General features: G+C 55.4%; 14 protein-coding genes across 49 annotated transcripts; 6 read left to right on the top strand and 8 right to left on the bottom strand.

Moving 5' to 3' along the window:
- Nucleotides 1–17,835: 17,835 nt before the first annotated feature.
- HCAR2 (hydroxycarboxylic acid receptor 2) lies at nucleotides 17,836–19,890 on the bottom strand. The gene has a single exon (XM_037161161.2). The coding sequence runs from the start codon at nucleotides 19,829–19,831 to the stop codon at nucleotides 18,737–18,739; it is 1,095 nt and encodes a 364-aa protein (XP_037017056.2). The 5' UTR covers nucleotides 19,832–19,890; the 3' UTR covers nucleotides 17,836–18,736.
- Nucleotides 19,891–29,876: 9,986 nt separating this feature from the next.
- Nucleotides 29,877–34,073, bottom strand: HCAR1 (hydroxycarboxylic acid receptor 1). 2 transcript variants are annotated; one of them, XM_037146375.2, is made up of 2 exons: nucleotides 33,408–34,073; nucleotides 29,877–33,244 (listed from the first exon to the last, which is right to left on the bottom strand). In XM_037146375.2, the coding sequence occupies exons 1-2, from the start codon at nucleotides 33,469–33,471 to the stop codon at nucleotides 32,301–32,303; spliced, it is 1,008 nt and encodes a 335-aa protein (XP_037002270.2). In that variant the 5' UTR covers nucleotides 33,472–34,073; the 3' UTR covers nucleotides 29,877–32,300. The 2 variants fall into 2 exon arrangements, with proteins under 2 accessions (XP_037002270.2, XP_037002269.2); XM_037146374.2 differs by having other exon boundaries at nucleotides 29,877–34,073.
- A 12,065-nt stretch (nucleotides 34,074–46,138) lies between these two features.
- On the top strand, nucleotides 46,139–57,461 carry DENR (density regulated re-initiation and release factor). Of its 6 annotated transcripts, none has more exons than XM_053669896.1 (8): nucleotides 46,139–46,219; nucleotides 46,970–47,084; nucleotides 50,469–50,488; nucleotides 51,547–51,631; nucleotides 53,319–53,402; nucleotides 55,970–56,086; nucleotides 56,923–57,062; nucleotides 57,168–57,461. In XM_053669896.1, the coding sequence occupies exons 2-8, from the start codon at nucleotides 46,979–46,981 to the stop codon at nucleotides 57,210–57,212; spliced, it is 597 nt and encodes a 198-aa protein (XP_053525871.1). In that variant the 5' UTR covers nucleotides 46,139–46,219; nucleotides 46,970–46,978; the 3' UTR covers nucleotides 57,213–57,461. The 6 variants fall into 6 exon arrangements, with proteins under 6 accessions (XP_053525871.1, XP_037016943.1, XP_037016946.1 ...); XM_037161048.2 differs by having other exon boundaries at nucleotides 46,140–46,253; XM_037161051.2 differs by having other exon boundaries at nucleotides 46,141–46,239.
- Nucleotides 57,462–60,757: 3,296 nt separating this feature from the next.
- On the top strand, nucleotides 60,758–85,912 carry CCDC62 (coiled-coil domain containing 62). Of its 5 annotated transcripts, none has more exons than XM_053669920.1 (13): nucleotides 60,758–60,776; nucleotides 60,886–60,989; nucleotides 62,999–63,191; nucleotides 65,073–65,239; nucleotides 66,719–66,820; nucleotides 68,107–68,278; nucleotides 70,043–70,144; nucleotides 71,962–72,050; nucleotides 72,401–72,516; nucleotides 74,692–75,420; nucleotides 76,368–76,515; nucleotides 78,810–78,935; nucleotides 79,080–80,549. In XM_053669920.1, exons 2-13 carry the CDS (start codon nucleotides 60,954–60,956, stop codon nucleotides 79,143–79,145), a joined length of 2,046 nt encoding a protein of 681 aa, XP_053525895.1. In that variant the 5' UTR covers nucleotides 60,758–60,776; nucleotides 60,886–60,953; the 3' UTR covers nucleotides 79,146–80,549. The 5 variants fall into 5 exon arrangements, 4 of the variants coding, with proteins under 4 accessions (XP_053525895.1, XP_053525896.1, XP_053525894.1 ...); XM_053669921.1 differs by lacking the exons at nucleotides 60,758–60,776; nucleotides 79,080–80,549 and adding exons at nucleotides 84,439–84,528; nucleotides 85,190–85,912 and having other exon boundaries at nucleotides 60,786–60,989; XR_008392428.1 differs by lacking the exons at nucleotides 60,758–60,776; nucleotides 79,080–80,549 and adding an exon at nucleotides 76,842–77,757 and having other exon boundaries at nucleotides 60,786–60,989; nucleotides 78,810–78,846.
- Nucleotides 85,913–92,600: 6,688 nt separating this feature from the next.
- Nucleotides 92,601–119,257, top strand: HIP1R (huntingtin interacting protein 1 related). Of its 2 annotated transcripts, XM_037160968.2 has the most exons (32): nucleotides 92,604–92,758; nucleotides 106,070–106,133; nucleotides 106,500–106,642; nucleotides 106,921–106,977; nucleotides 108,076–108,156; nucleotides 109,028–109,104; nucleotides 109,390–109,451; nucleotides 110,983–111,123; nucleotides 111,677–111,734; nucleotides 111,825–111,900; nucleotides 112,002–112,142; nucleotides 112,245–112,306; nucleotides 112,520–112,592; nucleotides 112,705–112,888; nucleotides 112,974–113,062; nucleotides 113,145–113,261; nucleotides 113,342–113,443; nucleotides 113,700–113,894; nucleotides 114,861–115,008; nucleotides 115,123–115,209; nucleotides 115,378–115,485; nucleotides 115,607–115,743; nucleotides 115,944–116,054; nucleotides 116,168–116,226; nucleotides 116,556–116,586; nucleotides 116,670–116,732; nucleotides 117,042–117,142; nucleotides 117,264–117,369; nucleotides 117,479–117,602; nucleotides 117,681–117,742; nucleotides 117,855–118,061; nucleotides 118,335–119,257. In XM_037160968.2, the coding sequence occupies exons 1-32, from the start codon at nucleotides 92,666–92,668 to the stop codon at nucleotides 118,380–118,382; spliced, it is 3,207 nt and encodes a 1,068-aa protein (XP_037016863.2). In that variant the 5' UTR covers nucleotides 92,604–92,665; the 3' UTR covers nucleotides 118,383–119,257. The 2 variants fall into 2 exon arrangements, with proteins under 2 accessions (XP_037016865.2, XP_037016863.2); XM_037160970.2 differs by lacking the exons at nucleotides 117,681–117,742; nucleotides 117,855–118,061; nucleotides 118,335–119,257 and having other exon boundaries at nucleotides 92,601–92,758; nucleotides 117,042–117,156; nucleotides 117,479–117,564.
- Nucleotides 119,258–125,472: 6,215 nt separating this feature from the next.
- On the bottom strand, nucleotides 125,473–146,246 carry VPS37B (VPS37B subunit of ESCRT-I). 2 transcript variants are annotated; one of them, XM_037161072.2, is made up of 4 exons: nucleotides 146,058–146,246; nucleotides 131,154–131,325; nucleotides 129,776–129,854; nucleotides 125,473–126,768 (listed from the first exon to the last, which is right to left on the bottom strand). In XM_037161072.2, exons 1-4 carry the CDS (start codon nucleotides 146,166–146,168, stop codon nucleotides 126,450–126,452), a joined length of 681 nt encoding a protein of 226 aa, XP_037016967.2. In that variant the 5' UTR covers nucleotides 146,169–146,246; the 3' UTR covers nucleotides 125,473–126,449. The 2 variants fall into 2 exon arrangements, with proteins under 2 accessions (XP_037016967.2, XP_037016966.2); XM_037161071.2 differs by lacking the exon at nucleotides 125,473–126,768 and adding an exon at nucleotides 127,368–129,237 and having other exon boundaries at nucleotides 129,776–129,858.
- Nucleotides 146,247–167,821: 21,575 nt separating this feature from the next.
- Nucleotides 167,822–196,914, bottom strand: ABCB9 (ATP binding cassette subfamily B member 9). Of its 3 annotated transcripts, XM_037161126.2 has the most exons (13): nucleotides 196,829–196,914; nucleotides 196,503–196,729; nucleotides 185,840–186,600; nucleotides 182,119–182,233; nucleotides 181,484–181,614; nucleotides 180,362–180,567; nucleotides 178,110–178,307; nucleotides 176,787–176,915; nucleotides 175,551–175,739; nucleotides 174,891–175,064; nucleotides 172,493–172,652; nucleotides 170,599–170,735; nucleotides 167,822–168,854 (listed from the first exon to the last, which is right to left on the bottom strand). In XM_037161126.2, the coding sequence occupies exons 3-13, from the start codon at nucleotides 186,438–186,440 to the stop codon at nucleotides 168,594–168,596; spliced, it is 2,301 nt and encodes a 766-aa protein (XP_037017021.2). In that variant the 5' UTR covers nucleotides 186,441–186,600; nucleotides 196,503–196,729; nucleotides 196,829–196,914; the 3' UTR covers nucleotides 167,822–168,593. The 3 variants fall into 3 exon arrangements, with proteins under 3 accessions (XP_037017021.2, XP_037017022.2, XP_037017023.2); XM_037161127.2 differs by lacking the exons at nucleotides 196,503–196,729; nucleotides 196,829–196,914 and adding an exon at nucleotides 191,112–191,191; XM_037161128.2 differs by lacking the exons at nucleotides 196,503–196,729; nucleotides 196,829–196,914 and adding an exon at nucleotides 191,100–191,185.
- Nucleotides 196,915–197,086: 172 nt separating this feature from the next.
- OGFOD2 (2-oxoglutarate and iron dependent oxygenase domain containing 2) lies at nucleotides 197,087–201,505 on the top strand. The gene is made up of 7 exons (XM_037161129.2): nucleotides 197,087–197,218; nucleotides 197,628–197,684; nucleotides 198,430–198,543; nucleotides 198,637–198,736; nucleotides 199,749–199,876; nucleotides 200,099–200,356; nucleotides 200,430–201,505. Exons 1-7 carry the CDS (start codon nucleotides 197,087–197,089, stop codon nucleotides 200,691–200,693), a joined length of 1,053 nt encoding a protein of 350 aa, XP_037017024.2. The 3' UTR covers nucleotides 200,694–201,505.
- A 663-nt stretch (nucleotides 201,506–202,168) lies between these two features.
- ARL6IP4 (ADP ribosylation factor like GTPase 6 interacting protein 4) lies at nucleotides 202,169–204,557 on the top strand. The gene is made up of 6 exons (XM_037161131.2): nucleotides 202,169–202,323; nucleotides 202,737–202,910; nucleotides 203,321–203,599; nucleotides 203,703–203,820; nucleotides 204,150–204,219; nucleotides 204,295–204,557. Exons 2-6 carry the CDS (start codon nucleotides 202,748–202,750, stop codon nucleotides 204,349–204,351), a joined length of 687 nt encoding a protein of 228 aa, XP_037017026.2. The 5' UTR covers nucleotides 202,169–202,323; nucleotides 202,737–202,747; the 3' UTR covers nucleotides 204,352–204,557.
- A 719-nt stretch (nucleotides 204,558–205,276) lies between these two features.
- Nucleotides 205,277–311,557, bottom strand: PITPNM2 (phosphatidylinositol transfer protein membrane associated 2). Of its 11 annotated transcripts, none has more exons than XM_053669803.1 (27): nucleotides 311,536–311,557; nucleotides 283,646–283,750; nucleotides 234,293–234,464; nucleotides 229,477–229,691; nucleotides 228,066–228,187; nucleotides 226,356–226,583; nucleotides 224,492–224,797; nucleotides 223,090–223,185; nucleotides 221,097–221,201; nucleotides 220,869–220,939; nucleotides 218,227–218,474; nucleotides 217,682–217,871; nucleotides 217,432–217,551; nucleotides 217,032–217,276; nucleotides 216,380–216,558; nucleotides 213,798–213,968; nucleotides 213,291–213,440; nucleotides 212,102–212,266; nucleotides 211,234–211,377; nucleotides 210,271–210,419; nucleotides 209,864–209,980; nucleotides 209,401–209,517; nucleotides 209,159–209,307; nucleotides 208,928–209,077; nucleotides 208,190–208,373; nucleotides 207,981–208,109; nucleotides 205,277–207,889 (listed from the first exon to the last, which is right to left on the bottom strand). In XM_053669803.1, exons 3-27 carry the CDS (start codon nucleotides 234,368–234,370, stop codon nucleotides 207,566–207,568), a joined length of 4,152 nt encoding a protein of 1,383 aa, XP_053525778.1. In that variant the 5' UTR covers nucleotides 234,371–234,464; nucleotides 283,646–283,750; nucleotides 311,536–311,557; the 3' UTR covers nucleotides 205,277–207,565. The 11 variants fall into 11 exon arrangements, with proteins under 11 accessions (XP_053525778.1, XP_053525777.1, XP_053525785.1 ...); XM_053669802.1 differs by lacking the exon at nucleotides 311,536–311,557 and adding an exon at nucleotides 310,996–311,170; XM_053669810.1 differs by lacking the exons at nucleotides 213,291–213,440; nucleotides 311,536–311,557 and adding an exon at nucleotides 310,996–311,170.
- A 3,080-nt stretch (nucleotides 311,558–314,637) lies between these two features.
- On the bottom strand, nucleotides 314,638–356,158 carry MPHOSPH9 (M-phase phosphoprotein 9). 5 transcript variants are annotated; one of them, XM_053669813.1, is made up of 24 exons: nucleotides 356,028–356,158; nucleotides 353,500–353,762; nucleotides 350,954–351,107; nucleotides 346,206–346,295; nucleotides 345,473–345,996; nucleotides 344,391–344,517; nucleotides 341,164–341,254; nucleotides 339,588–339,691; nucleotides 337,554–337,679; nucleotides 336,961–337,418; nucleotides 336,471–336,626; nucleotides 333,419–333,506; nucleotides 332,537–332,752; nucleotides 328,443–328,490; nucleotides 327,560–327,624; nucleotides 325,910–326,008; nucleotides 324,231–324,365; nucleotides 323,342–323,517; nucleotides 322,325–322,471; nucleotides 321,393–321,513; nucleotides 320,020–320,123; nucleotides 319,178–319,401; nucleotides 318,814–318,882; nucleotides 314,638–315,781 (listed from the first exon to the last, which is right to left on the bottom strand). In XM_053669813.1, the coding sequence occupies exons 2-24, from the start codon at nucleotides 353,604–353,606 to the stop codon at nucleotides 315,680–315,682; spliced, it is 3,531 nt and encodes a 1,176-aa protein (XP_053525788.1). In that variant the 5' UTR covers nucleotides 353,607–353,762; nucleotides 356,028–356,158; the 3' UTR covers nucleotides 314,638–315,679. The 5 variants fall into 5 exon arrangements, with proteins under 5 accessions (XP_053525788.1, XP_053525789.1, XP_053525791.1 ...); XM_053669814.1 differs by having other exon boundaries at nucleotides 344,391–344,514; XM_053669815.1 differs by lacking the exon at nucleotides 314,638–315,781 and adding an exon at nucleotides 315,788–318,076.
- Nucleotides 356,159–356,343: 185 nt separating this feature from the next.
- Nucleotides 356,344–366,818, top strand: MTRFR (mitochondrial translation release factor in rescue). Of its 2 annotated transcripts, none has more exons than XM_037161083.2 (3): nucleotides 356,344–356,458; nucleotides 364,464–364,764; nucleotides 366,023–366,817. In XM_037161083.2, the coding sequence occupies exons 2-3, from the start codon at nucleotides 364,492–364,494 to the stop codon at nucleotides 366,263–366,265; spliced, it is 516 nt and encodes a 171-aa protein (XP_037016978.2). In that variant the 5' UTR covers nucleotides 356,344–356,458; nucleotides 364,464–364,491; the 3' UTR covers nucleotides 366,266–366,817. The 2 variants fall into 2 exon arrangements, with proteins under 2 accessions (XP_037016978.2, XP_053525802.1); XM_053669827.1 differs by lacking the exon at nucleotides 356,344–356,458 and adding an exon at nucleotides 356,472–362,945 and having other exon boundaries at nucleotides 366,023–366,818.
- A 1,312-nt stretch (nucleotides 366,819–368,130) lies between these two features.
- On the bottom strand, nucleotides 368,131–376,892 carry CDK2AP1 (cyclin dependent kinase 2 associated protein 1). 3 transcript variants are annotated; one of them, XM_053669825.1, is made up of 4 exons: nucleotides 376,552–376,892; nucleotides 372,170–372,267; nucleotides 370,522–370,648; nucleotides 368,131–368,922 (listed from the first exon to the last, which is right to left on the bottom strand). In XM_053669825.1, the coding sequence occupies exons 1-4, from the start codon at nucleotides 376,817–376,819 to the stop codon at nucleotides 368,855–368,857; spliced, it is 561 nt and encodes a 186-aa protein (XP_053525800.1). In that variant the 5' UTR covers nucleotides 376,820–376,892; the 3' UTR covers nucleotides 368,131–368,854. The 3 variants fall into 3 exon arrangements, with proteins under 3 accessions (XP_053525800.1, XP_037016969.1, XP_053525801.1); XM_037161074.2 differs by having other exon boundaries at nucleotides 376,792–376,885; XM_053669826.1 differs by lacking the exon at nucleotides 376,552–376,892 and adding an exon at nucleotides 374,089–374,242.
- Nucleotides 376,893–390,783: 13,891 nt separating this feature from the next.
- On the bottom strand, nucleotides 390,784–441,569 carry SBNO1 (strawberry notch homolog 1). Of its 5 annotated transcripts, none has more exons than XM_053669758.1 (32): nucleotides 441,402–441,569; nucleotides 432,677–432,808; nucleotides 431,609–431,713; nucleotides 429,955–430,270; nucleotides 424,939–425,039; nucleotides 421,429–421,522; nucleotides 419,908–420,068; nucleotides 418,984–419,117; nucleotides 418,761–418,851; nucleotides 417,427–417,588; nucleotides 416,442–416,577; nucleotides 416,257–416,362; nucleotides 415,979–416,132; nucleotides 415,362–415,544; nucleotides 414,270–414,367; nucleotides 412,266–412,417; nucleotides 409,560–409,757; nucleotides 409,037–409,204; nucleotides 408,759–408,934; nucleotides 408,220–408,351; nucleotides 406,435–406,570; nucleotides 405,728–405,840; nucleotides 405,567–405,638; nucleotides 405,053–405,152; nucleotides 401,521–401,595; nucleotides 400,343–400,489; nucleotides 400,162–400,256; nucleotides 399,977–400,069; nucleotides 395,675–395,812; nucleotides 394,996–395,072; nucleotides 393,603–393,796; nucleotides 390,784–392,271 (listed from the first exon to the last, which is right to left on the bottom strand). In XM_053669758.1, the coding sequence occupies exons 2-32, from the start codon at nucleotides 432,806–432,808 to the stop codon at nucleotides 392,129–392,131; spliced, it is 4,182 nt and encodes a 1,393-aa protein (XP_053525733.1). In that variant the 5' UTR covers nucleotides 441,402–441,569; the 3' UTR covers nucleotides 390,784–392,128. The 5 variants fall into 5 exon arrangements, with proteins under 5 accessions (XP_053525733.1, XP_037016772.2, XP_053525732.1 ...); XM_037160877.2 differs by having other exon boundaries at nucleotides 421,429–421,525; nucleotides 441,402–441,568; XM_053669757.1 differs by having other exon boundaries at nucleotides 421,429–421,525; nucleotides 429,955–430,267; nucleotides 441,402–441,568.
- Between the last annotated feature and the right edge of the window lie 200 nt (nucleotides 441,570–441,769).

Raw genomic sequence — 441,769 nt, 5'->3', positions numbered from 1 at the left:
GTCTTTGGTTTTCATGACTTGGAATACCTCTTTCCAGCCCCTTCTTGCCTGTAAGGTCTCTTGAGAAATCTGCTGACAGTCTGATGGGAACTCCTTGGTAGGTGACTGTCCCCTTATCTCTTGCTGCTTCTAGGATTCTCTCCTTCATTTTAATCTTGGCTAATGTAATGATGATGTGCCTTGGTGTGTTTCTTCTTGGGTCCAACTTCTTTGGGACTGAGCTTCCTGGATTTCCTGGAAGTCTATTTCCTTTGCCAGAATGGGGAAGTTCTCTTTCATTATTTGTTCAAATAAGGTTTCCACTTATGGCTGTTCCTCTTCCCCTTCTGGTATCCCTATAAATCAGATGTTGCAGCGTTTAAAGATGTCCTGGAGGTTCCTAAGCCTCTCCTCATTTTTTTTTTTTTTGAATTCTTGTTTCTTCATCCTTTTCTGTTTGGTCGTTTTTTTTTCTTCCTTCTGGTCTACTCCTTTGATTTGAGTCCGAGTTTCCTTTCCATTACAATTGGTTTCCTGTGCATTTCCCTTCATTTCAGTTAGTTTAGCCTTCATATGTTCCTCTAATTTGTGACTAAAATCAACCAGTTCTGTGAGAATCCTGATCACCAGTGTTTTGAACTGTGCACCTGAAAGTTTGGCTATTTCTTCATCACTTAGATTTATTGGCTCTGGGGCTCTGAGTTGTTCTTGAGCCATGTTTTGATCTGTTCGTGCCTGTTACGTATGAGGGGCGGAGCCTTAGTTGTTCACCGGGGTGGGGCCACCCAGGTCGCTGTTTTGTGACACTGTATGCAGGGGTGGGGTCAGAGAGGGAGCAATGGCGGTCCTCTCTGCTTGCCCAAACCCCCTCATCGCTTGCCCGCACCTGTTCATCTGAGTGCAAATGTGTGAGCCTGCCGCCCTGCACCGGGGCCTGCGTGGTCTGTCTCAATGCACGTCTCTGCACTGGTTATCTGTGTGCAACTGCACAACCTCAGACAGCCAGCCGCACCGCACCTTCCGTAGCTACCCCGCACCTGGGATCCCCACCCTCAGCTGCTTGCGCACCTCCTGCCCGAGTCAGGGGATCGTTTTTGCCCCACCTGCTCCGCTGCTGGTTTCGCCCCTCTCACCGGTTTAGCTGAGCGGTTATTGTTTTCGGACTCTGTATTTTTTGATTTTCTGTGGTTTAGTTGCATTTATTGTTGTTAAAACTTTGTTGTTTTCAGATTTGGTTGTGTGAGGATGAAAAGTGTTCCCACCTACGCCTCCATCTTGGTGGAAGTCCTTGAAAAGTAAATATAATTGAATTTATTTTAAGGTTTACATTCACATATACCACTAGCCAGGTTTCTTGTTACATTTGTTACCTTTTTTATTAGCCTTACATCATTTTTTAAAATTACTCTCCACTCTTGTCTCCATACTGTTGCCTAAATAGATTCTTAAAACATAAGCCAAATATCTTCAACACCAGGCCTCACGCTTTTCACTGGCTCCCCCTCTCGCCTGCTGTGAAACCCGACTGGCCAAGTGAGACTCATCCGCCCCTTTGTTCAAACCAGACCCAGGGACACACTCTAGGAAGAGGAGTTATAAAAAGGCTCTCGGTGGACCTACAAAAAGGCTCGCCCTGTGGGTGGTCTCATCTTTAAAACGCACTGTGTTTGGAAGCTGGTCCCGCCACAACTCCATGCCACCTGCCCATTCAGAATGTCCTGCATGATGCGGCCCCACCTCTGCCTCCCACTGCCCCTTCCCCTGACCAGCCTGCCCCGCCCCATCCCTCCACAGGTGCTTGGTTGCCACCCACAGGGACTTGCTGTGACATTGACATTGACTTTGTTCTCAGTGCAACCCAGAGTTACCTTTGCAGACTTGTGTGTGTCAACTGTCTCACTCTACATCATTTTGCTGTCAGTTCCCAGGCCACCGGCCTCACCTAGCAGACTCTTAACAAGTAACCATGAGACGTGAATTTTGACTACCTGTGATCAGGGTGGAATTTTCTCCTTGAATGTTTCATGACCACATGAGCACATGACAGCACCTCCTTACACAGAGAAAAACGGGGAAGTCAGCAGCAGCTCGGTGAGAAAGGCCCTGTGTTTCATTTTCATGACTCACACGCATTCTTGCACCATCTCCCGTTTAGAATGATGCGGCTGGATTTCTAGTTGACAATTGGAGGAGAGAATTTTATTAGTAGGATGAGGTCCTTCCGCATCCTACAGATGGAAAAGCTGACGAGACCGGGGATATCCGGTTCTCCCGGGCCCAGGGATTCTCCGGGGCCCAGAGATTTGGAAACCATATTTATTGTAAACACCACATTGGCTCCCTCCCTTGGGTAGTTTTTGACACTGGTGTTTTGGGTTTTTTGTTTTTGTTTTTGTATTTTTTTTAAAGATTTTATTTATTAAGCCCTGGCTGATGTAGCTCAGTGGATTGAGTGTGGGACTGCGAACCAGACAATCACAGTTCAATTCCCAGTCAGGGCACATGCCTGGGTTGCAGGCTGGTTCCCTGCAGGTCAGTTCCCAGCAGGGAACACACGAAAGGCAACCATACATTGATTTAAAAAAAAAAAAAAAGATTTTATTTCTAGAGAGAGGGGAAGGGAGAGAGAAAGAACAGAGAAAGATCCATACATGGTTGCCTCTCACGCGCCCCCTACTGGGGACCTGGCCCACAACCCAGGCCTGTGCCCTGACTAGGAATCAAACCAGCGACCCTTTGGTTCGCAGCCCACACTCAAGCCACTGAGCTACACCAGCCAGGGCTTCATCAACTTTTTGTCAATGTGTATACACAGACTTAGTCTAAAGGCATCGGGATTCTACAGTCAAATATTTTTCTACTCCCTGCCTTGTCTCCCTGGGAGCAATTCTCTGCACGGACTGTGCCATGTCGAGTCCTTGTCCTCCCCCTTTGCCTAGTTAACCCCGAACTCATTCTCTATAACATCTGCTCAGTACCCACCTTCCTCGGATTCCTCAGTACAAACACACACATGCACACGAAGCATTAGGACAGTCGCTGCGTTCACAGGGATAAGGTGATGTGCCAGGAGGGACTGCATTGATCTCGACACCAACGTTGTCAACTCATTCTCTCCCAGTGTTCTAAAGGACAGAACTGGCGCCACTGGCCAAGTAGACCTGAGACCTTGTTAAACAAGACTTCACTTTCACTCCTCTGAGCTTATGCCCCGAGGGCTCAAAAAGTGAGAAGAGTACGTGACAAACTGCAGATACGCAAAACCACCCACAACCTCCTGTCCAGCAATGCTCCCAACAGCCCGGCAGCCGCACGGCAGCGCCCTCCCCCCGCCCCTTCGGAACCCAGTAAGAATTCAAAACCCCCGCATCTTGCTGCCGGAGTCTCTCTCTCCACACGGAAGCCCCTTTCCTCCCTGGGAAAGTGAATAAAACTCCATTCTCTGCATTTTCTTCTCCTTGTGAATTCTTTCACAGCCCAGGTCACCAGCCGACATTCTTTATATAGACTTGATTCTTTTTTTAAGTCTTAAGGGGATATATTACTCATAGCCCTTGCTATATATTTTAAGCCTCAAAAGGAGAAGTGGTCATTCACAACATTTCTTGCCCTCCCCTCACCGCGTGATGTCACGTGCCCTGTCGTTGTCAATGTTTTGGGTCACGTGGAGCCAGAATATCCAGGAAAACTTTGCCTCCTCAAATAGTTCAAAAGCATTTGCTGGTGCTTCTCTCTCTCTAAATGACACCTAGCCAGGACTTCCACCAAGATGGAGGCGTAGGTGGAAGCACTGTACCTTCTTGCACAACCAAGTTTAAAAACAACAAAGTTTTAGCAACAAAAACTCAGCCAAACCACAGAAAATTGAACTATATGGAAGTCTGACAACAACGAACCCTTCAGACAAACCAGTAAGAGGTGCAGAGCCAGCAGTAGAGCGGGGTCAAGCAGCACAGATCCACCGGCCCTACCTGAGTGCGCGACCCAGGTGCACCAGCAGCCATGGGTGGATCCCAGGTGTGGAGTAGCAGGCGGACCCACTGAGAGCACAAGGCGGTGGTCTCATTGAGGGCTGACCATGGTCACACATTCTCGCGCAGATAAACTGGTGAAGGAGCGAGCAGTGAGATGGTCCGTGCAGGCCCCAGCAGTGGGAAGCAGCAGAGGGGACCACCATTGTCCCTCTCTGACCTGCCTCCACATACAGCGTCACAAAACAGCAACATGGGTGCCCCACCCTGGTGAACAACTAAGGCTCCGCCCCTCATACGTAACAGGCACGAACAGATCAAAACATGGCTCAAGAACAACTCAGAGCCCCAGAGCCAATAAATCTAAGCGATGAAGAAATAGCCAAACTTTCAGATGCACAGTTCAAAACACTGGTGATCAGGATTCTCACAGAACTGGTTGATTTTAGTCACAAATTAGAGGAACATATGAAAGCTAAACTAACTGAAATGAAGGGAAATGCACAGGAAACCAATTGTAATGGAAAGGAAACTGGGACTCAAATCAAAGGAGTGGACCAGAAGGAGGAAAAAAAAAACGACCAAACAGAAAAGGATGAAGAAACAAGAATTCAAAAAAAATGAGGAGAGGCTTAGGAACCTTCCGGACATCTTTAAACGCTCCAACATCCAAATTATAAGGGTACCAGAAGGGGGAAAGGAACAGCCACCAGTGGAAAACTTATTTGAACAAATAATAAAGGAGAATTTCCCCATTCTGGCAAAGGAAATAGACTTCCAGGAAATCCAGGAAGCTCAGAGAGTCCCAAAGAACTTGGACCCAAGAAGAAACACACCAAGGCACATCATCATTACATTAGCCAAGATTAAAATGAAGGAGAGAATCCTAGAAGCAGCAAGAGATAAGGGGACAGTCACCTACAAAGGAGTTCCCATCAGACTGTCAGCAGATTTCTCAAAAGAGACCTTACAGGCAAGAAGGGGCTGGAAAGAGGTATTCCAAGTCATGAAATCCAAAGACCTATAACCAAGATTACTCTATCCAGCAAAGCTTTCATTTAAAATGGAAGGGCAGATAAAGTGCTTCTCAGATAAGACCAAATTCAAGGAGTTCATCCTCACCAAGCCCTTATTATATGAAATGTTTAAGGGACTTACCTAAGAAAAACATAAAAAAGATGAACAGTGAAAGGACAACAAACTCACAGTTATTAAGAACCACACCTAAAACAAAAGCAAACTAAGAGGACAGCTAGATCAGGAGTGAACCATAGAAATGAAGATCACATGGAGGTTTAGCAACAGGGGAGTGGGAGAAGGAGAAGGGGGGAGAAGGTACAGAAAATAAGTAGCATAGACGGTAGGTAGAAAATAGGGGGAGGGCAAGAATAGTAGGGGAAATATAGAATCTAAAGAACTTGAGACACGTGGTCATAAACTAAAGGGGGGCAATGGTGGGGGAGGGTGTTTACAGGGTGGAGGGGAACTAGGAGGGAAATAGAACAACTGTAATGGCATAATCAACAAAATAAATTTTAAAAAATAAAAATATAAATAAATAAATAAATAAATAAATAAATAAATAAATAAACAAATGACAGCCAACCACAGCACGCAACATCCTGAGTAATAGTTCTACTATTCCTACGTTTGCCATGGAAAAATAGGAATTCACCATACTAATGTATTAGCAGGTGGCCTTTTCTCAGGAAGTTACCTGCTTTTGGTTCAATCTACATTACTGGTGGATTTTTCTGTATTTTCATTTTTCCTTTTGGGCTTGGAAGGGAAAAGAGAGAGACACCGTCAGCAAGAGTGGAAAGGAAATGTGAGTGGCGAGTGTGGTGGGAGGAGTGAAGGCAGAGACTGACTCACGAGGGGCAGAAAGAACCAGGTGACAGCCAGTGGCCTCCTCAGGCCGTCACACCATTTTCTGTCACCTCCTTTGTTAGATTTCTGGAAAGGCTCTGGGAGGAAAATTCAGTGTCTCTCCCGTTTGCCCAGATATCTCTGCGTTCATTTTTAAGGGCTGCCAAAACATATGACCCCCGAGGGCCTTAACACACCAGAAATTTATTCTGTCATGGGTCTGGAGGCCGGAAGTTCGAAATCAAGGTGTTGGGACAAGGCAGGGCCAAGTCCCTCTGAAGGCTCCAGGGCAAAGGTCTCACTTGCTTTGTCCAGCCTCTGGCGGCTCCTTGGCTGTGGCAACACACAGCCCTCTTTCCGCGTGTCTCTGCGTGTCCTTCCCGGTCTCAGAGAGACACTTGTGACTGGATTCGGGGCCCACCCTGATCCTGTGCTACATCCGCAAAGACACTGTTTCTTTTCTTTCTTTTTCTTTAATATTTTATTTATTTATCTTTAGAGGGGAAGGGAAGGAGAGAGGGAGAGAAACATCAATGCATGGTTGCCTCTTGTGCATCCCCCGCAGGAAACTGGCCTGCAAGCCAGGCATGTGCCCTGACTGGGAATCAAACTGCGATCCTCTGGTTCTCAGGCCCACGCTCAATCCACTGAGCTACACCAGCCAGGGCACTGTTTCTGAATAAGGTTGCATTCTGAGGTTCCAGGTAGATGCAAATTTGGGGTGGGGGTTGGGTAACAACACTAGTCAACCCATTTCAAGCTGCTTGCTGAAATTCTTCTGCTTCTGCCTTTGAGAAAGTATACAGCTATTAAAAAAATTTTTTAAGTATATTTATTGATTTTGGAGAGAGACATCAACGTGAGAGAGAAACATGGACTGGTTGCCTCTCATATGCCCTGACCAGGAACCAAAACCCCAGCTTTTGTTCTAGGGGATGAATGGTGCTCCGACCAACCGAGCCACACTGGCCAGGGCTCCACTGAGCTACTGCTTAGAAACATTCAGCTCCTCAATTTTACTGAAGTAAACTAAGTACAGAAGAGTACGGAAATCAGTAGCTTTTCACAAAGTGAGCATGTCCACGGAACAAGCAACCAGGTCAAGAAGCAGAGCGTTCCCAGTATGGAGAGGAACGGTATGCTCTGTTTTTCCATGAAATACGAAAAAATAATTTACATTCTGGTAAAATACACCTAAAATGTACTGTTTTAACCATTGTTAAGTGTACGGTTTAGTGGCAGCGAGGACACTCACACCGCGGGGCAGACATCACCTCCACCAGTGTCCGGGACTCTCTCTTCTTGCAAATCTGAGACTCTGGCCCCACTGAACAGGAGCTCCCCGCCCCCATCCGCCGGCCCTTGGGAGCCGCCCTTCAGCTTTTCTGTCTCTGCGGACTGGACTGCTCTGGGTCCCTCACATAAATGGAATCAGGCAGTGTCTGTCCTTTTGCGACTGGCTGATTCCACTCCGCACAATGTCCTCAGGGCTCATCCCTGCTCCAGACTCTCTCCTTCCTCCTTCAGGCTGGAACAGTGGTTACACCCTTCTTTGGATTTTTTATGGCTGAGCCTTTTCTTATTTTCAACCCTGACTCTAAGTAATAAAAAAATAAAATAAAGCCCTGGCTGGTGTAGCTCAGTGGATTGAACACAGGCCTATGAAGCAAGGCGTTGCCGGTTTGATTCCTGGTCAGGACACGTGCCTGGGTTGCGGGCCAGTTCCCAGTAGGGGACACATGAGAGGCAACCACACATTGATGTTTCTCTCCCTCTCTCCTTCCCTTCCTCTCTCTCTAAAAATAAATAAATAAAAATATTTAAAATAAAATAAAATGTATGCTTCGTTAGTGTTTTCCTCCTTGATACTTGGAGAGTTCCGTTTTTCAGGTGTTTTAACCAGAATCTAGCCCTCCTGCTAGTTCCTGTGGTTTGGGCTTGTTAACCAATCTCCTGCGTATTTTAATTATCCCCTCAAGTCTACAGAAAAGCTAAGAAAGTAACAAGTGTCACGGTAAATAAGATGAACTGGAGGGACAATTCTTAAAGGAGAATTTTTATTCCTCGTTCTCTTTTCGCCCTGGGCCCACAGGCAGAGCCTCGGACACCAGCCATCGTTCGGACTGACCCCGTGTCCGTGCTCCCGGTGACCCCCTGGGAGTCAGCAGGCTCTGGTGTCCCCTTGCTCTGTGTTTTGGAAATACCTTGCATTCCAGGTGATTCGAGACTTCCGGAATAAACAACTCACCACTTTCTAGACGAGACCAGTGGAATACGCGAGTTCTCAGCTGAGTGGGGGAGGGAAGTAACTTCAGAGCTCTGTTAGACATTGTCAGAGGAATAAACCTTCATTCATTTTCATCACGGACAGTTTCCTGCAACCTTTCTGTCCAAACTTGCACCTTAATTAGCATAGAGAAAGGATCATCCGCTGGGAAACAGGTTTTGACTGCAGGCGCCTCAGTCTCTGATTTTCATAGTTTACACATGATACAACAACTTGGCCCAACTGCCAAGAAATACAGTGAGATCAAGATCAAGTCCAACAACACTTCAAGTATTAATCCCTAATATTAACCTTTAAATGTCCCCATAACACCCAGCCCGCTGCATGATCCTTCTCTGAAGCCTTCCTAGGTATGGAGGAGAGCAGGGACCTTCTCCGGCAGCCCCGGCAGGGCTTTCCAGAACCCCGGAGGAGGGAGGGTCAGGACGGGCGGTGCAGAGAGAGCCAGCCGGAGCTCTGCCTTCTCCCAGTCACAGCCCAGGGCTGCAGGTACACCGATGCGGCTCTGAAAAGGAACGTGCTCACCCGCACGGCCGAGAACCGACGGCTCAGGTGGAGAAAGCCCGGTTCTGCGGTTCTGCAGCATCTGGTTATAGCTCAGCACTCACCCTAAACTCTCAGACCCCAAGAGCAGCCACGCAGAACTCAGCGGTGTGGCCAGTGAGCCCATCTCGCCTGGGTTCTCAGAGGCGACAAGCCTGTAATTTCAGTGTTGGACCTAGAGGGAGTCCATCTTGGTTTTCTCAGTACTAAGGCTGGCTGGAGACTAGAGGGCGTGTGAGACCAGGGCTTGTCTTGGGGATCACACACACACACACACACACACACACACACCCACCATCCGTGCCAGCCCTGAGAAGGAACATCGTTAGCTGTGTTCCTACAAACCGAGGTGCCCTCGCCTCGCTTTTTCAGAGCCTCGAAGTCCGTACCAGTTAGGCTACTCCTGGCTGCAAGTAATAGAAAGCCCACCCAGAAACGGCTTAATGCAAAGCAGGCATTAACTATGTGGCTGGATCAGAAGGAGGGGGATCGGGTTCCCGGAGCTGGTCCCTCCCCGTCTCCTCCTGCCGCCCTGCCACCTGCCGTCTCCCCGCACTGCAGAAGGACGCGGCTGCTCCGCGTGTTACACATCCTGAGGCCAAGCCTTCCAAAGGTCCTTTATTTTCAAATTGAGGTGCAACTGACATGACATCAAACAAATGGTTTGTAAAGTGAACGGTTCAGTGGCATTTGATCCATTCACAACGTTGGCAACCATCCCTTCCGTCCAGTTACAAACATTTTTTATCACCTTTTGAGAGAGAGGGGGAAAGGGAGGGAGAAAGAGAAGGAGAGAAGCATTGACGTGAGAAATATCGATCAGTTGCCTCTCGCGTGCACCCCAGCTGGGGACTCATCCCACAACCTAGGCATGGGCCCTGACGAGGAATCGGGGCGACCTTTCATTTTTCGGGACGCCGCCCAGCCACACCCGTCAGGGCAGGAGGCTGACGGGGGATGGGCAGGGGGCGGGGAGAGGACACAGACCTCAATGCCAGTGTGTCGAACGGTGACCGTAGGAGTCGGGTGCTGGACAGGAAGACATGCGATTACTGATTCCAGGTACGTTTTCCTTTTCATAGATGCACGAGAACGTTATAGAGAATAAAACCCCGACCCTGAGACCACAAATATCAAACGGGGTTTTTCAGTGATAAGACAGAAGTTTGCCGTTGTTCCACTGTGGGTATTGTTTTCCTGTCTTCATGGCCCGTGAAATAATGACACACCTTCTAACACGTGACATTTTGCAGTTGACTTGAGGGAGCGTGTTCCAGAGGCTTGAGGGTTTCCAGATCTTTCTCACTTCTCTGGGGTTGTTTCTAGAACTTTCAATACCTCGGGTACTCCGAGCATCCACTTGCTTTTTAAAAAAGATTTATTATTATTATTTATTTATTTTCAAAGAGAGGGGAAGAGAAGGAGAAAAAGAGGGAGAGAAATATCAATGTGGGGTTGCCTCTCACATGGCCCCCACTGGGGACCCAGCCTGCAACCCAGGCAAGTGCCCTGACTGGGAATCAAACTGGCGACCCTTTGGTTCTCAAGCCAGCACTCAACCCACTGAGCCGCACCAGCCAGGGCTCACTTGCTTTTTTACAGCCCAAGTAACGCAGAGGCAGACGAAAGTGGAGGAGAACCTGACAAAGCTCAAAGCATGTGGGCCCTGAAAGAACACACACCCCGAATTCTGGATTCGAATGAGGCAAGGCTTCCCTCACCGGCCAACCAGATCCCTCCCTGGTCCGTTTTTAAAGGGGAATTATTTAGGTATTTACTACGAGGGTGACTGCCCCGAATGAGGTGAGCCACAGACCAGGCTTTCTCAGCCTCACCCAGCTCCTCTCTGCATTCCGGCACCTCTCCAGATGTGTTATTCCCCACTGTCCCCTCCGTGAGTTTTTTCTTGCTGTGATAAAATACACACAGTACAGAGGCCGTGGTTTGCCCCACTTCTGTCTGGACTGGTTTGCCTGGTCTGGGCATTTCCTGTAAATGGAACCCTACGGCAAACGGCCTTGGTGTCCAGCTCCGTCACTCAGCACCGTGGTTGGGCGGTTTATCCGTGCCGTCGCAGGAGTCTCGTGCTGCGGTCCTGTTTTGGCTAAACTCCACCCCGCTGTATGGACGGGCCACACTATCTGTTTGCCGGGTCATCTGCTGCTGGCCAGGAGGGCGGCCTTCGCCGCGAGGCCGTTGTGAGCAGTGCCATGGCAACACGTCTGCGCTCAGACTCTTGTCTGAACACCTGCTTCCATCCTTTCGGGTAGATTCACGAGCGTCATTGCTGCGTCCCATGGTAACTCAATGTTTCACTTCGGGACGAACCACCAACCTGCTTTTCATGGGCAGCTGCATTTTACCCTCCCACGGGCCGCCAGGGAGGGTTGCAGTGTCTCTGCATCCTCACCGACGCCCCCTTGAAAGGTCAACACGGTGCACGTGCCACGCATGTGTGCGCGTGCTGTGGGCGGTCCACGCGCAGCCCGTGTGCCTAAAGGAGACGCTGGCAGGGGCCTGCGCCTCGGGCCTGCAGGGCCTGTGGGAATTTATACACACATACACACACACACACACACACACACACACACTCACTCCAATAAACATCCTTGTCCTGAACGACTGTTCTCTTTATTTCTTTGGGACAGATTCCCAGCAGTGGGACGGACGGGTCAAAGGGTGTGTTTAGTTTGAATTTTAGCAGATGTGGCCAGATTGCTCTGTGACATGGCTGCAAACCGTCACACACATGAGCGCGCCCTTTCCTCCATATTCCTGCCGGCGGTCGCTGTGGCCGCTGGTGTTTGTTTGCGTCAGTCTCACGAACATAAAGTGAGGCCTCCTTGCTTTTTTTTTTAAAGATTTTATTTATTTACATTTAGAGAGAAGGGAAAGGAAGGGAAAAGATAGGGACAAAGATATCAGTGCAGGAGAGATATCGATCGATCGATCAGTTGCCTCTCGTGGGCCCACACCTGGGGACCCAGCCCGCAACCCGGGCACGTGCCCTAATCAGGAATCGAACCAGCGACCCCTAGGTTCACAGGCCGGTGCTCAATCCACTGAGCCACACCAGCCAGGGCTCATAGCTCCTTTCATCGGCATTTTTCTGACCATGTTGAATCCGAGGGTCCTTTCGTACATTTGCTGGCCATTGGGCTTCGCCTCCCTGCACACGGTCCATTTCTATCCAAGCCCATTTCTGCTCCGTGTGTTTATCTCGTTCCCGTCAGTCGGTGCAAGCTCTTTATATGGCGTCCCCTGGCCTTTGGCTTCATGCTCAGAAGCGACTAAGAGCATGGGCTGTGGGGCCAGAGGCCAAAGGTCGTGTCAGAACTCGCCCCCGCCTGGCGGTGTGACCTCCGCCAGTCAGTTCGACCTGGTTTTGTCTCCAGTTACTCATCTGCGAAGTGGCCGTCATCGTCACCCCCCCCCCCCCCCGCTGCCTTGCTTCGCTGCGTGGTTCCTGACTCGAACGCCTTCACACCTGTCCAATACCTGCAGCAGGACCTGGCTCACGGCGAGCGCACCGACAGCCGGCGGTGATTTTTATTTGTATTACAAATATTTTCCCAGCTCCCCCATCTGAGCTGGCTTTATTTATGGTATCCTTTGTTTCACACGAAACGTCTTAGTGTTTACCCAGTCTAATATATCCACATTTTGTTTCCTCGCTCCTGAGTTCCCAGGCTGGGTCACTCGGCCTCTCCCGATTTCCTTTGTCATGAATGACCTTCCCTGGGTCATTCATTCCGGCCCCGGAGGGCGCTGTCTTACAAACTCCGAGATCCGTTTCCTGGTCTCCTCCCTCACTCCAGTGAGATGGGCGCTTTTGGGACGCCTTCATCCCCTCTATTCTTCCCTCCTGTTCCCGGGTGAGATTCCTGAACCACTCGGACTCCACACCCCCCTCCAATCACTGAGGTTTGGCTGAGACAGTTCGGTACTTGCCGCCATCCCCGTAGAGGGTGACCGCTGGGTTTCAAGGGTCCTTTCCTTTCGCCGGTGTCCTCCTCCGGTGCACAGCCCCGACTCTCCCGATCCGCTAAGATGTAAAACATCGCAGGCCTGCGTCCTTAACTCTGTTTTCTCTTCTCTCTTCCCCCTTCTTGAGGATTTTTTTTTCAGGTTTACTTGTGGTTTGGTGAGTCTTTTCTCAAGTGGTTTCCTCATTTATCTCTTCATAGTTTTAGTCTTGGTTTTGAGCCATTTCTCGCACTTGATCTAATTTGGATCTCAGCTGAGACCCCTATTCTCCTTTAACTCATAAGCCAAGTTTCTTACATTCACAAAAATCACATGTTTTAGCTCTAAAAAGTCCTTTGCACACCTCTTTTGGATCTCATTCTATGCTCTTGTTTGTGGCGGTTGTAATTCCAGGGCACCTCTGTGTGCCCAAGCGACAAGTCAGAGAGAAATTCTCCTCAACATGAAACATCCAGCACAAGGTAGCTGATAAAAATAACTGGCCTAAAAAAAAACAGTGAGGCCTTGGCTGATGTGGCTCAGTGGATCGAGCACCAGCCTGCGAACCAGAGGGTCACTAGTTCAATTCCCAGTCAGGGCACATGCCTGGGTTGCAGGCCAGGTCCCCAGTGAGGGGGGCACGTGAGAGGCAACCACACATTGATGTTTCTCTCCCTTTCTTTCTCCCTCCCTTCCTCTCTCTGTAATAATAAAGAAATAAAAATCTTTAAAAATAATCTTCAAAAAAGTGAATTTTATAGCATGTAAATGATATCTCAAGAAAAGAATATGTCAGGAACTCCCACACGGGGAGGGTCCCAGGCCTCTTTCATTCTCTCTGTTCACTGGCACCTCTCCAGTGAGTGGCCAAGTGGGAATTTCGTCTCGGGAACATACGATTCCAAAGTCCCTTCTCTCTTGCCTCTGCCACACCCTGTTGGTACCATGTAGCCCGGTGCCAAAAAGCCATACTGAGTTTGAACTTGATCCCGTTGATAATTAAAGGTATTCGAGGTAGGAAAAGGGGCATAATTCAATTTTTGTTTTAGAAAGATAATTCCTAGGAGATTTATGTGACAATTCTCTGTTCGAACTAATCACGGTAGATAAAAATATCAAGGGAGGGTTTTTTCTGGGTTGACTGTAATAATTTGATTAGTTTTGTTTTTAATCTTGGCTGAACTATCAGCCTCTATAGGAACCCTAGAGAGCAGTGTAATTTTTTTCTCTCAATTTTTGAACAAAACCAAGCAAACAAAAAAGCCAGGCAGGCTAGTGCATTTGGAGACTGATTTCCATCGCCGAACAAAAGGCAGGTGGGGGCAGAGAAGAAGCAGGTGGGCGATGTTTGCCTATGGAAAGTCAGCCCGCCCTCAGTGAGACACTGAAGTCGCGTTTCTCTGCTGCACAGCACAGCCGGCCACGTGCCAAACTCTACTCTGGCCCATCCGTGCCGAGCGGTGCTGAGCAAACACTCCCGCATTCCGGCCAAGCTATGAAACCTCGGGGTGGGGGGGGTGGGGGGACAGAGACCTATGGGGGGGGAGGTTTGCCATTGTGAGAGCCTGGAACACAGAGTTTATCCTTGGATTGTTGTTTATGAATTACTGCATTATTTTCCACACAGACACCAAAAATCTACAGTTGCCCCCCGCAACCCCCTCTATGTACAAGGAACATGATCAGACACTGGGCTTGTCTTCTAGGGCCACCGTCATTCAGGGCCGCAGACCGGGGGGCTCTGACAACGAGCATCTGTTCTGGCCAAAGTCCAAGAGAAGGTTCCAAAGGGCGGACGCACACCACACTTTGTGCCCCCGTCACCCACTGACGGGCCTTTGCAGATCTTTCCCACCAGAGGCAAAGCATCGCGGATGGGGCTGCAGCCCTGTTCCCACCCCTTTCCCTCCTCCCTCCCCCAGAAGTGACCCTGCAGTGACTGGGTCCCCTTCCTGGCCATGGTTTTTGTTTTGTTACATACTGACGTTCCCCCAAACCACGATGTAAACATGTTGGGGTCCTTTACATAAATGATAGCACGTTGCACGTGTCTTTTGGCACCTTGCTTTTTGCTCCAGATGTTGTGCTCAGCCTTCAGTCCTGTTGCTACACATTCATTTGTCTTCGTGGCTACAGTATCCTGTCGGGTGCCTGCATCGGCATCGCTTACAGGTTGGATGACATTGGGAACGTCATGCAAACTCGCCGGGCCTCGGAGTTCCTTATCTGGGAAATGGGAACAGCACCCTTCACATCCCGTGAAGGTCCCGGAAGGACGATGTGAGGTCGGCTCTGGGGGACATCGATCACAGGGACAGCACCGGGCAAACCCTAGCTACAGTGACGGGTGGTGATCAAACGCTGGTGACGAATGTGGCGTCTTTTAACTGTGAGCCAGTCTTTGCATCGTGCTGCTTCACCGAAACAGATCATCCACACCGTTGTCCTCCTAAAGCATCGTATTTCAAAGGGGGGATGTGTTGTCTCCACGCTGTGAAGAAACCCATTATTTTCCCACCTGACTGCATCACAGGTCAGTTCGATTTCTCATCTTGTTTAGGTTGCTTTGGGGACGTCACCCTCTGCTCTTGACACTTATTTTTTTAATTTTTAAAGCATTTTATTTATTTTATTTTTAGAGAGGGGAAGGGAGAAAGAAAGAGTGTGAGAGAAACATCAGTGCGTGGTTGCCTCTCGTGCGCCCCCTACTGGGGACCTGGCCTGCAACCCAAGCATGTGCCCTAGACTGGGAATCAAACCAGAGGCTTTGGTTCACAGGCTGGCACTCAGTCCACTGAGCCACACCAGCCAGGACATCCTAACACCTATTGGTGGCTGTACATCCTCTCTGGGTGTAGCCAGAGTGCTGGGTAAGTCAGCATTTGTTAAGGGCCCAGGAGCACCAGCCACTTACCTGCAGGGTGGACTCTGGGCCAGGCCTAATGTTTGTAAGGCCACCTGCCCAGGCCCCCTGCCCGGGGAGAGGAAGGGTGGCCCGCTGTTCGCTTTGAGCCCGAAGAGAACCCGGCACTGGTCACAACCCAGTCATGTTTCCTTTGTCATTAAAGACAAGAAGTTTAGTGAGCAGAACGTCATGGGCAGGTGCTCCCTGCAACCGGGCCTGCCCAAAGACTATTTCTTTGCCCCAAATCGATGACGCGACATAAACAACCACAGGACTTTCATTCCCCAGAAAGCCCTTCGAAAGGACTCCAGAGCTCAAAAATGGAGGTCCTCGCCTGAATGGGTTCGGGACGATGTCAACGGCATGGCTTCCCAAAGGTCAGCTACCTCTCTGTTCTCTGGGGACGATAGTGTTGTCACGTGGTGGGAATTGGGGAGCAAGAGCCTTGAGATGGACTTTGCTGAGCGCCCAAGCAGGCAGTTCAACTCGCCGAGGCAAAAGGTGACCTGAACCGGTATCAGAGGAAAACGGGGCAGAGATCAGCTTCTTATACAAACAGTGGTCAGAAATCCCCTTCGCCCTGCTGCGGCGGGACTGCTCCTTGACCCTTTCGGAAAGTGGGGTCGATCACATTCTCTCCTGTGAGAATCCGACCTGAGAGACACAGGTATTGAGCACTGAGCCACAGTCACGGTTCAGCGCAGGCCTGCAGGCCGTGAACTTGTCCTCTGCGGCTGCTGCCCATGCCTGGCTTCACGTCCCCCTAGGAGGTACACCACCATCTCTTCAGGATTTTCCTCTCTTTTATTTTAATTTAAATTTTGGGGGGGGGGGGGGCTGAAGCTAATTTGAACTCAGTGTCAGTTATTTGCATCCAGGAGGACCTTGAATGAAACAACGATAAGAAGGCATCTTCTGCCCTGGCTGGTGTGGCTCAGTGGATTGAGCACCAGCCTGAAAACCAAAGGGTCGCTGGTTTGATTCCCAGTCAGGGCACATGCCTGGGTTGCAGGCCAGGTCCCCAGTAGGGGACTCACAAGAGGCAACCACACACTGATGTTTCTCTCCCTGTCTTACTTCCCCTCTGCCTAAAAATAGATAAATAAAATATTTTTTTTTAAAAGAAAGAAACAAACAAATATGCTCACACATACCAAACTCATTCTCACCCCAGGGCCTTTGTACCTACCACCCCCTCTGCCTAGCATGCCTGTCCCCTGGATTTTTGCACTGTTTGCTCTGTCTGCTCATCCCCGGTCACTTTCCAACAGAGATCATCCCAGTCACCCCGGCCCCAGCTCCTCATTAGCCTGTCCCCTGTCCCACTTTTGCTGTCTTCCTGATGCTCAAAGCTGGGCTTCCTTCCTATTCACTGCAGACCTCTTTTCTGTCTGCCCCCTTGCCTTGAATGTCAGTTCTTTGAGAAGAGGGTCTTAGGCACCTTGTTTCTTGCTTTATTTGTACCAACCACCCAAAGCAGGTGCTGCTTCATTTGCAAATCTAATGAAAGGAAGGAACAAGACGGGCGAGCGTGGGCTCCAAGTTCCCAACGCGTCAGACTGGAGCCAGCTCCCTGCCGAACACAGACGCACACTCCGAGGCCAGGGAATCCCCGCCTTGCTCTGCCCACCTCTGCCCGCTTCCGCTTCAGGTGATCTCCGCTTTTACTGACTTTCTCCCTCTAGGAGTTGGTTGGAGAACCAGATAGGCAAAGTGCTCCGAAGACATTCACGGAGGGCTAGCTCCTTTCACTGACTGAGGCGCAACTGCTGCTGGGGGCCTGCGCATCTGCATTTCTTATCTGCATCTAACTCGGAACTCCAGAGCAAGCCTGGTCTTGCTAAAGAATCCAGCAGGGACAGAAGCTGGAAATGAAAGCGCAACAGAAACTGGGACAGGTCGAAGACTCACGCCAGGACGTCTCCTTTCCACCCCAGAACTGCGAACTGAAACTCTTCCACAGGAAGTTCTGCCTTCCCCTCCTGTGCAGAAACCCCAGTCTGGCCTGATTCCTTTTTATGTATGCAAACAATGATAGCCATAGTCACCAAAACTTTAATAGAACGTAAAATGTTTTTTTCCACCCTGACCATAACTCCCCCTTTGAGTGGAATGGTTTTTGTGTTTATGCCCTCCCTGCCCTATCCTGGTCCCAACTGGCCTGCAGAATTTTTCCTTTACAGTCCATGGTGTTTCTTGTGTTACAGGGAACAGTATTTTTCTACCAGGACACAGGTCCCAACCCATAAAGCTTTCCGCTTAAGTGAGAAGTCCCACTTCTGTGAACTCTCACTCACGCACATGCAGCACCAGACTGTGAGTCTCACATCGAAGTTTATTGAGGTGGCAGATTCTTGTAAGTACAGAAACACAAGCAAAGGAACCAGGAGGCACCTTCCCCTCCAGGCAGCAGGCTGCCTTTCCCTCTTAATAACAAAAGCAAACAGAGGTGGGAAGCAGCTCTTTGCCCTGAAGCCTTTTTAACTGCTCAAGCTTCAAATGAGTATAAACAGGAGGGGGTGGGTTAATGGCAGGCTGTGACACAAAAGCCATTTTCTTTCTCTTAGTAACTTGGGAAAGTTACTCTCAGGGCCAATCTTCCTCTTACCAGTATTGGAGACTCAGACGCAACCCAGAGTCCGTGAGTCCATTAGTCTAATCCAGTTCGGCGAAGGCTCAGGCCCAAGATGAATTGATCCCGCTGACTGCAGGGGATCTGCTGGCTTACAGGACGGTGCCTTGGTTCCCTCGGGAAGCCGACACTCCTTTCCAGTCCCTCAGCTCTTCTGTTTCTCAGCTGGAGCCAGGACCAGGCTGGGTAGGGCCCCAGGAGGTGAGACCCATCCAAGTGTCAGGCAACTGAAGGGAAGGTGCCGGTGAACCACAGGTGCCCACAGGCATCTCTGCGGCTCCAACTTCTCTTGGCAGAAGTGCGGCTGGGGTTGCCATCCTCAATTCTGCAAGTGTCCGAGAGGGAGCAGGGGGTGCCAATGTCTGGGCACCTGATTCCTGGCTCCTCCGAGATTCCAGGGCTGGCTCTCTGCAACCAAGTGGCCCACCCTGCACCCCACTTCTCTAAATCAGCTTCTCCGAGTCTGGAAGCTCCAGGAAACTCCGGGCCAAGTCTAATGATCTTACTCTGTGCACCAGCCCAGCTGCTTCCCCAGCCAGCTCGGTTCTTGGCGGAAATCTCCCTTCTTGGGTGGATGATTTCATTTAAGTAGAGCCTGGAGTCGGATCAGGCGGGCTCCACGACTCATTGCTGTCGCTCATCAGCGTGCTGGGGATGGTCCTGGCCACGCTCACATCCCCCGTGAGCTCCACGCTGGTGCTGCGGTTGTTCTCAGGCTCCTCGGGCATCTTCTTCCGGAGGTAGCGGTTGATCAGGGTGGAGAAGAAGTTGGGAAAAGACGGGCTGGAGAAGTAGTACACCAAAGGGTCCAGCATGCTGTTCATGTAGGTGAAGCTGAGCGTGATGAAAAAGGCCAGGTCCACCGAGCGGTAGATGTTGCAGTTCTGCGTCCCGCGCGTGCGCAGCAGCCAGAAGATGCGCATGCGCACGGCCACGCTGGGCAGGAAGCAGATGACGAAGACCACGGCCACCACCAGGACGAAGGTGATGGCCCTCTTGATCTTGGCGTGCCGGTCCATCTGTCGCTGCCGCAGGCTCCAGATGATGCGGACCGAGCAGAACACGATGATGCCCAGGGGCAGGAAGAACTCCAGCAGGAACATGGCGTCGTGCCACCGGAAGGTGTAGCAGATGCTGAAGCTGCTGCACAGGTAGGCGTCGCGGTTCTTGATCAGCATCTTCTTGTACAGCAGGTGGACCGTCAGGCCGATGGTCAGGGCCCACAGGAAGCAGGAGATGACGGCCGCCGTCCGGTTGGACATCTTGTTCACAGCGTGGTGGGGATGGACCACCCGGAAGTACCTGTCCACGGCCACCACCGTGAGGAAGATGATGCTGCCCTGGCGGTTCATGGCCAGCATGAAGAGCATCAGCCGGCAAGGGATGTCCCCAAACTTCCAGTCCCACTTCCTCACGTAGTTGTCCAGCAGGAACGGCAGACAGATGATCAGGAGAAAGTCCGCCACGGCCAAGTTGAACAGGAAAATCCGGCTGGATTTCCAGGACTTGAGGTGGAAGCAGAAGATCCATAGGGCGAGGCCATTGCCCAGGAGCCCGAACACGAACTCCAGCCCCAGCACGGTGGGCAGGACGTGGGCAATGAAGTCATCCCGGAACACGCAGCAGCTCTTGTTCCGGATTTGCAGAAAGTGATCATCCTGCTGCTGGTGCAGCCGCATGGGTGGACCGGGGCAGGCGCTCGGAGGGCCTCGCCTCGCCGTGCTCAAGGAAAGAGGTGTGAGTCTGTGTGGCGGGTGTGTGGCCGAGCGCCTGCCTTTATGGCACGTCAGGGTGTTGTAATAGATGACTGAATGGTTACCAGGAAACTACGAAATCGCTTCAAAAAAAAAAAAAAAAAAAAAAAAGGCCAGCAAGGCTCTTATGCAATGTGCTGTTTGCATAAATAAGTAATAAAAATCCCCAGGGCAGATGGGAACCCGCAGAATTTTCTAAATGGAAAGGATAGGTTCGGGCAGGCTGTCATTTGTGAACCGTGGAAATGCGGAGGGCGTCCCTTCCGAAGCCTGTCTCCCGGGCGCTTCATGTCCGAGTGTGCATTCGCTGTCGTGTGGCTGGTTCACAATGTTACCACCAACGGCAATAATAACGCCCTGTGCTGAGCAGTCTGGGTTTCCAGAAACATTCAGAATGAGCACAAATCTTCGTATGCAAATGATTAAGGGAACAGCAGCCATATGATTTCTTTCGAAAAGGCCCAGAAGGCAGAAATTGTCTATTTTACTAAAAGAGATGTATGGGGTGTTATGTTCCCGTGCCATCTTCTCTGTCCCAACGTGGACTGGCTGCTTTTCCCTGCCAGAACTCTTCAATTAATTCCTACTTAGCAGAAGGGAAGAAAAGAAAAGCTACTTGAGAGTGGCATAAAATTTCCGAAGATGCTGGAAAATATGCCAGGGGTGCGTTGCAATAAGTCGAGGTTTTTGCTTGTGTTAGATTGTGATATGCTTTCCTGCTCAAGTGATTTAAGTTCAAGTACAGGATGTTTGAAAAAGCAATCTGCTTTCTTTTTCAGAGCAATTTGAGGTTCTCAGCCCAATTGAGCAGAAAGTGCAGAGGGTTCCTGGGCAACGCCTGCCCCCCATGCAGGCACCACCGCCCCCACTAAGCGTGTGATAGTTTAAAAGCCCCTGTTTTTTTGGATGATTAAACTTAGAGTGACAGGACTGAAGAGAACTTTTAACTCTGCTGCATCCAGGTCACCAGTTCACACATCATTTCTTTGCTTTTCAGTTGTAATTGAGTGCAACCCAACAGAACAAGTCTACCCTGTGACATTTTGGTCTGTTGACTTCTTGCTCTGCTAGAAGTCTCTAAATTGCTTCTATTTTGAGTTAGAAATTAAAAAAATGTTTTCTTTTTTTCTTTATCTTTCTTCTCTCTCTCTCTCTTTTTTAGAGAGAGAAGAAAGGAGAGAGAGAAGCATCAATGGGAGAGAGAAGCATTGATTGATTGCCTCCCATACACAGCTGGACTGGGGATTGAACCTGCTACCCAGGTACGCGCCCCAACCGAGAATCAAACCCACAACCTTTTGGTTACGGACGGCACTCTAACCAAACCCCATCAGCCAGGGCAGCAACTCTGTTTCTTGAGTCCCACACCCAGGTTCGACAGCAGAGGCCTGAACACCCTGGACCGCACGTTAGTCAGGGTGATCTAACGTTAGACTCTCCCAGGAGCCAGACGTCCTTGATGACAGAGGTGATGATAAAGGTGAAGCCGGTGCCACGTTGCAGGGAGCTTCCGATGTGTCAGACCTGCATGCTCAGGGCTTTAGATCCGTGCCCTTGTCCTGCCCTGGCTGCAGCCCATCAGGCAGGGAGCGTGACTGATTCAGATTCCGGAATGAGGAAAGCGAAGCTCAGAGAGGTTAGCACACATGTGCGAGGCTGCCCAGCTGACAGAGCGGGGCCTGGATGTGGATCCCGACCCCCCCCACCACCACCCCTCCCCCCACCAGGCTCCGAGCCTGTGTCCCTGACCACAGCACGCACAGCCTCTTCCGAGGCCGTCTTGCCGGTCAGGCTGCTTGGCATTGAGGTCACACTCCGTGGGTGTCCTCAGGCTCCAGTGAAATGCCTGGTATTTGTTTCACATCCTTGCTGCCTGTGATTGTCACGCTGCCTTCTGGGGACACGTGTGGACTTGTCCATGACATCCACGGACTAACCCTAAGGGTCTCCCTTAACTAAGAGTCGGACAAGCTGACCAGTTATTTCTGGGAACCCACACTGGCGAGGGACCCTCCCTTTCTAAATTTTACAGTTTTATAGTGTTTGCTTTTTTTTTTTTAACAAAAAGGATGATCATGGACAAAATTAGAAAAGAGCAACAGATATTGTTAAGTTTGAAAAAAGAGAAAAACTGGAGCTCTGGCGGTGCATTCTGGCTTCATCAGTGACGGGCGGTAAACCCCCTTAAACCCTCTTAAACCCTCACCTTCCTCATGTGCAAGTTCAGGGGCTGGGCTGTCTTCAAGCTTCCTTCCAGTACTCACATCTTGTGATCCTAAACCAGCAATTTTCCACCAGCAGGCCACAGGAACGTTTAAAACACACACTACCTGGCTCTTTAGTCAGGCGCACTGACCTCTTTTCCCTTAACTTGTAAAACAAAAAAAATGACATCGGCCAACACAACTATGCCATCCGGTGTGAATGAATCAAAATTATACCTATTTTTTTGGTAAGGTCGGCCAAAAAATTTTTTTTTGGCATGCCACAGAATTTTAGTAATTAGTCAACATGTGCCGTGAGATGAAAAGCATCGAAAATCACTGTTCTAAAGCCAAAATTTGGCATCACCCGGGCAGAATGTAAATTCCGGCCTCCCCAGGGTTCTGGCGCCCGCTATGGAATTTCCGGTCTTCCCACTCCGCCATGGGCATGTTTTGTCTTGCGTACGTCCTTTGTTTATGTATTTTTTTCTCTACTAGTGCATGAGTTGGACAGAAACTTGTTAGAATGAATCATGTCAACGTCTATCAGTGATTCCACCAGGTTTTGGGCCAGGTCCACTTACAGTCTATGACTCGTACATTAACTTGAACCTCCGAACCTCCTTATTTACCCCAGCCTCAGGGTGCACCACGGAACTGGATGGAGCTAGGTTTTAAAATGAAAGATAGTAATAGCGACCGTTGATCAACAGTTTGCTCTGTGGTAGGCCCTGTGGATGTGAGATCTTTTTTTTTAAATTTTTTTAATTGATTATGCTGTTACACTTGTTCTATTCCCCCTTTCATTCCCCTCCACCCTACCCCCGCATCCCCACCATTACCCCCCCTTTAGTTTATGACCATGTGTCTCAAGTCCTTTAGATTCTATATTTCCCATGCTATTCTTGCCCCCCCATCTATTTTCTATCTACTGTCTATGCTACTTATTTGCTGTACCTTCTCCCCCCTTCTCCTCCTCCCACTCCCCTGTTGCTAACCCTCCACGAGATCTTCATTTCTATGTTTCCACTCCTGATCTAGCTGTCCTTTTAGTTTGCTTTTGTTTTAGGTGTGGTTGTTAATAACTGTGAGTTTATTGTCCTTTCACTGTTCATGTTTCTTTAACTTCTTTTTCTTAGATAAGTCCCTTTAACATTTCATATAATAATGGCTTGGTGAGGATGAACTCCTTGAATTTGATCTTATCTGAGAAGCACTTTATCTGTCCTTCCATTCTAAATGAAAGTTTTGCTGGATAGAGCAATCTTGGTTGTTAGGTCTTTGGATTTCATGACTTGGAATACCTCTTTCCAGCCCCTTCTTGCCTGTAAGGTGTCTTTTGAGAAATCCGCTGACAGTCTGATGGGGACTCCTTTGTAGGTGACTGTCCCCTTAGCTCTTGCTGCTTCTAGGATTCTCTCCTTCATTTTAATCTTGGCTAATGTAATGATGATGTGCCTTGGTGTGCTTCTTCTTGGGTCCAACTTCTTTGGGACTCTCTGAGCTTCCTGGATTTCCTGGAAGTCTATTTCCTTTGCCAGATTGGGGAAATTCTCCTTTATTATTTGTTCAAATAAGTTTTCCACTGGTGGCTGTTCCTTTCCCCCTTCTGGTACCCCTATAATTCGGATGTTGGAGCGTTTAAAGATGTCCTGGAGGATCCTAAGACTCTCCTCATTTTTTTGAATTCTTGCTTCTTGACTCTTTTCTGTTTGGCCATTACTTGCTATCTTCTGGTCCACTCCATTGATTTGAGTCCCTGTTTCCTTTTTCATCGCTATTGGTTTCCTGTGCAATTCCATTCATTTCAATTAGTTTCGCCTTCATATGTTTGTCTAATTTGTGGCTATAATCAACCAGTTCTGTGAGGATCCTGATCACCAGTGTTTTAAACTGTGCGTCTGAGAGTTTTGCTATTTCTTCATTGCTTAGATTTATAGGCTCTGGGGCTTTGAGATCTTCTTGAGCCATTTTTGGTCTGTTCGCGCCCTGTAAGTGTGAGAACCGGCGCCTTGGACTCCCAGGTGGCTGGGTTGTAACGCTGTGTGTGTGGGCGTGGTCAGAGCGGGGGAAATGGCGGCGCTCTCCCTGCTGCTTGCTGCGGGGACCCGCTGGGTCCCAGTCCAATCGCCCACTCCCTCGCCTGTCCACCCATGCACAAATGCACGACCACAGTCAACACTGCTCCCCCGCTGCTGCCCCGCTCCCCCGCTGTCTCCTCCGCGGTCGCTCGCCTGGTCGCTCGCTCGGTTGCTCACTAGGTCCAACCCTGCACCTGGGATCCACGCGCCTGAGTGCGTCTGACCGAGTTTTCCTGTGCAACCCCGCTTCACCAGCCGCTGGTTTCGCCCCTTACCGGTCAGGCTGAAGAATTTGTTGTTAACGGACTTCCGAAAAGTTCAATTTTCCGTGTTCTGGCTGTGTTTTCTGTTGCTAATACTTAGTTGTCTCTAAATTTGGTTGTGTGAGAAGGCACGGCACATCCACCTATGCCTCCATCTTGGCGGAAGTCTCGTGAGATCATTTTTTAAAGAGATTTGATTTCTCTTTAGAGAGAGAGGAGAGAAGAGAAAAAGAGAGGGGGAGGGAAACATCAATGTGTGGTCGCCTCTCCTGAAGCCCCACTGGGGACCTGGCCCACAACCCAGGCATGGGCCCTGACTGGGAATCAAACCAGTAACGCTTTGGTTCACAGGCCAGCACTCAATCCACTGAACCACACCAGCCTGGGATCTAATCCTCACAAAAACCCTACAAGTGTCGTGCTGATCTTATCCTCATCCCCATTTCACAGATCAGAAAACCGAGGCTTAGAGCTGGAAGTCCCTCACTGCCTGTCTTTGAACCCTTGTCTTTGGTCTCGTGAGTCTAAGGGTTGGCTGGGCCCAGCCGGGCAGCCCTCCATTGGGGTCCCTCAGGGGGCGCCTAGATCCAGGCAGGACACCAGAGCATGTCTTCCTCTTCAGGTGGTCTCGCGTCTCTGGGTGGCATCTCTGGGTGGCATGTCCACCCAGCCCCTTCCCATGTTCTTTCCACACGGCAGGTGAGACAGACGCCTTACAGGCTGCTCCGGGCTTCAAAGCCTCACAAGCTGACCTTCTTCAGGCCTGTGGCTCAGAAATCCCAGCGTATCGCCTTCACTGCATTCCGTGGATTAAAGCGAGTCACCGAGCCCTTTTTCATTCTACCGGGAGGGGCCCTGGAGCAGGAGAGTGTGGGACGCAGGCGACATTGTGGTAGAGGTGCCCCGCAGATGGGACACTTGCCTGGTGGGAAATAAGAGGCCTCTGGACCGTTGGGGAGGCCGAGGAGGAAGGGGAACCGGGGTGAGAGGAGGCAGAGAGGAAGCTGTGTTGCTGACGGGCAGGCGGATATACGAAGAAAAAGAGGGTCAGAGACCTCCCTTCCTGGCCAGGTTGTCGGCGTATTTCCCACAGAACCTTATAAAAATTCAAAAATAGTAAAAAGACAGAAGGAGGGCATGTCAGGGTTTTGAAACACAGTGTCGAATTTAATGTTAAACACCTAAGGTCATGTGCGCTTGAAACCTATGCAATTTTATTAACCAATGTCACCCCCAATGAATTCAATTAAAAAAAAACCCCAAGGGCAAAGCAGAATAACCAAATGATCTTGGAAAAGAAGAACAGAGTTAAATAACACTTCCCAATTTTGACCCGATTTTGAACCTTGCTGCGAGGCTTCAGTAATGTAGGCAGGGTGGGCCCGACCTGAGGACCAACGTCGGAACAGGACCGAGGACTCAAGAAAAACCCCCGTGGGCACTTGCGGTCCGCTGACCTTTAAAAGCATGATCAGACAAATCAATGGGGGACAGACCAATTGTGCTTTAAGGATTTTATTTATTTTATTTCTCCACAGAGGGGAAGGGAGGGAGAAAGAGAGGGAAAGAACCATTAATATGTGGTTGCCTCTCTCACGCCCCCTGCTGGGGACCTGGCCCGAAACCCAGGCATGTGCCCTGACTGGGAATCAAACCAGCAACCCTTTGGTGTGCAGGCCGGTGCTCAATCCACTGAGCCACACCAGCCAGGGCCAGACCAGTCTTTTTAATAAGCGGTGCTGAGACGATCGGATAGCCACACGCAGAAGAATGAGGGCCCCTTCCTCAAACTGCACATGAAAACAAATGCAGAATTCATCACAGATCTAATGTAAGACATGAAATTCTTAGAAGAAAATGGAGATTCGGGGCTTCGTGACCTCAGCGTAGGCAAAGCCTTCTTCAGCGTAACACCAAACACACCGACAATGGAACTGAGCAATTGCACTTCATCACTTTAAAGGAGTTTTTTGTTTGTTTGTTTTTCTTTTTAAAAAGTAAGAAAAAATGCTTGTTAAACAAAATGAGTAAGAGCCCGTTGGCAAGTGTCAAGGCTCTGAATCCAGTGCTGGTGGGAAGTATAAGTCGGGTGAGCCTTTTTTGGGGACAGCGTGTTGGAACCTGTGAAGGTGGTCACAAAAGCTGATATAATAAGAGCTAGTCCTGGAGAAGGAGCACAGCTGATAGAAGCAGCACTTACTCTGTGTGGGGCGCTATTCTCGGTGCTGCGGGTGCATGTAAACTCACTCAGCGCTCACAACACGCCTCGGGGGGCAGGTGCTGTTCTTGTCCCCATTTTGTGGACAAGGAGAGTAAAGCCTTGGCAGGCTGAGTTACTGGCCCGAGGTCACACAGCCGGGAAGTGAAGGAGACAGGATCTGAGTCCAGGCAGACTGGCTCTGGGGCTGGGCTGTCAGCCACCGTGCCTGCCCTCTGGCCCAGCACTTCTGTGTCTAAGGATGTAGCTTCCAGCCCTGGCTGGTGTGGCTCAGGTGGTTGAACACTGGCCTGCGAACCAAAGGGTCCATGGTTCGATTCCTAGTCAGGGCACATGCCTGGGTTGTAGGCCAGGTCCCCCCAACCCAGTGGGGAACACACCAGAGGCAACCACACGTGGATGTTTCTCTCCTCTCCCTCCCTTTCTCTAAAAATAAATAAAATCTTTAAAAAATTACAAATTATTGCACTCATATCACCCTACCAACCACACTCAGGCAGACGTTACTTCTGCCAGACCCTGTAGACTTATGTGTTCTTTGCATTTCAAACAAAAACATATATGTGCCTTCTGTACTCAGAGAAATGTAATTCTTCCTTAAAGATAATAATGGCTCCTGGAAGGCTGTTCATGAACCCCCTGTCCGGTCGGGCTGCGAAGAGAGCCTTCCGCCCCGGTGGACACCTCGCAGCCCAGCCTGGGCTCCCTTCCCCGGTCTGAGGTGGACCCCTGCCGTCCTCGCTCCACCCCCCCACCCCCCCCACCGTAGCTGGACGGCCTTTGCCCCCAGGGCTGCCTGCTTGCTTCCTCTCTGTCCCCAAGACTGAAGTTCATGAGTCACTTCCTCTGAGAAGCCTTCCCTCACCTAAGCCAGAATCCGGGCGGGGGGGTGGGGGGGTGGGGGGGTGGAGTTCTCCTGTAGAACCCCGTTAACCACGTTCACCGCAGTTCCCCCTACTGGAAATTCTATTTTTTCCTTGGTTTCTACCATGGAACCCACGGGCTCAGGAGCCGTGTTCTCCGAGGTGTTTTTGCTGTTCCTGGTCTGGAGCTGGTGCCTGATCAGCCCCCTGGAAAAGGGGCTGCGCAAACCGTGTGTGTCCCCAGGGCATGAAATACCGACCCCTTCCCACTCCCACCGGCTCACTACGGAGGCGGAATTCCTCTGAGGCCCCTCTGTGAGTCCATCTGTTTACTTCATCTCAACATCTGTCTGTCCGTCTGTCTGAAATGTAGGGCCTCAGCTTCATGGATGTGCTTCAAAGGGTCCTGGGTTTAGTTCCATGCTCTGCTGCCACCACCGTGAAATTCTTCATACCCTTTTAAAAAAAGATTTTATTTATTTATTTTTAGAGAGAGAAGAAGGGAGGGAGAGAGGGAAACATCACTGTGTGGTTGCCTCTCCCACGCGCCCTACAGGGGACCTGGCCTGCAACCCAGGCACGTGCTCCGACTGGGAATAGAACCAGCAACCCTTTGGTTCACAGGCCAGCACTGAATCCACTGCGCCACACCAGCCAGGGCGTCTCCATACTTTTTCCAACAAGGAGCCCGGCCAGTTACGGAGCTGGTCCCAAAGCTGGGGATGCACTGGCAGTGACAATGATGGTGTCTCAGCTTCTGCTGGCAACCTGTGGGTTAGAAGCCCCAGACGGCCCGTGGGTGAGACCGCCGTCACAACGCACCCGCCTTGTTGTGGAGCCTGCAGTGCCTGGCCGAACCCCACTGCCCGGCGTGCTCCCCCTTCTAAACAGCCCCTGCATCTGGTAACTTCAGACCTCATCTTAACCCTCTCACTTTTAAGAAAAATATATTTTTTAATTTTCAGTTATGGTTGATGGATAATACTGTGCTAGGTGCAGGTGCACAGCATAGCGGTTAGACATTTACATAACCTTCGACGTGATCACGCCCGGGGCCCCAGCACCCGCTGGGGCCACACTGGGTCGTGACACCATAAGCAGTTTCCGCTGGACGTCACGTCCCCACGACCGCCCTGGGGCTGCCAGCTTGTGCTCCTCATCCCTCCACCTCCTCGCCCACCCCCCCGCCCCCTCCCACCTGGCAAGTGTCAGTGCTTCTGGGGCTGTTTCTGTTCAGCCTGTTCCTTTGCTTTCTAGATGCTGTCTCACTTCTTTCATTCAGCAAAGTACCCTCTCGGCCACCGTGTTTTGTTTTGTTTTTAACAACTTCAGGCTTCACCTTTTTTTAAAAAAGATTTTATTTATTTATCTTTTGAGGGGAAGGGAAGGAGAGAGGGAGAGAAACATCAATGTATGGTTGCCTCTCATGTGTCCCCTCCTGGGAACTGGCCTGCAACCCAGGCATGTGCCGTGACTGGGAATCAAACCACGACCCTTTGGTCCACAGGCCTGTGCTCAATCCGCTGAGCTACACCAGGCACACCTTAGTCACTGTGTTTTTCCAGAAGCAAGATTTCATTCTTGTCTGTGGCCGAGTCGTGTTCCACTGCATCTGTGTACTGCTGCTTCTTATCCACTCATCGACTGATGGACACTCAGGTGGCTTCCACAGCTTGGCCATTTCAAATAACGCTGCAGCCAACCTATGGATGTGTATGTCTTTGCAATGTCGAGTTTTGGGTTTCTTTGGATAAATACCCAGAAGTGGAATTCCTGGGGCCACCTTTGTCTGTCACAGCCTGTGTTAAAGTCTATTTTTTTAAATCCCTTCACTTGTAATAAACAGTAAGGAAGCCCATTCTGAGAAAAGATAAGAACTGGACCTTTTACAGTCTCAGCACCAGTAAAGGTACCTCTTTCTTTTGGTACAGTTTCTATAGAATATGTGGTCTAACATTCATTCTAGCTTTTATGTGACTTTTTCTGAAAGACCCTGAAAAAGAGGAACAGACCTTTTCTTCCAAATCGATTACGTTTTCCTATTCCAGGCAGTTCAAACAGTCTTTGTCAACAAGCCACCCTCCCCCTCCTGACAGTTTCTGAGAACACTTCTGGCCGGGAGCTGGTTTCCATCAGATTCTGTGAACCCAGGAAGGGAAGCAAAATTGGAATCATGTCTGCGTTGGGGTTTTCAACTTTTTTTAATTTGCTCTTGCTGAGTCTCAGTGCGAACCTCTCTACCCACCACCAGCCTGCAAAGTTTTTAGATTTTTTTTTTCCACGGAGGGTAAATCCTTATGAGTCATTTAACGTGCATAGGGCTACACACACAGGCACGGACTCACTTGGGGAACCATTTTTATTACAATGAAGCAACAAAGGAGCAGCCCAGGAAAGAATTAGAACTAAGAATAGAAGCGAAAGCAGAAGTGTGGTTTTCACAGATTGCTAGGAGGAAGATACACGTTTCTTTGATGCGGATAAGGATTCTACCCTGGCCCGGAAGCTCAGGTGCCTTGGGCGTTGTTCTAACTCGCCAAGGTTGCAGGTTCGATCCGTGGTCAAGGCACGTACGAGAACCAACCAATGAATGCATCGATATGCGGAACAAGGAATCTCTCTCTCCCCCTCCTTGCTCTTTCTCTTTCTCTCTCTTAACCAAAAAAAAATAAAATAAAATCCTGGCCTTTCCTCCTCCCCAGGCACCTGGGGAGCAGAAGAATTTGGGGAGCAACAGTGCAGCAGCCACCGAGGGGCCCTGAACCCCAAAGGAAATCACTTCCGTGCCTCAGTTTCTTTATGTGAAAAGTAGGCTCACATAAAAAGTCACAAAATGGAATACTGACCGCCGCTCCCTAGGCTTACCGCTTCCTGTGCACTTAGTCGTGCATTCAAATATTTCTTGAGCACCTACTATGTGCAGGCACTCTTCTAGCCACCGGGGATCTAACAGTGACCCAAGTTCCCGTGCTTCAGGATCTGATATTTGTTGAATCTGCCCAACGACCTTTTGAACTCAGCCTTCTTGTTACGCCCACTTGACCGATGTGGAAATTACAGCTCAAAGTGGTTATGTCGAGTCTGCCCCCAGACCACGCACCTAGTGGGCGGCTGGGGTGGGATTCACTCTTTGATTTGTCTGACTTTGCATGGCCCATGCTTTTACTAAGCTCTGCGGCGCTTCTGAAAAAAGAAGCAATAAGGGCAGCCTAGAGGGGGCTTTGGAGGCCAAAGGACTAAAAGCTGGTACAGTCCTGCCCTGACCAGTGTGGCTCAGTTGGTTGGACGTCGTCCCACAAACTTAAAGGTCATGGGTTCGATTCCTGGCCAGGGCACATGCCTGGGTTGCAGGTTCGGTCCCCAGTCAGGATACGTATAAAAGGCAAATGATCAATGTTTCTCCTTCTCTCTTTCTTCCTCCCTTCCCCTCTCTCTCCCTGTGTCTCTCTGGAAAAGCAATGAAAAAAAATGTCCTCAGGTGAGGATCAAACAAAAACCAAACAAACAGAAAGCTTCTCGGGTCCTCACGGGAACAGAATACCCTGGGAGTTTGAGAGAGTGGAAATGAAGACCCGAGAACCACCTCCATCCGGAACCGCTCTGGGGCTTGAGAATGGAGCTGAGGCTGGCCCGGCATCTTCCCCCGAATCCAGGGCAGAGCAGCCCGTGTGGCCTCGCAGAATCATCAGCTTCAAGGGTTCCCTGCGGGACCCCCACAGGCAGCCGGGAGCCCACCCTGCCCCCCCTCCGTGTGTGGGCAGAATCCCACACTGATTTTACAGACCCTGTTCTCCAAACTGCTCTACGGGCTGCACTGAAAGGGTGAAGGTCATTGACCTCTCAGCCCCTCCCCCCAAATACCTTTGCTATCACCTAAGCGTTGACTGACAAACGGCCTTCCAGGTAAAGGGACAGAGCACAGTGCCCGGCACGGCACAGGAGCTCAGTAAACACTGAAGCACAAAGGAAGGGATCATGTCAACTCACGGCTACAGAGCAAGCGGGCAAAAGCCGTTCTGCTGGTCCTGGCTCTTCCCAAAAGCCAGTGGGGCTTTTTTTCCAGCTCCCACTGGAAAAATCAGGGCAGGTAAACATACCCCTTAGCGAGTTGTTTCAAATGCAAAGGCTTGCGGAAAATTGTGGAGTCCGGAGAAGGTCAGAGCAGATTGTTTTTCCTGTCACTCTTCCTGGGCCCCTGAGCAGCCAAGAAACGAGCAGAGTCCCCCCCCAACCCCGCAACCCCCCCCAGGAAGATGAAAACCATCAGACTAAGGCCTTCCAGCCCGCAGAGCCTCCGTGAGCCCCGCACAGAGGTGTCGACTTAGTCCAGTTTCTGTTTTCCGAGACAAGGAATGATTTCCGGTCAGAGGAGAAGAAATACTGGTAAGTCATCAAGTTCATTAACTCCCCGTGAGAGAGAGGACAGGACAGCTGTAGTACCTACTTCCTCAGCCGTTTCAAATGCCACAGGAGCCCAGCTCAGCCGGACACCCACCTCCCCGCCCCCCACCCCCACCCCCACCCAGCACACACATACCCGCTACGAGCACACGGCATGTCATCTGCTGTGGTTTGTAATCAGATCCCATAAATTTGACCGACTCACTTCTCAACTGGGACTTTCCATGAAAAGGCGCAGCAGCCTGAGGCTTGTTTCCACCAGAGGAGGAGGTTACAGCCCAGCCCCTGGCCCCTTTCTTTGTGTGAGCTATTTCCAAGTCACCCATCTGTCCTCCTTGATTCTGTCTGTTTTAAAGCCGGCCGCTCACATCCGTCGATCCCACCGCAGCTCCGATTGGCTCTGCAAGCTGTTGGCCACACTGGTGCAGCTCCGGCGACACAGGTCTGAGATGGGCATCTCCTCCGGCCGCCGAGTCTTGGGGTGCCCCGGACGCTTGGGTCTCAGACTGCAGATTTTGAGGTTGGTGTAGAATTTGGGGAATGAGGGACTGGAAAAATAATACACCAGGGGGTCCAGCATGCTGTTCATGTAGGTGAAGCTGAGGGTCACGTGGAGGGCCGTGTGGACGGAGGGGTCGCAGACGCTGGAGGGCACCGTGCAGAGGAAGTACAGTCGGGCCGACACGCTGGGCAGGTAGCAGGTGATGAACACGGCCGCCACCACCATGATGAAGCGGGTGGCCTTCCTCATGCGAGCCTGCCGGGCCAGCTGCTGCCTCTGCTGCAGGCTCCAGACAACCCTGCAGGAGCAGAACAGGATGATGCCGAGCGGCAGGAAGAACTCCAGCTGGAACATGATGTCATGCCAGCCGTTGGCCGACTCCATGATGAAGCTCTCACAGGACACGGTCGTCTCGAGCATGCACAGGTGGCTCTCCGTCAAAAGATGCAGCGTCCCCAGGATGACCGTGGCCCAGAGGGCGCAGACGAGGCCGGCGGCGGTCCGGTTGGAGATGGCGTTCACCGCGTGGTGGGGGTGGACCACCTTGAAGTACCTGTCCACGGCCACCACCGTCAGGAAGACGATGCTCCCGGCCCGGTTCATGGCCAGCATGAACAGCGCCACCCGGCAGGGGATGTCATCGAAGGCCCACTGTCGGTCCCGGAGGTAGTAGTCCGTCCGCAGCGGCAGGCAGATCATGAGGAGGAAGTCGGCCACGGCCAAGTTGAAAAGGTAGATCGTGCTGGGCTTCCAGGTCTTCATGTGGAAGCAGAAGCTGCACAGGGCGATGCCGTTGCCCAGGGCGCCTAGCACGAAGAACAGAATCAGCAGCGGGGGCATCACCTGAGTGATGGGGTCCCCCTGGATGAGGCAGCACGACCCGTTGTCCATGGCGGACGGAGGGCGAGCGCTCCCGGCCCCAGCAGTCCCCACAGAGACACAGGCGCGAATCTGACGGCTGCCACTCACCCTGCGGCTGCTTTTCTGAGTTCTCCCTGGGATGCAGGTACAGACGATGACACAGACCGCACATGGGGGTGGATGCAGCCCCAGGCAAACAGAAACTGCGGCCAGGAAATCACAGCCCCCGGGTGTCCTTTCTCTGGAGCCCTGGTCACCAGCTGCCTGTCCCCCAGGCAGGTGGTCCCTCCAGGCATTGATAAGCAGGGAGTCTCCCACAAGTGGTCATTCTGGGAAGCAGCTGGCCAGTCCAGCGAGGTCCATGCCGGAGAAGAGTGGAGAGGTCTGGTCCCGGGACCGCTTTTTCTCCCTCCAGCCTCACGCTTGCTCCACTGACTCTGCTCTGCAGAGCGCGGAGCTGCCCAGAAGGCACGAAAAGAGCTTGTTTGTCCTTCCTCCCTCCGGGAGGAGAAACACAAACATTTCCCGGGAGGGAGGGGAGCCGTCCTGGACTGGCCTTCGCTTCCCTCCCTAACCTTTGCCTGACTGGCCGTGGGCTCCTCGTTCTCATCCCCTGGGGCCCTCCCAGGCGCTGCCAGAGAGGCGAGAGCCACTTCCTGCACCCACACCCAGAGACGCAGCCCTCAAAAATCTGAAGGGTCTGGAGAGGAAAGAAGTTCAAACACCGCACTTGTGGGTGTTAGAAACCATTTTCTGAAGTCGGTTGGCCTTTGCTCCCCTCCTCACCCTTTGCCTCCTTCCCTGGACCCAACTGGCCCGTTGCACAACCCGCAAGACCGTGGCCTTGTCCTGAGGCCGCCGCCCAGAGGTCTGTCTCCACCGAGCAGCCTCTCGGCAAGCCCGTTCCTCCCTCTGCAGTTGGCAACAGAGGGTTTGGCTCGGAGCTTCCCACTGGCTGCGCAAACGAGCCAGACGCCGGGATCTGCGTGCTGTTTTTAATTTGTTGTCGTTAGGTGCTGAGCTCACTGGTGCAGGCGAGCAAGGGTTGGGCCAGTCGGTCATGGACTTTAACTCTAAAATTGTCACGGGTCTCCCTGGTCAGTGGGGCTCAGTTGGTTGGCATGTCGTCTCATAACCGAAAGGTTTCGGGTATGATTCCTGGTCAGGGTACATAATTGGGTTGCAGATTTGATCCCCAGTTGGAGCGCAAATGATCCCTAGTCCCGGCATTGTTGCGGTTCTCTCTCTCTTCCTCTGTCTGTAAAAGCAATAATATATATATATATATATATATATATCCTCAGGCTCTGGCTGGTGTCACTCAGTGGATTGAGTGCCAGCCTGTGAACTGAAGGGTTGCTAGTTCGATTACCGCTCAGGGCACATGCCTGGGTTGCAGGCCAGATCCCCAGTAGGGGGCGCACAAGAGGCAACCACACACTGACGTTTCTCTCCCTTTCTTTTTCCCTCCCTTCCCCTCTGTCTAAAAATAAATAAATAAAATCTTTAAAAAATGTTCTTGGGTAAGGATTTTTTTTAAAAAGTAATGAATCGTAGGTTAAAACTAGACTGCACTGAAGTTGGAGTCTTTGCTAAATTTTCTGGTCCGTGGGTTTTAGCTACAAGCTGTTGCCCAGTGCCTTTCAGCTCCCAGCTTGGGAGACGGGTGAGGAGTGGGAGCCAGAGGCTGCCTGCTTCCTTCCAGATGCAGATTAGATTCTCTCCACGGCATCCTGGGCTGGGGCAGACTCCATTCTCCACTGTCCCGCCCCAGCAGGAACCTCTGTCACCTGCCAGCTGTCGAAGCTGTTTGCCTTTCCTAAAGGTCATATCCTTTTAGGTCGTATCCTTTTAAAATGTTTTTCCTTTTACTTAAAAGCCAACATTAGCTCCCTTTGAACTGCCGAGGTGATCTCCATATGGCTTGTGAGGCATATCTGGTTCAAAAACCAGTTTGATTTGGCCCACATGGTTTAAAAACCTTGGACGGTCTTATTAAAACCTGTATTTCCAGCTCTCTTGGGAAACGGTGAGCTCTGGCTATGCTGGGCCAACCACCCCACATAGTAATAACCAGCTGCGTCAGAGAGCAGCTGCCCCCTCAAGGAGGCCAAGATACTGCACTTTGCCGCAGTCCCCACCACTCCCTCGTGCTGCTCAGCTTCCCTCATGTGCATGCCTGGTCTCTGTGCGATTTTGAGTTTGTCACCTCTGCCCTAAGTGAAAGGTCACATTCCTTGGATTAAGTGCACAAGGTCCTTCCCAAACTGCCTTTCCAATATAAATGTCCTGGTAGTCTCATCACTTCTCATTTTTAAAAAAGTGTGTCCATCAAACATCTCTACGTAGCTCTGCCACTTGTCCGTGAGGTCCTTGGAGACTGTGATCTTGGCAGAAAGGGTGGAGACTCGGGGTCGCTCGTCATGAGAGCCCACGGCAGCCACATTCCCTCGGCAGCCTGGGTGATTCTGGGAGAAGGCGTGTTAACTTATGGGGTGATGAGAACAGGCTGTAACACCCCAAGATGAGGCTGGCTGATAACTCCGAATGACTTGGTAGGGCAGGCTGGATTTTTTGGCAAATGGAAACTGTTCTTCATTCTGCATTAGCAGACGCTGCTGAAATTCTAGTAAAAATAAGAGCTTCCCTTTTCCCGTGTGGCCAACACCTTCCTTTCTTTCTTTCTTTCTTCCTTTCTTTCTTTCTTTCTTTCTTTCTTTCTTTCTTCCTTCCTTCCTTCCTTCCTTCCTTCCTTCCTTCCTTCCTTCCTTCCTTCCTTTCTTTCTTTCTTTCTTTCTTTCTTTCTTTCTCCTATATTTTTTTTATTGTTTATTCTCTTACGGTTGTCCCAATTTTTTCCCATTTTGCCCCTCCTCCGACCAACCGACCCTACATCCAACTTTCTTCTCCTCATTCTTTCTGGCTGGTCGAACTGCCTTCCCTTTTCTCTCTCTCTCTGTAGAATTAGCTGGAAGGCAGAGGATTAAGGAAGAGAGTGAGGTTTCTCGTTCTCTGAAAGTCCGTCATCGGCCACAGGTGGGAAGGGAGGATGTGGGAAATCTGTTTGGCTGGGAACCTAAGACTGTTCTAAAGAGACAGTCTTTAAAAATTTACACCGGGTTTTACTACCGATCTTATTTCTAACTCCTAGCTATTAATCACAGTGCCTGATGCCAAATATAGGCTTGGTTGATTTATTGACCCTAATATAATATTCTATGCCAACTACATTTAAATGTTAGACATTAAGTTAAAATTTGAAAAGTGAAAGTAAACAAAAAAAGTTTATTTAGTGGACCTCCGAGGTGTTTTTGCTAGATGCTTCTGTATCCCCCAAATGAGGAAGATTTATGTGCTGTCTGGAGTGAAGTATTTACTAGGGGAAGTGAAATAAATACAGACTCCGGCAGAAGGAAGACGAGCTTAACTGTGGTCAGTAGGGTAGTAGTATGGGTGTAATAATTTATAGCTCTAACTTGAATATTTCACCTAAAATGTCGTATGGTGTGCTTGAATGTGATGTTGTTATGTTACAAAATTACATGCTTATGATTTTGTAATAAAAGCTTTCGTGATAAAAAAGGAACATTATTTGTGCCAGATCCTGAACATAAATAACAAAGAAAAAGAAACAGAATGAGTGATTTAGGCAGTATTTCTTCAAACTGTGGTAGATAGACAACAGATAGGGAGTGAGTTTATTTTAGGTGATACAGAGTAATAGACACATGTCTTTTGACTTTATTGCTATGACTTTATTTGAATGTGTGTTTCAAAACCACAAATGGTCCAGTGGAGGTTTGGGAATGAGAGGGTTAAAATTTCTAGGGGCGGAAATGGAAGGAACCGACATCGACATCAAGTACGATGAGGAGCCTGGAGGAAGGAAGGCTGGAGGGGCATCTGGGGAACACTCGAGGGGTCTTATTAATTTGGAGAGTCGGTCTCCGAACTGTGAGGAATAGGAGAGGCCATGACGGAGGGGACAGTTCTGCAGGGGACCTGGGATTCGGGGGCGGTGGGGAGCCATCTGAGAGGGGATGGCTTTGGTGAGGTTGGAGGAATAGTTGAAAAGGAGGGAAGGGAAGCAGCCGCCTTTCATTCCCCCTCCCCCCTCCGTCCTCCTGGGAGCCCTGGGGCCACCAGTCCTGCCCTGGCTGTCACCTGGGAGTGCTTCGGGCTCAGAGCCCACGCCCTCCCTTTCTAGTGCTTTCCCTGACGAGCTGTACTGGGAAGAGCACGGGATAGCTGAAGGCCACTCCCTTAAGTACCAACGCTTACAGCCAAGTTTCTCACCCTCTCCCTCAGATTCCACATCAGACGGAGGGGACTTCGCACTACCCACCAAACAGCTCTCACTGCAGGCTTGGTTCCCTCTTCTGACTCACTCACTGCACCCCCCAGTCTGCTGGCCACACACACGCCCGACTTCTCTCCACCCACATTACTACCCCTTTGGCTGGTCCAAGCCTGTGAAGGGATGCAGCCACCTCCTGATTGGTCGTCTTGCTCCTCCTTCAATCCATTCTCCCAAACTCACCTCTGTTGCTAGTCACCTGGTTGATGCTCACCTGGCCGATGCTCACCTGGGCACGACGCCCTGTTGTCCTTAGCAAGGAGCTCAAGATAAGATAGCTGGTGACGCACTGCGGGAACTGGCCACCGACCTCTCACATGAGCCACGATTCCTTTAGGATCGGAAAGCTGCCTTACAGGGACCTTGGGGACATACGCTCCTCTCCCTGGGCCTGGACGACTCCTCTTCAGTCAGCCTGAGCCTGACCGGCATCTTCCAATAGAACCTTTCACAGTGATGGAAATGTTGGGGAGCATTCACGAAGCTCTTCAGCCCTTGATACAGAGCTTGTGGAAACTGAGTTTTCCCCCTGGCTGGTGTAGCTCAGTGGATTGAGCCGGGCCTTCGAACCAAGGGATTGCGGTTTGATTCCCAGTCAGGGCACATGCCTGGCTTGCAGGCCCCCGCCCCCCCGCCCCGCCCAGCAGGGGACCCATGAGAGGCAACCATACATTGACATTTCTCTCCGTCTCTCCTTCCCTTCCCCTCTAAAGATAAATAAAATCTAAGAAAAAGAAACTGAGTTTTCCATTTATTCCATTCTAATTAATTTAAAGTTGAGAAGCCACACGTGGTTTGTGGCCAACATCTAGGAAGCCTCACACACCACTTCCTCTCTTTCCCCCGAGCCTTCTGGAATCTCCCTCTCGGTCTGGGTCAGACCCTCCTCCCTGGGCATTTCTGCCACCCACACGGGCCTCCTTGGTCCTCCCCCTGCCCCCGCGCTCCCCCGTCCCCGCGAAGACTGGCGCTGGGTGTGATCTAGCTTCGCGTGTGCAGGCGGAGCCCAGTGCCCGGCACTGAGGGGACACTTGGGAAGCATGTGCCGGTTTGAGGGACAGACTCAGCACAGATGACCCCGGATGTGAGGAGACACCGCTGAACGGGAAGGCCGGGTTGGCAGAACCTGAGGACACACCTTCCAGGCTGGTCTGGGGGGGGCCACCTCCCCGATGTCTTGTAAGAGAACATGTCACTTTGTATGTGACAGGGACAGGGAGTGGACGTCCCAGCAGGGGCCACCTAGCAGGTGCAGACGGAGGAGCGTGTGCGGCGGTGCGCTGGGAGCCGCGCGCCCTGAGTGCTTCTCCTCGGCTCCCACGCTGCCGCCACCTCCTGCACGGCCCAGCCCGGGTGTGCGGGGTGGGTTCCCCACTCGGGCGATGACGTGTGACACCATGTGGGTGTCCTGCAACCAACTCCATCCTGGCACTGACCAGAGTCAGAGCAGACCCCATAGCCTAAGGGGTCGGGCCCAGGAGACTGACCCCCATTTCAGATGCCAGTCACAAGTCGTGAGACCCCAGTCACCCCCAACTTCTGTGCAATTTGGCTGCCGTCCAAGGTCCCTATGACCTCCCTCCTTGGATGTGCCCTCAGTCAGGGCACACACCTGGGTCGAAGGTTCAATGCCCAGCACATACGAGGGGCTCTGACAATGTGTCTTCCTCTCTCCCTCTCTCTCTCCTTCCTACCCTTCCCCTCTCTCAAATTAATAAGCATGTCCTCGGGTGAGGATTTAAAAAAAGAAAAAAGAGCATGACATTTGGGGAAATCTGAACGCTGATTGGCTAAGTAAAGGTTTTAAGGAATTATTGCTAATTATAGTAGGTGTGATAATGACATATTGGCTCTGTTTAAAGAAAGAGCTTTCTCTTTTAGAAATAAATAGTGAGCCCTGGATGGTGTTACTCAGTGGACTGAGTGCCAGATTGTGAACCAAAAGGTCACCAGTTCGATTCCCAGTCAGGGCACATGCCTGGGTTGCAGGCCAGGTCCCCAGTAGGGGGCGCACGAGAGACAACTGCACATTGATGTTTCTCTCCCCCTTTTTCTCTCCCTGCTTTTCCTCTCTAAAAATAAAATAAAATCTTAAAGAAATACTGAAATGTTGTACATGTAATTATATGATATATGGTATGTGATTCAAAGGTCAACAGGGGAAGGGCATAGAAATACAAAAAGAGGTTATGAGTTTTCCATTGTGTGGCTGCATCAGGGGAACATGGAGTTCATTGTTCTACCTTCCCTCCTTGCATATATTTTTCATAAGAAAAAGTTAATTAAAATTGAAAGTCAGTGGAATCTTCACACTGAGCAGTGAGGGAAATAACTCATGGTGGCGCTATTCAATAAAATTGTAGGCATATCTTACAAAGAATAATAGTGTCCACTGCGAAACCCCACCGTGGGCCGGGCCCTGTGCCAAGCGAGCAGCTTTGCAGACGGTGTAAGATGAGACTGAGCCCCACGTGCCTACCCAGGGAGATGTCTAAGATACTGCGTTACATGAAAACTCTCTCTCTCTCTCTCTCTCTCTCTCACACACACACACACACACACACATGCTGGAGTTTGCAGAGCACACTCCCAGTTTTAGAAGTTAGAAAGTAACATATACGCCCTCCTTGCCGGTGGGCATGTAAGAAGGCTCAGCTGCTACAAAAAACTCTTCGGCAGTTCTTCAAAAAGTTCAACGTAGAATTGCCATACGAACCCCCCCCCCCACCAGTTCCACACCTAGGTGTCCACCTTGAAGAACTGAAAACAGGACTCAAAACAGCACCCTTCGCCATTGCCAGAAGGTAGGTGGTGTGATGGTTTATGTTTTGTGTCCACTTGGCGGGGCCACTGAGCCCAGATAGTTGGCTGAACATTGTTAATTCTGGGTGTTTCTGGGAGCGAGTCTTCTGGATGGGATCAATATTCAAATTGGTGGGCTTTGCAGAAAACAGATCGCACCCTCCGCATTGGTGAGCCTCACCCTCCAATCAGCTTAAGGCCTCCCTGGAATGAAGACCGACTCCCCCGCTCCTCCCCGGCCAGGAGCCAGGAGGAATCCTGCCAGCAGCCGGTCTCAGGCTGGTCTGCGAACTTGGCCTTCCCCGGGTCTCCAGCAGATTTTGGACTTTCCAGTATTTATATTCACATAATACAAATCCTTAACATCTCTTTTGTCTCGGTTTCTCCAAAGAACCCTGAGTAATACAAGTGGAAACAACTCAAGTGTTTAACCCGCAGACGATTAGGTAAACAAGTGTATACAGACAGTGAAATTTTATTCCGCCGTAGAAAGGGGTGAAGTACTGATTCATGCTATGAAATGGATGAATCTTGAAAGCTTCTAAGTGAAAGAAGCCAGACACAAAAGGGTACCTGTTGTGTGAGTTCATTCATGTACATGAAGCATCCAGAATAAAAATCACAGAGACAGAAAGTAGGTGTGCAATGGCCAAGGCCTGGAGAAGGGGCATTTTGGGGAGTCTGATTAAGCACAGGTGGATTTCACTGCAAAATTAACAAAGCACCTGTCCCATCAGGATAAAACTGTGTCATCTTTGTGCATTAATCCCCCCTTTATACTGAATATTTATGGGCCTCAAGCTGCAGAACAGGTTGTGTCCTTGTTGGTCCTGTGTTGCCAGAAGATCAACCAACCTTATTAAACATCTGCTTTCTGGAGAAGCAGAACAGGTTGATTTTCACGAACTGGTCACACCTGCTTCTTCTCCATCATTTTTGTCCTTCCATCTCCCTTTGGGCAGGGCTTCTGGGATGAAGAACTCAGATGATGGGGTAGTTTTGTGCTGTTTTTGTCTTTCCAGCACCCACATGCCCTCCTCTGGGCATCAGCCAACCCCCTGATTTCCTGCGGTGACTCATAGATCCCTAAGGTTTGACCAACTCTGAGGTTTGAGAGACTTCAGCTTCATCCCGCCTCTAGGAACAGGCACGTGACCTGGCCTGGCAAATCAGAGCAGCCCAGCCCTGCAGCTGGGGTGACCGGCCCAGGGAAGGGCACGGGACACAAAAGGAAATTTTTTTCTCACGGCTCCGGAGCCTGGGAGTCCAGGATCAAGGTGCCGACAGATTCACTTTCTGGTGAGACCCCTCTGCCTGCTAGCTGTCTGGTCACTGTGTCCTCACATGGCAGAAGGGGCAGGGGGCTCCTGGGCGCATGTTTAACAAGGGTGCTAATCCCACTAATCACCTTCCATGGTCCCCACCTCCTAAAACCATCACATTGGGGGTTCGGATTTCACACTATGAAGTCTGGGGCAACGGTCCGTGGCAGATACTGATCTGAGACATATGGGGACTATTGGAGAACATCATGTCCCTTCTGTCACTGCTCCACTAGTCGGTAATAACCTGCGTCTTGGGGGAACTACAGTGAAAGCACAGGGAAGAAGCCAAGAGATGAATAAGATAGTTTCCTTTCGAAGAGATTTTAAATTTGAAATAATTTCAAGCATGCAGAAAAGCTGAAAAAAAAAAAAAAGTACATTGACCCAGAACTGCCAAGCATAAGGACCTTTCACATGTGCTGGATTGTAAAATTTTCATTAATTTAATAGATTTCATTAAAAAAATGAATAAAACAGTTTGACCATCCAAGATCCCAGAGTAAGCTGTCGTCTTACTCTCCGGAGAGTAATTCTTGAAGGACAGCCATCGTTTCAAGAGAGAAAAGCGACAAACGCTCTTCTCAGAAAAAGAATGAACGTTTTTCGTTCAGACCAGAGCTGACAGATGAACGTGTCGGTGTTGAAGGCCGCTCGTACAGCTTGGGGTAAACTGAGTCCCATTCACTCAGCCGTCCTCATCCGTGGCTGTCTCCGTCCCCTGGCTGGTCGATTTCAGCCTTGTGAGTGGCATATGTTCAGTAATTTATTGCTAATGTGGAAGTTATTAGAGTTTGAAATGTCAGTTATGTACACAGCTGAGGCTGATGGTTAGTTAGCACTACAACGTTTCTCTTTGGGCCAGGCCTTATTCTAAGAACTTTAAAATGCCTTCTTGAGTTGGAGAGAAAAGAAAGAAGTGATAGCCTATTTATTTATTTATATTTAAATATTTTATTTCTTTTTTAAAAGATTTTATTTTTTTGGAGAGGGAACGGAGGGAGAAAGAGGGGGAGAGAAACAGCAATGTGTGGTTGCCTCTTGTGCGCCTCCTACTGGGCAACTGGCCCATATACCAGACATGTGCTGTGACTCGGAATCGAACCAGTGATCCTTTGCTTTGCAGGCCGGAGCTCAACCCACTGAGCCACCCCAGCCAGGACATGGTTTTCATCCTTGCAGTCATTTGGGGGTATCACTAAGCTGTAGATTTGTTTAGCAAGACCATGCTATGCTTTGCGTGTGTTGTCACAGGGAAATGTGTTGGGAAACTCTGGGCTTGCACAGGGCTTCCTAACTCTCTGTAAGGGCTGCCAGACCCCTGACCCCTGTACCCACTCATCAGGACTCATCAGAAAGTGACCCTCCAATCAAAACTGGCTTAAACGACAATGGGAAGTTGTCAACTTTAATAACTGAAAGGCCAGGGGTTCGAGCTGACCTCAAATGTGCTGAGATCGGGGGTCCAAGACCCCGCCTCCCAGCTCTGCTCTCCCTGCTATTGACGTTCTTCTCAGGCCGCATGGTGGCAGGGTGGCTGCCAGCATCCTCTGAGGCTCAAGTCCAACAGCAAAGAGCCTCTTTTCTAGAAGCTCCCTCAAAGTGTGCTGGGATTCAGGCTCATTTATCTGTACTTGAATCAACAGATCGCTGCGACCAGCAGGACACCACGTGCTGATTGTGCTAGGCCTGAGTCACGACGTCCTGCTCTGTTCTGTGGGTTGGGAAGGCCCAGTGCGAACACATGGGTAATGGACGGGGGAGAGAAGAACCCTTCCAACACAAGCGGACCTATTACAGAGACATGATGCTAGAAAGGCAGTCCACAGGTGTCTATTCTGCCCCAAGTGACCACCTCGAAGATGCCCAGAAAGAACCAGGTGAAGGGGAATGCGTGAATAAGAGCCAATCTATCCCCGAGAGTGGGAAAAAAACAACCCCACAATTCTCAAGAAAACAGATGATGTTATGACATGTCACGGGTGGTGAGGAGCCAGGGAAGCTGATTTTTCTTCGCCGGAAGACTTCTCAGAAAGCAAGTGACAGCGCGTGGCTTCCTCTGGGTGACACGGCAGGTTTTGCCACACTGCTTCCCCGTTGTCCTTCGGTCCCGTTTCACTTTCGACCCCTTCCTTCAGGCCTGCTTTGTTGGACCACGGGTTTGTGCTGGTCTTAAAGGAAATACCTGATTTTCTCGTAGCATCATCTAGAATGCATCCTGTAGTCTGTCAGAAAACGCTACTGCAGTTAATGAAGCCAGATGGTGGGGCGGAGGGCCGGGAGCGGGTGTGTGTAGGGTGTTTGATTTTTCACAATAGGAGGCCCAGAAGCGTGACAGGCGGGAGCTGATATGGTGACTCAACTATGCTGTCAGGGACACAGGCTATTTATACCTTCCAGTCCCTAACCCTTAGCTATGTACCTTTGTTCTCCAGCTAGGCCACTCCTGCCACAAGATGGCTGTGGTGTTACTACCTTACTACCTGGCTGTATTCATGTCCAGTCAGGAGACGGGAGACAGGTCAAGCCTCTTTTTTTTTTTTTTTTTTAAATGTGAGGCCTTGCGCCCTGGCTGGTGTGGCTCAGTGGATTGAGCACAGGCCTCTGAACCAAATATCCACGGTTCTATTCCCAGTCAGGGTACATGCCTGGGTTGCAGGCCAGGTCCCAGCAGGGGACACACGAGAGGCAACAACACATTGATGTTTCTCTCCCTCTCTCCTTCCCTTCCCCTCTAAAGATAAATAAATAAAATCTAATAAATAAATAAATAAATAAATAAATAAATAAATAAATGTGAGGCCTTGCTTTGTATGTGAAAAGTATTACATTTTATATATATATAAAATTTCTGCACATGGTAACTTCCATGATCCTTATAACCTCCTCCACCCAGCAACGGGCTTTGATTTTACCATCTGGGAAGTAAACACATCAATACCTAGCTTATATCAGCTCCAGGTGGCAGGCTGTTTAGTGACAGTAGTGACTTTGTCTCTTGTTCACTGGGTTCCCGGGAAGGTGCCTAGCACAGTGCCGGAGCACAATGGGAACCAAGAAAGTTTTGTGGAATGAGTTCCCCTGGACTCTTGTACTCCCAAAGAGCAGGTTCTTGGCAAACAGGGGGAGGTGGTTGCCAGTAAATGGAAGCTGGGCCCTGGCTGGTGTGGCTCAGTGGGCTGAGCACAGGCCTGTGAACCAGAAGGTCGCCCTTGAATTCCCAGTCACTGCACACGCTTGGGTTGCCGCCCAGGTCCCCTGTTGCGGATGTGCGATCGATATTTCTCTCCCTTTCCTTCTCCCTCCCTTCCCCTCTCTCTAAAAATAAATAAATAAAAACATTAAAAAATAAATGGAAGCTAGTATTATTGGAATCAAACGTGGTTAGGAACAAGATCTTTCACTGATGTCATCTACTAGGGACGCTTTGGTGAGGAGGGAGAAGGCTCTTTTACTGAAGAAAGATGTCCGAGTGGAGGCCACTCTGGAGGAAGAGATTACGCCAGGCGGAGTCTTGGGTGGACAAAGTAAGTTCTGAGCAGAAAATTTAACGATGGTGTCGGCGGCGGCGAATGAAGTTGGCAGGGAAGGAGGGGCATGGGGTGGAGGATAACGCGAAACAAAAAAAAGAACGCTCCCCCAACGCATTTTCGTCTTAATCTTTCCCTAATCGCCACAGCCCTGCAAGTGTTGTAGTGCTGCTCCCATATTGCGAATGGGACCCAGAAGCAAAACACACGCACCCAAGCGTGGGCACGGCTCCCAGGCTTCAGCTTCCTGCGGGGAAGCCCCGGGATGAGATCAAGGCGGACGTACCACACCTGCAAGGACAGGTAAACACGGAGAAGGCGATGAAAATGTCGTGAGGGTGGTGAGATTGTGGGCTACCAGAAACACCTAAACAGCGCTGACATTATCTTTTAAAGAATAATTCTGCCAACCTAGGAACAGGGTTGAACGAAACCAAACGTTTTTTCCAGCCGCGACCTCCCCGCGGAGGACTGCCTTATCCACCGGGCTCGAGATCAGTCAAGACTCCAGGATGCACCTCAGACTCCGGGGCAAAGTTCCTGAGTCCTTAACCGGGGTCCCAACGGATTCCACCGCAGGTTTCCAGGGTTCCAACCAGCAACACCCCACCCCTCCGCCCCGCCCTCGCCGCAGGCAGATCGCCTACCACTGGGCCTCTCCCGCGGTTAAAGAGCACCGCCTACTGGCGCTCAAACTCTCCACCGCTTGGCCCCGCCCCCGAACGAAACGCGCATGCTCCCCAATTCCACTCCGCCTTCCCCGCTTCTCGCGACAGCCACCCAGAGGTGGCCTGAGTCTCGCGATAAAGGCTCATTGTCTCGCGGGACCGCGCCGGCAGACGGGCTCTCGGGTGGCCCTTGCCGGAGAAGAGGAGTTGCATGTGTCGCTTCAGCTGGCGGTAGTGGCGGGTGCGGAGGCGTCGGCGGCTGTAAGACCGCCTGGGTAACGACCCCTCGGGCTTTTCCCACTTCGGAGAAATTCGTGTAGAGAATGTGGGGAAAGCCGAGGTGTAGCTCGGCGGAAGGGGGCCGGGCGTCTCCACATCCCCGCCCACATGGGCCCCCGCAGGTGCCCCCGGGGTTGCCCCTTCGCTTCAGATCTCCGCTCTCACACCGGGGCCGCCCTTGCCACACCAGTGCCGCGACTTTCTGCCCCTTCCCGACTCTCCTGCCCCAGTTTCCCTCTGGAGTCTCTGGACTCCCCACCCCCTCCCGCTCCCATCCCCTTTCCTGGACCCTGCCCTCCGGGCATCTCCGGCGGCCCACCCCTTCTTCATAGGTTCTTTTCTTCCACCTGCGGTGTGGCTTGTCTCTCTTGCTGCCCTGTGCACCCCTTCCACACCACCCCAGACCTCTTGCCCTGTCTCCGCCGAAGTTGTCCTCGCATCCTTTCCCCCCCATTATAGTTCCTCTTTTACTAACGCCCCCTCCCCGGCCCCATTCACTTGCTTCCCTGTAGACCTGATACAGCAGGGCGTGGCCGGAATTGCTCCTGTTTGGCGAATTCTCCTGGCGGCTGGTATTCCTCACTAGGCCACAGAGATGAAGCAGATTTGGGGTGGGGGCCCTTGGTGGGAGGAGGGGAGAGCAGCCCCGAACACTGCTTCTCTGGCGTCTTGGTCCGGAACTGTGAAGGGGTGTTCTTTTCCCTGCCCACAGGTGCGTGAGATGGCTGCTGACATTTCTGAGGCCGGCGGGCAGGACTGCAGAGGCGACCCCAGGGGCAATCCCAAATCCGACGCAGATTACCCCCTGCGAGTCCTTTACTGCGGAGGCAAGTGCTGCAGGCCGGAGAGTGGCCCTTTTCCTGACTGTGTCCCTTTGCCTTGTGATGATAGAGCCGCACTCGGTCCTCCTGAGCCTTTTCCAGCTGCCTCTGCCATTGGGTGGGTCCTTAACTGGGGAGGGGGCTGTGGGCGAAGAGAAGGCGCGGGGATTAACCCATTTCCTGACCTGTGTGACTAGTTGTTGCTACTTGTCCTGGGGAAGCTCGTGGTCCCCTCAGAGAAGAGACAGGGAAAGAGTTATTTCATCCTGGCGCCCCTGGCCAGTCCGGCTGCTGAAGGAGGGCTTCTCCCAACACAGATGCTGGGTCTTACCGCGTGGCAAGGAGGCGGGGAAGAAAAAAGTATGTGGGGGGTCGGGAGAGGCGATGCCACAGAGTTCAGGAATTGTCCCCACACGTCCTTCCTCCAGTATCTTTGATGGTGAAATAAAGTTAGTATCAAATGCCTCAGTAAGAGAGTAGGGGAGCCTTTCGTAGGGTTGGTTGAGTCTTGCTACAGTATGGATTTTATTTGGTTATATCGTTTGCCTTTGGGGTCACACGACGTTGTACGAGTCACCTGGTTTCCCTGAGGGCTAGAGGTGTGTTTCTCGGGGTCTGTGAAATGAAGATGGTGGCCTCTCGAGTCAGATGGTTTGTACAATATAAAGCTTCTGGTACAGCGTCCAACGCAAGAACACAGCGCAGTGAGCACTGTCGCTGTTACTATTATTATTACCATCAGAGAAGTGTACCAGTGTAGTCAGGAGCTGTCCTTGTGTCCTGTTTGGTCAAATTGGAGACTTCATATTTTGTAAGATGTGCTATTATTTTAGGTTCCACTAAGGAAGAAAAAATGGTCAGATTGACACAGCATATTCTAAGATTATCCTTGGAAAAATGAAAAAAAGAACCTCAGAATTGGCGAAATGCAGTGCCTTGTCTCTCCTGAGGTGGCTTTTGAATAACTGTGGCAAAGATGCCACTGCCCTCCCCCTCCCCGCCCCCCGTGGTGCTTTCTGTTGGCCAGAGGTTTCTGGGCATTTTGAGAAAAGTTTGTTTTCACTTCACTCCCCAGTTTGTTTTGATCGTCCAGACACTGGGATGGAGACTGAGTTAATTTTTCCTCCAGGGCTTGGAGGTCCAGTTCTGGCAAAGCATTTAGGGAATGTTAAATGTTTGAGTAATTGGTGAACTGACTGTGACTATGAATTAGGAGTTCGGGAAAGGGAAGGATCTTTGTTCAGAGGGAAGTAGGGAATTTCCAAGGACGTGGGAAACCGTGGGCAGTAGGTAGACTTTGGGGAAAGGTGAAGGAGCTCACGAGAACAGTGTGGCGGCAGGTGTGGCACGGGGTCCTGGGGAAGAGGGGAGCGCAAGGACTGGTGGGAGCAGAGTGCTGGTTGGGGTGTGGTGAGAAACGAGGGTAGCAGGGCCGGGTGGGGTCATTTCTGGGAAGACAGTCGACTTTGGTTTTGAGACTTCCGACTGAAGTCAGTCTGAGTTGGATTCCTGGCTTGGCCATTAGCTCCTTGTGTGACCTTGGCCCATTCCCACATTTATAAAATGGGTAACAATGGAGACTACTGCAGAGCGCTGTTGCAAAGAATAAATGAAGCGTAATACTCCCAAAGGCTCCACCTGCTGATACCATGGCGTTGGCTAAAGGATCTCAAGGGACACGAGAACTCTTGCGGGACACGAGTGTTCAGACTAGAGCAGGAAGTTTCGTGGGTGGCGGTGCCTTGTCCTCCGTGCATCAGGAGGGACGCAAGGTCAGGTGCTCTGCTGAGTGATGTGAGGTCGGCGGGGGGCTGCGCAAGCTTTGTCTTGAAAATCGGGTTTATAAGTAGCGAGCGATCTGTGGAGGGAAGCTAATTTTAAACACAGAACTTAGAAGGATTGTCCAGATTTTTTCATTGTGTTAGAGTTTCCTGAACTGAGTGTTATTTGAAATGGTGTATCAAGTTTTATAGCTTTAGTATTTGTTGTAATGATATTTAACCTATAATTTATACTGCAAATATGGCCAAATACCTGCACCTACTAGTACTTGACCTTGAACCATGTGGGTTATAGAGCTCTGCTTAACTGGGGAGAGTTCTAGTAAACTTGAGGTAGAGACGCTAGAGTCCAGTTTCCTCCTGCCACATACCTGTGATCCTGCAGGTGGTGACCTGTGTCATCGGATGAGCTGCTCAGCCTTTTTTATGGGGCTTCATCTACAACGTGCGAAGCAGGTCACTGTCGTCTGACTGGCACGTGGCTGCTGCCCGTGGGTGTTGTGTGACCTTCAGTGGGGAAGGGCGTGAGCTTCAGAAACAGACCACGGTTCGCGTCTTGCTCCACTAACTCTGGGCCCATGGCTTGTTTACTCTAAGTCTCGTTTTTGCACCTGTATCTGACAGATAAAATCATTCTTAGTTTGTAGGATTGTGACAGTTAAACATGGATAAAAGGCACAGCAAAGTGCCCAATGCAACAGGTGCCCAGCATGTGGGCACTGCCACTCTTAGTGACAATGTGCCGCTCCTCGCCCTCCCGCATCTCCTTGCCCTCCCGCATCTCCTCGCCCTCCCGCATCTCCTCGCCCTCCCGCATCTCCTCGCCCTCCCGCATCTCCTCGCCCTCCCGCATCTCCTCGCCCTCCCGCATCTCCTCGCCCTCCCGCATCTCCTCGCCCTCCCGCATCTCAGGATACTGGGCGCACTCGCCTGCTCCATTCGTCACCGTAACAGGAACGGCAGACTGAGCAGTCGACCTTGGAACAGGATTATAGTTAACACTGGGAAACCACGGCAGTCCTTGGTCCTTTGGCCCATGTAAGCTGTGCAGTGACAGGATTGAACTGGTGTTCCTTCTAGCTTCCCAGTTGCTTGCTCTCACGTAGCTAAAATGAAAGAGGAAAGGAAAGGTGTACTGCAAAGAAGTGGTAGAGTGCCGTGGAAGCTTGTGAGTGTGGTCGTGTGAGGACAAGGCAGTGGCCGTTCCGACAGAGTTGCTTCCGTACCCCGCCCCCGCAAGTGCTGTCTTAAGGGGAAGTGGTTCCGTCTTAGCTGGTTTCAGACCCACTGAAGGGGCGGCGCAGAAACCTGAAGGTGTGCGAGACAGTGTAGTGGGTGTTTCACACCCACTACACTGAGTTTCACAACTCAGGGAGTCGGTCCGTAGATCAAAAAGATCTGGGTAGTATTTCCATTAGCCATGTGACTTGTCTTAAAAAAGGTAGGACGTGGTGAGGAGCATTTGAAAAGTAGTACAGAAAAAATACAGGGAAAAGTAGAAATGAGGCATTTTATCAAGTTTAAAATAAGTTATGATGAGTGCTGTGTGTGTATATGTGCATATATACATGTATTTAAACTTAAATCTTTTTTTTCTCCATTTCCACAGTGTGTTCATTACCAACAGAGGTAAGTTCTTCTAAAATTCTTAAACCTCTGCATTTGAAGTCTTTGATTTTGTAGCTAGCTTGAGAACTTATTTTTCATTTTCTTTTCCTTTTTTAAAAGAAGATTTTATTTATTTTTAGAGAGTGGGGAGGGAGGGAGGAAGAGGAGAGAAAAACATCATGTGAGAGACATTGATCAAACAGTTGCGTCTCGTGTGACCCCCAACTAGGGACCTGGCCTCACAACCCAGGCACGTGCCCTGACCAGGAATCAAACTAGCAACTTTTTTGGTTCGCAGGCTGGCGCTCGATCCATTGAGCTATACCAGCCAGGGCTTATTTTTTATTCTATCATTTGCTAGTAGATATTCAATCTTTTTTTTTGGGGGGGGGGTCCTTTTCGGTCCCGGTGCTGGGCTGGTGGCAACCAAGGTGTGTTCGGGGAGCCAGGGGTGTTTGGTTTTCCCGGGCCCGCCTCCTCCACGAGCTCGGCCTCTTTTTATACAGAAATTCGGTTTAGAATACTTTTATGGTCTTACAAATTGTTTTCTTTAGATTTTGAGTCATGTGTACACCTTTTGGGCTCGGCTATCCAGTTTAGATTTCTACATGGAACTCATGAGAAGTCAATAAAAACAGTAGCCAATAAAACAAGAGTAATCTTAATGCCAAAATTGGAGGTACAGACAGAGGAAAGCGTGAATTACGAGTAAGACTTCCATTAACAAGCTTCTCAGTCAGGCTTTCTGGGCGAGTCATGAAAATGATGAGACACCTGTGCTCCCAGAGCAAGAAGTAGACGCTTGTTTTTATCTAGTTGCCTTTTTCTTATGAGCCTTCTGTTCGACGGAGAGAAATCAGTCACTACAGTGAGGCAGGGCCTCGTTCCTTCTCAGTTCTCATTTCTTAAAACTCAGCCAGGGTGTTTCCTGGTTGAATGTGGATTTCTGTGGATGAGACGGCAGGTAGGAGTAGTTAGTTTTGTTCTTTACGTAGCAAGTTACAAGGAGTGGTTGTAAATGAAAATGTATTGGGTGATTGAAAATATTTTGTGGTAACAGTCTGTTCTTTTCCCCCCAGTACTGTGAATATATGCCCGATGTTGCTAAGTGTAGACAGTGGTTAGAGAAGAATTTTCCGAATGAGTTTGCAAAACTTACTGTAGGTATGAACTTTTCTTCCTTTCGTTAAAGCTTACGTGCCTGAAACAAATGCACATACGACATTATTTTAAAGATATGAAAGTCTTCCTTTAGTAGGGTAATTACAGAATTATAATCTTTCTGTGAACTTTAAAACTATTGTACGATGTTCTTAGGTTAAAATTCGTTATCGAAAATCACACAGTGCTTCATGTGTCTTCTGTCTGAGACAGGGTGTGTCCAAATGTCACCTTTTTTATGTAAAGGATTAAATCATCTAGAGGCAAATATATTTTCACTCATTCATTTAACAAATCATTTTTTGTGAGCGTATCACATGCCATACACTGTTCGGGAAGCCGAGGATAAAGCAGTATGCAAAAGGAGTGTTTGAAAGTTATGTCCTAGAAGGGGAGATGAAATGGAACAGATTACCTGATTATGTTAAGTAGTGATAAGCAGGGAACGAGGAGATAATTACTGGAGAGGGGATTTGACATACTAGGGAGTGGCCAGGAAAGACTTTGCTGCAAAGACGGCATTGGAAGGGAGTGCGGGAGCGAGGTTCAGAGCCCGGTGGAGACCACCCCAGGCAGGGGCACTGCTGGGCACAGGCCCCGGGACCAGTGCGCTCAGCAGCAGGGCGGCCTTCCTGTGCAGAGCTTACTGAAGGAGGGAAGAAGGGTCCGAGAGGAAGTCAGTGAAGTAATGGCGGACCACCTCCCAGCGGCTGAGCGTTTTACTTGGAGTGAGGCGAGGTGCTGTCGGAGGGGTTCCAGTGAAGGAGGGGGAAGCTCTGACTTAGGTTCAGCAGCACCCCTGTGGCTTCCGTCTGAATAGGCAGAAGGGGCACAGGCAGCAAAGCAGGGACACCAGCTGGGGGGGCCTGCGGGAGCCGTTCAGGACTGGGTGGCAGCCAGAGCAGAGTGGCAGTGGTGGAGGGTGGGGAGTGGTCCGGCTCTGCATACATTTTGAAGGTAGAGCTGACAAGGTTTTCTGATGCCTTGCCCGTGGGGAGTGAGTAAAGGGGCAATCTGGGGTTCGGGCCAAAGCAGCGAGACTGGAGTTGCTGTTGGCGGAGGTAGGGAAGCGCGTGGAGGAGCAAACTCGCTCCATGGAGACTGACTGGCGGAAATGAAGGCGGGCGCGGGGCGGAGGGAGAGCCGGGGCTGGGCAAGGCCGGTCGGGCACCTGTGTTACTCCACCGGTTGCTGCTTTGGTTTCCGCATTGTGCCCGGGTGGCAGGCCCTTGTGGAGGTGAGCTGCATAGCCACCACCACCAGCGGCTGGGTGACAGCCCGCAGGCCTGGTGCTTCGGTCAGTCTGCTCTGGTGGCCTGGGGCACGATGTGACCTGAGGAGCAGGGGTCAGGGGTCTCTTCTTATTGGAGACCAGGCTCCTGTTAAGAAGATCAGCGTGTTCAGGTGCCTTCCACTCCTGCACAGTCTTGAGTGTGTTACACTCCTTTCACGTGGCTGAAACAAATTGTCATCACATAGCAAAGACCGTGTTTTGTCTTCTGTCACCAGACACAAGGATTTCAGAATTCCACTGGAAGGACTCGAGCAGTATAGTCCTTTGCTTTATAAATGTCACACTCCATTGTTGATGAAATTACTTGTTTGTGTATGGGGTTGCTCAAAGGTGTTTTTTTTTTTTAAATTAGGAGGAAGTGGTGTTAATGCTTTTGGGCTTTGTTTTTACATGTAGAAAACTCACCCAAACAAGAAGCTGGAATTACTGAAGGTCAAGGGACGGTGGGGGAAGAGGAAGAGAAGAAGAAACAAAAGAGAGGTGAGACCTAAACCCACGATTTCGATTTCGTGTGCATGAACCCGCCCCCCGCACCAGGAGGAGTAGGTCCCGGAGGCATTTCCAGAGTGAGCGGCCGCTGCCTGTTCCCGCAGGTCCCCCGTGGGTTGCCCGGGGGTGCGGTGGGGAGTGCAGATCTCACTGTCGGGGGCTAGCACGAGGCAGAGTTTCACCAGTAAATTAGATCTAAGAAAACAGACAACAGACTTTATTTGCCATGTACACATAAAAAGCAAGCAGCCAACTCGCTGATGAATTTAAAACTTTATACAAAGTTTTTCTCATTACTTCTGATAGCTGGGTGGAATTTCTCTCCCTTACTGATGGGTCCCGTGCCTGTCTGTCCTGGGACTAAGTCCTTCCTTTCTGGGTCCGGTCCCTGCCTCTTCTTCCTTCTCTGCTCTGACTGAAACTGGCTTATTGAGTATTTTCGGGACTTTGCATCTTGTAAGAAAGTGTCCCAGGAGCCCGCGTCTTCCTTTGCCTTCTCCCTCTGCCCCCCTTCCTAGCCGGGCTCTTCAACAAGGGGAGGCCGCTGTTCTGTCACCACTGCTCGCTGCCCACTGCGCTGACCTGACTTGCACGCCGGTGCAGCCCCTCTGGTGAGGGTCACCAAGGGTGCAGCAACTGCTGAATAATAAGGGCGTGTGCGCACTCCCCTCGTGGAGCGTTGTGCTTGCTCGGTTTCTCGTCCTGTAGCGAAGACTTCTCTCGTCTTCCCCGCAGACTTCTCATCTCCCTCCCGTCTCTCAGAAGTTGGTGTCTCCCAGGACTCTGCCCTCTGACCTTTTCGTTCTGCATGTTCTCCTTGGGTGAATCTTCCACGCCCATAACGTCTGCCCCCACTCGACACTCACAGTCCCCAGTCTGTATCTCTGGTCCTGGCGTGCGCCTCTAGACCGGAAGTGTGCGTGGTCCTGCCAGCACCTGAAGCGCAGCCCTTCCAAAATACACCCAGCCCCGAGGCTGCGCCTCGTTTCCCCTCGTCGGGTGGTGGCAGCACAGTGTGTCCAGTCATCTGAGCCAGGATCCGAGACCCGTCCGAGGTTCTCTCTTGTGCCTCTTAGCTCCAAATTCTCTTACTTTTCTTTCTTACTTATACTCTGTTCTGAACCAGTAGTTGCCTTTGCTTTGGTTTCGATTTTGATTCATTTGCCTGAATTAACACAGGCGCCTCCTCAGTGGCCTGTAAGCCTTACTCTTCACAGACCCACCCTCCACACGAGCGTGGTCTTGATAAAACACCAGTCTGGTTATTTCATTCCTGCGTAGCCATTCAGTGGCCTGTCTTCTTCCTCAGTGTAAAATCAAGTAGCGAAGCTTGATGCATCATCCCTTCTACGACTGGTGTGTGATCTTCTGCTTCTCTGGCCTCGTCTGCTGCAGGTCCACGCGGGCCCTTCGCCAGGACAGGCGCAGCTCTCAGACACGGTGTCCGTTCAGGTCGCCAAGTTTGCTCCGTTTCCCTGGAACGTCCCTTTTTAAACTTCTCCAGCGGGGACAATTCCTTATTCTGCAAGAGCCTAGGTGCCACTTCCACTAGGAAAGTGTCTGTCCCTCATAGCAGCGTCAGCCACTCCTCTTCCACAGGCTGTATTCACAGATCCTGCTGCTGTAGACAGTGGTCGCCATGCTCACTGAACTTCTTGTTTCACTTCACTGAACAGAAGCCTCGGAGGGGCAGGGACTGTGTTCTGTTCGTTCTGTCAGTGTTCGGCATGTGTTACTTACATATTTACTTGTTTATTTTAATATTCTTTTTTTTTAAGGTTTTATTTATTTTTAGAGAGGGGAAGGGAAGGAGAAAGAGGGAGAGAAACATCAATGTGTGGTCGCCTCTCACGGTCCCCCTACTGGGGACCTGGCCCACAACCCAGAAATGTGCCCTGACGGGGATTGAACCGGTGACCCTTTGGTTCACAGGCCGGCTCTTAGTCCACTGAGCCACACCACTCAGGGCTGACTTAAATATTTATTGAAAGAATACTCATGCATGGGTTTGCTAATTTTGTATTAGAAAGAGACACTTCAAAAATTAACTGGTACCTTTTCTTTTTTTTAACTTTATTTATTTATTTTTAGAGAGAGGGGAAGGGAAGGAGAAAGAGAGGGAGAGAAACATCTGTGTGGTTGACTTTCATGCGCCCCCTACTGGGGACCGGGCCTGCAACCCAGGCATTTGCCCTGACTGGGAATTGAACTCGAGACCCTTCGTAATTGGTATCTTTTCAAAATAACAAATTTAAAGATGGTATTCTCTAATTATGTTAAAAGTGAAACAGTAGCCCTGGTTGGCGTAGCTCAGTGGATTGAGCGTGGGCCTGGGAACCAAGTAACCACAGTTTGATTCCCAGTCAGGGCACTTGCCTGGGCTGCAGGCCAGTTCCCAGCAGGGGACACAGGAGAGGCAACCACACATTGATATTTCTCTCCCTCTCTCCTTCCCTTCCCCTCTAAAGATAAATAAAGTATTTTTTAAAATTCTAGTAGATGCTAGTTTTAAAAAAAAGTGAAACAATTAATGCTCAGCTCTTTCTTAATATATCAAGGTGGAAGGGGTCAAATAAAACAAAAAAAGAAGACCGTGCCACAGAAGGTCACGATAGCCAAAATTCCCAGAGCGAAGAAGAAATACGTGACGAGGGTGTGTGGCCTTGCAACTTTTGGTGAGTTTACTCTCAATCGTGTTTAAAACGTGAAATATATGTGTGTGTTTTTCTCTCTTTTAAAGGTCTGGTATCATGAAAATTTCACAGGTCTTTTTTTAGCTTCAAAATCAAAGTTTGAGGAAATGTTACTGTCTTTTACAGAGGGAACTGGTTTACTTTTTCCTTTCCAGAATTTCTGCTTGGACACATTTTATGTAGAACGAGGAGGGCGAGGTAGGGCTCCCTCTGAAGCCAACCAACGCCGCCTCCCTGGCCCTGCAGGCTTGGTGGTGGCGGAGGGTCAGGTCCCGCTCCACCCCCAGGAATGTCCGTTGAGGGGAGGGAAGGCGGTGGGTGCGGAGGGACAAGCTCCAGAGCCCCGGCCGCTCCCGGAGGCCCTGACTGCACAGGGGGCCTGGGGGACAGCGTGAACCATGGGCCCCCCATGTGTCAGCACAGCGAGCAGAGTGCTCGCCGGGCCACACTGTGAGCACGAGAGTGTTTCTCTGCTGTGAGCTGTTTTTTTTCTAAGAGGGATAAACAGAAGAACTTCATTGTGTCCAGAAGCGCATAGGTAATGGAATTGTGTTACCGGGTTTATTTTGGCCTTACTGTGTGTGAGTAGTGAATGCTATGGGCGATGCTGTTTTTATAGATTGAGGTTTTATTTGATCTTGAATCTTTGAATTTTTTAAGACCACCGAGTGTGATAGTAACTGTTGCTCTGAAAGGAATCTGAAACCCATTAACGTCATCTGTTTTATGAGTTTACCTTGCAGATCAAATTTCAAAATGGAAAACTCTCTTTGACATACAGTTCTCATTATAATCTTGCTCTTTTCTTAAAATAACAGAAATTGATCTTAAAGAAGCACAAAGATTTTTTGCTCAGAAATTCTCCTGTGGTGCCTCAGTGACAGGGGAGGACGAGATCATCATTCAGGGAGATTTTACGGACGACATCATCGATGTCATTCAGGAGAAGTGGCCAGAGGTGCGTATGTGGCCCACGTCCACCTACAGAGAAGTTCTGAAAGCAGGTTGCTCCCGTGTTATTTGATACCGCAACTCACGACCCCTGATTATCCGTGTTTTGCAGGTGGATGACGATAGCATCGAAGATCTGGGAGAAGTGAAGAAGTGATTTCGAAACTTTGTCTGTATTTAATGGTCTGAACTGAGAGTCAATATAGCCAAAGGGGGAGAGGCCTTTTGAAAAAAATATATATTTATCCTACAGTCAAACTGTAGACTCCTCTCGCCCTTGGCATTTTCACTGTTCTGTACAAGGCTGCTTGTTTTTTTTATTGCCAAAGTCTAATAAACAGGGGAGACTGTCATGCTGATGCATGAAATAGAATTTAGTCAAATAAAAACTTTTGGTCACTTGGTACTGACGTTTCTCTTTCTCTCTTTTAAACTTTTTATTTTTGCAAAAACACTGTAGACTTTTTGTGGGAAGTTTATGTGTATTTTTTTAAATGGTCATGATTTACTCAAATCAAGATTTAAAGCTGAATAATGTTTTACAGAATTTTAATTTGGCTTCATCGCCAGGAATAACTGTCTCCTTGCTTCTTTGGCGTGCTAGTCTCTAGATGCTTGAACCTCTCAGATCTGTGCGGGAGTCGGCCTCGTCACCAGGCCTACTGCGCGGGCGCGTCTGCATCCTGTTGGTGGGAGCTGTTCAAGCTGTCCTGGACGTTACTTGGTGAAGTACATTCAAAGCCTTAACGCCATCTGCACTGTTGGACCCAGTAAGCCACTCCTGTGACATTATCCTACAGGTGTAAGTCTTGTGTTCACCATGACATTACTCATAATATCAAAGAGATCACAGATGGTACAAATGAACAACTGGGAGGCGGTTAACGATGGCGCATCATGTGGTAGGGTATCACGCGTTGTCCAGAGTGGGAGGCTGAGAGTCCCCGTTCCGCCTACACGTGATGGTGTGATGTTCTGCTGACCCTTGCAGATCCTGTAAACCCACGTTCAGTGTATTGTCTGGGAAATAGCGGTTGAAACGTGTTTTTCTCACAAGAGAAACTGACAATTTTCATGAATGCACTAAATGAATTTAAACTTTGTTTTTATAAAGGTCTTAAGTCAGGTGCTACAAATTGAAAAGAAGACTTGTGGTATTTTAATTGCTCTAGACACCTTTAAGAAATTTCGAACCTACTGTTGAATGCCATGCAAATTTACAATCTCAAATGAATGTTTTTTTTAATAATTAAAATCTTAGAATGTGTAGTCAAGATGTAAATTTAAAAAAATTTCTGCATTAACTGAATTTTACTAAATATGATTATTGTATGATGAAGCAAATTTAGCCATGGAGACCATGTGATGTGTGTTATATGTGTATCCTGTTGGTGCCGGAAGATGTCTGTGGGCCTGTACAACACATGTGACTTCATGTAAAGATCCTTAATGTTCACAGTTCTTGTCAAACGCAGTTGCAGTCTGTGTAGAGGCAGCAGTGGGCGTCACTGCGGGGAAATGCAGGATTAAAACCGTCCTTGTGTATAGCACGTGTCAATCTCTTTCTTCAACCTGCGTTTAAAATGCAGCCTCATTTAATCTCTGACTAAGATAGAACAGGGATTGTTCTACCCGTAGAACAGGGAGTGACTTTAATTCATTCTCCTTATGTGTGTTTCATGGAATGTTTTCACAGTCTAGTATTTTTAGCAAAAGTAATACTACTTCTTGACTAGCCTTATCTCAGTATGTGTAAGAGATGTGCCGTGATTAAGTTGGCAACTTCAAATGCCAATACAGTTTTGATACGTAATTTTTATTTATTAAAGAAATAGATGCTGGTAGTAACTTTTAATTTCTTTTTAGTTATTACACAGAAACTTCAGTAAATCGGCTGTTACTTAAGATGTAATCCGTGGTGGCCTTGTCACTCTTAATTAAAAATGACTATTTTAAAGACAGTTCTACCTTTTAGATCTATTTTTGTTATTTGCTAGATTACTTATGAAATAGGGAGACTAGAAAAAGTCCATTAGATTGAGTATAAAATCAGATGCAGTATAATTCTTAAAGCTATCAGAAAACATTTTATATCATTTAAAAGTTCTCTTCCCCGGCTGGTGTAGCTCAGTGGATTGAGTCTGGGCCTGCAAACCAAAGGATCGCTGTTCGATTCCCAGTCAGGGCACATGCCTGGGTCGCAGGCCAGTTCCCAGTGGGGGATGCACAAGAGGCAACCATACATTGATATTTCTCTCCCTCTCTCCTTCCCTTCCCCTCTAAAGATAAGTAAATACAAAATTTTTTTAAAATAAAATAATAAAAGTTATATCTTCTCTAAAGATTTTCTTTTAAAAGAAAACTTAAGGAATGAACTTAAAATATTGAGGTTTTTGGTTAGCAATGTCGTAATACTCTTGCTTCATTCAATGAACATTTATCGGCCATAATGGTGTAAGTTGAACCACATTTTTTATCACCTGTACTCATACTTCTACAGTGAGTATTGGCGCGTGGTCAGCTGGTGAACAATGGCATTTTGGGGCTTCCTAAAAACAAACAAATAATGAATCTTATGATGGTGAAATTGGAAAAGCATTTGGATTAAAATGCTCCCCAAGGGGAGAACTGACATTCAACCACGTTCTGTTTGGCATCTCATCCCACCATGAAGCTGTATGTACCACATTGTAACCTACTGATAGGCTGCTTTTAACAACTAGTCAGAATTTTCTTTCTTGATTTTAAATTCGAAGACATGGACTTTGTTCTCTTAAACAAGAGCTTATTCTAAGGAGGCAAGTGTCACCCAAATCGGTAAAACTTGAGAGCAAGAAATTGTAATTTCGGTTTTCCATTTTCAGATTTTATAAACACAAGTGCGTGTTCTCCTAATTGCACAGTCGATCAAAAAGTAAAACTGAAATACTGTGAGACTATTTGCTAACCTGTCTTGCTGGTAATGCCATCCTAACCATTAAGGAGTAGGGGGTGGGTGACCAGGGTTTAAATGGGATAAGTAGTATTTTTTCACAGTTCAGTTCCTAGATGATGTGAAGAACAGAAGTGGGGAGAAAGAGGGACTATGAAACATCTGAAAAAGCTTAGGTTCAGCGCAGAATGTCATAAATTTTGTCAGGGTGAAGTTGCAAAATTCTCGTTGCTATTCAAGAGCTACATCAAGAGCCTAATCCCCCCCCCCCCCCGCCAAAAAAAAAAACAAACCAAAAAAACAAAACTTTTCTTTTTATGTGCGTTGCTTCGGTTTAGAGCTGTCTGCTAGGCTGCCCAGCAACTCTAACTAGAGCAGGGCTGGTCTGCCTCCATCCGTTCATTCCTATGAATGGCAGGCACTTTCTCAGCTCCAGGAACGCGCAGCAGCTGAGCGGACCCAGCGCACCGTTCAGCAGGGCAAACAGGTGAGCAACCCCGCGGGCATAACCCAGGGTGATGGGGACAGGAACAGCCTTTACTTGCTCCACCATTTACTGGGATATTGTAAAGAGCTGGTTTTTGCGGAAGGGCGGTGAATAATGGATTGATTGCACATCCCCACATGAACCAATGCTGACCCCTGGGCCCAAAGCTGGAAGCACCAAACATCGGGAGAGCTGTGTCCGCCAAGCTGCACGTGGTCCGCAGGAAGCCAGCTTCCCGCAAGGGGTCGCGCGCGGCCACCGTGGTCTCGCGAGAGTGGGGTCGGCTCAGCCTGGACTACACGGTAGGCTGGGGCCTCGCGCTCGGCTGGGCGGGCGGTTTGGGTGGGCTCGCTCGGGCCAGCCGAAAACGCGGGGCTCGGGGCCTCGGGGCTCCCCTGCCGCTCCCGGCAGGCGCGCCTATGGCGTTTCTAAGGTGACGCTGCGCTCAGCGCCTTTCTCCGGGCGCGGAGGAAAGACCTATGAACCCCTCGGCGACCTTCTTCGTCGGGCGCCAGGTGAGCGGCCGCCGGTCCCTCCAGGGTGCCACCTCCGGGCGCTGCGTGCTCGTTTGGCGACCTTGGGTGGTTTTTAAGGCAGGGTTCCTTCAAATTTAAAACAGTACCTGAGTCGTTGAGGAAAAACGGAGCGTCACGTCCGTTTTCTTGTCCTAAAAGAAACTCGTTACCCGTCTAGACGCTGAGACCAGTGGCGGGACCAGGTGATGGGGTCTTAACGACACACAGCGGGCATTGGTAGAGCTGCTGTTCTCCGCGCCGCCGGGCTTCTGGCCCTTATTTTAATCCACAGGAGCCCCATTTCACCAAAAAAAGCCCTGGAAGGGTGCTTGTCCCAGGTTTGCATTAGTCAGTATACGATGAGATGAACTTTTCTGTATACTTGGGCTATTGCCTCTTCTCCAATCCTAGAGTATATTGAATACATACTCCTTGCAGCGCGCTCCTTGCTCTATCCCCAGTAAATACTTGTTGAATGAATGAGTGAATGAACGAATGAATGAATGGCCCACCAAAGACTGGAATTCAAGTCTGATTGGAATCCCCTGATCAAGTGATTTGGAATCCCCTGACTTTTAATAACTGATTCATTCGTTGTTGTTATTTACACATCGTATTTTTCAGAAAGCCGAGTAATGTGATACACTGGGGCTTCTGGTAAACTTTTTGCTCTCGTCTGTAAGATAGAATTCTTAAAGTAACACGTTTAGTTCTTTATTTCATCCAGGGGGACAGCACCATCTTTCTAAATGTAACTTAACAATCTTAATAAGAGCCAGTGTTTGTGGAGTGCCTGTGATTTGGCAAGTTGTGTGAAGTGCTTCACAGAGCTTGTCTGGCGTAGTCCACACGACTCTTAAGAAGTCACAGCGCTGCTGTTAACCATTTTACAGGTGTGGAAACTAAGGCTTATTTACAGGGAAGTAACTTGCCCAAGGTTGTGTAGAGCCCCCTAGTGGCTGCTTCTGGACTCTCCCTGTGGTCAGATCAACGTCCCTGCACTAGACTTTTAAAGTGACCTGCGCTTAAAAGGGGATGTACTATAGATAACTTTGGTAGATGTGAAAATGGCATCATGGTTCTATGAAAATGTTCGTTTTTAGAAATGCATACTGAAGTATGTATGAGTGAAATGGTTTTTTTTTTTTAATTTAAAAGATTTGATTTTTTTATTTTAGAGAGATGGGAGGGGAGAGAGAAAGAGAGGGAGCGAAACACCAGTGTGTGGTTGCCTCTTGCGCATCCCCCGCCAGGGACCTGGCCTGAGACCCGGGCATGTGCCCTGCCTGGGAATCGAACTGGTGATTCTCAGGCCAGCTGGCGCTCAGTTCACTGAGCTACACCAGCCAGAGCAAATTTTTTTTCTTTATCAACAATAAGAAAATATTGAAACAGGTGGCAAAATCTTAATGGCAGCACATGGGTTCTGAGCATATGCAAGTGTATTGTGCTGTCCTCTGTCTTCTGTGTATGTTTCACAATTTTATTTTATTTATTTTTTTTTACAGAATTTGGGTTTTTAGTAGGTATGTTGAGTTTGCACCAATTCCAATAGTAAATTGCTCTTGGTAGACAGAGTACATGTGGATGTGTAAGAGGTAATGAGAATTATTTAACCAGTAATTATTGCATGTTTCCCTGGTGGTTCCAGAACTGCTGGGGCCAGGGCAGGGGTTCCATTGCTGACGGATACAAGGGGGAGAGCTGACTGCAGGGAAGCCAAATGCAGGGATGGGTCCACCTGTGATGAGCCAGTGGCGGTCGTACAAACGGTCCCACTCTTCCAGTGGCTTGCGTGGTATGACCAAGAGGTAGAAGCTGTGAGCAGCAGGTGTGAAGCTCGTTGTGTGTATTATTAAATACATGCAATTCTGGTGCCGTGTTATCACCAGTGAAGAAAACTTAGCCAATTTGAACTACTTTGAATTGGCAGCAAAAGAAGATCTAAGTAGGCTGATTAATGCTGTTGATTGGCTTTATTCTGATGCGAAACCACTTTCTGTGACTAGAACATCGGGTCAGAAGTTGAGATTTCCACCATCGAGAAGCAGCGGAAGGAGCTGCAGCTGCTCGTGGGAGAACTGAAAGACCGCGATCGAGAGCTCAATGACATGGTCGCGGTCCACCAGAGGCAGCTGCTGTCCTGGGAGGAGGACCGGCAGAAAGTGCTGACTTTGGAGGAGCGCTGCAGTAAATTGGAAGGTCAGACACGCACGCCGCAGCCGCAGCCCTGCTGCTGACACTTACCGGGAGGGCTCGTGGGGATGATGGGGGGGCATGTGCTGGCCCAGCGCCTGCCGTGCTGGAGTCTGGTCCCACTGACGGCAGGGGGACTCCTTGGTAATCACCAGCAGTGGAACAGGCAGACGCAGTGTGACCCACAGGGGGAGGGACAGAGTAGAGCTCCGGTTCCCTGGGAGTGTGGAGTGAACCTGGAGGAACTCAGCTCTGAGCTGGAACATGAGTATAGATGCTACAGGAACAGCCATTCTTCTTGAACTGACTCACATATTTTAAACTTTTGGTGCTGAATTTGATCCCAAGTGCCTAAAGCGGTCCTCTTTCCAGACGGTAGCAGTCGCAAAAATGGCTTGCATACACTTTTGTGTGCTCCATATCCTAACTGTTGCCCCTTTAGTGATACACTCGGTATTCTGAATATTCTGAGTATTCTGTTGGCGCTAGAGGAATACTGGGATGTCTGAGGGGAGAACCCCAGGTCTGGTCAGGAGAGAGAGAACTTACAGCTCCTTCTTTTTTCACTCATGTCTCACAAAGCGTCCTGCAAACATGACAGTGCACGTATGCATGACGTGCCCCCATCTTCAGGGGCTGCCCGGGCTTCCTCTGACTGCCCCACGCACGCACATGCGCACACACTGTTCACTGCGGCCCATGTGAGATGTGATATAATATTAAATCTTGTATGTGAGCATATTCAAGAACAGAGATTGCAGATTACATGTTGGCATCAGTTTCTGATTTCTAAAATGAGAAACTTCAGTAGGTATTTCATGGAAAACTGAATGGCCAATAAATACGTAAAAAGGCTCTCATTCTCATTAGTAATTAGGGAAATAAAAATTAAACCCCTAATGAGATACCATTTTACACCCACCAGACAGCCAACAGTTACCAGTTGCTGGTAGACATGTGCTGGTGGGCGTGTTGGTCGGTGCCCCTGCTTCGGCAGATCGCCCCACGGTCTCCGGTAAAGGCACGCACGGCACCAGCCCAGCGCCCCTGCGTTGGTGTGCCCACGGGCCACTGAAGGACCTTGTCCTGCGGAGATTCTGCCTCGGTGGGATGGGGCCCGGGAGTCTGCATTTCTAACAAGTTGCCGCGTGGTGTCCATGCTGCCGGCCCAAGGACCACACCTGAGTGACAAGGCCCCGGAGAAACGCGTGCAAAAGTGCACGGAGATGCACGCACACGGCCATTCGGAGCTGGGTTGCTCAGGGTGGCTGCCAAGCGGGAACACCCAAGTGGCCACCAGTAGCAGAGCAGATAGATGAAGTCCGGTATAATCTGCCAATGGGATATTATGTAGCAATGACAGGGGACAAACAGAGGTTACAGACAACATGGGTAAGTCCCAGGGGCACGGTCTTAAGTGAGACAGGCAAACAGAAGAATCCGTAGAGTTTTATTTGTTTGTGGTTCACAGTAAACCATGCAGGTTTGGGCAAAATGGGTTTACAGTGTGCCCACTCCCCAGTGCGGTAGTGAACAGTGATGCCACAAGAAGTTCAGTTTCCGGGAGGTGGTTATCGGAGGTAAAACAGTAATAAGAAGCACAGAAATGATGAAGATCAGGATGGTGGTTGGGAGAGAAACGTTCTTGGGTACCAGATCACACATCCATAATAAAAACTTTTTTTTTTTTTTTTAGATTTTATTTATTTATCTTTAGAGGGGAAGAGACAGAGAGAAGGAGAGATTGTTGTCCAGGGCGCCAGGCTTAAAAGAAGTATCCTGTAAAGAATTCTCTAGCACACTTACGGTTTAACCGTGCGTTGTAAGAGAGCGTCTTCCGAGTGTCGGCTCTGACTGCGGCCGAGTTACCGATGCACTTCCCCCCAGGTGAACTGCACAAAAGAACGGAAATAATCAGGTCGCTCACCAAGAAGGTCAAGACCCTTGAAGCGAGCCAGGTGGAATGCCAGACGGCCCTTCAGAAGACCCAGCTGCAGCTGCAGGAGATGGCCCAGAAGGCCACCCACTCATCTCTCCTCTCTGAGGACCTCGAGGTCGGTTTCGTTTTGTGCCAGGCGTCACTGGCCCAAATTCTGTTGTGTTTCAGTGGCTGAAAGTTCACTTTTAAATGTGTGCATTAAAAATGCATGCATGTGTGTAAGAAGGACATCCACCCAGCCCTGACGGTGTGGCGCGGTTGGTTGGAGTTTCATCCTATAAATGGCAAGGTCACAGGTTCAGTCCCCGGTCAGGGCGCATGCCTGGGCTGCAGGTGTGGTCCCTGGTTGGGGCATGTTCGAGAGGCAACCCAGACTGATGTTTCTCTCTCACTTCAATGTTTCTCTCCCCCTCTCTTTCTCCCTCCCTTCCCCTCTCTCTAAAATTACCTGAAGAAAGAAAGAAAATATATCCGTCTGTCCTCACAGTCTCGTGCTCGTTGTCTGTCGTGGAGATGAGGCTCCATCACCGCCCTTTTCTAACCGTTAGGCCGTCCGGTTCAGCAGCGTCTATCCTGGACCGACACTGCGTTGTTCTAGAAGGCCTGTCTCGAAGTCTGAGCTCGTACCATTGAGTTCTGGTCGCTTCCAGTTATGCTTTCGAAAGAACTGGGTCTTATTTGATAGGATGAACAGGCGTCTCCCACATGTTAGTGGCGTATTGGGAATAAAACCTGTAAGACTGGTTTCTCAGTGTTCAGTTGTAACTGGTCAGTCGTCGGAGATGGGAGACACGGCAAGAAAACCATTTTTCGTTCTAGCCTCTTCTGTCCTGTTTCACTGATGTTCGGGATAGATCTTAGTAAGGTAGTGAGTCTTCATAATTCATAATAATAGTACAGCTTTTATTTTATGCCTTTTTTCTTTTATTATTCTTTTTAGATTACTAGAGAGTTTCTAGCTATAAACGAAGCAAAAGCTATTCTAGAATCTATAGATCTGTTCAATTGAAAAATGGGAGTACTTCAGTCAGCTCAGGCTGCCGTCACAAAAATCATGGACTGGGGGGCTCAAAGACTAGAAATTTCTTTTCTCACAGTTCTGGGGGTGGGGGCCCGAGTCAGGGTCCCAGCGAGGTCGGTGTCTGGTGGTGGACAGTGCCTTCTTGTTGTGTTTGGGACGGAGGGAGTACGAAAGCGCTCTGCTGTTTTTTTTTAATTGTCTTTGTCTTTATTGAGTTTTATTTTAGAGAGAGGGAGTGGGAGGGGAGGGAGAGCAACACCGAGGTGGGAGAGGAGCATCAGCTGGCCGCCTTCCTCACGTGCCCCAGCGGGGCCAAGTCCACATCCCAGGCACGTGCCTTGACCGGGCATCAAACCAGTGAGTGACCTTTCGAGTCGGCAGGACGCTGCCCAGCCCACTCAGCCACAGCGCCTGGCACTTAGGATTCCTTTTCATGACTGCTTACTTGGCCCACTTTGTTACTAAAAGAAGTGAAAAAACGAAACAGAAGACCGAGCCCGGAGCGAGGCTACAGACAGGACGGAGAGCGTCCGTGTGGCTCACACCTGCGACTCACGCGCCGTTTCCCCGCAGGCTCGAAACGAGAACCTCAGCAACACGCTGGTGGAGCTGTCGGCTCAGGTGGGGCAGCTGCAGGCTCGAGAACAGGCTCTCACCACGACGATAAAGCTGAAGGTGATCTGGGGGGCTGCCCCCATTCGCTGGGTGCTCCGCCGGCCCCGGGGTCTAGTCACGTGCATGGGCTCCCTTAAATTCCGTGGCTGTGTGGCTGGAGGGGCGCTGCCAGTGTGGCTCTTTTTAAATTCTCCTTTTAGAAACGAAGGAGACAAGGTGGCGCCCCCGGAGCTGGGAGAGGAGGCAGGAGTCCACCTTCCGGCCCTGTGTCCAGCTCTCACGCTGCCCGTGGTCTGGCGCGCTCTCCCGAGTGACCCCTTGTCAGGCCCTGGCCGTCAGAACGCTGGTTAATGTTTTGTTTCTTTTATCGGAGGGAAAACCCGTTGCCAATCAGGCAGATGTGTGTGTAAAACATTACTGTTTTGAAGTGATCAGGGGCAAGCTTTCTTAAAGAGAAGGCACCCAATGCCTCAGAGTTGTCTCCAGTGAAGCAGTGACCGGCTGAGTGGCTCCGATGGCCGCTGTGGCTGCCATCACAGGGAACAACTCCCTGGCCAGGCTGTGGTCCCGATGACGGTGCTGACAAGGGTTGATGGCATCTGTGTCCGTGGACTTGGTAGGACTGCCGGGGGTTTTGCTGCTGGTCTGATCGCACAGTTCCCTCCGCTTCCGAATGGGCCACTCAGCTCTGTTCTTCTCTATCGCTGCTCCCAGTGGAGATGCGCAGACCGGGGGGCGTCTCCCGAGCGTGCCTCTGTGCGGGGCAGAAAGCCTGTCCTCGGCAGGAGGAAAGCCTGCTGACCGTGGTTACTGCATAGTCCACGTGGGAGAGGGAAAGTGAGAACGGGCACCTGCCGTTGGTATTATATCCTTTTAGAAACCCACCTCAACAGAAAGAGGCTCTGATCGGGGTAGGTCTGGCATCCGGCCTGGGGTCTCTTGTTTTGCTGAAAAGAAGGGAAGGGAGAGCAGGCCGAGCCTGGGGTTTCTCTGTAACCAGAGCCCAGGCCCCTCACGGGCCACGTGGCCTCCTGTTCCGGCACTTTCCCTGGGCGTCTGGTCCGAAGCTTTCTCAGGCCGTAGGCTACAGCGGGCTGTGCCTGGGGCCGGGCTAGCGGGCAGGGTTCCCTCACTGACCAGTCGAGTCATTCACTGTCGGCCGGGCTGTGGCTGGGGTAACGGCGGTGCCCGCCTCAGGGAGTGACTGTGCAGGCTGAGTGCGTCGCCCATGGACGTGCTTAGGACCGAGCCCAGCACCCGGGGACATGGCAGCGAACCCGACCCTCTGGTGTCGGGTCCTCGGGACTTGAGCGTCTCACGTGACAGCTTTCAAATTTGGCGTTTAGGACAAAGACATCATTGAGGCCGTCAACCACATCGCGGACTGCTCCGGTAAGTTCAAGCTGCTAGAGCACGCTTTACGCGACGCCAAGATGGTGGAGACCTGCATCGTGAAAGAAAAGCAAGACTACAAGCAGAAACTGAAGACCCTTAAGGGTGAAATCAATAAACTGAAAGGTAAGGAAGAGACAAAATTTAAGCATTGATCGTGGGAAGAATCTATTCCTTCATTCGGGTCCACTTAGTCTCGTGGTGGAGAGTGGGCCCCGGCCGGCGTCAGGGCCTGCTGCGAAGCGTTCATTGCACACGCGTGGAATCTCGCTGCCGTCTTCGTCTCCAAGGTAAGTTGCAGAGTTGGGGGAGCCGCACGACGCGCTGCCTTTGTTGAATAACCCTGCCGCTCCGCACCTGTTACCCACTGCCGGCTCACGCTCCGTGACAAGTGGAGGATTGGACTCCCAGTCAGGGCACATGTCTGGGTCACAGGCCAGGTCCCCAGCTGGGGGCGTGCGAGAGGCAACTGACGGATGTTTCTCTTGCACATTTCCTGCCTGGGTGAGGAGGAAGAATGTGGGAGCAAGAAGGAATGGCCACCAAGGATGCAATCTGCCCCTTGCTTTTGGTGCATGTTTTATTCTTTAAAATTCCTTTGCACTCTCCTTTTAAAAAGTATATATTTTTGATTATGCTATTACAGTTGTCCCATTTTTTTCTCCCCTTTAGCCCACTCTGCCCTGCACCATCTCTCCCTCCAGCATCCCTCCCCCTCAGCTCATGTCCGTGAGTTGTCCACATAAGTCCTTTTGCCTTCTCCTTCCCTATTTCCACTCTCCCAGTGGCTCCATGAACAGTTCTTTCTGAGTAGTGGTACTTGAAGTCTCCTATGAAGCGAAGGGGAGGTGCACGAAGAAAGTTAGTGCTCCGTGCCTGGGCGTGGGTACAGGTGATAGGGTCGAAACCTGAGTCTGCCCTCGGAGGCTGTGGAGGCGGGGCTGGTTTCCTCTGGCCTCTCCCCGCTGTGGGACCAGCCCCTCCGAGCGGCAGAGCAGTGGTGAGGTGAGAGTGCCCCCACCTCGGGCCCAGGGAGAGCCTCAGAAGCGCTGGCAGGATCCTGTGGGTGCATTGTGGTTGCTTTGACCTGAGATCCCCAGTCTGGCTCGCTGATGCTCTGACTGGTGGCCAGTCCTGGGTCGGCCTCCACCGTGGCTTCAGCTGTAACCCGAACCACGTGGTGAGCCCCTGGCAGCCGGGGTCTGCAGCGAACTACATAGCCCCCAGGGGACAGTGTGGGCATTTGATTAATAATTAATTGAATGCTCTAGATAAGATTAATTGAATATTTATTAAAAACTTTTTTTAAAGAAAAATTGGGGCAATGGATCATGGACTAGAGAATGAGGGAAATAGACTCACTTGCCTTGGGTGGCCCGGGAAGGCATCTTTGAAGAGAACATTTAAGCAAATATTTGGGTAATGGGAAGGGCTACCCACATGAAGGCTGGGGCCAGGAGCCTTCCAGGCGGAAGGGACAGCAGAGGCAGAAGCCCAGGTGGGTTAGGACAGAACAAAAGAGGAGGGGGATGACAGGCAGAGCCAGGCCAGCAGGGCTCGGGGTCACAAGCTGGGGTTTCGTGCAGAGTGTGGCAGGACGGCTTCTAGCTGGCAGGAAGGTTTTTATTTTGGAAAGAGGGCCTGCTTGCCCGTGGACAGCAGGCATGGGTCCAGCGGGGACCAGACAGAGGAGAGAGGGCGCAGCCTCGACCTGGGTCATGGCCGGGTGCAGTGAGCTGCCGGACGGGGCTGCGCTCTGGCTGCAGATCCCACAGGACTTCCCGTTAAGTGGGAGGCGGGTGCTGAGGGCGTGAGAGGTAGTCACACTGTGTGTATCCTTCTCTGAACTAGTGCTTATTTGAGACCTTTCTTTTCCTTCTATTTGTGAAGAGGATCTAAATGAAAAGACAACAGAAAATAATGAACAACGAGAAGAAATCATTCGCCTCAAGCAAGAGAATAGTTGCCTGCATGATGAATTGTTTTTTACTGGTAAAAATAAATAATTAGTTTAAGGGACTGAGTACACATATATGTGTATCCTGAAATTCCTACAATACTACTATGGCAGGCTAAAGGAATTATCTTTCTCTCAAAATAGTTTTTTCTTTTTTTTAAAGATACTATTTATTTATTTTTAGATAGAGGGGAGGGAGAAAGAGAGGGAGAGAAACATCAGTGTGTGGTTGCCTCTCACACGCCCCGCACTAGGGGCCCAGCCTGCAACCCAGGCATATGCCCTGCCTGGGAATCAAACTGGTAATCCCTCAGTTTGCAGGCCAGCACTCAATCCACTAAAACCACACCAGCTAGAGCTTTTTTTTTAAGGCTTTTGAGGGGTTGGGGAGGACCAGGCAGGGACGTCTGAAGTCGTTATCATGTCTCCTGTTTAATTGCTTCCTCCTCTGTAAAAGAAGGTTTCCACCCTCCTGGCTCGAGCCTGTGGCTACACTTCTCACTGAATGTGCATTAAGAAAGGACCTTATGGCTCGGGCTGGTGAGGCTCATTGGGTTGAGTGCCAGCTGGGGGACCAAAGGGTCACTGGTTGGATTCCCAGTCAGGGCACGTGCCTGGGTCACAGGCCAGGTCCCCACGTGGGGACACTGAGAGACAACCACACACCAATGTTTCTCTCTCTTTCTCCCTCCCTTGCCTTCTTTCTAAAAAATAAATTTCAAAAAAAGAAAGAAAGAACCTTATAAATTAAAGAAAGAAGATCATTTATACTTTGGCAAATGCTATATAAAAATGAGCAGTTCAACTTTTTCCAGTTTTGCAAATAGATTACCTATAATTACTGTGGTTGCAGAAATAGTCACATGTTTTGTTACATTACTGAGACCCCAAAGTAAGAATGTTGGGGATGAAGTTTGCATGATTTAAAAGCAAGCGTCCCAGTAAGGGTTGGCTTTGGTCTCTTCTGCGAGGCAAAGCTGCACTCTCTCCCCCAGCCTCCCCCCGACACTGGTCCCCTCCCTGCCCGGCCCAGCCTCTCAGCCCCCCTAGTGAGAGCCCCTCTGGTCCCTGCTCCCTCCTGAGAATCTCGGGTCTGCAGGTCTTGTTTCTGTCCCTGCCAGGGGGCCTCTGATAGGCTTTCATTTCAGTGCATTGTATTAGGAAAATACAGGTTTGGAGGTAAAATTCCAGTAGAAATTCAGTAAACATACCTTTGGTGTACTTACACCTATATGCCCTGCCCTAGGAAGAGAATACATCTCTATCGTTAAAAGGGCAAATGCAGCATTTTATTTTTTTAAATTTCAAACAATTTGAATGTCATGTGGAAACGTGGCTTCTCACCACTAGAGGTCACTATATCCATTAGGATAGCTGCGGCTGCAAAGTACTGTCACACTGCTAAGGACATAAGTAAAAGCAGTGTATATCTTACTGTATACCGATTAGCCATACACATCTATCTCTATATCTGTGTATCTATGTCCAACAATCTCTGGATCAGCATTCGAGTGCCGGGCACACTCTGCAGTCTGCCAAGAAGCTCACAGGCCCGGAGAACGCGGTGCACGCATGAGAGGAGCCGTGGGCGGGCTGTTCCCGCAGCCTCTCTTCTTTTTGACTCTCCGAGTTCTCTTCCAGCCTATTATTATTTACTAAGTAAAATATTTGGAATTTGTTAGTGCCGTGATAAACCCAGTTTGTGAAACAGGTTTTTTAATTATTTGCCAAGTGGATTTCTCAAACGTGTTTTCTACTCCTACTACTGTCTCAGTATAGTTTTTGGAAATGGAGGGGCGTGTAGTGATAGGGCCGATGAGAGCGACTCTGATGGCGCTCCTGTCCCCCACAGCGGAGAGGGAGAAGAGGAAAGACGAGCTGCTGGACATCGCGAAGTCGAAGCAAGACCGCGCCAACGCGGAGCTGCACAACCTGCGGCAGGTGCGTCCCGGGACGCGCCCCGAGCGGCCGGGAGGGGGCGTGCGTGCCGCGTCAGGTTAGGGAAAACCTGTCTGCAGCTTCTGTTCACGGGCCCTTGGGAATCCCGACGGCGCTACCTGTCATTCATACTTGGTGCGGCAGGTGGGGCCTGTTCAAGACAACGAAAGATGAGGAGACCGGTGGCGCTAAACTAGTCTCAGTGCTCACGCAGGGGAGAGAGAAGAGCAAAAATGTGTACCCTGTTTCTCTGGTCGCTGTCAGATCCGTTTTAGTGTTTGGAAGTACCAAATTGTTGACTCGGTTTAGTTTTATTGTCACACTTTACGTTGACTTATCAATGTCTACGGCAGATTTACGTGAAACAACAGAGTGACCTGCAGTTTCTTAACTTCAATGTGGAAAATTCTCAGGAACTAATCCAGATCTATAACTCGAAGATGGAGGAATCCAAGGCCCTGGAGTCCAGGTAACTTGGGACGATGCTGTCACTCGGGTCCCGTATTTTATTTTGTCGTTCAGTCAGCACTTGTTAAGCCCTTGCCGTGGCCAGCACAACACCTACTGCCATCCCCTAGGCAGTAGGCGGTAAATGTACGGGAGCTAACAATGATCATTTTAATCCCATTTGTACTGAGGCCTGGGCTTAGAATTCTAGACATGATCCTAATCCAGCCACTTGATGAAAGAAATTCATTTGTTGTTATTTGTCTGCTTCGTAGAAGGCTTTGCGGTAAGGTAGACAGGACAGGGATCGACAGTGTGTGTGTTCGTCGGTGCTCACGGTGCTGTAGGCACTGGACCGGAGGGGCCGGTAGAGGTGCCCAGGCCCCATGTGCGCCCAGGAGAGGGGACGCGCAGCTGCAGGAGGGGCCGGCTGGCTGGGGGGCGGCTCTGTGCCCCCTCGATTTCCCTTGTCAGTGCAGACCTTGTCTTTCCCCTGCAGTGAGCAGCGTGTGAATTCACTGGGTCTCCGCAGAGTTAAAGTGGAAATGTGTGAGCTGTGGTCTGATCGGACGGGCCACTAACTGTCCCACAGTTCACTCGAGTCTGCTTTTCGAAGGGGTCACGGAAAGGAGTGGGGTTCAGGGATGTTCCCCTCTGCTGCCCGGGACCCCCAAGGCTGCCCTGGGTTGACGGAGCTCCTTGCCCCCTGGGTGGCAGTTGCAGGACGGCTGCAAGGGCTTGGCGTGGACAGTGCGACTGAGGAGCCTGCACTTCCCTCCCAGGGCCTCTGCTGGGCGTCCTCACGGGTTGTGTCCCAGCCGCACCGCTGCTGCTGAACGCCCAGCCAAGCCAGCACCCCCACGTCGGCAGAGGCCCTAACACGCTGGCTCTTTTTCCTTTGTTGATGGAGGAAACTTCCAGACTGTAGAGAGTTATTATGAGTTTATTTGAGCCAAACCGATGACATATGCCAGGCAGCAAGGTCGCAAATGCACCAAACGACGGCAGTTTTGCAGCTTATTTGAGACGTAAGGCAGTTGCACGAAAGCCACCGGTGGTCAGTTACGGGGGCGGGAGGAGGCAGAGCAGGGCACTCGCTGGGGCTGGGTAGGAGGGAGAGCCAAGAGGTCCTTCTTGCACGCTGGCGGGTCCAGGCTGGTTCATACGGTCACGGCACAGAGCAGGTCCGCAGACACCAGGGTAACAGTGAGGGCCCTGCGGCCCGGGGCTCTGGGCCCGGGGCTCTGGGGCCGGGGCTGCCTTGGCCGGGGGGGGGGGGGAGAACAGGCCCACTCAGTCAGACGTCGTCCCCTGCTGAGGGCGCTGTGGGCTGGGACATGGCCACCCGCCTCAACCTGCCCAGTAAGGAATTTGCAGTCAGACTGTCCTCTGCGGTTACTTCTGGTCTCGGAGCTTGTGAGGCGGATGATGTGGCCCTTCCCACTCACACCGTTTTGTTCGTCATTGCCACTGGGAGGCACCGGGCTTGCTGGCGAGGTGGCTCTTTGGGAGCATCAAGTGGCCGATGCCATCCTAGAAGGAGGGGGTGGGTTTTCCGAGGGGTCAGACCCAGACAGATCAGAATCCCTGGATCCGTGTGACATAAAAAACGTTAAAGGACGTTTAAAAGGTTTGTCACGCGTATGCTGTACTCTTCATTTTTATTGTACCCACACGTGTCACCGGTGCCCGAAGGCCAGCTTTCAGTACACAGCTGCGCACGTCTCCAGCAGGTCAGCGGTGTGGCCGTGAGCGCGGTATGGCAGGCACACTCGGCACCGCCCACTCGGTCTCTGTAGCCCCTCAGTGCTGGCTCTGCCTGTGTTTGCTGTGACGCTGACGGAGGGAGGGACAGATCAGAGCAGTCAAGGAGGTGTGCAGAGCACTTAGAATGTGTCCGAGTCTGTCGCAGGGCCCGGGAAGATTAAAGGGGCCTCTCCACGTAAACGTGGGGAAGACAGAACACGTGGGACTCCGTGCGCTGGGAGCGAGGGTGTGGGCGTGGGGGTCGGAGAGACTTCTGGGGGCGCAGGCTGCACCTGGGCTCCGGAGAAAGGACGCGTATTCTTCCTTATATTTACTTTCCAACACATGGGTCTTATTAGGGTGCAGGTCGACTAATGAGGTTTGGGGGAAGTATTTGGAATGCTAGTGTCAAGTGTACCTGATAACTTCTGTTTTTGTAACACCACTGCAGCAGAGACCTGCGTCTGTCCGACCTCGAAAGCATCCACCCAAACGTCGATGTTAAGAGGGAGAAAAATCAGAAGTCACTGGTTAAGGACCAAAAATTTGAGAGCACGTTGATTCAGCAAATCAGGACAGACGAGAGCTCCTGCCAGGGGTGCGGAGAGAAACGGCTGCAGGTCGGCACTGCGTTTGGGGAGAGGAGCGTCGTTGCCGTCTCGTCTCTGTTCACAAAAGGCCTGGCGGGGAGACAGAAGTCTTGGTCTCTGGGAGGAAAACTCCCGACGGAACCGGAGAACAAAGACACGTCGTGCAGGATCCACGGAAAACCCTCCAAAGGTAGCGGAGTCGGGGTCCCGCCGGAAGAGAAGCAGGTCTCAGCAGCCCCGGCGCCACGGGCCGACGAGAAGCCGCTGCACGAGGTCAGCGTCTTCCTGGGCCTGGCCGACTGCCCCGGAGCAAAGCGGCCTGAACGGCTGGATGCCGAATGCCAGGGCCACATGGAGGGACCGGGAGCCCTGTGCTGCTGCAGAAGTGAAGGCTGCCTGGGCGACAGTGATGTGTGCAGGTTCAGGTGCTGCCACCCCAGTAACTTCATCATCGAGGCCCCGGGCCAGATGTCTGACACGGAGTGGATGAGCATCTTCAAGCCCGCCAAGCTGCAGCGGGTCGTTCGCCACAAGTCGGTGTGCACGTGCGCAGAGGGCGCCGGTGTGCCGAAGTGCCACCACTCCGCCAGGTCAGTGCGCCGCTGGATCCTGAACACCCCGGGGGGGGGGGCCCCGCGGCCGCAGCTGCGCAGTCTGCCTGCAGAGATGGGCAGGGTCCGAGGCGGTCTGTCTCCTGGGAGGCCGCCAGGTTCCTGACTCCGCAGACTGAACTGGATTCCAGCGGAAAGTCTGTACCCGGGATGGCCTCTGGGGCAAAGGAGTTGCTTAAAAACAAAGGCAGATGTCGTGAGAGTTGGGCAAATATGTTTTATTTAAAAACAAACAGGTGGGTCACTTGCTGCCGGTCTGGGGCTCCCGGCGTCCTGATGGTTGGGATTGATAAGCCGTGTCTGCAGGCCCAGACTGAATGCCTCTCGGGAACCCAGATGGGAGTTTCTCTCACCTCACCCACGGTCACCCGCCCTCTTAGAGACCCAAGTGCCCTGCCTTTGTGTTCCCTGTCCATTCCCCAAACTTGCTTAAAACCAGGTGGGCCGGCCTGAGAACAGATCCAGGGGCCTGGCTCTCTGCTGGGGAGAGACTTCAGAACTGACAAGCCACGGCCGCACCGCACTCACCAGGGGACTTCAGACACCATGGGCAAAAACAGTCCCACAGACCAGAAAACTCGAGTTTTTACAGATCGTACTGTGTTAGTTTTTCCCCTCCCTTTTGGTCGATTCTGGCTCCCAGTCTTTTTTATTTTGGGGGACAGGGGAGGAGGGAAATTTCTCTATTCTATCGTTACCCTTTAAGAATTTTGTTTTAGTTATTGCAAAGGGGATGCATTAATTTATATTTCACTCAAATGTTTATTCACATCTATAATGTGCTACTCAAACTTGAGCTTCTTCATTAAAAAAAGAGAAATCACTTTTTTTGGTGCTGTTGACACATTCTAAGTGTAAGAGTGTTGGTGCCGTGTGCTTGGTGCCGATTTAAGGTGTCTGTCTCTGTTTGGTCTCATCACTCGCAGCGAGCTCGTGGCCGTCCCGCATTCCCACCGTTTGGGCTCCACCCTACAAGAGGACGAGAAGGTGGCGGAGACAGAGTCCTCTGCTGACAGGAAGAGCTCACCGAAGATTCTGTCAGTGAGCAGAGAGGCAGCGTCGCCCAGTGAAAAGGTTTGTGTTTCCCTGGGAAGCACCCAGCGCGGTCCCGCGGGACGTCTCCCCACGCACGTTCAGTCCTCCTCCAGCGCAGCAGTTAACCTGCCGCGGTTCGGCCGGGCCTCGCTTTGCTGTGAGTCACCGGACTGCGGGTCACAAACGCCCTACGGACGGGCTTTGGGCGGGATGTCCCTCAGGCTCTGCATGGGATCCACGTGTCGGTTGCTAGTTAATAAACATCTTAAACATACAAAAAAATGTAGATTATAACACGCAGTTGTGTAACATTCAGGTTGAACATGTTTCATTTTGCCAAAGTTGCTTTGTGTTTCTTGTTAAAGTGTGACAGGTGCAGCCTGACCCCCCCCCCACGCCCCTCACCGGCCGACCACTCTCTGAAGCTGCTGCCGTGCCGCCTGCCCTCGCACTTCGGTGACACGGGAGTCCATTCTTAAACGCCACCTTCTGTCGTCTTGTGTGTGTTTAAAATGTGCGCACATGGGAAAATACTGTGTGTGCTGCAATGTGGCTTTCCGACTTTGTCACTGTTCCGCGGCGTCTGTCCGCTCCGACACGCGTGGGCCTCGTCCCTACGTGTGGGTTGTTGCGTGGGGTGTGGTCTGTTGATCGAATGAACCACGGCTTGCTGGCCTGCACCCTGAAGGGCGCGAGGTTGTTCTCACACTGTCACTGTTGTGACCGAGCCCGTGTCGTCCTCATACGCAAGGTCTTCTTTGAAGCTCTTCCACCAAAGAGAACAAGTTCAAGTCAACTTCGTTACTTTTGGCGTTACGATGGAAGACTGTCTGGCTTGGAGACCAGACCGATCTGGGTTCAAATCTCCCCTTTCGCTCTCTCTCAGCCCAGTGCCCCTGGGAAAGGTACTTGGTTTCTCGGAGCCTCAGTTTCTTCCACTGCAGATACACACCCAGAAATAACATCCCACAGCTTGGTCTCCCTGAGCGGGCGTCCGGCCTGGCTCCGGGCGGGAGTCTGCCGAGCATCAGTTCTCTGTCGGAGCGCGACCGTGGCAACTGCGCCCAGGCCCTGGTGCGGCTGCGACTTCCACTCACTGAGCGTGGGGATGTGAGCGGCGCCCCCGCTTTGGAAAACACTTCGGTCGTTTCTTCAGAAGCTCAGGAGGCGCCTACACGTGACCCACAGGCGTGGAAACAGGTCCACACAGAGACCTGCACGCGAGCGCTCCAGCCGTATGTGTACCCGCTCGAACACCAGGAGCACCCCACACACGCACTGGTAGATGAGTAAACGGTGGCAGGAGTAGAGCGCGCCTCAGCAATGGGAGGAAGTGGCTGCGCGCACACACGCCGCCTGGCGAGTTGCAGAGTGACTGTGCTGAGTGACAGGCAGGCAGGCGAGGAATGGGTTCACACGAAAGTGCAGAGCAGGCAAACTGGTCTCTGGGACAGAAAGCAGATGGTGGTCAGCTGCGAAGGGGGCGGGACTCCAGGGACAGGCTTCCCAGAGGGCGCGGGCGCCACCCGATCCGTACAGTCCCTGCCCACGCAGGGTGACTGCGCAGCGGACGCGATCGGGACTCCTCGGGCTGCGCACCGCGGCTGCACAGTCAGCGCAGGTCAGTTCTTCCTGCGAGCGGTTAGTTTCTTAAGGCTGTACGTGCGGCGGGAAGTGCTGCCTGTCACCTGCGTGAGCTCCTGAGAGACACTGTTTTCAGTGTTCGCGCCTGTTCTGCCGAGGCGGTGTGTGACGCTGCGTGCCCACATTGTCCGAGCATGTCTCTGCATGTGTGTGTGTGTGTGTGCGCGCACATTTGGGGTGTACTCACTAGCAGATGCTTTGCTACACATCTTTCAGGTCCAGGTCAGCAGTAATCACTGTTTATGGAAAATTGGAAATGAGCCTTTCTCAATGAAAAAAATTAGTATTGGTGCTTTTGAGAGCAGTCGGCATGCTAAAAGTTCAGATCCCAAGGTGGAACACAAAACAAGAGCCAACTAAGGCGCATTTCTACATATTTTTAAAAGCTTATATGCCTTCAGTGTTTTGTATTTTGCAAGTATTCTGACATTGTAATTACGGCTTTGCCTGGAGTTCTTTATCATGTGGATGTTGCTTACTTGTAGTGAAGTCTGTTTAAATCGTTATTTAGTCACGTGGCTTCTGAGAAATAAATGGAATTGGTTATTCTAGTAGTTGTTAACCCACAGTCAAAGAAGGATCGTATGTTATTGTAGGTTAACGTCTGTGTCTGTGACATCGCATCCGTGTGCATAAACATTTAAAGACGCCTCTGGAGCTCACGGTGCTTCCGCTGTCTTCTCTTCCAGGAGGACTTTTCTCCCACGAGTAAGCTTCAGCGCTTGCTGGCGGAGTCCCGGCAGATGGTCACAGACCTGGAGCTGAGCACTCTGCTCCCCATCAGCTCCGAGGGCCTCGGTGGCGGCGCCAGAAAGGTGCGTGCTGGCTCTCCTTTGCCCCCGAGCGTGGCGTCTGCCTGCTCCCGTGCAGGTGTCTGTCGCTGGTCAGGCTGCGAGGGGAAGTTTCTTTACGTCTCTGGGGGACTCAGGTAGCACACTGGTTTTTGTTTTTGCTCTTAGCGCACTGGTTTTGAGGAAGAAAAAGTCATCCGCAAACGTCGCTGCACCCACGCTCCCTCTTTCTAATTACCTGGGCACGGGAGTGTAAATTCTTGGGGGTCGAAAAACCAGTTTGGTTACAGAAAATTTCGGATACACACAGAAGCACAGTGAACACGGCCGCCGCAGCCCTTTGGCTTTCTGCCGCATCTGTTCCCTCTCCCCGTCCGCACGGGGCTGCCTCTGAAGCCTCGGAGGCCAGTCCTGACCAGCACTCATTTCGCCCACTGTCCCCAGCAGATGAGGACGCCCAGCCAAACCGAAGATTGTTCTTCGATGTCCTCCGGTGACTAGTTCACGTCACGGTTTCCTCACGTCTCCCGAACGTGTCCTTTTACTCCTTGTTCCGCTCGCTGTCCACGCAGGGTTTCTGCTTTGCGTTCGGATCTGCCCCTTAAGGTCTCTCTCAACCACGAGCCCTTTCTTCTCCCTCCCTTTTCCCTCTTCTTCCTACTCCTTCTCCTTCTGCCTTCTTGTCCTGCTCCGTTTTCCCCCCAGTGCCATTGATCTGTGGAAGACACACTGGGTTGTTTGTCCTGTAGGGTCTCCCACTTTTGGGGTCTTGCCGACTCTATCCTCACTGAACCGCCGCCCCTGCCCAGACCAGTAATTCCTGTAAACTGGTATTTAGATTGAGCTGCTGATTAGACTCGGGATCGGTTTGGGATTTTGTTTGTCTGGGCCGTTCACTCCCTGACCCGCTGGCCGGCCCACCTGCTGTAGGTGCCCGGCTCCATCGGGAGTTCAGAAGGTGGTCAGCTTGACCTTTTATGCCGTCCGGCTCCCCGGAAGGCCGCTCACTGGCGTAGCGTCCCTCCGTTGGTCGTATTCCGACCTGCTCGGTCGTCAGGAATCGCGGCGTGGCGGTTTTCCAGGCCTGTCGTTCCCCAGGGCGTGTTTCGCGGGCCGGTTGTGACGGCCTTGTCTGCAGCTGCAGTGTGGCAGCAGTGCTGAGGGCTGTGTCGGGTCTGTAGCCTACACGTGAACCCCGAGGCGAACGTCGGGCTCAAGGTCATGATAGTTGAGGTCCCAGTTTTCCAATCTGCAAGATGAGGGTTTGGAACAGATGCTGTAAATTGAAGCTTCCAGGTACATTACTTAAGTGTGCTATGTGCCTCATTAAAGAGAAGAGTGTCGTAAACCCCTTGAATTAATCCTGGCTGGTGTGGCTCAGTGGATCCAGTACTAGCCTGCGAACCAAAGGGTCCCCGGTTCGATTCCCAGTCAGGGCACATGCCTGGGTTGTGAGCTGAGTCCCCAGTAGGGGGCGTGTGAGAGGCAACCACACATTGATGTTTCTTTCCCTCTTTTTCTCTCTCCCTTCCCCTCTCTAAACAGTGTGTAAGTAAACTCCTAAAAAGAAAAAAAGCCCTTAATTAAACTTTTTTGCCATCCCTGGCCAAAAACTACAATAAAAAAGGTCTGCAGGAACACTGAAATACTTTTCAAGAGTCAACTCGATGGAGGTATAATTTACCTTTCTGGACTCTGATCAGTTCCAGTGACCTGGCTGTCCTACACCAGTGCCGCACTGTGTGGGATACGAAACTCAGGGCCCTCTTGGCGGCGCGTGGTGCCCGTCCTGTTGGAGGAAAGCCCCGGATGTCTGCATCCAGGACCGGTTCCGAAGAGCAGACGCTGTCTTACCCAAGTTCACAGAGGCTTTCGTTGGAGGAAGTTACCCACGTGGGCAGAGCCGCTGCTCCCAGGCCTGGCCGCTGGAAGCACCCACCCCTCCCGAGACAGGATCTCTTTTATAGGGGGTTGAACCACTTGCTGGGTGGCACACAGACCCCCAGGAAGAACAGTGCAGTCCTGTGTCAGCAGAGGACATCAGGCAGTCATCACGCGCCACACATTCCGTGACCGCCCTCCTGGGGCTTCCTGGGCGGTGTTCTGGGCGGCCAGGCCTGGGCTACCAAGGGGCCCGCGTTTCCCAGACGCCTCTGCTGCTGGAGCCTCGCTGGGCTACGCGGGCTCCCCGCACGTCCTCTGCTCTTCATCCGCCACATTGTCTTGCCTCTTCCGGGTCGTTTGCAGAGCCACAGCAGTTGTAGAATCAACTGGGTGGTTTTTTAAAAAATCACTCTGACGTGGCGATTCTGTCGAACCCCCCTCTCAGGAGGACTCGACACCCGTGAACAGAGCGGACACGCCCCCGCATCCTCAGGTCTCCCCTCCTGCCTCTCACCGTGTCGTGTGGTTTCCATTGCAGGCGTCTGGCCCGTCTTTGTTAACTTGTTCCTGTCGCTTCCTCCGTTGACGCCCCTGTGCGGGGCGTTTTTCTGTAAGATTTTATTTATTATAGAGAAGGGGGGAAGGGAGGGGGACAGAAAGAGGAAGAAACATCGTGTGCAAGAGAAGAAACATGGACAGGTTGCCTCTCGCGTGTGCCCCGCCTGGGGACCAAACCGCAACCCAGGCTCGTGTCCTGACCGGCAGGCAGACCTTGCGGGTCGACACCCAGCCACTGAGCCGCAGCAGTGCGGGCACACGTGTACTTTAAGTCTTAGTCTCAGATTGTTAGTTGATGATCTAAAGAACCACAATTGCCTTCCGTAGTTTGCATCTTTTCTATATTCACCTGTTGCAGTAGTTGTAGATTCTGAGGATTTTGTACACAGACGGTGATGGAATTTGTGAGGAAGAATTGCTTCTTCAAATCTCTGTGTCCCGTGCCCTCTCCTGACCCCGCCGCTCTGGCGCAGGCCTCCCGGGCACTGGGGCGTCAGCAGGTGGCTGCGTGCCTGTTCCATTAAACCACGCCTCGTGTGTTCACGTTAGTGTCACAGAAACACAAGTCGCACGCGCTCGTGGTGGGTGAGCGGAGTCGTGTCCTGTGCATACACCGCCAGTGCCGTTGGAGCTTTCAAAGTGCAGACAAGAGGGGCTTGGTGGTGGTTTCCGGAAGGTTCTTTTCTTGACAAAATCTCTTGGAACCATTCGTGAAGCAGTTTATTGACGTTGGGGCAGAAGTAGCAAGGTTTTTTCCAAACAGCTTTCTTGAGCCTAATGTCCGAAGCATGACGTTACCCCTGTCACGTGTGCAGCTGGGCGGTTCTGGTGTGGTCACGTGGCCGTTGGATCCGCAGTAGGGTCAGAACAACTTCATCGTCCCAAAGAAACCTTGTCCTGCCCCCACCCTACCCCCCACATCCCCCGGCCACCGCTAGTCTGCTTTCTGTCTGTGGGTATGCTGGGCAGGCACTTTTTATAAACATTTTATTTATTTATTTTTAGAGAGAGGTGAGGGAGGGAGAAAGAGGGAGTGAAACATCAGTGTGTGGTTGTGGTTGCCTCTCCTGCGCCCCCTACTGGGACCCGGCCCAAAACCCAGGCACGTGCCCTGACTGGGAACTGAGCCAGCAACCCTTTGGTTCTCAGGCTGACACTCAATCCACTGAGCCACACCAGCAAGGGCACATTTTTTAAAATTTGTTATTGATTTCAGAGAGAGGAAGGGAGAGAGGGAGGGTAAGGGAGGGAAGGGGAGAGAGAGGAACATCGACTTGTTGTCCCACTTATGGATGCGTTCACCGGTTGGTATTTGTATGCGCCCTGACCGGGGATGAAGCTGCGAGCTGGGGTGTGGGGATGGTGCTCTAACCCACGGACACGTTGGGAGAACGAGGAGCACAGGTCCACTGGGCAGTGGACTCTACAAGCCCCTCCCCTTTGCTCAGTTTTGCGACAGGGATGCAGGGGGAGCTCCGAGCAGCCCGTCTGCCTCCCCTGGGCTTTGCCGGCTGTTGCCACAGACGAAAGTCTTACTTCAAGCCTTTCTCTGAAATACTCTCGACCTTTGTTGGTGGGGCGGGGGCGGGGCAGGAGGTGGTCAAACTCTCCTGGCAGGGACGGTGGCACTGTGGCCAGGGGACACGTCGCAGAACCGGCCCTTGGACGCAGCAGCGTCACTTGGGGAACCTCTCCGCAGACACACCTGCGTGCAGGCCCGTCACTGCAGCATTGCTTTCTAACGGCCGTGTCAGGGGACAGCCCCTGCCGGCCGTGGTCCACCCGCCGCAGGAATGTCACCTCGCCGCGACAGACCGAGGAAGGCCTGGGGTGTGGAGTGTTTCCATGTCGCTGAGTGGGATGCGAGGCAGTCTCCGTGTGTGCAGAGGGCGTGGGAGTCCGATCGTGTACGAGTATATGGTCCTTATTTTCAAATGATGTCAGTGTGTTAACTATTTAAAAAATATATCAATAGTTCAAAAACAGAGGAGGAAAGAGAGAGTAGACCGCAGCGTAGCCGGCCCCACCTCCTTCCCCCACAGCAGCTTCTGGCTGGGGGTGGGGGCGGGGAGGGGCGCAGCCTGAAACCGGCTGGGGTTCAGGCGGCTCGCTGGCCTGGACGCCCTGTCCCCGGTCTGGGGCTGCTGCGGTGGGTCTGTGGCAGCCGGCAAAGCCTGTGGATCCCTTTTAGAATCGTGTTTCTCAGTGAATAAGATAAAATCCACGGGACCACGAGATGCGTGGGAAGGCTGCTTGAGTAGAGAGGGGGCAGCGTGTGGAAAGCCCGGGGGCTGGAGCCCCCCCCCCCCCCCGGGGACCCCGGCAGGGCCCGGGTGAGGGGGCGCTGGGCCCGAGGAGGAAGCGGCTCGGCAGGGGGCTCGGCCCGCCAGCCGAAGTTCAGCGCCTGCGTCTGCCTGCGTCTTTCGGGCGGGCAGCCTCCTCTCCTTTCCTTCTTTTTTTTGTCTTTTAAACAAAGCTCCTCCCCAAACACCCAGCGGTGCCCACAAGCCCTCAGGGGCGTTTCGGGGCCTTTGGGGTTGTCATTGTACCGGTGAGTGGTGTCTGCGCTGAGGGCTCACCCCCGAGCCGGGGTCCAGGCTGACATGGACTCAGGCATGTTCAGGGTTTTCCAGAGCAGCCACGACACACATGGTGAAGCCAGCAGCGTCCCCGCCCCCCCGGCGACAGGCTGAGGGCCCCACTCGCAAGGAGGGGGCAACGTGGTGTGGGTGGGTGGGTGGCGGCTGTATGAGATTCCTTCCTTGTGTTTCATCAACTCCCCAATTAAAGATTTATTTATTTATTTATCTTTAGAGGGGAAGGGAAGGAGAGAAGGAGAGAAATATCAGTGTATGGTTGCCTCTCATGAGTCCCCTGCTGGGGACTGGCCTGCAACCCAGGCATGTGCCCTGACTGGGAATCGAACTATGATTGTGTGGTTCGCCGGCCCCTGCTCAATCCACTGAGCTACACCAGCCAGGGCCACGAGGTCTCTTAAAGGCACTTCTGCCGTATTTACATATAGGCTTCTTAAGTATTTTCTGCTTTTTCTATCCTGGTTACTAATTCGGGATTTGTTCTGTAGAACTTCGAAGTCTCAGAAGAGTCAGCTCCAAAAAACGCCTCTCAGTAACTGGAAAAAACAAAAGTCAGCTTCAGTGTTCTGTGTTCGTGGGTAAGTCACCTTTGCTTATCTCGCCTCCCGTCTCAATGGGCATTTAATGAGTAACTGGGGACACTGATTAGGCCGGGGACAGGCCGCACATGTGTGGGACCTGCAGTCCTTTCGCTTTTGTGTGACCTGTTTATGCGTGCCTTCTTGGTGTGCTCCGGGTAAAATGTCACTCACTTGTAAGACAAATGGAGATCAAAAAGTCCTTGTTCTAACTCCTAGCCTTTTCGACCTAAGGAAGCGACTGCACACAGCTTTCCAAATCGGGATCTGCAAGCCCGTGTCATCTGAGAGGCTGGAAGAGTCCTTGCATGGGGCTTCCAGTTACAGCACAAGGTGTATTGACCCAGGAAGCACTTTCTTGATCTGTGTTTCCTGCTATCAAACCTTCTTTCACACGCATTTTCTTTGGAGTCCAGTTTAAGTGAAAAGGTATCCGTCGTTTTAGTTGGTTTCCAGGAAACACGGTAAAAGCAGAAAGCTGAAGTCCGCCGCCCTTCCTCCCTCTCCCTGCTCCTTCTCTCTCTTTGCTGAGCAGTCCCCGCATTTACAGAACTTCGCATGGCCTTGTGTTGATGAACGTCAGATGTAGTTAGTGTTCCGGAGCCCGGAGCCCGCAGTCCGGCCGCACGGTGTGTGTTAACTTTGCGTTTCCTTCCCGCAGGTCTCCCCTCCCTGTGGAAGCAGGAAGCAGCCGCCCACACCTCATCCTTGACCTTGAAAGCAAAACGAGGCTTGTCCCCCTTCCTGGGCGCCCTTTCCTACCCAAGGGGAGCAGAGGCGGAAAGTTAATGTAAACACCTGTATTTTGTCTGTTTTCAAGTGAACCGTTAGCATACGTCAGAAACACTTTTCCCGTGTGAGGAAGGAGGCCTCACTCTCCGCTGTGCGGGTACCAGCTGGACACCAGCGGGCGAGAGGCCGACTTCCCTGCCCAGCTGCCGGCCACGACCGGACGCTAGAGCAGCTCTTTTCGGGGCGAACCAGAGAACCCCTATGTGTCGAAAATGCTGTTTTCACCCCCTGATTTTTTTAAACCTGTGCGTACGTTTAAATTAGAACCAGGAGCTGATCAGAATCAGCTCCAAATGTATGACGAGTGTCCTCTCTTGTGGTTTTGGCCCTGGACTTGGCCGTGTAAACAGACGTGAGCGACGTGATGCTTTGCACTGGAGTGGCCTCCTCTGTCACTGACCGAGCTCCTGCTGCCCCGCCGCCCAGCAGGGCCCGGCTCGTCTGGGTCTGTATCCGTCCATCGCTGTGCCCATGGCAGCTTGTGAAAGATCACGTTTTCTGTACATTTTTAAAAATTATTAAAATCTAAAACACTTCCGTTTTAACTTGTAATTTAATTTTTTAAAGAATATAATATGTGTCTCTCTGTCCTTCTCAGAGAATTGATCATCTTCAGTTAATAAAAAACTATTTTTAGTAATAAACCTGTTTGGTTTCTTTTTATTGCACAGGAGTAAAAGCAAGAGGTTGGTCACTTGAAACCGAACCCAGCAGCTTGTTTCCTCGGGGACGGGAGTGGGTTCTTGTGAGCATTTCAGGTATCAAGGCTCTGCTGTACCGCGTAAATGCCCCTTTGTTAGAAGGTTTCAGTGCTGCTTCAGAGACGATTTTCAGGAGCGTGGGGGAGCCACCCCACTTAGCCTTTGTAATTAGGGTGCTGAAAGGGACTGGCTGAGGCTCGGCCAGTTCTTTATAAAGGCTTGCTTCTTCCCTCTGGCCAGGCTGCTGGGCCCTGAGCAAGCCTGGGAAAGGAATCGCGCCTTTGATTCTGAACTATTGCCTGCAAGTCAGAACCCTAAAATGCCCCTGCAGAGACCGACGCCCCTCTGAGAATCAAAATACTGGAATTTCTCCTCTTTGCGGTGATGCCAGAACAGCTTTCCCTTCACGCCTCTTCCCAACATGCCCTGTGAACAGAGATCACCGGTTAGTTGGTAAGGAGCAGAATTTCAGGAAGTGAAGGGCTTGAAAAGTCAGAAATTATTTTGTGGCTATGAAGTCATTATTGTCATTTTTTGCCTTGCGTGTACATTTATTGAAGCCGGGGACAAGGAAACCGAGGAGGGACTTAAGAGAGAAGAGGCGAGATCACAGCGACAGGAGTGAGCCTTGGCCCTTTGGAAGGGTGGTCGCAGAGGCAGAAAGTGCGAGCCAGCTGGGCCACCCCCACTCAGGGAAACAGGTTACAGAGGCGGAGGGAGGGCCTTGGAGACGGGTCGGGGTGAGCCAGGGCGAACTGCCCCTGCCCTCCACCCCCCTGGTGGCAAGTCGGGGAACCTTTAGGGCCTAGGAGAAAGAGAGCAAAGACACACTCTATTTTTCCTTTTCTCTGCAGCTGAAGTTATTTAAATACATGAGCAAATTTGGTTAAAGAGAAGCAGCCTCAGTATGTTTGAAATCGTTGCAATATAAAGCTGGATTTTAGCATTTATGTTTTGTATAATTTATATTCTTTACCTTAAGAGGAAACAGCTAAATTGTGCTATGATTTACTTGCCAGAAATTACCTCAGCTGTCAGAAGAGACTGATGAAAAGGTATTTTTAGAATTTGTGTGAGCAAATATTTCCAACAAATAGAAATACCCTAAAAGAAAGGAATTCTGAATCAAAATAATACATAGCCCTGGCTGGTGTGGCTCAGTGGGTCAAGTACCAGCCTGTGAACCAAATGGTCGCCGTTCAATTACTGGTCAGGGCACAGGCCTGGGTTGCGGGCCAGGTGGGGGTGTGCGAGAGGCAACCACACATTGATGTTTCTGCCCCTCTCTTTCCCCCTCCCTCCCTCTCTCTCTAAAGATAAATGAATAACATCTTTTTAAAAATTGAAAAAATAATACGTAAACACTAAAAATGGTTTTAACTGAAATGTGCTAACAGGGTGCATGGAATTGAGAGGCTTGGTGGGAAAGGCGGGTTCGTTTCAGGAACGTGGCTGGGGTTTGGGACCTTATACACACTGTGGCCACTTGTTCCTGGGGTACTCAGTGGCCTTGGCCTGAGGTTGTCCCCTCTGTTGAGTTACCTGTATCTAAGTGGCTGTTTTGAAGTAGTGCACTGTAGTTATTCCTGAGTCATTTGTGAATGATTTTGTTAGCATTCACTTCAGAAAAGGTTCGCCCTAGGCCTTAAACAGAATGATCTTAGCCCTGGCTGGTGTGATTCGATGGACTGAGCACCACACCAGCCTGCAAAGGCCGCTGGTTCAGTTCCAGGTTAGGGCACATGCCTGGGTTGCGGGCCAGGTCCCTCGTTGGGCCACCTGAGAGGCACAACTGATCGATGTTTCTCTGCCTCTCTTTCTCCCTCTATTCCCCTTTCTCTAAGAATAAATAAATAAATAAAATATTTAAGAAAAGGAGAATAATCTAGCAACAACTTCATAAGAGATGGAGAACAGAACAACAGACAATGTAGAGGCTAAAAACCAGATGAGCTTCGGGGGGAGTGTATCACGGGCAGAGGGCACATTCGTCCGTGGTGGGAGGATTTCCGGGTTCTCCACCAAGTGCACGCGTAGGAAATCCCACACAAAAAGGAAATCATTTGCCTACACGCAGTAAGCACACTGCTGTGCCAGCCGCTGGAGGAGACACACAACAGTGAGCAAAGCAGGCTCAGCGCCTGTTAACCGTCTAGTGCAGGAGACAGACCTTACTCGAATAATCACAACTGTGCCCGTGAAAAACGAGTACATGCTATGAAATACAGCTTTGAGCACTGAGAGGGCAAGTCACCAGGAGAAGTCTTCCCTGAAAACGTGCTGTCTGACGCAGGAGATGAAAGATGAGTAGGCCGGCGGAGGAGGAAGAACAAACATTCCAGACCGCATGCTCAAGGGCCCTGGGGTGGAGGAGCTGGACGTGTTTTCAACCTGATGGACCAGGATGGCGCAAGACGAAGCTGGATGAGGAGGCGGGGCCTCGCCTGTCAAGTGAGGCCATGTGGGGGTTGCAGCACCGTCCTTTTAATCAGCAGTGTCAACTCTACTCTTCATCTTTTTTGGACTTTCCTGGAGACGGGGTCTAATTCATATCCCAGGTGCTTTGCTTTTGTAATGCTCTGGGGGGAGCATGAAACAGCCCTGGAGGTACACCAAAGTGGCACCGTGGACGCGGGGAGGCTGGGCCCTGCGGTCACAGAGCCTGCACTCGCTGCAGGAGATTCCGCGAGATGAACCCTGAGCAGCCTAGAGTGAGGAAGCTGCGTCCCTGTGTTCACGGGAACGCTCTGCCGTAACACCAAGCCAAAAGTTGAAGTGTGGCAAGCTATGGGGTTTATTTACTCACTTTCAACCCTTCATCTCACAGGCATTTTTATGATAATTTTTTAAATATATTTTACACAGAGGGGAAAGGAGGGAGAAAGTGAGGGAGAGAAACATTGATATGAGAGAGAAACACTGATCAGCCATCTCTCAGACATGACCCAAGTGGGGACCTGGCCTGCAACCCAGGCATGTGTCCGGACAGGGAATTGAACCAGTGACCTTTCACTTTGTGGGATGATACCTAACACACTGAGCCACACAGGTCAGGGCTCACCCACATTTTTTTTAACCATTTATTTTTATTTATTTATTTTTTTAATTTTTTTTTTATTGATTATGCCATTACAGTTGTTCTATTCCCCCCTTCATTCCCCTCCACCCTACCCCCCGTCCCCACCATTACCCCCCCTTTAGTTTATGACCAGGTGTCTCAAGTCCTTTAGATTCTATATTTCCCATACTATTCTTACCCTCCCCTCATCTATTTTCTATCTGCTGTCTATGCTACTTATTTTCTGTACCTTCTCTCCCCTTCTCCTCCTCCCACTCCCCTATTGCTAACCCTCCTTGAGATCTTCATTTCTATGTTTCCACTCCTGATCTAGCTGTCCTTTTAGTTTGCTTTCATTTTAGGTGTGGTTGTTAATAACTGTGAGCTTGTTGTCCTTTCACTGTTCATGTTTTTTTAACTTCTTTTTCTTAGATAAGTCCCTTTAGCATTTCATACAATAAGGGCTTGGTGATGATGAACTCCTTGAATTTGATCTTATCTGAGAAGCACTTTACCTGCCCTTCCATTCTAAATGAAAGCTTTGCTGGATAGAGCAATCTTGGTTGTAGGTCTTTGGATTTCATGATTTGGAATACCTCTTTCCAGCCCCTTCTTGCCTGTAAGGTCTCTTTTGAGAAATCTGCTGACAGTCTGATGGGGACTCCTTTGTAGGTGACTGTCCCCTTAGCTCTTGCTGCTTCTAGGATTCTCTCCTTCATTTTAATCTTGGCTAATATAATTATGATGTGCCTTGGTGTGTTCCTTCTTGGGTCCAACTTCTTTGGGACTCTCTGAGCTTCCTGGATTTCCTGGAAGTCTATGTCCTTTGCCAGATTGGGGAAATTCTCCTTTATTATTTGTTCAAATAAGTTTTCCACTGGTGGCTGTTCCTTTCCCCCTTCTGGTACCCCTATAATTCGGATGTTGGAGCGTTTAAAGATGTCCTGGAGGATCCTAAGACTCTCCTCATTTTTTTGAATTCTTGCTTCTTGACTCTTTTCTGTTTGGCCATTATTTGCTTTCTTCTGGTCCACTCCATTGATTTGAGTCCCAGTTTCCTTTTCATCGCTATTGGTGTCCTGTGCAATTCCATTCATTTCAATTAGTTTCGCCTTCATATGTTTGTCTAATTTGTGGGTATAATCAACCAGTTCTGTGAGGATCCTGATCACCAGTGTTTTAAACTGTGCGTCTGAGAGTTTTGCTATTTTTTCATCGCTTAGATCTATAGGCTCTGGTGCTTTGAGATCTTCTTGAGCCATTTTTGGTCTGTTCTCACCTATTAAGTATGAGGAGTGGAGCCTTGGACTCTCAGGTCGCTGGGTTGTGACGTTGTATGTGGGGGCGTGGTCAGAGCGGGGAAATGGCGGCCCCCTCTGCTGTTTCTCGGGGCTGGGTGAGGAGCAGAGCCTTAGGTGGTTCACCAGGGCGGGGCCACTCAGGTCGCTGGGTTATGACGCTGTATGTGGAGGTGGGGTCAGAGCGGGGAAATGGCGGGCGTCCTCTGCTGCCGCTCGCCGCTGGGCCTGCTCAGTCCTGTAGTCTCACCGCCCGCTCCCTCGCTTGTCTATCTGCGCACAAATGCGCGACCACAGTCAACCCGCAGCCCTGCTCCCTCGCTGTTTCTCCGCGGTCGCTCGCTGGGTCGCTCACTGGGTCGCTCACTAGGTCCAACCCTGCGCCTGGATTCCGTGCGCCTGAGTCCATCTGACTGAGTTTTCCTGTGCAACCCCGCTCCTCCAGCTGCTGGTTTCGCCCCTTACAGGTCAGGCTGCAGAATTTGTTGTTATCAGACTTCCGAAAAGTTCAATTTTCTGTGTTCTGGTTGTGTTTTCTGTTGCTAATATTTAGTTGTCTCTAAACTTGGTTGTGAGAGAAAGCTCGGCTTCTCCACCTATGCCTCCATCTTGGCGGAAGTCCCCTCATGCACATTTTTGAACTTTGCTATGCACCAGGCACCCTGCTAGGCACTGAGGATATAAAACTGAGTAAGACAGTGGTCCTTGCCCTGTGGTAGTTCAAAGACTTAACCTATACATGCAGATAAATTAGGATTCATTAGAAATGCTGTAGCCCAGCGCTGGGATCCCAACAACATTCAGCACAGTGCCTAGCACGGCAATAAACTCTTCATTATTAAAAAGAGTAGCAGTTGGTTGTTAATGTCAAGTCACTATGGCAGATGGTCTCAACCCAGAGGGGTTGTTGCCTGGTGTGAAGGAAGATGCTTTGCGCAGTGTGAAGTTCACTGGAGAACAGGAGTCTGAGAAACAGTGGGTGTGAACCCAGAGGCCCCTGGTCCTGGTCTTTATTTTACCGCAGCTATTGACAGTTGTGCGGAGAGTCAAAAACGAGATAACACACGCAGAGGGCATAGCCCGGTGCCTTAGCAAATGATAAACATTAGGTAACTCCTAGCTACGGTCGTCATTTGTGGTTGCTCTGGTAAAGAAGCCTTCGGGTGGTTGGAATGAGACACAGCACGGTTAGTTTCTTGCCTGTGGAATGAGAGGAGAGCCTGTGAAATACTCTCTTCACGTCCTGGGTGTCTGCTCTAAGGTTGGGCAGCGGGGCTCAGCCGGCTTCCAGAGGGGTGGGGAGACCACGGTCAAGGTTATGAAGGCGTCACTCGTCCTCTTCCCGGAAGTCCTTAGTAGCTGTATTGGGTGATTTCACATCTATGCTTGGGAGAACTGTGCTTTATTAAAAAAAAAACACAAAAAACACAACTTCAGTCTCGTGACCAAGAATTTAAAAAGCAAAACCAAAAAAACACAATGTTTTCTAAAGTCCCACGCCACCTCCTGTGGCATCTCTTCGGTGCGCTTCCACAGCCCAGCACTGTCGTCGACTGACCCAGCCCTGCCTTCTTCGGTCTGCTTGCTCACTGTTCCTCGGCCTAGCAAGGTGCCCTCATGCGGAGCTTGCAGTCTCTAAACATACACCCCACAGCCCCGCGTGCGGAACAGCTGCCGTTAAGTTAGAGATGCACAAACAGGGGGACGCTTAACTGAGTGCATTTAGACACAAGTTATTACGACACTGAAATGGAAAAAAGTGTCATTGGTCAGATTCATTGAGGCCAAGTTTTCTCCAATGAACCAGACCCAGGGCTGGTATAGACAGGACTTAGTGAGATCAGGATGGTGGAGGGGATGTGGGAAGGAAATCGTCCTGAGCCCCCATAGGGAGGAAGGAGGAGAGACAGCCGACGGAGGGAGAGAGTAGAGTGAGCGTGGAGCAGCCTGGGGCCTCAACCCAGGCCACTGAGTTAGGGGGCGGGGCAGGGCGGGGCGGAGGCGGGGCCAGCGCCGGCCAGGAGTCGCGGCAGTTGGCGGGCGGGGCGGAGCGAGCGCGGGGGCGGGGCCAGGAGCCGGGGCTGCGGACGGGCGGGCGAGCTGGGCGGGAGAAGCCGGACTAGTGCGGGGGCGGGGCCAGGGTCGGAGCCAGAGCCTAGGCCGGGGGCGGGAGGGTAGACTGGGCGGGGCGGGGCGGAGCACGGCGGCCTCGCGGTGCCTAGGCTCGGGCGCCCGCGGAGGCGCGCTCATTCGCGCGGAGCCGGCCGGGGAACGCGGGCGGCGGCAGGATGAACAGTATCAAGAACGTGCCGGCGCGGGTGCTGAGCCGCAGGCCGGGCCACAGCCTGGAGGCCGAGCGCGAGCAGTTCGACAAGACCCAGGCGAGCAGGGGGGTCGCGGCGGGCGGATGGGTGGGAGCCACACTCTCCTTTGTCCCCCCACTCCTGTCCCTTAAGGCCTAGCCTGCGACCGCATCCGGAGCGCCGGGGCCGCTCCCCGGCCTCGGCTGCCAGAGCCGCTTCGCGAGCAGGTGAACCGGAAGCGCGCGCCGGCGCCGGCGTCGGGGCCGAGGTGCGGCTGGGGACGGAGGTGGCCCGGAGCCAAGGTGGCCGGAAGCCGAGATGCGGTGGTGGGCCAGAGGGGGTCAAGGTGAGCGCGGGGCCCAGGTGAGCGCTGGCGCGGCTCGACTTGATTCCTCTGCCCCGGCCGTGCCTCCTCCCCAGCTCCTGCGGACCGGCTCCTGTCCCCTTCTTCCAAGCCTTATAAAAAATGACCCCCACCTCAGGGAAGCAATGCATTTCCTTGAAGGAAACTCCCTGTTTCCTTTTCTCCTGAGCTGTTTTCCAGGGCCGCGCAATATCTTATTACCTGCTGGGCGAAAAGTTTCATGTATGCAGCCAGACTTGTTTGCCCGAGCGCTGGCTCACACAGGAATAGGTTCACACCCCCTTATTAAATACCGGCGCCTGACAGACGGAAACTTCCTCGGCCCCCTTCCTGCACTTCCCACGCGCCCGCATCTCCATCCTGGGAAGGTTATTTTAATCATGAAACAATGGCGCGGGTGTATATTTGGACATGTGTTCCTGCGGGAGCACACGACGCTGTACTTCTGGTTTTTCTGTTCTTTTTCACTTTGCAAACACTTGGTGTTCTTAGTCCTCGGGGATGGTAGAACATACTTGGTTATTTCCCAAAAAAGTCACCCAAAGCCCTGGCCAGGTAGGTAGCTTGGTTAGAGAATCATCCCCCACGGGCCAGGCTTGCGGGTTCCATCCCAGGTCAGGGCACATAGAAGAATCAGTGGATGCGAAAGTAAGAGGAACAACAAATCAATTGTCTCTCTCTCTTTTTCTCTCTGAAATCAATAAATAAAATTTAAAAAGTCAACCAAGGCTAAAATAGCCATAAAAAGCCTTACTTTTGAGGTTTTAAGAAAGATTTTATTTATTTATTTTTAGACAGGGGCAAGGGAGGGAGAGAAACATCAATGTGTGGTTGCTTCTTGTGTGTCCCCTTCCAGGGACCTGGCCCACAACCTAGGCATGTGCCTTAGACTGGGAATCGAACCAGCGACACTTTGATTCGCAGGCTGGCATTCAATCCACTGAACTACACCAGCCAAAGCAAAAAAACCTTACTTTTGAAATAAAGGAAGCCAAAAGGACCCCTCCCACCCTGTCAGAAGCTGGATGGTGACATCTGTGGCCGCCATGAGCAGGCTCCTTTCCACCTGTCTTTGCACAGAGCAGTAACTTCTGTGGTTGCTTTCAAAACAAGGCAGCTCTTCGAGCTGTCGTTTCGCAATAAGAAAAACTTGGGGATCTACAGCATTAGTGCTCATGATTAACCGCCAAAAGGGTGATAAGGCCCCTTGGGGCACTCAGGCCTTGTGGAAAGTCTAGGGCTAGAGTTCACCTAGCCACAGATTAAAACCCTTGTGATCATCGTCCTCTGGCCGACGGTGTTTTTTTTAACCCAGAGAGTCCATTATAAAAACAAATGTGGCATTTAAAGTCATGAATACATCATCGATTGTGCCAGGAGCGTGCGGAAGGATGGGGACAAATTTAATTGGCAGAGAGAATCAGGATGTTGTCAGAAGCTTTATTCATTCCCTGTTTTCTTTTTTCTTGCTCTTGAGGAGGTGTAAAGCAGTCTGATCGCTGCATAGAGAAGGTGGGATTGAAAAGGCCAAGTTCATTGATCTAACTTGTGAGTTATTATAAATCAAGGGCAACCTTTACCATTGAAGAGAAGGAATCTCTGATATAGGTCCAGACATGTTCCGGTGGTTGGTTCTATAAACAAGGTGTTTTGTTTGTTTTTGCTTATTGGTTTTTTCCTCAGGGGCAGAGAGCGTTACTTATAAGAAGTAACTTTCTAATGGGTGAAAATAGCATTTACCCATTTGCTAATTCCAGGGCTCTTTTTTTTTTCTTCTTCTGGAAAGACAGTTTGAGTTCAGTGTCTGGCTCTGCTTGTCTTCAGAGTGACTTCCTGAGGGCTGTAGGAATAAGGTTTTGTGCATGGTTAATATTTAATCAGATCTTTCCCAGAAATACCCAGCGCGCCACCAGCCAGGCCCCAGAAGCGGAAAGGACCCGGAGAGCTGAGGCTGCTACTTACGTTTCTCCTGTGGACACAAAATAGCACATCCCATTCACAGATGCTCCTTCCCTGTGGAACACGCTGCCCATGTCTTCGTGGTGACCACATCACCCTGTGCCACCAAGGACCACTTTGGCCTCCTTGGAATTTACACCCTTGCACTCCGCCAGCCCCGCCTCCGCTTGTGGGCTAAGGGGTCAGGAAGAGGAGAAGTGCTTACATGTTAGCTGTCCTGACAGGCCAGCATCCTGTGGAACATCCCGTGTCCAGGGAAGGCACCAGGTGCTGGTGTTGGTCGTGTGGTGTGAGTGTGCGTGATCCTAGGGGGAAATGTGTGGAAAGCTGGTCCGTTCTTCCCTCGACTTTAGCCCCTCTGGCGATAAAACCCTTTTCAAAGTGGATATGAGCAAACAGCGTCGGCTTTTTGTCATTGCTGTAGCGCGCTGAAGCTCGAGTGTCGCAGAATGTAGCACGCCCGCCCTGGGGACCGGCAGGCTGCCTGTACCATCGAGAAGATGGCATGGCTGCATGGAAGGCTCCGTCGGCAGGTGGACCTGGGGGCTAGTCCGTGGCCAGGGGCCAGGAGCTTAACTCCTGATTCTGTGTCCTCTGTCAAAGTGGAGATAATTCCATCCACTTCCTAGGGCTGTTCTAAGATACCAGGAGATACGGCCGTTCAGCTGACTGTCAGCCCCTCAAGGATGTGCGTGCCCTGATTGCTGTGAAGGTGTCACAGTCCTTGCTAAGAAAATGCTCATCAGCTGACCTCGAGATGGAGCTCAGAGCCTGGGGTAGCCAGGTGGGCCCAGGGCGGTCCTGGGACCTTGAAATGTGGCAGAGGGAGGCAGGACGGGCCGGCAGAGAGATTGAGCGCCGGGCTGGGAAGGTGGAGGGAGGACGGGGCCCCCACAGAGGAACGTGGCGTCTAGAGCTGAAAAAGGCAGGGAATGGGTTCTCCTGCAGAAGCTCTAGAAAGAAAGGCAGCCCAGCCATCACCTTGACATTCACTTCGTGAGACCCGCCTTGGACTTCCGACCCCCAGAGCTGTGAGACGGCGTGCCTTGTTTCAAGGCCCTGAGTTTGTGGTGACTCGTTGTAGCGGTGATAGGTTATTAACAGACATGCACAGAGTGCAAAACTCTGCACTCTGCACAGGGTAGTGCTGTGCAGATGGCCAGCTAGCCGACTTTCCCCCTTCCTTCCCCGTCCCCCAAAAAGCACTGAGTTTCAGAATGATTTCAGGCCTTCCACCAGCAAGGAGACTCCTTCGAGGCCTGTCATGGGTGGGGACTCAGCAGATAGGAGTCTTGCAGACGCCAGGTTCTGGTCTTGCTTTTTCCTTAGCGCTGGGGCCCTTTGCTTCTCTGAGCCTCAGTTTCCCCTGCAGCACATGGAAATCGAGCCGCAAAGCTCCCGCCCAGGTCAGTTCAAGAGAGGGGCCACACCTGAGTGTGCCAGGCCCGGTTCGGAGAGGTGAGCGGCCCCGGGGGTTGGGGTGGGGAAGGAGGGGGAAAGAGGGGAGCTTATGAAAGCCAGGGCATCAGCCCCACGCCCCCAGCCAGTGACACGTCCCCGCAGCAGTTACCGAGGAACTGTAATCTCATGAAGACGAACACTTAGTGACTCTGAGGACTCCCCAGCTGCTGCTCTTGCTAGAGCAGCGCTGTCCATTAGAAGCAGGGTACACGCCACTGTCCGCCCACCCACATTCGGTGGCCACAGTAAGAAGTAAACAGCAACACATTCCTTGTAACCGTGTCTTTCCCTTAGCCTGGTGATTCCAGATGTAGCCATTTCTACCTGCAATCACCATAAAAATGATGAGTGGGATAGCGTACCTTCTTTCCCCTCCTAGGTCCAGGGTCTGGGTGTGTCTGGCACTCAGGGCGCTGGGCTCACTCTCCCGTGCTCAGCAGCTGCAGGGGCTGGTGCAGATGGCACAGTGCGGTGTGAGGGCCACAGGGGTGGAGGGGGCTTTGAAGACTGCCAGGGCCTGTGCGCCTGCGAGTTGGAGCGATTCAATCTGGCTGGAGCCTCTTGAGTGGTTTGGTTTGGTTTGGTTTGGTTTGGTTTGGTTTTTACGGTTTCCTGCCAGGAATTCTGTAGAATCCCATACTGAAGGCAGACCACGGGATGCGACAAGGCTTTGGTCCCTCACCTCGGGCTTCTGGTTTGCAAGCTGTCCCCAGATGCATAGCGCCCTCTCCTGACGCCGCGCCCTCCACCCTGACCTCTCCCTGCAGGGGTCTCCTCGAGTGGATGGGAGCTGGACGCGTGCCCGCCTCTGTCTCCACTGGCCTTTACCAACACCGCGGGGCCGCAACGCTCTAACTCGCTGACCCTTTCCAGGCCTCCTTTACCTGTTTACCAGAAAAGTCCCCGAGTGCGAGAAGAAATCTAAGCCATGTGGTGGACAGCCAGCCACCCCACCACTGTCACGGGGGAGGGGCAGGCCTGTCTGCCCTCTGCCAAGTCCCCATGCTCAGGTGTGGCACCTGCCACCTGCCACAGACTGGCTGAGCAGAGGCAAGCCAAGACCCCTTTCCACAAGGGAGGGAGCGAACCCAGCCCACAGCCACCCTGGGGCGGTGCCCTCAAAGCCGGATATGAGCCGCTCCCACAGCACTGACCCCCCCACCCCGGGGTCCTCCAGCTGGGGTGGGTCATGGGCAGTGAGCTGTGCCCTGCCATCTGGTTCTGCCCCCTCGGTGATGCTCAGGCAGGCAGCTGACTTCCTGATGCTGGGGCTGCCAGAAACCCCTCTCAGCCCCTGGTGGTCAGGTGACCTCCTGGTGCAGATGGGGGTGGGGGTGGGGCTGCCAGACCTTCCCCTCCCACCTTCCATCTCTGATGCTCCTTTGTCTGGTGACAGGTTCATGACGGCTGTTTACTGTGTGTCTGTTGCTTGTTCTGTGGGAAGAGGAAGATCACTGTTGCTGCCCTAAGAGTCTGTGTTTTGGTGAAGGAGGCAGCAGATGGGCGGCCTGCCGTGGCAGAGCAGTTAAGAGCCCATTTCTGTCTCAGCCCCTGCTCTGCAGAGTGGGCACGGTCCTGGGCTCCCACGTCCGGCTGAGAGCACTGGCAGGACTTCTGCCGCCCGAGCTGTTCCGTAGTGTCCTGAAGGGCAGGTTGGACCAAAAGAAGTAGAAATGATGTCCCTCTGGGGTCCTGTCCCTGAGTGTTGGTTTGGCAGGGCCCAAGTGGGAGTCAGTCCGCAGCCTGGCCAGGTGGACCCCAGCCAGTGCTCAGGGTCCCCTTCCCCAGGACAGTGCACCTGCTTCTGGGAACGTGTCCTTCTGGAAGATGCTCCAGGGGAGGCCCAGGGGATTGGAGCAGCCGGCTTGTGACTCCCTTGGCAGAAACGCCACCCTCCTGACCTTGCCCCAGGCCGGCACCCCTCCTGGGCAGACAGGACCGATCGTTTGTGAATGAAACCCGCTGGGCACCCGGTGCAGCAGCTCTGAGTGGAAACTCAGGAGCCGCATCCAGGGCTGCTTGGCTGGGCGACAGGGAAACCCGGCCTGAGACGCCTGCTAACCTGAGATGCCTGCAAGCCAGGCCCTCCCCTCGTGCTCTTGATCTCAGGCAGAACTCAGATATCACCTTGTCCGTGAGACCGCTGGGTGAGGGGCCTGCTGGGCTCCCTGGTCTCACGACACTGCTCGAACGTCTGTCTGTCTGCAACGCTGCAGCCAGACTGTGGAAGTGGGCACGGGGGAGGTTGGGCAAGGTTGCACCGCTTCCCTTCTGGGCTTCCTCAGTCCCGCCCCCTGAACCCCGAGATCCTCAGGCAGGGGGCGTGGCCTCCTCTTGTGTCTCAGCACTCAGGAGCACATGGCCCAGGGACACACTCGGTAGGCCTGGATTCGGGGCTCCCTTCTTCAGGCCGCCTCTCGGTGTGGCCTGAAAGGCCGCGGTTCCCCCTGCGGGGAAGGGCTGAGTCTGCGGAGAACCGTGTAGGTACGGCAGGACGGTCTCTTCTCCTGCTGAACCCAACACAGTCCTCAAACTGCAGAAGCTCCACCTGCCAGGGAGTGACTCAGGCCCCTGGCTCGTGGGACAGACGGGTCTGTGGAGTGATGTCACCAAGGCCCAGGGAGCAGAACTGCCCAGGCAGGCTCCCTGTCCATTCCAGAGGTGGGACTCAGGGCGCTCTCCTCCTCCTCTGTCACCTGTAGAGCTGGGGGCAGGGAGAGGAGGCAGTGGGCGGGGCCCTCCCAGGAGTGGGCGGATCCTCCCTTCCTGGCTCATGCCCCTCCTCCGGGAGGGCAGGTGACCCGGGCTTGGCCTTCAGTTTCGCAAGGAGAGGCTGGGGCTGATTGTAGGCTGGGGCGTGACCAGAGAGAAAGGGCGATTCACGCCTTGGGACCCGTGTCGCGCCACTGCCTCCCGGCTGCAGAGATCCCCGAGCTGCCGACCTCAGGCCCGGCGCGCCCAGCTGCTTTGTATGTGACCACTTCCGAGCCGCCTCCTCAGCTACAGAAATCCTGTGTTTGCTTTCATCAATGGCCTTTGAGGTGGCAAAGGCGTCTGAATGAGACCTCTCTGTCCTTCACACGGCCCTGGAAGGGCTGAGGCAGAGTAACTCACGTCTCTGCCAGTGCCCGGCCCCGGCTCTTTGAAGGACGGTTTTGTCCCCTCTGAGTGCGTCATGATAAACAGCACAAGGGGGCTTAAGTCTGGTTCGTCTCAGGGCTCACTTTTTTTTTTTCTTTTCCTTTTTTAAAATTTTTTATTTATTTTTATTGATTATGCCAGTACAGTTGTTCTATTCCCCCCTTCATTCCCCTCCACCCTACCCCCCATCCCCACCATTACCCCCCCTTTAGTTTATGACCACGTGTCTCAAGTTCTTTAGATTTTATATTTCCCATACTGTTCTTGCCCCCCATCTATTTTCTACCTACGGTCTATGCTACTTATTCTCTGTACCTTCTCCCCCCCTTCTCCTCCTCCCACTCCCCTGTTGCTAACCCTCCATGTGATCTTCATTTCTATAGTTCCGCTCCTGATCTAGCTGTCCTCTTAGCTTGCTTTTATTTTAGGTGTGGTTGTTAATAACTGTGAGTTTGCTGTCCTTTCACTGTTCATGTTTTTTTAACTTCTTTTTCTTAGATAAGTCCCTTTAGCATTTCATATAATAAGGGCTTGGTGATGATGAACTCCTTGAATTTGATCTTATCTGAGAAGCACTTTATCCTTGGACTCCCAGGTTGCTGGGTTGTGATGCTGTATTTGGGGGCGTGGTCAGAGCGGGGAAATGGCGGCCCCCTCTGCTGTTTCTTGCCACGGGGTGAGGAGCAGAGCCTTAGGTGGTTCACCAGGGTGGGGCCACTTAGGTCGCTGGGTTATGACGCTGTACGTGGAGGCGGGGTCAGAGCGGGGAAATGGCGGGCGTCCTCTGCTGCCGCTGCCGCTGCCGCTCGCTGCTGGCCTGCTGGGTCCTGTCCAATTGCCCACTCCCTCGCTCGTCTATCCACGCATGGATGCGAGACCACAGTCAACCCGCAGCCCTGCTCCCTCGCTGTTTTCCCGCGGTCGCTTGCTGAGTTGCCCACCAGGTCCAACCCTGCTCCTGGATTCCGCGCGCCTGAGTCCGTCTGACCGAGTTTTCCTGTGCAACCCCGCTCCACCAGCTGCTGGTTTCGTCCCTCTTACAGGTCAGGCTGAAGAATTTGTTGTTATCAGACTTCCGAAAAGTTCAATTTTCTGTGTTCTCTGTTTTCTGTTGCTAATATTTAGTTGTCTCTAAACTTGGTTGTGTGAGGAAGCACGGCTTCTCCACCTATGCCTCCATCTTGGCGGAAGTCCTCAGGGCTCACTTTTAAAGTAGAAGTCATTTTACGGTTGCCTTCACGTTGAACTCTCCTGGTCAGTCACTAGCTGAAGGGAGACTCTCACTGCCTTGAACTTCACCAGCAGTTGTATTTGAAAGAGCTTTGTTCATTTATGTGTCCCCTTTCTCTTGTCCAGTAAAGGTTTTTCAGCAGCCGGGGGCAGGGCCTGGGGACCGGAGGTGCAGTGGGGTGCAGAGCGAGGGCTCCCGGGCCATGTGTGTCCGCTCAGGGCCCAGGCAGACAGAGTGTGCATGGTGAGCAGGGCGGTCTCAGAGAATAAATGTCCTGAGTGAAGGCCAGCAGGAGGGTCCTCTGCGTGTGGGGGTGGGCGGAACAAGCCCTCCCTGAGGGGGGTGACGGAGCAGCACAGCCCGGTCTGTGGGGACACCTGCCAGCCTCGCCGGAGTGGCAGAAGGAAGGCAGGGGTCCCGGGGACCCCGTGGGTGTTCTAGCCAGGATGGCTGTGTGCTTGCACCCTGGGAAACGGGGTGTTTCTGTCCCACTCCCAGACGGGGCAGTCGTCTGGGAAGGGGGATTTCTAAAGTGAGGGCTCCCTACGGATCTGGTGGGTGGGACGGGCCTGAGGGCTGGGGAGCTGCGGCGGCAGTGGTGGAGCTGGGTGCGGAGCCCCGAATTTGTCCCCAGGCACGTGGGCGCTGGGGCCAGGGTCTCCCTGAGCCCGGGTTCCCGGCTGTGAACAGCGCCCCGCAGCTAGAGGATGCCAGGTTTCCCCAAGAACAGCCAGGGCTGCAGCCCCTGTCACACGACTCGGCCACCCTGCCCAGGACTGTGGGTTCCCAGGGCAGTGCTCCTGCGCCGTGCGCAGGGGACCGTGAGGTGTTTGAGCTCCTTGATTAGGACCGTCCCCTCCCCACTGGCCCCCTGACTCTGTGGCTGTTCCTTAAGGTCCTGGGCCCCCATGTCCGGCGTGAAGCCTCACAGCTGGTGGGGATCAGGCTGCTATGAGCCGCCCTGGGCCGGAGCTTCTTGTATGGTCTGCACCTGGAGTCTGCCCGGCCTGGTCCTGGATTCTCTCCTCGGGATCAGCTCCTGGGGCCTCCGCCGGCACCAGGTTGGGTTTTTATTAACAAACAAGGGCGAGATTGTTCCTGGAAGCAGGGGCAGGTGTGGCTCAATGGGGGCCTTGTAAGAGGCCTTGTGGGGTGTCCCTGCCCAGGCCTCAGGGCAGCGGCCACCCGGGAGGGAGGTGGCGGGAGCTGAGGTGAAGCCCAGGGCTCAGGGTCCAACGCCCTGGCCGCAGGAACGGGGGGCCTCCGGGCACCACCCTGGTTTGAACAAATCCCCACCCAGGCTCTGCGTCCACCGGAGCCAGGCCAGGTCCTCAGGGAGCCTGCCTCCTGCCATGGGTGGGGAGGTGGGGGGGGAGACAAAGAGGGATGCCTGCCCCTCCCCTGCCCCCCAGAGAGGCAGCGGGGGATGGGGTGGGGGCTGAGAGGACAGTGGCCAGAGGCAGGTGGCCTGGGCTGCCGTTCCCTGGTCAGACCTGACAGGGGAGGCTTGCGTGAGGGCCAGTCAGTGTGTGTGAGGTGCTGAGAAGAGCCCCCGGCCGGGCATAAGCACCTGGTCAGCAGTTGGTTATCATGACCTTGGGCAAGCGAATGACTTCCTTTAGCCTCGGTCTCCTCATCTGTCCTCACCCAGTGGGGCGCCCGGCACGTGGCTGAGGGCCATCGAAGTCACTTTGTTGCTAGGATTTCAAGGCCGAGGCTGGAGCTCGCCTTTGCAGGCTGCGAGGGCCGGCCTCTCCGGCGGCCGGTGCAGGGCGTGCCCCAGCCGATTTTCCCAGCACGGGAGCCGCGGGGTCTGCATGCCCAGGAAACTGTGACAGAAGCCACCCTCGCTGTCTTTGCGGACGCTCCGACTCCCTCCCGGAAGCCCCCTGACCTCCTGCCTGTGTTTGGGGTGAGGGGTTGGGGCGTGGGCTGGTCCCTGCCCCCTTTCCCCACCACTCAGCGGTGGAGTAGAAGCTGCTGTCTTCCCCCCTGGGATGCAGAGAGGCTGGCAGATCCCCAGGGTGGTGGCCGCCTGCCCTCCCCCCACACCCGGGACCCCTCCCTCCAGCGCTGGGGTTCCCTCCTGACATGGTCCCTAGTCAGTCTGTGTCCCCCCGGAAGACAGCTCTGCCCATGGCAGTTGGTTGGCATCAGCTGGGAAGGATTAAACTGGCCATTGTTGGAGCAGCTGGGGTGGCACTGGCCGGTGGCTGCCCCTGGGCGCCTCAGGAAGGCAGTGCTTTTCATGCAGAGCTCTAGAGCTCCACAGGGGGGTCCCGGGTTCCCCCTTATCCTTCTGTGCCCTGGAAGCTGGCGTGAGGCTGCCCTGCTGTGTAGACACATCCGAGCGGTGGAGCTGCTTGGACGAGGCTGTGGGCCCAGGGGCTGAGCTGGGTGGGACCAGCGGAAGGACAGCCCAAGTGAGGCCCACCCCTGCAGCCCTGCAGAGGGACGTCCAGCAGGACTAGTGTCCTGGGGCTTCAGGTCCCTCCTGGGACGGGGCTTGGCTCCTGCTTCCGCAGGAAAATCCAGGCACTGTGAGGGGCCACAGACTCCCTCTGTGTCTTCTCTGAGCCGCCTTGTGAGCCTCCCCAGTGCGCATCTGCCCTGCACAACGGGGCCGTGTTCCCGCTGGGCGGGGCCCTGTGCCTGTGGCCAGCACCGGGCAGGCAGGCCTGGAGGGCGGGGGAGGCGTGAGGGCGGCGCCGTGCCTTTGAAAACCTTCTGTGTGCCAGGCACCATGAGGGGCTGGGGGGCGGCAGTGACCCGCCAGGCGGAACCCCCCCCCAGTGGTGCCGACATCAGGGTGGAGCCTGGATGAAGGAACCGTTGTAGTCCAGGGGTGGGAGCACGTGGAGCAGCGTCAGGAGATCAGGCAGGGTGGCGTCAGGAGGGTGGCAAGGTGAGCAGAGGCCCCTGGGGAAGGGTCCAGCAATGAGAGGTGGCGTGTTGAGTCTTCCTCGGGGAAGACTGGGAGGTGGGGGTGCCTCCCCTTAATCTGGGGCCCAGCACTGTTGACGCCTTTGGTCCTCGGCACCCCCCTCACCTCCCGGCCCCGGGCGGCCTGCCCCGCCCCGCTCTGCTCTGCAGGCTTGGCTTTCGGCTGCACTTGCCTGGAATCTCTGGACCAGGTGGCAGTTGTCAGAAGAGCCAGCTCAGGTGTCAGGGCAGCTGGAGGATGGGGTTACACACTCCCAGAGACCAGACACTCCTGGCCTCTGAGCTGGCGGCGGCTTGCTGCCCGGGAGGCACAGCCCACCCCCGCCTGGGCACTGCTCCAGGCCCCCCCAACTCTGCCCGCCCGCACAGGCAGGAGGTGCCTAGGGGCAGCCCCACTGAGGACACAGGCTGTGGAGTCGGCCAGACCTGCGCCTGCCCTCACTGGTTGTACGGACACGAAACCTAACCTAACCTCCGTGCCTCGGTTTCCCCATCAGGGAAGTGGGCTCATGACCACTTCCAGGGGTTGTTGCTGGGAGGCATGTTGCCCGTGCCTGGCACAGGGTAAGGCGGGTGCCTGGCACATCACTGCCCCTGTTGGGGGCACAGTCCTGCCTGGGCGGGGTGTCCTTTCTGCTAGGGCTGCAGCGTCTCTCTCAGCAGCTGCTCAGTGGGGCTTGCTGCCCAAAGGTGGGCGCCACGGGACAGGGTAGCCTCCCCCATGAGGCTGCTGAGGCTTTGACAGCCAGAGAAGTCAGAGCGTGCCGCGCTCCTGCCAGGACCTGGCTCCGCCAGGCAGGAGCTGCGGCCCTGACCCGCCCTCAATGCTGCGGAGTGGCCCCGAAGGGCCTGCTGTGAGGGGCGGCAGGCCCATAAGCAGAGCCACAGTGGGCACTGTGTGTGAAAGGTCAGCCTGCTTCGCCACCGAGGTGGGTCCAGAAGCCGCCCCTGCCCAGCCCCCAGCAACATCAGCTCCTAGGTCCCTGCGTCTGATCCGAAGGCCCCTTCGCCCCCACGGGCTGCTTTTCTTGCTGAGGAGACCTCCGCGCAGGGCAGGCTCCCAGTCTGTTCACAGTGTGCCCAAGCTGCGCCAGGCGCCTCCACGCCAGGCAGGGGCAGTTCCTATTGTTCAGATGCCAGCGGTGGGAGGGCAGGGGCTGCTGCCGTGAACAGAAAGTGCCGGCACTGTCCCTTGCGCTCTCTCTGCCCTCTCCTCTCGCTCCTGCCCAAGGTCCTGGGCTTCCTGTTGACAAGGCGGTGACCCAGGGCTTGGGGCCGGCTCAGGCTGCAGGGCGAGCATGCAGCGGCCCTGGCTGAGGCGTTGCGGAAACCTGGGCGGACCGGCTGCCCAGAGGGGTGTCTGCATCGCTCAGGGCCCCTCCCCACCACTCTCAGGCAGTTCTTCTCAGTCCACAAACCAGGTGGAGTGGGCAGAGGCGGGTAAGACCTGCCGCCAGGTGGAGAAATGAAGCATCCACAGGTCGCCCAGGGCCCATGGTGGTTCCTGTGTGAAGTGGGCAGGGGGTGACTGACAGGTGCCCTGAGCCACTGGTGAGGGAGCAGCCGGTCCAGGAATCCTTCTCGGAAGAGGAGGCATTGAGCTAAGGCGGGTGACACCAGAGGACGAGGCCAGAGGAACAATGAGACTGCTGCTTGGTCAGTCTCTTGCTCAGTCAAGTGGCAGCAGCAGGCGTGGTGAGCATGGTCCCCTTCCTGCCGCCCCCACTGGGGCCACGGTCACCGTCTGCCTTGGCGGGGTGGGAGCTGAGTCAGAGGGGCCGCCTGCATGGGAGGGAGCAGGAGCTGGGCGCACCCCGGTGTTCCGTGTCGTGGCTGTGTGGGCCTCGTCGGCTTGTGTCATTTCTCTGGATCCTGCCCCGGTAAGGTCGGGATGACGTGTGTCTGTTCACAGGGTGTTGTGAGGGCTCAGCTTCTCCCAGTGGCCCAACAGGACTGGTGTGGGGCCCTGGCTGTGCCCACTGCCCTGCAGCCCGACGGCCTTGCTTCCTGGGTGGGCGGAACGCACGCAGGTCTCTGAGGAGGGGTGGGCTCCTGTGGCCACAGCCAGCATGCGTCCTTACCGCCCAGACCCCTGAAAGCTCTGGTGGCTTCGGGCGTCAGGGGTCTGTCGGCTATTGTCTGAGCTGTGCATAGTCAGGCCTTCAGAGGTTCGGTTTGCCTGAGTTGAGAAAGCGTCCGATTGTCCGTCTCCGTGCTCAGCTGTCACTGGCAGTCATCCCCTGTTCCCCGCCCGGGTGGTTTCTGAGCTCTGCCCCTCGGTTCCCTACAGGCCATCAGTATCAGCAAAGCCATCAACACCCAGGAGGCCCCCGTGAAGGAGAAGCACGCCCGGCGTATCCTTCCCTGCCCCCGGGTCCCTGCCCCGCCTGGTCTCTGCCCCGCCTGGTCTCTGACCGGGATTGGATGGGGGTGGTTTAGGGGAGCAGGGTGGCCACTGGGGCTTTCTGAAGTCCGTCCTCGCCCAGACGGGAGGCCCCGTAAGGAACACCACCTGCCGTCTTAGACCGTGGGCTCCAGTTAAATTTGAAGGGCACGACCTGGCCCTTTTTCTTGCCCTTGGCTGAGAACCGCAGCTCTTGGTGACCTGGGGCAGGTGTGGAGGGGGTGGGCTGTGGGGAGGAGGGCCTCAGGGCTGTAGGGTGAGGGGCCGGCTTTCCACGTGGGTCTCTGGTACCTGCACTTGGCCTTGACGCTGGGAGGCATCATTCTGGGCACTCACCACGAAAAGGGGGCCTTCACCTTCTGGTCCTACGCCATTGGCCTGCCACTTCCCAGCAGCTCCATCCTCAGCTGGAAGTTCTGCCATGTCCTCCACAAGGTCCTTCGGGACGGGCACCCCAACGTGAGTAGCCGCTGTCCACAGGTCCCCAGAGGCTCTCCTGTTCATGCCACTTGGGGTCAGGGCGGTGGGAGGCTGGCGGGCCAGGGCCCTCTGTCTGCTGCCACCTGAGTGGGTCCCTGTGAAATGGAGACTCGTCCCACCCAGCCCACCCCCCACCCCACCTGCCCTCCTGCCCTCGGTCCCCGAGTGCCATCCAGTGTGGGGGTCAGTGTGTCAGGGCCCCGCCTGCCAGTTCAGGGCTCTTCACCCCCTCCCTTGCCCCCCTGTGTGTGCTGCAGGTCCTCCACGACTGCCAGCGGTACCGGAGCAACATCCGGGAGATCGGAGAGCTGTGGGTAGGTGAGGGGCGAGCTCGGTGGCCTTGGGGTCTCGCAGACAGCACCTTCCACACAGTCCTGCTGCGGCCCTGCCTGGGGTCCGAGCCCCCAGCACCGGGGCCGAGCGACCACACCTCCTGTGATGGGTGTCTTTCCCCTTCCTGCTCTCGCAGCGGAAGTGGGAGCAATGCTTTTGGGGGCAGCAGTGGGTCAGTGAGCCCCCCACACAGAGCTGCGGCCTTGCTTTAGACCACCTGGGACAGGAGGTTCCAAGCACAGGGCCGGGGGCCCAGCTCCAGGAGCTGACGTCAGCCCTTTGGTCCTGTGAGCCAGGAGACACAGCCGCCAGTGTCTGGGTGTGTCGCAGTGGTGATGAGAGCCATGTGAGAGGCGCAGCTTCCCGGGCCCCCGAGACTGCTGCTTTAGAATCTGGGGATCGGAAGTCTGTGTTTTCCGGAAGCTCCCCAGAAGATGCCCATCCATGGTCAAGGCTGAGAGCCCGGGAACATGCAGTCTAGGTCCTTGCCAGCCTGTTGGGGACTGGGGCGGCCCATGCGGAGGGATGGCCTCGGCCGTGTTTCTCCTCTGGGAGCCAGGCTGGGGCCCCACCAGGCCAGTGTGAGCCCCGGGCTGCTGTGATTTACCTATGCCCCCGAGGTAGGGAGAATGGCAGCCGGGCGCCATTTGCAGACACAGGCCCAGCTGGTGTGGCCCCCGGGGACAGGGAGATGGGAGGTGACAGAGGAGGCAGCTGGGAGGAGGGGACACATGCTTGCTGGAACGTGCCCCCCAGCTGCCACCAGCATTTCAGTGAAGCACCCAGCTCAGAACTGGCCGCTGCCCCGGACAGGGAGCTCCCTTGTCCCGAGAGTTTGTCTGGCAAGACTGACTCGGAGTGCGAGGGCAACAAAAGGTGAGGGAGGGAGCTGAGGCCCAGGGGCCCAGCGGAAGCGGAAGCGCTCCTCCTGTGGAGGAGTCACGCCTCTGGCGGGTCAGCCACAGTGGGTGGGTGAAGGGACAACTCTCAGCTTGTCACCTCAGTCTCCTGGCCTGCCCCTGGGATTCCCGGGCACGTCCCCAGGCCAGCAGGCCCTGACCCCATTGCTTTCCCCGCAGGGGCATTTGCACGATCGCTACGGACAGCTGGTGAACGTGTACACCAAACTCTTGCTGACCAAGATCTCCTTCCACCTCAAGGTAGCCTCCTCAGCAGGGCGTGGGGCTGGAGGGACCCTGGGCCGCAGACTAGGAGTTCACGCATTAGGAACTAGCACACGGTCGTGCCCTGCGGCTCGCATCCCCGCCGGAGCCCTGCCTCCGGTGAGCCCGGCCGGGACACTGGGTTCTCAGAGGAGCGTGAACCCCGCTGTGCTGGGGAGCGGCTGCAGGCTCAGACCATCGGGAGCAGGGAGGTCGGGCTGCGCAGAGGCCACAGTAAATCAGTTCTTGCCGATTCCTATCAAATCCGTGTGGCAAGTGACAGTTCTGCCGCATTTGGTGGCAGGCCGTCAGTCGGAACCTGACGCGTGCTTCAGCCCGTGCCCTGCCCACCCGCGTTCTCTTTGCCGCTCCGTCACTCGTCTCCGTCACAGTTCCGGGAGGCCCGCGTGCCGGCCCTGGCACGTGGTGGGTCGTGTGCTTACCCCGTTTTATGTTTCAGTGTAATAATAGAAATAAAGTGCACAGTAAATGTAATGCACTCGAATCACCCCGAAACCATCCCCCTGCCCCCAGTCCAAGGAAGACTTGTCTTCCACGAAACTGGTGCCAGAAGGGTCTGGGACCACTGTCCCAGGGGAAATGAGGGTCCCAGCACTTGATGAAGGTCAGCGCACCTTGAGGCACGTCCCAGGGACACTGGAGGTGGACCTGGCCTTGCCCTCGGCTCCAGGCAGCTGCTCCGCCCTGGCTGGACTTCCTGTCCTCCATCCTCGGGTCTGGTCACGCCTCGGGCAGCGCCCAGGGCGGGTGGGGACTTCCCCAGCCTCTTGCCCTCCCTTCAAAGTTAGAGGCGGCTCAGGCCCGAGCCCCCACGGGCTGCTGTTGAATGGGGGTGTCCTCTGCACAGCACCCCCAGTTTCCTGCGGGCCTTGAGGTGACGGACGAGGTGCTGGAGAAGGCAGCTGGGACCGACATCAACGACATGTGAGTCCCACAGGCAGGTGGGCTGGCCTGGCCCCGCCCCCTTCTTCTCCCTCAGGGTCCCTGTGCATTCAACCCAGGGTCTTCCATACCCATACCCAGCCTCTCATGTGTCTGTCAGTGGCTCTCGGGGGCTGAAGGTCTTGTCCCCAGGGGTGGGGTTTGAGTGGAATCAGGTATTTTGGGCTGAAGGGCTGCTGTCCTGTGCAGAGGCGTGTTGGCGAATGGGGGTCCGCACAGGGGCAGGACCCCCACCCCCACTCAGCCCTCTCTCCCCGACCCCCGCAGCTTCCAGCTCACCGTGGAGATGTTCGATTACATGGACTGCGAGCTGAAGCTCTCCGAGTCGGGTGAGCCTACGCCTCTGGGAGCCAGACTCGCTGGCCATTCCCTGCCCTGCACAGTGGGGGGCAGCGCAGGTGCCCCAGCATGGGGGGGGTCCGGCCCCTGGTGGGCAAGGTGTTTGCCTTCCCCTCCACCAAGTGAACCCCCACTTCTGTCCCAGTGTAGGAAGAGCAAGGGACAGGGGCCACCAGGAGCTGCGTCTTCGGGTCCTGACCCAGTCCCCTCCTGGGAGAGCTCTTTTGGGCTGCCCTGCCTGTTTTTAGCTGTAACAGGCTCTGAGTCATGGCGGGCGTCCCGGCCCAGGGACCTGGCAGCCGCTGACAGGAAGTCTCAGGGCTCCCCCTCCCGGGGCCGCAGAGGTGGTGGTTTTGGGTGACAGCTTCAGAATAACGTGTGGGTGACTGACTCAGTTTTCCGGGGAGGACGGGAAACAGATGCCTGTTTAAGGGAAAATCAGGAGTCAGGAAGAGGTGGGTCAGGACTCTGAGGCCAGGCAGTCCTGTGGGCAGTTTGGAGCTGAGCTTCCATGCCCGGGAGGGGGGCCCCGCCCGGGACGCAGCCAGGCAGCAGCGGGCAGGTGTCCAGGGCCGTGGCTGCCAGCCTGAGCCCTGGCAGAGAAGTGCGGGGGGGGGGGGGCTGAGTCCTGTGGCTCCCACCCCTGTGCTGCTTTGCCTTGGGTCGTGGTGGAATGCGGGCGGGGCAGGGTCCCCAGGAGGGAAGGTGCAGAAAGCCCACAGGTGGGCCCCTCTCGCCAAGGCCAGCGAGGTCTCACTGAAGCACTGAGGGACACCTCCTGAGTGCTGCCGCTGCCAGCGTCTCCCTGGAGAAAGGTGCAGGGTGTGTCCCCTGCTGGGAGCTGCTCACTTTGTACTTTTGTACAATAACAGCCGGGATCGGAACACCCTGGGCACCTCAGTGGAGAGAGGGCCACAGCTCAAAAAAATCTCCAAAATAGACCATCACATGTGTTTCCATTTTTTCCAAGGAAGGTGTACTTGACATGTAATTAACAATTAGGGTTTTTAAAAAGATTTTATTTATTTTTAGAGAAAGAGAAAGAAAGGGAGAGAAATATTAATGTGTCGTTGCCTCTCACATGGCCCCTACTGGGGACCTGGCCTGCAACCCAGGCATGTGCTCTGACTAGGAATCAAACCGGCCACCCTTTGGTTCACAGCCTGCACTTAATCCCCTGAGCCACACCAGCCAGGCAATAGTTAGGTTTAAGTGGGTAAAGGACAGCACTTAGCTCCTCCCCTCTCGTCCGGTCCCTCCCGGGCTTTCTTGTGTCCCTGTGGCCTTGGCATGGGGCAGTCGTAGCTTGTGGGCACCTCGCCTGGGAGTGAGGAGCCACTGGTGTCCAGGACCCCAGGCTGTTGCCTCCCAGGGCTCCCGTGACAAGGTCACGAGACCTCAGCTGGGGCCGGGGCCCGGGCCCGGCACTGTCCGCAGCACGGCCCTCGCCTGCCAGCCCCTGCCTGCGACTCCCAGCCCTGTGCTCACGCTCCTCCTCCTCCCGCCGCCCCTGTCACGCAGTTTTCCGGCAGCTCAACACCGCCATCGCCGTGTCCCAGATGTCCTCGGGCCAGTGCCGCCTGGCCCCCCTCATCCAGGTCATCCAGGATTGCAGCCACCTCTACCACTACACGGTCAAGCTCATGTTCAAGCTGCATTCCTGTGAGTCCCCGGGGTGGGCCCTGGGGTCCCGCCCAAGCCCCCAAGGGGCTTCCTGTGTCCAAAGCAGGAAGTGGAGAGGTCAACCGAAAGTAGCGGTGATGAACTCGTTACCATTGACATGAATTGCATACTCGTTACGAAAGATCCCCGTTTCCAGAACAAACACTTAGTGAAAACAGAGGCGCAGCTCTGCCGTCCTCTCGCACACACGGCCTCGGCAAGGGGCTCTGCAGCCCTGCGTCCCCCTGGCGCGTCACGTCTCCACCGTGGGGGCTTGTCCCCAGGAGTCACTCTGAATACCACTGGCCAAGGGCACCTGAGCCTTTCAGATATTAGCCCAGGACGCACTGGAGTTGAAAGTGAGGTCACAGCGCCCCCCAGAGCCAGGCCCCAGCGGGCTTGCCCTGGTCTCGGACTGCCCTTCCCACTCTCTGTCTCTTCCCTCCATAGAGGGACCGGCCGGGCAGCAGCAATCTCCCTAATCAGTGATGGTTTCTAGAATGTGGAGGAAGGGGAGCAGTGGGCACAAAGTTCATTGAGCCTGTGCCCCCAGGTCTCCCGGCGGACACCCTGCAAGGCCACAGGGACCGGTTCCACGAGCAGTTTCACAGGTGCCGGTGGGACGGGGCGTCCGGCACGGACGTGTGGGCTGGGCCGCCTGCATGGCCGGCTCCTCCCTGACCTCCCGCACGCTCCCGCAGCCTCAGGAACTTCTTCCGCCGAGCGGCTGACATGCTGTACTTCAAGCGCCTTATCCAGATCCCCCGGCTGCCCGAGGTACCGCCCTGAGCTGCTGCCCGGGGGTCCTAGGGATGGTGAGGGAAGGCTCCCAGGTTGGAGGGGGGATGCTGAGCTGCTCTTACCTGTGGCCCTGGCAGGGCCCCCCCAACTTCCTCCGGGCCTCGGCGCTGGCGGAGCACATCAAGCCAGTGGTGGTGATCCCGGAGGAGGCCCCCGAGGACGAGGAGCCGGAGACCCTCATTGAGATCAGCACGGGCCCCTCCGCTGGGGAGCCGGCAGTGAGTGGCCCCCTCCTCCTGCATGGGTTTTGGGGGTGACTGTGCCCCTTCTGCTCCCCCCCTGGCCTGGAGGCTGGGAGTCACTGTGCTCTGCTGTGGCAGGTGGTGGCTGACCTCTTCGATCAGACGTTCGGACCCCCCAACGGCACTGTGAGGGATGACCGGTAAGGGCAGGCAGGGCTGGGGGGGCCCGTAGGGGGCTGCAGGCAGGAGGGGCCACGTGCAGGGGGACCGGAGCTCTCACACCCAGATCCCAGGTCTGCAGGTGAGACTGCCAGCTCCTGTGCAGGGTCTTTTGATTTTCCTGGTTGACCGAACTTGAATTCCAGGCCTGTGAGGGCCTCCAACAACCCTGCCTGCCTGATCCCTGTCCCCAGGGACCTCCAGATCGAGACCTTGAAGAGGGAGGTGGAGACCCTCCGTGCGGAGCTGGAGAAGATGAGGCTGGAGGTGAGGGGACGCGGGTGGAGGTGGGGCCTGGGGCTGCGCCGCGGCACCCACCACCTGCATGCAGGCCAGGCCTGGCCCAGCACCTACATCCACATCCTTCCCACCACCACAGGCCCAACGGTACATCGCCCAGCTGAAGGGCCAGGTGAACACGCTAGAGACCGAGCTGGAGGAGCAGCGGAAGCAGAAGCAGAAGGCGCTGGTGGACAACGAGCAGCTCCGCCACGAGCTGGCCCAGCTGCGGGCCGCCCAGCAGGCGGGCGAGCGGAACCTGAGCCTGCGGGAGGAGGCCGAGAGTGCGTGGGCGGGAGGCGGAGCCTGCAGGGGCCCCAGTGGGGGCTGCTGCTGAGCCGGGGTCACTAATGCACCTCTCCCCCGCAGAGAAGGCCAGCGCCACGGAGGCGCGCTATGCCAAGCTGAAGGAGCAGCACAGCAAGCTAGTCACCACGCATGCAGAGCTGCTTAGGAAGGTGGGGCCCAGCCCTGGGGGCAGCGGGCGGGACGGGGGAGCCCCCAGTGGAGGCAGAGTGTGAGCCGGCACTGCCCGTGCAGAACGCAGACACCGCCAGGCAGCTGACTGAGAAGCAGCAGAGCCAGGAGGAGGTGGCGCGGGTGAAGGAGCAGCTGGCGTTCCAGATGGAGCAGGCGAAGCGGGAGTCTGAGATGAAGGTGCGTCCCTGAGAGCACACGCCGGCTCAGGCGTCCCCCGGCACCACTGTCCCCCTGACACGCTGTTCTTACTGTCCCAGCTGGAGGAGCAGAATGACCAGGTGGAGCAGCTCAGGAGGGAGCTAGAGGCCAAGGCCGGGGAGCTGGCTCGCACGCAGGAGTCCCTGAGCCGCACGGAGCAGGTGCGGCACTGGCGGCGCCGGGAGAGGACGGGACGGAGGTTCAGGCGCTCTGTCCCCAGAACTGCGTTGCATGTGCCTCGGTGCCACGGGGTTGGGTCAGAACCCCCTCGGGGATCCTGGTGCCGGGCTCCGACCCAGCACCCGGAACACATGCAGGAAACGGGCCCTGGCCTTCAGGGAGCTTGCAGTCTCGTGGGGGGCGGGGTAATGGAGATGGGGGCCCCGGAACCCCTGCTCACTCGCCCAGTGTCCACAGAGCGGGTCGGAGCTGAGCTCGAGGCTGGACGTGCTAAGTGTGGAGAAGGAGACGCTAAGCAGTGCCATGCGGCAGCGGGAGGCCGACCTGCAGGCGGCACAGGACCTGGTGCGGGAGAAGGAGGCGGCGCTGAGCCAGGAGCAGCAGCGTCACTCCCAGGAGAGGGACGAGCTGCAGGCGCGGCTGGCGGACAAGGTAGAGGAGCCCCTCACCCTAGGTGACAGCTGGCTCGAGAGAGTCCCAGCCCACCCGGTGTGCGTGGACCAGTCCAGGGGTTCTGGGTTCATCTCGCACTTCTGGGATGTTTTCACCACTCCAGAGAGACCCCCCTCCTCAATGAGCCGTTCATCCGCACGCCCGCCCGCCGCCGCCCTCTGATCTGCTTCCCGTGGCTGACTTGCTCGTCGTGGGCATTTCGCAGACCGGGTCGTTCTGCCAGACCAGGCAGACCAGGGCGACCAGGGCTGGCTTCTTTCACACATGTGCGGGTTCACCTGCTCTTCAGAACTTGCTGCCTTTTCAGGGCGCAATAATGCTCCGCCCTGTGGGTGGACCACACGGTGTTTATCCATCCTGAGTTGATGGACACTCAGTGCTTTTCCACTTTCTGGTTACCGTGAATGATGCCGCTGTGAGCATCAGTGTATAAGGTTTTGTGTGGGCGTGGTCCTGTTTGTCTTGGATGCATGACACGGGGGTCGGCTGGGTCTCGTGGTAGCTCTGTGTTGAGCTGTTGAGGCACCGCCGGTGTCTGCTGGACCGGCTGCCTCACGTTCCAGTCCTGTCGGGAGTGTGTGTGGGTTCCGGTGTCCCTGCACCCTCGCCGGCACTTGTTCCTGTCTGTCTGGCCCTGCCGGTGGTGCCTCTCTGTGCGTGGTTCGACGTGGGTTTCCTGATGGCTGATGATGTTGTGTCCCGTGTGTGTTCACTGCCATTTGTGTGTCTTGGGAGAAATGTCTGTCCAGATGCTTTGCCTACTTTTTTTAACTGGCTTGTTCCTCTTTCCACTGCTGAGCTGTCTGCCCTGCTCTCGGGGGACCCCAGCCCCTGGGGGTGGAAAGTCCCGGGGGTGGCCTGCCCTCCGACCAACCGCCCCTCCAGCGAGGGCCTCAGCCGGTGCCCCTGGGGCCGGGTCTCTGAGCTGCCGCTCCCGTCCCACAGGAGTCACAGGAGCAGGGGCTGCAGCAGAGACTCCTGGACGAGCAGTTTGCGGTGCTGCGGCGCACCGCCGCCGAGGCCCAGCGCATCCTGCAGGACGCTGTGGGCAAGCTGGACGACCCCCTGCACCTGCGCTGCACCTGTTCCCCCGGTAGGGCCGCCAGCCTGGCACTCTGCCGCCTGCTTTCCAGACTGGCTGGCGGGGCGGTGTGCTGCCCCCCCACCCACCAGAGGCTCTGCCCCTCACCCCTTCTCTCTGTTGCAGACTACCTGGTGAGCAGGGCCCAGGCGGCCCTGGATGCCGTGAGCCCCTTGGAGATGGGCCACACCCAGTACCTGACCCACAGGTCGGGTGAGTGCAGGGGACGGACGGGCAGGCAGTTGGGTGCTGGTCCCATGGGCCCTGGCTGCCCCCTGCCCTCGGCAAGGTTTCCCACAACGGGGAACGCTGAGCTGGGCCGGGGGCCGGGGTGACGCAAGGCTCCGGTGGCGTCAGGTCTCACTCTTCTCTTCGCCCCAGATGCCTCTGCCCTGGTGGCCGCCCTGACCCAGTTCTCTCACCTGGCTGCGGACACTATTGTCAATGGCAGCGCCACCTCCCACCTGGCGCCCACCGACCCTGCCGACCGTGAGTGGGCCTGGGCTTGCGACACACAGGTCCTCATGGTGGCCCAGGGGAGGGACAGGTCCTGGCGTCAGACCCGGGGCTGAGGCCCGTGCAGGAGCTTCTCACAGTCCTCTCCCCGCAGGCCTGGTGGACGCCTGCAGGGAGTGCGGGGCCCGGGCACTGAAGCTCATGGGGCAGCTGCAGGACCCGCAAGCTGTGCAGCAGGCCCAGCCCGGCCTGGTGCGGACACCCCTGCAGGGCATCCTTCAGCTGGGCCAGGTGAGTGCACAGCTGAGGCTCCAAGTGTGGGCTGGGGTCCCTGACTTGTCTGCACCTTCCTCCAGGGCCTCTACGGTGCCCGGGGCTAGACAGAGCACCCACCCCCAGAGTCCTGCCGCCCCAGCCTCTCCCAGGCTCCCCATGGGACGGCTGGGGATCAAAGACACCCCATCTGACCCCCGGTTGCCCTCCTCCCCTAGGAGCTGAAGCCCAAGAGCTTGGACGTGCGTCAGGAGGAGCTTGGGGCCGTGGTGGACAAGGAGATGGCCGCCACGTCCGCGGCCATCGAGGAGGCGGTGCGGAGGATCGAGGTGAGGAGCGGGCGCAGTTCCTGTGGGGCCCTGGGGGCTGGTGTAGCACCGGAGGCCCCCTGTGCCCACCCCGCCCCCCACCCAGCCCCCTCATGGCTCTGTTCCTGGTGCAGGACATGATGAACCAGGCCCGCCACGCCAGCTCCGGGGTGAAGCTGGAGGTGAACGAGAGGTGAGCCCCTACTGGTCCCAGGCCCTGGACAGGGCAGGTTCCCAGAGCCCCCCAGAGCCAGAGTGGGGTGTGGGGCACGATGGGGGAGGTCCGCCCTCCTGACAGCTCAGCTCTCCAGAAGCACAGGCAGGGGGCAGGGCGGCCCCACCCTCCGGGCCTCTGCTGCCCAGCCCTGGTGTCCGGCTCAGGCCCCAGCTTGTCCCACAGAAGAGGCCTGAGGCCTGGCCAGCTCCCTGTCCTCCTCCCTGAGCCGCGCACTCCCTAGGGGTCCTGGGGCCACACTGCAGATCAGTCTGTCTGTCTCTCTCCCTGCCTCCTCCCTCCCACAGGATCCTCAACTCCTGCACAGACCTCATGAAGGTGAGTGGCCAGCTGGGACCCCAGGGTGGGCGGCCTCTGTCATGGGGGGGGGGCAAGAGTGACATATGCCTTTGTCTTGGCAGGCCATCCGGCTGCTGGTGATGACATCCACCAGCCTGCAGAAGGAGATTGTGGAGAGTGGCCGGGTGAGCTGGCCCTCTGGGCGGGTGGGCCCCACGGCTGGGCTGGTGAGGCACAGGCTTCCTAAGGGGCCATGATGCTGATGCCCTCTTCACCCCACACCACTCCAGCCTGGGCCTGAGCCCACCGCAGGCCTCCTTTGGGCATGAAGCCCCCTGCCCCAGGGTACACGTGTATGTGTCTGGAAACCACAGCTGCACACCCCCAGCCCCAGGGGCTGCCCTTGAGTCCCATGGAAGGGCTTCGGGAGCTTCCAGTGCGACCTGTGATGCCTTTGACTGGCTCACCCTGCCCTTCCCTCCTGTTGCCGCTAGGGGGCAGCCACGCAGCAGGAATTTTATGCCAAGAACTCGAGATGGACTGAAGGTCTCATCTCCGCCTCCAAGGCCGTGGGCTGGGGAGCCACGCAGCTGGTGTATGTCGCCCCAGGTGGGGGGCAGCAGGGGGTGTGGGGCCCAGGATCTGGAGAGGGAGTGTGGGGTGGCTGGGCTCTCCATGGAGTTGGAGACCCAGGCCCTGCCCGGCTCTGCCCCCAGGGAGTCGGCCGACAAGGTGGTGCTTCACACGGGCAAGTATGAGGAGCTCATCGTCTGCTCCCACGAGATCGCGGGCAGCACGGCCCAGCTGGTGGCCGCCTCCAAGGTGAGGCGCTGTGCCCGGCCCGGCCTCTTTGCTCGGGGCCCTCGGCTCTTGGCCCTGGGGGACGGACGCCCCACACGTGGCCTGTGCCTGACCCGCGCCCCCCCCCCAGGTGAAGGCCGACAAGCACAGCCCCCACCTGAGCCGCCTGCAGGAGTGCTCCCGCGCGGTCAATGCGATGGCCGCTAACGTGGTGGCCTCCACCAAGTCAGGCCAAGAGCAGATTGAAGACAGAGGTGAGTGCTGGGGGCCCGGGAACAGCTGGGCAGGGTGTGGGGGGCGGGCAGACACTCAGCTCCCGTCTCTGGCCACAGACACCATGGACTTCTCCGGCCTGTCCCTCATCAAGCTGAAGAAGCAGGAGATGGAGACCCAGGTAGGTGCCCGCACATGCCCCACAGCCCCACGGGTTCGCGGCTGAGCCCCACGAGGGCGGCGGGCTCCCTGGGAGAGGCCGAGGGGTCCGCTGAATGGCACTTGGCCCGCAGGTCCGCGTCCTGGAGCTGGAGAAGACGCTGGAGGCCGAGCGCCTGCGGCTGGGGGAGCTTCGGAGGCAGCACTACGTGCTTGCGGGGGGCGTGGCGGCGCCCGGAGAGGAGGAGCCCAGCCCGCCCAGCGCCGCCCCTCACAGCGGGACCTCCAAGAAGCCGCCCCTGGCCCAGAAGCCCAGTGTGGTCCCCAGGCAGGACCACCAGGTAGGACCACCAGGTGCCAGGCATCTGTGCTAGGGTGGGCAGGGGCCCTGCAGCTGCTGCCGGCCTCTGCTCCCAAGAATGTGGGGCACAGGGCCTTGGGCAGGTCAGAAAACACGGACCAGTCGGAGCAGAAACGCTGTCCCAGCAATGCCCGGGGCTCCGTGTGACCGAGGGGAGGATGCAGGGGGCTGAGGAGACCGGTGGTGCGGGGCCTGGGCTGGGTCACGAGCCCTTGGCCATGCCCAGTGAGCCCCTCACTTTTGACTCCTGCAGCTGAACAAAAAGGATGGCGTCAGCTCGGCTCAGCTCGTGAACTCCTAGGCCCCTGAGAGGTCCGGCGGGACCGGAGGGTGGGCCTGGTCCCCACGTGGTTGCCCTGACTTTGCTAAGAGCCTTTGAGGGGAGCGCTTCATGTACCAGGTGTCCTGGCCTGCCCCTCAACCTGCATCCTTGTCCCCGAGGTCCCCAGCCCTTACCGAGCTGGTGGGACCTGGGCCCAGCGGGACTGACGGGCAGCTCTCGGGTGTGAGTATTTATTTACCTGCCACAGGACCGACTGAGAGCAGCTGGGACCCGCAGGCCTGAGCCACACGCAGGGAGCTCGTGGCACTTGCTTTCTCCCCAGTTGGAGCTCTGCTTCGTGGGCTTGGAAAAGCAGGGCTGTGGGGGTGGGGGGTCGGGCCACCCTGCTTTTGGACTCAGGGTCTGAGGTGAGAGGTGAGCGGAAAGAACACAGGCCCTAGGACACGGATCCACGGAGACAGGGCCTCGGGCAGAGCAGGGTGCCTGGGACGGCCTGGGGGCCCCCTTCATCCTCAGGCCTCACTCCAGGGCACCTGCAGTGGGGTGCTCAGAAGGGTGGCCTGTGTCTGGGGGAGAGGTGGGCTGGGTGCCGCTGCCAGCCACAGGTGCTGCCCTCACGCCCGGAGTCTGCTCCTGCGGAAACCTGGCGACCGCCCGCTTCCTGTTTTTTCATTCCGACTGGCCGCCCTTGCCCTGGAGGCCCAGTGCTGGCCAGCTCCCTGTCACCCACGTCCACCGCTACACTCTGCCCTCCGCCCTCCGGATCAAAGGAGCCTTGTGCTGCTGCACAGGAAGAGGGCTGCCTCGCCCAGTCAGAGGAGCTGTGAATGAACTTGTGTTCCTTGAGCGTCCCCTTGGGGAGTGGCAGGGTGGGGTGGGGTGGGGGCCGGGCTGGGAGGACCAGCTGCTGGGCCACGAGGGTCCAGCCCTTCGGAGTTCCGAGTTTCCTTGTATTGGCGTCGGGTTGGCAATAAAATGCACTTCGACTGTTGTCGCTGTGCCCCAGTTAGGGGCTGTGCCGGGGCTGTTCATTTCTCTGGGGCTGGGACGAGGCTTGGGGACCCACTTAGTCTCTGCAGGTGACGACACAGCGCTTGGAGCCACAGCGACCCTGGCCAGTGCTGCTGTGGTTCTGCCAGGAGTGGGCCGGGCAGTTTCTGCGGGAGGTTTGCAGCTGGAGGTCCCGGACACTCAGGACCTTTCTCTGCTGCCCCCGGCGACCCCCCAGCCTCGGTTCCCAGCCGCTCTGGTTGCCGATCCTGCCCACCCCCAGCTCTGTGGCAAACCAGGCCTCGTGGGAAAGGAAGGGGTGACTGGCTCCTGGCCAGTCTCAACCGAGTTGTCCACCCCCACAGCCTGTCCACCTGAGAGACCTTCACAGGAGCACGGCTGGCTGCCCGGCACCCGTCCCCAGTAGTGTCCCCCTGGGGAGGGGACACTCCTGCCCTTGCCCACCACCCTCAGACACCCCTCCCCAGGCCAAGCATTTGGAATAGAAGGACTATGAGGGTGTGTGTGGGTGGTCAACTTGGCTGGCTCCCGCCCAGCTGCCAGGACTGCCGCCGTGTGGCCCCACACAAGGGGACTGAGGCACAGGTGGGTCAGGCGTGAAAGCGCCTTGGAAACTAATCTCTGTACGTGGGGAAGGTGCCCTGTATTTTTGTTATTTTTTAGCAAAAATTTACTGAGTACCTTTCCTATGCCAAATATCATACTAGGCACTGGGGGTACAGCAGCAAATGAAACAAGGTCATCAATGTCACAGGGCTTCTCTTACAAGGAGGAAAGAGACAATATACTGGTGAATAAACAATTCTTTTTTTTAAAAAAGGTTTTATGGGCCCTGGCTGGTGTAGCTCAGTGGATTGAGCACGGGCCTGCGAACCAGATAACCGCGGTTCGATTCCCAGTCAGGGCACATGCCTGGGTTGCAGGCTGGTTCCCTGCAGGCCAGTTCCCAGCAAAGGCAACCATACATTGATGTTTCTCTTCCTCTCTCCTTCCCTTGCCCTCTAAAGATAAACAAATAAAATCTTAAAAAATAATAATAAAAAAATAAAAATTAAAAAAGGTTTTATGGCCCTGGCTGGCGTAGCTCAGTGGATTGAGCGCGGGCCTGGGAACCAGAGAATTGCGGTTCGATTCCCAGTCAGGGCACATGCCTGGGTTGCAGGCCAGTTCCCAGCAGGGGATGCATGAGAGGCAACCACACATTGATGTTTCTCTCCCACTCTTTCTCCTTCCCTTCCCCTCACTCGAAAAATAAATAAAGAAAATATTTTTTTAAAAAAAGGTTTTATGTATTGCTCTGGCTGGTGTGGCTCAGTGGATTGAGTGCCAGCCTGTGAATCAAAGGGTCTCTGGTTCTCTCTATAAATAAATAGAGTCTTTAAATAAAAAATAATAATAAAATAAATTTAAAAAGGCCAGCCCTGACTGGTGTAGCTCAATGAATTGAGTGAGGGCTGCGAACCAAAGGGCCATGGGTTCGATTCTTAGGGCACATGCCTGGGCTGGGGGACAGGTCCCCAGTAGGGGGTGCACGAGAGGCAACCACACATTGATGTTTCCCTCCTCCCCCACTTCCCCTCTCTCTAAAAATAAATACAGTCTGCCTTGGCTTGTGTAGCTCAGTGGATTGAGCACAGGCTGCTAACCAAAGGGTCACAGGTTTGATACCCAGTCGGGGCACTCGCCTGGGTTGCAGGTCAGGTCCCCAGTGGGGGCCATGTGAGGTGCAACCATACATCAATGTTTCTTTCTCCCTGCCTTCCCCTCTCTAAAAATAAAACCTAATAAATGAATGAATGAATAAAAATAAATAGCATCTTAAAAAAGGCCAGGGAGTGGACGCTTGTCTGAGGCCACACAGTGGCCAGGAGCCAACCAAGCTGACCACTGCCCCCCCCCCCCCCCACACACACCTGCACTCTAAAAAAAAAAAAGATTTTGCCCTGGCTGGTGTGGCTCAGTGGATTGCATCCGGGCATGCGACCCAAAGGGTCCAACGTGCCTGTGTTGTGGGCCAGTCCCCAGTAGGGGGCGAGCGAGAGGCAACCACACAGGGATGTTTCTCTCTCACCCTGTCTAAAAATCTTTAAAGAATTTTTTGACTTCCACCAAGATGGAGGCATAGGTGGAGACGTTGTGCTTCCTCACACAACCAAGTTAAGAGATAACTAAATATTAGCAACAGAAAACACAGCCAGAACACAGAAAATTGAACTTTTCGGAAGTCTTATAACAACAAATTCTTCAGCCTGACCGGTAAGAGGGGCGAAACCAGCAGCTGGAGGAGCGGGGTAGCAAAGGAAAACTCGGTCGGACGGACTAGGGCGCCCAGAACCCAGGCGCAGGGTTGGACCTGGTGGGCAACTCAGCGAGCGACCGCGGGGAAACAGCGAGGGAGCAGGGCTGCGGGTTGACTGTGGTCGCGCATTCATGTGTGGATAGACGAGCGAGGGAGTGGGCGACTGGACGAGAGCCAGCAGCCCCAGCAGCAAGCAGCGGTGGATGGCACCGCCATTTCCCCGCTCTAACCCCACCTCCACATACAGCATCATAAACCAGCGACCTAAGTGGCCCTGCCCCAGCGAACAACCTAAGGCTCTGCTCTTCACCCACCTGCGAGAAACAGCAGAGGGGGCCGCCATTTCCCTGCTCTGACCCCACCTCCACATAGGGCGTCATAACCCAGCGACTCTGAGTGGCCCGGCCCAGGTGAACCACCTAAGGCGCTAATCCTCACCCAGCTGTGAGAAACAGCAGAGGGGGCCCCCATTTCCCCGCTCTGACCACGCCCCCACGTACAACGTCACAACCCAGTGACCTGGGAGTCCAAGGCTCTGCTCCTCATACTTAACGGGCAGGAACAGACCAAAAATGGCTCAAGAAGATCTCAAAGCCCCAGAGCCTATAAATCTAAGCGATGAAGAAATAGCATAACTCTCAGACGCACAGTTTAGAACACTGGTGATCAGGATCCTCACAGAACTGGTTGATTATAGCCACAAATTAGACAAACATATGAAGGCAAACATATGAAGGCAAATTTCAAAAAATTGAAATGAATGGAATTGCACAGGAAACCAATAGCGATGAAAAGGAAACTGGGACTCAAATCAATGGAGTGGACCAGAAGAAAGCAAATAATGGCCAAACAGAAAAGAGTCAAGAAGCAAGAATTCAACCCTGGCTGGCATAGCTCAGTGGATTGAGCGCGGGCCTGGGAACCAGAGTATTGCGGTTCAATTCCCAGTCAGGGCACATGCCTGGGTTGCAGGCCAGTTCCCAGCAGGGGACGCATGAGAGGCAACCATACATTGATGTTTCTCTCCCACTCTTTCTCCTTCCCTTCCCCTCTCTCGAAAAATAAATAAATAAAATATTAAAAAAAAAAAGAATTCAAAAAAATGAGGAGAGTCTTAGGAACCTCCAGGACATCTTTAAACGCTCCAACATCTGAATTATAGGGGTACCAGAAGGGGGAAAGGCACAGCCACCAGTGGAAAACTTATTTGAACAAATAATAAAGGAGAATTTCTCCATTCTGGCAAAGGAAATAGACTTCCAGGAAATCCAGGAAGCTCAGAGAGTCCCAAAGAACTTGGACCCAAGAAGAAACACACCAAGGCACATCATTACATTAGCCAAGATTAAAATGAAGGAGAGAATCCTAGAAGCAGCAAGAGCTAAGAGGACAGTCACCTACAAAGGAGTCCCCATCAGACTGTCAGCTGATTTCTCAAAAGAGACCTTACAGGCAAGAAGGGGCTGGAAAGAGGTATTCCAAGTTATGAAATCCAAAGACCTACAACCAAGATTGCTCTATCCAGCAAAACTTTCATTTAGAATGGAAGACAGATAAAGTGCTTCTCAGATAAGATCAAATTCAAGGAGTTCATCGTCACCAAGCCCTTATTATATGAAATGTTAAAGGGACTTATCTAAGAAAAAGAAGTTAAAAAAACATGAACAAAGCCCTGGCTGATGTAGCTCAGTGGATTGAGCACGGGCCTGCTAAAAAGACAATCGCAGTTCGATTCCCAGTCAGGGCACATGCCTGGGTTGCAGACCAGTTCCCTGCAGACCAATTCCCAGCAAGGGACACATGAAAGGCAACCATATATTGATGTTTCTCTCCCTCTCTCCTTCCCTTCCCGTATAAAGATAAATAAAATCTTAAAAAAAAAAAAAAACCATGAACAGTGAAAGGACAACAAACTCACAGTTATTAACAACCACACCTAAAACGAAAGCAAACTAAAAGGACAGCTAGATCAGGAGTGGAAACATAGAAATGAAGATCACCTGGAGGGTTAGCAACAGGGGAGTGGGAGGAGGGGAAGGGGGGAGAAGGTACAGAAAATAAGTAGCATAGACAGTAGATAGAAAATAGATGGGGGTGGCAAGAATAGTATGGGAAATATAGAATCTAAAGAACTTGAGACACATGGTCATAAACTAAAGGGGGGGTAATAGTGGGGACGGGGGGGGGTAGGGTGGAGGGGAATGAAGGGAGGGAAATAGAACAACTGTAACAGCATAATAAAAAAATAAATAAAAAAAGAAAAAAATTTTGTTTAATCTATTTAAAAAAATATTTTATTTACTTTTTAGAGAGAGGGAAAGGGAAGGAGAAAGAGTGGGAGAGAAACATCAATGTGTGGTGTTTCCCCCGCATCCCCTGCCAGGAAGCGGTCCCGCAACCCAGCCATGTGCCCAGACTGGGAATTGAACCCTGACCCTTTGTTTCACAGGCCCGCACTCAGTCCCCTGAGCCACACCAGCCAGGGCTTGTTTAATCTATTTTTAGAGAGAGGGAAAGATACTCCAGTGTGAGAGGGAGACACCCATCAGTCGCACGTCACACATGTCCTGAGGACTGAGCCGACAACACAGGTGCCCTGATCTCAGATTCCAACCAGCGACCTTTCCTTTTGCCAAGACGCCCAACCCACTGAACCTCACCGCCCCGCTGAGCCACACGGTCGGGACTAAACACCGCTGAGCGGGAAAAGCCCTCTACAGAAATCGGGCTCCCCCACGGGCAGGCACAGGCCTGGAGTCACGCTGCCCCCACTTACAATCGTGCTGTGCCGGAGGAAGAGGATGAATCGTCCACGCCCAGGCAGCCTCGCGTGGAAAGGGCAGGCACCCAGGGCGCCGTGGGGCAAGGCGGAGGGTTGCGTGCGATGACGTGTGCGGGGCGCGGCCGAGCGCGGTCACGGCCGCGGTGCGACGTACGTTCCCTCGCGATACTGCAGCTACTGTGACCTGCAATCCTCGGTCCTCCTGGCGCTTCCCACGTGGAGCAGTTCCGTGCTCAGCGAGGCTATTCCCGGGAAAAATGATTCAGTTGTGGAACAGAGCTTGGGTTCTCCACTCGACGGTCCTTTCACAACGACGCTTTTTTTTTTTAAAAGATTTGTATTAATTTGTTTTTAGAAGGGAAGCGGGGAAGAGAGGGAAACATGGGTGTGAGGTAGCTGCTCCTCGCGTGCCCTGCAACCCTTTGGTTGCAGCTGCGGCTCAATCCACTTAGTCAACCAATTAAGCGCAGGTGTGGGGGCAGGGGCAGTGGTCAGCTTGGATGGCTCCTGGTTGCTGTGTGGCCTCAGACAAGTGTCCATTCCCTGGCCTCTTTTTAAAAAATTTTTATTTACAGAGAGAGGTGTGGGGGGGGGGACATTAATGTGTAGTTGCCTCTTGTACGCCCCCTACTGGGGAATCTGGCCCGAAACCCAAACATGCTCCCTGAACTGGGAATTGAACCAGCGACCCTTTGGTTCACAGGCGGGCACTCAGTCCACTGAGCCACACCTGCCAGGCCTGATACTGTGTTTCTAATGGGAAAAACGTGATTCCGTTTTTGAACAAATCACCTCTCCCGCAGCCTTCTGAAACTAATTAAGTTTGAGAACTGAGGATCTTGTTGTCATAACCTGTGTCTTTCCATGCAAACCTGCTTTTGCCCATCCCCGTACAACTGCTTAGCAGACTGCCTACCACAAATCACACTCAATAAATGTTAGCAAGACAGTGATGTTTTCAAATGAAATGTTATTAGTTTTTAAAGAAGATTTTATTTATTCATTTTTAGAGAGAAGGGAAGGTCAGGAGAAAGGGAAGTATCAATGAGTGATTGCCTCTCACAGGCCCCCACTGGGAACCTGGCCGGCAACCCAGGCCTGTGCCTTGACTGGGAATCAAAACGGTGACCTTTTGGTTCTCAGGCTGGCTCTCAATCCACTGAGCCACACCAGCCAGGGCTACTTTATTATTTAAAAAATATTTTATTTATTTTTAGAGAGAGAGGAAGGGAGGGAGAAAGAGAAATATCAGTTGGTTGCCTCACGCCCCCAACGGGGCTCCGGGACTGAAACCCAGGTGTGTGCTCTGATCAGCAATCAAGCAGTGTCAGTTCACGGGCGGGCTCTCAACACAGCCACGCCAGCCAGGGCGTGTCAAACTTTACTTTCCTCGTGGCACGGCGTGAGCACTCTCTAGAAAGCAGATTATCGATTAGTTCGTTGACTCGTGTTTATCTGTTTACCCAGTAAGAACAAGAAGCCCGTGCAGGTGGCGTGTTATGTTTAATGTGCCCAGTATCTTGACAAACACCTAGCATTTGATGAGTATTTGTACTGGTTTTATTGGGGTGACATTGGTTAATAAAATTATATAGGCTTCAGGTATACAATTCTAGAATGCATAACCTGTATGTTGTATTGTATGTTCGGCGCCCCAAGTCCGCTCCCATCACCATTTCTTGCCCCCTTTACCCTTTTCTCCCTGGCCCACCCCCTTCCCTCCGGTGATCACCATACTGTTCTGTCTGAGGGTTGGATTTTTTGTTTTTTTGTTTCCTAATCCCTTCACTTTTTTTCACCCAATCCCCCCAAACCCCCCTCTGACAGCTGTCAGTCTCTTCTCTGCATGTGAGTCTGTATTTTGCCTGTTCATTTATTTTGTTCGTCAGATGCCACATGACTGAAATCTGTCCCTCCGCATCCTGTTCTCCGGGGCCGTCCACGCTGCCACAAAGGGGAAGATTTCCTTCTTTTCTAGGGCAGATGCCTGTTCTCACTCGCAGGGGAAAACAGCTTCAGAAGGGAGTTTGAAGTGGATGAGTCTCTCCACCCAACACAAGCCGGTGAACCTCAACTCGAACTGGCTCCAACTGAACTCACATTCAGTCCTCAGTGAGCAAACCTTTAACTGGAGACCCCAAAGGAGCAGCCTCAGGTCAGGTACTGTCCCTCCCTGGGCTTCCTCCTGAGCAAAGGACCAGGAGGGCAGGAGCAGGTCAGACAAGAATGAATGACTCACCGAACCCTCATCCAGGACACTGCCCGCAGTGGGGGCGGGACTGTGAATCTGGCTGTGAGCTTCCGGGCAGCCACTGGGAAAAGATAAACCATCAGCTACAAATTCTCTTAAATAACAAAGCCAGTCGCTTTCTCAGGAAACGCTTCCCTCGTTCTCACAGGCCACCCACAGCAGTGTCTCCCACGTGTCCCGCCAGCGCAGTGGCAGGAAGGGAGTGGTGGCAGGGACCTCGCTCTGAGTCCCCCTTGTGTTCCCACCAAGAAAAGTGCCTCCCACGGCAGCGCCCGAACAGCCGGCAGTGAGGGTCCCTGGGCCTCCTCCAGAAGGACACACCTCACCCGGGGGCGAGTCCCCAGAGCAAAGTGGCAGCCACTGAATTCTATCATTTAAAACAAGAACATCTTAATTCTCGTGAGCTGTGTAGCACGTGGGGACAGCCCTGGGGACAGAAAGGGCAGCCTCGGCCCCAAAGCCACATGAAGAACAAGCTTCCCTCCGCCCCTGACTTAGAACAGGCCCGAGGCTCCACTGTTGAGGCCGCGCCCCGGGACCAGCAGGCAGTGCACCCAGCGCGGTGGCCTCTATTTTCATCTTCGGCTGGCACACCAGTCCGCTTCACTGCCACTCGAGAATCAAGCTCATCACAAAGAGGTAGCTAAATGACAGGTCTCATTCATAATTCTCTATTTATTAAAAAGGGTCCTACATGTTACAGCCTCGGCCCTGCAGAGACGGTGAGGCCGGCAGGACCGGGCAGCCCCTCCCCCACGTCTGCACGGAGTGGCGCGGCGGGCTGCGCCCTGCGACGAACAGCGGGAGGTATCGGGGCGAGCGGCGCTGCCCCGAGACCCGCGACATGTGGCAGGCCGGATTGGCGTGCTAGTACGTTGTCCTTTCCAGCTTTGTTTTCTTTCAAAACCGTCACAACACAGTAGAGTTCAAGTCCAGGAGCAGAACTGGGTGGAAATGGGGTACAGAGGCTGGCGGCCCCACCAGGACAGGCTATTAGTAAGAGCTCTGCTTTTACTGTGGCCTCACAGGGGGCCGGGGTGTGGCCACAGCTGAGCACCAGCCTGTCAACAGCAGGTGGTAACTCGCTTGCACCAGGCTGAATTCAGCACGCGTGGCACCCCTAGACGGGCTCCCAGAGAGGCAGGGGGAGCGGCCTAGTTTGTTGGCACCCTCTTCTGTGGGGCGACCTCCCTCCTGCCGGGTCCCTGCCCCCACTGTGACTGCAGGGGAGAGTGGCTGAGGGGTTCCCGGTCCAGGGGGTGGGCTGCTCCTCCGCCTGCACCAAGCCCTCCCTGAACGCAGAGCCGGAGGCGCTGGGGCGGGGCGGGCGGGGCCTGCGGGGCGCGGGGGCAGCCCCTCCCCGGCACCAGGCGAAGCTAAGGCACACACCATGGGCCCGCGGGTCGCCGGTGGAACCACGCACTGCTTCTGAGACAAGAAATTGCATTCACGCCATCTGCGTTTAGAGCTGCTCAAAACAATGTTTTTATAAAGTTTCCCTGAATGGTCTTGTGTCAAAAAAGTTTTCTTTCCCAATATAAAACAGGAAAATCACCCACATGTAAAAATATTGGAGCACTACTTCGTAGAAACCCTGGGGCTGGCGGAGGCGGGCGAGACCGGAGGGGCCGGGCCGCAGCTGCTGTGCAAAGTCCGGCCCCCCGCCCGCGGGCTGGCCCTGGACATGGCAGTGGGCCAAGCACAAACCCTGTCTGTGGCTTTGAGGAGGTCCCGGTCTGGGGGAGGGGCGGCCCCACAGACTCCACGAGCACCTTCCCGGCTGTGACAGGCTGGGGCAGCAACCGTCTTAAAAACAAAGCAGAAACGGGGAGCCGTGCAATGGGAGGCCACGACTCTGGGGGGGTGCGGCTCCCGGGTTCACGAGTTCACCAACACAAGACTCAGAAACCACATGGAGATTGCAAACTGGCTCAAGGTCGGGGCCAGGCGGAGGCTGGGGCACGAACCAGGGCCCCGAGGCCCTCACCACCGCCGCCCAGCCGTTCTGGCCTCCTGAGTGCGGCGTCTCCCGGCCGGACTCAGCCCCTCACTGCAGGATGAAGCCTGGCTGGTGAGGCAGCCGAGGAGGGGGTCTCTGGGGGAGTGGTGGTGGGAACGGCGACACGAACTGCGCAGAGAATCCTTGCTGGAGGGGCAGGCCCACACGGGGGGGCAGGGGAGGGCACAGCGGTCCTGGGTACGCGGAGGCCTGTGCCGATCCCATGGCAGCGGTGAAGGGTGTGGCTAAGCGTCCTGCAGGCACTGGGGGCGGGATGCGCCGTGGCATCACGGAGGGGGCCCCGCTGGCCTCCGGGGCGGGGCAGGGCAGCGGGGAGGCGGGCGCAGGCTCAGCCGCCCTGGGCAGCAGCAGCGGGGCTGGGGCCGGCGGCAGCCTCGGCCTCCTCAGCACCATCTCCTGGAGCTTCTCGATCTTGACTCTCCGCACGTGGGCCAGTTTCCGCTGGCTCTGGTAGACGTCAATGAAGGCGTCCAGAGGAAGCTCCCCATCGAGAAACTTCTCCGCCATGTTCTGAAGCCGCAGGAAACGCCAGGTTACAGAGCGGCCTAGCCCTTGGGGAGGAAAGCCCCCCGTGCAGGGGGAGGCGGCACAGCCTCCTCCGGACTCCGGCCGGCCTCTCCTCCTCAGGCCCCCACCGCGCCTACTTCCTGCCCTCTCTCCTGATGTGGGCTGCAGCCCGTCCCCCCCCATCCGTCCCCCTCCTCGGGCTGCACCTGGCCACATACGGGGTCCGCAGGACAGAAACTGGCTCCTGCCCGCCAGGCCGATCTTCACACTGCGCCACCCACGTGGCCGCAGCTACGCCTGCCCCGCCCCCCACCCGGACTCAGCTCACTGGTGCTCAGCCTGCCACGGCCGAGTACTGCCCGCTCACCACTCAGAGCAGACAGCGCCTCAGCCACCGGCGCCCCTGGGACCCTCGCCCAGTCAGGGCAGCACTCCCCCCACGTGACAACCAGGAGCTCTGCAGCCCTTCCTCGGCCCACAGGCCAAGCTGCCCGGCTCACCGCCTGGGAGGGACAGGGCCAGGGACACTGACTGGCTTTACCTCCGTGTCCTCCTCAATCTTGGCTCCTTCCGCCTGAAGGAGTGCGAGCAGGGTCTCCAGGGAAGCGCTGCTGGGCTGGCTGTCTGGAAAAAAAACGGGCAGTGTGAGGGGGACACCGCTTGGCCCCCAAATAGCAGAGCCCACCCTCCTCCTGCCACCCTTCCACAAAGAGCCCTGGGGCCACAGGGCAACAGCCCCCCCCACTGGCAGCGAGTCCCCAGAGCGGTACATCCCGAACCAGAGCGCCCACCCAGTGTCAGAGGGCAGTCACTGAGCGTGTGACGCTGACCCCGTGCCCAGGGCCCTGGAGCCCCAGGACTAACTCCCACACGGCACACACATCCGAACTGCGGGGCCTGACCTGACACACACATGACCCCGCCCCCAACAGGGTCTCTGGGTGCATCCCCACCCCCACCCCGGGCAGCCCTGCTCACTGACACCTCGTCTCTCAGGTGGCCGTGGGCTGCAGGAGCCGTACCCCCCGTCTGTCACCTCGGTGGAGCCCACGTTCCACGGAGGCCACCCAGGCAGCCCCCAAGTCCAGCCGCTCTCCCAGACAACCCAGCTGGCACTGCGGTGCCATTTTTCGAAGGGACACCAACACCCGAGTCCGTGGGGGCCGTGCGGGGGGCAGAGTCAGAGTGTGCGTCCCCTGTGCTGGGGCTGTTGCCACGGGCTGTTCCAAGGCGGTCTCACCAGGTCGCATTTCTGCTGCCGGGCCCAGAGGCAGCGCAGGGGCGCCACTGCAACCCGCACTAAGCAGACGGCGTTGAGCCGGGCACCCCACGGTCTCCCTGCAACCTGCCCACGCACCCCCAGGGGCTGTGCACTGAGGTGCAAGAGCAAAATAGGCCAGCCCGAGGGGCTGGCTTCCTCCACCGCCTCCCAGCGCCTGCCTGCACAGGCGGAACCCTCGGATGACGGCCTTTCTCGGCCGTGAGCGGGAGACACCGGTCACGGCCCCACACGCAAACTGTTTCTTTGAGCCCTGGCTGGTGTAGCTCAGTGGATTGAGCGCGGGCCTGCGAACCAGAGTATCGTAGTTCGATTCCCAGTCAGGGCACTTGCCTGGGTTGCAGGCCAGTTCCCAGCAGGGGATGCATAAGAGGCAACCATACACTGATATTTCTTTCCCACTCTTTCTCCTTCCCTTCCCCTCTCTCGAAAAATAAATAAATAAAATTTTAAAAAATAAAATAAAATAAAAAGTAGCACTTAGTCAGTATTTGGAAAAAAAAAACAAAAAACTGTTTCTTCGAGCCCAGGGCGATCACGGCCCAACTGCTATTTTCCCCGTATGAACACTGCTTTCCCGGCCGGCAAAAGCGTGAGCCTCCCCCAGCTCCGCTCTCAAAAGGCCGCCCCAAAGGGTTACCTAATTTGGTCTTCTTCAGCTGGTAGGCCTCGAAGAGCACCCGCAGCTCCTGGTACTTCTGGGTCAGCCCGGCCTTCAGCGCGTCCAGCCGGGGCTGGAACAGGAGGTTCCCCTCCGCCAGGCTCCGGTTGCTGGCCAGTGTCATCTCTTTGCTCAGCTGAATGTTCTGGGTCTGCGAGGAACACAAGGACAATGAGACCCCCGTGTGCTAGGTCCCGGGCAGGTCCCTGGAGGTCCCCACCCCCCCTGATTTCTAGCCTGGACACTGCTTCCAGTTCTTTACGTTTTTAAAACATTTTATTTATTTATTTTCAGAGAGGGAAGGGAGGGAGAAAGTGGAGAGAAACATCAATATGTGATTGCCTCTCACGTGCCCCCTACTGAGGACCCAGCTGGCAACCCAGGCATGTGCCCCGACTGGGAATCAAGCAAGAGACCCTTTGGCTCTCAGGCCGGTGCTCCATCCACTGAGCCACACCAGCCAGGGCTGCTTCCGGATCTTGAAGTGCAAAGCCACTTCCTTTCCAGTGAGTTTGTCTCGTGACAAGTTCACTTTAGGGGCTACTCTGGGGCCAGAATTCCCTAACACACGTGAGCAGACAGCTGCCCGGATTCCACGCTAGGTTTTTTCACAGCTGGTTTCTGCTGTCCCAGGGGATGTCGGAGTCACCGGTCCCTGAGGAGGATCAGGTGGCACGACGTCCGTTCAGGCTTAACAGTCCTCAGGCTTAGAGACAAGCAAGCAGCCTGGGACCAGGGGAGGCGATCAGGGCACAGTGAGCCTGCTCCGCCCTCTCCTGTGGCCCCGTCCACCCAGGGCCTGACTCTAAGCTGGGGGAGGGGGCTTATCTGCCCCACAGGGGTTTCACTCTGCCCTCCCGGCAGTGAGGGTCACCTGAGAGCCAGAGGGGCCCACCTGCCTGGCCCTCCGGTGGGGGGTGGGCGGCGGTCACACTGGACCGGAAGGACACTGGAACGCGAAAGCAGCCACACAAGCCAGTGGTCCCTGCTGCTCACACCCTCTCCACTCGAGGCCCACCGCCCTTCCCCGAGAGCACGCCCACCGCAACCTCGCTCACTGGGCCGGGAGTCCAGCAGCTCACATGCCCCCTCTTGCCCAGGTTTCCCCTCAGGTCCCCTCTTCCACCCTGTGCCAGTCATCATGGGCCCCCCGCCCACTTCCCGGCCCCTTCCTTCCTCCCTGCAGCTGGGGGGAGCCCTGGCGGCATTCCCTCCGCCTCCGCCTCGAGCCCCACCCACGAGAGAATCCTGCCTGGCTCCCAGCACCCTCACCAGCACGCACACACGCACACACACGTGCACAACTTAGTGGTGTAGGAGAACAAGGACGAGGCCCATGGACTCGGGCACACAAGCACACACAGGCACCCACACAGATGAACGGGCCCTGGGCCCTGAACAGCGGGCGCAGCCTGAAACGGAGTTCAGGTCACGAGGAGGGAAGGGGCCTCCAGCTCCACACTCGGGAATCGGTGCCGTGGGGGCGCTCTCGTCCCTGCTGTGTTGCAAGGAGAGCTGGGGGCCGGGAAGGCCTGTGCGGGGGGGGGGGTCTCAGCAGGGCCCCGGCAGGCCCCTCTGCCCCAACCCTGAAGCCCTGGTCCACTGTGCGCTGTCCAGGGTCTTCCCGTCCACCGCTGGGCACTTTGAAGACCAAACAAGCAAAAATGAGCAGCGCACTCTCCAGCTGCTCAGGAGAACCGCTCAGCGCTTTCTTCAGCTCAAACACACAACTGCCACCGACCCCGAAACCGCATCTGGGGCTTCTGTCCTGGGAACACAAAACGGCGTTCCCCCGGCCTCACTCGCCATCGCCAAGGCTTGGGGCAGAGATGGGACGTGTCCTCAGCAGGCGAACGTGGGGCTGCAACGAGGACACACGGCACGGGCAGCACCGGGAAGGCAGCGGAGCGCGGACGGGGCTCCGAGAGGGAGACCTGAAGGATGCTCACAGTGACAGGACACCCTGCTGTCCCCCATGCTGAGCGTCCGAGGGTCTGTCTTCTGGCCGTGAGCGTGGTCACCTTTCGGGGAACTGGGGGAGGGCACACAGAGGCTCCCTCGGCGACTTCTCACGGACCTACCGCTGCCCCAGCGTCTCTGCTCTGAGCAAGCGCTCCGCCCACAAGCCTATCAGTCTTGTCTGAGGGACAGGCAGGGGCAGGTGGCCATGGCCACCGCCAGGACGCGGGCTCCGGCTCCCGGACCCCTGCTCTGACCCCACCGAGCCTGGTCCAGTGAGCACGTGCCAACGGCCACCACCTGCTGGGTGGTGGTGGAGACTCGGGTCTCAGCGCCCCACCGGGTCGTATCACTGCTGCACCCAGAAGCCGGTCCCACGAGGAAGCACAACAGAGGGCAGTGCCGGCCAGCAAGAGGCCAAGTGCAACTCAACTGATGACCCCTGAGCTACTAGCTACAGCTCTTTATGTCCTTTGTCTGCACGTGTTTTCACACTGACGCAGCCGCCCCCACCCCGCACCCACAGGCTCTTCCAGGGGACACTAGTGCTGAGGGGCAGGGGCTTCTTTTTTAGCCTCTGACACCTGCAGAGCTGGCAGGACAGGCCCAGGACCTCCGGGGGGCAGCACACATGGCGCTTGGCGAGGCCCGAGTGGCAGCTGCTCTGGGGGCTGCTGCAGAGCCAACCCCCACCACTCTCGGACCCGCCGCTCCAGCCACCACGTCTGTGACAGATCGGCTTGGAGGGACTGAGACGGCGTGACGCGGCTGCCGGGTCTCGGGAGCCACGGCGGAGCCAGCAGACGCGTCTGAAACTGCGAAGGGCATCACCAGCCCGGGGTGCTTCTCACGATCCTTCCTAGCAGAGAGGATCTTTTCAGGAAATAACCTCTCTGTGGTGAGGACACATTTTTATCAATGTGCTCAGTTTCACTTCAGTTCTCCTTTCTGCTCACAATCGAAGAAAAACAAGATGCAGGGAAGCAGCGCTCGCAGTGGGCTGGGCGGAGGGCCGCTTCTGCCGGGCAGGCGGCCGAGGGCCCCCACAGGCGGCCGCGGGGCCTCGGACCTCGGGGCCTTCCCGCTTCCCTCTCCCCGCTCGTGCAGAGAGGTGCCTGACTCATCACAACGAGCCGGCACAAACTCACAATGAAGTCTTCTCCGTAATTAAAACCACCTGTCGGGTATCAGCAGCGTCCAGGGCAGAGGCTGCAGGGAAATACGCTGCCTTTGTTCCAGAAAAGGGAACAGGCCTTTACACAGACGGGCCCAGGCAGGCGAGTCGGGAGCCCCCTGTCTCGCTCGGGGTGCTCACTGACGCTGCACAGAATGCGCTCCCCACCGCAACGCACAAGGCAGGTCTTCCTCACTTACCTAGGTTGGGGGCGTGAGGCAGACAGTAAAGGGCTCAGACGGAAAACAGACATAATCCCCCGAGTGGCACACGCAGTGGTTACGGATGGGACACCTCGGACGGGACAGCAACGCCTGCAGGGGGCTTTCCTGTCCAGACACCGCGTGAGGCTCTCGTTGGGGCGCTGCCTCCCCCGATGCTCCGGCGAGCCGACCGGCCGCACGTCCAGGCTGAACTCTTTTTATGAAAGAAGTGCCCAGAGCGGTGCCTCTACTCCTCCCCAACACTGTCCTGTCCTTGTCACTGTAAATGACGCTACTGAGTTGCTAGTGAATTTCAATAAATAAACAGAAACTCTCGATGGTGTGGTAAACACTTTAACACTCAGCACCCAGTGCATCCTGGGAACCTGAGCCGAGAGCACCGGGAGGCAGCCCCCCCCCCCCCCACGGAGCTGGACCTCGCCCTGTGACGAGGGGCTGGGCGTCCCCGAAGGCACAGCTTCACTGAGGTGGAACACCCCAGCTTGGTGTATGGTGGACACCCCGGACTGACGGCCCCCAACCAGGCCCCTCTCAAGAAACGCTGGTCCCGTCTGCTGTCGCTGCTTTCCTCTAGACGAGACTGAAGGGAAGTCATCTGTAACACGAGGACGAAGAACGAAACAAACTGTGGCTTCTGCACTTCCCTACCGGGAGACGGGGTGACTCGGCCTCATCAGGACGGTGAAGGCAGCAGTCGCACAGATCAGGTGACAAGGAGCCTGGCAGGGCACCCTCGTCCCCTTTCACAGTCCCATGCTCACTCCAGCTTGCCCACGACTGCAGGGTCGAGCTCTCCAAGGTCACGTGCAACGAGACTTTGGCCTTGAACGTTCATCTTCTGCTCGGGGAACAGACCCCTCTGGGGGTCACACCGTCCGCTGTGGTCTCCAAGGGGGGCCGGGGCCAGACGGGCCGGGGCCCTGGCAGCTGCAAGCTGAGCCCATGTTCACACTTCCCTCTGTGTGTTCCTGAGTTTCAGCGAGAAAAACCTTCCTGGCCACAGCGCTGGGCTGTTCAACAGGTTAACAGAACTAAAGATCTGGAAACAGTCCAGCGAAGGCACAGCACGAGGAAACTGCCCTTCAGCGGCGCCTCCTGGTGGGCTGTGCGAGCCCAACCGACCGACCGGCCAGCACCACCCCCAGAACAGCCCATGCCACCCCGAGTCCCCCCCGCTGCGGGTGGGACGGGACCACCGTCTCGGGAGCACCGCTCCTCCTCCTCCGCACAACTCACAAGTCTGTGTTTCAGATGCATTTTTACCTTTCTTGAAATAATAAAACACAACATGCTGGAAATGCTGTGCACCTTGTCCCATCTTTAATGTTAAAAGGCTGCACAAAAATTCACCAATTTGGTAAGTTTTTTAAAAAATGCATGCTGATATGACAGCTGTCACAGTAGGGTCTAACAAAATTGTTTTGAACAAAGTTAAAGACAACTAAGCACTACTACAGCCATTGTATGGAGAAAACCAAAGGAACGTTTTGGCCAGCCCAGTGTGTAGCGAGAGATGTCAGCAATAAGGAAACACGACGGGTGTGTGGGCCCTGATCATCACGCGCTATAAACGCTACGAGGAAAGAGACCTCGTTGTGAGGTCTGGGGGCTGCGTTCTGAGACCTGGGGGCTCTGGGTGGAGGACCAGCAGATGTCGGGTTGGGACGGCCAAGCTGGTGGCAGTGGGAACCGCCTCCGTCCCTGACCTCCTAAAAGTGAGGGGCTCCCGATTCCACGGCACAGTCTTGGTCCTACAGAATCCCTGTCTCAGCAGGTGAACCGGGGGAGCCCCTGAGCACCCCCACTCCGTTATCAGAACCAGTTAGCTGCGGGTTAGCAGGGTAGTTTGCTCAAAGCAGTAAATCTGCCTGCTCTTTTATTTGAGGCGAAGGTCTTCCCTTAGAGAAAGCGCCCCACTAGCTTGAGTCCCAGACCCCACAATTTCACGTGGAGAACTGAGAGACGCTGGACAAGCAAGGGGAGCAGAGTCCCCCTGGGACTCGCCAGCGCCCCCCGCCCCGCCCAGCGAATCTCCCCTAACACACTAGCGAGTCTTCTGGCGAATCACCGTCAAGTAACTCGTTCCACAGCCCCGGGCTCACGCTCTCCACTCCCCACTCAGGGTTCGGCGGTTGCCACACACGGTATTTAATCAAATCATCTCATTACTGTTGCAATAAAACCAGACCAACCAGGTCTGGGAGCAAACACATCTGCCTCTGGGCAGCGGAGCAGCTGTCTCGTGGGGACAGAAATGCCCGGCACCCGGTCACGGTCACGGTCACGGTCAGTCTGTGTGTTCCATGATAGGCACAGGCAGGGCTGATGCCCGGCCCCCACAGGCCAGTGCAGGGAGCCCAGGGCACAGCAGCTGCTGCAGTTTAAAGACCCGACCCCCCTCCCCTCCCCAGTAGGGCTGCCTCGAGGAAGACAGCCTTTTGAAACTGCTTTTCTTAGTAGCAGCTCCTGGCCGGGACAGCACCCAAAGTGTTCGTTTGTTGGCAACAGCTTAGGGTTCCTTCCTCTCCTCCAACGCCTCTTAACTGCAGTTTACAGGGAACGCTCCGGAACGTTCTGGGATAGCCCCTACACAGGTGCAAATAGAAGACGCCTACCCGGATGGACGGACAGATGGATGGACAGACGGACGGACGGAGCCTGGGTTTGTCTTGAAGGCTGCGTCTCCCGACAATTTTGCTTTTTCATCTCAAATGCACCATGACGTGAAGTTTCCAACACCTGACTCGAGAATTCATTTTACAGATAAAACTCTCTCTCACAGACTAAAATGATTCATCTCCTCTTCCGTATGAGAAAATGCTATTTCGATCATGGAATTTTTTTGTCTGCGGCTGAAGAAAGGGACTAATCAACACAGAACTAGCCATTCTGCTGAAACGTTCTAACCCCAAGTCCCACCTAATTAACATCTGACGCAGGGAGTTAGCTGCTCAAACCAAAAGCAGCGGCTGGACACTTGGGACTTAGCCATTTTCAGAAAAATGGAATGTCCATATTTTAATAGATTTACGTTCAACAAATGTTAATTGCAATACAATTTATAAAAGCAAAAAAAAGCAGCTAAATACCCAACAAGAAGGGAACGACAGTCACACGAATCACACGCCACCTGGTGAGGGGCCACGTGAGCGTGAGAAGTACCGTGACAGAGCACCCCGAGGACCCAACGCCGAGTGTGATGAAACACACGGGAAGGGCACGCACGCACAGGGTGACCCTGGGGGACACACGGAACGAGACGTGTGAAGTGTCTGTCCCTAGTCTGCCTCTGGGAGGTGGCCCGGCACGCAATCTTTTTTTTAAAAAATATTTTATTTATTTATTTTCAGAGAGAGGGGAAGGGAAGGAGAAAGAGAGGGAGAGAAACATCAGTGTGTGGTTGCCTCTCATGTGTCCCCCACTGGGAACTGGCCTGCAACCCAAGCATGTGCCCTGACTGGGAATTGAACCTTGATCCTTGATCTCATGGTTCACAGGCCCGCGCTCAATTAACTGAGCTACACCAGCCAAGGGCTGCACACAATCTTATTATCTTCTTCCTCTCCAGTTTTCTACAGTGAAAGGTTTTTCTATAATAAACACGTAAAAGACAGTTATTTTTCAAGGTCTGACTAGCTGGGCGAGGACGGCCGTGGGTGAGGCAGACCCTCATCATGAAGACCCAGGAGCTGCTGCGGCTGAGCCCAGCACCTGCGGGCGGCGGAGGCAGGGGGCCTGTGTATCCCCCAAAGAGGCGCTGCCGAACGGAGCGTGCCCCGCCAGACCTGGTCCCAGGGGCTCTGGGGCGACCCGGTCCCCCTGGGGAGCTTCCCCACGCGGCACAGGCCACAGCACACACGACAAAATGAAAGGCTCTCACTTCACCGGTGGTTCCCAACTCACCTCGCACGGACCTGTCAACCGGACCACCACTCACGCCCACGGAGTCAGGGAAACCACTCAACACGGCCACGCACCGCGCCAAACCACGCCAACCGCTCAGAAACATTCTTACTTCCTCTGCGTAGCAACTCAAAGCAAGGATGGTTTCATATTACTCCCATTTTATTCTTTTTCATCTTTATTGATTAACTTTAGAGATGTGGGGGAAGGGGGGAGAGAGAGAAACATGGATCTATTGACCCTCTTATCTACGTGTTCACTGTTGAGTCTTGTATGTGCCCGGACTGAGGATCGAACCTGCAGCCCTGGTGCGTCAGGAGGACGCTCTAACCCACTGAGCTGCTCGGCCAGGGCCTGCAACGCTCCCATTTTAAAGAGGAAGACACTGGCATTTCAGAAGGTTCAGCTGTGTCTGTTTCCCAGCAACCCTGTCCCACCCTGACCACCAGGCTCACTAGGTGGCCTTTCCTCAAGGATTTTATTTACTTTCAGGGAGAGGGTAACGAGGGAGAAAGAAAGGAGAGGAACGTCCATGTGTGGTTGCCTCTCATGCGTCCCCCACTGGGAACCTGGCCTGCAACCCAGGCACGTGCCCCGAGTGGGAATCAAACCTGAGACCTTTTGGTTCCTAGGCCTATGCTCAATCCACTGAGCCACACCAGCCCGGGCTGTTTTCCTCCCCTTTTCCTGGCATTTATCTCTTGGTGGTGTCATGGGCCCTACAGCACAGGTGGCAAACTAGGGCCCGAGGGCGGAGTCCTGTCCTCCGTCTGGTTTGATCCGGCCGGGGCAGCGCCGAGCTCTTGCTTGACTGTTCAGGAGTAGCTACGTTTACACAGCCCTAGCCTGTGTTCGGCCCTTTGAAGGCGACCTCGAGGCTGATGTGGCCCCGGTGAAGATGAGTGTGACACCCCTGCCCTGCTTGTCCCTCCCCACACCTTCAGAACCCTGCAGGGACAGATTAGCCGTGCGCCCGGGGGGTTATCTGCGTGGCCGGCAAAGCCAGACCGGCTGCGCGCCGAGCCCAGCTCCGAGGCGGGTCTTCTTATCAATCGTTTCGGCCTGGCAACCGACGCACCAGCCTTCCGGTCTCATCCCCCTCTGCTCGTCCTCCTGCTGGCTGCCCGAGCCACTGACATAAACCGCATCCCCCACTCGGGATCCTCCAGGGACCCCCTGACCAGCCCCCTAAACCCAGGCTGCTGCTGGAGGCACCAGGCCACCTACCCAGTTCCTGCTTGTCTCTCTGGCCTGTCCCCCCGCCCCCACCCTGCCCTGCCCTGCCCAGGCCCCTGAGGCCAGGCCTGGAACAGGCCCAAGTGCACACTCCCCTGGCCGCCCACCCTGCCAGGAAGCCCTCCCCTCCTCACCTGCCTGCCCGCCCTCCTGCTCCTGAGTCATCTCCTCCGGGAAACATGCCCAGCTGTCTCCCCACCCACCAGGGCACGTCCGCCTCACTGTGTCACACAGACACCGTCCTGGGTCACACAGGGTGTCACACAGACACCGCCCTGCACCGTCCCAAGGAATGGGAACCTCGTGGCTTAGCGGTTTCAGACCCCACATTCCCCAGGTGGGGCCTGTGGGCCGCGGGAGTGAAGGGGTGCCCCCGGCCTCCAGCAGACGCGTTCCGGGAAGTGCTTCCTGGTGGCTCTGTCCCTCCGCCACCCAGCGCGGGCGGTGGACACCAATACAACCTCTGGGTGCCCTTCGCCAACCCGGGCGACAACAGGAGATCTGACCCAAAAGGAACATCAGCCACAGGCCACTGCGTGTCCTCACACAGACTGTGCAAGCATCTGCTTTCCACATCAACCCACGGGCATGGGCACGGGCGCTCCCCACAGTTCCGTGAGAAACGCTTTCCAGAGCTGCCCCTGCCGGATGGACACGGCCAAGCTGCCCCAGCCCACCCCTCCACTGTCGCTCTGGCCAGTGAAGACACTCCAGAGACCTTCCTGTCTCCGTACCGTCTGGGGGGACGGTTCTCCAGAACGATGACGGGATCCGAAACACCCGCAGAGCCGAGGAAGGGAAGGGACCGCCATGTCACACGTGGGGACAGCATCTGACACACGGCCCTTACAAACAGCCCCACGCACCTGCCATCACCCCCTAGCAACCTTCTGCTCCCAACACGGCCGGGAACGGCGCGTCGGCAGCCGCGCTCTCAGCCCGGGCGCCCCGTGGGTCCGCACGGACGGCCGAGGGGCTCGGGCTGCCCCGGTGCCCGCTCCGCAGTCGCGTCCAGCTCGGGCGCTGACGCACGATGCCCGCTTGTCTGTGCCAGGTCAGCGCACTCATTTCTCTGCCTCTGAGGCCCCCCTTTCTGCCCCGCACCCATCGTTATACTCAGTGACCTTTCCCCCTGACTGCACCGACCACTTGCAGGAAGCCGGCCCCCAAAGTCGGCGCCCGAGCCCCGAACCGCACTCCCGACTGCCTGCCGGCCGGTGCTGTGTAACTGCCCTGTCCGCCCCTCTGGCCCCTCTCGCCCGCTTCCGCTTGAAGCCGGGCTATCTGCGTGCACTTGGCGGCACTCACGGGGCACATCCTGTGGGCCTGGCCGCGTGCTGGGTGCGGGGACAGAGATAAGCGAGTCCCGGGCTCAGCGGGGCTCCGGGAAGTGGAGGACTCCCACGGTGTGTGCCAAGTGCCATGGAAGAGTCGGGCAAAGAGGCTCAGGGATCGTGTGTCGGTGACAGAGGAGGTGTGTCGGGCAGGGAGGGGCCCGCTCCACAAGGACACGGAGATGGGAGCGCACAGCTGGCCTGGATCTCCTCTCCAGACCCGAGTTCGAGTCCTCCGTCCTTCTCACCCGCACGTCCGTCCCGCCTTCAGCCCGGCCTGCCCGACCCTCCCGGTGCCCGTCCAGCCCATGCTGCTGCCCAGCCCGTCCCCCTAGAGTGCACCACAGCGACGGAAGCTCACCGCCTCCAAATTCACCGCCACGAGCCCGCAGCCTGGCACCCTGCCCCTGCCCACCTCACTTCCCGTCACACCCCCCACGCACAAGCACGTCTGATCTGGCGAAAGGGGACAGTGCCCACGAGTCATAAAACCTGTCCCGTGCTCTCCTGCTCTGTGCCTGCACCTACACTGTCCCCTCCTCCGGACCCTCCACGCTTGTCGGTCACCATGGTAACAAGGGAAAGAAACACCCAGTCCTGGCGGCAGGGAGAGCATTCTCCCGGCTGGGCCACCGGCACCAGGACCCAGCCCAGACCTCTCTGCACCTTCCCGACCAGCCCCGGCCCTCCGCTCACTCTCCCATAGCAGCCATCCGTCTGCGTGGCGGCTCCTCCCCAACCGCAGCTCGGGCTGCACCCTGTCCCCTTTCTGTCTCTTCTGACGCCTGGCAGAGCCAGTGCCCCAGAGCCGGGGACTGGACACGGAACCGTCCTGAAAGGGCCGCAGAGACACCGTCCGTGCCTTTCCGTTCCAGCAATGCCAGCTGACGGCAGAGACCTGCCAAGGGCCCGCCTGGGGCCGGGGGACCATGCGAAGCATCTCGTGGCCCTGGTCTCACTGAATCCACGCACGACCCTCTGATGCAGGTCACTGCCCACTATCCCCTTCATTTTCAACGAGGAAGCTGCCCCTGGAGAGTCTGACCGGCCACACCGCTGCTGCCAGAAGTCAGTTCTGTCCTCCGCCACCCACACGGCACTTGCGATCAACGCAAAGGAAGGAGAGAGCAATGATGTAAATGATCAAACTTCTACAGTTTCTACTACGCCAGTCTAACAGTCCTGAAAACTCTTGCTGAAGAAGGGGCACCAGCCTCTCCCGAGGGCTTCCTCCACACCAGGGCCGGTCTTCTCCTGAGACCCCGCGTGGCCCGGCGAGAACCCAGGAGGCCAGCGGGGCGGCTACCCCCCTTCACGGTGCAGGAACCGAAGCACTGAGTTTAAAGAACTGAAATGAGATTACACAACACCCGTGATGCCTCCTTTAAAAAGAGAAAATCAGCCTGTCTGGGCAGTTCAGTTGGTTGAAGCATCATGGCCGTGTGCGCCAAAGGCTGCGGGTTCTATTCTGGGTCAGCGCGCACCCCCGGGTTGTGGGTTCGATCCCCGGTCGGGGCGGTTGTGGGAAGCAACCCATCTGTGTTTCTCTCTCATGCTGACGTCTCTCCCCCACCCCCTTCTCTCTCTCTCTCTCTAAAAAGCAATCAACAAGTCCTCGGGTGAGGGTTAAAAGTTAAAAAAAAATAGAATTAGATATAACTCAAATTCCAGAAAACATCCGGGGCACAGTAATTTTGCACTCCAGCTACAGTCACAGGTCCGCACAGGAGGCTGACACGCAAGGGCGGGGCCTCACCACGCGAGCAGGAACGAACACGGGCCACACACGCGGGCAGAGTGGGGCTCTCAGCTCCTGCACCCCGGCCGCCCAGTGCTCCCCGAGTGCAGCAAGGCCCGTCCCTCCCCCCGCCCATGAGCCTGGCCACCGAGTCAGTCCCAGGGCAGCCCGGCAGCCGCCCCGCCCCCCAGCTCCCCGGAACACACCCCAGCGAGGGGTCAGCTCCTCCCGGACCAGACTCTTTATTTCCCACAACCCAGTCTGTGTTTCGGGCCCTCGGTGTCCTGGCACCGAGGGGGCATTCTCACTGGCCATGGGAACAGAGGTCCTGAATTTGAATCCTTAGCACCAACCAATCAGCATCTCCCCCAAAAGCGCAGAGGGAGAAGTGACCCGACCTGCAGCTGCCCAAGCCCCTGAGCGACAGTTCCTTTTAAGGGAGCGCCCTGCAAGTTCACGGGGGTTCATGTGGACTGAGAGAGACCGGCGCATTCCACCACTGTGTAAAAATAACTTTAAATAAAAATAAAAACGTGTGCCTGTGAACCACCAACCCACGGCACCAGGAAAAACCGCCACGAGACCACGGAGACAGGGTGCAGAACGAACAGAAGGACCAGAGAGGGCGAAGATGCCGGCCGGGCCCAGAGGCGAGGTGGCCCCGGCCCCGCCGAGACCTCGATGCCCAGGCATCTTCCTAGCGCGCACACCGCAACTGACACAGCACGACACCTGCTGCATTTAAACCCAACGGCGAATGACTTCGAAACCCAGCCACACTTCCCAGTCACCACAAAACAGCCCCCTCGGGCCGGGAGGAGCCCTACTCTGCAATTTGAAACACAGCCTTCTGCCAATTAAAAAGAAAAGCCTTTGATTCAGGTTAAGAGACTGCTATGAAAGGCCTGTTCCATGCACCGTCTCGTCCGACCCCAACTGGGACAACTGGAGCATTCTGACCACAGAAAGGGAAAGTGTTTCTTAGGCCGGTGGCAAGTAAAAATGTACTTAGACTTCTGGACATGAGACCTTGTCGGCTTGTCAGGATGCGCTGCTGTGAGCGACTGCCAGCGCGCTTTCTAAAAAGACAGGACAGCGCTGCCCAGCACGCCCTCTGCTGCCACCCACACCTCAGTCCGGGAAACAAAACCAATCCCATTATCCTTCAACCGCCACCGGAGAGGCCAAGTGCCTCCCCGCAATCACAGTGTTGGGACTCGGCCAAGGCCAGCAGGAGGGGCGGCGTGATTCCACAGCCTGTTCTTTCCCAGCACAGTGTAAAGGCTCCATGCGGTGGAGAGTGTCCGGTTCACAAAGTATTGTCTTGTCTCGCAACCTCCCCCAAATAAACCAGCGCGGTAACGTCAGCCGCTGAGCAGAACGCCGGTGGCCAGCAACGCCGGTTATTCGTGGTACACCCGTTCGCTGCACAGGACAAGGGTGACAGGATCTGCCGAGTGTCACCGTGGCTGGGTGAGCTATCTGGCTAAGGTGTTCTGGTCTTTGCGTTGTTTCCTGGTTTCACTTAAAAGCACTGCGCCCTGGAGAACAAACCGCTGCTGAATTATGGCCATGAACTATGTGGTCTAGTAAAGTGGAGTTCAGCCAGTCCCCAGTATTTGTACAGGATCCTCTGGTATGAAGGTCACCTTTGCTCAAAAAAAAAAAAAAACCCAAACCACAATAAACAGAAACCCTGCTAGATTAATTTGCCTTTCCCTTTAAATAGGGATCTCCAGTTTCGTAGGCAGACGGGACAAGGGAGGCCCCTCACAGCCTGTCAGCAGAGCTGCTCGGCTCCACGGTCTTCCTGCCACTCAAGGGCACTTTATTTCTATTAATGTCCCATCAACAGAAGCTCAGTGCTTGTGTCCCACAGCAGAAAACACACCTAGTGTTTCGCTCTGACACCGGCAACATGCCTGCCGGCAATCAACAAAAGGTCTCCTGGCAACTGCCAGGCAGAGAAACTGGGCAAAGATTTTCTTTCTGTGGAGACATGAAACTCTCATTCAGTTGGGAAAGATGGATTTTGTCACTTATTATTCTCCGAAATGGAAGTGCCACATGGAGACCATAATGGGGTAAACTGCACCTCGGAGCCACGTTCTATGTATGCGCCAAGTTACAAGCCAGAGAATACAAGGGGTTTATTAACGGAAAGACTGATACCATCTTACTACAGTGGCCTCTCTGTAGCCCCGGACAATGATCTGTTGAGGGTTTTCCAGGGATTTTGAATGTGCAACCTCCAGACAAGCCCCTCTGAAGGGGCCTGGCTCGGGGCTGAACAATCCCTCTTCGGAAAGAAAGCCAAAAGGGCCCCCCTTCCCCGACCCCCACCCCCCTGCCACGGGCTTCTGGGTGAGAGGCTGGCTCAGCCCCGCAGGCGTGGGAAGTCTCAGACTTCAGAGACAAAGGAGGAGGAATGGTGGATGGGCCGGAGAGCGGGGGATCAGCCTGGGTCCACCTGCTCGGCCAAGTCCCAGACCCACGGGATCGGTGGTTCAGAGAAAGAGTTCAAAAGGCTGGGAGGCGGGGAGGCGGAAGCACAGGGTCAAGTCAGTTGCCCCGTGGGAAGGGAGGGAGCCCTGTGCCATCAAAGAGGTGGGGGTGGGCTGTCAGCTCCACGAAATCTCCTGGGTGGGGGGTGGCGTAAGACAGTTAAGGCAAAGTCACCCTCGGCCAGCACTGCCTGGCATTCCCTTCTTTCGCGGAGCGGAAGGCAGCTCTTACTGAGAAAGGGGTCCTACCACCCCCCTTAAGCCCACCCACACCCCTGGGATAACTCTGTTAGGGCCATTTCCAAATTCAGTCGACCCCAGGGGGTACCTCTGATCCCCGGGATCGCTCAGCTACGCAGACCCCTCCCGTGTTGCACTGGCTGAGTCTGAACCAGGCCTCCCCACCCCCGACACCCGCGCCCAACCCCAAAGCTCATCTCACGACCGCACGCCGGGCCCAGCTAGGGGCACTCGGCCCCCCCCCCAGCCACCCCGGCACCCCCCACAAATGCTCTCCTGAAGTTCATGCCCAGCTAGTTCACTCAGCCCTTCAAATCCCGGTCTAAGACCCCAATAACCGCCCCAGTCTCCATGTATCCCTCCACCTTCCCCTGAAGCTCCCCCCAAATCTCTGCCCAGACCCAGCCCTCGGCGCCCGCAGTCCGGTCTGCCGTCCCCAATCCTCGACCACAGTCCCCCTCGGCCCCCCAGCCCCGTCTGCGGGCGCTCTTCCCCGCTCGGCCCGCGCCCGGCTCCCTCACCCCCGACGCCCTCGCGGCCCCCCAACACCCGGCGCCGCCCGCCGGCTCACCTCCTCCATCTTCTGCACCATCTCCGCCAGCTGCCCCTCGTCCTCCAGCAGGTCGTTAAGCTGCACCAGCGACAGCCCCGCGAACCGGGCTTCGCCCCCGGCGCCCGCCATCCCCGCGTCTCGGGCGCCACCACCGCCGCCGCCGCTCCAGCCGCCAGGCTCCGCCGACCGGAAGGGCCGCCCTCAAAGCCCGCCCCCGAAGGGGGGGACACGTGACGCCAGCCCTGTGGCGTGACGTCATCGCCGGGCGGGCGGGGGCGGAACCGGCCCTCCACGTGGAGGGACGCGGGAGTCGGTGGGGTGTCTCTGCGAAGGTGGGAGTTCCTAAGGGAAGGGAAAGGGGCCGTGGGGCCAGCTTGTGACATAGAAAGTGGCAGCGATGATGTCACTGTCCCCAGGGCACGCACCATGACGTCATAATAGCCTTTTCCTCGAGGAAAAGATATTCAAAGACCCGGAGAAAGGGGCGGAAAGAAGGAAGTTACCGCTGCAGCCTGTCCAAGCCCAGCAGGGCCCACGGGAGCCCACAGAGGGGACCTCATGGCTTCTCCAGATCCGGGGGCCGCCAAGGCTTTCGCTCAACCAATGTTTATGGAGGCCCATGTGTGGACTAGGCTTGGGTTCCAGGGGTGTCTCTGGGCCACACAGTAAACACACTGCCACGCGTAATCACAAAAAGAAACTCATAATGTTTTAAGTAAGGTTCCGATTTTGTGTTGGGCCGCGTTCATGGCCATCCTGAGCCGCATGCCGCCTGTGGACCGCGGGTTGGAGGCCCCTGGGTTACACCGCCGGGCGTCAGAGAGAAAGGATGCCTTCCGTGGGGAGCTAACGGTCCAGCTGGGAAGCAAACAAATCACATGGCTACAAGCTGGGAGAGGCTAAAGAAGGAACTGAATGTTGAAATAAGAGGACAAGAGGGAAGCCCTGACCTGACTCAGTGGGTTGAGTGTCATCCCTCAAAGCCAAAGGCCGTAAGGTCCCAGGTTCGATTCTTGGGCAAGGCACATGCCTGGGTTGCAGCCAGTCCCCGTTGGAGATACGTGAGAGACAACCTATCCACATTTCTCTCTGACCTCGAAGTTTCTCTCCCTCCTGTCCCTGATCTCTGAAAATAAATAAATAAAATATTTTTCTTTTTTAAAAGAGGCTAAGGGGGAACTTTCAGAGAATGAAACATGGCCCCTCAGAGAAGGTGGCCTCTAAGCAGAGCTAACGAACCAGCCCGGGGGCAGGCAGAGCAGCCCGTGCAAAGGGTGAGCTTGGTCCGTCCAAAGACGGGGCAGGGGGCCAGACGGCTGGGTCGCCACCAGCAGGGACCCATGCTCGTGGTCCCTTTGCACCCACTCAGAGGAAGGCGCCTGGACATCCAGGTGCCCAGCCTGTGCCCTTTTTTACCGTGTGGGGTGTGATTGCTCAGTCTCCCCCGCTATCTGGAAGTCGCCCGAGATCCAGCAGCCCGGGGACTCATCCTGCTTTGGAACCTGCCACAGTTGTTGAAAGGGTCCTAAGTCTGAGATCCACTGCTGCAGCCCCCTAATTTTTAAAAAATATTTTATTTATTTACTTTTAGAGAGAGGGAGAGAAACATCAGTGTGTGGTTGCCTCTCATGTGTCCCCTACTGGGAACCTGGCCTGCAAACCAGGCATGTGCCCTGACTGGGAATCGAACCGGAGACCCTTTGCCTCACAGGCCCGTGCTCAATCCACTGAGCCACACCAGCCAGGGCAGCCCCCTAATTTTACACGGAAAGAAACTGAGGCCCCAGGACAGGAAGTTCGTTTTTGTTTCTTTGTTTCCAAAATCAAACAAACAAACCAGCAGGTCCAGCACCCAGGCTGGCGTCCACCATGCCGGCACCGTGCCCCACCGGGCTGGTCCTGTAACTTGGCCCTGAACACAGTGCAGGCATTCAGGGGCCGCTCCTCGGCCGCCTGGGGCGCTCTGTGCATGAGGACGATGCTTCTGCGTCACCGTCTGGGGGACACAAGGTCTGAGTTGTCCGTCCACACGTGGGGCTGCGCCCACCGTCCTCTCTCCTCCCAGCCTCTCGTGACTAAGGGCACGCATTTGTCGAAAAATGAGGAGACTTAGACAAAGCTTGTTGTGTTATCTGCAGGTAAAAGTTTTCATGGTGTTCACTAGTTTTCTTCCTTTAAACTTGTTATAGTCGATCGGAAAAAGTGGCTTTGAGGCCTGGCCAGGTAGCTCTGTTGGTTAGAGTGTTAGCTCAAGACACCAAGGTTGTGGGTTTGATCCCCAGTCAGGTCACCTACAAAAACCAATCTGGTGAATGCATAACTAAGTGGAACAACAAATTGATGTTTCTCTCTCTGTCTCTCTAAAAATCAATTTTTAAAAAAAAGGTGGCTTTAAGAGAAAAGGCAACAAAAAAGAGGAAGAGGGAGTAGAAAGTCAAATTTATGGTCAACATACTAGCTCAGTTCCTTTTTTTTTTTTTTTCTTTTCTCTCCAGGAAAAAGATGCACCTGCCAATTTGGAAATAGTAGCTGTGTTTCCAGAAAATTGTCACCTGTGAGGCTGAGGATGTCCAGAAATTCCTCACAATCCCTACGGAAAGTGAGCATGAGGTCAGGGGCCGGAGCGCTCCAGGACGGAGAGGGGACGGGTGACTTGGCTGAGAACTCGCACCGAGAACAAGCCGGCTTCTCGGCCGCACACCTGCGTACGGACGCCCGGTTCCAACGCGGCCCTTCACGGCTCAGCCTGCCTCGTTCTTTCGTGCCTCTTCTGAAACCTGCCTTTTGCCACCGACCTATTCAAGTCGCTCACCACTTCCTTAGTCAAGCAGGGCAAACCGCAGCAAAAAAATCCTGCTTCCTGCTGCCCCAATACTTCTTGTTGCTCTCACAAGTGGTTGAAAATAGAAAAGAAACAGAAAAGTCCTTGAATTACTGTTAGGCCTATCCGTTTAATGCATAGGTGGACGTGTACATTCCCCCCCTTTTTTCTGGCCGACCCGTACGGTATCTGAGTTTCTCTGCACACCTCCCGCTGCCTGGAACACTTGTGGGCCAACTCAGGTTCTGCCCTGGCTGATCGAGGGCCCCATATGTAGGTGCCAGCGCCTGTCTCTCAATGGAGGCATTGTTACCCCAGTAACGAGCCTTGTGTTACACAACCCCGGGAACTATTTGGAAAGCACCCTTCAAAAATTAAAAAAAAGAGAGGACATAACCTTCACAGAGCCGAGTCCTCAAATCCACAGCCTTGAGATTGGCATTCTTTCTTTCTGATGCAAGGTAGTAGGATTATTCATGAATGTTTTCCAGTCTGAGGAGCTGGGAGGCACCGCGGTGACCCGGTGACGAGGTGTCTGTGACACAGGCCGCACCACTGTGGGCGAGCAGGGGAGGGGCAGCTCCCCAGGGCGGCAGGTGGGACAGTCCTACCCCTCGCCGGACACGCAGCCTGAGGTCAGCAGCCTGGTCACTGTCATCTGCTGGTGTCTAAATGCCCCACGTGACCTAAGCACCAGTCATCAAGAAGGAAAAAAAAAATTTTACATGCAGTCACTGCTTTGGAGGGGGAGAGAAGGTGTAAAAATAGAGAGTAATGTTTTTAAAATGATATTTAAGGTTGGTGGGGTGTGGGTGCGTTCATTACAAAGGTGGAAAGTTTGGGAAGCTTGGTTATTTTGATGGGAGGTCTGGCTGTTTTAGATTTGGGGATTTTTGTAAATTTTTTATTCCTGTGCGGGGTTTATTAAACTATTTCAGTCATAGAGAGAGAGAGAGAGAGAGAGAGAGAATATAACAAGGACTCTACTGGGTTAGGGGTAAACATCACAGCGTGGTCCAAGCCCCCAGGTCCAGAAACTTAATAAATCCATAGACTTCATAAAAATGATACATGCGGACATCTTCCTGCTCTTTGCTTTTTTGGACCAACATTAAGCTCCTGAAACGTGTCCTGGCTGGTTTGTGTAGCTGGAAATGGTCTTTTCCCATAACCCTTCCCTCGGTGGCTGGTGGACAAGGTGTTCACGTCTTCAGCCAGACAGGACATCCCCAAATCCGTGTCCAAAGTGATACCCACCGTCGTTGCTTGTGTGGCAGTGTTATTGTCATGAAATACACACAGTGTCACACTTACCGTTGAAGCCGCCATGAGTGCCTGGCTCAGTGGCATCAAGTGTGAGCCTGCGTTGCACAACCGTCGCCACCGTCTGCCTCCAGAACTGAAACTCCGCGCTGATTGAGCAATAGCCTCCACGTCCCCTGCCCCAGGCCTGGTGACCCCCTTTCTGCTTTCGGGCTCTATGAACTTGACCGCCCTGGGGACCTTGCCCGAGGGGGACCCTCTGTCACTTGTCCCTTTGTGACTGGCTCACTCCACCTCACTGTCTTCGAGGTTCATCCACGCTGTAGCCTGGGTCAGGATGTCCTCCCGCTCAAGGCCAAGTGCCAGTCCCTTGCAGGCCCCGCATGCCATTCATCTCTTCACCTGCCGACGGACATCTGGGCTCCTCTTTCCTTTGTCCACGGTGAGCAAAGCTGCTATGAACACGGGTCTGCAGACACCTGTTTGCAAAGTCCCTGCTTTCCATTCCTTTGCGGATAGGTCCACAGAGGGAATTGCTGGATCATGTGATATCTTTAACTCATTTCTTTAATCCTCACTTGGGGATATGTTTATTGACTTGAGAGAGAAATATGGATGTGAGAGAGAAACATCAATCAGTCGCCTCTTGTAAGCACCCAGACCGGGGATTGAACCTGCAGCCCAGGTGTGTACCCCGAAATCTTTCAGCGCACCGGACGACACCCAACCACCCGGCTACCCGGCCGGGGCTGATATCAACTGTTCAAGGAGCCGCCAGACTGGTCCACACAGCAGTCGCTCCCTTTCACCTTCCCACCGGCCGAGCGCAAGCCTTTTCACTTCTCCGGGTCTGTGCCAACGTCTTGCTTTCTGTTCTATTTTTTTTTTTTAAACAGTAGCCATCCTGGTTCTCTCTTTTTTTAAAAATCAGTGTTCCTTGTGCCAAAAAAAGTCAGCTTTGAAGGATGTGCATTGCGTTTGCCACTCAGTACGGGTCGCGGCCGGATGTCTGTAAAGTTCCAGAAACCAATTACTACCTATCAAGGTGACCTTTCTTCATCCCTACAACCCGGGAAGGAATATGCAAAGAGAGTTGTGGATGAGTAGAGTTTGAATGTCTCCATCTGTAAAGGCTGTGGCCAATTTTTCCTGCCACAAAAAAGCTCTTTGTGCAATAGATCAAAGACCGCGGATTTGAGAACGATGGAGAAAGGCCTGGGGTGCAGAAAGGCCCGAGGGGGCCCGCCCCGGGCAGTCACGCCCTGGAGTGGCCCTGCCTCCTGTTGTCCCAGGTGAAAGAGATGGCACCCCACCCGTACCCTGAAATAGGCTTGGTTGTGCACACCCCCTCCCTCGCAGGACCCGCTGTGGGGGGACCCAGCTGCCTTCCCGTGCAAAAGGCCAAGCAGCCTGGGAAGCAGTGTGCAAGGTAAGGAGCAGAGCCCCCCAGGCAGCGGTCCCCAGTCGGCCTCAGAGGAGACCCTGGGCCGGAACCACCCGGCTCACCGGCTCCTGGCACTGACTCAGAAACCACGCGAGATCCTGAGTATTTGTTGCTAAGCGGCTAGGCTATGCCTGGGAGCGTTTGGGTCCACAGCAACATCACTGAGGCGGCACCTGCAGCGAGCTCTTTAGCATTTAAATAAATGGCCGAGGTTAGGGGAATGGTTAAGTACACTGTGGCAAATCTGATCCCCAGCATGTTTTCCAACCAGTTAAAATGAGAAACAAAGACTACGGAAGCAGAATGCAAACACCAGTAGGAGTTCACATTCAGGTACAAGGGCAAAATACAAATGCCCGGCTGGGTCGTGATGGTCACCACGGATGAGTCGGGGCTGTGCATCGACAAAAAGCAGGGACACGAAATCTTCATGTGTTGGTGGACACAATCGTAGATACAATGTTTTTCTGCGATGTCAGTTACAACAGTGATTGTGGATCACGATTTTTTGTTTTTGTTTTTGCTTGAACGAAAATAAAAGAAAGAGCCCTGGCTGGTGTAGCTCAGGGGATTGAGCGCGGGCCTGCGAACCACACAATCGTGGTTCGATTCCCAGTTGGGGCACATGCCTGGGTTGCAGGCCAGTTCCCAGCAGGGGACGCAGGAGAGACAACCATACATTGATATTTCTCTCCCTCTCTCCTTCCCTTCTAAAGACAAATAAATAAAATCTTTAAAAAAAAAAGAGAAGGGAGTTCCAGCCCTGGTTGGTGGTTGGTGTGGCTCAGTGGATGAGCACCAACCTGAGAAACAAAGGGTCGCGGGTTTGATTCCCAGTCAGGGCACATGCCTAGGTTGCTGGTCAGGTCCCCATTAGGGGCTGCGTGAGAGGCAACCACACACTGATGTTTCTCTCCCTCTCTTTCTATCTCCCTTCCCCTCTGCTAAAAAATAAATAAAATCTTTGTTTTTTAATTTCTTAAATGTTTGCTTCATTCTTAGCATCTCTCACCCAAACCAGTTCTGTTTTGCACCAAACTGGCCAATAAAAACAAGCAGTAAGGAAGCTACTTTTGTCTCCCTTTGGTCGGGGACAAGCATCTGTAACATCGCTTAACGCTGGTGTCCCTGAAGGGGACTCTCACCGGCGGGCCCTCGAGAGGTCCCCAAATGCGTGCGAACCCCAGAACTTGGTTTTCTTCACCGGAAGGGGCTGATGGAAGTGACCCTTCGATAGGTCGGCCTGTTGTGCCCTGACTCTGCAGCAGGAACAGTCTGGTCTGTGCTTCAGTGCATTTGCAGTGAAGCCTGACGACTTCAAGGATGTCAAGTTCATGCAGCTCTAAACTTCACCTCCAGCCCCGACGCTGTTTGAAAAACCTGGCATCTGAGCAGTGGCGGTGATGTCCGAGTTGACTTCCTCTCAGGTAAAACCAGAGACGTGAGTTCCAGGCACCGCGCCGACAGGCTCTGGAGGGAGAAACTGAAAGTTTCTCAAAGTGGTAACTTTAAAAAGAAACTTACAGGGTTTTGGTTTTTCTTTCTTTTTAGTTCTAGGAGTAATTTGCATCTCTCATTTCTTTTTTAAAAATCATATTTATTTATTTTTAGAGAGAAGGGAAGGGGGAGAGAAACATCAATGTGCGGTTGCCTCTCTTGCGCCCCCAACTGGGGACCTGGCCTGCAACCCAGGCATGTGCCCTGGCTGGGAATTGAACCAGTGACCCTTTGATTGTCAGGCCTGTGATCAATCCACTGAGCTACACCAGCCAGGGCGCATCTCTCATTTCTTAATTGGGTGATACGATTTTCTACCCCTTTTGAAAAATCTGACCTCTTTTATGACACAATACACAAATAAACATTCAAACACTTAAAAATATGTGTTTGCTGTAAAAAACTGTCCCAGTGGTAAAGACATAAACTGAAATGTTACAGACGAATCCAGTTGGTCTCATATTCCAGAAGCAACCACAATGGACAGTTTTCTTTCTGTCTAGAATTTTTCGAAGTCTCTATAAACAGCGCGTGTGTAGGTGACTTTCCACTTAGCAGAAGTAGGGGCTTACTATCCTGCCCCTGGCTGTTCTGGGGCAACATTCTTTTTCACGGCTGTGTAGTATTCCAGGGGGGGTCTGTCCCAGAAGTTTAGGTCTCCGGCTCTCCAGGACGAACTCAGCAATGAACCCTTGGTGTACACTCTGAGTACCTTTGTGGGCGTATGCGTAGGCTAATTTTCTCTAAATCCAATTGAGCCACTTTTTAATTTTTAACCAATTTCATGGTGTAGACCTGTTTTAGATTTACAGAAAAATCAACAGGATGGCTCAGGAAGTTCCTGCTTGCCCCCCATCCAGTGTACCCTGTTATGAACACCCTATGATAGGCACATTTGCCACAATTAAGGAGCCCACATTATACTTCCTTATTACTTTATTTAGATTTCCTTCGTTTTCCCTTCTTGTCCTTCCTCTGTCCCAGGATCCTGTCCAGGACACCACGTCCCCTTTGGTTGTCACGTCTCCCTCAGCTCCTCCCGGCCGTGGCCATGTCCCAGGCTTCCCTGGTTCCCACCGAGTTGAGGAGGGCTGCTCATGGACGTCACAGGTGGTCCTCCGTTGGGATTTGTCTGGCATTGCTCCCAGGACCAGACGGGCTGTGGGTTTGGGGCGGCTGGGGGAGGGGCGGGGAGGCCACCGAGGCCAAGGGCCATTCTCCTCCCCCCGTGTCAGAGGTGCGTACTGTCATTGTGATTTGTCACCGTTGACGGGCGCGACCCCTCCTGGGGGAGGCGGGGGGGGGGCCAGACTCCCCTTGCTTTTTAGTTTTCAGGAAGTTCCTAAGAGGGACCTGACGTGGGCCGGTGAACACACAGTACAACCCACAGACGCCGTGTTACAGAATCCCACCCCTGAACCCTACATAATTCACTGACCGAAGTCACCCCCAATGACTTCAATTTAAAAAGGCCTAAAATGGTATAAATCCAAGTGAGAACAGCAAAGAAAGAGGAAAAGAAGTCGTCCTTGGCGGCCTCTCGAGTTCCCTTCCCCGGGACCCTTTTCAAAGCGCAGTCAGGCGACTGTGTTCGCGGCCACCCCCTCCCCGCCTCCCGCCACCCCGCACCCGTTCACAAGAGGAGATCGTGTTCAACTCGCCCAGAATCTGTCGCTTTGAAATCATGTCCCTGAAGAAGAGTCAACTGTTTATTAATGTGGCTCTTGCCAGGGGTTAGTCCGGGCTAATGTCCCCTGATCCCCGCACACTTCCAGAGGCACGTGGCTGACACTGGCCGAGGGGACTTCTCCTCTCTTAGCCCCAGACATAGGTTGAGTGGTATGTGGTTTTTTTCGATTTCATGCAGTTATTTTTTTTTTAAATAAAGCTTCTTCTCGGCAGAAGGTGTTGATCGGGCACTAAATCTGGAACGCTGTCATCGTTGTGAAGGTCTGCATTGTCACTTTGACAGGAAATGTGCGAAGATGGGAATTCGTGTTGCTCACACCTCCTGGTGCCGCGGGGTGGGCGGGGGCTCTGCACGCGCTGACAGCCTTGTATCATCTTGCACTTTGGTCGCCTCCCGCCGCCCTCCCCGCGGGCTCCCAGCTCCCCCGTTTGGGGACGCCCACGGGTCAACTCTCTTTTTTCCAGAGGGCCTGCCCCACCCCAGCGCTGCTCCCTGCCCCCCGGCCCTCATCTTGCAGCTTTATAATCTCTCTAAGGTCGAACCCGTCTGCTTGCACGAACCACACCAACTTAAACAAAGTTATTCTCTTGTTCTGGATGCCAAGGACCAAGGAGCCCTCCAGCGAGGGCGTTGGCTGAACCTGTTCCTTCCGAAGGCTGCGTGCGAGGGGGGACATCTGCTTCTTCACCTTTCCAGAAGCTTCTAGAAGCCTAGACACTCCTTAGCTGGTGGCCGCTTTCCATGTTCAAAGCACATCACTCGCGGCTCTGCGTCCATGGCCAGGTTGCCTCTGACGCGCCCCTCCTGCCTCCCTCTTTCAAGGGCACTTGTGAATTCTTCGGGCCACCTGGCTGCCCCAGGGGACCCTGCCATCATCTCAGGACCCCTGACCAAAGGGCACCTGGCAGGCCCCTTCTGCCACAGGCGGCCACGGAGACAGCAGCTGAGGATGAGGGCGTGGCCTTTCTCGGGGGGCTACTATTCAGCCCACCGGCCCACCTGCCTGTAAAAAACGAATAGATCCCAACCTACTGTCTCCTCCGACCACTGAACTTGGTTCTCCGTTCGTCCCCTGGGGCCACTTGGCCTCCGCCTGGGGTGCGTGGTACCAGAGCTTTGAATTCTCTCACGTAGGAACACACAGCATGTTTAGTACTGTGTTGGCTGGAGTCTTTCTTTCTTTTTTTTTAAAGATTTTATTTATTTATAGAAAGGGGAAAGGAGGGAGGAAAGAGGCAGAGAAACATCAACGTGCGGTTGCCTCTCACACGCTCCCAACTGGGGACCTGGCCTGTGACCCAGGCATGTGCCCAGACTGGGAATCGAATCAGCGACCCTTTGGTTTGTAGGCTGGTGCTCAATCCACTGAGCCACACCAGCCCTGGCTGGATTCTTCTTTTTTTTTTTTAAATAAAAACCCAAATGGCAACATAGTATGCAATGTCCTTCTGTCTCTGCTTTGAGATCCACCTCTACTAATCCCTAAAGAGCTACTTCAGCTACTTACCACTTTTAAAAATGTTGTCGTATCTTCGTAAAAGAGACAGGACTTCAAACGGACCCCCGTGACCGTTTCAAATCCTCAGTCAGCAGCAGTGAGTTCATTTGCATGGTCGTGCTGCCACAGCCCTCTGTCTCCGGGACGTGTTTGCGCCCCCAGACCAAAACTGGGGTGTCGCAGACCTCGGACCGGGTCCCGCACACGCTGCAAAGCCAGTGGTCACCCTTCGTGGGGGGAGAGTCTTGCCTCCCGTTGCTAAAAACTGCAACGTCTGTGAAGCGCAGCAGAGCAAATGGCAGCAAAGCGGGTCCCGGCTTCGCTGCAACAACCACAGCTCCCCTCTGCGCCCTGCCGACCTGCGAGTCGGCAATGCCCACCCGTGAATCCGCATTCTCTCTTGTGAGCTGCCTGAAACCTTTCCACCTGGGTCTGACCTGTCTGTGCCAAGTGCCTGCGAACTCCTGGGATCAGGAGAACCAGACCACCGTCCCCCACAGCGTCTGCCGGCACACGCCCTGCACAGTGGGCTCTAGATTCTCAGTGGCAGGCACGGCGACAGCTCGGGCCGGGTGCCCGGAGAACCTGGGGGCTGCCCACGGGCAGCAGGAGCAGGTCACTCTGTTCTTGGAGCTCCGTGCTCCCGTCTGGGAAATGGGGCTCATTGCTGTCCCGGCTCCTCCTCAGCAGACACAAGGCTGGGGATCTCTAGGAAAGCACCCCTCGGGGTGGTGGGCCCTGTGGCCTTGGGTGCGCGGCTGCTGACGCACAGCACAGAGAATGGCAGCAGTGACGTTGCGAACCCTTCCGGACCCTCTTCCCTCCTTCCCTCTTGGCTGCAAAGGTGCTTGGGAGGCTTTTTTCTAGGTTTGAAACACTTCCCTTCGTTCCAGGAAAGGAAGATTGCTAAGCAGGTTTAGCTCTTCCTGCTCCCCCAGGGGCAAGTTCAGGGTTGCAGGCTGGGCTCGTCACAGCTCAGTAGCAGTGGGGCTGCATTCCTGTCTATTTTAAAACTCGACAGGGCTGGGGAGGCGAGGCAAGGCGGCCGAGGCCGGCGGCTGAGGCCAGCAGCGGGCGAAGGACATCTGGTGCAAGACGGCGCAGCGCCGGCGGGCTCTCGGTTCCACAGATCGGCTCCCACTCACGCAAAGCCGGGGACAGAGCGCAGGGGGGCTTCCCACTCACTGCGGCCCACGTTGAGGGCGAGGGAGGGCGGATCTCTCAGTCACTTACTCAGCAAATATGCGGCCTCTTCGGATCCGCGGGCCGACGTCCCACGTCAGTTCTGGGTGAAGCCCGGCCAGCTGTCTCTTCCCAGGCTGCCTCCGCCCCGTTCCCCCAGCCCCTCTGTCTGAAACTCCAAACACATGTACAGCAAACGCCTCGTGGAGTCTTCTCGTTCTCGTTTTCTCTCCTTGCTATTTTTATCTTGTTCGCCTCTCTGTGTTGCGTTCTGCATAATTTCTTCTGATTCTAACTCTTTGGAAGTTCTGTTTCATTCTTTGTCATATCTGTTGTGTTGCTTTTCCTTTAAAGTATTTTTTATTGATTGATTTTGGAGAAAGAGAGGGAGACAGAGAGAGAAAGATTGATTTGTTGTTCCACTTATCTATGCATTCATTGGTTGGTTCTTGTATGTGGCCTGACCGGGGATCAAACCCACAACCTAGGTGTAGGGGGACGACGCTCTAACCAACAGAGCTACCTGGCCCCTGGGCCTGTGTGGCGTGCCATAGCCCTGTACTCCTTGTAAGCACTCTTAAGCTTGATGGCAAGTTTGTTCAAATGAGATAAGCGTGACCGAGTTGGAATCAGAGCTGGGTCATGCTGGCATCTGAGGTCAGGGTGGGTCTGTTCCTGCCGGTTCTTGCTCACTGTCACCTGTTTCCTTGTGGGCTGGGCTTTCTCAATGGCATGCTGGTCATCGCCCTGGGACAATTACTCAGGAGGACTCTCCGAGGCCTGGAACGAGTGACCGGCCGTCTGAAGAAGAGCCTGTTTGCTTCCACCAGGCTCTCCGGGCCCCAGCCGCCGGGCCTCCAGGACACCAGCTGATGGGAATCTGTGGGTGGGGGGACCTGGGACGACAGCTTCTCAGGAATGTCCTCCCTCTGTTCCATTCCCTTCCCAGCCTATTGAGCATCCACAGAGATTCTCTACTGTCCCCTGAGGTTGGGCTCAGTGAGGTCCCTCACTGGCGTCCGTGGAAGTTTTAGCGATCAGCTGCCGGAGAGATGAAGGCCCTGGCGCCTGCCGCTTCCTGTGGTGTAAATGCTCCCAACACAACTGAGGTCGTGCGGCCGCTGTGAGGTCACGATGTGCACTTCAGAAGACATGGTGGCCCCACTGACCCCGTGCGGACTCTGGGGCGCTGCCCGTCTTGTCTTGGCGTGTCTTGGCCACTCTCTGCCTGGCCGCTACCCCGCGGCCTGAGAGTGTGGGGTGGCGTTTGTCCCGGATCCCCAGGGGAAGTGACTTGTGAGCTAAGAGAGACCTGAATGAGAAGGAGCAGTGAGCAGAGGACTGAGCTGGTCTGTGTGAGGAGATGGCGTCACGGGCTTGGCCACAGGAACCAGAGGAGCCGAGTCCCAGTTCTGATGTCCTGGACCTCTCTCTCCCCTTCCCCAGGAGCAGGCTGTGCGGAGGCTTCCTCCCAGACAGGCCGGTGTGAAAGTGGGTGACTTCACAGCAGAGACCCCTATCCTGACACACATGCCTCAGCAGGGACCAAGGTCAACATCGGGGGTGACAATCCCGATGACGGTGTGAACCTCCGACACGAGGTGACCAAGTGGCACTGTGCCTCGGTGGCCTTCCTTCCCCAAACCAGTCTGGTCCTGAGAAACATCAGCTTCCAGCAGGGCACAACCAACCACGCTCCCGACCAGTGTCCCCAGCTCTGTCCACGTCACCACACCCAAGGGAAGTCAAGGACTGTCACAGCCAAGAGGAGACGGGACAGCTGAAGGAAATGTGGATGGGGTCCTGGGCAGAACCGAGACATCGGGGGAACACGAAGAAAACCTGGATAGACTGCAGACTTTCCTGAGTGACAACGCGCGGGTGTCCGGGCCACGGGACCACACCAACGGGAAAGTGAGTGAGTCACGGGGCGGGGGAGGGCGCGCGGGCACTCCCTGCAGCGACTCTGCAGTTTTCCTCGCCTCTGACACTGTTCTCCAGGAGAAAAGCTAGTTAGAAAGGAAAGCCCTCGCAGGCGGCCGTGTGGGGGGTGGGCCCTGAGGGGGCGGCTGGGGGGCCCTGGGAGATGCTGATGCAGCCTGCCAGGGAGACGCCGGCCTCCTGGGGCCACGGAGACGGAGGAAGGGGGTCGACTCTTCCACTCTGCAGGTCGGGCTGACGGCCCTGCAGGTCTCACTGAGCGACAGGTGGCAGGGGAACGAGGAAGGGGACGAGTCCGGCAGGAGCTCAGCAATGGGGGCCTGAGCCACCTGCCGGGCTGTCGCTGACGAAGACGAACTTGGCCGTCAGAAAAACAGGTTTGGGAGGAAAATCTTCTGAGGCTGCATTTCTGCCCCGATGAGTCTGAGGTGACTTGGGGACATCAGAAGGGAGATATGGGGTAGGCGGGGAGATGGAGGGCTTGGTCTGGTGGTTAGGGTACCTAGTATGTGGGGGCCTGGGTGTGAAAAGGCAGGGGCCGTGCCTTTCAGAAGCTTCCAGTATGTTCAAAGAGCAAGCCACGCGCCAGAGAAATAGTGTCAGGTCAAATAAATGAGGGTGGAGGAAGCCAACTGGCAATCAGGGGAGACTACTTGGAGGCAGTGAGGCACAAAGGATGTCCCCAAATCAGCCACCTTCCTGTTGCGGAGAAGCCCATCCCTGAACAGAGCCACCGCACATCAGTCCAACTTCCAGCCAAACTCCCATTTGGAAAAAGCCTTCCCTTTCTCTAGGCCAATATCCAGAAAAGCTAGATTACTCAGGGTCAGAGGTCAGGAGACTCCTATCTGGCAGCTGATCAGGCCTTAGTTATGTAAGTGCCATGAGTCAGCCCTTTCCGGTCCTACAGTCTGGAACTGCCCCAGGCATGCGCCTGGACTCGGGGCCAGGGGAGGTGAAGAGCGCTACTGCCTGTCCATCTGGGGCTCCTACTGCTGTCCCAAGGCCCTGCTGACCGGCCAGCCACCGGCCGCCTCTGGCTGCACACAGAGCACAAAATTCCTGTCAGTGTTTCTCAAAGCCGGCGCAACCCGAGAGCCCCTTGTTATAAATAACAGCAGGACATCCTGAGTAAGGGCTGCGGAAGGCCCGGGAATGAAACAATCACTACTCTGCTCTCCAAGCCCAGGCTGCTGCTCCTCATTCGGAGTGGGGTGCGGGGTGTGGGGAGTGAGGAGCCTGCTGCCCCTCTAGCCGGCCGGCCGGCTGGTGCTGCCTTCTCCAAACACCACCAGGGGAGGGGCCGGGTCCCAACCTGCCAAAACCCTCAGTGCTCTCCAGTCTTAGAGGAAGAAGTCAAAAGCCCGCCTAGAAGCCACAGACACACGGGTCCCTACCCACGCTTCTGCCCCAGCCAGCCTGGTCTTTGTACCTGCCACTGTTGCTGGGACCCATTTCCCTGCCTCTTGTTTAAAAGAATGAGGTGAAACTCACATGCAGTTATGCATGCGGAGTGTACACACGTGTTAGTATCAGCGCATTCACGATGCTTTGCAAGGCCGGGTCTCTCGACTTTCAAAGCTTTCTCGTCACCCCCTAAAAACACTGTTCGCCTTTTACAGCAGCCCCTCCGCCTCCCCATGCCTTCCGCGACTTGAACTTGCTTTCTGTCTACATATCACAGGAAAGGAACCCCACAGAAACGCAGCCTTCCGTGTCCGGCATCTCGCACATCTCTCAGTGTTTCTGAGCTCCATCCACGGCGTGGCGTAGGCCAGGACACTTCCTTTCCCTGGTGGAAGGACAGCCCTCCGGGCCCGGACCCCGTTGGTTTATCCATCAGGGACGTTCGGGCGGTTCCCACCTCCAGGCCGTGGTGGACAGAGCTGGAATGAACAGTCAGGGACAAGTTTCCGTGCGGACATGTTTTGCTTTTTCGGGGTCTATACCTGGCAGTGAGATTGCTGGGTCCTATGAGAATGCCAAGTTCAACCTTGGGAGGAACCGCCGCACTGGCCTGGCTTGCCCTTTCTCCCCTGCCCACTGGGCCCTTGGCTCATATGCCACCGCTCCGGTCGCCAGGGCTGAGACGCTGTCTCATCTTTTCACCATTCGGGGCTCCCGATCCATGAGAACTCAGGGACCCGCGCCTCTTATTTTCCAAGGCAACCCGCAGCCTGGTGCAGGCCAGGATGCTCAGTAAATGGTAATCGTTGCTGAGTCACTGACCTCAGGTGAGCCGCTGTGACAGTGTGACAGCTGGGGCCACCCCGGGGTGACTCAGGTCTGAGCAAAGAACAGAAAAACAGGGAGGGAAGTCTCTCTCTCTCTCTTTTTAAAAAATTTTATTTATCTTTAGAAGGGAAGGAGAGAGGGAGAGAAATATCAATGTACAGTTGCCTCTCGTGTGTCCCCTGCTGGGAACTGGCCTGCATCCCAGGCATGTGCCCTGACTGGGAATCGAACCGTGATCCTTTGGTTCTCAGGCCCCTGCTCAATCCACTGAGCTACACCTGCCAGGGCAGAAGTCTCTTTCTTGATCCTTCCCAGAGTGACTTAGCAATCCCTTTGGGCTGGAACATGTCACCCTTTCTGACCTACTGCAAGGGAAAGGGAGAAAAAAGGAGGAAGAGGGAGAGGAATGTGCCTGTCTGTGGTCGGCGAGCGCACTAAGGGCCGTGGTATGGCGGGTCAGATGTCCAGGCTGCCAGGGTTCGAGTCCCAGCTTCCTCACTGAGCAGAAGGACTTTGTCCAGGTCACTCGAACCTGCTTTTCTTTTTCAGAAAATCAGGGTTAACGGGAACAGCTGCCTCCTGTGCTTGATGTGAGGACTGAAAGTCCATATATAAAGTGCTCAGCCCCATGCCTGGGCACTAAAAAGGTTTCCCCCAACAACTGTCGCCGCCGTCCATCCAGCTCCGTGCTCATCTCTGCCGGCTGGTCCTTCCCACGAAAGGAGCCGGTACCTGTGCTTTCAAACGGTTACAGGGAAGCAGCGAGTATTCGTAGCGCTTGGCTGATGCAATTCAAAGTGATGAAATGGCTGACTTTACGTCGTGTGTGTTTCACCACAATAAAAAAAAAGGAAACACTAAACGTTTTGACAACCTCTTTCTGAGGCTCCTGGAGGGAAAAAAAAGCTAAAGCCTGTTCTGCTCCGTGAGTTGACGTTATGCTATCTCTCCTACCCGGGGGCCAGAAATGACTTCCCTGGGCTGTAACGCCTCTCTGGGGCTGGCTTCCAGAGCCTCTGCTGTGTGGAATTTTCTAGAATTTCAGCCCAAGAGGAGGGCAGGTTCTCAGGGAGGGCGGAGCATGCAGGTGCCCACAAGGCCCTCAGGCAGAAGCTCCTGCCTGGCGGCCACCTTCTGTTTTCAGCAGCGGCGGTCAGAACGTGCTCACTGTCCTCCCCCGGACACCTCCCCGGGACCGCGGGTTCCATCCCCACCGCCGGGGACAACCCTAATGTTCAGACATGCACAGAAAGTCTGTAGCAGACCGGCCTGGCCGGTTAGCGCAGGTGGCTAGAGCATCATCTCCGTACACCAAGGTCGTGGGTTCATTCCCACAATCCATGATCATTCTTGGGTCAAGGCACACCCAAGAATCAATTGGTATGTTTCTCTCTCTAAAATGGATACAATTTAATAATAATAATAGTAATAGGTTGCAGGCCGGTTCCCTGCAGGCCACTTCCCAGCAGGGGACGCACAAAAAGGCAACCACACATTGACATTTCTCTCCCTCTCTCCTTCCCTTCCCCTCTAAAGATAAATAAATAAAATCTTTTAAAAAATAATAATAGAACAAGCCCGCATGTGCCCACTACTCAGAACCCACCATCGTCTCGTTTCTTCTCTTTGCTCTGCACCTACTTTTGCTCCTAAGGGACGACAGACAGCTTTGTGTGGGGGAGCCCCCCCCACGGCCTCCCATCGCCCACTGTGGGTTGAGCGTGTAGCCTCCACGTCTGGATTCCAATTTGACAAATCTCTATATCCATGGAGTAGACTGGGTATTGTTTTCTGCGTATTAACAAACCAACTATATATCATTATACGCGATCCTTCTGCAGCCTGCTTTTCTCCTGGCTCATTTTTAGGTTTCTGAGCTGTGTCCCCGGTGACCCCTACGGACCCGAGTTCTGTCCCTCTGTCCCTTCTCCCCACACACCCTTCCGCCGCAGGTCCTGTCCACCCTGTGAAACCACAGCAGCAGCAGCAGGTCTGCAGTGGTGCCTGGCGTTGGCAGAGCCCCCCGGGGTGGGTGGACCCCACACGGATGTTTTCAACCGGCCTTGGGCATTCGCAGGTCATGAAATCAATTTTTTTTTCTTAAAAAACGCAGGACAGAATAATTCATAATACATAATATTCTTTGTGGGGCTTCTGGGGTGTGTCCGCGTGGAGCGCTTGCTAGGGAAGTACCGTGTTTTTCTCACCAAGGACTGCGGAGAAAACAAGGTTTACACAGGCCCCTCCCGCACAAGGCCGCCCGAGACAAGTGGGAATGGAAGCCACACACGCACCAGGGAGTGTCACTGCGCCAAAACCAAGTCCCCACACAGGCTCCGACCCCAGGGCCTTGAACACGTGACGGGGGAAGGAGCCAGACCCAAAGGGACGCGGCGGAGGGTTCTGTTCCCGTGCACCGTCCAGAAGGTGCAGAGCCGACCCCACGGGCGCAGAAAGCAGACTGGCAGGGGGTTGGGGAGTGACTGTGCGGGGGGCGGGTTTCCTCCTGGGGCGATGAGGATGTTCTGGAGCCAGATACGAGGGCAGAGTCACAGCACTGTGAATGTGCTAAAAGCCAGGGCATTCTAGGCCCGAGAGCACTTCAACAGAAGTTTATGTGAATTTGCTCTCGGGGCTGGTAAGAGCTAAGAGCAGAATTCCAGTGGGGGGTGGGGAGGTCAAGTTTGCTCATCTCGACTTGTTGACTAAACGAAGCGAACTGCTGTCCAAAGTGGGTGTCCGGCCCACACGCTTGCAGAGACAGAGAAGAGGGCCTCTGAGCCCCCAAGCCCACGCCAAGCACTTTGTACCCACGAAACAACAGAGGGCATAATCAGAGCGAGGTGTTGGGTATAAACCAGAGGTCACCAACCAGAAACCCAAGGACCCGTTCTGTTTGGTCTGTTTGTATTTTTCAAAGTTTGAATGAGATGAGATGCCTCCAGTTAAAACCGGGAGATTACAAAACGTGGTTGACCAACTTCCTGTGAAAAACTGGGGAACCAGGCCCCACTTAGCACACATTTCCTCATGGTGGACGTTGGCAGGGCTGAGCAGCAGGGCCCTTTTAAGGGGGAATGAAGTCTGTTTCACCACAGTCCCCACCGCTCCCTAACGTCTCGCAGCTGATCCCATTTACTCATGTACGCCCCCCTCTGGCCTGTGTTCTGCTCTGAGGGCACCGGACTTGGTGTACAGGGCTGTGATGGGGGCTGGCCTCAGAGCAAAACATCCCTGTGCAGGCCACCTCCTGCTTGCTGACACTAGGCTGCCCCGGCAAAGAGGAGGGGACAGATGGATTTCTAGGTCCATTAGCTATGGATTCTGCTCCCTGAAGTAGGGAGGGTCTCAGACAGACTTGGGGGGAAAAAGCAGATTCAAGGGCTTGAGGGGAAGGTGAGGTCAGAGCCCTGGCACAGCCACGTGCCATGGGTACAGGGACCCGCCACGGAGGGACTGTCCTTCCTGCCACCCAGGTGTGGATGCTCGGCCCCAAAGAGCCCACCTTCAGTGTCCTCCCCGCCTCCGCAGCTGGGGAGCAGCACCCCGGGGTCCTGGGTCTCTGTCCCTGGAGCTGTCGGCTCTGACTGTGCCCCCAAATCGGATTAGCAGTCTCCTCCCAGCACGCACTCTGGGTCAGCGACCAGCCGCCTGAAAAGACCCATCTGCCGCCTAACACTTAACAGCCCGTCAGCCCCAGGGACCAGCTGGGAAGAGGGCGGGACTGGGGGAGGGGAGAGGTGGACGTGACAGACGCCGGGTAAGGACCTGGGGGCGCGGTGGGGGTGGGACAGAGAGCTGGTTCCAGAATTCTGCGAGCCCCCTTACCCCAGATGCCAATGACGCAGCTGTGGTGGGGACAGGCGTTCCTGGCCCCTTGCCTCCAGCTGGGACCACCGCCCAGGAGACGCTGCCTAATTTGCAGGCAAGGCCTGGTGCAAATGAAAATGCTGGGCCCCTTGTTCAAACATGATTAAGAATTTCAAGGCAGCAGCTGCAGGGCGTGAAGCAAAGCGAGGGGCCCTTCTGAGCGCAGGACCCTGTGCACCTGTGTGGGTTGCCCCCCCCCCCCCCCCCAGTGCTGGCTCTGCCCTCTCCCTGCCCCTGGGTCCTCACGCCAGGGTTCAGGCTGCTCTGGGTCCCCACAGCCCCCGAGCTCCGACTGCAATGATAGCCTAGAGTGGGGGCCAGGCCCAAGGAAGGCAGCCGTGTCTGCTAGATTAATCGTAACAGAAAAAGTCAACTCTGAAAATGCCCTTCCTGCCCACTAGCTTGGCTATAATTTAAAAAAAAAATAGGCCGTGGCTGGAGTGGTTTGGTGGACCGAGTGCCAGCCTGTGAACCAAAGGGTCACTGGTTGGATTCCCAGTCAGGGCACGTGCCTGGGTTGCAGGCCAGGTCCCCAGTAGGGGCACTTGAGAGACAACCACACATGGATGTTTCTCTCCCTCTCTTTTTTCCTCCCTTACCCTCTCTGTAAATAAAAAAAAAATAAATCAATGAAACCAGAAAATACGTGTTGGTGAATATAAGTGTTGGTGAGGATGTGGAGAAGAAACTGAGACCCTAAAACTGCGCTGGTGGGAATGCAGACGGGGCGGTCACTGCGGCAAACAGTCTGGCAGGTCCTCAAAATGCTCACAGAGCGACCACGTGACCCAGCAGCTTGTCTCCCAGGCCTGCACCCCAAAGAACTGAAAACACGCACCCACACAGGAGGGCGCACCTTCACAGCAGCACTGTGTGTGATCCCCGAGGCTGGAGACAAACGGCCATGGTCCAGCCATCCAGTGGACTGTGACTCAGCCATGAAAAGGGACAGAGCCCCCACTCATGCTGCTGACACAGGGTGGGCCCCGAGAACGTGACACTGTGAGAGATGCCAGACACAGAGGCCACGTGCTGTGTGCTTCTGTTACAAGGAAACGTCCAGAGCAGGCACATGCACAGAGATGGACAGCAGACGGGCAGCTGCCAGGGGCGGGGGGAGCAGGGGCGGGAAGGGGCTGCTCACAGGTTCGGGGTTTTTCAGGGGATGATGAACATGTGCTGGAACGAGACGGGGTGATGACTGTACCGTCCCACAAGTGAACAGAATGTCCCTAGTGGGAAATTTTCTGTTATGTCTATTTTACCACAAAAGAAAAGATGTTGTTGTTTAAATGTTATTGAATTTATTGTGAAAACAACTTTTAGAGCCTATCGTCGGACGCGGCGTGGCGCCCTGGGCTGCATCCTGGCCAGAGGCTGGGAAAAGGGACACAGCTGGCGTGTCGTGGCTGGTGAGGGTGGGTGTTGGTGCCCAGGCTGCTACAAACGCCCCTGGGTCTCGTGAGAAGCTGCTATGAGGGGGGTGGGGGCTCGGGGCGGGGTGTGTCCGGACTGGCAAGGCTGTAAATCTGCAATCACTCCCAGGTAACAAACGTGGGGGCTGGGTGAGAGCGGGTTTACAGTTGTCTGGGCGGGAAAAGATACACAGGTTTTCATTAAGCTTTTTTTTAGTCAATAGCCTTATTGACTCTGAAGCATGTCACTCAGGACTGGAAGCCTATCTTTGCCCACCGGTTTTAAAAAGCTCTATCTACCTTCTAGAGAGGGGCCCACTGCGTCTTGGGAACCACGGGGGCTCGAGCGTGCCAGCTGGGGGTCTGGCGCTGACTCTGCAGCCTGGGGCGGCGGGGGGAGGAGTCTGGAACCCCCCCCCCCCCCGCCAGGGTGGAGGGGCAGGTTGGTCACCGGTTACTGACACCGAGCCTTGGTGGCATTTATCCTCAGGCTTGCAGCAGGCTGGGTTTTTGAGAAAACAGAAAGGCCTCTGTGCCCGGCAAAAACGGGAAAGCAAAAGGGAAGGCAGAGCGCGGTCTGAGGTCCCCAGGGCTGCACCCGACGCCTGCCTGGGCCTGGAAGCTCTTAGGATTGAGCATCGAGGCTGATGTTGCACCTGCAGCCTTTGCTGTGATGTCCACGTGCCCCCGCCCACCCCCCACGCCGCCTGTCACAGGAGCTGGGTCTGATGGAAAACCCTAACCAGGAAGGGGTCAGAAGTCAGAGGTCAGAGGTAGTACACTTTATTGACCAGGTTCTCTCCACGTCTTACAGCCTCCCCGCAAAGCTGGACCCTGGACTCTGCGGCCATCCCATCCACTGACCAGGGGAAGGAGTGTGGCTCTCAAACATCCAAGGGCCTCAGAACAGCAGAGGGGGTGGGGGTGGGGGTGGGGGGTTCTGCCAGCCAGTAGGGGACGGGGGAGGGAGCTAAAGCTGGGTGTGGGGCCAGGCACCCCGAGGCTCTCCCAGGCCTGACCAGCCCCTTACTCCCCCAGTTGAGGTTCACAGTGGTTCACAGTGAGACTGGCTTAGATTCAGCAGGGCGGTGGGGGGCGTCGAACAGACGGGTGCCCTCCACGCTCCCCGCTCCCCCCCAACCCCGGGCCTGACTCACACAGCTGGGAAGAGGGAGAAAGAGAAAGTCCCCTCCCTGCGTCGTTCCTCATTCCTCGTTCCTCGGGGCAGGGAAGCCCCTTCTCTCCAGGGCCAAAGGGTAGAAGCCTAGTTCCCCCTGACCTCTCCCAGGCTATTAGGAAGGGTCATTTACTCCTGGCTCAGAAGTTTCTAGAACATCTCAGTGACCTTGCCCACTGTTACCCCCAATTAGAAAAAAGTGTTTGAAACCTGGGAGTTCACTGGGGCCCGTCAAACCAACTGGTAAAAAAACCTGGTAAGATCTTAGTTTAAAAATGTGGTGCTACCTCCGCTTGGGGGCCTCGGGAGACCAGAGGGAGAGGCCCAAGGCGTGCCCCCCGCCCAGGCTGGAGGGGGCGGCAGTGGGGGCAGCACGGGGACCAGGGCAAGATGCAGGAAGCAGAGATGCGTGGGGCGTGGCAGGTTGTCTGCCCGTGCCGTGGGCCCAGGCTGCCCTCTGTGGGCACATCTGCCAGGCGGGTGTGGGGCCTTGGCCCCGCTGGAGAGCCCGGGACCGGCTGTTAGGCCTTGTGGCCGATGTCGCCCGGTGGCTCATTGTGGCCGACGGCACAGCCCAGGGCGGGCTCGAGCGCCAGCATCTGCCGCTGCACCAGCCTGGCGTAGAGGCCGCCCTGGGCCAGCAGCTGCTGGTGGGTGCCCTGCTGCACCACGCGGCCCTTGTCCAGCACGACAATGAGGTGCGCCCGCTCCACCGTGCTCAGCCGGTGCGCAATGATGAGCACTGTGCGCTTCTGCATGTGGCCGTGGATGGCCTGCTGGATCTGGGGGGACAGGAGGGGCCGGCTCGTGGGATGCCACCTCGGCCCCCCACCACCCACTCTGCCGGCCTGAACCCAGCTCTGCCACCTTCTTGTGATGCTTCACCTCTCTGAGCTTGGCTGCTCATTTGTGAAGCCGGGGCCTGCCCCCAGCCTGCTGCCTGGGCTTCTGTCCACAGGGCCAGAGCTCGGTGCCCAGCAACAGGGGTGGTGCCCAGTGAACGGCAGCTGAACCCCAGCCTGGTCCTCTCCTGGTCTTCCTGCTGCCCCAACTTCTAACCCTGGCATTGGGCAAAGGTCACTGCCAGCCCTGAAGCTCATACGCAGAAAACCAGCACCCCCTGTTCCTCAATGTCCCTCGTGGCCCAAATCCAACTCTTAGAGAATCCTGTAGCCCCCGCCCCCCCCAGTTACCTCCCTCCGTCCCATCTCCCCACCTCTGCCGCGTTCCTGCCCAGCTCCCCGTTCCACTGCCCATGTGAGTTTTGAAATGTTTCATCAGTTCTGCTCCATGGCCCCCAGTGGCTTCTTGTTCCACTTAGGATAGAGCCCAAACTCCACGGGGAGGCCTAGGCTGGTGGCAGACGCATGACACTGCCTTTGTCAAACCCCCCAAAAGGCCCCGCACAGCAGCGACGTCTAACATGGACCCAGGGCTGCAGTCAGTGACAATGCAGTGACATCGGTCCATCAGTTGTAACAAAGGTGCCATGATCTTGTGAAATGCTGACAATAAGGAAGACAGTTTGGGGGGAGGTAGGGAGGAGTGGGAATTCTCTGTACTCCCTGTTCAATTTTCTTTAAGCCTAAAGCTGCCTTAAAAAATAAAACCCATTCATTTTCTTCAAAGTCCAAACTCTTGATGAGGGCCCGAGGCACTGTGTCTCCCTCTGGCTCTGTCCTTGCCTCACCCCATGGACCTGACTGTGAACCTGCCCCGGGCCCCTTGGCACTTGCTGCCCTTACCCTGGAACCTGGAACCCCCGCCCCTGTGTCCGCCTTTCCTTCCGGTCTCCGTTCACGTGGTAGCTGCCGGCCCTGGGCGCCCATGACTCCAACCCCAGCCAACACTGAGAGGTGGCCTTGCTCCAGATGGGCCTCCCCAGCACACTGCCCCGTCTCCAGGGTGACCCAGCTGCCCGAGTGCTCGGCGCAGCCAGGAGAGCCGACTGTGTGTTCCAGCCAACCCCGACCTCCCTCTCTGAGAACGCTTACGAAGAAGGGCTTAGCCTCGAAACCCTTCCTCTGCCCCACATGCGCCCGGAAACAGCAGGGCCCACCCCCAGCACCCGGAAGCCCTCCCTCTGCCGCCTTCCGCGGACCAGCCTGTTGCGGGTTTTCCCTACCGACAGCAGCTGCTGAATAAACTCTGCTCCTGCAGCTTTCACTAGCGTCCAGCTGTTTCTCCGAGGCCACAGTGACTTCTCGAAATGTCTCTGTCACGTCACTGTTGCACTTTGCACAGAGTCCAGGACCCAGGTTGGACTCCCGCTCTTCACCCCATTTAGCTACCCTCTGCCCCGGAAGTGGAAACAGGGTGGGGGGCAGGACCTTCGTCTGGCTGCTCCGCCCACCGCTGCAGCCCCAGGGCCTGGGTCGTGCCTGGCGCCCACGAGGAGCACGTTGACCACAGAGATGAGGGGCAATACAAAACCCTCAAACCGAAACGCCCCCGTCGTCGAGGAAGTTGATGGTCTGGGAGAGCCCCTGGGCCTTTCCAAGCGTCAGCCCGCCGCCCGCCACTCACCAGGTACTCGCTCTCTGCGTCCAGGGCACTGGTGGCTTCGTCCAGGATGAGGACCGGTGGGTTTCGCACCAGAGCCCGGGCCATGGCCACCCGCTGCTTCTGGCCGCCGGACAGCTGGGCGCCCTTCTCCCCCGTCTCTGCGTGGCACAGACACAGGGTCCGGTGAGGGGGGCGCGTGGTGAGGCCTGGCCCAGCTGGGGACAGCGAGAAGCCCTGCCCTCCAGGAAAAGTATGGTTCAAAGCGTCAGGGGCTGGGACTACCAACAGTTCCAAAACTCTCCAAAGGCTGCTCTGCCTCCGGGCTCGTGAGAGGCGTGTAGGTTACCGCTCCACGCAGGGGTACTAAGGTAACCATTTTTACCCAGTAATTTGATAAAACCCAAAATGTCTGGTAACACACCGAGCTGGGGAGTTATCGGGCTCTCCCCCATCTTCCAGGGGCCCTTTGGTGCGACCCCCCCTGTGCTCTCAGGGATAGGCCGCAGGGCAGGGTGTCTCTCAGTCCGTGCTGTGCGCAGGTCCCAATGGCAAACACACACCCCGGAGACAGCAAACCCAGCCCCGCAAATTCTCCTTACACATCAGCTTTCCCACGCACAGCGCTGTAGGCTCAGGCTGTGCTTGATGCACAGAACTCGTTGCCAAAATAATAATAATAATAATAATACATGAACAACAAAAACCGAATACCTACTCAGATGTCCATCAATAGGACACTGAGTGAATTATTTAGTGAGTAAATTATTACAGAATTTGTGACCTGGAATACCATGTAGCTGTTAAAAAAAAGCCCACAAAATCCAAAGCAAGTAGAAGGAAGGAAATAATAAGGATCAGAGTGGAAGGAAACAAAACAGACTAAAAAAATAAAACAGAAAAGATCAATGAAACTAAAAGCAAGTTCCTTAAAAAGATAAACAACACTGATAAACTTTTAGCCAGAACTCTAAAGAAAAAAGAGAGCCGGCCCAAATATAAAATCAGAAACGAAAGAGAAGTTACAGCTGATGGAGAAATATAAGGATCGTTAAAGAATGCCACAAACAACCCAGCACCAATGCACAGTACACTTTAAGAAGAGAACACTACAAACAATATGACAACAAATTAAACAACCAGAAGAAATGGATACGTTTCTAGAAACATACAACCTTCTGAGACTGAACCTGGAAGAAACGGAAAGTCTGAACAGATTCCTAATAATGAACCTGGAGCAATAATCAAAAAACTCCCGACTACCGGGAGGCCGGCCCGGTGAATGCCACCGGGCGTTTGAAGAACTGACTTGCAGCCCCTGAACAACTCCAAGACAGAAGAGGCGGCTGCACTTCCAACCTCATTGTGCAACACCAGCCAAAACCAAAGATGTGAAAAAAGAAAACCACAGGCCCTAATAAACATAGATGCAAAAATTCTCAACAGAATATGAACGAACCAAGTTCAAAAGCGTTATGCACCACAGTGAAGTGGGGTTTAGTCCCAGGTTGGGGGGGTAGTTCAATACCCGCAAGTGAACCAAAGTGACCCCAAACAGAACCAGGGACACCAGCCTATGACCACGTCAGATGCGGGAGAGGCATCCACCGCGCACACACACACACACACACACACACACACACACAGAGGGATGAGGCAGCTCTCCAGGCACCCATGACAAGGCCATAAGACACTGTTAAGTTTAACAAGCCAGGTGCAGAGCATAAAGTTTGGGAACTAGAAAGAGGAAGGTGAGTAGTGTCATGACGTCCTAAATGCCACTGACTGGTTCACTTGAAAATGTTCGGCACCTGAACGCAGTCCCTGCACTGTGAGGCCTTCACCATCCCGCAGAGGGCAGAGTGGGGTGGGGACCTGGAGGCCAACCCAGGGGGCGCTGTAGGTGTGGGGCAGGTACCTGTGTTGTAGCCGTCCTGCAGCTCCATGATGAAGTCGTGGGCGTTGGCCTTCTGCGCAGCCTCCACCACCACCTCGAAGGGCACAGCGGGCAGGCCGTAGGAGATGTTGTCGGTGATGGAGCGGGCGAACAGCACCGGCTCCTGGCTCACCAGGGAGACCTGCGGAGGGGGGGAGGGGCGTGAGGGGCCGGGAGCAAGTCCAGCGGGCTGTCCCCAGGAACCTAAGCAGCCAGGGGTCTCAGGTCTGAAAATCTGTTCAGGGCCTGCACCGGCTGCTGCATTCAGCGGCCTCGCTTCTTTCCCTGCTGTGGAGGAGACCGCGTTCCACACCAGCCCTCAGCCTCAGGGACGCACAGGCCCGGCCGCTACACTCCCTGCACGGGGCCTCTGAGAGAGCCCGCTGTCTGCCCGGGAAAGAGGGGGAAAGGACAGGGGGAGTGTCTCTCTGTGAGTGAGTCCAGTTCACGCCAGGAGGCAGGAGGGGACCACACAGCCGGCCGCCAGGGCCTGCCTCCCTTCTATGACAACACTTTAAAGGAGCCGTCCAACAGCGTCCCAGTTACAGGAATTTGGCCAACAAAACCGACAGCATGGAGCCAGCATCCTAACATGGCAAAGAGCACAATCGCCACCATCATCGTCACTGATGACACCGTTATCTAGTTGTCCATTAATTGGTTAAATAATTAAAGTGCACCCACAAAATCGAATTGCCACACGCACACACAGAGCATGATTCTATTTTTCTTACACTGTCTACGTGTTTTTATATAGTGATGTGTGCACATGAAGATAGAAAAGGGGCTGGAAGAGAGATTTACTAATCTGCTAACACCCGTGACTTCCACGGGGTGGAGTTTGAAAGGGGAGGTGGAAGGGAACATCTACGACTTTATTACAAGATACAAGATTCTCTAAATAATTGGGAGTACGGTTAGACTGGTGCACCTGATTGCTTTGGGTTTATGAAAATTAAAATTTTAAATTTAGCCTTGGCTGATGTGGGTCAGTGGCTTGACCACAGCCTGCAAACCGAGGGGTTGCTAATTTGACTCCCAACCAGGGCACACACCTGGGTTGCAGGCCAGGCCCCCAGTAGGGGGTGGTGCACAAGAGGCAACCACACATTAATGTTTCTCTCCATCTCTTCCTCCCAACTCCTCTCTAAAAAAGTACATAAAATAAAATCTTTAACAAAAAAAATAAAGAAAAAGTATTAAAGGAGGAAATCCAAGTGGCGAACACTCTTATGAAAAGGTACTTAGTACCTTTAGTCACCAGGAAAATGCAAAAACCACAGGAGCTCCCTCTGCACACTCAAGAGGCAAAAACTGAGGACCGACCTCATTCCCCGTCTGATTATATCGAGTGTCTTAGTGCGTTAACCGTTGCGAAGTCTGAACAGCGCCGCACAGGGGCACGTACACAGCACAGGCCACCAACACAAGACCACGTCTCGGCCATCTCCCCCAGGTCACATGCACCTGGGTGCAATGATTTTGCAAACCGTGGCCTCTGCCACCACGTAGAACTCCCCAGGCATCCTTGGTGGGCCGACCCTCGGGCTCCCACTGATTTCCTGAGTGTGGGTGATGCCAACAGCGCCCCCTTCACTGCGGGCGGTTTTGGCGCAGTGTGCAACCTGCACGCCAGTCCTGGCGTCACCGTGCTTACGTCAGCGCTGCGGCATGGGAGGAGGCCCCTTTTCTGAAAGGGTCACCAAAAATCATGTTGTCATAACAGCCTCCTTTACGCACCGGAGATGACGTCATCGTGGAGTCCCAGGAAAACACACCCGTGGTGGGTGGGCTCGGCAGTGGCACCACCAGCCTGGTGGCCAAAACTACTGACGCTGAGGACGTGCCCGTGCGCCCCAGGGAACAGGGAGGAACTGGCGTCCTAAGAATCGTTGGTATCAGCGCACACCAGGAAGCAGCCCAGATATCCGTGAAGAGCAGAAGGCAGAAATGGGGCGTGACGTGTTTACACGGTGAGTTACCAACCAGGCACGACAACAAACGAACTACAACCACAGCCTCCGACTGATGACTCACAAATCACGTCCAGGGAAGAAGCAAGACACAGACGAACACGCCCGGCCCCTGGTGGTTCCAGCCTGACGTTCAAACCTCTGCAGGAGGCAGTTGCGCGGGCGGGGAGGCCCTCGGGGTTGGTAAAGCGGATGGTAAAGCGAAAAGCAAGAGAATGATGATGATTGTAAAAGCAGGCAAGGCGCGTTGCTCCTGGCGGCCCCACCCCACCCCAGCGCCAGCACTATTTCCTGCCCTGGGGGGGTGCTCCGTTGGTGATTATCCCCTGGGCCACACTTGTGCTGGAGACGAGAGAGAAGCTGGGACAGAGAAAGGGCGGAGGGGTCAGCGAAGGACCGCCACCTACCACGCGGTGCAGGAACTTGTGGTCATAGGCGCTGACCGGCTTCCCGTCCAGCAGCACGCGGCCGCCCTCCAGGGGGTAGAAGTTCTCCAGGATGTTGACGCAGGAACTCTTCCCGCTGCCCGAGGGCCCAATGAGCGCCGTCACCTTGCCTGGGGACAGGCTGAAGGAGACATTCTGCAAGGAACATGCAGGCACAGTGTGGGGCCACTGGCTCTGGTGCTCTGGCCCCAGACCCAGGCTGGCGGCCTTTCCAGCCTGTCGGTGACCCTTTGGCACGGCTGGGCACTGCTAGGTCCGGGAAGGCTGTCCTTCCCAGCGTCCAGCAGCACTTTTATACTTGTGTCCTCTGCCAGGAATAGTCCTGCAGAGAGCCACCTGACTGGCTCCTGCTCCTGGTTCAGGTGTTAGCTCAAATGTCGCCTCCTCCAAGAAGCCCCCCTTGACTGTTAGATCACCCCTGCAGGTGACTCCCATCACAGCTCCCTCATGTTAACAATCCCAACTACACCTTCCCCAGCTACAGCCCAGACCACACGCTCGCAGGGACTCTGCCTTGCCCATTCCTGGCTGCACTGCCGTGGCCTGGCGTGTGGGAGGCGTGTGGGAGGCATGGGGGGGCGGGAGAGGCAGATTTGGACAGGCCTCGGGCACCCCTCTCACCTGTAGGACCTTGGTGTGGGGCCGAGTGCGATAGGTGAAGGTCACGTTCTCAAAGTCCACGCGGCCCTCCACGTGCTCAGGGGCCAGGTCCCCATCGTGCACCATGGTTGGCTGCCGGTCAATGAACTCGAACACCTTCTCGGCCGCCCCGACTCCCTGCATCAGGCCGCTGTAGACGGAGCCCACGGACTGCGAGGTGGGGGGAGACATGTACCTGTTTCACCGACACCCCACTCCTGGGACGCCCCTGCCTGGGGTGCCAGGAGACGAAGCGGGGGCGGAGACAGCAAGGACGCGGCCTCGGTTCTGGGGGGCTGTAGGAGGCCACTGGGGCCCCATCTCCCCGTTAGTGATGAGGAGGAAAAACAAGGACGAAGTAATACTGATACAGAAGGAGCCAGGGGCTGGCGGCCGAGGGAATTAAACCTCGGCGCCGCCCAGGGAGGAAGCACGGGAGGTTACTGGGGAGGAAGAGGACGGCAGCCTTTCTCCATCAGCTGCCAGTATTGGAGCATTTCAATTAGAAAAAATGGGTCTTAATTTATACATCTCCTTGGGCAAAAAATATATATATACATACAGATATAGTGCGTATACACATGCACAATATAAATGGGAATAATGATGATGCGTTTTGCGCAGCACTTTGGGTGTGCTTCCCTCTTTTTTATGAGGGGGTTTGGTTTGTCTGTGAGGGATCAGAGTTCTTTTTTTTCTTTTCTAGATTTTTTTTTGAAAGGGCGAGGGAGAAACATCAATGTGTGGTTGTCTATTGGGACCTGGCCCGCAACCCAGACATGTGCCCTGACTGGGAATTGAACCAGGGACCCTTTGGTTTGAAGGCCAGCGCTCAATCCACTGAGCCACACCAGCCGGGGCTCTCTTGGCATTTTTAGTTGAAATTATACAGGTTTCAGGTGTATACTTCTATAATACATCATCTGTATATGTATGGTGTGTTGTGATACATCATCTGTCTATGTATTGTGTGTTAATTCTGTAATATGTCACCTGTATGTTGTATCGTGTTCACCATCCCGTGAGCGTTTTCTGAAATAATCTTTGTTGCTGTCACTTGTTAGTTTTATTATCATTACGCGTATCATGGTGTTCTCCGCCCCACCTACTTGAAAAGAAAGCCCACCCCCTCGGACCCCGGAGCACCCCCTCTAGATCCCTCCTCCCCACTCACCCTTCTCTCCCCCCGGACCCCTGCCCCCCAAGCCAGCCCCTCACCTCCATACAGTCTCCCAGGACAAACTCGTAGATGATGAAGGAGATGAGGTTGCCGCTGGTCATCTGCCCGGAGATGACGAGGTGGCCCCCGTAGTAGAGGATGCTGACCTGGACCACCAGCAGCGTGAGCTGGGGGCAGAGGGAGGTGGGTGTTGGTGGTGGGAGGCTTGGCTCACACGTTCCCGGCCCCCGGGCTGCGGGGCGGTGAGGGCAGCTGTGGGCACTCAGCTCCCAGCCGTAACCCGAAACTGTGGTGCAGAGGGCCTCCCTCCCACAGGCTGGCACCTGTCTGTCACTCACACGTCCCCCCCTGTGGAGTTTTCTCTGCAAAGGTCGTCGGCAAGATCGGGCCAGGGCCTGCCTGGGGAAAAGGCTTTCTCTGTGCGGCCCTGACACACGCAGCACACCCCACACCCTCCACGGGGCCAAGTGGGAGCTGTAAGTCCTTGGGAAGAGCATGGATCAGAGAGGCTGAGTTCACTGGCTGAGGTCACACAGCAAGCCAGGCAGAGCAGGGCGGTGAGGCCTGTGTTTCCTCACCCCGCCAGGTTCCATAAAGAAGGGGTGTCCGGGCACCCTCTCTCCCTCCCCCTCCAGCGCCTGGGGGAGTTCCTGGGGGGAGTGGGAACAGCACGCATGACAACTCATTCAGGGTTCTCCCAGTCCAAAAGGCACCCCTGGCTGTGGATGGACTGCCGAGTGGCCAGCTGAGCCGGATTTCAGGCCCCTTCTCCATCCTGGCTGGGCACTTTCCAGGGGCAGCCTGCCCTTGGGGGCACCAGACAGTCCCTGTCTCCCGGTTCCCCTGTGGACCACCAGCTCCTCCTTCCCCCAAACTCCAAACCCCCCTTTCCTAGCCGGGCTGCTTTCCCTGGAGCTGCCCTCCCGGATGTGGCCCGCAGACACGAAAGGGTCCACGTGCGCCCCCTCCAGGGAGAGGCTGTACTCACCATCCCCTGGAACTGAGTCAGACACCCTAACTGGGCATGTGTGGTGGTGACATCGGACCCACCAGCACGTGGCTGTGGGGTGACTCCCACCCTGGCAGGGTGTTTCCCTGGCTGAGAAGAGGGCTCCTGCCGGACCCCATGGGCGGGGATAGCAGAGACCCCGCAGGGACATTCACAGGAGCCCGCGTTCTCTCCCAGAAAGCTTCTCCGGGGACAAGCAGAGAGCTGGGACAGAGTAAGGTCAAGTGCAACCAGCCTGACACCCACATGCACGGCCCCGGGCTGATGTCCTGGAGCGAGGGACCCCTATCTGCGTGCCCCATCCCCTGCCCGCCCCCTGTGGCGGATCCTGCCCGGGGCCAGGGGCACGTACCCCGTTGCCCCAGACGTAGTACATGTAGGCGGCCGCCTCCTTCCTGTTCAGCTTGTACACCTGCTGCAGCTTCCGCGAGTACACCTCCGCCTCCTCCTCCTCGTTGGCGAAGCTCCGCACGGTCTTCATGGCGCTGATGGTCTCCTCCGCCGTGTTGCTGGCCCTGGCCAGGGCGTTCTGGACCTCCTTGGAGAGCCTCTAGGGCAGGAACGGCGGCAAGAAGGAGGAGGCCCCACGCTGACAGCCTCACATTCTACCTGAGCCCGCAGGCCCCTCTACGCTGTTCTGCCCTTAGCCGGTGCCCTCTGTGCGGGGAGTTCCAGCGACAGAAGGATGAGACGCAGGTCCCCTTCTCCCCGCTCCCCTTCCAGCTCGACTGCACGGGCTTAGCCCGGTGCTGGGGGTCAGCGGCCCAGGACCCCGCTCCGGAGACATGGGGCGCTGACCGTGAACTCATCCCCAGTGTTCGTTCAGAAGAGGCTCTTCCTGACCACACGGGTTTCGGTGACCCTTTCAACAAAAGGGCCCCCACACCCGCTGCAATGACGTAAGCGCAGTGATGTAAGCGCAGTGACGCCAGGACAGGCACGCACATTGCGCGCTGCGCCAGAACCACGCGCCGTGAAGGGGGCGCCGTTTCCATCACCCACACTCCACACTCAGGAAGTCACTGGGAGCCTGAGGGTCAGCGCCGAGCCTCCAGAACTCGCAGCCGAGCTCTAGGAGGTGGCGGAGGGCCCGGGCCGTAAAATCTGCCCGGATCGTGTGGGTGGGGCGGCTGACACTTGGTTCGGTGGATCTGACCCCCAGGCTGCTGCCCACCGAGCTCTGGAGGCGCAGCCTGGGCGGCGCGGCTCAGGCTTTGCCGAAGTCACCGCGCCGAGGTCGGCCAACCAGCCAGAGAGGCTCCCCAGAGGCCGGGCAGGGACCAGGCTGGCCGGTCCCCTGACCTTTGAGCCCCGCACAGCTGTGGGAGGGATGCAGTGCGCTCCACACCTGGAGGCCCGGCCCTGCCTTGAGTCACTGCTGGCTGTGACAGCCGTGGGCGGTGTGTGGCTTGCCCATGGCTGGGCGGTGACAACATTCAGCACTTCCAGGTATGGGAAGAAGGCCCTGCCAGACTGGACTTGCTGCTGCCCTGGAGGCGGGGCCTGAGGTGTGCACACAGGCCTGCCCGAGGGGCCGCGGGGTTTCCTGCCCTGTCCCAGGGGCTGGTCTGGCAGGAAGGCAGGAAGGGCGGGGCGGGGAGCGCAGGAAGGGAGCGGGCTGCGGCTCCAGTGGGCATATTTACTGTTTCTACTCTGGATGAAAACAGGGAGGCCGGTGACCCAGGAGGGCTGGCCGGTGAGAGGGCCCCCCTGCGGGGCAGGGGGGGTCCGCCGGAAAGTGACACGGGGCTTGTGGGGAATGGAGGCCTTTTAGGAGGTGGCCTCATGTCCCAGACTTCAAGGGCTCCTGCGAGCCGGTCACCGCCACAGCCCTCTGCCCGGGAGGAGCCCTCCCCACCCCAGTCTGGCGAAGGGCCCTACAGCCGTCCCCACCAGCCTAGGTCCTTGAGCTCAGGGGCGGGCACGGGCCTGGCTCACCCATGCCCCTACCTGGCAGAGACCCTGCCGTAGGCTGTCTGGAGGGTTAGCAGCCGGCCAGAACCTGCACGATGGGCGGGGCCTCGCCCCAGGACCCACACCACCCCGCCCCATGCCATGCATGCACGCTCTACAGAAAGAGCACGCTTCGGGCAGAGCGAAAACCCAAGTTCTGTCGGGGGCCTGTGCCGTCCGGCCCCCACCACCTCCCTGCCTGCACTTCCTTCCCTTCCCGGGATCCCGGCACCAGCCTTGTGGAGGCTCCTCCAGCGCAGGTCCCCACCCCAGGGCCTTTGCACTGGCTGTGTCCCAACTAGCAGGTGCTTCCTGGAGGCGCTGTGGATGCTGGAGTCTCCACTCAGAGGTCACCTTCTCAGAAGGATCTACTTAAAGCCACAACTGCCCCCAATCCGTCTCCCCGTCACTTCACTCTCTGCCTCAGTGCTTGCCTCTTTCACTGCCTGATGTGTTGCTATTACTGCCATTGCTATAAACCGTCCTCTGCCTCGCCCGCTGGAACATGAGTTCCTTGAGGGTTGGAGCCTCAGCTGTGCCATCCATGGGTCTGGGCGCTCAGTGAACGTTTACTGCCTGACAGTGCCTTTGCCGGACCCCGGCCGGAGTCCCTTTCAGGGTCACAGGGCCTGCAGGGACAGGCGAGCCTACCTTGTAGTACTTGCCGTAGATGTCGGACACCATCATGATGATGGGGAAGCCCATGAAGGTGACCAGGGAGAGCTGCCACGAGAGGCTGAACATGAAGACCACCACGCCCGTGACCTTGACCATGTTCCGCAGGAAGATGTTGATGTTCTGGGAGACCAGGTCGCTGACCATGGTAGTGTCCGAGGTGAGGCGGGAGATGAGGTCCCCTGGAACACAGGCGGCTCAGCTCCCGCTGCAGCAGTGCGGCCACTGCGGGAGGGGTGGGGGACACTGGGAGGCACCTGAGAGCTCAGGCCCCCCCCACCTTCTGGGGGGTGGGGAGGGGAAAAGAGTCAATGCCCCCTTGAGGCTTCTCTGAGCTCGGCCCTTGTCACCAGCCCTTGTGACATTAGATCCCACCACATGGAGATGGGGGCTGAGACTCAGGGCCACACAAGTTGTCGGGGACCGAGCTGGGGCCAGAGCTGTGACTTGTTACTGTCACCGGCAGGGGGTGACGCCTCTCTTCCCTCACAGAAGTAACAGTCGGGGCTGTAGGAGGAGGCAGGCACTGAAGCCCTTTTACCAGCTGCTGGGCACTGGGCCACGAGCTTCCCAAGCCCATGGGGTGGCTGCTGCTATTGTTCCCATTTCAGGGAGGAGAAGACAGAGCCCGGAGTTAGTGAGCAGTGGGACCAGGGCCTGGACCCAGGCTGGTCTGTCTCAGAGCCTGGGATCTTGGCTGGACCCTACACTGTTCTGCCCTGCACCCCCGCCCCACTCACCCCATGGCATCTGGGCCCTTGAGGCCACAGGCGTGGGCAGTCCTGGCCCTTGTGGTTCCCAGAACACAGTGGGAAGCAAGGCCTTGGCCGCTGCAGGGACCTCGGGTGGCCTGGCCAGGGTCCTACAGTGGCCACAACTCACACCAAAACCTTGGCCAGCAGGCCGGCTCCCCAGGGCTCAGGCCGTCCACAGGCCCAAGCCCGCCTCCTGAAACGAGTCCATCCTGAACTGGGCAGCGAGAAAAGCCAGCAGGGAGGAGACCACCAACCTGCCTGCCTATTTCCCCAGTGTGAGGGGAGCCCACCCTGGCGGAGCCCGGCCCCAGGTCACCGGAGGCCCCGGGCGGGGGGCACCAACCTGTGCGATTCTCGTCAAAGAAGCTTGTCTCCTGAGCAACCAGCGAGCGGAAGAGACAGTTTCGGAGGCGAATGTTCAGTCTGGCAAATATGAGGGTAAAAATGCCGCCCCGAATACCTGCGGCAAATGAGCTAATTGCAGATAAGAGACATTATACATAGCACGACGTTGACAACCGGCGACCAGCCCGCCGCCCCTCCCGCTGCAGGCAGGCCCGAGCCCCTCTGGGGGTGGAGGTGGGCAGGACCCGACCCGCTCCCAGGGCTAGTCCCCACCTGGAGCCCCTACGGGGGAGGGCCGAGACAGGGCTGTGCTTACTGGGGGCAACAACCCCAACTGTGTCAGCCAGGCGCCGTTCCTTGCGGGAAAGCAGACAAGGCTAGCCCTTGTTCCCACTTGGAAAACAGCCAGGGCGGCGCGGGGGAGGGGCACCCTGGAGGAGGGTGTGGATCCGCCAAATGCACCTCTGTGCTGAGCCAGTGTGGTGGTGGGTTACTATGGTGACGGGCTGAGGGGCAGGCCCACCAGGGGCGTTCCTGGGGCCTCCCTGGCTCATTTTCCCCTTGGAGCTGCCCCTGACCTCAGCCCTCCCACTGTCGGCCTGGGGGGTGGGCGTGGGGTGGCGAGCCGGCTACCTGCCAAGGGCCAGCAGACACATGACGACGACGGCCGTGCTGAACTGCTCCATGCTCTTCTGGATGACGATGCCGTCGATGGCCCGGCCGGTGTAGTAGGGGAGAAAAGTCTCTCCTGCCGGGAGATGGGGCGCTCAGGGGGCGTCTGCAGCCCGGGGTCTCCTGGGCTTCCCCTGGAATCCCACACCCCACCAGCAAAACTGCTCTTCCCACCCTGGTGGGGTCGGGGTGGGGGCCCCTGTGTGGCTACACGCCCCCCCCTTTCCACGAGGGACACAGGAAGCATGGGCTCTTCGGTCTGTCCCGACTGCATCCGTACTAACGATCACCACCAGGCCCGGAACCGCGGAGCCGGGGCCGCATTTCATGCGCTCAGCGTGGATGCAGACTCGCAAGTGGGTGGTTGTCACCTGTCTGACAGCTGAGGTGAGGGAAGAGGAAAGGCTGCAATGACAGGGACCTTCGGCCAGGCTGACCGCCGCTGCAGTCCACTTCCTTCTAGTTCCAAGCATGCTGGGGACGGCCACCTGTGCCTCTCAGGGGACACCTCACAGTTGACTGGATTATTTCCCACCCATCTTTACTGTATCATCTCAGCAGCCCAGGGTGGGGGTGTGGGTGGGGACAGCGTGTTCAGGGGGGTATCACCCCCATTTCATACAGGTGCGTTGAGTGGCTGGGGTGGCTGAGCAATTTGCCAGAGGCCACATAACAAGCAAGAGGAAGTTCCAGGGCTCAAGGCCAAACCAGTTCCGGTGTGGGGGGGATTTTCTTCCCCTCTCCCTCCCCAAAGTCTGGCATGCCCACTCTCACCCTGTGAAAATGATGGAGCCGGGATGGAGTGTGATCAGGCCAGGCTGGCCCCCCGTTTTCACCGGAGCTCCTGCCACAGGCAACCACCTGGCTCGAGCCGGGCACAGGCGCTCAAGGCCAGTGAATGAATGAATCGTGGGCGGCTCTAAGTGACCTGCTCCGGAGGCCAGTGAAGCCTTCTATGGGGTTCTGGTGCCCTCTGCTGGTGCCGGCCCAGGGTCCGCAAGGTGGCAGCCTAGAGGGCCTTGTACCCGCGGTCCTTGGTCGTGCGCCGGGGAGGAAAGGTCAGGGAGCTCTGGCCGAGTTTTGACCCTAGCAAGCACATTCACGGAGCCCCAACGGGGCGCGGGCGCCGTGCTAAGCCGACCTCGTCTGTCTGCACAAAAACCACAGGAAACTGTCTAGTCCATCAGTAAATCCTTCCAGCTCCTCCTTCAACATACTTCCAGAATCCCGCCATTTTAACCGCCTCTACCGCCCCACCCGGTCCTGGTGGCCGACCAGGCCTGGGCTGCCTCCGAGGCAGCTCCGTGTCTCCCTGCTCCCGCCCTCCCTCCGGCTGGCCTCGCCCAGTGGACAGCGGAGCCTGTGAAACGAAAGTCGGGTCTCAGGTCAAAACAGTCCCACTGCTGCCGTCTCCTCCAGGGCAACAGTCCAGTCCTCCCAGCGGCTAATGGCGCTCTGCCCGATCAGGCCCCTCACTCGCTGCTCCAGCCACCTGGCCTCCTGGCAAGTCCTTCGAGAGCCGGGCACCTTCCTGCCTCAGGACCTCTGTCTGGGGCAGTGTCACCACAGACATGGGCTCCTTCATCTCTTTCCAACCTCCAACGCCTCCCAGTAACCCGACAGCCATAGGATTGTTATGCTCCCCATTTTACAGATGAGGAGACTGAGGCTAAGAAAGAGTAAGTCACTCGTCCAAGTGTATGTAGTTGGGTTGCCATGAAATTTCAATTAATAGGAGATACTCAACACTAACTAACCTTTTTCCCCAGTGGGCAGTTTTCCTTTTAGATTATCAGGAAAATCAACAAAATGCTTGTTGATTGACAATTAAGTAATAACCACCCCAGTGCCTAACTTTCGGGAAGGGCTCACTTTTGCCAGGCACCGCACTTCCTCTCACCGGGTTCTCCCGGCGAGCCCATTTCAGGACGAGACTGAAGCTTGGCTCGGTTACATAAATTTGCCTGAAGGGATCAGGGAAGCTGGGGGTCTGACCTCGAATTAGACCCCTTAACCTCCACCCAGTCCTTGGGTGCCCGCACCTGCTCAGCCCCATTGCCAGGACACCCGTATTCCCCCGAGTGCACACCAGCTGACGGCAAGGCCCTGGCAGGGGCGGAAACGAGGCCCCGGGGTGACGGGCTGGTCACGCGCTCGCTCATTCAGAGAACTCGCCTCTGCATCAGGTACTGTGGGATCTGGGGTGAGGCAGACCCAGCTCCTGCCCTGGAGGGGCTCGGGGCCTGGGAGGGGAGGCAGGAGAGCAGGCTCATGGTTTTCACATCACCAATACTATTACAGTCGGGAAAATCTGAGAAGGCTTCTCGGAGGAGGGGGCGTTTGGGCCTGAGGCATGGGCAGGGGAAACGCCGGGTAGATGGAAAGGGCCGTGCCAGTCTTCACGGGTGCAGGTGTGTCCTGGGAACTCTCTGTGTGCCTGGAATGTCCGAGGTGCTGCTCTACTAGCTCGCTGACCCCAATGTCCCCCAGTGTGAGGGTGCTCTCGCCCTGTTCTACAGATGCCGTGACCCAGACAGAGAGGTGCAGTGACCGCCTGAAATCACACGGCGGTTAAGGGGCTGGGCCGAGAGGGTGCGGGGAGGGCGGTGTGAGGGGCAGGGCTGCAGGACCGGGCAGGGCTGGGGTCCGCCTGGCCTTTTCCAGAACGCTCTGGGCTGTGCCCCTCCCAGACTCTGTCCCTACAAGTTGAGTATGTAACAGCTCCTCACAGCCAACGTTCCCGAGCACGTGCCACGCAGTGCCCCGCCCTGAATGTGTCCTTTTCCTGTTTTTATTCCGGCTTTTCAACCCCTTCAGGGGAGACGTGAGATCACTTGCCCACGGTCTCGCAGCCAGAGAAGGGGCAGGGCTGGGCTTGAACCAAGTCCCAGAACCCGTGGCTTCCACCTGCAAAGTCACCTGCCACGTCACCTGCCCACCCACGTGACTAAGCAGTGTGGACCCCCAGGGACAAATCCACAGGACATCACACAGGCACATGTGACCGAAACTGAAGCGTGCGAAGCCACACTTAATCTTAGCAGAGACCGCACACTCAGGTGGGCTCCGGTCCCTTCTGCCTCGCGGCCGGAGACCACCTGGACCCAGAGGTGCGGCGTCCGGGGATCCGTCCCACAGGTGCACCCGCGCTGATGGGAAATGCGATGGGCGAGGTGACCTGCTGTGAGGGAGGAGGACTCACAAGTCCGACCACCGGGGACTCACGAAATACGCGGCGGTGTGACCACAGCGCAGCATCACGCCGCCGAGTGAAAGAATGAGGCACCGCCTGGGAAAATTCCAGAACACGCTGGTAAGTGAAGAAAGCAAGACACAAACCGGAGTCTAAGGGAGGGGGCGAGTCACGGCTTCTTCTGTGTTTGGGGTCACATAAGGATACAGTGAAAAAAAATAAAAAGGAGTGAGAAAAAGAAAAACAAAGGATGCAGTGGAAACATACACAAGATGAATCGAAGTGGCCTCCTGCCAGCTCGGAAGTTCCCGGAACCTTTCCCTACAGTTAGCGCTGGAGGATCAGGGCAGATCGGGGAGTGAAACTCTCCGTGTTTACCTTTTGAATGGATTTGATGTTTGCGCCGTGTAAGTAAGAGGGAGGAGGCGGTTACGGCCCTAAAAACTGGACTTCCTGCGTGCCCGCCAGGCCCCGCCGGTGCCCACTTACCCAGAGCCGCGATGATGAGGAAGAAGGAGGCCGCCACGAGGAAGGCCATGTCCGGCTTGGTGTAGGACAGCAGCTTCCGGAGCGTCGCCCCGGACGCCTGCTCGGGTGCGGGCTGGTCCTCTCCGGAGAAGCCCTCGGCCTCGGCGCCAGCCCCCGGCTCCAGGGCCTTGCCGCCCGGCTGCACGGTGGACAGCAGCCACCAAAGCAGGAAGGAGGCGGTGAGCGCGATGTAAGTCCACACGAAGAGGGCCCAGAACCACGGGTCCCGGACCGGCTTGCGGACCTCAGAGAAGAGCAGCAGCTTCGCCATGGTGTAGATGCCCGCGAGGAGGCACACGAGGGCTATGACCGGCCAGGAGGCCCGCAGCCGCCGTGGCCCCAGGGCGCTGTTCTTGGCCACGCCGATGGTGGCCCCCAGCAGCAGGCAGCTGCGGTACAGGCAGGCGGCCCAGAGGTCCAGCACCGAGTCGAAGATGTTGAAGTGGCGGAGGTCCTCCAGCAGGCTGCGGTCCAGGTGGCTGAAGGTGTAGATGGCTGTGGTCACGCCGATGTCTACGCTCATGAAGGCCAGGGTCGCCGCCGCCGCCTTCCACAGCTGCATCCTGCTGGCTGGTGCTGCGCAGGCCCAGCGGCAGGGGGTGCAGGCGCCAGCTCACGGGGGCAAAGCCATCGTCTGCGGGGCGAGGGGTTCCGGTTTGCTACTGGCTGGCTGTGTGACCTTAAGCAAGTCACCTGGCACCTCCGAGCCTCAGTTTCCTTATCTGTAAAATGGCAATGACAAGAGAACCGATGTCACAGCGGTGTTGGGAAGATTTCCATTCATTCCAGGACTGTTTATGGAGGGCCCTCTGGGGGCCGGACTCTGTCCTTTGAGCTGGGGATTTAACACAGAACACAGATTAACAGTTGACACAGTGATGCTAAAAACAGATCGTACACAGAATAAGCAAATGATATAGTGTGTCAGAGATGAGGGCTGGGGGAAAAAGGGTGGGGTACGGATGGAGGGCCCTGGCCGGGTGAGGGTGATTTTAAATAGAGGATGCAGGCCAGGGAGGACGGGACTGTGAAGGTAGCACCTGAGCAAAATTGGAGACGGCGAGGGCATCCGCCGTGCGGCTGTGTTGGGGAGACACTGCAGGTGGGTGGAACAGACGGTGCCAGAGCCCGGAGGCAGGACTGTGCCCATGGGCTTGAGGGGGCGAGGAGGACCCCTGAGGTAGGAGAGTGCTGGGGCGGGGACCCAGGGGACCTCGTGGAGAGAAGCCACGCATGGGATAAATAGTTGCTGTTTTCACTACAACGGTTGTTACTGTTTATCTCTCCGAACCTGTCTCGTCACTTGCAAAACATCAGCGTGAACATCAGTTCTGGGCACAGTGCCTGGCATGAGACCGTTGCTGCTTGTTGTTACTGCCACATGCAATGGGTGCTTAATAAGTGCTTGCTCGCTTCTCTTCTCCCCAAATAAGCCTTTACCTTCTTAGACCAGGAGGGGGTGGCTGCAGGCTCTAGAAGGGCCCAGGGGCTTTCACACCTGCCCAGAGGTTTCCAGAATCTTTTCTTCCAGCCCAGGTTGGCCCTCACCCTCAGCCCTAGGCCCTTTTGGTTTTCTGGTGTCTGAAGCTTGATGTCTGCTTTGTCTGAAGCACCCCCCCAAATCGAGCCCTTAGGGACTCAGCTGGGTCCTGGGGGCCCCCAGGAGCTGCAGGGACTCTGTGGGACGTGGGCCTGGGCTGGGCTGCGCCTCTGAATGCTGCCTCTTGGCTGGGCTCCATCCTTTTCTCTTGGGGTCTTTATCTTCCCATTTGCAAAACGGGCAAAGCTCTGCGGTCCCCAAGCAGAGGGGTGAGGTTCAGGGCAAGGGGAGGGGCCCCTGAGTAGGGCCTGGGGAGGGGGGCCAGCCCGTGAGATCGTCCCCCACAGCTCTGGTGCCCAAACTGGTAACAGAAACCCCATAAAGTGCCATGGGGCTGAGGTTCCCACGTCCCTACTTACAGTGGGGGAACTGAGACACAGAAAGGCAAAAGCAGATGCCCCATTATCCCTCTGCCAGCAACCACCCAGGCCAGGACCCGAGCCTGCCCGTGAAGGACCCCAGCACCTGACTCCCCAGCCTGGCCCACGGCCAGTACCCTGGGGCTCCCTGCAGAGCAGGGATGCAGCCCTGCCCCCGGGCCCTGCCCTTCGGATCTCCGTGTGCTCCAAGAGCATTCACTCATGTAACCCTCCCCCTCCCCCAGCAGCTCCTGTCGCCATCTCCGTTTAGCAGGGGGAGAAACTGAGGCTCAGAGCAGTCCCTGACTTGCCCGACGCCACGGAGCCGGTGAGGAGTGGAGCTGGGATGTGAACCCAGAACCACCTAGCTCCAGAACCTGGGCTCCCCACCATGAAGCTAAACGCTTGTCCACAGAACAAGTGCTCACAGGGAGGGTTCGTTGAAGGACAGCAAAGTCTGTCCCTGAGCGGGGCGGCCAGCAGTGACAGCAGTGACGAAGGCCACAAGGGCAGTGACGATGGCTGACGCTCATGGGACAAAGGTGACCTGACCTAAAGGACACATTCGGGTCGCCGAGCACGAGAATCCTGTGAGGCAGATTCTGTTGTTATCCACATTTTACAGCTGAGAATGTGGAGACACAGAGAGGTTAAGTGACCTGCCTGAGGTTGCACAGCTAGCTCAGAAGTGGCCGAGCTGGACGTGAACCCAGGCTCGCAGAATCCCAAAGTCTGTGCTCTCAACTCCAAAGTCCTAATCCTTCCAACAGCCTCTCCTAACGACGCTGAGTGCAGCTCGGGGAGCAGAGAGGACCCCGGGGTGCGATGGTCCCCAAGCCCAGCCCCTCCTGTACCCCAGCACTCCAGGCAGGCTTGAATCGCCCCAAGGAAGGCGGTTGCCTTGCGGGCAGCTGCCCCTCCAAGGGGAGCCAGGGCTGAGTGGGACCAAAGACAGGGGAGGGAGCAGAAGTGGGGACAGGGGGCAGACCCCCTGCCAGCCCTTGCTCCACCCCACCCCTAGCTGAGCAGCCACTTCAGCTCCTGCCTGCTGCAATGCAGAGGCCAGGGAGCCGGTGAGTGGGTGAGCGTGAGTCGGAGCCCAGGGAGGGCTGCTGCTGGCCTGCTGCCGCACCCGGCCTCCTGGCCAAGCGGAGGCCGGACGGCTGCTCAGCTCCCCTCTTGGTGGGCATGGGGAATCCCTCAGCCCCCCAGAAAGGAGCAGGGGTTCAGAACTGGGACGGGAGGCAGATCTGTCAGACCAGCGCAGGGGCTTGGCCAGTCACTGGGGGACTTCCTTCTGACACCCCTCTGCTGTCGACCCCACTGGACAGCCACCCACCGGGAGTCCCAGTTGTTTCTCTGACTGAAGTCAACAACATTTTGCACTCCAACCTCACAGACTACCTGAACCACGTTTCACAGATGGGGAGGCAGAGGTTCAGGTGGCGAGGCTTGTCCGGAGTCACCCAACAAGCCCAAGACAGAGCAGCAACAGCAGCCGGGGCCCCAGTGCCCAAGTGCTGAGTCCTGCTCCAGGCTCCGATGGAGCAGGATCCAGCTCGGGTCGGGTTACAGCCCTTGCTGGAGACAGGCTGCTCTGTGACTTTTCAAGTTACTGAGCGGCAGGGTGAAGGGGACAGGATGAGGACCAGAGGACTGCTGGGGGCATGTCCCTTCTCCTTCCGCCTCACCTGGAGGACTCAGCCAGGTGCAGCCAGAGGGCAAATCGTGGGCACATGGGCGAGGTGTGACCCAAGGGACAAGGACAAGGTGGTGGCCAGAGGTCAGAACAGACACTACCTAGGGCCTGACATGGCCCAGGAAACCAGGGCCACTCGCCTTGACCCCAAATACAAGATTAGCCAAGGACCCCATCCCCACGGGGGTCCTATCAAAACAGAGGCTTTTCTTCCTGGTAGAAGAAGTAGCGGTTGGGGCACCTCCAGCCCTCAGCGCACACGAGGAAAATCTGGAACAGCCAGGAGATAATAAATAACAACTGTGATGACACCCACAGCAGCTACTGTTTCGGGAGTGTTACTAAATTCAAGCCAATGTGCTCAGATACTCCTCTCCCAGCCCAGGGCTGGCCCGGGCGGCCCTCACAGTTGCTACCCCCATTGCATGGATGGGGGTCGGGGGCTGGGAGACGCTGACAACGCAGAGATTAGGCAAAGGCAGGACCGAACCCCAGCACTTCACTCTCTGGGTGGGCCCTGGCCCCGGACTGAAAGGACAGGGTCCTGACAGACATGGGTGGCCCAACCGGTCAGGTTCATCTGAAACCTGGTGAACTTTTCACCCCACTCGGTGAGTTTCAGCCCAGTGGTGGAAAGGCCCATCTGGGGCTCTGGGAACACTGGCTGACAGAGGCTAGGTGTGTGGGACAGTGTCACCATGCAGTCTCCGGACACGTGGCCAGGATGGGGCCGGTCCTCAGCTTTCCATCCTGGCTCTCCCCATTGTGGAGCCCGCCCCATCCCTGCTGGGACTCGGAGGTTGTTCCAGGTGACTCGTGGCCCCAAGGGAGGCAAATTGTGGAGTTACCATGGCCTTCCTACCAGCCTCCTGTCACCTGGCCTCTGTCCCAGCTAAAGAAGGAAACAGAGGCCAACCTATCTCGGGGGGGGGGGGGGGGGGAGACAACGGGGCAGAGGGCAGGTCTGGGGAGAGGGCACCCTAACAGAGGCACAGAAATCAGAGAGGGCCCCAGAACACACAGGCCTCGCTAACAGGGTGGATGCATGAGGGGCTCGGCAGCTGCAGCCCATCCACCAGCTGAGCAGATGGAGGGTAGGTGTTCGCCAAGGTCGGTGGGCCCAGGAGGCGCTCAGGGGGTGCCAGCTGGCTCCACTTGAGGGCAGGGACGGGGCATCCTCAGAAAACGAGCCAGTCCGATCGTGGGTGGACAGCCATCCCAGAATCCTCCCCCAAAGGCATTCCCACCATTTTCTAAAAGGCTGCAGCGCTTGAGGGGTTAAAAAAAATGCAACATTCACCCTGCAGCCTTGGAAGGGATGCTGCAGGAACGGTAGGGGGATGCGGGGGCGGGGAGAGGAGGTGGGTGGAGCTGAGACCTGCGTCTGTGGGCTCAGGGGTGCCGGGGCGGAGCCCGGGGAGGCCCTCAGGAGGCTCCTGCCTTCACCGGAGATGCCCGCTGCACCCGGGGGCAGAGGGACCCAGACGCCCCCAGCCTGCGCCTCGCTTGGCACCCAGGCCTGGAAGGGACCCGGGTCGGAGATCCCAGGCGACACGCTCTTACCTGTTACCTTACCTGGCACCAAGTGAGCGTGAGGAAGGGGCGCAGCGGACTCGGGGCGTCAAGAGCACAGACCCCGCACAGCTCATTGGAGAATTGGAGACTGCGCCCGGCGCTGCGTTCGCCCTGCGGCGTCAGCTCCGCTCTGCTCCTCCTGCCTCCGGACCGGCTGCGCTGCTGCAAGGTCGGAGCCAAGAGGCCCGCTGACAGGCGGGGGCGGGGACTAAGGGGGCGGGGCCAGAGATGGCGCCCGCCCACCTGCGACGAGCCCCGCCCCATTCACTCAGCAGCCCTTTGCCTTCCGCAACGGCCTCGCAGGCTGGGGGTGCCTGTTTTTCATGGGACCTTTTTCTTTGGAGGGTGGGGGTTATGATCCTCCGTGATTGACTGATCAATTGATTGATCGATTCCTTTATTCATCCATCCATTCACTCAACATATACATATCCAGCACCTGCTATGTGCCCTGCACCATTTTAGGCATTGGAGATACAACAATGAGGAAGCAAGATTCCAGCCCTTCCGGAACCGACATTGTGGTGAGGGACGCAGGTGATACATCTAGTAAATAAGCCAATTATGTATGTTGGAAAAGAAACATTTTATGGAGAAAAACAGCAGAGAGGAGAGGCAGCACTACACTATGACCAAGGGACTGCTGGGTGCTGGGCGCTTGGAATGCCGCTGTGTGAAAAAAGAGGCAGAAAACTCCCATCCGTTTGGACGTGGGGACAGGAAATCAACACGCGGAATACACAGGACGGTCTCTGGTTTCGGGAAGTGCTGTAAAGGAAGTAAAACGGGGCGTGGCCATAGAAAGGGCCACAGGCTGCTTTCCCTGGGAAGGGCCCTCTGAGAAAGGTGGCAGGTGAGAGGGACAGAGATCTGGGTCAGGAGCATTCCAGGTGAAGGGAACTGCAGCTTGAAAGGCCCTGAGGTGGGGCCTTGCCTGGCCACCCGAGGAGCAGAAAGGGATCCGTGTGGCCTGAACTGAGAGCCGGGGATGGGGGTGGGGGGGTGGCTAGGTCCCGACCCGAGGGGCAGCAGGTGGGGAGAGACTTCTCCACACCCTCTGACCTCAGTCAGAGGCTCAGTGGGCCTCTGGGAGTCACAGGGGACAGCCTGCTTCAGGGGGCATGTGGCAAAGTTCATAACTGAAAACGCACTTTTTTTCCCCACCCAGTGGGAGTTTCTTCTATAGATAGGCTTGTAGTGGGGAGCAAAGATACTAGCTTGCGGATAGTTACTGCAGTAGTAGCTTCCAGACCCTCCCACAGTTCCCACAGGGAACTGGCCAGACAAGCAGAGAGCTCTACTCACAGGAACACGCTACAGCAGCGGAGACAGACTTACGCAGCCTCAGCTGTGCTCAAAGCTACCTAAAGGCATGGAATGACCTTGACCTTCTAAATGCACCGAGTAGAAATAAGGGACAGAATGAAGTTGAAGGAGGTTACTGTTTGTGCAAATGCAAAAGCAAATATATGGTTGTACCTGAAGGGCCCATTCTGGGACGGACTGACCACAAGTTCCAGGCACGCAGTGCTGGGTCCGTCCCCATCCGGGCTCTGTCCATCTTGCTGTGTGAAGACAGTCAGCATGATGGTGAAGGAGAGAAACACGGACAGAGGCCTGACACCTCTGCACTGCAGGGCTGCCTGTAAAGCTACAGTAAACTGCATGGTGTGTTGACCAAAAACCCAGACGGATCAATAGAACAGAATAAAGGGCCCAGAAATAGACCGGTACCCACAGAGTCAGCTGACCTTTGACAGAGGGCCGAAGGCAGTGAGACAGAGCAAAGATAGTCCTTTGCAACAAATGATGCTGGAAAAACAACACCCATGTAAAAAAAAAAAAAAGCTAGACACAGTTCTTACACTTCCATAAAAACTAATAAAATGGATTATAGACCTAAAATGTAAAACATGAAAACTATGAAACTGCTAGGAAATAACACAGGAGAAAACCTAAATTTTCTTGAGTACAGAGACGATTCTTTAGACACGACACCAAGGGTACAATCCATGAGAGAAAGACTCGATGAGCTGGACCTCATTGAAATGAAAAACTTCTGCTCCGTTAAACGACACTGTCGGGAGAATGCGAGGACGAGCCCCAGGCTGGGAGGAAATATCTGCAAAAGATCCATCTGAAACAAGGACTGTCAGCCGAAATGTGCAAAGAACTCTTAAAACTCAATAATTAAAAATAAAAAATAAAAATTGTTTTTAAAAGAGGCAAAAGACCTAAACAGACACCTCAACAAAGAAAACAGACACACGACAGATAAGCCTATGACAAGCGGCTCAACCTCACATGTCCCCACACGTCATTAAACCAGCAATGAGATGCCACCATGTGCCCAACAGAATGGCCGCCGAGGACGTGGGGCAGCAGGAAGCCCCCGTCATCACTGGCAGGGAGTGCAGAATGGCACAGCTACTCTAGAAGACGGTTTGCATAAAACTAAGCATACTCTTCCCAGAGGATGCACCGATCATGCTCTTTGGTATTTACCTAAACGAGTTGAGACGTGTGCCCACAGAAAAACCTTGCCATGGATATTTGTATAGCAGCAGCTTTACTCATAATCGCCAAAACCTGGGAGCAACCAAGATGCCCTTCGGTGGATGGATAAATAAACCGCGGTCCATCCAGACGATGGCATATTACTCAGTGCTAAAGAGACGCGGAAGAACCTCAGGTGCTCATCTGCCAAGTGAAAGGAGCCAGCCTGAAAAGGCTGCATACGATGGAGACAGTAAAACCATCAGTGGTGACGGTGGGCTGGGAGGCGGGGGGATGAATAGGCGGAGCACAGAGGACTTTTTGGGTAGTGAAGCCACTCTGTATGATACTGCAGTGGGGGATGCACATCACTACACATTGTCAAAACCATAGACCACCCGACACCAAGACTGAACACGAATGTACACTATGGGCTTGGAGTCATAATGAGGGGTCAATGTGACTTAATTGACTGTAACAAGTGTCCCAGTCTGGTGCAGGAAGTTGATAGTGGGGAAGGCTCTGTATGTGTGTGGCAGGGAGCAGAAAGTACGTGAAAAATCTCTGTGCTTTCCGCTCATTCTTGCTGCGAACCTAAAACTGCTCTAAAGAAGTCTATTAAAATGGTTAAAACGTTAAGTTTTAACTGCAATGGGAAAAAGAAGAATGCTCACACCAGCTGCATTCAGGACGTCTCCAAACCAGAAACAATGCACCTGCCCATCAACAGTCAATTGGCTCAATGAATGGGGGGAAATGGGCAGTCCCGTAGAATACTACGCAGCCATGAAAAAGAACCGCCGGCTGCTACACACACCACAGGTGAATCTCAAGAACATAACGTTGAGTGAAAGGAGCAGTATGCGAAATAATGATACAATGAGATATGATTTTTATTTGTAGCAAATTCAAGCACAGATCTTTGCTCTTGAAACCCTTGGGAGATGGGTAGTGACTAAGATGAGGGGACATAAGGGGAGACTTTCTGTGAAGCTGGAATGTTCTGCTTTGGATTTTGGTGTCCAGTTTATGAAAATTCACCAAACGGCACACTTGTGATTTGTACCCTTTTTATATAGGGGCTCCACATTCATTAAAATAAAAGTGCTACACACATGTACAAACACACACATATGCATATGCACACACACCACTCTGGCACCACACAAAATGGGTGCTGTAATTCTCACTAGGTTTACAACCCTAGCCAGGTCCCCCCTGCATTTCACGGAGCCTCAGTTTCCTCATCTCTAAAATGGAGATAGTAGAAATGCATCATGTAGTTAATGAAAGTACATTATTGCTGCTGCAAAGTCACACTGATTTGGTGCTTACTGTTAATAGTACTCTTGCTGCTGTACTCTTTGGTGACTGAGCCCAGGCTGGGGTGGGGTGGGGGCGGGGACACTGAAGAGGACAGGGGCCACGGGGAGAGCCAGTCTAAGCTGACAAGCAGAACAGGCTCATCTTGCAAAGGGCTGTGAGAGGGAGAAACCTGACCGAGTGGGGGAGGCTGGGGCAGCGGCTGGGCCTGCGGGGGGGGGCAAAGGCGGTCGGCGGGGGGGGGGGGGGGACGCTGGTCATCACGCTGGGGAAATGCATCCTGTCCTGGAGAGCGGGGCCCTTTGCTATCACTGGGCAATCGAGATGCCTGTGAAACTTTACACACCTTCTCAGGCCACATGGCTCTGGGCTGGGCCCAGGGTTCCCATGGCCCAGTGACCTTGATTTGATGTTTGAGTGGGGGAGGGGCTGCACCTTCACAAACAACCCTGCAGAGTCAGGTTTGAGTTCTTTTCTGGACTCTACCCCTTACATATCGTACGACCTTGGGTCGGTCATTGGGCCTCTCTGAGCTTCGGTTTCCACCTCTATGAAATGGGGATAGTTCCTCTTAGGGTTTGCTGTGAGGATTAAACAGTTTCACTTGGCGTGGAGGGTAAAGTCCAAAATGTTACCGTGGCCTCCTATGCCGGCTGATGCCACCACAATACTACTCTGGCCCGGTTCCCTGCAGCTCGACCTCTCATAACCCTTGCTCTGCGGGCTCCACCCACCGCCCCGCCCACCGCCGATGTTAAATGACCTTATTTTCAGCTCCCTTGCCGGCAGCCCTCGCCTGCCAGGCCTTGCTGCAGCAGTCAGGGCTCAGCTGAAATGTCACTATTCCGAGGTCCGCCCTGGCCACCTGTCTAAAGAAGCCACCTCCAGGCACTGGCCATCCATCCCATCACCACCCACTTGATCTCTTAGCCCTTAGGCCTCTGGGAAAATAACCTCATCCCGTAATTGTTTCCTTGCTCCTGTCTCCCCTCAATGGACTGAGGCATTCAGAAGGGCAGGGACCTTGTCTGTCACTCAAAACACACCTCCGCGTGCACATTCAGGAAGGTATGACAACCCAGCCAGTGTGAAAACCACGCAGGCTGTTGGTGTAGGCTTTGCCTAGAGAGCAGGGGCCCTTTCCGCAAACCACTGGGGGTGGGACACCAGCAGGGACACCATGCGGGCTGGAGCCCTGGAGCCCAAACGTGCTGACGGAGACCGCTGGGGAGGACGACCGGGCACCGCGTCCCAGAGGGTGAACGTCTCCCATCTCCCTTCAGGGCCCGGGGGCTTCGGTGACAGCAACGGGTGGGCCTTGCAGCTCAGGCTGCCACACAGAAGAAAGGAGTAGGGTTGTGAGCGTGAGCAGGTGTGTGCGGGATGTGAGTGTACTGAGTAGGTGTGAGGGTGTGCATGAGTGTCCAAATCTGTAGGTGGAATATGTGAGGGTGTGTGCTGTGAGGGGTCTCCCCGAGGTTGGGACACACGCTCTACAAGAAATATCACTCGTCTGCTTGTGCGGAATGTAGCTGCGGGCAGACCACGCCCTGTTACTCCCCCCCCACACACCTGAAAACTTCAGGAGAGTCTCCGGAAGTCACGCCGCTCGGAGCATTTTCGTGAGACACTGGGGCAACCCGCGGAGAAACGTGAGACTGTGGGAGAGGGGACGCAGGGATCCGGGAAAAATTCCAAACCCAAGCTCAGACGCACAGAACTGGATGGTTCGCAGCATTTGGGGGAAACGAGATAGAACCCCAGAGCGCCTTTAACTGTCCTTGTGCGGTCGGCTGGTTCTGCAAAAGTTCCGAGCAGAAAAAGGAGACAGCCAAAGGTATTGGGTTACGAGTCCCTGCCTCTCCTCGTCCTGTGAAGATGTGACTCAGTTCACCTACCTGGAAAGTGGAGCGAATAAGCCCCACCTCGTGGATGGGGACACTGTAAGGCGAAACGAGCAGCCACCTCCCCAACACCTCCACTCCCAGCCCGGATCATCTTTTTGCACCTCAGGCTGTTTATCTGGGCCGTAGTCTTCGTTCTTTTCTGCGCTTGGGAATTTAGAATGGACCCTCAGCTGCTGGAGTCACACCCCCTTGGAGGGCGTACCCGGAAGTGCTCCAACGGAAGCTGGCGGGGCCGCGCGCCTCTTCACCATGGCGACGGCCGGTGCCTCGAAGCGCTTCTGTCGCTGCGCCTGCTTCTGCTCGGAGAACTTGTACTTGGCGCGCTACCGGCTGCACGTGCGTTTCCGGAGTGAGGAGCAGCTGCGCCGGGACTACGGCCCGGTAAATGGCCTCTATCTGCCCTGCAGAGAATAGGGCGGGAAGGTTGGCGGAGGAGGGACCTTTGTCCACAGTTCCTTTGCTTCGCCCGCGTGCTCAGTTCTGATAACAAGAATGGCTCCGCCTCTCGGCGCCTCCTAAACGGGGGATGACAACACCTCCTTCGTGAAGCTGTCGTGAGGAATGGGTGGACTGACGTGTATGTGCAGTGCTCACGGCAGGGCTTGGCTCGATGTTGGCAGAGCAGCTGCGAGCCCTGCTCTGGGCGGAGCGCTTATCGCATTTCATTCTCACGAGGACCCTGCGAGGTCGGGGCTCTCACTTCCGTCACAGGCAGGGAAAGGGTGGCTTAGAGATAGATGTTAAGTGCTCAGAGTCACACAGTCATGCTCACTGACCTTTCTGCCCCCAGATCCTGCGCAGCCGAGGCTGCGTCAGCCCCAAGGACTTTCAGCAGCTGTTGGAAGAGGTAAACACTCCACACCCCGAAACACCCGCTACACTCCCAGCCTCGACCTCCCTTTTTAGATGTGTCAGCAGTTTGAGGGGGTCTCCCAGCCTCAGGCCTACCAGGCCCGGATCATTGAAGGGCTCCTAAACCTCTCTCCCCTTTCCTGTGTCCACTCACCGGCTGGTACTGATTGGAGGCCTGGCACTGGGAATCAGGGAAATGCTGTCTACTTCCCTTGAATGTCCTTGAGATGGAAAAATTGGACTCAAAAAGAGGGGAGTCACTTGCTCCAGGTTTCCCAGGAGCTGGGGCTGAGGTCCCACCTCCCAGGCTCCCAGCCGCCCTGCCTCTGATCCTTGGTGGCACCAGGGATGCTCCCTGTGCCCCGCTCCTCCCTCCCTAGAGGGTTAGTGGTGATGGAAGCTCCCTTGTGAGCTCTCTGCAGCTGCTGGGGATGGACTTGGCTGGGAGTCGGTCCCCTTCCCTGAGTGGCCCCAGCTGGATGAGGTGCACCTGAGGGGCCCTCATCCCAGCCTGGCTGAGGCTGGTGCACCCCAGAGTGGGCTGGGCCTCCTTTGGAAGGAGTCCCTTCAGCTAGCAGCTTGGCACCTGCAATCAACTCTGCCAGAGTCAGAAGCATGGAGAGACTTGGCTTCCGGCCTGGGCCTGCTCTGGCCTTCCTCAACCTCAGTTTCCTCATCTGTATAATGGCCTTGAGGGGATGGGAGGCCTGTCCTGGTAAGCAGGTACTGTGCCACCCCAGCTTGAGCAGGAGGTGCAGCGGCGGCGGCAGCTGGGGCAGGAGTCGGCTGCCAGGAAAGCCCTCATCGCCAGCTCCTACCACCCCTTGCGGCCTGAGATCTACAGCCCACTGCAGGTACCAGGCAGGAGCGGGTTACCAGGAGGAGGTGGCGCCCTGGCTGGGGAAGGGGGTTGCTTGCCCCACACTGGGCGTGTGTTTTGCCCCCAGGATGTGGCACTGGCCCCCGAGTTTCTGGCCGCAGCTGAGTACAGCACACTGCCAGGTGCAAACCTTGAGGGCCTGCTGCGGCAGCTGGAGACGGTGTCAGGTAAGGTCTTGGCCCTGTGACCTGGCAGGATGAGGGGGTGGGAGACTCCAAAATCCCAACCAGCAGGAGCAGGAAGGCACAGGGGCGGGGCAGCTGGATTCACTCACTCACCCAAGACACAGTTACTCAGTGAATTGATTGAGGGGATGCACGACGTGAAGGGCTTGGAGCATAGTAGGTGTACAGAGAGTGTCTCCTCGTCTATGACTTCTGCTTTCCTGGGCCTGGGGGACACTGGGGACAGATGTAAAGGCCACTGCACTCCAGGAGCCTGCACCCTGCTGAGGACCCGGGGTGGGTGGGATGTGGAATGGATGCCCCAAGGGGCAGGGTGGGGGAGGAAGGGCCTCTCATTGCCATCTACTCCCGAGTAGTTGAACTTGCCAGGAGGCTGTCTGAATGGGGCCAGGGTGCTTGGGAGTCGGCCAAATCGCCCCAGCCGCCTGGGGTGTTGGTATGTCTGCCAAGAAATGTCCCCATTTCCATTCTGAGTCAGGCCTCTCCCCGCCAGGGCCTGGCAAGAAAGAACAGCCCCTCTCAGTTTTCCTGGGGGGGAGAAACCCCGAGAAACATCTGAGTTGGGGTGCAGACTGGGGGCTCACTGGGGAGAGGGTGTGGAGAGAGCCTGAGGCCAGCTCTGTGGTCCAGGTGTGGCCTGCTGGGTGTCCCTGGGCCAACAACCCTTCCCACCTCAGGGCCTCATCAGACTCAGGTCTGGAACTAGACTTGTGGTCACTGTGGAGGCAGGATGAGAGGCTCTGGGGAGGAGGGGTGGCCCAAGAATAAACATCCCCTGCTGTGCGCGCGCACACACACACACACACACACACACACACGGAGCATCATTTAATTGCCGTAACAGCCCTGAGAGGGGGGTTCCTGAGTTCTGCCCATTGTTCTGAAGAGGAAACTGGGACTGGGGAAGTGCGGAGACCTGCCCAGGCTCACACAGCTCATGGGGGTTGAAACCCACACCAAGCTCCCAGCCGATGAGCTGCCCCTTGCTCTGCAGAGGAGAAGCGGATCTACCGGCTGCCAGTGTTCACGGCACCATTCTGCCAGGCCCTGCTGGAGGAGCTGGAGCACTTTGAGCAGTCGGACCTGCCCAAGGGGCGACCCAACACCATGAACAACTATGGGGTGGGTGAGGCTCTGCCCTGCGGGCTAAGGAGGTGGGGGCTCCAGGGTCTGGGGGACTCACCTGCAGTGCTGTGGCTCAGGGGCGTGGTCCTCCCCTTGCCTCAGTCTCTCTGTAAGATGAAATCGAGGAAGGTTCATGAAGTTAAACAAGTCAAAGGACACTCCAGGGACCCGGGGTGAGGCCCCACCAGACTCACTGCTGACCCAGGACCCTCCTCTCAGGTGCTGCTACATGAGCTGGGCCTGGATGAGCCGCTGGTGACGCCGCTGCGGGAGCGCTTCCTGCAGCCGCTGATGGCCCTGCTGTACCCTGACTGTGGCGGGGGCTACCTGGACAGCCACAGAGCCTTCGTGGTCAAGTATGCGCCAGACCAGGACCGAGAGTTGGGCTGCCACTATGATAATGCCGAGCTGACCATCAACGTGGCCCTGGGCAAGGCCTTCACCGGGGGCGCCCTATACTTTGGGGGCCTCTTCCAGGTTAGTGTGTGTGACCCGCCAGGCAGGGTCTGGATAGCCAGGAGTGCCCAGGCCTAAGCCCCGCTGTCTGCAGGCGCCTTCAGCTCTGGCCAAGCCCCTGGAAGTGGAGCACGCTGTGGGCTGGGGCATCCTGCACCGGGGTGGCCAGCTGCACGGGGCCCGGCCCCTGGGCACTGGCGAGCGATGGAACCTCGTCGTCTGGCTCCGGGCCTCTGCTGTGCGCAACCGCCTCTGCCCCATGTGCTGCCGCAAGCCCGACCTGGTGGACGACGAGGGCTTCGGGGACGGCTTCACCCGAGAGGAGCCCGCCACCGTGGATGTGTGTGCACTGACTTGAGCCTCATTGGGACTTGCGGGGGTGGGGGTAGCATGACAACAGAGGGCCCTGGGGGGGCAGAAATAAACTCCCTGCAGCCCCCTCTTGTCTTGGTATGAAAGGACAGGCAGGCTTTGGGTCACTCTTTCAGCAGGCGGGCTGGCTTTGGCGGGGTTTGTTAGAAGCAGAGCCTGAGAAGGGGATTCCAGGTCATCAAGGTAACACCCCCAGGGGAAGGGTGTCTGGGATGCAGGACAGGGCAGGAAGGAGCTGGGCCAAGACGTGGGTTCAGATGGCGTCAAAACTTAGGCTGGGCCTATGGCAGCTCTGGAGCATGAGTCCACCCCTTTGCCCTTCACACCAGTCACTAACAGCAGGCTGTGTAAGGAGAGGGCGTGTGTGTGCATGAGTGAGAGAGAGGGGGTAACTTCTCAGACATCCATCACCAGGACAAGTGGCTCCTAGTAGCCAAGGGAATCTTCCAGAGAAATGTACAGCTGTGAGCTGTCGACATCAGACATCACCACCGGGGATGAGTGCCCCCGCCTGTAAGGGGGATGCAGGTGGGTTGGCCACCAGGTGCATCTCGCATCTTGCAGATGGTGTTGGGGGGCTACTGTGGAGGGGTTAAGAGCAGGGACCCTGGAGCCAGACTGCCTGGGTTCAGATTCTGATTCTGCCACTTCCCGCTCCGTGGCTGTGGGCAAACCACTTGACCTCTGTGCCTTAGTTTCCTCATCAGGAAAGTGCTGGTGTCCTTCCGCCCTTGGGAGAGCCAGATGATGTACAGAGTTTATAAAGGGCTTTAGAACATCTGCTTGAGTTTGCTGCTGTCATTATTATTTAAGAGCCTGCAGCTTGGTGGTCCCCAGTTGGCCAGGAGTGCAGCTGTACACACTGGGAGGCACGTTTGAAAGCCCGGGATTTCCACGTTGAACCACGAGTTCTGGCTTCCACGGGAACGTCTGGAGACACCAGTCGCCATCCCCACACTGCAGACAACAGCTGGAGCGGGATCTCAGCTGCCCATTCTAAGTGGACCTGCGGTGCATCCCCTCCTGGGAGTCCTTCCCTCGTTCGCTGCCACGATCTCTCTGCCCCTTATGGGCATTTGAGTCGGTAGTGTCCGTATTACTGATTGGGGACTTTGAAAAGCCCAGGGCTTCTCAGCCCGGGAGCTCACGGCCAAATGGAGTGGACAAGGTCTGCAGACAGCCCAGGTTGGGGAGCGGCGTGAAGTAGGGTCGCCTCCGCTGGGACGTGAGGGAGACGGGGTGCTGCGGGTGCGCAGGAAGGACAATCTTGGAAGAGGGCACAGCTGCAGCAAAGGGCCTGCTAGCTCCGGGACTGGAGCCAGGCTGGACAGCACGTCTCTGGGCCAGGAGCAGCGGACGCCGGCACAAACGCGCACAGGCTGGAGGCGGAACCTGGATCTCCAGAGCTCATCTCTTAAACGGAAGTGGGTGGGCCAGACACCGTTTTCCGAGCGGCCCCAGAGACGGAACGTGCGGCTTCAGAACCAAAGGCAGCAGCGTTTGGCTTCGCAGTCGGACGGCCTATCGGAGCACCGCCCCGGGCCGGAAGTCACCTTGCAGCAGCTTTCTCACGAGAAGGCTGGGTGCGGAGTGGGACCCGGAGGGCAGTTTAAAGGGTAACAGAGCAGCTTGGGGACCTTCTTTCAGACGGAGGGTTTTGGGGTGGAGGGTAGGAAAGCGTGAAAAGGGATTCAGGACCCACCTGGAGGGCGAGAGTCACGGCGGCTCCTAGGGGCTCTTGAGTCGCGGCGGCTCCTAGGGGCTCTTGAGTCGCGGCTCCTAGGGGCTCGTGAGCCGCTTGCGCAGGCGTGGAGCGTCCCGGCGGGGGCGGGCCCTTAAAGGGGCCGCAGTGGAGGGTCTGCAAGTGCCCAGGGTTGGGGGGTGATTGAGAGTGGTGATATTATCGCGGAGTCTCTCATATCCCTGCTCCGGGGTATGGAATGGGGGTAGTGGGCCCCCGAAGACCTTGGAGTCCAGCCCTCGGGCCTGCCCTGAGAACTTGAGTTTCAGTGCGTCTCCCTGTCTCCAGTCCACGGCGCTATGGCTCATTCAGGCTCTCGCAAGCGCTCGAGGAGCCGCAGCCGGTCCCGGGGGCGAGGGTCAGAAAAGAGAAGGAAAAAGAGCAGTAAGCATACCCGGAAGAGCTGTTCGGCTTCTAGATCTCAAGGCCGCAAGACCAGCACCACCTCCTCTGGGGCAGAGGGTGAGGACCACGGGGAATGGGAACGGAGCGCTGGAACTTGGTGGGGAAGCTGCAGGCAGCTGGGCGGGCTTCCTGGGAACGGTTGTGGGAACACTGCAGTGAGCAGTAGTCAGAGGGGTGCAGAGAGTACAACGTGGATGTCTGGCTTGAGACCCAGAATCCAGGGGCTGGGCTGCCCACTCAGCATGGATCTCTTAATGGGAGTGCCTGATCGGCGGGGTTTGGCCGCCCTGCTCCTGGCCAGCCCTCGACTGCATGGAGCCCAGAAAGCGCCTCTCCAGAGAGTGCTGATCCCTGCCAGGAGGTCTCATCCCTCTGTTAGACTGGAGCTTGCACAGGCCAGAGCAAGGGGACAAAGGTTACTTCTTCCCCTCCTGACCTTCCAGCCTCACCTTCTCCCTGCATCACAGAGAGAAGCAAACACAAGGTGCAGAGGAGACCACGGTCCAGCTCCTCCTCCTCTTCTTCCAGTTCTTCTAGCTCCTCTTCCTCCTCGTCCTCCTCCTCTTCCTCTAGCGATGGGCGGAAGAAGCGGAAGCACAAGGACAAGAAGAGAAAGAAGAAGAAAAGGAAGAAGAAGCTAAAGAAGAAAGGCAAGGAGAAGATGAAGGTGCAGCAGCCTGAGACTCTGCCAGGCCCCTCGCTGGACCAGTGGCACAGATCCACTGGGGAGGAAGAGGATGGCCCAGGTACCCTGCTGCTGGGGTGCAGGATAGGGTGGGTGCGCCTGCCCCCCTGCCCCTGCCCTCACTCCCTGAGATCCATCCGCCACCTCCCTGCCATCTCTTCCAGTCCTGACAGATGAGCAGAAGTCGCGCATCCAGGCCATGAAGCCCATGACTAAGGAGGAGTGGGATGCGCGGCAGAGTGTCATACGCAAGGTGGTGGATCCCGAGACGGGGCGCACCAGGTGCGAAGTGCTTGGTGGAGCCCGGCCCCTGACGGCACTCTCGGGAGGAGGGGCTGCGGCTGCTGCTCTAAAAAGGCCAAGGGCTGGGAGAAAAGAACTCTGGTGCGACAAACAAGCAGTTTCAGGGGCTGGAAGGGCCTTTAGGAGGGTCATCAAAGAGCCACCATTGGCTGGTCTGGTGGTGGGACCTACCTGGAATCTGTACCCTGACCCAAGGCCTTGCTTGAGCCAGGGCGGGATGGGGCCTGAGGCCTGGCGCCCCTCTGCTGGGCGGATGTGATTCTGTGGCTCTAGTGTTGGAGGCTCAGCCCGTGCCCCTCCTCCCCCAGGCTCATCAAGGGAGACGGCGAGGTCTTGGAGGAAATTGTAACCAAGGAACGACACAGGGAGATCAACAAGGTGGGTGTCGCCTTTTTGCCTAGTGCCCATCCCCAGCTGTTTGTGACAGTCCCCTCTTGTGTGCTCTCTTGCCAGCAAGCCACCCGAGGGGACGGCCTGGCCTTCCAGATGCGGACGGGCCTGCTGCCCTGAGGGCCCCGCCAAGGTCTCCGGACATTGTTCATGGCCCAACAGGGAGGCAGCAGGAAGCCAGATGGGTGCCGTTTGTCTCTGGCGGACTGGCCTCTGGCTGCCTTCTCTCAGGTGCGGGGGGGGGGGGGGGGACCAGGGTGACTGTCCTAATCAGTTCTTCTGAAAGTGCACAGCTTTCCAGACATTAAACATTCCCTGGTTGGAGACTTCTGTTGCTTTTTGTGCTGAGGTGGGGAGGGCACTGCTGGACCTCCAGGGGCAGACAAGGGCTGCAGGGGTTTCTGGGGAAACTGGGGTGGGCCCCGGTGGTCACGCGCTCATCCTCAGGTCGGCCTGCCTGGAATCACCCCACCTGGCTCTTCAACCCAGCTCCCCCAGGCTCGGAGGGAGACTGCCGCCCTTACTGGGTCCCGCCCGGAGGTGACAGCAGCTGAGGGCCCAGGTGTGGGGCCAGGTGGCCCAGGAGGGAGTCCCGGCCCAGCTTACTTACTGGCTGTGTTCTCTGTAAAGCAGAGACTGGGAGCGCCCACGTCAGTCAGTGGGTATGAGGATGAGCCAAGTTCATGCTCAGGAAGGGGCTGGATGGGGCCAGCACCAGGTAAGGCTCTCCCGAGTCCGCTGGTGTTACCAGAGGTACAGTTGGACAGGCCGTGCCCCCGCCCGCTGCTCTGGTCGCTGGTGCAGTAACGAGACACAGAAGGAAGCCTTCCTGCTTCTTTAATTCGTGTGACAGACGATGACACTGTATATAGAGCACACGCAGGCCCGATGGGGCAGGGACAGCAAGGGCAGGTGGTGCGAGTCAGGACACTGTTCACACATAGCCCGGACAGATGGACAGACAGGAGGGGCCGACATGGAGAGCGACGTGGTGGGCAGGTGGGCAGGGTGTGGGGTCTCTGCTGAATCCCTCTGTAGGAAGAAGGCAGGCGGCCACGCGGGGGGCGGGGGTGGGGAACTAAGGCTTCTACTCTGACAGGTCCAGGTGGGGCGGCAGCCGGCAAGGCCCACCGCACCCTTTGGTAGTGACTGGTTAGGCCCGAGCCCTGCAGCTCAGCACCCGACGCTGTAAACATTTTTGGTCTTTTGAAAGGACTCTGCCTCCCGCTCAGGTTCTGAAACACCAGCGCTTCCTCAGGGGGAGACTGTGCCAACAGGGGTCTGAAGGGAGGCAGGAAGCAGACCTGGACGCAGCAGAGACATCAGTGGGGAGGGTGGGCCGCCGTCTCCCCGTCTATGGCTAAGGGCCGCTGGGGGGCCCAGGGGACTATTGCTGTTGTCCTTGGCATGGCTGGCGGCTGGGCAGGAGGGCGGGGGGGGCACGGAGCCGTGGGGCGGCCGCCCGCTGGGAGAGGCCGAGCCTGCTGCCCACACGCCCCCCCTGGCCAGAGAGCCTCGGCCTTTATTGCAGGCGGGCCTGAGACTCTCCCAGGTGCTCCTCTGATGGCTAGTCGTCCAGGCAGTGGGCCGGGTGGGGTGGGGGGCCGAGGGAGGCGGAGGCACTAGCCCCTGGGGGGGCCGTGATTGTTGGCCGAGCGGTTTCCCGCTGGGGAGTGGAAGGTCGGGTACTGCACTGTCACTGCAATGGTTACATTAAAACTCGGTCCGTAAAATAACCGTTGCTTTATACACAACGCCTAAAACAACAAAAAGCTACGTCTTAAATATGAATAAACCCTGAAGGTCCCATCCCTCCAGACATTTTTCTCTGCACAAAATAAATAGCTTTCACTCTGTATAGACCCACTTTTGCAGAACATTTACACGACCCTTTGGCTGTACATATCTACACACGGGGAAATGTGAGCATCCATCGGCACGCCCCCCCCCCCCTCGCCCCAGCCCACGTGGTGCCGAGGCCTTGTCCAAGGCGGCAGCAGCAGCTTCTGGCCGATGGCAGACAGGCTCCCGCCTCAAGCAGGTGGAGGAGCAGTGGAGAGGCCACCAGGAGTGGAGCAGTGCAGCCCATCGGAATCCGCTCTGGGGAGGGAGGGCGGACACGCAGACCAGCTTGGTCCTGGCCGGGTTGCACTGGGAGCCGTGGCTGCCTGCCCTTAAGCCAACAGCGGGAGCCGTGGCTTCTCAGACTCGGCATCAGAACAGAATCGGCGTTTAAAAAGCGAGTGTGTGCCCCACCCGCCCCAGAGAAGTAGTTCAGCGGAATCCACGGGCAGGGTGAGGCGGGAGCCCACAGCCCACTGCGCGGGCCGGAGGCCAGGACCCAGGACCTGGCTGGACTCGTCACAGTGCTGGGTGGTTGCCACGGGGAGGGGCTGCGCTTGGTGCTGAAAGAGTTAAGAAAAGGAAGCAGCCAAGGATTGCTCATTTTACAAAAACCTCATAGAAATCAGATCCGAGAAGTAGAAAGGTGTAGAAATGGGAGGGCTGAGGTGTGGGGCCAGGGGGGCGGCAGGCGAGGGGTGGACGAGGTGGCCAGGCCCCGTGGGCCCCGGCAGGGCTCCTCGGGAGCCGGCTCTGGTCTTCACCAGCCTCACCACCGCCTGGGCTGCTCCCAGAGCCAGAGAGGACGCCAGACCCACGGCCTCACCAAGCTGCAGGTGGGGCAGGTGGGCAGGGGGCTGGGGCTGCCACAGTGGGGCGGAGCTGCGGAAACGAGGTACGGCCTTCCTGCCTTGTTCCCACAGGGCTGCGCCGCCCCAGAGCCTCGGCGAGGAGGCGGGTCCTGGATCGGCAAAGGCCACTTTTCATGCGTGTGAACGGTCTGTGGCCGTAGGCGAGGCTACCAGGTTTCTGCTCTCAAATATCAGTGCAAAACCAGTGAGGTTGCAGAGTTGAGTAAATTGAGTTCACAAGAAGCAGGCCGTCCCCTCCTGGAGCTGCTACCAAGGGAGCAGGGGTACAGGTGTCAAGCTCGTGGCCAGGGAGGCGGCAGGCTGGGGCCAGGCCTGACATGAGGATGCTGCAAGGTCAGCGCGGGGCAGCTGTGAGGCCCTTCCACACGGGGGTTCCTGGTCCCTCTGTTGTCCCGGGGCTGGCTGGTTGTCCTGCCAGCTTCAGCGACAAGCTGGAAGCCCTCAAGACCCTTGGACGTGAGGCAGGGCCAGGAGGGCTGCCTGCGGCACAGCCAGTGTCCTCTGCTGGGCCACGGGACAAGCTTGTTCCCAGCCGATGGCGTGTGCCCAGGCCAGGCCTCCTGGTGAGCTGGCTGCCCGGCCTAGCACCATGGAGACCACCGTGCCTCACCAAGGGCGCCCTACTTGGGGCCCGCGGCTGCCCCTGGCTCAAGCCTGCCAGCCGTGGTTCGGCCCCAACAGCCAGCTGCCACGCTCATGCTGCGCTGGCCGCGCTGCTCCCCATCCGGCTGGCTCTGCGTCCGCTCGTGCCTGAGGCCGGGCCCACTGGGCTGGGCTGAGATGGTGCGGAGCAGGTGGTTCCGGGAGCGCAGGAAGTCACTCTGGCCGGGCAAGCCGAAGCTGCCCTTGCGCAGGGCCATGCGGGTGGCTGTGTTGCGGGCCGGCCGCGCCCGGTGGTTGTACTTGAGCTGGGCCAGGTGGGCCGCGTAACCGTCCGTGATGAACTGCAGGGGAGGGGCAGTGAGGAGGACGGCTGTCCCAGGCCCACCCGGCTGCCCGCCGGTGCCACCCACCCGCCAAGGCCCGCCCGCTCACCTGGCACTGCTGCTGAAGCTTCTTGGTGGGCCGGCCCACGATGTAGATCTGCATGGGGGGCAGGTTGATGGAGCTGTAGACCGCCACGTCCTTGGTGGAGCCGTATGCCGCGTGGGCGCGCAGGTGCAGCTGCAGGCAAGACCAGTGTGGGCGGAGGCACGGCCCTCCCGGCCCCGCCCTGCCCGGTGGCCCCTTCGCCCAGGACCCACCTCGGAGATGAGCAGCTTCAGGAAGTTGGCCTTGTGCCGCAGCGGGTCGTGCACCAGGCCGTCACAGAAGGACACCACGCCGTGGGGGAAGTTGTGCTGGGCCAGCCACGCCACCACCCGCTGCTTCTGCATGTCGGGCCGGCCCGTCACGTAGATGATGAGGTAGCCCAGGTCCTGCCAGTGCCTGGGGGCGAGGGGCAGGCCTCAGTGTCCCACGGCCGCCCCGCCCCCTCCTGGACCGCCCTGTCTCCCCGCCCAGCCAGCCCCCACTTGGGCCACTGAAGAGGCCGTCTCTGAGCAGGCGGCAGCAGCGGTGGGGGCCCTTGCGTAGCACCCACAGCCTAAGTCGCATGGTCCCACACACACTCCCTTGGCAGCAGGGGGCCTGCTCTTGTGAGGACCCCACTTCCCAGGTGAGGGACTGAAGCACCAACATCAAGAGGTCAAATGGGCCCTGGCTGGTGTAGCTCAGTGGACTGAGTGCCGGCCTGTGAACCAAAGGGTCTCTGGCTCGATTCCCAGTCAGGCCACGGGCCTGGGTTGTGGGCCAGGTCCCCACTAGGGGACGCCTGAGCAGGAACCACACCTTGTTTTTCTCCCTTCCCCTGTCTAAAAATAAAAATAAATTTTAAAAAAAGGTAAAATGAAGGCCACACAACTGGTAAATGGTGGTGCCAGCTCCTCAGTCCCCAAGGTTCCTACCAAATGTCCCCTACCCTGGCACCCAGGGCCACTCACCGCACCACGTCCACAGCTCCAGCCCGCACTTTGGGGTCGCTGCCCATGATGGACACGCTGGCGGCAAAGGAGCCATCGATGCTGAAGACCACGAACTCCGTGCCCTTGGGCAGCACGGTGATGTAGCTGTCGGCAAAGGTGTGGTCTCCCCTGGGCACAGGGAGCAGGCCGTCAGACCCCGCCGGAGCCCCTCCCCCACCCCGCCCCCGCCCACCTGGGGGAGGGGCGTACCTGACCACCATCTTGACGGGGTAGACGCCCACGCCCAGGCGGTGCGTCTCAGGGATGGCGTAGGAGACGCGCCCGCTGCTGTTGGTCACCAGCGTGTCCACGTACAGCCAGTCGCCGGAGGGCGGCTGCGTCATGATGTGCACGTCCACCTGGAGCCGGACAGGCTGGTCACGCTCGGCCTGTGTCCCCGGCCTCCCACCGCACGCCCCAGAGGAAGGGGAGTGCCTTCCCCGTGTCCGTACCTTCTCCCCAGTCAGGGTGACCATGTCCAGGGGCCCATACATGAACCGGCCCGTCAGGACCTGCGGGCCGTCCTCGTTGGCCACCGCGTCGTTGATCCGATGGTTGGCCGTCACATTCTGGGAAGACCAGGGGGTGAGGCTGAGTCAGGGTGGGGGATGAAGGGGTGGCCGGGGTCTCTCGGGACTCTGCTCAAGCCTCCTGTGGGCCTGTGGGGTGAGCTGGGCTTAAGGCCAGAAAGCCCATGTTTAAGTGCAGCTCATCCACTGAGCCACGTGGCCTTGGGGAAGTTCGGGAGCCTTGCTGTAGTTCCCTGTCCCTAAATGGGGTAAGAGCCCCAGTGTCATAGACTGAGGGTTAACTAGGACAGCTTGTGACCCAGTTTGCTCATCCGTAACAAGGCGCTTCCCTGAGGACTCCACAGGACGGCAGGCGCGGGCCCCAGGCACCCGGGGGACCCCTCACCCGCAGCTTCACGTGGGTTCTCTTGCGTTGCCACTTCTCTCTGGGCTTCGAGGGGGTGAACACCGAGACCTCCTTGCCGTCGAGCTCCAAGATGCTGGAACTGTCGTGCCTCATGACCTGGGGGGAGGCAGGCAAGGTCAGGCCCTGGGGCAGGCTCCAGCGGGGCCCCAGGTCTCGGAGGGAGAGGCTGGCGCTCTTGGAGATGAAACTAGGAAGCTGTGAGGGTTTGGGGGGCACTGTTCAACCCACTGCAGCCCACCCTCTGGGCCCCCCAAATTCAGATCTGTCCCATGATTGCATTCACCCTGTCTCAGCTTCCTCCACGAGTTCCTCCGTCCTGCTCACTCTTGCCCAGTGGGGTCAGAGGGCGGGGTCTGGGGAAGGGGGCCTGAAGCGGGGGCCCGCACCTGTCTCAGCAGGAAGGACACCACGTCCGTTGACTCCCAGTAGCTGGCGTGGAAGAGGTGAGGCAGGGCCACCGTGGGGAAGGCGGTCAGGGCGTCCGGGCAGTACAGGGCGTAGTCGATCCGCTTCTGGCCCCACCACTTTGCAGCAACTGCCAGGAGGAGCGGCGATGACTGGGCTGGAACCCCAGGGGGTCACCTGGCCCCTCAGGCTGGGCTCAGCCCCCAAAACAAGACCCTCCTCCAACCAGGGACAGGGGAGCAGCCAAAGCGAGAGTCCCTTTGCCAGGCGGGGTGACGGAGGCGTGCAGGCTGAGTGGAGCACCAGCGGCAGGCCAGCAGGTGAGGGTGTGGATTTGAGGGAGAGAGGAAAAGAAGGTCCGAGTGGTGGCAGGACTCGCCGTCACTGTCCCCAGACCTGTCCTTGATCTTGGTGACCCTGCCCTGGACCCCACTGCTGTCCTCTCCTGGACCCCTCTGGGCTCCTGATTTACCCCCAGGCCTCAAGGCTGTGGACCCCAAGGCAAGACCTGCCATCCCCCTCAGCACCTGGGGGCCTGGCGAGGTCGGGCAGGCCTGCCTGTGAATCTGGGTTCCCACCTGGGGCGGGGCGACCACACCAGCCAGAGAGGTGAGGCCTGTCACGTGCCCCTCCGGTGGCCACAGGCAGGAGATGCCCAGACATCTCAGTAGAGGCGGCCTCCTGCCCTCTGCCAGCAGCCCGCCTGACTCACCACCCTCAGTCTCCCCCGCCCCTCATTCCAGCCCCATGGATTCCTCCCAACTCCAGCTGCTCTCGCCTCCTCCCTGATGTCTGTGTGCGCCCAGCCCACCCTAGCTCCTGGAGAGGCCTCGGCAGGTGGGGCAGGTGAGCAGGACCTGGCAGTGAGCAGAGCCTGGAAACAGGAAGTGACCCCAGTGAGAGGAGGGGACAAGTGTGGGTGGAGGCCACGTGATGCCCGGTACCTTCTCCAACGTCCAAGTCAGGCAGGTGGGGGTTCGCCAGCCTGGCCTGGGGGCGGGGACCCGGGGTGAAGGGGGGTGGGGAGGGCAGGGCGAGCAGGGACAGGCGCCTGACGCTGGGGGTGTGGCTGAGCGCAGATGGGGCCTCTGAGAATCAAGAACAAGGGGAAGGCCTCAGTGCCTTCGGCAGGCCAGGACGGACAGACAGACGCTGGGAAGACCACCAGGCCCCTGGGCTTCCTCACAAGGGCCACCTCACCAGCCTTTTCCCAGCTCTGCAGGCAGCCTAAGAACTGGTTGTGCGGACAGGGGCACTGGGCTGGGGCTGGCGTGGGGGACTGAGAAGGGGCGACCCGGGCTCTGCCCAGCTGCAGAACACCTTCTGAGATGGGCAGGAGCCACAGAGCAAGGGCCATTGTGTCCTCTGCCCCCCGGGGTGGCAACAAGGTCTGGCGGCCACAGTGAGACCTCCCCTCTCTAATGCCCTCAGCCACCCATCCAGGCATTTGTCCAAAAACAGCCCCCCACCCTTCTCTCTTAGGGAGGACCCTGTCCCCACTCCGGGCCAAGACCAGGGCTGTTGGCTCCCAGTTTTCTGAGATGGTGGACTTTGTCCCCCTTCTTAGCGTTAGGGCCACCCCTTCTAACACTCCTTCCCTCCAGAGTCTTCTGTAGTCGCCTGGGGCTGGATCACTCTCCACTGTGGGGCGTCCTGGGCACTGTGAGCTGTTGGGCAGCATCCCCGGTCTCTCCCCATCATCGGATGCAAGCAGCGCCCCCTCCCCTGCTGTGTTCTGACTGGTCCCTGGCGGGGCACACTGCCCCCTGCAGGACAGAGGGGAGGGTGCTGGAGAGCAGGACAGGCACTCACTCTGGGCGATGCTGGACGCTGTGTAACTCTCAGCCATGCCGGACACCTGGCTAGCAATGCTGATCTCGCTGGCCCGGCGGAAACCTCGGGTGGCGGGGGCTGCACCAGGAGAGGAGGGCGCCGTGTGCTCTTGGAAGACCGTGTTATGGGTCTGGAGTGCCTCCGCTGCAGGTGGACAGGGACCAGAGACCTGGGGTTAGAGAGGCCCCACCTTACCCAGCCCTCCCAGCCCCTGAGCAGTGTGAGCAGAAGGGTCCAGCATGCGCCTGGGCTGGGGGTCCCGAGGGGCAACTGGGCCAGGCGTGGCTGACAACCCTCGCTGCAGATGAGCAGGGCCAGCTGTGAGTACGGGCCCAAGCGAGCTGGGGCTGAGAGTGCAGGGCAGAGCCAAGGCTGAGAGAAAGGAGGGCGGGGCAGGGTGGACAGAGGACCAACACGGACACAGCAGGCGAGGAGGCAGGCGGCTGGCCCCACATCCCTGTAGGGGCCCCCTTCTCACCCCACACACAGCTCCTGATCTGCCCTAGTCTGGCCATTTGGGCCTCCAGGGTCTGGCCCAGTCTCACCCACAGCCAGGGACAGTGGGACTTGAGAGGCCTCAACCACAAGGGCCTAAGTCGGCTTCCCAGGGATGCCCTCACTGAGGCCTCACATGCGTCCCTCACCGGCCACACTGACCAAGGCAGGGGCTGAAGGCAGGGCAGGGAGAGGATAAGGGACTCAGCTATAGGACCCACGGCGGGATGGGGCGCAGGAGGTGCCTGGGCCTCCTCAGGGAGGGAAGGAGGTGGGACCTGGAGATGCGAGCCCTCACCAGGACTGAGGCTTCTCCTGGCGGAACAGGGGAGCCCCGTGGGCTCACCCATCTCCTGGAGGCCCCTGTCAGCCTCGTAGTGGACCAGCACCTTTGCTAGGGGACCCTGGATATCTGCTCCCCTCTCAGGGCTCAGCGGCTCCCTTCGCTTTGGGTCCTCTCCGGCTCTGCCCCAGTGCACAGAGAGGCACCAGGACCTGTTCCCCAGCTTGGATCCTGCCTGGTCTCCCTTCCTCCCCACTTCATCCCACAAACTCCTAGGGGCCAGAAGCACGGGGTGGGGGTCGGGAGGGGGGTTGGAGGGGAGGAGAGGTCCCTGAGGACCAGTGCTTAGCCTGTGAAGCAGGTGCCACCACGAGCAGGGGGTTTACACACACTCAGCACAGCCCGGGCTGGGGCTGGGCCCATCTTGCCAGGTGAGCGCGGGAACTGGGATACTGGTTTCCAGGAAGCCATCCCCGGGAGGGAGAGGGGCCAGGGGGCCGCCCTCCAGGACCAGCTCGGGGTTTCTCTGCACGGTCTCGACTGAAGGCAGACGGGGAGAGAACAGAGAGGACAAGAACAGACACTCGTGTGGACCGTCCAGACAGGCTCCAACACAAGACACGCGGGCTCTTCGAGGACCAGGACATGACGACACACTGGGACACACGCTGGGGTGGGTGGGATGGGGCTGTTCCCAGCGAGGGCGGAGAAGGGACTTCGGGCAGCCCTCACGCTGCCTCCCTGCCCAGGGAGGATACTCTGCGGCCTCCCATCCTGCGCCCCCATGTCTGGATTGGGCACCAGGGGGCCCAGCACAGGGCTCCTTGGGTTCTCAGCTCTGCCCCCGGGGGCACCGCGGAGGTAGCCTGGTCCCCTGGCGTGGCACGCGGCTCTCACCCAGCAGCGTGGAGCAGCCGTCGCCCAGAGGGTAGCGCTGGTAGCGGGGGATGCTCAAAGGCGGCAGGGCGTGGAATCGCCGTTCCAGCAGAGGCTCCAGGCGTGAGGCTGACGGGTCCGCGGGGTGGAACAGATTGTAGACTTGCTGGCAGGCCGGCCGCAGCTGGAAAACTGGGGCCGGGGAGGGGGCGGAGTCACGGAGGCCGCAGCTAGCTCCGCCCAGGGGCGGGGCGGGGCGGTGGGCGGGTATTATGCAAAGCTCGGAAGTATGTGTCTATCAATTTGGGTTGGGATCTGTTGGAGCTAATGCCCCTTTATTAACCGTTCTTTTTTTTTTTAATTAAAAGTTATAATGACTGTTGTATAAAAAAATTTTTCAAAGTACACGAGTATATGCTGAAAGGCAAATGGAAGGCTGCCTTCCGCCTCCAAGTCCCGCGGCTGGAGGCCCACGTGCAGCTAGAAGAGGCTCTTACGCGTGCGCAGCGGGGCAGGAGCCCGCCTGCTGGGGGTTGGAAAGGTCTCCTCCGCTGTCAGAATGCGCTGCTGGCTATTCCAGCTACTTCACGTGAAAGTAAGACAGGTATCCCCCGCTTTTCAAAAGGTCACGTTCTGCCAGTTTGCTATTTACGAAAGACCTCTGTTAATAGATGCGCTTCGACTTATGATGAGCTTAGGTCCCAATAAACCCACTGCCAGTTTAAAATACGGTTAAGTCGAAAATGCATTCGATACATGTTAGCAATGGAACACCAGAGCTTTGCCTAGCCCGCTCTGCTCATGCCCAGAATACTTATACGCTGGCCTAGGGTGGGACAAAATCATCTTCACAAAGCCTACTTTATAACGGCCGGCCCCACGAGAGAGTATTGTATAGCACGTACCGCTAGCCTGGGGAAAGAAAGGATCAGATTCCAAATCGGCAGTGCAGTTTCTACGAAACGCGTTATTGCTTTTGCACCCTCGTAAAGTTGAAAAATTGAAAGTCGCACAGAAGTTGGGGACTGCCTGTACCTATTCCCACTAACTAAAAGAAATTCAAGGAGCACTTTAGCTTTTACAAAGAAAAGCGACATTAGCCCTGGCTGGTGTAGCTCAGTGGATTGAGCGTGGGCGTGTGAACCAAAGGATTGAGGTTTGATTCCCAGTCAGGGCACGTGCCTGGGTTGCAGGCCAGTTCCCAGCAGGGGACCCATGAGAGGCAACCATACACGTTTCTCTCCTTCTTTCCTCCCCTTCCCTTCTAAAGATAAATAAATAAATAAAAATCTAAAAAAAGCAAAGCGAAATCAGTGCTCAGCGTTTATTCTGCGCAGCGGTGGTAGAGGCAGCGTCCTGGCCCCGCCAAGCTTCTTCCCGGAAACCACACTCAGCGGCTGGGCGCCCAGCTGCTGGAGCGCTGAGCTCTGTCTGACATCTGGGCTCAATCCATTTATTTCGGCAGCTGTGATGCTATCAGAAAAGCCTGAGAGAGCTCCTAAGAATGTTACACATATTATAAAAAAGATGGGCGGGATGAGGCATATTTGGTATGACTTGGTGGGTTATTTTGGGGGCCTGCGGGTTCTCAAAAAATTCCCCTATACATGAATGGTGGGGGAACCCATATGAACTGGCAGTAATGTCTCACTCTTAAAACACACACACGAATGGGAACTTGTGCTATACTTTTTGAACTTTGCTTTTTTTTCCATCTCATGCACAAAATGCTGGAGTCATTCATATCATCACATGCAGTTCTGCCCCGTTCTTTTTAATCTGTTTTTTTTTTAAGACTTCATTTATTTATCTTTAGAGGGGAAGGGAAGGAGAGAGGGAGAGAAACATCAATGTATGGTTGCCTTTTGTGCATCCCCTGCTGGGAACTGGCCTGCAGGGAACCGGCCTGCAACCCAGGCATGTGCCCTGACTGGGAATCGAACTGCGATTGTCTGGTTCGGAGGCCTGCACTCAATCCACTGAGCTACACCAGCCAGGGCTATGCCTCGTTCTTTTTAACGTAACATTCCGGTCTCTGTCTTCCTGTACTTGTACGTAACCCCTTGGCTACCGGCTCCTGAGCAAGTGTCTAAACCCCTCTGAGCCTTAGTGTCCCCCTCTGTAACCTGGGCCCTGCGGGGTGAGGGTGGCAGGGCCGCCCTGGCCGATCCTGGGGGCACCCGGCAGGGCCACTCCGACAGGCTGCTCAGCCCGCGTGTCTCGGCTCTGTGTCCACTATGAGGAGGGTCCCTGGAGCAGCGAGGCTGCGGCACCTCTGGGGCTGGAAGGCCACCACACCTAGAAGGCTTTGGAGGTGACTGACTTCCTTTTCCTCCCCTTTGGGAAGACCCTGGGTCCGAGAGACTGAGTGTCTCCCCGTTTGACCCTGAAAGGGTCCCCATCCTCTCTGGGCCTTGGCTTCCCAAGGTGCCTTAGAGATGAAATGAAACAGCAGGTGTTGGGGGACAGGAGCCAGGGACGGGGCTGCTGCAGCAGGAGCAAGGGACAGGGAGGGGCCCCTAGTGAGGAGGACAAAACAGTCTGAGGCAGGAAGGGATCTGGGACACGACCATGGCCGCGTGACAGGGGTCCAGGGCTCTCACCGTCCAGGGTGGGGATGACAGTCTTCCTCAAGGCCAGGACCAGCCCCAGGGGGCACCCGAAGAGGAAGAGGTCGGCGATTTCAAAGTCGAACTTGCCCAGGGCCCCTGTGCTGTCCAGCATGGCGGAGCTGCTGGGTCGGCGGGAGCAGGGCTCGCTCCTCAGCACGCTCGCATGGAGGCTGCAGAGAGGGGGCGCGCCAGGTCACCCCGGGGCCCTCCTCGGGGCTGGCCGGCCCTCGGCTCCGGAAGGAGGCCTCTCAGGGGTCTTCCGGCCCAGAGAGGCTGGACCCCCACATGGCCTTTCAGGTGGGTGCGGCTGCCCAGGGCCTGCTGGGGCCCCCCAGGGACCGAGGGTCCCGACCTCTCTAGGAGCCCAATGCCTTAGGGACAGCCCTGACAGGGCCCGTGCTGTCCCTGGTCAGTTCCGCCCCCGACAGTCTGTTCCCTGTGCTTTAAGGTGGCCCTCAGCACGGACAGGGCCACAGCGGTTCCTTTACAAACCGCTTTCTCCTGGTGGAAGAGCTGTGGGCCCGGCGTGGGCTCGAGGGCCTGCAGGCCCCTCTCGTTGGCCGTCCCTCCCTCTAAAAGGCCCGGTCCTCCCCTGGCAGCGGGCCTCGTAGTCGGACCCCAGTCCCCTGCCAGCCCCACCCACCTGGACAGGAAGGCCTGGTGCTGCTGGATGGTGTCCAGCTCGTAGGTGGACGTGTCGCTCCTCTTTCGGGGCAGCTGCCTCTTGGGGTCCTCGGTGCCGTTGCTACGGGGGATGTCGATGTTGCTGCGGCTCAGGTGCCTGCTGCTCTCCAAGCTGCTGCCGCCACTGCCGCCGCTGCCGCCGCCGCCGCCGCCACCGCCATGCGACGGGTTTACCAGGCCGCCCGGGGACAGCAGGTCAGCGTCCTGGAACAGCCCCGTGCAGGCTCACTGCCAGGGGGCTCCCCCGACTCCGGGCCCGCTGGCCACTGTCCAGCCAGCCTCTCACCCTGCCCGTCCCTGTCCCCACTGCCTGCCCCCCGGCCCACCGGCCAGGCACCGACAGCCTTTGTTCCTGGTACCTGCACGCTGGCCACGCTGCCCCTGCGGCTGCTGCTCCGGCTCTCAGACGCCGGCTGGCTGCTGCAGCACAAGGCGTCGAAGGCCAGGATGCCCCCGACGCAGTCCCCGACCAGGCAGACCTGGGGAGAGAGGCCCTGGGGCCTGAGCGCTGCGCGGGGGCGCCGCGCCCCCCTGCCACAGCCGGGCTGGGCACGCAGCAGGCCCGCCCTCAGGGCTTTCTGCCTTCCCTTCCCCCAGCCCAGGACTCACCTGGCCGTTGAAGGTCACTCCCTCCTGGGACTTGATGAAGTCCCCGTAGGCGAGGTTGGCCCGCTGGATCACCGTGGCAACCGCCTCCTGGTACTGCGGTGAGGAGGTGGCCAGCAGGGGCAGGGCGGCCAGCGGGATGTGGTCCTGGCTGCTGGACAGACAGCCTTCGTCGTGGCTGTAGGGGCTGAGGCTGGGGGAGTGGGCCGGGTCAGGAGAGCGCAGGGGCCTCAGGTCAGCACCCTGCCACCCAGGGGTCTCAGCTGTGAGTTGGCACACCCAGTGGGGACAGTCCCAGGCCAGTCTCTGGGCAGGTGTGGGAACAGAGCTGGGCAATTCGGCTCGGCGTCTCGGACGCACATTGGAGAAACTGAGGCTCAGGCTTGGGTCCCACCCCTCCTGCCTTCGTGCCCAGCCGTCTGCACAGGCTTTGCCCTCTCTTGAGCCGAACAGGCTGGGTGGTGGGTCTGGATGCCCAGACAGGGGCTCCGGTTCAGGGGGCGGCACGTGGCCCCCGGGGCGGCCACAGAGCAGAGCAGAGCACTCACTTGGAGACCAGGGCGAAGGCGTCGGAGCAGACGGGCGGGCAGGGCACCAGGCGGAGGGCGAGGCGGCCCAGGGCGCTGGGGTAGTGCACGCGCATGACGGTGTCGAACACGGTGGCGATGGTGTTGGCGTCGCCCTGCTTGGAGCCGGGGTCCCCGGCGCCCGTGTCCAGGATGGTGCCTCCGTGCAGCAGCAGCAGCAGCACGTGGACCTTGGAGGGCGGCGTGGCCAGCGGCGGGCTGACCTCGTCCTGTGCGGGCGGAGGGCGGGGGCGGATGTCAGTCCCCCGGAAGCTCAGCTCCGGGCCTGGGCCCCGTCACCCTGGGGAGGCCAAGCCACTTTCCCTGCTCCCGTCTGCCAGTGTGACTGTGATGCAGAGGACATGCCGGGGACTCCAGTCCCCCAAGAGCACACACTCCACCTCTGTTGGGGGGCCCAGGCAGGCAGAGACTCAGCCGGCCCAGGCTGCGGGGTCTCAGTCCCAGCAGGCAGGGTGACAGCCAACTCAGAGTCACGGGGTCACTTACGAGCGGCTGATCTCAGGGCCTCGGCCCGGCCAGCTAGGAGCTCCCTCTCCCTCCATCTACCTGGGGCCTCCCTCCGGGCCCTGGCCCCCGGCCCCCAGCCCTTCCATTCCTGGACTCTCAGCAGCCCCTCGTTTGCAGGGGTGAGGACACCTTCCTGCTCTCAGGCCGCGTGTGACGTCAAAGTGAGACCTGCGGCTGCACATAGCCACACGAGGAGCCATCCCACTTAGAGGGGAAACGGTGGCGGCTTGGGGGGCCCAGGGACTTGTCTAGTGTCACAAGGTACTTCAGTGCCAAGCCGGACGGGGACCCAGGGCTCCTGCCATCCCAGCCTGGGGCTCCATCCCCAGGGAATGTCCCCTGCCCGCGGCTGCCGGTGTGGGACGGGGTGGGGAAGAGGGGGGGCCGGGCCCAGGAGGGGCTGTTGGTGAGCACTCGCTGTGCCTGTGTTATGTCAGGGGACGCGGGGGAAGGGAATTGAATTGAGAGGGGTTTGTCCCCAAGAGACCAGGGAGGCAGACCAAGGAGCTGAAGCCAACTGGGGCGCCCACGTGAAGCAGGACGTGGGGCAACAGCGCGACCCGAGTGTCCACACGGAGGCGGGAAGAGGGGTGGTCAGCACAGGCACCGGGCCCAGGTGCTGGTGAGGCAGAGGGCTCCGGGCAGGTGGGGACGGACGAGGGTGGGCGGCCTCGTCCCCGAGCGGGGCCTGGTCACCGACCAGCCATGCATGGGCCATGCAGAGTTTGGGGAGAGTCACCTGTCCCCACACAAGGTCTGCCCTCCTGCTGGGCGGCAGGGCAGGAAAGAACTCACAGCCCAGAGCAGGGCGAGACCACCGGCTGCCCAGACCACAGCCCCAGACGGGACCACCCCGGGGCCCTGGGCTCTAAGGCCCGGCTAGTGACTTATGGAGGAAATGTCGGTGGCAGCCTCCCGGTCACCCAGACAAGGAAGCAGAGTCCAGGTGCACAGCCGTGGGACTGCACGGGCCGGGGCAGTTGGGGGACTGAGGGCCTCCTGCCTGTGCCTCTCTGCTGGGACTGTTCAGGGACCTTTGAGGCGAGGCCAGTTCGAGACCCATCTTCCCCCACTTCCACCCACTCTCTACGGGGCACGCCCTACCAGAGACGTGAGCCTGTGGGGACAGAGCTCACAGCACAGGGGGCCACGGGCCCTGAAAAGCCAGGGCACCCATTAGTGTCCCTGCCAAGCCGCCCCCTCCATGGGGCCGGGAGCGGGGGTTCTGCTTTGGGGGTTTCTGCCGGCAAGAGGATCTGCCTGCGGGTGGCGGGGCCAGAACGGCGCTGGGTCGGACGCACACCCTCGGCAGATCCGGAGCGAGCCCCATCTGCCCCTCCCGGGGGCCGTCAGAGCTGTGTGCCACGTGGGCGGGCTGGGGGCTCCGTCTGCTTTAACCGGCACTGGAAATTGACACCCCAGCCACACTTCCAGCAAAGCCGGATGGAACTCAGACCTCGAAGCAGAAAACCCCCAAAGGGGGGGAGGGCAGTGTGGAAGCTCCTTCCCCAACCCCGTCCGAACTCCCCAGGGGCCCCGAGTCCCCAGAGGCCTTCTGCACCTTGGGCAGCTCGAGGCCGGAGCAGTGCAGTGACCGCAGCATGGGCTGGCCCCTGGCCCCAGCGCAGACAGCTCTGACCACCACAGGTGGAGGAGGAGGAGGAGGGGCGTGAGCTCCGAGCAAAGAACCCCCAAGGCAGACACAGGCTCTGGCCAACACAGCTTTATTGGGCCCCGGGAGCCCCGCCTGCCCCCAGGGGGTATCACTTCTGCCTGAAAGGCTTCCGCTTCCTCCCCTTGAGAGCCTTTATCTTCAGGGACTGCAGGAAGACGGGGAGCAGGGTGAAGATCTTACGTTTGGTCTGGAATTTACAAGTTTCTCATTTTACTTCCCACGGGTGGCGGTGCCCACCGTCCCTGGGGGTTCTCAGGGGCGTCCGAGGGGGTGGGGGTCCCAGGCCGGTGTAGATGGGAGTGAGGCAGTGGGTGCCAACGCCTCCGTCGCCCCACGGGACCGTCCTCTGAGCCCCTCCGCCTCCCCGGAGGCCCCGGGGGGCAGCGGCAGTGCAGCCCCCGCCCCTGCCCCCCACACCCACCTCCATGATGTTCAGCCGCTCCACACTGGAGGCCACCCTGAATTCGGGGGCGCTCTGGCGGTACAGGCCGTCTGTAACACAGAAGCGGGGGGCCCGTGAGCCGGGGGGCCACCGGACAGGTTGTGCTGGTAGTAAGTGGGGCCCAGGGTGCCCCTCACTCCCGGCACCGGGCAGGCGCTGGGCCCCCCGCGGCTGCCCCCCAGGCCCTGCAGCACCCCGGACGGTTACCCTGCGTGTCCTCCGGCTCGGGGCCCTCGATTTTGTCCATGAGGTCGTTACTGCTCCACTTGCTGATGTCCTTGGGGAACATTTCCTCCGAGTCGGACAGGTCCTCTGGGGGAGGGGGCAACAGGGGCTTCAGCAGGCTGTCCAGGAACAGGGGCGGGGGGCCTGCTCCGGGTGCCGGGGCGTGGGAAGGGCGGCTCTGGTCTCTCCCTTCCTTCACAGGAGGACGCACCCCGGCACCCCCACGGGGCTCCTGCCCGACCTTTTCTAGAAAACTGGTGACGTGCACACAACATAACGTTCACCACTGAAGCCGTTTTAAAGTCCACCGAGTGCCTCCCCAGGGCTGTGCGCCCGCACGCACCTCGGTCTGGTTCCGGGTCATTTTCGTCCCCCAGACGGAAACCCTGCCCCACGGGCAGTTGCACCCACCCCCCTCCCGCAGCCCCGGCACCCCTGTCTCTCTGGATTTGCCTGTTCTGGGCATTTTACACAGAGGGGCCCCGTACGGCATGTGGGCTTTGATAACCTGGCCGCCTTCCCTCGGTTTTTCGGGGTTCGCCCACACTTTATGCCTGACCCCTCCCATGGCACTGCTGGAAGGGCGGAACACGTGTTGCTTCTCCTCACGTCAGCTTCTGTAACTGGCTGTTTCTCTCTCTCTTTTTTCCCCCCCAGTCCTTACTCCAGGACATGCTCACTGATTTGAGTGAGAGAGAGAGAGGAAAGGAGGGACAGAAATGTCAACGTGACCGAGAAATACCTATCAGTCGCCCCAACCAGGGACTGAACACACAGCCTAGGCACGTGCCCTGACCAGGGATCGAACCCTCGACCTTTCGGTTCACGGGACGACACTCCCACGAACTGGGCCCCACCGGCCAGGGCCGGACTGTTTTCAGCGTCCACAAAACCCCCGTGGTGAGAAGCGCTGCTGTGGGCGGCCCCGTCCCCGATTCTGCTTTTCTGAGTACAGCCACCATGACTGCCAGGTCGGGGGCAGCCGTCCAGGCCCTGGTGTGTGTGTGGTCCCTCCTCCAGCCAAGTGACAGTCACAGGGCCATTGTCCCCAGGATGCTGGCAGCCCCTGGCTTTGCTGCCTTGTCTTGTGCCCGGCTTTTCCTAAAGTCTCTATGTGACAAGGGCACCTCCCTCACACCAGGATGCAGCCAGCAGGGGCTCGGCCTCTGGGCCTGGCCGGCGGGGGGAAAGGGTGGGATGCCCCAAACGTCCTTCCCCACCCTCAGGGAGGCCTCAGGTACAGAGGCCGGCTCAGGAACCCCCTGTCACTTGTTGGAGGTCCCCAAGCCCCAAGCCCCAAGCCAAACCAGGCACTTGGCTTTTGCCTGGACGCCGACCCCCCAAGCTCTCTCCCTGGAGGGCAGGCCAGCTGACTGAGGGGCCAGGAAGGTGCCGCCGCTGCCCAGCCGTGTGCCTGCAGGCGAGTCCCTGTCCCTCACTGAGCCGGTGTCCCGCTGCAGCCTGCAAACCGGACCCCACTCCTGGACCTGTCTGCAGGCTCCTCACAGGTTCTGTGCGCTCATCCCCCGGCTTCAAGGCGCTGCCCGCTCACTGTGCCCATTTTGGGAAATATGGGGGGCACTTCGCGTATTTTCTGCTTGTTCCCACTTTCCTGAAGTTTTTATGTCAGACGTGTATTACCTTAACCGAGGGGGAAGACTAAGGTAATTGAAATAAAAAATTTCGGAAAATTATGAGGAGTTACACTTTTATGAAGCTTCCTGTGGAAATAAAGTCACGCCTGGACAAACAGCCCCCGGACCGTAAACCCACCTCTGGGGGCTCCAGGGAACGGCCGCACCTGCCAGGCCCCGTGGACACCGGACGTGGAGCCGCGGTTCACCCGGGGCTCCTGGGGACGCCACCGCCCTCCTGCTGTCCTCCACGCCGCGCTGTTCACCCGCACTCCCCGGGGGTGACTGCCACTTCGGTCCACTCCCCACCCCTCCCAGGAGGGCGCCCGGAGCCCGCCTACCGTGAGCGTCGAAGAACTCGTCGTCAGAGCTCTCGTCCGAGTCCCGAGCGATGCTCTGCATCCTCCATTCTGAGATGCTGTGGCGGGAAGGGCTGGCTGGAAGGCAAAACCCGCACTGACGGACCACCCGGCGGGGTGGGGGGCAGCGGACGGAGGACAGGCCCCAGTGAGGCTGCCCGAGTGGGCCAGGAGGCCTCGGGAGAGGGTGACTCGCAGAGAAAGGAGGGGTGGAGTGGCTCTAACTTGTCCCCAGGGAAGCTCCCGGGACTTTCAACATGGTCCCCTCCCAGCCCACCTGCCACGATGTCATCATGTCCCGGGGAGGACGTGGCGGGGGCAGGGGACCGGGTGTCAGGTGTTGAAACCAAAAAAATAGGGAATAAAATAGGGACTGCCTTAAAGAGACTTGGCCTGGAGGAGCAAGGAACTTACAGCAAAAACCACAAGGAAGTTAAGAAAGAACACAGGGAGTGGAGAAGGCAGAACTACAAAACCAATGGGGCTGAACAAGGAGAGGACCACCTGTTCAAGTGTCTAGGTTAAAATTTTTCCATTACTCAAAACCCGGAAAGCTTAGGTCATGCTTGCTTGCTCGTGCCACCCGAGTAGCCAGTAGCTGACAGCCACATTTGCTTCTATACAATGCTTGCTTGCTCGCGTCTATAAAAAGTCTTAGCTGTAAGCGTTTAGCGCGGCTCTCGTTTGCAGCTCTTATGAGCACCGTGTCTCTGGACACTCTGAGGGTCCGCTCCTGCGCAGGTTAAAACTTTGGCCAATAAAGTTTCTTACAATTTGTCTCTTGTGTTGGTGGATGCAACATCAGGCTCACAAGCCTGGGTCCACCTCGGTGTCTCTGACCTGGGCCAGCCCGCGGGCCAGCTCCTTGAGTTCTCCTGCGGCAGAGCCCAGAGGTGGGGACCCAGGGCTGCGGCAGGGGGTGCATGACATGAAGGCTGTGCGTGCGTGTACTCCCACAGACACCGTCAGCCCAGGGACAGACACGCGGGCATGGGGGAAGCTGGGTTTGCAGAGCGGACCCCTGACATTACAGAAGATGCCTCGTTTTTCACAGCAGCCAGGGACACTCACAGAAGTCCCCTCAAGAAAGGCGTGTCCAGGATCTGAGGCCTTCAGGCCCCCTTAGGAGCAGAGATGCCCCCTCCTTGGTGTCCTTGGTGTGGCCCACCCAGCACCCTTTTCCTCCTGGAACCCTGGGTCCCAGGAGAGGCTGGGAGTGGGATGCCCACGTGCCCGGCTTGTCTGTCTTACCTGGGCTATGGGGGTGAGTCTGGGGGAACCTGCTGGAAGGGGTGGGGCGCCCGGGGCTTCTCCTATAAGCAGGAGACGGGCTCTGACTCCCTGTGGCAGGGTCCCCGGGCAGAGCTGGTGGCCACAGGCTCACCTCCGCGCTTGGACGACCGGGACGACTTGGAGGACGTGGACCACTGCTTCTTCAGGCCCCGGCCGGCCAGGGCCTCGCCGCCGCTGCTGGGCTGTGGGGGCTCCCCGGGCGCTTGGGCCTGGCCGGCTTCGCCCTTGGCCAGCTCTGCAGCCTCCTCGTCATCCTCGATGAACTGGGCCATCTTCCGGGAGAGCATGAGCTGCGCCTCCTTCTCCAGCTCCCGGATGTTCTCCATGCTCAGCCCGTACCACTCGTCCTGCCAGCACCAGGCCTGCCGGTGTGCCCTGACCATCACCTTCCGCAGGCCTGCGCCCCGCGGGCGGTGGCGGCAGCAGGGACAGAGACAGAGGCCGTGTCAGTCCCGGCTCCGGGGGCCCCCCTCGGGCCGGGCTGGGAGGCCCCCCTCTCCACCTTGGATGTTGCAGGGCAGGCTCTGACCCACACTCACAGGGTGGCCTCAAGCACATCACTGCCCTGTGACTCAGATTCCCTCCCTGTGGCCCACGAGCGGCCCCCCAAGGTAATGTGTCTGCTCAGAAGCCACACTGAGTTTGGGGGTGGGGCGTGGGGGCGATTTCTGGCACGAGAAGAGGACTTCCTGAGCGTGTCCAGTCTCAGTGTCTGGTGTGCTTTCCCTATCAAATTTCCCATGGACAATCAAGTTCGAGTTCAAAGCAGCTTGGTCTTTTTTTTTTCCTCTCTAATAGAATATAGACATGTATAAAATAAGGTGGATCTTAGGGTATAAAAATAACAGAAGAACCAGAGCGACAGAGGTTGCCTGGGGCTGGGGTGGGAGTGGCGGCAGGGGGACTGGGAAGAGGAACAAAAGACGGAGGTGATGGAATGTTCTAGAATACGCTAAAACTTATGGAACTGTCCTCTCACAACCAGAGCAGCACAGGGTCTGTAAAGTTAGTCCTCAGTAAAGCGGGTTACGAAACCGCTGAGGGAGCCACAAGGGGCCCTGCACGCACCTCCCAGCAGGGGGCAGACGCGGAGCCCACCCACCTTTCTCCCTCCCCCAAAGGGCCCGCCCTTAACTTTGGGGTGATCCTCCACTTTCTTCCTGGTTTTGGCACACAGACGTGTCCCCTACCCAGTACGCTGGGCTGGTTTGCATGTCGTTGACACTTAACGAGAACGTTTGCTTAGGACGGGAGGTCTGGGCTCAGACCCAGCACGGAGGCTCTGTCCTTTACAGTCACGGGTGACAGTGGCCACCCTCTCGGGTGACTGTGAGCTGATATGACACGTGCGAAGTACGGTATCATCAGTGTAGATCTGTTCACATCTGAACTAAGGCCCTTGGCTCTTGCAGTCAAAAGGGGACACTCAGGTGCTACTTCTAGGCCAGCAGCCTTGGGCGGGGACAGGCCTGTGGCACGGACCTCATGCCCTGACCTGGACAGTCAAGGAGCCGAGGGCTCTAGGCGGGAAAGACCCCCATCAGCACCAGCCAGGACAGGAACCCCAGGCCAGCGGGGCCAGGCCTGCACGGTGTGAGGTCACTACGACGTGCCCGGGAGCTTCTGGCCCAACGGGGGAGGCTGCCCTGGGCCAGGGCCTTGGGGCGCCGGGCGGTGCCGGTGAGCCACGGGGAGCTGTGGCCAGAGGCCGCTTCCCCACCGGGAGAGGACACCACGGTGTTGGGTGCAGGGCCTGGGGCTTCCTCAGGGGACGGCGGTCCCTGCCTATGGTTTACAGGTGCTCAGCAGCGGTTTATAGGTGGTCAGGATAAAGCAGGCTTCGGGGTCACCTTCCGGGAGTAAGACGGGAATGCAGAGTCCCAGCCCGACACGGAGAGGTGGCGGGGACCCCGGGGGCGGGGGGGACGCAGGGCGCCGGCGGCAGGCCTGCTCACCGGTGTCGTGGATGAAGCGCTCAATCTTGGACTGCATGCCCCAGTAGCGGAACTCCACCTTGCACAGCTTGTAGGCGCACATGATGGGGAGCACCTGCCGCTTGGACTCCTCGATCCAGTTGTCCGACAGGGGCCCCCGCTGGGTCTTGGTCGAGTGGAACAGCTTGGGGTCCTCCTCTGTCCTGTACTCGTTGGGGGGCACAGGGTCCTTGACGATGTCGATGAAGTCTGCGGGGAGACCCTGGGAGTGGTCACCCCCACCTTGACCCCCACCTCCCCGTCCCTGTTGCCTCCAAGTCCTTGCGGGGCTCTGGGCCTCCCTGCGCCCGGGGCCGGGCGCCGAGTGTGCGGGGAGGCGGGAGAAGGCTGCCCTGGGCCCCTCTGACCTCGAGCTCCTGGCGGCAAAGCCGGCCACTTTCCTTGCTGCCTTTTCTCATCATTTCAGCAAACCCATGTTTTGGGGGCATTCTACCGGTCGTCAAAGCAGACTCATAAGGTGGTGAATTGACGCTGCACGGGGGGCTGGGGGATGAGGCGTGGGGTGGGCAGCAGAGACGGCCAGGAAAAGCTGCCCGGGAGGAGGCATCTCCACTGCAGGGCGCTGTGAGGCCGACCAGGCTGAGGGGCAGGGGCGGGGCGCGCTGCCAGGGGGTCTGAGTGCGGCAGGCACTGCGGTGCGGCCTGTGGCCTTTTCTCGCCAGGCTAAGCGCCTGGATGGCCCCCTGAGGGCGAAGGGGCACCACACACGGTCCTCAGGCAGGCTGGCCTGTGGCGCACCCTCCCAGGGGGCGGAAGGGAGGAGCCGGGAAGAGTGGTACAAGTGCCCCTCGGGAGGTGCGGATGCCACAGGGCTGGGCACCTGGGAAACAGGGCTGGGGGTTCGTGGGGCCTGGGAGGGAGATGGTGACAAGGACGGCAGCGACTCTTGGAAGGATGCGAGACAGGCTCCCTCTTGTCACCCGCCTCCTACCCCCAAGTCAAAATGGCCCGTTGGGCTGAGTCCAGAGGCTTGGCTGCCTGAAACACCTACTACACGTGATCGCCGCCGGGGCTCGGGACCCAGCATCCAGGGTGCTGGCGGCTGAGCTGTGTCTGGCCCGCAGGTGTGTTTTGTTTGGCCGGCAGGAGTTCACTTAAAAAGATTTTAAATGAGCGGCCAACATTCAGGAGTCGGGTGCTTTCCTGTGAAAATCCTGGTGGCTGGCCTCTCTTAGAAAAGTAGATGTAGCCCTGGCTGGCATAGCTCAGTGGATTGAGCGCGGGCCTGCGAACCAGAGTATCGCGGTTCGATTCCCAGTCAGGGCACATGCCTGGGTTGCAGGCCAGTTCCCAACAGGGGACTCATGAGAGGCAACCATACATTGATATTTCTCTCCCACTCTTTCTCCTTCCCTTCCCCTCTCTCGAAAAATAAATAAATAAAATATTTAAAAAAAAAAAAGAAAAGTAGATGTAACCAGTGGTCCCCCTGCGATGGCCCGCCGAGCTCACAGGCACTCCTCAAAGGGAGGGCAGGGAGGGGCTCGGGGCGAAAGGGAACTTGGTGTGCATGTCGAAAACGGGGCCAAGAAAGCCGATCCCGTCCGCCCTTGCCCGCCACTCTGACCGCCTCGCGCAGGACAGGAGCCGGTCTGGAGCCCGCCAGGCCCGGAGAGAAGGGGCCCGTGGCTCGGCCCTTCCTGGCACGGGAGCACCGTGGTGGACGTTTACCGATTGTCAGCTGGTTTTTTTCCACAGGCGACAGGCTGAACACATTCGGGTTTTCTCCTGCATCGGTTTTATAAAACGTTTCAATGTCGATGGAGAATTTCTCCACAAAGGGGCAAGTGAACCTGCGGCGGGAAGAAGAGCATCCATCAGCCCTGGCTGGTGTGGCCCAGTGGACTGAGCCTCGGCTTGTGAACCGAAGAGTCGCCGGTTGGATTCCCAGTCAGGGCCCATGCCTGGGTTGCAGGCCAGGTCCCTAGTAGGGGGCGTGTGAGAGGCAACCACACATGGATGTTTCTCTCCCTCTCTTTCTCCCTCCCTTCCCCCCCCCCGTCTAAAAATAAATAACATAAAATATTTAAAAAGAAAAACATCCATCAGGACCCACAGGTGGGTGGAGGGTGGCTGGGCCGGGGCCTTCTGGTCAGGAGAGAAGGGCCCCCCATGTGACCCCGGTTGACCCTGGTTGACCCTGGTGGGAGAAGGAGGCTGCAATGGCGGACTAAGCTTGTCTGACTTGTCTCCCTCCTGGGCCTTCCCCTTGTCCCAAGAAGAACCAAGGCCAGGCTGGGGGAAGGGATGGGTCCAGGGGGGAGACAGAGAAGTTGTGGGAAGCTTCTGGAAACCCCGTGTCCATTGTCCACGTGAGTAAGGCATGGTGTGGATGCAGGCACAGCTGTGGCAGCCTACTGCTGAGAGGTCTGAACTGGTCAAGTGCCCCCGTCCAGAAAGGAGTCAGGTCCGGCGACAAGGGAACGGCCCCCCGCCTTGGCTGGAGGTGAGCTCCGGGGAGGAAAGTGCTGTCGGGAGGAGGAATGCCTCCGGGGGTCCCCTGGCAACTCCAGGCCCTCACTGAGGGTGGGGAAGGGAGCCCCAGGAGACTCGGGGGGACCCCACCTGCACAGCACGTGCCGGGTGCAGCCCCCATCTGTTCTGACCCAGTGGTGCTCAGCTGCATTGGGCACGGAGTGAAGAACCCCTTACGTGGGGTCCAGAGGAAGCCCCAGTTCAACATGGGACCTAGTAAAACCTCGTAGTAACTGAACGTCTCAGGGTTGGAGGGGATCCGGGCCATCTGGTCTACCCCCAGGTCGTGTTTCTCCCCAGCTGGCTGACTGTCCCTCGTTCTCAGGCAAACACCAAGTGAGTCTGTGCTCCCTGAGCCGCCCCCGATGGCAAGGGGCTCTCAGACGGTCCTTGCTGAACTCACCGTGGCTTCCTGGCCTCCACCGGGGCAGGCTGGGGGGCACCCCGGGGGGCACCAACTCTGTTCTGCCTGTTCCCAGCAGGGGACCTTCAGGGAGCCCCTACCAGGCTCAGCTCCCCGGAAGTCTGGGGTCCTTGGGGTGCAGGGGCTGAGCCTACGGGGGTGGGGGGCTGCTCCCGGGACCCGTGCGCGGGCACCCCCGCTCACCTGGTCCGGGTGTAGGGGTAGGCGTTCCAGGACTCCTCCACCACCCGCAGGGCGGCCTTGGGCAGGATGGAGCGGAACCAGCCGGGGATGTGCATGCCTACGTGGTACACCTTGTGCGTGTACTGGCCAGAGCCGCCGGGGCCGTCCGTGTACGGCCGGTTCTCCAGGATCTCCACGCCGCTGCCCTCGCCATACGTCTCGTTGCGGCTCTTCTTCTGCAGGAACAAAGGCACTGTCACGCGTGGCGGCCAGAGCACTCTGCGGAAGGGAGGGGGCTCCGGAGACCAAGCTGCAGCGTGCCGCGCGGGAGGAGGGGCTTTGAGTGACTGGGCTGGCTCCCGTGTGTCGGGTCAGGACCCCTGAATCCAGGCGCCAGCTCCACGGCACAGCTGCAGGAGACCAGACGGGCGCGGCTCCCTCCCCCTCTCCCTCCCCCCTCCCCCCACGCTGCACAGGCAAACTCCTCATCCTGACACCCGTCTCTCCTGGGACTGTCCCCGGGGTCAGGGACAAGGCGGGGATGTCTGCTCTCTCCCCGCCACGCCACACGGCACTGGAGGCTCTTGCCATGAAAATTAGGCCAGAAAAAGAAACAACGAGAGGCATCCGAATTGGAGAGGAAGGAGTAAAACCACCTCCGTTCACCAATGACATCATCTCACGTGCAGAAAATCCTCAAAAGTCCTCCTGGAAGCCTGTTAGAGCTAACATATGAATTCAGCAAAAATGCAGGATTCCAAGTCAACACCCAAAAACACATAACGCAAAAAAGAAAACCGGAAAATTAGTTCCCTTTACGGCGGCAGCCAGAAGAATAAAGTAACTGGGAGCAACGGGGGCGGCATTAAGTAAATGCAGAGACCGGGAGACATGATACTGCACACGTCAGGGGGCGTGGGGGCCGCGTGGAAAGGGGAGGGGCTGCGAAGCCCCCACTGGTGGTTTCCAAACCGTCCGGGGAGTGAAGCGCGGCCCAGGGAAGGCCGTCGATAATGTTTTACTGGCTGTGTGCGGTGCCAGGTGGGTCCCGGAGATATGGGGGGGCCGCCTGGAAAGCAGGTGATTGTCTGACCTCTGTGCTGCACACCTGAAACCGCTACACAATGACACTGAACATAAACTGCGGATGGAAAACTTAAGAAATAAATCTGCTGCAAGAGAAAACACACAAGCACAAAAAGCAGGGAGGCCTCTGGCTCCCTCTCAGAGTCCAGAAGGATCACACGGAAGAAGTGGGAAGGGGCCTCGGAGTCACCGCCCGAGGGGCATGCCACCTGGGTCACCTCTAACCACCCTTCTGCTCGAATGTCCTCTCTTGAGTCTCAAAGCTCGGCTGGCCGAGACGCTCGTGACGTGAAGTCCAGCACCTGTTTCCATGGTGACGTGACGGCACTGCCCAGGCCACCTTCGGTCAGCTTCCCGAGCAGCAAGCTCACAGATGCACACACGCGGACGCCCCTGTGCGCATGCACACACCTACGCGCACCCCCGTGCACGCACACACAGGCACGCCCAGCAGCACGCCCCCTCCCCCTGGGCGTGACCCTCCTGAGGGCACGGAGACCTGCTGTATCTCCACGGCCCAGAAAGACTACTCTCCTTCAGATGGGGGAAAAAAAAAGCCAGACCCAGGTCAAGGCCGCAGCTGGAGTCAGGGCAGAGTCGCACCAGCCCTGGCGCTTCACAGGCGCGGCTGGAACGCGGCCCAGATCCCGTCAGGAAAGCAGCGACCATTTCCTGGCCATTTGCTCAGCACCCCCACCTCCCCTCCCCGCCCCCACCGCCCTTACGGGACTTCTGTCAGTTAGTGGGTGTGGTAAGCGCTTTGTTTGTCCTTTCTCCTTTAGTCATTGCAACAACTGCTTGGGGGAGGTGTGGTGTTACTATTCGCCCCATTTACAGACAGGCAAGTGGAGGCTGAGGGGGGTGGGGGGACGACTTCTCTGAGGTCACCGTGACTGAATGGCAGAGCCACCACTGGGGCTCATACTGGTTTGAGCCCGCAGCACGGGCTCCTCCGGGGGAGCAACGCGGTCCCATCCTGGCCCGGTTCCTTTTCCGTGGTCTCAGGTTCCGGGACCGTGAGTGGGGGCAGGGCGACCGACCTCCCCAAGCCCAGGTGTGATGGTTTGAGTGGCATCTCCCAAAATCCACGCCCACGCCCAGCCTCTGACGGTGACCTCACTCGGAAACGGGGCCTTTGCAGATGCGATTAGATGAGTTAAGGTGGGGTGCTGCTGGGTTGGGGTGTGACCCAGATCCAACGGCCGTCGTCCTCAGGAAAAGAGGGGACAGAGACCCAGACACGCAGAGAGGGAAGGAGGCCAAGCACCGTGAAGGCAGAGACGGGAGTGAAGCAGCCGCAAGCCAAAGACCTGGGGCCACGTGGGAGGGCCGGAGCCACGTAGGCCTGGGGCCAAGCGCAGACCCAACGGGGCCAGGATCCTTCAGAAACAGGGGGCTCCCGGGGTGGTGGGCTGATGAGGGTGGTAGGGGGGCAAAGACCAGGCCACCCTCGGGGCGGCGGCTCGGAGCTGTCCAGGGTCCTGGCCAGGCGCCTCTGACGGCTCGCTCTGAGCTGAGGGTTCGCTGGGCCTCTTCTCGAATGGGGGGCTCTCTCCCGGCCCGGCCAGACTGGTGTGTTTTTAAACCTCTCACACGTATGTCGAGCACTGGCCAGGCACGAGAGGAGGGGTGGGCGCACGGCTTCCTCCATCCTGTTCCCGGCCTCACGGAGGAGGCGGCTGGTTCAGCAGGTGGCCCGCCCCTCGCAGCCACCCCAGCTGGTCACTAGCGGGACGTGCATTAAGGTCTCGCTCTTCTTCCCACAAAAACGCGGCTGCCTTCCCCGACGCTCCCTCCATGTCCTCAGGCCCAGCCCAGGGCCACGCAAGCCCAGGGCCGCGCCCCAAAGCCCACGAGCAGCTGACTCCGGTTCCACACGCACCCGTCCCCCGCTGTGGACACGCCAGCAGAGCGGGAGGCGTTCTGCACACATCCCTGCCGTCCAGGCCGGGCCCAGGCAAGTCTGCAGAATTGAAACTTCTCTTTGTAACAGCGCTGCCGAGATCTGACTGCGATGGGTTCACACCCGTGGAACCGTCACACAACGAAGATCCTGTGTTTGTCTGACTCCCACACGGGGCAGGGAGACCCTGGGGACGTGGGGCCAGAGGCAGGTGGGACAAGGGAGGCAGCAGGAGGAGGGGCTTGGGAGAGTGTGCGGCTGGCAGCCCTGGTCCTGCAGGGCTTCACGTGGAAAGCTGTGAATGTGTTACATGCGTTGGAGGCACAAGGTTAGATGTTCAATTAAAAAAAAACCCTCGAAAGAGCCAATGGAGATGGCAGTTTTTGAGGGACCCGGAGTCAGAGGTGATTAAATGTTTGAAAGAGCTTTGGATGTTCTAGAAGCTGAAAGTCGGTCCCCTGGGGCCTGGACGTGCCCCGCCCTCGCAAGCCACGCAGAGCCGAGGGGCTGCCCGCTGTGGTCCGGGGCTCCCTGGGCTTGGGCGGGAATTAAGAAGCCACAGGACAAACACTCGCTTGGCTGGGCGATCTCCAGGGTGCCCTGAGCTGGGGGGCCGATAGCAGTCGCTTCTTCTCTCCCTGCTCTCGAGGAATAATTACAGCGAGTGGCTCGAGAGGGAGCTGAGTGGCGCTTCTGAAGCAGCCTGGAGCAAACAGCCCCCCGGAGAGGCGGAGTCTGGCGCTGCTCTCTTCCCAGTCAAGCTTCCGGCGCTGGGAATCTGCTTGAACTACAGCAGCTTCATCAAGCTCCGCCCTGACGGGAGCTGGGGGTCCGAGCTCTGCGGGGACCTGGCCCCGCCTCGGTGGGAGCCACCAAGCAAACTGGACCATCGTCAGGCGATCGGACCTCTGGCCATCCTTCTGTGCCAGAGGTAGGGGAGGGGCGGCAGGGCCGGGCAGCCACGGCCGGGCCCAGAGCTGGTTTAGAGTCAGACCCTCGACTGGGAAGGAAGCTGCCAGGCTGGGCAAAGGGCTGGGGCGCCGAGGGTGAGCAAGAGCCAGCGGGGAAGCTGGGATGGGGACCGCCACGGAGCAGGACCCTGGCCCGTGGAGCTGTGGTCAGGTCTGGGCCGTGAGTGTGAGATGCTGGGCTCTGGGCCCTGGGGTGTCGCGCAGTCTGGTCAGGCACAGAGTAGGGAGACCAGCGGTGCCGGGGGTAGGGTGGGGTAGCATTCTCTGGTTTGTCACAGGACGCTGTTGTCCTCAAACTCATTTGTGACTTGACAAGTTAGCCGCGTAGCCGCCAGCACCAGTAAGGGATGCCTGGACCTGGGAGGCGGGAGGCAGGCTGGGTGCTCTTGGGAGGGTCACTGGATGTCTCTGGGCCTCCTACCTTCCCATCTGTCAAATGGGTGGTCACGGACCGAATTCCTGTGCCCCCTCCCCTACCTCAAAAGGACTAACACCAACGGTATGAAGGGGTCAGGCCTTTGGGGGGGGGGCGATCGGATTGTCAGGGTGGCGTCCGTCCCCGTGCTGGGGTGAGTGCCCTTATAAAAATACCCCAGGGCGCCCGGTCCCCTCTGTTATATCAGGCCCGGCGAGAAGGCGGCCACCAAATCGGTCAGCTCCCTGACCTTGGACTTCCCAGACTCCAGGGCTGTGAGAAGGCAATGTCTGTTATTTCAGGCCCCCAGGCAGCCCGAGCTGACTAAGCGTGAGGATGCCATCAGCGAGATGACAGGTGTTAAACGCCGTGAGGTCGGCGCCGGTGACCTGCGAAGCCATGGACGTCCACGGGGCACTGCTGGTGCCCGGCGCTGTGAGTGGCAGCCGGACCCGCACCCACCTGTATCATGTAGAGCTGGGCGATGCGGTATTCCTCCACGGTCATCGGCAGAGGGATCCGGTATTCCTTTATGATCATCTTGGAGTCCGAGCCTTCCCGGCGACGGGAACTGCGTGTTGGGACTTCTAGGTGAGGTTCCTTAAACAACCATGACAAAGCTCACCAAGGACCCCTGAGGGAGAAAGAAGGGACAGGAGAGTCACTTCGTGCAAAGGCTGGTGGGTACGAGGCCACGGAGGAAGGGTCTGGTGGAGACCTGAGGCTGGAGGTCTGGTCCCGGCTCTGCCATGTGACCTTGAACAAGTCCCCTCCCCTCCCCAGACCCCATTTTCCCTGTTCACTAAGCAATCGTGTGTAGAGAGAGTGTGTCAGCGCTGATCAGCCACAGAGAAATAAAGAATCGTCATCCTACTGGGGGGGTAGGGGGACCGGGGAGGGGGATGGGAGGGTGTCACATCTCCGGACAGTGAAGAGCACCGCGCTCCTGTCTCACGCGTGGTCCCAACGAGCCGCAGCTGCAGCCCCCCGTGGACGCCTCTTCCCACATGACGCCGACCTGGGTCTCGGAGGAACCAGAGATGGGGAGGAAAAATGGACGCATTGCATGGCCCGTGGACCACATCCCAACACAGCGCTTTCCAAAAGAACTCACAGCAGCTTCTGCTTCAGGTGACAGAATACTCGTGATCAAGTTGTGCCCCTCGACTTTTCAAAAATAAAAACTTAATGCCCGACAGAGGCACACTCCCAGTGACCCGGGAGCTCAAACCGCCCGTCATGATCTGCCTGTTGTGATCTACCTGCTACAGGGCGGGGGCTTTGCCGTGAATGTATCTGGTCACCCCGGAGGGGGTCACACGCCGTCAGCTAGAAGCCGAGTGAAGGCTGCCAAGATCGCCTGTAGCAGAGTCGGGATAGTGTTCTGTATTTTGGGAGGGCCTCCCTGGGGCAGCAGTTGTCAGTAAGGGCTCCCAGTGACCAGAGGCAGGGCAGCGGCCACAGGATGAGAGCGAAGGCCAACCTGGAGGCTGAGGCGTGACTGGTCATCTATCGGGGTCAGGGAGAGGGAAGACACCCAACTCTGGGGAGAGTGGGTGGGGGAGACGAGAGAAATTCTTTAACGGGCTCCTTAGGAAGAGGGGCAGAGGGGGCGGGTGTCACAGAAATGGGTCGGAGGTGGTCCCCGGGTCAGCAGCCTGCAGAGACCACCAAGATGTTTGCTTCTTCACCACGGGCAGAACCGTCACCTCAAAGCCCCGGCACCAAACCCGCATCCTCACACCTCCAAGTGCTCCAGATACAGTCCACAGTGGCATCTGTTTAGCAAACCAGAGTTCGCCTGCTTTGTATCCCCCACGAAAATGCACCCCCTCATCTGGTGGCCAAAGATAAGACAAACCCAGAGCCATGAAAGACCCCAAACGAGGGACTTCTGTGGCCCAGAGGCTCCCCACGGTGCCTCGTCTCAGCGAGTCCTGGCCCGAATTTAGCTCAGCAGGAAGGTCAGGCCGCTGGCCTGCAGCCAAGCCTCCCGCGGTCAGTTCAGAAATCGGCCCAGACTCCCTGTCGAAGATGGCAGGGCAGCAGCACTTCTGTTCTAGGTCCTCCCTCGAAAACCGCACCAGAAAATGGCTACGACGGAACGAGGACGTCGGAGCAGCCCGGAGCCACAGCCCGTGCAGGACACCAGCCAGGTGCCACCGAGTCTGTGCCGGGCACACGGAACGTGCGGAGCGCCGACGTTTGCCCCAACCCAGGATAAATGCCCCCCCGAAGGGTGTGGCCAGGGTCCGGGGGAGCAGAGGCGTCCTCCTGTCTCTTGTTTTGTTTTTCCACTTCTTCTGGAAGTGTCTCACACAGAGAGAAAAGTGCACACCGCCTAAGGAGCGTGGATTTTCACAAACTGAACACACCTGTACGGCCGGCACCCCGGCCAGGAAACAAAACTCAGCCGTGACCGGTGTGGCTCAGGGGGTCGAGCGCCGTCCTACCAAGTGAAGGGCTGCCTGTCCACTTCCCCTCAGGGCACACGCCCAGGGCGCAGGTTCGGTCCCCAGTCGGCGCAGGTTCAAGAGGCAGCCAATCGATGTCTTTCTCTCACGTCAGTGTTTCCCTCCCTCTCTTCCCCTCTCCCTAAAAATCTATAAGTAAGATCTTTTAAAAAAGGAAAAGGAAACTCAACCACCCCGGCAGTGCCCCCGGCCTGTGCTCCCTTCTCGTCACATCTGCCCGCCACGCGAGGCCACCGTGCTGCCTGTGGCCCCCGGTTCCGGGCTGGATGTTTGCCTGTGAATCGCCCGCATGCAGCCATCTGCGGCCCGAGGACCAGCAGCTCGCGTGGCATCAAGCTGCACACGCCTGCGGATTCCGGCTCCTTCAGATCAATGCTGTGTCCGCAGGGTCTGCCCACACCGATTCCCACCGTTGCAGGTTGTTCACACTCACTGCTGTCCCTCGTGTCCGGGGAGGGGGGCGTGCACTACCCTTTGCAGTGACCGTCCCGTCACTGAGGGGCACTTGGGCGATTTCCACCTGGGGGCTGCTGGGCACAAGTTAGTACCTGCGGAGATGCGACCGCACGTTCTGGAACGGAGGAAGGGTGACACCTGATGGGAAAATCGTTCTGACGTGCCGTCACTTCTGGGACGGGACCTAGTTTTCCAGCTGAGGGGGATGCCGGGAGGGAAGGGAGGCTGACAAGGGAGGGAGAAGGGGCAGTGGGGGGCTGGTCCCAGGACAAGAGAGCAGAAGACCTACGGAGCTTTGCTGTGCAAAGCCGGGACCACATGAACCCCGAAACCCGAGAGGGACAGAGCCCTGGGGCAGGATGAGTGACCACTCTGGGAGGAGAGTTAGCCCCGAATTCGGCTGCAGTCTGCTCCCCCCTTCTTCACACACTGCTCCGTAGAAGGAATAACCATCAGGAAGGAGCCCACACGGGGCCCGTGAATGAGGGGTGGGAGGCAAAGCAGGAGCGTGCACCACAAGCGGATGCATCCGGAGAAGCACGGAGACACTTCGGAAAAGCCGCCCTCCCCGGACACAGAGTGGCCATAGGTGTAGAGTCTCAGAAATGAGTGGGGGCGGAGAGGTGGAAGAAAGGAGACAGAAGCTTGGGGAAAAAAAAAACAGTTTGGCAACAGAAAGAGATGAAAGTGGATGGGAGAGCTAGGGGAGCTCAAGGGGGAAATGGGAAAGAATCATAAATATAGCACGTTTTTAAAACCCACAGTATAAGCCATAAATAAATAGACGAATAAATAGTGTGACGAGCAGGGGTGCAGTGGGCAGGGTGGAGGGCAGCACAAAGATTTGTTCTTAAAGATTTCATTTTATTTATTTATGTTAGAGAGAGGGGAAGGGAGGGAGAAAGAAAGGGAGAGAAACACGAGTTTCTCTCATGCGCCCCCTGCTGGGACCTGGCCTGCAACCCAGGCATGTGCCCTGACTGGGAATCGAACCAGCAACCCTTTGGTTCTCAGGCTGAGTGAGGCTCAGTCCACTGAGCCACACCAGCCAGGGTGATTTACCACAATTTTAAAGAAATTAACAATGCAATATACCCAAACCCATTGAATCACACAGCTTGAATGAGTAAGTTGTACGATGTGTGAATTACATCTCAATAAAGCTGTTTAAAAAGCCGTTCTCTCTTTCTCCCTTAACTTGAACCTGTTAGGAGGAGCTATTATCACTTACGAGGGAGAAATGTTTTTCTGGCGTTGAGCAGTTCTGTTCTGTCTCGTGGTAGATAAAGGCAAACAGAAGGTTTGTCTCTGGTCAAATTCAAGACAAGTTTTTAAAACACAGGCAGAGCATGGCCCGTGTGTTAGAAGACTTGCTCCCACTCTGAGTGAGAATAAATCCACCTGCCCGACCAGCCCGGACTGCTGGCTGGGTGCTGGTGAGGGTAGGCCAGGGTGGTGGCGTCGGGGGCCGCTTTTCCTCTGTGACTCCACTTCTCCGCCAGCAAAGGGGTTCGTGTCCAGCCGGCCCCAGGAGGGCAGTAGCTGGGTGTCCTCGGTGGGCTTTGGGTCAGCCAGACCTCCCGCCACCTCCCCGCCGTGACCACGGGCAAATTCCTGAGTCTATTTGATCTTTCCTTTGACCATTGACAGAAGCGTCCAATTGAGCCCAGAGACACTCAGCGCAGGCCCCAGGGGGCACGGAGCTGGTGACAGACAGCTCGGGGAGGCAGGCGTCCAGAACTGTGCTGGGACCCAGCTGCCAGGCTGGGCAGCCACAGGGGGAGGACAGCCTAGCTCTTGGAGCCGCAGGACGAAGGTTGGCAGGTCCTGGCGCACACGACAGGGTCCCCGGGCAGACACCAGCCCCTAGTGAGAGAGGGCAGCGTGCTCCACTTGCCCGACTCCCCCGCCAGCCTCAGTCCTCCCAGCCCGCCAGCTAAACCCTCGGACAGTCTCGTCACCCATGCTCCGGCTGCCCGGGTGCACCGGGCAGACTCGCATTTCATCTCCATCCCCAAGGGAGTCATGATGGGCGGACAATCTGTTCACCGCTTTGCACAGGGCGTGTGGGGGGCTCGGCCTGGTGGGAGGGAGAAAAGGCCAACACAAGTCCTGAGAGCCCCTTCTGTGAGGAAAGCCAGGCAAGGGGTCGGGTGACCGGCACATACGGCCCCTCTGTAGGGAGGTCACGGGCGGACCCTCCAGTGAGCCTCACGTGTGGCCTCCAGCCCCAGGTCCCCAGAAGAAGCCCTGGGCTTTCAGAACCTCTGTATTCATGACCCTGGCCCCATGTTTGTCCGCGTCTTTGAGGAAACAGCACAGCCAGAGGACGTCCGAGTGGAGGCCACCGGGCATGGCGACCAGGGAGCCCAGGGGGACGGGGGTCACCCCGACAAAGTGTGTGGCCTGGGCAGCATCTGCCTGTGTCTGGGGCCCTGGCCTGGGGGGGGGGTGGGGGTCACCATCCTTGTTCTCAGGTGGCCTGTCCAGCTGGAGCCCACAAAGGGAACAGAGAGGACAGGCCTGCAGCTGACCAAAAATGTGTGGTACCACCCAAGAGGTCAAGGCCAGGGGCCCAAGGTCATCAGGGACCCTCCGGGCATCGTGGGGAAAAGGGCAGATCCAGGCGGGAGAAACAGCTTCGGGCTCAAAGGGGCAGAGTGACCGGGCTAGAGGGGCTGCCGTGAAGACTGGGGGGTCATCGGGGCGGGGCTCGGAGGGGCGTGGACGGCACGGGGAGGAAGGATGGACAAGTCCTTTAGGCAGTGGCCACAGTGGGACAGTTCCCCTCCCCCACCTGGGAGGGGAAGCAGGACCGGCCAGTTCAGACCGAATCTGTGTTTCCTCGATGAGCCGGGGTTTGATGTCAGATGGAGTTTGGGAGGAGGCTGTGCGGGGACAGCGGATGTGGGGACAGCGGGTGGAATGTGCCCAGACGCCGTTCAGCTGTGTGCTGCCCACAAGGTCCGGCGCTACGCCAAGCTGGACCAGCGCAGCAGGGAGGACAGGGCCACAGGCAGCCTCTGGGGACCCGGGGCGTCTGGAACACCCCTTCTGGCTTTCTGGGGTCTCCCTGCCACTTCCTGTAGGACAGCCCCCTTCCCCTACCAGCTGCTTTTGGAAACGGCTGGTCTCCAAGGTCTCCAATCAGGGGCCCGAGGGAGTGAGGTTAGAAGGACTTTATCTGCCGCCATCTAGGAAGGCTGGCTCCAGAGAAATGGAGGGGGCCACAGGGCGGGGAGGGGAAGGGCCGTTCTTTGTGCCCCAGGGTGGAGGAGTGTGTGTGTGTGTGTGTGTGCGTGTGCGTGTGTGTGTAAGAAGTTAAGGATCAGCTGCCTCTCTGTTCCTTGAAGGTAAACTGACAACAAGCTCACAACTATCAACAACTCAATCTTAAAAAAAAAATAACTAAGCAAACAACCAGAACAGGAACAGAATCAAAGAAATGAAGACCACATGGAGGGTTATCAGCAGGGAAGGGGGGGGGCAAACAGGGGAAAAGGTACATAGAATAAGAATTGGTTGGAACAAAATAGACGGGAATGTTAAGAATAGCACAAGAAATGGAGAAGCCAAAGAACTTGTATGTACGACCCATGGACATGAACTAAGTTGGGGAATGCTGCAGGGAATGGGGGTACCAGGCAGAGGGGGCAAAGGGGGAAAATATGGGGACAACTATTACAGCATCATCAATAAAATATTTTTTTAAAGGGCCAGCACGTCCCCTGAGAAAGCCAGAAGGAGCTGGGGTTGCAGGGATCCCTGCCCCCAGAGCTGTTCCGCCTTTACCTGTTAGACACTGGACTTCCACCCAGAGGACCCCACTCCAGCCCAAACACCACTTTGTGAGCCAGGCGATGGTGCCCGGGCTTCGCAGGAGAGCGGAGCTGGAGGACGGGGCGCGCCCTCCCCTCCACGTCCCTGCAGTCACCGACCTTGCAGGGCGGGCAGTCACTCTGCTCCCGTGTGCCCGAGTGCCAAGCCGGGGACGACTGCCAAGTCACTGCAGGACTTGTCACCGGACCCCTCGGGGCAGCGGCCACCTGGGGGCACCGCGGAGCCTGCCCTGCTCTGCGGCACTGGGAACAGCTGGGCCGCTGCAGGGCCCTGGGAAGATGCTCCAGGGTTTTGGAGCTCATCTTCTCTGACCACCCGGCCCAGACAGCCCCAGGCAGGACGGCGGGGGGTGGGGGGGGGGAAGGGTTCCTATCGGCCTGGAGCAGAGAGCAAAGCAGAGGCGGAGAGGGGGGCCCCCTGCTCCAGGGCTCAGCACCCCGACTTTAGGACTCTTACACCCTTATCGGGCCTACCAGCTCCAGCCTGGCTTGTCAGGAAGAGGGGAGAGATTTCCTGGGAGGGTATGAGAACCGAAACTCAGATCCTCCAAGACAAGCGTGAGGGCAGCAGCTGGAACACCCTGCTTTGGGGACCCTGCTGCCACCGTGACCATCACCATGTTGGCCTCGGGGGGTGTGCCACACTCTGGACACTGAGTACAGCTCAGACAGACGCCGCTGGACGCTCAGATGTGATGACGGACAGGAACGCAGAGGGACTTTGGGCCGGCAGCCTGTTCTGGAGCTGCAACCCCCACCGCTGCCCTGGGGCTGTGTTAGTGGCCCTGTTCCCCCCCGCGGCCCCCCTCGCCTGGCGCCCCGCACTGGCTACTTCCTACCTGCCCCTGATCTTTCTTTGCTTTATTTCCTCAAAATCCCACAGTCAGGCCCTCCCTCCCTCCCACCTGCACCTGCCCCTCCTGTGGCAACTGTGAACGCTCAGGCCCCTGATCCTTTGCCCTCCCGTGCTCCCAGTGCCATTCTTGTCTTCTTGTCATTCTAGAACCTTCTCCGGCGGCGCACTCTCCCCCACCCGTTTTTGTCCCCCTAGTGAAGCCCGGACCCTTCCCGCCAGCGCCAACACACAGTGACACCTTCGATAGCCGCCAAACCAACACCCCACAGCCCGGGTGCGCTCTCTTTTTAAGATCACCTTTTTTTTTTTTAATCTTTCAGAGAGGGGAAGGGAGAGAGAAAGAGAGGGAGAGAAACATCCATGTGTGGTTGCCTCTTGAGCTCCCTCCACTGGGCACCTGGCCTACAACCCAGGCATGTGCCCTGACTGGGAATCGAACTGGCGACCTTCCGGTTCACAGGCCTGCACTCAATCCACTGAGCCACACCAGCCAGGGCCAGATAACTTTTAAAATTAAAGTATAATTCACATGGAGCCTTACATTCGTTTCAGGCGTCCGACACAATGATTCGACCCTCAGCTCTCCTCGCCCCATTTCTCTGTTCCCCTTCATAGCAAAGCTCCCCTTCCATGCTTGCCAGCCTCTTCCGACCCACCACGCCAGGGAAGCAACAGGGGCCGAGGCCGCCAGAATAGCCTGCTGCCTGGGTGGGGGGCTCCGCGCTCGACCGACCGCCATCCCCCGCCCCAGCTGACCACCCACAGGATGCTAGCACCGGGGCTCTGAGCCGGCCCATGTGGGGCCTATTAGCCATCAGCTTCAAATTGGGATTTTTTTTTGGTCCAAAATCGAACAAAAGCTGGCATCGTGCAGCCGTGGGTAGCCCTGAAAGGATGACCTCAGGTCTTGGGGCACAAGCCCCTAGCTGGGGTTTTAGGAGACAGCGCCCCTAGCCCTGCCCCCTCCCACCCACCCTACCAATCGCACCCCTGGGCTCCCTCTGCAAAAACTGCAGCCCAGGGGCGGGCACAGGCCCAGCGCTTTCCCGCTATGACAGCGGAGCATTAACCCTTTAGCTCGGAGAAACTGCATAAAGCCGTGGTCCCCAAACCAGCAGGGCCCCAGCGACCAACGGGGTGCTCTGGACAGATATAGACCGAGAGCAACTGGGGGGTCAGAGCCTCAGTTGTTCCCCGAGAGGAGGCTGGGGCAGGGGGCACTGAGCCCCGCCTCACTGTCCCTGATGCCCCAACAGGCAGGAAACCAGACTTTCTGCTCCGTCCTCGGGCTTAGAAATCTCTGCAATCGCTTCCCACACTCGGAAGTGTGAATAAATCATGAGTTACTTAATCCTCACTTGCGCCAAGAGGGAGATACATGACCCCCACTTATCTAAGTACTCGATGGTACAGTGCGTTATTGAGATGTAGCTCACACGCCAGGCCGTTCACCCTCTTCAAGGGCACAACTCGTGGGTTTTAGCGTGTTCACAGAGCTACCACGCTCTAAGGTTAGAACATGTTCTCACCCCAAAGGGCAACCCCGTACTCATCAGGGCTCGCGCTCGGCTCCCACGCCCCCCACCCCGCCCCCCGACTCCCATCACGCCACTTTCCGTCTGGTGGACGTGTCTATTTTGCACACTTCCCACCCGTGGAGTCACACACAACGTGGTCTTCTGTGTCTGGCGTCTCCCACTCAGCATCACGTTTTCAACATTCATCCAGGTTGTGGCCTGTGTCAGGGCTTCTTCATCCCCTTTGGTGGCCGAGTCACAGTCCCTGAGAGGTCATTCCGCCCCTTCTTACAGCTGAGGAAAGTTAAGGTGCCTCATTCCCCCGTCGCTCCGGAGGCGACGCGGTCACCTTCCTCTCTCCGTGGGGCCGGGACAGAAAGAGCTTCAGAACTGAATGGCCGTTGTCCAAATTTGTATCAACTTCTATGAGCCTGTACACGAAGCATCCACCAGAGAACTTCGTGGTTCGAAAATATTTTTAGCTTCAAACTCCTGCTTTTTCAGATCAGCCCCACGAGATCGAAAAGGCAAGTGTGCCCATTTTGGGGAAGAAATAATATAAAAAAGTGTGAGTGGTGCATTCAAACCTGGAGAGATTGATTTATTGATGGGCTGATGGCGGCCACCTCTGAACCCGGATATTGAGTGCTCAGGACGGCTTCCTTGATTTTCCACAGAGACGTGTTTTGGAGAAATCACCGTCATGATGCTCTTCCAGGTTATTTAGTAGTGAGCGCGAACCTCGGGACGGAGGGGCAGCCCTGCACAAACCTCGTCCGAGAGTGATCTCTTCCTTTTATCACTAGGTTTCCAACCGGTCTTGGAAAAAAAGGTTGGTATTTCTTTCAAAATACAGACTCTTTGGTTCCAGCCCAAATTGACCGAGTTGCTGGGGGAAGGGCCTCTCACGCCCGACCCCGGCAACTCGGTCACTTGCCTGCCTTCCTTGGGGGCTGACGGGAGAGGAGAGCTGACATCTCCCCGTCCTCCGCAGGGCTAGGGCGCGGCGGGGACCTGGCACTTAGCGGGGACTCAACAAGACCTGCTTGGCAGACAACCCCCAAACCCACCTCCCGGCAGATGACGCCGCCGAGCAGCCAAAGTGCTAATGACAAACTGCTCTGCTAGCAGCCCTCCGAGCAGTGACAGCGTCTCGGGGAGAACGGCGCGCCCTCCCCGCCGCGTGCCGGGAATAGCAGACCCGCTTCTTGACTGTGTGTGACTCAGGCTGCTTATGGAGCCGGGCTGGCCGTCCCCCAAGAGCGTGTGCAGGGACAGAAACGACAGACAGACAGACAGACAGGGCTGCCCGCTGCCACCCATGGCAGGGCGGGGGACTTGCTGCCCCCTCTCACAGGCTCAGGATTTACAGTGCAACGCACTCGGAAAGCCGGAGCTCGGAGCTTGGAAGCAGCCTGCGCCAGGCGGGAGGAGGAGAGCCCGGAGGGGCCGAGTCACGTGACAAAGCCACACCAGAGAGTCCAGGGCGAAGGCACAGAACCCATGTGGCCTAGGCTTGGCCTGCTGCACCCTTGGGTGAGCACAGGTCTGGATGCCTCAGGCCACCAGCAATTGGGTCCAAATGTTGTTCTACCCAGAAGGGCGCAGCAGGCCACACTGGATCCAGGGCCCAAAGGCCCAGGCAGGGCCCCCAGGGGACTGTGTGCACATGTGTGTGCCCATGTGTGGGCATGAGCAAACTCAGGGGACTGGACCACCTGCCCACGTCTTGTGCAGCCTCAGCCAGTGAGCCATGTGGCTGTTACCACCAGGCCTCCCGGGGCTGCCGGGGGGCACAACATGCCACCCAGGCTCCCAGGTCACCAACGGGCTCTTCTTTACAGAGTCATTGGCTTCCCTTCATTGCCCCACAAAACCCTCCCGGCCCTGACCGACGCCGTCCTGCTCCATGGAGGCAGGGACGGAAGGAAAACATCACAAGGGGAAAATGAGTGCCGGCCAGTCAAAAGGGCCCACCCCCCTGTCACCTTCTCCTGGCGGGAGGTCCTCTCCGCTCTCAGGAACTGCCCATAAGTAACACGCATGGAGAGGAGGCACTGACCAAGTCTGGGGGCGAGTTGAGATGAGGGTCGTTCTGGAAACCGGGCTGCAAGGAGCGCTAGGACCTGAGGGCAGAACCAGGCCGCTCCTACGACCGGGCTACAAATGCCGCATTTCTGTCCCCGGTGCCGTCTCCCGTCTCGGAGCCACCCTCTGTCCCTGCCTCCGTCTTTCGCCAGTTCTAGGAAACGCCTCGTGATCATCCCTTCAAAGGTGGCCTCTGGCTTATCAGGCTTTTCTTTCTGGAAACCTAACGAGGCGCACGTTGGTGATCACGCGCCCAGTCCGCTCCGCAGCGGCCTGGTCTCCCCCGCGCGTTGCCCCGGGCCAGCTCTTCACCGCTCGCCTGCGCTCACTGGCCCTTCCTTTCTTCGGCTCTGACTGCTCTCCTGCAGAAATTCTCTTGGGCTCATTTTCCAATCTGCTCCGTCATTTTTAATGGCTTTTTATTTCCTGCACGTACTTGCAACCTTGCCTGTCACTTGTGTAAATGCAGCAAACGGCCCTGGCTGGTGTGGCGCCGTTGGTTGGGCGTCTTGGGCATCGTCCCGCGAAGCGAATGGTGGCCGGTTCCATCCCCGGTCAGGGCACAAGTCTGGGTTGCAGGTTGGATCCCTGGTTGGGGCGTGTGTGTGAGGCAACTGATAGAAGTTTCTCTCGAACATCAGTGTTTCCCACCCTCTCTTTCTCCCTCCCTCCCTGCTCTCTAAATGTAAACAAATAAAGCCTTTTTAAAAAAACCAACGCTAAATGCGGCGTGCGCGGTGATTTGACCACTGGGGCCCACACGCTGCCCCGGCTGCAGTTCCGAGGGTCCGTTTCCGCTCCGGCCTGCCACGCCAGCTCCGGCAGCTCAGGGCGCCTGATCTGCTCTTGCACTCGGTTATTTTTGACTCCGCACAGCTCCCTTTCTGTGGAGGTTATTTGTAGAGAGCGTTGGAGGCTTAGGACAGGGTCTGTTTTGCCTGAAAAGATCTCTATTTGCTGCAGCAAGAGCCTGGGTTGCCACCCACCTGAGACCTCCCCACGTTCCCAGCTAGCGCGTCTCTGAACCCTTTTCTCAGTCTTCCTCCCAAATAGAGCGTGCATTTGTTTCCTGGCCACAAGGTGCCATTAACTGGTGGCTTCAAGTGGCACAAATTTATCCGCTTACAGTCCTGGGGGCCACCAGGACCAAATTCGGAGCCTCAGTGAGGTTGGCCCCTTGCTTCTCTCCTGGCTTCTGGAGGCAGGGGCTGTCCCTGGTGTCGCTGGACTGCAGGTGCACCCCACACATCTCTTCTTGTTACCAGGCTTTCTGTCTGTCCCTGGGTCGCTGTGTCCTCACGTCGCCTTCTTCTGAGGACACCGGCCACGGGACTCAGCCCCGCCGTGCTCCGGGAGACCCCCACCGTAACTCAGTCACATCTGCAAAGCCTCTAGTCCCAGGTAAGGTCACAGTGGCGGACACCAGGGGTCAGCACTTGGACGCAGCTTTTGGGAGACGCTGTACAAACCAGTCTCCTCCCACCAGGCTGGACCTTGTCTCTCCGGGCAGCTGGGACCTCTCGATTCCTACGTTTTCTTCTGGGCCTGGCCTGGCTTTCAAAATTCCACTGTCTCCACCACAGCAGACCGCCTTCCTTCCAAGTCCCCAATCATGAGGTGTCCCTTCTGTCACCCCCCCCAAAAAAGGGGAACTGGCTCGCTGCGACCCCACCTGTGAACTACACCTGGAAACCCTTCTGCCTCCCGGTGTCACTGCGGCCACTGTCTCCTACTCCAGCCTGATTCCGTTCCACGCCATCTCTCGGGAATCCCTCATGGTTTCTTAGGTACCAACGGCATGTCTCTGTCCACGCAGATCCTGCTCAGTATTTGTTCGATCTTACCAAGGAATCCGGAGCGAGGAGAGACGGCTGTGGCGTATCCCCCTCTGCAAGCCGCACTGTCGGCCCTACTTAAATTTCCAGAAATTTTTAAGCGTTTTTTTTTTCAAAGCGAACGTGCACCGTTCTGCACCGGAGGCAAAGGCAGGAGGCTGTGCACGCCCGTCCCCTCCATGCAGCCCATTGGGGACAACAGAGCTGAGGGCCAGGGCCAGTCCTGGCGGCATCTGGGTCTGCAACTCCGGCCCCTGCCTTGGCTGCTGCCAGTCCCGACCCCCACGGTGAAGCGGGCGCTCCGGGCAGGTCCCCTTCTCGCCGGAGCTCGTGCACGGATGGGGCTTCGTGACCACCAGGCCAGTGAGACCGAAGGCAGGACGAAGCTCCTGCCTCTGCCCGTCCGCAGGCTGTTCGCTCGCTGAGCAAACCTTTTTCTCCGAAAGGACGTGAGGATCCATTTCACTCCAAGGTCAGCAAAGGACTCGAGATTCCAAATGGTCGGAGAAGGTTTTCCTTTCTCCGACCATCCTGAAGTCTCACAGTTGACCTTCACAGTCCGCGGGCAGTTGTGCTGGGAGCAGGGAGGGGGGGCCAGGGGGGTAGACGCAGCTGGTTGCAAGGGCGGAAGCAGGGTGACACCAAGTTCAGGGTCCTGGACATGAGTGGCTTTTTCATCACGCAGAGACGGCGCCGTGACTTGTGGGCACTTTCTGTGAACCTGGGGCCCGGAGCGACCTTGAAGGCTTCTCCCTGGCAGGAGGCGGCCACACCACAGCTCACCCCCCCGCCTCCCCCGCCATGTACCCAGCGCCCTGCCGGCGTGGCGCTCAACAGACACAGTACTCGGGGTGAAAATGAAACCCAGCTTGGTGACATCTTGACACAGCTTTGCAGGAACAGCAGGCTCCTGTGATCACGCTGCCCGGCTCCACACGCCTGTTTATAAACTCATCACGCATCGGCAGGCTTTGCTCGGAGCCTAGTGTCTCTGAGCCGCTCGGTGGGGGGGAGCTCAGGCCACGGCATCTTCAGATCGACTTCCAACCCAGGCCCACCCCTCCCGCAGGCCTGCGGTGGGCGCTCTCCCTCCCGGGGCACCCCTAAGCCCCCTCGTCTCGCTCCCCTCCCCTGCGGAAGCCTTCAGGGAGGGGGACCTGGTGCCGGGGGCTCCCCGGGGGCCTTCTACAAGTGTCCCCAATCTGCTAATAGAACTACGCCGGTTGCGAGAGAAATATGCACACATTTGTAAGACGTTTGTAAATGTTCCACGTTTATAAGTGGAACCTGTGTGGGAGCGAAATGAAAAGAAATGGGGAAGAGGTAGAGAGTGGCCCCTTTTCGTCACGCGGTCACACCCACACACGCCTCCCTCTGGGGCTCTTCCCCGTGATGTGAACGTGTCCCCTCCGCGGCTCCCAGGGCCACCTGGGTCCTGAGACACTTCCCGGTCCCACGCCCCATCCAGCTTCCTCGGGTCGGCTCAGAGGGTCCCAGGACCGAGTCCCAGATCCTGGCCCCCGAGGTCGGGGTAGGGATGGAGCCTCAGTAGGAAGAACGTTGAGCTGAGCTCAGCCACTTGCCTCTGTCCCATAACCGTGGCCTCAGTTTACCCGTCTGGGAAGGGGGACTGGCGTCTGGGCGAGGCGGGAACACTCTGGCAGTGCTGGGACCCGAGGGGGAGCGTGGAGGTGGGTATCTCGCACCCACGGTGCCTGAGAGACCAGCTGTGCCTCTACTCAGAGCCGCCCCGGAGAGCTCTGCACCAGCCTCTCACCGGGAAGGCTTCCTGTGAATAGACAGATGTGGGCGCAGCGCCACCGTGGCCCCTCACCCTGGAGGGCGCCTCCGTGGGCCCAGGTCGGGCTCTGCGCCAGCAGCTCCTGACAACACCGGGAGGCTCGGGACCAGACCGCTGCCTCCTTCCACCGGAACGGAAGCGTGGGAAAATGGAACTGCCCTGCCCTCCTCTTCCAGCAAGCCCCCCTGGGTTGACAGAGGAAGGCCCACAGTCATTCCACTCACCCCCCAGCTCCGTGTGACGTAGGTATCGCCCTCCCCAGCCTCGGGCCCTCCAGCGCTGGGGTGGCCACACACAGCCTGGGCCCAGGGACCTGGCTGCGCCCACATTCGGGGTGCCACATGCACTTGGTGCTCCCCAGGATTTCATTAAGAACGGGGCCAATGACCAGAGAGTGGGAGGCGCCCCAACGGTTTCCCACAGGGCTTTGCAGTCCTAGGAGTTCCCTGCCCCCCAGGCTCGGCCCTTGGCCTTGACTGGGGACCAGGCAGGTGGGGACCAGAGTCGCTGTTCACCTTGGGCAAGGTGGAGTGCGGTGCAGCCTCGGATCCCAGACGGGGGAAGTGTGTGTGTGTGTGTGTGTGTGTGTCCCTGATGGGAACCCCAGGAAGAACAAAGGAGAAAATGTCCCTGAGAGCGCAAATGGCCCTGTGACTCTCTCATCCCACGGACATTCGCGCAGCGGCCTGGGGAGACCCCATGCCAGTCAGAGACGGGGGGCAGTGGGACGACGGGACTGGGGGCTGCTGCGGCTTCTCTCCCCTTCCACGGGCAGCAGGCCACACCCTCAGGCTGGGGCAGCCATCGGGCTGGAGGCGCTGGTGCTCAGAGCTCAGACCCGATACTGGGCTGACTGGGGCAAGCCTCCCGGGCTCCCCGCCCCAGCGGAGGCACAAGCCCTGGAGCCCGCGGTGGAACAGGAGGGTGGGCGGCAGAGCCCGGAATTACTGAGGAGGTGCAGGCACAACTGGGCAGAGGCTGGAACCAGGTGTGGCTGTCCCCACCCCCTGTCCTCCCGCCACCCCCTGTCCGGTCGCCCCCGTGTCTGGGGGTGCCGGGACCTTTCGGCTGCACAGACCCAGAGGTCAGGGCGTGGCCTTCCGGGCGGCCGGGCGGCGAGAACCAAGCACACCTCACTCCCTGAGCTTTTACTCCGCAGAGCAGGTAGGACCCGACACCCGCATTCCTTCCTTTTCGGCATTTCGTGGAAGAATGAACCAAAGCGGGAGAGACCGGGCACTTGGGCCGCCATTCCCACCATAGACCAACACATGGTTCTCTCAGAGAAAAAAAAAGTCAGTAGAAAACAACTGTGCCTCCGATCAGAAGGGACAAGGGGGAGTGTGGAGGGGGAGCGGCCAGGCCAGCACAGTGGACGCCGAGGGGGGCAGAGAGTGCAGCCCAGAGAGACTTCCGGAGCGTCTGGGCGCAGTGCGGTGCTCTGCACAGGCGCCTGGGGGCTCAGCAGGGGTCCATAAGGGGACACAGACGGGCTCACAGAACTGGGAACCTGGAGGGGCGCCTGTAGTGCACCCCCACCACCGCACAGATGGGGGATGAAGGCCTGAGGGGCAAGGAGTTGATCTGCTCACCCACCGGTCACTGAATCCACGCACCCACCCATCCACCTACAACACCCACGCAGGCATCCACCTAACCACCCCCACACCCACCTCTCCATCCACCTACGCGTGTGCCCACGCGTGCACGCACCCCCACACTGCACGTGCACACACGCACCCACTCGGCCACCCACGCTCACATGCATCCCACCTCCCCCTCCGGGGAGCCAGGGCAGCCTGGGACTGAAGCCGGGGCTCTGCACCACGTGCTGCGGCTCCTTCCGTAAGCCCCTGGCACCTCTGAGAAACCTCTGACCCCGTAAGGGCGCTGAGAGAAGGTCCCTGCTGGGGGCGCTGCAGCGGAGGTGCATGGGCGCCCGCCCTCAGCCCAGGTCACTGATGGCTCTGTGAGCCACCGTCCTGAGCCTGCCTGCAGAGGAGGAAATGGTGGTCGTCACAGACCCCTCTGATGGCCCAGAGTGAGACCTCTCCCTGCACTGTGGCCCTGGGGGCAGTGGGGCTCCACCGGGTGGGGGGCCCCCCAGTGGGCAAGAGGCTGAGCACAGGCTCCGGTCACGGCTGCTGGGCGGGGATGGGAGGGGCCTGAGAAAGAGCGTGCACAGAGTGGGCACGTGGACGCCCACAGGCTGCCGAGCCCACCAAACCCCAGGTGGGAGGGAGCCCCTGACGGTCTGGGGGGGTGGCCCCCAAGGACGGCAGGCTGATGGGGTCTGGGTAGAGCTGTGAGGTCCCCTGTGTGCCTGTGGCCTCAGAGAGCACTGTAGGGCCAGGGCTTCCAGAGTGACATTGGCCTCCAGCTGCTGGGAGTAGATGGGGCAGGAGGAAGGGGGGAACACAGGGGCTCATGCGAAAAAGACTGTCTTGGGGGGCAGGCGCTATGGCAAAGGGGGGCCCAGGGAGGCCCTGCAGCCTGGAGGGCTCCAGCCTCCTCTCCTCCCTGCTGCGCTAACCTGTGTTCCTGGGGCCCCCCGCGTTTGCCCAGCCCCAGCTTCAATGTGCTGCGGCTGCAAATCCGGGGAGACACGTCGCTGTGTCCCAGACCTGCTCCTGCAGAGGCGGCAGGGTGGTGGGAGGGCAGGGCTGAGCGCCCCCACTTGCCCCGCTCACCTCTCTGTCCGATACTGAAAACTGTAAGCCTCAGTTTACTCATCTGTAAAAGGGGTGTGGGATGCAGAGCACCCCACACCGTGCCTGGCAATACCGCCTACGGTGATATTAAAAAGTCTAACTGCTGGGTGCCGCCCGGGGCTGGGTGGGTGGCGTCGGCCTGGAGCTCCGGGAATCTCGGGGCAGGGACACCGCGGTGGGCCGGGGCAGGTGCTCTGTGTAACTGGTGCAGAAGCAGAGGCCTTACCCCCGGGAGAGATGCACTGAAGAACGCAGAACTCCTCGAATTTTTCGGCAGCACCCAATAATCAAATCTGACATTTCTGCAGCGAAATACGTGAGCAGGGAATGCATCAGGACTAAAAATAGCCTCACCCAAGCTATAAATAGCCTCACCTCAGTTCAGGCGGGATTCTGCTGCCAAATGAGCTATGAAAAAGCGTTTGGTTTTCAGAGCTGGCCGGGTTTTGGAACGGAGGCTAAGGGACCGTGGCTGGGCACGTGAGCGCCTTTCCCCACAGGCTGGGAACAACTGCGCCTCAGCCCCGATGTGCCCCACAGCCGACGCGGTCCAGGCAGGGGTCACACGCAACCGCCCTGAAGCTCGCCCTGCCTTGACCCGGGGATCCCAGGACAAGGGGGGGTCAGCACAGAGCCAAAGCCAGCACGCACGTAAACACACACAGGAATGCGTGTGAATTTAATCGCACCCGCTGCAGGCACAGAGGCAAGAATGACAGAAGCGCAGCTCTGGGGACAGAGCCCAGCCCCGAGCAGTCCCCAGGAGCCACCGACACCTGCTCGGGCCAACTCCTGCCTTCTCATGTCCCCAGACCTGCACCTGGACGAGGAGGAAGGGACAAGGATGAGAGGACAGGCTGGGCTTGGCGGCCAGTGGCTCCCTCCTCTCTGGGCCCCAGGGGCGCCCTGAGAATGCCAAGGGGATTGGGACAGAGGGCTGGCACTAAGGAGCTGGTGACCTTGGGCGGGCAGCCTGACCGCCTCACACAGCTTTGTCCCTTCACCTGCAGAGTCTGGATAACTGGGCGTCATCGGGTTGAGGGGTGGGGAGCAGCTGCCCTGCAACCCCCGACCTGGTGCTTGGGAAATGCTGACCGCGCTTCAACGCACAGTTAAAAGGGGGGGTTGAAGGGCAGCCCCCGGGGTCCAGCAATGCCCTGATGCCCCTAGGACTCCCTCACCAGGGCCCTGTGTGAGTGTAGATGGAATTCAGAGCCTTCTGGCTGCTCTGGCTGCCATGGGCAGCCCCCAAGAGAACAGGTTCAGGGTCTGGAGGGAAAAGCCTAGCACAGGGACAGGTTCGGCCTGGAGGAGGGGGCGGGGCAGCAGGGGCAGAACACAGTCTTCGGAGCGGGAACGGGCTCCCCCAGCACCCCCTTCTCTTGGTCTAGGCAAGTTGCTCTAACTTGCAGAGACTCAGTCCTCTGTGCATGAAAACGGGGCCAGCACCATGCGCCTGTGCAGCCTGTAAGGTATTGGGGGCAGGGGGGATTAAGAGGCAACGAATTTGTAAATCGCCCAGCAAACAAAACCCAAGAAACCGCAGCTGCCATTAACCGTGAGGACAGTGACGAGGAGGACGGCAGTGCCTGCAAACAGGCGTCCCCGCCAGCTGGACCCCCACACTCGGAACAGTTGGGTGAGGAGAGATAACTCAGCGACACTGCCACCAGCCTTCCCACCGCCTGTGGGGCACCGCTGTCCCCAGAATAACATGAGGATGTGGGCAGATACCCTCTCCCCCATCGCTGGCTGGAAAATGGAAGCCAAGAGAAGAACTGGGCCTTAGCCAAGGTCATTGGCAAGTCGGTCACAGGGAGGGAATGAGAACCCTTGATCCTGGGGCCAAGGCTATGCAAAGCCCATCCTAGGTGGCACCCCGAAGTTGGCAGCCTCCTGACGCTCTGGGGGCATCTGGTGGCCCTGGCTGGGGTGACTTGGGGCAGAGGAGCTGGAGGGGAGGGTAAGATGCGGGGGTGGCTGGGGTGCCGGGAACTGAGTCATCCTTGAGGCCGCCGCCCACCGCGCACAGTCTGGCTCTCCTGTCTTTGGCGGGGAGCCTGGGGCTATTTCGGGAAGCTCTGCACACCCGCCACTTCCCTGCCAGGCCGAGGGGGTCAGAAACAAGCCCCGCCCAGCAACAGCCCGTGCCAGCAGGGTGGGAGGCCAGCAGGCATCTGAACAGCCCCGCGCGGAACAGCTGGACGGGGGCGGCGGGGGCAAACAGCACCCGCCACCCCGAGAACCACTGAGAGACCGTGAAACAAACGCCCCTTCCCGGGGGCTGCAAGACACCACGGGAGACTCAGGCTCTGCAAGCAGGCGGCGGACCTGAGCTCGGAGTCACGCGTTGTCCCGAGCATGTCAGCTCACCACGCTGGGTGTCAGTTTACCTGTGTGTGGGAGCACGGCTCTCCTTGCAGGTTGGGGTGGGGCTGAACGAGGGAACGCGCAGGCACCCTCACTTGGCCTGATGCGTCGGGTGACCCCTTTGAGCCTGTGCTGGGCAGCCCCCCACGCCCCGCCCTGCAGGTGCCTGGTGCCCACGCGGACCAGGTGCTCAGCAAACACCTGTGGTTGGAACACATGGGTGGGGGCAGGGGAAATGGGGCTGGGAGTCGAGACAGGACCAGGGACGGGAACAGCCATTCAGGGGCGTTTCCAAGGAGCCAGGCACCACGTGAGCAGCCGACATGAATCCCCAGGTGAGGGGCTTGTCTCAACCGTGATGTGTTTCTGAGGGATGAGATGCCAGGGCGCAGCGGAAGGACGTGACCTGCCCGAGGTCGCTGCATAGTCAGCACTCGCAGGGGGCCAGCAGACTCTGGAGGGGAAATGAGGCCCCCGGGCCCGGAAGGCCAAGTCCTGGGAAAGGAGGGGATTGGGGGAAGGGCGCTGGAACAACCTTCTTCCCTCTGGGGCCTGGGCTGGGGCTCGGGGCTCGGGAGCTAATCGCAGATGCAGGAGATTCAGCACAGATGTTCTGGATCTACAAGCCTGGCTGGGCCCTGGCCCTGTCTGTGTTGGAGTCACATTGGCCGAAAGATGAGGGCCACCCAAGTGTCCACTTGGATGGATGAGCTGATAAACAAATGCGGTCCATCGCCGCGAGGACGCCTAAAAAGGAAGGGAATGCTGGACCTGGAGGACACAATGAGACAGACAGTGGGTGAACCCACGGTGCGAGGCGCCCCAAGGAGTCAAGTGCATGGACGGAACATAGAACCGTGGCTGCGGGCGCCTGGGGACGGGGGGAACGCTCCTACTGCCGCTGAACGGTGCCCTTGACATTGCTTAAAACGGAAAATTTCACGTTGTGTGTCTTACAATTTACAAAACACAGGAAAGGAATTGTAAAGCCCCAGAGTTGGCCAGCACAGGGTCTCCTTGCGGGGTGACGAGAATGTTCTGGAACTAGACAGAGGTGGGGGTCGCACAGCATCGCAAACGTGCTGGATGCCGCTGCCTCGATTTGATCACTGTAAAGAGGTGATTCTGTCATGAGAATCTCGCTCCAATGAAAGCAATTTCTAAGTCCCTGAGTGTGAGGCGGGGAACGCCAGGGGCCCCGGGCGCCTGCAGGACTTCGTCACCCAGTGGAGCCCGTGGCTCTCTGAGCCTTCGGGTCTGCAGGACCGTCACAGGTGCGGGTGCCTGTGACCGGGCAGCCACAGGGCGCCAGGTGCCAGCAGGGAGGAGGGCATGGATGGCGGGCACAGCGGCAGGCCCCCCCTCCGTCCCCCGGACGTCAGGAAGGCCTGGAAGTTGGACGCAGGGCAGGCTGCACAGAGCAGCAGGGCCTGTCTTTCCATGGCCGACGGGGACACCGGGCCCTTCAGAGACAGACCCCCCAAGGTCTGCAAGAGGCCACAGCAGGGCCAGGCGTCCCGCCCTCCTGCAACCTCCAGCCTGGTGCTGGTGTGACTGCGGACACCGACGGGGACATCACACTGAGGTGTGCTCGGTGCATCTCCAGGGACAGGCCCCGGCCACACAGGGACCCACAAGCACCAAGATGACAACTGCACACAGGTCCCGGGGGGTGACGCATGCAGGGAGCGCCGGGCATTCAGAGAGGCAGAGCAGGGCAGGGCGGAGGGCCTGCGCCTCCCGCTGAAAGCCGCCTGGGTGAGGTGGGCTTGAGCTGGGGTGGGGAGGGCGCAGGGGGTGCTCGCGGCCTGCAAGGTGCCGCTGGCAGTTCTCCCACGGAGCAGTTCTCCTCTCAGGGCCTCTGCCTGGGGGCTCGGAGGAGGAGAGCAGGAGACACCGGCCCCTGGGCGGCTGCCCCCACAGCCACCACCTCCTTCGCTCTGGGCTCACGGATGCTATTCCCAGAGGCAACGCCGCCCTCGCTGACAGAGAGCCTGAGGCTGCGAAAACCCCAGATCTGTCTCCCGGGACCAGCCCCCTGCCAGCCCGGCCAGGCTGCCCTCCACCTGGTGACGTTCTCTCCGAAAATCCACGTCCGCCTGGGAGCTTCATTGGGAATAGGGTCGTTGCAGGCGCCCTTAGCTGAGGATCTCTAGGGGAGGTCGTCCTGGACCTGGGGTGGACCTCAAACCCAGTGACAGGTGTCCTTACCAAAAGAGGAGAGGACAGAGAGACACACGGAGGAGACGGCCAGGTGCGGATGGGGGCAGAGCCCGGAGTGACGCAGCCACGGGAATGCAGCGCGACGGAGGCGGGTGGGACACCTCCCCCAGGCTGACCACCTGGGTGCTGCCCAGCATTCCCTGCTCTGGGCGCCTGCGGGAGAAGAGCCCCCCAGCCGGGAGGGGGGCACTGGCAAGCCTGGCACCAGGCCGGCAGCCTAATTAGCTCGAGGAACTTGCGGAGCCGGCGAGAAGCCCTTCTGTGCCTGCTATGAAGACACTGGAGGGCAAGTGGAGTGTGGAGCCGCCTGCCCCCCCTCCATCCTGCTTCCCCACAGCCCCGCGGGCCAGCCCAACCCTGCAGGCCCTCAGGGGCACCAGCCATAGGCAAGCGGCCGGAAACGCTCCTTGGGGGAGGTCCTAACCCTGTGCCTTCAGGGCTGCCCCCACCGACCTTGGCTCAGCACCCCGACCCCTACCTGTCTCCATTTTTGGAGAACCTTCCATTGGCCAGGGTCTCCCAGGTCCCTGCTGCGCCCCGCCACCCCAGCACACCGCACCCCTGGGCCACGGGACGAGGCCAGGACTGTGTTAGGACAGACCCTGTTAGCGCTGAAAGGACTCGGAGGCGGACGCATCGAGCACTTCCCAAACGCTAGTGCAGGGAAGAAGGACTTCAGAAATGGCTAGTGCTTGTTCAAGTGCAGACTCCGGGCCCTTCCCCACACCCCCCACCCCTGCCGCCCCGGCCTACGGAACAGAAGAGGCCTGGGTCCCTGTGTTTTACACACGTTCCCCGAAGGTGTTGGGAGGTCCCCCAGAGAAGGAGAGTGAGTGGCCTGGTCCAGCCTCTCTGTGCAAGTGACAGAGGGGACTGAGGGCTTAAGAGGTCACATGGTGGAGCCAAGACTGGAACCTACGTCTTAGGCACCTGTCAGTGGGGATGCCTGGGGTCAGTGATGGAGACCCCCGTGCTCGAGGTGCCCTGCTCCCAGGGACATCCGGGCCGTGGGCCCAGCCCGCTCCAAGGGGCCACCTGCCCCGGATTTTCTCTAGTTCTCTCCCAGACCTCAAAGTCCCAGCTGCGTGCCTACGAGCGTCCTGCGTGCAGCCTCTTCCCGGGGCCCAGCCGGAGCAGGTGGTCAATAAAGGCCGGCACCCGGCAAATACTAGTTATGAATGATTGAGGCCCACGCCCCGTCCCGCAGCAGCTGTCTGCCCTCGGACCGTCTGCTCGGCCTCCCTGCCTCTGCAGGGCAAGGACTCTCGGGCCCTGCCCGGACCATGTCGCACTGCCACAGGGAAGCCCGTTGGCCCGAAGTGGAGGCTGCAAGCCTCATCCGAGCGTGAGCTCTGAGCCCGGGTGTTAGCAGGACCATCGTGTTTCCACTGACACACTGGGAGTGAGTTGAGGGTCCTGAGCAGCGAGACCCAGCCAGGAGAGCCCCTGTGGACCGAGGGAGGGGGCAGACCAGGGCCCCTCGGGGAGGCAGGCGGGTTCCCGGGGCACTGCCGGCCTCTTCCCCAGCACAGTTCACCGCTCTTGGGGTGTGAATTCTGCCCCAGTCCCAAGCCCACGGTGGGACCTGGGCCCAGACCCCAAGAGCCATCAGCCTGCAGACAGGAGGCCAGAGCAATCAGTGCCTCTGGGCGTGGAGTGGGCACCCCCGTCCCAGCTCCGGCAGACAGGTTTGAGCCGGACCATTTCTGAGGGGGTGCAGCCCCCTCCTGGGGCGCTCAGACTGGCAGCTCAGAGGAATGTGACGCATGCCAGGCCGAGGCTGGAGCCCCTTCCTCTGGCCGCCACAGGTGAGAATTCCCAGGGATTGCCAAGTGTCCAGAGAGGCGCGGAACTGGACACCGTGGACTGCTTTCCTCCAAGGGGCACCAGGCAGGCCGAGGCCACACAGAGCCTGGCCTTCTAACGACCTCAGGGGGACCCAGTGGCTCTGCGGCTCGGGCTAGTTGGCAGCGACTCCCCCGAAGGCCGAGCTGACGTGCCCCTGCAGGTGTCCACCCAGTCTGGGTCGACTGAGGGGCAGGAGCCAGCCTGAGAAGCTGTGTCCACGCCAGCGCTGCTGGGCAGGGACATTGCCACGTCACCAGCTAGGCCCCCCCTGAAGAAATGGGCCCAGGGGGGCGGGGGGAGGGGAAAGAAGCTGCCAGCTGGGGCGTCACACATAAACCCTGCCCCTGCTCTGCTCTCTTTACCTGGCTGGGGGAGACCCCTCCCGGGTGCCTTGGCCACACCCACCTTGACAGGGAGACACGCCCCAATGCCTGTTTTCCCAGCGGCAACACCGCTGTACCACGGGCCCTTGAGTGGCTGGTGGAGCACAGGCCTTCGTCCCCCAGGCCACAGGCAGCTTAGTGACCAGGCCTCCAGACAGAAGGTCCCGCTGGCCCAGACGCAGCTCTGGCGCTCCAAACATTCGGGAGTGTGAAGAGAGAGTACAGCCGGCCTGGGCCTGCTCCTGGGACACCCTGTGGCCCAGAGCAGCCGTTTGAAACCACGCGTGGGGGGAGAGCCACCTAAAATGACCACCCCGCCGTCTCGCCCCTCCTCAGGCTGGCCCGGGCACAGGCTCACAGTGCCCTCCCGCCCAGCGCCCCAAGCAGGAAGATGGCCCGTGCTGCACAAAGAAACTTGGGTTCCGGGGTTCGGCGACTCTGTGCGAACCCCAGGATGCAAAGGTTTGCTTCTCCAGCCACCCCAGAGCAGCCTGCACCTCCCACCCGCCACCCCAAGAGCCCAGAGTCCTGCAGACCGGACCTGGGCCACTCGAAGCCAGCGGACCAGCAGGCCAATCCAACCAGGCAGCAGGGTGTCTTAAATTAACTGTTCCCGTGGCGCCTGTCAAGGCCTGTTCACAGTCACAGGCTGCGATGGGGCTGCGCCCACACCTAGGAAGCTGTGAAGTGCTTCACAAGGGCGCAGGGTGCAGGGCAAAGTGAGGGCACCGGAGCGATAGAGCGCTCTGCACGCACCGTCCCCGGGGCACCCCTCCCGGGCCCTGCTGTGCAGACCAGGAAACTGAGGTGCGGAGAGGGCCCACGACCTGGCTGACGGCGCAGCGGGCAGAGGACATGGCGGGCGTGCCCCTGGGGGTGGTGACGGGCGGAGACGACCCACCTCCTGGCCTCCCTTCACAGCCCAGAGCTGGGCCAGGTCTAGCCCTCCCCGCAGCCGCCGCTCACGGACTGGGGGGCGGCCACGTGCTGGAAAGGCTCCCCTGAGCTCGGGGGCGGGACGCCGGGCTGGCGTGGTGGGCGCCTGTGCGCCTGCCTGTGAGTTGGACCTAAACAAAACGTGGGCCCTGTCGAGAGGCCAACTTTCTCCAGGCCTGAGGGGGCCTCTGGCTCTGTTCTCTGGAAGAGGAGACCCAGCCTGGTGACCCGCCGCCGAGCCCAGGGAAGGATCGGGGAAGGAACTTGACCACAGGCCCTCGTGTCCACCCAGGGAGCCCCATCTTTGACAGAGTCTGACCCACGGCCTAGCAGGTCCGTCCCGCCACGGGGCCCCCTCCCCCTCCAGGGCTGCCGGCCACTGTGCTTGTCCACCCGTCCGCAGGCTCCTCGTGGGCTCCTGAAGGCGTGGGCCCTCCTCCGCTGGGTCTCCTTCCATCTCCTCTGGGGAAAGCCCCTCCAATGCTTAAGTCTGTTTTCCTTTCACGTAATCTCCAACTAACCGAAAAACGGCAAAACAACCGAAAGGGCTCTCACTCTCACACGCCCTCCCCCCAGGACCACCGCGTAATCGCCAGCTAATCACCAGCTTTTCCGTCGGTCCGCCCTCCCTCTTCCTGCGCAGCCACAGGTGCTTAATGCACACGAACCCCAACTCGTGGGGTTCGACTGGCGGGGTTTGCACCCAGCGTGCATGCAGGGGGAACTGCGCTGCCAAGATTGAATTCTGATCGTTCCCCGGCTCTCTCGTGAGGCCGGGTGTTAGAAAATGGGCTTTGCGGAGATGCCTCTGCCCACCCGTCCGCCGGGGTCAGTGCTCTCAGCGCGGGTCAGCGGGCCGGGTGTGGGGGGTGCACCGTGAGGACTGGTCTGGGGGATGAGGCCCCACCGTCAGTTGGGAGCAGCTCGTACCATCGCCCGGAAAGCCGTCTCCTCGGAGCCAGCAGAGACGGGCACCGGGACGCAACCTGCATGGTGGTGACAGTCCTGTTGTTGCCCCCTGATGACGCTCGTGAAGTCACTGCCAAGCGCCCTCACACCTGCTTCCTTCGCGCTGAGGTGCGTGAAGGAGGTGGTGGGCTCTGCAGGTTACAGACAAGAAAACTGAGGTACGGCCCCCCCAGCCCTCCCCCTGCACCGAGACACGGACGCCGAGTCCTCGGCATTAAACACACAGCCCCCGTGCTGCGGACCGTCTCCCTCACCACAGGACAGGACGGTGTTGTTAACAAACTGAAGGGAAGCGAGAGCTGGGCTGCCCCGGAGGCAGGAGAGCCGGTGGATCGGGCTGGGCGACGGGGATTCTACGAAGCAGCTGCTGACTGCCACACTCCTGGTGGGAGTGGGGGGCGGGGTGGGGACAGAGGGGCTGGCCCATCCTCCAGGGCTGCCGCCTCCCCCCGGGCCTGCTCTCTCCTCGTTCCCTTTTCTCTCCTCAGACAGCCGGGACGGACGGAGGGACTCCGCCCTGGGCCCGAAGCAGGGCCCACATCGCACAGGGGAATGAATGAATGAATGAATGAATGAGTGAGTGAGTCGGAGGTCTGCATCCTGGCTCTGTCTTCCCAGGGCAGCTGCTCCACCTCCCAGACACTCGGCTCGCCCACCAGGTGTGACGAGAGTAAGCACTTCCAGGGTGCGAGCAAACTCGAATTCGGTGACCTCTGGGAAGGTGCCTATGAGGAGCTGTTGGGACCCTGGGTCAGAGTGTGCAGATCTTTGCTTTGGGAAATAAACCCCAAAATGGGGAGAAGTGGGAAGCAAAGCTAAAGAGGCCAAATACGAACAATGTGGGGAGGACGCGCACACACACACACACACACACACACACGGCCTTGGAACTCAGCTCACTTCAAGTTCAAGTCCCTCGCCGACAGCACCCTGCCTTTCGACCTGAGACCACCCTCGGAGGCATGGGGTGAACGCTGCCCCCCGGGCCTTCCCCTGCAGACACCACCGCGCCGACCTCTGTAACTCACCCAACAACGCGGCAGAGCCCGGGCTGGGGGAGGGGCCTGGAGAAGAGGAACCGTGAGAGAGCAAGGCGGCTCCCTCCAGAGGCGGACGGAACCGGCCTGCCTGGCGAAGGTGAGACACGGAGCCAAGAACCGGGGCCCAGAAAGGACAGACATGCCACCGTATGGACACTGAGAACTGCTCACAGCAGAAAGCCAACTGGTCCGGGCAGCCCTGAGGGCAGGAGGGGGATTGTGTGTGTGTGCATGTAGAGTGTGAGTGTGCACACGTGTGGGCGTGCATGCATGTGCGTGTTCAGGGACCTTACAGAGCAGACTGGGGAGAGTATGACGTTCCTAAGCCACTCAGGTAACTGAACAGGAAGCAGCACCACCAGCTGAAGTACTGCAAGCCGGGCATGGGGCTAGGCTGGGCCACAGCCTGGGCCCTCCCTGGGGGGGGCCCCAGCCCTAGAATCCCTGCCTGTCCCACTCGGCCATAGCCTGGGGCGGGGGAGGGGGTGCCCGCACACTGCCAGCCAGCACGCAGGGGGAGGAAGAGTCACTTCCCCCTCGGAGCTTCCTGAACTTCTCCAGGTCTGTCTGAACCGCCAGGCTGCCCCGGCCCCCTTCCCTGGCTCCCAGAGCTCCCTTCGAATTAAAGAAGACAGAACCACTCACCGCCTGAACGCCGGCCAACCGGTGATCACTCCGCTGTTCCTGGAATGAGCTTCCCACACTTTCCCCGGCCGCCAGAGCCATCAGCGGCCGGGCCCCCACCTCCGACCTGCTCTCACACCCTCTGCAGCTGGCGGCGAGGCTTTTACGCCTCGATGGGAAATCACACTCAGAAAGTGCCGGCTGCTTGTGCCAGAGGACACGGGAGGGAGGGGCCGCACGGAGTCACTTGGGATGCAAGCGGGAAGGTTGGTGGCCGTGCCTGTCTCCTCCTCCAAGGCCAGCCTTGCTCTGCCTCCCCCCACCCCCCTGACTTCAGCTTTGCTGGCTGCATGCACACGGGTGCCCCCGAAGCGACCCCACCCCGGCTGCACGTGAAAGACCCCGGGCGGAGAAGCCCCTCCTGCGGAGGCCCAGGCTCCGAGGAGCACGGAGCGCAGCCACTCTCTGGGACCTTTCACATGTCACATCACATTTTCCGCTCGCCAGCCAACCAAAAGCAAACCAAACAAAAACCAGCACGCCGCCCCCACCCCCCAACCCGTCGCTCAACGAGGAAACCCATCAGAATTTACGGCAAGCCGACCGGACTCCAGACGCGCCTAATGCCATTAAGAAGCCTGCGCATCGCCCAGATGCCAGGAGGGTCTCGGTGACAGACGCCAGGCTCCCAGCCGAGGAAAAACAAGACACAGCACAGCCGCCTGCAGACACACCAGCGCGCTCCCCATCCTGCCCAACAGGAGCTGATGTGATTATCACAGGGAAGCACCAAGGACCCGGGGGCCGGGGCTCAGGGCTTTGGGATCCGAGCAGACAGGGTTTAAAAGGCACAGCCCCGGAGCCAGAGGGTGAGCCCTGCCCGGGGGCCCCCTCGCAAGCTGCTTCTGTTATTAAAGCCATCTGTCAGAGGTGACAGGCAACGAGACAGAAAATCCAATCGGCCGCCCCCGAGCCTGACTTTGAGACACTCACCTGAATGTCGAGCCGTCCTGGCCACCCGACCCGTTTGCCCCGCCACCAAGTTGGGGCCCCTGTTCAGAGTGGAGAGCGGCCTCCCCAATACCTGCCAGACTCTGAACTTCCCTGTGAGTCACACGGGCCACTTGGTGTTCTTTCTGTCTCAAGACCACACAGGGCTTCCTCTCACATATGCCACTCAAACCCGTGGCTTCTAAGAACTGGAGGCTAAATCTGTTCCCTTCGGGCCTCCCTCTCCACCTGTACCTGGGGGGTGTCCTGTTGACAACGAGGGGCACTTTTGTCCTTCCTCGCAGCCCAGAAGCAGAGGTGACGGGAGGGGCTCCCCGCCAGGGGGGCTGGCCCTGGGCCCTGGGGCAGGCGCCACCGTGAACCCCATCGAGTCCCTCCAGGAAAGCTGCCCTGGAGGACGTCTGGAGACGGGGGAGAGGCCGTGGAAAACGCTGACCCACTGGGCAGCTGTGTCTCAGCCCCACTGGAACCAAACTCTGCTGAGGGACTGTCCCCAACAGATGGCGGTGCTGCGGGGTGGACCCCGCTAGCAGGGCTGCTCCGCCCAGAACCAGCCAGTTTTCTCAGAAATTCTCGGTTACGGGACAAAACAGCCCCCCGCTGAACCCCACTGTCTGCGAGGAAGGGTCAGACAGGGAGCCCCGTGCCCCTGCCCCCCGGGCCCGGCCCACCTGGGCCTCTAAATGCTCCCCTGCACCTGTGGTCCAGGAAGGCACACTGACCTGCTGAGCAGCAACTACACAGGAGATGGAAAGGCTCTGAGAGCGGCCGCCCAAGCACGGCCGCCGCCCGGGAGGAGACCCTCGGCCCCCCAACCCGGCTTCCCCCCGCCTCTCCCTCCAGCCCCGCTCCTCAGAGGAAGCCAGCAGCCCACATGACCAGGACAGAGGCTTCCTGCCTGATAACCCGTCCTTAGGCTGTGACAGTTTTCGCAGAAAATTACCTTTCAGGAAGAAAACGTAAGGGGGGGCTGCGTGGGGACAAAGTGTCGGAGCTGTTGGAAGCCCCACGTCGCAGGGGCTGTGCCGCCCCCCAGGTCCCCAGAGCTCCTCCTGGTCCATGCCCACGGGCTCAGGGCGCCGCCCCCGGCACCCAGCTCCAGCGGCAGCCCATGCCTGGGAGGGCGCGCGCCTGGGGCATGGAAGCCCCCTGGACGGACAGGATGGACAGACGGACGAACTGAGGGACCTTCGGGATAGAGGAGCCGTGAGCCAGGCAGGGATGAAGGAGGGAGGGAGGCCCAGAGGGTGGGGTGGGGAGAGGGAGGGAGGGAAGAGGGAGAATCGATTCTCTCTCCTCCGCCGGGACCACTGAGCGGAGTTGCCATGGAGAGGGGGAGCCGCTGGAACAGCCCAAAGCGCGGCAGATCCGTGTGCCAGAGGGGAGGCAGCAGAAGCGCCATCCTCACCCACTTCCCCGCGCTGCCTCCCCCAAACCAGGCCTCTGGGCCACGGGGCCAGGTTGGGAGGGGGCCGGCCAGATGCTCCAGGGTCAAGAGCGGCTCCCTGCCCTGGGAGTGGGGACACCATCTCAGGGTTTTGTGCCTGGCTCCCGATTCCATCCTGCTCCCAAGGGCCCCTCACCATGATGGCCTGGGAAGGCCAGGGCCCAGGTGTCCCTGGACCTCCACCTGCCTCCCCACTTCTGCAAATCAGAGTGGCCGGACCTTGAGTCGCAGTTCCCCACGAGGTTTAGCCACATTTGCCACCGCGGGAATAAGGGGTACCCACCTACATGACGGCCCAGACGCTTAGAGCCACCTGTGCAGGAAGGGGAGGAGCACCGCGGGAGCTTTCCTGGCCACATGGAGCTCCCCAGGTGGACAGCTCTCCCAGGTGCTGCCCAGCCGTGGCCCTGGCAGTCCCATCTGCCTGCCGCTGCCACTGGCCACCACCCCAGCTGCAGGACTGTCTTGGCCACCGGGTCCAGCTCACACTCCAAGCAGCAGAAATGGGGCTGGGGAGAGAGCCAGCTGGCCTGGGTTGGGGCCTCGGTTTCTCCCCTTGGAGACCATGTGGCAGAGGCCAGCGGGTCCTGTGTCTGCAGCCTCGTCACTCATCGGGGATAAACCCACTGCCTCCCAGCCTGCGCTCCCAGGCACAGGGAGACTGAAACAGCTGGGGACAGGAAGGGACGGGGCTGGGGCCCATCCTTCGGGGGACGGGCGCAGCAGGACACAGGCCTCGGAGAGCCTGCAGCCGGCACAGTGGCAGTGCAGGCCCTGGCGGACGCCCGGCCTCAGAAACGCGGAAGCCACGGCCCTACCCTCCCTCTCCCCGCGAACTGTCGCTGAGAAAACGCTCCACCACCAGCGTGCGTATTGCCCCCTCTCTCGCCGAGCGTGGGAACGCAGAGTCCCCGCCTCCACCACCCGAAGGTGAGCAGGGCCGCGGCACCCGGCGCATCCGCGAAGCTGCGCCACCACCCTCTGGTTCCAGAACGTTCCCGTCACTCCGGTGGAGACCAGTCCCCGTGGGCAGCCACCCCCTTGGCCTCCCCTCCGATGACCGCCAGCCTGCTCTCGGTCTCTGAGGGTCTGTCCGTTCGGGACGTTTCCTGTAAACGGGATCGCACCCTACGTGACGGCCGGCGTCTGCGTCTCCCTCAGCAGAGCGTGGTTTGAAGGCTCGTCCGCATTGCGGCCGGCGGCCGTGCTGAGTCCCTTTCGGTGGTGGAGAGGCCACGTTGATGGACATGTGTGGGTTGTGTCCACCCTTTGAATCGAGGGCTCCAGAGCTCTGTGAAGTCCCCCAGGGCTCCCCGAAGGGACCTGGTCTCGAAGGCGCAGGTTCCGGAGGCCCCGAACTGAATGGTGACCCCAGCTTTGCCTTTTCAATACAGCATCGCTTCCCACTGGGCCCCGGGGCACAGGAGGGCTCCCGGAGCAGCCAGAGGTCCCAGAGCACGTGGGACAGTGGGGTCTCGGTCCCCATTATCCAGAGCAGCAGCCGGGCAGCTGGACACACATGTACGCACACACCGCGTCCACACTCTGTGGCGCCCTCTGACCCGTGGCACCCTCTGACCCTCACTGGCTGCATGACCAGCGAGTCATTTCCACCCTCTGAGCCTCAGCCCCTTCATCTGTAAAATGGAGCAACAGCCTCAGCCTCGAGGGGCTGCCCCACAGAGCTTTCCGTGGTGATGGACGTGCTCCAGGCCTGCGCTGTCCTGTGCGGCTGCCACTAACCCCACGTGGCTACTGAGCACCTGAAAGAGGACCCATGGGCCTGGGAACGCAGTTACAGATTTTATTTCACTTTCACTTAAAATGAAGTAGTCGTGCGGGGTTAGTGGTAACCGTCAGAACAGAGGCGGCTCTGAGGACATGAGGGCAGGAGAACGCAGGGCGCGGGGCCCCGACCAAGCTCCCAGCCCCTCGGTCCTGCCCTTCCAGCTCCTCCTCCCCCCACTTACCCGAGGTGCTGGGCGGAGCAGGCTTCTGTGGGCAGCCCGGCCCCTGCGGCCCCCTCTAAAAGGACAGAGGGCGGGCGGTCGGGCTCTCAGGGAACAAAGCGCACTCCGGCTGGGGCGTGGGCTCGGTGGACTCCATAGTGACCTGGGTCCCTGGAGCGAGGACCGTCCTCCTGCCCCGACCAGCCCCAGACACCTGTTCTAGAACCCCGTCTCCCGCTGTTTCCCCCAGCAACTCCTGAGGACACCCCTGGAATGTCTGGGGGGGCCACAGGGTTGGAACAGACCCTCCTGGCTTCCTCAAGTCACAGCGGGAAGGGAGGGGGTGCCTGGGGAGGACACGCAGAGGGAGCTCTGGCCCAGGCTGGGACGTGGCGCGGTGCTCAGGGTGACCTTCCCACACGCACACAGCGGGTGGCACTCCTCTGACCCAGAGAGTCCCCGCTGGAGCCCGACCCTCCCCCTCTGCCGGTACACAGACGTGGCCGGCGGTCAGCAGGACAGGCACAGAGGTCGGGGGACCTCGGCACCCCACCCCCAGCCAAGGCCCTGGGGACACTGCGTGCTTCCAGGGAGCCACGCAGCTTCAGAGCAGGAGCTGAGTCCTGGTGGAGCCACCCGCTCCACCACCCCGCCACCCCACCCCGCCCAAGAGGCCTGGGAAGTGGCAGCTGAGGACTCCAGAGAAACCTGAACATGTCCCCAGCGAGCCCAGGCCCTGGCCTGCTCTGAGCTCAGCAGGGGCCGCACCACCCTGGGCAGGAGGCTGCTGCCCGGCCTCATCCCTCCGCTGCACAAAGTGTCTCCTTAGCCGCCCCCGCCATGCCTACCCTCAAGGACAGCCCAAGGGACCCCTTTCACACCTGCACAATGTCCTGCCTTGGGTGGCCGGCCGGCCCCGTGTCCCCCTGGCCCAGAGGCATCCCCATCCTGCAGCCTCTGCTGTGGGCTGGGCTCTCTGAGGCCTCCCCCCCGCCCCTCCTTCAGACCCAACCCCCTCCTGGCCCCTCCTGGCCCTTCCTCACTGCCCTCACAGCGCTGACCCTTACCTAATGCCTCGGGGCTTTTCTTTCTTCTTTCGTTTTTATTTTTAAAATTGTGGGGTGAGACACACAACCTCAAATGTGCCCGTCTTGGCCACGGTGAAGGGCAGTGCAGCCACAGTAAGAATGTTCGTGTGGCTGTTCCGCCATCGCCACCCCCCCGCCCCGTCTCCAGAACTGTCATCTCCCCAAAGGGAAACTCTGTCCCCAAAAAACACTCACTCCCAGCCCCCACTTCCACTGTCTCTGGGCCCTTGACTCCCCTGGGTGCCTCGTCTGGGTGGGACTGCACGGTCTCCCTGGGTGTGGCCCTGGTCACTCAGCCCGGGTGGGCTGGGTTCCCTGCTGAACCCTCAGGGTGAGGCGTGCAGCTCCTGAGTGAATAAATGAACGCGCGAATGAATGAAGGCACGCACAAGTGAATGAATGAACACATGAATGAACGAAGGCATGAATGAAGGCTTCGCAGAGGTTAGCACCCCAAGGGTCTGGGCCTGTCCCAAGGCTTCAGACCCCTACCCTGGAGTCCCAGGCCCACTGTCCAGAGGGGCAAACACACTCAGCACCCCAACTGATGGGGGGTTCCCTTCCAGGCACAGCACACTTGTGGAAGGACTGCTACATAGACACAGAGTCCCCAGCAAGGGGCGGAGGGAGGACTGTGTCTCAGAGCCTCACAGTGGCCCCGTGTGGGGTGTGGCAGTGAGAGCAGTGGAGCTGGGCCTGAAACTCCGGGACTCTGCCAGAGTTGGGGGGCCCGGCACCCAGAGGGGCGGACAGACAGGCCCCGGTGCAACTGCAGCTCAGAGCGGGGCCCACGACCTTCGCAGCCCCGGCCTTTCACCTCTCCACATCCTGCCTGGCTATTTATAGCCTCCTGCTCTCTGAAAACTCATTTACTCATGTTTCTAGGCCAGATGAACTTGGAAAATCAAAGCTGGGCGAACCCTCTGCACACACTCAAGCCTGCAGGGTCTTCGGCACTCCAGCCCGGCCACCCTGTCAAGTGGGGGACACTCGGGGCTCCAGACAGGCTCAGGTGCCTCACCGTGGCCAGACCGGGGTGCCCCGGGGCAGAGGCGGCCACAGAGAGGGTAGAAGCCCCGCCGGACCTCAGCAGGAGTGCGGAAGACGGTGACCCCAGGAGAGCCTGGACCACCCAAAAGCTCCTCCCTGTTCCGGGGAAAACAGACGGACCAGGACGCTGGAAAACAGCTGTACTTTTAAATAAGTCGGCCTATGGATACGAAAAACATTTGCATGTTGAAGCTGTTTGTGAGTTTGGCTATTTTTAGGGTGGACCCGGTCGCCGCCCCTTGGAACCAAATGAAGCCCCAGCAGCACGGAGTCCGTTTTCCCAGACGGAGTCCCTGTCCTGTGTCCCTGGGAACGAGGGCCTGAGGTGAAGGCCTGGGGGCGTGGGCAGCAGGGCCCCCCCTGAGCACGCACCGGGCCCCGGCGGGTTGGCTAGGTGTCGGTGGTTGTGCCGCTGCCGCTGCCATCACAGCCTCCCACCTGGGTCCAGAGGGGGCTCCTGTGCAGTCGTGTTTCTAGAACAAGCGGCAATTAGAGCAGATTTTCTCTCCCCCACCCCCTCCCCAAAAGGGGAATAAATCAGCTCCGCCAATTTCCCAGCTAATGATTTCCTCCATTGAATTAAAAAGACGAAAGAGAAAATGTTTTTTTAAATGGATTACCAGCCCCGTGCTTACAGAGACCATGTGACCCCGCTGTCTCCTCTTAAGTCCTGGTGCATCCGAGTCCCCTCATTAATTAATAAATAAAAGCCCGTGGGCTGAGGTGCGCTCCTCCCCCGCCTGCGCCGTCCCCCCCCGTCGGCCCGGCACACCAGGGCCAGCTCCAGGCTGGCTACCGGAGGCTGGCTTCCTGGGGCCACAGATAACTGGAGAGTGAGTGTGTAGGACCCATTTCACAGATGAGGAAAAGCGAGGCTGAGATGGGAGGTCCTAAGCACACAGCCCAGGACGCATGGGCCACAAGCTTTGCAGAGGACTGAACATGACGGGGGCCCCGATGCAAAGGCACGGAAGGAGAGGAGAAACCCAGGGCCCCAGGGATTCTCGGCCAGCAGGCACCTCCCAGCTGCTCCTGGCTGGAGAGAGGTGGCTCACAGGACAACGCCCCGGCCCTGCCACCCTCGGCCGAGTTCCGACACCCCTCGGAGACCCCGTTTTCTCTTCTACGAAATGGGGGTGAAATCGGCTTTTTTGAGGACTGTATGAGATGACGTATGTTAATGTTTAGCACAGGACTGGGACGTGGTCATAGTTGACAGGTGGTGACGAATGTCCTTCAAGTCTCCCAAACATGCAGGCACATTCCTTCAAAGAGGACCCAGGGACACTGGTCCCCGGCAGCTCACTGTCCAGGCTCCAAGGTCAGGGTCCTGGAGGCCGAGGGGGACCTACAGGCTTGCTACCTGCTGTGGAGAATTAGCCAATTTAATCCTTTTTGTCCCCACTTTGGATATGAGGAAACTGAAACACGGAGATGTTAGTGATTTGCTCCAGGTCACACAGCTGGGAGAAGAGCCAAGCCCTGGTCTTTCAGCTCTAGGACCTGAGTGGGAGCTCACTATTTCCTTAAGTATCTCAGCAGAAGTGTGGAAGGAGGAAGGAGGAAGGCAGAGAGGGACCGTGGGCCAGCTTTGGGAAGGGCAGATCCCCGGCTCCAACATCCGGACGACTCAAGCCTCCAAACGCTGGAGAGGAAGGTCTCGGAGCAGGCCCCTGGGGGAGGCCCAGGGCGCAGCTGGACCGGCCTGGTTCCTCTCGAAGGCCTCCAAGGTCAGGCCCAAGGTCTCAGTTCCGCTCAGCCCAGCTGCATTGGTCAGCACCCAGGGGTGTGGTTAACTCCCTCAGAGCCGGGAGAGGGCACGAGGCGGGGGAGAGATATCTCCATGTCCAGGCTCCGCCTTGCGGTGCCTTTGGGGGGGGGGGGCGGACACCTGAGGGCCACACGCTGCAGGAGCCAGGCGTGGGGGCCGAGTGCAAGCGGCTGGCAGCCCCTTCTCAAAGGCGACTCACTCCCCTCCACACAACTTTCTGAAGAATAGCCACAAACCTCTGAATTAACGAGCCCCCGAGGCTGCTGCCACACAGAACGTCTCCACGGACCCCTGCTTTCACGCGGGGCTCAACGGGGCAGACAAGTGAGCATTTGCAAATGCAAATGCCAGTAAGAATATGTCCCTCTCTCCTCTACCTCAGACCTTTCGGTGACCCCCTTCAGCCTGAGGATCAAGTACAAAGTCTCCACCAATGACTACGAGTCCTTCGGGACGGAGCTCCGACTCTGTCGTCTCTGAACACCCTTCCTCTCTCATGAGCTCCTCAAACTGGCCAAGCATGCCTGTGCCTCAGGGCCTTTGCACCCGCTGTTCCCACTGTGGCCGTGCATCGAGAGTCTGACAGCGGCGCCCTGGCCGGTGTGGCTCAGTGGACTGAGCACCAGCCTGTGGACTGAGAAGGTCGCCTGTTCAATTCCCAGTCAGGGCACAAGCCTGGGTTGCATGTGCCAGGTCCCTGGTTGGGGCACCTGAGAGGCGCCAACTGATGTTTTCACCTATCAATGTTCCTCTCCCTCTCTTTCCCCCTCCCTCCTGCTCTCTCGAAAAATAAATAAATAAAATCTTAAAAAAAAAAAAAGGAATCTGAAAGTGGCTTGGCTGGGCCCCACCCCCAGCTCCCAGGGACCACCAGCAGGGCAGCTGGGCCCCCCAAAAGGGTTCGAAAGCCAGCCCAGCCAAGTCACCTCAGCATTTCCTCGTCTATAAGACAAGGCTGGATTCCTGGGACTGTTGCAAAGATGAAGTAAGATAACGTGAGACTTCGAGGCATCCAGCACAGGGCCTGGACGGAGCAGGGCAGGCACCCGGTCAACGCCAGCGGCCGCTCTGACCTATCACAGAACCCCCATCCGACATCCAAGTTTCCGCGGGCCCCCCCTGCCCAGAGCCTGGGGGCAGGGGGACGCACTGGTAGGTATGGAGTGGTGAGTGGCTGCAGGTGGCTCGGGAGAAGCAGCCGTTCCCAAGGTTGGCCCCTGGCTGACCTGATGCTGACCGGCCAGACCAGCAGCTGCGGGGGGCCTGGCGGAGACCCCAGGGAGCATCTCCTTCCTGGGTCCTGACACCAGCCCAGGTGCCTGACGGCACAGCAGCACTTGGAGGCAACTTCTCCAAACACCAGAGTGACACCTGACTGCAGGACCCGGGGCCCACACCACGGACAACACCCAGTGCCGTGTGGACAGAGCTGCCTTGTCTCGAAGTGAAACCCGACAGAGCTTTGCCATTTTCTCCACTGGGGTCTCACCACGACAGTGGGGGGGAGGGGACAGGGGAGAAAGGCATTAAGTCCATCAGTCTAACTTCTGCCCTCAGGGTGGGTGGCCCTCTGCAGGGTGTGGTTACCCGCCCCCCTGCAGAAGCCCAGGCAGGGCGGGCTGGGGCATGGGGGGCATCTGCCCAGTGTCCACGTGCGGGAGCGCCGGGTGCAAGCTGCTGCAATCCCCTGGTGGGCCGCACCAGCCCAGACACCTTCCCCCAAAGCCTGCAGGAGCCTGGCCGTCACACCCCTGTCTCCACCCACCTGACAGTTCTGGGTTCTGCCAGCGCCTCCTCTCTGGACTGCTCCCCACTCCTCCTCCCTTCCAGAAGCGCTGCAGAGGTAAAGCCCCTCCTCCCAGTGTCCTCAACTACTGCCCTGTAGGGCTGGCTGGGGGAGAGGTCACCCTTCTGGGAACAGTCACTATAGAAGTGGCTGCCCTGCCTCCTGCCCTCTCACTGGTTTGGGAACCTGAGGGCCCTGCAGTTGGGCGGCTCAGCCTGAAAAGGCTCCCCTCCCCCGTCAGTGACCTGCGCTTACACCTTGGGGAGGTCAAGGCAGCCCCACCTGGAGGGGGCGGCATCTCCCCTGTGACCCCGGTTTCAATCTCAGGATCTGAGAACCTGTGGGGAACTGGGCCGTTCGGTGCAAGACCCTGTTCTCCAAATACATGGCCAGCGGCAGGCTCCCACCCCCTCCATTTGAGAGGATGAGACCCTCAGGACAAGAGGAGACCAAGGCTGAGCTGTGCATCCCTGTCCTCGGCTTCTGAGCACTCAGGCGCACCCTGACCCGGGCTCTGATCCGCCCTTGCTGGCGGCCTCGGACAAGCAGGGTCCCGGACGCACGGAGTCCCTAGCTCACCCCGCCCTGTGCACGGACATGACCACGGCATAACATCTGCTCTCAAAACCAGCTCGGGGAGGTCGGGTCGGCCTCCACCCTCTCCATAGGCCGTGCCCGACAGGACAGCGGGTGGTCTGGGGGAGTTGGCCACGGCCTCACCCAAACCCGGGGCGCAGACGCCTCCCCCTGGACCCCAGGGAGGTAGAAGGGCTCCCTAACCCGGGGGCCGGGCCTGCAGACTAAAGGAAAGACGCGACGAAGAGATGGAAGGCTCCGGATGGTCTCCCCAAACCTCCGGGTGCCGGCCCAACACCAGCCACTAGACACCGAGTGGACACTGGCCTGGACCACGCCCTCCACCGTGGGGGCAGACGGGACACCGGAGCCAGGGTGGCTTGTTCAAGGTCGTCTAACTGGAACCTGACCTCTGACCCCTCCGATGCCCCCAGACACCTGCAGCACCCCCCACCCTGGGCGGGGCAGATGGGCCACTGCTCTCAGGGCAAACCACAGGCCCCCAGCAGGCGCTGGCTCTGCGGCCCCCGAGCCTCAGTTTCCCCACCAACCTCCTTCATAGGGCAGCCGAAACAGGCAGGAAAGGCCACGCGCCGAGCCTTCCTGCTCCAGCTGGTTTTATTTCCTCCTCAGGGCCAACGCCTCGTGATCCTAAGGGGGACCCTTTAAAGTCCCAACCACTGCCCCTTCTCCTGAGCTCAAGATGGGAGTGAGCCTCACCCGCCCAGTGCGTCCCGGGGCCGCACTCGTGCAGACGCAGCGAACTCCAGTGTGTTCTGTTCCTCTGTCCCGGGTCGATCTGATTATTAGAACAGTCAGGAGAACTAAGGGGACAAAGAGGGCACATTTCTCCTCCCCTATAAGCCCCATGGCGCAGAGGGTGACTGATGAGGCTCCCAGGGGCGACGGCACTGGTCAGAGGCTGCAGAGACTGGAGCCGCCAACCCCAAAGCTGTCGGACGTCCTACTCTGAGGCTCAGGGACCGCAACCCGGCTCTGCCCTGCCTTCGGGCCCAGGCCCCGTCCCGCTGGCTCGGGCGGTCGTGGGAAGCCGGTGTAGGAGGGACCCGGGCCAGGCTGCCGCCGCCCGGGAGGCCTGCCCATCAGCAGGGCAGGGGACGAGGCAGACAGAGGGGGGCCAAGCTCTGCCTCGGCCTGGGCCAGGAAGGAGGTGACTTCCACAGATGCCAGGGCAGGCCGCAGAGGGGGCCTGGGGAACCCCGGTGCAGCCCGGGGGCTGAAACCAGGCTCTGCCCCAGCCCCTCCCAGGCCTCTGGACACGGTCCCCCGCCCCCCAGCCTCTGCAGTGTCAGTTTCCCTGAGTAATATGGGGACGTGATAAGAAATATATATTTGGTCTCCATCTCCTGGGTCCTGGCACAGAGCTGCTGAAACCCTTATAATTTCCTGAGCGATAAGAGTGTCTTTCTGTAAGCTAATGAGATGGTGGTGGCCGAGCACCCCGGCCAGAGAGTTTCAGGACAGCAGCTGGTCACACCAGGAAGGCCGAGAACAGTTCCAGGAGGCTGGGACTGTCGGCCCCACCCCCACCTCCAGGAGGGAGGGGGCTGGGGACGGAGTGAATCACCAATGAAAACTCCATGAAGACCCTAGACCACGGGGGCTCGGGGCTCAGGGGCCTGTGGGGCTGCAGAGCACACGTGAGGCTGGTGCACCCCGAATCCCCAGGGACTGAGCTCCAGCCACGGGGACCTTTCCCGACCTCGCCCTGGGCGTGGCTCCATCCGGCTCACGTCCTTCGTAACAAACCAGGAACATGAGAAAACGGGTCCCTGACTTCTGTGAGTGTTCTTGCAAGTGTGGGTGACTTGGGGACCTGCGACCAGCGTCTGAAGTTGGGGGGGCAATCTGGTGGCAATGAACCCCTCTCCCATGAGGTTGGCACCAGCTCTGGACACCCGGGCGGCGTTCCCAGAGACCCGGGGAACCGCTTGCTAGGGAAGCTGCGTTCCTCGTCGGAAATGCTGAGTCAAGGAACCGTTTTCCTTTATCCCCAGTCGAGAAGTGAAGGACTCGGGCTTGAACGGCCGGCACACCGGCCTCCTGGCTCTGACCTTGGCGCTCTGTCCGTGCAGGCACCCGAACCTGAGCGTGTTGTTGGGACTTCTGACGCACACGGTCCTTTGTAAATATCACACCTCTCCCCGAGGGCCAGACCAGGGACACACAATCTGTTCCTTGTTCTGTTTATCACGGCGACACCCCCGGAGTCAGGAGCACACGAAAATATTTACACGGCCGCGGCAACTTCTGGGTTCTGCGGCTCACTTAGGCGGACGTGTTTATCTTTCCATCCCACGACACTTTCCAGGTCACTTCTTTCTCCGGACGTGGGTGCTCCCAGCTGCAGCACCGGGGGAGGCGGGGAGGCGGCTGAGGGGCTGCACCCACCCCTTTCACAGCCCACTGAGTCGGGGGTGGGGGGGGTCTGAGAGGGAACCCCAGGCCACAGGCAAAGCCCCCTGGGAATCCGTTATCTTGGCTCTAGACCTGGGCTACTGGCAGGGACCAAGCTTGCTGGACAAGGTCACCCTCTGGGGACAAAGGGAGCTGAGCACAGGCCTCCCGACCTCCACCCGGCCGGCCAGGCCTGGTCCTAGTTTCTCACCCTGATCCCACAGGCGCAGCGAGAAACAACACGCCTTTCAGGGGCCCACACAGCGGGACTGAGGTTGCCGCCTGCCCCTCTGCCCTGCCTCCCACCTGTCAGCCACACGGGCCCGGAGAAGCCTTTTCTAAGACACACGGCTTTGCAGACGACACCCACACCTTAAGGGGCGAGTGGGGCACCTAGGGCGGCTCCTCACCTGCAGCCCACCTGTCTCCCCAGCACCAGACCCCAGGGTCCTCCGGCCTCCGTGCGTTTGCACCACAGGCCGCTCCCCTGGCCGGCAGGGCCTTTTCCCCTCAGTCCCACCCCCGGCTCTTGTGTTCGAGCTACGGGGTCCAGCTCACGCGTCAGCTCCCTGAGCCCCCTCCTCCGCGGGCTCCTGGCCCCGGACATCTCATCTGTCTACTGATTCTGTCCCCTCTGGCGACCACTGAGATCTGGAAAGTGGAGGCCTGACGGGACTCGTCTCTGCCGCCCTCTGCTCAGAGCCCCCACAGGGGCTGCATGGCGATCCCCACCCCTGCCCCCCGCTCCAGGACCCAATGCAGCCCTGGGGTCGCCTTTGTCCTGGCAGCCCTGAAGCCTGTGGGGCGGGGACACAGACCCTCCACCGCCGGGCTGGCCGCAGCACCATTTAGTGTGCGGTACTAACGAACGCCACTCTCCCTGCGGGGCATACTCCAGGAGGCCTCGGACGGCGACCGCAGGAAGACACCTCCCATGACTCGACGGTCACTGCAGAGTCGCAGGGAGAGCCGTGCGGCTTGCCCACTTCTGTCCTTTTCCACCAACGGCCGGCTCACTGCAGGCCCCAGGCGTCTGCTCCTGCGTGGGAGGAGGTGGGCAGAAATGGGGGGGAGCGGCGAGGCAGCTGCAGGGCTCCCTCCCCTGCGACTCCAGCCTCCGCAGGGGTCACTCTGCAGCCGCCTTGCTGAGCATGAGGATGGGGAACCAGAAGATACACAAAGCTCATCAGCCGAAAAGGAACATGGGCGTGAGGCTCGGGAAGGCCACACAGCCGCCTGCAGGCCGCAGCCCGGCTCCGGCTCACCCAGGCCCAGCCCTGGGCAGCAGCGCCCCGGCAGCGGAAGCCTGGCCTGGGGAGGCCGAGGACACTGCACTGGGACCGTCAGCCTTGGCATGACACTGTCCCTCCGCGTAGCTGTCCCCATGACTCCTGCCGGGGTCCCCTTTATAAGCTGCGACCCACGCTGAGGGGGAACGGCTTCGGGCTGCCTGCCTTTCTGTGCGAGGTCCCAGCACTCCAGCATCCTCCGTCACCGGTTCTCTGCAGACCCCCGCTGCCTGCTGTACCAGAGGCCCCCGGGGCACGACTGTGGTGAGGACACCTGCCTTTCTGCCCGCAGCACGGCTGGGGAGGTGTTTAGCAGACTTATTTATAGCCGTGCACCCGTCCCTGCTCCCCAGCACTGCCTGCCTGCCTGCCACGGGGGCTTTTCACTCCGAGTCTATATTTATCCCCCAAAGCCGTTGGGATAATGGCGAGGCCAGAAACAGCCTAGAAGACATTCACGTGCAGATGACGGACAGGTCCCCAGGTCCCCAGCTCCCGGCTGACCTCGCCCCCTATGCCTCCGCCTGGCCCTGGGTGACGGGGAACAGCTGGATGGGGCCGGGAAGGTGCCCGAAGGCAGATGGGAACAACATGATCCCTCTGCCCCCACTGGTGACGCAGCGCACAAGCCCCCAGTGCACATGCCAGCTGCTGGGCTGCGGGGACAGCAGAGGTGACTCGGCTGACACGCTGCCTGACGGAGATCAAGAGGCTAATCAGCTCAGAGACGGAGCAGGGACTCAACGGCACCGGCACCGGCACCGGCTGATTCCCGGGCCCAGGCTCACAGAAAGCAGGTCGCTGCGCCACAGCGGGCGGGCGGCGGGAAGACGGGCACCCTGCCCGCTCCCGCCTGGCACCTGGACGACGCAGGTGCAGGGCTCTCGGAGGGAGCGTGCCCTCTGCCCCCCGGTCTCCTGGCCACTTCCCACCTCCTGGAAGGGAAGGCCTCTGGGAGGCAACCTGGCTGGTCAGGGATAAAGAAAGGGGGACTTGGGGGCCTGGGGCCCAGCCTGGGGGACGGCTCCCCTCTGGGATGGGGCACAGACATGTGCCGGTGCACTGGAGGGCCAGCAGAGGGAGGAGGCTCAGAGGGTGGCCGCCGGGACAGAAGCGAGCCCGCTGCTGACTGCCTGATGGGGCAGAGTTCATAGAAAAGGGGGCATTTCGGTTGGGCTTTGAAGGGTGTGCAGGAGTACGCCAGGAGAGATGGCGTGGGGGAGCCCAGGGAACAGCAGGGGCCACTGTGTACGGTGTGTTTGGGGAACAGCAGGAAGGCGGCAGACATGTAAGGTCGGGGCGGGGGGGTGAGACACAGAAGGGAGGGGGCCGGGCTGGGCGGGGCCACAGACCTCAGGGGCGGAGCCCTGGAGCACAGGGGACTCAGGAGACGCACGGGCCCTCCTTGGGCTGGGGCTGCGGTCTGGCTGGGTGATCGCTGACCCGTGCCTGCTCCTGACAGGGAAGGGCTTTCCAATGCCACGCTGTCCCCCGACTCCTGCGATGGGGCCTCTGGGCTGGTCCCTGACAGGCCACCCTGTCTGATCTCTAGCCCCTGGTCCTGCCTTAAGCCGGACGCTGCCCCCCCTCTCATCCTCTTCCTGGGAGCCCTGGCCCGTTCCGGTAGGAGAACCTCCCCACAGGAGGGGAAAGAACCCCGTTTGTGGGACGACCATGAAGGACAGATGCTGCCCCCTCAGTCTCCACCCAGCCCCGGTGCTGGTGCTGGGCGAGGCAGGTGTCAACGTGTCCATTTCACAGATGCACAACCTGAGGCTCGGGGAAGTGAAGGGGACCTGTCAGCCCATCAGTGTCAAACGTAGGACCACCATGGGGCCCACAGTCCCCTCCTTGGCACACACGTGAGACAGGCGCAACACGGGCCCACACCAAGACGGTGCACGCGTGTCTGCAACAGCATCACTTGCAGCCTGCAGACATGCGTGTCTGCCGATGGATGAAGGATAATCACACCCAGTCCGTCCATCCAGGGGACTGCGGTGCGGCAATGAAGAGAGGCAGAGCTCCAACACCGGCTGCCACGTGGATGGACCCTGAGAACGTGATGCTGCTCGAGAGACACCAGCCACGGGAACCACGGGTTGTGTGGCGCCGTTTCTATGAAATGTCCGGGACCGGCACATCCACGCGGACTGAAAGCGGAGGAGCGGCTGGCAGGGGTTGGGGGAGGGGAGTGAGAGCGAAGAGGTGTGGGGTTTCTTTCGGAGCAATGCAAATGTTCTCAAGCTTTGTGACGGTTGCACGTGTCTGTGAATTATTGCAATACCCCTGAGTTGCACACTTCAAGTGGGTGAACGGCGTGCTACGTGAATTCCCATACTTCACTCAGGTTGCTGAACATGAACATGAAGCCAAGCCGTGTGGAACCTGAGGTGTGTGAGCTCAGGACTGGAGGGGACGGACGGAGCAGGGGGAGTCCCTTCGGCCGGAGGGCGGGGCCTGAGCAGCCAGGGCCACCAGGCCTGCCGCCGTCCCCTCTGTCACACATAGGGCCTGGACGCCAGCACAGCCAGGCCACTCAGGTCCTGGCGGCTGCACCTGGGGCAGGTACGTCCTCAAACGCCCTCCTTTGCACCAAGGCTTTGCTTCCAAGGTCCCAGGTCCCAGACGCCTTTCCTGACGTCACAGAACTGCCCCGCCCCTCTCGGCCCGAGTCCCGTACAGACTCGGGGCAGAGTTCTGCCCGCTGGGGCGCGGCCCCGGGCCCCAGGTGGCTGCCAGCCCAGGGCGCCACGGCCAGGCCGGCTCGGACATCAGGAGAGGAACGTTCGTCTGCTGAGTCCTACTACGCGCCAGGCGCGTGAGAGGCGCTCCGCACCCATGTCCTCATTGGCCGTCTTTCCTCTGGTCTCGGCTGCCCAAATCTAGGCCACCCTCTCGAGGTGCTTTCACGGCGCGTGTAAGCACGCCCATGGCCTCAGACGTCCCCTTGCAGCCGGAGTGGAGCGTGTGTCACGGGCTGTCCCCGATGTAGGGACGTCCCTCCTGCTCAGAGGCCATCTCCTCGAATCCTCCCTGACGTGGCCCAGTTCTCGGTGTCGCTGAATAAACGGATTCACAGTGAAGGACCGGGGTGAATGTGACGTGGGTCCCAAGAGCGTTTATAGCGTGAATGGGGACGGGAAGGTGCCGGGCACCTGTCATCAAATGGCCGCCCGACTCCAGGCCCCTCCTCCCACAGGGACCCTGCCCTCGAGAGCCAGCAGCCAGGGGACACTAGGAGGGGAGGTGTCAGTCTGAAACCCACCGCCTGAGACTCAACAAAGGAGGGCTGGGAAGTTCCCAGCCAGGCATGGGAGGCGGGAGAGCCCGGGGCTGGGGGCCGGGGGGGAGGAGGGGACCGCATCTTGGCCCCGATTTCCTTAAGGTGGGGAGCTGGCCCCGAGTTTCTTAGTGTCCCCACCGCCTCTAGTCTCTGAGGAAGACACCTGCAAAAGGACAAGCTCCTGCCTCGCACCCGAGGTCCCCGCTGTGGTCTCCCACCTCTGTGCACCAGGTTCATGTTAGCTGTGCCCCGGGGCCCCCCGCAGTGCTCACCAGAGCCAAGGGCAGTGAGGCAGCCCGCAGGTCGCTCGATGCCAGCGATTTCCAGGTTGTCATTCCCCACCAGGACCTCTACTGTGATGGGGACCCATGATCACACTGGATTTCTGCACACACTCCCATCCCCATCTGCCCTGCAGAGACTCGATGTCCCCGAAGAGAACACAATCTCCCCACCTTCCCCAGGCGACCCTGGCATGGAGGAGGAGTCTGAAGGTGACAACCGGATCTTTCCGTGCGGAGCTGGGACTGTCACAGGCCTGGTGCTGTGCTCCACAGTTCCACGCACGGCCCAGGTCTCGAGAGCCGTTTTGCAACATGAAGTTCCCACCCCTCCGCACGAAGCAGCACCGGGGACGTCTCGGGGTGAAACGCAAGGCCGCCTCCCAGTGAGTGTGGTCAAGTTCAGGGCATAGCTGGGCCCTCACGGGCTGAGTGAAACCCGTTCTTGGTGACCCAGCGCAGGGCAGTGAGGGGGAGGTCCGCCCCCCAACACTCCCCATCCCCTTTATTATAAGAGGTGGCAAATCGTGGGTTTAAACAGACCACCCTGGTGGACAGCAGCCCCTGGCCTGTGGCCACCGGGGCGTCTGGTGACCGCAGGGGCTTCGCCGCCGTCCTTGGACCGAGCTGCCCGGAGCATGCATGGCCAGCTCCCCGCATGCGCCTCTGACGAGGGCCCTGCTGCTTCCTCTCTGGGGGTGGCCGAGCCTCCTCGTCTGTCGGCGCCAAGAGAGCCGCAACGCCTGTCTCCGGCCTGGCGCTTAGTAGGAGCTCAACAGAGTCTTCAGTAACGTGCGCAGCAGTGTCAGCTCTGACCTGCTCAACACTCAGGCTCAGCAACGAAGACCCCTGCCCGGCGAGGTCCAAACGCTGACCTGGAGAAAGCCACGGGAGGCCCAGAGAACCTGGAATCCTCAGCTTGCAAAGCCTCGGTCAGTTCCTGCCCACCAGGGGGGTCCCCCGGGACCCCACGCCAGCTCAGCTGCGGTGTCTGAAACCAGCCCCTCTTCCCGGCTCCTGCCTCTGGGGTGTTCAGGCCTCTGCAGGTCCCCCAACTCCAGCCCTCCGTCCGTCCCTTCAGCTGCAAACACATCAGACTGGACGTCATAAGCCCAAATCGGGGGGCTCCCCGGCTGACCAGTTGGCCTTGGGGCCTTGGACAAGCAACCCCTGTGACTGGGCTCAGCTTCCTCATAGGCTTAGAGACGCGTCCAGACTCCACGGTCCCTCGAGTCCCTCCAAGTCCACCCGGTGCTTCCGGGATCCCCTTAGGATCGACTTCCAGAAACACACCTGAGTCTGGTGCCCTCGCAGCCTCCACTCCACCCCCTGCCCCCACCACCTGGCCCAGCGAATGCAGCTGCACCCTCCGGCAACCTGAAAGCCTTGGGCAAAGCACAACAAGGGACCAGAGCTGCGACCAGGAATGAAACCAGAGGCGCAGCTTCCGCCACCGGGACGGAAGCAAGGACGGCTCCCAGAGCCACCTGAGCCAGCCCGGGAGTGGGTGCCCGGAGGCTCTTGGGAGGAAGAAGGGGACCCCCAAGGGCCTGGGTCCATCATGAGGGGGAGGGGAGGGCCTGAGCACAAAAAAAGAGGGCGGGTCCGCCCTGTACCCCGAGTCGCACTGGAGACACCAGGAGGGGGGCGAGAGGGACCGTTAACAAGCTTCCGCAGGTGACGGGGCCACAGGCGGTGGGGACGGAAAGTGTGTGTCAGCCGCTGCTGTGGTCCGCGGGCCCCAGTCGTCAGCTCTCTTCCTCCCCGGGAGCCTGCGACCTCGCTGAACCTCCCTGGAAACAACGGCAGGAAGTGCCCCTCCCTGTGTGAGCTGGGGCGGCAGGAAGGAAGTGACCGCCGCGGAGCCGGGCCAGGACCCTGCCCGGCAGCTCTCCCACGGGACCCCACGGAGGCAGACTCAAGACCATCCCCTGCCCTGCACCCACCCCACCCCCAGCTCTGCAAGGAAGGGCTCAGTTCCTTTGGAGTAAGAAACTCCTGAAATAAACGCTGCTCCTCCAGCCCTTCCCTCCCTGCAGGGGTGGTATTCTCAGCGCGGGGACTGGGGGCTGCCTCTCCCCACTACCTCGATGAGTATTGCCACCGAGGGTCCCTCCAGGCCACACAGGTGCCCAGGAGCAGCTGAGGGCGCAGATGGGGCGACCCTGCTCTTCCCACTGGGGCCTGCTGTCTTCCAGGGCCGGGCAGAGGCCAGGACCGGGAGGCAGAGAGGGGGCCGTGTGGAGATAGCGGGGCCACCCCAGGGCACAGGCTTCTGTCTGTCTGTTACACTCCAGGCTGCGTCCCCAGCACCCAGAACCCTGCTGGGAAGACACCAAGGAGCCAGTACATGGTCGCTGGACGCACGGACAGGTGCAGCTGAGGACCCCCGAGGAGACACACTGCAAGACCCCCCTGCCCCTCCACCTCCATCCCCACGGGAATGGGGATGCAGCTGTGCTCTGCAGGCAGCAGGAGGCCCTTTCAGAGCCACGGGGTCGATGTCAGGGCTCAGGCCAGGGGCAGAGCGAGAAGTGCCCGCGGCCGGGTGGTCACAGGTAGCGCAGGTGACCTCGGGCAGGCTGCGCGTCAGCGCCGACTTCCCCTGCCAGCCCCCCGCCGCCACCCCCGCCGCCCCGGCAGCCGAGACACCACCGTGGAGACACGTTAGACCAAAACGAAAAAGTGCAACACAGCACACCCCCTGCCGAGCACGGGGGGCCTTTCCACACCAACTGAAAGAGGGATTGCAGAGGAACGCCTGCCTTTGGCGCCCACGGGACGGGAACCGCGGCACTGAGAGGGGCGCTGGGCGGCCAGAGTCCGGAAGGGACTCCCGGGAGACTGACCGCCAGGAAGGCTGGGCTGGCCGTCCTGCCGCATCCAGGAAACCAGGCCGTGTGCTTCCGGGTGTGGGCCCCAAGCCCAGTGCTTAACAGCTGTGTGACCTTGAGTCAGACAGTGGGCATCTCTGAGCCCTGGCTTCCTCCCGCGGTGTGGGGCCAGCATGGCCCCCACACGGGAGCCTGTGCACTCACAGCCCACAGCCGGGCCAGACGGCACAGAACCTGGGGCGCCGGCGCCCCCCACCCCTGCCTCCTCACCGGGTCAGGTCAGTTTCCCGGGATGCATCCAACCTTTGCGCCCCAAAGCTCAACCCAGCCAATCAGCACGCGGGAAGAAGGTCGTGTCGGAGTTCGGGAAAGAAAGAGGCAACGTCACTGTCCGTGTCCTGCCCACCAAAGGCCGTGGCGTGACAAAGGGGACAGGGTGAGGCCTGTGCCTGACCCTTGAATGTAGGACCGGGAGGACGCGAGGCCTGAAAGGGCCCAGGGTTCCAGCTCTTCACTGGGACAGAAGCTGGTGGGGCAAAGCCGGGGGGGGAGCAAAAGGGCACCAAGGGTTGACCCCAGGTCCTGAGGCCGCCCACGACTCTGCAAGGACCTCGGTCACATCCTCTGCAGCTTCTCGTCTGGGAGACAGTTATGAAAATACGTGTGTGACTGTTTCCGTGTCATAGGCCATGGCGCATCATGCTGGGTCACAGCTGGCCCCTACCCACTGCTGGAGGTCGGGAAGCCCCCAACTCCGGTCCTGTCCTGTTGGCCGGGGATGCGGGGAGCCAGGCCGAGCCCGGGGAGCAGGGAGAAGGGAGGCATCAGGCGCTCTGCCCGGAAGACAGCGACCAGGTGTGGCCGCATCTGGAATCCGCCATTACCCAGGCAGAACGTCCGTCCCTCCTACTTAGAGAAGAGCAGTGGATATCGGCAGGAGGCAGGAACGACGAATACGATCTTCCCCGAGCCCATCAGGTGAAGTCAGGTGTTTACGAAGGAAGCAAATGGCGGCAGAGCCCCTGAACCCCCAACGCCAAAGCCGGAGACGGTCCTTACCTGGAGTTCTGTGGGAGAAGGTTCCCCCGCTGTCCTACCGCGGGACGGCTCGGCTGGCTAGGCCCACAGGAGGGCGTTGGGGACCAGGACACAGGTGCCAGCATCCTGCAGGGAGAAGCCAGTGGGGGAGGAGGTGAGACACCTGGGAAAGCCGGGCCTCAGCCCGAGCAGCGCCAGAGACTGGGCATCCAGGTGCGACCAGAGAACGGGATGGGGACACCGGCCACAGGGGTGTTCGTGGGACCAAGGATGCGTTTTGTGGCAACGGAAGCTCGCAGCGTTTCCTAGGGCCCCCACGCCCTGGGGGGAGGTGGCTCAGGGAGACACCTGTGACCCGCACGGGCAGCTGTCTCATCTCAGAAGCCCAGCTCAGAGCCCTGGGCCTCAGACCAGAGGCTTTTACCCATCAACCCCTGGGCACCGTGGGACCTCATGCTGCACCAGCCAGGCAGGTGGCAGAGCAAGAGAAGCAAAGGACTGACTCTCCGGCCTCCCTGCGGGTTCCCTGCAGACGGGCAGCGTGTGACCAGAGACCCGCCTGTTGCCAGGTAGCTGGGGGCCGAGCGGAGCACGCACAACAAACGCAAAAGGAAGAGAACCGATCTGCAGGGAGTCCCGGGTACAGCCAGTCTCCATGGCTGTAAAAAACTCCCAGGTGCCGATAAAGCCACCGCTTTAAAAATTCTTAAATTTTTTAGAATAAACTATTGTCTTTGCAGTTAGAGTCCATGCTGAAAGATGTTATGGTCCGCCTGACCCAGGGCTCCCACGGAGTCGCCCACAGCCCACGCCCGCAGCCGGGCACCCGGTCCTGCACGTCGGGGCACCTGGGAGCCCTAGACCTGCGCCCAGGAAGCCGGCAGCAGCCAGGCCTTCTAGGGGCCGTGCCCGGAGGGCAGCCCCCTGTGGGCCACAAACCCAGAAACCGGCTCCCAGCTCCAGAACCGCCCTCCTGTTCGGGCTGAGGCCGGAACAGGGGCTCGGGGACACCAGCCTCTGTCTGCCAGGCAGAAGAGGAGGAGCGTCTCGAGGGCGGCGGACAGCAAAGTGGTAAACTGCCACCTGAGGACAGGCAGCGAGAGGAGTTCAGGGAGAACCTAACTGGGGAGGCCCCGCGGTGGGGGGTGTGCAGCGCCGGAGCCTGGCTTTCACGCGCCCACCACCCGGCGCAGTCCCACGCTCCCGGGAAGTCTCGGCTAACTCGGCGAACTCCCCGCTGGGATGGGCTGCAGGGTCCAGCCATGTCCACCCTGCACCTGCCCCTCCCCCGCAAATAGTTCCTACCCATGCTGGACCCCAAACAAACAAGATGTCCCGCCGTCCCAGGTTCCAGTCCCCCGCTGGGCATGCCGGGTCCCCCAGCTTCTCTTCCTACACCCCAGCAAAACCCACGGCTCTGCACCGGGCACACGCCCTGCCCCTGCAAGGCAACTGGGCCACAATCCCTGCAACCACTCTGTGGGGTCCCTGTAGGTCTCCCTGTGTTAGAGGTTATGGGTCTCCATGGCAACAGACCAGTCCCAGGCAGCAGGGCAGGTAAGGGGGCGGCGCATCGCAGGCGGGCCAGCTGCCCCTCCCTGGACGAGGAGGGCAATGGTCACTCAGAACGAGACCAGCAGGGTCCCCGCACAGAGGCACACGGAGGGGGGGGGCATCACGGATCACGCAGGAGAGCATTTGAAGTGCAGAAGGTGAATGTGGAGTCAGCTCCAGGAGGGAGGCTGCTCCGGGGGCGTGGGAGGGGGCGAAACAGCGGGAAGAAGGTAGGAAGCCGCTGCCAGGTGACTCAGGGCTCCTCCAGGGACCCCGCACAAGGGCAGGGGGGATGGGGTGAGAAGCCGATCGGCCCGCTCCCCTGAGGGGAAGTGAGAAATGCAAACCGAGCAGTTCCGTGCCGCACACACATGCCACGCACACCCATGGGGTGGGGTCGTGGGGTGGGGTCCTGGAACCGGCCACGAAAAACACACGCGCTTTGTCGTTTCCCAGAAACAAAAGAAAATGTTTTATTCCTTTACGCCCCCACCCCCACCCCCCGACCAGTGTCACGGAGGCGCAATTGTAACGGGTAGTGATGGGTTACAGTGTACGCTGTGAGGATTCGACGCACGCAGACCCTGACTGGGACCAGATCCCTCCGGCCCCATTTCGCACACCGGCCACCACCCGTGTTTACCTGCTGTGGGGGGAGGGGTGCCGAGACAGGTCTTACTCTCAGCAAGTCTCACTCCTGCAACGCAGCCTGACCCACGAGTCACCGCGCCATGAGAGAGACCCCCTCTGAGGTTTTAGACCTCGATCCGCCACGGGCGGCTCCCACACATCACCAAGGAAACACACCCCGGGGGACAGGAATTCCGAGCCGCTTCCCCGAAATCGTCTCTGATCCCTGACCTCGTTTCGGGCAGTGGACATGAGCTGTCACTCACGTGAGGCTTTCTCTCTACACAATTTCTACGGATCGGTGCCCCTCGTGCCGATCGCACCCGGCGAGGTAAATGTCAGACACACACCCGGTGAGCACTGTTTCGACCGGGTGCCCGTGCACTGACCGGCCCGGATGTCCGCGTGCCGGGAGCCAGCCCTGGTTGAACACGTGAGTTCCTAACGAGCGGGCAGTGTGACCAGGGTTGAACACTTGTTTCCATTCTCCGTTGGCCTAGAGACCGGAAGGCCAGGCCGGGGGAGAAGACTGGGCAGAGGGCGGTGCCAGGGGCAGCGGCAGCAGAGCAAACTGTCCTGGCGGCGGACAGCAGGGCCGGCCTGCAGCTCCGCCCGCAGGGCACGGCACCCAATTTTTTTGTTTTATTGAGATATGATTCACGTGTCCTAAAATTCACCGGTGTGAAGTGTCCAGCTCAGAGTCATGTGTACGATCACGAACGTTTCCGTCGCCCCAGAAAACACCCCTCTCCTCCCATTAGTGCCCTTCCTCCCTCACTCCCCCTGGGCCCAGCCCCCCACAGACACCATCTGCTCTCGGTCTCCGCGGATGTGCCTGCCCCGGACGTTTCTTACACACGGAGTCACACGTGGGGCCTCCGTGGCCGGCGTCTCTCACGCAGCATCTGGTTCTCGAGGGTCGTCCCTGTTGTGGCAGGTGCCAGCGCTCGGTCCCTTTTCAAGGTTGAGTCACACTCCCCTGGGAGGAGGGACCAGGTTCGCTCCCGGGTTCATCTGCCGCCAGGGACTGCGCTGCCTCCACCCGTCGGCCTCTGTACACACGGACGTACTAGTTTTTGTGTTCATGTATGTTTCCGGTTCTTTGAGGTATGTATGTAGGAGTCCCTAATTTTCTGATAACTTAAGTGATACCTCAGTATTTTTGAGTCTCTCCTGTCCCAGCTCCTCTCCGTGGTGACAGTCTGCACGCACACGCCCTGCTATGTTCTACAGACAGCCTGCTGGGAGGCCGAGGCCAGCACAGCCCTGTGATGCTCAGGAAAGAGCACGGCGGGGCCCAGCCCGAGTCCCGTCGCTGCCATCTGTGCCCCTGGGAAGGGAAGCCCCTTAGCAGAGCGGAGGTGTCACGACTGAGTGGCCAGAAGGAGGGGCCTGCTGGTGGACAGGTGCTGACGTCCGGCTCTGCCGCCGCTCGGCCCCATGGCCTCGACGGCCTGGCCTGTCTGCGAGGCCGGCTTCACAGAAGGGCCGCGAGGAGCCCGTGGGCCGGTGGGAGAAAGGGCCCAGGGCCAGGCCTGGCACACGGGAAGCACTCCATGTCTGCTGCCGAGTCAGCCCTCGGACGTGACCCTCAGTCTCCCTGTCTGGAAAATGGACGTAGGCACCTCCTGCGCAGTTACAGTGGAGCACACAAGACCGTTGGGTGATGCCCGGCAGGCCACCGTTTCCGAGCAGCGAGGAGGAAGGAGACCGGCTGCACTGCATCCCCACAGAGGCCCCGCCTCCCCGCTCAGCCTCCCGCAGCCCAGAGTTCTCCGCACCTGCCGCCCACCAGCATCCCAGGCCCCGCGGCTGTGGGAGGATGGCTGGATTTCTTACTGCTAGTCCCTTCCCTGCCACCCCCGCCCCCCCCCCGCCTTCCGGAGCCTTTCCCTCTGCTTTCTCCACACCCCACTCTGGAGCCCAGTGTCCCTCTGGGAAGCCCTTCGGAGGTGGCGGCAGGAAAGCCCCGGAGATGTTGCAGTGGAAGGATGCATTAGCGAGGCCATTAGGAAGCTGTTGGGAGCTAGCCTTCTCCCAGAGCCCGAAGATGCAAACCCCAGCCCAGGCAGGCAGCACCGGGGACAGGAACAGAGCCAGGGACCCCCGAGCGCGCGCGAGTCCACGGGGGAAGACGCCCGGCACGCACTCGCGCACGCCGAACAAGGAGGAGAAATTCTTAGCCGGCAGCAGTTGGTAGCATTATGTAAAATCCCAAGCCCACAAAAATATCACTGGGATGATAAAAAGTTAAATTTAGCTGAGTACAGAGTGACTAATACTATGAGGGAGAGGCCCCCCGCCCCTGCCCTGTTGCCTGGAGCTCCTACAGCTGGCTGTCAGGAACTTCTGACGAGCCGGGCCGGCGCGCACAGAATAACAGGTTATGTAACGAGAGGCGCAGCCGTCGCTGCGTCCTGCTCGAGGGCGGGGCGCGTGGGGTCTGGCTGGAGCTTCGCCAACGGGACTGGCCTCTGAGAGCCGGGCCGTGGGAACCTGGGTGTCCCAGGGGCCTGGAGGGTGGAGCCAGGCCTCAGAGGGGTGCGTGCGAGGGAGGGGGTCCACCCCGTCTCGGCTGCATGGGCCTTTTCCCCAGAGTGGTTGTGAGAGGCGCTTTCTTTGGTGACCCTGGACGAGGCCAGCGCTCGTCCGGCCCCTGTGACCGGCCATCACCAGCAGAACAAGGTGGAGGTAAGGACCAGGTGCCAGGAAGCAGGGATCCAGGTGTCAGCATGCTGGGACAGGTGTTCACAGCAGGAAACCTCAGGACAGCCCTTGTGCCCTCTGAGGGGTGATGGGCAACCAGGATGTGGTCCCGCCGTGCGAGGGACTAGTATGCAGCCCCCCAAAAGGAGGGAACTTCTGTCACGTGGGTGACCCTGGAGGGCATTAGACTAAGTGAAAGGAGCCAGACACAAAAGAACAGATACTGGCCCTGGCTGGTGTGGCTCAGTGGACTGAACACTGGCCTGGGAACCAAAACATCACAGGTTCGATTCCTAGTCAGGGCACATGCCTGGGTAGCGTGCCAGGTCCCCGGTAGGGGGCGTGCAAGAAACAACAGATCAGTGTTTCTCTCCCTCTCTTTCTCCCTCCCTTCCCCTCTGTCTAAAAACAAATAAATAAAATCTTTAAAAAAAAAAAAAGAACAGATACTGTAGGATTCCACTTATATGAGGGACCACAGCGGTCAAATTCATAGAGACAGGCCCTGGCTGGGCAGCCCAACCGATGCTCAGTTGGTCAGCGCGTCATCCCGATACACCAAGGTTGCCGGTTCGATTCCTGGTGAGGGTACCTACAGGAATCACCCAGCGAATGCATAAATAAGTGGAACAGCAAATCAGTCTTTCTCTTTCTCTTCCTTCCTCTGTCTCTAAAATCCAATTCTTAGAAAGTCTTGCAGGATCGATCTTACTCGGTCCCTTTCAAGAACAACTTCGCAGAGACAGAGAGGGGAGTGGTGGGTGCCGGGGGCCGGGTGACCGGGTGCCGCTCGGGGTTTCTCGGGGATGGAGCCCCCGCGCGGGAAGATGGACATTCTGGGCGGCAGCGGCAGCTATACAAGCACATGCGTGTGTCACTGCCGCTGAGCTGCACGCTTAAAAACGGTCACGGCGGCCCATTTCACGTTACATGTGTTTTCCTACAATCAAACCGGTAAACTGTGAGAAGGAGGAAAGGGTGGGGCAGTCTGGGTGCGTCTGCGGCTCCTCTTCGGGGCGTGGCCGCCAGGTGAGAAGCCCCACGACCTGGGGTCACGGGCTGTGAGAGGCCGTGCGGAGCGGTTACCTGGAGGGGACGGACGTCCCAGCCAGGAGCCCCGGACGACACGGCCAAGCAGCAGCCCCGATGTGCCGGGCACGGGAGTGGGGACCTCCTGGGGATGCGTCTGCCACCCCCAGCGGAGCGGCGAGGTGTCCCCACCGGGCCCCGCCCACCGTGCCCCGCCCACCAGGCCATAGCAGGAGCGAAAGAAGGAAACAGCTGTGTTTTACGCCACTGAGTTTGCAGGACTTTGCTGGGCAAGAGAGAACTGGACCCGGGGGCCAGGCTCGTGGGGGGGTTTTGTGGTGTGTGACCCTCAGGCGGGTTGGTCAGGGGCCTCTCACAGGCTCACGTGTGAGTCACCGAGAGCAGGCGGGCCCGGTGGGACTGAGGAAGAGTCCCCACCCGCCGCCCAGCGGGGGAAACGCCGCCGACCGGCCCTGCGCTGAGCTCCGGGCGGCCGCTGGCAGGCTGGGGATCTCCCCGAGGACCCGGTGGGGTGGCCAGGCTACTAGCTGACGGACTTGGTCCACTCTCCACCGTCCTGCCCACAGCAGGGTGTGAGCACCACGGACACAGCTGCCAATGGCGTTCTCTGTGGGCAAGGAAATGGTCCCAGGCGTGGGCGTTGACCCCAGGGCCCCAGCTGGCTGACTCTGGGTCCGCTCTCCTCTCTGGGCCTCAGTTTCCCCTTCTGTATGAGGAGGAGGTTGATGTGCAGTCCTGTCGTCGCGGCAGAAGAGAATCTAAAACTCAGAGCGGCGAGCGTCCCGATGCTTGCACGTGGGTTACGAGGGGCAGACACAGTCTCCGGGACCCTCGCCTCCGTCCCTCTGCAGCCCTGAGCTCGCCTCCACGTCCGCTCGGTCCCATGACACTGCCCGGGGGCAGTCTGGCTTGGTCCCAGTCTCTCTTCCTGGACCCCTCGCCAGCCCCTGGGTTCGAGGAGGGGCTGTGTGACCCGTTCTCTGAACAGAGGGATGAACGCCCCTTCTGGGTCTGGGCCCTAAGATGCCCCACGTGGTCCTCCATGGCCCAGAGCCAGTGAAGGACCCTGCAGGAGCCCCTGGGGCTGGCAGACCCAGATTCACGGCACAGAGGCCACTTCCAGAACATCCAACTCGCCTGTGACAAGAATGACAAGAAGTGTATTGCCACGGGCCACTGAGATGAGAGGACTGTGTGTTACGGCCACTGGAATTCCCTGTCCTGACACTGAGCTATTACTCTGTGTCGGCTGCGGGAAGGGTACACCCTGGCCCCACCACCTAGGTGATAACCCACGCAGACGGGCGAGAGGCCAGTTCCGCACCTGCAGTCACCGGGCAGGAGCTTCTTCACATTCTTCATGCTACCTGCATCCAAAAACCTTCGACACAGCTTCATACCCCCCCCCCCCAGAAATAGAAGAGAGAAAAACCACAAAGGAAGAAGGAAACCCGTGCCGATGCTCTTGAGATCAATCTATAAGCAAGTGAGTAAAAACGCACAAGACACAACAACCACAGAGAAACGTAACGGTGTGCTTCCCGGTAGGCAAAGTAAAAAGAGAAATAGGCCACAGAGCTCTGACCAACGGTGAAAGCCACCGCACTGGTTCCTGATGAGGAACACAACTGTCCTTGCCCAGCGCTCCCAGGAACACTCCCCAGGGTCACCGTGTAAGGGAGGCGACAGGTGGGCAGCAGGCCAGTCCCACCCTGACCGCTGTCCCCTCCCCCACGCAGAACCAGCTTCACAGCCCTGCCTGCGCCCTGCCTGGCTCTCGCCAGTGAGCGGGATCCTCAGAGTCACTCTTCAGCCGCCGTCACGTCACCACAGCGGCACCGTGATAATGACAGGAAATATTTACTCGCCACACCACTGACGGGTTGTTTAGACCATCTGGCTACTGGATGCGGGAGGAGTGTCAACCACGTGGCCGGTCCACACGCAGCACTGACGGCGGCCGGCTCGGGGATGCAGGTGGCCCTCCACCCTGTCTTCAGTCACGCTCTCCATCGTGGGGGACCCGCGGGGCCCCTTGGCTGGCCGGGAGCAGAGGTCCGAGATGGGTGCCTGTGCTCGGCCTGGCTGGGCATCAACAGCGACTAAAACCCGACTGGCCGATATCAAGGATCTCGTTCAGCAAGGCTGCTCGGGGCTGCGGCCACCTGGCGGTTTTGCCAGTGACCTCGTGGGGTCGCTGGGAGCGCTCGGAGGCAAAGTCAGCACAGTTCACGTGTGTTTGAGGCCGTGTCTGCCTGGGGTGTGTCACCCCCAGGAGGAGGCAGGCATGGCCCCCGAAAGATGGGCCATGACGGCCTCCCCTGGCCTAAGGGACAGTGTCCTCTACTTTTGGTCAGTGGCTCTGCAGAGTCCGGCACCAGGCTGAACGTGGGGATTTTCTTCTGAGTTCACGTTAGATTTTTCCCTTTGCCTTCTTCTTTTTTTTTTTTTAAATTGGGGTGTTAGGTAAGTTGCTTTATTATTATTTTCTTAATTTTAGTTAAAAGCAAAAAATTCCTGCTGGGAGCCTGGTGGAAGGCAGCGGTTTTCTGAACGGGACGCCCAGGGTTGTGTCCCCCGCGGGGCAGCTGCGGCAGCTGCGGCAGCTCGGCGGTCGCGGCAGCTCGGCGGTCGCGGCGGTCGCGGCGCCCTGAGAACTCGGTCGGCCCGGCCGCCTCTGCGAGGGCAGTGAGTCAGACAGAAACTCTCCGCGGTGTCTGCTTGGCTTGACGCCGTGACGCAGGCCTCCGGCCGGGCGCACCTGTCAGGCGGGGGGCTGGGCTTTCACTGCCTGTGAACCACGGCTGGAAGGTCTCTTCACAACTAACGCCCTGTGACATGCACACCGCCCCGGCAGAATGCCCGGTGCCCGGGTGGCACAGGGACCGGGGACCAGGGCTGGCCGGCCACCTGGCCTCCTGACATTGCTGTGTTGGCTGCAACGTGGCAAGGCCACGTGGCCTGAAGCCGCTTCGCGCCCTCAGTCATGAGCTGGCTGGGACGCCCTGGCCCAAGTTGAGGGTCTTCCTGCGGCCTTGGGACCAGGGTCTTTCCTGGGACTCATGCTTCCCTCTCTGCGAGTGGGGTGAGGCCCACAGACCCTCCAGTGTTCTGTGGTCAGGATTCTGTGAGGTTCTGAAGAAGTCAGAACCCACGCCAGACACCGCCAGAGGCTGCAGACAGCTGGTGTGCGAGCAGGGATGGGGGCCCGGCTCCGGACCACGCTGCAAGTATGGGATGACCACCGGGCCCCTCAGGGAGGCCCAGGTGACACCCCTGCGAAGCTCTCTTCTGCAGGCAGAGCCCCCAAGCCCAGCAGGCGGAGCCGTCCACTCAGGCCCCCCGCAGATCCCTGCTGTCCCACCCGCTTCTAGACGGGCCAGGCAAAGGCTGTTTTTGCAGAAGTCTCCTGAGTCACGAGGGACACCGGCAAATGGGGCCTGGGTCACGGCTCATTTCACTCACGCCAGGCTCGGAAAACAGCCAGCGGGCGGCCAGGGGCGGGATTCTCCTGTCCACACAGAGACTAGAGCCGGCCAGGGTGTGTCCCCCCGGCCGGGGCGTGGGTTGGTCCCCAGGCCTCCGGGGGCAGATCCGGGATCTGCCCAGCAGCCCCCGCAGGCCCAGCCCAGGCTCCTTCTTGGGGACGACTCGCCAGCCCTCAGTGTCTCCCAGACCCAGGGCCAGGCTCAGTACCAGCCCCCCTGCCGGGCCCTCAAAGGTTCAAGGTGAACGAGAAGCCCACGGTTGGGTGGACAAGCTGTTCAAAAGCCTCCCTGGCTCTTTTTTTTAAATTCTCGGACCTTTCTCACTTCTCAGTGTTCTTTTGCTCCTGAGCGGGTAACTGAAGTGAGCCTCGGTCTTTCTGTGTGTGTGTAAACAGGCAGCACAGAGGTCAGCCCCTCGACTGCGTTTAAGCCCGAAGTTCCTCGGCCTGAGGCCCATTCACGCTGCACGCCCATCGCCACCCTCCGTCCCCAGGGCTCTTCCACCTCCCCAAACGGAGACTCTGTCTCCGAGCGAGAGGCACTCGCTCCCCATCCATCCCTCCACCCGCCCGGGGAACATCTGTGAGTGACGACTCCTTAAAAATAATGTCCTTACTTGACAAACTTGTCTCGGCAATTTTACAAGGTCGGGGGGAATTTTAAAGCCGGTGGGGCTTCTCGGATCCTTGGTGATGGACAAGCTGGCCCAGGAAGGACGAGCAAGGCAGCCCCCCAACACCCTGCCCCCACAAGGAAGGAACCTTCCAGGCTACCACCTGCCCCCAGGAGTCTAGCTGCCCCTGCCCCCAACGCTGTTCTTACCCCAGCGGTGCCAGGAACCCTGCTAGAGGTGCCCTTTGTGGTAGAAAGAGCCCTCACACAGTTGTCTCCTGGTTTTCATTTGACTTAAAAGCTCTTCCCTGCCTGGGGTTTTGAGGTTAAAAACCGCCGCCTCTCACTCCTGTCCTAAGTGGGAGTGCAAATCGGCCCTACCTCGATGGAGAGCCATTTAGCAACAGCTGGTGAAATCAAAGGACGCCCTTGACCGAGCCCTTCTCCCTCTGGAAATTACCCTGCAGGTAGGAGCGCATATTTCCACGGGCACCTGTGTGCGCCACGATGTTCTCCACGGCACCGTCTGCTCCCAGTTTTGTGCTATCAAACTCCAAAGCGCCAGTTTTGCAAAGGGAGACAGTTTAATAAAAGGCCGGGGCTTGCGGCAGCCCAATGCCAAGGCCATCATCCCCAAAGGGGACCTGGGCCATCTCAAGGGGCCACCTGAGGCTCACCTCCAGGATTTACGGACTGCTGAGTCCAATAAGCAGGTGCACAAGGCAGGCAGCTACCAGCAGGGTTTGGTTTTTTTTTTTTAAGTGATACATATTCATGTGTGCCAAGAATCTCAAGAAAGAAATACACCAACACAGAAACCAGCCACTGTGGGTGTAGGGAGGAGCCTGTAGGCAACCGTGCAAAGGGCTATCTGTGCACCTGCACCTGCCCGGCCTTGCCTCTCAGTGCCGGGCAGGTGCAACGGATGGAAACAATGTTTTCTGTGTCAACGTGGATACTTTGTGGCAGTGGTCTGCTCCACAGACCGAGGGAGGAAGGCATCTCATTGATCCGTACAGCCTTGCCCATATCCCTGGGGTGGTACCACCTGCCACTTTTTGGGTGCTGTGCAATTTCTTCTTAAGTAAATGAAAGAATGAGCGAGTGAATGACTCAGGGGAATGGACAGTGAGGAAAAGCATTCATGTGAAAAGAATTCATGTTCTCTGAAGCGGAGGAAACTGAGAGGCCAGGGAAGGAAGAGGCTGAGTGGAGGCGGAACCGGGCTGACCGCTGAGATGTGGGAGGAGGCACGTCCAACAATATTTGAGGAAGAGCCCTGACTGCTGTAGCTCAGGGGGTTGAGCTCCAGCCTGCAGACCAAAGAGTAACATTCAAGGAGGGTGCTCACTATGGACGGGGCGGTTCAGTTGGGGGGAAACGTTTAACTGAACGAGAGTTTTTAAAATTTAAATTCTAATAACAATTTTAGGTTTCTAAAAACACAACATTTATATGTTTGTTCTGAAACAGCAGAATGCAAAGAAAATACTAGGTGGTCCAAACAATTCTGAAATATAGTTTTTCTAAGACCCATGTTATAGTTTACCTTTTAATTCTGTGAACTAACTATCTATTCCCAAAGAATTAGAAAGATAAAAAAAACCTCACCACTCTCCAGGGACCAGTGTGTGCCTGGAGCAGGAACTGCAGCGGGCTGGCCCCCGGGTCTTGCCCCCAGGACCCCCAGACCAGCAGGCAGGCAGCCCTGACCACTCAGCAGGGGTCCCACCAGGACAGCAACCGTCACAAAGCCCAAGGATGTCAGTCCTCGGAAAAGTATACGGGCCGCCTTGGGCAGTCACACCGACAACTGCGGTTAAAATAAGACAAAAAATAACAACAATACTACAGTAGCAAAGCCACACTGAGGACAGAAAAGGAGCAGAAATAAAGAGGGAAGGGAATCACCGGAGACCGTGGCCTCAGCATGAGGGACGTCTGAGAGACACGCCCCCGCCGCCCCTCCCAAGGCCTCCGAGGACGGCCGGACAGCAGGGGACATGCGGACTCGGTCCGCACCTGGTAGCCCCAGCCTCGCGTGAATGAGTCGTGACCCCTGAAGGACTGAATGCTTCCTGGCGCCCACTGCTTGCTGACCGAGAGGCAAGAAGCACCTTCGGGAAAGACTGGGGCATTTGGGGGGAAACAGTGAGGAGCTCCCCCAACCTGGACGCAGCTGGCACTGCCCTGGGACAGGGACAGGGAGGTGGCCGTGGGCTGGTTCCCAGCAGGAGTTCACGGCTCACTTCCAATACCCAGTCCTTCTCACCGGCACCCTGTTGCCACGCAACACGGTGGCCTCGGTGGCCAGAGTGGGGACCTGGGACAAACCCCAGGTGCAGAGAACACGCTGGGCCCGTCTCTCAGGTCGCACCCGTCACCCAGGACCCGAGTTTGGTTTTCAGTGACGGCCTCTTGGCCTTTGCGATAACCGCTGCGGGGTCGGGGGGATGTGGCCAAGGCCCTCTCGGGGGTTCCTCAGACGGACCTGCGAGGCGGTGGCGTCCTCGGTCCCAGGGTGGGACATTCTGGCTGACGGGGAGGGAGGGACGCAGGCTACACCCGACAGCCAGAAGGCTGCCACCAGACACAGCACCCAGGTCTCCGGACTCCGGGTCGCACCACCGCAAAGAGACGCTAACGAGAGGCTCAGCCCCGAGAAACAGCCGGCCCAACCCCGGGGGCGTCTGGGGTGACGTGCGGACGTCACACCGCCGTCCCCACTCTGCCTGGGACGCGGCGCCGCCTGAGCCTGCTGGGTGTCACTCTTCTTTCCGACCAGAAAACAAGGCCACTGGCGTGTGGACCCCCAGGCAGACGGGGGTGAGGAGGGCCCCCTCCCACCCCAATGGCCAGCCGGTCACCTGGAAACAGGGGAGAGCTTGGCCGCTGCGCTGTCTGCGGAATTACTTCTCGTTCCTGTTCGGCGCATCGACCTGGAGAGTCCAACGCGAGCGCTGCTTCCCCGTCCAGCCATCCACGCTCGCCCTCCTTCCCACCAGCTCTGCCCTGAGTCCACCCGGCCTGTCTCCTAACAAGCGAGGGTGGAACTGCCCTGCAGCCGGCATTAGAGGGACCACCTCTTCCAGCCATGTCTTCTGGACGCTGGTGGCCCCGGGACCCCTTCACGTGCCATCCCCGCAGCCCTCTGGGCGCCCCCAACACACTGCTGGGCTGCCTCGCTAGGAAAACGGGATTCAGCCGCTGCTGGTTGGAGATGCTCTTTATCACTGAGGCGGAATCCGAGCCTGCCCCTCTTTCTCTCTGTTCCTAAGAGTCATGGATGTTGGACTTTATCAAACGCTTCTCTGGCATCTGTTGAAAGAGCCTAAGCCTTTCCCCCTCGTAGCGGATCTCTGAGAATTTAATCCTCTGCTTATGTTTTCGAGGCCGGTCCACACCCGGAGTCGTGAGCCCTGTTGCCGGGGGAGCAGAGACAGACACACGGACCAAAGAGCTTCTGTCCGGACAGGGCGAGGGCGGGCACACAGAGCGAACCGCACCCGCGCTCGGCCGCCGTGGGAAGGCAGAGGCAGGGGTGGCGGGGATGTGTGTACAGTGACTGACGAGGGTGGCTGGCCACCGCCAGAAGCTGGGACAGAACAGTCCCCCTCAGAGCCCGAGGGAGGAGCCCACCGGGCCCACACCCTGAATCTGGGCTCCTGGCCTCCTGGCCCGTGAGCGAACAAGACACGGCCCTGGGAAACCAGTACAGGCAGCTGCCCACCCTGGGCAGGTAGCTCAGGTGGCTAGAGCACTGTCCGAGGCAGCAGGGCTGCGGGTTCGACCCTCAGGGCACATACCAGAATCAACCGAGGAATGCACGGGTGGGTGGGACAAGGTGATGCTCCTCTCTCTCTCTAAAAGTTAATAAATAAATGTGGTTTTTTTTTTAAAGTGGAGAGAGCTCTGTGAGGTGGAGGAGCAGTTTGGCAATCGCATCACTGCCACCCCTCCCCACACCGTCCCCACTTCCAGGACACTTGGGGAGCCTGGGACCTCTCTCTGGTGGGGACCTTGGGTCCCAGCACCTCCAGAGACAGGTTAAGTCTCAGCGCCTCACAGGCCCCTGGAGACACCAGGCGCCATGCGGGGCACCTTCACACACACACACACACACACACACACACCCTTTGAACCTCGGGACCCAGGGAGCAAACAGGAGCTCCGACAGCAAACAGGTGCCGGTGCTGCCTGCGTGGGCCTTGGCCCCGCCACACGCCGCGTCCTCTCGCAAACCCGGGCGCAGCACCTGCCGCAGCGGAGCTCTCTCCCACGCGCCTCGCAGCTGCGGACGCCGGGGAGCCCAGGCAGTTGGCACCTGCTCTTTGAAAGGGTGTTTATCTTTCTAGTCGCTGACAGCAAGCAAGCACGCACCTTAAAAGGGCAGGCCCGATGGCAGGTGCACAGGGCTCTGCTGAGACAGATGTCACTCGCTCGCTGCCACCCCCAGCGTTAACGGTCAGGAACTCCCTCCCCAAAAGAGCAACAGGACCGGGGGGCCTGCGTGGCCCCAGGCAGGCCCGCAGGTGCGGCACCTCTTCCAAAGCCTGGGGGGCAGCCAGGTGCTCTGGGAACGCAGAGGCCACACCCAGGGGCCCCAGACCCACTGGTTCCAAGACAAGCTTGAGGGTTGGCTGTTTGGGTTTTCTTTTTACTGTTTTGAACATTTTTAAGTGGTATTAAGAATATTCACAGTGGCCCTGGTTAGTGAGGCTCAGTGGATTGAGGGCCAGCCTATGACCCAAAGGGTAGCCGGTTCCATTCCCAGTCAGGGCACCTGCCTGGGTTGCGGGCCAGGTCCCCAGTGGGGGGGGCCTGCAAGAGGCAACCACACATGGATGTTTCTCTCCCTTTCTCCCTCCCCTGCCCTCTCTTTTAAAAAAAAGGAAAATTTACAATGTTACGCCACTATTTCCAGAACATTTTCATCCCCCCAGTAGAAGCTCTGCGCCCCGCCCCAGCCCCCCGCCCCCGAAAGTGCCATCCTGCTCCTGTCCCCATGGGTTTGCCTGTTTTGGGTCCCTCCCTCGTCTGAGTGGCATCATCCGAGACTGTCCCTTGGGGTCTGGCTTCCTTCACTCAGCACGTTTCCGAGGTTCTCCCACGCTGCAGCATGTGCCGGAGTCTCCTCCCTTTTCGTGGCTGCGTCATATTCCACTACACAGAGAGGCCACGTGCCGCTCGCCCATTCATCGCCCATTCATGGCGACTCCGTCTTTCACCCATTCACATCCCCACCATCGATGCGCAGGGGCTGCCATTTCTCCACACACTCGCCAAGAGCTGTCATTTTCCTTTGGGGGGGGGAGCTGAGAGTGATTTCAGAGGGAGGGAGGGAGGAGACAAGTGCCACAGGCGATGGCTCGACCCTGGCGTCCGTCCCCCCGGGTGCCCGTTCTGTACGGCAGGCGCCGTGGAGGGAAGGCTGGCCGCCGCAGACCCCGGGGGTTCAGCTCGATCCCGGCTCCGGGGCTACGGCCGAGCCCCCTGGACAAACACCGTAACCCCTCTGAGCCTGGGCCACCTCCCCCACGGAAACGGAGCTCCCGTGCCCCGTCCTGCAGGGGGGGCGGGGCGGTGAACCCCCACAGGCAGGGGCAGAGAGTGTGTTTCCATAAACTCCTGGGACAGGAAACCTCCTTCTCCAACTTCACACGCAGAAGCCGAAACGCAGCTGGGCGAAGGAGGGGCAACCGTGGGCTGGAATGACCACCGGCTCGTGGACCCCACCGTGGACTCGGAGGCCGCCCAGATCAGCGGACACCACAGTCGGAGACGCAGGCAGGGCAGGAGGTACCATCCCGAACTTGTTGGGTGAGGGAAGGAAGGGAGGCCAGGGAGGTGCAGCCACCGCCCCGACGGGAAGCCCCGGCCGCCTGGGAACCACTCCCAGGAAAGAAGCAGGACCCCCTCCCCTCGCCCGCAGAAAGGCTCGGAGCCTGGCAGCCCCCGGGCTGGTATCTCCATAGTGACGGAATCACAGAGGCTGAGCGGCTAAAAATAAAACCCCTGCCTCCTGAAACCCCGTCTGTTCCACTCCAGCTGCTCGGGGCTCCGAGAGGCTCGGTGGCCCCAACAGCAAAGGAAGGCCCTTGCGCCAGGAGAAAGGTGGCAACGTACCCGGGACACCGGTAACGCCCGTGAACCGCCATCTGCGCTCCCCCGGAGACTTGGCGGAGACTGTCTCCAGAGGGGGCCTGGGCACACGGTGACCTGGGGGTGAGTGCCTGCCAGCCAGCCTAGGGCGCCGGGGCCGCAGGCACGGACAGTACTGCCCGGGGGAGGTCCCCCACGAGGCTCCGAGTCAGCCTTGAAAATGGGGAGTGTCCCTGCTCCAGGTGAGCCCGGGGACAAGTTCCCACACTCAGAAAAGTTTTACATCACACTCAGATTCTCAAGTGGGCTCCCAGAAGCCTCGTGAGCGCCCACACGGGTCCCTGGCTGGGGAAACTGTCTAAAACCACAGGGTCTCCTGCAGCTCCGGAGCCAGGTGGCCATGACTTGAAGCCACGGGGCCACAGGGATCTGGGGGAAGTCACTCCCTGCCTCTGGGCCTCAGTTTTCTCATCTGTAAAATGGGCTTGATGCAGGGGGAGGGGGAGGAAGGGCCCTAAGAGCTAGTCACTCAGCTGCCCGGTGCATCCTGGTTTGTTGGGGGGTAGCCTGTGCCCACGGAAGGCCACCGCTGCCACAGGCCCACTGCGTGCCCACTGAGCGCACCCCGAGTGAGCCAGCACTTTACCCGTGCGGGACGCCCCTCACTCCCCGTCTGCAGGACCCTCCGCACACCTGCCCTCGGCCTCGGCACACCTTCTGAGTAATCCAGTGGGGACCATGACTTACGTTCCCAGTACGACTCAGGGACTACATTACGGCTCATTTTAAACGGCCTCAAAATTCACACAGGGCCCTGGCCGGCGTGGTTCAGTGGATACAGCACAGGCCTGCTGTATCCACTGAATACAGCAGGCCTGTATTCAGGCCTGAGGGTCAGTGGTTCAATTCCCAGTCAGGGCATGTGCCTGGGTTGCGGGCCAGGTCCCCAGTTGGGGGTGTGCAAGAGGCAACCACAGATGGATGTTTCCCTCCCTGTCTTTCTCCCTACCCACCCCTCTCTAAAAACAAATAAATAAAATCTTTTTTAAAAATTTGGCACATGAAGCACAATGCGTGAACTCGAGGCCTGTCCCCCCGCCCTGAGTTACTAGTTAAGCCCCTCCCTCGGTGGCAGGGAGACCTCCAGCAGCCTTCTCAGCGCGAGGCCACACCCTCAGAACCCATTTCCTAAGTCAGCTCTCAGAGTTGCTACACATCCCGAGGTAATTAGCCTAATGAAGCAAGTGTGACTCCTCGAATTACAGGCTGACTTCCTGCTCGGACTCAGCAGGCGGGAGGCTGCCGCTCCCCCCCCCCCCCCCCCCGCCCGATCTCCCGCAGCACCAAGGGTGCCACCCCCACCCTACTACTACGGGCTGGGAGTCAGCAAGTGCTCGCCGGCCACAGGGGGGCTGGGGGGAGTGCACAGGACACACAGCTGCCCCCTCCTCCTAGAACTGGCTCTGAACCCTGAGAGAGAGGGAACCTTCTGGCAAGTGGAAGTCACAGGGGAGTGAGCCCCAGACCGGTGGAGGCCAGGCACCCCTGATGCTCACCCCTCACCCCTGGGAGGGATGGAGACTCAGGCCGTCCCTGAGCCAGAGGCAGCGGTTCCGCTGTGTGGAGTGGGGGGGCCCACAGTTGCCACAGCCTCTGCGCCTCCCCCCCGCGCCCCCCCCCAGTGCCCCAGGGAGGGAGCAGCACTGCCCGCACTGGGCAGACTCGGAAAGGAAGCACAGAGGGCGCAGAGCCACAGCCCCCTCCGACAGTCGGTCGCCTCACGTGCTGGGCCCCGGGCCCTCTCAGCCCACTTGTCTTCCGTTGTCCCCTGGTCTGGAAGCAACCCCTGGCCGGCCTGGAGACAACCCCAACGCCCACCGGCAGGTGGTGGGTAAACAGGTGTGTAACAAACGACACACACCGTGTGTGACGGACTGTGGGCTGCTATCCAGTGAGGACGAAGTGGAGGCCGAGTGAGACAGGCAGGTGCTGCGCGACTCCTCTTGGCGGAGGGACCCAGAGGGTCCGAGGTGGACTGGCAGGCGCCGGGGGCGGTTGTGTTTAACGGGGACGGAGCCGTGGTGCAGGTGATGAGCAAGTTCCGGAGCGAGAGGATGGTGGTGTGACAGCCGCCCGACAGCCGCCGGACCGACCGCGTGGCTGAAGACGGTCAGTGTCACACCGCGTGGGGCCGTGCGCGTGTTTGGCCACACAGGCAGCAGTAAGGTGCCGCCACTGGTGCACCTGGGGAACAGCCCAGCAAGTGCAGGGAGCCAGACGCCGAGGCCCCGTGTTCCAGACGTGTGGACCGCCCACTGCGGCCCGTCCACAGAGGCGGGGAGACCCCACAGACTGCTGGCCGCCGGGGGCTCGTGGGCGTGGGGTCCGTTCGGGGAGAGGAGAACGTTCTGGAATTAGACTGGAATTCACAGCATTGTGAATGTGCCCAATGACACTGAATTCTAGCCTTAAAAATGGTTCCGGTCTAATGTCACTGGGATTTGAAAAAAGGCAAGGCAGGCAGCCTGGTGTCCCCGGCCCTCCTCCGCCTCTGCCCGGGCCGCGGCCACCCGCCCTCCTGCCCAATCCCACACCAGGCGCCTCCGAGGCCTGAGCGTAGCCAGAGGCGGAGGGCCCTCCTGGTTAGGACTCTGGTTAGTGAAAGCAAGAAAAACTGGCCAGGGAGACCGGTGGGCTGGATTCCCTCCCCCCAGGGTCCTTCTACTGGAGGCTTCATTAAGCTCCTCCTCCAAGTGCAGAGCCAGGTGAGGCCTCCTGCACTGCCTGGCCCCGGGTGCCAGGTGACAACTGTCCAAGTGGAAGGAGCTCCAGGGATGTGTCTGGTCTGGAGCTCCGACCCAAATCAATCGCTGTGGACACACGCCTCAGGGGGGCTGGGAAAGAAGACCCCGTAACTCTGGCTGAAGGGGCCCTGCTCCAAGCCAGGGGCCCCCACACGGCCGCCCTGCACCTGCTAATCCTTCAGCTCTCCCAGCTCAGAGGAGGCCTGGGACCAATGGGGGCGGGGGAGAGAAAGCGGTTTCCTGCCCTGCTCCCAACAAGGCTGCTTGGGTCCTTGCTCCTTCTCTCCAGAGCCAGAGACTGAGAAAGAAGAGACAGAAATGGGGAGAAAGGGGGCCGGGAGAGCGGGACTCACAGACCAAGCTGAAGGCCCGAGGCGGGCACCTGGGCAGACAAGTTCTGAACTGTGCCCCTTTTCGAAAATCTCCCGCCTGGCCCCTGGAACCTCAAAGACACGCAGCAGAAGCAAGTCCCACACCCGGTCTCTGATCCCAACCCCCCGGGTGTGGCTGCTGGTCGCTACAAGAGCATCGGGGCCTGGCCTCAAACGCTCACACGGGCCACCGTGGGAGCCCGCGGGCTGCGGTCCAGGCGAAGTGAGTCCGAGTCTCCCTGCTGGAGGGGGGTCTTGCCTTCCATTTTCAGCAAGCACAGCACCTGTGACTCGCCAGCACGGAGTCCGGGGAACTAGGAGCGCACAGGAGGCCCCTGAGCGGGTGGCGCCCCCAGCACTCCAAAGAGCAGAGGCACACACACGGTTCTGTTCTCTCTTCGGGGGAAAAAGGGGGAAAAAAAGACAAGAGAAACAACGACAACAACAAAACCCTAAACCGAAAAGTCATGGGCGCTGTTCAGACTGAACTGGACCAGCAAAACTGGTGTTTTTCAAAAAACACACCCCAGCGCGGGCCGCCTACCAGACACCACAGAGCATGACCTTGAACCTGAGCATCTGGGTCAGTCAGGTCGAGTCACAACCAGCAGCCCAAGTCACGACCTCACTGAGAGGCAGCAGCCCTGTGCTTGAAACAACAGTGGGGGGAACACCAGGGCCCAGAGCGTGACCTCCGAGCCTCAGCCTCCCCACCTGCAAAATGGGTGTGTCCATCGAAGCACCGTGTGCCCTGAGGGTGTCACACGAAACGGTGGGTGAACAAGAAAGACGCTTCCACCTCTGCACCTGCAACCAGTGTCACCCACCCTGAACAGTCACCAGGCCACCTTGCTGGGCCCCCGCAACTGAAAGACAAATAAGCCACATGGGCAGCTGGGCCAGACCAGGGCCCCGGTGGGGTGACCCAGGAAGTCAACTGCTTCCTTCTCCTTGAGCAGGGACCTCAGCAGCCGGAAAAGTCCATAATCACGGTCACCGGTTAGGTGACATTGGTCTACCAGGCGTGTCCAACCTGCGGCCTGCAGGCCACATGAAGCCCAGGACGGCGATGAGTGCGGCCGAACACAAGATCATACATTTACTTAACACGTGAGACTTTTTTGTGATTACGTGTAATGTATTCAGTGTGTGGCCCAGAAACACCCAGAGGTTGGATGCCCCTGGACACCCCCCAAACACCAGTCCTGCAGCTCCTGGGCCACCGGGACACCCAGATTTTGCAAGCCAGCCTCTGGTTCATTGCCGTGGCCTCTCTGTGCCCAGCCGGGGATTCCCAGTGTCCTGGGGAATGGAAAGCCATTCCTCTCCATGGAAAGGTCATGCCCTTGGACTTGGTTTTTTCCAAGGCTCCTTCCGGCTTGTCTCCTCGGAAGAGTCTGAATTCCTTTTTCTTCCCCCCACTGGAAAGTCAGACGGAACGATCCTCAGGACCGGGGACGGGCAGGGGGGACGGAATAACAGAAGTGAAAAGTGGGTGTCATCGGGCTGTCGACCTTGGCACCCTGGGAGCACAGGACAGGCTGTGCTGGGAGCAGTCACTCGGGCCCGCAATGCTGCGGTGAGTCACCCGGGGCTGGGAACCACAAGAAGTGGCACTCTGCTCCCGGCTGGCTGCCCAGCGGCCCACCAACGCCCACATCTGGACGCCAGCCCCGCAGCTCCAGGGGCGGACGCACAGGCCGTGCTGGCCCGAGGCTAAATCAATGAACTCCTCTCCAGCCGGGTGAATACAGACCCGCTGAATCAGCCCCTGCCGCAGCCGGCTTAGTTCCACTGTCACAGGTCACACACCAAGGGACAAATGAGGTCTCTGGTGACACATGTCTGATGGCCGGCAGGGCCAGTGAGAGCGCTCCGGCGTGAGGGGGGGCTTGGTTAGTGACCGTGGCTCAGTGCTGGGTCCTTGCACACGTCAAACAAACCCCTTTAAGCCAGTGGTTCAGAACTGAGGGCCGCAGCTGAACCCCACCCCCAGATGGCTCGGCCACCACCAACGTGGGGCTGGTCAGATGCAAGCAAACCCCCAATAAGCAGGAAATGACCAGTTCCCTCAGACCGTGGCCAGCCCCCGGGCCTGGCTGGCCCTGCTCAGGGAACCTCACGTGTGTGGGGCGTTCAGAGGACTTCAATGCTTTTTCCCCATCGTGATTGCCCAAGACGGGAAAATTGTAACTGCAGAAAACGTTTGGTTTTTCTCCCTCTTACGAAAAAAAAAAACAAAACCCGCAAGTGAAAGCCAGCGCTTACGAAGTGCCAAGAAAAGCAGTGACCGGGCCTCCAGCAGGGCAGACGGGAGTGGCCGCCTCGAGACACCGGCCTCCACCGCTTTCCAGACCTGCCCTGTTGAGAATGGCAATGGCCACCTATTCCTCCGAGACACACCCCGTCCCTAGCCGCCCCCTTCTCAGATGGCTTTTAAAGGGACTGTAGGGACAGTGGCGGGTGGGGGTTGGGGGCGGGAGGCAGCACCCACCCAGTGGGCCCTCCCTCCACTGGCCTCACCTGGGACACTGGCACCAGGTGGGCCCTCCCTGGGGCCGGATCCCTCTGTGGTCCCTCCGGGGCAGTAACAGGGAAGAGCTCCCGCCCTGCTCCGCTGTACAGCCCGGGCGTCCGCCAGACCCTCCAGAGAGCCAGGGAGCGGAGCGGGGAAGCCCCCCAGCTGCCAGAAGAGAACATTCCACCCTCAGCCGAGAAGTACCTGGCCCAGGGCACCAACCTGGGAGAGAAGAAGGAGCAGTAACCTGCATTATAGCCCTGCCGACTCTCCACAAGCACACAGGGCACACTGCGAGTCGGACGGCCAGGATTCGAGGCCCCCCAGGGGGGCCTGAAATGCCTCCTTCCTAGGACCAGTGCTGTGAACGGGGCCCACGTGGGGGCTGCCGGCCCTCCTCGTGCAAGAACGAGGGCACCTCCGGCCCCCGTGGCCCAGGGAGGGAGACCACGCCCTCTCTCCCTCCCAGGGAGGTCATAGGAAGACCTACGACGGAGCAATCACAAGAATTTGCAGCCCCAGCTTTCCCACACCCAGTGCCGACACCAGTGAGGGTCCCTGTTCTAGAGGCTGCCAGAGACCCCCTGAGGGGCAGGCAGGATGACCAGGGTGGCAGGCGAGCTCTCTGCACCCAGGGAGACTTGAGGAGGAAAGAATCTACCCACCCGCAGGCAGGCAGGTGGGAGCTCAGGAGTTAGAGCCACACCAGGAATCCACGGCCGGGGGGGGGGGGAGGTCCTGGCTGGGCCCCAGCTACCTGTCTCCGCTCCAGCAAGTTGCACAACCTCCCCAGCCCCTCTCCTTTCCCCTACGACGCCGGCGGCCCCCAGGAATGCTGGGTGGGCGCGCCGCACACACCAGCCCTCGGGGAAGCACTCTGCACAGAGCCCGCCCTCATTACTCAGATTCCTTCTTTAGGAATTAAAATTACTCAGCACCCCAAAATCAACACGCCCGGGGCTTTTCACGTCCTTTGTGGACTCGTGCGGAGTGGCAGGATTCCTGAGTCACCCTCCGTGCTTGCTCCCAGCTGAGGCAGAACAAAGGTCCCTATTGTGGTCTGTTCCGCGCTGTGATTTTCACGCTTCTGCGCTTTCCCGCGGGCTGTGTCGCTGCTGAAAATGGGCCCCAGCGCTGTCTAGCGTCCCTGAGTGCAGGCTGCGCCTCGGGGAGAGAGCCGGCGTGTTAGATGAGCTTTGTCCAGGCGTGAGTGGTGGCGCTGTTGGCCAAGTTCAATGTCAATGAGTCAACAATATCTATTAAGTACGGTGTCTTTAAACAGAAAGGCGTAAAACAAGCTTATGTTGTGCTCGGTTGACGAACGCGTTGGGGAGGCTCGAGGGAACCCCCCCCCTGGGATTTCCCCCAGGAGCAGGGGCGGGGCGGGGGGCTCCACAGTCACGTCGAAGTGCAGAGCTGCTGTGAAGCCCGAGACTAGGCCAGACTGTGGCCCCAGGACAAGTTATGCTTGGAGGCCTCCTGCTCCAGGGGACCGTGGGCTCCTGCCTGGCTCTGAGACAGGGCTCGGGCTCCAGGCCCCTGCGCCCCACCTGCTGCTGCTTGGGGAGCTCTCTGCCTGTCCCCTGCACCCCAACCCGACCCCTTCCCACAGCTGGGCAAGTTCAGGGCGGGTGCTGAGGGGAAGCTCAGGGGAGGGTGCACGGGCCCAGCAAGGAGGGGGCGAGAAGCCGCCTCCCGAACGCTCTTCTCCAAGGCCGCATGGCTGCCTTTTGATATGCCCTTTACGGGAACCGGCCTGGTGGTTAATTGTCTTCCCGTCTTCCCGCAAGGGCCGCTGTGCACAGGAGCGACGTAAGCCAATGTCGGCTCTCCTCACGGACATGCTCTTTCTGCCTCTGGCCCTGAAGGGTCTGCAGGGGTTTGTCATGGTGTTTGCCAGGCTGGGTGTGAGGAAGTCAGGACCCCAAAGCCCAGGGCTGCTGCCCATTCGTCGGCCTGAGCTGGTCACTGGGGACCCGGGTTCTGGGCTAAGGACAGGTGTTGGGCGAGTCCCTTGTCTCCTGCCGGCCTCACCTGCTCATCCACCTCATCCTCAACAGGGTGATGCCCTCCCAGTTCCAGGGTGTCCCGCCCTCCATCAGGCCTGCAGAGCAGTTAGAAAAGGCTTCACCAAGCTCCCCACTTTACCCCCAGGCCATTTCTCTCCTTTCACACCAAAACACCTGTTTTGATAGGGCCTTTGCCATAAACACAGATTTTAGACTCTAACTGTTACACCCTGTACAGGTGCTATGGTGATCAAAACTCCACCCATCCTTCGAGGCCTCTTTAAATCCCACCTCTTCCAGGAAGTCAACCCTGATTGCCTTTCCCAGAAAGGGCGTCTCCTCTTCTGAACTCCTCCTCCTGTTTGAGCAACACTTAGCTTGCACACACAGCTTTTCTTGGGGGTGGGGCACGGGGAGGGGCCCATCTCCCCGACCACACCGTGAGCTGGCCTGCAATGTCACTCATTGTATTCAACTCACGTATCTGTCCAGTTCTCCACACACCGTTAGTGATGCCTAACACGGAACACAGACAGGCAGGTTTACACATAACCATATGCACCCTCGTAGGCAGTAAAGCAGAAACAGGCAGGCTGACCCAAGGGCGAGGGGATGCCGTACTGCATGCCAAGAGTCCTGCCAGCCGGGGACAGGTGGTGGCCAAGCAATTGGACAAGAGCGTGGGGGGGGGGGTGTGGACACGAACCCAGACGGCCTTTGGGAAAACCGGTGCCCCTGCCTCTGGGCCTCACTTCTGTCTCTGGGACCCAGGGGACAGGCCAAGCGCTGCGCATGCAGGGGGCACAGACAGGACATGTGTTTTTCTCAGAGGAAGAAACAATCCAGTCCCCCCCAGATTCCAAAAGAAACTGTTCACACGAGACTCTAAGAATCCTTGAGCAGAGGGGCCCGAGGCCCCTGGTTTGGGGGCTGACCAGACAAGGGCCGGCTCTCTCCGATGACACCCCCAGGAGCCCCGTAAATGCCTGATACACATCGACGGACCCACCACGAGGAAGCCGTGCAAAGGCCACTTAGCGGCGGCGTGCCCGGGGCTTGGGGACCCTGAGAAGCAGTTTTCTGCAAAGGGACCGACCTCGGGGAAGCAAGGCTGAGAGGTGGCGGGCAAGCCTGTGGCTGCTCATTGGCACTGGCCACCCCTCTCTCCTGCCCTGGCTGAGGAAGTGGGAGTGAGGTGGCCGTCCTTGCTGACCAGGACACACGGCCCCAGCTTCTCTCCCAAAAGCAGCAAAGCACGATCTCAAGTCCAGACCAGTGGCTTGGTGGGTTGGGCATCATCCAGCAAAACAAAAGGTCACCGGTTCGATTCCCAGTCAGGGCACAGGCCTGGGTTGAGGATCTGGTCCCCTGTTGGGGCAGGTAAGGGAGGCAACTGATGGATGTTTCTCTCACATCAATGTTTCTCTTCCTCCCTCTCTTCCCCCCCTCACCTCTAGAATCAATAAAAAGAAAAAAGAAAACCCAGGAAACAGCATAATCTTGAAGCACCAGAAGTCTCCTCTTCTAATCTGTATCTACAAATAACTGCATATTCTCCATAACTGGCTCCTCTTGGTTTCCAAGTTAAAAGGGCCCCGCCGGACGGGATGGTCGGACGACCATCTGCGTGCTGTGGAAACCGGCCTCCAGGCCGGGAGGAAGGAAGGCCGGGTCTCCCCAGGGGCAGTGCACCGGCCGCCAGCTCGGGGTGGCTCCCCCCACGCACCCAAGAACACTTTTCTGGGCGCCCTCCGTGGGCCAGGCACAGGGACACAGAGAAATGAGATTCAGCACGCCCCCCAGCAACAGTCTGGTGGGGGGCCCTGTAAACAGATACCTGCCATTCCACTTGGAAAGTGATGGGGGGCAGGGAGGTGGAGGGATGGACCCTACCTGGGAGGGTCAGGGAAGAGCTGATAAGGGAAAGGGGTGGGGCCCAGATGGGGAGGGACCGGCAGGGCCGGGAGCCCGAGGCGGGTGGAGTGACTGACTGACTCAGGCTTGTAGAGACGTTACGTTAGGAACAGCCAGGCCCGGAACCTGGACTCCTGAGGCCGGCCTCTCCTCGGCCTCCCCGGCAGACCGGGTGCGGACGGCCAGTGCGGGGAGGCGCCCTCCACACGCACCACCCAGGACAGCGGAGCCTGTGCTGTCCCCGGTCCTTTGGCAAGTCACTCCCCGCCGGAACGACAGCCCTGCCCAACTCACTGGGCCTCCCTCTGCAAAGGGAAGCTTCCTCAGCTGGGAAGCTTCCAGGCACTGCACACAGTCTCTTACCAGGGTGATCTAACAGCGACCGACAGCCCGGCAGCCAGATGTGCCGGGGTCCCAGGGTGGGGGGCAAGCCGGGGAGGCGCTTCTACAGCACCCACACGCTGACCAGGCACAGGGCGCTGGCCGGGGGGGGGGGGGACCAGGGGCCAATGAAACACCGGTCCTCCGGAGCTCACAGTCCAGCGCACACCAAAGTCACTATAAAATAAGGACTCATCTGCGGTGGGAAGTCAGGACTGAGACCGGTGGAACCGGGGGCTCGGGCTGTGGGGAGATTCCCATGAGACCACCTTCCCCCAAAATGGGGGCCTGTCTTACCAGCTCCAGTGACTCCTCAGTGGGGTGGAAAGAGCTGGTAGGGGCCAAGAAAGACGCCCAAATGAGGTTTCTGAAGACTCCAGGGGTGGGAAGAGGGGGAAGGCCTGCGAGTTCAGAGGGAGGGACAGGGGCGCAGGGTGAGGAACCCAGAATTTCTGTGCAGGGACCACAGCAAGCCCGTTAGAAGGGAACGGAGCTGGAGAAGTTGCCTGGAAATGACATTTCTGTAGCAAGCCACTGTGTTTACGTAGGACAGCCATTTGGGGTTTCGTGGAGGGATCAGCGCACCTTCCGCGGAGGGAGACACTGATGTTCTCCTCCCGCAAATCACCTCAGAGCCGGACCCCGAGAGGAGGGGCGGGGGCGGAGGAGGCTGCGCCTCTCGGCCCGGGCACCGCGGGTCACGACAGGAAAGGGGCTCTCTGGGTGGAGATGGGCCACATTTCCCTCTGGCCCAGGGAGACACCGGGCACCGCTCCTAAGTCCAGGCCCCACTCTGAGGGCCACACCCATGCTCGACCCCCGACACCCACCCGGCCGCCATCCGGGCTGGACGGAAGTCCGGCTGGAGGGGGCCAGTGGCGGACGCCCCACAGAGGCTTTGCCGCCCCCGCCCCCGGGGCAGGCCCCGCACGGCACACACACCTGGCCCTCGGCCGCCGCGACCCCTGTCACTGGGGGAGGGGAGCCCTCTACACTCCAGTTAGAACCGACGGAAATACGAACGCGAGCCTCTGGGGCCCGAGTCCGGAGGGCCGGCGACACCCGGAGCCAGGCTCGGGGCGATGTCCGGAGCCCCGGGTCCCCGCGCGCCCGCCACACCCTCCCCGCGCGGGTCGGCCGGGCCCGGGCCTCTCCCCGCGGAGCCCGGCCCTCGGGGCTCCTCGCCCGCCCGGGGACGCGCCGCCTTCCGGCCCGGCCGCGGAGACACTCACCCGCTCCGCGCGGCCGCCGCTCCGTCCTCTCCGGCCGCTCTGGGCCGCTCACGCCGCCGGGGGAGGCGCCGGCCCCGCGGCCCCCGCCCGGCCGCCTGCACCCCGCGGCTCCGCGCGCCCCCGCCGCCGCCAGCCGGCCCCGCGCGAGCGGCCGGGCCGCGGCGGGCATGCTCCGGGCCGTCGGCGGGGGCGGGCGGCGGGCGCACGTGCGGCGGCCGGGGTCTGCGCGCTCGCGGCGGGCGGCTGGACAGCTCTACGCGCGGCCGCCGCTCCTCGCGCGCCCCAGCGGCCGCTGCTGCCCGAGCGCGCCCGGCCCGCCGCGCATTCCCTCACCCGGCGGCGGCGCTGCGCCTCCGTGAGGCGGCGCGGGGAGCGGCGGCGGGGCCGGGCGAGGGCCGCCTCCGCCGGAAGGACCGGGCCGCGTGGGCTCCCGCGCTGGCCGAGCCGGCCACTGCCCGCGTCCCCGCTCCCTGGGCCGCCCGTTCCCTGGGGCCGGGGCTCGCCGCCGCGCGGGGACGCCTCGGAGCGCAGGACCCAGACCTCTTTCTCCTTCGAGTCTGTCGGGGACTCGCCAAGTGCCCTCGGGAGCAGCAGACCCGCGGGAGTTGTCACTCTCACGTAGCTTTAAAAAAAAAAATGGAGTTTCACAGGAGCGCGACCACAAATCCGGGGGAACTAACTGCCCGAGACCGCACGCGGTACGGGCGCCGCGGCGCGCGCGCGAGGCTGCAGCCCTAGACCCCGGGCTCGCAGAGACGCGCCGCCGGCGAGCGCTGGGCCCAAGAGCAGCGCGGGTCCCCGAGGCCGGAGGGTGAGCGCCGGGCTCAGTCCCCGCGCTCAGGAAGGGTCCGGGCGAGGATCAGAAACGGCGTCGTCTTCAGTCTCCGTCCCGGTCGGATTCTCCAACTGGAAAGCTAGGCGACCAGGAGGGCACTGGGTGGAACGTGAAAGAAGGCAGAGGAGTATGGAGGCTGAGCCAGAACGCACTTGGTGGCCAAGCGCTGAAGCAGTGGCATTATTCAGCCCGGGCACAGCTAAACCCAGTAGCACTTTACGTGTCGCTAAGTACCACCACGCGTGGCGGAGACGGCAGGGGTAAGGGCAGGCCAGCAGGCCAGGAGGGGTTCCAGTGAAGCCCGGGCGGGGCAGACCTGCCAAAGGCTCTTCATCTGCTTGGTGACAGGACTGGAGCTGCCTGGTCCAGGAAAAGGCCCCAGGCCACAGCTGGGCCACAGACTCGGTGTGATGGTGATCAGAGAGACGGGGGAAGGTGTCCCGCCACATACTACCCCTCCGCTGCACTCCCCCGGCCACCAGGGGCCAAGAGGGGCCCTAAGACCCACTGGATCTGTCCCAGAGCACACATGCAGCTCTCCAGCCAGGCCCCCTGCCCCAGAGCGCACCCCCCTCCCCCCCAGAGCATCTTTGTAGCTCTTGGCCCAGGGAGGGCTCCCTACTTAACCCAGAGAATTTAACCCATTAAGCCCAGCTTAACCAGTGTGAATCGATACACTGATATCACAAGACAGTTGGTTTTTGTTTTTAATTTATTGAGTGCCTGTTTGCAAGAATGAAGAGCTGGCCCTGCCCTCAGGGGGCTTACAGTTTCACTGCACCAAGGCCTGGTGGGATTTAACCACTGCAGCGAGCGCTGGCGCTGTCTGCCCACTTCAGCCCTGCACGTCTTCCACAGGACTCCTCGCTGTCACAGTGAAACTGTGAGGCCGGCAGACCCGCCTCTGGAGTCCTCCGTGGGTCGGGGCCAGCAGGTGCAGACTTATGGCTTGGTTCCTCGTATTTGAGAGGGTCCATGAAAATAATGTAAACTCACACACCCAAAGGGAAAAGCTTAGTGACACGGGTCCAAAGAACACAGGTGTCCTTTCACATGTTACTAAACCGCCGCACCAGTCCAGGAAGGGCAGGAAGTCACGGCCTGGCGCCTGTGCAACGTCATGGGTTCCGTGGGACCCTACGAATCTCGCAGCCCTACGCCGCTGCTCATTCGGGAGGGGGTGCGCCTTACCGCCGACCCCTGTGGAGCTCTGGGCGGGGGCGGCGTTTTAAAGCTTTTTGGGCTCTCAGCACGTTACACGTTACAGTTCAGTGGACACTGCTTTTGAAAATAAAGAAAATGTCCAATCTTCCTACCTGTGTATTAGTGCAGAGTTCAGAATCCCAACAACACTCAGCAAGGCACCTGGCTTTTCTAAGTTAAAAGGGGGAACATGTTTTGGCTGGTTCCAAACTATAAAAACAAATTGTAAGTGCGTCCACCCGATGCCTGGTAGGGGCACTTCCCTGGCGCGGCCCCAACTCCCAGATGTCACCTCGAGCCATGGAGTCACGGAATACTTGGAGGATGACGATCTTCTTCACATTGGCAATATTTTTCAAGAGAACACCCTGTACTTACATCAAATAGGCCTGAAATCACCAAAGATCAAGTGCCTTCTTTGACCTTACACTCAACAGTTATCACATTTTTATTAGTCATTTTTAAAAAACAAACAACTGACACAGAGAGGCAGCTTATGTAAACTCGAAGGAAGCTTACTTTTTTGGCAAAGGGGTGGAGAGAGCATCTCAGACCACTAATGGAGTTGCCCACCCATCCAGAGCGTTTCTGAAGTCCATTGTTTAGGAGACAATCTACTTTTCTGTTTTGAAAAGTACCGGAGAGTTACTTCCAAAGCCGATTTAACTCAGGAGGCTGAGATGTGCTGTTTACTGAGCAGTTGAGCACCGGACACTTCACATAAGCCTCCCTGAATGGGAGCTCCCCGCTGTCACTCACGGCTGAGCAAGGCAGGTGTGGGCCCGGCCGGACCGGGCCTGCCAGGCTGGCCTGTCCCCTGCTGCCCAGCCCTGCGCAGTAGGGGAGCCTTTGTTTTAGGCTGTAACTCGGGGCTCCTGAAGGACATCCTCCCACTGTGGCGGGCTTGTAAGGGGAAAGGGGACAAGCAGGAGTAAGGAGAGTTAACTGCTCACATTGAAAAAGGCACTGCACTTAGGGTTTTAAAGTGCGGCTCGGCCCGGGCCTGGGACAAAAATAGTTTATCTCCCTGGGACAGTGGCTGCTTTTTAAGGTCACCGCCTTGCCTGCTTCAGGTAGAATGGCTCTGAAGCAAAGTGTTTGTCAAGTTCAACATCACTGAAGGGAAAGATGGCAGATTTTCTTTGGTTTCCCTCTTCACAAAGAAAAAAGTGATTGATAACTTTCAGTCTATTACACACTTCAGAAACGAAAGCATACGTTTCCTAAGAGAGGCAGAGATGCTTTGATGGGGCTTAACACCGTTCCTGGAATAATAAGCTAAATAGACTAAGGAGACAGCTCCTTGACAAGTTAAAATGATCATCTTTCTGAAACAGCCATTTCTTTCTCCTAACGAGTGTAGTAGGCTTCACAGTAACAGGGAGGAACAAGGAAGCAGCCTACCAAGTCCTGGGGTGCCTGCTGCGGTCACACAGAGCCACACCCTGCAGTGAGGGTCACCAGGGCCGGCGACCCCCAACCAGCGCTCCAGACAGGCTGTGCTCGAGGTCCCTACAACTGGGGGACCGGGAAAGCGCCCACGGTGAAGGCGCTGGACTCTGCGGACGAGCAGGTCCGAGAAGCCGCCATCTGGACCTGGCGGCAGGAGTGGGTGCGTAGACAACATGGTGTCCCTGCTCGGGGGACCCCCACCCCGCAGCGGGGGGGCGCTGACTTGTTGCACTGCAGTCCCTTCCACACATGCGTACGTCCTCACCCAGTGTCCTCCTGGCACCCACTACGGGAGTTTTCCTTTTTGGCAAGGATGGGGCGGTGGAAAGGGGTCAGATGTCTTCGTGGGGACTGGTGCCGAGGGGACTGGGCTCCTCTCACAGCCTCCTGGGGGACGGCCATGTCATCGAGGCTCTAGCCACCCACTGGCGAGCACGCGAGCACGCGGCGACTCGGGGCCCGGTGCCGTTTGGAGAGGCGGGCAGAAAACTGTGGCCTCCCCGCTCCACTGCCCCTGAAAAGCACTGGGTGTAATGAAATGAGAAAATTACCTCTCTCATTTTTCCTCCTTACAAATAATAAGGTTTAGGGGAAAGGAAATGAGTTAGTTATCCATGCAGTTTTCAAAGCTTCCCAGTGTCCCCTCATTTCAATATCGCCATCACCGTTGTCCACGGTTCACTCTGCGACACACGGTTCACACGGGAACTGCATTATCATTTTTAAAAAGCTCAAAACTAGAATCCAGGGTGTGCTCGAAGGTTCTTCTCATTCGGCACGTACTATCTACATTGCAGAAGCTGTTCTGAAGCCTTTATTTTTTAAAAAGAATCATATTCACAATGTGGAACAAATTTTACAAAATTGGTGTGCAAAGTTCATTGTAAAAGGGTAACACTCTGTTTACAGACAAGCTGCCTCCCTGATCACATTTCCTTATTCTTCATATAAACTGGAGACACATACTATTTAAAAATAATACTTTTTAAATAGTAAAATATTCAAGAGATTCCTGAGAGTAACAAAAATATCTTGAAAATATGTGGCTGTTTGTAGTATAAAACAGCAGCGTAAAGAGGAGCATGATTGTGAAACTAGAGTTTGAAGGCCTGTGAACAGTGCAGAAGAGTCTGCCTTTTCCTAGTGCATAATTGTGTGTTAGTGCAAACAAAACAGAACCCAGCGGCGCCGGCCTCAGGGGTGTGCGGACGTGCGCAGGACGCGGAACTTCTTCAGTGTCATGCGGACGGAGCCCAGTTCGCGGTTGACCCTCTCCAGACGGTCTTCCAGGGCCTCCTAGGCAGAAATAATGGGAACAACTGCATTAGGATTCTATGTCAAGGTCACCAGTGCCAGAATCACCACCAAGCTGGCCTCTCTTTTAGCAAAAGGACAATATAAACACAGAAATCGAACACTGTGCATTTTACACAAACCATCTGCATGTTATTCCTTTTAAACTGATCAATGTGAGTCAGCTCTTCAAGTTCACTCTGGAGAACTTGGGCACTTGGGACGTCCTCAGCACGTCGAGAATGCGGAAATTTCTGCCCGCAGCACGGCCCACAGCGGGAGCTCTGACTGCGCGGGGCTGAGAAAGCACGGTGGGGCTGAGAAGGCACAGCAAGGCCGTTGCCGAAGCAGCAGGCATGTCTGACCAGAGCCCCGAGTGCACACACACACCAGAGGGCTTTCTTCTGACAAAAACACCCAAGCCAAAGAGGACGACAACCTCTGGAGGAGGCTTTTCCCAGGAACAGAGGTTTCAAGAGTCAACCTAATGACCGTGGTTTCACATACACAGCACCTGGACTATATATGAGGGGCCACCCCCAAATCCCCGGCGTTATCTTCTGGGGGCGGGCCCTTGCAGCCCAGGCCTCCCCCGCAGGGTGCTCCAGGAGCCCGTCTGCATCACCGCGCCACTGAGCCATCGTTGTGTTCGGCCGCAGCGAATTTTTTTGAAGATTCTTTCAGCACGATCTTCCACTTCACGGTGGACGATTTACGCGCGCACCTTGAGTGTTCGGCAGTTTCGACCAGAAACGGCATGACTCCCGGGGCCCGCCCTCCCCATTCGCTCAGCTCGCCCCAGCGAGACTCCTGGAGGAAAGAGTCCTCAGAAGGAAAGGTTTGGCTGACGCGGAAGCGATGAACCACAACGGCAGCAGCACCACAAGGTGTCAACGTGGACGCGTCTGAACAGGGCTGTGCGCAGTGGAGAAACTGTCCCGACAGGGGCGCTGCATGGACGGAGGGGACGCGGATGGTGGGGACGCGGAAGGCGGCTGAAACTGACACGTGTACGAATACACACTCACAATCTCTATGAACACATTCCAGGGTTTTCTGGATCCCCTCATGTGTTTATCATTTTAGATACTTTATTCAGTATTAACTCCAATGGTATCCTGAAATAAAACTTAATTTTTTCTAATAATTTAAATATAAAAGGGCTTGCCCTGGCTGGTGTAGCTCAGTGGACTGAGCATGGGCCTGTGAAGCAAAGGGTCACGGTTTGATTCCCAGTCAGGGCACAGGCCTGGGTTGCAGGCCAGGTCCCCAGCAGGGGACACATGAGAGGCAGCCATACGTTGATGTTTCTCTCCCACTCTTTCTCCTTCCCTTCCCCTCTCTCTAAAAATAAATAAATAAAATATATATATATATATTTTTAAAAGGGCTACATGTTCCTTAGAGAATTTAGCAGAAAAATGATCAAAAAGTAGCTACTGCTCTTCTTTCCTTTTTTCCTGCAGATATGCTTACCATTTTTAAGAAGAAAAATCAAAACAGAATCTAACTCTCTACTTCAAAACAGTTTTCAACTGAACTCTGGCTATGAAATACTTGCCCTGGCTGATGCGGCTCAGTGGGCCGGGCACTGTCCTGTAGACAGAAAGCTCACGGGTTCGCTCCCTGACCGCTGGTCGGGGCACAGGCCTGGGTCTCAGGCCAGGTCCCCGGTTGGAGGCGTGTGAGAAGCAACCCAATGATGCTTCTCTCCCTTTCCTTCTCCCTCCCTGCCCCCTCTCTCTTAAAATACGTAAATAAAATCTTAAGAAAAAAAAAGTATCTTCCTATAGCATTGTTTTCAATTAAGTGCAACAGTCCATCAGAGGTGCCATTTTTAGCCACGAAACTTGCGTAGAGACTCGGGGGCTTCTGGTTTCCTGTGTCACAGACGAGGCTGCAGTGGGCAGTCCTGAGCACGGCTCCGTGCAGGCGTCTGTGGATTCTCAGCACGTGCAGGGCTGTCGGGCTGCGCCCCAGAGCCCCGGCCGCGTGCAGCGTCCACCTGCAGGGCGCGGGGACGTGCCTCCCCCATCCAGGTGCTGCTGGTAAAAGCTCGCCTGCCACCGTTGATGCTTTTGTTTAAATGTGCATTGTTCTTGCACTCACTGCTGAGGCTGCGTATGTTTCATTTTTTTTGCCCAGCTAAACGGTCTCACTTATGAATCATGGGTAAGCGTCCTCGGCCCCTTTTCGCCGCCAGCTTTCTGCCTCCTTCCGGGACTGAACGAGCTGTAGCGGATGCACATGAACACCAACAAGGGCCCTGCAAGTCTTATTTTAAAGTTTATGATCGTCCTATAAAAATATATTAAACAAACGTTTCAGACAGATTTAGAATCAGAGTATCAACAATTTCTTCCTTCTGCTTTCCCAGTAAACTCTTTTAAGGGTTTCATGTGTAGAGTCCCACAAATTATTGAATAAAAACTTTCAGAAAAGCAAAACAATAAAAGGTAGTCACGAAAAAAGAGAAGTTAGGACTGAAGGCCCTAGAAAAAGACCTCTCTCGTTTTGTGTCTTTCCCTCCTTCTGGTATCACAGATCATTCTGGAAACGAACTCTCCTGAAGCTATGGCACTGAGAAGCCTGAGCATGCAGTTACATGAGAGACATACAGTCGCTGTGATGTTTAAAATGTTACAAAAAGAACAGAATTAACATGTCCCAAGGCTTCCCGCATTTAAATGCTCTCTGAAAAGCGGCTAAAAGAAAGATCCACAGGCCATTTCTGCCCCCTCTCCTGCTCAGTCTGGAGTCACACTGTCCCTCTTTAAGGCTAAGCCATTTGCTCCCAAGTTCCTTTCTCAAAAACATAACGGCACAAACACCTTTTCTTAAAATTAAAGGTACAGTCGGCTTTTATTCCTGGAAGCTAGCGTGCAGGTATGAAACATGCTATGATCAGCAAACACGTCCTACGGGGATGCACGGTCCTGACCGGCTGCTTCAGCGCAGTTTCAGAAAACCGACTCAGGGCACCGGGGCACCGACTGGGCCTCCGGAGGAGGGAGGTTCAAGCTGAGACACTTCACCTGGTTTAACCTCGTCTGCAAAGTGACTCGTCCTCCAGCGGAAGGCATGCGACTCAGGGCCGCCTCGATCTGTCAACACAAAAACAGTTCCAGTGAAGAGGGAGGAGCCCGCCCGCTGGCAGGCAGGGAGGCGTACGACAGAACGGGGGCGAAGCCTTCAGCCCCCGTGGTCCCCTCCGCCCCGTCTCCGCATGAACCGCTCTGGCACAACCAGCCAGGATGGCTCGGGCTCACGGCCACTCTGGCGTGAGATTCACAGCCGCTTCCTGGGCGGGCGTGACTCACTCACTCACTCCCTTCTCCCTGTTCCTTAGGCACAAGTGTGAAGTTCAGAAAAAAAGTTTGATTTTTTTGTTATTTTTACCTGGTCTTTTTCTTTTGTAAGTTCATCAAAAAACCGCTCCGTTTCCGCCAGGGTCCTGATTTTTGCAGTGTACTCGAAGTCCGGGGCGTGCGCCACGCAGCTGCTGGGCTCGCCCTTCCCGCAGGCTGCCCTCCCTGCGGCGGCCTGCGCAGCGTCCGGCACCGGCTCCGGGGAGCAGTCACGGTGAGCAAGGGTGTCGCCGGCTTTTTCTGAATGTTCTTTTTCTGTCAGAAAAGAAATTTCTCTTATTCCTTATTGGGTTTCCTGACGGCTCCTGTACATCCCAAACAAGTTAACTCCACTCTGAGGTCACAGCTGCCACAGGGCCGGCCACACAGTGGAGAGAGGCACGGAATCGGAGAGACTTTCTATCAACTTCAGTGAACTTGTCATAAACTTAGGGCAAAAAAAAGTTTGAAAACTCAACAGAACATTCACACCAACACTGAAGAGTCAACATTTTCAGGGGTCTACCCACATGATTTCATTTCAGCATCTTACAACTTTATTTCAAACTTTAAAAAAAAAACTTTATTTCAAACTTAAAAAAAAAAAATTGCCCAAAGCCTGAGTGTGAAAATCAGAGAACACAAAGAGAAAAAGTGAGCAGCATGGCCTGGTCACAAAACACAAAGGTTCCCTGTTGCCGCCCGCAGGTCCCGACCCTCACAGAGGGTCACGACAGGGACACGGCGTGAGCACGGGGATGCTTATTTCTAGAGGCCCCTGGGGACCAAAACAGCAAGTACAGGTATTACAACATGTAGAACCTTGAGAGGAGACCGGAAACCCACGAAAGGAACGGCTCAAACCCAACCCCGCCGCTGCCGAGGACATGCTACCTTCCACGTCAGCTAGAGGGAGAAACCGGAGCTGTCTTCTCGAGGCGCTGCGCGGCGGTGCGGATGCAGGAACAGAATCTAAATCATCCAAAAGTACATCAAATCTAGTGAATGAAGCAAGTTACTCGTGAGAAAAACCGACCACTGATCTTTCCTATCACTGCTAGAAAGATGAGCTGGCATCTGGGCAACTCACACATGGACACAGCTTTTTAAAAAGAAAGCCGGTCACATAATTTTCTAAAAACTGAAATTTAGTGTATGTTTTCTTTTGAAGATTTTTATTTATTTATTTATCCTTAGAGGGGAAGGGAAGGAGAGAGGGAGAGAAACATCAATGTGTGGTTGCCTCTCCTGCATCCCCTACTGGGAACTGGCCTGCAACCCAGGCATGTGCCCCCACTTGGAATCGAACGGCGATTCTCTGATTCGCAGGCCCACGCTCAATCCACTGAGCTACGCCAGCCAGGGCTGTTTTCTTTTCTTTTAAATTTATTTTTTGAGATGGAGGAAGGGAGGGAGGAAGAAAGGGAGAGAAACGCTGATCGGTCGCCTGCCACGCACCCCCAACCAGGGACCTGGCCCACAGCCCAGGGATGTGCCTTGACCGAGAATCAAACCTGCAACCTTTCAGTTTGCGGTTCCAGCGCCCAGCCCACTGAGCCACACCAGCCAGGGCTGGTGTGTGTTTTCTAATATTAAAGCATAGCTCTGCACCGGAGACATTCGGCGTTCGCCCACGTGATATCTCGTTTAAACTTCACAACCACCTAAGGAGTCAGCAGGGCAGGTCCTCTTGTCCCGTTCGTTTTACAGGAGAGGAAGCTGAGGCCCACTGAGCTGGAGGCATTTCTTCAGACCCATGCGGCTGGGCCGGCCAGAGTCGGGGGTCGTCCCCCCGCCCTGGCCCCAGGCTCACACTGCGGACCCCGCATCGGGGAGGACCCGTCTCTCAGGAGCCGAGGTGCACCTGATGTGCAGCACAGGCCACACTAGGCCCGCCTGTCACGGTCTTGCACCTGACGTGCAGCACAGGCCACACTAGGCCCGCCTGTCACGGTCTTACACGAATGGCTCGGAAACGTCCCATACCAGAAACCTCTTCAGAAAAACAAAGATTTATCGTTCTACATCCAAAAGCCAGGAGGGAGGGGTTCTAAGATGACATTTAAATTTAGTGGTAGCCAGTTTACAGTCACCAACTGTTTTCATGTATTACAGCATTTTCAATTTTTAGTATGACATTCATTGATGTGATTTCCACCCAGAGAGTTCCCATTAACTGAAAAATTAATGACAGCTAGAGGCATAAGTTGACTCTTTTAAAACATCAGTGACACACATCTTTCATCCTGCAGTTTTAGAGAACTTACCGAATCGGACTGCTCTCAGCTTTGCTGAGGAGATGGCTAAACCCCGGGGACAGGTTTTCTTTAGGGGACCGCTTGGGACTGTAGGCCACGGTCACTGGTGCCAGCATGATCTCCCGTTTGGCTGTGGGGGAAACAGAGAGTCTCTCCCTTCTGTGCCACCCACCTGGGACGCTGGCACAGCAGACACCTCCCTTTTCAGTACCTTTGCCCTAACTTTCAAAGAGATAGAACTTCACTGTGAGACTTTTTGAAAGACAAGAGAATAAAAATAAAAATAATTCATAACCCTCGCATCGGGAGGGCACCACTGCCGGCAGTTAACTTCAGCGCTTGGACTCAAAACTGGTTTTTCAGGATTTTAGAAGTCGACTTTAGAAGTCGACCGGAAATAAGATGGAGATGCCAGAGCCCTGGCGACCTTCCCTGGGACAGTCATGCGGGCGTCCCTCAGCTGCTAGGAAACTGAGGACATAAAAATCCACTGTTTAAACTCTAAAACCACACCCGCTGTCGACTAAGGAGAAGGCACTTCTGCCGAGGGACGGTGGGGGACACCTGGGAAGACGCTGTCTCTGCAGGCCGTTTCCGTGGGCGGTCGTTTGCGGCTGGGACGGGTCTCCGCACTGGCCCCGCCCCCCGAGAAGCAGGACAGGCAGCTGTGCACTGTGTCAGAAACTGCAGTGGTGTTAGTGCAGAGACGTGCTGGACACACGCAGCCTCACTTGACATACTGGCCGTGTTTTCAGTCACAGGCATCTGGTCAGTCAGACGGCGTTTGTCTTGAATGAGGTCTCACAGAGGGACCCTGCACCCAGAGCACGCCCCAGGGTGCGCGGAGGGCACCAAGGGGACGGGAAGTGCCCGTGTGCGAGCACGTGTGCGGGGCTGGGTGGGCCCCTCGCGCCTGCCGGGAGACATGACCTCTGACTTACTTGGAGCACTTGACTTTCGAGTTGATGGCGGCAGTGACGACGACCTCTGAGCGGTGGAAGCGGCTCGCTTTGGCCTTTGTTGGGCACACTTCTCTGGGGACCGACTGGTACCAACAGACACTTCGGTTTGCTGAGGATTCACTAATTCTGTGCGACAAGTGTAAAAAAAGAAGCATCAAACAAGACAGACCCCGCAGCGGTCACCTGCCTTTTCAAACAAGACAGACCCCGCAGCGGTCACCTGCCTCTATGAACAGAGGGCTGCACAACAAGCAACCTCTCATGGTGCAGGTCCCATGGTGCCGGTCGTGGTGACCTGCTGCAGAAGCACCCGGCACGGATGAAAAAGCCCGCGGAAGAAAGGTGTGGGGGTTTACAATGCATCCGTTCCGGTTCCCTGTTTACACTGGCATTCAGGCTGACTTTTAAAGAGTTTATTTTTAGAGAGCAGGTCACTAATTTATTTACTACGAGATGGAGCCTTGGATGTCACAGCAAAAAGGCTCCTGCGTGATTCACAGGCGGGACCATGTGGGCAGAGAGGAAGCTCGAGGAGCGGCGGGAGGCTCGCCCCGGGAAGCAGCGGCAGGTCCGAGGTGCTCTTGTCTGGCCACCGGTGCTCAGGGGCCTGGACAGGGGATGGCGGGGGGGGGGGGTGTCCCCTCCCACCTTATGGAAGCCAGGTGTCTGTCACAGCTTTTCGATGTAAAACAAACGGACGTAGAAATTTTCCAAACAGCCTTAAGAATGCCACAGAAATCTTTACTAACCAGAATTAACACATAATCTGCTTTTGTAAAAGGTGCAAGTTATGCAATGGTCATCGTAAACGCTTCACTAGGGGAGGGAACTTAAGCATCTATGAAATGGGGCTGGAGCCACAGTAAAATAAACCAACCTTCTCATTTCACTACTTGGGGATCCCCCCGAAAGAAGGCAATGTCCTTAGGGAGCAGGGAACACACCTACCCGTCTACAGTCCTCACATCTGTATCACAGAGGGAATAAAACACTTACTGTGGGAAGTGTCCTCTCTCTCTGTCTGCGTGCCCCAGTTTTTAAATACTTTTTCTTCACTGAGTTCTTTCAAAGCTCTCATGATCGGTGTGTCTGTGGTCTCCCTTTGCTTTTTTAAAAGTAAGTTTGCCGACGAACTTCCGGGTGAAGGACCCTTTTCCGGAGGCGAGTGGCACCTACAACGGTCGAGAGACAGCGGTGCTGCAGAGTGGACACCTGCGCCCCTCACCCGGCAGCGCCCCAGTCCTCAGGGTGGCATGTTTCAAGGTGGGGTCTTAGGGAGCCGATTAAGTTAGAGGACGACAAGAGGGCAGAGCCGCAGGAAGGAGTTGCGCCCCAGTGAACAGGAAGAGACCAGCTCTCTCTCTCCCTGACCCCTCGCTTCCCTCTCTCTCAGCAACAAGGAAAGGCCAAGTGAGGACACAGCCAGGCGGAGCCCCTCCCCGAGGTCACCCGTGCCGCACCTGATCCCGGACCCCCTGCCCCCAGCACTATAGCACAGATGTCGAGGTTGGAGTGCCCAGTCTGCAGTGATCTGTCCCAGTGGCCCGAGTCAGACACACGTGTGCTTGGACCGTCGGAAGGTCACGGGAGTGTCGGCTGCCCTCCACGGCGAGCACGTGTGCTTCACAGTGTAAACTGAACGCAGCCTGCGTGCACCAGCCCAGGCTTTCCGTCCCTCTGCCTCCCCAGCACCTAAGAAATATTCCATTACGATGGCGCGCTGGGCTATCGGGGTGCAATGCCCAAAAATGAAAACCGGGCCCTTAAACCGAAGACGTTAAGGACACAAGGAGGTGGCTCTCTGTGTCCTCCTGAAGGCCCAGGGCAGCGGGGGTCTCCAGGAAAGGCAGCCTCCCGGAAGCAGGACCTTCGACAGTGACCTTACCCAAGAGCACAGACGTCCTCCCACTGGCTGGCTGCTGTCCTGTCCTGGACGTCCAGGGGCTGGCCCGTGAAGATGGAATACTCCGCCCCTGGAATCAGCCACTTCCGCCTGCTGACATCTGAGGTGGCCAGTGTGCTGTGAAGGGGGGTGTGCGGGCATTAGGAGGCCTGTGCCGCCACCTGAAGGGGCACAGCCGGGAGACCGCCCGTTCTGCAGAGGACTCGTCCACTCGCACAGACACTGGGAACACACACGCAGCCGCCGCACGCGACACGTGCGGGCTCTGCCCCGTGGGGTGAGGGTTGCACTGCGCTAGCACCGCAGCTTCCGGCCCCTGGGGCCAGTCCCACCCTCAGCCTCGATCCAGGGCCTACACCCCGCCCAGTGTGAGCCGCGCGGCAACCTTTCGGCCCCATCCACCAGAGGGCTGTGAACACTCTAGAAAGGCAGACGCGCCGGAAGCTGGGGCTGCAGCCTGAGACCTTGCCCTGACCCCCAGAGCAGCTCCCTAACCACCGCTGGTTTCCACTCGAAGTCCAAGTGACCCGCAAACTGAAGTGCCCAGGACGGAGCTTCTGAACCTTACCACCGCCCCCAGTGGCTCTTCCCATCTCTCCCTAGTGGGCCCGCGGCACCCTCGCCCACTCCAGGAAGAAACAAAGGACATCCCCAAAACCTTTCCGACCCTACTGCCCCGTCCTGGGGTTTCTGCCCCCAGAATCCCTCGCAAACGCTTCTCTTCTGCTCTGTTTCATGGCCACTGGCAGCTACCACTCTCCCCCGAGCTCTGCCACCACCTACCTGGTCTCCCTGCTTGTACTGACGGCAGGTACATTAAACCCAGAAATCAGATGGCACAAATTTACTTCAGAAAGCCCTCCAAAAGCTTCCAATAGACTCAGAGTAGACGCCAAAGCCTTGACCGTGGCTCAGAGACCGCCACGCACTGTGGGCCTGTGCTTCTGTCCAGGGTGACAGCACTGGCTGGGAACACTCAGGCCACGCCATCCTCCACGCGGTTCTCCCGTGTGGCGAGCTCTGTCCTGCCTCGGCACTGAGCAGGGCCAGCCTCTCTGCGGGGAGCCACCCCCCGCACGGCAGCAGCTCCACACATGCTCTCCTCTCTGTGGCCAGACCCTCCCCAGAAAGGCCCTCCCCGACAGCAACGCTCTAGTTCAGCGACTGACATATTTTTTTTCTTTAAATAACTCACTATGTTGCCCTGGCTGCTGTGGCTCAGTGGACTGCAAACCAAGGGGTCACCGGGTTGGATCCCCAGGCAGGGCAGTTGCCAGGTCCCCTGGTGGGGGTGTGTGAGAGACAACCAATCAATGTTCTGGGCTAAAAGACCTGTTACCCTGTTTCAGCCCAATGTCTTCATTTTTACACATAATAAAACTGAGCTCCAAAACAAGTGAAGTGATTTGCCTACAGTCACAGAGCTGGGCAGAGTCGGACAGTAAAAACACCGGGATCTGCTTACTGATCCCACCAACTCCTCCTTCCGGCAAATGCCTTTGCTTAAGGGCTTTCTCGGTATCTGACAATCAGATGTCTTACACATCTAAATTCTACCATGACATCAACCCGGACTGTCGTGTGACTGCGACGGAGGAGCTGCTGAGCTGCAGGAAAGGGTGCATCTCGCTCTAGCCGCAGAGGCCACACAGAGCACTCACTTGGCACGTGAGGGCCTGCCGGGGGCTCTGGGGTGACGGAGACGTAGTGTGTTTTCATGCTCGAATTGCTTCACCTGGGCTTCAAGCTTTGAAATCGTCCTAATTCAAAAGCAGTAAGATAAATTTCAGTACATTTCAACAAATCTAAAATACAGTTCGACTACAAATTACTTATGTAACAGGCCCTTCTAGAAAAGAGGAGACAAAGGAGCTGCAAGTCCATAGCCCTGTTCACTGCAAAAGCCCCCCCATTAACCTTGCGGAGCTGGGCAAAGGCAGGGACAGGGAACAGAGGGGCGCCCCACACCCCGCCGCTGCAGAACAGGGGTGAAATAAACAGACTTCAAGTCGCAAGTAAAAAAGTTATAAATGTGACTACAGATCAAAACATACAACATATAAATTAAATATAAGATAAATTCAAGTACTCAAGTAAACTGCAATTGTAACACATTTCACTCTAATGCGTATACATTCATGCACACGAAACATACAGGGTCCGGTCCGGCAGAAGAAACACCTGTGTGTGGCTGGTAGCGTAATAATATAGTCGTAATAATTTATAGTTTTAATTTGAACACCTCACCTAAAATGTCACAGGGTACACTTGAGTGTGATACTGTTGCGTTATAGAATCGCATGCTTATGATTTTGTAATAAAAGACTGTGAGAAAAGGGGGCGTTATTTGTGCCAGCCCCGGGTGTAGGTGACACTTTCCCAGCAGAGGAAGCGGGCTGAACCCCCTCCCGTAGCAGTGCCGTTAAAAGACGCTCCCAACGCGCCAGCTGCGAGACCAGTGGCCCACACTCCTCAGCCTCACGGCCGCCCCTCGGCTTCGCAGCCGCTCCTCGCGCCCACACCATGCTCAGGGTTCAAGGCCTGTTTCTGAGTCTCCCACGGGAAGTAAGTACCGCGGCCAGCTGACTGTTGTAAGTTCATCTTGCGCACTTCCTGTCCTTTTAAACTTTGCATGTGTCTCCCGCTTGTCTGTTAAACTCAACTTCTTACCCGCCCCACTGCGAGGGGCTGAAGGACAGCTCCAGCAGCCTGAGGAGGCCGCTCACGCTGGAGCCGAACGTTCAGACGGGGGCCGCAGAGCGCCTTGCCCCTGCCCCTCGGAAGTCCTCAAGGTGCAATACAGTCTCCACACGAGGGACGCTGCCATCTCCAAAGACAGAAGTGTGCTCGGAAGCCGGTTGGAAATATTTCATCATTTGCCCCAGGGACCATCCTAACTCTATTCCTACCTAAGCAAATCAGATTATGAATATAGTCCCCAAGCCAGGTCATCTAAAGACATCTATATTCGTACGTAGATGACCACAAAAATCGGTGTGGATGCTGTTCTTTTGGGAGCACAAAAATAACTCCATGGCCCCCAGTGTGGCTCAGTGGATTGAGCACGGGCCCGCAAATCAAAGGGTCACCAGTTCAATTCCCAGTCAGAGCACATGCCTGAATTGAAGGCTAAGTCCCCAGCTGGGGGTACGTGAGAGGCAACAACACAACGATGTTTCCCTCCCTCTCTTTTTCCCTCCCTTCTCCTCTCTCTAAAAATAAGTAAAATCTTTAAAAAATAAAAATAAAAAAATAAATGCTGAAACAACAATTAGAGGGACGTTTGCTTATTGGTAAGATAACACGCTTACCTTTTCAGATCAGAAATCTGAGTCTGTGCATCAAGCAATTTATTCTCTGTTACATTTAACGTATCCTATGAAAGAAGAAAGACTCAGTGAACTGTAAGATCATTCAAATGCAGCCCCTGTATTCAAAACTGCAAAATGCAAAACTCATCGAAGGCTGCCCCAGAAAGACACTCAGCAAGCACAGCGCCCACTGGGGCCGAAGACAGGGTTCAAGGGAAAGAGAGCAGGGCCCCGGCTCCCATGCGAGGACGGCTCGACGAGAAACGACCCAGGGCTGGAACGCTAAAACGGACACACGTCACCCACAGACCTGACAAAGTCTCAGCACGTGGAGAAACCAACCCCGGCGACTGTGGGTTTCAGTTGCGAGGACCCAGGCGGCCGGGCCGGCCTGCCTCTGCCCTTCAGTGACCTCCGCGCAGCACACGATGCGGCCGAAACACTCAGGCCCCCACCACGCTGTTTGGGGTCTCCCGGAAAACAAATGCAGTTTCCAAACAGAGCTTTCATCGGGAATTCAAATGTAATCCGCAAGCTCAACCCCACAAAAAGTCGGTGCTTTGAAAAACAAAACTTTATATTTAAATAGTATTAATTATTTGCATCTGCATGGTATCTTATTCTTTCCAAAACTTTCATCTCGACTCATCTCAAATGCAATAACCATTCAATGAGTATTTGTTGAATTCACAAATCCACCACTCACAGGGGCTGATGTTCAAAAACGAGCCTACCAAGGAGAGGGTGAGGGAGTGGCCAATTCCGAGAGCTACGTGGGGATGGGGGAGTGGCCGGAAGAGGAGGGAGGGCTCAGGGCCTGGGTGTGCAGCCCAGTGTCTGCCCCCACCGCAAGGTCGGAACACGAATGATGACGCACTATTACCTTCACTCTGGCGTGTTCTTTTCCGAGGGACTCATACTCTCCTAACAGCTGCAGGAAAAATGAAGAATTGAACCACAAAATTAATCATTAAAATATCGATGGAAGGATATGCTATAAAATAACTGCCCGTACTCTTTAAAAACGCCAATATTTGCCCTGGCTGGTGTAGCTCAGTGGATTGAGCGCGGGCCTGCGAACCAGACAATCGCAGTTCGATTCCCAGTCAGGGCACATGCCTGGGTTGCAGACCAGTTCCCTGCAGGCTAGTTCCCAGCAGGGGACCCACGAAAGGCAACCATACATTGGTTTCTCTCCCTCTCTCCTTCCCTTCCCCCTTAAAGATAAATAAATAAAATATTTAAAAAAAAAAACAAAACGCCAATATCATGATAGAAAGGTTACCACACTATTTTAAATTCAAGGCAACTAAAGAAGGAAAGTGAAGGTAAGGCATGATCCCGGGCTGGGAGAAGTATCGTATAGGGGCAGCTGGGCACGGACCGCATCCCTCTCTGATTTCTGTACTGTTCTACCTGCTCTGTGGCTATGAATGAAAAGGCCCTTGTTCTTGGGAAATACATTCCAAAAACTTGGGGTAAAGGGCCTGATGCCCGCACCTGCCCTCCAGCAGTCCAAGGAGGGAGCTTCGAGGGTGAGCGCCAAAGCAGGTGTGGCAAGATGCTGCTGCCGCCCCTTGGTGAACGGAATGGCGGGTCTGGCAAGTGTCCCGCAAGTTCCCATTTATTTCAAAGAAAAAAAGTAATTTCAGTCCGTATCCTTTCAGTAATATTTTAAAAGATTAAAATGTATTTGCATTATTCTGTTTCGAATGGTCACACACTCTTTCTCGCTAAGTTGGTGCCACAGAGTAGAGGTAGCAGCCAAAAGTGTAATAAAATAAGGTGCTTTATTTTAAAATAGCTATGTGAGACTTCTGGCTAAAGAAGACAGTCATCACAGGTCTTTCGCTTTACGAAGCTGTTGCAGAGAAACCAGAAGCAGTAACAGAAACAGGTGCAAGACGTCAGGGAAGACGCAGCGAGGCGGAGGGGCTGAGTCAGGGGTGCCGACAGAAGGACAGCGCTCTCCTGACCCTCAGAGGCTCAGACCTGAGTGCCAACCCCGTGGCGGGCAGGGCAGAAGCACAGGGTAGAGCACAGAGAACCGGCTGGAAGTCCTCAGCAGAGAGGTCAGAGCACAGGACCTCCCCCCCATCCCACCACGGACTTCCCTGCCAGGCATCAAGACACAGGCGACATGGACGGGAGGACAGTGCAGCTCTGGAAACCCAAGGACAACAGAGAAGGGGAGGCAACGGGGTAGAGAGAAGACGACTGAGGAACAGTCTTCAAAACAGAACCAGCTCACCCCCACCCCCCACCCCCAGAGCCTCACCGCTCGAGAGTTTTCTGTAAGTCTAAAACTATTCTAAACACTAAAGTATTTTTTGGAAAGTAATATGTGACTAAAAACTAAAGTTTTCAGACGTGGAAGGTCTCCAAATTTGTCTCCAGGCTGGACAGAAAGAAGCGAAGAGAGCTCCCCGGACGAAGGCAAGCCCAGGAGCACCTGCCACCAGGCCTCCCAGGCAGCGGTTCGGCCTGATGCAAGGGCGGGGGGGGGGCGGGGCAGCGGGGCAGGAGGAACGAATGCTGGGCACATGGAAAACTAAGCAGATTTAAAAAACCAAGGCAAGCCACGGCTGGTGTAGCTCAGTGGACTGAGCGCGGGCCTATGAACCAAACAACCGTGGTTTGATTCCCAGTCAGGGCACATGCCTGGGTTGTAGGCCAGGTTCCAGCAGGGGACGCACGAGAGGCAACCACACATTGACATTTCTCTCCCCCTCTCCTTCCCTTCCCCTCTAAAGATAAATAAGTAAAATCTAAAATAAAAAATCAAGGCACATCTAGGAAAATAAAAGTTGTATGAGAAAGAAAATGTAATCACTGTACATCGTGGCTTAGCTATGAACAGTATTTACAGACATAAGAAATACTGCATCTTGCCCTGGTTGTTGGCTCAGTGGATTGAGAGCTGGCCTGCAAACCAAAGGGTCACTGGTTTGACTCCCAGTCAGGGCACATACCTGGGTTGTGGCTAAGAGGCAAACCATAAATGCTTCTCTCACACATTAATGTTTGTCTACCTCTCCTTCCACCCTTCCACTCTCTCTAGAAATAAATAAGTAAAATCTAAAAAAAGAAAAAAGAAATACTGGATCCTGACCTAACCGGAAATGATAATACACCATATTTCAAATGGCAGACACCACTGAGCACAAATCACACATTGTTTTATTGACTACTAGAGAGAAAGCACGCTGTTGCTGAGATATGTCACACTGGAGTGCAGATGCACTCCAACTTCAGAGTTGCTAGAACACAAAACAGGCTTCCTGACTTCAGCTCAACACACAGACTGCATCAAGAGAAGGGAGAGAGGTGTTTGTGTCCGGAGTACTCGGGTAAGAAAGCGAAGCTGTAATAACCAACATAAATAAACGGACAAAGAGAAAGCCACGCTGTGTCTTGGACTGAAGGAAGTCAACAGCATCTCTGATGTCTGAAGTGACAGGAAAAAAAGGAAAAAGTCAGGTAAGTTTCATTTTCAGAAACATGGAGAAAACGGTGAGAAGAAAGAGATGAAGGGACTGAGAGTGGTGGCCTATTGGGAACCGCCCCGCCTGGTTTCAGAAGCTGTACACCGCCCCCACCAGGGCTAAGGCCGAGTGAGTGACCTTCGGACCATAAGCTGCTATAGAGACAAAGCTTATCTCCCTGGCAGGGGCGCCGCCTCTGCTCCTTTTACTTCACCCTGCCTGGCCCCAATGCTTGATCTACCCAATGACGGGTAAGATTCCTCAAGGGAGGGACAACCTACAACAGGCACGATCACAGGGGACCTCCCAGGGAAAGACTCGAGGGTCTACAGAAAAAGGGGATGACGGATCCTCACCCTTTGGCTTTGACACAGCCTGTGTCCTCATTCTGCTGCAAGAAGTCTCCTAATCTCTTGGCTGCCTTACTTCCCCTGCCTGACTTAAGCCTGAAACAATTCAGTGGTGGGTGCAGCCCTGTGCTGGAAAGGGCAGGTTCCCCAGGGCAATCAGGCCTAAGAAAGAATGCATAAAATCCTGTGAAGCCTACCTTGCTAATACCCTCAATTTAAATAATAAGGGACCAAGTAGGAAGTGAGTTTGTTCCAGGAAGTTTTATGGTCCTTTAGCTATCTGACCCTGACTCAAAATAGGCCCTCAGAGTTCTTTGAGAGTTATCTACTGTTTAATCATTTCTGCCTGACAATGACTGATGAGCTTTATTCAAGTACAAACTGAACCAAATAAAAGCAAGGCAAGGGCAAGTGCTCTCCTTGACCTGGTCAAAGCAAGGGTTGGGGCACTCTCCTCTGGAGAGAGTAGCCTGCCACCCCTTTTCCCCCACAGGACTCGGTAGTCCGTGTGAATGTCTTGTCTCATCCACAGCGCCACGGACACTGCGGTGTGGTGTCCTCGAGAGCAGCACCCCACCCCTGCCCCCTTTACTCTGAGGTAGAAATGGGAGGAGACTGTTTCTCATGTGACACTTGACTATGTAAACCATCCACATGTATCACTGCCACAAAAGCACATTTTCAAAGGCAAATCAACAGGAATCAAACCTAAAGCTATTAGGAGGAAGCTTTCAATAGCCAAATTGCTTTTAGGTTTTCTTAGGTACCATGACAAAGGATATTAAGAAAAACCTAGGAAAAAGTACACAGCCTGAAACCTACTCCCATTTCAGTGATTTACAAATCCAATTTTAGATGAAATTAAACCAGAATGAAAAAATTCAGTCAGTCCTGTTCTCAATCTGGTTCCTTTTACTCTGCCTTCAAAGTGGCCCAACTGTGTGGGTGGGAGGGAGTGACGCCCCAGTTCTGAAAGCTACAACTTCCTGCTTCAACAAATCCCTCCACAGGGTGTGTGTTTGCAGCTACGTGAGGTTATGTAAAACAAAAGTGCCTATGGGAAAAGTCACAGGAGCTTGTAAAAGTGCGGTATCTGAAGTCACTGCAGCCACATCACTCAGCCACCACTGCAGGCCACTTACGTCTCGAAACATTTTGTTTTCCCGTTTCAGCCTGGCGTCTTTGTCGTCAGAGAGTTTGTAAGCATTCTCAAAGGCTTCTTCCAGGTCCTGCAGCCTAGCTTTCAGTCGGCCGATGGTGCTGTCCTTCTCCTTATTGCTCGTCCGCATTTCCTCGATCCGCTCCTGCAGAATTTTGGAGGTGCTGCTGGCAGCACTGAGGCGCTCTCTGAAATCACTCTACAAAACACAGACGAGGGCAAGGAATTGTTTTCCATAGAAATAGGTGTCTCGTAGCAGCTAATAAACTGTGGACATTAAACTGTGAAAGAAAAGTAGTAGTAATAAAGCAAAACATGAACTGGAAATGAACAAGTTGGATGTTGTGTCATAGCCTGGGATGGGGACTAGGAAGGGTGATGACCGCAAGGTTGTCACTGGGTGTGGATGGGAAGCCACCGTCAGAGGTACTCTGACCCCAGGACTTGTGGCACGTCCAGCCCAGGCCCACCCACGGAGACAGAGGGCAGGCAGACGGTGGGGGGGGGGTCACGTGCGGGGTTTCCCTGTGAGAACAACGTTCTCCGACCGTGATGGTGGCCACACAAGTTTGTGAATGTGCTGCACACCACTGAGTTGTACGCGTTAAAAGGGTGAGTTTTATGATAGGCAAATTAAATCCCAATAAAAAAAGAAAAACTGTAAAGGGTAACAGTTTATAGTACCCTATGAAGCTGACAGCTCTCAAAGTACAACCTTTACAATAGGACATCCTAAAGGAAAGGTCATAAAACACTAAAACCACAGTTTTTATGAAAACGACTTATCTGCCTCTGAAGAGTTCATAAACAGGCTGTTTTGGACCCGAAGACACCAGAAGAGCAACAACACAGAACCCTCACTCACCACTTCTCTTTCCAGTAAGTTATTCGTGCTTTCAAGTGTCCTCACTCGACTCGTGGCTTCATTCAGGGCACCATCTAACTGACTGCACCTGGGACCACAAATGGAAATGAAACAGTCAGAAGGTCAAGTCCTCCCCCTGAAAAGGGTCCTGGAAATCTCAGGACTCCCCGGGCAGCACCAGCACCGGCTCCACGTCTGCCAAGGCGCAGGAGGTGTTCCGTAAAGTGCATTCCAACGAACCCGATGGCAGTGGAGGACCTAGAGTAAACTGTGATATGAACTACTGAGTGAACAAAGCAGGTGTGAACAGACACCTCTTGCACACCCACGTTCACAGCAGCATTATCCGCAGTGGCCGAGCAGCAGCCCCAGCGCTGCTCCAGAGGGTCGCTGCACAACAAAACCCCGTGCATGTGTCTACGTACATGTGTAAGGAGATACTACTCTGTCTGGAAAGGGAAGGGAACCGGGACACAGGCTACAACATGAATGAACCTCAAAGGAATTAAGCTAAGTGACATGAGCCAATCGCAAAACTCCAATATTGCACGATTCCATTTACACAAGTTACCCAGAGGAGTCAAATCCACAGAAATTCACAGAAAGTAGAATGATGGTTGCCAGGGGCTGAAACACTGATAAAACTGTTCTTGAAAGAAATACCCCCAGTTATGTGCAGGTGTGTTGACTGTATGCTGTTTTTATTATCACACTGATTCTGCTTTGCCAGAGACCTCCCCCCACTCCACCCCAGAGTTTGGCCGTGCGAGGTAAAATCTGCCACCCCGCCAGCCTACGATACTGCTGTTGGCAGCCCCATATGCAGTCCTGGTGGGATTCTCCAATTTGCAACTTCAAGTTTGGAAAACCTGCAGTGCATGCCGACCACACAACTGGTGTTCGTCTTAGGTAAATCGGTTCTGCAGACTGCGTGCCCACAGCTTCCGGTTCTGACTCTGCCGGCTTCGGCACACACCGCTCTAGGCTGTGAGCTGGGTCACATCCTCCAGGGGCAGCGCTGGAAACCATGCCACGCCGTCGCCAGCCTGCTACCGTCACACTCGCTCCGGCACCCTCCGGTATTGCTGTGGCCTAAAACCCTGACTTCCAACGGCCTTCCCTCCACTCTCTCACTGCTTTATGTGCTCCTAGCAGCTCCCAGCCATAAAAATGTTTTCATTAGCCATGAGCTACTAGGTGTTGTGAACGCTGGCGCTAACAAGCACTGCTGGTGGCTAACTGGGCTCAAAAAAAAAAAAAAAGAGCCTAGCAGCGATTTCTGTACAAGGGCCTCCCACACAAATGGCACTTTGCGGAGAAGCCTGCCCAGCGCTTCTACCAGCTGAGCTGGCTCTTACACAGGAGCTCTTACACAGGAGCTCCTGGAGTGTAGTTCAACCAATGGGACTGGGGCTTTCCCCATCCAATCAGAGCTGTGCAGCCCTAACCAATAAGAGCCGCTCTGCTCTGACCAGTCAGGACAGTGCCTCTGGGCCAATCAAACTGTGAAAACTCTGCACCCTCATTTGCATGAGGGCAGACCAATCAGGGACCAGGGGCGGAGACCTCTGTCTATATAAACCGGCTCTTCTGCATGTTGGGGAACACACTTTCCACTAAAGAGGGCTGTTCCTTGGGTGGAGGTGAAACGCTGACTGAGACTTCTTGGGGGCAGATTTCACAACCATGCTAAAATACTGTTAGGCTACTTGTACTAAATAGTTTCTTTCTTCACCACACCCCAAATTGGCATTGAACTAATGCCAAAAACCAGTTGAAAGTGCCCTCTTTGGCACCCTCTCTTTTAACTTAGGAAGATTTACTGATGAGCATCTTTCAAACTTGTGTTTATCAACAGGAAGTACCTGTGGTTGTCTTTGCCTTCTGAAGCAAAAAAAAAAAACCCTTCTAACCTGCTATCTTTTTTTTTTTTTTGTCCTATAAAACTTAGACCTAAAACCAAACACACAAAAAACTTAGGCCTGGATTTTTTTCAGGCTCTTTTTCAAATTGTCTCTCTCTACCATTGCACCCCCTCTCCCACCACCAACAGCAGAGTGGAAGCTGCGGACACTCGGGAGTGAGAGGACGGCAAATCCACCCCGCATGGCAACGGCGAGCTGCTGCTGTGAGGGCTCCTTTCCCTGGCATTCTGCAGCGCCAGCTGTTTGCTGGACCGGAAGATGGCGGTTCCCTCCTGAGCTGTTTTCAAGGGGCGTAGTCTGTTCTGCCCCAGGTGAGAAGTCTCTGCTGTCCTCTAGACTGGAGCAGTTTGCAGTCTAAGTCCTATCTGATTGTAATGTGTGTTGCAATGGCAGGATTGTACTAACTGAAGCGTCTGATTTTGTCAGTCGTTCTCTCTAAAATGGGTGTAACGCTATCCGTAGTGCAGGGCCATTCTGCCCCGTGTTCCTGTGGTTGGTTTTTTTTTTTAACAAGATAATTGCTTCCAAGGAGTCAAGAGCCTTTAGGTACAAAAAAATGGTTGAGAGTCACCTCAGGACATTAGTCATCGATTCTCATTAGGGACCCAGGTGTAGCACTAACCCTCCTGGAAGTGACATTACTCCACACAGTTGGCTCAACGGCTCTGGCACAGTCTGCCCACAGGAGGCGACTGTCCTGGTGTCAGCTGTGCTGTGTCTGTAAAAGACTGGTTCAAATCTGTAAACATAATTACGCAGGCGAGCACGTTTTTGGTGTTAAAATTTTCAAGTCTGAAGCACATGCTTTCAAAGTGTTTTATCATCAAAATATATTATACTTTGGAAAAAAATATATCCAAGTTGGAGAACACTAAGAGTTAAATTACATATTTAGTTTTAAAATTCTATTTTTTTTTTCTTTTAGAGGGAGGGAAAGGGAAGGAGAAAGAGAGAGTGAGAAACAGAGATAGGTTGCCTCTCACACGCCCCCAACTGGGGACCTGGCCGGCAACCCAAGCATGTGCCCTGACTGGGAATCGAACCAGCAACCTTTCAGTTTGTAGGGTAACACTCACTGAACCACAGTCAAATTATATTTAAAACTATTAATACATTTAAAATTGTACCTGTCTATGAGAATTTGATTCGTTTTCCTCCAGTCTTCAGCTGCAGAAATTTCTTTTGCCTCCAATTTCTGTTTCAAGCTGTGTATTTCTGATTCATAATAAGCTCGAAGATCTGCTACGTGTCGGGCATGCTTTTCCTTCAGGTTCTGCCTAATGCTGTTGGCGGGAGCAAACAGAAGGGTATGAAGCAAGCCCCTCCTCGTTCTCTCTCCCCAAAGAGAAGCCAAGAACACAGCCATTCTCCTGAGCAAAAATGCAGCCCTTTTCCTTTATATACTCACAGAAAATATAAATAGGTTAATACATAAGTTGATGACTACTAAAGTGAAAAATACATGGATTATTTAATTTTTAGGTCTACCTTAAAAATGCTATTTCTTTAACTTAAGATTTTATACATTACTGAAGTTCAGTAAAAATCATTTTCATCATTTAAGCAGACACCATAGAAAATCTATTAACATTACAAGCCATCCACTGAAATACATACTTAGACAATATCACAGGATCTTCCAGGGAAGTCAATGAAATGCATTCTGGGACACTGTTGGCTGTACCTGGAAGCTGGGACTGACTGACTGAGGCTGCAGTTACCATGACAGTGTTGTCTTCTTCTACGGTGTTGACTGAGGTGTCATTACTAGCCACAGTATAAACTGAGGGAAGCGTGGAGCTGGCCCTGCTTTCATGTGGGAATGTGTGGTTCTTCCACGAGTCCACCGGTGAAGCTGTGGCATGGGAAGGGTGTCTCGGGAAGCCAGACAGCTGAGAAGGGACATTACTTGCTTGTGAAAAGGAGTCTATGTCCGAGTGACCAGACATGGGTTCCAGGACAGAGTCTGGCGAGAAGGACAGTCTGTCATCGAGAGCATTCAGAAAGCCCGGAGGCTGAATCCCTGAGACCTGCTGGCGTGGCCTCAGGTGTAATGTTGGATCTAGAGTCAGGACCTGGAATGAGACAGGCGGCAGTAAGGTTCCTCCCTCAGCTCTCGGGGCGCTGAAGTGGGCAGGCTGGGGTCCCGGGGAGAACAAAGCCACGGGACAGTCAGAGTCACGAAGCCAGCAGGATGCCCACAACTTTACCTCGGGCGGTCGGTTGGGGTTGGAAGCAGAGGTGAGATCCCTCTCCGGTAACTGCTTGTCTTCCCTTTGCTTTCTATGATAAATGTCCTTCAGTGACGGTAGCTTCATCTCATTACTAGCGTTAAACTTAAAGATAAGGAACAAAATTACTTAAATGGTATTATCAATGATGAAAAAGTTTACTGGTATCAAGATCGACACCATAAAGAGATATTTAAAAAGATTTTAAATAAACTGACACTCCGGATGTTAGATTTACAATAAAGGTTTGCAAGTCAAAACCTCTTAGAATGAGTCTCCCTCACAATGGAAAGCTCTCCTAGTCGGTAACAAGGAATGGTAAAGGGTCACTAGGGCCTAATCTGTTAGCAGCCGAAAATACTTCCCCAGAAGGAAATCCCTGGCAGCCCCCTACTCAAAGTAAGAACCAGGCTCCGAGATAAGAACTGACTTCAGGACGGAGGAGTGAGGCTGGGCCAGAGCACTTCCCCCCAGATTAATTCCCTGCGACTCCAGGGGGCCGCCATCAGGAGGCAGAGTCCCTCCGCCATGTAGGCCATGTAGTCACATCTGCGATCAGAGCTGACAGATGAGAACAAAGCGCTTCAGTGGCCTGACACCAGGGCTTCCAGGCGCTGAGAACACTGCGAAGTGGTCCACGCTCCGGGTATTAAAACTTGGGCTGAAATCATTTCAAGGTGGGAGCTACTGCGGGGTGAGAGCCCCTGCCGGGGGCCTGGGTGACAGGGCTGGAGTGGCTCCATTCAGGGCTCACGGTAGTTAGCACAAGCTGCCACTTGCCACTGTGCTGATGACTTCTTTTCTCTTCGTATTTTCGAATCTCTGAAAGGAGGCCTCTTGTAATTCATGGCACCTCACAACTGCTTCCAGTCGAGCAACAGTGTGACATAACTGCCACTGCCCGCTGATAAGCAACTACCAAAGCCGTCGAAACGGGCCACGCAAGTGTCCCACAACTCCACCAGAACCCGAGACCTGCTGTTGAAGGAACAGCAACTCACACACGTTGAGCAGCAGCGCCCCCCCCCCCCGTCCCCAGAGTCAAAGGCAGGCCGGCCCCACAGAACCACTAAGCCGGGCAAGGCCCAGCACCAAGGCCTTCTGTGTTTTTTCCAGAAATGCCAGGTCACCAAGGAAGATGGAGTGTGGAGACCAGAGACCAATGCTGCAGAGAAGAGTGGAGGGCAAGCCTCTGTGGGCGAGGAAGTTCTCACCAGTTTACCTCACCCACGTCTTCCTGTTCACGTATTACTATGTGTAAGGCTTATGCGGTAAAAGTCTGGTGGCTCCTTAGAGCCACAAACACAGGACTCACAATTGATGTCTTGGGGGAAGTGACACATGGGGAGCCCCACTGTTGCCCTCCCAGCCCCGGCCAGTCTCACGTCCCCACCCGTCTTTTCTCCCTGGGTTTGTCTGTCTCTTTTCTGGCTCCCTCCCTGAGGGGCACATGCTGGCTTCTGACGCGCTCGGGCCTCTGACGTTTGCGAGTCTGCTGTCGTCCGTCTGTGCCTGTCCCCGAGGCTCACAGTCTCTCCTTCCCCCAACCTACTCTTCTCTCGTCACCCAATCACAACAGAGACATGAGTGTGCACCTCAACTTAGGTGTACTGGAAGGTTTTCTTTGCTCAAATAACATACCGACTTTTCTCACTGAAAGAAAATTAACGCCGCCAACCGAAATGCTCAGAACCAGCATGCGAGCGGAGCAGTGGGAGGAGTGAAGGGTGGAAAGTCCAGCAGGTCGGAGAGCAGGGGCACAGGTGTGTCTGTGGACCTACTACTGCACCTAGAACGGCCGGACGAACCACCTCCTTCCACCGCACAGAGCATGCACGGGCGTGCCCTACCCCATTCGTTCCGCAGCCTCTTCCCTAAGACCACACAGGGACAGAATCTGGGAGCAGGCGACTGCCAGTGAGAGCTCATGCTTGTTTCTCCACCGGAAACTGAACATGACCTACCTCTGGTAACGCAAACACACACAAACACACCCCGAGTGGTTTCAGGTACCTGGCTCGCTGACACTCCGGAGGAGGGTGGGGCTGCAGGTGGGTCGGCAGCCGCGGGCGCACAGTGGGGCAGGTCTGTCTTCTGCAGCTCCCAGTGCGTCAGGCCTGCGAGCGGCACACGGAGGGCAAGGAGTGAGGAAAGAGCGCGAACACGCTCCTAGCACAACGCGTCTGCCTGAAGACAACAACCAGCGAGAGGGACGCGGCTCTGCCTGTTCGCACAGAGTAAGGGGCGTCTGCACGGAAAGGCTCCCGTGAACGCCCTACCACGTAGGAGTCCTAACCTCACGACCCAAATACTTTAAAAATACGATATCACACGTCAAGATCAACTAGCATAATTTAAAAAATTGTAAAGACGACAACTTCTTTAGGAATAGTACAGATTCACATGAAAACAATGGAAAAAATACAGCAACTGAAATCTTTATGGAGCATTTACTGTGCCAGGCTGGGGGGGGTGGGCAGGGAGACCGTGACCTGAACAATGAGAAAATCCCACACTCTGTACAGTAAGTTAGAGAGTGGGGAGCCCTTGGAGGGTACATTTAAAATCAGAGACGGGGAAAAATTCAGTGGGGGGGGGGGCAGGGGCGGTGCGGCAGGTGCTCTCTGTGAATAGGGGGTCGGCGGCCTCATGGCGAGGGTCACGATTAAGAAGGAGCTGGCCATGGCAGCCGTGTGTGAGGCCTCTGAGGCCTCCCCATCCAGGGCGAGCACAGTCCAAGTACAGGAAGCAGCCAGTGCAAAAGCCCCGACAGGGGTGTCCAACCTGTTGGTGTCTCTGGGCCACACATTAAATACACAAAAACTAACAAAAACTAATGAGCAAAAAAAAAAGGCTTTAAGTAAATTTTCGATTTTGTGTCAGGCCGCGGGTTGGACAGCCCTGAATGAGAACCCCTCTGGCCAGTGAGCAAGCAGCCCCCAGCTGAGTGGAGATGGGGAGGGAGCAGCAGAAAGTGAGGTCCTCGCCGGGCCCCTGTAAGGACTGGCCGAACTCTGAGGGAAGCGGAACCGGCGTTTGGAGCAGAGAGGTCACGTGACCTGGCCCATCCGTACAAAGGAGCAGGTGGCACAGCTGTAAAGCACTGGATGGAAAGCACCGGAGGCTGGTCGGGAAGGTGCAGGAGCCCAGGACAGAGGACGGGCTCTGAGATTGGGAGTCAGAGTGAAGGCGGTTGGAGTGGGGCAGTTTTCAGAAGGCACAGCTAACCCGTCCAACGAAGTGGGTGGAGGGATGCGGCAAAAAGAGTCACAGTGTGAAACCGTCAGAAGGAGACTGAGGTGCCACAGAGAGTGGAGAACGGCCCTCAGAGGGCCTGCGCTTCTTCGATCGGTCATTTTGAGGCACCTGAAAAACGCTGAGAGGCTTTGGGGCTGCCTGAAAGCGCGGTGGAAGCACGTCGTCGGTGTTGACAGCCTCAGGGACCCCAGGAAGGGGGCCCGGCGACCAGAGGGGTGACACGTGGGCGCAGACAGGAGCCACCCAGCTCACCGCACACGACCCTCGCCCACCGGGAAAAGTGGTTGGTTAAAAATACACAAACGCTTTCTAAGAGCGTAAGTGCCCATACCTGTTTCTGCATCCGACATCCAAGAGCCCGGGCCTCCGTCTGGCTCCCGGAGGTAAAACGCACAGGGCTGTGTGGCGGCAGTGAGCTCCAGCTGCAATCAACAGGGACAGCTGTGAGTGACAGTGGAGCACCCCGGGGACAGACCCAGGGCGAGACCTGCCAGAGGTTCAGGCACAGGGGACCTGGCTGGCCCTCTTGTTACAAGAACACCAAACGGCTGGCATTGCAGTGAATCACTCTCTTTTCCTACACAATTTACAAAAGAGTATTCAGGTCCTCCGTGGAGCCAGAAGTAAAACACTGGGAGCAGGTATTATTCAGTGAGTTTGGAATGGAAATGCATTTATAATTTGCCATCCACTTCCAAATGAAATTTGAGGTGCCTAGAAGTAAAGTCTTTTGGTATAAAAATTAATGTAAGAGCTATACCGATTCATTTGATCACCGAAGCTGTAATAAATCAAGTTGACTCTGAAAACCACAAGCAATGACCGACGTGTGCATCAAGCTGTGGACTGCCTCGTGTGTTCCAACAGTGGGCGGCCGGACCCAGACCGGCCCAGACGCTCACCACCCAGGCTGATGGCCCCCCTGGGCTGGGCTCTCTGCCGGAGGCCCTGGCGCCCACACGGAACCCGTGCCCCGGGGGGACCACGGTGGCGGGAGATTTCTCAGTTCCCCACCATCAGACTGTCAACGCCTGTGGAAGCCTGTCAGCGGCAGAGCAGAGGTGACAGCCCCCAAAGAGATGACGGTCCACCTGCCCAGGAGGAAGGGGCGCCTCCCCTCGGCCTCCTGAGGCATTGCTCAGCCCCTTCTTCCTCAGCGAGAAACTCCTGGGCCATTTTTTGTCTCGACTAAAAGGCCCGCCCGTTCCAATTCCTGTCCTGTCTCAGCCCTTATAAGGCCAGGACTAGGGCAGTGGCGCCCACTAAGGGAAAACTGCCCAGTGAACTGCTGTCCTCTTCCGATTCTGAGGAGTGGCTGCGGGCACTGCCCACAGTGGGCAGGGGGCTGGCCTGACATGCTGCCCCCTGCGCCCCCTGCTCCCCTCAGCAAGTGAGGGGCGGCTGCAGCGAGCAGGCCCGGCCGTTCGAACTGAAGCAGGGGCCACGCGGAAGGCCCTTCACCTGCAAACCCAGCGGGCGAGGGACACACCGCTGTCCCAGACCAAAGCAACAAAGGCTGGGGCTTCAGGAAATCCGCATGTGAACATGACTCAGTTTCAAGAGGTGCCTCAGGGCAGCTAGTGCCCAAAACAAACCAAGTATCAGAACAAATCTCAGACCTCGAGAGAATTCTGAGCATAAGGATCTCTTGGTCTACCCCTGGCTGGTGTATCTCAGTGGATTGAGCGCCGGCCTGAGAACCAAAGGGTTGCAGTTCGATTTCCAGTCAGGGCACATGCCAGGGTTGCAGGCCAGATCCCCAGTAGGGGGCGTGTGAAAGGCAGTCACACATTGATGTTTCTCTTCCTCTCTTTTTCCCTCCCTTCCCCTCTCTCTAAAAAAAAAGTAAATAAAATCTTTTAAAAAAAGGAAAGGATCCCCTGGTCTAGACTGAACCTAGAAAAAACAATGGGAGGAAAGAAAGATGAAATAAAAAGCAAAGTCCCAACTTCTGTGAACCCACAGAATTTGGTTCAGAACTACACAGGTAAGGATGCATTTCAGCTGTGGATTTTTGACTCATGAACCACATTATCTGAAAATCATTTAAAACTCAGAAAAAGCACAAAAACTTAATTTTCCCTAATGACTTAGTGCCAAAATTATCATTCACCTTAAAAAAGAGAAGCAACATAAAGTGTGCCCAGGAGACAATCAAAGAAAAGGAGCACTTGAGGGACCGCCCCTCCCTGTGCAGTCCCGGGCAGGCCTCCTGGGGCGTCTCCGCTGCTGCGGCTCTGACCCCCCCCCCACTGCCCAGGGGGCCAGGACAATCAGGCTGGGCCAGTGGCTTCCAAGGGACAACCAACCTCCGGCTCACAGCTCACACCTGCACCACCGAGGGCTGACTGCCTGGGGTCACAGGTGGATTTTCTTTAAGCTCCTCGAGTGTCCAATGTGCAGCCAAGCCTGGAAACCACTGGGCTACGAGGAATGATACTGAACTACAGTGACGGAAGACACGGGAGACTCAGCCTGTGGCTCCGCCCAGTTCCTACCACCAACCCAACAGTCACGGAAGAGGGAGTCTCCACAGGCTGAGATCCAGGACCAATGTGTCTGGGAACAGCGTCCCTTCCCGCCTGCCTCCTGCACTGAACACAGCCACTGTCACCCCATCTCCGGGCACTGTCATGCTCTCACACCAAACAAGGGCACAGCGCCAGGGCGGCATGCAGGCCAGGGGCACAGCTCCCCCACAGCCCCCCTCCCCACGCCCCTCCCCAACACACGCCGAGGCTCAGGGACTGGTGGTATCAGGGAGTCTGAGTGTCCGGGGTGAAGAAAGGCACTGTGTTGAAAGAAAAGAGGAATAAACAGCCTTATGAAGGCCGAGCAACTGTCTTCTTGGGGCTCCTACTCGGTACCTTTTTCATCGGATGATAAAAAGGCTGTGTCAGCTCATCAAGACACGGCCAGTGTGTAAAGGTATCAAGTTCGTAAAGAAACCAGATTTTCTAACTTCAATGTACTGTACCAAACAATGTTCTTCTATGATTACCTAGGCCAGAAGGGCTTTAGAGATATTTAAAACTTAGTATCTTTAACTCTTTAATGAAAGCAGTTACTGTATTAGCCAAAGGACCCCAAAGAAGTTAAACACTGAATCTCTTACTATCTGGACTATATTATAAATTCAGTTGTCCCAACTTCAACATTTTTATATAAAGGTGTCTTAAAGCCTTCACACATTCAGTACTACCTCTTACAACTTAATAGTGGAACAAATTACTTGACTTTTTAAAAAAACAATTACATCAATTACTCTTGGGTTAAATGTGAACATTTGCAGTGGAAAAAGAATTACGGTCTTTATAAGACACTTCTTTTTTTTTTTTTAGTATTTTATCCCTCATTAGTACTAATTTCTGGGAAGAACCAGCACTTAGAACAAATCATGGTCCCCACCCCTTTCTGCCAGCGGAAGGAAGATGGGTCAATGAAACAATTAACACACAAAGGAAAAGGCACGGGCAGTGGTGCCAATGAACAGGCGCACACCCGCAGAACTGGCGGGCCGGCCAGCAACTCGGCACCCACTTTCTCTGCGGCACCGACCTTCTCCACGGGCGCTGTCTGGGTCGGCCCACTGTCTGGCGAGGACTTGGGACATCCCTCTTCCGCACGTGCCCCCTTCAGGTGGCTCCGCTTCAGCTTCTGTGCCCATGATGTTACAGCTTTGCTGCTGGGAAAGAGTGAGCCGAGGTCACCCCTCACGCGCCACACTGAGCGTGCACAGGTCCCCAGCCTTGGAAAGTCTGGAGCTGTTTCCTAACAGCAAAGGGGGGGCGGACGCTTGTGGGGTCCCCTGAACGTCCTTTCCAGCTTCCCGTCACCGAAGGCAGAGGGAAGGAAAAGGCTAACAGTGACTGACAGTCCACACAGTCTGTGGCCAGGGCACAGAAGAAAGCCACGTCGTGACCCTTGTCTATGGCGACAGCGCAGACACGAATCGCGCGTGACTAGCAGTCACATTCGTGCACAGGACTCGGGCTGCAGAGGCTCGTACCTTCAGAGGACACGTTTCAGGGACGGAAAACTGAAAAGCTCAGAGAAACCACACAACTTTAAATGATTTTTTCTTTTATGAACGTTCAGCTACCGTTTCCTTTAGAAAGTCCCTGAATCAATCAAAATGTCACTGAACTTACAAATCTCTTCTAACATACGAAAACACAAAATTGAGCATGCCTGGGTGTAAATCTTTAAATAAGAGCTTATTTGCGCCAAACAGAGCTCATGGCTGCAAGCAAGAGCTCAACAAACTGAGGAAAATGCTTCCTGCCGTGTGGGACTTTTGATTTCCGATCACATGAACCCACGACAGAACCCGCTGTGGACCTGGCCCAGCCCTGCCACGCTCGGCAAGTGCGCAGTGACCAGGAAACGGGGCGCACGCTGCTCTGGGAAGGCCCCCCAGAGTGGTTAGACATCTGCGGACAGGAAAGGGCTGGCGTCATCGGCATCTGATGCGCGATGTGTTTCAGTGCCCACAGGCTCTGAATCAGAGACTTCAGTAACACTGGTGAGTGGTCAGATACTCTCCTATTCCAGTTCCACTAAAAGGAGCTTTATTTACTAGATTCTAAGTGTAAGAAACAAGGAAAACTCCCTTTAAATGATGCAGAAATCCTACTTACCTGTTTGTTTTTCCGCAGTAGACTTCTGAAATCTTACTCTCGCCAAGGAAACTGGGTTCAAATTCACCAGGAAAAATGGAAATATCTTCCTTTAAGGAGGCACCAAACTCTTGGGGAGCATGTATGTAGAAACGCTGGTTTCCTGCACCGTCCACGGGGGACGAGGCCCGCACGGCGGGTGCTCCGCCCTGCCCGGCAGAGGCCGCCCCAGGCTCCATGAACTCTGGGGGGCCCTTCGATCTGCGGGCGTTTAACTCCGAGACACAACAGGTCCCATAGCCACTGCTCACCGAGCTGCTGTCCACACTGCAGTCCGGGTGCGACGCAGGTGTTTCTTGCTGCATCTCAGGTTCTTCCGACTTCGGGTAACTGAGAACAGATTCATTTCTGTCACTGTTTTCAGAAAAAAAGCCCATTTGCCGCTCTGAAGGTGTCTGTTGATTTAAAGACCTTCCGTCACAGGAAGCCCGTGAAGCACTACTGCTCTGTAACTCGACTAAATTTCTTATCTCCTCCCGTATCCGCTGAAAATGAAAAGTCACAGGTTTAGGTGAGGAAGTACATTAAACGTCACATTTTTATACACAAGTGTTACGAAGACAGTGTCCCAAACATGCTGTTACTCTAGGATAACGCTTTTTCTCTAGCAGGTAAGCACGACTGGTGTGAAGTACTCGCGGTTCCCCTGCAAATCCTAACTCCAAAAAGAGGCTCGGAGTAAACAGCGACTTACTTGAACTTGGCTCTGGAACTGCTCCTGCTGGGCAGCTATCTGTTCTTGGCACTGTTTTTCCACCAAACCAAAGAGTTGTAACCACCTGGCCTATTAAATGATACAATATTTTAGTTAAAAATCATTTTTAACCTATTATTTCAGAGAAAAATCCCTGCAGTGGGAGAGGGCCCTTTTTAAAAGTATATATCTCGTGTAAAATTTGTAAGCTGAGTTAAAGAGCCATAAAACCACATTTACTGCAAAAATACCAGGACATGGGCTCGGGCACCCTTTCTGGGGGGGGGGACGGAGAAGGTCTGGGCAAGCCCCGCTTCTCAAACGGCCTCTGCGTTTGGCGTCCCCTGCTGTCGTTTCAGAACGGTCAAGAGCGGCGGGGCACCTCGTGTGTTTGCAGGTTCCTCTTCCTTTCCTTCTAACTGCCAACGATTTTCTTAAATGCTAACTTATACCCAGAAAAGAATCCCACATCTTACAACAAGAAATTGCCTGGTATTATAAGATTTTTAACCCCTAATTTATCTTTCTTAAAGTAAAACTCCCTTAAAAGTCAGATACTGTTATGTTTTAAAGCAGGACAGATGGAAAACGGACGAGAAAACGACTGAAGACCTCCGAGCAGCCTGAACCCCGAGCCTGTCCGGCTCCCAGGGGCAGCTGGCGGTCCAGCAGGGAGACTAAGCCGGGCGAAGCAGGAAATGGGCACGGGGTCCCCACAGGCTGAGCTGGCCCCGAGGCTGACGTGCTTTCAGTAACAGGCCCGGGGCAATAATCCGCAGTGCCAACCAGGAGCTGCCGGGGACACCGGCCTCGCTGGGCTGCATCTACCTTCTCCCCGGTTACCTCCTCCTGTGGGGCCTACATGGCCTGGCTCGGACACGCCCCCCAGCTTCCCCTCAGGGCTCTCTCCCCCTTGCTCAATACACACCAATCTCACTGGCTTCTTTCTGTCCCCGAACATGCCCAGCTATCTCTTGCCCCAAAAGCTGTGTTCTTGCTGGGCTGCTACCTGGAAAACTCTCCTCCCAGCCCCCAACATGCTGGCTTTCCCACACCCTCCTCACAGCTCCTCTCTCCCCGTCACCCTGCTCACTCCCTCACAGCACTGACCACAGTCAGAAAGGGCCAGAAAGGGCTGCCTCCGCTCAGTGTTAACTTCTCCACCCCCGCCCCACTCAGGCTGCGGCCCTCCAGAACACAGCCAGGTGAGCAAGCGTGCAGACGGACTTCTCCCGGATCCGCAGACTGCACAGCCCGGAGGCCCTGCGCAAGCAGGGCAAAGCCGCTCAGAGCACTCGATGGAGCAGAGTCAGGCTGAAACCTGTGCAACAGTGTTCGGGTGAGGGGGGGGCCTCTGCACTGGAAGAGCAAACCTTCAGAAGAAACTACGAAGGACTGACAGGAAGTGTGCATTCCAAATCCGCCAACTCCAAGACAAGGCAGGCTAGATCCACCTGGGCCCCTTATGGTCTCAACTTACCTGTCATATAAACTCTCACAGTAACCCAAAGAAACAGTTAAGGAAGCAAGTTTTCTTATTAAGCTACATGAAACCCAAGCAACGCGTGAGGGGTTACTTTTAACCTGATAAAGCTACTATTCACATGAAACTAAATTACAATAACGATAGAATAACCACTGACATAACAAAAAGGATTATGTGTAATCACATCCTTATTATCATTTTCTTACTTAGGATACAGATGAATAGAGCTCACTCAGGATATAAATTAGTGCAGAATTTCTTCTTCCTAGGCAGATTTTATCATTAATATTTTAACTTTAAATAAACTAATTTAAGAACATTATAAATGCAGTGAATAACATTAGTCACTTAACTACCGAAAAAGGGCTATTAGTCATTTCAAGCTAAAATAATTACCACCACCCGCCTCTCCCGCTCGGAGGAAACGGGCGCCCGGTCGGCGTCCTCCTGCAGGCGGCCTCTGGGTGCCAATGGCCAGAAGGGGGCCCGCAGGGTCCACTGGCCTGAAAACCCCACGGTCTCCAGTCCCCCAGGCCCAACTCCCAGCACTCCCCTCGGCCTGTGTGGTCCTGAACGAGTCGGTCTAACTTCTCTGGGCGTTTCCTGACTTGTCGGGAATGACTGCTCGGAGGGGGCTGAGGCGCAGATACAGATCTAAGCAGGGTGCCCATAAAGAGGCGGACTTGGGGAAACGGCATCGTGGACGCTGGTGAGGTCAAGGCCTCCACAAAGCCGGGGGGGGGGGGCTACTAGTGTTAGTGGGCTGGGCCCAGAGATGCGAATCACAGGACAGCCCACCATGAAGGATTGTGCCCACTTTTATTATAAAAATCATTATGTTTTGCAGTTGCAAATCACCAAGTTGTCCAGGAATGCACCTACTAGGACTGTTTGTTTCACTACTGAATTAGAAAATGGTCTCCTTTTCAGAAATCCTGTCTCCGACCGCAGTCCCGGGAAATCGGTACGACTCAGCCACAACGGCCCGTTTGGAGCAGCTGCCTCAGGCCGAGGCCGCAGAGGTGGACGCCAGGCTGCCTTCTAACGGGGACGGGCCAGCGTCTTTGTCCGTGGCAATACACAGGACCTTACTATAAACCACTTCCGTCCCTCCATTATAGCACAGTGTGGACACTGTGGTTTAAGTAGGTGCAGGCAGGTCATATTATCTGTAAATTTCATTTCAGGATGCTTTGTTCACATTATTTTATTTTCTTTTTCATTGATTTTTAGAGAGAGAAAGGAAGGAAGGGAGGGAGGGAGGGAGAGAGAGAGAAGAAGGGACAGAGAGAATCACCGATCCACTGCTTCACCCGTCTACGCGTTCACTGGTGGGTCCTGGCGCACGCCCTGACCAGGGGTCAGCCACCGTCTTGACGTATTAGGATGGCGCTCTAACCAACTGAGATACCAGCCAGGGCCGTTGATGTTATTTTTTAAATTGTTATAAAAAGAAGGCTCTGGCTCTAATAAAGGCACATGCCACAGCCAAAAAGTGGCCGCTAGAATGCCCAGCAAACGGACAATGAACGATAGATGCATCACTGTTATATATTGTCAGCAATGCCAGTTAACATGATTAACTAATTAAAACAAATTGGCGATGTGCTTTATAAATTTTTTCTTGTTGTTCAAATACAGCTGTCTCCATTTCCCCACCACCACCTTCCCCCGCCACACCCACCCTCAGTCCTGCCCTCCTCGCTTTGAAAATTTCTTACAGCCCTGGCTGGTGTAGCTCAGTGGATTGAGCGCAGGCCTGCGAATCAAAGGATCGCAGTTCGATTCCCGGTCCGGGCACATTCCTGGGTTGCAGGCCAGTTCCCAGCAAGGGACACATGAGAGGCAACCATACATTGATGTTTCTCTCCCTCTCTCCTTCCCTTTCCCTCTAAAGATAAATAAATAAAATTAAAGAAGTTTTTTTTCTTACAAATGTGAAACTGGGAAAAAAAGTCTCAGAGTGACAGAAATATTGGCAAGTACTTAAAAGACTATATGAAAGTACAGTATTTCTATGTACATGTGTTGAAGATTCCTTCCCAGCTGAATCAAAATAATCTCCCCCAGGTAAGCAGTGACACATGTAAGGAGACAGACAGGCTTTAACTCAAAGAAAAGGCCCGGCTCCAGTGTCCACAGGGAGGCCGGGTCGTCTCCGCCGAAGGCCCCGTGTGTGACAATGGAGGTCAGCCCGCGCCAGTGGCAGGACAATCTTTAGCCCTCGCCCTAGTTCTGAGACCTACACTGAATGTTCCGTTGTTTTTGTAGCCAACAAAAATGCTATAAAACACACAAAACAAATGAGAAATGTCGCTGAAATGGCAAAAAGAATATTTCATATTCTGTCAAAGTAAAACATATTTTAAGAACCCTTTACTGAATAATCAATGGCATGCCTGCATTACAAAAATTAAGTAGTCAATCATTACTAAACATGAAGAAAATAACATAAACGACTGTTCTAGCCCAGGCTGGGTAGCTCAGTTGGTTAGCATGTGATCCCCACATGTCAAGGCTGCGGGTTCGATCCCTGGTCAGGGCACATTCAAGAATCACCCGATGAATGCATGAGTAAGTGGAACGAGTCCCTGTTTCCCTCTCTCTCCCTGCCTATTTCTCTCTAAAAGTAAATAATTTAAAATTATTCTAAAAGTATGATTAGCATTTAAAACAAAATCTCCTATACTCGAAAGACTTTAATAATGGTTTATACATTTCTATTAAGCATTACCAAATCTAGCCTTGGAAAAGTCTATCTTGGGCATCATTCCATGAAGCAAAATGTATATATACAAAAGATTCTCTTAACTAAGTTTTTATATCACAATTTAACCTATGGACCACTGCCCTGAAAACTCAATGTAACTCAGTGTAGAAGCCTTAACTTACAGAAGTCTTTTGAATGCTCTAATTTTAAGTTTTTCAAAATGATGACAATCCTGTATTGGTTACTTAAAACATCAGGACCCATGATAGCATTAGTAATTCTCAATGTCTCCGAACAAAGACATTTTAGTTCACATTTAAAATGTAACTTAGCATGTCTAACCACTAAGACATACTTTTGATCATCGTCCTCACATTCATCCAGTATCATCACCCAATTAATACACTTGGTCACTTTAGCAATAAACTCAGGATCATGCTATGCAGGATATAAATTTCTAGCAATTCAGAGTTTTCAGAGTTTAGTAGTTTAGTACAGACATGTCCACAGTTAGTTTACAACCCCCAAACCAAACCAAACGGAACGCGCTACCTCGCAGCTTCTCCACGGACTCGAGGCGGTCTCCCCACTGTCCCGGAGCTCCGGCATGAAAGAGGTCAGGGCTGTGGCGCTCCCCTGTGTTGCAGACGGTCCGGTCTTCCCTGAGAAAGAGGACACCCCATTTGTACTAAGGTGGGGACTACTTCTGTTGAAACATAAATAATTCAAATGGTTTTCTTCATTCTACCAACGAGTTGAATAATTCAGCAGTTCGAGATTTAGCAGAGCAGTACAAAACCACGGACATTTAATCCTTCTTAATGGCATCTCGTTTGTTGAAAATCTGATCCCAGGTTTGTCCACAAAAGAAAAATAGCAGTAAAAAGACAGGCAGCATTTAATTTTTTTCAAGAACACAACAGAAAGGCCTTTTTCAACAGTGAGAGACCACTCGGAAGTACCAACAGAAAATAAAAGTTTCTGCTAAGTAATAAGTAACACCTCCAGCGTCGGGGACCTGAATTACCACCGGGATTACTTACTCCACTGTAAGGGCAGCTCTTTATGGGCAGGGAGATCCTCTCACTGCCCAGAAAGACGGCCAGTCTTGTTAATTGGATCCTCTAATTGGGTGTGATAAGCCGATGCTTATCTCCACACACCTTTGAATAAAAGTTGTGCCAAGCAAATTAGAAGCAAATATCTAGGATGAATTGGGCCTATTCAGTGTGTAAAATACCGCTGATTCTTTCCAGAACTTTTTTATAAAAGCACAAGAAGCATTAAAGGACATAAAAGTATAAGGACATTAAAATTTATTTAAATTCCATGTTCATTTCTTTATTGATACTGTTTCACAAGGAATTTGTAAGAGAGTGGACACTAATGAGAATAACAGCAACTCAGAATGAGGATCCAGGAAAATATCCATAAAAACTTCAGGGGAAGAAGGGCGGAATATGTTGCCCATGAGAGGTTTATATTGATCAAGTTTAATTTTGGCCAGTTTAACTGCAGTCACAGTGAAAAGGGAGGCAAGTCCTGTTCCACTTTTCGTTAGAAAGGAACACTTAGGTTCCTCCCAGCAACCTCGAGGTTCTAAAAGGGTTTTCTCCTAGACACGGGCTTCCAAGGACCCAGCAAGCAACACAGGACGCAAAACTGTGGCCACCTTTCAGCAAGGGGGTCTGGGTGGCCTCCACGGGCATCCCTCCTGGGCCATTTCCCACATCTGTTCCCCACCTTTAATTTACCCTCCTCCTTTTAGTTTACATATTTTTTGTAAGCTGCCTTAAGCTCCTCCTGAGGAAGGCAGAGAATGAACAAGTCTTTAAACAAATTTATAATACACCATTTCTTTTTCTTAAAGTTTTTCTATTGTTATTCTATTACAGTTGTCCCCACTTTTCACCCTTTGCACTCATCCCACCCCCTGCTCCCTCAGTCAGTTCCCACGATATTGTCCGAGTCTGTGGGTCATTCACACATGCTCTTTGTCTAGCCCCCCCCCCATCACTATTAGTCTGCTCCACGTTCCCATGCCTGTGGTTCTATTTTGCTCATTAGCTACTTTTGTCCGGGAGAGCCCTCCTAGGGTGAGATCAGATGGTACTTGCCTGTCACTGATGTAGCGGGATTTCTTCAAGACCTACTGTGTGCAGAGGCATTTGCCCCTTTACCAGGGAGCCCCAGACTGCTGTTTCCGCTTTATTGTGCCTGCTTTTTATAGCTGACTTCCTTGAATAGTACCTGCCTCTCTGCTGTTTTTAAGCTGCTGTAAATTTAGAAACTAAATAATCAAGCTTGTCACACTATGTACAAAATCAGAATAAACAGGCACTGATTAAAAACAAACCAAACGTGTTATAGTTTAAAAAGAAATGGCCCTGGCTGGTGTGGCTCAGTGGACTGAGCACCAGCCTGTGAACCAAAGAGTAGCCAGTTTGATTCCCAGTCAGGGCAAGTGCCTGGGTAGCAGGCCAGGTCCCCAGTGAGGGCCACGTGAGAGGCAACCATACACTTATGTTTCTCTTTCTCCCTCCCTTCCCCTCTCTTTAAAAATAAATAAATAAAATCTTTTTAAAAAATGAACTGTTTGACAGCATCTACTTTTCAACTTAGTCTGTTTTTTGTTTTTTTGTTTTTTTGTTTACTTTCTGGCATTCAACTTTAATTGCTACTTTCCAGACTGGTGAGCTAGTTCTGCAATAGTAAACATTATTTGTCTTGTTAACTTACAAATGCAGAAACAACATTTAGGCAACTAAGTTTTTTAAATATTCTTGTAATTTGCTGAAAACAAAAAAAGTGTAAGAACAGTACAGCTGGCAAAAACAAGTCCTTGTTCACAATAATCCCCATGAGAAAGTACACACCTCTGGCAGAAATTTAAAAAACCTGGGAGGGCTTAAACTCTTCTTACCTGTCCCTCAACAGTTCCTGATTATGGTTGTTTATTTTGTTTGTTTGTTTTTAATGCAAATCAGTAACTATGACATTATTTGAATAAATTGGTAATCCATGCAAATAAATTTATACTGACTTGTTAATACAGTTTAAAAAATCTAAAAAAAAAAAAAAATCTATCCCATTCTTACCTATTAGTATTTAAGTTCAGTCCAAGAGAGGAGGGAGAATTTTTTATATCAAATTCTACAGAAGATGAAGTTTTTTGTAAGGGTTTCACTGAGTCAAAATCTTCCATAGCGTACAGAAACTGTTACGCTCTCTTATTTGAAACTGTAGCTTCTTTCACCCGTTGAAGAAACTGAATCCGCGTCATCTTCAGAGGCTTCGTCGTCTACAAGCATTTTCAGTTGCCAACATTCAGAACTGGGTAATGTCCTAAGCTCCCAAGAGTCTGAAAATGAATGGGGGGAAAAGGTACTACTGAAAAGCCACTAAACCTGGCAAATGTCTTCTTGTCATGATTTTGGAGGCCTTGACCTCATCATGGAAGCGCCATTAAGGAGCACAGCAGCATTCCTGATGGCCAACATGCAGAAACAACCCGAATGTCCGCCAGCTGATGGCTGGGTGAACACGTGGTGAATCCACATAAAGGGACTTTTTCCAGCCATAAAAAGAAATGAAATACTAACAAAAAAGTAAGAATGAAATGAAGTGCGGAGGCATGCTACAACATGGATCAACACGCTACAATGTGAAAATTCTGGAATAAGAGAGTGGTGGTAGTTGTACAACTCTGGAAATACACTAAGAACTAACGAGTCGTATACTTTAAGAAAATGAATGTTATGATATGTGAACAAGATCTCAATTTTAAAATCTACAATAAGGTGATTTGCAAAACAGCATCATCTTTGCCAGGTAATATTACAGAATTGTATGTGTTTAATAATCAAGGTTCTAGACACAGTGTTACTAAGTAACCTTTGGAATACTCACATGCCTTGTCCGTTTAATGAATTCTTGCCTGTTGGTTTATATACAGTGAACAGTCGAAGGGGAACTACTTAGAATCTAATTTGGAATTGAAAACAGCCAGTTAAAGCCCTGGCTGGTGTAGCTCAGTCGAGTGAGCGCGGGCCTGCAAACCAAAGGATCACGGTTCGATTCTCAGTCTGGGCACATGCCTGGGTTGTAGGCCAGTTCCCAGCAGGGGACACACAAGAGGCAACCACACATTGATGTTTCTCTCCCTCTCTCCTTCCCTTCCCCTCTAAAGATAGATAAATAAAATCTTTTTAAAAAAGAAAGAAAACAGCCAGTTAAACTGTTAACCATGGTTGTTTCCCTCTGTTGGGAGATGGTGGCGAAAGGAGTTCATTTGCACGGCACAGCCTTTTGTACTGAGTGCACATGTTACTTCTTTAAAAATAAACTATTTGCCAGATCCACAAAAACTGAACTGATGCTAGGTATACACAGGCATTTTGGCTTTAACAATACACCCCCTTCTTAGGAAATTCATTTTAAAGATTTTTTTAAAGCAACAGAAAAAGGAAACCTACGATGCTTACAAAATGGGAAGTTCAGAGAATGAAATAGAGAAAAAATGATCTACTATTCTGGTTCCTCCAGGTCCCCACTTGCTAGGGCCTGGTTTTACAAAGCACGACTCTGAAACCAGCGTCTCATAAAGGACCCACGGCCCTCGGGGACAGGTGTGAGAGCCAAGGGTAACCGGACCTAACTCAATGGGTTCCTCCCCAGCGGCTTCAGCCCATCGCCCACGACAAATGGGGTATTGAAAACGTCGGGAGCTGCACCTTCCAACTGGCAACGAAAATGCCTGGATTCAAGTCACCTTGCTCTTCTACCAGAAAAGCCAAAGCTCTCTAGGGACGAGGACCCGCCACCCATCTCTTCTTTCCCAGATGAGATCATCCGGATGCACGGGATCCAGGCGGAAAACCACTTTAAACGCAGTGAGGTCTCTCGGGGTGGGGGGGTGGGGAGGCTTGAAGGGATGGGGAAATGTGAGAAAAAAAAATGTTTTTTAAAGAAGATTTCACGGAGGTAAGTAGAAGCACAGACACGTTTTTATAGCTCATGGCAACAAAATATGACACTTTTGGTCCCCATTCCCACTAGTTTAAAAAAAAAAGGAGTTGGGGGGGAAAGGCAACGGCTGGTCGGGGTCTGCTGCCGCTAAGTTAGCGTGCAGCTTTGCTTTCTTTGCTGGGAGGCTGCTGGGGGAGGAAGAGCCGATTTCAGAGGTTTGGAGGCCAGCCCTCGGCTACTGGTGCGGGCTCTCGGGTCAAGGCGACACGGCTAGGAGAACTCACGCAGTCGCCTGGCTGGTGGACCGCACAGAAGCCACCGTCCCACTAACTACTGTCTTGATTGCTAAAGTGAGCACCAGCAACTCCTCAAAAAAAAAAAGGGGGGGGGAGATCCCACAAGACCCCCGCCCCTCGGGGAGAGACGCTCTGCGATTGGGCCCCGCGGGTGTCACTCAAGGGCACCGACTCCAGAAAAGGCGGACGGCCGCAGGCAAAGCCCCCACACGCCTGAGGACTGTGGGAGGGTAGGTGGTGTGGCGGCCGTCTTCCTCGCCCTAGCCCATCAGTCCACTCAGGGCTCCTCTAAGGTCGTGTCTTCTAAGTCTCGTCCCCCGTCCCCCGAGACCGGCAGTTCCCGCAAGCGAACGGCCGCTTACCTGGCCGCTGTTTCAATTCAGGGTCGGGCGAGCGGCCTCTCGCGACCGTTAAACTTAGGGGAGCGTGCGCGCGCCCGGCGCCTTGCCTACGATTGGCTGTTCGGAAGGGGGCGGAGACGACCAGACCGCGGCGAGCGTCCCCACCTCTTTCCTCCTGGGCTCCGGCAAAAGAGGAAAGTTCGACGCGGGGGTGGAAAAAGGGAGGGGCGGGGCTTGTGTCAAATCCTCTAGTCTGATTGGCTGTCTCGCTGCCGGACCGCTGCCACGCGGGAAAGAACCTTCAGGTTCCCGCATGCGCAGTTCGTAAGAATGGGCCTCCCACTAGTGAGGGAACCCGCACCTGGAATACGGCGCGTGCGCGCAGATCGGTGTTCTTCGTTGATTCTGGTTCCCCGTAGAATTTTGGGGGCGGAGGCCAGTCCTAGGGCCAGGTAAGTGTCTGCGGAGAAACCAGGCACCCCGCTGGTTGCTCACGATTGGCAAGGGCTCTGGAGAGGAGACTGGGGGATCCGGACGCCTTGAGTGTCCCAGTTTGAGTCCCTGAGTCGCACAACCAACTGATCGGGGGCCCTGCTGGCGGTGGCGTGAAGCCGGTCCAGAGGTCTGAGCTCAGTTGTCCCTGGACCTGGGTTACCCTAAGCTGCTAGGGGTCGGCCCTGGGGCTCTTCGAGGACTGGAGTGGGGGCGGGAGAGGAAAGCGCAGGGCCCTGGAGAAAACAGCTCCCACCGACATCGAGGACGAATGCAACGATCCTTGGGGACTTGTTCAGAGGAGCCTTCCGGCGCCCTCGGCACGCGGCAGGGTTGATTTAGGCCTGGCACGCAGTAGGTGTCGGCACTGCCCTTGCCAGGTCTTTCGAAGGACTGCAGAGACTCCGTGTCCCTCCCTGTGGGCCCCTAGCCCATCTCATTCGCTCTGCTCAGTCCCCTTGCTTCAAACTAGTTCACCTTTTAATTACTTCCAGCTTGGCCTATCACTTAAATGCGCCTGGGCCACCTAAGCAAAGTCGAATTATTTTGGCATACATGGCTGTTTTCAGGGACCATATTTCATATCCACCTTCACTAGAACTATACCTGTGCAGTTTTAGCATTAGTTTCAGTTGACCACAAATTCAATTGTTTGAGACAATACAGACAGAATGGTCAGTCACAGCAGTGTGAATTCCTGAGACAGCACATGCGGGAAAGGTGTTTTCTTACAAGAAAAATATTAACCCCTAAAGTGGATGGTAAGAGTGGTTAGTTCTTTAACCCTGCATCAGACAGATGGGTCATTGCTTTGGCTACATTTAGATACCTTTTTTAGCTGTTACTGTCTTAATAATAAGCTAGTAGTATTCTGATTAACCTAACTGGTTAACCGTTATTTTGTTAACCAGTTGATGCAGTGAAATATTTTGGTATGGTCTTAACACCATTTGTCTTAACTTAGGTTAAGCTTTTTGGTAGGGTCTAAATTTTTTTTTTTTAAATCAAAGTGGAAATTGGGCAAGAGAGAAAAAAATACCTTTTTTAAAGTGTTATAAACAGCTAAAAAGGTAGTTTTTCAAGTCTATAGAAATTATGATTCTAGAAAACAGATGTAGAAAGCTTCAGGAATTCCCACAAATGTATTAAATATAAATGTTCATCTAATCTAAACGTAACCCCCATGCTGGAGATTTTATGCTACTTGTATGGCCATGTGAGGGTATGGTTACCATTTGATTTTATCGTAATACCAAATTGCCCAAGTATCTCCCTTTTGTCTTGGTCTTCGCATTGACAGCTTTATAGCAGAGATCTTTCACATTGATTGGGACAAGTTTAAGCTGTCCAATTAGAGTAGCTGCTCTTGGCTTAAGAAATTTAGTGTCTCTTAACCAAATAAAGAAATTTAGAGTGTTACTTTGTTTCATTGATTTTTATATACAGTTTGTCATTTGGGAGAGCAGTTCCCTGCAGCAAAAGATGAGGAGTTCTAAGACTTTCAAGCTGTAGTTTAATTATTAAGTATAGGAACTCTGGCTGAATAGCTCAGTGGGTCAGAGCATCATCCTGACACACCAAAGGTTGCGGGTTCGATCCCCAGTTAGGGCTTATACAAGAATCAACCAACGAATGTGTGAATAAGTGGACCCACAAATTGATGTTTCTTCCCTGCCAAAATCCATAAATAAAAGGCTTTTTTTTAATGGAAGGAAATGATAGGTATACACTTGAATATGAATTTTTCCACCTTTCCTGGCTTTCATTAGATAGTTCCTAAGTACCTCTGTTTAAACCAGGGCTTGTTCAATGAAGCTGGTTTCGCTCTTTCCACTTGAATCTGCTGGGAAGTCAAGCTGTGTTATCGGCATCATAATTTGCTCTTCGGTACCTTTCACAGACCACAATTATGACCTCACCAAACACATCTTTGGTAATTTCAGGGTAGCCAGGTGCTTCTTAAATGGGGCCCTACCAAGTAAAATGTTTACTAGGTACTGTTCTGGGAGCCTTTTCTCTCTGAGCTCTAAGGCAGAAAGCCCATGAAGCCATCCGTTTGCACAGTGGGTTTGTGGGTAAGACCACAGCGCACGTGGTATGTCAAGAGGTTCCTGAGCTTTGTAGTTTAGGGATCGAAAGAGCTAATTGCTTTACATTTGTGGCCACACATGTGTTTTGGGGTTTTTTTTCCTCATCCTGGGTAGTATTACCTCCAATCTGCAGATGAGGAAAAGTGGCCAGAGGTGTGCAGTGGGTCAAGACATTGATGCAGGTCAGGCGGACCACAAAGCAGTGTGGTCTTCCAGGGACGGCAGCAGGAAAGGCCGAGTCAAGAAGAAGTTGAGAGAGTAAGGGGGTGGGGGGAGAACAGAGCTGGAGATGTTAGGGAAGGTAAAGGAACAAGCTGGAGAAAGGATGGAGTTACTTTCAAGACATGGACTGCTGCTCTTCCAAGATCAGTCTCTCGGAAGTAACCCACATGGGAGTATGCCTCGCTTTCTTTGTACCAAGACAAACACATGGCATCATTATGCTAACAGAGGCTGGAGACTTAGGAGAAAATAGAGTGTTGTTATTGCTACTTTTTGTGTAGTTCTGACTTTAATCGTGTAGGTGATAAGTTACAAAGTTCCTGTTAGGTGCCATAAATAGGACAGGTGTAATTCCCTGTGGATTCAGAGTTTTCTGTTTAAAAAAAAAAAAAAGGAACGGGATGTTGTAACCACACAAATTGAAAGCTTTTCTCTTCTACTTCCTTGTTGTCTTCATCTGCTTCCTTGTCTCTTGAACGGGGTAGCAGTAAGCCTATTAAATTCAGACAGACCCAGAGCAGTCTCCTCTTCCTCTTTCCCCCCAAGTCCAAGGTGACAGCTCTGCCCTCCCGGTTCAATCTGTGCTGCTCGTTTTCTTTGAGAAGGAAATCTCTGAACATTTATTACTGTGGGTGAAAGGTGCTGTGCCCCCCCAGCCTAGGAAAGGACGAGGTCTGTTTCAGGCCCGAGCCCCATCCCCCGGGGCTTCCATTTTGGGGGGTGTTTGGCTCTCATGAGGATTTCAGAGGGCGAGCAAGGGAGGATGAGCTGGTGAAAGGCAGAGGGCGGCTGCCTTATTTTCACTCCCATTCTGCAAGGAGCCCCAGAACACACTTTGGAAACATGAATTATTATTAAGCGTTTGCCAGGACACCCTCCTCCTCTCGCTTAGCTTCTGGTGCCGTCAGCTGGCTGTTGTGACTTTGTAGGGCTGCGAGAGCCGGTCCGTTCGGGCCGGAGTTTGGCCCTGCACTGCTGGTGAGGGCATCCTTGTGATATGTCCTCGTGGGGGAGGGGAAAAAAGACGTAGCAGCAATCAGCACTCCAGAATTCTGGACTCGGCTTCTTATGTATTATAAACATAAGAAATATAAGAAACCACAGCTTCCAAACGTGTCTGTCCAAGCAACCGGAAGGACTTCTCATTCCTGTGACAGAGCTTCTCGACCCTGGGGGATGCCTCTGAGCAGCAGCTGAGGGTCTTCCTGAACACAGGTTCTCCCTCAGGTTGGGGGCAGGGCTGGGGAGTCTCCATTCCTGAGCAGCTCCCCAGTGGCACTCGCCGTGGCTGCTGCTTCCAGTACCCTAGCCACCAGCACGCGTGGCTAGTCCACACTGACCGTGTTGTCAGCGTCAATGCACCCCAGAGCTTGCATACTGGGGTAAAAAAGTAACTTAAGAAATGCATCTGTTTGACCTGGGGCCCTTCCCGTGGCTGCTAAGGTTCCAGCGCAGATGCAAGAAAAAAGGGTCGCCCACCGTGCCATCTGTCCAAGTGTGGCAGCCGGGGCGGGGGAGTGAGAAAGTGAATTATAAAGATCTCAGTGGCTTTTCTATTGATTACATGCAGAAATAATATTTTGGGATATATTTGGGTAAATATGTTAAAATGTTAAATATCTATTTAATGTATTAAAATTAGTTTCCTCAGTCTCTTTTTTACTACTGTTTCCCTCTTTTTAATGTGACTCCTGGAAAATGTGGAATCTCACACGTGGCTTGCATTCTGCCTGTGTGGGACAATGCCCTTCTAGAACATCACTGCAATAGAAGCCAGAGCTTGGGGTGTTCTTTTTCAGATGACCCCATTTCACGATCCCCTTTTACTGTCTCACCTTCTCTGTTCACCCAAATCTGCGTGCGCATCGTTCTTTTCCCTGCACGTTGTCACCCCTACCCCCTCCATGTCTGGCTCCAGCATCCGGGTCCCGGGCTCCCACCCAGCCGCACACTCATCCTTGCTCAGAGCCCGTCGCTGTGGCCCCGAGTGGGCGGCTGGGCTGGCGGCAGCAGCCTCCCCTGGGAGGTGGTCAGGAAGCGTCCCAGGCCCTGGGGACCCAGCGTCCCACTTATCTCACACGGTCCCCAGGGGATGCATCTCGTCTGCCCGGGGAAGGGTGCCCTGTGGGAGCTTTAGCGCCCTCCCTAAAGCCCCCATTTCGGTCCCTCTCCATCAGTCTGTCTCCACGCCTGTTTCTCCGCTAGGTTTTGATGATGTTGGTTTTCATGACGTTTCTGCAGGGTGGTGTGCCATGCAAGTTGTGTGTGGCTAAGAGAAACTTGTACTCCTCCCTTTCTAAAAAAATAGTTACACAGTGGGTTTTGGGCAAATGACGTCCAGAAGGCAAGTCCAGAGAGGGAGGTGCTGCGCCTTCCTGCAGGTGGTTCCAACAGCCACTGTGGCTCAGGCCCCCGGGGAGGCCCCCGTCCCCCTTTGCCGCGCTCCAGAGCACTCGGGCTGCCAGTGGGGCCAGCCTCACTGACTGGTTTAAATTGGTGACTGTTTGCCCTAGTCACAGCCACGGACTTCTGTCCCACCGGGTGCCCGCCTAGGTCTGGGGCACCCCATGCAGAGGCCCAAGGAGGGAATGCCAGCCAGACCCAAGTCAGGAAGAGGGGCCCTGGTAGAGGCGGGTTCCAAGTCCCCACTGCAGGCCCTTCAGGTGACCGGGGACCACAGAGCCTGGGCCACAGCTGTGGAGCAGGTCCCCCACTCTGGTCTGTGGCCTGTGTCACACTTACAGACAGACATTGCAGCTTCGGTCTTCCGCCCCCGGCTCCCTGGGTGCCTGGGGCCAGGCCCAGCTCGTACTCAGTGTTGGAAATACTGCACACGCCTGGTGCCTGTTGTGTGTGTGGGAAGGGCCTCGGACAGCGCGGGGCTGTGACCTCAACCGCACCAGTGCTTAGTGCAGGAAGTGGGGGTGCGAGCCAGCCCTGAGCGCCGCCCCCCTCCCAGAAAGGAATTAGAGCAGAGCGCCAGTGCCTCGCTAGTTTCCCCTTACTCACGCTTCTGGGTCCCTTTTTTTTTTTAATGTCACAATGAGCTCTCATTTCAAGCGCTTATTGTTCCCCAAAGACTTCGGGCTGCTCTGTGGGTATCACAAAAACTGAAACCCAACCCCAGTCCTCCCTGCGCTTTGGGGAAGTGGGGCCGCGGGTGTGTCTGTCATTGGTAGATGTCACTGGCGTAGAGCCAGAGCTCCGGGAGATACTAAAAGTATTTGGGACCGTCCGATTGGCTGTTGGAATTCGCTGGTAGACAAAGCAGCCAGTCACTGAACACGGGGACCTGCCTGGACACCGGGTGGGTGGCAGCTCCTCCAGTGCATGTCAGCTCTGAAGTAGGACAGGGGTAGGGTTGGAGACGCACTGGGCCGATGACAAAGCAGCCGCTGAAAGCGCCCTCCTCCCCGCCCTTTGTCTGGGGGTTTCGCCCGTCTCAGACCTGCTTCCTTCCTTTGTCACCGGGCTGCAGCCCGTGCTGCCCTGCCTGGTCGGATTCACCAGCTAACGGAAGAGAAACCGCAGGAGAGGGGTGGGCCGGCCTTCCCCGATGAATCCTATCCAGGGGCTGGGCGCTGTCCGGTGCCCACGGGAATTTTGTTCTGGGGATGCGGGAAGCAGATTCGAGGCGGGGAAGGGAGGCCCTGGGCGGGCACACGGGCGTTTGCCGGGCAGTGGAGCCTTTGCCGCGGCGACCCCGGGGAAAGTGTGTCGGCCTTCGTTCCTGAGGATACTTACTTCTGAAGCATTTCTCACACAATAAACCAAAGCCGTATTCTAAGTGCCATTCTCGTGCACACACTGCTTCTAAACATCTCTCTTCCCAACCAGGGAGCACCTGGCTGCACCGCCGTGACTGCCGCCCACCGGGGCTGCCACCGTGCTGCATGTCAGGCCGGTGGCAGAGACGGCGTGAGGTCAGACCACGTGTCAGTCACAGAACCGAGGATGTAGCAGGGAGAGGAAACTGCTTGCTGCATTGTCCTCCTAACATTGGCCGGTGTCTTCTCGGCGTCAGCTGTGCCGACGACTGAGACATTTGGCTTTGGAATCCCAGGAAAGGCACAGGCTTGCTCGGAAACCACCCCGACTCGCATGCCGGTGTTGGCTTCCCCGGCGCTTCCCCGAGGTCGGGGTGGGCGGTGGGTACCTGGGTGGAGGGCAAGCCTGGGGCCATCGTTTTGTGAGTGTTCAGTTCACTCAGGAAGCTGGCTTGGTGGGACTCCAGTGCCCTGTTAGAGGCCGGCTGCCAGGAGCTCCAGTTCAGCAGATTTTGAATGGAAGCAGCAGCTATTTAGAGCCACGCAGGCTGAACAGAGTGGTGTCTGCTTCGGTGCCCGCGCAGTCGTCCATCAAGAAGTGCAACCGAGTGGCATGCTCACGGTTCCCATAATCCCCTGGGTGACAGGGACTTTGCTAAAAACCAGTCGTGCACCTTCAAAGGCGTTAACAAAAGCCCCTTCCAGAACACATCCCCCCCTGAGCTGTAAGCCAATCTGGGGGGGGTGGAGAAGGGCCCCCACCCATTCAGTCTGGGGATGAGAGGAGGCCCAGGCTGTGGCTCGCCCCACCCACATGCGATCGTTGACACGTGACGCCTTTCGGGTCCTGCTGCCTCCCTGCCCCTGGTGGGAAGCAGGGCCGTGGGCCCAGCCCCAGGCGCTGCCACGCCCTGCACCGTTCGCTTGCCAGCCAGAACCTGGTCCTGCCCCTGCTGGGCCTCAAGTCCTTACTGAGACCTCATTATTGATTATCACTCTTTTTTACTGTTTTCTCTCTCTGACCACACTGAGCTCCGTGAAGACAGGGTCTAGCTCTTTCTGACCTCTCGAGTCTCACAAAACACCTTACCTGGGGTTTCCACGCACCAGGCACCTTAATAAAAGGCAGCTGGCTTGGTGGTTCCGACGCTTCCCTGTTGGACCACATTATTGGCTGTATGGCTAAGGGGACAGATGTTCCTATTCAAGCCCAGGAAATGGGAAACACTGAAAACAACAGTCACGACACTGACTGACAGCGACAGTCACCGTGTCAGACTGCGAGTCTCAGCCGCCTCCATCTCGCGGCGCACGTGAACTAATGACTAAAATTCTGCGGTTCACCAAAAATGTATCTTTCTGCAGATCTGACAGTAAGCATACTTTTTGATTCCTTCACACTGGATGGCTGTGGTCGTTTTTTATTTAACAGCCTATGAGAACGAGGTCAGGGCCCCTGACTGGCCAGCCAGGTGCCGTGTGTTTTAAACTTCTCAGGGCGCAGCGGTGGGAAGTCGCCGAGACAGACGACTGCCCTCTGCTACGGCCTTTGCCTTTGGCTTTGAGACACTCCCAGCGTTCAGACAACGGCACTGGCCTCAGACCCCAGTTCATGCCTGATGTGCTCTTCAGTGCTTATCAAATGTCAGCCCTGTCCTTTGGAATGTCACCCTCCAAACCTCTTCCTCATGAGAAAACAGCACCTGTGGGTGCTTTGGAGATATTTTCAGTCTGTGGTAAGGAAATACTGACCAGTGGCAGGGCGCGTACCACTGTCCCGGCAGCGATGCTGCGGACAGGCGTGTGCGACCAAATGACCCTCCCCCAGAGCTGGGCGCTCGCCCCCCGAGCTGCCGTGGCAAAGGCTGTCCTTCTGTCTGGTGCAGGTGCTGGACACGCAGACCCTCTCCGTCCATGAGCGCCCTGGGTCGGTTTCGCCTTCCTACACCCTTGACCAGGATGGACCCCGGGCCATGGGGACGCCGGCTGGCAGCACTGTTGTCCCCAGGAGTGGGGGTGGCTGCAGTCCAGGTGGCAGGCAAGAAGGACCGCCCTGCTCTGCTTCCTCTGGACGAAGGTGAACTTGAAGAGCAGTTTGTGAAGGGACATGGTCCCGGGGGCCAGGCAACCAACAAGACCAGCAACTGCGTGGTGCTGAAGCACATCCCCTCAGGCCTGGTGGTCAAGGTAGAGGAAGAGCAGCCCGGGGGCGGGGGCTGCATGCATCAAGGGCACTGCACGTCCTGTCCCCTGCCCTGAGGCGTCCTCCCGGAGGCAGAGCGTCCTCCCAGGGTCCCCGGAGCCGGGTTCTTGCCGCCCTCCTTTAACCCGGTGGGCAGTGCAGTTTCTGCACAGCCTTGGCAGCTGGTGGCCACAGCATTACCAGGGCGCCAGGTCCCTGATGTCTGCCTGCAGCCTCAGCCCTTAGTGACCTGGCTGGTTGACCAGGATGGTCAAGTCCTCCGTGTCCCTCTGCCCCTCTTTGGCAAGTGGCCGTGACGCCCACCCATCTGAGCGTGAGGTCAGGGGGAGACCCCATTTTCCGTGCTTAGAAGCAGAATGCCACGCGCTGCGCCCGTCAGTCTTCCTTCTCTTGATAAAAAACCACACTCTGATCGGAGCCTCACCGGCTGTTGGCGCGGCCTGAACCTCTGAACGGCGGTGTGCTCGCTCCTGTCTCGCTGCTCCCGGCCGTGCCGGGGGGCCTGAGAGGCAGCTGGTCCCTGAGCAACTCCACAGGCGAGGCCGCCGGTCCCCAGGAGCCCAGCTCCCCTCCACGGCGGAGAGGCAGCGAGCAGCGGGAGGCACGGGGAGGTCAAGTCACTGCCCGGGCTCCCCGTGAAGGGCCAGCCTAGATCACCCACGGCCGAGTTCCTGACCCCACTCTGCACGGCCGGCTCTGCTCTCCGAGCCCAGGGCACATCACTTAAAGTCCCAACCACTTTCCTCTTCCTGCTTGAAAAAGTGTCGTTCCCGAGCAACAGGTAAAACTCTGAAGCCCAACCTAGTTTTTGTTTCATGTAACTTACTCCAAACACGCACCCCGAGTGCACAGAAGTCCCCTCCCCCTGGAGTCCTGCAAGGAAGGCAGGTAGGTGCCCCTGGCACTGAGGCCTCACACACGGGTGCTGTGGTCGGCCACCTCGGGGAGCAGGGTTCCTCCCGACGGAACCTGCCCTTCCTTCCTGCACGCCCGGGGCTCGTTCTCGGCCACGAGCTGGGCACACCGGAAGGTGTTCTCAAAGCCATCTTGGGTAAATGATTTAGAGGCTGCCACTGCTGAATGAAACAAGTGAAAGCCACACAGGTGGGGGAGGGGTGGCTTCCCTTCTGTGGCGCGCACACACACACACACACCTCTGCAGTGCCCAGGGAGGTTAGCAACTCCGGGGTCGCGACCAGAGCACCCGTGGTCCTCACGTCACACCCTCTCTCTCCCCGGCAGTGCCATCAGACAAGGTCCGTCGATCAGAATAGGAAACTGGCTCGGAAAATCCTGCAGGAGAAGGTGGACATTTTCTACAACGGTGAGGACAGTCTTGCTCACAGAGAAAAACGTGAAGCAGAGAAGAAAAAGCAAGAGAGGAAAAAAAGAGCCAAGGAAACCCTGGAAAAAAAGAAACGACTGAAGGAACTCTGGGCGTCGAGTGCGCATGTCCGCGGGGGCACGCCAGGGGGCTCCGACTGAAGGGGGCTCCGACTGAATCGGCCTGCCGGTGCCACGGCGAGGCCCTCCGGCACCTGTGCCGTCTCCGGGCTGCGAAAGCCATTGTTTGGACAGGTGGGAAGGAAGGACGTCCGGGTTCTCGGAAAGGCAGGCTGAGGGGTGAGGCACCCAGAGGAGAGCGAAGCGCAAGGACCTCCCCACTGGGGGAGGACCAGGGCTGCTTCGGGGCGGAAAGGCTGAGTCCTGAGGAGCAGCCGTGGTGGCCGTCCTGCTCCTGATCTGGGCAGCAGGGACGAGGACGTCGCCTTGGTTTCTAAGCTGTGCATTTGTGTGATTGTATCTTATTTTATTCTCAAAGGTTAGAAATTAAAAAAAAATTAAGTGCAATTATTGCCCTGGCTGGCGTGGCTCCGAGGACGGAGCGGCAGCCTGGGAACGCGTCTCAGTCGGGGGCCGTGCCTGGGCTGCGGGCCAGGTCCCCAGCTGGGGGAGTGCAGGGGGCAGCTCACGGATGTTTCTCTCACACATCAGTGTCCCTCTGTCTGGAAACAAATAAAATCTTTAAAAAATAAAGAGAGAAAATTGTATTTTTTTAAAAAGTAGGACTATTAATAAGGTCCATTTTTATGAACTGTGAAATAGAGACAAACATAGCCTCTAGGGCCACCTTGTCGCCTGCTGGGAGGTCATTGTTCAGTGACCCTTGGGTGTCCATTAGCTTCATGTCAGCATAAGACAACAAGATGGCGAAGACTTGAGGTTATTAAGTTAGTTGCCCTATCGGCCGATTAGACCATGTGGCCAAGCAACCTCTCCGATGCGGACACCCAAGTACCATTCCCGTGTGTAGGCTTGAGTAGGTTTCTAAGAGGTAAGGTTCCAGAAACTCGATTTATGTGCTGATTTGCTCGGCACCATCACCATGTTTGCCCTTACCGTTCTGTGGGGTTGTTTTGGCAAGGTTAGTAGCCTGGCACGTTAGGACACTTCTCAAGTTCGCGTATAAACCAGGTGGGGTAACCGGAGAGGTGAGAAGGCCGCCGTGAGACACAGGGCCTCCCTCTCCTCTGCACCCAGAGAACTTTACCCTGTGGCAGCCAGTCACAGCTCGCACCTTGGCACGACCTGGTCCGGAAGGGTGAGTGCCCACGCGAGGCCCTCCACCCCCGGCCGCACTAGCAGGCCCTTCCCCACTCCGACCCGCACTCAGAAGGTCACCGGGGAAAGTGGCTGGAAAGGCACACAAGCAGCTGGTGAGGGTGGGAAAGCCGTGGACGGGAGAGACAGACGCTTCCGTTTCTGTCCCCTTTCTGGCACCTTTTTGAATCTCCTGTCACATGCATGACGGAGACAGACTAGCCCATAGACCTGTCACGGCTGAGACTGCCTCACGCCCGCAAAACCGCCCCCACCCCTTCACAAAGCGACTGCTCACCCCACGGAGAACGATGGTAAAAATTACCTCTCTCCTTTGGCTTCAGGCGGCACCCAAGGGGCTCACTTGAGTCTAGGGCCACGTGGCATGAAAAACAGACCCCTGTGGTGTCCCCAGGTGCTCACAGGGTAGACACCTCAAGACTGAAGAGCTCATGACTGTGGGGAGGGGGAGCAAAGGGCAGAGTCAGCAACCGTTTTCACCCCTGTCCTCGAGTTCTTTCCTGGAGGGCACTTTCGCTCACTGCAATTAAAAGGCACCATGACTTGACATCACTGGGCCCCTGGCCCCTGGCTCGGCAAACACTCCCTGGCACAGGGTGCCGGTCACACACCCAAGGTGCCGGTCACAAGGGAGGAGACCCACCTGTGACGGGTTCTCTGCCACCTCTGCTGAAGGAGCTGTTGGGTGAGACGCCCCTTGATTCAAGGAACCCACCTCTCAATACCAATTGTTAATGAAAATAAGCTTTATTACATCAAGTAATAAATACATACAAAGATGCAAACAGTGTTAGTCATTTTCTTCCTGATGTTTGGATCAACTTACAGGAAAAGGCGGGTCTGAAATCTACATACAGACTTAGGAAAAATTTCAGGGGTCCTTGCTAGGCGGGGTGTGGTAAGCTGCTCTTTCTTCTGTATTTATGACTTGTTCACCTTAAAAATGGACTTCAAAGCACTAATAGTCATGCAAATGCTTAAGCAAAAAAGAAGTTACGTGAAGCGGAATCTATGCTGGACGGCAAACGGGGACCGGCTACTCAAGCGTGCGGCAGTCAGTACGTACTACAAAGAAAACCCTCAGCGCTGTGTTAGCTCCGGAGGAGAAACCAAGAACGATCTGAGTAACATAAACGTCTTCAAAAAGAGAAACACTTGCATCTTGGAGCTGTGAGATGGGTAAGTGACGTGCGTCTTTTAACCAATGCTTTAAAAACCAAAAACAACGACACCACCCTGGCTAGTTCCTAACTAACGTGTAAATCCCAGTCGACTGCAACATCTCCTCCAGCTTAGCAACTTGTAGGTTCAGAGCCTAACGACCCACAGGAGGCGGCGCGGGAGGAGCAACGGAACTGTTACCATTTGCAAACAAGTTTCATCTGAACAGGGGAGAGGAACTGGAGCTTCTCAGGAGGGGACGACAGAGAGCCTTCTGTGCTGACCGGGCGGCTAGGACCTGGCGTTCCGCTCCGTTTCGGCCAAGCACTCTCGAACCAGCCCTCTCGCGTGGATGATGCCTGGAAGAGAAGGAGCAGACACTGCAGACCCTCCGGCAAGGGAAAGAGGGTCCTTTTCACAACCAGCCAGAAAGTCCTCACACTGGAAAGCAGCTCAGGACCGGCCTCCAAGCCTCCCAGTGGTTTGAAAGGCACCACCTCCCAGGGTTCTCCTTCCCTCCTAGAAAATCTCCCTGAAAACTCCCTCCTGCACTCAAGGTGACAGCCAGCAAGCTCTTCCTTCAAGACATGACTCTTGCCCTGGCCGGCGTGGCTCAGTGGATTGAGCTCGAGCCTGTGAACCAAAGGATTACAGTTCGGTTCCCAGTCAGGGCACATGCCCGGGTTGTAGGCCAGTTCCCAGCAGGGGACACACGAGAGGCAACCACACATTGATATTTCTCTCCCCCTCTCCTTCCCTTCCCCTCTAAAGATAAATAAATAAAATCTTTAAGAAAAAAAAAAAAGACATGACTCCTACTCCGACTGGCGTGGCTCAGGGGGTTGGGCATCTTCCAGCAAAAACAAAAGGTCACCAGTTTGATTCCTGGTCGGGGCACAAGCCTGGGTTGGGGGTCAGGTCCCCAGCTGGGGGCATGCACAAGGCAACCAATTGATGTTTGGTTCCCTCCCTCTCTAGAAATATAAAATCTCTTAAAAAAAAAAAAAAAAAGCAAGTAACTTGCTCCCCCAACTCCAACAGCGGCCGGGACCACTGCAATGCCCGCCTGACCCTGGCGACTGTCAGGGTCAGCTCCACGTTGCTCCAAAGCCCTCTTGGGTTCCGGCCTCTAACTGCCAGCCCCCCTTCCTCACACCCGTGCCCCTCGGTACCCAACCAGCTTCGCCATCGGTCCCCCCTCCGGGGGGCTCCTCCGAAACACCACAAAGTCACAGCCTGCGGGAGCCTGTCCCCAGCCAGCCCGGTCCACCCCTGGAGTCTCGGCCTTAACCGCAGCCCGACGGATGCCTCAGGTTCATGACCAAACAGTGCTCCTCTCTCGTTCTCCTCCAAAGCTGCTTCTCTCACCCTTTTAAGAACCCAGATCCCTCCTGAAACTGAGTTTGCACGTAGGTCTCTCTGCTCTGAGCTGCCATCTTCTAAAATAGAAATCCCTTCCTCCCCGTTTTACTTCACAAGGTAGCAAACTACTTCCCAACCTCCTGAAGTCAGCTGGTCGGTCACACCTTCCCATGAGTCACTTTTTTCCTATGACAGCAACCCCTCCCAGCATAAAGAACTTCACAGCTTTCCTGCCCCTCCCACCCCAAACTAGGACAGACCCCACCGCACACGAGGGCCCCGTGGGCCCCACAGCGGCCACAGGAAGGGAGCAGGCAGGGGACAGAGCTCCCGAGATTCCTCTTTAGAGCCGGCAGACTGTGCTGTGGCACCCAGGGCAAGGGGGGCGGGGCTCACTGGCTGGAGCAGCCCCGTCCCGTCGTGTCCCAAGTCCACCTCCCGGGGCCGCTCACCCCTGCCTGACGCCTCCACATCGGACAATGACTCTGTGACAAAGCGGGAGCCCCCGTGGCTTAGGGACCCCCCCACCCTCCACCCAAAACTCCCGAGAAGGCCCCGAGTGATGGCCGGTGCTTTGGGGTCCCCGTCGGACGCACCTCGTTTGAGTCTCTCCATTGCGCTCTTGCTGCCAGCGTACGTGGGCCGAATCTCCTTCCCCAGCTCTTCAATGATGGCCAGCAGCTCCGCATATTTGCTCTGAGGCACCTGGCTGCTCCCGGTTCCCTGGGATCAGAGGAGGGGTCAGGTGGAGGTGCACCAACCTGACGCCGCCCGGTCGGTGCCCCGGGGGCCAGGCACGTCCCCCCAGAGGGGCAGCCACAGAACAGGGAGGCCCTCTCCTGCCCTCACACCCCAGGAACCCACCCGGCCGGCTCTAGAAAGCTGTCATCGTCTTGGTGGCCAGTCCCGACAGGAGAGGCTCCACCAAGAATTTCCGAGGACCCAGAAGGAAGAGCAGGTATAACCCGAGCAAGGGCTGAGGGTGCAGAGCGCGTGGACGAGATACGGACCACACCTGGGGTCGGGCAGCTATCAACGTACATTCAAGGCCACACGGACATTCACCCGTCCTCCCCCACCAGCAGGGCCCCCACAGAAACCCGTAAGATCCCACTAACATCCTAAGCAAGCACCATGAGGCTGGGGTCCCCGTGGGCCTCTCTCTTTCCCCCCCCTCCTCTTCCTCTCCCACAGCCCCACCAGGGCCGCCCGAGCGAGGCCCTTGCCTGGTCCTCCCGCCTCCTCTGCTGCCTGGCCTCTCGGTCCTTCCTCCTCTCCCAGCCCAGCTCCAGGGCGGCCCGCCAGCACCGCCTCGGGGCCCTGTGCCCCTCGGCGCCCTGCTCCCGCCGCAGCCGCATGGCCAGGGCGTTGCGCCGCCTCTCCAGGCTGCGCCTCAGCCCATCCTCCCGCCGCCGCCGCTTCTTCAGGCGGTCCCGCTCCCGGGCCCGCGCTCGCTTCTCCTCCTGGGACAGGAGGGCCCGGCGGGGCATGGCCTGGGAGCCGCCAGCTCGTCCCAAAGGACAGCGCCCATGGCGACCTCAGAATGTGGCGAGTTCCGACCACGGGAAAGAATCTTGCAGCCAGCCGCCGTGGGTCTCACGTGGCACCACCATTGAAGTGGCTTCCTCTGTCCATGGGCCGGTGACCCCCCTACGTGGCAGTGAAAAAGCCACGTCTCGGCATGAATGCCAAGTGGGGGGTCACGGTCTCGAGTGGCAAACCCAAGCAGCCTGGCTCAGGGGCCACCAGCCCCTCATGATACGCATGGGGACTCTTATCAGAATGTGGGCCCCTCCCCGCTTTGCCAGGGCCGCCACCTTGTGGAGTGGGAATGGGAACCAGGTCCCCTCCCCTCTGGCCCAGTTCAGTTGCAGAGTCAAGGGCAGGTCTTCCCTCCCCAGGAATCAGGCCCGAGAAGACCCACCAGAGACAGACACGGGGTGGTGGCCCTTCAACAGGAACTGAAGCTCCTGGATCTCCGTCCTTCCCTGGGCTCTCCAACCCCGGTCCTAGCTCCCAGTGCGCCCCGTGAAACACCTTGCCATCCCTCTGTTGTGGTGCCTCAGGCCTCTACCCTGAGTCCAGCCAGGGCCTCGGTGGGAGGAAGCCCATCTGCTCCACCATGTCTACTCCTTCCTCTCTCCCACTGACTCCCCTCCCCTCCCGGAGGGTGGGACACATGCCCCCTCAGGGCTCGGGCCACCCCCGAGCCCCTTCCGCTGCACCTCACCCTCAACGCCATACCTGGGTGTAGCCGAGAGATGGTGGCCCGTAGTCACTCAGCAGCTGGCGGTACTGTGAGGACGTCGCCATGCTGGTGGAAGGCGGGTGGACGCTCCCAGCTGCAGGGGAGGAGAGAGGGGTCAAGGATCACAGGGCCTTGACCAGCGGGACCCAGGCCGAGGGCTCTAGATTCTGCAACAGGCCCTTGCCCAGGACCCTCCCCATTGACAGCGGCCCTTGCTCCTTGCAGGACAGAGAACCCTGCCTCTGTCTCTAGTTTGGCCTTGGCCCACCCTCCGCCTGATGACTGATAGGAACACGTAACTAACAGGCCACTGATCTTGACACCCACCACGCGGCAGGCATCACTAATCCATCACAGACCTCCTTCTCATTGGTGCTGAAGCTGTAACTTGCTGCTATTCTCAGCCTAACCCTGGCCAGGCCCCTTTTCCTGGGTCCTGCTCCCCTCGGGCTGGTAACCAAGCGCCACGACAGGCCGCCTGCTCTCAAGGCTGCTGCACAGCTGGGCTCAGTCTTCCTGTGCGCCCACACCTCTGCTGGACTACAGGGTCGAGGAGACAGGCAGCAGGTGGGGACCTGAGACCCAGCCGAGGCTGGGGGCTGGTGCGGTGGACACGCCCTCAGGCCCCTGGGGCACACCACAGCCTTGGTGTGTCCTCAGACCAGCCCCTCCCCAAAAGGGGGAACAGGACTCTCAACCGTCTGAGTCTATGCCCAGATGACTTGCACCCCAAGGGAGGGCTGGTCCTGCTTGTGGACTGCCGCACTCGGAGACAGCAAGGGACCACGTGGGGCCGGGCCCAGCCCAAACGGGGTCTCCCGAACGGGGGAGGAAAGGTCCTCGGCAGGGAGTTCTGCAGCCCCCACCCGGGTCCTGGAAGCACACAGGCCCGGCATGGCGTCCGAGTGGCCAGGCGTGGGGAAAGGATGTCCTGCGGAATCACAAACAGCGGTAACCATGGAGAATTTACCTAGCCCTCCTCAGCAGCTGCCCGCCTGCCTCCACGCCCGGCAGAGGAGCCGCTCCCCCGGCTGCCGCCCGCCGTGCCGAACGGCCTCACACACACGCACAACAGGCTCTGCAGACCTGGCCCCGGGGAGGGACAGCTGGTGCCAGGCTGGCCAAAGCGACCAGCTGCTCATCTGGTGTGGGCAAGGGGAGGGGCAGGGAGGAAGGAAGTTGGGAAGCTCAGGCTGATGGAGCGGGAAGCGGCCCTAGAGGACCCTGGGGCTCCTCCCTGCAGCAGGAGAAACGGACCAGAGAGGGCGGGCGAGGCTCCAGGCCACACAGCACAAAGCAGGCTAACACCCCAATGCCTGCCCCTGTGCCCCTCTGTCCAGGAGCCGGGGACAGCTCCGTACCTCCGGTGTCAGGCCCGCCCTGGACTTACCCACCGGGGTCCAGGACTATGCTCAAGCAGGACAGGCCAAGTCGGGACACATGGCACTGCCACCTCTGCGCTGGTGGTGACAACGCCCGGAGGGGCCGTGCTGCTCGGGATGGGGACCCACACCAGCATGTCACATATACGGTCCAGCCAAGGGCAGACGCGCCAGAGCACAGGAATCGGGGTGGAAAGGCCGCCCCCGCGGCCCCCCTCACACCCACCAAACCCCACTTCCTGCGTTTTCTGAAGGGGGCCCTGACAGTGGCCTGGGCAGCTGTGGCTTCGTGGCCCCAGCCCTGGGATCCAATCCTGAAGGCCACACACCACAACACCTCTCCAGAAGGCCAGGGAGCTGCCTGTGGGGCCTGGCCCAGGCTGTCCACAGCGCTTCCGGGCACCTAGAAGATTCCAGCTCCCTGGCAGAGGTGGGCTGGCACCTCCCACGCATTCCCCTGCCCTGTGCTTCCTGGGTGCTCTTCCCACTGGGTTTTGGCCTCCCTATCCCATCTTCTCGCCTACAGCCAACACCCGGCGGCTGTGTGGCCTTACCCCAGTCCCTTCCCTCTCTGGGCCTCAGTTTCCCCATCTGTCTGAGGTAGCGGTTCCCAACCCAGCATCTGAAGGCTCTAGGTTAGGTCCTGGGGGGCCAAGGGAGAGGCTGGCCACAGCTCAGGACAGGTGACCCCGACTGTGCGTCAGCGCCAGCCCCTACTTTGTGTTGAGAGGCGGGTGTCTGCAGCCCTGGAGAGTTGGCAAGGGCCCCGAGTTCCGTTCACGCCCGCTGCTTCCTGCAGACCCAGAGGGCCGGGCTGTACAAGGCCAGGGAGACCACCAGACTGGGCGTGAGCGCCACGGCTGGAGCAGAGCCTCGCAGACAATGCGCGCAGTGTGCGGGACCGGGAGGCCGCGGAGGGAGGGACTGGCAGAGGCCAGCAGCTCCTGGGGCCAGGCGCAGCTCCCCGCCCCCACCCCAGACAAAGAGCGGCCTGGGCCTGGGGAGCTGGCGGCCTTCCCGCCACTTGGGGCGCCTGGTGGGGGGGGCGCTTTCAGGCAGGCAGGCGGGGGCTTTGTCTACTCCGCCACTGCCACCGCCGGCCAGGCCGCGGCTTGGCAGCCCGTGCGCAGGAGGCAGGGCTGGAGGGCGTGAGGGATGATGACAAGGAAGCCAGAGGAGCGGCACTGGGGAGTCCATCTTGGATGCGAAAGGAGGGGGAGAAGAGGCTTTCTAAAGGGGTCCGCAGGGAGGGGGCGGCCCCCACCAGAATGCCCGAGGTGGGGGGGGAGCCTCAGTTCTCCTGGATTTCACTGCAGCAGAGGGAAAGAAACCTGTGCACAGGTGCTGGCCAGCCCAGAACAGGGCCTCAGGGTCCTGAGTGGCTGCCAGTCACTGTGACCCCAGTCCTCAAAGGTCCCCAGGCAGGGCCCCTGCCTCAGCTACCCCAAGGCAGGCCTGAGAGCTCCCACCCGCTGGGGCTGCAGAGACCCTCACCCGCCCTCCTCACACCACGGATAACAGACGTGGGAGCGAGTGGGCAAGGCTGCCCGCCTGAGGCCAGCCCCTCCGGGTCTGCAGACCCCAGAGCAGGTGAGGACATCTGAGGAAACAGTGCTGTTCGCTCTGGGGACCCCGGGACCACATCTGACGGATTCAACCGTCGTCCCCACACAAACACACACACCTTGAACCTTAACCCTTTCTTATCCCCCATTCTATATCCAAAAAGTTAAATACATATGTAGGCACATGCACGTGTATTGGTTTTTTGGGTCTCTCTGCAGATTTTTGGAGTTAAGGAGTCAACATTTGGAGACAAGGCCCAAACTCACGGCGAACTGCCAGCGTGGCATTTCTGACCAGCAGGGACCATCCCCTCCCCCCACCCAGGCTTCTGCCCCCTCCCCCCACCCAGGCGCCAGGGTTTTTGGGAACTGTTTCCACCAGAGCGTCTAAAGGAAAAGGACCCTGGTGAGGGAACAGAGCCGGCCTACAACGAAAGCCACCTTTTCTCACACACGCCCTCCCGGCCCCCTGGGGTCAGTCCCCAGGGAGAACCCGGGGGCAGAGCCTCAAGCTACCTGACAACTTCTGGAGGAGTTGCCCGGGCCGCCGGCTCCAGCCCGAGGTAGCCCCTCCCTACTTGTGCTGGAGGCGGCTCTAGGTTCAGATCTGCGGGTTCCGACGTGCGGAGCCCGGCTCAGATGCCCCCTACCTCCATACCCCTCTCCTGCAGGTACTCAGAGGCCACCCTCCGCCCGGTCCTCCCCAACTTCTTTCACTTGGCGCGCGCGCCAGAGGCGACCTCCCACGTGCCCTGTTCCGAGGACCCCTGCTTCCGCGCGCCAGGCTGAGCCCCCGCTAACCATTGAGTCCCCTGCACCGTGGGTAAATCCCCGTCCCCATTCAGCCACCCTGCAACCTCCAGGGGGGCTACACCTGGCACACCGCCGCCCCCAGCCCTGCCCAGGCTGGGCGGGCCTTGCACACGTGCACCCCGGCAGCCCGCCCCCCCCCCCCAGTCCCAGTCCGGGCCTGCACCCTCGCTCCCCACCGGCGGCGCCGGCCCCGCGCCCGGCACCCCGCTCCCGGCGCGCCGCGGCCCGGCCGCTCCCGACTCCCGCCGGCAGGGGCCCTCGCCGAGCCGCCCAAAAGCAGGAGGAAAAAGGAGCCGAGGAAAGCCTCCCCCGCCCTCGCCCGCCGCGCTCCCCGCGAGCCCTCGGCCGCCGGCGTGGGGGGGACCGCGGCGGCCGCCCGCGCCCGGGGCCCGGGCCCGGCCCAAGCCGCAGGCCCGGCGCCGCGCGGGGCGCACCCGCCAACTTTGGCAGCGCGGGCGCCGGAATCATGGCGGCGGCGGCCGCCGCGCTGCCCCGGGCCAGGACCCCGTGCCTGTCGCCCCCGGCCTCGCGGGCCCGCGGGAGCCCGGGCCAGGCGCGCGGGCCCCCAACTTGGCGACACTTGGGGCGCGGCGCGCGCGGCGGGCGGGGCGCACTCACCGGCGTTGAGGGAGGCGGCGGGCATGTGCGCGGTCAAGTTCGGTTTGTAAGACATCCCCCCGAGCGGCGGGGCGCGCGGGGCGCCGCGGGGCCCGGCCCGCGAGGCGGCGGCGGCGGCGAGGCCGGGCGGCGGCGAGGCGGGCCCGGGGTCCGTGCGCCCGTCCGTGCGCCCGCCGAGCTCCCGCGCACTTTTTGTTGTTGACGGCTCGGGCCGCACCGGCAAATATGGCCGTCCCTCACCCTGACACCGCCGCAGTATATCACCCATACATCGGGCGGGCGCAGGGGCGGCCGCAAACTTTGAGCCGAGCCAGCGGGGCCGGCCCGGGCCGGGAGGGGGCGGCCCGGCGTCAGGGGGCGGCTCCGCCCGCGGCCGCGCCCCGCGCCTCCCCGCGCGCTCGGCGCCGCAACTTGGCAAAGTTTGGGGGGCTGGGGTCCCGGCGGCGCCCGTGGCCCGCGTGGGTCCCTTTCTTCTTCTTCGCTTCCAGCGCCTGAAGATTTCTTATTTTAGCAATTTTTTTGTTGTTGTTTTTTTTAAATAGCAAGGTCGGATTTCGGAATTAGTTTTTTGTCCCCTTGACTGTGGGGGCAGGGATGGAAAATTACCTGGAGAAAATGGTGGCGAATGATCTTTTTAAGCGCGTAGATGCTTCCAGACGCCGAGGTCTTGGCTATCCCCCAGAATCAGAACAACCAATTCGTGACATTGATTTCAAATAAATTTCACGTCCCTGTCAGGAGTAAGTGGTTTTTAACCCTTTGGGGGCCTGCGACTCCTTTGAGACGGACAAAGCCAGAGCAATTTCCCGCTGGAAGATTCACCCTGGCGCTCACGTAATTGTGCATATTAACTCATTCAGATATTTAAGAAGCGCCTACTATGTGCCGGATACTTCCAGGCGCCAAGGATACAAGAATGTGAACTTGGCCAAATTTCTCCTCTCCTAGAGTCTTACCTGATAATCATTTTTGACCCTCCTTCGACCCCAGCCCAGCCGCAAATCCGACTACGATACAATGAATCATCGAATGTATCTGGGATTAAGATGATTAAGCTTTTGAAGGTACTCTTTCTTGGAGTTCTGCTTAAATACTAAAGCTCATCAAAATGCACAAGATACCCACCCTTTTCCGCCCTTTTAAAATCACCGTGGCTGGCAAATTTTTTAATTAGTCACAGACATTCGGCCACATCTGAAACTAGTGAGGTAGGTTCTTCTCCCACCAGGAGTGAAGGGATGCCCACCCCTCACCCGCCCCACGGCCTCCCGTCCTTCCCCTGAGGATTGGAAGTGCTGGCGGCACCCCCTCCCCGGCTTAACCAGCACCCCCAGGGAGCAACCCTAGGCTGGTTCCTCCGAGGATGCTCCGCGAAATTTCACTTCATAAACAAATTAATGACACCTTCGCCCACCCCCGCCCCAGGGACCCAATGCTCAAAAGTGCTGTAGCACCGTCCACTGGAAATAGATTCCAAGGCCACGATGTAATTTTCAATTTTTTCGTCGTCACAGTTTTGAAAGAAGGAACTGGGGAAATTCATCTCTGACACATCTTCTTTGACACAATATATCCCGACAACACTATATTTTCCGTGTGTAGCGAATGCGAAGGCATTAAGGTGCTTTACATTATTGTTATTATCCCGAGTCTTCAAACCCCAGCGCGCCTTGCACTCTCCCAGTGCATCCGCATCCAGACCAGCCACGTTTCCAGCGCTCATTAGCCGCCGGCGCTGGCGCTTCTCCTATTGGCCGCGGCCGGGCGGAGGCTACAAGCTGCGGGCTCATAGGGCAGACGCCCGGCCCTAATGCGGGCTCCGCTACCCGGGAGCGGTCGGCGCCTCCGAGTCCTTGGGGCAGCGCTCCAGGTCGCAGCGGCCGCCGACCCCGGGCCCCCCTCCCCACATGTCTGGGCTTTTCTATTTCCATGTGGTTGTGTTTTCACCATGAGGCCGGCTCCCCCTCACTTGAAGTCCTAGTGGTCATTGAAAAAAACAACAACAGTGTTTCCCTTTTTAAATTGAAATACAATCCACGTAGCATAAAATTCACCCTATTACAGTATAGCACCCAGTGGTCTAGTGTCTTCGCCGGGCTGTGCAGGCGTCCCCACCATCTAATTCTAGAACATTTCCCCCACTCCCAAAAGAAATTCTGTACCCAGGAGCAGTCACTGCCCTCTCCCCACTGCCCCTGGCTTCAGGCAGCCACCTATCTGGTCTCTGTCCCTCTGGGTGAACCTAGGACATGTCATCCAGGTGGGACCACTCGGTGTGTGACCTGGGTCTGGCTCCTCTCACTCAGGGACATGTTTCCAAGGTCCGTCCATGTTATAACCGGCTCTGTCTCTCTGGTACCTTCTCTCCAGTATCTGTGGGTGGACGATGCTCCACTGGAGACAGGGAGGGCGTCACCAGCGGACACACACACTGGGTTGTTTCCAGTTTCGGGCCATTATCAATATGGCTGCCGGAACACGTGTGTGCAAGCAAGTTTTTCTGCTTCCCATTCTTCCGGGGGTGTCCACCCAGGAATGGAATGGCTGAGTCTTCTGGTGATTCTACGTTTCACTTTTTGGGGAACCACCAAACTGCTTCCCATAGCCGCTGCCCCGTTGTAGCTCCGCCCACGAGCCCTGAGTGAGGGTTCCAGTGTCTCCTCATCTTCACCAACACATCCTATCATCTGACTTTTTTTTTTCAGGCATCCTAGTGGGTGTGGCCTAGTATTTCCTGGGTTTGACTTGCATTTTCCTAATGAGTGTGATGAGCATCTTTTCATGCATTTACTGGTCATTTGTATATATCCTTTGGAGGAACGTCTATTCCAATTTTTTGCCTATTTACAACACAATCAGGATACCGGCCCCTTCTCGGATATATAATTTGCAAATAGTCTCCCCCACTCTTTGGGTGGTCTTTTCATTTTCTTGATAGGGTACTTTGGCACACACGAGCTTTTTCAATTTTCATGAAATCCCATACTCCCATTTTTTTCCTTCGATGAGCTGTGCTTTGGGTGCCATGTCCAGCCCAAGGTCATGGTGATTTTCCCGTGTTCTGGTGGAGGAACGTTTGTGTTCTTCCATTTGGGTCTCCGGTCTGTTCCCTGTTCCTCTCTGTGTGTGGCTGTCCCGTCGTCGTCGGGCCCCCGTCTGTTGAAAAGACTGTCCTTTCTCCACGGAATGGTCCTGACAGCCGTGCTGAAAATTGGCTGATGATAAATAGGAGGGTCCGCTCCTGGACTCAGTTCCGGTCCATGGACCGGCCGGCCGATCTGCGTGCCTCTCCCCTTGCCGACACCTCGCTGCTTCGGCTGCTGTGGGTTTGGAGTAACACACTCACCATGAAGGAAGCGTGAGCGCCACAGTTTTGCTTTTCTCTCTCGAGATTCTTTTAGCTGTTCTGGGTCCCTTGCATTTCCACATGCGTTTTAGAATCCTGCTTGTTCATTTTTTTTTGTGTGTGTGCCATACAAAAGAAGGCAATTGGAATTTTAGCAGGCCTTGTATTAAATCTGTGTATCAATTTAGGGAGCACTGCTGTCTTCATTGAAATATTAAGTTTTCCAATCTGTGAACAAAGGATGTCTTTCCATTCAGGCAGGTATCTCTTCAAAAATGTTTGATAGTTTACAATATGCAAGTCTTGTACTTCTTTGGGTAAATTCTTTCTCAAGTATTTCATTATCTTTGATGCTGTTGTAAATGGAATTGTTTTCTTAATTTAATGTTTAGATTAAAAAAATATTTTATTTATTTTTAGACAGAGGGGAAGAGATGAAGAACAAGAGAAACATCAACATGTGGTTACTTCTCATGTGCCCCCAACTGGGGACCTGGCCCAGAACCCAGACATACGCCCTGACTGGGAATCGAACTGGTGACCCTGTAGTTCTCAGACTGGCACTCAATCCACTGAGCCACACCAGCCGGGGCTAATGTTTGGATTATTCGTTGCTGGTGCGTAGAAATACAACAGACTTTCCCATATTGTCTTGTATCCTGCAGCTTTCCTGAGCTTATTAGCTCTACTAGCTTGTGTGTGTGTGTGGGGGGGGGTGATTCTCCCTGGTTTTCTGTACGTAATAAGATCATGTAACGAGAGCGCTACTTTTTCCTTTCCAGATGGCATGTCTTCTGTTTCTCTCGGCTCATCGCCCTGACTAGACCCTGGAGGGCAGTGTTGGGGAGAGCGGGGGAGAGCAGGCACCCCGCCTTTGATCTTCGGAGGCAAGATTCTAGTGTTCCACCATTCGCATGATGTGCCCTGACCAGGAACTGAACCTGCGAACTTGCAGTTTATGAGACGATGCTCCAACCCACTGAGCCCCACTGGCCGGAGTCTAATGCATGGTTTTAGAATGATCTGGAATGGTTTCTTCTTAGGAACCATTTTAATGAGCATCTCCTGGAGGGGCCTGCCGGGGACCAGGGGGCAGAAGGCTCCGGGCCCAGGAGGGGAAGCGCTCAGTGCGGGGGAGCTTCGGGAAGCAGGGCGTTGAGGTCAGGACCTGCCACAAACCTCTCTTTAGGCCGCAGGTGACTGGCGTGGCCTCCCCGCACCTTAGCTCAATCTGTAGGGTTCGCCAGGCTGGATAGGATGGGGCTCTTAAGAATTCTTGGAACCTGAACGTCCCAAGGAGGCAGACAGACAACCCATGGGCCACTTTCTGTAATGAAATACGCCAACCCGGAAAGGCCTCCCCACGGTTTCCACCCCTGCACGTCACTCTGGGGGTGCTCCCGAGGCGGGTGCGCCGGCCCCAGGCAGTGAGAAGGGTGACTCACAGGGGTGTATATTGAACTTCTGCTTACGCAGGGTTTCCCGTGTATACATTCGCACGGCAGCACTCATGCCCTGCACACACAACTTCACCAAACAATGGCAAAGCTCTGTTCAAGATGCTGTGTCTTTAAATTGGAAATTGTGACTGTACCTTTGGACACCACTAACCTGAGAAACTAGTGAAGTCAGTGGCCTGACCCGTAAGCTTGACACCCGGACGTCCCGGGGCGGGGAGGGAAGTACCACGGTCTGTGAGCTCGGGATGGTGAAGCCACACTTCGCGCCGCCATGAGGCTGAGGTATGCGCACGAGTCTGCTACCCAACCTGTCCATTTTCAGCTACGTTTCTGCACATCAGTCCCTCGTTTTGACCAGGAGCCAGCAAAACTGTTCCTGTGAAATGATCGGGTAATACAGGTTCCAGGCTTCACGGGCCCTCCAGTCTCTCAGCTACTCAACTTCATCCTTCTGGGCAGCCTGGGACCGTGGCGACGAGGACGCACCCTGCCTGGGTTCCAATGAAACTGTATTTACGAGCGCTGAGATGTGAGTTGCACGTAATTTTCACGTTACAAAATATTCTTCGATTTATTTTTTTCAACCATGTAAGAAAGTAAAAACTCAGCTTGCAGGATTGTTCAAAAACAGACAATGGACTGGACTTTTTTAAGATTTATTTATTTTTAGAGAGAGGGGAAGGGAGAAAGAGAGGGAGAGTGTGCAAAAAAACACATCAATAGGTTGCCTCTCACATGCCCCCAACTGGGGACCTGGCCCGCAATTCAGGCATGTGCCCTGACTGGGAATCGAACCGGCAACGTCTTGGTTCGCAGGCCGGCACACAAACCACTGAGCCGCACCAGCCACAGCTGGACTGACTCTGGGCCAACCTATTTCAGACCCTAAGTTTAGGTTTCTCAGGCCTGACTCCCCATGGCCAGGATCCCACAACTGAGACACGCAAACACTCGGAGACACAACACACCTATTTTCACACCGACCTCTGAACAAGAAACACACACAGGCAAAAACAAACTGGGGACAGGAACTAAACAGAAGCCCACTGTCAATGATGGAACTGAGAGCCCTGTGTCCCCGCATCAAGGACTGGAAATGGGGGACCTGGGGCCTCTTCCTGCTCCAGCCAGCGGGCACCTTCTCGAAGCGCCCACCGTTCTGTGAAAGGGTCACGCCCTTGTTGACGTCCCTGGTGTCCTACCATTACTCACTTATTCCAGTTCGGATCACTCCAGGAACTGAAGGGCTCACACGTGAATCCTTGTGAAAACGAAATCTTGCCTGGAAAAGGTAAACCCAGCGGAAGCGGGAGCATGTTTTGTGACACTCAAAACCTAATCTCTAACGTCCCTTAAGAAGGGAGGCTGAGCCACAGCCTGGGAAAGAGGGACAGGGCCTGGCTGGAGGAGCAGGGTGAAGACACTGTACCTTGTCACCTGCTCTGTGACTTCTGTCCCGTGCTGGTGGTGTCCCGTATTCAAGCAACCACCGGAAGCGCACACGTTGAATACTCCAGACACCTTGAGCACCCGCCTAGCCGGCCTTCCCTTGCCTGGAACCCTTGCTGGAAGTTCTTAACGACCGTGACTTGGAGGCAGCAGCGTCGGCACCTGCGCCTCCTCACCCAACAGTGCGCGCGACGCCCAGAGTGGGCAGCTCTCAGCGGACAAAGCCAACTTGCCGAGAATTGGACTCTAAAAATAAGCATTTTGCACATTTTTTTAGCCTCCTTTCTCTCCGTAAAGGCCTCCACAGATGGCTTCTTTACATCCTGCTCTCAAATGACTAGCTGATAAATATTCATACTTATGGAAATTGTACATACTCCAAAGCTCTAGCCAATTCCCATTTGTACTTTCGGTCTCTCGGGGGTGGTGCCCCCTCATTCCTGCGCCTGGTGTTCTGTGACACACACACACACACACACACTCGTGTGCACGTGCACCGAGAGCACAGCCTCGGGCGGACGTTGCGTCTCCATGGCTGACTCACTCAGGGCAGTGTTTCTCCCCCGGGGGCGATTCTGCCCCACAGAGGGTAGTTGGCAATGTCTGGGCACTTCGGGGGGTCACAGCTGGGGACAGGCACCGGGTGTCAGAGTTGGGGTGTCTAGTGGGTGGAGGCCAGGGATGCTGCTAAACACCCTCCAATGCCCCTGGCAGCCCCCTCCCACCCCACCCCCCGCCACCAAAGATTGGCTGGTGCAAATGTCCATGAGTGCAGAGACCCGGGGAACACACTTCGGCAAGGCCCAGAGCAGACTTGAGTAGAGAATGAACCTGAAGGGGTGCAAGGTCAAGGCAAATGGGAACTGAAAAACTCAGATGGGGGGAGGGGGGGAGTCCACAGGAGGTCTGGTCTCTCATTTGGTATTCAAATTAACACTCAATTTGGTAACACTATACATGTAAGAACAAGTTTCCTTTCAGTCTTCAAGCTCACCTTAACAAATCTTTTAGTAAAATTTTAGTTGAAACGTAAAACACTCCCTTCTCCCTTGTTCCTCAATTAATGCTCAATTATCTTATGTATTTGACAGGATTAAATCCCCCTAAACGTTAACACCATTTGCAAATTTGATTAAATTCCCTTAAGTGTTGCAAGCTACAAATAGATGGGTATGCCGAAGCGTTTCAAACCCTGCAGAGGGACTCACAGAGAAGCCATGTTCCAAACACGAGAAAACACAAACCACATTCTCCCTCCCTCCGCCTGCCTTCCTCCAGGTCCAGGGGAGCTGAGACTCCTGGCCGGGACACCGTGGGGAGGGTCCCAACCACTTGCTAGGTCCCCAACCTTGGTGCCTGTCACCTCACCTGTAAAGTGACAGGGTCACACACGGCAAAGGGATCCAGTCACTTTTTTTCTGGGCAGCTGACCCCTCTCTCTTGCGAGGTGTCCTCTCCCCGCCTCGGGCCCACGTTCTCTTGTAAAGAGCTGACCGGACTCCTGGCCAACCCTCGTTTTTCTGTCACTGGGCCCAGAGCACTGTCCTAGCATAAAGTCAACACCCCGCTTTTTGTCCACCCCACTTCCTCCAGGCCGTCTGGTGCCAGCGCAAGGGCCGCTGCCTTCCTGGGCCCCCACCCCCGGGGCTCCGGCACAGTCCCGCCAGCTCCTTTGGAACCCCAGCCCCTTGCTTACAGTCTTCAACCCTGGGATTAGTGCCCACCAGCAGTCACTCTTAGAGGCAGCATGTGGCCCAGTGTGAGACACACAGAGCTGTTGCTAATGGAACCCTTAACTGAATTCAGTACAGGTACCCATTGCACAAAAACTGGAGGCTCAAAGGCCTTTTGCAGCTTTCAAGCACAACTCTGTCTGCGAGGGCGAGGGTCAAGGACGGCGTGACTGCACCCCCTAGGCGCTCCCCATTTCCTGCTAGCTTATCTACAGTAGTTTCTGTTTCGTTTTTTCATAGGTAGGGCTTAACTCTTAGGCGTTGCAGGTTGGATGGCTGATGAACCTCAGGCACAGACTTTCTAAAGAAATATATTTACTTTTAGAGAGGGAGAGAAACATCCATGTACGGTTGCCTCTTGCATGCCCCTGACTGGGGACCCAGTCTGCAACCCGGGCGTGTGCCGACTGGGAATCGAATCAGTGACCTTTCAGTTCGCAGGCGGGTGCTCAGTCCCGGGCCACTGCAGCCAGGGCAGGCATGGGTTTTCAGGAGAGCCTCGTGCCTTGGTTCCCCCCACATGCAGGGCTGCCCAGAGTTGGGGTGCCTTTCAGGGAGGACGCCCGGTGAACTGGGTCTTGGGAGCAGTGGCAGCAGGCAGGAGCTGGGCCCCGCTACCAGTGGACAGTCCCACAGGAGACCAGGGGAGTCCAGAGATGGCGGCAGGGGGGACATCCTTACGTGGCACCTGAAGAGCTGGAAATATCCACGGACAGGGCTGAGACCAGAACGCAAGAGATAACTGGGTAGAAAAAGAGCCCTCCCCGCACCCCACGGTACCAGATTGGTGGGGGACACGGAGGGAAGGCAGGCTCAGAGAGACAGAGGTTGGAATGGCGCAGGGGAGGTTCTGGGCCAGCCTGCCTGTCTAGCCCGGGGAAGAAGGGCCTGGCTGGGAGGTGACCCAGCGGAAGCGCCTGAAGTCTGGGAAGCTGGTCAACTTGAGGAAGTGCCTGGTCTGCCCCACACCCAAACCACAGAATGCCTGGGGAACAAAGAAACGCCCTCTCAGGCTCTGGCACGTGAGGGGGCTCACCTGGGGCACTGGCCTGCTCGTTCCACAGGCGGCTGTGCATGGCCGCCAGGAGGGAGCCTCCGTGGCTCTCTGGGCCACCTGGCCATGCGCTCCCCAGTGCGTCCGCAAGCCCTGTCCCAGGGCACCTTGCGGCCCCAGCAGCTGCACTGACTGCCATGGCCACCCGTGCCCCGCACAAGCGCCAGGAGGAAGCCTGCGTGACCTGCAGCCGGGAACGAGCTCTGCCACCCAGGTGGGGACTAGGATGCCATAGAAACCGTCTGCGGGCACCTAGGGACTGGGCTCCAACCTGCAGCAGGAGCTCCGGACACCGGCTTTGTTCTGGTGTGGCTGCAGGGCTGGGCCTGGAGGTGGGGCCCCTGAACAGGCCTCTCTCTCTCATAGCAGCCCGGGCCTCATGCGTTTGGTTTCTGTGGCAGCAGGCAGCTGAGTCTGCGTTGCTCGGCTGCAGGCCCAGGCCCAGAGTCCCACCCACTTGTCCCGTGCTCAGCTCCACAATCCACACCCCAAGGAGCCCTGGAACACTTGCTCTCGTGGGACGAGGCCAGCCGACGGCGGCCCTCCAGGGGAGCGTGCTGGCCCTGGTACGGCCCAGAGCCGGGGCACAGAACACACCGAGAGAAGCAGCACATTAGCCAGTTGCATTTATTTAGGAATCTTACCCAAAAAAAACCCCAAAAAACAAAACCCCAAAAGACAAACAAAACCCAAAATACACAACTGAACAGAGAATCTGTCCCGCTGCACGGCTGACCGTCCTGACACACACGGGTGAGTGAACCTTGCCCAACGTAGCCCGGCGCATGCTCACTGCCTGAACACCGGTGTCGCGGGCAGCTTTATGCAGTGGAATGGTGGACAGTCGCCACGGGGGGCAAGCACAGCGGTGCAGTGCCAAGGAAGTGCGAACCCTTCACAAGCTGACAGACGGACAGACAGACATCGAAACAGAGCAGTAACACAGGGGAGTCTCAAAAAAAAAGAGAAGGAAATGAAAACAACCCGGGGAGTTGACCTCCACCTTTGTTTCAAAAGGCCTTTGGGCTCCATCGTGTGCACACCATGCCGGGCTGGTGGAGGAGGAAGGGCTACAGCTACCTATAAAAGTACCCTTTGCTCAGCAGAGGTAGAACCTGGCGGAAGTTTATTGCAGAGATACGGGGCGCCTCTTCCCACCTCTCATGGTCGCAAGTGGTTACTGAAGAAAATGAGCATCAGTAGTTTGTGAATTCAGTGAAAACCATGGGCGGGATTGTTTTGGTCAGATGGCGGTGAGACTTCAAGGAGCTGAGTGGAAAACGCGCTTCTGGCCTCGCCCCCCACATGGGAGGCAGGGCCAGAGCTTCTTGGTCCTTTTCTGTGCTACAATGTGTCACAGCGACAAAGGCCTTCCAGGCAGGGCCAGGGCCGACCTTCATGCCAAGACCCCCCCGCCCCTGCAGCCCGGCCCCTTGCTGACCGCACTACAGGGACAGTCCCAGTCTGCCCACGCCCTGCTGCATTGCTGCAGAGGGCACACTGCCAATGCCGAGGGCCGTTTGACCGCTCGGCGGGCGGGCGCTGGAGGAGGCCAGCCCCACTCCACAACACACAAGGCTCCTGGGACTCGGCCGAATGCAGACAACTCAGAAACTTTCGACAGTAGTGAATGAAATGTGTTCATGAGTGAAAGGCCCAGGAAATGCTCACAGCAGTCTGGCCTGCAAGTTACAGAGAACAGTTTCTTCCAGGCGCAAAACCTAGAGGTAAAAACCCAACATCTGCCTCCTGGTGACGAGCCCCCAGCACGTGGGTCCCCCCGCTGGCAACACTAACAGGTAAGGAAGGCTCGGTCCAGCTCGGCCCACAGGTGTGTGGCCGTCTCGGTTGAGAGCAATTCACCAGCACAACGACAGCGGCAGGGGCGCGGGGATCCCAGTGCCAGTCCCTGCTCCAGTCCCTGCCTGTTCTGCCCTCGGCACGGAGTCTGCCCACAGGCTTCGGCCTCCACAGCCGCCCTGCTGTTGCTCTTCGGGGTGACAGCCACTCCTTCAAGTACACTGTCTAGTGTCACCTGTCAGCACGAACACGGGCACGCAGCAGGCCTGTCTCCTCATCGGCTGCCACTCTCTCTGCCAGGAGAGAGCAGAGGCGGGCGGCCTGGGTTCACTGCAAAGAACGTTTCTGATGGTCACTTGCGGGCTAGAAGTACACGCCCGACTTCTCGGAGAGACACAGAGAATCGCAGCAGCAGCAGGATGTGGATCACTGTTCAGACCGGCCAGGTCCCCTCCCGGATGCAGAGCCACAGGCGAGGGACTCGGGGCAGGCCTCCAACACGGCACCGCCGGGAGCCCGTGGGTCTGCCGAGGAGCCAGGTCTGACCCCGGATGCACCGAGGAAGTTCGAGGAGCTGGAAGGAAGTCTTGGGAAGAGTTCTGTGGACATCAGGCTCACGCAGCTTCCGAAGAGCAACAGGAATGAGCGCGCCCGGTTGCAGAACGACAGTATCAGATTGCACTCAAGTACACCCCCCGCCCCCAGGTACAATGCATTTCACACAGCACAACTGCGTGGTAAAAATGCAGGACACAATCAGGCATATCGAAAAATATTAACACAAAACACACACTGGAATTCAAAGCAAAGATGCAAAACTGAATTCTAAAATATGTGAATAAATTCAATTAAGGACTTTTCATACATTTCCACATTAACAAAAAATTATAAGATGTCCCGTATGAGAAGCCAAGAAAAGAATAAATAGGACTGAAGGAAGGAAAGGGGACACTAGTTGATAGGAGATGCCAATTTACAAGGAATATTTACACTGAGAATCCAAAAGAACTCGTTTCTATATATACATATCTATGTACATATATAAGTACAGCATAAAATCAGAAAGTGGGTTTGGACTCAAGAAAATCACTAGCTAACTCGAGATGCAGGTACCGAGACGTGTTTCCTTCACTCACATGCCTTTCAAAGACACTTGATTTGTGTTAGACGCTGGCAGCCAATGAGAAGTTCCTGCAAGTGGTGTTTGCGTACAGCTGGAGCCATGGACGCACGGACTGCGTGCCGCGTCCAGCAGCCCACACGGGCCTGGTGCATGTGCACGCGTGTGGCTGGTGGGGAGACCCCCAGACGCAGGCGGACGGTCCACAAGCCCACCATCCCAGCCCATGCCGGAGTTGCTGGGAGCCTGCCTGACCCTCCCAGACACACGCCGACTGGGCCCCAAGACTGACAGAGACGCAGGCACCCCGCTCTCAGAAACTACCAAGCATCACCCAGGAGCGGCCGCCAGAGGCTTTAGACAGTGACCTTCCTCTTAACCTCGCATCAAGAAAAAGACCCAAAGGGAAAAACACTTTGCCTCTGCTCCTACTTTCATTAAGCTGAGATGCATCAGTCATTTCTAATCTAGCACTTTCCCCCTCCTGCTAAATGAAAGTGGAGGGGGGAGGGGGGTGGGAGCTCCCATCACACAAGCGTCAGTGCTGGTCACACCGTCCCCTGTCACACCTGCTATGAGCGAGCAGCACGTGCGTCCTTCAGCAAACAAATGCCCCAAGCACCCCAGCCAGAAACCGGCCTCTGCGACGGTCGGTTTCCCTGGAGCTGGCTGACCTAGACCTTCTACCTTTACAGATGAGGCAAAATAAAACTAAAAAGGTTTACTGTTGCAACTCGAGGCTTTCTGAAGTGCTAATTAACTGTTCTGCAGTAAGCACACATACACACACAGTCGGCTGCTTTACTTGGATGCAGGATCTTGCTAACTTTGGGTATAAAGAAAGAATATTGAAGAAGGTACCTGCAATTTAGCAGCAAAAAGAGAAAATCGCTTAAAATACTTTTTGATCAAGGTATATTTAAAGAAATATTCTGTCAAATGCTTTCAGGAACCCCCAACGTGGGTAGCTTCCCTTCCCTGCAGGAAGGAACTCTAGTTCGGAGGCTGGGAGGCGCACCCTCTCCCAGCCACGACCCGGGCAGCTCTGGGCTCGGGCAGCGGTTTTCAGGACCATCGAGGCTGCCAACTCTGAAAACGCCACCGTGACTCACAGGCCATCCTTGTGCTTAGGGATGGATGGCAGCTGCTGTGTGGAAGGGAGCTGCCATGAAGGCTTGGTTCTTCGATGGAGAGGGCCCCAAGTGCGGGGCTCCCCCGTGGTGGCCAGCCTCGCCTTGCTGACTTGGCTGAGGGCAGTGTGAGGGTCACATGCTCTCCTCCAGGGAGGGGGGTGCACAGCAGGCTCCAGGTGCCCATGCTAACACTACCCCACACAGGGCAGGGGCCCAGGGCCCTTCACTCCCCACGCATGCACGCTGGCTGACACTGCGGTCTACTTGGCAAGTGTTCAGAGGCCTCACTTCTGCACGTCACTTTTGAAGAGCCCAACAAAGCTGTTCCACCAAGAACAGGGCATCCACACACCCCTTTGCATCAAGTAGCCAGTTTCAGAGCAAACATCACACCGAGAACTGCGGGGGTCAACTAACGGTAGGCTCAAGAGTCCGTGTGCTGACACTGCCTGCTGAAGACCCTATCCTGCCCAAGGTCACCCCCCCACACACAGAGAAAAGAGGGCGGGGCTCACAGCCCCAGGGAGCCTCCTTCCTCCCCTGCCCCGCCCCTCAGCTGTCCCGGAGCAGGCAGGTTTGTCAGGCTTCCTCCCCCAGTTCTAGTTCAACTTAGTATGTTGACAGGAGCTGACTGGGCTACTGATTTAAAAACAGAAAGACCTGAGAAATTTTGCTACAGGTGGGACACTCTGCTCTTGGCTGCCAACTGGGTCTGTTGGCCCTAACAAGGGACACTGGCTGAGCTGTGAGCACTAGACTGAAGGCAGAAGCTGCGTCCGCTGGGTACAGCATGCCCACGGCCAACACTCTGTCTGCTCTTTCGGGCCTTGGGATAAACGTGTCCAGGGAGGGAAACCTGCGCTGACCCTGACGCAACCACACCGGCGGGGACCAAACCCAAAGGCAACAGCCCCGGCTCATCACCACTTAGCATCCGCCTCCCCTGACTCTGAGCCAAGCCAAAAGGTAACAAAGGAAAACGAATCAACTGGAGAAACACTGGAAGGCCCACCATGTGACCCACTGCGTCCACAGCACCTCAGTTCTGAGCGGAGGTTGCAAGCCAGGCCGCGTGGACCAGCATCCCAGTCACAGCCTCTGAAGGAGCTGAGGGCCTAAACAAGAGTCCACTGCTGGTTAGGGTAGTAACTTTTTATTCAACATCTACAAGATTGTGGTATCTTGCAGCTTTCGGCCAGGTTTGTACAATCTCAATTTTTCAATAGTGCAACCTGTGCAAAAAAAAAAAGGGAAACAAAAAGACCAATTGTCCCCTCACTTTTTTATAAAACATCTATTATAGGCGAAACGAAACTTACCCATATTATAGATAAGTGTCTATTCACATTTGTACATTACCATTTTTAACAGCTTGAGATAAACTCTACAATGTCTTACAACACATTAAACAATATTCAAGTTACTGGGTAACAATAACAAGAAATCAACATACAGCAGAAGCCTCAAGTGTCTCCTCGTTGTCTACGTTACAACTCAAGTAAGGTCTCCTTTCCATGAGTGACCAACGAATTAAGATCTGGAGTAAAAAAAGGATGGTTTGCAAGATGGAAGCCAAGTCGTCCTTCTTTTTAAAACTACCTTAAGTTAAGGAAAATGGAACTTTGAGAAAAGCAGGCTTGCAGCCGTTTTTGCAGCACTCATTAGGAATACTATTAATACATTAAAATGAACTTTTAAGGGTTTTATCACAAAGAAAATGTTTGTACTTATCACCTTAACAAGGAACCTGGGGCAGGAGAATGGGGTGGGGATAGGGCCACAGGGTTAGAAGCAACACCCAGGTATGAACGTTATAAAAATGCAATGACCGATGCGATACACCTACGAGTTTCTCTCCGTCACGTGACATCTGTGTTAAGTCTTGTTTACGCATGCTTTGGAAAACATGCACTGTCAGAACAGAAACTAGGGAAAAACCTGAATGCGTGATGTGCAGCCTTTCATTGCATGCTTTAATAACCTAGTGTTTAGTTAAGTTGGAAAAAGAAACTGCTATATATTCTCTACATTTACAGACCCAAACGCATGCACCCGGGGAGAAGCGCCCCGGCAACGGCGTGGGCGCCCTGCATTGACCCTGAGCACTGTGGAACGTTAAGTAAAGCCAGTTTGGGAAGTTCCAAGCATTTTTAAACCAACCGTGGTTCGCAGCCGTCACCAAACTCACAGACAGACAGACGGACGGACACACGCACACGCACACCCCCCGCTGCTCCCCCACAGCAGAAGTGTATGGGAAGTACCACGGGCAAAGCAAAAGGAGAGACATATGTGCCACCATCGGCACTGCTGATTTTCAGTTTTGCTATCTATTCCAGGTTTGTCCTTATTCCCAAAAAATTTAACTAGAGAGAGCACAACTGAAAAAAATTCTAATTCTTTGGAAACTGTCCCTGATTTTTATGCAAATGATATGCTACGACAGCATTTCAGACGCATCCATGTTGAAACCTGTCTGTCCTTAAGTGCTGCTCAAGTTGGCGATGCTCTGGGGGTGGCGCTGCTGCCAGAGCTGCTTCTGCTGGACCGCGAGCTGCTGGGACTGGTCCGAGGTGGAGAGGAGGTTTACCAGGGGGGCCACACAGTTTGCAGGGATGATCAAACCTGCATCAGAAATGAGACTTTGTAAAGGCTGCACCCAGGAACAATCATACGGGATTTCACGCTGCACGGCAAATTCCAAATGAGATGTAGGTGTGATAAACAAGACTCCATACAAAATCGAAACAACTACCTAACAACCAAAACGGCTCTTTCAGAAGAAACACGATTCCTCGGCAGTGGTGCCCACAAACACCTGAGCACACTCATGCATCTTCATGTCTTCTTGGGGGAGGAGCAGACGGTCAAATTCAGTACCTTCCTATCTTTCACTTCTTTGCAGCTCCCCAAACGCGCCAACGCCGCCTCCTTCGGCAGGTAGCAAGGTTCCAGCAAAGACCACGGAGCTGTGCCAATGCCAGCTGACCCAGCCGCACGCCAGCCCACTGGACAGCATAGGCCCTGGGCTAGGGAACCTCAAACCCCTCCCAGGTGGGAGTGAGGAGGCCTCACTGTTCCAGAGTAGCTGCTGTGTGTGTTTTTAAAGACAAAAATTCAAGCTTTTGAATTTTACAGGAGGGACTCCAATTCAAATGAAATCTTGCAACCTAAAGTACTTGAGGGTCAAAACAATGTTCATGGATTGAGCCAAGCCACAGACTGCCCACCTGCAGCTAACGGCACAGAGGAAAGCTGCTCCAAGGGAGAAGGACGGCCCGGAGGGGGAGATATGAGCACTGGGCGGACCCCCAGGAGGCCCAGCACCTATCTGGTGGTGGGAACAGGCAGCCCCAGCCCTAGCCCCGGCCCTGGCCCCTGCCCCTGCAGGGCCCCAGTCCACCCTCTGCGCTGTGGCTTTGAGCTCCAGTCTCAGTCTGGCCCCATAACCGTCACACGGCAGACAGACGGTCCTGGGCATGAGGCTGAGCTGAGCCTTCCTGCCGGGAGTGCACACAGACAGCAACCGGGAGGAAGGAGAGGAGGGGGAGGAAGGGGAGGAGGGGGAGGAAGGGGAGGAGAGGGGCAGCGAAAAGGTCACCTCAGGACTTTAACCAGCGGTGTCCACTCAGAGGCTTAAGTCCTGCTCAACATTTTAAGAACATGCAAAGCACACTCTGCCCCATGCTGGAGGAGATGGTGAGATTCTAAGACGTAAGAAGAGGCCTGGGCCGGGTGACTCGGTTGGTCAGTCAGTGTCCAGACATGCCAAGACTTTGGGTTGAACCCGGTCAGGCATATGTGAGAATCAACCAATGAATGCATAAATAAGCGAAACACCAAAGCTACCTTTCTCCACAACATACCCCCAAGCAATAAATACATTAAAAAAATTAAAAAATAAAAAGGAAAGGAAAAAAAAAAAAAAGAGGTCTTCCCCCAGCTCTCAGACTCACCGACAATGCGCTGCCCGTCCTCTGTCCTCAGCCGGACTATCTGCATTTTCACGTTCGTGCCACTGACCGACGCGAGCACGCCCTCGACTTTTGTCCAGACGCTCAGTACCGAGCCGCACAACACGTAGTACGTGCGGCAACGAAGGCCTATTTCACAAACTAACCCCAAGCTTGCCTTTTTGCAGTTGCCACGCCTAGGAGAGAGGGGGATTGTTTACACATGCACACACAGACAAAGACCCGCAGTCAACCCAAATTCCAAGTGGAAAATGCCAAAACATCAGCTGCCTACTACTGAGGGTTTCTTAGATCGCAATCCTTTTGGCACACTGAATTACACTTTCCAATGTTAACTAACACTGCTGGTTTGTAAAATTAGTTACTTCTGGGGCCTACATGTAAAATAGCTTACTTACCAATGCTGATATCAATGTAAACATTTTCCACTTTAACATCCGCTAGTTTACTGTGGACGTTACTACATTCATTAATGCTGACGTATAAAGCAACCCTGCCAGCCCTGACCAGCGTGGCTCAGTTGCCGGGGGTTACCCCACAAAGCCCAAGCCACCTGGGCCGATGCCTGGCCACAGGGCATGTGCCTGGGTTTCTGGTCTGGCTCCTGGTCGGGGCGCAAAGACCGGGGGGAACAAATCAATATTTCTCTTGCACACGGAGGTTTCCCTCCCTCTCTTTCTCCCTTCCTTCCCCCAGCTCTAAAAGAGTCTTCCTAATTTCTAACAGTATTAATTACTCACAAAACAAAAACACTGCCCACATCAATCCATCTAACTGCCCAGCAAATCCATCTAACTTCACATATGTAAAAAAGTAAGTACAAATAATTTTAACATCTAGCTAAAATTCGCCCTTATATTTCTTTTCATGATGTGGGCTGAACACCCCGTTAACCAGATAATGGCTAAGGAGACAGTGAAGAGAATCAAGAGCTTCAGAGTATTAAAACACCCTTGCCCAGCCCCGACGAACACCGTGAGGGGGTGACAACACTGAGACCCACAGGGGCAGCCTCGGGGACTGAGCAGCACAGGAGGCGCTGCCAGGGATCAGCGGCCCAGCTTTCGGGCACTGCTAGCCACTAGAGGCACCTGTGGGGGCTTCCCCAAACTCCCTAGCCTTCAGAATAAAACACTGATTAGGGACTCAGAAAAGCTTTTAAAAAAGAGAGAGGAAAGAAAAAAGGGAAACAGGGATGAAGAGCAGGAGGGAAGAATCAGACTCGACACTGAGAGCAACACGTGAGCCCCCACGACCAGGGGGCAGCGGGCAGGAGGGAGCTCAGAGAACCAGGTGTGGCGAGCTCCCGTGTTCCCAGACACGCCGAATTATAGCTCAGTGGCACTTGGGAAACAGAGAGGAACCAAATACTAACCAATAAGCATGAGTACAAGTGTCTGCAGATGAATTATACTGATCCAGCCAGTGAGCCAGGGCGTCGTCCGAGACCACCTACGAAAGGAAGGAAGAAGCGCCACCGAGTCAGAACTGCATGACACGAACCTCTTTGGCCACTAAAGCCAGCTTCGAACGCTGTCCACACAGAGCCTGGCCCTTGCTACTACTGGTTGCATCTGAAAACCACTTATCAAGTTCTACCATGAGGAACAAATTTCTCAAAGAGCTGGCTTAATTAAAACTGTTCCCAAGTGACGATGCCTAAAATAGTGGTAGAAGGGAACACCAATAATAAAATAGTAACTAATACTGTTAGGAAAAACATCTAGATATCATTGCAGTTTATATTCAAATCAAGAGCTGTTTCCTTCCTTCCCCCTCTAAGTAAATAAAAATAGCAACTTCTAATTTTACTGAAAACTTTTTTCGTGACAACACAAGCTATTTCAAATAATCACCTTATAGGTTTCTTAAAGGTAGATAACATTAAAATAGGAATACTAATATAACAAACCTTGACAATTTTTTTTCTGAAAACTATTTTCCAGTAATCAAATATTAAGTAATTTTACATATAAATACAAAGTTCTTCTAAAAGTAGTTTCGATGTTATTAAAAAATAAATATAAATAGCATGGCATACAAACAAAAAATACCTTCTTATATTTCTTCTTCAGATCAGCATAAATTTCTAATTTCAGCTGTTTCCCAGTATTTGGTCTGTAAACTAAGAAAAGCTTCTTTTTCGGGTTCACTTCTTTAACTAAGATGGCAGTTTTCTTGTTGTTCCTTATCTGTTAAGAGAAGTGAGAGCACGTGAAGACTGGTCACCACGCAGTGTGAGACACGCTGCTTCCCAGGGCCAGCCCCACAGCACACACTGTGACGCCAAACACGAGCGCACAGACGTGGACCTGACCCAGCGACCAGGGCCACGGGCCGGAGCAGGGCTATCAGCCTGGACCATGAGACTACCGGGCCTGGGACAGAGGCTGGGGGCCCGGACAGTCTTTAGGACACTGTTTCGGGGGAGCTCTGACAGCACCGCTGTCCAAGTGCCCGGCTCCGGCCCACAGAGCCACTGCACCATGAAGCAGGAGTCGGACATGGGCCTGAAGGGTCTGCAGAGGAACATTCTCCGCCCCCGCAACCTGCTGTCTGAGCTTTTTCATGGGAACGTTATTCTTCTTCAAGTTACAGTAACACACGACCTGCGAAACAGCGATTTGGTCACCACCGTCCTCTGAGCCCCTCTCCCGCTGGGGTGGACTCGCCCCAGGGCTGCCAGGAGGGCGCAGTGAGGTGTCAACGTGCCACCTGTGCAGGGAGAACTGCGCCAGGAAGGCCAGGCGCCAGCCACGCCCTCCAAACTGTGTGCACAGAATGGGGGGGGCGCATCAGACAAACGGGGGCACGTACGTGCACGGGGTTTAAGTTGGACTCACGAGAGAAATCCTCAGAGAGAGGAGTCACAGGACCTTTCATTTAATTCAAGGAAAAATACAGCTGGAAAACTAGTATCTCCTTTAAAGAACAGTGAACAATGACTAAGCAATAATCTTCGGAGAAAAAACAAAAGAAAAAAGAAAGTTTCAAAATAAAGGCATTCTTCAAGTCTCTCAACAGTATGAACATTTTGCTGAGGAACTAAGTTTTTATTTTTTATTATTTTTATTTTTTAAATATTTATTTATTTATTTATCTTTAGAGGGGAAGGAGAGAGAGAGAAACATCAATGTATGGTTGCCTCTAGTGCGTCCCCTGCTGGGAACTGGCCTGCAGGGAACAACTGGCTTGCAACCCAGGCATGTGCCCTGACTGGGAATTCAACTGCGATCCTGTGGTTCGCAGACTAAGTTTTTATTTTAAGGTCATTCTTGCACCAATAAAATAAAAAGACTTAACATTTTATTTTTCACAGATACTAAAGGTCCTTAGTCTTTTACTTGTTCAAATGATTTGAAACATTATTTATATGATTCTGCAAAGTCTATGAAAACAGTGATTAAGGTGAAAATAACATTTTCAATTTTTTTATCAGCTGACGTAAAACACTCGATCCATTTACACTGAAGGCACAATGTTTCAAGCAAGTAGCAGTATGACCTGACTTGGCAGCGTCCAGTTAATTTGCTGTCATCACTGCCTATCACGACGCAGAGGAAAGAGAAGTGACCAGAAAGTTTCCCTGGTGCTGACACACGGGAAAGAACTCATGAAGCGTGTTGGCCTATCACTGTGGGGGTCCAAGTCAAAGAGCCAACCTCCCGGACCTCCCCAGGGCAACGCCCCTTCCAGGGCCACCTGCCCGGAAGGAACCCAGGCCGGATGTTACCATGTCCTTTCACTTAAGGCCAGGCATCAGCTCATTCATAGAAATCTACTGACGTTTTAAATTCTGGCAATAATTTCAAATGAAAAACAAAAGCCAATATGCTACGTGAGCCCATCAAAATCCCACCTAAGAGAGAAATACGGATAAGACCTGGTGAGCTGTATCAGTACCCTGGCTGTGATACTATACTGTACTTCTGTAAACTGCCACCATTAGGGGAACTGTTGCACAGGGAATTTCTCTATTATTTACAACCTCATGTGAACCTACAACGATCTGAGTAAGATTTTCAAGCAAACCAACCCAACTAGGAGCCAGATCCAGTTAAAGAGCTTTTGCACTTGGGTCAGGGACCAGTAAGCGAGGCCAGGCCGAACCTGGCCCACAGCTCTGGAGTTTCGAGGTGTAAACGAGGGAAGGATGGTGGGAGGGAGGAAGGGGAGAAACCCAAAGCGGGGACCATACACGGCCTGCAAGCCCTGTAACTGTCCTCCCTGTCTCTTCAGAGAGTCACGCAGGGCCCTGCCTCTAGACAGGTCCTCGGCAGCGTGGTCCCACCTGCAGCATCTGCACAGATGCTCTGCACCAGGGAGCAGGACCATGAACCAAGTCTTCATTTACAGTGGGTCCCTCTGTAAGTATTTATGACTAAAAAGTGCAAGGGGTCTATGCACACCCTGGAATGGGACTCAATCGTGAAAACAGAATGGAGCTCTGCAACAGGCCATGGCGCGGGTGAACCATGACCCTGTCGTGCTGAGTGAAAGAAGACACGAAAGGACAGACTGCAGGATTCTGCTTAAATACGGAGATGCATGGAGACGGCAGGTAGACTAGGGGCTCCTGAAAGCTCTGGGAAGGGGGAAGGAGGGCTTACTGTTTAATGGGCATATTCTATTTGGAATGATGAAAAAGTTTTGGAAATAGTGGTGATGGTTATACAACATGCTGTGAACATAACTAATGCCACTTAAACACAGTTAAAGTGGCAAATTTTGCATATACTTTACAACAATATGAAAAATAATGTAACAAGAAAAATCATATTACACAGTAAATGGATGAATTGTATGGAATATGAGTTATCTTAATAAAGCTGTTAAGAGAAAGATGAAGAAAAATAAGATACTAGAAACGAAGATCTAATGTATGGATACAAAAAGGTAACGATAAAAGGAAAAATTCAAGGAAACAGAGTACTAAAAACTGTGCAAATAAAAAGAATTCAGAAAATTTTCCACACGATTTAAAACCATGTACTTAAAGAGCATGTCACATACCTAAGAATACTGACCAAGAACGACTAACAGCAGCATATACTCTAACAAGATCACAAAACTTTAAATGGAACATTTTTGGACACGGAGGCTAAAAACCCCCACAAACAAACACCTAAATTAAAAAGGGAAAGCAGCCCTGTCTGGTGTAGCTCAGTGGACTAAGCAGTGGCTGGTTGCCGGTTCGATTCCCAGTCAGGGCACGTGTCTGGGTCACAGGCCAGGTCCCTGGTTTGGGGTGCATGAGAGGCAACCACACACTGATGTTTCTCTCCCTCTCGTTCTCTCTCTTACCCTCTGCTTAAAAATAAAATAAACGAAATCTTAAAAAGAAGAAGAAGAGCGAACGAGAACACCACCAAACGGGATGGCACTTCCCGTTGGAGCCAGCGGCAGTGCACAGAGGAGGCATCAGAGGAGGCATCAACGGGGAGGAAACGCGCCCTGAAGGCCCGTGGCCCGCACACCTGGCTCTCGGGCACAAAGACACAGCCAGGCCTGCAGTGCAGTGAGTCCAGCCTCCACCGGCGGCCTCCTGGAGAGCCCTGCTGCAGAAGGGGCCTCCGACCAACACAACGGCCAGAGTGTCACCACAGGACTAGCGAGGGCGCACTGAATGTAAGTCACTCCCTGCAGAACTGAGACGTGAAGGCTGGAGGGTGCACTGCGTAACTGCCACATGCTGACAATGTACAAAGGACACAACTATTTTTAAGGAGAGAGAATGGGAGAATATGCAAAAAAAAGGAATTAAAAAATCATATTTTCAGGACTACTGTGTTACAGAACCCACAGTATTTCATCGCCCTGTGTGCCCTGGAGAGCAGGGCGTGTCAGCACAGAAGAAAGAAGACGCAGACGCAGAGGTGAGACGGACCCCGGTCTGGAGCCGAGCGGGGCAGGCAGGAGCCGCGGCCCGTGCCAGGCGTGCGTGCGTGCGTCTGCGTGTGTGCTCAGGTCAGAATGTAAACACACACCCCCACACTGTCTTCTCCGTGTCTTGTTCCACAGGCAAGCACTAAATAAAAGAGTGTAATTACACTAATAACTGAAAAATGAACCTTTAAGACATGAAGCATTACTAGGACTAAAAAAGATTACTGCATTATGGGAAAAGGGGTTGAGTTTACAAAGACTAATAACTCAAAAATTCAATCTAACAATCTCTCTCCAACAAACAGTAAATGAAAGTGTACATATACAGAAAAGCCACAATTACAGCAATAAATTATCAAACCATAGAAACTTAAACACAATTCGAAAACTAGAAAAAAACAAGCTGAGAACCCCAGTGTCCACAGTGAAAACGTGTCTGGAGGATTCACCTTCAAAGGGACTCGTCTCACCTGTAGGGACAAATAAAAGCCATCGTCTGGTCCTGTCAGCTCAGCCCAGATCTTGGTGGCTTCCTCCCAGGACATTCCCCTCTCCACACTAATCTGTCAAAGAAACAACAACAATGAAATTTGACTCTTCCATGAGCACCCACCAAGGACGGCCCACCGGAACGCTGCCTGACTGTGAGACTCACTGTGTACAACTCCACGTGACCAGATGTCGAATATCCCGGAGTCAGAAACTTCTTAACATCACTTTTCCTCACTTTCTCATCTCCAGAGCCAAGATCTTGAATAAGAAAAAGCAACACATAAATGTTAAAAAAAAAGTTTTTAACAGGAATACATGCGATGGTTAAAAATCTTCCCACTTACCTAAGATTCCCATATCGTATCTTCCATTTTTTTTGGCATTCTGAACAACTGCAGTGAGCGTGTCTGCAAAATACTGAAATAGTGCGTTCTGTTGATGCACCTCCATGCCCAAAATCCTATTTAAGAACTTCCCGATGTTGTTATAATCTGTAATGACAAGGTTATAGGAAAGGTTTCATAGACACAATTGGCCATGACATTATGTTCATCAGAACTCAGTTCAAAGCCTCCCTGTCTCCTCTTGAGTCTTCCATCCCAACTTGTGCGCCGTTCCCAGAACAGCGAACGTCTGACCATCTCCATCTCCAGCAACTGGCTTGACCACAGCACACACTCAAAATGTCCGATGAACTGAGTTTTTGCATTTTCAACACCAGGTACTGAACACAGTCTGACATGAGAATGTTCCCCCAACATTAACTCTTAACTAGTAAAGTTTTGAAAGCTACAAGTCACTGAAGGTCAGCTCTGGCTGCACAGTTAGAATGTTTCGAAACTGTGAAAGGTAACACGCTGTCTGGGCTCCAGCTTGGACTTCACTTTTTAAAAAGCTTCACAGCTGCCCTGACCAGATCACTCAGCGGGTTGGGCACTGTCTTAGCAGAGCAGAATGTTGCAGGCCAGGTCCCCAGTACAGGGCATGCCAAGAGGCACCCAATTGATGGTCCTCTCTCAAATTGATGTTTCTCTCCATTTTTCTCCCTCCTTAGCCTTCTCTAAAAATAAATAAATAAAATCTGTAAAAAATAAATATCCCTGGCTGGTGTGGCTCAGTGATTCCGTCAGGGCACATGCCTGGGCTGCCAACCAGGTCCCCAGTAGGGGGCATGCGAGAGGCAACCACACACTGATGTTTCTCTCTACCTTTCTCCCTCCCTCCCCTCTCTCTAAAAATAAATAAAATCTTTGAATAGTAAATAATTAAATAGAAGCTTCACAGCTGATCATACATGCAACCTGCGTTGAGAACTGCTGCTCTTCAGACAGAAGCTGAGCCTCCCCTGAATAACCAGAACAGAAAGAGGCCGCCCAGAGTGCTCTGTGAGTGCTCAGTATAACACCGGGTGGAGAACCAGGAACTGGAAGCCCCCCCCCCCGGCTGACAGAAGCATAAGGAACCAAACGGGCCTCACTGACAGAGCACCAGCCATGTGCACCTGCCAAACCAACACCATTACCTTTATCAAGAGTGAGAATTCCCGAGCGGTCTTCCACATTTATCAGGCCGACTCCTATCAGTCCTTGCCGGACATCTGTAAGAAAATAAACCCATATAACACCTGACAGCCAAATCAGCTATTACCTGACCAGTCGAACCAGACCAAGCTCTACCATTAAGACAGCCCAGCACTGGCAGCGATGGCTCAGTGGGTTGAGCCCTAGCCTGCAAACCAAAAGGTCTTTCCGGTCTGACTGCTGGCCAGGTCCCTAGAGAGGGTATGCAAGAGGCAACTGATCGATACTTCTCTCCCTTCCCCCCTCACTTCCCCTCTCTCTAAAATAAATAAAATCTAAAAACAAAACAGAAAAGAAAGAACAAGACAACTTATGTATCTTCTGCGGCTCTCACTAGCTGAACTAGATGGAACCTGCAGTCCCCCGAGGCCTCCAGGCACCCTGAAACCTTAAGCTTCACACTGTATTTTGGTATTTCATAAAAATGGCTCATCTTTCCAAAAGCACTCTTTGGCAGGGGAGATCCCTGGCTACACAGCAGTTACCCGTGAAATTTACACAATTCTGAACATGTAGCAGAATACTACCTTACATAATTGTGTAAATAAGAACAGCAACATGCTTCCTTCCCAAACGTAACCTACCCGTATTCACAAGGTAACGCCCCCCCGCCCCCCGCTGCAATACATGTATAGTCAGCACGTTCTGAATCACGTTCTTCAGAGGGCAGGTTACGGAGCTCTAACAAATAATACTGTTGTCTCACAAAGTGAGCCCGAGAAAAGAATCCAGAGGAGACATGCAGACATGTTATTTACACCCTCGTGTGGCAAGTGAGCACTCTGCTGCACACTCAAAGCTGCTTAGATTCTATGGGTAACCATCATAGCCAAAGATGTCTACAAAACCTCCTCCTTTTGGAAATTCATTTTATGCCCAAAAATTACCAGTAGAGGCTGAGGTAAAAGTACATTAACAGCTGTTTACATGGGAAATAATACAATTAAATAAAAAACTATGAGTCCTAGCTAGGTAGCTCAACTGGTTAGAGCATCATCACAAGACACCAAGGAACTTCCAGCCAAGATGGAGGCGTACATAGACACACCGTGACTACTTGCACAACCAAAATAAGGACAAGAAATTAGAAACAAAATAACAACCAGAACTGACAGAAAAATTGAACTGTATGGAAGTTAGACTGCCAAGAAGCTGAAACACACACATGCATCCAGACCAGTAGGCAGAGCGGAGTCAGGTGGCCAAGTGGAGAGGGGTCGTGGCACAGGAAGCAGTGACACCAGGCACGTAAGGCACCCTGGGTGTACAGGTGGCAGCTGGCAGACCCAGCTAGGTGGCGATTGTGAAGCAGGGCACCATGCACAAGGTGGCTAGCTGACTGGCACAGGTCCCACATTCGCATGTAGATAACTGGGGAGCTAGACAGACGGCACGACCCAGTGCCCCAGTGCCAGAAAATAAAGCCTCAAAACACCGAATGAAAACACCTGTGGCAACTGAGGTGCAGGGAGAGACTCCCAACCTCACAAGAGAGTTCATTGGAGAGACCCAAAGGATCCTAGAATGTACACAAGCCCACCTACCCCAGGAACTAGCACCAGAAGGGACCAGTTTGCTTGGGGGAACGGGTGGAAGGGACTGAGGTCCAACAGAGAGCAGAGCAAGTGCCACTGTACCCTCTTGGACCCTGCTCCCACATACAGCACCACAACCTAGCTACTTGGGTTGCCCCGCCTTGGGGAACACCTAAGGCTACGCCCCTCATACCTAATAGGTGTGACAAGCCAACAAAAAAAAAAAAAGAAGAAAGAAAGAGAGAGAGAGAGAGAAGAAAAGAAAAGAAAAGAAAAGGAAAGGAAAGGAAAGAAAAGAAAAGAAAAGAAAAGAAAAGAAAAAATGGCCCAAACAGAAGAACAGAACAAAGCTCCACAGCAAATAAAACTAAGTAACCAAGAGACAGCTAACCTATCAGATGCAGAGTTCAAAGCACCGGTGATCATGAGCTCACAGAATTGGTTGAATTTGGTTGCAAATTAGATGAAAAAATGAAGGCTATGCTAAGTGAAATGAAGGAAAATGCACAGGGAACCAATAGTGGCGGGAAGAAAACTGGAACTCAAATCAATGGAGTGGACCAGAAGGAAGAAAGAAACAACCAAACAGAAAAGAATGAAGAAACAAGAATTCAAAAAAGTGAGGGACCTCCAGGACATCTTTAAACGCTCCAACATCCAAATTATAGGGGTACCAGAAGGGGAAGAGGAAGAGCAACAAGTGGAAAAGTTATTTTAACATATAATAAATGAAAACTTCCTCAATCTGGCAACAGAAATAGACTTCCAAGAAGTCCAGGAAGCTCAAGAGAGTCCTGGAGAAATTAGACCCAAGAAGGAACACGCCAAGGCACATCATCATTACATTAACCAAAATTAAAATGAAGGAGAGAATCCTAGAAGCAGCAAGAGATACAGAGACATTTACCTACAAAGGAGTTCCCATAAGACTATCAGCTGATTTCTCAAAAGAGACCTTACAGGCAAGAAGGGGCTGGAAAGAAGTATTCCAAGTCATGAAAGACAAGGACCTACTTCCAAGATTGCTCTATCCAGCAAAGCTTTCATTTAGAATGGAAGGGCAGATAAGCGCTTCTCAGATAAGGTCAAGTTCAAGGAGTTCATCACCACCAAGCCCCTTTTATATGAAATGTTAAAGGGACTTATTTAAGAAAAAGAAGATAAAAAACACATACAGTAAAATGACAGCACTCACAATTATTAACAACCACACCTACGAAAACAAACTAAGGAAACAACTACAACAGGAGATCACATGGAGGGTTAGCAACAGGGGAGTGGGAGGAGAGAGGGGGAAAAGGTACAGAAAATAAGTAGCATAGACAGTAGGTAGAAAACAGGGGGAGGGCAAGAATGGTATGGGAAAAGTAGAAGCTGAAGAACTTAAGACACGTGGACATGAACTACAGGGGGGAGTGTGAGTGGGAGAGGATGTGCAGGGTGGAGGGAAATGAAGGAGGGGATATGGGACAACTGTAATAGCATCATCAATAAAATATATTTAAAGAATAATAAAACAAACAAAACACACCAAGGTTGCACGTTTGATTCCTGGTCAGGGCACATACAAGAATCACGCCACGAATGCATCCGTGAGTGAACCAATGAATAGATGTTTCTCTTTATCTCCATCTTGTCCCCCAAAATCAATCAAAAAATTTTTTGAAAATTAATCTAATAAAATGACTTCCCTTTATTAATCTAGTCATAAAATGCAATATGCTGTCAAGAGCTAAAGCACTTCATATAAATAAAATTTAATAAATTTATTGCATACTATAATTGGTCAACATAGGTGTCTAGTAACTTATTTCTGAATTTTATGCAATGGAGGGTCAAAGAAAACTAAAAACTAAAGCAACACTGCACGTTGGAACAAACTTTAGTACCACCTTATCAGTACTCACTTTCCTTTGTTCTGATTATTTTTAATAGTTACCTTTAAAGAATTCTCCAGGATAGTCTGGAGGTGGTGATACCATAGGAGAATCTAGGTTTACAATGGATTTCATGACAATTTCTAATGCATTTCTTCCATACTGCAATTAAAACAAAAAACAAGTTTTAGCATTCGGGTACTATTCAATCATGTGATCAACTGAACAGTATAAAACTAATTATTGTAACAAAGATTCAAAAACAATAGGACTAAGTTATCTTTACACATATTTTGTACTCTCCAGTGCTTAATTTACACCTTTGCACACAGCAGACATTCAGCAAGTAACTTCGCTTCCAGGAACTCACACTTGATTCATTCACGAGGTGTATTATTTTCCTATTCTCCAACAAAAGTAATATTGTATTGCAGAGTTGATCACTAAAGACCCAACTGATATGTGAAATCCTATCTTACCGGGTATGGGGAACCACAATTTTACAGCAAAACGCTACGAGGAGGCATGATAAACGGTCCCCACAAGGTTTCAGAGACACTGAAGTCTGAACTGTACCTTATTATCAAAGTTGAACCTGCTCAGATCTCTCGATTCTGTTGCTCTTCTGTCACCATGAGTAAGTGCCCCCTATCAAAACACAAAATCCCCAGTCAAGGAACAGAAGACAGGTACCGCGTACCATCCTTTACACACATCTACACAACTCAACAACTCACCAAACTCTCAAGTCTTTTAGCAACGATAGATGCAAATCTTTGTTCTCCTGCCAATTCAGAAATCAGAAAGACATATTCGGGCGCGGTGACTTGGTTTGATCTATGAGTTCGCCCTGTAACAACATTTAAAAAAAATCAGCCTGTGTTCACTAGACAGAATTCTGAAGTCTATTTCTAGAATTTAACACTAAGATGATATCCAGACACCCTGAAACAAGAGGAAAAATACAAAACTGTGAAACGCTAAATGCTTGTATTATTGCTACCCTAGTGCAGTTAATCATGGTGTTGCTGATGCACACAGATGCTCTGGACTCTCTCCAAAGTCCTGTGTATGATCACGGTGTACCAGGAGCATGAGGATGGGAGGGAGGGAAGAGCGCCATGCCCTCCCTGAAGACCCCCAGAGCTAAAAAGTACATGAGTACACCTCAGGCAGGTGTGTGACAAAGACACCCCTGAGAGCCCTGGTCCTGGACAGGACGGCACAAGCCCCATGGAAGCCCACTGCAGCTGGTATACATTTTCAGACCCAGGTATAAATTCATGATGAACTCCCCCCTGGAAGGTATATACAAACCAGAAACACCTCCGAAATCTACACCTGTTCAGTTTCAAGATATCGGATGTTAATTACAGACTTTGATATGCACACGTCACCCCAATGACTCCACTGCCTATTGGTGAAATTAAGTGTAGGAACTTACCAAACTGCTGAATCGCTCTATCAGCACTCCAGGGCAACTCCAAAGTCATGTGAACTCTTCGCCTTTGATTTTTGGCTCTGCGATCTGCTTGTAACGAAATACCTGAGCTGGCAGCTTCTGATATGATAGCAATATTCTGTATCGAATGTAAGAGAAGAAAAGATCATCTCTGCACAAAGACACACAGAGGGATACACCCTTAGAAAAGTCCTTAGGCTGAATACTGGGGGTCCCTCCTGCCCACTCTCTTCTTCCTAAATTAAGAACTCCCAATTTTAGCTGAATGCATGGCTGCCCAGAATTAGGGTTACATTTCCCAGTCTCCCTTGCAGCTCAGGGTGGGCTACAACCAGTAGGTTGTACTGATGTGAACAAGGTTCAGAAAAGGTCCTTAAAACTGACAACATGCCCTTCCCCTCGTCTCGCCTGTCTGCTGGCTGAGATGTAGAAGTGCAATGAATGAATCTGAAACAGCTGCCTTATACAGAGGCAACTTGGAAACGCTGACCTGCACATTAGAGAACAAGACAGAAGATGCCTGCTTTTCAAGCAGCCATACCAGCCTTCATTCACCTATTCAGGAAGATGTGTGCAGGGGAGAATGACCTTCTACCTTGATTAAATCAGTATGACTGGGTTTTCTGGCACTGAACAGCCAAAATTAGTTCCAATTAATAAAATTCCCAAAGCATAGGGGAAATTCATGAAACAAGTACATAATAAAAAAAAGTACCATGTCTACCTACATCCTGTAAAATATCTAACATGAGCTTTTAAATACATTTAAGACACAATTTTGACAGCGCTGTCATCTACTTCCTAGTTGCAAAGCAGAAAAACCCAGTGACAAGTAATGCAAAGTATGGGGAAACAGAGATGATCTGATTCTCCCCCTTTCACACTGAGACGTGGCACTGAGTGGTGCTACCTATTTTTTAAAAATCTCATCAGCAAACACTTAAAGCGATTCCAACCAGATGGAGGAAGAACTGAGCTGAGAGCCTTAAAAGCTGATGAGGTTTATTTAACAGTAAGAGCCCCTGGGGATAACCGAACACTCTCCAGTGCTCGGCCAGGCCAGGCCAGGCCAATATTCACAAGTCACCCAGAGCCAACTGCCTAACACGACACGACAGAGTAACAAGAACAGCAGCCAAAGGACCATGGTACACTGGGCACACTGCACACGTCTAGATTCAGAATCAGACGAGGCGGGGCTGGCATTACACACATGTGGCGCCCCTGGGATGACCTGAGAGAATGCAGCATCCCAACATTCGGATTAAAGACTGCAAAGCCCTCCGAAGCTACCAAGAACCATATTTAAGTCTGTGTACAGCACAAAACACTTACTACATTTATTTTGGGAGAAAATAAAGCGTTCAGTGATTGTGTGCAATTATTTAAAAATATAAAATACAACATTCAAAAGGGATAATTTATACTAAAAGGAAAAGAACCTTCCTAAAATTAATCTATTGCCCTAAAGTATGGGCAATATTCTTATCAGTGAAGAGCATCCAGCCCTGGCTGGCATAGCTCAATGGACTGAGCACAGGCCTGCGAATAGAAGGGGCACTGGTTCGATTCCCAGTCAGGGCACATGCCTGGGTTGCGGGCCAGGTCCCCTGGAGGTGGGGAGGCACATGGGAGAAGCAATCACACACACTAATATTTCTTTCCCTCTCTTTCTCTCTCCCCTCCCCTCTAAAAAGAAATAAAATCTTTAAAAAATAAAAGAATGCCCAACCACCCCCAAAAGGGAGGGATCCGAGAAAAACATACCTTATCTCCATCCATAAATCTCTGTTTTTCTGTGATATTTAGTATTTCCACAGGGACATCAAGTTCGGATCTTGACTCGTAAGATATGCTTCCATCATCGTTGCTTACGACCCTCCCCTTGCGGCCGGTCATCTGCAGAGCCAAACAGACAGTGCCGTAACACTCACGGTGCCTGAGACTGGGCCCCGGACCCCTCACTGGGAAACCTGGTGCGGAGGAAGGGACGGCCACACAACGAGCACCGCACACCTGGGCTGTACCAGATGCTGCAACATGGCCCCTGGTTCTGAAAAGTTCCCACACCAGTGAAGGCAGCAGACATGTGGCAATGACCCCAGGGGCCACCAGTGACAGGTGCAGGGACAGAGACAAGCATCTCGGAGCAGACACTCAGGGACTAAGGGCAGAGCAGGGTGCTGAGACCCGAGAGTACGCCGGGCAGACCACCGTGTGACACCCACAGCACCGCCCGCGCTCCAGGGTTCCACAGACAGCAAAACCAGCAGAGTGAGACGCAGCCCTGCTCAAGACCCATTTACCTCAGCAACATTCTCAGGGCCACCAAGTTCATCAATAAGTTCATCCAGGGTATTAGGAGGGAGGTCTTCAGCCAATTTTTCTAGTTTGTCAAGTAGGTCCTTCTTCATCTGCTGGGCCCTTTCCACGGCATCCTGACTTGTTATAAGGCTACTGTTACTGTTGGTGTTACTGTTAGCTAGACAAAAATGCATTTGTTAGAAGTCGGTACAGAGTTTAAACGCTCGTTCTCTGTAAAAGCACGCCCCCCAGACAAAGCAGTGCTCACACGGACGGGTACCTGGTGCGCTGTTGGGAGCAGGCGAGACGACTGGTGTAGACGAGAAACTAGGTCGTTTCGATCCAAGACCTGATGCTAATAAGGCACTTTGAATGGAATCTGGATCTATACTTTTCTTTCTTTTTTTATCTTTGTTTTTTTTGTGGTCTTTTCGGATTAACCAAGGATCTGAAAGTTAACGAAAGATATATCAAATCATTTGTTAAAACACGTACAGAATCACCAAAGGAAAACAACTGAACTTTTTGGTATTGTCAGCTGGTAACTTGCGACTGCTTGCCAACTCCCGTGGCCCATGATGACACCCACACAATTCCGTGGTCTGAGGTTAAAAATAACTGCACTAACCTGAGGTCATCATCTCACATAAGTGAGCAAAACCTCTGTAGGACAGACAAGGTGAGAGCTCACCACCAAGCAGAGACTAGAATCTGTGTAACAATTTGTACTTCACAGGAAAAAAACGCATTCCAGACAACAGAGAGACAACTGCCCCTCAGTCCCGTTCAGCTGACGAGCTCACCGTCCTCATCGTCCTCGCTGGACTCATCTCGGAAGGGGTTGAAATCGTCGTCGTCCCCAGAGCTCATGTTTTTGGAGCTCTCGTAGTCACTCTCCTCGTTGTCGGAGGCATCAGACTCGCTCCCACTGTCATCGGAACTGCTACCAGTCAGGCCACCTACTTTTCGCGCCTTCTTGGCTTCTCGAGTTATTTCTTCACCTACCCTCAAAGCCCAAACAAGAGAGTCAGCCCCCACTCGGTGTTCCAAAAACCCAGGAAATTATGTTTAGTTCATCAGTTAATTCAAATGAGACTGGTCGGGGAAAAAAGCATTTATGCGAGTATGTAACAACAAATAAAATGCACAAGTAAGCACTAACCTTCTGAACTTTCATAGAAATTAGGTCACATTCAATTATTCTTTTTTTAAAAATAAAAGTAGTTAAAAAAATTAAGATTTTATTTATTTATTTTAGAGAGGGGAAGGGAGGGAGAAAGAGAGGGAGAGAAACATCAATGTGTGGTACCTCTCCACGCCCCAAATCGAGAACCTGGCCTGCAACCCAGGCACGTGCCCTGACTGGGAATCAAACCAGCAACCCTTTGGTTCACAGGCCCGCACTCAATCCACTGAGCCATACCAGCCAACCAATTATTCTTAAGAAAAAATTAGAGAAATAAATATGAACTCAAAACTGCCTTCAAGTATACAAGTTTCAAAATCAATTCAGAAGAGATCAAACAATCAGAATCTCTGCCACTGTCACAATTTAACTGTCTTATCAGGTTGAGAGACAAAGTCTGAGTTTTGCAGAATACTTAAATCAATAAATATGTCCTTGGTGAGGATATTTAAAACAAACAAACAAAACAAAATCCTGGGTTGAAAAAAGAACCGTAAAACAAAAAACACTTTACGAACACAGCTGAGTCTTAACGGCACGGGTTTGAGCTACTTGGGCCCACCCGCACACAGATCTTTCTCAGTAATCACTGTAAATGTGTTTTCTCTATGAGTTTAATGACATTTCTTTTCCTCTAGCTTACTGTAAAAATACAGCATACAATGCACACAACATAGAGAATGTGTTTACTGACTGCTGTGAACTGACGGGGCTTCCAGTCAGCAACAGGACACACGGAGAACAGACTGACAACCACCAGAGGGGAGGGAGTGGGGTCTGGGTGCGGGTGAGGAGTAAGCAAAAAACAAAAGCAAACCAACCGCCTAAGAACAGTCCGGTGATCACCAGAGGGAGGGGGGTGGGGCAGTAAGAGAGGGTGAAAGCGGGACAGACGGTGACAGAACGAGACTTGACTTGGGTTGGCGAATACACAATACAATATGCACATAATGTATGAAAGATTGTACCCCTGAAGCCTGCAATTTTATGAACTAATGTCACCTCAATAAATCCAATTTAAAAAACAGGCTATTTAGTAGTTAAGTTTTGGGGGATTCAAAAGGTGTAGATGTTTTGATTGCACAGGGGGTTAGAGCCCTGCATTCTTGTGTTGTTCAAGGGGCGATTGCACAAAAAGTGTATAAAATGCATTTTTAGCCCCGGCTGGTGTGGCTCAGTGGATTGGGTGCCAGCCTGCAAACCCAAAGGTCACCAGTTCCTTCCCTGGTGGCCAGGGCACATGCCTGGGCTGTGTGTGGGTCGGGTGCCCAGCAGGGGGGTGCGAAAGGAAACTATACATTGATGTTTCTTTCCCTGTCTTTCTCCCTCCCTTCACATCTCTCTAAAAATAAATAGAATCTTTAAAAAAAAAAAAAAAGGTTCACATATTTAAGATGCTACTAATCCAAGACATTACTTTCCACACCAGTAAGGTAAAAAAAAATTGCCAGTTATACTATAACAACCACCCACTTTCAGGCACATTAGAAGTATAACAATGTATTTTTTAGAATGAATGAAATAAGGTTCCAGTGTCAAGCATTAAGTTTAAAGCACACAGCACCACATTCTTCACTATGTTACTCTTACTATTAATAGAGAAAGAGCTTGAAAAAGTAACTTCTCAAACAACGTAAGCACCTAAATACAAACCCAAGTTTGCATTGCTATGAAATGTCTAACAAACCTGAGCTAGTGTATTCCCGAGAATGGAAAAAATAGACTAACAGAAGCCTCTTTCAGAAAGAATATAAAGACACATGCAGGCAGGCTGAGAACAGAGAGGCCCGGAGTTTGGTTCCCACATATCCCCCAATAGCTGTATGAACAGGGGAAATCTCCTTAACCTCTCAGTCTTCCTGTGCCTTAACTTCCTGTTTATAACACTGAAAACTATGGGTGGCTGGTATGGCTCCGTGGACTGGGTGCTGACCGGTGAACAGACAGGTCACCCCTTCGATTCCCGGTGAGGGCACATGTCTGGGCTGGGGACCAGGTCCCAGTTGGGAACATGCAAGAGGTAACCAAGAGATGTTTCTCTCCCTTTCTTTCTCCCTTCTTTCCCCTCTCTGAAAATAGATAAAAATCTTTTTAAAAATATTTAAAAAAAAACTGAACATCATGCCTTGCACTATTCAAATGATTCCAGCTCTAATTTAAAACGGGTTATTGTGCATTTAAAACTACATGAGCGATGGGGAAAATACGTAGCCATTTGCTGATTCAAGGCAGGCAGTTAAGTACCGAAATAAATCTGCTTCAAAATGCTCAAATCTACACTACTTTCAACATAAACAAACAATCAAACCAACCAACCACCCACCTTTCCGCTTCTTTATTTTCTTTTCTTTACAAGGACTATCGCGTGGTGAACTGCTGTTACTTGGAGCTGTTAGGTCGATTCCCAGGAGACTATAGAGCTTTTTCCTGTCCGGAGCAGGGAAGTGTTTCTCAATGAGCGACTGCAGCACTCCTCTGTTTGCAGGGCGGGGGGGCGGGAGGAGTGACGTGAACAATTCAGTTTATTAAATTACTATGTAGAAAAACCTCACTACGAATACTTCTTAAAAATCAACACTGTTCAATCTTACAAAATATTGATTATCCAGCTCAAATGAATTTTAATATTCAAAGAGAGGGCCATCCAAATTCAATATACTGTAAGCTGAGCCGAACAGGGAGCTTGTACACTTTTTAGTAGCTCTGTATTAAAAAGCAAACGGTTGAAACCTTTTTTAATGTTTTATTTAACTCAGACTGCTTCAGCAGGTAAGCAGTGAGCCGCTGCACTGTCCCACCTGTGGTCTCCGAAACCTGGTGTGCGCTGCACACTCACAGCACTTTGTGTGGCTGGGCCCCGTGACTGGCTCGAGCGCCCCGTGAGACCAGTGGCCATTGTATTAGGTGGGCAGTGCGAGGCACACAAGCACAGATTAGCAGGGGGGTGTTTTGCTTTTAAAAGCAGTTTTTACTTGTATCTATCTTAAATGGAGCCACTTGAACGTATCCCCTAAAGGAAGACACAGTATGGTAGAAAATCATTTTGCTAATTTTACTACCAGAATTAGAATGGGCGGTTCAGACAAACAGAAAAACAGTACCAAAATAATTTTTTTAGGAACTTATTTTTTACTATCTTATGACTGCTTGTGATTATTAGAGCTTCCTAAACCGAGGCAAACCAAACCTGTTTCTTAACTGTTTCCCACTTACTGAAGCTGTAATTTCAAGTGCACAAAGGTGACCCTGAAAAGGACCCTATGCTCAGCTGTCTCAGGCGCCCACAGGGCGCAGGGCTAACAGAAACTGGGCCCTTCCTCGGTCCAGAGCCCGAGAACCCTGCTGTTGGAACGTGCCCCATCTCGGCACCACTGCTGTCCCCCAGCAGAGACACTCATGTATCCACACAGGGTTGCAAAAACTGACGTCGGTAAAACTTAAAAAAGGGGTACTGATGAATCAAATATTTTGCTTCCAGGAAATACCAACATTTAAACTAATCTAAGAATTTTTCAACCGGGGTACCACAAAAATTTTTTAAATACACACCACCTATTTCCCCAGGGGCATAAACTGCTTTTCCCTTAGACGTCAAATAAAGAAATGACGACAACAGCCGACATAACAATAGCTGTCCCGTACAAATGAATCAAAATTATGCGTATTTTGGTCAGATCGAGAAGAATACTGAGAGGGGACCCAAAATAAAACCCTGAAATTGTCCTCTGGAGGGCGGGGCCCTTGTAGTATCGGCTCCTCACTGAGTGTTTTAGGAACCCATTTGCATCAGGGCACCACTTAGTGTTGTTGTGAGAAGCTGCGTTTGGATTCAGCAAATTTTTTTTTGAAGACTTTTTAACACATCTGCCCATTTCATGGTAGGTAACTTATGTTCACACCCACCCACACTGTGCTGAGTGGTCAGCAATTTTTGAACAAAAACATGCCCCCGTGCCCCACCCTCCCTATTCACCCCATTCCACTCTGAGAAATCCCCCCCAAATGAAAGAAGCCCTCAGAGGTGTGGAAGAGATGAAACAAACAGCAAAGCACTAAAAGGCATCAAAATTCCTGAGTTCAAAAACTGTTTGAGCAGTGGGAAAAAAGTCTCGGGAGGTGTACTGTGTCAAATGGAGAGTACTTTGAAGGTGACTGAAGTTTAAACATGTTAAAATAAATACACAATTATTTACAAGCAGATTATGGGTTTATTTGGGTCCCCCCTCATATAATAGTTTTTGGTGTACTGCAAAAGTTTAGTTGGTGTTCCATGAGCTAAAGAAGACTGAAAATCACTAAGTAAAAACTCAGAACCAGAAGACATTACTTGGCAGTTGACACGAAGTCATTCAGCTCCCCGCCGCCCTCTTCCAAGGCCTCCAAGGTCCTGGCTTCTCCTGTCGACTGCAGACCGATGACCACGCACTTAGGGAAGGAGAAATTGACACACAAGTTTATGTGGCAGTTAAACACGAACATGTGCACGTGGCTGTTTAAAGACACTGTAAATACTAAAAAAAAGATTCCAAACAAATGACCATCATTGTACATGTGTGCTCACTTAGACCAGGTACATTTGAGACATGCTTTGTGTGGAAACTTAGCTGGGAAAACAGGATCACAGCAGTGGACATGACTGAAACCCCTGCCCAGTCTCTCTGTGCTGCAAGGAGACATACACTCATCAAAAAGCAAAAGCCTTGAGAAATACAGATCCATGCCCCGGCCGGGTACTCTCTGTTGGTTAGTGTTGACCCAATACACCAAAGTTTTGGGTTCAATCCCAGATCAGGGCACATGTAAGAAGCAACCAATGAATACATAAATAAGTGAAACAACAAATCGATGTCTCTCTCCCCTGCCCCATTCCACTCCCTCTTCAAAACAAATCAATTACACATATTATATACATATCTCCCCACATGTTATCAGTGGTTATATCTGTGTACGACCAAAATTTAGTCATGTGCTCTGGCTGGTGGGGCTCAGTGGACTGAGCATAGGCCTGCAAACTAAAGGGTCACTGGTTCAGTTCCCAGTCAGGGCACGTGCCTGGGTTGCGGGCCAGGTCCCCGGTGGAGGGCTCACAAGAGACAACCACACATTGATGTTTCTCCCCTTCTCTTTCTCCTTCCCTTCCCCTCCCTCTAAAAATAAGCAAATAAAATCTTTAAAAAAACAAAACAAAACAGTCACATTTACTTCTCTACATCTTTTTGAGCTATCAAAATTCTTTCCAACCAGGCACTGAGTCCATTACTTTAAAAACCATCTTTCAGTTTTAACTACATTAATCGTTTTGCAACTATCCTTTAGAAAGAGGCTTTACAAGTAGAAAACCTCAATACCCAAAAGACTTAAAAACACACACACATAAGCAAAGAGTAAACTAAACCTCTCAACGCACTGTCCGACTTACTTTTCCATTCTTGATTTCCTCGCGAGCTAGCTGCACAACCCGCTTCACTTTGGATGCTATGCACAAGTACTTGAAGAACCGCTGGTGCGCAGACCAGAACTGCCCCCACATGGACTTCTTCATGCGCTGCTCAGCGTCAATCAGGTCTGCCGCTTGCTGAAACCGCTCCCTGGCAATGACCCACTGAGGACAACAATCAACGCCTTAGGTGTTTTGTCTTCGAGCGAGTGCACAGTATTAACTAGTTCAGCCGAAACAATGTTAAGGGCAAGACTATTTAACATTAATTGAATGAAGCATAATCAGTAACTTGGGATCTTTAAAAATTTCTTCTAAGATGCTCACACAGAGTTGCCTCAAAATTCTTATTAACTAATCAAGTGTTTTAGGAAATAATTACATTGTGATTTTTTAAATTATGCAACTAAAACAATGGCTATTTTTATAAGTTAGCAAAGAGAAGGCTTCGAATATGAAAAAAATAAGAATCTGGTGATTTACCTGTTGTTTTCTAGCAGAAATGGACCCTTGTGGGCTGACCCACATTACACTGAACAAAACTAAGAGAAACTTAGTGGGTACGTTAAAAACAGTAGGAATTAAGAAAAAACCCTCACCAGCTTGACTGCTTTGTTATACATCTTCACATAGCTCTGGGACAGAAGAACCTCCTCGATTTTGAAGGTCACTCCAGTAAAGCTCAGCTGTCGAGCAATATACATGCCCCTGAGCTTCATGTCCATAGCAACAATCTCCATGGCACCAACGCCTCTGAATAAAATTAAAACACACAGTAACTCTCGGTAAATACAGCAGGGCTCTAATGGACATGAGAGCGGTCTCGGCAGCACCCATCTCTGAGACTGCTCCTGAGAGCGGTCATGAGCTGCATTACCTTCGTTCCACAGCTTGGATGAAATCACTGAACTCTCTAAACGGAGTTCCTTCACCCCATATTCCAAGTCGGTTCATGTAGGCCATGTTTCGTGGTTCAGAAGCACCTGGAAAACACCAAAATAAAACATGTTTCAGCTGAAAAGATAACCTACGCACATTTCTTTTAAATAAATAGCTACTCACCAGTGGCACTGGCATAGACAACTCTGGCCTTTGGCAATTTGTTCTGAAGCTCTAAGACTGCTAAGCCTGTCTTGGTTGGCTTTGAAGAACCAACAGGACACAAGTTTTTTGCTTTATGACATTCATCAAACACTATCTGTAAGAATGAGTTAAGGAATGAATCACAGTAGCACATGTCTTCAATCTTTCAGGGAGTTAACTTTTATTTCCCCAGGCACTGGGAAAGTCCAAGATTTCTAGGGGGATGGCCCTGGGATAAAACTCAAGATTATTAGAGGAAAGGATGCTGTTGATAATACACCCGTGGGCATTAACCAGTTTTTTAAAATACCCACAGACCTATGGTCCAGCTTTGCCAAACCATGACATTTTGTCGTATTTGCTCCGGATTCCTCCTTCCTTTTTCATTACGATCACAATCATCAAGGAAGCCCTCTGTGCGCCTCTCCGGGGCTTCACGCCCCCCCCCTGAGGTCTTGGAGGCATCTACGCACTTCGGTGTTCACTGGAACCAGACACTCAGTCCACAGTCAGAAAGAATGGAGAAAACGGCCTGCCACACAGACAGCTCTGGCAGGTTTTGTCAGCAGAAGCCTGACCGGTAAGCCTCGTAGCCAGCATTTCAAACACCGCAGTCCCCGCCTGCAGGACAGTGTGCGGCAGCAACCGAGCCATGAAGGCTTTAAGGCCGGTTCCCCCTCAGGTGCTTCACCACGTAGACGTGCGTTGGGGGTCTCCAGGAGGGAAGTATGGTCCTCAGCATTCTGCACACCTATGGACACTGTCCTACACCAGAACACAAATACTGGCTCCTATTTGAAGCCAAAGGACAGAATCCGTTCTGATCCCCTGGGACTCCGTGTAACCATTAAAGTCGGCATCCCAGCAACTTCTTTAATCTGGGGATTCCTGGTTTCCAAATGTCCGCCCTTACGCTAACTTTTGTGTCATTAACGAATGTAAAAACATCTGCTACAAAGGATACCACACCGTCGAAGTCATCACCGCACCAGTGTAGAAGCTGTTTTAACCTTGTTTTATATTTTCCGCCGGACTGGCTTTCGCCGATGAGGGAAGAATAAGTAGCAAAAATAACACCCTTTTTCACACTCCCATTATGTTTGGAAGAAATTTTTCCATACTTAAACTAAAAAAGAGCAGAGAAAAAATTTAGGAAACATACTTTTCTCTCTGAAACATTTACCCCACCCACACTTCCACAGGAGGCTGGTGGTCCTCGGTGGGCTGCTCAGGGAAGGCAAGGCTCCCTGAGATCACACGTAAAATGTCTGACACACGTGAGTGCACACACACACTGTGCACCCACACAAATGTGCACAACTTTATGGTGCAAGGGTCCAGTCCTCAGAGTCTTAAAAAAGCCTATCACCAAAAAGATTGCTAACCAAACTCCCCTACAGAGGTCATGTTTACTCTACAAATATTTTTTATGCATTTAATATGCAAAGCACTGTAATTAAGTTCTGAGGGAAACATAAGAATCATTGATTAATAGTTAATGTGCCCTCCTTCAATTATGCTGACTCAAATCAAAAATACTTCAATGCCAGTCACATGCTTTTGTTCTGACCACTCAGTCGTCATTCAAGCCGTGGAACTTGACATGTTGGTCCAATGAGGAGCACTCACCCCAAAAAAGCCCTGGTGAGCAGGGCAACAGCTTAGGACTCACGTGGCAAGTAGTTTACGTCCCTTATTTTCAAAGGGCCAAAGGAAGGGACTCGAGGACCCGAGTCTATTCTACCCTGTAACCCCAGCAATTTGTGTATAGATGGAAAACAGTCAACATTTGCTAAAAATTAAGATTGTAATAAAAAATAACTGTGTTTTAGACAGTAAGACGCACTTTCTTCCACTTGACAGAACTGTCTCAACACGCATGCAGGTACGGACACGCAAGTCCACTGGGTGCACAAGCATCTCCGCCGGTGTCCACACCACATGGGGCTGATGCTGCAACGGGCACAGCACAAGGCCTGCCCACGCAGCCAGGGTATATCCTGCCCTTCTGCAGTGATGAGTTTCATCCGCACATAGTAACAAAATAACAGGACTGGAGAATAAACCCAAGAAAGAGACAATACACCCGGGGTTATTTTGTTACGAACCCCACCTGGCACCGCGCGTGACCACGCAGTCACCCACGCACTACCAGAGGCCAGCAGTCATCAGGTTTTCTGTGAAATAACTCACTGAATCCCTGTAACAACTCTCCGGAGTAGAAATGGATTATTCCCACATCGTACATATGGGGCAACATTTACTGAACAACCAGCTGAACAGGAAACTTTCTCATACCTTATTTAATGAATGGACCAAAATGTTTTTTGCTCCGATATCTCTCAAATCTCTTTCAGCATCATACTTTAAATCATTTGAAACACTGAACCTGCCAACAAAAATAAACAAATGCATAAATAAATGCAGATTCCATTGTTCAGGCAGTTTTCAGGAAAAAATAAAACCAAGTGCTGGAGAGACCAGCGCTCCCGGACGCCCCCACAGCCGCGCTGGCACTCACCACAGCGCTCGTTTCCTGCTCAACAGATAGTTCTCATAGATGATCCCGGCGATCGTCCTTCCCTTCCCTACGCCGGCACCGTCGCCAATTAAGAAGCCAGCACGATCTCCATTAGGTAGGAATGTTTCATGTTGCTGCAAAAAACCAGAGAAGGCTGGCAATTAATCTAACCCCCTTAATATTTTGGTGGTCGGTCTTCCATACATGGTTTTGGGGTTACATTCACATGATCTACGTTTACATAAACGGCACCCAGTTTGGCTCAGTGTGGACACTTTCTTTCCACCTACCACACACTCAGTCTTGCTCCTCTCACATGCACCAAATAACTAACGTTAACGGACTGATGCCCATTCTCCCACGCCCCTTCCCACACTCACACAACCAAAAACGAACTTTTACGTCATATACATGTAGGGGCGGGCGGCTACCTGGCCATTATTTAATTTACGAAGACAGAGTATGACAGAACCCTTCAGAACCCGCGGGCATAACTCTGACGCGCTGTCTGGAAAGCTGACACGACACCCGAAGAGTAACACCTGGTCCCTCCGTCACCCCCAAGGCTGCGGCTTTCAGCCATTGCGGGGAAGAGCTGCGACAGCCTGTATGCTTTGTTCTCAGCCAGTGTTCTACGGGCTAGACCCCCAGCAACGGTACTTCTGGGTTGAAGGGTACGTGTACTGAAGTTTTAATGCGTAAGCCCAGTGCGTTCCAAAAGGGCCCGTGTGGCCTCTGTCATTTCCACAGGCAGTACCCTCCCCACATCTGTGCTACCTCCATTTAACTTTCCAACACACAGAACACCCACAAAAATCACAGCCACAAGTTTTTCATGCAAGAAAAACTCACCTGTGGGCTAAAAACAATGATGTATAGACTAAACATAAGCAGGGCGCGCAGTCACGAAGGAGCGCTGCTCACCTGGGCTGCATACGTGATCGCCTCAAGCTGCAGTGCCGACAGCCAGCCGTTGTCGATGGTCTCCTCGGAGATGGACGTCTTGTACCAAACATCAGGAGGGGTAACGCTGGATAAAGAACTGGTTTCCACCACAGCGTCCGGGTGACGTAGGCCAATTTTCACTAAATGGGAAAGTTTAAATACTTCATTTTAACGATTCTAGATAATGTCCCCAGTTTTATTTTGAGATACTGCGTGTTCTTCCTCTGACAGAAGATCTGAGTAAGTAACCACACACTCTGGGACTCTACGACAAGTCACTGATGACCAGGAGGGTGCCATTTACGCCAACTGAGCCCTGGCCGGGCAGCGCAGCCGGCGAGAGCACGGCCCACCCACGGAAAGGCTGCAGGCCCCATGTGGGTCAGGGCTGCGCCTCAGCTGCAGGTCTGCTCTGGTGGGTGTGCGTGGGGGAGGCAAGAGACTGATGTTTGTTCTCCTCCCCCCTTCCTAAAAAAAATCAGTAAAACACACCTTCCAGTGAGGATTTTTTTAAAAGTACGGTCTTAAAAATTAAAAAAAAAACTCTTGCCTACAAAATTAAACAGCAACTAATTCTCAAAAGTGTATGAAGTGAACATAACTTAAAGTCGGCGCCAACAACCCTCTTCTATTATTAAAGGGCGAGGAGGGAAGTGTCTGCAGCTCTGCAGAGCATCCGGCCTCTCGCACGCCCACCAACACTGCTGTCGCAGCGCAGCCCACAGATAAACCAACGGGCAGGGCTGTGCTCCAATAAAACTTTATTTACAAAAACAGGCAATGGTTCGGATTTACTTTGACAAACTCTGGTTTAAAGGGCCATCGAAATAATTTCAATCCTTTGGGGAAGAGACTATTACTGGAAAGGAGGGACACAAAATTTCGGAAAGTACAACCTAAAACTCATTATAAGTGACCAGATATGTATAGGATCTTAGAGCCAATACATGGTTGGCAAATAGGTTTTTAGTTTAAGTGGTATTGTTAGCGGCTTTTTATAGAAACCCAGAGTATACAGAAGACAAATTCTAACTCTAAGTATTTTTCATATTACTTAATTTAATGAAAACATGAAAAATTTTATACAAATTATTAATTTTCATGGCCATTATGGAAAAAAGGCAAAAATGATGTTACTGTAAACTACTGAATTCAAATGGCACATTTTATTTTTAAGACTATCACTTTTTAGGATTAATTTTAGATAAGCTCTAAAGACACATTTATAATCACTGTTAATATGAGCAAAGTTTACTTGAAACAAAGTAAAACCCAAGGTTTCACTCTTGGTTTGAAAAGATTTCAACCTACAAAAAGTTCTAAATTTGTGCAGGAAGAAGAAAAAACCTGAAAGTAAAACTTCCATGCACTCATTTTCAAATGCATTGCAGCTTAAAACATTACCCAGCATGTGCCGTCAAACCGAAGGCACCTGCCCAACACTGGCAAATCCCAGCAGACACTGAAATCTTTCGTTACTTGACAAGTCCCCAGACGTACATTTTATTGGCATGTACTCGGCATAGGTCTCTGCATGGCCCATCTCCTCTTCATCTTCCTCCTCCGGCTCATCTTCCTCTTTTACAACAGGAACCTTCTGCAGCACAGAGAGAGCACCATCAATTCTAGTTCCAGAGAGCGGAGGCCCAGCCAACGAAGAAAATCTCTACTGCGAAAACACCCCCATCTTCAGTCCTGGAAGGATGACACGCCACTTCCATGGTCCCTGAAACTGGGGTCCTGCCTTGCAGCTTCCCTGCTGATCCAATGATGATCACAGACAATCCATGACCTACTCGCACCCCTAATGCACAAAGGGGTCACCACAGGGCTCCACCTTCCCTCCACCATCTCAAATGCTGGCCCCTTTCATTGTGCCCACCACTGGGCTTCCATCCTCACCCGCAGCCCAGTCCAGGACAGGACGAGGGCCAGGTCTGGGGGGCGCAGAGTCTAAGCGTCAGGCCCTACCCTTTTTTCACCTCCACCTGTCTCCTTTCCCTCTGTGCCTAAGGCCAACACCCCAGCAAACTCGGGAGTCTGAAGGTCCCTTGAAAAGACGAGTTTACTGCAGACTCCTGTGTACCCACAGACACAGCCACCACCACACTCAGGGTCCCCTATCAGCCATGCTCCAAACCCTGGCACATCCGACAGTGAACTGGAGCTAGCGGTGAGTACCCCTGGGAAGCAGGAGGAACCCGGACTGTCCCAGCAGACACAGCAAAAGGTCACCACCACCGTGCGTTCCCTTTGTTTCTCTAGAGTGCAGAAGGGACAGGGTGCAACGGGACAGACAAATCCTGAACAAGCTGCTGTTCCCTCCCAGTAAACCCCCAGGAAAGCTCTTTGTGAACACAGGCTTGTTCAAGACAGGGGACAGAGAGGAGGCCGTGAAGGCCAGTGCACCAAGGAGGCAGGAGAAAGAGCAACCCAGCAGGACCTACAGAGAAAGTGGAGGGTGACGTGGCGCTGGAAGGTAAGGGCAGCTCTCCTTTCCTTTTTATTTATCCATTTTTATATAGTCTAGAGCAGAACAGGAAGGCACACAGATGCTCAATAAATGTGGAGAGAAAAAGGGCGGTGGGAGATAAGCATCCAATCAGTATCAACCCACAGAGTGCACAGGGGAAAACCCCATAGAACTGGGAACGTTCTGAGCAAGCACACCGAAGTGAGATCCACGTTCAGAAACGGGAGACAGACGGGGCTGGCCAAAGCAACAGATCTGAGTCCCGGCTGTGCCCTCATTCGACTGGGTGGTCTCAGGCAGGGGCCTCACATTCTGAGCCCCCCCAGCTCCACCTCCCCCACAACGGGAACACATGCCATGTTAAGTGACCAGCCTCCCTCTGTCTCCCTGTACCTTCTCTCTCCCTACATTAAAAAAAATAAATGTTTTTTTATTAAAAAATAAATATATTCTTAAAAATCACCAGGAGTATAATTAGAAGATATGCTGGTAATACATAAGGGTTACAAAACCTTAGAAACATTTGGTAACATTTCTAAGCCAGCTGGACACAAAAGGGCAGCTGCCAGCAAGCTCAGGGTCAAGGAGACACATGGGAACGGGGAGACGGCAGGGCCTGCTGTACCTGCCCAACACGCAAAGCCTGCGCTCACCGCTCAACTGCGGGCACAAGTTACCAGGTAGGGACCGTGGGCACACAGCTGACAAGCACTCCTATTTTTTAAGGGAACCTAGATATCAAGACTTTTGTGTGTTAGCAAAAATTCAAAAATTTTCAAAAATTGTGGACACTAAACACCACACGTATGCACTGGTCTTGGTCCACAGGCTGCCAGTCTGCAATGTGTTCCATGGCCCTTAACTGCGAGCACAATCCAGGACTGCAGCAGATCACGGGGTGACTACGACCCGAGCACTAACTGTGAACAACATATCCTGGGGAAACACGCATTCCTACTTTTCAAAAAAAAACCCCTCTCCAGTAAACTGCTGGCACGCAAGTTTACTTTATGGGGTTTTCCCCTGTGCACTCTGTGGGTTGATACTGATTGGATGCTTATCTCCCACCGCCCTTTTTCTTTCCACATTTATTGAGCATCTGTGTGCCTTCCTGTTCTGCTCTAGACTATATAAAAATGGATAAATAAAAAGGAAAGGAGAGCTGCCCTTACCTTCCAGCGCCACGTCACCCTCCACTTTCTCTGTAGGTCCTGCTGGGTTGCTCTTTCTCCTGGTCCCCAAACGTGGCCTGAGGCACAGCTGCACTGGTGTCCCCAATTCCTGTCCCACCCCCAAGTCCCATCGATCCTCCAACACCGTCATGTGCAGTCATCTCACTGTCTTCTTTTCCTTCCCCTCAGCCTTTCCAACCCCCTAGTTTAGACCCTTATGACCTCCCTCCTGCATTGCTTGGCCAACCTCCTCTCAACCTCCCCCCCGACCCCACTTATCCTAAATCACTAGCAGGTCCCTCCACAATCCGGGGCTGCTGCACCAAGTCCAAAGTCCTCCAAACTCAGCTCAAGACCCCCAAAGCCCAAACCAACCACTCCATCTTCCTGCAAGTCAAGTGTCTGGGCTCCATGTCACCTAAGCACATGGCCACCCCCACCCCCATGTCTATTAATGCTCTAATGTAGTTCCCTCCCCGAGACGCCCCCTTCAGAGTCTCTCCACACTGACCACTGCAGATCGGTGTTTCAGCTGCTCTGAAACACAAAGTCTTCCCAGGCCAGGACGACCTCATCTTTCTCCAAGCGCACAGCCCTCACTGTGAGCAGCACCACATGCCTTCTGCCGTAACTTGCTACTAGAACATGCATTTGTCAAAGTGCATGTTTCTGAGGGGAAGCCATGTAGGACACTTCTTGTAGAAACCTACCACACACACTCAGTATTATAAACTGCGTAGTTATTGAATAAACATACAGAATCAATGGACTCAAAGCATGTAGCATTTCCAAAGTGTAAGAAAAAGATCATATAACTGGTTCATACCTAGACCACCATGTGACCTCACAGCTCACAAACAGCTACGCATGCAGGTTTAGTCCTAAAACGAACAGTTACCAAGTACTTAACTCCATGTTTGTTGTTTTTCACTGCTCAGATCAGTCACAATAAAAAGATGTCAGTAGTGCAACAATGCTATGTCCATCTTGTCAATTTTGCCAGTTTTAACCACCTTGGTTAGAATATGTTAGTTTATTCCAATGAGGTTTAAGCTTAGTTTATATAACTGAGTAGCCCACCTTCACCCAAGGAAAGTTTTCTGAGGACTGTCTTACTTTACTGTTTATTGATCTGAGAGAGCCCGTCGGAGACAGAGACACTGGCTTGCTGTCCCAGAGTTATGCTGGTGTGTGCGTGTCCCTGGTGTGTGTCCCGACCAAAGACCGCACCTGCAACCTGGCGTGTCGGGATGATGCTCTAAGCAACTGAGCTGCCCAGCCAGGGCATCTGAGGGTTGGTAAAAGCACTTTTAGCCAAGTGTACTTTCCTACCACACAAAATACAGACACGGCTTTGACACTCACCATGGTCGGGGAAAAACTCCTCATTTTCATGTCATTTATCCATATTCTTGCTACTTCTTTATTAGAAGACTCTTTCTTTATTGTACCATTGCTTACATCAGCTGAAGGAGAGAGTCAATTTATATTTTAGAACCAAATCTCAATTTCTTTTCCTACGATTTCTTTAAAAATTCAGTAGTTTACCCATTTCCCAAACTGAAAAATACCAATCTGCTTATCACTAACTTAAATTAAGCATAAGAATGAAAACATCCAAAGCTAGGTACCATTGTGGAAGAATCAGCCTTAAAAAGAAATGTGTGCGCAGAAAATATGAAAACCATTTATCAAAAAGATGCCTTATCCAGAACTGTTTGATAGTTCATTTCAGTACAAAGGCCAAGAGCTGGCATTACTTTAAGACACTTCATTCGGTTCTGTGAAAACAAACAAAAACCCAGTGCCCTCACCAAGACAGAGTCCGTCTCACCAGATCTGACGGCCCTCACTAACTTTCAAGGCAAAAGAACTATTTCCAGAAGAAGAAAACCACCGGGAGCTCTGTCTACCTTTCTCTGCACACTCTTCTTAGGCACAGCAGTAGAAACCCTCATCTGAGCCTCGGTCACAGTGGAACTGCTGGTCGAGGAGCCCAGAGCCTCTGGAACTAACTGGCCTCCATCTCTAAGTGCCCCGGAAGCATTTTGGTACACCTGGGGTTCTTGAGATCAGTGTGAAAATCACACCAGGGACACTATTAGCATCTCGTCTATTCTACCAACAGATGAGTTATTTGGGGGCCTGTCACTTGGGAGTCCAAAATGACCAGGATTAAAGTGTTGCAAACGAGGAACACTGCGAACAGAGGCAATAATGTCACTGTGGAGCACGGTCTGTCCCACAGATGTGTGGGAGAGACAGTGAACAGCTTGCAGAGTGACAGACTGTGCTCCAGTGACAGACGGGAACCCAAAGAAAGACTAACGGCTCAGGGCTCTGAAAGGGGCGGGGCCGCACAGATAAGAGATAAAGAAGAACACGCAACACCTTGCTCTTTGCAGTTTCATACTTTAAGAGGTTTCCCTTTCAGCAAAAAGATGACCTTCTACAACACAACCGTACGCTGATCTCCAGTGTCCCCCTGCTCCTTCCCAGCCCTGGCCCAGTCTGACAGAGCTTCCCAGGCTTCCATACAAGGATGCCCTTGGTCTGCAGTCTACCGTCTTCGCAAATGACAGCCCTGCGTGGGGGCAAGTCGCTGCCCCAGCCGTCACTGGGGCAGCTCCCGTGCTCTCCTGCATCCTGCCTTGCTCCCTGGACTCCCTCCCTGCGGCGCACACACCTCCTCCAACTTATGAAAGCACCAGCTGAATGAGGAGCGGAGTGTAACCCCCAGAGAGCCGCTCCCCTCAGGGCAGCAGTCCTTCCCCTCACAAAGCCCAAGACTGCTCATGAAAAGCAGTCTGTACTCACTGATCACCTTTAAGTCTCCCAAGAGCCACCCCAGACACTGCCCTGCACCTCGGCTGGGTCAGGGCCCCAGTCCTGCTTCCCACAGCAGAAAACGGCCATCAGCCCGAAGACAGTTAAGGCGAACGTCACTTTCACTTAGTTCAGGATGACAACACTGATAGTAAGACCACAGCCAAAAAGCACAGCAGCGCAGACCCCAAATGAAGATGAGCGCATCGGGTACTTCAACTGCCTGTCACTGGACACAGTTCCACATCGGCCTACACACACTTTCTGCACCCCCTTCTTCAGAACACCCCTCACTCTTCACTTTATAAACACAAGCAAATTTCAACTGCCAAGCAGTCGATTCTGCCACAGAATTAGATACCGGTCTATAGCAGGTATGAAAATTTACCTCCCACTATCAGAAAAATAAAGCAGCTGTTTGAAAGGAGGAACTATCCTACTCAAAGCCCATCACCTCATTCCACAAGCCTGATGGAATGTGCTAGTATAAGACAGTGGTCAGCTCAGGGTATCACCGAGGTCAGAGTCACTCTCTCCAACAGAGCCCATCGTGGTTTGAGTCCATGACAGGGACTCAAAGACTACTCAGTTCAATGGAGAAGATAAGGAAAAAATATCCCTCTTAAGAATTCACATTTTTCGGCTTCTAAAAATATATTATTAAAACTTGATATAGCGAGAGTTAAAAAAAGACAAATTCATCTATTTTACCCTTCAAAACGACCTAACTGTACTAAATATGAAGCCTCCTCTGAGCACCACACCTGAAACGGTGACCGCGCCCTGCCCCGCACGCCATTCCCCAGCTCTCTCCATGGTGCCCGCCCCCAGCGCCCTGCAGAGCGCAAGCTCCGTGGCAGCAGAGACTCAAACCGTTCTCTCGGCCACGGCCTCAAAACCCCAGAACAGTGCTCGGCACACAGGTGCTCTGTAAGTATTTGCTGACTGAACCAGCGACAACAAAAAAAACCACTCCTGAGAAGAAAACTAACGATAAAATCTACATTCTTCATGCATAAACGAATCCCTAAAAAAAGTGTGATCAAACCACTGCTGCGCCCTTCCCTCTACACCGAAACCTACCCTTGAAGTGTCCTGGATCAGCTGGCAGTAATGGTTGTATGATTCTGTGACTACACTAAAATCCACTCAAGTGCATACTTTAACAAGTGGTAACAAAAAAGTACGTGAGTTCACCCTTCAAAGAAAATATAATATTATTTTATAAGGAAAGTATGCATTTTGAAAGAGAATTTCCTAAAAACACGACTACCTACAAGCAATGAAGCCAAACCATGAGACTGTGAAGGTCTGAGTTAAAGTATCAAACTATCAGTTCAAAAGCCTGTGAACCTCAAGCACGGTCCAAGGACCACCGGCAACAGCACCTCCAACAAGCTATTAGAAATGCAGACTCCCGGCCCCATCCCAGACCTACTGAACAGACTGTTTCTGAACAAGATCCCCAAGTGACTCACAGACACACAAAGTTTGAGAAGCGCTGGTTTAAAGGACTGAGAAAAATGTTCACCAGGCATTCACAATACATAAAACTGGGGGACTTCCGCCAAGATGGAGGTGTAGGTGGAAGCACTACACCTTCTCACACAACTAAGTTTAAAAACAACAAAGTTTTAGCAATAAAAACGCAGCCAAACCACAGAAAATTGAACTATACGGAAGTCTGACAACAACGAACCCCTCAGCCAAACTGGTAAGAGGGGCAGAGCCAGCAGCAGAGCGAGGCTGGGCAGGACAGATCCACCGGACCAACCCGGATGCACCACCCAGGTGCGCCAGCAGCCGTGGGTGGATCCCAGGTGTGGAGAAGCGGGTAGACCCACTAAGGGCGCAAGGCGGCGGACCCACTGAGGGCTGACCACGGTCACACATTCACGTGCAGATAAACCGGTGAAGGAGCGATCGGTGAGACAGACTGCAGGCCCCAGTGGCAGGAAACGGCGGAGGGAACCGCCATTGTACCTCTGACCCCGCCCCCACATACAGCATCGCAAACCAGCGACCTGGGTGGCCTCTCTCTGACCCGTCCTCACCTGCAGCATCACAAATCAGCGACCTGGGTAGCCCCGCCCTGGTGAACACCTCCTCATACGTAACAGGCACAAACAGATCAAAACATGGCTCAAGAACAACTCAGAGCCCCAGAGCTGATATATCTAAGTGATGAAGAAATAGCCAAACTTTCAGATGTACTGTTCAAAACACTGGTGATTAGGATGCTCACAGAACTGGTTGATTTTAGTCATAAATTGGAGGAACATATGAAGGCTAAACTAATTGAAATGAACAGAAATGCATAGGAAACCAATAGTAATGGAAAGGAAACTGGTACTCAAATCAAAGGAGTGGACCAGAAAGAGGAAAAAAATGACCAAACAGAAAAGGATGAAGAAACAAGAATTCAAAAAAATGAGGAGAGGCTTAGGAACCTTCAGGACATCTTTAAATGTTCCAACATCCGAATTATAGAGGTGCCAGAAGGGGAAGAGGAACAGCCATGAGTGGAAAACTTATTTGAACAAATAATAAAGGAGAACTTCCCCAATCTGGCAAAGGAAATAGACTTCTGGGAAATCCAGGAAGCTCAGAGAGTCCCAAAGAAGTTGGACCCAAGAAGGAACACACCAAGGCACGACCAAGGTATGTCATCATTACATTAGCCAAGATTAAAATGAAGGAGAGAATCCTAGAAGCAGCAAGAGATAAGGGGACAGTCACCTACAAAGGAGTTCCCATCAGACTGTCAGTGGATTTCTCAAAAGAGACCTTACAGGCAAGAAGGGGCTGGAAAGAGGTATTCCAAGTCATGAAATCCAAAGACCTACAACCAAGATTGCTCTATCCAGCAAAGCTTTCATTTAGAATGGAAGGACAGATAAAGTGCTTCTCAGATAAGATCAAATTCAAGGTGTTTGTCATCACCAAGCCCTTATTATGTGAAATGTTAAAGGGACTTATCTAAGAAAAAGAAGTTAAAGAAACATGAACAGTGAAAGGACAGCAAACTCACAGTTATTAACCACCACACCTAAAACAAAAGCAAACTAAAAGGACAGCTAGATCAGGAGTGGAAACATAGAAATGAAGATCATGTGGAGGGTTAGCAACAGGGGAGTGGGAGGAGGAGAAGGGGGGAGAAGGTACAGAAAATAAGTAGCATAGATGGTAGGTAGAAAATAGATAGGGGAGGGCAAGAATAGTAGGGGAAATGTAAAATCTAAAGAACTTGAGACACGTGGTCATAAACTAAAGGGGGGGAATGGTGGGGGAGGGGTGTGCAGGGTGGAGGGGAATGAAGGGGGGAAATAGAACAACTGTAATGACATAATCAATAAAATATATTTCTAAAAAAACCACAATGAAAAAAAAAACAACGTAAAACAGATCTCAAGATGCTGACGAAGCCACTTAGTAATTCCGCACTTCGTTTCAAAGCTAAATACTAAGGCTTCTTAACTTTTGCTTTCCTTGACCTGTACAAAGACTAAATACCACAGGCAGACAAGAGACACCACTGCGAACAGAAAGACTTACTAGCTGCCGTTGCAACGGGCTGAGCAATATTAGCTGGTGGCTTCAGTTTCATGAGTTCGTTCAGACTGTTGTTTTTCAGCAGGTCCTTCAGTTGAACCTGGTCCTTTGGAGGTGCAGAGGTCACGGCATTTCGTGCTGCTGGTGCTGAGACTGCAGGGCGTGTGTTTGCAGTGGTCTGGATGAACTTTGTCAAAGTGATGGTTTGCCTGTGACTAGTTGTTACAGGTGGTGTTTTAGTCATTACAATGGTAGATCCCAAGGTCGGAAGCTGATTTATCTGATTCAGCACAAATGTTGTTGTAGATGGAGGCTGCTGCTGTAGTGGAAAGACAAGCACATGCATCACACTGCTGAAAAATGCTTTCTCCTCCAATACAGCCTATACCCATAAACACAGTGCGCCACGTAAAATCCAAAACGGACTTTCATTCTTGCCTAACCATTGGCACTTCATCTTAATTAAACATAAGCCAAATAAACTACCAAGTTAAAATACACCATTCTGAGGAAAGAATGGTATGGGGTGGTGTGATATCTTATACAACTGTCGGGGCAAGCAAACGTCACATGGGACGTGCAGTAACCCTACAGAACGCGAGGGCCGGGGCAGGAGGAATGTAAAATGTCAGCGCTGCCGCAGCAAGGCAGATGACACGAGGAAAGCCCCAAGGCCTCTGGAGGCCTGGGCTCCCTGTGGACCACTGCCCCTTTCTAGCATCTCATGACTCCTGTCCAAGTGCTCTGTTTGCTCTCACACGGACGACACGGATGTTTAGAACTTAACAAGATGAAACCATCAAGCAGGGTTTTAAACGCCCACATCACAAAAATGACCCAGCTATGTAAACCACAAACACTGGCAATAACATAAGCACTACCTCTGAGCCTAAAACAAAGCTGCACAGCGTTTCTACAGGGTGGGGGTGGGAGCTGGATGAAGATGGAAAAAAGGTCAAGATTTACGGATAACAGGACTACAAGCAACTACAGTACAACTGAGATACTTTAATAAATTTAAGTGTCTTTCTATTTCCTTTCCACCTCAAACTACCTTGTTTTTCCATGATGCCTATAATAAGAGTCTTCTGGCTACTACTTATCACTTTTACATAAAACTCTCAAAACAATAATTTACCACAAAGTCATCAAATTTTAACCAGTTTGTCCAATAATTTTATACCACTCCACTTAAGTTAATAACTGCTGTATTTAGGGTAAGGTCAGAGGAAATCTGCATTTAGAGCACAATTAAAAGTTATAAAAGTTAAATATACCGACATAAAAGTTATATATACCGACAACTATAACAGCATAATCAAAATATAAAAAGGAAAAGAAAAAGTTACATATACCAATGAACAAAAGCTGAAATAAACTAGCAAAATTGAAAAGTGCAGTGGGATAATGCATAGTTGATCTTTTATTTCATAAATTTTGTATCATTTGCAATAGTAAATCTGTTTTGTCCAAATTATCTTTTGAACAATGTAACTATGATAAGAATGGAACAAATGTTTTTACAAAGTAGGAGATGACAGCAGAATATTGCGAAAGAAGTAGCAAAAGACAGAACTACTAAGATAAAACTGCTCATACTTTCTCACTACACTCCTAAACTATGTCTGGAGTAAGGCCAAATCTAAGTAATTCTTACCCTAACATTTAACAGTGCTGGGCTAGGTACCGCCTCCGGTTCCTGTTTAACGGGAGCTGCTGCTTCAGTCTCCAAACCTAGTTCTAACGTACTGAGTGGCACTGACTGGAGAGAAAACAACATTGAGAAAAATAAAGAATGACACAGTGAATTCCATTTCAAGAACAAGAGATGTATTTATTTCATTAAAACAAAGAGCCCTGGCTGGTGGGGCTCAGTGGACTGAGCACCGGCCTGCGAACCAAAGGGTGGCCGGTTTGATTCCCAAGTCAGGGCACATGCCTGGGTTGCAGGCCAGGTCCCTGGTTGGAGGGCGCACAAGAGGCAACCACACATTGAAGTTTGTCTCTCTCTCTCTCTTCCTCCCTTCCCCTCTATAAAAGTAAATAAATAAAATCTTAAAAACAAATAAAATAAACAAAACGAAGTCAGCCTTCACTTTCAAACAGAGTGGAAGAGCACAGATGCCAGGTTGGAGCTGCCGTCTCTGCGAGTCTTTGCAGAGTTGCACTAATACCAGAGTCTCCCTTTTGCTTTCAGAAAACGTGTACAGCGAAACTCGGAAAAATGTCCCTATTCAGTACATAGAGACGAACTAGTAAGGAGATGAACCATCCTCCTAGAAAACTCCACAAACAACTCATCTCTTACTCTTACATACATAGCACAGCGAAACAAAAATTACCTCAATTTTCACTGCAAATGTTTTTCACCTCGTGAGTTAAGACTAATACTAACATTAAACCTGCAGCCCTGGCTGATGTGGCTCAGTGGATTGGATGCTGGCCATGCCAAACAGAGTCACTGGTTCAATTCCCAATCAGGGCACATGCCTGGTTTACGGGCCAGGTCCCCAGTAGGGGGCACACAAGAGGCAACCACATGCTGATGTTTCTCTCCTACTCTTTTTCCCACACTACCCCTCTATATAAAAATAAATGAACAAAATCTTTTTGAAAACCTTCATATGTATATTTAAAATTAGGGCATAATAATATCTACTTTTATAAGTACAAATTAAGATGAAGAAAACCCCTACTTTTCAGAGGCTTAGGAAAACTCACTTACCTGGTGAACTGGAGGGGGAGGTGTTGGAGTTGCAAGCCCTGCATCTCCACCATCGATATCGAAGAGGTCATTTGGACTAATTCCACTCTCACTCAAAGCAGCAAGCAGTAAATCTTGCCCTGGCTCCACCATCTTTAGAACAAAATATTAAATATTAACATAACAAACTTAAAATGACAATTAACTCTCTTCTACATACAAACCAACATTTTTTGCCAGACCCATTCATTATTTATGAAGAACGTGAAGCATGTGAGGCAAAAAGGATGAAAACAGCCTCTGATCCCCAAACCTACATTAAGACAGAAGGGACGGAACAGTGTGAAAACCACTGCAAGAACGTGTCCGTAAGACAGGGTGGGAACCGAAGGAAACACTGCGCCTTGCCTAGGGAGGGAGGCCACGCAGACGACCGTGGAGTTGAGTCTCAGCGAAGAAACTGCCTGGGGGACCAGGATCTTCAGGACAGTGTACTCAGTCTCCTGGAGGCACTGGGCGACGCCAACCCTCTTCAAGACCAGCAGCAGAGGAACGGCCTCAGCAGACCAGGAGGGCCTCTGCACTGCACCGGCGGGGGCCCGAAGGCCAAGGATGGGGCAGGGATTTCAGGGTATTTAGAAAGGAGATTCCCTAAGAGCAGATTTAAATAAATGCTCAAATTAGGAGAATTAAAAAAAAAAGAGTTGATGGGTAATTAGAAAAGTAATCCAAAGTTGAGCCCAGGAGACCTGAAAGATGAGTCACATGGATTTTAGGGGAAATGCCTATGTAGGAGCAAGCAACCACATTTCACGGTAGGGTTTCCCAACTGTCCTCTCAGGAGCAAGATCAAAGCATCCTGCCACCAACAGGGAACAAAACTTCAACAGCACTTTCTCAATTTTAACTTTTCTCATTAATGTATTGAAAATAACCGATTAGTATATACACAAAAGTCTTATGGGAAGTCTGTCATTCTTCTCAGAAAACTAATTTCATGTTATATAAGCAATATACTAATTTTTCAGCTGGGGCATTTATTCTTTTTTTTTTTTTTTTTAATCTTTTTTTTTTTTTTAAAGATTTTATTTATTTATCTTTAGAGGGGAAGAGGGGAAGGAGAGAGGGAGAGAAAATTATGTTGCCTTTTCATCCCCGCAGGGCCATTTATTCTTATACAACAAAACTAAATGCCAGTGTTTCGTTATGTCCTACAAAAAGAAAGGTGTCAGCCAAGAACGCCATGACCATGACTCCCACACGCAAGGACCACGGTATTAGGTGAAAGCATGATACTTAACCAAGAAACCCTTCACTAGGTAGGTCTATTATCACACATGCTTGTGTATCGTGCAAAAAAAAAGTTGTCACGGACACATGAATGAATTTAAGGTAGAAAACCACAGACATCCAGAATTGAACCTCAGGGCAGACCTGCTGTTTCGAGGATGGGAGGAAGGACAGAGAGCCCAGAGACTTACCCGAGAAAGGGGAAGAAGTCTAAGGGAGACCAAAGCTTGAGCAGGAAGGCGGAAGGAGAGGGAGCGGACAGTTACGAAGCGTCTCATACAAGCCTGACACAGTGTTAGGTTCTTCATGCACATCACGAGAGCACAACCCGAGGCAAGATAAAAAACCGAGGCTCAGAAAACTTTAATTACCTGGCCAGTGTCACCCACCCACATCTAGATGGTTCAAAGCCCATTTGTTCTCTTTTCAATGCTTAGATCAAGAAGTCAATGCTGGCCTTGCCAAGTGGCTCAGTTGGCTGGAGCACTAAAAGATTGCGAGTTCGATCCCAGGTCAGGGAGCATAAGGGAAGCAACAGATCACTGTTTCTCTCTCACACTGATGTTTCTCTCTCCCCCCCCCCACTTCCTTTCTCTCTAAAAGTCAGTAAGGATTTTTTTTTTAAGGTGAGTTTTTTTTTTTTAATTTAAGAAGTTTCAACACTGAAAATTGGAAGAGGATGGAATCTTAGCAAGATGGAAATAGTAGGAAAGAACCGACCATCAGAGACAAACAGCAGAAATGTCCCGAGACGGACTTACAATAAAGTTAATCCACTTTTCTAACAGACATAGTTGACCATACTTTACAATTTATCTAAGTACACAGTAAAAATACATATCACGAGAGCTTAAGCAATGCTTTAAGAAACAGTTTCAATCCATACAATACCTCATTAGGACCCGTGGGAATAGGGGGTCTTGGCCCATTTGCTCTGGCTAATCTTGACCTAAATTAACAGAACTCGAGACTCTCGAAATGTCATCCTCTAAAAGTAAATACTGCCCTGGCTGGTGCAGCTCAGTGGATTGAGCGCGGGCCTGAGAACCAAAGGATTGAGGCTCGATTCCCAGTCAGGGCACATTCCTGGGTTGCAAGCTAGTTCCCAGCAGGGGACACATGACAGGCAACCATACATTGATGATTTCTCTCCCTCTCTCCTTCCCTTACCCTCTAAAGATAAATAAATAAAATATTTTTTAAAAAGTAAATACTGGAAATAGTTTATTTACATTTGAAACAAAAGCACATTGTTTTAAACCAGTGTCTGGTAAACTACAGACCACAGACTGCTTGGAGGTCCCAGGGCCCATTAATTCATCAGATACGCACCAAGCCTCATCTATTTATATTCTCGAGTACAGAAATGTTACTAATGAAACCAAAAAAATTCACTAAAAAGTGTGACTGAATTAATGAGAGCTTTCTGAAATATACTCTTTAAACAATGAGCATTAAAAGTACAAAAATATCTTTGCCCTACCTGGTGTGGCTCAGTGGACTGAGCACCAGCCTGCGCACAGAAAGGTCTCCATGTCAATTCCCAGTCAGGGCACATGCCTGGGTTGCGGGCCAGGTCCCCAGTTGGGGGCATGCAAAAGGCAACCAATTGATGTCTCTCTCACACATTGATGTTTCTCGCCCTCTCTCTCTCTCCTCCTCGCTCTCAAAAGGTAAATAAAAATAAAATCTCAAAAAAAGACCCCAAACCCTAAGACTACCTGTAGATTATACCAAATTGTCATGAAAAGTTGAATTCAAAATTGCTAATAAACTTAATCCTGTTTGTTAGCTGAGAGTTGCTCTCACATGTTGACAACATATAATTAAAAATACACATTTTTTCACGGAAGGGAGGAATCTGGGGGAGAAATCTGTTGGTGTTTCAGACCAGAAATGACGGCGCCAGTTCAGTCACCCACAATTCACTCAGAGAAGCCACAACCTGAGGCCTCTGATCTGAGAAGTGACTTCACAATGACAACATCTGTAAAAGACATTTTCTTTTATAAGCTATTGATAAAAGACGTTTTCACTTTATATACGTTTTACACATGAAGAAAATCTAGGGAATATCTCCTCTCTCAGCCAAGCGGGCACAAACTCTCTAGCTGCACTTTTTTTGCAGTGAGGAGCAAAAGGGGTAGAGAGGGACCATGTGTGCCACCCTCTAACTCCAGGAGGCAAAACTCATCATATCTAATCATGTTCTTATATTGAAATTACTACAGACTCATGGAATTTAAATGCTCAGGCTGAGAGAGCCCTTAAAAGGTGATACTACCCAATTTTCTCCTCCTCAGTTTACAAATAAGTAGGATTTATTCCTGAGGGAAAACATGTTCACTCTATAGCCATGTATAAATACACAAGTACATATAAATACACGTATAAAATATACAAGTATCATATAAATGCAAATACTGTTAAGTGTAAGAGAACTGTGTTACAATGTGTCAAAAAGGATTTCACAGACCTCAGATGACACTCAACATGTAGCAATCTAACAAACTCAAAAGTTACTAACAGCAGTGATTCTATGGCATCTCAAACAATGGACAACCAAATGGCTCCATTTTTATTTCAAATACATTTGAAAATACCACCTATTTCAAAATAGTACACTATGCAACAATGACAAGTAAGAAACAAGGACACAGGAGTAGAGAGAAACTAAGAGCCATCCTTGGCAGGCAGAGAATCCCGAGGAAACAATAGCCAATCGGAAGAATGAAAGGATTCGGTTCCCCCTGAGAAGACCAACACCGAAACCTATCGGCCGGGACAAGGTTTCTCTTGTTGAGACCTAACACAGACCTTTAGTCTACACTCCAGGCAGACGGATGGATACAAGGGACCAGTCCGCAGCGGCAGCAGCACACGACAGAGGCTAAGGAAACTGTGGAGTCACACAGAACACCTGGGTTCAAATACTGGCTCCATCACCCACTGGCAGTACAACAGGGTCAAGTAATATTCTGTGACTCGGTTTCCTCAACTTCCATGGGAAGAAAATAGAACCTTCACAGGATTGCTGTGCTGTCTGAAATAAATGTTAGCGACTATCATTTTGATAAACATTACTATCATGTCCAAGACGTGTCTTCTTTCATATTGCTGATGCAACTGTATTTCCCAGAATACAAACTATTTGTTGTCAATCTATTCAATAATTAACTTCTACATTAATTCTACAAAATACTACTTCCCGTTTTACCTAAAGTGTCACACAGCCAGTTTATTCATTTGATCGGTTAGTGTCTTGGGGACAATAATAGACACCTTTAATGCACACAGAAAATACCACTTAGTAAGTATCTTTGCCTTTTTTCTCATTATTTGATAGTGCCAAGCCATGTCTGATTTTTTATTCAGCTTCAATTTTGCCATTATGCAGCCCAGATGTGATGACTGACATATAATTTAAGAATCTGAAAGACCCTGGGTGGCATAACTCAATGGATTGAGTGCAGGCCTGCAAACCTTTGAAAGTCACTGGTTCAATTCCCAGTCAAGGCACATTGCAGGTCAAGGTCCCCAGGTGGGGGTATGTGAGAGATGACCAACAGATCTCCCTCTCTTTCTCCCTCCCTCCCCTCTCTAAAAATAAAAAATAAAAAAATAAAAAAAAGAACTTGAAGGCTAGTGATCCACTTAGAATTTAGCTGATTAACAGTCCATCAACAAGTATTTATTAACTGAGTGCTGCTCAAGAATATGAGAAAAAGTCAGTATGAAGTTCCTCAAAGCTGGTTTTATTTACCTAAAAAGATATAATTTATATTTTTTAAACACCTAATTCTCAAGGGAGCAATTGCTCAAAGTGCCCCTCCTCCCACTCTCATTGCAAAACCTATAGGAAGCAAGGGTTCAGGAAGAATCTGTAGATCATGAATAATTTTCCAAAAACTCTTCACAAAAGAAACAGAAGAACCAGGGGAGGAAATGAAACTGATCACCTCCATCACATTCACAGGGACAAGGCCTTCTTCAGGTTTAGTACAGGGTTGAACTTTTTTTCTCTTTTAACCCTCAAGATAGCCCATGAGTAAATGCTGCCCATTATCCCCTTGTCACAGATGAGAAACTGAGGCCTAGAGAGGACGTGTAACAAGGTCACAACAACACCAGAGTAGAACAGAATTACAAACCCAAGAGGGTCTGACATGTCCCTCTAAGATTCTGTACTCCTAACCTCATACCAGTATTTTTCAAACTGCTGGCCACAACGTAGTGGGTTGTCCAATCAATTCAGCAAACCACGACCAGTATTCTTAAACATTTCAGCATAGAAACAGAAAATTAGTGCATAGCATGTAGCAAGAGATGTTATTGTATGAAATGAGTTATTCAGTTCCATGCATATATACATACAAAGTCACAATGTAAAACGTATTTCTTACTGTAGTACATAGTAAAAAAGTTTGGGGGAAAATGCCCTGTGCTATATGCTACCTCCAAAAAAATAAATAAGTTAATGTGATAGTTTAAAAAAAGATTTTATTTATTTATTTGTAGACAAAGGGGAAAGGAAGGAGAAAGACTGGGATAAAAACATAAGCATGAGAGATAGATATGTTGCCTCTTGTACGCCCCCAACTGGGGACCTGGCCAGCAACCAAGCATGTGTCCTGACTGGGAACTGAACTGGCGACCTTTTGGTTCATAGGCTGATGTTCAATCCACTGAGCCACAACAGTCAGGGCTGATGGGTTCTGAACTGTATCTTATTCATAAAATAGGTTCTGCTCTTAAAGAGCCTTTCTTTTCCACCTACAGAGAATTCAACCACAAAGTGAACCTGTCAATTAGCATTAAAAAAACAAAAAAACAAAGAACATTGCCAAAACCTTAGGATTACATCATCTTGGTTATTAATTTACTATTGAATATAAAAGCAGTTCCTCTCAAAAAGTATCTTTACTTCTGGCAGGCATAGCATGGGAACGCACAGAGCCTCGTGAAAAGTCAGATCCCTCGGATTCGAGTGTGCATGTCCTTCACAGGTGGCAGGTCTGAAATCAAAGCTCAATCTAGATACCGAGAACTGGCAACAGTTATCTGTAGCTTTAGGAGAATCTTTCTCAAAATTCATTATTGATTTTATGGAGGGAAGGGAGAAGGAGACAGGTGGAGGGAGGGAGGGGGAGAGAGAGAGAGAGAAACATCATTTTGTTGTTCTACTTACTTGTGCTCTCACTGGGGGTACATGCCCTGACTGGGGATCAAACTTGCAACCTTGGTGTGCCAGGACAATGCTGTAACTAGTGGAGCTATCCGGCCAGGGCCATGAATCATTTTTTAAAGAGGAGGTAAAAGAACCTCCATAGTAACCGTGGTAAAATAGTCATTTCAGCAAAACCTTTGAAACATGTAAAACTGGCCCAGGCTAGGTGGCTCAGCTGTTGACTAGAGCATGAACCTGACAGCCAAGGCTGCAGGTTAGATTCCAGTCGGGCGCACACAAGAATCAGCCAATGAATATGTAAAACAACAAATCGATGACTGTCTCTCACCAAAAATCAGTAAATTAATTTTTTTAACGTAGCCCTGACTGATGTAGCTCAGTTGGTTGGATGTCCTGCAAAGCAAAAAGACTGCCGGTTGATTCCTGGTTTGCAGGTTCCCCCCAGATCAGGATGCGTTTGAGAGGTGACCAACTGATGTTTCTCTCTCACACTGATATCTCTCCCTCTCTCTAAAAAATAAAGTCTTTTAAAAAGTGAAAATATGTGTAAAATTGCCTGACATAACAACGGTCAATGAATGAATGAATGAATGAATGAACTGCAAGCCACTAAGCCTCTCTTTTTAGGGCTTACCCAGCAACTAATGTAAAACTTATTTAAAACTGTGATGAGAATCACGTGGCATAAAACTAGACTGAGAGATGAAAAACAGAAGCCAGAGAAAAAGTAAAAATGTCTTACCTTCGGTAAGGTACAATTGGGAAAATTTTTTATACACGAAAGTAAAACATTCCCTTGCTTAGAAAACTAATGTCCCACTCCAGGCACTAGTACCAAATCCTGCATTTTGCCCTAGAAATGCTGTACCACTATCTTTTGTGAAATAATGATGGTTTCCCCCGCAGCTTACGAAAACCAGTTCTGCTGGCCACCGGTTCAGATCTGACAAAAATAACTTGGAAAAAATGCGGTCCCTCCCCTCTCTTAGCTGGCTTTGCGTGTGTCTGCGGAGTCCGGGCTACGGGCGCCCGGGCAGCTCCGGCTTTGACAGCGCGCAGCGCCCTCCGGGCGACCCCGTTAGCAGCCCCATTCCGTCTCTAACTCCGATCGTCTAGAGAGTACGAAACATTTAACTAAACATAAACTGCCAATAATCAACTTTCAAAGGTCAAAGGGGACCCAGTTTTCCACCTTCCCTCATCAACACGTGTTCAGTACAAACTTCCGGGTGCTGTTACAATTGGCTGCGCAATTCAATGGATAAAATCGTTGCTTTCCTTGACTCCCATTTTCTCGCCCGTTCTTTTCCCACGTTTCTCCACCAGCGACTCCCCAAAACAAAAGCCGCCCACAGTAGACGGAGCACGCCCATGAAAAGAGCTTCTCTGCGAAGATCAAGTTAGTGGTCCGCAAACATTCCCCAAACAGAAGCACAAAGCCGGGGTGGGGAGGGGAGGGGCTGCACGGCCAGGGAAGAAACAATCGCAAGCTCGGGAACATCCGCAGCTCCTCAGCGGTTAAACCGACCCCAAACCACTTCTGGGAAACCACCCGCACACGGTGCTTTGGGGAACTTTGGGTTCCAGTTACGACTGACACTCTGAAAGTGAGCAAACCCCAACTGCCCTTCTCCTGCACAGAGATGCTGCGGGTCGGGAGACGAGCTTGCTCGCTAGAAGCAAAATTGCCCTCAAGACCGGGTGAGACGTGAAAGGGGTCCCCACGTGTCCCGCGTACCTTCCCCACAGCCCCGGGCGCCGGGTGATCACAAACTGCCGGTGCAGGTCCAGACTTGGGGCGACCCTGTTGTCGCCTCCCACACTCGCCCTAGACCTGGCAGCAGGACTTTTGGAGGACTGCAGAGCTCACTCTCCTGCGGGTCCGGGACCTCACAAACCCCGTGTCGAACGGGGCAAGGAAGAAAGGCGACCCAAGTGGCGCCTGAGCCGGGGTCCGCACACCCTGCCTCCTCGCCCAAAGTGGGTGCCTCCGGCCCGGGACAGCGGGGGCCCGTCAGCCCCACACGGCGACCACAGGGCCCGGCGCTGACGGGCGGAGGAAGCGAGCGCGGCGGGACAGCCGCCGGGACCGTGACCCCGAGGCCCCCAGAACGAGCAGCTGAGGGAGCGGCGAGAGAGGCCCCAAACCAGGGTGAGGTGGCGGCCCCCCCCAGCCCGGCCCCGCACAGCTCCCTAAGGAGGGTGGGAGTGGGAGGTTGTCCGGGAGAGCGAGTGCAGAAGCAGAAGAGGGTTCAGGAGAGGACTTACTTTCCCCGCGGGATGCGACGCCAGTACAGCTTCTCCCGGGCGGCGAAGCTTGAAGAACCACAGGCGACAGGAGCGGAGGCGGCGGTGGCGGCGGCAGCAGCGGCGTCCGGCTCTGCCTACCTCCCCGCCGCCATCTTGACGCCCCTCCCCCCAGCCCCCCGCCCCGCCAGGCGCGGAGGGGGTGGGGCGACGGATGAGGCGCAGCGCGCGCCGCGCGCCCCACGTGACTTCCTCCCTCCCCCACCTCGCTCCCCCGCGCCCCTCTCCGCCCCGCCTCCCTCCCTCCCAGGCAAAGGGAGATGATATACCCCCCCCATCTTGACCGCCCCCTGCCTTCGCCGCCAAACACGGACTCCGCTGGCTCCCGT

Source organism: Artibeus jamaicensis, unplaced genomic scaffold, assembly GCF_021234435.1.
Source record: "Artibeus jamaicensis isolate MK-2021 breed Jamaican fruit bat unplaced genomic scaffold, CSHL_Jam_final contig_525, whole genome shotgun sequence".
NCBI lineage: Eukaryota > Metazoa > Chordata > Mammalia > Chiroptera > Phyllostomidae > Artibeus > Artibeus jamaicensis.
This window is presented reverse-complemented; position numbering and strand designations above follow the sequence as displayed.

Excerpts from the sequence above, each read along its gene's own strand:
- PITPNM2 (XM_053669803.1), bottom strand. The coding sequence starts at position 234,370 with ATGATCATAAAGGAATACCGGATCCCTCTGCCGATGACCGTGGAGGAA. Across the intron at positions 218,475-220,868 it reads AGCGGCTGAACATCATGGAG|GACGAGGTCAGCCCGCCGCT; the intron begins GTGGGTGTGGGG and ends CCGCCCGCACAG. Across the intron at positions 217,552-217,681 it reads GAGTGACCTTCAACGGCCAG|GTCTGCCTGGTCGGGGACTG; the intron begins GTGAGTCCTGGG and ends CTCTCTCCCCAG.
- ARL6IP4 (XM_037161131.2), top strand. The coding sequence starts at position 202,748 with ATGGCTCATTCAGGCTCTCGCAAGCGCTCGAGGAGCCGCAGCCGGTCC. Across the intron at positions 202,911-203,320 it reads CACCTCCTCTGGGGCAGAGG|AGAGAAGCAAACACAAGGTG; the intron begins GTGAGGACCACG and ends CCTGCATCACAG. Across the intron at positions 203,821-204,149 it reads CCCGAGACGGGGCGCACCAG|GCTCATCAAGGGAGACGGCG; the intron begins GTGCGAAGTGCT and ends CTCCTCCCCCAG.
- ABCB9 (XM_037161126.2), bottom strand. The coding sequence starts at position 186,440 with ATGCAGCTGTGGAAGGCGGCGGCGGCGACCCTGGCCTTCATGAGCGTA. Across the intron at positions 182,234-185,839 it reads CCTCATCATCGCGGCTCTGG|GAGAGACTTTTCTCCCCTAC; the intron begins GTAAGTGGGCAC and ends ATCTCCCGGCAG. Across the intron at positions 178,308-180,361 it reads TCTACGGCAAGTACTACAAG|AGGCTCTCCAAGGAGGTCCA; the intron begins GTAGGCTCGCCT and ends TTCCTGCCCTAG.
- VPS37B (XM_037161071.2), bottom strand. The coding sequence starts at position 146,168 with ATGGCGGGCGCCGGGGGCGAAGCCCGGTTCGCGGGGCTGTCGCTGGTG. Across the intron at positions 131,326-146,057 it reads TGGTGCAGAAGATGGAGGAG|ACCCAGAACATTCAGCTGAG; the intron begins GTGAGCCGGCGG and ends TGTTCCTCGCAG. Across the intron at positions 129,238-129,775 it reads AGATTGAGGAGGACACGGAG|AACATGGCGGAGAAGTTTCT; the intron begins GTAAAGCCAGTC and ends CTGCGGCTTCAG.
- CDK2AP1 (XM_053669825.1), bottom strand. The coding sequence starts at position 376,819 with ATGGGTGATATACTGCGGCGGTGTCAGGGTGAGGGACGGCCATATTTG. Across the intron at positions 370,649-372,169 it reads CATCTCTCGGCTACACCCAG|GGAACCGGGAGCAGCCAGGT; the intron begins GTATGGCGTTGA and ends CTCTGATCCCAG. Across the intron at positions 368,923-370,521 it reads AATGGAGAGACTCAAACGAG|GCATCATCCACGCGAGAGGG; the intron begins GTGCGTCCGACG and ends CTTCTCTTCCAG.
- MTRFR (XM_053669827.1), top strand. The coding sequence starts at position 364,492 with ATGAGCGCCCTGGGTCGGTTTCGCCTTCCTACACCCTTGACCAGGATG. Across the intron at positions 364,765-366,022 it reads CCTCAGGCCTGGTGGTCAAG|TGCCATCAGACAAGGTCCGT; the intron begins GTAGAGGAAGAG and ends TCTCCCCGGCAG.
- HCAR1 (XM_037146374.2), bottom strand. The coding sequence starts at position 33,329 with ATGGACAACGGGTCGTGCTGCCTCATCCAGGGGGACCCCATCACTCAG.
- HCAR2 (XM_037161161.2), bottom strand. The coding sequence starts at position 19,831 with ATGCGGCTGCACCAGCAGCAGGATGATCACTTTCTGCAAATCCGGAAC.
- DENR (XM_053669896.1), top strand. The coding sequence starts at position 46,979 with ATGGCTGCTGACATTTCTGAGGCCGGCGGGCAGGACTGCAGAGGCGAC. Across the intron at positions 50,489-51,546 it reads TGTGTTCATTACCAACAGAG|TACTGTGAATATATGCCCGA; the intron begins GTAAGTTCTTCT and ends TTTTCCCCCCAG. Across the intron at positions 53,403-55,969 it reads GAAGAAGAAACAAAAGAGAG|GTGGAAGGGGTCAAATAAAA; the intron begins GTGAGACCTAAA and ends TAATATATCAAG.
- SBNO1 (XM_037160877.2), bottom strand. The coding sequence starts at position 432,808 with ATGGTGGAGCCAGGGCAAGATTTACTGCTTGCTGCTTTGAGTGAGAGT. Across the intron at positions 421,526-424,938 it reads GGAGTTTTTCCCCGACCATG|AAGGTTCCTGTTGTAAAAGA; the intron begins GTGAGTGTCAAA and ends TCTGTGCTGCAG. Across the intron at positions 418,852-418,983 it reads AGCAGGAAACGAGCGCTGTG|GTTCAGTGTTTCAAATGATT; the intron begins GTGAGTGCCAGC and ends TTTTGTTGGCAG.
- MPHOSPH9 (XM_053669813.1), bottom strand. The coding sequence starts at position 353,606 with ATGGAAGATTTTGACTCAGTGAAACCCTTACAAAAAACTTCATCTTCT. Across the intron at positions 336,627-336,960 it reads GATCCTGTGATATTGTCTAA|CATTAGGCAGAACCTGAAGG; the intron begins GTATGTATTTCA and ends TCCCGCCAACAG. Across the intron at positions 327,625-328,442 it reads AAGAACACGCCAGAGTGAAG|GATACGTTAAATGTAACAGA; the intron begins GTAATAGTGCGT and ends CTTCTTTCATAG.
- OGFOD2 (XM_037161129.2), top strand. The coding sequence starts at position 197,087 with ATGGCGACGGCCGGTGCCTCGAAGCGCTTCTGTCGCTGCGCCTGCTTC. Across the intron at positions 198,544-198,636 it reads AGATCTACAGCCCACTGCAG|GATGTGGCACTGGCCCCCGA; the intron begins GTACCAGGCAGG and ends TTTTGCCCCCAG. Across the intron at positions 200,357-200,429 it reads ACTTTGGGGGCCTCTTCCAG|GCGCCTTCAGCTCTGGCCAA; the intron begins GTTAGTGTGTGT and ends CGCTGTCTGCAG.
- CCDC62 (XM_053669920.1), top strand. The coding sequence starts at position 60,954 with ATGAACCCCTCGGCGACCTTCTTCGTCGGGCGCCAG. Across the intron at positions 68,279-70,042 it reads TGAAATCAATAAACTGAAAG|AGGATCTAAATGAAAAGACA; the intron begins GTAAGGAAGAGA and ends CTATTTGTGAAG. Across the intron at positions 75,421-76,367 it reads AAGTGCCACCACTCCGCCAG|CGAGCTCGTGGCCGTCCCGC; the intron begins GTCAGTGCGCCG and ends CATCACTCGCAG.
- HIP1R (XM_037160968.2), top strand. The coding sequence starts at position 92,666 with ATGAACAGTATCAAGAACGTGCCGGCGCGGGTGCTGAGCCGCAGGCCG. Across the intron at positions 106,978-108,075 it reads GGGAGATCGGAGAGCTGTGG|GGGCATTTGCACGATCGCTA; the intron begins GTAGGTGAGGGG and ends CTTTCCCCGCAG. Across the intron at positions 113,262-113,341 it reads AGCGGGAGTCTGAGATGAAG|CTGGAGGAGCAGAATGACCA; the intron begins GTGCGTCCCTGA and ends TTACTGTCCCAG.